A 576,716-nucleotide genomic window follows, 5' to 3' on the forward strand; every position below is an offset into this window, starting at 1 on the left:
AAATGACATAAGTTGTCAACTCGTCCTTCATCGAATATTAAGGCCATGTTAGGTGATTATAAGATCGGGTTCGACTGCGTAGATGCTTGTCTACGACAAAATATTTTTGTTAGGCAACACGTGAATCTAGAACTGTAACATAAAATCAAATTATAACTTGTAACTTTAATGTTTCAATTTCATAGGTTCCTTTAATATTATCTTTAGAAGAAACTGCTGCTGTTCTTATATGTGTATTAATACAGTTAATTTACCATACAATTACTATAACACGTTACAGCAACCATGGTTTTGATACATTATTTAATCAATAATAATTAGCTGGATTCTTAATAACCTAAGCCTAATTATAATGTATTACGTATTATATACGCATTAATCTTAAGACTGATATATGTTGATATATATCAGAGAAGCGTCTTCATAATCCTAATAATAAATATAACTGAAAAGACCACAAAGCTACGCATATTATACATTACTACCTGTTTATAAAGATTTATAGAACCTGTAAGTCCATAACTGATAGATAAGTCGTTCAATATACCTATTAAGCAAATACGATAGCAGAAATTAGTACGTTTATAGAACGCACATACATATATAATTATAATTAATGCGAACTACGAAATCGAATTGGAAGCAACTCGAGTGATTTGCGAAATTCGGACATATGATCGTATTTACGTAAGTAAACCAAATATAAAAAGTTTTGAATGTATAAAAATGCTCTAGAGTTATGTTCAGATAGAAAGTATCAGCATAATCAAGAATAGGTCACCTCTTAGGTGACCATTAGTTGGTGTAATTTTAGCCACAATAGGAAGAAAATTACGTAGTTCTTTTCTACACACATTTCGTGGTAATTCTTATACACGTGACCCCTCAGAGAGATACTTGTCGACCATCAAAGTTTCATACTCTATACATGTTTATGAACCACTGGGTTAATAGGCCCTGACCTTTTATGTGAAAAAAAAAACTTAAAGGAAATGTCCGGGTAAGGAGGCATGCTCCAACGCCGTACTCAGTTTGGCTTGAGGCCAATCAGATGAAGCCACACATACGCTTATGATAATTGATAGTAAATTACAAATAAAAATGGATGCGAATGCAATGCAAGAAAAAAAATGTTACGTGAATTTCAAAAGTAATCAGTAGAAATTGTATTAACATGATATTTAGTTTGTGGTACACTTAAATCATGCCATCAATATATTCTATGACAATTACTCTGACCACAGTCATTTGTTCGTGTTAAGTAGAATTATCATCCATATGCTGCTCTGATGTGACATATATTCCTTAATAAATAATATATTCGGATCGATAATCAAGCATTAAGCAAGCATTTTGTGCAACTTCGTTCTGTACTTTTGTAGTTTAAGCAAATACGTAAAATAGTTGCTATGTTGTTATAAAATAAAGATTCTAAAATAATAAAGATTTTAAAATATATATCTAATTTTCTAGTGAAAATACTGTTTGTGAAATTACGTTCTTCGCCTTTTTTGTGCGACATGAAACTGTCAAACCTCCATTCATATTCAAATTGCTCCGCAATAACTCATGTTATTATGGAAGAGCTATAAAAATATCAAACACAGACCCACAGTCCCGAGGACTGTTATAGGGACAGAGAAGTGAGCAATAATACAAAAAAAAAATCAGAGTAACGTAACGGAGACATTTTTTTAATTCTTTTAAATTCAAAAGTAGAAGAAGTTTTAATTGCCATCTAAAATGATAAACCTAATTAAAATAAGAGCCACGTATGAGTGCGGTTCTTAAATTTAGTGCAAAACATTATTAGACTTTATGAGCTAAAACTACAGCCTCGTAGAACAGAGTTACGTGATATTCAAATTATATTTACTTAATATGGACTCGACGCAAATGTTATAACTATTCTGGGATATATCTTCTAGCTTTATTTACTTAGAATTAAGATGTCATGAATAAGTACAAGCGTTTTAATTATTATTAAAACTTACAAGAATGTTTCGTTGTGGATCTTTGTTTCATTCGACACAGACAGACCTGTTATTTTCTATTTATATACATATATTAATGTTCATAACGTCTATAAAAGTCTCTGTTGTCCCTAACTCTCATAATCCGATTAGAATATCATGTAAAATTGAAATTGGCCAATTCAATACTTTCTGGAGTAGGATTAACGGTTTTATGGGCTCTCTGAAGCACGGGAGTAAAAACACTGTGAACTCTCAAACTCCTCAATCCAGCACTTTGATAATTGCCTCTTTATAAACTAGCCACTAGACAAAGAAGGCAATATGTATCTGAATAATATAAAATATGTATCTACTATTCTATATATATATATGTAGATATACATATTTATTTTTATAAAAGTAACTCGTCAAGGACACGTTTCTGACGCAATAAAAAGTTTCACACTAGTCACGTGTAGGTACTAAGTTACACGCACTTTAATTTTTTTTCTTTTATCGTTAATAATAATAATTAATCTACGCCCTAAAATTGAGTAATACCAAACAAGATTCACTTATAATAGAATCGGTATTGCATGTCATTGAACTCTATAATTATTTCCACACATATGAAGTCTCATTATTACCTATTAAAATTCATCCATATATCTCCAATTCCCAACCTATGAATAAAATAATGGCACACTGAGGCATGTTATATGAGAATATTTGTTGTCTGATATTAAAATAAATTATTTACATCCTTTGAATTAAAATTATATTTCGACGGAATGAATAATTTATGTACCTACAATTATATCGATTTTTATGTTAAATACATTGAAGTTATTCTTGGCTTATATGCTACGAAAACTTATTTTGTATTACTATTCTTATGTTTAACTTGTTTAAGTAAAAAAAAAATTCCATTTTTCAGTGAAATATTTTCATGCCCTTTAAATAGTTAATGACTATTACAAGAAGGTAGAAGCAAAGACATTTTCAAGAGTGCCCTATCTCTTAAATGACGATAATAACACTTAATATGCGTCACAAATGTAATTATAGTATACAAAGGGTCATTATTTTCCTCTTTCGTATAGATTACAGCATTTTTGAGATGCTAATTAAAAGGTTAACGAAGAAAATCATTCGAATCGTTTTAGTATTTCTGTGAGCTTAAGACATTTACTAAAAACCCTCGTTCAAATTTGAATTTGAGCGGCACATTATTCCGAAAATGACTAGCTATAAAGACTTCAAACGCAGGCTAATCGTGGCTTCCGACCTTTTGGTCTGCAAAGAAGGGTCACGAGTGCTTGTTTGAAACATTTTCTTGAATTATTAAGTTACTCTTATATTGCATTTTTCTTATGGGGGCTTTCCAAAAGTGAGGCTCCAATAATTTTTAATTTTATTACTTGAATGTACTTAAACTACGAAAGTTTCACTGTTACTAACATAAAATTTTATTTTTTTATTTGTTTCCTCCTCTTCGTTTTTAACAGCTACCACTCCTTTAATTTCTTTGTTTCATATGTATCAGGGACGGTAGAGGGCACACTTCAATTACCTATTTTTAATATTTTTGTTGTATATACATATATGTAAGTAGCTAAAGATATAGCAACAATGCTTGCAAAGTTTAACAATTTCAATGAAATCAAGCTAACAAGCAATAGACCACATAAAATTGTTAGATGAGATCGCTTTTCTCGAAGTAATGTTTCATTGTGCGAAATGCCATAAAATCGCCGTAAAAATTTATAAAGCTACTCAATAAAGTTGTACATTAGAATTTAGTGGTCTGAAATATTTGGATTACATGGAAGACTTAGAATTGTTCAAGGATGTGAAAATTTTATTTTTCATCGTCAATATAAAATATAAATAATAACTTATTTTTATGATATTTCAATTTTGAAACATCATTGGATTTTACATTACATTACATTTTATATATAATCGATTAGTAGTATTCGATTAATAAATACGAACAAAAATATCATACACAGGAATAATTTATCCGTAAATAAAATCTTTAGGTGAGATGTTTATTGCGTAGAGCGCGGAGGTGTGCCGCGTGTGTGTGACAGCGGCCCAGTTATAATGTCTCTTTTCCGGCGTGGCGCGATGCCGTCTACGTGCCAGCGCGGTCGCTGCTCACTACACGCTTGGCGCACGACGAACTGTTTTATCATGTACAATGTACTTATTCTACTTTACTAAATTTATTTAAGTCAGTCGGTTACAATTATTTAGTGATATTACGTAAATAGAAAATATGTTGATGATAATTAAATGTTTGTCAATTATTATTAAAAATTTTGAACTCGATTATTATTTTGAAGTAACATTGCGAAATTTTAAACATAATAGTCACTTAAGGTATTCTCATGAATAGCCTAAGAACTTTAAGAAAGAACGAAAGCATTTTTAGAAAAAGGCCACCACATTATGGATAAGGTTCTAAACCTTCTCAGTATGAGGAGAGGAGTATTTTGACCAGTGGGATATTTACGGGTTGTTACGATTTTTCAAAATATATTGTATTTTATATTTGGTTTTGTATAAGTTACTTAAATATTATAGCAGCCGAAAAATAAAAATAAAAAAGGAGAGGTTTTTCCAGGATTGTTTATTGTTAGGGAATTCTCCATTAAGCCGCTCGGGATTTATGTTTCGATGAGCCCTATACGGTTCTAATTAAATAAAGATACATTGTATTACACTTATAAATACGTTTTTCGACGCCTTAGTTTGCTTCGAAAAAGATATTTGGCAAAATGTTATTTTATAAAATAAAATGCACGTAATTAGGTTACATTTAAAATTTACAATTTTTCCCGCACTACACCTCAGTAGCTGTTACTCGGTGCATCTTCATTTAGTTTATGTTAATAAGTTAGTGCTTAGTTGCGGAGCCGTCAGCATTTTCACGCGAAACGGCAAGCTGCACCTTATCGGATCAGGCGAAGGACGAGGTTTTGAGGGTTGTTTCAGGGGTGGTGGGAGGTACAAAAGGCCCGTTAGTGCTGGCTATCCCGCCGTCGTGAGCGGACGTTACGTTGTATCGAAAACTCGTGTTCGTTTTCATTGCCTCCGGTTCGTATATCCATAGGTTAATCTAATTAAGTGTCGCGTAAACTGACTTCTCAGGTGAAAATTGCTCTTAAATATTATCGGAACAAGGAATGATACCAGCTCTGATAAGGAAAGGAAATTAAAGGGTATGCATTGTTAACGTAAATATTATCATAACATGATAACTTTAGTTCTTTATTTAAAAAAAAAAAGATTTTTAAATATAATTATAATATTTCGATGAGATTTGATGTGCGAGCATCAAGGGTCAATGACAAGTATGGTAATTCAGAAATTTAAAATATGAATTATTGTTTTTCGTAATATGAATATTTTATTTCGCGACATACTATTTTTTTATAAACTGTATTACTTGATTATGATGTTATGTATTATGTTTTATTATTACTTGATACATTATTGTTAATATGACATATACCTCCAACTTATAAATTAATGCGTAATATTAATATGCTAGATGTCTGTAAGTTATCTTGACTTTTAAAATTTACTATATTATGTTATTATCAATGTACAAATACGATTATTGGGACATTTTTGACGTTTAATTTAGTAACTATTGTTCAGTGCTTGTCAAGTGTCTTACTTGCTTCGTTTTCTTGCTATTTTTCTTAGAAAATAGTGAAGGATTAATGGAGCTGATTAGAGTCTTGTTTAAATTTCGAATGTAACGTTGATTGGTGTGTATAAATACTGTCAATGACTCGGGCGTACAGGCGAACCGTAAATTAGCTCGTTAGATGTGGGACATAAAGCCGATTTCACAAGAGTCACAAATTTATTTACTAAAACTTTGTGTATATATACATATATTGTTAGCAGTCCGAGGTGTATTGCAAAGTAGACAGAGGTATGTATATTGGTTTTTGTTACGGAAATAATTTTCATATGCAGATTTACGTACAGAAAGAATGCAAATGAAGCGGTCCCGCGGTTACACGTTGATAAAATGCAAGAACATGTTCCACAGACAACGAATCATTTCAATGAATTTTGATTGCAATTTGAAACTAATACTTTGCTTGTTATTAGTTAATTATTAGTTCATTGAATAGTCCGTACTTATCAATATTAATTACCTATCTTGGATTGGTTTGCATTTTATATTGATAAATTGCAAACATAATATGTAAATAATATAACAGCTGAAGATATATTTTGAAGTACAGTTAGAAGAAAAAGAAACCTAGTTCATTTCTGAGTTATAAACTTTAGCACTTTGGAAATTTGTCATTGTGTACATGATATATCACTACCAAAAAAAAAAAACAAATAAAGGTGGTACAAAACTTTCGGAGTGGTACATATATTACATGCTCCATGACTGAGGCAAATCTTATTACGAACTAATTTAAAACCTTGCTTGAGTGTCAGGCAACTGAAGTTATATTTTTATGATGTTGAGCAGCTTATTATAAGAAATAAACTACGAGTAGTTTAATCTATCTTCTTAAGCTAATTAGGTTGGCCTGGATTATATTTACCCTGAGCTACGAAGAGATTTACATTTCTATTTTGTGGTATTTAAATTTTTAGCTCTTGATTCCTTCAATGAAAATTATATAAATACTAAAATTTATAGGCAGAGCGCAACTCATATTGTCGTATAACTTGTATAGACATTAATACGAGTGAACAGACACAATCGCTTTGAATATAACGGTTTTAATTGTTTTTAAATTGGTTTTACGTTTATGTTAATTTTGTAAGTTTACATTTAGCCAATAACATATACTCGTAATACTCAATTTTGTATGTGTGAAATAATCTTACGATTATATTTATAATTATAAAATACTATCTACCCAGTTTCGCTTAGAATAAGGTTATCTAAAGAAAATTTAAAATAAAGAATAAATATACAAAGTTTTTTTTTCGTTTCATTGGAGTAAAAATATTTTCCAGCGTACGTCTTGTCACCAAAGTTTCATCACAATCAAATCGATAGATAGAAGAAAACGTCGAAAGCCAAATATAGCCGTTGCAATGTCTCTCTAAATTTTTTGTAAAGATTTACATATAACAACTTATTGTGGGTCGACCGACAAGCACAGCCTAATTTTCATAGAGATAGTCATAAAATAAAAACATTCATGCAATCACATGTGGCAAAGACCATCTCACATCTCAAAAAGGTTTGGAGCTAATTCCGTCACGCCGCTCCAATGTGGTTTAGTGGATACACGTTACAGTACAGTTCGGTACTATTTTATCCAGCTCAAGCAGATTTCCTCTCATTGTCTTCCCACACTAACGAATACGTGATTAATTATAAACACATATTAAGCACATGAAAATTAAGTAGTCCTTGTCCGGGTTTGTACCTGATTTAGTTAATATTCATTTGTTTTTTTTTACAATCTCGGACCTCATTTTTAGTATAGTTTATTAACTACAATGTATTTTTTTAACTTTTTGTCACTAAAACCTGAACTCAATTCCGATATGTTAAGGGTGTCAGAAACGAGGGTAGATGCAGAAATTAAAAGAAATGAAAAATAAGTCTTCTTTTTAAACTGCAGTCAGTAAAATAGAAGCACATTCGTTATTTATGAATAACTATTTATAAAAAAACAACCTCTTCAATGAAATACTGTGCATGCAGAAAAGGTATTAAGATTAACTTTTCATTTTCTTTCCACGTGAAAAATTCTATTGCGTCTTGTCATGAAAGGAGCTTACTCAATGCGTTTTCAGGTTATTAGGTTATCAAAACGTTTCTTTGTCGTACTGAAAATGTAGCTTTGACCTGATTATTGTTTGTTATGTAAATAATCGGCAAGTATCCACAAAATTTAAGTGATATTTGTGATATATTATTTTATGTTGTCATACAAAAATATTTCATACACCATAATTCAATTACTTATATCAAATTTTCAGTTATTAGTTCGGAGCATTTTCCTGTACAATAATGTAGAAGTAAACATAAAATACCGTATACTTACATGAAAAAAAAAACAGCTTATTATATCACGCTGATTCACTGTGGGGCGGCAAATATATGTGACAGAATATCTTTTGACACATGCTTTAGCACTCAGCATCTTTTCTAATCCAGTGCGCAATAGTCTATAGTTTACCTACAGATAGTCAAAATATAAACTATTATCTTGTATGGAAATCGGTAAGATAAATATTCGAAAATTGAGTTATGCTGCTTAGTCAAAGTCAAAGTCAAAGTCAAAAATCTTTATTCAATATAGAAATGTTTACACTTGCTTATTGATTGTCAAAAATCTACCACCGGTTCGGAATTTAGCATCTCGGACCTGAGAAGAACCGGCGAAAGAAACTCAGTGGGATATATATATATATTTTAATTTAACCATTATTATGTACAATGATAATTATATTTTAGTTATTTGAAGCAGCCTGGAGGCGATCATTACATTCCCAAGGTGTGCAGTCAACTAAAAAGTCATTAGTGTTGTAATATCCTTTAGCACACAAACGCTCTTTAACGATTCTTTTGAATTTTATAATTGAATAATTTTGAACGTTTTCTGGGATCCTGTTGTAAAAACGTATACATTGCCCCAAAAAAGAGTTACTAACCCTGTGTAATCGGGTACTTGGAGTAACAAGTTTATTCTTGTTCCTAGTGTTAATAGAATGTACGTCACAATTTCTGGGAAAATCGTTTATGTTTTTGGGTACATACATAACATTATCAAAAACAAATTGAGAAGCGACAGTCATTATTTTAATTTCTTTAAATTTATCTCTTAACGAATCTTTTGGGCCCAGGTTATAAATTGCACGAATAGCCCTCTTCTGCAGTACAAAAATAGTATTAATGTCAGCTGCATTACCCCAGAGTAGGATGCCATACGACATTATACTGTGGAAATAACTGAAGTACACAAGGCGAGCCGTATCCACATCAGTCAAAAGTCTATTTTTTTTTACCGCATAGGCTGCAGAGCTGAGTCTATTCGCCAACTTATTTATATGGGGGCCCATTGGAGCTTAGAGTCTATTGTCATACCAAGGAACTCTGTTGATTCTAAAACATCTAATGCTTCCCCGTTTAAGCGTACACTCGTTTTGACACATCTTACATTGGGAGTAGTGAATTTAATACATTTAGTCTTTTTACTATTTAACATTAAATTATTAACACTAAACCAATTTACTATTTCAGAGAGAGTATTGTTCACATCGTCATATATTGAAAGACGTCTTTTTATTTTAAAAATTAAAGAAGTATCATCAACAAACAATACTATCTCGAGTTTATCACCTAGGAGATGTGGCAGGTCATTTATATAAACAAGGAAGAGAAATGGTCCAAGAATTGATTCTTGAGGGACCCCCACAGTAACTGGAGACCCGGGAGATCTCTTTCCATTTACATCAACCCTCTGAATCCGATTGCTCAGATACGAAATCAGAAGACTGAGTGCAGTGTCCCTAATTCCATAATGACGTAGCTTCCTGACCAAAGTTTCGTGTTGCACACAATCAAAGGCCTTAGATAAATCACAAAATTAATAAGTTACATTAAATAAGTTTACGATTCGGATATAAAAATATATTACATTAAATAATTTTTGAAAAATATTTGTTTATTACGAAAACAGTTAAGAGAAATATTAAAATTCGATACTTACGCTATCCGATTTTAGGGCATCTACATGTATGAATACATTTATGATGATATTGTAAATCAACCCAAACCACTACTGTAATAATAAATAATAATTGTACTTAGTTTTTTTTCGTCCATGACAATTGAAGACTAGTACAACCCACTTATTTATTATTAAACCGCCAAGCGATGACCGTTTGTGTTTTATTTCTGGAGTAGAAACAACTTACTAGTTTTAACTCAGCTAATTTTAATGAATTAACGTTTATACTTACTATCCAGTTGATCATGCAGATATTAAGGTACAACAATTATTTTTTTATAAAATCGCATAATGATGACAAACGCGAAAGGTTTTTTTACTTATTTTGATCGAGAATAAACCGCTCTTCTATATCGCACGGACTGGATCAGAATCCCGTTCGTTTTAATTTTTTCTGCAATTTGGAAAGCTTCCAAAAATCTGTTGACTTCAGTTCCTTTGAAGTTTAGTAAAAATGGACGGATAGCTTTTCTTAAGATGATGCAAAATAGATTTATATATTCGATTAGGACATTTAATTCGTGCGATAAAAGCCGTTAAAAAAAAAAACAAAACAAAAACATCGCCTTTTTTGTGTATTGTTACTCTTTCCCTTTAATCTAAAACCTTGTCACCACGTGTCAGAACATGGACGCTTTGGAATGAAAATAATTGATTTCAAACAAATGAATACTGGCATGGTAGTGATGATAAATATAATTACCTATTACAAACAGGATACATTGCTTTTGTTTTCAACTATGAGGCTTTAGAAGTTACCTCTATTATTCTGTAGTGCTGTAATTAGACTAGCTCTCTCAGCCACACACTGAAGTCAGGTAATTCAAAATCATGTTTTAGTACCAAGGAGACAAGCTTACCTATAATACGACGAAGATAATATTATAAAACTTTGCTTAATATGTTTATTTAGTTTCAAAATAATATCGTAACTTTACTGATTACATTACAAATTATATTCTATTACCTCAACTACTTAAGCAGTTTTGTTAGCGTATTAATTGCAAAACAAACATTTTAAGTCAAGCTTTTACCGAATTGGCGCTTGAAATTTAACTTGAAACAAAAAAAACCTAAACATTGCTACCTACTTTAGTAGGCAGCAATGTTTAGTTTTAATAGCTACTTTAATTGCATAATAAGCTTGAGAATATATATTTTATATGTAACATTTATTAAATAAATAATTCTTGGCATTCATTCCTTTAGAAAAAACGTAAATGGAAACGTCTGTACAAAAAAAATAAATAATAGAAGTGTTTTCTTAATCAATTTGTTAATAAGATAAAAGAAAAAAACACTTTTCTGCCGAGTATATTCGCGACAGATATTTACTAAGCAGTAACTTAAATCTCTGAATAACAATTCCGCTCCGGTCGTTATCTGCGTCTGACACACCTTCTTCAAATAAAAACAAATTCGATTATCACTTCATAATGAACTGAGTCCTATTGTAACGCAAATCCCTTTCAAATGCAAAGCTTAGAGTTATATAAAGAGGACATAGTTGGGAACGGATAACTTCATATGGACGAATTTTCACTTGGGCCATTGAACACTTAACGTGTTCACGCGGGCGATGAACTCATGCGCTCTTTACTCGGCAACTTGAATATCTTTGTGTCATATTCACATTGAATTGTATATAACTTTAGATAATTATATTAAACTTACGTCCGATATATGTAAATTCTATAACCTCAAACGCATTATATGACCTCGAAGAGCCTGCTTATGAATAGCTAAAAGTATTGTTAAATATATTATTACTTGGATATGTACCCACTTAAGAAAGCGATATTTTTGAAACTCCATTGATTTAATATTATTAAAAAACCATGGATAAAAAATATTTTTGCGTCTAATTGAGCAACTCCTGCTTTTGTTTTTGTTGGTTAATATAGACGGATTGTGTGTACTCTTGCTTTAGCTCATTGTGTAAAGATGTCAGTTGTTAATGAATGTTCATGACATTATACGCCAAGTGTTTAAAAACGTTTCAATTCTGTGCTATATTCCTTTTCTCGTTGTTGTGACCGAAAATAATACTTTAACTTCATTTATTATAATAGACATAAATTTGTACATAAATTAATTTTTGTAATAGTTAATTTATGAAAAAGCTTATTAAATAAGATCAATTGTATCAAATGTTTCTTTTTATATTAAGCATTAGCAGCCTGTAAATTTTCCATTGCTGGGCTTAGGCCTCCTCTCCCTTTGAGGAGAAGGTTTGGAGCATATTCCACTACGCTGCTCCAATGCGGGTTGGTGGAATACACATGTGGCAGAATTTCGTTGAAATTAGACACATGCAGGTTTCCTCACGATGTTTCCCTTCATCGCCGAGCACGAGATGAACTATAAACACAAATTAAGCACATGAAAATTCAGTGGCGCTTGCCTGGGTTTGAACCCGAAATCATCGGTTAAGATGCATGCGTTCTCACCGCTGGGCCGTCTCGGCTCGTATTATTTTGCAATGTTTAACCTAAATTCGTTGATATATCCCACTAGAATTTTGGTCTTTGATCAATTTACTTTTAAATTTATCAAATTAAAATATCAACAACTTAACAACGATATCTTGTACAAAGCAGGATTCAAATTGTGCTACTATATTCTTTATAATAAAGTTAGATTTCATCTGCAAATTTGTCCCGTGAAAGGAGGTTCGTAGGTATAAAAAGTAGCCTTCCTTCTTCCTTCCTTGGGATTCAATCTAGCTTGATACCAAACTTTCATCAAATTCGGTTCAGTGGATTAGCCATGAAAACGCAACAGACAGCTCCTTTGGTATTTATAATATTAGTAAAGATATGACCCTACCTACGTAGTATGGCATTAACTGCGCAGAGAATTCCTAACAGTTTATACAAATACTATTTGAGATACATCAATGCAGGCTATTACTGCAAATTACCAACACAAAGGATGCGATAATGGTGAAGTGTTAACGATTTCCATTAGACGTTATTGGTAGACCTGCTATTTGTGTTCCCATATTTGTAGGTTAATAACTTTAAATGATTATACGAGTATAGGTCTCGGTTATAAATACCTAACCAAAACAACCGACCATTTCAGTTGATTGAGATGAAATTTCTAAAATATCTGTTTATACTATTATATCTTAGTAGTTATTTTATAAACGACACACGTAACTTAAAGTATGTATTACATATAAAGTATATTTTTATTAGTTATACATTAAAATTTTTATATCTTTTCCTTATATAATTCTGTTTGTCTTCCTAAATCTCCTTAGAGTTATCGATATTGCTTAGAAATCCTTGGACATTTTCCAACAGAATTCAGACTGACAGTAAAAATGTCGAAACTTTTGCTTTATTGAATCAGATTCTGCTACGCGGGTCTGTATCAACTGGTGAACTAATGTTTAACTTAAAGATCTTGGTACAAGAAACTTTTTGGAATGTATCTATTTTGTGTCACAATGAGTGACACATAATATATTATAGAATTTGAGTAAAATTGATTTTGTTATTATCCTTTCATATACGTAATAGTTAAAAGGGTTGTTAACGATTATACTATTGTGTGAATACAATAAATCAAAATTTATAAAAGTTCTTTCTCTACAATTAATATGCTTTTGTAGTTTCGCCTCTAGTGAAGGCTGTGATAAATTGTTTCTTAAGCACTTAACTTTTAAGAAAAACTTAGTGTTACTAACCTAGATATTAACTCCTATACTTGACGAATGGTTTCGCGTGCCTTTACCCAACCCGTTATCACGACATTGTAAATTAATGGGCTTGAGCAAGCAATTGTCTTTCTAGAAATTGAATAAAACAGTAAAGTAAGAATTTTATTACTCATAAATGCTGCTATATGTTTAATAATAATGCATTTTTTTATATAAAAGTCCTTTTTGAACATATTAGTAAAAACTCTCCTTAGAGGAAAGGAAGTAACGTCTGTCCTCATCCAGAAAATGAGAGAAACTTGTCTAAATTCAGACTTTTTCAGCATTTTTTCCCCGAGGACATACACATCTGTCGGGAGGTTTTTAAGTTTAATCTCGTTCCGCAGTACTGGATCGTTGGTGCATACGGTGGCGTGAGGCTGCCGTCTTCTTGAACTTTAAATATCTTATTCAATGTAACACAAAAAAATGGTTAAATAACTTATTTTACATATAAGTAACTCTAAACGGGTAATCACAAAAAGGAATAAGGTTTTATTTAGCGGTGAACCCACTAAATAAAACCTGACACTGATTAGTGCCTCCCAACACTAAATCTCTAATGGCCTAACCTGATAATCTAAATCAATTTTACTAACTCTTGGTTTCGGCATCTTTCGAGGAGCAATCCTCTACTGTGATTATAGCTATCACCTTCAATAATAAATAATTTATTAAGATCGTACAAAATTAACTATAAAACTATAAATAAATCATAATCTGTGAATGATGTTATTATAGCGCCAAAAATTACTATAGCTTAAGTGAAAAAAAAATGAGATTTTTAATTGACGCGATATGATTGGTTGAATAATAATCTATGATATTCATAATGGATTCACCAAAAAATAGCATTTTGGTTGTCGAATAAGTTATAGAAACTTTCAAACAAAAATTAAAGTGGATATAAGTAGTTAAGTGGAATAGCTTGAAGTACTTGAGTACTCCTTTCGTAATACAGAAGTTAAATAAAAAACTTACTATCTTCTATAGTTGAATTAACGAGGACTGAAATCACTATATATTTGTGTACAATTTTAAGTGAACGAATAAAAATAGATCTTGCATGTTTGTCAAAAACTCAACTTGACATTGGTAATTACATTATTCAGAACTGAAATGCATAATCATATATCGAATAAGCGGTATGTGAGGTATTCATATTGGCTTTGGCACAGCAAGCTATAGTATAGTTAGGTCCAGGGTTGAGTGTGCACCACACCGAAAAACATGTAAAACAATTATTTAAATCAGACTTTAGACAAGCACTTTTAAATCTTCATAGTTATAGATAAATTAAATATAAATTCAGCTTGTAAATTGTACAAAGAAGAGTAACCAAGATACTCAGTCGTTAACTTTTTCATTCATCATATTTGTACTTATAATTATCACCTACGAATGAACTTTTATATCCTGTACGAAGATCAACGAAAAGTAACTCGCGAAGTTTTATCATTTATAACTTTTTTATACAGAATCATATCTTATACATATATTAATAATGTTATACAAAAGCTTAAAATGTATACATCGCTAAATATAAAATGATTAGGATTTTAGTATAGAATCAAATACCTTGACCCCAGGAAGGATGTATTGACTTTGCGAAGTCGGAAACTTGGTGTTACAAGTTTATCTTTACTGTTCGTGCTTATACAATGCCTGTCTCTGTTTCTATCAAAGTGATCCATTTTGTTGAGGACATACATTATATTGTTATATACACAACAATTTTGATGATAGTTTTTGGTACTTTGTTTAAAACACCACGAGGATATTCTCTAACAGAATTATCCTATAAACAGGTCAATCAGGCGTATGTGCAACTAATGCTTCCGGAAGTTTTTGCAGACTCAAAATCAGATGCCAGTTTGTTGCAGATGGTGTTTTTTTCTTCAAATCACTCAATGAAGTATTCGCTGATATTTATTTCATTTGTTTAAAAGAATGACATATCAATTGGAATGATTGAGTCACGTTGAATATTGCGCTGGTGCAATACAGTCATTAGATCTATTTTTCTTTCTTCGTGTGCTTTTAAATTACTCGCACCAACTATTGACGCATGTTGAAAGATACGCGGACGCATTTACTCGTAAGACATATCAATAATAAGTAACAATTATCTTATAATTCTCGCACACCCCATTTAGTGCCTTGATGGAATTATGGGTGAAACTTACACGCCGTTATATTATGTGTATTTATTATTATTATAATTATTATTTATAACACGATATTTTAATTTATATCTAGCAAAGGGTATCAGTTACTGTATAACATACTGGCTTCGTACGTAAAGGGAGTAAAGTGTTTTTAGGTTTCTAACTTCAAAAAACAAAGAGTTCTATACAAAGTCATGTCTCCGATTTTTTCTGTCCGTATTCATGTTGAAAAATTGAAATGTGATGTGATGTCCTATGTTCCAAACATCACATTTGTAGAGTCAGTCCTTAGTGTATTATGAGTGTATAGTACCTACCATCTGGGTAGGTACCAAACACTAATAATACGACTACGGGCTTGCAGAAAGACCTACCACCAAGTTAGTATGGTCGTGGGCATAATACATAATTACATTCGACACAACCGACGAGTACAACAAGCGAGATAAATTATTATAGACACAAGTAAAGTACGGGACAACTCAGAAACCAGTTGAATTTTTGACCTTGGATTATATGTGGTAAACATATAAAATATGTAGTACATGGGGTTAACCAGTGCTTAATTCTTAATTCAAAATTAATTAAGAGAAATTCGCATTGCATATCGTAGAGCATCTGTGAGAGAATAGATTTACTTTAGTATAGGTTGAGTTGACTATGTAGTATCCAGTTAAGGTAATTAATTATTAAAAAAAAATAACATATTATCAAAATATTTATTTATTTGTTCATGTGTTGTATACAAGTCAACACAAAGCGACACATATATTTGATATGACAAGAAGAAAAACGTATTAGAAGTGGATAGTTTCCATAATAACACAACCTTACCACATTTTTTAACATTGAATGAAACCAATGAGAATTCGTACAGTAAATCACTCCATAGTTAGATATTGAATTTAAAAAAATCTATGGTTTATGAAACTTTATCCAATTTATTGAAGAAATTTACCTCAAAGTAATTGTTAATATGTTTTTAAAATTCATTTTTTACTCTGAACTTGGAATTTATTTCTTGAAAACCTGGAAAGCGCATGTGATGAACATGGGGAACGACTATGAAGTCCTTAAGTCTGATGAAAAGAGCCATTAAGGTTCTTGGGAGATTACCGCTGTAGTATCTTAAGACAAACCGACCCTAATGAATATAAACGAAAATATAATTTCTGTTAGTTTTGGTTACCTACTTAATTTGGCTTAAAATACGTAAGAAATGTGTAATTAATCTAGCAAAACAAAGCAGACGTTTTCCTGCTTGTGTATTTATAACAGTTGTCATGGTGATATAAGTTGATGTGATGCAGCGCTGTGCAGTGCTGAGTTAACACATCGAGGATAGTATAACATTATTCTTGGAAAAAATGCCAACACTCTTGCTAATCGGCCCAACGGTGTCGAACTCAATTAATCGTTCCATATATACCCATAATCAATTTCAGTATCGAAAAAGTATATGTAATAAATTTAATTTTAAAAACATCTTCTAAGAGAAAAATCTGAATTATTCTCTAAATCGGAAGATGTAGCTTTTGTACATTAAGAAGATCGATTAGTTAGGTTAACTTTTTAAAGTTTACTTTGAACGAATGAATCGTTGCAAGCGCAACATTATTGCAGCTGTTGTTACGAGTAATCTCAGTTTCAGACAAGCGATTTGGCTAGTTGGATAGCATCGCAAGTAGCATTAGCTTTAACGTAGTCAAATTAGACTGCTGTCTCTCATTTTATATGGATTGTGTGAGTTAGAGTTTACAGATAAATTCAGTAGTAATCATTTGTTTGGAATTGTATTAAATATATACCAATATTTTGTTGAAAATACTTAAAATTAGTATATGGTTAAACTCCCTTGGATATTGTAATTATATTTATTGATCTATATTATCGTTGACAATCTTTGACAACAAATTACTTTTTATAGAAAGAAATAAATTGGTATTCCCACGTTTTTGTGAATTGAAGAGGGAACACAATAAAAGTAGACTAAATTTAAGAAATGATTTTATTTACAAACACAAAACGTTGCAGATTATGAAATATATGTAATTTTTCTCCGTTAATACTTTATACAAACTTTTAACTTTAAAGATTACGTTTAAAAATTTACACAAGACGGCGCAAAAGAAGTAGCTTTTGTCTTGCATTTGAACGCGCGTTATTATACGAAAACGCAATGAAAGGCGTTACAGAGGTGTCAGTAACAAGCGTTGTCGACGGTACGCAGCAGCTTATGCTGGTTGTAAGTAAACAGTTTTCAGTAAAATATAATATTTCATAAAATATAATAAGGAAAATTAGTTTAGTTATTTAATTAAAAATGCAACTGTTCTTAGTTCGAAAGTTTGGAAACCGGCAAAAATGGCATTTTTTTATATGTTGAGTCTTTAATTTCTAACATTACGTTAAAAATATATCAGAACATTTCTAGAAAATGTTAATAGAAAAAGTCTCTTTTTACATTTCTTATCAATTTACTGTAAATTTAAGAAAAAATGTATAGATATAAAGTTATCCTTTATAAAACATCTCTCGTATATCGTTCTGAATTCGTAATCGAAAATCGAAACAGATGTTAAAAATGTTGTGTGCGATTTCAGAGGATATATATATCGAAATCACGCGTGTGGAAGTCTTTGGACGTGACCTAGTGTACCACCCTACAACAAATTCTAGTCTCAGTTCACTTATGTCATTCGAAATTGTATCTTATGGGTTATGCACAAGTATTCGTTTTCTTTGTTATTTTGTTTGTGTGTAGTGAGAGTGGTAACGTATGCGGAGCTAACCCTTATCAGTCAAACTGTAGTCGATAATACTACGTATGTTCTGTCACTAAGTACATGGCACACGGTCAGAATATTTAATGTACATAAAAATAAAGAACATAAGTTTGATTTTAATTCAAGTTTCTATTTTAATTATAATATTTATAATCCATCATATTTTACCAAGCTTACGTAAAACAGAAAACAAAAACAAACAGAAAAATATGATTGAATCGTATTAGACCGGGTTTCATAAGCATTTTGGTGCGAATCATTATTGGCAAGTATTAAAAGTAGTCGATCAGAAGCCCATCTGGGTACCACTCGCTCATTATATATTCTACCACCAAAACTGCAAACCCAGTGTAGTGGCGAATTGATGTTACAAGGAATGGTTAATATTATTTAAAGCTCCCATATTTATATAGTGATCACCATGGCCTATATGCCATGGTGATCACTTACCGTCAAGTACCACTTACCGTTTGCCCATCCATCTACTTATATTATTAAAATATAGTAATATCTATAGTCAATTTTCATACACTAATTTGATATTATGATATAGATATTATGATATAGATATTCCGTAAACAAACACACTTAATTCGTATAAGAATATAATTAAAAACTTATAACTATGTACACGACCGTTCAAACATGATATCACATGATGTTGTTAAGAACGCAAAATTGATAATTATTGTAATTCTATCCCTGTACATAAATCTACTAATACTATACATGAGAAAGAATGATTTTTGGTTTGAATCGTTAGTATATTTAAATAGACAGTTTAAAGCTCAGGGCAAAGACTACATTCACTTCAGGGAAATGGGCGGTAGTAAAACCACGGGCTAAGAGTTAGTTTTCCATAAAAGCAGAATCCACGTACGAGTTTGACTACGGTTACCATCATTGAGCGGACGTTTCGAAATCACGTCTCCGACACATATCTTCCCTAAACACGTCGAGCATACCTCGATAAATAACGTAATAGTGAAGATAGATATATAATATGAGTGAATGAGGAAGAGATATTAATGATAAAAATAGTATTTGACATTTAAAAAAATACTGGTGTAAGTATAGATATGATTTGATTCGTCGTTTGTCCAAATATAATTGTATTTCTATGGCGACCGATACACGATGTATACAAGATGTTTTTTTAGGCAATGCATAGTTTTAAATGCAATCAATGAAATGTCATCTTTATCTGCGCTGCATGTTTAACCTGTCTCCGCCCTTTATATACAAAACTGACAACTATAACCCGTAACCATGCTTGATTCAGTTAATGATAAACATGATGCATTGTCACTTACGAACAACGCTATTACGTATGTTCGTACCGTTGTCTTCAGAAACATCTGTTAATAAACATTTTTATAGTATTTTGAAAATAAATTGGAAATTATTAGAATATTTTTTTGCCTTATGGGCAATATAAATGAAAAAAATTATAATAATGGAATGCGATCTTTTAGGCTCATGTTTTATACCCTAGTTCAGTGATTTTCAAAGTGGTCCAGGTGGACCCCCAAATATTTTATTCGGGAAGTTAAATCTATATGGCCTAAAAAGAACAGCTTACATATATTTTAACTATATACGAAATATTCTAAAGGTCGTATCAAATTCATCCTTACTATGTTGTCGTGAGTAAAGAAAATAAGTTTGATAAATTCGAATATTCAACATTCTAAAGTTTTAAAACTAAAATGTATAGGAAACGATTGATTTTAGAACGACTAATTAAATAGACTTTCCTTGTTTAAATGTTTTTTATTTCCCTTAGCCGGCCCTAAAATGCATTAAAAAGTATAGCATAAAAAGGGGAAACCGCTGTTTTAATATTATATTACTAGGTTTAAATTTAAAAATACATTTTAATACTATGCTATAAATTTTACAATGCCTTATATTTTTACAGAAGACATTGTTTAAATATATATTTTAATACTAGAACAAGTAGTAGTTTTGTGTCTGCATTTGAAAAACAAAGTACGCTCAAAATATTTCTTTTATTTCCACAAATGCATTCTCAACTTTTCGCCCTGTTCCCTCGTATTCAAGTTTTATTCTTCGATTTTGCAGACACAATTCTGAAAGCTAAGCGAAAGCAAATCGTTATGAAGCAAAGTTTGACACCAAATTTTTGTAGCACATATATGTGTGTATGTGTGGAATGGCGGACGAATAATTTTTTGCAATTCGAAACTTGACACAGTTTAGATTTCAATAATTGCTCTGTTGGATATTTAAAATTTTCTGTTTGGCATTACATTTAGGAAAAAATATTTTACTTCGGAGTATAAGATGATCAATTTTAATTAATTAATAATATTATATTACAATTACGGGTTCAAAATCGGAAACGCACAGTTGTATCAATAATTCGTCTTGTATTTGTTGGTGGAGCAAACCTCATCGTTAGGAAATCTACAGTTGTATGAAATTCTGCTAGCTTGGTATAACAAGCTCTAGAAGAAAGGTGGCCTTCGTCTAGAAAAAATATATTATAAAAAAATTACTATCGATATAATATATGTATATTTATCATAATGTCATACATATAATTCCATCAATAAATTTACATGGTTTAAAGTAAACTGTTTCGAGTCCTTAACAAAAGTTTCACTTCCATTTTATTTTTGTCACTATTCTTTAGATTTTCGATAATTTTGCAGAAAAACAGCCAGTTTGTAGTGAAGTCAACGCATTTTCGTCTGATCAATGATTAAGCGCGAAAATTTCTCAGTGCCCTCATTCCATTTTATTATCAAAAAGTTTCATTAAAGAAAAGTTGACGGGTGCTTGCCGCTTTATTGTCCAATTCATTTGTCTGGAACGGTCGCAAACCGCTACTGTAAATAATGGAAATGCTGGGAGTCTAAACCGCCTCTTGTTGAGTCCCAGCTACTAGATTATTGTGCACCAAGTTTGCCTTACTTGTAGTTGTACATTAATAGAATACGAAGAACAAACTTTGTAACAGCAATAACAAGTTTACTGTAAGCGATACTTTACCCCGATTTGTATGTTTTGCTTGTTAAACAATGAGAGAGAATGCCTGTTTTTCCATCGTAAACTTATTACTAATAAAATATGTTTCGAAACAAACCAGTCAATGTTTATGTTAGGTTAAAATAATATAAGTTAATTGTCCCATAAATAAGAGGACGGCAGTTATAAAAATCTTCTTAAATATTCAACTAGAAAAAAGAATTCAACAATGTTATGTATACGAATTCTTTTCTATATAAGAATAACAATGATACAGAAAGATCTCTATATTTAAAGCTAAGATAGTTCTATCTAAATACTAGACATTATTTAATAGAAAAATATTACTTTGTGTCAGTGTACTATTAAGGTTATTATTTTAATTTATGTTATAGTTACAGATACAAATAATATCGTAAAACGGCGGAGTGTTTATTCACTGTTCACGTGAAACTGTTGCCGGGAAAATATAAATTGAACTCGTCTGAAATTATATCGTCGTATCATGATATAAAGTACAATTATGCGTCATGTGTATTTAAGAATATTCGTATTTTCTGTGTCGAAGTTCATAAATTTTTTGCTTTGTGCGCATTTTTGTAACTTTTCATTGTATATAAGTTTCATTGTATATATTTCATAAATTTTTTTTAAAAAAAAAGCTAATTATACTATACAATAAAAAATAGAAAGACCTTCTGTATATTAAAATGTTGGCAGTTTGAAAAATGTCACTTTAAGAAATTGTCAAAAATAGTGCTGATTTCTAACTAAAATTGTGCAGAAATAAAATTATATAATTTGGTTTTAATTTAACTAAGCTGCGAAGAAGTATATTTTTACCACTCATTTTCTGCATGGAGTTCATAGCGCCATTCTTGGCAAGCTAGTTCTTTCACAAACAGAGCCAAATTGTCGAATAAAAAACTTTGAGCGTTATCTTAAGCTTGAACAATACTAACTTGGAATATTTTAGAAATGAATTCAACCTTTTTGGGCATTATGTACTTAAACTTAAGTCTTATCCGTACCAACTCGACGTAAATGAGAAGGAATGTTAAATACCTGTGTACCTGGAAGTTGCGTTGCCGAGTCCCGGTTAGCTATCTACCTTTTCATGAGACTACATCACAAAACTCATTTGGCATTCAGCCACCTACAATAGCTCGCGTAGATGTAAGGTCTTTTTAAAAAATACTTTTTATCCAAAACTTTGAGGCAGCATACAATTTGAAGTCAGCTCCGAAGCCGACTTCATATTGTGCAATGTAGAGCTGACAAATAGTATACCAGTCTGAAGTTATCCGTTACCGTATTTCTGTTAGACAAAAATATTTCTTTAGAAACGTTTACGAATACTATTTTATAAATATAAAATCTAAATTAATACTTCGGTTGGATGGACGAGTACGAATGGTTCGTTAGTTCAGTCATCAATGCAATGCTGAACGCATCCTACTGGCAGAAAAACTAGCATCGGCAAACACAAATCACCCTTTTCCTGTTACGCCATTTCCCACCTTTTTATTGGTTAAAAAAGCGTACAGCTAATTTATACATTTTGGAAGCGGTTATGTTTTGCTGTATGGATATAGAAATAATTTAAAAAATAATTGCTTTTAATTACTACTTTATAATAATATTGTTTGTTATGGTGGCACACTTTGAAGGTGGCGTTTATCAACTCGACCTGTAGCTTAAGATCATCCCATGCGGTATTTGTTTTATTACGTGGAGTTTTTTTAATGTAAAATAACACTTATTTGTATTGTATTATTAATTTCAAGTACACCACTACAAACAAAATGAGGTCATTTGATAATGTTTTCAAACTAGACGTAAGGCGCTTAATAATAACGATCTAGGATCGTTACTTATATTATAAGATTATTGAAGTGGTTGCCAGTTTACTATATTATTTATTTATATCAAATTTGCTCATAGGATTACACTTATGTATGTGTTTATTTTTTAGCAATACAAATGTCAGCGTTAGTATAGAGCAGCGACGCCGTTTGCCAACATTTATTTGCTACCGTCAAAAGGAAACATGTTTGAAGTTTACACAAAACTCGTATATCGAAAAATATTTTGTTATGTCAACTTTCGTAGTACACACTTTCAAATAATTGCATATCGAATTAAACATCCATATTTATTTTCTTAAATTATTTTATATTTCATTGCTTCATAATGATTTATTTTTATACACAACGAAATAAATCCTTTGTCCCTTCGGATTTGTGTTCGGGTTTAGAGTTTGGTTATTGTAGTCCACTATTTAAATAAATGTTATTTTTATCTTACTATATAATAGCTAATATGCTTGCGTTTCTGCTCGCATAGATTTTAACTTTACGCAAAAATGTTTGTACTTCATTCCCGTCGGTAACATTTTGCAAAATAAAAGTTTGAAAACTATATGCATGTTAAAATGATCTAAACTATTGTATAGTCAGGTCCTTTAGTGTACATAAATGTAATCTTAATTATATCTATTTTTATGAAGATTTTGTATGAAGTGTAAAAACTGTACATAATATGCATATTAATTAGTTTTTATTCATTCATTTTCACCCATTCATTATCAGAATCATATAACGTTATATCTATAACGTATATCTCCATACAGTCCTAGTCAATATAATGGGCTATTCTTAACACGGATTAATTAAATAAGTTTGAATAATTTACTTATTAGTAAATAATTATATTAATTTTATTAACTTTTACCTACAGCTCTTATTTAATAATGGATTTGTATTAAAAAAAAAGTTTTCAATTTCGTGTTACTGCTCGACAACACTGAGACATTATTTATTTATAAAGAAAAATCGTTTTCTTTTTCATCTAAATGAAACGATGCATTGATAATGAAGACCTCACCGAATATTTCTTAAATTACGGCAGCTCTCTCTACAAAAAATTAGCTCCAAAATACAGAAAAAAACATATGAAGATTATACCTATTATTAACTATGGAAATATTGTAATACAAATAATAATATCTAGATACGGTTTTACTTACAGACAGTTTTAGCGGATGTTTAGTTAAATTCTATTCTATTTTAACTTTAAATTATAATTTTAACTAACAATATTGATTACTAGACCAACGAGAATATATACTCGCTGGTCTCTTGGTACATAGTTCCTTTTTCGATTCTCCTTCGTAATGATTAATTATATTATTTTAATTACTTGTACATTTAACTTAAATAGTAGATACAATTTTTTTAATATATGATCTATTAGTTGATTTGATATGGAAATGGATATTCCCACGCAAGGGGACCTTTTAAAATTAATAACATGTTCTTACTTATTTGCTACTTTATCAGTTTTTAATTGTCATTCGAAAAATTATGTGGAAGTGTAGTAAAATTATTTATATTTTAGATAAAATTAGTCATATCAGAAATTCCTTACATTGCCGTACATGATTACTTATTTATTCGAGGCTACGTTCATACTGTACTTTTGTTACTTTTATAGCTTCGAGTCACTGACGTCATTCGTTTACGACGGCTAGTGACATTAATGGCCAGTAGCAATTCGTTATTTAAAAGCTCATTTATCTTATTTATTAGCATGCTATTTCTGTCTAAGCTGAAAAATTAATTGTGGCATTTACTGGTTTATAAGCCTGTTTTGTATGTAATTGTTTAATTATATTGAATTAAGTATTATTATTATAGAATGAATGATTAGTAACAACTAATCACGGTTATATTTTCGCTTCTACTTATATTCGTATGAGTTGTTAGATTTATTTATAGTGACTTAACACATTACGTTAGAAAATTTTAAGAGGAATTTATATTTCTTTATAATATTTTAAGGTTATAAGACAATAAAATATTATATGAAGCACAAATATTTATTTAAGTATTATAGTAGTAGCTGTAGTAATCGTAATATTGTATTAATTAATATTTATATTATTACTAATTACCTTAATACAGGTAAAGAAATTTGCATTGGTCGGAATGAAAATCGATGTGTATCCATCATTCCGCATTAGAGCAGTGAACTGCTCCTCAAGAGGAGAGCCTTAGTCTAGCGGAGAGAGAATTAGAGGCTGTTACTTACTCACTTATTATTAATTATAAAAACATTGTAAAACTAGTTTTCATCTGCGTGTGAGGCTAGAGGTCCCGGGTGTTATTTTAGGTTACCGTCTTTACTGTACCTACTCATAAAAACGTGTATGCAAATTTACGACGATCGGTTCAGTAGTTAAAGGAAAGCGAAACAAATATAAAAATAAAACTACTTTACTTATTTTTAAAGAATTGAAAAGTATTATTTTCTTCTGAACTACGTATGTCAAAAAATATTTTGATTCTACTCTTGCTTTCTTAAAATAATTTACTTACGAAAAGAAACTTCTGATTGAGTTAAATCAAAACTTTGTTTCATTTTAAATATGTAAAAATTTTTAGCAATTTCCTCTCAATTGGCCCTTAAAACTTGCTTTACTTGGTGGTAGGACTTTGTGCAAGCCCGTCTGGGTGGGTAGGTACCACCCTCTCATTAGATATTCTACCGCCAAACAGCTTTTTATTACTTAAGGATTTTAAATGAATGTAAAAAAGGTAAAATATATGTTACAATACAGATAACGCAAAAAGCGTATTTACTTAAATTATGACGGAACATATATTAAAAAATATACATTTTCAGAAACAAATAAGTTGAGTGCGTAGTATTTTCATTAGAGTTTTATAAATGGAAAAACAGTGTACGTTTTGTGTCATCGCATATTCATGGGACATTTTCGTGAGTCGACCTCTCAAGATTTGCGCACCGACTGAGTAAACAACGTCTAATGGAGGGATTTCTGGAGGTTACGTAGCGTTTATAAGCATTCGGTACTCTGTAATTTAATAATATATCGTTGAGGAACGTTCTTAATCCAGATTATGGAGAGTATCTTTTGCTTCCATTAAATGCGTTTTATATTTATTACAATTTAGAACACAATAATTACGTTCCGCTTAAGTTTAATTAAGGGGTGTGGTTAAAGCTTTTACTAATCTTATACTAAATCATGTTATGTATGATTAAAAAATTTGGAACTTTATAAACAAAAATTAAACAAGTAATTAAAACCAGCATCGATATAAAATAAAAATAAAAGTTATTTGCGGCGATAGATCCCAAAGCTATTAACTAAATGTGTTGTTTCGTTTTTTAAACAACAAATAAAAGTAGATTTTATCATTTTGAACAAACTTAACGGTACGTAGAGCGTTAGTATTCAAATTCTTACCTTATTGCAAAGTTTCTGAGCTCAGGTAATGCAACAAACGTGAGGGGTTAAATGAAGATATTCAGAATCTAGCTTGAGAACTCGGAAGCCTGTTTCTGGTCTTAAGTTTGTGTGACATGACAACAAATTTGCATTTGGCTTGTAACCAAATGTAATGTAGTTTATTGCGTGTGTTTTTAAAATATTAATATGATTAGCACTAAGTAAATGCAATCAATCTAATTACATGGATTTCTTACTTAAATCAAAGGAGGCGGGAACGCACTTTTACTAGTTACTCGAAATTAGACAATTTGCATTATATAAACTTTATATATTGATCTCGAAATAGTCTCTTATATGTATGTGTGTGTGTTCTTTGATTTATATATAGCATTTTTTTTTGCAGAAAATCAATCTATGTTTATATAAAGTTAGTATATATAGTTGAATCACATTCTATTTTAATAAATGTTTGTGTAAGAAAAATGTAAAAAGAATATACGAAGAAACACAGAAGGTACAGGCGGATAGAGCATTGTGATTGTTTTCTGTCATTTACTTAGTTTTAATTTACAAATTGCAAAACGGTTTAACATTTTCACTTTATTAAAAGTATTATGCATTTGTTAAGATAGAAAATATACAAAACGACACTTTAGTTATGAAAAAAAATAAGACCCAATTGGGTAGTTGTCTATTTCTAGAGCAGTTTCTTTTATTTTTAAAGTAAGTTTTTTTTTAAATTTTTGTTTATTCATTCTTTTATCTGGTTCTATAAATTATATGTACTCGTAACTAACTATTAAGACCTAATATGCGTTAATACACTTTTATTTTACACTGAAATATTTATTTAATAATATATATATTTGACTAACTAGGGGATACTCTCTTGTCAGCGTTCGCCCGGTGCACGTGTTGTATCTTGAGCCTATATATTTAAGAAATGTGAAAGTACTCAATGCTAATATAAAACATCTTACTGTCGATTAATTAATATACATTAAAAACTGAAGTGCTCCCATCCCGAAAAACTCTTACGCGAAAAACTCAAAACCTAACAAACGAATTTTATACGAATTTCACTCATGAACCGACTGATTTATTAAGCAGGTTTATGCGTATAATTCATTAAGATTTTGGGTAAATAGGCTGATACATGACAATCATTGTAGAAATTGTGAAAAAATATGCCGACCAATAGGAACTTGGTGGTAGGGCTTTGTGCAAGTCCGTCTGGGTAGGTACCACCCACTCATCAGATATTCTACCGCCAAACAATAGTACTCAGTATTGTTGTTTTTCGGTTTGAAGGATGAGTGAGCCAGTGTAACTACAGGCACAAGGGACGTAACATCTTAGTTCCCAAGGTTGGTTGCGCATTGGTGGTGAACTCGTCTGATTTTCTATGATATTTTTTTTAAATATTGCTTGTTATTCGGCAAGACTTTTTTTATTGTAACATACTTAGTTATATTTTGTACTGTACATAGCTGCTATATGTAAAGTATTATTTGCCTTATATGTTCTCTGAAATATATTATACTTTAATCAATCATTCCCGTACATAACATGAAAGTATTACTCTACGCAAAGTTTGTGGAAATCATTTATTGTAAGTAATAAAATAATATATCGTCACAATTATTTTAGAGACTGAAACTTGATATTACAAAGTTGTATATAGACCGTTGAAATAATTGTTAAATATTTTGTTTTAGAAATATTTTAATAACAAATTTGTTAAAACTGACTTTACAAAATTATTAAAAAGTACTCAGCAGTATTTTTTCTTAGTTGTTGAAGATTATATTACTTAAAAAGGTAGATTACAGATTAAAATAACAAAGAATATATAAAATTACGGATACGTCAAATATTTTGGAAGCTGATTATTATTTTGTAACTAAATATAGTGTTTGCAATAATTATTTCTATAATAGTATTACCATAAGCAATGTTTTTATTCATGGGGTGCTTTGTGTGTGTGTTACACAGTGAATGTTAAATGTTTCTTGTGTCTAGACCGTAGACAAAAGACTTGTAAAGCGTAGTGTATCACCATTTCGTTCAACTCGTGCCGCTTTAGTAGAGCTCCCCGTTTTGCGGTCAACGACATGTAGCGTCATAGCCATTTGACATGAAGAAAAACAAGAACAATCGTTTGTTTCACCTTAACGTTGAAACTATTTCTAACTTTCTCAGTGTGCTAAATAAGGTGTTGCATCGCGTGACTCGATTAAATTTTTATTTTTAAAATAGTTTCATATACAGTCAGTGAGGCCAATCCTAGGGCTTAGTAAATATGTATTTAACTGTTTATAGCATGTTCTGTTAAAAACTTTTGGACGTATTTTTTTTTATCTTAATAATTGTTGTTTGAATCTCTTCAAATGCTATAAAAATAATGAAATTTCGGCCCGAAGCGTTCCTTATAAATAAGTTATGTTAGACACAAATCCATTTATTTGAGTTTCAGTACACTTTGTACATTTGGAGAGAAGACTCCTAAAATGAATAATGCTAAGTTTTATTTCGCTTTGATAGACTTATATTACAATGAATGATTATTTTACCTTTAAAAGTTCAAAGATTTTCTGACAGTGAGCGATGTTATTTTAAAAAAAATACATGTTTGGAAATGTAAATCATTCGGTCTATTTTAATAAAGTAATTTTGTATTTGACCTTAATTCCACAAATAACTGTGTATCGGTATTTTATTATAAATGAATAAATATTTTTTTGACTTCAGTAATACTTTAAGACTTTAATACCTACGTTCGAATCTTAAAATAAAGTATTTAGTCCAATCATGTAACTGTGAAAAGTATTCAAAATCAAAAATTATAAGTATACTATAATCAAGTAATGTCATGGACAAATGAAGTCATTTAATTGACGAACTAAAGGGAAAAAACTACGGATCTAAATGAAGATTCTACCAAAATGAACACGAGATTCAGTAATAGTTGGTGATGTCATGGTTATTTATTGTATGCATGACAGTTAAAAACCAGAAGGACTCCGAATGTATGGGAATCGCAGATATATATATGTTATGATATATATGTTCCAAGTTATTATATAATATAATGTATATTCTGTATTTAAGGGAATATATATATTTATTAAATATGTTAATATAGATATAATTATTGATATCTTAATAAAAGTGATGTCATCAATAAAATGATGCTCACATTTTTCCTGTTATTTTATAAACACAAACACAACAAAGAGGTCACATATTGAGTTATTATTTTTAAAATGCACGTTATAAACAAGGTGAACGTTCTATTTATTTTCCTCTTGTTCGTAAAAGAAAGTCTAGGTATCGTTGTAACTCGTTAGAAGGGAAACTGTGTGTTGCCGTCAATTCTTTCTTGATTATTTTTGTATACGGCGCTCCGTTTCTGAGTTTACGAGTGTATATGTCTTCTGAGAGCGATAACTTAGTCATTTTATGTTCACCCCTTCTCGACTGGTTCATACTTGGAGAAGTTCAACGTGCGAGTCCCCGAGGAAAGTCATAAACAGACACATACTTTTCCATTTGAATATGTTTTTCTCTTAAGTCTTATCTTCGTAATATATGAAATGTCTTTATTAGGAAAAGATGAAAAGATATATGAAATGAGTATTTTATACCTACGCAATAAATGTATATTAGAACAATGTTATGCTCATAACACCAATTATTTCGACGTACATAATATATTTGTTCCATTTTATTATTTTGTAACATTTACTTTTGATACAAGCTTGCATTTGAGGTAAATTAAATTTAAGTTTAAATTTTTTTATAAATAATTTACATCGTAGCATATACATCAGGTTTAATAAACTACATGCCGAATTTCAATAGAATGCGTCCAGCTGTTTGAATGTCACAAACTTTCGCCTTTATTATTTATATTGTTTCATAATATTTTAATAAATTTATTAATTGATATTAACATTTTTTTTTGTTTAACTCCTCCTGTTTAATATTTGTTCCAGTGAGATGTTTAATTGTTCAATTTGAAATTCAACAAAGTATTTAATCCCTATTCAAATGGATAAGGCTAAATACCAGAGGTTGGGTTGCAAGTAATGGTTCTATAAAAAGTTATCGGTTGGTAGGAATTAAAGGTACTAGTAAAAACAGCAGAATGTTCCGGGTCGGTCGTGAATCGTAAGGGGCGGGTGAATCGGTCGCCGACCGCACTTTATAGTTTTAATATCGTTGCGGCTTGAGGTCACCGAGTTATGGAGGGGACACGTTTTTTCTACAACAATTTGTCTTCACAATCAATATGCGAGAATGTATGTAACCGAAGACCTTAATACACAGTAAGCATTATTACAGACTGAGGGAGTTCGGAAGTTACTATTGTCTGATGAAAATTGAAACCTTTAATAAACACCTTTGTACGAGAACATTTGCTTTAGTCGAGCGTTCACAAATAGACAACCAAGGGGACGTAAACAAAGAGAGCTCTGTCCGACGTTTTTGTAGAATAAGTTAATTAATAAGTTATTTTGCCCTTCTGTTTGTACTGTAAAGAATAGCGAATCAAGGCTTAGCTGTATGTTATTTTCGCTTTCCTCATTTTTTGGCTACACAGGGCAGCCTCCTTTGTGGTATAACGATCATTTCGTGCGCTCTACGTGTACGATGAGGTGACTTAAGTTCGTACAAATATGTATATTTCACATACATTTTCTGATTCTAAGAATCTATTATTTATAGTATACTATTAGTATTAAAATGAAATTTCTGTTATAAGATTTATTCAAAATCTATTTTAGTAAACTATTTTAATCAGCTGCAACTAGTTTAATTCTTAGTCTAGAGTTTAATCGCATAAATTATAGACTCTGGAGAATTAAAGAGACTTTTTAATTACATTTCGAATAAGACTTAATGATTTCAAATGTTTTTGTGTACTTTATTTTTCTTATACGTATATTGCGTGAAAATTTAGTGCTGGGTTCCGTGATAATAGTCCGAGATTAGGACCTGACAATTTTAGCAAAGCGTTCTTTTATGTTTATGAGGTTACGTGTTCTGAAAGTAAGTGGACTTTCGATAAGGAAAAACCTATACAAATAAGTTTATCTATTTAAACAGCAACAAAAACGGCTGGGAATTTTTTCAATTCTTTCTAATTACAATAGAGTATCCTGATATATATTTTTTGAACGTACAAATGGGCCACCTTATGTTAAGTGGTCACCACTGTCCAGATTATCTTCATATGAATTTTTAACCATTTCTTACTTCATTAATGCGCCATCAACCTTGAGAACTGAAATGTTAGGTCCCTTGAGTCAGTAGTTACACTGGCTTACTCACCCTTCTAACCGGAACACAACGATACCAAGTATTGTTGTTTGGTGTAAGAATATACGACGAGTGGGTAGTACTTACCTAGATGGAGAATATATGTATGTATGTAAGTATTTATTTATATTATATATAAGTACTTATTTTGTATGTGTGCAAATATTGGTTTATCAGAACTATGTAACTTTTATTAATATGGAAGTTTCGACCGAAGTTATATGGTTTGGATGTTTGAAAAAAGTATATATATTTAACGTATCGTTACGGTTCACTTAGTTGAATAAATATTGAATGCATTATAAAATATTATTTTTCGGATAAATTGAATTATATAATATGCTCAACTTAAAAATTTGAATTTTTTTTTTTTTTTGTCATTGGTGGCAAACGTGCAGGAGGCTCACCTGATGGAGAGTGACTACCACCGCCCATGGACATCTGCAACACCGGGGGGCTTGCAGGTGCATTGCCGGCCTTTCAGGAAAGAGTACGCTCTTTTCTTGAAGGTTCCCAAGTCGTATCGGTTCGGAAAAACCGTCGGCAAAAGCTGGTTCCACAGAGTGGTTGTGCGAGGCAAAAAATGTCTTAAAAATCGCGCTGTTGTGGATTTTCGGACATCTAGGTGGTGCGGGTGATATTTGGAATTTTGACGAGATGTCCGAAGGTGAAATTCAGCAACCGGGATTAATCCGAACAATTCCGCGGGACATTCCCCGTGATAAATTCTGTAGAAGATGCAGAGCGATCCAACATCTCTACACAAAGCCAAAGGATCAAGCAGATCGGAAAGGGCTTGATCGTCGATAATTCGAGCCGTTCTACGTTGGATACGGTCAAATGGAAGGAGCTGGTACTGGGGAGCACCCGCCCAGAGGTGAGAGCAGTATTCCATGTGAGGTCGAATTTGCGCCTTGTATAGTCTTAGACGATGGGCCGACGTGAAATACTGTCTTGCCTTGCTGAGCACACCGAGCTTTTTTGATGCCAATTTGGCTTTGCCTTCCAATTGACCGCGGAACTGAACGAGGCTCGAAACATCGACGCCAAGTATTCCGATACTAGCTGTGGCGGCTAACGGAATGTTCTCGAATCGTGGAGATACGACAAATGGTGTTTTTTTAGCAGTTAACGCGCAAACTTGTGTCTTTTTGGGGTTGAAATGGACTAAGTTTAGCCGACCCCAGATCGAGACTTTGTTTAACGAAGACTCGATTTCAGACACAAGTTTGTTCCGGTTTTCTCTGACGTTTTCCCGAGAAATATTAACACGGCCGGTGTATGAGGTGTCTACGGTGCTGTCGTCTGCATAGCAGTGAGTGTTACTGATTTGCAACAAGTCATTGATATGCAGAAGAAACAGAGTGGGTGATAGAACGCAGCCTTGTGGAACACCAGCATTGACGAATTTTAAGTCAGAGCATGCACCGTCGACAATGACCTTGATGCTCCGATCTGACAAAAAACTGGTAATCCAATTGAGTAATTTCCCGGGAAGCCCATAGGAAGGAAGCTTCGAAAGAAGCGCTTTGTGCCACACGCGATCGAAGGCCTTGGCTATGTCCAGACTGGCTGCTAATGCTTCCCCCTTGCTCTCAACTGCTTCCGCCCACCTATGAGTAAGGTAAACTAGAAGATCACCGGCTGAGCGACCCCGACGGAAACCGTACTGGCGGTCGCTAATCAGCTGGTACTCCTCTAGGTACCGCAGGAGCTGGCAGTTTATAATGGACTCCATTACCTTGGAGAACAAGGAGGTGATGGCTATAGGCCTATAATTGGACGGGTCTGAGCGGTTGCCCTTTTTAGGGATCGGATGCACCAAAGCAGTCTTCCAGGAGTTCGGGACGACGCCTAATGCGTAGGATTGCCGGAAAAGACGCGTTAAAACCGGCGCCAACTCGGGAGCACAAGTCTGTAGCACGATTGGAGGGATGCCATCGGGTCCACTCGACTTATGAATATCCAAGGAAAGAAGTGCTTTACGAATTGCACTTTGCCGGAATTTAACCTCCGGCATCGTGGTATCACACCGCGGGATTGTTGGTGGTGACTTTCCTCGGTCATCCAGAGTCGAGTTCGCCGCGAAGAGAGAGCCTAAAAGATCAGCTTTCTCCTTCGCTGTATGGGCCAATGACTCACCGTCCTTGTGCAGAGATGGTAAGGAAGGCTGACAGAAATTCCCTAAGACAGCCTTGGCGAGAGACCAGAACGCACGTGTTCCTGAAGGGAGGCGCATCAGTCTCTCGCCAATTCTGCCAATGTACTCCGTCTTCGCCTTAGCAATCACGTTTTTGAAGGACCTAGAGGCAGAGTTATATTCCTTTCTGAATGCGCTGGTATTTACATCACGAGACACCGATGCGCCAGCCCAGTCTTGATAGCGTTCCCATTTTCGGCGTGAAATATAAAGCTTAACGTCAGCAATTCAGATATATAACACATCTTCTAGTTACATATTGCAAGAAATTCATATTCTTGAGTTGGCTTTGTAAACGATTTCGCTGTTTCAGCAACGTTTATTCAAGTCGCTATTTGAAGGACCGACGGAATGTGTTGAATATTTGCACCATTACACTGTTTTTTAGAAAGACGATGTATTGAATTCAGAGAAATAAATAAACAAGGTCTGCTATTCTCAATGTTGTAGTTCTGGTAACTATTTCATTATACTGTTTAAAACGCATTTTATCAAATCGGTATTAGCTTAAGCGCTCAGTCATAGTTAGGTTGATCTATAATCAAAAATAATTAATTCATATGTATGTTAAATAACTTATGTGTGTTTAAAATAATAAGGATTACATTATGCCTTATTTTCGGTATTACTTATAATAGATATATTTAATTTACTGAGTTCACAATTATTAAGTGTTAAGCGCCTAAGCTGGGTCGCCTGGCGATGTAAAAATTCGTAGGTTCGATCCTTTAATGTCGTCCCCACTCCAAGATTACGACTTCATTGGAGGGGCAAATACGAATTTTATACTAACAATTCCTTAAAATGTACTATGTACTTTTATTTTTTTTATTTAAAAAAAAACTATATTGGCCTTCGGTTGGGTTTCATTTGGCCTTGATTTGATAATATTTAATTAAAATTTAGTAAGAATAGAAAAAAATAAATTAAATTAAATAGTTATTAATTGGTTGTTAGAATTACTATTACTCATTTTTAATTTTACTTATCAAAATAACGAAACGTAACAAGTTTTTAACAAAAAAAGACAATTATCCTAATTGAACACAATTTTCGATATCAAACTAACCAATGTTACTACTATAACCGTGAGCACTTTAGTAGCAAGAGTAATTAGTATAAGAGGGAGGACAAGGAAAAAGTCATAAATTGCGGGGGACATACGACTTCGACTATAAAGTAGAACGGAAGGTGATGCGACGTGAGCCCCGGCCCCTGGCCTAGATCCGGGCTTTTTATGGCCAGGACGCTATCGACATTCTCATCTAACTCGAAACCTTAGAAGATCACGCGTGAATGGACTAGACCATCTACAAAAATGACCTACTTTTTTCACTTGAAGCAAGCATTATGTAAGTTAAAAAATCAATGGCCAGTGTTATTTTGAAGTTGAAATTAATTGTTGTTGATTGTCTATAGAAAAGCAGAGAATAAAAGTTCAATCCGTAGTTAAAACGTTTACGCTAAAATCAAAAATTAATAATGGAGACATTATTCAAACTCCACAACAAAAGGGTTTCAAAAGTTACTACGTTGTGGATCCGAACTAAAATCAACCGTACATTTAATGGTCTTTACGTGTTTATGAATACTTTTATAAATAATATTTCCGTTACGAATACATAAAAGATCCAAAAGGATATATTTGTTTACGGTCAGAAATAACAAAAGAAATAAATATTAGAAAGGCAGTTTGGAATCTATAACTCAATGCCAAGTTTTCTGAAGTTAGGTAACTCTTAGCGGTACTTCGCCCTCGGCAAACGGGCCAAGTCGAAAACCCCCATTTCGTTGTTCTAAAGCAGTAGTTCCCAAACTTATTTTTCTCGTGGACCACCTATTGTGATTGGGATGTGTCCGTAACCACAGTTTGAGAGAAACACTAAAATATGAACTAAATTTAAATTTGTTAAGTATTGGTGTTTTTAACTCTATCCTTAGTAACCCTACGAGTATTTCAGCAATTAAAAAAGATAAATTTTCGTGGACCCCCATTTTTTATTCACGCCTACGTAGACCCCCAGCAAGTCTCCCGTTAACCCCTGGGGGTCCATCTGGACCACTTTGGGAATCACTGTTCTAAAGTTACCTGTAAACATAAACATTTTCAAGTATCAAACAATAACAATAAAAATTTCAAATTGATACTTTAAGATTTATTGTCTCTCGTTGAAGGTAACGGAATTAATGTTTAGTATATGAGATGCACAGAATAATAAAACCATCTCGTATGGAAAGTGTATGCTGTTATATATTTATGAAAAAAAAGGCAACGAGTAACAGTCATTTTTCACCGTCTTTGTAAGTGGAGATGATATGGCCACGGATTGCACTGTGTTAAAACAATATATGGTGACTGTGCGAGACAGCGATACATGGCGCTTTACAGCGCTATCCATCAACTACGCGGGACAATTTTCGTGTGAAAATACAGCAGCTTTTATCTTGCATTGTCTCGTTTTGCTTCTCATTGTGATGTCAGTGGGATCTAAACTGAATCAGCAGTCAAAGTTATACCACACTAGCGACATGCCAATAATTTTAATATAGTTCTTTCTACCATTTCACCGAAACTTTACTCAGACGAGTACAGCACATTCTATATTAAGCCGACTGCTATAAGTTTCATGTTATTATTATTAAAATATAAATGTGATGATTGATTTTAACATTTATTTAAAGTTAATTTTTTGGCTTTTATATTTTATTTTTAATTCAAAGAATGTCATCGTTCAATGCTTGCTGAGCAAGTGAGCCTCTAAGTTGCATGTTCAATAATTTAATGTTAAAAAATAAGATATAATAAGATTTCACCAAGGTTCACCTATTCATCGTTCCGTTCGGTATCAACTTTATGACATTAATTTTGGAAGTATATTAATAGCTTCGATTATAGCTTAGCAAAATATATGAAAAATTAATAGAATAATTATTATTACATAAAAATATATAATCGTGAAATTTTAAAATATAAGAAATTAAAACGGTAAACCTCAAATGAGAGTACCTATTTACTATCATTTGAGTTTTACTGTACAGTTTTCTCGTCGACAATCATTGGGATCAAACAACATAGATCAAAAACTAAATACTGGGAGTATAAATAAATAATTTAGTACGATTAAATGTTATGTAAAATTAAAATATCGACATCCGAAAATAAATCTTTGAGAATACGATTTTTCTCTGAAGCTAACCATAGTCCCCAATATATCTGCATAAAATCACTGATATGTTCAATAAAATTTTAATTTAACTGAAACAGGTCCAAGATGTTATATGTAATCGGATTGACTGACGAAGATCCCTCAAATAATTGTAATATCACATCTGATGAATCGAATTTCATACAACTAATAGCACATGTACCTTTAGTTCGTGGTCTGCGTGGTCAGACTTGCATTTATTAATAAAGTATATATTTACTGTATAAAATATATATTTATTTTACTAGTATTACGTTACTGTTTTCAGATGCACAATTCATTTTTAATTTCATTGCTCGTGTTTCAACTCACGTAACTTTGCTGACATAAAATTTCACCTGCGAATTGGAAGAACATATAGCAGCATTTATTCAGTGAAATATAATTATTTAATAAAAAGCAAATTATCTCTTCTCGTATATACAATTTGCTTACATACCCGTTCGTAATTTAAGTAGATTTTTTCCTTTTTTTTTGCTGGCTTAATTATCTACGACGAGTGAAAATAAATTGAAATTGGATCTGCGGAATATGTTGACAAAAGACTTTAATATAAACCTGAAGTAGAAGCTTGTAAATTTTCACTTCTGAACGAATGTCACCTTTCCTCTTAAGGAGAAAGCTAAGCTTTAAGTCTATCAGTACGTTCCAGCAAGGGTTGGCAGAAAGCACATGTAGCAAATTTTGTTTCCGACACATGCACGTGTTCTTAAAATGTTTTCCTTTACCGTCGGTTAACTTCAATGAAGCATGTATGCATATAATGGACTAGCGCGGCTTATATGGACCTGATCAATGTGTGTATGTAATCACGAATCTAATCTATAGTTTAATGCCTCACATGAAAACATTTTTTTAACAATTTCAACTGCGTTTCTCATGTACGCGATTTTTCAGTAAGATTTGTTAGGATTGCCATGCCCTTTGGCCATTGTCATCATTTTTTATGATCAACGCTGAGATGAAGGATAAAATAAAAACATAAGCCACTTTCTAATTCAGTTTTAATTTTTCTCTTTATAAATTTAATTATTCTGTAAACCTTCTCTGTTCTTGATAAATATTTTAATAAAGTATTTTTTTATTTCAAAATTAGTTTGAAATGTTATAGAAATACTTTTTAAAAGTTCGATTAAAATAGATAGCATTTATTATTGACTGCTAATGAAATATTTAATAAGAGTAATTATTTTGTGTTAGCCTTAACAACGACACAGCACAGGACTAAATAAACTATATACTTTGAACGAGCTAGTTCAAAGCGAAACTTTATCGTTTTAAGCTTCAATAAATTTTTCGCTCCCAAGAAAGCAGCTCCAGTTATACTTTACTACTTGGAGGTGTATTTTGAAGATGTATAGCTTAAAGATTTACTAACATAATTGATTTCTTAACTCTTAACTCTAATTTTATTTATTAAAGTGTAACTTTTCTTTGTGAAGATGTTATATACAAACTACGTTGAAACTTCGTTTAAACAGAAAAAAATTCTAAGGAAAAGTAGGCCGAACATCCCGAGGTTATGGGTACAAACCCTATGTCGCGCCGAAAAAGTTTTTTTTATAGCATTCGTATGCGGGCGGGCAAATGGGCCACCTGATGGTAAGTGGTCATCACTGCTCATAGACATTAGCATCGTAATTTAACCAAAAACCGCCGAAATTTTTACAATTTTTTTAACATTATCACTACGCCACCAACCGCTGAGAACAAAGACGTTATTTCACTTGTGCTTATAGTTACACTGGTTGACTTACACTTTACACCGGAACACAACAAGACTTAGTATTGTCGCTTAGTGGCTTGACGGACTTACACAAAGCCTTATCACCAAGTTAAGTTTTTCTGTCGAAATATTCTCAGCCACAGCCCGAAAGTCTAGAAATTTGAAGTGCGTACATTGCTATGCCTCAGGTTATTATCTTAATGAGAAATAAAGTTCTTTTAATCGAATAATCATAGTCGTTTTTCACTTTATAAATAATTATAACAAAATCCATGAAAAGCCTATATTGATGGCAGTTAACATGATTTTCTTGGTTTTTTGGAAAACAAACAAAAATAACACTTATATTCCTTATTTTTAGGTCACTGCAATACAAATGAGATTTGAATCAAGCAAATTGGTAAAGCTGTTTTCAAGTAAAAAAATTATGTATACGTGGACAAATATAATCTCCACTTCTTTTTCGAAGTCAGTTAATAAAAATGCTGAAAATATAAAACTCCGCAGCCGCGTAGTGCTTACATTCATCGTTCTTACTTAGGCGCTCAACGTTGAAACGTGTCAGGCCTGGAAGGCTCATTTTTGTTAAACGTATAAAGCTCTAGTAGAGTAGCGAACAACTGAGCTACTGCGGTTTTCTCGACCTGAATAGTTTAGTAAAATTCACCGAACAGTCCGCTGGCCGTGTGCCGAATGTTGCAGTTAAATAATTTGTGATAACCGCTTTCATTTATTCAACTTTTAGCTGGAATTTTCATGAGTAATTTGACAGTTTCGAAGTTTAAATGTTGAAAATGTTATTCAAACAGAATTGTCCGCTCGTATATCTGTACGTGTCGTATTGCCGCGTGATAACGCGTTGTGAGTTACGGGAAAGATATTTTACTGTGCAAACTTTTAACGCTAACAGCTGCAATGCTCAGTAATTTGCAGGGACATAAAAATACATCAAAGTTACTGCGCCCTGACCGTTCAGCACATGTGATGACAAGGAAGAACAGCACAGTTATGAAGGTTATATGCACTATACGAAAATTTATACATAACTGTATAAAATTGTTTATCAATTAGAACAAATTGTATTTAGTTGTTAAAATTTTAATAAAATATTGTGTATAATAATAAAAAAAATATGTTATAAGGTATTTCGAAAGGAACCACTAGCGAGGATTTTTGTGGTCTTACATCAGCAGATGAATCGGAAGCGAGCTAAAGCAAAGCACATTTTTTAGATTCATTGGATGCGAGGAAATGGTCCCACTAATCTATCACGACCCGCCGCTGTCGACACGTACTAATGGAATGTGAATAAATTTGTGGACAACTCTGAACGCACTGCTACCATTAGTTCAATGTCAACTTATATTTTATTTCATTACTTTCCCCGTTTTGTTCTTAATTGTTTTTTTTTATGGATAGTGATTTTTTAAATATTTATGTATTGTGATGTTGCGTCACATAATCGTAGAGTACGTGATGTAGTTTTGAACAGCTAAGAACAGACCTTTTCGTGAAGTGTTCCGTGTGTTGACACTTTGTCCCCGTCTCACGTAAGTAAATCGGGGTTAAGGACGAGGGCGAACCCGACGCATATTTGTGAAGTTACACTGAAAACAATACGAACACTAACAGTTATTTTCAATGTCTGAATTGGTTCAGTTTTTGTTCAAAGATCGAAGTTGAGACTGAAAAGGAAACCGCTGCAGTGATATGTTATAATGATTTGCACCTTAATAATTTGTGGAAATATTGGTTGGTTTAGTATGTATATAATTAATTATTTTCATTTGTAAATTTAATTTAATAAAGTCATGTAATTAAATCAAGGTATTTTAATATACAATGATAATTACTAATATCTGAAATTCTACTCAAATTTAACTCTTCTCTATACTTATGATCTAATATATATATGTAATTATAAAGGATCAGAAAAATAGAAGAATATGCATATTTCTTTTCATATTTGTTAATAATAAAATACTAATCTAATTTGCAATTAAATTAAATCGGACGAGTGGTTATTTTAAAAATAAATACTTTAGTGAACTATTCAATGTTTACTAATACTTCTACTAATACCTACTACTAATTAGAAATAATTTCCTTAAAGCGGGTTATTATAAATAAAAGTACATATATTGAGTCCTGTAATACTATTAATAACATTATAATATATTTATAAGTAAGAACTTGTATCGTGGTAGAATAAACTGACTACATGGAATAAATAAAAAATATGACTTCTTTTAATAATAACTAATTGACCCATCATATTTGCAAAGACGTAATTAAGAAGGCAAAGAAATAATTTATTCAAAGGACTTTATTAAAAAGTATGTATTTGTATCAAATATCCGGTTCCCTTCGTCCATATCTCACCAATTTATGTTATTTATCATGCTTTTGTTTTTGTTTTCATACGCCTTATTTTATGTTTTTTATAACTTTTTGAATTATTATTGATACAAATTTTACAAAGCATTTTTATTTATGAATAAAGTGTACCATTTTTATATGGTTATTTTTATGGAATACAATAATAGAATGAATAATTCAAGCTAATTTTAGGTAAAAATATACGAAACTTTCAATATTATTCTAAAATATGAAAGCAAACAGTATTTCAGTAGTTTTTTTTATTGAAGACACGACGATTATGGGGTTTCTATGAATACCCCTTATAATTATGAGGTTTGTCGCTTTCTCGGATAAGACGGGGAAATTCATTACTTACGTAGAAGCCTACGCTTTTATCTCGAAAGATGTGCTTTTGTAATCACATTACGCAAATGAGAGCTCGAGTATTCACGACTGGATCGAGATAGGGTCGTGATCCCAACAAATGTCTGTAACACTTCTGATGACTATATCTCCATCAGCCACATGACGGTGGAAGTCTGTAATGAGTGGGTGTTGTTAGATCTAATTATTTGTAGTACGCTTTAATCAAAGTTGGTAATTAATATAATTGGAAGATATCTCTAAACAGTAAGAACATCTTTTGTACTATATTACATATTTCTTTGTTAATTATATTTTTAATATGTAAAATGAATGATACATTAAAAGTTAGTTTTGTGTGCATGTTTGACACGATACACGTTAAACTACTAATCTAATTAATATAATATAGAAACTAACTATGTTAACACGTCTAGAACTAAACTAAGTAAACGCTACTAAAACTGTAATAGATACGGGAATACTATGAAGAAAATTTTGTAGTCATCCAAAATAACTACATAATCTGTTTAAATCTGTCTTAGAACATAAATTAAGATCATCATAAACGGTAAATTAAGTTTAAATTCTTTGTTATAATGTATAAATCTCATTAGTATTAATCTTTATCAAAATAAATTACAAGCAGTTTTCAATGTTTTCTGATATTTATAATACCAGTTGTTCGTCCCGACTTCGTATGGGTAGAATTCATACAAAGTTACTTTTCCCATTTCGCCCATTGTAGTTGCAATTTATAAAAAATACTTCAGTAAGCGTCTATGTCGCGAAACGAGTGTGCCAAATTTCAAGTCAATCGAACCGTTTGGAGATCTCGTGATGTGTCGGTCTGTTGTATTTCTTTTATATATAGATATAGAGTTGCCTATATCTCATTATTTAAGTACAATTATGATATTGTGTTGATAAGATGATCATGAAATCATCTTATCATGGTAGACTTAGTCTTCACTGTACGAATCCGGATGATTTATTAGTAATTTCAGTATGGCGTGTAAACATTGAAGATTGCCATATATTTAAAACCAAGAGCGTCTTGTACCATAGACGATTCTAATGTTTAAATATTTCAAGTATTTTATAATATTAAAATTTATATCTAAACATTTTATACTGATTTAAGAAAAAATCCCTAAATTTATTCATGCTAATATCTCTAAGACGGATATACCGTTTGAAAAAAGAAGTCTATAGTAAAATAGTTTTATATTATTGCTATTTCATAGTGAATATTGTTACGCAAAAAAGGATTTATTTAGCACAACAAATAACTCAGAGCGCTTACTTTGTTAATATCAAGTCATTATAAATTTTAACAATAAATTTCATTATATTTATGTATTAACATTTATCTGACAAAAACTTAAAATTACGAGGAACATATATGAATATGCAAGTTGGTTAGCAGAAATTCTTGGCACAGCACAGCGAGTGTGCCAGATGTAAATTTATACAAGTGAATTTCTTAAGGAGCTGGGCACAATAGTTACAATGGCTTTAAAACGGGAAGTGTGTTTACTAAGCATGGCTTTATACTTGTCTCATATAATATTGATATATTATTGATGTATTGATATATCCCAAGAATGTGTTAGTCATATGTTTTAAACAAAATGTATTCACTACATCTTTAATTGATATATGTATATATGCAAATTAAAGAGGCAATGAATATATATATTTTAATGTTTTTTGTTATATTTTATGATGCTGTAAGCTTATATTTGATACTTGCGAAAACACAAAATAAGTTATAAATACGTATTCAAAAAATTAAAGAGACATTTCATACCAGACTACCTCGTAAATTAAAAGTTATGTAATGTTATTTATTTTAAATATACTTAAATTATTGTAAATAAGAATATTTTTTACAAATATATGGTACTAAAATTCAATTGTACATATTTATTTTTTCACTTTTTACCTCAAAATATTTGCTAAACTAATTATATAATTCACGATTTAAAAGATAGTAATTACATTTTTGTCCAATAAAGTATTTCAAGATAGAAACTTAGTACTTTATCTTAACGGGAATCTAAAATACATTGCATTCATTACCATTTAGCGGGTTTGGCAGGAATCCTATGCTGAGAGAGTGACTCCATTTCCTGCTACGTGCTACGGTTGCTACGGCGTAGTTCGTACCCGTAGCTTGTATAACTTCGAGTACCTACCATTGTGAATAATTGTTCCTTGCTTTTTATTTGAAATTCTCGAATGTAGGTCGAGTATCGCATTCGCTTTTATTTCACTATTAAATCATATTATAAATACCTCCATAACGATTATAAAAACTGCGTATTCGAATTCACATTTTTGAACACGAAAAAATATTGTGTGAAAAAATAAACGAAAGCTGAATCATTTATATAAAGTATATTTATTTGTACCATAGTTTCATAAAGCTAATAATTAAAGTGTTTCAGGAAAACGTATATTTATTTAGAAATAGGGTAGCTATGTTTCGATTTCACTTCGATATTTATTTTTCTATATAAATTACATTTTTTATTTTTTAACTGATATGAAATCTTCGATTTGGTAGTAAAATTTTTGGCTACTAAAATAAATAGTTATATATGATTAAATATAAATATTATCTATAAATATTAATTATTAATAAATAATTGTTTGTTTTTCTGTCGTTTGTGTTTTGGAGCAAATGTTTTGATTTTATTCATCAATAACTTATAGTTTTAATGACCCGTTTTCTCTGAAGTTTATTTATTTTCTGAGATATTATATACATATAAAGTATTATTCAATGTTTTTAATATTTTTGTTTTGTCTAATAATATAGAATAAACATCCCCTCCTCGACATCTCTAGGAATGAACCGAAAATATATTTCTTTGAAGATGACTTATCGTGGAAGAAAAATTTGTTTGTTTGAAAGTTTAACAAAACATAAACGGTGCCAGCTCGTTTCGTATAAGCCATAAATCATAAACTAAAAATAATCTAACAAATAACTTGAATAATAAAAAAATAACAAAAAATTAAATTGTCAGGATTTTTTATGAGCGAATTCTATACGTATATATGAATAGATCCATGATTGATCCCATAAAATATGTTATAACAAAATTCAAAGTTTAAAACTGGTTAAATACGTGCTAGTCAGTTTTCGAGTTATTATTCCGTGTATTCAGACAATATTATCCATTCGATTGCTATTGTAACTTGTATTGCTGCAGCAATTTGTAGTGTTTCGATACAAAATTCTAAACTATAAAGCAATTGACTTATTTTGAAGAATAACAACAGTATCAGAAATTTATAACCTTTTTAAAATGTACAAATTAAGTTAAATTAATTATAAATTCGTTTTTTTTTTTACTAAAGAAACGTCTTTATTATATATTTCTATATTATATTAAATAGTAGTTGAATTTCATTTGGGATACATACATGAAACTGTATATTATTATTACATGTACATTTTTTTAAATTGATTTTTTAATAAAGAAGCCACTGAATTTTTGTACGATTGTTGTTAGTAGAATCTACTTTCCGAACCGGTAGTAGCTTCATATTAAATTTAACCTTATAGAATGACTATTCAAAAGTGCTCGTAAGAGCCTACTCGAATAAAAGATATTGTCATGCGTGTAGTTATTTTTTTTGAGTATGAATAATAATTTTCATTTAATAATAACAAATTATGATTTTCTATTAATAAATATGTATGATTATTTGTACATATGTAATAGCCAAGGCAAGGTGAAGCAATAATGAGACATGTTGCTATAAAAGCAGTATCTATTTGCACTGAATAGTAAGGTTTCAGCGGCTTTAAGGTAAATGTGAGATAAAAGAAAAGCTCTGCATTGTAGGCACTGCCATACGTTTCCTTTGTTAAGGACCCACTTGAAAATTTTCTTCCAAAGAGCACTTTTATTTTTCAGCAATGATAATGGTAATTGTTGGTTTACATTGCGGCATTTTCTTAATGGCTTTATAAGGAAGATACGTTCGCGTTCTCTTTTTTTTAACAATGTCATTTATTTAATCTATAAGTCTCATAAGATTAGTAACTTTATGAAAAATATAAAGACTATTACGTATAGTTAAGACATTTTTGTATATTGATTTTTCAAATTATATTCAGGTAGCATATCCAAAATCATTATGTATAGAGTTAAATAAGTTTTACAAGTGTATAGATTATTTCTAGAACATACGTGATGTATAAAAGATAATTATTACAATAATTATTACAGATATAAATTATTTTAAATCAACATGGCTATTTTTATTACAACAAGTATTTAATACGGGATATTTACCATGTTTTTTATTTTTATTCGGTGGAGCTCGATATTTCGACATTATCTACGAATGTCTTGTTCACGAGAGTGAATACTTGTTGTAATAGATATAAATGAGTTATAAATTTCTACAATAACACTTTTAAATAAAACGCCAACGTATATAACCGTGTCGTACAACCCCCGTGAAACAAAACAAATCGACTACGTTAAATCGATCTAGAGCAGTTCAATACATTTAATTGTTTAGGTGTATCCGACAGTTTCAATTAATTAGTTGATTGCTTTATTCACATGCGAGAAATTTTAACTCGATGAAATTATTCGAAGCGCTTATCTAATCTAACAGTGATTCATATGAAATTATTTTAGCTTTTCATTTATTTTGGTATAAAATTAGATTACTGTAATACGGTTTCATTTGCATGCTCGCTCAAATATACTTCGATACATTTACACAGTTGGTTTCCTACATTTGTTTTTAATCGAAAAAGCTCTGGTTCACTTTAATATTACTTTAGCCTACAGATATTTTATTTAATATATATAATTTGTTTACCCAAACGAATATGCATCACAATATAAGTATTGATTACTTGTTTTTGCTTTAATAATAAACACGATATAACAAAAGAATAAGAATTACTGTATTTTAAACATAATTAATTTTGGACCATGTATTAATTTAAATGAAATTTTATACGTGTATATTAAAGACGAGTAATTGAAGTGGACGGCCAGGTTCGGCATAAAAATGACGGTATCAATTAAAAGCAGTCTACGCACAGTTGGCCGTCATCCATCAGGCGAGGGTGGCGCCTGACGCGGACAAATGAAGTGCGATTTGATCCGACGCGCCACCACTGATCCTACTTTCATTCGCATCTTATGCAGACACCAAGAAAAACAAAGGAGCCAGCTCATTAGGACCGCTAAAAAGTCTTATGTTTTATTCAGTCACTGAGTGAGAAAAACGCTGACTAAAGTAATTTAACTTTTAAACGAGTGACAATTGTTCGATTCAGAATATTTCAGCACTAGTGATTTTTCATGGTGCATATATACTTTATTATAGAATGTTGAAATGCTTTTTTTTATTTGTGATAATTTACAATCGTATTTGACATATTGGGAAATTTACATTTATTACGCATGACGAATAATATATATACAATGTCTCTGTGATTTTAAAATGCAACTACTTTTTCAATTAAATTTTAATACGAGTACTTCCATTCTGATAGCAACGGAAGTATTCATAATTATTTATTACATAGCCATTGTAGGCTTGGTATTTATTAAATACGAACCAGGATAACGTTAAATAATATATATTTTTTATTCCGTATGATCTCATGTATATTTCATGAGAACGGGTCATTATATAAAAGCCGTAATTTATTATAAGAACTTTCTGATTTTGTTTTACGTGAAATTTTAATGAGCAATTAAAATGTAAAAAACGATTGGCGGTTCACCAAATCACAAATATGAAAAATAAAATAATCGTGAACTCTATTTCACGTATTGCTGTAGTGCATATTTAGATAGGAAGTCATTACTGGCGTATTTTCCTATTGAAAAGTATATTCGAGTAGAAGAAACATAAAGCACGTTCATTATCATCACGCTTTAATATGATGAGAGTTGGCAAGCTTCCCGTTCCCCAGCCGCGGGTAATTTTGTTTTGGACTACGTGCCACGAATCGTTAGCGGCTACTCGAAACTGTCCACTAATCCTTGCTACCTTAACTTTTGCAAATTCAACAAAAATTAGGAACCATTGCATTCAACGTGCACAGCGGATTACGTTGCGGTAATCCGTATATTTGAAATTTAGTTAGAATTTTCAGAGAATTCTTGTCTAATGTAGTAAATTGGAATCAATTATGACAAATTAAAAGTCATGATACGTTTTATAAGAAATATATGAATTCATTTAACTAAATTAAATATCTAAATATATTAAATACTTAGCTGCAGTAAGATTTTGTAAACAGTTTTCCCTTCATATTTATTGTATTATTCTATAATAATACATTGTCTACACATTAATCAATTTAAATATTTTAAAAATTCTATGAGATTAAAAGATTTTTTAAGAAAGTATAAGAAAAAATGATTTATGACGATGGTTTTTATTTAATGAGTATATAATGCGTATACTCGGTTGCAGTATAGGGGGAACGCTTGCTGTAATTTTATTATAAAATTGACATAAATATCATTAGATCCCATGCATAGGGCGCATTGACGCTGTATAAAAATATTTATATAAATCAGTGGTGTACGTTACCTACTGACTATCGGGTGAACTCCTTTACTGATTTCCTTTTCTTGTAAAATATACATTAGAAATAACTTATTAAAAAACCAAGAATAAAAGGTTGAATTAAATAACATAGATTTATGTATTTTTTTAAATTTTATGTTATTGAATAGCTTACATATCAAAAGCTTTTAGCTCATAAATATGTACGTAACTGGTATAACTAGTATGGATCAGTTACGTGATATGGTGCCTCTAGAGCTATTACGCTTTGGGAAGCAAAAGGGCACGTTTGTCGGCGAGCAGCTGAATTATTTATTATCTACGCTGCCAGTGACGTATCATGACATATGTCATAAGTGACACTCGTAACTCGGCTGATATTTTGGCATACAGTTTTTGTTTTGTTTTAAATTCGTTTAATCCTTGATGCTAAGAATTAAATTTAAACTTGCTTACTTTTGATTATTGTTTTAAGTAGCATTTTATAAACATAATAAAATAATTATTATTAACTTTAAAATGAATATTTTATATACATAACAAGTTAAGTTGTTATATATAATTTGATATTATTAATTGTTATTAATAGAGTTTTGAGGATAATATATTTTAATGCATCGATCGATGTTTTTACCAAATTTCAAACATATCGATTAAAATGTATTATTTTGTTATATATGTTACTGTAAAAGCTCGAACTACGGTAAATCTCAAGATTTTCCAGTAAAACCTAAGATTTACCGACATGAGATGGCATGAGTTACCGACAATTAACAGCTGTGGTAAGGAATGGTTGATATTTCTAACGGCGTAAATGTCTATCGGCAATGGTAAGATGAGTACTCATGAAAGTTTAAACTAAAATAAAATTCCTTAATTTAGTTTCATTTCATTATTTATAAAGGAAAATAGGCAATGAAGCCGCTTGATTGCAAATGATCACCACCGGCCACATACATTGGTCAGTGCACCGCCAACCTACTATGGATGTTATTTCCTGTAATTACACTATCGCATTATGAGCATGGACGTAGAGGGAGGGGAAGAGGACGACTTAAGAAAACATGAATGGAGTATGTGAGGAGGGATATGAAAGAGATACATGTGAGCGATCAGATGACGATTAATAGAGGAGTATGGAATGAAAAGACATGATGCGCCGACCACAAATAGATTGGGACACGGGCAGGGTAAAAGACACTATCGGTCACTAACTGCTGTTCAAGTCCACAAATTCAAGGTCGCTCAGCGTGCTATGGAGCGAGTTGTACTATGAGTATCTGTTAAGGATGAAATCAGAAATTAGGTTATCCGGAGAAGAACCAGAGTTACCGATATAGCTTGCATGATTAGCAGACTGAAGTGACGGCGGACTGATCACGTACCTCGGAGGATTGATGAACGTTGGAGTAGACGAGTACTAAACGTCCCTAGCTAAGAAGACCTAAAGAAGGTGGTGAGACGTGACTGACATTTTAGGAGAGGCCTATTTACAGCAGTGGTTTGTGATTGTGACCCATGATGATGATTATGCACACATTAAGTTGAAACAAAACGATACAACAGATGGATGCTTGGACGTAGAACTCATCGTGAGTGGGCGGTACCTAATCTGACGATCTTGTAAAAACGCCTACCTAAAATTTATTTCTTTGATTTATAAATACTTCCTTAAACTTTATTTTTAGTTTCGTACTGTCAGTATATAACGGATACCACGTTCTATTCGAATATGTACACACACTTCACATTCACAGGCTCGTCGAACGTGGATCACGTTTTTGATACATCATACAAATATTATGAAGAGCGTTTTTTTCTGATAACCGGATTCATGTAAAACTGATCCGATTCACATCGAATTCATTTTCATGGTGGTTTCAATGCGGGACATAGAGTATGAATGAATGAATGATACACATTGTTTGTAATGATAACATAACAGTAGAAATACAAATTGTCTACAAAAATTTAGAGCCTAAAGCATCCGCATGGTGGCAAGTAATCAATGCACCAGCAAAAGCATGTCAGTTGTGTAGGTAAGCTGATAAAATTCTGCCAAAATATTTCAAGCAACTTAAACATTACGCTGACTCCGAATGGGTTAGTAGTAGTGGTAGTAACCTCTACATATTCCACATCAGCGCAAAAAAGGCTTCCTTTCTTATCGAGAAGACGGATTGATGGATACATATACATCGTGACAAAATTTACTCTTCACATGGAAGTTCCCTCCTGATTTTTTCCTTCACCGGCAAGTTGAATAAACCAAACTAAAACTGGAAGTTTGTCAGGCTTTAAGAACGCCAATGATGATCTGTTTATTTATCTTGACTTAAATAATACAGATATAATCTTAATTGTACCCATGTAAAGTTCGAATGCATAAGGATACAATTAATATTTAGGTAACTAGTTTATATACATACATACATACTTATAAATAAAAATACTCACGTTAGATACACATGCATTGAAATAATTAACAATAAGTATTTTGTAACCGATCAGCAAACATTTAATAGATTTTAAATTGATTATTTGTTGAAAGGAAATATTTATTTGATATTCCTCAAATATTAGCTTATGATTTTAACATAGTTGTACAAATGTATCATCTACTTTAGAACAGAATACAAATATAATTTTAACAATGAATAAACATAGATTTAACTCGCGAATAGCCGCAAAAGTAAGAACAATTTTACGTTGTTATATTACTGTAGTAATAACTTATCTTGTTATGCCAAGTTTAGTGTAATACGCTTTGATGTTAGTCGAATTAAATAAAAAAATATATTCTTAGATACGTTTCAATAAAAAAATCTCATAGTTGTTTATTTAATTTTGGTGTATTATAAATCGTTATGAATGAAGGTATTTTTTGTAAAAACTTGGAATTAATTAAAATGTAGATACGAAGATATTTTTAATACGCTTGATAATTTATTCAAAGAGCTATATAAAGAATTGAATAGAATCGTTATGGTATCTGCATGTATATAAAAGAATTCAGTTGTTTGATGATAGATTATTTCATATAGTAATTCAAATGTCTATTCAAAATATACATCTATTTGTTTAATGTAAGCCATCGTATTTTGAATATTGTTAGCAAATAGTATTATTTTATAACTAGGTATTGCAACTATATAAAATTTCCATTTTTGTTTTGTTGTTTTCCATTTACATATGGGTATGTTATACCATCTATTACGTATTATAATTAATTCATGAGTTTTAACCACAACGTTAGCTTAAGTGAATACCTTTTACCACAAAAACCAGACTATTATTAGCATATGGTAGAAGTTATTGGCTTAAGTAGATTTTACTATCTAGATATAGTATGTATTATTATTAATTTCCCAAATGAGTTATACAATGAATACGCGTTATAGGCTAACTTCAGATTTGTTGTTATTTTGTCCACAAAAATTAACACATTTTGGTTTTTTATATAATAGAAATTATACAATTTTCTAACTTTAAATAACCATGATCTAAATTTTCAACTTTTTAATAAAATTATATATATCTTATGATGAAGTAAATGATACATTAATCACGTATAAAAGTTTAATATTTTTAATCGCGTAATGTACGTGTGTTTAAATTTAACAAAAGCGGTGTATTGTACGTTGGAGATGACTTTATTCAAAATATATCCAGTTACAATGCTTCGAGTTACATAAACGAGATCTCTAGAGTTTAATGCAGACAAGCGAAGTCTTGGAATATAATGAGATACGAAAACACGGTTTTCTTAGATATTTGTAAGTAAACGTATTCAAAGCCTACACCGACTATGTACGCCGTTGAATTTAACATTTCAAGGAAAGGTGAAAGAGGAATTTTGAATTTAAGAGCGTTTAAATGTTTCGTTTGAGCATTTGTTGAGGATGATAAAATTATCATACTACATTTGTATTACTGACTTAAGAAATTATAATTTAATATAACTATATAGTTCAAATGTTACATGTACTTCAATTAAATGTATTACGGAACGATTAAATGAATTAAATTTTAGGTGAAACTCCGTCGATTGTATATTTTGTTAACAGTATTTTTTTTTTATAAATATACATAGATTTGTCACTTTACAAGTCCATGATGTTCAGCCAATTCAATACACACTTCATGACGTCGGACCAAATATGTGTGTTAGAATCACCAACAAGTTCATAGTGAGTGGTCACCATCGCCCTTAGACTGTATGCACTGTAATAAATATTAACAAATTCTTACATCGTTAAAGCATCGCTTTTGGTAACTAAGTTGTTATTGTGCCTGTAGTTATACTGGCTCATTCACTCTTCGAACCGGAACGCAAATTTACTGAGTATTACAACAGTACAATATATAATTAATAGGTGCTTTCCATCCAGACGGTTCTGGACAAAAATCAACCACCAAAATTTGTCTTATATAGGTCAGAGTTTTAAGTAACAAAGGTGTTGGATGAAAGCTGAATGCATTGAATTGAAATAAGTGGGATCTATGAAGTGACGTCAATTGATTTTTATACAAACGAAATAAGCATATAAGAGATAAGTTGACGGTAAAAATAGTGACAAAAAAGGTGGAATCAAATCGATAATCCTGGTACAGCCTTATATTCGGATGGATGGATGTTATAAAAAAAAAAGTGTATAATATAGAAAATATGTATACGCTTATTTTGAAGACAAAAATAGATGGATTGTGATAATGTCATATGCAAGAAGGGAACTGATGGTATGACTAGAGACATAGATGAATGGAAGAAGAAACATCGCGCCGACCCAAATAAATGGAATAAGGGCAAGCTAATTTATGTTTATGTGAAGAACAAACGAACTACTTGATTGTAAATGATTACTAATAGACTGTGAGTATATAGTTTAGGTTTTGAAGAAGCAATACCGACTCCTTACAAACACTGTAGTTGAGTCTTATCGAAATTAAGGATTACTGTCTCTCATAAGAATTATATATTCACGTACATTAGAACTTAAAGAATATATATAAAAACTAAGTGTTATTTTTGGTTTATAAAAGCAATGTTCAATTGAAGTCAATTTATCCATTCTTTGTAAGAGTGAAAGGATTACTGTGAGTTGTGTATAAAAGTTGTTTATAAAAATTGCAGACATTTCATTTCATTGTCATACAAAGTTTTTGTGTATCTGCTATAATTTTAGCAGCGTTAGCTCTAAAAGCGCCTGTATTTTCCCTCCAACTTAATCAGAAACTTTCCCTCCGACTTAATAAGAAAAATAATCTTTATCACAAAAAATATGCAACATATTAACATCCTATATAAATTAAGTCCGTCCAGAAACTTTAAGCTATAAAATATAGACCCATATCAATCGACTATGATTTTTAGGTGAATCCAAAACAAACAAATATAATTCTCCTCTTTATAATTTCAATCTGATGACGAAATAAGACACGCTTATAATAATTATTATTATTAAATATTCTAAACTAATATTGTAAATGCGAAATTAACTCTATCTGTCTGTTTCTCTTTCATAGTCAAATCACTGAACCGAATATAAAAAAAATGGTATGGCCAAGGAAGGACATACGCTACTTTTTCATATCTAACACCTGAAGGCTAATCCTAAAACGCGAGCGATGCCGCGGGCGAAAACTAATATGAGAGAAAGGCGTACTTTATATTGTTAATCAAACTATGTTGAAAAAGTTTAAGTTTAGTGTATTATCTACGTATTATCACAAAACCATTATAAACGTTTCACGAGTATTACTTATATGTACATGGGAATTATAGTTATACTACAAATAAGTCGAGTCAAGTAAAGCCTAATGAGCCAAATGGTAAGTGGGTTATCAAAAGTCGCATGTTCGATTCTGATCATTTAGGCTATTGGTCTTGCTTCTAACTTAAGCTTAACTTTTAAATGATATAATTTGAAGTATTTAAAAAAAACACTTGTACTAGTGTTGTTTTTATCGATTAATTTTCATGTTATTTGTCGTTAAATAATGATCATCGTCATAAAGCCATCGTCAGAAAAAAATATTCAATTACTTTTAATCCGATTAATAATTATTGATGATCCGCGAAATGGACATATTTTCGTTTCAAGACGGAAGTAAAAGCTAATTCTTTCAACACGAACGCACAGCTATCGTGTAAAAGTATGTTTAAGTAGGCTTAGGTAAGATACGATAAGCATAAAGGCTAAGAATTGAATTTGATAGTGATTGCAACAATTCATCTTCATCTGAATTTGCCCTAATCAAATTTCTACTTAAGATGAAAGCCTTTCTTAAGCACAGAGTCGTTTACAGATTGGTTATTAATACACCCATGGGTACGGCGTATGCAATTCATTAAAAAAAATGTAATATTAAATGGATACAGAGAATTATATCAAAGTAACGTATCTTTGTAAGTCGATTTTCAACATTTTACGATAGGGTCGAGCATCGAGTGTCGAAATTGTTTCTCACAGAATAGCGGAATTGAAGAGACTTATTCGACGAGCGCTGGCGAAACTATAGCAGATATAGCAAAACTTTGAGATATTCGCAGATCTTGAAGTTTACAATATAGTTTGTAGCACAATTTATCCCCGTTTTACAGACAGTAAACAACTTTAATATCTTTAAATGTGTAAAAATTCCAGTACTAATATGTACGCTGTAATTTTATAATGTTGTTTTTATTTAGGTTTAGTTAGATTAGGTTTACTTTCAAACATTGATAAGAAAAGTATAGATACGAATTAAATCTCGGAAGATTTAATTTGTGTAATCGTAATATATTTAAAAATGTTCTTACCCGATAGCATCATATTTATTTTATAAGCCAACGTCATCCCATATCACAATGCTGTTCAAAGGCAACATCTTTCCATCGACCTCAGTCCCCAGCCGCATCCAACCAATCTTAACTGAAAGCATTGAGACCACCGCTACCTAGGGCGACCTCCACGTTTTGTCCGTCACTAGGGATCCAATTTAAATGATCGCGTTCTAACTCTCATGATTTTTATGATACCTACCCAGGTCCGTTCCAGTCTAGAAGTTTAGTTTTCTACACGAGCGATTCTTGTTTTATAACGCAATGTACTTTATCTGATTAGGTATCTCTTCTGTCCTGTCCTCTTGACACCGATAATACTTTCATTGCTCTCCGGCAAACCTTAAGCGGAGGCTTCTGATTTTAGGTTAATATCTATTCTGAGCACAATAAGTTAGATTGGGCAGATAACATATATAAACAACGTTGCACTTCAAAGATATTGTAAGACTCATTAGTGTCTTTTTGGGTATTTGTAAACGCACGAACGGTGGAGTCCTGTACAGGACTCGTCTCAGACGAGAAACAACCTCGGCTGATAAGCGCTCCGAACCTATCGTTCAGAGTGCCCTACTAAAAGGTGACTGACTTGCAACCTTCGTGCTATTATTCACTAACTGGTGAAATCATAAAGATCTATTAATATAATGAAGTAAAGAGATTCCTTTCTATTATGAAATTATACCGCTACCAAACAGAAAAAAATAAGTCAGTTTAAGTAGAAATTTAATATGAACAACAAAATACCGCGTCATTCGATATTATTCTAATGGGTCTTAAGAACTGCTCGCACTTTATGTGGTTTTAAGCCGATTCTTCATCTCGAAGTTGTAAAACGCTATCGGTTTCTTAGTTACGTTCTGCAGAGGATATTATTATTTTGTTTTTAATCTACCTGTATTTTCTAGTTTACATTTGTATACATTAGGTCTTCATGTTTTTTTTTTATTATAATAATATGAGGCACCAATTATACGTCTCTTATGATCACTAGCACACTATTTATGAAAACAATTGCCAGTGAAACGGGCTCGGGTATGAAATATGGATCTGAGAATATGTTTCATTTTTCATTTAAAATAAACTTTGGCAACAAATATGTAAATTTTGTTAACAAAAAAGCAATATATTACTATCGTATCGTATGACTAACCTTTCGAAGCAGTTCTCACTAGGACTAAAAATAATCAGTTGGCCAATAATATGTACTTTACTTATCTGGTTTGGAGTGGAACGATTACCTTGGAAAATAAGAAGAATGAGCCAGGAAAATGATACTCTACAAAAGATTTTTTCTCTCAATTAAATATAATTTGTCGTGTACATAATTTTAAACCAGAATTTTCAATGGCGTAAGTACTCCGCCGTCTCAGCTAAAAAGCGTTAATGTAACAATGCGAGTGCTTACAATTATCGTGTAATTGAGGTAAATTAGAAGGCTGAGTAGTTAGAAGGATTTATGTATAGACGGTTGCGATTGTTCTGCACAACTTAACATTAAATTTACAAATCACAATTATAGTTGCTCGTTTGCGTCAGCATTTGAGCTAATTAATTGGATTGCCACTAAATAGTAGTGATTAACATCATGTACACTTGATTCATATATTATGAATATATTATTACTCTAATTTAATATTTTCACGTTAATTATGGGTAATAATCGATTTTATATATACTTCATTTCATATCATTACAAAATAATCTTTAATCCCGTATCAACTTAATATTTTGGAACACGTTTGACTTGCGCGTTTGCGTTTAAGTTATTTAAGTAAACAATATTTTATATATTTTAAGATAAATAATCCATGTTGGTGTAAATGTATTTTATTCAGTTAAAAACAACCCAAAAAACGGGCGAAGAATATACACCACAACAAAAACAGCACTGTGAGAAAAATCTTCGTAAATATAGAGCAGAAACTTCAACATTTTTAATCTTGTCAGGCCATTAAAAAGTTCACGCAGAAAGTATACAAAAAAGGAGAGACTTACTTGTATTTTAATAGAAAAACATTTCTCGCTGAAGAATAGTTTGCTCAGTGACAGTAACACATCAATAAGAAGATATTCATTTTATATTAACCCTTCCCCTGTCCTGTGTATCACATAGGTATAAATCGTGCGTATTGTTTAATTATCGTGTCTGCTATTTGGAAAGGGAACCTGTTAAAGATAATTCCATAACTCTATCCACCCAAGATATAGTAGTATAAACATTGCTAAAATACTAACAGTCATTGAATTTGGTGCCGCAAGTATAGCACTTTATATCAAGGTTAGGCTGAGACTGGTAGCGTTTCCGCCGCAATTTAGTCATTGTGTTCGCGACATTACAATGGCGGTTGGGAAGAGATTGTGCAGGTTTTATATTTATGCAACAGTGGAGTGGTGCGCTTGAAACTAGGCACGAATGAAAAAGTTGTAAGTGTAATAGGTAATATTTTATGGATATCGTGAATGAAAATGTCGTAAACAAAATATTATGTCTTAAATGTAAATTACATTAACATTTAACGGCAATGTTAATACGATAGTCTGTCTTTATGTAAGAATAATAGAGCCCAAATAAAATCTATTTTAATTATCTTATTGTTTTAAAATGTTATTTAAATATAGCTTTACCACAAGAGGTGTGCTGTCACTCCAGTTACTATTTTTTTGTTAAAAACATTACAATTAAATTACATTAAACATTTTAAATATTATGTCTACATATGTATTTATGATAAATATATGTTACAATTTATACTGGTCTGGGGTCGCATCTACTTGGGCTGTGATATTTAAAAATGTATAAATCAATTTCTTATATCATTATCCATCCTATTCTCAACAATTATTTGACGGATACCCATCTTATAAGTAACGTTATCATATTATATTGCTTATAAGTCTATGTTTAATATTCGGCACTTTATATTTCAGAAACTAACTGTATTCCAAAAAAACAACGCTCACAGTAGAAATAAAATAATATTGTTCTTCTGATCAAGTTTCTGCCTCGGCGACCACTGTCAAAGACTGACGAGCGCTGGAGGTTATGTTTTGCTCAAGTGTGCACACAGGGATACTCTATATTCCCTCCATAATATATATGTATATACTTATATGTACTTTAATAAAACGTCAAAACGACAAGATTGGATAGCAATAATATGTAGGAGCAATGTCTTTACGTGTTTTCTGAGGCAAAACTTCCACTTTACTAATTATCAATAAAAAAAAAACTGTCCAATTAGGAATCCGGACCGGACCTCATCCTTTGAAACTCCACTAAATTACCGAGGCAGTAATTAGTATAAAATACTGTTGATTCACTTATATACTAATTTATTTGAATATTTAATATAAAAATCATATATAATCCCTAAGAAGTCGTATTACATATGCCAAGCGGATCATCAGTATTACTTAAAGGTTTCTTTAATATTAGATAAGTTTGTGGGATTTAGAGACTGGTTCGCCATCTCTGTTATCTTCTCAATCTCTAAATAACGAAACGAGGCAAACCATCCTCACTGAAAACAAATAGCCGACCTTTTGCCTTCTTTATGAGACCCTTGTTAACTTGTCCTTAATAAATTATTTATTTCCCACGATTCACTGCACAACAGACCCACAGTACTTATTTTTCGTGAATCTGTTTGTTTTTAAATAAGTTTGTATAATGAACAAAATATAAAAGCTTTAAATCTATTTAAGTCTTGTTTAAAGCGCTTATTACTGTTCCTTTGTTTAATAACAACATTGAGATTTGAATTGTCGTGACTTTTTTATATAACTTTGTTGAGAAAGGTTATAAAAAGAAGATTCTTTCGCAGCAGTTACTCGCAATAATAAAAAGAACATAAAACCCGAGGTAAATTAAAGACTGAAAACATTTAAATTACGGAGTAAAAAAATATAGAACTTCAACTTTTGATTTAAAAAATTTATGAGCATTGGAGTTACAAGTATAAATAAAAAATCATTTTCATAATATAAAATATATTAAATTAGTAAAAAACGCTTTTGTATCAGTTATTTGGCTAAAATAAAATATATATTTAATAATGAGCGCCTTGAAAGATCATCTAAAATGAATAAAATTTAAAGAATTTGGTCCCCTGTCTATCCACCTCAGGATTATATTATCTTATGTCATTCCTCCACAAGCATTACCAATCATAAGCTATCATAATGTAGAAATACTTGTTCTCTAAATTAGATCTGTCAAAGTGCATATTTTTTTCAGTATTCTGTATAACTATTCTTTAAAAGACGAAACTCACCGTATTGTATAACTGTCATAAATATATCATTTAAAGGTATATACATATCGTAATGCAATTAATCGTTTCACGAGTGAGATATGAAGTGATTTCTTACAGAACAGTGAGTTATATTTTAAACAGTTGAAGCAAACCGTAAATATCGGTTACGTAAATACAACAAATTGTAACATTTATTTGATGAATTATGACGCGGTTAAATCTATTAATAAATATGTAAACGGTTCTGTTTTATATAATGTAAAACGAAATGACTATAAAATGCTACTTTTTTAATCAGAATTATTTAAATAGTATTAATATACACGGCGAAACCTTTGGAGTTACCTTTATTAAAAATGATGTAAACGGGCTTCTGACACGAGATAACTGTTGACAAAACGTATTTATATAAAATGCAAATATTTTATTTCATAATTATTTATATAATCATTTAAACAGTGTAAGTATTACGGCTAAATTTGCTTTTGAATTAACACAAAGCAAATAATAAATTGTGACTATTATCATACTTTGCAAACAATGAATGAATCGCACTTATTAATTTTACCTACCCGCAGAATTAATTGGATAATTTTCGAGGCCCCGTTACAATATTCATAAAAGAGATTGCATCAATACGCTTTTCTAAGTCTACCGGCCTAATTGACTCTACGGGACTTGAAATTAAACAAGTTAGAAATTTGTGTAACAAAAGAAAGCTCAAATATTAATGATGGTAATTATTTAATTTGCTTTCTAAAGTAAATTTGGAACATAGCGGGTTAAATTATATCATAAAATTTCAGTTTAATTTTTGTTTTCTTTATTTTTTTTGTTTTGTATATAGGTTGTATTTTTTCACGTCAAAGTTACAGTCTTAAATATTTAATCAATATTGAGAAGCCTTATCTATTACCGTTTCGAAAATAAACACCTCAGACCTGAGAAGAATCGGCGAAAGAAACTCAGCGAGAGAACAAAAATTATTTCATATTTTACAATTACAGCTTTCATCTTACTAACACTATCAATGTGAGAATTGAATGGATGGACGTTTGTTACTCAATCACGCCAGAACAGTTGAACAGATCTGATTAAAATTTGGTTAATAAAGTACTTTTTGTCCTACAAACCTCTCCCTCCTTCCACAAGAGAAGCGAAGACGCGGGCGGAAACGACCATAATAAAAATTATATTTTTTTGATTTGAAATATAGCGTAGAAAAAATGCAAAAACTTACAGAGTTGATTAATGTTTAATGTTAATGTAAAGTAAATTAATAGCTCGTAAATGTTTCAATGCCATATCATATCAAGTTATGGTTGGTGTATACAAGTCAGACAGTCGTTCGACATATGCAATGTTTTCCTTCACCGTAGAGCATGAGAAGTATTATAACTACAATTAATGCACATGATAATCTGTGGTGTTCAAATGAATCGAATCTGCAGCCTCGTATATGACATTAAAATAATCATTTTACAAATTAAAAAGTATAATTTTTTTGCAACTCTACGTCGTTGTCTGGTATGGGCTTTACTTGCATTTATTTCGATGCTCTATCACGTTTTTTGAGTTTGTAGTGTGAGCTAAAGTGGAAACTTGAAAAGCATGAAAGTAAGTGTTCACACGTGAGAGTTGTTATGTGTTCATACACTTATTACATATTTACGGGAACGTTATAAAAAAATACTGAACGATACATTTTACGCAATATTACGACAATAAAATAAAAATATCATTTTTTTAATATTAGCAATAGAATTGTGATAGAAAATTTAACATGGCATATTTATATAGGTCAATTATTTAAAATAAAACTTAAAAAAAAAAGCGTAAGTGCGTCAATATCAATGTATAAAGTAAATGAAATTTCTATTAAAAATTTAAAAATTCACGAAAGATAAATTTATAGTCATATATGTTTTCATTGAGTTTGAAAATATATAGAAAGCCTTTAAAATGTCGCGTAATATGTATTCATCTAAGAATAAGGAGGATAAATGACGGCATAGTTACGGGTATATTTGCCGGAAAGATTTTTCCCTGCAGTCACACGAAGAAAATGTGTTTGATTTATCAGCACTCGAGGCCGGACCTTCCGCTCGCTATAAATTTTATTGTGTTATGATTTAGGGGCATGTATACGATTTTATGGTAAACACTTTACTCTTTGTGTGCTGCGTGATTTATTCCACGATGGGCTCGAGCTCGGTGTGAGTAGCTGTCGATATTTATAAAGCTATATAATCCGAGTCAGTTACAATAATTTAAAAAAATATATCTAGATATAAGCTAGGCTGATTCGGAAACTTCAAAAAAAGAGCCTACACCTTTCTTAAAGTCCAGCAACGCATCTGATAGCCCTCTGGTGTTGCAGATGTCCATGGGCGGTGGTAGTCACTTTTCATCAGGTGAGCCTCCTGCCACCTATACTATAAAAAAAATGCGACAAAGAATTAAAAAGGGATTGGAAAAGTATTAATGATGGATATATACTTTTTTTAAGGTTTATTAAGAATAATATAATATATATACAAATGAATGCAATTGAATTACATTGGTACCAATACTAAAAGATTTGTCCTGCGGATTAGTAGAATAAAAGCTACTAATTATGATAAATAAAAAGCGTTCCTTACCTTAGACTGTAACTTAGCATGTAACTAAGAAATACCACTCGAACGAAAACACATATAAAGGCTTATCCCTGCTTATGTGAATTTTCTTCGCACCTTCCTTACGCATAACTTGACTAATAGCGAAATATTAAATCGGATACATTTCAATTTAAATGTTTAGAAAACTAAATTAATTATTTTAGGAGATGATATAATTAAATACGCTTCAATTGGATGGATAGCGGTTAGTTTTATGTACTTATGTATAATTAACTACAAGGCGTAATTCAAAATTTATGATTATTTGCTGGTAATTTACTTGGTGGTAGGCCCTTGTGCAAACCCGCCTAGGTAGGTACCACTCAGATATTCTCCGGCCAAAAAACAGTACTCAGTATTGTTGTGTGTTCCAGTTTGAAGGGTGAGTGAGCCAGTGTACCTCCAGGCACAAGGGACATAACATCTTAGTTCCCAAGCTGGTGGTGTATTGGCGATGTAAGGAATGGTTAATATTTCATACAGTGCCATTATCTATCGGCGGTGGGGACCACTTACCATCAGGTGGCCTAGATGCTCGTCCGACGACATTTACTATAAAAAAAAAACTATTAATGTATGGTAAGGTTATGGTATTAATAGCGTGAGCCGATTTTTGTCCCAGTGATTATGGGACGATAGCTATACATAAAAAAAACGATTATGGTCTCATTTTGAAGAGCTCATACCGTAGATGTGAAAAATTAAATAGGATTTATTATTGCAATTTACTAAATTGCTACAATTTAACAAATAATATTAATTTTAGAGAACGGAAAAATGTTACTGAACTGTTAGAGAGCGGCGCTACGGCTATATATGAAATAAAATGAAAAACGTAAACATAATTAAAGTAAATTGTTATAGACAAACTCCAATTCTAACTGAATTAATGTAATCTATTTGACATTAAAAATTTCATTTAAATATTGTTTTATAATTTTGGCGCCAAATGTTCGTGAGTGACTTACAGTTTACAAAGAAATTAAATCAAAACAAAACTTGTCATTACTTTCGAAATTCCTAAATAATCTTTTGAATAAACGCAAAGTTTCGCGTGCGACACACCAGTGCGTTTAATAAACAAAAAACGTCAGTTAGATAATAATTCAATACTGTATACGTCATAATTGAGCAAAAATAATATGTTTTTTTTTTATAATAGTAACCGAACTTATTTGAGCTACATATCTAGAAAAAAATAATCATATATTATAAGAGTCAATTAGGACAATATGTAGCCATTGCGTAACATAAATTGTGATAAATTCCCCTTGTTGTGTCACTTCTAAACTGCCTTTGCCAACTTTTAAAAAACTCATTTTATGAAAAAATAAAATAGATTTTCAATCAGTTTAAAAACAAGATGTAACTTAAACTCTAGTTCGTTTTTATTACTTCCCGATGTTTTGTGGCTTCTCCGTAAATATTAAATCTTATTTTTGTTTTTATTTTTCTCGAAATAAACCGTCCGCGCATTTATTATAAAGGTCAATAAATACGTCAGAAAATATTTTTATTAAACAAAGGTTACGAGTTTTCCTTACTTTTCTTATTGCTTATAAATCTTTACGGTTTGATTTACTGGCATGAAAAACAAAGAAGCAAATGAGGGTGAATAATAAAATTAGCTTCCTAAATGTCTTTAATACAAAAATAACTGACAAAAAGTCTTGCTTGTAACTTCAATTATATTTTTTATTAATAGATATTGCAAATACGTATATAATCACGGTACGCAAGAAATTCCGAGAAATTATTTTACTTACTAGTGCTATAATCGTAACGAAATAAATTTTATTTAATTTCCTGTTGAGTCGTCGGTCTCAGTTGAGTGAGGAAGTTAAACATCTTGTACTTTTTTCTCAGAGAAATAACTTTTGCAGCAGCATTAAGTATATAATATTACTACGAGTATTTTATATAATATAATCATTTTGTCATAGTAAGAATAATAAAGATAAAGTAAATTTATGTGGTACGATGGCATACATAGATGTATTTAGTGTACATAAAACACTATGCGTCTGTTTTTTGGATTAACATGAACGGAAAAAGAACCGCAGACCGGTTTTCACCAGTATATTGTGGTAAGTGACATTAACCCTTGTATGAAAACTACAATGCTTGTAAAACATTAATTATTACTTCTTATTACGATATACTATGTTATAAATGTGCTAAACACATATGTTTAATTTACATTTATTTAATATATATAGAAGATTTTTAAATAAAAGAGTTTTTTATTAAATATAGGTACTAAAGAATTTGATAAAAAATTTGAAATAAAATTGAGATATTAGAGTCTGGAATTAATCTGTAAGAAGCAGTTTATTTTTCTTTTACACGTTGTTCCTAATCAGGATCAGGACATAGTAACTATTATCATTTATTGAAACAAAAAAGCAATTTAAGGAAATATTTTCATGTCTTTAAAAGTAACACGTTAATAACATTCGCTGAGATCCTGAATCTTAGGTTAGAGTGATTTACTAGATAAAAGTCAAAGCTAAATCTTTATTCAATATAGAAGCATTACATTTAGAACCTTTATTTTAACAATCTTTGAAAAGGCCTCGTGGCGATCCTTTAATTCCCAACGTTATCATTTAAATATAATTTGTTTTGTAATATGATTCAACATACAAAGGTTTCTTAATGTTTTTTTTATTATATATTAGTAACATCTATACATAAACGCGACATTATTGTATATTACATTTTTATATATTACATATTATCATATATTATTTATTATGGATTATTTATATATTATTTTAAAATGAAAAAAAAAGTCAGTGTGGGCCAAGTCTTCCAAGAAGACGACAAGCTCGAAGTCCAGCGAAGATCTCTGATGTTCAGTAAAAATATAAAATATCGTCAAAATTTATAAAACTAAAATGTAAAAAAAGGCACGGGCAACTGTGAGCGCGTGGATGTTATAAATTAAATAATAAAAAAAAGATCATATATTGGTAACTAGCTTAATGCTTGTTCATTGTGCGAATATTATGTCGTTATTCCAAGTATATAACGGCACAAGTAATCGTTTTTTTTAGTTTGTACGCACGTATGTCACATTATCAATTATGCGTATATATTAAGACGTAACAATCAATATTTACTCTTTCATATTAATTATTTCTTAAGGTAATTAATTATTAGTTATATAATGCTTGTACGCAGCACAAATATTCTAAATAAAACAAATTGTATCTCGATATCTTATTGAAATAAACATGTATACAAGCTAGTTGTAAAGTATGATTTTTAATTATTTAACATTCTTTCAAAATATTATTTTACGAATCAAACAAATTAAAAGGCATTTTTAAGTTTCCTTAGAGTTCAAATTGCACTTAAATTTTACATTTTGTATCATTATTTTAAGAGATATTTCAAGATATTTGAATAGAGCCGTAAAAAGGGGGCGTGCAGTGAGAGGTATTACAGTATGAGCGAATAGATAACTAAGTGATACTGATTATATATAATAATAAAATTATCTACATTCTCCGGCACGGACATAAATGTTGGAACTAGTTCTTCATAAATTAAATAGTCACACAAAAGTAACGTAACAATTGAATGAAATATATGTGTATTTAAAACGATTCTATTTCTTATATATATGTATAATATATATATGTGGATTTAATTTTACCGAACTGTAGGACCGCATCATTTAAATATTAGTACTGAATTTAAATGAATGCGGGGATCCGTTTAATAGCAGACAGGAATATGTCATATGCATACATTATGTATAAAGTTTAATCTGTAGTATGATAATAATGAAAGAAACGTTACAAAAAATATACTATGCGGACTTCAAATATAATAATAAAAAGGCACAAGTTCAAATTTTATCGATTGCGTGTTTTTATTAAAATGTAACCTAAGTATATATATTTACTATAAAATAGTTTTTAATGTATCAATAAAATTAATTTTATTACATATTTTTCACAATTTAGTATATTACATACAACATTAACAGTCTGTAAATTTCCCACTGCTGGGCTAAGGCCTCCTCTCCCTTTGAGGAGAAGGTTTGGAGCATATTCCACCACGCTGCTCCAAAGCGTGTTGGTGGAATACACATGTGGCAGAATTTCGTTGAAATTAGACACATGCAGGTTTATTCACGATGTTTTCTTTCACCGCCGAGCACAAGATAAATTATAAACACAAATTAAAGACATGAAAATTCCGTGGTGCTTGCCTGGGTTTGAACTGGAAATCATCGGTTAAGATGCATGCGTTCTAACCACTGGGCCATCTCGGCTATTTATATATTTTTTCTTAATTTCCCTGAAAATTGTACATACGTTATACGTTAAACAAATGTATAGGACCACCTCAGGATTCTTTAATATAATAAAGTTTAAATCATACAAATGGCTTTTGCCGTTTCAGAGAAATCGGCGAATATACGTTCCGAATATGTATTTTATTTCTTTGAAAAATGGACTTCTTGTTTCAAAAGTGGTTAATTAATTATTACTTTATGGATAAAGCTTATTAAGGATAAATTAGGGAGGTATTAGTATTCATGAGTAATTGTAAGTAGGCAGGGATCACTTTTTGCATGAAATTTGATCCTAATTCATTTAGATAAAATTCATGTCATTGTCATATAAAAATACATTTTTAGGAGTATTATTGTTTTTTAGTGTTTTAATAGCAGATATCTTATCAGAATATAACAGTAATGGATTTAAGAGTGGTAAAATATCACGTTCCTACCGATCTTTGTAACTCTTAAATTCTTATTTTCACTTAAATGCAATAGCTCGCAATTCAGAAAGTCTTAGTCATGTTTGTTTTGTGGTTTACAGTGATTTTTCACCCAATTAAATCAGGATTTTAAACCTCCAAAAGGAAAAATCTTGTATTAGTCAATTAACATGTTTATTTTTCGTTTATTTGGATTATTATTGAACCTGTATTATTAGGATTGTTGCAGGAGATTTTTTTTTCAACCAATTAGACTAGAAATTTACGCGACAATATCTTGCGTTCAAGAACCATTTTTTTCTCAACGAGTTTTGCTTACATTTAATTTTTTTATAACGGCATTTGAAACGAATTGAAATAATATCCTTTACCATACAAACATTTATTCGGATTGAAACGCTTTCGGGGATGGATGGACTAACTAACTACCTTAACGTTTGTTTTAGTACCTAGTACTAATACTAGTCACGTTAGGTACATAACGTCACAAGTTTAAGACAAACCTTATAGGATTTTAAACACATAAGTCACATTTCAATTATACGTATATAAAAGTGACATTAAATGTTAATAATAAATACGATTATATTGAATCTGTATAGTAAGGAGTACTGCAAGTGGTTTATTTTAACCATATAGAATTTAAACGCTGTAATTTTAAGCGTAAACAAATGAATGTACTAGAATTTACCTCTTTCTACTCCGAGGCTTGGTCTCTTAATCGATAGAGCTTTTTCTTGGTGGAATCCATATTATGTATATTTTTACCCTACTCGAATAAATAATTAAAAACAAGAACCGAAATGGCCGAGTAGATAGAAAAAGTAACGGATCTTAATCTTAAATGTTGGTTTCAAATCTGAGAGGAGACCTATGTCCAGCAGTGGAACATTTATGGGTTGTCCTTTTGTTGTCTAATTATTAGTTTCAGTTTTCAGTTACATTTCAAGAATTAATATTTTTTGTTTTTGTGATAAGACGCTGTGACGACTACACGCCGCAGGTCGGGGTAGCTCCCACTCACTCACCCGGTATTCGACGACTTAGCTGAAATGCTATAATGTCTCGCTTTGTTCTTATTTGAAACAAGTCGTTGTTATTGCACGTACAAAAACCTAACGCTTTAGATCCTATTACTGGAAGCGCATTGATTACATAGGGAATGGTTTATTTTTCTTACATTTCTTACTTCAACGAACACGTTCCCATGTTTTACAATAAAATAGTAATAAAACAAAATTTACCAGTGTTTGTGTATTATATGTAAGCTCTTAAAACCAAATATAACATATACTTATGAGATTAGGTATGTATTTACTTTGTACACAATGAAATAAACTATCATAAAGTAGGCTACATGGCTAAGGAGCAGCCACTCACTCAACCGTAGTGAAGTACACGGAGCCTTTCTAATCCTCTTACTACAAGAGACCTTCACCCTACGACGGTAAGCCTTGCTTTGTGAAGTAGGATAAGATAATCTTAACGATTTATAATAGTGACGACTGAATATCACGGCTATATTGTATTAATAATATCAAAAAACTAGTTATTACAGTGGCTTCGTGATTTTTTTAATTTTTGGGATAATATGGGATAGCTGGTTGGCCTTGTAATTTATTTATATCGATGCAGATCCCAGAGTCCTAAGCTTGAATCGTAGGAATGGCGCAAAACATTTGTTGAGTTTTTCTGTTGTGACGTTCTTATTACCAGCCAAGAGATTTCCATTTATATCGATATATTGGTAGCGTTACACTCATGAGTCTTTGATAGCGCGTAACGCTTTAATCATGTACCTGATTTCCCTCCAATTGTGTCAGATAACCGTTCAATTGTTTTTTTGCGTGTGAGAGAATAGGTTGCACCTATTTGAGGGTTAAATACTTGTGCGTTATATCTCCAGCGCCATATAGCCACCCGGCTAGTTCTTGAGATAGCGTACCGTGACCGATATTCGATTAGAAGGACATTATTCTCTACAAACCTCACATTGATTGGTTATGCCATTGCTCCTACAAAGATGGAATTCGACAAACAAACTTACACATTTTTAATATTTGTCTGGATGTACAATACAAACAAAAATGAGTTCGTAAATAAATTCTATAAGAAGTAATATTACTTTAAGGTATTGTCTGAAACGGCGGTTTATTTAATGTGTATTTTCCAATGTTATACAAAAAATATTTCTATAAAGCCATTACAGATATTACTTCAGTGGTTGGGAAGATCTTTATAACATGACTGCTCTCTACGATATTAATACTAGCGACCCGCATAACTTGGAACAAGTGTAATCTTTGAATGACAATTTCCGATACTGCCACACCACGTTCATTTGTAAATAAAATCTTTAATACTGACTGTGTAAAAGAGGCGTTAAAAAAAATGTTAGGATTTATTTCACCTCGGTATAAATTCCCGTTTTGTGAGCCAAAGATGATGCATTTCTGTGTAAGCTAATTAGACAGAATTCCTAAAATTGGATGTTTTATAAATGAATAAATTTAATGCAACAATTATGAATATTATTACGTTGTTCTAAAATCTGTATTGCAATTTTGCGCGTTATATGAATAAACGTAAACGATGGATAGAATTAATTGACAATAATAACTATAATTATAGTCAAAAGATCAATCCCAAGATTCAATCTCCGTGTATTAACATATGCTCATATAAAAGACCGTTTCTTTTTTTTGTTACTATTACTGTTTCGACTTGTCGAAGACTTATGCTGTTGTTTCTTACGTACTGATTAGATTTGCCTACTCGCAGATATTTTACTATTTCCCTGAGATTCTTATTATTATTAGTTGCATAAATCGTCTTCTGTGCATCAACAAGGTACTATATAAAGTTGTTTTGTATCTTCTTAAAAATATTCAATGTTAACTCTTTTCGAAAAATATAAAGCTATGTGACACGTATGTATTGCGTTATTTATTTACTTTTTAGCCGAGTTTTCCTACTATAGCAATGCAATTAGGTACTACATAAAAATACAGCAACTAATGCTATTTAAAAAAATAATTTATAAACAAAAATGCAAGTTATAAAGACATTACATTTTTTTTAGTTATTATTAATAAAACTTTAGTTATTATTAAAGAAGACTTTTAAAAGCAATTTTGATCGTTATTTAACAAACTGTATTAAACGAAGGTACTACCGATTTGGAATGCAGATTCTAAGGAGAAGAACCGGCATGAAACTCCGTAGTTACTTTTTTCAACATTAAAAAATACATGGTGCAAACAATATTTAGTTTAGATGATTGTTTTATTGATTTCGATGGATTTCATTTAAAATGCGTACAAAACATTTTTATTATTTTTACTTTAGTAAAATTATTAAATTATTTTGGACATGGCTTTTGTTAGAATCAAAACATTAACATTATAAAAAGTAACTTAAAAAATACCGCAGTATGTATATACGTACGAATAAGTACTCAGGTTCCGATCACTGAATACTTTTTTCATTGTGTAAAGTCGTTCGTGTTTGATCTTTTATACCTCCGACCATTGTGCCTCCATTATTAAGATTTAAGATTAACGCCCTTAATGGTGATGTTAATTTAAATAGCGTCTGCTATCAAATCTGCATTTTATTGCTTTATCAGTATATACTATGTATTAGATAATTAATCGCATGTCCGGAGGGGAGACGGTATCGAATTTCTTAACGGAGCGCTGTCTGTTATTAAGGATAGCAGTTAGTAATTACCTGTTTGCCTGTTTGTTGTTGACAGATCCAATTACACGGAAGTCGAATTGCTTCGTTAGGAGTCATACTTCATGTATATATATTTATTTCATGTACTTTGGCATACATGCATGTAGAAGAAGTATTTATAAGTTACTTAAATAAATAATATATAGGATGTGATTTGTATGATACATAATATATACACATATATGTACATAATATCTTCGAAGTATTAATTGAGATGATATTAGCTTAAAATCGATTAATTCGTTGTTACCAAATTATTAATTTGGAAAAAATATGATTCATTCCATAATAATGTATCTATAATAGCCCGTAAATGAGTCATTGGTGGTTTAAGTCTCCACTCCTTTTGAGGAGAAGGTTTTGGAGCTTCCTTGCCTTGTTGCTCCAATGCGGCGTGATAGATATACATGTGGCAGAATTTAATTGTAATTAGACACTTGCAGGCCATCCCACGATGTTTTCCTTTACCACAGAGTACCATACCCTCCTTCTGTACACGACAACTGTCGTGCGCAGACGTTCACAGAGCAGGTCGTTCGCTGGACCTCCCCATACGGGGTCTCATCCGGTGCACTTGATCGCTCTGAGAATCTACGGATTTACCCGACCCCAACGACTCGTCCGTAGTAACGGACGGCGAACAGGACACCGCAGTAGATAGGGCATAGCCCTAGGAACTGCCATTACCATACCCCAACAGGGGGATGCGTGAAATACTAGTGCGAAGAGTACCAGATGAATTATAAACGATAAAAAATGGAAGTGTTCTAACCACAGGGATATCTCGGCTCTTTAATTATTGATAATATTGATAAATTACTTACTTTGAAGATCGTTTCAAAACCAAACCTACAGTCGTTTTGTCCATTACAAATTACTAAAATAAAGTTTATAAAGTAAAGCAAATAATAATTGGTACGTCTGAATATGAGCGAAAATGAACGACGAGCTACTCCATTATTCAATGCATCACATCTATTTACATCAGCCATGTAAGTAAAGTTCATCTGTTTATGAATATTCAGTAGTAATTCTCGCACAAATAATATCGTTCGATCATATCAACGCGTTTTATACGGGCAGTTCAATCATCTTCGGTAGCTAGTAACGTTGATAGAGTTCTTTTCATAAAAGGCAAAAACTGATCAGTTTAATCAAGCGGTAGGGCGTCAATCAGGGCACCTCGTTATCGAAACGACCAGTAATTTTCTTTGACCTGCTGACCGAACCCGATTTTCAGAAGCTATCTTCGATTTAGTCAGATTGATTAGCAACTTCATATAATTCGTTTTTATGACCCTTGGTTAGATCTTACGCTTTTGTTAAGTGTTCATGTCTAAAATAACGTTTTAATACTAAAAATATTTCAATTGGCAGTGTCCATTTTTATTTTTATATAATCAGCTGAAGGAACCTTTTTCACATCCCGTTCAATATTTCTGGAAAGGATATTACAATTTTAATCTATTAATCGATAAAGCCAAAGGAGTGTAGTTTGCAATATTGCGATGCAACTAGCGGACTCATTATCCCGAATGAAACGGAGACCCGGACTATAATGATAGTAATAATTTGACCGTAATCGGCCGCATGCCGTTTAGTAGTCGCCTTGGGATCTAAGTCTGATTTTAAGCTGGCTCTATTTTGCGCATCAGTGGACAACTACGTAAATCAGTGTGGATAATTGTCGTCGTTGCGTCGTTAGGATTATCGACTAACTGAGCAATAGGGATTTTATTCTTTTCAATATTTTACTGGGATCGGAAGCTGTCATATGTTGATTAATTCCATGTCAAATATTACTTTCATAACTTGCCTCCCTTAAGCAGTTTTGTTGACGCCTTGCTAGGAGGACTTGGCGTGGTAATTAAAATAATTTTCCGAGACAAGTATGCAAACTTACTGGTGACACAAATGATTTAGTGACCCGTTAATGGGTTAACTTCATCAAACTTAGGCTTAACTCGCTCCGGGATCGTTTGTAACTCGACAGTATCATGTCGTCGGTACACCAGTAAATTAATGTGTATACAGATGTATTAATATTTAAAATTGACGTGACTAGTTTGTTTAAATGTTTTAATTTTCTAATCGCGTGCATCTTAACCGATGATTTCGGGTTCAAACCCAGGCAGGCACCACTGAATTTACATGTGCTTAATTTGTTTATAATTCATCTCGTGCTCGGCGGTGAAGGAAAACATCGTGAGGAAACCTGCATGTGTCTAATTTCAACGAAATTCTGCCACATGTGTATTCCACCAACCCGCATTGGAGCAGCGTGGTGGAATATGCTCCATACCTTCTCCTCAATGGGAGAGGAGGCCTTAGCCCAGCAGTGGGAAATTTACAGGCTGATTATGTTTATGTTATGTTTGCGAATCACTTATATAATATATAATAAGATAATTTGTACATTAGAAAAAATATATATGTATATGTAAATAATATGTGAGTTTTATTTATATTTCAAACTTTTTAATTCTATATATGTAAATATCACTATCGGGATAAAGTTAAAAAGGATTTCTTACATAAAACCTATTGACCCAGGACGGGCGTAACTCACGGGCTAGCGCGGGACACGCGGACAATAATGGCGGCCATAATTTGCCTGTAATGGGCCTTACACTATCGTACTGTCAGCCCCACCAAAAATAAGCTTCGTTTACCTAAATCTTTTTCGCGCGACGCCTAAGATGGATCTTCTTAACACTCTCTCGTTACTTTTTAACGATAATGTTGTATTTGATTATGTTAAATCATTTTAAGCGTAGTAACATTATTCTTAACGTTACATATTTTATTGAAAGGTACTAAAATTTGTAATTTCAGTAAATAAAGGTATTTATTACTAGAAATAGACAATTAAAATGAATCTACATGACTACCACTATATCATAGATAAGCAAAAAAATTGTTAGGTTTTAATTAATAAATAACAATAATATAATGAGGTTTTATCAAAATTTATTAATGTTACAAATAATACTAGTATATGGTGAGAACCCCACGGACGAGGGAAGCAGGTCGAATAATCCTTTGTACTATTAATGAGTAATATTGTTACCGTTAAATGTATCTTATATTGTTATGTAATGTTTACATATTACATAAACATAAATATACGATATGTTCATGTAGATTTTGATAATCCACAATAATATTATAAATGCGACTGTAACTCTGTCTGTCTGTCTGCTTGAATCGCTTTCACGCCAAAACTACTGCACCGATTTGGATGAAATTTGATACACAGATAGTCTACAGCCTGAGAAGGGACAAAGGCTACTTATTAATTGGAAAAAAGTGTTGTAGAGGGTTGAAAAGGGGGATGAAAGTTAGTATGAAACTATTGTCATTTTTAGAACTAGAAGCATAAAACTTATATTTTAGGCTGTTGATCTACACTTATAAACTAACGTATCATGACACCCACTAAGGAGGGAATTTTGGAAATTCTACTCCTAAAAGGGTGAAATATGGGTTGAACGTTTGTATGGAAGTCCGTCATTTTTGAAGTTTGAAACATAAAACTTTGTTTTTGGGATACTGATTAAAAATGAGAAGATACGAATTTAAGCGTTTCTGTATATTCTACCTATAGGCCCCGTGCGCATCGCATGTGGCGCCGCCCTCGTGGCTCAATCGGAAAGTTAGTAGATGCCCGTGTGGCCATGTGGTGACAACAGTCGATCGGAGTGAGCTCGTGCATACGGATTGAACTTATGAAAATACCTAAAAATATCGGAAAATAAGGCCTGCCAAAAGATATTGTTGTGTTATTGGGTGCAACAACTCCGAACAAAATAGAAAAATAGTTAAAAGGTCAGGCGACAAAGAAATTGATCCTATGAAATATTCAGTGTTCACTGGATACAAAAAAATAACGATTAGTTCATTAATTTATAGTTATGAACAAAACAACACAAAATTTATGTTTTTAATCACACAAGGACCACAGCACCAGTGCCATACATCATGCTTTGAGGAAAACGAAAGAGCAAAGCATTAATTTATTAGTGCAAAAGGCTAGTGAAATTGCTATGAAACAAGAATCTACAATTACTCTAAAAATACTTATTTAGTTTGACTGTACGATCCTGCATATTTGCTTCAACGAGTTGTTATCCTTATACAAGTAACTGTAAAAATTCATGATTTAGTGTCGTTTGCTTAATAATACTCAGATCTTAATAATACAATTTACAATTTTTTTTTCATATACCTTCAACGTAACATCGTACGGAGGGTTTATTACCCTAGTTTGTGGTAAAATTTTTCCCTCGATGATACGTTTACCATCTACATCGATAATTTCTCTCACGTTGGAGACATGCCTGCTTTCGAATAGTTTTTTTACCTAAAATTCAATTCAATAATAAGCGGCAACACATTCACTCGGAAGGGTTGGATTTCTAATTTTTTATGGTACATTACTTACTTTTTGATATCGATTTTGCACGAAAAAAATGTAAATAAATAAATTTAATGGATTCAAAACCACATTGGATTATCGTCGAGGTCATAAAGTTAATTATTTTCGATTAATAATGACCTCGAAGTGCGTATGAATCATATACTACTTGGGAAGGCGCCAGTCAGCTGGGCATCTACGTATTGTTACCACTGTTCCGCGAGATGGCGCAACAGTAGGCTCATCGCGATACGCACGGGGCCTATAAGGGGTTTATTGAGGGTTGACATTTTTTATATAGGTAAGGTAAGGTAAGTCTGGAAGTCCATCATTTTATAATTTACAACATTGAAGGAAATGATGAAGGTCCTCCTTTTAAATTCTACATAGTTTTTTCATATAACCTATTTTGAATAACCGGTGTAGAACACTTACTGGCAAATTATATTTACCTGTATAATAATGAAAGTAGAAAAAATACAACACTTTTTCCATAGTGAGTAAATAGTTAGTTTCACCAACAATTCGCCTCTTTTTCAACCTCTCCAACGCTCGTAATCTAATGGAGTAAAAAAAGGAACAAAAATTGATTTTGGAAGTTCCATAGTCTAGTCTATAAGGAAAAAAGTTAAAAAAAACGCCGGGTGTCTGATGGTCCATTGGATGCGTCTAGTTCTTTACATAAAAATATTGCTTGTTTATAAAGGTATAAAGCTAAAAATAGTTCAGTGTAATTTTAGTATAGATGATTAATAGTAATAATACATACACATTGATTTTTTGCGTCAAATTCAAAGCAGTTTTTGTTCAAGTTGGGTTTTTCAAATAACCAAATAGTCATTTTCGTATATAGTGCAGTAAATTCGAGTAAATCGTATCGTTAATAAGTTTACGTGGAATCGACGACCCTTTGTTTGAATTATCATCATAATAAAAGGAAAATTGCTTGGCGATTATTAGTTATTGTAAGCCTATTTCATTAAAATACATATATATGAATATTATATTTTTAAAAATATTTGTAATCGTCATTTAACAAATGGATTAAGTTACAACAGTAACCGCCTGTAAATTTCCCACTGCTGGGCTAAGGAGAAGGCTTGGAGCATATTCCACCACGTAGGCCAATACGGGTTGGTGGATTCACGTGTGGCAGAATTTCGTTGAAATTTGACATATGCAGGTTTCCTCGCGATGTTTTCCTTAACCGATCCAAGTATCCAAGCTGCAATCATCAGTTAAGATGCACGCATTCTAACCAATGAGCCAACTCGGCTCTCTATCATGTTAAATTGAATGAATCGATAAGAAACTCAGTAGTTACTATTATGGCCATTAATTGCAAAAGATACAAAGAAGTATAAGTAACTTATAAATATGTTTATTAATCGTATGAAAATCGAAGAATAATTCCAAGTTGAAATATAATATAAGTATAATTCGAAGTATTATTATTAATTATAAGTTTTACTTGTGACTTTAAACAAATATTTGTCCCTAAGTGAGATCGAAAGATTCGCTACGATTTATTTATTTTCGTAGTAGAAAGTCAGATAAATTGAGAAATGACTAATAGCTACAAAGGCGCCCCTAAAATAACTTAGCACAAAGTGGTAAAATTCATAAAAATTATTCAAGACAAAAAATCTTTAATTATTTATTTAAATAGTAATTGAGACTATTCACAAACTTTTCCCCAAATTCGAGCGATCGAGGCCATTGCTTAATATGTATGTATGGCTTTCCGGCCTAGAGAATTGAGCCACCTAATGCTATCTTGTTACCTTTACTTACAGACACTACCATTGTAAGATTACATAAATCAAGTATTTGTAGTCAATACCCCGTCAACACTGACATTTAAGATTTAATATATCTTGTAGCTCTGATCTCACAGACAGCATAAAACTGGAACAAAGCAAAATGGAGTTGTTTTCTTTAGAGGTAATATCATCACTTATCAAGTGAGCCAGTGTCACGGTGAGTAGGTGATACATAATCAGAAGAGTTTTGTACAAAGCTCTACCTTTAGTGAAATCTAGTCGTCATAATAAAATAAATTATGAAAAGAGACAAACATCGTTGTAAAAGAACTTAAAGTATGAAATGAATAAGCCGGATAAGTTGTTTCGTTTAAATAGAATAACTCGCTCAATAAAATTTTATACTGCAAGACTAGTATCGTAGTGTTATTGGAATTTGTAAAGACAACATATTGCCAATTTAGTAGTAGACCGCTAATATATTTAAGCTGTGCTCCAAACAACAATAGACTATTGGAACGCTGCTTTATGAGCCGTGTGAGCCGCACTGAAAGCGGAATGAATCTTGTAACTGAATTTTGCAGTAGCTACGCGATAAAATATATGTACTTGTTTTGACATTTCAATTCTATTTACTGTGGCAAATAAAATATTAAAACAAAAGGGACAACGACAGGATATTACATATCACTGATTGTTGTAAGGACGAAAATACGAAAGTTTTATAATTCGAAAGGTTATTTTAATCTATTTTATTTTGTATTCAATATATTAATTCTATATATCTTTTTTTTATGTTTTATTATACTATGAAAATAAAAAAAAAATAGTCAGGATCGCCTGGACCAATCCTGGGTGGGAAATGAGAACAGCTTGCAATAAAAATGCATTGCCACCCGTACAGGATAATAGGAAATGTTTCTAGTTCATTCAAAAATTGGCGTTTTTTAAATTTAATGCAAACAAAAACATACAAGTTAAATAAAGCTTCTACGAATTTACCGACAGTTGTCGTTAAGAGTTTGAATGGTAGCTATGCTTTTATACAATATGTATTTTATAATACTTACTATAAAAAATGATTTATATAATCATGAAGCTACCTATTTATCCCTATCTATTAAAATGTGAATATATAAATTGGGTGAACATTTATTGTACCTACCTATTTATTATAAAAAGAGGGAGAATGAAGAATTTTTAATTTAATAGGTCCAAATATTCAAAATTACGTGGTAAAAAATACTGGTTAATTTAGACCACAAGTTATTTTCACATATTAATTATATACATATATCAATTTCGCCATCAAGTTCATCAAACAGATTAAATTAAAATAATGTTTTTAAATGCTATTTTGACTACTGTTATGTAATCTGCCACTGAAAAGAATATCTATTTAGTTATCTGTACTTAAAAGACGTATATTTTTTTAGGGAGGAATATCATCGCATTGTTTTTAATTCTACTGCAATAATTTTTATATTTTATATTAGTATATTTGTATATTAGTATATTTTTAACACTTATATGATTGGTAAGGCCACTTTGGAAGATTTTTCCAAGCAAAGATTTAAATCTTTATTTCCAAGGAAACAAATGTTACAAGTATATTACAAAAAGTACTAAGACTTCATAAGTGCTATCGAATAAATAAACACATTTTTTCCCTCCTTTTATAAAAAATCATAAAATATATAATGCGACTTCGTTTTTTCTAAGTTCTACGTGTAAATTTAGTACGGTGTGGTTTTACCCCTTGCTACTAGATGGCGCTACTGTCGGTCGTTTTGATAGTTCAAAGGATTTTCCTTAGATGGCGCTTCATGCTAATACATAATGTCGTTCGATTTTTTTATGAATAATATAAATATTATTTCATGTTATAATTATCATATTATTATAAAAATTAAGACACTTATAAATTTGAAATTATTTATTATAAGTGTATAATATATGTCTTTGGTAATTATTAACATAAACGTAATGACAGTACGATTATGATAATGTCAACTAAAAAATAAAATATTTAGTGTGAATATTGAATCGTACTTATTTTACGTGTCAATTTCTACGGAAGACAAAGACATAATATCGTGAAAATTGTTTGGAGACAAGATGACCCATTGGTAAATGGATTTCTGACATTGACTGTCAATATTGGCTTGTTGGAAAACTTTTCAAAATTGGAATTCCAAAGTTCAGAGAAACGTGCCGGCTCGCAGCGTAGGGTGCGCGCTCCATGTCTCAAAGGAAATTCGGGAAACGGTCATGTATTTACGATGGAATTGAATTATCTTCTCTGCCGTGGATTGTTGCATTTACCAACCGTGAAATTACAAGATAAAGAAAACGAAATCTACAGAAAAACAACAACAACTTTTTTTTCGGATATTTCGTTTTATCATAATATCATATCTTAAATATTTACTTTCAAATTACTATCTAAATATTACTTTTAGTAAAGCTAAAAGTAAACTTGTTAAACATGTTTTCAACTTACAAATATGTTCTAATATAAGTTAATTTAATCGTAGACATAAATTACCTATTCGTATGAACTACATTGTGTACTTTAAATCGACGTAAGCCTTCCATAAATAATAATTATTTATCTAACAGTAATTTAATTATGAGTTTCGAAAATTTATATAATACTGGATGGGTGGTTAGCTAAGCTTTCAGACCATGTCAAGCGTGAGCTGCTTTATTAGACAGCGGAAACGAGTCTAAAGTTGCATTGTAGAGGATTAAACGCAACCCAATTATCTGGCGTGGAGCCCGTGTCTGCCTGGACTCGATATCAGATTAGACTCGCTGGATTACATTAGTGGATGTCATACTGTGCTTCCGTTATACTATCTTCTCGTATATCCAATTATATCGCCCTACGTTCAATAGTCACCGTGATTAGATCTGCCAACATATGTACAACGTAAATAGTGGGCCTTCAGAATGACAAGCAATTTTCATTCTGAAGACCCACCTTCTTAACTTACAGAGGAAGTTTATCATTGAGTTTGAAAGTTCCTGAGTTGATTAAAAAATATTTATGAATTTTAGGAAGGTTTTAGTATTATATTTATCAGTTCTTTATGAAAAGTTAAAAGTAATCACATCTTTAGGTGGCGATTATTTGTTAAAGTAAAAACGATAAATACTCTAATATTCTATTGTTTCTCTTGTGAAACAAACTTGAGTTTTGAGGTAGTTATGTACTAGGTTGCACTAAATTCTGCATTGATTTCAACGGTTAATTCCGTGATGGATTTACTACAGTATCCGCATGATCGAACTGCCTAAATCATATGTGCCACTACAGCTCGTAAATCATAATAAGTATGAGCGTGTGTTGGTATTAGTGATATATTTATGAGCCTGTGATGAAATTCTCGGCAGGATTATATGTTACAGATAAAGTATTAATCTATAACATACTGTTAAGTGTTGCCAGCACGCAATATTTTTAAGTGCATAATGATTTAATCTTGAATGTCTCCATTTTATATTAATTGCGCCTTGTAGCTTTTTTTTAAAAATTATATACTAGAAATTTTATTAAAGCCGTTTACAATTGATATACTCAATGTACCGCAAGAATAACGTTGTAATTGAAATCGATTAGACATCAATTGCAGCTATTTACAAATCCGTGTAGATTCGTGTAGCTATGTTAATCCGAGTTATGTTATTGGATATCTAATTATGGTCGCGTCGTAAATTAATTAACTACTAATTCTCTATTGGTGGATATCTGTCTCAGCCAGGGTTGCTAGATTTGGTGTTGTAATATTCGGCATACATTTTACAAATAAGAACAAAATAATGCATGGTATATTGATTCATTATTTTACTATCTTACATTATTATTAATGCCCCACGAATCTCGGGAACTAAGATGTTATGTTCCTTGTGTCCGTTATCATACTTACTTATCCTTCAAACCTAATACAACAGTACTAAGTATTGATGACGTTAGAATATATGATAAGTGGGTTGATACCTATCTAGACCCGCTATAAGATTGATGGACCTTGTTTTTATATAATACTAGTTGTCGCCCGCAGCTTCGCCCTCGTTTTAGGGGTTGGTCGTCAGGTGGAATAAAAAGTCTATGTCTATGTCCTTCTTCGGAATTCAAGCTTCCTTCGTACCAAATTCCATCAAATTCGGTTCTGTGGTTTGGCCGTGAAAGAGGAAGAACAGACAGAGTTATTTTCGCATCTATAATATTAGTATAAAAATACATATGTATGTGTATGTATTTTTCATCAACAATATACTTATTACCATCACGGTAGATGCGTAAGTGTACTTACAGAACGTATCCCAATACTAATGTTATATATATATAATTTAAAAAAAATAGATAAAATAAGACAATTATGAACCTAAATCATCAAGGACTTTAAGGATCAATGAATTGCTCGTTGAAATGTGGTGGGTCCATTGACATAGAATATATTATAAACATACGTAACGATTCTACATTATAGTTCATGTTTCAGATAAAGCTGTCTTTATTACTCTTTGTTAAAGTTATTTGTGTATGCAGGTATGAACTCAATGAAGTGAGATCGATGTAAGTCTTAAGGCGATACTGGGTTTCCTGTACATCTGGCAGCCTTATCCAGCCAATACAGTACAGAATGTGGAATAGATAGTACGTATAGAGAGCTATTCAGTCATTTTATGAATGCAGTCAGTTGTGCTATGCAACTGAATTTGATTGAGTTTGCCGTTTGCAAATTTGCCTTGAATTATGTTACGCTTAATACCGATTTACTGACTTTATATGATACACGAATTTGAAGAAACGGTGACTTATTGATGAGGACTGTTTCTAGTTTAATTACTGATGTATTAAAGATTTTTGTTATTTTATAAATAGCTTATTAATTGATATAATTAAAAATATTTCTGTATCTATTTTTTAAGTCCTTAATTAGAAAGTAGTTAAATGTTAGTCAGTAAAGTATTTTCTAAAAATAACAATATGTATATATTTATAAATGATAATAGCATGGTTGCTGTATTATTATCAATCGGCTATTTAAACTGTTATCTAATAAGGCGACTTATTTTCTATACTCTTATACGTGTAATAATGCAAGCCCGTCTGGTTTGTTGATGAGTGGGTGGCCACTCATCAGATATTCTATCGCCAAACAGCAGTCCTCAATATTGTTGCGGACTGGTTTGAAAGGTTAGCGAGCCTGTGTAACTACAGGCACACGGGATATAACATTTTAGTTTTTAAGGTTGCTGGCGTATTGGCGATGTAAGATGTATGTCTTACAGCACCATAGTCTATAGACGGTGGTGACCACTTACCGTCACGAGGCCCATTTACACATTCGCCCCTATATCATAATAAAAAACATCGAAGAAAACTATCCATTTTCTTTCTCTTTATAAATTTATCTCATGCTGGGCGGTGAAGAAAAACATCGCGAGAAAACGGATGAGAATCTGCCACGTCTATCCACCGATCCGCATTGGAGCAGCATGGTAGAGTATGCTCCGAACTTTATACAGAAATGGGAGTGGCGGCCTTTCTTCAGCAGTGGAACATTAATAGTCTTTACTTTACTTTATACTTTACTACAAGGTATATTTTTATATTCGAATTAAGAAAAATTAACAGCAACATTAAAACGTTAACATAACGTGATGTAAAAAGTAAAGTCACAATCTCTCTATATCCCACGGCTGGGCTAAGGCTTCTGCGTTTGAGGAGAAGGTATGGAGCTTATTCCATCGCGCTACTCTAACGTGTATTAGTAATTTATATTACTGGATAATCTTGCAAAGGTGCCAAAAAGAAAAGTAAATATAATTTGCATTTGATAGAACGCTTTTCTCTTCAAAGCCTAATAGATCGTTTAATTGTAATAAAACTTTTGATTAGTAATCTTTCTCTTACCATTCTATGGTATACAATAATAAAAATGTTCAAAGATCTTGGAGTTATTGTCTTCAATCAAGATATATTAAGTGAATTAGAAAGGACACCACGATAATGTCCCAATATTGGTGAACTGTTGGCCTTCTCTTTTATAAAAGGTTTTGACGATTAGGTCCATTGCGGGTTGCTGGGAATACGTCATATGGCAGATATTCATCGGAAACACGAAGGTTTCCTTCAATGGTCCACGCGAGTGGATTAATCAAGCACATATGTAGAAGTAGTGTTTGAATTTTAACCCTCGATCTTTGCTCTTAATCTTTAAATCTTACATAGCATAAAACAAAGTCCCGTCTGTACGTTTAGATATTATAAACTACGCAATGGATTTTAATGCGTTTTTCATCATTAAATCGAATTAAACAAGATATTTGTATTTTATGTTTGTTCTTTAATTTAAAACTTGTATATAGATTCTTATTTTACCCGAAAGGGTAGCAAGTGTTATATAAAATAATAAATAATCAAATAGCTATTTGATTTGATTTGAGTAAAAGTCCTTAAATCATGTTAGATTGCTTAGGCTGCTATGTATCATATAGTGCATAGCCTAAAGGTCGGCATGTATAGTCTAAGATGCAGTTTTAATACGGACCGACATCCGCGTACAGCTCATATTTCTCATGCCTGTCTGCTCCCCATTGGCTTCACGCTTATTTTATACGTGACAAGGAATCGCAATACTGATGTCTTTATAATATGTTTTATTTGACATGAGAACGTTGTTCTTAAATGCATCTACTGTTTTATTCATATGATAATTATAGTGTCGTTTACGTTTGTTATTTCGCGTTATTTTATATATTATTACTTAGCTTTATTTTGTTTGCGAGCCTAATATGATACAAGCTAAAAAAATATGACACGCAAATGAATTATAATTTTTATTAAATGAAATCTTTGTTTGAATATATATATACGGCCAACCCCTATCACCTCCTAACGGGAATACGTCGAATTACCAATAACCCTGTATATATATATATATATAAATATAAATTATTTCTTGTTCCATGGATTCTTAATTCTACAATATGTTTTTTTTATCACATTAATTAAAAAAATCTACTCCCTAAAAAGCAATACGTGATAAAGAATCTTCAAAGAGGTTTACATAGCGACAAAAAGCCAATTTCATTACATACACGATCGTCAGAACTTTAATATAGCATTTGAATGTGTATAATGAGAGTAAATATTGAGTAAAACGGAAACAGACGGGTCTGAAGGAAGCGGCGAATTTATTAACGCTGCGACACAGCCGAGTAAACAGGGAATCTACTTTATATTAAACCAGCGGTCCATCAGAGCCGCTATTAGCTTGCGCCGACTGACATCGCCTATAAATGTTTAGAGCCATCGCGTTCAATGTTTAATCTGTTTTGTACATTTATTAATGAGAAAGCTTCAATTATTTATTCATGCTTATAACGTAATTACATCTTTTGGCAGATGTTGACACTACCGATAATAAGAGAACAACATTCGCTCTTTGTGATTTTGCGTAGAATGCCATTTATAATTATGACGTTTAACCGAATTTAGTAGATTTCTTACACATCAAGATTGCTTTAGGTATATAATCATATACAAATGAGTGTAAATTAGTTATATAGGTTAAATAAAAAAACACGGAAAATAAGCATGGTGCCCTACTGAACTTAAGTTCTGTAAAATTAATTTACTACATAGTTTTTTTTTTTAATAAATATGCTTTGTTATTTAAATGCGCAGGATCTAATTAGTTTATAAGTCTATGGAATGTAGGTGAATCTCTAATGAAACCGCCTCTGTTTATTTTGTCGATACGAAATGAGAAATGAGTGCAGCAATTCTTAACAATCGTTGCACACGAGGGATTTCATATTTAAGCATCTCATTTCAAACGTTACCTTTCAAGTACAGTCAATTTATACAGAATTTAATTTAAAAGCCGTATTGAAGGTAAAATCCAATAATATTAAATGTTCTTACGTATACAGGAATCAAATTAATTGTCTGAGTTCTTGTCGTAAATAATACAATGAAATAATAAGTTAAATAAGAGTCTAAACATTGTTTATTTCACTTTTGTTTACAATGTACATTGATTGTCCTACTTTTGCCATTATATATCAATTTGTTAATATAAATAATATCGTATGTACACGTGACTCTGTATCACAATATACATGTCGGACAAAAACGAATAAAAAGTTATGTAAATATTAACCAGTTTATTATATAAACGAAGTTGTTTTTTGATTTGTTTTAAATTTAATTTCTTGAGGATTATTCTTGATAGAATTCACTTTTTGATCGCGTCGACGATTCAAAAGTACTTGTCTGTACTATAATTATAAAATAGGTAAAGTACGCGGACCATATACAGAGGAGATGAAATACATTTTTTATAAATAAAAATAATAAAAACATAAAGTGGTATAAACGTAAATTGAGACAGTAGGAGTTTCGCTTTGAGTCAATAAGAAATAATGTCGGTCCGATTGTTGGCAAACCGTCGGACGATGTCGCGACACAATCCAGCGGATTAAGTCTCCAACACGCACGCCCGCAACTTCCTATTTATGTTGGGTCGCTAACCAAACAACTTGTAGGCTCTTTATTACAGTTGTTCTTTTTCGCTTACGACGTAGTTATTACCACTTTGATAAAATATTGCGTCAATTTTTATTTGAGGGCGACTTTTGTTCGGATGTTTTTAAATTATTAAAAATTATAATTTATCTCAAAGTTGTATTATTTTGAAAAAAAAAAAATTGTTTTATTTAGTTTTAATTTAGATTATTACTGTTTTATTTTTAATATGTGTTATTTGTTTCACAGGAGTAAAATGGTATAAGAAAATTAAGTATGGAGCGGGCGGGTCGTCGTGCTAAAGCAGGCTCGTTGAGCGGTCTTTCGGGCGGGTTGCCGGGAGCGACGCCGAACGTGCGTCGCCAGCGCTCGCTGGAGTGGTCCGGCGATAGGTATAGCAGTAGCGACGAAGACCGCCCGCAGAAAACACCACAACTCGATGACAGAGTCTTCGCGTCGCTTCTTGCTCAAGCCACTCAACAGTTTGACTGTGAGTTTAATTTAAATAAAATACAAGGTCTTTGTCTTATAATTGATGATGTTTGAGTTGTTTTATGGTTCCGTACTTCTAAGAAAAATCGGAACCCTTATAAATATAGGATCACCCCGTTGTCCGTCTGTTGAGACCCTTTTTCTCAAGAATACGTGGAGTTGGATATTTAATAAAAATGAAGTTGACATTAACATTAATAATAATAATTTTCTCGTAATCTCTCGCTTTCGCTCGTAATTACTTAATTACACTTGGTCGCTGATCTTCCGTCTATGAAAAAAAAATGCAACTCTCTTAGAATATTAAGTAATATGAGTGCATATAATTTTGCTATTACGTGTACAAAAGACCTGAATAAAATAATAAGCTAGCTATATATTTTATCTTCGAAAGGAAATATTTTATTTTTTGAGTGTTTTGGAAAGCGGGCAGGGAAAACAGAGATCGTTGTTCCATTTTTTAATTTATTTTTAAAAACCATTAGCTTCATGTTGCTTCGTTAAGTGCGTATGTTAGAGCCTTGCATTAAAATATAGCTCTAATTTTAAGAATACGTGTTTCAGAATAAAGCCGGCAAGTTCTTTGGCACAGGTTTTAATTATACACCTAGTTGGTATATAATTATAACAGCACAATTGAAAACTGTTAAATGTGAATTCCTCATTATCATGTGAAACAATGTTTCATTCGTGTCTTGATCGACTATTTCGAAAGTCAATACAACATTATAGGTTGATATGTTTATTTTTATAAAATTTGAGTTTTTCTAAGTTTCTTTAGTCTCTATCAGAAGATAAGTCCTCGCCAAGAAATGGGTAAAAATAAGGGCCCAAAAGCTACTTTAACAATATTTGATTATGATATAAAAAAATATTTTGATGTCGATGTTTCTGATGGGAAATCTCATTGGGCACACGCCTAGTAACAATAAATAGATTTTAGCATGAAGACGGTGATTGCATTATATAATTATACAAAGGAAAGCTCACAACGATCATTTACCACAAACGAAAACAAAGTATGAATATTTTTGAAATTCTATTGTTCATTTGTAAATTAGTAGTATATTAACAATATATGATAAAAATATTGTTCTATTAAACCAATAAGATAATTTAGCAAATAAATACTGACAATGAGCGAAGGTGGTCGGTTTTCAAGTTTCACTAATTACTTCCTATAGAGGCACAGCGTCATGTGAAAACCTGCACGTGTTGGATGAGTATATTTCATTTGCATCCTGTTTTTTAACTTAATAACTAAAATCTAGAATAAAGCAATATCTACTAATAATAATCTCAATTGTAATAAGAAACTCAATTGTTTTTTTCATTAATCATAATGTACTCGTATATATTATAATTGTTATTGTTAAATTAATTAATATTAGTACATCTATTTACGTTCAGCAGAATTACAGTAAATAACAACGTAAATTATAGATTTTTAGATATAAATATTTATAAAGTGGTTACAATCGGTAAACGTTCTATTGAATTAATATTTTTATTTTGTATTAAAATGTTTTGAGCGAAATCAAGCTAATTAAAACAACAATAGAAAAACAACAACAGAAAGGTTTATGTATGAGATGTATATATTTAGATGACAATAAAATGAAACAAAAGTACCATATTATTAATATAAACCTAAGATATTAAGTTATCGTCTAGACTGGTATTGTAAGTTGGCCAATGGTGTCTGCTACGAGCGCTCTACGATAACATAGCGGGATCAAGTTAGAATTTGTTATTCATCTAGTGACACGGTCGAAGGTCCACGGTGATCCCTAACAAGTGGGATCATTAGTGAGTCTTACGGGGGACGGGTGGCGGGGGAAGGTAACGCAATTGATAGGGGAGCGCCCTGTGGTGAGCTTATAAGGAAAACTTACACGTAAACCCTTAGCAACCTATCTCTGTGCTACAGAGCAGTCATGCAAAATAGCTTATGTGATATGCATCTCAGATATTTTTTAATATTTGAACAAGGCACTGGCTGCCAGTTTTATTAAAATCACAGCACGATTGTGATTGTGTTAAGAATGAAATAAATAAAAAATATAATACAATACTAACACTGTTCCAAGGAAAAAAAATATAATGAACAACATTAACTAAAATAAAAAAATATATCGGTGTGATAAATCTTGAATTATAACTGAGTGAATGTTTTTTATTATAAATTAAATTAATATTACCCCAAATAGTAACGTTTGAATTCAACGAACAAGAAAATCTTAAAAACTTCATTAAAATTCATATAATAACCATTTTTTCAAATGGCAATACAATTTTTTATCTACGTGATTTATTAAAATATATCTAAATCGAATCCAGTCGAGAGTAACAAAAATTATTTTCAATGTATTCAATTTGTTTTTAAATTTATTTATGGATTTCGTTTATTTGTTTCACAATTTCGCAATGTGTATTATAAATAGAACTTGGACTAGAATTCTACTAAAACATTTTTAACCGATAAATCTGATGTTACTGAGATGAACTTGCGAACGAAAAATCGAGAGAGTCAGTCACGAGAGTTTGACGTGACATTTAAAATGCAATATCTTGTAGTTTGTGGCAGTAGGGATAAATAATTCCATTTTTGAGAGGATTGTTGTTCTATTTCCATTATTCTAGTTATTCTAGTATTTTGTGGCACTCAATATATCAATATTCAACATATTCACATAAAAGGTTAATGACCCTGCCATTTTATTAATACTGTAGTACAGCAGACTCAAAATAAATAAAACTCGTTAAATTATATATTTCTAAATTAATGAAATGAAAATCCTTTTAATTTAGTGCCTGAGTATAAAGTTGATCAAAATATTATTACATTTATTATGAAGCTTTATTGTGTTTGTATGTTTTATGGAAACCATAACCAAGTTTAAATCCAATTTCTCGTATATGCATATAGCATTTAATATACATCAATATGGCCCTTTACAACATGTAATTTAAATAAATATTTTCGAAGATATTACAGATATACATATTATATAATGACAAAAAGCTATGAACTTTTTTTATAATGACATTCAGGGTCGATAGTATAATATATTCAACAGAATAAGATTTTTAATGACAAATGACTTTCAGATAGTAGAAAAGACATTGACCCTTATTTAATCACTCGTCTTAGTGGGAGACAAAAACCTCTTTATATAAGTGGGGATGGAGTGTTACTTAATACTATTCTATACTACGTTAGTCTGTAATTAGATTTCGAAGAATTTCTTTTAGAGACACTTTGCGTTTATTACAAAGACAGACGCATTTAATCAATGTAACCTTTATAATTCTTGTCAATTTTCAAAATTTAAATAACCCCCTTGATTAACTTATAAAGTTAGAATTCGAAGCTTAGATTATCATTTTAAAGAGAAACTTTGATGATTACAAAAATGAGATGGATGTTGCTCGTAAAATATGAATCTAGTATGTAGCGCTGAGGTTCGGCCTGGCATGCAAATTAGGGCTTTTTAGGTTGTTACCAACATTACCTACGGCTACAGCCACTAATGTGATTAGTCTAGCCGTGTGCTGGTATTTGCAGTGCTTTAATGCGCGACTAGACCGACCATAAATGTATTTTCATATTTAGGTAATCGATTCACCAACGCTCGTTAATCTATTAGTCCGATCAAACGTCAATGATACTCCGTTTGATTTAGACGTTCCAGGAGCTACACGTAATTTGAAATGTAGCACTACTGACTGCCAGGAGCGAAGTTGAAATCATCAAAATCACAAACAATCTGGCCATGTTAAGCAATCTGGCTGAGACTAATTAAATAAGTTGGTGGAGTATATGTTTACGAATTCTTAACAACTCGTCTAAGTTTTACTCATATTTGCATACGAATATCAAATGTTTTACGAACTTGCGTTGACTTTTGATGCTTCATTTGAATAAAAACATTGATAGAACCTTACGATTATAGTCCCGAATACTAATTGAATAAATTTTGTTCTTTAGTATTCTTTTTATTTTACAACTTATTTTTTTTTACGCTGAGTATTGTAAAACTTCTTTTGAATAAAGAGTTTAACATTAAAGTGATATACGTATATAATTTAACAGTATTACAGTCACTTTAAAAATGGTTGTCTTTTTTGAGAGTTAATAACTTTTATTAGTGATTATTTGGGTTGGTATATTTCTGCACTTCACGGTCCAATTGGTGAACATCTCATCGGTTAACAGATGTATTACACTCAAAATGTCTACAATATATACATTTTTAATTTAAGTATAATATGTGTATATTGATAGTTGAGATTGAAAGCCATAAGGCGGCGGTAGTTTCCATTTCATTTCGTATTTTTCTCCTTACACAAGCGGTATCGTTGATGTTATTAGAAAGCAAGCCCAGTAAGTACGCAATATCTCCGCGCTCCGCAAGAATCCTCGTCGAAGCGATGCCCGTTATTGCATGGAAATTCTTCTACGTGCAACTTCATTGAGGGACTTTTGTATAAAGGTTTCAGCGCAATGTTCCCGCGTTATTGTTTTTCAAAAGCGAGGGAGCTACGTGATATTAGATTTCCTGAATCACAATCAGTTAGGTTTATACAATTAAAATTGTTTGCTGTTCCCAACAAAAATAAATTATTGTTATGATTTTTTCCTTGCGTGCTTTGATAAACATTTCCGGCTCGGACTTTCCATTATTGATTTCTAGATAAATATATTTTATTAATGAAAATAAACGTATTTCCATATACGAAGGCGAGTTTAACGTAGATTATTATTATAAATGTTCCCAACGTGACAGGTGGTTTTGAGACGGTTGGCAGGTGGGATGTTTTATCGACATTATTGATACATTATGAAGTCATGACTATGTTCCAGAGGTAAATAATAAAATGACGGTGGAAAGCGTGACACTCGTGCGTGTGCGAGTCGAATGAGTTGACAAATATGTGATAATATGATATTATACTAGCGATATTAAAAGGTCAATTCATAATATGTTTTTGATATATCAGCTATCTCGTCTAATACGAGAAATTTAATTAATCATCACTTTATATTATATTACACAGTTAAACTTGGCAGCCAGCGTATCTTTTAACCTACAAGTAAAATGCAAATTCATATAATTTCACAATAAAGAACATTTTTAACGCTCACCAAATAAACTTGCCCATGTTTTCCCTTGAACTATAACACAACAGTACATACTAATCTACACAATCGGTTTATAATGTAACTTTGATTGTATATATATAAAAAGCATAAAAAAAATCAATAATAAAATAAATGAGTACTAATTTAAAAATAAATGTAGCGAGTTTCATTCATCAAATGAATTTTCGTGTGATGAGGGCATTGCAAATGAAAGTACGTGTAATTGTGGTGTCGTTGCACTCGGGCGACGAGAGATGCGGGTTTGTTATCAGTTATTTGTTTATATAATCACTTATATAAACAAATAACTGTCTAATCTTTCGTCTAATCTTAATACATAACGTAATGCTGGCTGAACTATCCACCCGTTAAATAATAGCAAGATTAGATTCATCCAGAACGGTATTGGGGATTTAAATAAAATAAATTATTTAGGGCCCGTCGGGATGACACCAAAAATGCATTTCTGTATTTCAGTTGAAATGGTGGACGAGGCATTGTAATTACAAGTACAAGTAACGTAACATACCGGTTCCGTTGTAGTACGCTTTGTGTATCGATGGTGTACGAATTTATAGGTTTATTATTAAGTTTTTACAACTTACAATACATGTGATACATACATATATACAGTTTAATCCTGTAATATGACGATTCTTAATTGCATAGAAGGGCTTTTGTGGCGTATCTTGGGAATAAGGTCAATTGTGTTTTTTACTAAAAGATTTTATAGGTACTTTAAAATAGCTTGAAGTCAGGTGTTTTTTGCTCATTCAACAAAACTACCAACGAATTAATAGGTATGTATAAAGAAAATTATAATTATCAAATCGGTTTTCAAATGATAATGTTTTATATCGACTATATAATATTGTATTATATTTCTATATATTTTTGTTAAGGTATTTTTTTTTACATTTTTTGAATTTATGAATCGGCATAGTTAAAAATATCTGCGGAATTATATTATAGAAACGGTTTACCTTGCCCCAAAAAGGACTTATTGACTTTGCGGAGTCGGAAACTTGGCATTATAAGCTTATCTTTCGTCTTGTGTACATACAATGATTATTATCACTGATTCTATCAAAATGATCAATGTTACTGTGAATATACATAATAATGTTGTAAATATATTGTGACGCAACACTAAGTATTCCTACTATAATAATAGTTGCACCTCTCTGGTAATTAAAGTAGAACGAAATCGGGTGAATATTGTTTACGATGTTTACGAGAATTACAATAGTCGTATAAAGTAGGTCAATATTGAGAGTAAAATAAAGTTCATTTACGCAACGCGATTTAAACCGATGCTATACAAACCTCTTTTATATAAAATCTTAATAGTATCATTCATCGCTATTAACAAGGACTTTACAAAGTTTTTTTTTTCTTTTATTTTTTTATGTAGAATTTTAGCAATTCTTACATTGCTATATCTATATGTTGCCGTCCAAGAGATCTAAGAACCAATGTAATTAAAACGACACTTCCATTCATTTGAGAAAAAGAATAACTACTGAATTTCTTGTAGGTTCTTCTAGGTAGAATTTAAATTTCGAACTGGTAATAGCTCAACATTCACTTTAATCCTGTTACATAATAATTCAATAATTCTTATAACGACCTACTTGAATAAATAATATACAGGTTTTGAGCCCTAATACAAAACAAATACACCTCGGCGGTAACATAAATAGTGATTATTGTTGAAGTCGTAGTTTGTGTACTATTCCATTCCACTACTACAAAATGTGATTAATTAATTTATTATTTATTTAAAGAAACATAATGCTTTATATGAAAACATCACGTCAACGTACATGTCAAATGAAAACTCTCAAGCAATTTACGACAAACTAAAAAAGAATAACTTTCACACGAAATGTATAAATATCTCAAATTATTCTCTTTATATTATTATTCAAAAATAATTCATCTACTTAACTTTTTTATTTTATGTTAAATTCTTTGAAGTCGTGGAAAGCTTCCAAAAAGTAATTTTATTAATTACGAGTCAGGAATTCAACAAAGTTCACAAGCCCGGGAGGTCCTTTTCTTTCAGAGCGATCCATTATCTTATGAAGATTTCGAAATTCCTGCGGTATGCGACGCCGTGTCTTAAGAACAACGGATGCTTTAGCGGATAAAAAGGTCTCGCTAACTGAAGCGTACCGTCATTTTTTAATTAAATTGCATTTTTATTTTCACTGAGTTACGGTTAAGGTTTATACGTTTATAATAAACGAGATATGAAGTTTCATGTTGCTAATGTGAAGCTATTATTTTTCTTTTACTAGAAAACTAGTATTTTTTGTTAATATAGGAAAGTTTTTGTCGAGAGATGCGAAGCAAAATAACTACGAGCAGGCGTGCGAATGAGCTACACTAGATACTTGGTGGTACTTGTAGGTAGGTGCTACCCATATTGTATCTATCTACCTTCCGCCAAGCAGTAATTTAGTATAGTTTTGATCTATTTGAAGAGCGATTAAGCCAGTAGACAAAGCACATAATATCTTAGTTCTTAAGGTGATGTAAGGAATGGCAACAATTTTTTTGCAGTGATAATATTTATGGTCAGTGGTGACAATCTATTGGCGGGTGGTCCATTGTCTAGTCAGTCTACCTATTTGGTATCTAAACTAGGTACTATGTAAATAATAGTACTATACTAGTAACTAAAAAAAACCGATCTAAAATACCTTTATACTCAACTAGCTTTTACCCGCGGCTTTGCCCGCGTAGAATATGAATATATTTACAAATTAATTTAAAATGTTACGTTAATGTAATACCTCTTTGAATACCACATTGGTATGAATTTCAACCCTTAGAATGCGAATCAACTCATATTTAATCGGTAGCCCAAAAATAAAATTTCGACCTTCTAACTTCAAAATGATAGACTTCCAGACTAACCTGAATACGAAATGTTAACAACTATTTTGCCCTTTAGGTCTAAAATATCAAGAAACGCTTAAATACGTATCTGTTCATTGTTAATCAGTAGCTCAAAAATAAAGTTTCATGCTTCTAACTTCAAAAATGACGGTCTTCCAAACTATCCTATATACGAAATGTCAAACTCTATTTCTCCACTTTGGCGTAAAATATCCAGAAACGCTTAAATACGTATCAACTCATTTTAATCGGTAGCCCGAAAATAAAATTTCATGCTTCTAACTTAAAAATGACGGACTTCCAGATTAACACCTGTATACGAAATGTCAACCCCTACTTTTTCCCTTTAGGCGTAAAATATTAAGAAACGCTTAAATATGTATCTACTCATTTTTAATCGGTATCCCAAAAATAAAGTTTCATGCTTCTAACTTAAAAAATGACGGATTTCCAGACTAACCTATATAAAAAATGTCCTACCCCTATTAAACCCCTTAGAGGTAGAATATCTAGAAACACTTAAATACGTATATAATCATTTTTAATCAGTATCCCAAAAATAAAGTTTCATATGTTTAGCTTAAAAAATGACGACTTCCATAAAAACTTACAACCCTTATTTTACCCCCTTAATGTTAGATTATCTAGAAACACTTAAATACGTATCTACTCATTTTTATTCAGTATCCCAAAAATAAAGTTTCATGTTTCTATCTTAAAAATGACGGACTTCTATACAAACTTTCAACCCTTATATCACCCCCGTAGGGGTAGAATATGCAGAAACACTTAAATAAGTATCTACTCCTTTTTAATCAGTATCCCAAAAATAAAGTTTCATGTTTCTAACTTAAAGAAATCCATACGAACGTTCAACCCCTATTTCACCCATTTAGGGGTAGAATATCCAAAATTCGCTCCCGAGTGGGTGTCATGATATTATGTTATTTTATAAGTGTACAGCCTAAAATATAAGTTTTATGCTTCTAGTTCTAAAAATTCTAAACATGACAATACTTTCAACAACTTACAACCTTTCATCCCCCTTTTCAACCCTTCACAGCACTTTTTCCAAATAAAAAGCCTATGTCCTTTCTCAGGCTCTAGACTATTTGTGTACCAAATTTCATTTAAATCGGTCCAGTAGTTTTGGCGTGAAAGCGAGACAGACAGTCAGACAAACAAAGTTACTTTCGCATTTAGAATATTAGTATGGAAGTATGGATTGTTATTTCAATCGCTAGAGAGCTCCGATAATAACCGCGTCCGATCGCTGCTAAATTCAAAGTGCTACAGGGAGAACCGCGGCATCCGACGCGCCTATAGCACGCTCCCGCCGCACCGGCCGACCGGTACCACCACAAACGCTACGTTCCGCAATTTTTAAAACTGTAATATCTTCGAAAATATTCATTTAAATTACATGCTGTAAAGGCCCATATTGATCTATATTGAATGCACAATTTATTTAAGGTACCTAATTGCATAAGGATTAATGCTGTATAGGTTAAAATCGCTTCGAAAATTGGCCAATATTTGTGGTAAAAAATAAATGACAAAAAATGTTATTGTGGGCTATCTTTAAGAGATAGACATATACCATCGCGGACTTTTTTGTAGACATTTTTGAGGTGTACAATTCTGTAGTACATTATTTTGATCTATCTAGTAGGGTTCAGCCAGCGTTTCCAATGTAAGCGCAAAAAAATGTATAAATTTACGACATCACATTAGAAACTTTTAAAATTATCAGTGTTACTTAACTATATTGTCTATGTATTATATACAAAAACCTTCCTCTCGTATCACTCTATCTATTAAAAAAAACCGCATCAAAATCCGTTGCATAGTTTTAAAGATTTAAGCATAGACAGAAAAAGACAGTCAGCGGCAACAATTTTGTTTTATACTATATAGTGATAACAAATAGGTACAACGCACACAGTTTTCACTCATTAGGAAAGACAAACCGCTATGTCCCTGCGTTTTAAAACTGTAATATCTTCGAAAATATTCATTTAAATTACATGCTGTAAAGGGCCATATTGATCTATATTGAGTGCACAATTTATTTAAGGTACCTAATTGGATAAGGATTAATGCTGTATAGGTTAAAATCGCTTCGAAAATTGGCCAATATTTGTGGTAAAAAATAAATGACAAAAAAATGTTATTGTGGGCTATCTTTAAGAGATAGACATATACCATCGCGGACTTTTTTGTAGACATTTTTGAGGTGTACAATTCTGTAGTACATTATTTTGATCTATCTAGTAGGGTTCAGCCAGCGTTTCCAATGTAAGCGCAAAAAAATGTATAAATTTACGACATCACATTAGAAACTTTTAAAATTATCAGTGTTACTTAACTATATTGTCTATGTATTATATACAAAAACCTTCCTCTCGAATCACTCTATCTATTAAAAAAAACTGCATCAAAATCCATTGCGTAGTTTTAAAGATTTAAGCGTACAAAGGGACATAGGGACAGAGAAAGCGACTTTGTTTTATACTATGTAAAGATGTGCGACCTATTAATACGTACAAAGTTAAGTCTCCATAGCTCACCGGTATGTGGAGTGTTTGGAGAAAAAACGCAGGTTCGATTCTTGACTTGTTTGGTGTTTGTTTATATTTGCATCTAACATTAGCAAACATTGAACGGAAAAATAGGAATATTAGTTATTAAAAAAAAACAGGCGTTTTTTATGATTTAATAAAATGTATAAAGGTATGAGTATATAAATGTATAACTTGAAACGCGATTCTTTAAATAGCTACGAATCCCTAAAAGGAATAAAAGGCACTTATATGTTATTTTATTTCGTAAAGAAACCATATAGAATAACATCTGCTCTTATAAAAGATCCGCCTTTGATAATAAGTATTTAATTAATTAGCTAATAAAAATTAAATAGTTCCTTTTATAATATAAGTAATTGGGATTAAGAATAAGAAGAAAATTCGAAGACAGTCCAATTATTCAGTTGATAAAAAGTAACCTTCATATAATTAGTCATGTGTAAAATCTATTGGCTACTCGTATGCCGTGACGGTAAACGGGATATTGCTCATATGTCATATTATTCCATCTCCGCACACACGGCAAGTGCGTGGCATGTTTACTATACATCTTGTTGCTATTTGTTATAGTAAGAAAATACATATTAATTTATAAATAAACTATATTCTAATAACTATATATATTTATAATTAATTTGTTTTTTTATTTTAAACTCTTTCGATAAAATAGAATCTAATAATATTCATCGATTTCGATGTTATTTGTTTGGCGTACTGTTTCGGCCAAATTAATTAATATATTGTTCGATATTTGTCAGATGTAGGCCGAACTATTTAAATAGTATATTGTAACCAACCGTTGCTCATAGTCAGGCTAGTAATACAAAAATGAAAAGTAATTACACGTCAAAAAAGAGAATAAACATGTTGCGGACCATAGTTTGACTTTAACAAAGGATAGAAATGCGTCGCACAAATTCATTATCCCTCACCTATTATGACGGTAGAGCAAGTTTAGCGGAGCGGCCCGAAGTGGGTAGCGCGGCAGTTCTGTAAGAAAACAAAGGGGAAGGCCGGTTTGCCTACAGCTATTTTCTCTGTAAATGTTGCAGTACTTCTCTTTGTCGTTTTGTTCATCGGGAGGTCACGGAGGGCTAGGGACAACCTCATTTACTGAAAAGCTCGCAGTTGACTCCGTGTAACCGCAGTCGTGGCAGTAACAGGTATCTTTAACGGGCCATTAACGTTGACGCTACCACAGAATAAATCCACAAAACCAAATGCTCTTTGATCACCGACTTTATTCTATGTTAATCAATTTAAACCACTTATCTACATACATATCATGCTATATATGATTGATACAAAGCTGTTAATTTCTGATGTAGATATGTGGTTTTCAGATCAAATAACTCATCGTTATCAAATAACCATTGCAGAGATGAAAACATATCAAATAATTGCATTTAATATTATGCAATAATATAAAGTGTTAAATATTACAATTAATATTATATATCTTTTGTTTTCATCATATACAACATGTATGTATATTCTTTATGATTTTGCTAGATTACCTTTGGCCATTCGGCATCCATTCTCCTAGGAGACTAGTGAACTAGACAAGCTGGCGTAGGACATATCATAGTTCACAAGTGTATACGTAGCCCACGAGTGCTCTTTCTATTTCCTACGCTTATTATTTCATAGAATGGCAAATTCAATACGTCTGCAGAGAGACTGGCTGCAGGATCAAAAGCTTCACGTGCTTTCCACAGCTGGAAGTCTATCACTACTATTTACAAACTCCTAGCTTTTACTACGAACTTTTTTACAGTATACTATTAATTCACCTGACCCCGAGTCTGAATATGACACCCCAGGATCAGAATTCTTATAATTTAGCCCCTAGACCAACGAGTCAATTAGTTTCATTATTCTACATAATAAAAAATGTTGTTAACTAAATAATTAATACCGAAACATATTATATTGCAGGTACTAAAAGAATAAAAAATAAGATTTTTCATTTAAGAAAATTAATAGTAAAAATACCTTTAAAAGATTAACTTAAATTTGATGGGTATCCAGCGACCTATGATAACAAGTAAGCAGGCAAGTGCTGTTATCACAGAATGGGTAATTGGTTATTCTGTTTAGTTATCCAACGAGGATTTTGAATATTTCACAAGATTGCCCGCCACTGCCAGACCGTGTTGGGATTCGATAAGGTTAATATTTAATTACATTTAATTTAATTAAAATGTAATCTATTACGCATAAAGTACTTTCAATTGTTGATTTTGTTTCTGTTTCGGAAGTTTACTTTCTTTAAAATACGGCTATTTGTTTTTATTAAAAGAACAAATAAAAATAATTTTAAGTTACTTTTAATGACAAGAATTTTTTATAATGCAAATGGGGTACCTTATTTGGGGACTTTAAAAACATGAAATAATTTGAAAATAACGCTATGACGCAGTTTTTTACAATATGATTATGTGAGAAAAAAAAATCTGTTGACAATTTAGATATATTTTACTTAAATATCCTAGTTTGTAAGTATTTAATTTAGATGTGAATGAAAATTTTAATACAAAGTCGTAATAAGACCTCATTATGTTAATTGACTGGCAAATAAACCACAATTACTTTCTTTTTTAAATTTATTCTTGCTTATCAATCATCATAAAGATTTGTGTAATTTATTTGTACCATAATCATAGTAATTGTACCTTATCGTAGTGGTATATTATAGATTCTGTTATTTCGTCCTAACATGTATTAATCAGAGCTATGCAACAGGTTTTCGTGGCTGGCGAGTCTATTACCTAAGCTTACACCAAAACATTATTGACTAGCTTGTTTCTGTAGAGTGAAATTATATAAGAATCGATCAACCTACGCGGGAAACATTTGAAGATATTTCATTAATCCCCAATGGTTTGTGAGAGCGACACGTGCCTAGGATTACTCGTAATTGATGGGTCCGAATCTAATCTCTGCACTTTGCTCTGAGCGTGCTCATGCACACACAATAACTGTGATGAATAAATTTTACTTTATTTATCTACTACATTATAAGCTTAGTGTATACTTTAAAGATTTTATAAATTTGCTAAACTAATGCTCAAAAGAACTTCATTTTATTCACGTTTCATTTAATATCTAACTTAAACTTAATAACATTTTAAGTTTGAGTTAGTTTTTAATGGACTTATATAAACCGAATATATTTTTTCATATAGATATGTCGCAGGCAAATAGCTAAATTAGCCATTCTACTAACAGCCTAGCTTTTTACTTATCGGCGCCATTCAATCAGCGGTCTGAACGACATTCAGCTAATACATATTTCGTTCATAAAATAAGGTAATTTGCTCTAGACTCGCCTGAAAATAGAAATACGAAAACCAAATAAATTTTTATTTTCAGGACAATTTATTCTTTGAACGGAAGCTTTATTAGCTGAATGTTATTCAGGCCGCTGGTTGAACTGATTTAGGACCAATTAAACTTATTAGCTGCGACGAATATATTCATATATTTATGATATTTTATCGTTACACGATATTGCAAATCAATTATTAACAGTTTTATGACTTATTTGTTTATTTGTTAGAAGGGTAAATTAAGTAGGTCGGCGGCTTTGTGGCGACGTACTATTCGCGCGAGTCTCTTATCTTTAGATATTTAAATTCCAGCGTGAGCCTCAAAATAGTTGAAATTAAATGGAGCTTGTAAATTAAGTGTTGCTATCACGCAATTCCAGAGATATCATTCTAAGTGGTTTTGTTGCGCGTTTCAATGTTTTATATGACTGAGTTTAATGCTGGTAATATAAAAAGTGATTAATTTGAATATAAATTTATATCACTCATTTGTTTATTATAGTGTAGGACTACTAGCAACTACCTAGCTTGTAGTTCTTCTTGATAATAAATAATACTTGCTTGCTCGTCGGATCGGAATGAATTTATTCAAAAATGTCTCTGAATATATACAAAAACTTACATACACTTACATTTCTACCAATATAAACTAATACAATTTGAAAATGATAAAAATTAACATTCAGCCAATTAAAAATTTTAATTTTAATTTTAATTTTTTAAGTTGAAAATATTTTAGAAATTAAATTGCATCGTATCGTAATTTCGTATGATTTGTACGAGTGTGACGGGTGAGCGCCACACGTTTGCCCGTTCTCGCGTGATATACACGAAATGTAGTTTTAGTTAATGTTTAATTTAATGTTTAGTTTAACTTAATGAACGGAGGACTAAGAGATATCTGCTGCATACGCCACTAGGATACTTCATCGGATTTACCTGACCCTAACAACCCGTCCTTAGTAAAGGATGGCGAACAAGACACCGCAGTAGGTAAGGCATGGCCCTAGGAACTACCATCACCATACCCCAACAGGGTTATGAGTGAAAACTGAAGTGGTAGTTTAACTTATTCGGAGCGTCGATGTTCGTATGTAATTATAATATAAATTCTACAATACAGTTAAGAATTAAAAAAATATTTATAAAAGTAAAACTATATACTCCAAATTGCCAATATTATATATTCTCTATTTTATTCAACATCACGTTAAATCCTGTATTTTGACATGATCACAAGTATTTTCAATCCGTATAGACTTCGGCGGCGGTCGTTCTCGGGGGTAAACAGCCAAGACGAGACGATTGAATGTAAAAATTTAATTTGAGTCCCTTTCGTTGTAAGTCTCAAAGAATCTGTTATTATTTTCCCTAAGCAACCAATTATTTAATAAATATTCTGAAATGTTATACCAAGGACGATGTCTAACTTTGAAAAGCTATTTTCAGAAACTACTTACGTACTCTAGATGAGATTTACTTCCCTTTCTTGTTGTTATGGTAACTTAATTATTTGGAATAAATATCTTATTCTGCTCAATAATTTTCGTAAGCATTATGTTATAAAAGAAGTATAGCAACATAAGATGAGAAAATGAGAAAATCCAAGGTTTAAGTCTGAATACAAAAGAGTGAAAAATGTAAATTTAGTCTCAGACGGCGCCACCGGTGCGCCTCCTGGCTACGCCTGGCATTTAAATGCAACCGCACTTGTCAAAGTTTGGCGCTTTGCAAATGAATGCCAGTTCTCGCTTTGAATTACAGGCGAAATGTAAGTACTTATTCTCACGATTGACTAAAAATAGTAGAATTACCTGTCTGTATTCAGATAAGTTCCATATAATTTATAAAACCGTTACTATTTTAAAAAAGTTTATTTATTTTACGATACTAAACTAATATATAGAACTTATTTTATTCGAAGGTTACAATGTTTTCAAGTCGGTAAGAATCTCAGTTTATTAGTAAAAAGAAGGGTAGATCTAGACTCATTAAAGCTACCACAGAAAGGCGCTTATGAGATTTTTTCGACAGACATTCTAAATACTATATAATACTTGTTACTTCTTTTTTAATTGTAATAAGTGGGCGGACCTGATGGTAAGTTGTAACCACGTTACATCGTCAATGCGCCACTAACTTCGGGAACTAAGATGTTATGTCCCTTGTGCTTGTAATTACACTGGCTCACTTAATCTTTAAACCCGAACCCAACAGTACTAAATATTGCTGTTTTGAGTATAATATGTGATGAGTGCACTCATTACATTATATGTATTTTTAGGACCCATACGTTTTTTTTATGTTATAACTGGCAATCGAGCGCGAGGCTCGCCTGATGGAAAGTGATTACCACCGCCCATGGACATTGGTGGTGCGGGTAATACTTGGAATTTTGACGAGATGTCCGAAGGTGAAATTCAGCCGCCGGGATTAATCCAAACAATCCCTCGGAACACAATGTGCTAAATATACTTCATTATGATCTAAATTTATATTACATATGACGTATATCTATTTTATTAGTTACCACTGGTGGGTTATTTGCGTTTGTAATCATGGTTGAAATCTATATTTTGATCGTGCAGTAATACATTCATGAAGATGTGTGAGTGAGTGTGATGTCTGTGTGAGGAAATATAAATAGTAATAACGTTTAAAAACTTGCATATGATAAAATACGACAAAAACTATCATCATAGTATTTAATCATAGTTTACATGAAATATCTATGTAACCGGACAACAGTATGTTGTTAATATTAAAACCGCAGCATACAATGAAACAGAATACTGGTTCTTAATTAACCGATATTTATTATACTTTAGGGCATCGCATCTGAATAATGAAGATAATTAATATTAAGCTATTTTGCTTGGAATATTTTATAATATTATTTATTGTTCGATAAAGTTAAACACGCACCTCGACTTGTTCAAAGTACATTAAACCCAGGAAAAATATTATGATAGGCAATACCCGATAACGATAATTATATACACAAGAGAATAAAACGAATATAAATAAACTTTACTCCTGTATTTATCTCAAAAATACAAACAAAATTTAACAATTAATCAGTTATTTTATTTATTTAGACATTGAATTGTATTTATAGATAGATTTCTCAAATGTTATTTAAAATAAATGCCTCCGCGTAAGTCTAATACGACCAAAAACTATAGCCTAATGTGCGGTAATGGGTAGTTACTGCGTTTTTGATGTTATTCTAGTTGCTAATTGAGTTTGCAGATTCGTTGAGCAAGGTGCTTACTTTCATATTACGCCTTTGGCAACCCACCAACTGTAACTTTCATTAATGTTACATTAAAATCCTGTAATAACAGTAATTTTATACCAATTTTCAAGTTTATAAACTGTTTGCTTAATATTTTGATCTTATGTTTTAACGAGAAAACATCAAAACTCGAGTACATATTACGGTAAAAAGATGTTAATTAAAAGTTGACCTCTAGGCAGCATTTTTAATATTACCATTTTGCTGTCGTGATTTCGGACGAGTAAGATTTTCTTCCTTGATATTCTTTATAATGGGATTAAAACAAATATTAGCCGTAGTATAGGTTCCGTACTAGCGGATATATATTGGCCTATCCTGTATTAATACCGTTACCGCATGCCCTATATTTTTATTCAAATATCCTGTACAAGTATTTAATACTATTGGTCTATGCTGCAAATTGTAAGCGAAAATTTTTATGCTTGGGATACCCCAAGTATTTTAAATGTACATTTAAAATACTTATTTGACTATTATATAATAGTATAATATTGTTATATTATATAGTACTAAAATAACACAAGACCTAGGTATATAATATAGATTTACGCTGTTGTTTTTTTTCTTTTTGGTTGGCCAGACTGAAATGAGATTTATTAAGTGGTGTTAGCGAGTAACCCTAGCCTCCACGTATCACCGTGTCAAAGGATGTCATCATTAGTTATATCGCATTATTATTATAACCGAAATTATTTATTTTACATTATTATATATAAAACTATTATTGTAATTATTATGTGGTATAATATTTGAGACTGGCACAAATACGTATACTTCTTTTTTTTTTAAATATTGATCTATCACAAGAAATAATGAAATGATTACGGGGGATGGAGAAATACATTTGTTGGGGAATTATTATCAAGCTTGAATTTATTTTGTTATCCTGATCTGCTGAAATTACATTTATTTTAAATTTGACTTTTTGTTTTGTTAATACATTATTAACAATATTACAAATTTAACGATATTTTATCAACACAACGAAAGAAACAATTCAAGTTAGCTAATTATGTGATAACAATTAATTACAGATCACCTATGTATAATACCCAAAAATAACAACTATCTTAGTAACCATAGCTACGGAAAGAGTCAGAAAAACAAAAGAGGTCTGTGGTCGTTGGCTGAACTCCTTTGACATCGTATACGTTTACATTTATTATAATTTATATAATATGTATTTTGTTAATTATAAAATTAGTGTAATTTTGAGGTTCAAAAGTTATTTTTAGCAAAAAAGGAAAAGGAGAGATCAAAGGTCACAGATGCAAATTAAATTGAATGTCATAAAATGACTGAATTCGTGATATTTGCACAGGAACAGGTGACAGTTCGGAATCATAGTGTGACTCGAACGTGACTTGAGTGTTTCGTGTAATGAAGAAGAGCAAAGTAAATCGTAATTAAAAGTAATTCGTCCTAATATTATAAACTGTTATTGAAAAGTGTTAGTAATAAAATATTATATAAATGTTTTTATTGTATTCGTAAAAAATATTGTAAATTAGTGGTTTGAAAGGTATTAAATAATACTTTTTGATGAAAAAACCGCTGTGTTTCTTTTATAGGTTCTGTGGTGTTTGTTTACGAAAACTGGTAGATTTCTGACAATCAATAAGGAAATGTTGCTTCTATGTTGAACAAAGTTTTTTAATTTCATTTCTTTCATTCATTTTCGATGCTATTTATGAGTATGGTACCATGACATACGCTTGATCTTCTCGGATAAGCAAACTTAGGCTGGCCAACATAGTTGACGCTAATTATATCTGTTATGGTTTTGCCAGCGTTCGCTTCGAAATCGTCTGGGCTGAAAGATTCCTTTCCGACAATCTCTATAAGGCTACACCCAAAAATAGTGCAATATATAAAAATAAAATTCTAAAAACTGCAATAATGTCAGGAAGCGTAACTACTACCTTAATTATAAGAAAACATTTATTTTTTCAAATCTTTTGGAAATAAATGTAATGGATTAAATTTAATTTTATTTTCAAAAGTGAAATGGATACTTTTAAATAACGCTGTAAACTTTGTCATCGTTGATGGATTTTTTTTTGCGAAAAATGGTAGATGATATATAAAAGGAGAGTTTTGTTTATGCAGGTGATGCCGCGGACAGTGTATAGTTGTTTTATATTTGCAATTTAAAATCTTTGACATTTTATAAAGAAAGTTTCTTAAAACTTTTGCTGCAGTTCATCATCCGTGGGTTTGTTCCCCCGACGCGACGTACAAATTTATTCACATTTCACGTTTCCCAACTGTAACGTTTTCAAAGTATATTTTTATCTCCAAGAACTTTCTTATCAGATGTAAGAATTTGTTAATTCAAATTCACGGTCTTGTAAACTTTTGTAAACTTACTTCAACATTTAGAAAACGATTTCAATAAAAAATAATATTATGTTCTGCTAGCATTTCCGTGGGAAAATTTTCAGTATTTTTAATTTAAACACCCAATAGAATATTTGAATGTTAATCGAATCTTTCAGTTTGAAGTCTAGGTTTTTCAATAAATAAATTGCAGTTATCTAGTATTCTATCTGAGCAGTGAGGGTAAGCACATCTAGTAAACGTGAGGTGTAAATGTTGAAGCAAAAATCGCAGCCGAGTGAAATCTTCTTAAAAGTATGATTTTATTTGATCGCAAAACTACATTAAAAAGCTAGCGCAAGGTCCAATAAAGAATATAATGTTACGTCATGTTAGGGTTACATGAATTATTCTTTTAAGTTGAGATAAATTGAGGACATGACCGAGTAATACTAATACTTTTTTTGGTTGTGTTCGAAAATTAGTATTACGAATCTAGTAGAAAACAAGGGGTTTTTTGTTAGGAGTTTTGTTTGTATATTCTGTTTGGTTCAGTGTAGTGTAGTCCGTCGCTTGCGGCCTCGCTACTTGACTTACACTCGATTCATGGACATTTGCTTAGTTGTTTTCAATTGTTTAAACAAATAGACGGTCTCATGAATTTGTTTCTAAATAATATAAGTTACTTGAAAAGTATATCTATAGAAACAATTATAACATAATTTCCTTTAAGAAAGCAGTCCGAATAATAATTGTGTAAAAAAATCACTAACATATCGATTATTACTACCCATACTGCAGTTATTGTAATGGGTTCGATTTTTGAAAGTCTTATTATATCAGAATCGCTCGATTTTGTGTTTATTAAAGGATATATCTTTGTCTTTGCATGTGTGCGGTTATATATGTATAAAATGTATATTCTTAAAGGTTTCTTTCTTCTCGTATAAAAATAAGATATCGACTAAAACAACACTCAATAAAATTAGATTTACTACAAAAGAACGTAATAAAGAAAATATCTAGTTTCTAATGGCGCTAATTACAAGTTAATAGTTGGCAGTTAAAATCGCACAAAGACATTTTTTTTTGTTTTTGTTTTAGGTGAGCAGCGTCGTATATATGGATCCGAAAATGGAGAAATCCCACCGCGCTACATCAGTAGTCCTCAACGACAAGCTTCGCCATTTCCTTTAGAAAGTACGAATCGGCGATTTTACAGAAGAAACAGAAATTCCAAAGGTACACACTTTACATGACTTCTCGTCGTTTACATGAGTATGTTGTTGTTTTGAACAGGCCTATAATAATAATGTACCTATTTCGTGAGAGAATTATTGTACTGAACATTTTTATTTACATAAAGATCAAACCAAATATAAAAAAAAAATCGTCTATTTTTCTGACCGACGTATTTATAAAAATCGGTATAAATACATAAATCAAAATAGAAAAAAAGATACGTTAATACAATCCAGACCTACGCAACATAAAACGTCTTCGTCAGAAGAAATTAGAAGTTTAGGATGAAGTCAATATTAATATTTTAAAGTATTTTGATGTGATGTTATTCAATTTATATTTTAATTAAACACTTTATATTGTATTGATTTTAATATTTCATTAACCTGAGTTTTTAAAGTAGTATATTTTAAAATGGCGTTAAGGGGTAACACCAGATGACCTTGATTGAAATATGCCACACCTAAACAAAATACTGATTATTAAGAACAGGCAAATTATTTACCTTAAAAGGCTAAATATATCAACTTAGGAAAACAAGATAATATATTTAATTATTTTGTCAATTCTAAAATTTCATCTGAAAAAATGTATCTTTTGTTTTTGTAAGATTCAGTTAAGGTTGTTCGCACAAAATCCAATATTTTATACTAACCGTTTTATAAATATCAAAATAAATAGCAATATTTTAAAGTGAAACTAAGTCTTATCGTGTACTTCTTAAACTTTTGCAATTTCGTTGAAGGATCATATCGCCATCATATATTTTCTTCGCTTGACGTTCCATAAAGGTTACACTTTAAATGGACAAGAGGCTCTTTCACTTGTATGTAAATTGAATGAGGTGGAAAAAATCCTCATAGATAGTTCAATTATTTTTTTATTTCAATTTCTAAATTACGAGAATTATTGAGAACATAATCTTATATATATAGTTATTTATTGATTTAAATGATGCGATGAGGAAGTATTATGAAAAGGTATAAATGCGTTTCTCACACTATTTTTACTTAATCAATAATGATAATAGAGCAGACACGAAATAATAAAAATAAAATACATAAAGCTTAAGAGTAACAACAATAAAAATAAACGCAGGCAAGGTCCTTAACACTGAAGTAGTCCTCTCTTCCAGACTACCCCCTTTTATTAATTTAATGTCTTTATAGATTTTTAAATGCTTTTGATTGTTAATATTTTGTTCTTAGGCGAAGAAATATTTAATGGCGAAGCGGGGGGCGGCACTCTTTCTCGTCGGAATCGACGCACCGATGATTTTCCCCATGAAACTAATGGGCGTGGCAATCGAATAAATCACATAAATGGTATATTCAAATAATTCACAATCTTTTTATAAGATACTGCAAAAGTGGCGTTATAAAAGTAAAATTAAAATTATTACAGTATAAGAGTATTAACGTACGAGTAGAAAATCAATTTTTGAAGCAGAAACGTTCATGAATAAATAAACATACTATTCCTTAGTATGAATTATAGCGTATTCAGAAATGTGAGGAATGAAAGCATCACGTGTATTCAGTAGCGCAAGATTCCAGTATAGTTATTGTAGTTAGGCATTCTGAAGCATGCCTATTATAAGCGTAATGTGGAGGTGGGTGCATGCCTCTGATAAGGATGCTCTGAATAGTTTCGCTGACGTACGTGACTCGTCGACTATAATATTATAACGTCAATTTTGCTCTATATGATTATTTTCATTGTCTGTGTGTACACATGTGTAAAAGATATATATTTTAATAAATTTTCATTGTGATTTTTTAAGTCGTTAAATACTTGAGACTTGAGACGCATTATGGATCGCAAGATGTTTGTAAAGTTTTTATTTTTTAGCCAAAATAATTAATATTTTCATGAAATTAGAATTCCAGTTAACATTTTTTTTGTCAATAGTCTAGAAATATAATAAAAAGTCAAAAAATATAATAATTATAACACACATCTAATTTATAATAGTACCTTTAGGGTTACGTGGTGAATTACGATACGTCTGTATTAATCAACCATGAAACCAACGAGGTCTTATTTATTTACAATAACGAGTTTAAAATTTTATAAAAGGACCATCAAGTGGAGGTCAAAGTGAACGTGAGTGCGAGTCACCTCCCGAGCCCGCTCCACCAGAGGTGCCACCACGAGGGCCGTCTCTTCATGTTACACTGCGGCATCGTCCAGCGCCCGATCAATCTGCTGACTCTGATCGTCTATTCCTCTCAGAAGGTAAGTTGATTTTAAAAAATATATTATATACGCTTATCATTTAAATTATCTATCACAAAGTCCAATGATTGATACATTTGGTACGTGCTTTGGATACAAGACAGATCAAATGAAGGTCATATTTTTAACAACCTTTATAAATTGAAAATTTTAATTATTCCTTATTTATCCAAATAAAGGAAAATTACCCTATATACCCTATATTGAAGGAGGTCTGATCTAAATTTGAAATGAACATTCCTAAGGGTCACACAAGAGCGAAAAACCAAGAGAATCATTATGTGCTTACTTTAAGCGTTGACTTGTTTTATTAGCGCATTATTGGCCTAGTCGTATTTATTATACAAACTAATCCAATTATTTATAACAAATACTTGAAACAATAAAGGACTTTTTTTAATTACAACAGACAAAAAATAATGGTATGCAAACTTTCAACTCTAAAACATACATCAATTTGTATATAATATTTGCGTCAAAGGCGTCCTGTCCCCTTAATAAGAAAGCTTAGATCTTAATCACCAGTAGGTAGTAGCTAGTCTACCGGTTGGGTACCATCAACTCATCTACCGCCAAATCAATTAATCAACGTAACGCATGGCTGTACTCGCATTTGATCGTCTTCTTTTCTAATATTAATTATGACAATATGTTATGCCATTATGGTGCTCAACGTGCATTTTTCCTTACGATGTTTTTCTTAACCGTTCCATAAACACATATTAGTATAAAAAAGTCAATGGAGATTGCCCAAATTTAAAACTACATTCTTCGGTTAAAAATCCTAGAAATTAATAGCGAGTAAAACTTTAACTAATAATTGTATGGAATACTTAAATTACTTTAACATTAATATGTAACAGTATTACGTTATTATTATTACTAAGATACGCAAAACTGCTATTTATTACGACAATAGGAAATATTCATTGGTTTGTCGAAGCCCGTTAATAAGTTTTTGCTGAATGGACTTCGGAAATAACTGTCATTCCTTGTTTTCACCAGCACGCATTCTTGAGACATACCTATTAATTCATTCTTTGATGTATTAAATAACCGCATTTTTCATCGTTTATATGATTAAACAACGATTATATATAAATATAGTTAATATATAGATAATATATAAACGATATAGCACATGGAACAACAAACAATAATATGAAGTATGTGTTTTCTTTGTGAAGTTTGTGGATTAATATTGTTTCTCTTCGATGAACAGATTATACATATACACATGTTTTATCAAATTTTACAAAAAGTTTTAGTAAGATATTAAAAGTAAAGGATACATTAAGATTCATATACTTTTCTAGTTCTGATATTATTTATTTATCAGAAATACAAATATTCGATTGTATTTTACTCAGTATTAAAATGTTACGCTTTCACGGTTTTTTTGCGAATGTGGATAAGTCGTAAAAAATAACGGCGTAATAAGAAGGGTCTTACGGCGTTATCTTTTACCGCATATGCTTATTAAACGTAATGCGAATGGAAGTTTCTGTTCAATCTAAGTCAGAAGGAACCAGACGATATATAATAGGCTTTGCTTAGTAAATTTTATCAAGTCATAAGAACTTTTGTTCAAAAATGTATTCGTTCGTATGTTCTCGAGGGCATTATGGTATATGTATATATAGTTGTTTAGCTTGTAAGGTACACCGCTAGGCATTTCACTCCCTTGATGAGTAAGCTAATTAAATTCCCGCCGTAAATGTACAACCAAGTTTCGTTAAGTAGGCCCTTCTCTTGTTGGTACTTCGGTAGAAGTTTAATCGAATTGCACCGTCCGAACAAGTTCGCGGGTGCAAGTTACGCTCGCTGACAAATTAGCCACTTAATCCAGCTATACCTCAGTAATACCCTAAGGCTTTCTATACCAATTAAACGAAAAAAAAAAGTTTCACCGACCACGTTATTAAAGTGTATTCCTTTCAACGTACGTTACAGTGGTAATTAAGGTATTTTTTTTAGTACAAATCTATCAGAGATTGTAAAATGTACGTGTGTGTGTAAGGACAAGTAAGAATTTGATATTTCTGACAGTATTAGTAATATTATGGTATTAAACATTTCTCGCATTGCCAATATACTGCCAATCTCGGGATCTCAGTTATGTTCCTTGTATTTGTAATAACACTGTCTGAGTCATACCTCGTATCTATACAAATCGATTTGCATTTAGTCCGAATGTAGGTACTGATTCATTTTTCAGTGAAGACAATTTAATCGAAATTCTTTAAAGTTTTAAAAATATCTTCCTCGTATTTTGTTTAAGTAATAATTTCTTATCAATATTGATGATGATAAATGCAAATGCAAATGTGAAAAGGTATATTTGACTGCACAGGTTAGAAATAAAGTTGGGTTTCGCATCCGTAACGAAAGAAGAGAGCTGCTAAATTTGATTTGTGCGAGAGCTCGACGCAGAATGAGGTGCTTTGATGTGGCGTGGCCCTTGCCCCCTGCGGGGTCCTACTGAAATGGCGCGCACTTACAGAGAAACTCTTACCGTAATTTAATTTTTATGATAGCGCATTGTAAGTGTCCCAGTGAGAGTTTTATTTATGATTGCACCCTCTTCAGTAGCAGTCGACTAAAAATTCGCGTAAGCAATTCCTAAATAGTAAAATATATTATAAACAAATAATAAGTATTTTTTTAAAATTTAAATATATTTTCCCCTTGTGTTATTGAAAAATAAGTAGGTAGGGAATGAATTAGGCAAATCTTGATTCAAACAAGAAAATAGCTTCAAAAGGTCTTGAAAGTTTAATGGAATCGAACAGGGACCGGTCGAAGTAGTCGGAAGTTTGCACGGGTGACAAATTGGGCACTTGACCCGCGCGCCGGGCGAGCCTCCGAGTGCTTGTTTCTCGAGGACCGTAATAAGTTTAACTTTAAGTAAACTATATTCCATTCCCTCTAATTTGTCCTCTCGCTACGCGCCCGCGACACTTTTTGCAGTTTCAAATTAACAGTTTCTATTTACATAACTTAGTATCAACAGTAATGTTTCTTGTTTAATTAATTTACAAAGACTCCGGGAATTTCTAATTAAAACTCCTTATTTATTTATGAATATTGCTCATTAAATTAAGTTCAGATTATATACCTAGTAAAAGTTATAAAAGTATTTACTAGAAAGATTCACTATCGTAAATGCAATAATGTTTTATAAAAAGCAATAAGATTCGTCCGTCTCAAGTTTACAGAGCTTTTTGAAAATTGAAACCTGCTGGGATTCGTCGTAATTTAATTTTTGCGATGCTGTATTGTTAGAGCTTTCAGAAGGGCTCTTTGCAGTTGAAATTCAAAATATTGTCGCTTTTGCATAAGAAAATAAATTTCTTCTCCTCACTGCTTTTAAAATTGTTTCGTGTGGTCAGAGAAACCATAGATTTGAAAACAAACAAATTTAAGCTGTATATATAGTAGACAATATACTTTTTGGGGATCAAGGTCGCTTTAGTAACTATAGTAATATATTATTTAGACACAAATTGGAATTGCTGAATGGTTAAATAGTTTTACATGAATTTGTGCTATAACGTTTTAAAAGGGTTGTACGTTTACGTTAAAACTACGAACATTGTTTTGATTTTAAAACAAGCTTACGCTTTTATAGCTTTAGGCTGACTGCATAGTTTTGACATTTTCCTTTTTTCATTCATCCGGTTAACATTTTCACGACATAGTATTATTTTACGAGCAAATCGCTGTATAAAACCTTAATTTTGAAAACATTGTAAGCGTATTCATAAACTTTTAACCGCCCATAAAAGTGTCCTCGGTCGCGATCAAATCTGACATTGTCATGTTTTGAGTGGAGCCTCCTCGATCCCGCTGCGATACTCGTGAGCCGGAGTTTTAAACATCCCTCGTCCGGAAGCCACTTAAGTGCTCATAAAACACTCATACGAGGAGCTATCTACATCGGTTCTTTGCTTCTTTTGTGTTATTTGCATTCCTGCGGTCGGCTCCTCCTATATGCACGCTCTGTTCGGATATCGATCCGATAGCTGAGAGCACGAAGTTTAACGCGGACGTAAAAAAATTGTTTTAAATTACTTATTGACATCCTGTATATTTACAGAAGTTAGATTTACATTAGATTGCTATCTAATTATTATATGTGTAAATATGGTCCAGTAGTGCCGTGAGTACTTTTAGCCTTATAATTAGTATTTAGCCGAAAAACATTCTGTAAAAGATTACCTGCATTATGAGGGCCCAGACAAATACAAATTATAATATAAAAAATAAAAGTAGCTCATATCATTCCATTCCTTGAACGGTTAATCAAAAATGTGAAAGGGTAAATACTTTTTTTGATAAAAAAATATAATAACATATTATGGTTTATACGCCGCCTTGTTAGTCGGTCGACGTAAATATTCATAAGAGATATGAAAAGCGACCGCTCTGGGTCTGACATATCCTGCGCCAACAAAAGAAAGTTGTAACACAGTGCATTAGACTCACAAGAAAAAAATATATAAAATAATATCGCTTCTATGAAAATAAAAATGAAAAATAAAACTTTGAAATTTTATCTGAACTAATATTTTTTGATCATCTGAAATAATTATATACATATATTCTATTAAAGTATTATTATAGGTATATATAGTTATTATATACATCCTGGCCTATTATTTTATTCAATCCTCGTATATATTAAAAGTTATTGTGCTGCATTTAAGGTATTTTGTTTGAATATAAAGTATTACATGACCAGCAATAATTTAGTTCATTTTAACTTACGTATATTTCTATAATAAGTAACAGCTTATAAATATCATACTGTTGGGCTAAGGCTTCGATTAACGAGAAGATTAGGAACCACTGCTAAACTGCGGATTGTTGGATATACATGTGGCTCATTCATGAACCACGTTTAGGTTTCATCAAGATATTTTCCTCCAACGCTGAGCTACTGAAATTATAAACACAAATTAAGGACATGAAAATTAAAAAAAAAAGGTGGATTTGAACCTACAACAATCGATGAAGATTCAGTTCTTACTGGACGATCTTCGGTTACATATATAAAAATGGCGAACCTTTATATACACATATTATTTAAATATTTATATATTCTATCTCCATTTTGATTGGGTAGCAACATTTTATGATAAAAATGACCCTAATTTTGGGTCCAGATGGTCTACGAGACTGAATGTGTGGATCTAAGTCGAATATTAAGGGTTGAACTTCGAGCAACAGTAGAAGTTGTCGTCGTTTACACACCTGTGCCTCAGAAAGCACGGAAAACTGTTGGTGTTGCCTTCGCTTGTATTAAATTGTCGTTCCATCGAATTATGAGAGTGTACCTGTGTTTGCGTACACAAGTGTTTGTGAAATGTCATATGTCATATCTCCTGACGTAACGATTGTTCTCCGCTTAGTTTATATTCCAAGTCGTCGGTACACTTCCAAGCCCATAATGGAGATATTTGCTATTAATCAAATTGTTCCTGATTATAAAGTTTTGTTTTGTACTTTCCCAAATCATCTTAAATCTATGATATTACGAATAACACGTGTACCACGTAAGTAGTAATTCTTTATAACAATGAGTTACCGGGAAACCGTAATTATTGACCTTTATGTAAAAAGGATGAAGTTATTCTTACTTCATCCGATGAAGTTATCCAGGATATATTTAACATAAATTCCTTAATTTAAAATCCTATATATAAATACTTATCTATCTAATGTTACCACTAAGGTTCACTAGTTTAGTCGTGATGAGCTAACAAAAAGAAAGACAGTGCTACTTTCGATTATAAATTCGAAGTGTAAAGTGGTATAAGCCACTAGTCTTATTGTATTCAACGAACAACTATTGTTATGTAAACAAATTGATATACAGTGCCTTCCGGATTTATAAGGATAAAATAAGTTAAGAAGTTTAACATGCTAAACTTATAATTCAAGTAGGTCGAGCAAATGATCAAGTGCGCGATACGTCACAGTAACAGGGAGCACTTTAAAGTTTTTCCGCGTAGCACGGTACAGATCCATCCGCGAGAGCGGGATAAATGATTGATGGCGGCTTTCCAAGTATAAACTCGATTATCCGCTGAGACGCGAACAACTTACAAGTTTTATGTAACGATGGATCAAGATTATTTGAAACTTTACAAAAAAAAGCGAGTCATGACAAACATTATTGAGTCAAGTCAAGTAACGTCCAACTCCAATACAATAAAATTTGGATTATATTTCTCATATTGTTAGCTGTTACAATGGGTGACATACATAAACCAGTATTTAATAACTGCCGTTTGAAAAGAATAACATGACAATTTTTTTTGAGCTCACACATGTCTTGTGTGAACTCATAATTTTGCAAATTATTAACTATGTTATGATGAGTGGAATGAGAAATATACAAAAAACCATTGTAAAATTTCCATTGATCTGAGATTATTTATAATACACTTATAATCTTTTCACTTTTGTTTTCAAATCGTAAATAAAAATATCCTTAAGAAGTAGAGTTTCAGATATTAAAAGTTTTATTATAAAGGACGGGATTAAAAAATCGAAGCGGCGTTTCATTAGCACGTTTCAATATTAGTTTGCTCTGAAGAGACCAGCGATGCGAGACGAGGGAAAATTGTTTCGTCGTTTATTATTCCAAGTTTTAATCAAGGAGCGTCCTGGAGCCGTCTGGAAAACGTCCGCAGTCGCCACCATGGACCCATTCACATTATATTTTACACGCGATTGCGTGTAAAATATATTGTAAAAAGTTCATTACTTTCCCGGTCATTTCCCTTCTACTGCACTTTATATGACTTAATTGTTAAAGTAATCCGTCGTGAAAGATTTAGTATAAAAGTCTCCGGTATGCTTAAAAAGGTTTTAAAACAAATGGTGATATTATGTTCATTTAATTTTCCCTCGACGCATTGTATATTTTTAACTATCTCAAATATAAACTTAAATACCCTTATATTGAATAGCCAGAGTAATAACTTCAAGACAAATTGATTGAGGATTCAGAGTAAATGAAATTAAAATAGTAGGATTTACTGTTTCAATTCTCTTCGATTTACGATTGTTGCGAATAATGGTCCCGTTACCTTTGTTAAACAACAAAACTGATTGCATAGACTGTCACAACGAATAGAACGTCGTTAATATAAAAATGTAGTGTTGATATAAGTTTATCGTGCAGTCAAACATAGACAGTGGAGTAAGGATGTGTACAAATCGTTTTCTTTGATAGACCTTGCTGGGCCCACTCGCCTGGAATAACTCAAAACGTTTGCGCACTCAAGCCCCGCGCCTCGCGTCTTCCCTCAAATGGGATTTAGTCAGGCTAGTTCTCAGACTGTTATTATATAGTTTTGTTTTGTTTATGGATTTGCTTTTCAACACGTATTATCTGTGAAAGTATAAAGGATTTTTTAAAAATATTATTCATTATTTTTAATTTTTGTATATTTATATTTTGACGCGTTTTTATTATTTATGGATGAGAAATTAGTAGAAAAAGCTACAATTGTTTTAAGTGTTTTTTTTTTCCGTTTAAGTAAGAGCCGGTAAATGTTCTGCTGCTGGGCTAAACATGTGGTAGATTTGTTTGAATTGTAGACAAGAGATGATTCGGGTGTTCCAACTATGGGGCCATCTGGGCTTTTTCTGTATAAATATTGATAAGTATTTCCAGTTAGAACTATATTTTCTAAGACCACTAAAAATTTAAACTGTAATATATATCCCATATTGTTCTCATTATTAAGACTTAGAGAGGGAGTCGAAAGGTTATTATTTTCCAGACACGGCAATAAAAAATAATTGGATATGCTTAAGTCGGCTCGGAGATATTTAAGGTTTATTTATTTTAAAGTGATAATAACAATTTCATTCTACCTATTCGAGTCATGTCGTACAACAAAGTATCAGCCGGCTGCTCTGCTCATTTATATTTTATCCCATTTGATATATTGGTCCATTAGGAACCCTGTCCCGGCTCCTTGCCGAGATTGTAAGAAAATACCAAGTAACGAAGGTAATACACCTTTATAGACAAGACACTTGGTCGCTTAGGTGCCATCGGTTTGTTAGCGACATGAGCGTCCTTTACGTGAATTCTGATATAAAATTGAAAATAATTAAACTAGCTTCCTGTGACTGCTATTTTTATTGATAAGTTATTCTATTAATCGGTTCTAGAAGCATTTGAGAAACTTAAAATATGATTTAGCTATATATATATATATTTATATTGAATGCTTTCTAACTGTAATCTAAAAAATGTATATTAAAAAGAGTACTATTAGTTATCAGTTTTATTAACAAAAGAAGAAACATACACGTGTAACTTTCCACCTGTATGATTTAAAAAAGAAAAGAAATAACGATTGATTACCCAATTTACGTTGCTCTGAGAGTGGAAAGATCAGTCCTTGTAAAGGTATCGTGTTAAAATGATGGTTTATCACACGTCCTTCGGGGTGTCGTTTCACACAAGCTGCGCAAATTGGATCGCACTTACCGGAAAATAACACATCCGTTGAGTGCAAGACGATGTCCTTTAAAAATATTCGCTGTATTTGTTGGAATGATAAAAGGTAATATTCATTTTATAATATCTATATTACCATACTTGAAAATTACTATCTATCTATTTTAACTTAATAGAACTTTTGTGTTATCGTTTTATTTAAGTTGTAGACATTTTTTACACTTTTAAAATAAAACTTTATATTCTCATAAACATTGGTGTTAGCTATTTTTAACTTGACTTATTAAATAATAATAATAAAAAAATTAAATCCTATGTCAATAAAATATTGATAAATAATATGCCTTATATCACTCAAAACTATAATACTGTTACAAAAGCATGAACTTAATATTTATTGATTTCCAAACAGGATATATAAAAACTTAATTATACTTTATTGACATAAATTCCCTAATTAAAATTATGGAAAAAGTAACTACTGAGTTTCTCGCCGCTTCCTTTCGGTAGAATCTACTTTCGGAATCGGTGGTTGCTTTACATTTAACTTATTATTGTAATATGACGGTTGAAATGTGATTATATGAACTTTTTTTATGAATAAAGAATATTTCATTTGATTTAACTAGCGACCCGCTTTTTATTAACAATGAAAATGAGAAGTGCGTTTAATAAAAAGATTAGTGAAAAAGTTTTCTCGTATTTTATTTAACATTTGAAAATAATATGTGTTAAGTGTCCCTTTGTTCGGTAACATTTTTGCAGATTGTAACATAATATCAATAGTGTAGAAATTTTGGGTAGAAATTGCGAGCAAAAAATTGTAGTTTTGACAGTCTGACCATTAATTGATCTTGATCTCGACAGATATCATATGATCAGATTTGATCTTGATGTTAACCACTGCCTAAATAATTCTGAAAAGACCGAGAAGGTAAAAATCTGAGGATACAAAGTCAGAGCTATACGGTGGATGCATTAACACTTCCTAACCAAGCACGCTCAATATTCGCCGAGAGCTTTCTGTTGATCAATTTTATATTTCTTGCGTGAGTGTTATCAGCTGTTGGCAGTAGAGGTCCGAATCAATGGCTTTGCCTGGCGGTAAAAGCTTAAAATGAACGATGCCCTCCTGATTCTACCATACAAACAGCTTCAACATATTGCGAGTTAATCCGGATTTTGCTAAAGCCTGTGAAGTTTGACCGCCCTTTGCTCATGACCTCATTGTGACCACGTTCTTGTCGTAGGTTGGATTTTTCATTACCAGTGTTCCATATTTACAAAAACGGTTCGGTTTCATTACATTTTAGTAGATAATCAGAAATGAGATTTATTAGGTTTGTTTCAGTGAGCTCGTGTAGCACCAGTTTTTTATATCCAGACTTTTTCAAGGGAGTCACAACGGTTTTATGATCAACACCTAGCTTTTAAGCTATGTTGTAACTATGGATATGCCGATATTGCTCCACTTTTTAAAAATGGCATCGATTTTATCCGAAACAGGTCGACAAGAGCAAACTTCATCTTTGTCATCAAAATTCCCGGACTAAAAATGCTTAAACCAATTTTGTGTTACTCTATTGATACAGCGTTAAGTCTATAAATGTCCAATTTTTTGCGGCTTGTTTCGCATTTTCCTGTTTCAAAACGTATCAATTTTCTTCATAGATTCTTTCATTTTGACTAACAGTAAAACAATAGAGAAAAGCAGGAAACCATTTTTACTTTTTATTTTTGCTTTAAGAATATCATCTATTTAATGGTATCATCAAACCAGCTAGGTACAAACAGTACAAACAAAGAGATTTTACTGCAATTTTACTTATAAAATGTTATAAGGTATTATTCATTTATTAAATATTATAATAATAAATTTATTATTTTAGTAATTGCTTAGTATTTATGAGTCTATATATAACCTGTACCCATATCTTAAATGAGAAATATGAATAGTCAATTTGTTATGAATCATAGGTCAGAATGTGTGCACGGCTTATAGATTCAATTTTAGGTAATTTTAAGCGCTATGGTCAAAATATACTTTGTTATAGCTTAGGTATGCGACCGCCCGTTTCGTTGCGAACGATTTATTTCGTTGTATTTCATTTGGAAACGGTGATTTCTTATAAATAATTCATTATAATATTTAATACTTGGTTGTAGGGTATTTGCAAGGCCGCTTGGGCACCAGCCTCTTATCAGTTATTCTACCGCCAAATAGCAATACTCAATATTGTTGTGTTCCGGTTTGAGGGGTTAGTGAGTCAGTGTAACTAGGCACAAGGGACATAACTTCTTAGTTGCCAAGGTTGGTGGCGCATTGGCAATGTAAGAAATTATCAATTGGCGTTGGAGATCACTTATCATCAGGTGGCCAATTTGCCTGTCCACTTACGTATATCTTAATCCCTCTCTGGGCATCCATGCTCAGGACGTACACCACCTGAGCAGGGATGCCCAGGCTGCCCTCCGAATTCTGGGGGGGGGGGGGTAATTTTGCGCTCGCCACTGTTCGGGGCAAGCGGAGCAGGCACCATAAGGCAACCCCTACCACCCACACTGTGGACTTCTGCAACATAAGGGGACTCAACTCCAACTTGAACGCCGTTCACTTTCACTTTGAGACAGCGAAGCCGGCCTTGCTCTTTCTTACCGAGACCCAGATATCCTCTCCTGCCGATACGACATTTCTTTCTTACCCCGGGTAGGTACAAATTAGAACATTCCTTTGTACCACGAGCCGGGGTGTGCGTTTACGTCAGAGATGATATCTGCTCTCGACGCCTCGGTAGCCTTGAAGGGCAGGACCTATCGATTATCTGGCTGCGTGTAGACTGCGACGACCATCCGCGAATCTACGCATGCCTTTATAGGTCCCATAGCGGTTCACCTTCGGACATCTCGCCAAAATTCAAAATATCACCCACACCACCTAGATGTCCGAAAATCCACAACAGCGCGATTTTTAAGACATTTTCTGCCTCGCACAACCACTCTGTGGAACCAGCTTTCGCCGGCGGTTTTTCCCAACCGATACAACTTGGGAACCTTCAAGAAAAGAGCGTACTCTTTCCTGAAAGGCCGGCAACGCGCCTGCAAGCTCCCCGGTGTTGCAGATGTCCATGGGCGGTGGTAGTCACTTTCCATCAGGTGAGCCTCCTGCTCGTTTGCCACCCATAAAATAAAAATAAATAAATAAAAATGTTCAGCGGTTTTTGCGTGATGCGCGATTAAAAAAACAGCGATCTTTTTTAGATATAGAATAAATATCCAAGGTAACTAACATAATTATTTGAATAAAGATGAATAATGAATTAAATAATATCTTTGAAAAAAAAAAGGTATTTCATAAACGAGTAAAAAGCTATAAGGTATATTACAAAATGAAATATTATTATTGTAATTTATAGCGAATTAAAATGCGATGAATGGTCTAGGAGAAGTTAGAGGAGATTTATATTATTTATAGATTTTAATTCTAGATATTTAGCAAATTAAACAAATCACAATCAATTTTAAGAGCAACATAACAGTATTATTACAGTTGAAAATCTCACAATAAGCTTTTATTCCACATAAAATTGTACAATATAATAGAATGATTGGTTTGATATACTTTTTCTTACTATTAATTAATTTATATTTTTTCGTTTGTATTGTTTCTAAGTCTCTAATCTTGTTTTTAAGTCTATTATTATAAATTAATGCACTGTTGCTTTTCAGTCTCTTGCTATTAAATTTACAACAATTTAGTTCTTCAATAAGGAGCCCTTCTAGTGAGCTTACTCTACTATTAACAACATAGGCTTGGCCAGCACCGTAGAGATTTGAGCCTATATATGTAGATCACAGCGTGGTCGTCAGGGCTTAATATAATATGTAACATTTACACACACTAATACAAGTATCATTGCCGTGACTATATTCTGCCGATAATTGTAGAGATTTGGAGTTTATAACGTAAAAACCATCTTAGTTATGGAAGTCTAGAACATTTCGTGCCTGTTCTTTTAATAGGTGAACAGTTCCCTACCGGGAGTAAAATAGCTATGTCAAGTAGTACCTAGAACGGTCTAACACAATTGAATTCACGTACGAAATTTCATGTTCGTGTTGTTAATAGTTAAGGCGTTCGTTCGTCGACAGTCAACCCTTAACGCAGCAGTCATGTCGTGGTGTAACTTATAACGGGTTTTTATAATTAAATATTTAAATAAAATTTCGTATCTATTACTGTCAATAGTTGAGGATTTTCTTCGTCTGGTGTCTATCCTTCCATCGGAACAGGTCATGCTTACTTAAACCAGTACGAGAGTAACAGTATAAATTTTTTGTTGAGTCGTTATATTTTATAGTAAATACATTTTATTTGGGTACCTAATGAAGTACCACTCATTAGGTAAACAAATAAAGTTAACAATGACAAATCCATTAACTAAATATAAGCTAATCAAAATTTAGTTCGATTAACGTGTAACGAATAAATTAAATGTTCTTTAATCTGCTTTATTTTGTAAAGTCTATAGTTATCCAATTGAAAAATACCTCACCCTTAGGAAGAAGGTTTGGAACTTATGCCGCCACGCTACTCTGACGCGGGTTGTTGGTAGATGTGAAAAGTTTATCCGATACTTTTTATGCATTCTTCCTCACAACGAATATTAAGACAAATTTTGCACTTAAAAACTTAGGTCCGCTTGTCCGAATTTGAATCCAAGAACTCAGCAAAGGTCTACTTTGTTCTATCCGCGAAGCCGAGACAACTATTTTACGTATTAGTATTTTAATGTTTAGTATATAGATGTATTATATTATAATACATATTACTTGGGCTTGTGCAAGCTCGGCTAAGTAGGTATCTTATTCATCAGATATTTTATCTCAAAACTGTAATACTGAGTATTATTGTGTTCCGGTTTGAAGGGTGAGTGAGCCAGTGTAACTACAGGCACAAAAACATAAAATCTTAGTTTCGAAGTTCGATGGTGAATTGGAAATGTAAGGAATATTTAATATTTTTACAGCGTCAATATCTATGTGTGGTGGTGACCACTTACCACAAGATGGCTAAAGTGCCCGTCATTATAATAATATAGATTTAATAAAGGATATATTCTTTTGGAACATTGTACTCGTATGAATATAAGATTTTTTCTTGTATTCTTTTTATTAGGTCGACACAGTTAATGAAACACAATTGAGTTTCTCTGTAAAAAGAGATTTATTTGTGTAATTTTACAATAAGAAAGAATAAAATAAAAGTTTGTATTTACCTACGAATTTTTACAAAAATAATATTTACATACCTGTAAAAAGAGAAACGACATTTAATGTTTATTTATTAACAATGTTTGTTCCTAAATCACAAGATACTTTACTTTATACAATTACGAGATTGATAATATTTTTCATGGCTAACAAAATTTAGTTGTCATGTCACTGCGTGTTCGATGACGGTTGATGCGCGGAATTCAAATTAAAGAATAATACATTTTTTTCTTTACATGAATATGAATAACTTTAAAAAATTTAAAAGGTTTAATTTTATAATTTCATTTACGTGCAATATAAATACTTGCCATGATTTTTTTTTTAATAATAATTTAACCGTTATTTTTCTTAAATTATTTTTCTTTACAAAATTCCGCTGAAAGGAAAGACTGTATAAATGATAAATTTGTGTAACGGATGGGAGCCCTGAAAAAGCGATAACGCGGTTTCGTTGATAGAATTTTGGGAAAATAAAACTCAATATGCGCTTATCTAGATCCGGTATCAATCTATTATGTTTGCTCGGTTCCTTTCGTTCCACAATGACGGCACCGAGAAGGCTTTTAAAGTAAGATTTAAACGTGATACATAATGAAAGTGGCGTTCCTTAGAGCATTTCGCGGTACCTTCGATTCGATAAATGATTGATAGTCTCGGCATCGCACGGTCTGTCACTCGTCACATGTGAGTTTTATTTGCAGAAAAGTATTTTATACATTTTACGGTGTCAAATGTACTCATTGCAAATAAGAAACTAAGTCAGCTTAGTCTAATATGTAGGAAGATTCACTATCAACGCGTTTTGTAACAATAGTTAAAGATTATAAATATATATGTTACGTCATAAATAAATATATATTTTTAATAATATTTTAGGCGGACGGGCTCTTGGGCACCCTGATGGTAAGTGTTCACCACCGCCCATAGACATTGGCGCTGTAAATAAAATTCCTTACATCGCCAATGTGCCACCAACCTTGGAACTAAGATTTTAGCATCACCCTTCAAATTAGAATACAATGATTCTAAGTATTGTTGTTTGTCGGTAGAATATGAATGTTTGACTTGTACCTACCCAGACGCAATATATATATAGATAGCAAGTAAGAAAACAACAAGATAAATTCCTATACCTATGCTGTTTTTTTCCAAATATTTTGGCCCAGTGGTTTTAGAGATAATAGAAGAGATTGAGATAATTGCAATACAGACACAAGCCAGGGCAGTGAACCTATAGAGATTTCCTTTCCTAAAAGAGTAGAGAGAACAAATTCTTGCGGAAATTTAACTGCCTCCTATATATGTCAGTTATGTAACGAATTCCTTAAATCCTTTTGTAAAATAGAATAATTTCGCAGCTGTTCCAATGCCTCGTTTATTAAAATATATTATTATATTTTATCGAAATTATTGTGCGAATACATTATATAAATTGTTAATCTGAATTTTGCCGAGTTTCGTCTCAATATTTCCAATTATTTTCATTATTTGTTCAAGCATGTTATGTACACACACAGGTAAATAATGGTACAGTATCTAACGTGCAGCAGTTTGATTACTAATAGTGTCTGCTAGGTAACGCAATCATTTAAATCTGTTGGTGAAACGTTGCCATTACACAATGAAGCGATTGAGATATCAGAGATAAAGGTGCTTTGACTAAAACTCTATAGAGCCGCAAAGGTTCATTTGAATGGATTTGGGTATATAATTTGCATACCTATTTATATTATCTCTGCAACACACAAGTGGGGTCCTTTTATTATCAAATTTGCACCAAGGGGAGAAATACGCGGGTAGAATATAAAGTTGAGGAGAAAGTGATTACAACAAACTGCGAATAAAAAATTTAACGCCATTAGACGATGAGTTAATTTGTCCTTCTGTTTTTTATAATTGTTGTTATATAATAGATATAATAAACTGTGCAAGCCCGTCTGGGTGGGTATTACCCACTCCTCAGATATTCTACCGCCAAACAGCAGTACTTACTATTGTTGTGTTCTGGTTTGAAGGGTGAGTGAGCCAGTGTAAGTACAGGTACAAAGGACCTAGCATCTTAGCTCCCAAGATTGGTGGCGCTTTGGTGTAATGTAAGGAATGGTTATTCTTTCTTGCAGTGTCAATGTCTATGGGCGGTAGTGACCACTTATTATCAGGTGGCCCATTTGTCCGTCCGCCTAACTATTACATAAAAAAACCTACTTAATTATAGATTTATCCGTTTTTGGTCAAGTATACATGTTGAAAAAAAAATTTATGTCAACTTAGAGTGTGGACTTAAAGTTATTCTTAAGTGTCATCGTAGCACGTCATGAATGTAATAAATGATTTTCGTATCATGGACATGACCCTTAATTAAAAAATATATTAAAAATCTGTATATGTATATATTATCATTCCACGTCGCTTATTCGCCTAAAATATTTAAACACTAATAATAATTCGCCCACAGCGCTACAAATCCGGACCAGACATTTTTACTTCCTATTTGGCTTCGGGCCAAATAGAAAAAAAATTTGCAAATTTCAGTAATTTTTGGAACCCAGCATTAAAACCGTATTCATTGTATTAATATTAAATGTATTGAATATATTATGTTCATGTGACATCAACTGCAAACAATAATTAAATTAAATAGTCAATTTAAAAGAAAAAGACAACATTATTATAACGATTGGATTTCCAGTCTCTCACGACTATGAATATTTTTACGACTTACGTTTTTTAAGAATACGTGATAAGCTCTGTTTCGCTGTCTGTTATATATCTCGTATTAATTATAAGTATTTCAATAATATTTAATTTTTTAATAAAATTTTATATGTGTTTAAGTAAATTCGTATGTTTTCTTAAATAATATAAAACTTAAATATAACTCGGGGAAATAATTGGAAAAAAAACAAATATCGTGTTTTTATGTTTTCCTTAAATATCTTGATAAAATTTTCGCTTGAAATAAACAATTTTCTCTAACTACGTTGTGAAAATAAGTATTAGTTTAAAAAACATTGTTTATATAATTGTACTTACAAATATGTATGTATGTAAATATTTATAGTACATTTTTTGTTAATATAGCAAATTTTGTTTTGTAAAGATTATTTAGTATTATTTGAAAAATATTCATATTCAAATAGTTAGTTGGATCTGGAAAAATGTTTACTTCAAAGTAATGTAATAGCCAATTAATTCCAATCAAAATAGAGGCCCAATTTACTAACGAAATAGTTTAGAGCTTAATCCGTTTATTGGTATTGGATTTAGTGTACGAATATACCTTGAAACTATTCTCGTCTCTCTAAAGTGAAAATTATAAAAATATTTATTTAGCATTTTCGTTTTTATATTATTAGTGTACTAAAAAAATCTTATGTAATATTACTTTTATAATATGTGTGCGTCCCGACTATTCACGGTTGAAAACGAAAAATGTAGAACCCGATCGCAGCGCTGACTAACGGGACCAATCTAAACAACCCATCGACCACCAGGGCCCGTTCAAACACATACTAAAATTTAATCGAATTAGGTTCAATCGTTTAAGAGAATACGAGTTACATAAACACGTATAGCAGAATTATAATCGTAGAATGATAAAAAGTCAAAAACTTTATAAAGCAATTAGAGATTATTTACAAAATATATGTCTTATGTTAAACGCACAAAAAAAATTAAAACAAAACATGTGCTTTATATTCTTAAATACCTAATAAAAGAGAACCATAAAGAAAACCAAGAAATATTCACGTAGCGTCTTTCAACTGTTTATGTTTCGAATAATAAAACTTTTTCTTAGATTACAATGCATTTACATCTACTTTTCGTGAGATTTAGTTTAGGGTTTGTCGGAGCGATGATAATTAAATTCAACCCTTTCACTCTCTTGAGCAAAGGAAAGTCTCGCAAATTGGAAAACTAAACTGTGCGATCTCACCCCGAGATTCAATTAGCTCCTAATCATATCTTGAGGGTGTGAACGAATCGATCGCTTCCTTTCGTGAATTTTAAACGATTACTCGGATTAAGTATTGAGAAGGAAACTCGTAAGCCGCCATGTTGTTTGTGTTAGTACATTGAGTGAGAACATTTCTACGCTCTCACCTTTCAGCAGTATTTTACTATGCTGATGTCAGTTCAAAAAATCTATGAGGTGGGAGAACGTGAAATGAAACAAAGTATCTTTATGTGTACACTCGGAAGCGACACCAATAGAGTGCACACTTCATCGAGTGTGCTCTTTCCGATCCCGTTTCTGTCGCGTCTCGCTCGTAGCCATCGAACTATCTATCAACCGCTTTACTGAGAAAATTTTGCCAACTCATTCGAGTGTAAACCTCTCTGTGCACGTTGATACCTGTTTAGAGAAAACAATTTTCGATACAATATATACATACCGTACACACTCGAAACGTATGTCGTAATTATTACAATAAAACAAAAGGATAAAGGTAGTGTTTATTTTTCAATTCCTACGATTGTTTTTTTTAATATTATTACAAATAATAACATATAATAATAAAAATGAAAGTATTCAGGCGTCAAAACTATGCAGTTGCGAAAAATACTTTGAGAAGATCGTACTGTTATCGCACGTCGTTGACCAAGAATGTGAACGATAGGAAGTTCACATTCTCTTCGATCATACAGAACAAACATACATAGAACACCTTACTATTGACCTGAGCCTCCACATAGATAGCTTTTAATATCATGAAATTGCCTCGGCATCATTTAGTCGCTGCAAATATTACTTTAATCCCACAGCAATAAAGTTTAAGCGTCTGTGCTTGCGGGGAATGCAATAAAACCTTTTGAAATTTGAAACGTGCGACAAAAGTCTTAGACGTTTCTTTCTAACTTATGTCTACTATCATGGTAGGGTGTAGTCTCATCTCTTTCTCGTGAATGTTACGGCTATATATTGCAGAGGCGGCTACCAGTCGACGGCGATGAAAATTCTTCGTACCTCAATGTTATCTTGAGAGTTACGTTTACGTTTAATATAATGTTTAAGTGAGAAATAAAACACGTAGAAGCCATACAAATTTATAAATACTCTGTGAAACAAAGAAAAATTAATTTTGTTAAAACTTCTATTATTATTAGTACAATATTATGGCTGATGCATAATTAAGTAACAATGTTCTGTACAACATTTTTTTTACTTAAAAATGGATCATATTTAAATTCCCTATATAATATATAGAATACATTATCTGTGATCCGTACTTTGTGCACTTCGTATAATTGTAAAGGTAGAAGTGACAGTCGTAAACAAAGGTTGTGCCGCAACAATGTAACCCTTCTTAGCTAAAAATTTTCCACAGCGTCGTTTACCTTTTGCCGCGTTTATTGCGTAAAAGCAGCAAATGTGGAAGGACTCTATTTTGTCACTTTTTACATTTACGTATATTTACCGTCGTTGGTCATATAGGGCGGGAATGGTTTCACTGTAAAGGTAGGTTTATGACAAACACGTGGGAAGTTAAGGGTGGGATACAATATTGACTGCGCTGGAAGCTAACAAATTTATATGTCAATAAGTTTGAATTACACGACAAATAGAAATGATTGTAAGGTCGCTGTTTTTATATCTCTGCTAAGTTGTAATTTATTTGTAAATAATATAATATAAAACAGATGAAACCCTACTGAAAACCATTCGAGTAGACATTTGTATATATGCATAATAAAACATATTTATTCGTTGTTATTGTATAGAAAATGTAAATATATAATTTTGTTGTTCTTTTTTTTCTTTTAGTATACATACGCATTACTTTGGATATATTATAAAATCAATTTGAGTATCTATTAGTAAGAAGCTGGATTGATAGATGGTTGTAATTTATTTATAAGTTGTAACGTATATTTTCTATCTCAATGCAATTCTCGCAAAATTGGCTCCCCGGGGACATTTTGTTGGTGAGTAGTGGGGTTTTGTGATCAGCAAAAATATAAAATAAACCTGTGTTTTATACTTGGTACGTTAGAACGATGAGGGTAAACAAATTGCGATACTTGTGGGTCTTATAACCCGTCACATCAATCATTGAACCCTACGAGAGTCTGATTACCTACGAGGCATCTCAATCACTATGTTTATTGCGTTTTTATTAAATGTAGTTGCTTTTGATGAAAGGTATTGATGTATTGGTTACTTATAAGTAGAAAAGTAAATGATTGATTTTATTCTGTGAATTTTCATTTGAGTTTTATAGAGTATGTAGTGTTTATTGTAATTATTGTAAGTCATTATAAATAAGCATAGCTAAAGTCGGCCAATGTCTAGAATAAGATATTAATTGTATCTTAGATATGTGTATTCGAGATTTTCTGAGTGTGACGAGTATCTGTATAAATCTCCTCATCAATACTTCCAAATGCGATGATAAACAAATAATGTAAATAATTACCAATAAAATTGAAAATAAATTTCATTTCATTGAAATCAATCGCGTTATTAGATACAAAGGCAACTAAAACACAAATAATAAACTATAACGAGCTACTCTTAGTTGAAATTTATATTTACTATAATAAAATGATATTGCTTCGAGAGTTTTTAATTATATTTACGGTGGGGAAACTTTAATCTCGATTTTCCTGTACGTAATAACAAAAAAGTGATGAGTAGACTTTATTAGCGGCCGTTTACCGTAGCGGATAATAAAAAATGTAATCGTCGGTGTGACGTCACAGGCCACTGAGCCGTGAGGCGGGACTCGGGTGTGCGGCTAGCGCCCACAACGCTCCGCAAATACGAGAGATAGCCTCGTCCGGAAATTCAATCAAGCTCGCACGGAGATTCGATCAAGATTGGGGTAATTAAAATACCTTCCAACCTTTTTGCCTAAATATGATTCACTTTTTCGAATATAGCATTGATCATAAACACAAGAGAAAGTTGATCAAATGAAAACTGGAAACGGCGTACCTTTCGCGTTTGATTTTATAATTGAATCACAGTGTTTCATCAAATATAATTTTTTAATATATTAAGAAAAAAAATAACCTGATAAAATTTAAGCCTCTTAGCAACTAGGTTGCTGTCACACAAGTACGTGTCTTGTAACGTGAGACTGAGGTAGCTCTCGACTTATTTATTGTCCACTATAGAAATTCAATATGGAACCGATGCGACGTGGTCAAAGGTAATTAAAAATACGTCACTCGCAGCCGACCTTTCAATTCGAGCATGTGTCGAAATTCGAAATGAATCATTTCCCGTTTATATTTGTACGTTACCGACGAAGCTCCGGTCTGTTTGTTGTTGTTCTGATCGAAATATTCTGCGAAACGAGAACGAGTAGATTAATTGTTAGCTTAATAATTGAAGTCGGTTGTTTACAGAATATTGATATTTAAGATTAACTTTATTTTTAGTTTAAAGTCATTTTATATTAGATATAGCCTTAGGAATCGAGGAACATGGAGAAATATAAATAAAGCGATGAGTATATAGTATATGTAAATATGATCTGGATAAATAAATTCAATAATTTCTTTAGTGAATACATTTGTGAAGTGAGTTATGCGGACAAGACGTGGGAGTTGTATGTGTACATCCGTTTCGAGATCTCCACTTATCGCTGGCGTCTTTTGATTGGTCGTGGATCGAAGAAGACCAGGGAAAAAGTGTAGATCTTACGCTACTTCTCCCCCCACCGAAGGCTAAAGGTACTGGAGGGTCTATCTTTACCTCGGGTACCGTTAAGGCTTAGAACATATGCTAAATTGGGTTGTCACGGGTGCACGCGCAAGTGGTGTCGTGATGTCTCCCAAAGAGACGGAGTGGGAGCTGTTGGTTTTTAATGGGTGTCAGTACTGTCGAGTCCCACATACCACTTTATGTTGCCTCGCATACAATACAAACGAACAGAAAAAAACAGTGGTACTTAATAAATTAATTTGATAAAATATACTCGTACTTAAATTATATCTACTTAATTCAATATAGGAGCATAGCTGGGATTATAAAAATATATATTTATGTATTATAAAAGAATATTTACAGTATACTTTAAAGTTAAGACATGTTATAAAAATAAGAAAAAACATATGAGACGTCGAACAATGTTTATCAGTATATTTAAACGATTAAAAGCTACAATGTTTGTCAAGAGTTTGGTTGAATATTTTTGATGTTACATTGTTTGGTAAGGAACTCTACAAAGGGGTAATCCCGTTGGCACGTGATTTTGTCATTAGGGAGATGTCTTATTATTCACAAAGTAGCAACGTCTCTGTTTTCATTTGTTAAATTAACTTCGGGGTATAGCCATAAAGGGGTTTCCTTGCGAAGTAACAGGACGACATGCAGATTAATGATATTAATAAAACATCCCTTAATTGTAGGCGGTAATTGTCGTTGTAATACAACTTATTACGGATTATCGCTCGCAGGATCTGTTTATTTGACTGAAAAAAAAAAACAAAATTAAATTAACTTAAACCTTAAATTCCATTTTAATCAATATTTTAACAACAATATACATCATATTATTAAAATGTTGTTTCTTTTATAAGTAGGTTTTATTGGTTATATATATTTTTGTTTCTAATTTGAAATTTCGTTTACAAAATCGGATATCGCAACATTTTTAATATATAAAAGTAAATATATTCATTTATGACAATGTCTTGAGCGGCAGCCTTTACAGTCAGACAACTAATTACCGCTTGATATTTTTTGGTGATAATAGCTTGAGATTTGTATTTTTAAACTTTTGATTTAATGGCGCCTCCCTTACAATATGCTTATAAAAAATACATATTTTGGTATATCGAATCGTCCACATCCACGACATCATTCGTTTAAGCACACCAAGTCTAACGTGGTCTAATATGTCTATGTCTAAACTAGATAAACAAGTCTAGCTGGAAAGTCACGGGAGTTTTCATATCAACATTATTCATCGCATAGCGCGTCTTCTCCATAGCGATGGTAGTTTAGTCCGGCGTTCGTCATTTTCAATATTAATGAAAAAATACCTTTAATTAAATTAATTATAAAAATGTTCTTATCTTTAATGTATCATAAAGATAAGAATGAGTATTAAACTCCCGTGTGCATAAATAACTAACGCCTAAATTTGTAAAAAAATTATAATTAAATATGATAAATAATTCCCCGGGCGATGATATCAATAAAATTGCCACAGCTTAATTATTTTAATATTTATTAAGAGTAAACAAAAACATAAAATATTTTTTTTGATCTAAAGATTTATAATTAAATAAGAGCCGAGATGAGCCCGAATTATAACCAAAGATGGTTGAAACCCATTTTTTTCAACACCCATTTCTTTCACCAATTTTTTTCATGTGCTTAATTTACGTTTATAATTTATCTCGTGTTCGGTAGTGGAGGAAAACATACCTGCCCGTCTGCCCACCAATTCGCATCGGATCAGAGCGGCAATTCTAACTAAATGTGTTGACACAATGGATAAAAGGACTTTGCCCAACTGTGGACTCTGTGGATTCAGTGAGCCGCGTTGGCCCAGTGCTTAAAACGCGTCCATCTTAACCTATGATTGCGGGTTCAAACTCAGGCAAGTATCACTGAATTTTCATGTGCTTAACTAGTGTTTATAATTCATCTCGTGCTCGGCGGTGAAGGAAAATATCGTGAGGAAACCTGCATGTGAACCTGAATTCAACGAAATTCTGCCATAGTGTATCCACCAACCTGCATCGGAGTAGCGTGGTGGAATATGCTCCAAACCATCTCCTCAAAGAGAGAGGACGCCATAGCCCAGCAATGGAAAATTTAAATGCTGTTAATTTTGTGGACATTCAGAGACTGTCGACGTTACCTTTAGATAGATAAACAATATGCCATTTAAAAGATCCGACAAAGTTATGACTGTTCTGACACTTAAATTACTTATTTAACTCTCCAAAAATCTTGTGTTTAATATTTTGTCTTAGATATGGAATATTTTATTTTTATTTAGTTTTAAGTTTCATTAAATACCATTACAGTAATTATTAGTAAGAACAATACTTTTATATAATGATTTGCCATTGACCGCTTACGTTGATAAGTGACTGGTTGTTTTTCGATGATTATTTGAAATTATTTATTATTTGAAATTAATAAATAAATTAATTTCTAATTTATTACAAAAAAAGCAGACATGTCAGTGAGTGCTTTGACAGTGACCTTTCTTTTTAATATAAGCGTCGCCAAGCTCTTCAATTCTACTCTTTCGCTTACCATTCAGAGCGCAACATAGTATTGACGTTTGAACGTTGCTAGAATAATTGAGAAATGGTTGGTACAAATCTAGACAGATTTAACAAAGCCCTATCAATAACAGATTATTTTCAATCTTTAAATATATCGAAAAAAAGAATTTTGTAAGAGTTATTCATTTGTAAAAGCTTCAGTACCAATTTCAAACCCACTTTAAACAAGCATCTTCACTGTTTACATTTGATATTTCTAAAAGCCGCTGCATATTTTGTATGCTTTATTTTGATATACATAATTTCCGAGTATAATGTTATTAATGAAGTGGTTGGTGTATGTTTAATTGGTATTACAAAGTCAAAGTTTATAAAAAGATTAAAAGTTACTGCTTACAAACAAAAACATTTATTATTATTATTGACTTTTAAGTGAAAGTTCATAACAGCTTAAAAGTATAAATGAGAAATTAAATGACTTCAATACATTATGGCGGAAGGGCCCATCTGGTCATCTTGGACGAGTGCTGAAAGCTGATTTATTCTCGATATCCATCACCGTGCTCGCCTGATACGTCTTCCCCTCGCCGTAATGGTATCGTAGTTTCGGGAGTGTCAATTAAACATTCTGTCATATAAATGTTGTTTTAGATAGAGAAATGTCTTCGTAAGAAATTTACAATAACACGTTATTTAATAGATTTAGAAATACGATGTTGTTGGGACAAAGTGTAATATCAATTAAAAATAATACTTAAAATCAATATTATGAATTTAATGTCTCGGTCATCTTACATACACAATATTATAAATATCATTGACCTTTATAAAATCAATTTAAAGTTTTTATTAATTAATTAAGAGGATTAGATGACGAAATTGAGTCTAAATATTGAATTATTTAGGAAATTACTTTAGGTTAATTACAGTTACATTATTTTTATGAACATAACGAAATGAACGTAATATTATCCTTGTTAATTGTTTTATCTCTTTTATTAAAATCAAGCAATGTACATTTCAAAAGAATTTGTTATATCCTTTTAATACGTTTTAGAAGAAATGTGTTAGTACGTTATTCACCTGCCTGTTCTCAATTCCCAATGGCCTTCCGGCCCCAGTCTAATTTAGCGTTAGTGGGATAAATTCGTTTAGCATTTAAATTATATTCTGGCCAGTGATTCAAACAACTGTGCCCTGAATTAATAATGTCGAAATTGTTTAGTCGCACACAGTTTTGCTAGATTTTCAGATTGCAATTTGCATGTTAAACGTCAATCTGGCGGCGATGCGTTGATCCCTATCGCTGAATATTAATGCGACGTGGAGATTTTGTTTTACTTTGTGGGAACTCGATTATGATGCAAAGTAGCTGACGGTGCTGATGCGGCGCTGACATGCGTGAAGGCGGCCGCGGGTCTGGGCGGTGGCACTTTACACTGACTTCGTTTTAATTGTGTTGCACTATGCAGGCACGTAGTCGGCTCTATTAATCGATATTCTATTTTCATTTACTCGTTCACATTTAATATGTACGAGTTTTATATTATTACTTTATAGGTGGATAGTTTGTAGTATACAAGGTCGAGTCGTGGGTCGAAATTCGATTTTAATAAAAATATAAGACATATTCGAAAGAAAGCATGTCTTTTTTCACGTGTGTGGCAGTATAAACGCAAACTATAAATAATAAACTAGTTGACCCCGTGACTTTACCTAAGTTAAGTTTATAAAAAAATATAGCAGATAAACCTTCACCTCCCATTTTACCAACTCAAGGGGGGAATTATAAAAGTATACATATATCAGATTTTAAATTAACATGTTTATTTTTATATAAGGTTTTAAATTAACATGGTTATTTTTATTACTAACAGTGATATGCATATATCCTTCTCCAGGACTCAAATTAACCCAATACCAAATTTCATCAAAATTGGTTCAGCGGATTAAGCGTGATCAGGTAACAGAAAGAGATATTTTCAAATTTATTAAAAATAGTTGGGATGTGCGTGTATGTGTCAAATGCATTATTTAATGTAATTTTCGTAAATAGGGGTAACAAAGTTTTTGCTTTGCGTATGCATATAAAGATGATTACACTAGCTGTGTCCGTCGGTTACACTGGCGTTCAATTTTATGGTTACTGCATTTTTTTCAGACTCGTGGTGCAAAGTTATAAAATAACATATAACCTTCCTCAATAATGGAATGTCTAACATAAAACGGATTACTCAAATCGGAATGGCCGTTCATGAGAATAGCGCATTAAACTGTTTAAACTTTCCAGCTTTATCCTATAAACTAGCTGTTCCGCATGGTTTCATTTGTATATAGTCATTTTCAATAAATAAAAATGCTATCGCATAAAATATATTCCAATCGGACGAGCACATCATGAGTTTAATTCACAAAAACAAACTTTTTTAATATATTATATTAGTATAGACAAAAAAAGAGATTACTTTATTATTATACACCAGCATGATTCTATGTAAGTTAAGTAATTTTGAAGAGTTAATTTTGTATTAAGTCGTAGCACAGCAAATTATTACTAAATAGTTGATGCAGTCCATTGTATTATTATTATTATGTATATTGTTGTATATTATACAATAATGTCGCTCAATAAAGTAAAATCAGTGATTTTACTTAAAAATACAAAAGGTTTTAGTAACTGTTCAGTATTTTTTTTATATAAACTTATTTTATATTTCTGCCAAGTAAATCTTAACCGATGATTATTATGGGTCCAAACTCCATCCTCGAAAATGACTACCTCTCATTAAGCCCAATTGTGGGACATCTATAAGCTGTTACTTGTTACAATAATTGTATATATAACTAGCTGTTATCCGCGGCTTTGCTCGCGTAGAATATATTAATATATTTAAAATATCTAGAAACGCTTAAATACGTATCAACTCAGTTTTAATCGGTAGCCCGAAAATAATATTTCATGCTTCTAACTTCAAAATGACGTACTTCCAGACTATCCTATATACGAAATGTCAAACTCTATTTCTCCCCTTAGGCATAAAATATTCAGAAACGCTTAAATACGTATATACTCATTTTTAATCAGTATCTCAAATACTATAATAATAATAATAAAGTTTCATATTTTTCACTTAAAAAATGATTAACTTTCATAAAAAAAATTATCCCTTATTTCACCCTCTCAGAGGTAGAATATAAAAAAACGCTTAATTGCGAATCAAAACATTTTTTATCGGTAGCCCAAAAATAAAATTTCATGCTTCTAACTTAAAAATAACGGACTTCCATACTAACCTGTATACGAAATGTCAACCACTACTTTTTCCTTTTAGGCGTAAAATATCAAAAAACACTTAAATATGTATTTACTTATTTTTGATCAGTATCCCAAAATAAAGTTTCATATTTCTGTCTTAAAAAATGACGGTTTTCCATACAAACTTTCAACCCTTATTTCACCCCCGTAGGGGTAGAATATGCAGAAACACTTAAATAAGTATGTACTCCTTTTTAATCAGTACCCCAAAAATAAAGTAAAAAACAACAAAAAATTATGGACTTCCATACAAACGGTCAACCCCTATTTTACCCCTTTAGAGGTAGAATTTCCAAAATTCGCTCCTTAGTGGATGTCATGTTTATAAGTGTACAGCCTAAAATGTAAGTTTTATGCTTCTATTTCGAAAAATGATAATACTTTCAACAACTTACAACTTTTCATCCCCCTTTTCAACCCTTTATAGCACTTTTTTCCAAATAAAAAGTAGCCTATGTCCTTCCTCAGGCTCTAGATTATTTGTGTACCAAATTTCATTTAAATCGGTCCAGTAGTTTTGGCGTGAAAGCGAGACAGACAGAGAGACAGACAGAGTTACTTTCGCCTTTATAATATTAAGTATGGAAGTATGGATTATTGTTAATGACAGTGGAAATTGTATTAAACAAAAATGTTTCTATTAAGAATACTATCACTTTTCAGAATTTGACGCAGTTCTGATAGTTCATTAATAAAATTCAAGGTTGGCAAGTGTGAAAATTTTTCGCGGGTTCTCCTAAGCCAGTAATGGTGTTTATGTTAGGGGAAGAGGTCAACTAGTATTTAATCTAGCGTGAATGATTTATCGGTGCTTTGAAATATTGTAGGTGAACTGATTGCGTTTTTAATATTTATATTTGTGGAAAAGCAAGCGGGAATTCGAGGTATTCGAATCGTGTCGCTCACGTCTCGAAGGAAATCCCTTGAATTCCGTTTAATATGATCAATAAAATATTATATATCTTAGAAAAAAAAATACTGCTTTAGTACTATAATTTAGTAATAATTTATGGTTTGTAGGTTAAATTTTTCACTTTGACTGAAATCGGTCAGGAGACCATTATTTCCATTTTCCAGCATTTCCGTTGCTTGTGTTGCCGATATAAGAAATTTCTATAAATATTTACGCATTATTACTACTTTTGGAATTACTTTAGTATACCTACACAAATCTTGCGAGTACTTCCTTAGAATAATTAAGTAGAATTAAGCTTAAGAAAGGTGGAACCAGAGGGGACACCAACGTCCCTTGCCCAAAATTTACCTACTAGCTTTAATTAGGCCGCCGTGGGCTTACGGGCAGCCGTTTTTCTTGTTTAGCGGTAATTGATAAAGGGCTTGCCTGTTGTATGTACCACACAAAATGTAGAGTATTTTATTTTCCATTGTAAAATAATTTAGGTCAAAGTAAAATTAAAAGTAATAAAAAATAAATTTACGTTTTAAAAATGTGAGGAAACTACGAACTATTTTCATGGTTACCAATTTAGTTATACGTTTTATGGTTTTTTTTTTTCATTTGCTAACATATTTGTTTAAATAATTTTAAACAAATTTTATTTGATATTTTCGTATTTCTCTTTGAATGGATTCTTTAAAATGATTGAGTACTGACTAACACATTATTAAATGTCGAGTAATCATTTTGATCGTCACCATTCTCCAACGTTAAATTTAAAATCAATAAATTAATCATAAAAAAAGCTTTAATCCATACTATCCATATTTTTAATATTATAAATGCGAAAGTAACTCTGTCTGTCTGTCTGTCTCGCTTTCACGCTAAAACTACTGAACCGATTTAAATGAAATTTGGTACACAAATAGTCTAGAGTCTGAGAAAGGACATAGGCATACTTTTGTTTGAAAAAAAGTGCTGTAAAGGGTTGAAAAGGGGGATGAAAGGTTGTAAGTTGTTGAAAGTATTGTCATGTTTAGAATTTTGAGTACTAGAAGCATAAAACTTATATTTTAGGCTGTACACATAATATAAACTAACATATCATGACACCCACTCAGGAGGAAATTTTGGATATTCTACCCCTAAATGGGTGAAATAGGGGTTGAACGTTCTTATGGAATTTTTTAAGTTAGAAACATGAAACTTTATTTTTGGGATACTGATTAAAAAGGAATAGATACTTATTTAAGTGTTTCTGAATATTCTACCCTAAGGGCTGAAATACACACCAATGTGGCATACAAAGAGGTCTTACATTAACGTAATATTTTAAGTTAATTTGTAAATATATTCTTATTCTACGCGAGCAAAGCCGCGGGTAACAGTTAGTATATAATAAATCTATAAAGTTGCTATTGACCGTTGAGGAAATGCTTCGTCTGTAGCCAGTCCTGTGTGTAGAATAAGGTCATGCTTACCCCAAAAATTCACCGTCATCGCAACTGAATCAATATGTCAAATTTCAACTCCGTAGTATAAGTGGTCCGGAATCAGCTTGCAAGATTTGATATCAACAAATTAGCATACATTGCATGTTAAATAAGAGATTAACTGTCTAAGTCAGAGTCAGATATCTTTTGTCCTCTGAAGGTATTATTTGGGAACATTCAAAAACTCAAGATCAGTGACGATATGTCGAAAATTATTATATTTTGAATATTCCTTGTCTTTTAACTATAGAAATACGTCGAACATAGACAAATGATTACAATCTCGTAACAACATTTACACTTTCTTTATAATTACACTAAAAGTTATATTTACGATTAATTATAAAGATTAAAAATCGTCTGTTTAAAGTATTATTTCATATAAACAGAACACAAACTTCATATTCTCGAACTACCGTCCGTAGCTATCAGCCATATAACATTTCTGTGGGCTTATTGCGATCCAGAAATTGAAAATTGAAGATAGAAAATGAACGACCTATTCGTTTAATCGAAAATTAAAAAATACTGCCGAAACTGCATTAATTACATTCATTCTAGACTTTGATTTGAATAAATAAATACTTTTAATACAAACAGAAGCCATATATGAGTATGTGAGACAAATATAAATCAATGGATCTTAAACTTCAAAGAAATAAAAATGTTCTATGATAAGTGTCTCTCGGCGAAGCTTTTTTTTGAACGTATAAAAAAGACATTATATTACATTGTATTATTTTTTCATATAAATTCATCGTTTTTACAATTATATTTTTACTGTCTTAAAATTTTGTGCGAAACCTTCAGATCACCTGCCCAGATAAGAGGGAGTAGGTTGGTGGCACCTCTTATCTCTTATTGGGATACGTCCACTTTTGAGCATTATTTAGTTGTTTTATTTAGTTAGAAGATAAACAACAAGAACCTACTTATCTTAACACCAAGACAAAGAAAACATAGAGCAATACTTTGTATTGTAGAGATCCAGTTCGAAGGGTGAAATAGTCAGTGTGGCTTTGCGTAGAGATATTGGATCACTCTGTACCTTCTACGGCATTTTTATGGGAAAGTTCCGAGGAATTGTTTGGAATAAAACCTTACCTTTGGACATCCTCGATGTCCGGAAATCTATAACAACGCAATTTTAACACATTTTTGCTCGTACATACATTCTGGTAATTTGTTTTTACGAACCAATACGGCTTCAAGAAAAAGTCTAACTCATTCCTTGAATGCCAGCAACACGTGAAATAATAACACAATTGCTTAAAAAATCAAGATATTTCTGACTATTTTCAAATACTTAAGTTATAATTATGCGACAATGACCCTAATCAATCAAAATATTGTTTATTCAAGTGGGCTCTTATATTTATAAGTACTTCTCAATCGTTATGTTACAGGAATGTTTTGAACGTAAAGCTACCGAGAAGAAAACTATTGTGTAACTCTATACTAGCTATAGTTGAATATAGTTCAATTATATTTAGTATATCATAATAGTTTTTTTACCGAGAAAACACTTTTTGGTCTCACGATATGATAGTGTATAGCCTAAAGTCTTCCCTCGATAAATGGGCTATCTAAAACTTAAAGAATTTTTCAAATCGGATCTGTAGTTCCTGATATTAGCGCGTTCAACGAAACAAACAAACTCTTCAGCTTTACAATAAGTTATGACGTAAAAAACGTTAAAGGTAAATAACATTAAGAATAAAAATAGGTTTCATGTGCCTGTTCTAGCGAATTATTAGCTAATTTAAATTTTGTATTACCATTTGCTATCGGGTTAATTTATTTTTTTCTATTATGTATAATGACTTATCGGTAAAGTAAAAGATTTATTTCAATTCATTTTTTAAATCATCGTAATTAAGTATTTCTCATTAAACGGTCTCCGTTTAATCAATATTTTTATTTCAAGCATCTAAAAATACTCGAATTTAAAATTCAGTATTCATAAAAATGAAAAGGATCAATTTTGTTTCGATGCTTTATCCGCCTACTCCACCATTGATCTCGCAACGTTCGGTATGCGCTGTCTCTGTATATAATTTACACTCTAGCAAGCTTTTAAGTGGATTGAATGAAAATATTAACAAATTGGCCTGCAGGTGGATTAAACAGTAAATTCTCATATCCTCATATTAACGTTTCCCCTTTAGCGAAGGGTGACTGCCCTGTGGCGGAGGGGATGCAACCTCGGCGATTGCATTAAATCAGTACTACTATTGGATTAAATCCGTATCATATTCTGCCCTATCGATAGTATGACGAATATTTTATTCATTTTAAAAATGATCGAAAGAAACGTCATCCTCTTTTAAAGTAATACCTGTAAGCTGCTCTAATGAGTAGCTCAGAGGTATTCATTTATAGATTACAACGTGTTATTCGTAGTTTTAATGGAAACTACGCGAGTTCACATTTGCTAAAGACTAATATATAATATACAGGGTTATTGGTAATTCGACGTATTCCCATTAGGAGGTGATAGAGGTGACTGTTTGTGATAATTTTAACCCCATATGCATGATGCAAAAGTGAACCATTTTTGAGTTATCACGTTTTTTAGATTTATTCAAAATAAGTCAAAAAAGCAATTTCAAAAATTTATTTTGAAAAAAGTATAAAAAGAATCTATATTTTTCTTCTGATTTATAAAAACGAATAAACACTGGTTATTTGTCAATATTAAAACAATAATAATCGGTCCAAGTTTAAAAATGCGAGACGGAAAAAGATATTATTTCAATTTTTTTTTTGAATTGTTTTCCATAAAAATGCCTTAAAAACAAAAAAAATCGTTATGAAACTTGTCCTGCAGATTATTTTAAAAACATAACCTTTTTATCAGTTCTCTAAAAATTTATAACAACTAGGATCTTATTTCAAAACAACCGAAATAAAATGACTACAAAGGACGGTGGTGGAAATTCGTATTCGAACAAAACTTAAATTCGCTCTTTGAATGTCTCGCAAATAAGCTTAATACATACCGAACCAATGCAAGATTATTCGCGTCGGTTTCCTCTTCACCGGCTACCCGATGTATCAGTTTATAATAAGCGAATCCGGGAAACTGGTAGTGTTCAGAGACGACAAATTAATGTCGAAAGACTCCCAGTTCATGTTGTAATTACTGAGATATAGATATGATATGAGATAGACTAACTCTTTTTTATTGCTATTTATGAGTGAACTATGAGTATATTTTTTATTAGTTAAATAATAACCGTTGTCAAACTATGTAAATTAAAAATAAAAAAGTAGTTCCTAGTAGTTGTAGCAGCCTCTTCACTTCTTTTCTGAGCTACACATTTAGTTAGACAGAATGCAAAGTGTCATCCGAATACAGCTTAATTTCATAATAACAGCCATTCATCGCTAATAATATTATACAGTTTAACACTTAAAAAGTAAGTGGTGCTTGTCAAGAACTGAACCCGCGATCTTCGATAAATATTTATATGTTTTATTCGCTAAGCTATCTTGGGTCTACAACACTACTGAGTTATAATTTTAGATAGTTAATTATAAGCTATGACATATTTAAATATATAAAAAAGAGTATGATCGTAGTAATCGTGTGGCGATCGGTACAGAAGGGTGATTTGATTTGGTCGTCGAAGCCCCGAGTCGACGAGTTCCTTTTTGAGGGAAGCGGCCGTGCCTACAGAACTGTCGCAAGAGCAATATTGCCGAGGAAATTAGTTTATGTAAAATGTAGAACAGGAACGAAAAATATCTAAAGGTAAAGTGTACACAGAATATTGAAATCAATTCGGTTTGCCGTTACGCTTGCGCTATAAAAGTTGTCGTCGCGAAATAAAATTACGACGAATGAAATACGCTGTTCTCTTTCGAATAATTCAAACTATTATTAGTTAAACATTCAAATAAAAATGTTCTTTATTTAAACAAAGTTTTAATATGATTTGCATAAACAATTAAAATATCAATTACTCGGTAATCGTTTCACTGACTCAACAAAATTCAATTAAGCCTTTAACTATAGAGGTGGAAAATGTATTCCATATTCAGTATTAAATTAATATTTGTTAATTACGAATATACTACTATATAGTGTATTTAGTTTATAATTATAAATAAAATAGACAATAAACATGAATACTGTTCTTGAAAATACAATTTCGAGTAGAGCCTGTGGGTATTGTACAAACTAAAACCAACCAAACCAAAACATTTAGATGGTATGTTTTAGTGTTAATAAGGGTTTCCATCAATACGTTTCTTTTATTTATTAGTGCTTTAATAAATAATATGCTTTGGATATTTAATACACCAGCATTACCAAAGATGAAAATCTTTAACAGGCTGTCCGTCTTTAAAAATAAGTCCGCATTTTCAATCAACCGCAATCCACTCCAATCTCGAATTAAACGGATGAGGCCAAACGAATAGATGAGCATGTAATATTTTTTAATAAATAATTATGACCAAATTAAGACAAATTAATGACTTAAATAGAAATAATCTACTAAATTGCACTGTAAGAAATATTACCATTCCTTACATCGCCAATGCACAACCAAACTTGGTAACTAATATCCCTTATGCCTGTAGGTACACTGCCTTACTCATCTTTCCAGCTGGAACACAACAATAATAAGTATTGCTACTTGACGGTAGAATATCTCGGTGGTAGCTACCCTGGCTAGTAAAGATGAGTAGCTTTACTACCAAGTAAAAATGAGTGGTGTGTACTTGTGATTCCTATATTGTTATAATTTTATGGGAAAACCGAAAAGAAAGTTACGTATAAGAACAACAGCTTTCTTGCCGCATTTTGATTCTGATAGTGAGAGTCAGAGTTTAAGCGCTCTTATAATAATATGCAATTATAACGAGCGTTATAAGAAAAATAAACAATTACTAAGACAAAAAACATTCTCTCATCTGTGAGGACATTAAATTATGCAAAGCCGTGGCGTTGTGCCAGTTCAAGGATATGTTCGAATGCAGCCGTTGCGCATCCAATTATGTCTCAACCCTAAAATATTTAACGGTGTGATTCGAATATAAATTAGCGAAATAAATCAATACTTTTGCTGAACGACCAAGATTTATTTCGTTAATAAATTGAAAGTTAACTTTTATTTTACATTAGTACTGTTAACACCGCAGAGTCTAAAGTCTGAGACGAAGTCAATAATGATAACATATTGACATTTAATATATTATTTGCGAAATTTAATTTAAGTTACTCGTAATGAACTATTTTGTGAAAGCTAGATGATGACCATTTATGTAACTTGGTGAAACTTGTAGCGCGTAATTGTGTTCTGTGGGTGTCATAACCTGTCAGTTGGTCTAAACTTCGATGAGGAAACTTCACGAGATTAGCTATATTATCTTACAAATTATGCATAAGTAAGCAACCAACTGTAGTTTTCATACAAATTGTTTGGGATCGGAAAAACATCAGACGTTTTTTTTTTAACGAAGTTTCCTCTTTTTTGTTGCATAATTGTTAGAGATTACGACAATTGCTGTAAAATAAATTATTTTCTTTAGATTCTTAAGCTTAGATTTTAATACCTAATGTTAATTGAATATATCTAGTTTATGTTAAGGTTATTATTATTCAATAAATTTACAGAAATAACATAAAGAATATTCAATGAAAAAAATAATAGTAATAATAAACAGACTATAACTTTATATTATTACACTTTTCATTTAATTAACTTAAAGGTAATTTAAAAAAAAAAACCTGCTGGTTTTGATTTTTGCGTGGCACCGAAATAATAATGAAAATATTGAATAATACCTAACAACATAAAAAATCATGAACCACAGAGCCATGTGAAAATTGCTATTATTACAAGTGCACACGTGTGTCAAAATAGCAAGGCAGCAATTTGAGGATAGTTTGGCCCGTTGTTGCAAATCCACATTGATTATGTACGGCAGGGCCCGAGACGCTACAATGGCGGCCCCCATCAACTGAATAGCGGCCATGGCAATGCCGCATGTTGTGAATAGGCGCATCTCGTATGCAATATCTGGGTTTTATCATTGTTTGCTACGGCTTAGGTAGGATAGTCATTTCATTATTAAAATGCTTTTAGTATTGAGTTGAAAATATTTCAATAACGGTTTTAAAAAAGGAACGAAGGGAGTTCTACGGGCGTTTATTTAAACAACGAAATAAATAAAAGAAGTTAACTTTTTTACTGGGATTACATATTTATTGAAAACTCTGTGGTGTATTTAAGGAGAGACTTATAAAATAAAATCGTATTTTTTTTTAATTTTGTATGTGAACATTGTAAAAATGTCGTTAACGTTACCTACAATTTTATATTTATAAGGATGTCCTCTTAATTTTGTTAAATATTTGTATAATAATTAAGTATAACATTATAAGTAAATTAGCATGTATCAAATGAAAAATCACATGTGTATGTAACAACTCGCTTTGGAGCAGTGTGATAGATGACTTTCAAAAACTCGTTTAGAGAATAGAACCCCTACAACCAGTAAAAGGACATTATCGGTACACGATTACATACTTATATCTTTAGGAGATCTCGGTGCTACTTATCTGAATTTGAACCCGCAACTAATGGCTAAGATCATACTATATAGCCACTGGATCATATCAGTTTTTGCAGTTTAATCATATATATTTCGTAACATACCGATATAGAAAGAAAAACAAAAACTTTATATTTCAAATTATGTTGTTAAAAATGATATAAATATATTTCCATCCATATGTATCCATAGGAACTTTATCGTTATTATATGTATATCTAGTTTAAATGTAGATTACGACGCTTTCATATCCTATGTAATATTATTGATATAATCAGTTACTAATGATGACTTCACCTCAATTAAAACTGAACATTACATATAAACAGATAGAAATTACGATATTTGTAAAGGTGGGCGCACCTCATGGGTCCGGTTGTCTAATGGCGCTCCGGCCTTCCGGTGGGGAGTAAGAGGCATTTAATCTTGCCTTGAGTTATGTGTTGATGTCGGAAGCCTGCACTGCCGGAAAACTGTCTGCGCTTCTAATTCTAGTTTTATTATTTTCTTTATCCGCTTTGATATATGTTCCTGTACTTACTATGAATAACTACTATAATAAATATGATTATAATATCGAGTTTATTAATTTAGTAGCATCAATAATAAAATGAAATAGGTTGTTTAAAAATAACTTATGTTTTATAAATTCTTAATAAATTCAAATATATTTTCCTTTGATAAAATGAGCTTCTCCAGTTTGAAATTCAAAGGCAATTTTAAATTACTAGATAACAAAGGATCGGATGTATCAAAGCAAATCGAATAGTCATATTGTTACGAAAGGTCATGAAACACGGTGGAAATGTTGGTACTATAATCGCTATGTACCTTAGTATACTGGTTTAGTTAAAAATGGGCACCCGTGGACAGCTGTATTCCCTGATGTAATTACTGGAAACTCGGCTGAGCGGATCTAGTAACACAATGACCTGCCCGATAAATGCTGGGTTCTAGTTTAAGGTGATTTTAGATGGTTCATTTTGGAAAGAAGTTTGACGAAATTTTACAGTAAAATAGTCTTTTTTTTAATCGTGTGTGATTTATAAATGCATTTATTTGTAAATTGTATCGTGAATATTATGGTAGCTAATCAATGGACCATAAACACGACGATATACATATTTAAATTTAAATAACTACTCTAATTTTATTAGCTCAGTTTTAAATTTATTCTGGTTCACTAAATTAATGGCATTTTCAAAAATGACTTGTTATATGTATATGTTATTTATATTAACACGACACTGCACATTACAATTGCAATAACTATATTTTTAAATAATAAGCAGATGAATAATATGTTTACCTAGTAACTAGCAACACTGGAAAATAAACTAAACAATATATATATATTTCCGATACATAATACGTACCTCCAGCCGGACTTGGTTGTTGTACATGAAAATTCTGTTGTCCTTTCTAAGTTGGATCTCCCAATCGCAGGCTAAGATTCACGTGCTATGATCATTTCGACTTATTAAGTTTTGTTTAGAAGTATATTATAATTACCAATAGTAAAAAATATATCAGATTGAGTAGTACATAAAAAGCCTTATGTCAATATGTAATGTGCCTTGTAATTTTTTTTGAATTTTTAACGGCGATTATTTTTTGTATTTTATTTATTCCGATATCACAAAATTATAATTCTAACGTTTAACTCAAAGATTACAGGTAATAAAGCTTTTGCATTTATATTTATTAAATATATTATTCTATTTTATTAGTACGTGATGTTTAAATTGAATACCTATATATTCATTGTGTATCACAAATGCGTTTTTGATCCCTACATTTAAAGTTATCTGTGTGAAAGCACCTTTGTTTAGGGTTGTCGTACATTCATCTGAACCAGTATCGTTAACACCTTATTTTTGCACAAAATTCGATCAAACTGTTTATGCACGTCAGCAATGATACAGTATTTTTTGTCAATGGTGGATGTTTGCATATTAGTATAAATCTTTTTGCGATACCATTATTTATTTAACCTTGATTTTTTTGGTTGCGATTACATTTGGCACAGGGATAGTACGAGACAAGCAAAAAGCCATAAATATTTGGGAACTATTCTAGTTAACAAAGTAGTTTCAAATTTCGAAAGTGACAACCCTAACTTGGTCTATCTATCTCTTTCGTTCTCACTAAGCGAGTTGTTACGCCAGGGTAGCTGCCATAAACAACGTCCGTGTGAGCTCTAGTTAGCCTAACAGGTTTATCCCAACGAGTCGAAAACATGCAAAGAGGACACAGTAAAGACAGTACCGTATAGCAGGCTAAACACTAATCTACTGAAGCTTGCGACTTTCTACAATCTCTTTTGCGTAACTTGTTTTCCAAAATATTTTCATTCTAAATTTTTAGGATAACATTTCGTTTTGCACAATAATTAAAAAGGGTTAATGTTTAAAAAAGAAATCCAAAGTCTTGTTACCACATTAATGTACCAGCTTAATTGAAAGTAGTTTCTGTCCGTGATTCGATTATAAAATCAAATTCAATCAAAATATCAGCACTTTTGAATCGCCATTTTACTTGATCAAATCAACTTTATAGCTACCACCTACTTCGAGCACGAGGTTCATATAACAACTACACAAGCTTGTAGCATAAGCTCAATGCCTTATTAGAGGGAATAATATTTTAATGTCAAATGTGCAATTACTGTTTGGACAGTGATTTGTATTTGATTTAGAGGTGTTTGCTCCCGTTTTCATGTTGACCTTGGTAGTCTCCACGATATGCCTCAGTGAACACGTCAAATATTCAGTTAACTTAAATGCCTGACACTAATTGACGACTCCAATATGTCTTACGGGTTAGCTTATTAGGACATTTGACAATCATTCTGAATTAAAAGTCATACCTAACCGAAACTGAATTTATGCAATTGCAATTGGAGCAACGAGAAATACATTTAAACTCTTATATTAATTTCTCAACGTGAAAATTAATAGACAAAATAAAATTCAAAACGTTCGTGTACGGATTTTCACTTTTGAAACTCTGCAATAGGAAGCGCTACGGTAACTCAATAACGCTTGCAGGCAACGCAGTTATGGTCAATTAAAAGTATGCTGCTCTCTGGTCGATGCCGAATCGAATTACCGCCCTGCTGGGAGTACGAGAGTGAGCCTTGAGATAGTCCACGCAAATAACGGACAATATTAGTTAATTGAAGCGCTTCCGAACAACATTTTGATACACCTTATATCGTGCGATATTAAATAAACGTCTGCTTGCGTTTTAATTTTTATTACTATATATATAATAATAATAATTTTTTTAATATAAAATTTAGGTTCTTCTTTTAAAATTGATATTAAATAAACGTCTGCTTGCGTTTTAATTTTTATTACTATATATATAATAATAATAATTTTTTTAATATAAAATTTAGGTTCTTCTTTTAAAATTGATATTTTCATATTATAAATAAAAGTCAAATGTACTTATAATTTGATTAACAAATTCACATTTTAAAATAGTTTTATTCTATATGCATGTCATCTACATACGTGATGTTTATTGTTATTTATTGTGCAAACTAGTAATCGCCTGCAGCTTCGCTCGTGTTTTAGGAGTTGGTCGTGAGGTGTTAGGCATAAAATGTAGCCTTTTAAATGTCCTTCATTGGAGTTTAAGCTTGCTTTGTACCAAATTTCATAAAATTCGGCTCATTGGTATGGCCGGTATAAAATCAACAGACAGACAGACAGACACAGTGACTTTCACTTTTATAATGTTTGTGTAGATGACGGCATTCAACACTCAATATTTTTATAGGTTTTTTTTATAACAATGGGATACTTTAAAGTATTAATAAATATTACCCTTAATAAATATTGACAGATTTCTAAAGTACCAATTCAGATACGTGTTCAATTTGATTTTATTATAAAAACAGTTATAAAATTCAAATGATACTAAGAATTATAAAATTTTAGTTTTATATTTATACTGCGATGTGACACAAATTGGACATTGTAATGCTTTTAGGTTGTTCAGATTTTCGTACAAAAGTGAATAATAAAATATATTAAAATAATAACCAATTTAAATATAATATACTACCGCCACATATATTGAACTATGTACGAAGAGACAGACACTAATTTAATTAAAATGAAGGTTTATTTAAGTTAACGCTTTTAGAAAGTGATTTTTTTTAAATTAATAGTCGTTCTAAAATATATTTATTTTTATTCAACTTTTTTCGTTTAAAATTTATTTTTAACTAGTTGTCGCCCGCAGCTCAGCTCACGTTTTAAGAGTTGGTCATTAGATGTTAGGCAAAAATAGAAGCCTATATCCTTCCACGGAGTTCAAGCTTGCTCCTTACGGAATTTCATCTAAATCTATTCAGCGCTGTAAGTGTAAAGAGGTAACAAACAGAGTTACTTTAGCATTTATAATATTTGTATAGATCATAATCATTCACAGACAAGGTCGTTTCATAAATGATTGTACAGATAATTATTATGGATTTTCATGCACGTTTAATTATTACAAAAGAAGAACAGCTGCATTTTTGGCCTATCGACATTCATATCAGCGATTTGACGTTGTATTTAAATTTATGCAATGTACGAATGCATGCGCGTATAGTTAAAATGTTCGAAGAGTTTACACATTTTGATTTACCATTTGCTTAAACAATTTTAAACGTTAAAATATTATTGTAAAATAGCTCAAACAATATTTTTATAATTACGTTGGAATTTAGTATAGAAAAATAAGTGATTGTTTTTTTAATTATTTTGGCGTTATGTAGTTGGTATCTTAGGAATAAATATCGTCTTAAAAAAGGTCCCTAGTAGCATAAATATTGTATAGTTTCATCTGCTTGCAATCTTCGCATTAACCCTTGTTTATATGCATTAAGTTATGCATATGGTATTACGTTTTTTTATTATTTTTGATTATATTATGAAGTCGAAGAGTGAGGTCGTGCTTAGCACATCGATATGATTTAATATATATTTTTGTGTTAAACAGCTCATTTATTAAGAAAAATTATAGACTAGCTATTTAACATCACGCTAAAGCCACGGAGGCGGAGCAGTTACTATTAACGCGGAATAAATCGTGCGGAGGACCCCGCGTTCTAAAAACAACAATGTATAAAGGAAACACATTTATATATGTTTTTGTATAAAATTGTCAATGATACATCATAATCTGCGACGCTGTTATGTAATTTTAACACGAAGCGAGGCTGTTCAGGCATGAACACGAGAGTTCTTCCGTGCGTCTGAATGAGACAGTGTCATTAAATTAAAGTTTCATTTGTCTTCATTTGCTAAACAATAGCAATTATACAAAGCCCCACAGCGGGCGAGTAATCAAGCGTCCCTTTAATTAAGTACAGAAACAGTGCCAAGTAATTGGATCTGAACAACTGAGTAAACAAATCGAAATAGAAGGTAATAAATCTAGCAAACACCTCTCCTGGCGTCACTGAGCAATGGCTCTTCTATCAAAAATAACACTTCGCTAATCACAAACAAATTATTTACTGACTGTCTCTATAAAATTTAGCAGTATAAGTTGAAGAATATACAGATGTTTATCAAATATTTTGTAAATGTAATTTAAATATTATATAGACTTAATTTTCATTCGATGAATGAAGTTTATTTCGATAGTTTTAATAAAGAATAATAGGACCAGATTCTAGATAAAAAACCAAATGTGTATTTTATTACTGCAGATATATGTATGTATCAACAAACAAATTATAAAAATTATATAAATGATAATTGTTACATTCTTCATCTATGTCTTGCTCTTGACAAAGTAGTCGTGGTGCGGTGCTTTGGCACGCGTTACTTTCTCTGACCGCTGCCATCTTGGCACAGTCATGTAAAGGCAGGTCATATAGATCTTTCGATTGGTGATTGTCCATCTCATAAGCGTTCTGTCACGTTTGGTGCCCCCCACTGTTACTGGAATCAGACTTTCAACGGACATTTCAAAATCACGTCTAGATAGTTGACCAAAGGAATAAGAATGTGAGCCATCTATTCATCCAGTATACAGATAGACGCTGCATTAGATAGATATTATATTATCTAATATTATTTTATTTATAAATATACTTACCGATATATATAATGTCGTTTATATAAATAAGAATGTAAGTATGAAAATTACAACATAATTGTGATAATATAGAACACAATAAATGAGTGATTTTAAACCAGAAACATATATAGTTTAAATTAATTTACAATGATGTTTTATAAATTAAAAAAAAAACTAGCATATTTACATTTTGATGAATTCGACTGAAATAAATATTACTATTACTCTCCGTAAGTCGTATTAATATTTCAAAATTACGCAGGTCATATAAATTTCCGGCTTCTTGCATTTTTATATCTTTTATACGTTACTATTTTCCCTTAGACCTTAGGGATGAACTGCGGTCATAAACTTTACTATGGCTAATAAAATATTATTATTAGTCACTATTCTTTTCAACGTTCTTAATTTTTATACTATTTTTATGTTATTTTCATTCTCATAACACAATTTAAAGTTATACAAGGATTCGTAAATAACATTTGGTAACATTAAGTAATACGAGCATCTAACCCCAAAGCTAAGCGACATAAGGCCATATTCGTATATATTTATATTCATGGGCTCAAAACCTTTTTATCTTGTTACGAAATAGTTCCTAAGCAATTTTCATGTATGCTCCCTGAGATAGCAACAAACAACCTTACTTTTTTCGCTGTTCGCGATTTGATTGCGGGGATTTATTTTTATGGTCAGATTTATAGACGGTTCCACGAAGATTCGTTGTTCAGCAAAATTTTGAGGCCGAGTCATCGCTGCAAGAAAATAGGAAAATATTTAGCATTTTTTTAGGTGATTCCGCGCTTCAGCTGTTTTGTTGTTTCACATTAAACTTCGAAATATATATATAAATAGGGAAGTCCATTAAAAACGCCTGTTCCATTTTCCTCTCGCTACAATTAAACGGATGAATTACTAGCGTTTTTGTTCAATTTACGACTCTATGACCGATTTAGTGGTATTCGTCCCTTTTTCAACAAATGATAGTAATTTCCACGCGGAAATGCATCGAAATGGCAAAATGGCCTGCTAAGCGGTGCCCATTTGCGGAGATTGCTTTCCGGGCTTAAATTTTATACCAGAATATTTAATAGTGTTTTCGAAACGCTATCATGACGTACACATTCGTTGCAGATGCGTTATTATAAAATAATAAAATATTAAAGCATAATAATATACGGAATTGTTAATTACTGTCGAATTTTATGTTACCAGTTAAATCTTTTGAAATCGCATAATATTGTATGTACAAGTCAAATAATGCAAATAATTGTTGTAAACAATAATAAAATATAGTTTTAAAGATTTAAAAGTGGGTAAAACTATTAATTTTTTTTTTAAATTAACTTAATTTGGTGATTTATAAATTATATATAGTCTAAGTATACAATTATAAAGAATTTAGTTCTAAGTTATTGTTTGTAAAATTATGTAATGTGCTCTTGATAAACTTTAACAACCATTCTTAGTGGAGACTATGTAAAGGCTTTTCGTGCTTTTCGGGACACGAGAGTGTAACTGTGTCAAGTAATAGTTGTTCAATCTAACTACTATAACAAAAGTCTTTAAACATTAATAGTGACTCAGAAGAAAATATATTAATAAAAATAACTAGGCAATAGTGTCAATGTCAATATCTCCGTTCACTATCCAATACTAAATATATGTATAATAAAACGATATCAAAATACGAATTTATTACAAAATATCAGTAGACATGAAGGTTCAAGATTGCTTGAAACATTTCATCCATTTAAGCAAAACAACATAATATTGGTATATTATTTTCTCAATTTGTTCAAAACCAATGTATTTTTTTTAGTGTGTACCTACTCTATACTGTAATTGAATTAATGGCAGCCATAACAATGTTTGTCATTGTATTCGAATGTGATGTAAACTTTCTTAAGTACTTCATAGCTATCTATGAACGGAAGCAGTCGACGCGAATGCATATTTCCAATAAGTAGTTGTGATTCGGGACTTTGTTGTCACTGTGTCTACGTTTCATATAGGAATTATTATAATATTATAAATATTCTAAATGTTCATTGAAATATATATGAACTAAGGAATTATTATTATTATTAACCATTTTATTATAAATTTTAAAAAGTAGCGTCATGACAATTTCCCTTTGCTAAGGGTATCTCCTTCCAGGAAAAAGGCATAATGTTTGTTTCACTACACTGCTACAATGCGGATAAGCGGGTAAACATGTGGATCAAATTTCATCTTACACATAAAAAATGCCTCACAATATGATTATAAATATACAGGGTTATTGGTAATTCGACGTATTCCCATTAGGAGGTGATAGGGGTGACTATTTGCGATAATTTTAATCCCCATATGCATGTTATCCTCTCAGTAATTAACAACATGAACTGGGAGTCTTTCGATATTAATTTGTCGTCTCTGAACACTACCAGTTTCCCGGATTCGCTTATTATAAACTGATACATCGGGTAGCCGGTGAAGAGGAAACCGACGGGAATAATCTTGCATTGGTTCGGTATGTATTAAACTTATTTGCGAGACATTCAAAGAGCGTATTTAAGTTTTGTTCGAATACGAATTTCCACCACCGTCCTTAGTGATCATTTATTTCGGTTGTTTTGAAATAAGATCCTAGTTGTTATACATTTTTGGAGAACTGATATAACGGTTATGTTTTTAAAATAATCTGCAGGACATGTTTCATAACGATATTTTTTGGAAAAAAATAAAAAAAATAAATTGAAATAATATCTTTTTCTGTCTCACATTTTTAAACTTGGACCGATTATTATTGTTTTAATATTAACAAATAACCAGTGTTTATTCGTTTTTATAAATCAGAAGAAAAAAATAAATTTTAATTGATACTGATTTTAATTATTTTAAAAACAGTATCAATTAAAATCTATTTTTGAAGTTGCATTTTTGACTTATTTTGAAAAAATCTAAATAACGTGATAACTCAAAAATGGTTCACTTTTGCATTATGCATATGGGGGTTAAAATTATCGCAAATAATCACCCCTATCACCCCCTAACGTCGAAATACCAATAACCCTATATATATATATATATATTTATATTTATAACATTTAAAAACATTCTTATTCATCATTTATACTAATATCTATACTATGGGTAGAATGAGGATAAATAATGTACATTTTATAAGACTCACATAAAAAATTGAGCAACATCAAATCTCAAAATATACGTGAACAGCTTAAAATATAATATTTAATAATATTTATTTATATATAAGACAACATTCGACCGAAAATATCAAGTCAATTAATAAATGTCACAGTAGTTTATTTATCTTTACTCGTCCTGTGATTGTTATGTATACTATTATTATAAATACAAAAGTAATTTTGACCATCCTAACCATCCTAAGACGAGTGCAAAGCCGCACGTGAAAAATACTGTACTATAAAAATGTTATATGTATGTATTCATTTGACAGTTGCAAAAAGCTTATGATTTAAAATAGTAATAGATAATTTTGTACTGTAATCTGTATGTTTTAGAAAGATGATTTGAAATAATTAGTTTTTACAATAGATTTTTATTACTTGTCGCTACTGGTATATCCTCTGGCAGTTAGCTTTAATCCAATAATACCATCGTGCTTCGCAACGTTGCAACTCAGGTATTAAAGAATGCTTGTTTCCGCTTCTCTGCATTTTATTGTATAGCGATTGGTTTAATATACTAGAAATATTTACTGTAGAAACCTCGGACCATTAATTACATATATGTGACAATGTTTCTTTTCTTTTAATGGCAGATAGTACTAAAGCAATGAAAAGCTTACGAAAATTGAAAATCCATTGTTTAAAGTATTTGCTTATAACTAAAAACCAAAGTATAAACTATATAAAGTTTTGCATATTAAAATGCAATTTCTTGTCGAATTGGTCTCTGATGTAGAAATAAGTCTTAATTCAATTCCGTTTCAAGGAGCTATATTTCATTTTGTTGCAATTTAGTCACGAGCAAGCGGGGTTTGTGAAGTACACTTACAGTTTACGTACGTACAAATAGGGCAATTCACGTTGCAATATAAATCGAGGAACTGGCTAACCTGGCCTCAGACTTCATTAATTGAATAGATACGTCCGCTGCTCGCCTCAATCCAACCTTAATCACTCTTGAAAAGACTCAATAGGATACCTACTGCTTCCCAAGCGCTCAGCTAATATATTGTACAGAGAACCGCACTTTGATTTAAATCTAGTTAGACACTGTTGCTTGTCAATCTTCATATTTAATAGAGATCTTTACTTTGTTTGCTAAATAACGATCTCTATTTACTATAGCCACGTTTTTTCTTTACTATAGCCAAGAACATTCTGGATCACATTCATTAAAATATTATACTTAATTTTGAAACTACTTTTGCCGTGCGATAAAGTAACGCGGGTCTTTAAATATCTCTCTCTTCGTTTAAGGGCTCCTATTCTTCTAGGAAAAGGGTGTGGAATCCTTCACGCTACATCAATGCGTGCCGGTTAATTCACATGTGGCAGATTATCATTCGATTCATGCGGTTGTTTACCTACGGCGCCCATGAAAATTCAGTATTTATACGAAGCAGAACACGTAATGGTAACGCATTCATGTTCGCGTATAATATAGTAAGATAAGTACATAAATAAGTACATTGTATCGGCTTAATGCTTATCTTTGATCTTACTTCATAAAGAGCTATTCAATTGTGAAGGCGCTCCCCTCCACGTTGAGTTTTTATTGACGTGCATTAGTATGAGAAAGTGACGCTCTAGCTTACAAGGTATCTTAGTGTGCGTGAGGAACTACAGCTAACTAAGACTAAGAGTAAAGACGGAAAAAAAATCAAATTAGATTATATTTGTTAAGTTTATTTTATTTATAATTATTTAATTTACGCGTAGAGGCGTGCCTTTCTAAACAAATAAATCTATACTCATTGTTAGTTTATTGTTTATTGATTTATTGTAGTTTATGGTCACATCTCTGTTTTGAAGCGTCTTAACGTGAAATGATATATTATATAACCTTTTTCAATAAACGGGCTCTATAACACAAAAATAATTGTCGTTTCCGCCCGGTAGTTCTCGCATTTAACGCTTTCAGTTATACTAGTTCTTCAGCTTTATAAAAGAACTACCTGTTACCCGCGGTTTTGCTCGCGTAGAATATGAATAATTGAATATATTTACAAATTAACTTAAAATATTACGTTAATGTAAGAACTCTTTGTTGACATTGGTGTGTATTTCATAGCTTCTAACTTCAAAAATGACGGACTTCCAGACTAACCTGTATACGGAATGTTTACCCAATTTCCCTCCTTAGGCGTAAAATATCTAAAACCGCTTAAATACGTATGAACTCATTTTTAATCAGTAGTCCAAAAATAAAGTTTCATGTTTCTATCTTAAAAAATTACGGACTTCTATAAAAACTTTTAACCTTTATTTCACCCGATTGGGGTAGAATATGCAGGAACACTTAAATAAGTATCTACTCCTTTTTAATCAGTATCCCAAAAATAAAGTTTCATGTATCTAACTTAAAAAATTACGGACTTCCATACAAACGTTCAACCCCTATTTCACCCCTTTATGGGTAGAATTTCCAAAATTTCCTCCTTAGTGATATATTAGTTTATAAGTGTACAGCCTAAAATATAAGTTTTATGCTTCTAGTTCTAAAAATGACAATACTTTCAACAACTTACAACCTTTCATCCCCTTTTCAACCCTTTACAGCATTTTTTTCCGAATAAAAAGTAGCCTATATCCTTTCCCAGGCTCTAGACTATATATGTACCAAATTTCATTTAAATCGGTTCAGTAGTTTTAGCGTGAAAGCGAGACAGACAGACAGAGTTACTTTCGCATTTATAATATTAATAAAGTATGGATATTAGTATGGATATGTAAACATATTTTCTGAGGTGTGTTTTCTGAATCATTTTAACGAAATGCAGTGACACGATATTATTCAACTTTAACCTGCAAACCTAATTACGAACTAAAAAGAAACCAACTAAAAATAACTGAAACCTAAAAGAAACTATTCAATTGAAACTAACCTACCTAATAAAGTGCGAGTCGGACTCGTGGACCGAGGGTTCCATATACATATTTATAGGTATGTAAATAGCCCATAAATCTACCAATAGTGGACGATGCTTGAAGATATTTCCCTTTTTTCAAGTTTTTTAAATTTTCCAATGTAATAACTATCTTCATGCTAAATTTCAAGTTTCTAGGACTACGGACTTTCAAGAAAAAAATACAATTCCCGTTTATTCCCTATCCTTTGGGAATTCCGTAATATCCTAAAAATAGTTTTTAGTTGTTGTTATAACCTACTTGCAGGCTAAATTTGTCACTCACTCAGTCACTCAATCACTCAGTAACGGAAGAGTTTTATATACATATATTGATAGGTTGCTTGATTGAATTTAGTTTTGTTTTCTCATTTTCTTCATCTTTGTTCAAATATAATACATGGATAGGGTATATATTTATATATATATATTTATACTTAAAAAAAAAAAAAAATTGTTTGCTTAAATGAATAAGCTAGAAAAAAAGCTAAAAAACCGATCGAAAGAAAATATTCACATTGTGTTTGGATGGCAATCACAGGCTATATTGTACACGTGTATGATTACGTTAACTCAGAAGAGAAGAAGAAAATTATTTAAATGAAACATATAATATTTACATAAGTAATTGGTACAAAAATTTCGAATAGAGGACTATAAAAAAAAATTAAAATAATAACATATTAACGTTAACTTATAAAACAGCCTAGAACGGAGGCTTGAAAAGAGACGTAATAAAATAATACCTTGGGCTATTGGTGTAATAGCGCTAAGAGTATACACAGATACACGCCATTGCAGGTGAGATCATTTCATGTGATACTGCTTTTATTATGCTGTTTGATAATATCTCTAACGAAACAGGTAAAAAATGTATATTGTCTGTGCAAATTTGTAGTGTCTTGTTGGTTTATTGACCTCAATTACGGTGACAAACAAAATTTTGTACTTGATACGAAAGGCAAACTTAATGCCGGACATGTTATTAATATAATTATATAATGAGATGAAATTTATTTTTGGAAATTTAGCATTAGCATTAGCAGCCTGTAAATTTCCCACTTCTGGGCTAAAGGCCTCCTCTCCCTTTGAGGAGAAGGTTTGGAGCATATTCCACCACGCTGCTCCAATGCGGGTTGGCGGAATACACATGTGGCTGAATTTCGTTGAAATTAGACACATGCAGGTTTCCTCACGATGTTTTCCTTCACCGCCGAGCACGAGATGAATTATAAACACAAATTAAGCACATGAAAATTCAGTGGTGCCTGCCTGGGTTTGAACCCGAAATCATCGGTTAAGATGCACGCGTTCTAACCACTGGGCCATCTCGGCTCTTTTATTATTATTTTATTATGGATTTGGAAATAGAGTATCTGAAATAATAACAAAAGAATAACTAGAACTAATAACATAAAGACTTAAGAAACATGTTTCTGAAAACGGTCTCACAGAAAAGGATTTAAGGTGAGCTTTGTGGATGCCTTTCTAATAACTATAGGGAGCTTGTTCCAATGTCTTACAGCCAAACAGAGAAAGAATCGAAGAGAAAAAATTGTCTTTAAGTCGTCAGGAGAGGGGCAAAAAGTATAGAAGTAAAAGAACGAGTATCAATAGGTGTTAAAAAATCCATCTGTGTTTTAGAAAATGACAACCTATACAAACATACATATTATTGATTTTATATGGTAATAGTAAAGTGCATTACGCGGCCTGTAAGCCTTTGGGCTATCGGCGATTACACCACAAGGTAAAATAAATGAATTTATTGACACTGTTTGCATTTTAATACGACCAGAGAAAACTTCATTGTCTTATTAGAGAAATTCGTTACAATTCTAAGATAAGGTAGCAAAATCTCAAAATAAACACCTAGATATGTATCTAGCTTCAGTAAAAGCAATTACATACGCCATAAGTGTACATTTGCAATTAGCGAGTGGACCAAAAACGTGCAAATCGTTAACCACCGCCACCCGGAGCCGTGTCTCTGCATATTCATAGCCTGCTTAAAATATTTTAATACGGGTCGTACCTACGTTCACATCCTCAGCTTTCTACTAATGTCAAATTTGTTTTAAACGAACAAAAAGTTCAAATACGTAAATTGTTTTCCGATGACAGCAACAAATATTTAATAACGAACTTATGAATTTACACATAAAAACATTGATAACACTTAATTTATTTATTGTATTCATTGTATCTATTTTGAATATTAACACGTTTTTATGTCATGTTTTTCATAAGGTGCTTCGTGTTGTGAAGTAACGAACATGGCTTGATATAATAAAGGAAATATTCAAGAGATCTTGATTGTGTTATATTTTATAATTTCCCATTCTTTGCTTCTTGTTATCGGAAATTTCTTCCGTTTTCACCCTCTTCCAGCCCGAATCCACTTTAAAGGGTATTTATGTATAAGGGATCCGTAATTGGTACTATTGCGAAATATAACGTTGAATTTATTTATTACGAGTTGTCCAATTAAGAATTATATTCGGCTAAGTCAAGCTAGATCCACAATTTCGTAAAGTTAAGCAATTTGCAGTGACCTTTAGTTCTCCGATTTGTGACGAAGGCAAAAGACAATCAAATTATAGCGGGCTTTAATTTTGAGTGGCATCGTGTCTTCTCTTGTCGATAGCGATTTAAATGAAGCTTGCGAGAATTTTCAATTAGCGGGGACACTGAGCGATTGCTGACAATTGTCTCTGGCGGCGTCTTCACCGACCTCATCCATCTACATTTGAGTAACCGAGTGAAAAAGCAATGAGCCGCGCTATTGCCTCTCTTTACGCATAAATTCTGAAACAGATTCGCCCCATTTTTGTGTTTTACCTCAGCCGTCATTCTTGAAATCTAAATAGAACGTAGAATTTTACATACGAAGTATTAGAGATGATACGAGTATTTCAATCTTATTGAAAAGAAAAAAATATTCACTAAAGTGACGTTTTGAAATTTTATAATTTAATTTACTTTTATAAATTATCATAATTTTATAAATAAAAATATATACAAAGACACCTCTAAATAAAATATTTAGCTATATGCTTTATATATGACCTTTTCTGTACAAAATGATGAATACATCTTCCCATATGTATGCTCGTCATTCCATTGTCCCGTTCAATTCAAAACAACATTCTATTGCGTTATATTCGGACTATAATGATGTCATGAAATCCGTAAATAGCCTTCAAAACATGAGATGGCTCGTAAAGCCCATGCAAATGACAAGCTATGAGTAATATAATAAAAGTAATTGGAATTCTTTTTATAACTTTAATGAGGTCCTTTATAAAATGCCATAAATATGACGCTTTCCTAAGCATAAAAAAAAATTGGTTTATCAAATAAAAAAAATAGAAATTTAATTATTGCATAAAAATTGTCTTGTTATTAGGAATATGCTACATATATATTTATAAATGCTATTTTATCCTCCAATGAAGTCTTAAGCTCTTATAAATGATTACGAAAATAGCCCGAGGAAAAAGGAATTAACATACTCAATCGCAGGACCTTTGTGTAAGTAGGTGTTCATAGTGTGATTTTCTTATAACGTTCTATTTTCGAATTGGGAAGTGACTTTCCTGTGGGGTATTTTTTTTTATTTAAACAGCATTTATGTTTCTTTATCGATCGCTGTCATCATGATTATTATTTTGTGGCTGTAGTGTTTAAAAAATATAAAAGAAACCTAAAAACTTTGAAGAAGGTAATCAGCATATACCCCAGGTCTGTAAAAATACGTTTCCTTGGAATTATTTAAGAATAAAATGATTTGATAAGCTAGTAATGTAATTATTTAAAAATTTAATAATACAACGACAACTGAGAGAAAAACATAAGAATATGATACAATACTAAAAAAAATTGTACTAATATGTATAAATACTAATGTACATATTTATATGTATATCTACATTTCCTCGACGAAGCCTAAATTGGCTCTGATATTTGAAAAGCCGGCTGCAGGGTGATAATACAATTATTTCAAGATAATAAAAGAGTTTATAATAAGGCTTAAGCCTTTTTGTTTAAATATATGGCCCATATAGATGGCCCAATCAACGTTGATCCAATGATCTCTAATTTACTCTAATATAAATATTCCTAAAAGCCTTTGGAATTTTTGTTACAAATATAAAAATACAAAATATATTGATGTGAGTGACAGAGATGAATAAATAATCGTAGAGTAATCGATAGAATTTAAATTTTAAATAGTTGATATAGTTAATAGTTGTATAATAGTTGTTTAATCTTTACCTTAAGTACCTAAAAGCCAACGATAACAAAGTCAAAATATGTAGATATTCCCTGATGCAGTTTGCCTTGACCTGATCTATTTTCGGGTAACATTATACAACAAACCAATCGAATAATTGGAACCTCAAAAAGATTACTACTGCCAATATCCTAACACAGACATGAGGTACTGCCGGTCGGGCGTGACGACAAACATCACCCGTGACTTATCCTGTATGCACCGAAACCCCCGGACGTCGCATACGCCATTAGCGAGGTCTACCGTAGCATCTACTTCGCAAGCCCCATCGTCCACTCCCTTAAAATGGAGAGATTCACTGATTGTTTACAGGTAGAATATCTGATGAGTACCTACCCAGATGGGCTTGCACAAAGTTCTACCACCAAGTAAAATTTGCATACTGTCGTGTTGTGTAATGTTCATAACTAATATATTCTTGCTACTGATATATACATTGTACCTTATTAAGTCGATGTAGCCGATTGAAAAATTGTCGATCCGAGCGCTTTCAAAACGGACGTTGATATATAGCAGAAAACTTTGTATATCAAATTTGTAAATGTTAAAATATCTACAGAAATGTCCGCTTTCCTTTAAGGAAAAAAAAAAAATAAATATATGCGTTGACTTCGCCGAGGAAGATGGCTTCATGTTACATAACACACGAGTACGGATTTGCCAGCTCCTATTTCTTGGCTTGAACTTTGCCTGACACACTTCTGTAAATAGATAATGTCACTTGTTAATATCTTATTAAAAGCTAATACACAATATACAAAAATATGTAAAAATAAAACGAAATAATATTTATCATTTTGTATTTTGTTACAATAATAATCGATCACTAAACATAATCGTAATAGTTAAATATTTCGAAATGTTATCCATGAATATCCATGCGGTCGTAAAGGTATGAAATGTTCATTTACGGCTTAACGTTATAATGTAGTCTAGGTCACGCTCGTACAGGCACTTTATTGATGTTCGGGTGAGCAAACATCACCCTACGCAATGGGACTTAATTTTCGAGGCTGACACATGTCATAGCACACATGGCATTAACATGCATGTATGTGTGTATATACGCATGTGTGTAATACGAACCCGGGGTGGACCTTTATTCCTAATAGAACATCACAGGAACCGTAATTACTTAGAAGTTAGTTTTTATCTAAATATTATAATAACATTATCTGTAAATTACCAATTAAAATATTTTATTGAGCTACAGAAATAATAAGATTACAACATCGAAATATTTGCTTTTATTTATATATATATGTGTATAGAAAAGTGACTATAACAATATTTATTTTTTAAATTGTGAATAATTTACCTTATAGGACCATACCACCAATGGATATTAGGACCGTTAGTAACAGTAACTACTTCTACTATAAACATCCGACTGGAATTTGAGAGATTATGTCCTTTGTGTCTGTAATTACGCCAGCTCACTCAGCATTCAAACCGGAACAGCAATATAAAGTACAGAGTAGTACTTTTTTCGCGTTAATAAGATTGATGGATGTATGTTAATTGATAAAATGATCAAAGAATTCATTTATTTACCATTTTATAAATAATCTACTTATATAAGTTATATATTAATCCCATCAAAACATAAATGTGAAATGAGTGCCAAGTTCAATATTATGATGTAGGCCTTGGTTGTTGACTTCAACGACAAAAGAAGTGAGATCTAAATGGGTGCCAAGTTCAATGGTCAGTCCTGAAATTTATTTATAACTACATAAAATATCATTTCTTTTTATAACTTACGAGAATATATTGTGGCCTAAGGTATGACTTGGCAGTTCTCTAGATACAAAATATTTTTAAAATGTATATCCGACCTTCGTTTTTATATTAAAAAAATATATTCATTAACTAAATTCTAATAAAGTCATTAATTTTATATTGAAGTTTAAAATAAATATTTGTATTTTATATTTAGGTTTAATAGTAGTATGGTTAATAAATGTTTTTTGTTGATATATTCAAAATTTATTAACTTGTAAATCTCATAATTTCAAAGTTATATTTGAATATGATTTGGCCTACTGTTGAATTACCGCTTAAGTAGTCGTCGTGAGTTTTAAGCACTCTCGTAGAAGTTTTGGAAATATTAATAGTGAATTGTAAAGAGAACTCATGCTTTTAGTTCCTGAGATAAATTAATAACGTTCTTTGGCGGGTCTTGTTTAATTTCGCCATTTACTATCTGAAAGGTTTACAAAATTTCATTTTCATAATAAAACGTTTATAAGGGGACTATTTAAGCTTTTATTATTGTAGTTTTTTATTTAATTACTAAGGAAATTATCGTATTAATAAATTTCACAAAATAATAAACTTTAAATAGTCGAAATTGTTTTTTATTTATTATATAGAAAATATTTATATAACTCATAATATACACTCTTACTTCAGTAGAGATTATTAATAAAATGCACTTGTGCACAGCCGGGGCGGGTATATTATAAAATCAACATTTAATTCATACGAGGGTTTTTGACATTGAACAGAAACTATTATGTATTATATACATATTAATATTTAATACGATTTCACATTTTCTTAGCTTATTTCGAAATGAGAAAAATGTTTGATAATACAAGAAATCGTATAAAGAACTCTTTATAACGGAGACGACCTGTTGCTATCGCGACGATGGCTGAGATGGCGACTCAAAAACCCATGAGCTATAGCGATTGCAGTATTATATGAAGAGGGTGTTATTAACCATGACAACCGACGTCCCTCCCTTTCCACTTTTGCAAAACACCGACCGGGTAATGACGTCTGATCACCTATACAAAGCAATCTATAATCTTTCATTCCAGTATCTGGATGTCTGGGCCTTGAGTTGAGCGGTCGAGACTAGACGATAAACATCAATTCATTATAAGATTGTTAATTAAGACATCTATAAATAGGATTAGAGTTTCATAAATTAACAGATAAAAAAGAATACGATCGAGTATTTGAAAAAAAGCCCTGGACATATAATAATTAGTTGTATTTAATTGACATATAGTAGTTATAATTTATTGTTAGATTAGAGGGACTGCTGTGTTTCTTACATATTTTCTCGGTAGAATCTACGTGAAAAATCGTTTTTTTTTTTCTATAATACATATATTATCCATTGAAAAGTTCTTATAAGAGCATACTTGAATAAAATTAATTTTGTTTCGATATTTAAATGATCGTTCGAAATTTAAAAATGAATTGTATCTTAAAATACAAGGCAGCGAATAAACATGCATCTATAAAAATATTGACATTCATTTTTTTAAAATAAATTCAAAGTGAGCGTGGCAATGTCACCATTTATATCACATATAATATTTAATTACAAATATAAGACTAATATATAATAATTCCTAATATATAGTTATAAATTGAATAGCTTCAATTTATAACTATATATTAGGAAACAAAATGTGTTAATATACATTTTCCCTATGTTTCACATTTACCCGCTAATTCCGTGGCTTCAATATAAACTCATAACTTTTGAGTTTGCCTCCCCAAATTTGCAAGTCGCGAACTGCAGGGGTGCGTCATGTTCAAATAGATGACGGGATTATTTTTGTGTTTGACATAATCATAGTGACAAATTTCTCTTTACATTTGACACATTTGACGTTTCAAAGATTACTGTATAAATAAATTGTTAAAATATGTTGTCGGTGTCAGCTATTATTCGATGTAGTTAGTTTTCACTTGTAGGTAGAATCAGAAATGTAAAATTGAATTATTAAAAAAGGTTGCACTCTATATAATCTATTCTAATATATAGGACGACTTTTTTGTAATAGGTAACTTAAAAAAAAACACTCATCTAATTATGATAAAATTTATACCAAAAGATACATCGCATTTCGGAAAAAGTTTCAGTATACTGAAAACTACTGAAACTATTATTATATCATATTTTTGTACCTCCTTATATATAATTTGTCTTTTTATAAATGTCACATATATCGAATTTGAGCTTCAATATATATAATTATAATGTTTTAAAGTAAAAAGTGAAATAAAGTTCGTGTACAAATTGATAAGCGAATTTTAAAATAATATATTAAAAAATAAATAGAATTGTCATTGTAGTTATAATAGATAAAATGCAGAGGAAATAACAGATGTTGTTGCTATTGTTGCCATATTGCGTCACAAAATAATATCAAAAGTGAGATGATTTTCGGTAAGGTTTTAGCTCATTGTGTTTTGAGTGAATGCTGAGCTCGTACGTGTGACCGCACCCTAATGGAGCTGAGGGATTATAACAGAACTATGTACTTATTTGTAGATGGGTCATCGTTGAACTGTGAACGAAAAATTATAAGCACCTGCGACAGCTTGTTGATAAAACGTAACATATATATCATTATTATAACAAAAAATATCCATATTTTCGTAATACTTGGGCTATTGGAAAAGTTATCTTCGATACCATTAAAAGTTAAATGTAGTCATAACAGGTAGGTACATATCGAATATTTCAGTAGGAAAACGTGGAATTACACCGAGTCTTTATCTTCAAAGAGATGTCATCACCAACTGCGGGGTTCGGCCAGTTTAAAGTTGTTTGCGGCACTGCTGGAGATCGTTCTTATTAAATATACTGATGTTTATCCTCATTCATCGCTTTCATAATAATATGATGAGAATTATGATATTAATTCGAGTTAAGAAATATCGCAAAAATTGTTATCTTTACATAATATAAAACAAAGTCGCTTTCTCTGTCCCTATGTCCCTTTGTATGCTTAAATCTTTAAAACTACGCAACGGATTTTGATGAGGTTTTTTTTAATAGATAGAGTGATTCAAGAGGAAGAGGAAGTTTTTGTTATAATACATAGACAATATAGCTAAGTAACACTGATAATTTTAAAAATTTCTAATGTGAAGTCGTAAATTTATACATTTTTTGCGCTTACATTGTAAACGCTGGCTGAACCCTACTATTAGATAGATCAAAATAATGTATTACAGAATTGTACACCTCAAAAATGTCTACAAAAAAGTCCGCGATGGTATGTGTCTATCTGTTAGTGATAACCCACAATAACATTTTTTTGTCATTTATTTTTTACCCCAAAAATTTGGCTAATATTCGAAGCGATTTTAAGCAATATACCTTTAATCCTTATCCAATTAGGTACCTTAAATAAATTGTGCATTCAATATAGATCAATATGGCCCTTTACAGCATATGATTTAAATGAATATTTTCGAAGATATTACAGATTTAAAAATTGCGGAACGTAGCGTTTACGGTGGTACCGGCCGGCCGGGGCGGCGGGAGCGTGCTATAGGCGCGTCGGAGGCCACAGTTCTCCCTGTAGCACTTTGAATTTAGCAGCGATCGGACGCGGTTATTATCGGAGCTCTCTAGCGAGGGAAATAACAATCCATACTTCCATACTATACTAATATTATAAATGCGAAACTAACTTGTCTCGCTTTCACGCATAAACTACTGGACCGATTTAAATAAAATTTGGTACACAAATAGTCTAGAGCCTGAGAAAGGACATAGGCTTTTTATTTGGAAAAAAGTGCTGTAAAGGGTTAAAAAGGGGGATGAAAGATTGTAAGTTGTTGAAAGTATTGTCACGTTTAGAATTTTGAGAACTAGAAGCATACAACTTATATTTTAGGCTGTACACATAATATAAACTAACATATCATGACACCCACTCAGGAGGGAATTTTGGATATTCTACCCCTAAATGGGTGAAATAGGGGTTGAACGTTCGTATGGATTTTTTTAAGTTAGAAACATGAAACTTTATTTTTGGGATACTGATTAAAAAGGAATACATACTTATTTAAGTGTTTCTGCTTATTGTACCCCTACGGGGGTGATATAGGGGTTGAAAGTTTGTATAGGAGTCCGTCATTTTTAAGATAGAAACATGAAACTTTATTTATGGGATCCTGATCAAAAATGAGTAGATACATATTTAAGCGTTTCTGAATATTTTACGCCTAAGGGGAGAAATAAGGTTAACATTCCGTATACAGGTTAGTCTGGATGTTTGTAACTTTTGAAGTTAGAAGCTCGAAATTTTATTTTTGGGCTACCGATTAAAAATGAGTTGATTCGCATTTAAGCGTTTCTGGATATTCTACCCTTAGGGCTGAAATACACACCAATGTGGTATACAAAGAGGTATTACATTAACGTAACATTTTAAGTTAATTTGTAAATATATTCATATTCTACGCGGGCAAGGCCGCGGGTAACAGGTAGTTTTAAAATAAACTGAAACATGAACTTGATAAATAAACTATTTTATTTTAACTTAAACAAGTAAGTGGGAAAAATGTTATCTACGCTAATAAATTTTATTGAGGCAAAGAATTCTCCTAAGACATTAAAAACTAAGTGTAATCTCAGGATAAGGGTAATAGGCTGCGATGGCTAATATGCCTTCTACTAACATTATAAATCTCAAATGTTTAATAAAATATTATATTCAAATGCAATATTTAGAAAAAAATGAGATTTGAAAATAGATTAATTTCAATAAATTAATAAATCTCATGGAGATATAATTTTATTTAAGTAGGCTTCTGACAAGCATTTTAATCGTCGTATTACATTTAGTTAAATTTTAAATACTTCGGAATGTACATTTTAAATACTAAGAACTAACTCAGTAGCTATTCTTTAAAAATATATATATAAATTATACACGACTGATTAATATAAAGGATGTATTTTTTTCCATTACATTCCAAATGTCAGTAACCAATTAATCAAAAAATCTCATTTTAAATAATGTATACAGTTTCTTACATATAATACATGGTATATTAGTTTTGAGTAACGCTTTATACCTATTAAGCGTTACTCCAAACTAATATACCGTGCTATTATTAAAATATGAAACTCCAAAACATAATATTCAAATGTTTTAATGGGCATTTCTAACTTTCCCAGCTACGTAAATGACTGAGCGCGTCTATCTGAGGCGATGGTAGATGAGAATTCAAATGCAGTTTTTTATGTTATAGTTAGGCGCTGTAAGAAATATTAACTATTACTAAAGTCGCCAATGCGCCAATAACCTTGGAACTGTTATGTTATCTCCCTCGCACCTGTAGTTACACTGACTCACTGAACTTCCAACAACAATACTAATTTGCCGTTCCGTTCATCTATGTATATTATAAAATAAAAATACGTTAAACTCAACTAAATATACTGACATTAAGGCGGACAGTATGAGGTTGTTATAATTTTACATATACAAATATATATTTAAAACTATATATATATTTCAACATTATTTTTGATGGAGAGAACCACAAATATTCTAAGATAATAAATTTTGCTATTTAGTTATTTTTAGCAATTTCCAATCCATTTTTTTATTTAAAAATGTTATGTGAATGATACTTTAAAAAAATATTTGTAGTATTGTTAAGTGATTTAACATTGTCGTATACAAACATTAATATTAAATTGACTGAAATAACAACTACAATAATATTTCAAAGCACAGAATATCATATTCCATTATAAGGTTTTTCTTCACGAAGGAAAAATATCATCAATTACTATTTAACAAATATTACAAAGCTTAAGCGTGTCTACGGAAATAAATCTACATACATAATTGCACACAATTTTAATATATATAGAAAACATTTAACTTTAACAGTTTTTACAACTGTTTCGATTTTTCTAACTATTTGGTTATATTCTATGTTTACGTAATATTTCAATACTTTTACTACTACATCTATTAAATAATTCACATAATATATTAGGTAAATTTAAAGATAAGTTAATAGGGCAAAGGGCCTTGCCCTCTTAAGAAGGTTTGAAGCGCTCTACCACGTTCCTCCAATGCGGTATCGGTTCATCCCAACACAGGGTTCCTCTCGATATTTTCATTCATCGCCAAGCACGAATTTAGATATTGATATGATGATGAAAAGAATACAATAATATTAAATAAAATTGCTAAAATTTTATTATACGACAAACTATCAAAAATCTAAATAGCTTGGGTAAATAAAGAACTCGTTAAATTGATAAAGGGGAGTGTGTATGTTATATTCGTCATAGCGCGGTCGGGTGTCAGACGCAGGGCTTCTCAAAAATTTAAGCTCAAAGGGCAACAACGGGAGGCACGAAATAGGTTTTTGTAACCTACTGCAGGTTTTTTACCCGCCGTTTTGCTTTACTTTTATTTATTTTTAAGGACACCTCGTGTATTTGTGTGTCGTGTGCATGTCGTTGTTTCTATTGAAATATTAATCATAGTCCTTTCACAGTTTTTACTTTATTTTGTTTTTAGATATATAAAATTTTTAATTTACATGTAAGTTATTTACTCATTTACGTCTATTATATGCATGTGCACAAAAGTGCCTCTGTCAACATTTATTTAAAATATGAAATGAAATGTATTAAAATGTCTAACAATTCGACCAATTTCAGTTAGTTTTGAACGCGAACAAACTACCAACATCAAAAACTGTTTTGTGTGAGACAGCTTAGAGTTTTGTAAATTAATACGGTGGTTCCGAGCTATTACACAAACTGTCAGTGCAGGTGCCACGTTCCTACTTCTCCGCTCAGGATTTGCATTTGGAAATACTCCTACTAATTTAACTTCTCTGTTTGCTTACTAAACTAAACAACACCGGTTCTGGCTCATGGGAATCGAACTAACATTAATACATTATGTAGATATCTTTTTCGTTATTGTAATGAAATAAGATCGCCTCGTTATCGTCGAACGTGAAAATGGAAATCAAGTTGGCACGTTGTACCTTCACACCAATTTCAGGTTTCATTTGCTTACGCACACATAGGCGAACAAATTAAAGCCATTGTGTTAGACGGATTATGTAGCGAGGTCCATTTATATGTAAAATAGTGACGCGTACGATCGGAGCAAGTCAGCCGTGCACGTGCCAGCCACCTCGCTTGGATGTCCTCACTGATAATTTGGCAAGCCCCTGGTGTGATTATCAATACAAATAAATTTAGTATAACAATATTTAGGATTACAGTTAATGTGACGTTTTAATGTATCTTCGGTAGCGTGTATAGATTCAAAATTCAATTATATTAAACGGATAGGAATATAAAATTATTTTTAATAGTATTTTTGTAATGTTTATTGAATATATAGTATAGAATTGTCTTAACATATACAAAATGATCTGGGACACCGACGTTTGAATTGCCCTTAACCAAAGAAAGTTACAAACATGGTCTAGAACCGTTGAACTATCGCCACTTGCAGGCGTCTCGAGCATAGTGTTTAACAGGCATTCACAACTCTCGGATGTAAGTCTTTCAGTTGCATTGTACTTTACTGTTTAGATCATAGAGATCATATTGCTGTAACGAAATATTCAATTTCATGTGACCTACCGTACTCGGTCGACTGGTAAAGCTATGAGAATACATTCGCGAACATTCAAATGATGAGGCCTTTGTGAAAGTACAATTGAGTTGAATATGCTACTTAGAGCAAAAACTTTGAATATTCACATTTTCCAGTTACCGAATTTGGGAGTTTTCTATAAACGCTTAAAATTGTGACTGACGAAAATACTAGTCTATACAAAATTATAGCCTTATAATAATGTCGACTTAAAAATACAATATTTTCAATCGGCGTTGAAACAGGGTGGTAGGCCTTAGTAAAAGCCAGTTTGGGTAAGTTATCACTCTATCGTCAAATAACAATACTTAGTACTATTGTGTACTATTTAGAAGGATGAGTGACCAGTATAACTACAGGCATATGGGACATAAACAGGTGCGTAGCTACCGCCATATCTGCTCATTTTTAAATTGGATCCATTTAAACCACAAGGACCGTTTCCAAAAGATTCAGAAAGTAACCAACCTTTTTCGGTCTACTCAAAATCAAAATATACTTTATTCAAGTAGGCTTTTACAAGCACTTTTGAATCGTTATTTAACAAACTATTTAAAGTAAAGCTACCATTACTATTAATCATATATTAATAACGCAGGCATAAGTATTCCAAGACCATGGTTATGCTATTCTAATGTTTTAAGCAAACCGTATTGCCACTTCTGTTGGTTATTAGCAGATCGTACTCCTCTGCATGGTTTTACGGTGTTTCCATGAGAAGCAATTTTATGCAAACTATAGTTGACCATGAATAATTTCTTTTGTGAGAAATCTTTAATGAATGTTATCTTTAAATTTATTAGTGATCATATAAAATTAATTTTAATTTAAAATTACCGACGACACTTGAAGAATTGTCGTGATGTTTTCTTTACAAGAATTATTTACGTTTTATTCATCCGCGTAAGTAATTTTGGAGGAAACAATGAAATAGGTTTTTACTGAAATCCAGGTTTTATATACCGCATACTGTCGTATCTCAAATCACTTTACCCCTTGCTTCGTTCGTTAGCCGCTTGTTTCTGCTCACACGTCCATATTTACATTTCAATGCGCCCGCCTGAATTTAGCCACATATTGGCTTGAATGCTGTCGGTTCCGTGATGAAGAACAATTGAAAGATCAGGCCGCATTCGTTTGAACACGCATATTTTGAAATAGTTGCATTCACTACATCCACATAAATAAAATTGAAACTCGCTGGGTGTTTACTACTGGTAGTACGAAGTTTTTTTTTACTTTATTTTAACTTTTTTTTTATTCAAATGACGACATGATTGGATGTAACTACCTATGCTTTTGCCATATGTCATTACTTCTCAGAATTTGATCCTTATAGACACTATGTAATGGTTTGATAATACACGTGGTTATTTTGTTTTTCAAGATCAATGATGCAGTTTCTCTTTTTTCATCAAAATCGGGCCTGAGAATATTGAGTTTTTGGTTTGTTGGTATTTCTCATAGTTTCTGATTTGAAAATTTCACTTTGAAAAATTTACCTCTATGTATTATTAAAAAAAAATTTTTTTTCTTTGTATATCGAATGCACAAAGGTACAACCCACCTACTACAAAGTCGTAATAGGTATGTTGTACAATCAAAAACAATTTCATTGTTTGATAATTATTTTTGAGTTTATTTAACTTTATTAAACAATATTAATATATTTTATACAACATTCTATCATAATATCTCATTATTTAACTATGTATCGTATGTATGAGATGCGAGAGATTCGCAGATTTAATGATGATATTCTAACTATTAATGAATTCCAAAACACAAACGATTTAAATATGCCTTAACTTTTACTTTAAAAAAAAATATTTAAAATATCAAGTTTCCATGTGCCCAGTGTGTGTTCCAGCTGCGAATAGATTGTGTTCTTGAAATTAATTAGTACCCTCCTTGAGACGTTGAATAAAAAATAATATTCATTAAAACATTATTAAAATCGATTCGTGATCGAAGATATTGCGTAACCCACAAACAAAAATATAGCAAATCTTTTAATTTTTATAAAATCTTAAAATTCAAAATGATGTTTTGTGCAAAAGACAATAAATGAATCCAATTAATTATGCAAGCAACTGTTTCTATCAATTCTGTTGTTTGAATATTCGGTTCATGGTTTAAGTACCTTCACAGCTATATCACAAATAGAAATGAGAAAATCCCAAAGAAAACAATATTTAAAACTCAATAAAGGGAGCCAGTATTGAATATTCATTGGCAGATACGATCAATTTGCTTATCCAGACGGTTTGCAACAAATTACCGCCATCGTATAGGATGGATTATGTAAAACGACGCCCATTTATATGTAAACTAATGGTGGGTGTCGGAGTACCGAGTTATACTGTCGAAGACATGACGCCAATCCACCTTTTTTATTATTATAGCTTTTTTTCTCGAACAATAATCTGTTTCACAATATTTTTTGCTTTTATTGGAACTCGCCGGCTTTATTCTACGTTATATGCATACCTTTATGAAATTGATGTATAAATAAATCGATTAAAAATAAATATATAAACTAATAAGTTTTGTACTTTTATTGTACATTAAACATTTTGGATTCCTTTATTTATAAAGTTTTTTATATTATATTTAAATTTATTTTAAATTGATTTAATCCCGAGCCTTTATTTAGATAGATTGTTGCGATGAACTATTTCAACTGGTACTATTCAGAAAATTCCTGACTATAATATAATAGATATTTGTATGCATATATCCAAGTATAACTTTATTATTTGTCTTTTAATTAAATTTAAATGGCAATCCGACATGACTGATCCGACATGAGAGATCTGGCGCAGGAAAAAAGTTTTAAAGGTAAAGAAAAACACTTCTAACTTACAAACTCTGTACAGTTACCGAGGTATTTTTAACAAAATAAAACACGAAATATTTTATTGACCTGACCAAAGATTATCAGACTCGGTTATCAGATCAACGAGTTATTTATTAAGAAATAATATTTGATTTACTTATAAATAATATATCATACATAATCGAGAGCGGAGCGTCGCTACAGTATATAATAATAATATCAATATCTAAGCGAATACCGCTTATTTAAATGAATATTGGTCAAGTAATGTACATACATATATGAAGGAGATTTGATCAGAAATAGATTAAAGTATTAGGGTATTGTGCAAACTGTAACAGAATTTCGACAAAAACACTACATTCACACAAGTCACAAATAATCACTTTACTAAATTGAGTTTCAACACTTAGGGTTTGGTTTGGTGAACACTGAATGTTGAAACGCGTGGCAGTTCCTAGGCGTATAGTTTCTCGGCCAACGATCACTAAGAAACTGAATTGAAAACAAACCTGAACACTCGCCAACCAGAGTCTGCGCCACCTGGTGGAACTCGTGTTTCGCTTCCAGTCCTAAAATATATAGACGGCTTTACAATGTCCGTTTTAATGGCAATACAACATATAAATACCAGATTTTAAAATCGTTACGTAAGTACGGTAACTCAGTGTGTATAGATATAAAGTAATCACACCTAGAACTATAATAATATTCGCTTAATTCTATACGAAACAGTTAAAGATAAAAGAACAAAAATACATTTTCAAGTAACGTGTCCACTGAATAGAATACCTGAAGGAAACCGGAGGTAGCGTTACGATCGTAATAGAGCTTATCAAGGCACCACAGATTCCGCCTTAAATGTTTTGCGCTCCGGTTTAACCACCGTAAATGACTGATATTCTGTAGAATATAACTGTAATAACGTTGAAATTATCTATGAAATATTTTCTTTGAAGTAAATGAATACTAACAGAAAAATAATTGCTATAAAAAATAATAAATCTTTTAAAATCCGTATGAACAAAATTGTTGTATAAAATTTATATTACAAACGATTTAATCGGCCTTCAATGCCAATTAAAAAAGTAATGAAAATATTTTCCGCACCCTATATGTATTTGCGTATGTTACAATAAGTTTTCAGTTTTGCTGTCAAAAATTGTCAGTAGCCTTCCGGATTTAAGAAGTTTGATAGTGTTTACCGTGCCTCGGAAAACGTTTTCCTCGAAGTCTAGCATCTCTAATCTTTCCGGTCGTCTGTGTTGAATTACCTGAATCTTAGGATCATGAGACTGAGAAAATAATAACCAAACGCACTTATGTACTATAATATCTCCTGTTCAATTGGCTCTTTAAAAATCGAGAAGAAGAAATCGGTCAGGTACAAATCTTCATAAGAATAAATACTCTGTGTTATTTTTTTACAATATGTTACCTATATTTTTTAGGCACTATTCTTTAATAAATATTGAATATATATATTTTTTGTTAAATAAAAATACAACTACTGCAATTTTTACTATAGGATATTTTTGTACTGTAGCTTGTAGCTTAATTTGTATCTAAGTATTTCATTATCCTTTGTTACGTAGCACTTGAATGATGACAAGTTTTCTTCCTTACATTTCTTAGCAAAAGTCAGTTCCACGCCGAGGATTATTATTCTTGGCGGGACATTTCTTCTAATTGTTTTTTTTTTTAATAAAGTTATTTCAGATTAAAACAACTTGCTCGAATGAAAACATTAAATTATTTGTTATAAGCTTTTTTAAGGTAAAACAATAGCTCTCAATTTACCTCGTTATGATAAAAGAGTTCTTTAAATTAAATCTGCATAACTACGATACCGAAAGCTCGTGTACTGCGCAATCCATTCAATTGGGAAGCTACACGGGATCTACTTAACAGTCTGTTATGAGTGAAACTGTCATATCTGAGAGTAAAGCGCACTGAAAGGATGAATCCAGCGGGTTTTCTGAATGGAGCCGCTATCTGTCGGCATGAACATGTCGCTTGTGACTGCACCATTTACTAACAACGCTATTGTTTTACTTCACTTTATTATAGTTTGCGTTTTGTTGAAGGTTTTATATAAATTGAAATAACATTTAGAATTTATAGGAAATTTATACGCCGCACTAAAACATCGTTATCATATCCTTGTAATTAATGAATGTAATTAAAAAAAATCCGCAGACGTTACAAACGACAGTAACTTACTGTAAATGTCTCACTACTTTTTGAGTATTTTGGAAGTAATTGTACCCTTTGCTTCAATACGAACTGGACACATGTGGGAAATTTTAACCGATATGTGTAGTATTTCTCATAATTTTTTCACAGACAGGCTAGTAAATTGGCCACCTGATGATAAGTGGTCATCACTACTCGTAGACATTGACACTGTAATAAATAATAACCATGTATGACATGGTCAATCCGCTACCAACCTTGTGAACTAAGATGCTATGTACATGTAGTTACACTCCTCTTCTATTGCCGAGTACAAAATGAATTGGCATTTAACCAATTTGAACCAATTTTCAGTTAAGATTCACGTATTTTAGGCATTGGGCCTTATTGTAGTCTCGGCTCTGACAATGACGTTGTTAACTGTAGGTAAATTGACGTGATTAAGTCTACAAACATAGTATTATTATTCGAATGAAGATAATAATTCTTTAATAGATAGTAGTTTTGTTATATAAGCGGATGGTTATAATATTTTCGAGAGTTTATTTCAATTCTTCAAATAACGAAGCAAAAATCAGGTCAAGATTTAAATATTGTATAAAGTATTCGTAAACACTAAAAGAACAACAATATAAATTTGACTATTTTACATTTTATCAGATTTCTTTTATGTTTTATTTTTCGCCTAGAACCTTATTTTTTAAAGTATTAACCGTTACTTTTAAATGGAATGCCGTTTTAAAGTAAGCGTTAATAGAACGTGTGAAATCTAATAAAATACACCTACCTACATGCCTACCTAACTTGTGAATTACTAATATTTTTTTCATATTTTCATTAATTCGAATTGTTTGATATATAGTACTTTTAAACTAATTTTGGTGTGGAATTTTTTAATAAGAAATAATTAGTTAATAATACATTTAATTTAGGCAATTCTGAACCAAAACCCAGAAGATAAAACTTAATAAATAACCGAAGATCGTGTATATCAAATTGTATTTATTAATCTTCTTGTGTTCACGGGTATCGTGAGGAAAATCCTTATATATAGATGAAATCGCACCACAAATATATCCATAATTTTTCAGGTTCTTTATCCCTCTCTCAATGTCTGTGATGGCCGTCTTCGGTATGAATTGGAGAGACAACGGTTCGTTTCAATATAAGGCATCCGCAGCCTCTCTTGTACTGTTCTTTATGACTGACTGTTATGACTCGGTGGAGATCTCTTTAAATATTATCTTGTAAGAGATTATCTTCTGAGTCTCAAAAGACATTTTTGTACGGGCCACTACTGCACAGCATAAGTCGAAATATGCCTGTGGTTAGAAGTGAATATTAACCGAATATTGTGGGTTCAAACCCGAGCAAGCGTAAATTTTTCATGTGCTTAATCTTTATTAAAAATATTTATTCTGGTGAAACAAAAATTTGTGAGAAAATCTGAAAGTATCAGATTAAATTCTATTACGATCCCCAATCCACACTAGAGCAGCATGTCGAAATATGCTCCAAAAATTCTTATCAAGAGAAAACTAAATCTTTGCACAGTAGTAGGAAATTTGTTAACAGATTGTTACGTTATAATACTCTACTGCCTTCAATTTTCACATAAAAATAATTTTAATTTTTAAAATGAAATAACCAAAAAAAGTATAAATATTTGTACACTCACAGTAACATCACAAAGGAATGAAAATTTAATATTCGTACAAAAGATTTCAAAGTCATTAAATCCTATCCATCAGGTAATTTAACGATACTATCCTATTAATGTAAAGAGTAACCCCAATACTCACGCCTATTTTGAAAGAAGGGTCGTTATCAAGCCCATTTTCTGAAAGCCCTGGCTGTACGTCAAACATATAATGTTACACGACATTCAGCCTCCTTAATGGACACTTCTAAGTCAAAGTGAGTCTTTTTAGTAACCTTCTGACACTCTATACTACAAATGAAAGCACAATCCTTCACTGCGTTATCAGAAAATGGTGTTCCTTATTGATGCGTAACTTTATCCTGCCCTTGTTTACTTATTGTCGCTTTGTAATACGAGACAAGTCACCTACAACCCTATACAAATAGCGCGTATGTACATATAATAGCACTTACGTGTATAACCAAATTTGGTTATGTATCGGTGAATCGTTCAAGGTTTTATTAATTTATACTATATTCTATTTCAATTAACAAAATATTTAATAAAGTACACAATAAATTACGGAATATACAAATTTGAATTGGGTAAAATATGCGGCTCTTCCAGGCAGCCTTCCAGACAAAGGACCAATTGAAAAAAAATGTGGAAAGAGGCGCAATGAATACATTAAATATTTTACACTTCTCTAAGTCCAAATATTATAAACTGGACTGCACCTGTGACTGTGATATTTACTATGAAAATGCAGTATATTAAATATTTCTGAAAATCCTTAAACTATCCCTAAATAAAATCTAAATTCGATTTATCATCACCTTGAATTTCATTCTGGTCATCCAATGTGTGCAATGTTCGGTTGTCATTGTTTTTTTACAATCTAGATATCAGCGAGGCACAGATTGAATAGGCGTCTTCTAGACAAGTGCGTTCCAATTTGGACTGGACAATGTATGCCTAATGCCAGACAATAAAAAAATCTTTTTACAATGCAATAGCATCTGCGCAATATTCATATATGATACAATAATTACTAGTGAAGTGCCTTTCGACACGACTCGCACAGAGATAATCGTAAACACATTTTTCTTAATAGATAAACGAGTGAACCCTTTACGTTGTAAATGTTGGTATGTAAGATACATATATAATTTTAGGCTGTTGATGTAAACAAAAGGTGCAGGTAGCAAGACAGGAAAAAAATAATTACAATCAGTCAAAACAATTTACTGAAAAAACTTCTTTTGAAATATGATATCCGTTTTATGGTTGTCTGTGTTTTTAAATTGTCTCGTTTCATCAGCGACCAGACGAAACCGCCCCTGGATGCAATTAGAGAAATGAATCGCGTGATCTCCGCCTTTATCTTTTATCCCAGTAACTACCAGTAATAACTGCCAACCAGGAATATAATAGACGTAGTAACATTTCGCGGGAATAGGAATTTCTTTGTTGCAAATTTCCTTTGATAACTAAAGGTATAGGTATTTTAAAATTTTCTATTAATTGAACATTATTCAATGAGAACGTTTGAATATATTTGTAGTACGATAGTAGAAGAAAGACTTGTCGCATCTCGGCACGGCTTCCTTAAACTGGTTTGCGTTGAGCTTTGGTTTTTGTTACCGCTCGTAGTACATTTCCGTGTACCATTCCCGCCGGAAACAGGCTTTCAGTGTTCACCTGGAATGCAAAGAAAACTCTTTATGTTAGTCGTACGATAATATATTTTCATTGATAAATCTTATCTTATCCTATTTTTTTATAACCTTTGTATAAAATAATAGAAAAATAAAATGATTTGTCGTTACTTTAATAGAACTAAAATAAATACATATTAAAATTAATTAAATTTTTGGATTTTGTTTTTTTAGTATGTTCTATAATTAATAAATATACATCCTTCCTTTATATGTACTTAAGACAGAAATAACTAAAAACACACTTTTATGAATAAAATGCCTAAAAATACATTTAAACTACATACATTAAAAAAAAAAGTTTATTTGCTCATTATAATCATGTAAGGAAATAATTATTGCAATATATATGAATGTACGTATAGTGCATATAAAAGAAAATAAATTATACACCTGTATATTTATTACATATTCATATGATTTCATGAAAACAATACCATATAAATTAACAATAAAGTTACGATAATAAAAAGGCAAGTAACAAGAATGTACGTCTAGTTGATATTACATTTTCCCACATTGATACATGATTTATGAAATATCTTCTGAAGAAAATTATCCGACGCGTATACCGGATATGATACAGTGTGATTGGCTTATCTTCCCCCCTATTTTGGTCTTTACATGTTATTATCGTATTGAAACCCAAATCGTGAGGATATTACTTTCGTCTTTTCTTACGTCTCGTATACTGTAGGCGGATGTTTTGATTTGTTATAATATCTGTATATGAACTTAATCAGCTTTATCCAGTATTGATAAACCGCTTTTACAGTACATCACGTTTCTGATGTAAACATTTATATCTTCATTGTTAAAAAAATATGATATATGAATCTTATCACATATCTTCTTAACATTTCTGCTTATTAATTAAAAATAATTGTACAATTGAAAACCAACCCTTCGACAATCAAAGAACAAAAGCGTAATGTAATTACATTTTAAAATATTCATGACGTCACCCAAAATTAAAATTTTGAACAATGAAAGGGAGTCTCGTAGCATTATGTGATTTTGAGCTTCCGTTCGAAAATTAATTTTAATCCGAGGGCGCAAATAAGATAGGATTTCACCCTTGCTTATCTTCGGTTACGAAGCACACCTTACATAACTCGATGATGTATTTCGTTCATATTACCGCTAACCAGTCGCATAATGTCTTGTAAACATTTTCAGCACGTGTTTCTATTCTATTGAACATTTCTGAATTAGAAACATTGTTAATATTAATAATATTAATAACTGATCATGGCATTTTTACTTGCTGCTGTTTTCAATATGCTGGCTTGATACGCCGATCGAAGGCGTATTGTATAGGCTCGTACAATTTTCAATTCTATCTCGCTCACGGAGTATGTACAACTGATGTAACGTATGCAATGTATACGAGTATTACTTTAACATTTATACAATGTTTCATTTTAGTTTTACTGAGATTTGTAAGGAAACTGTTTATTTTATCAATTCAATATTGTATATCGTAGGTTTGAACCGGATATTTTGTTTTGCTCTTTAAATAATGCTAATATATTATTTTATACATATATAAAGTATAGGTATTGACTAAAAATCTAATGTAAGTTTTTGTTGTAAAGTTGACGCTTTAAATAAATCAATATTTTATAAGTCCTTAGTTTATATATTGAATCAAGACAAACATAAACAAAGTACCTACAGATTAATAAAACTTTTCCGTCTGAGATATTTAAATTCTATAACGAGTCAAGGATGAGAAAATCAATATCAATAAGGCATCAATTATTATTCAAAGGTTGCCTCGTCTTAATAAGAAAACGTGTATCTCACGGTGTAGGATATGCCTTATACTTGGCGTCGTAATGGAGGAATCACAATATCTCGTTATATGAAAGAGAAACAAAGAAATACGTACGTGCTTCGAATATTAACAGAAGGCTAGGCAGCGAATATCTATTAGCATATTTCAATTTATACAAAGCAAAATAAAGAGTTTATTTAGGCAACTTCATTAGACTATATGTGTTTATTACATACCTATCTCTATTAATAACGTTTTTTTATAACCCAAGGACCGTATGTGAATACTAAATCAGTTATATATATAATATAAATCTATTAAATTCTAATCGTTTACAATAAATTAACATACTTCGTTCCTGTCAGTGATGATAGTTCAACCAGTTTACTCAAACTTACCGACACCTTGGTTCATTCATATTGAAAAATAGTGAAATAGATCGTGAAGTCAAGAATAGAATTAGCTCAGGGTGCATGAAATGGTGCCACATTCCAGAGATACATATTTGACACCGAGTTGCCCTTAAAATAAAGGATACATTTTTGATTCGGAGCAGTAGTTATGAATAAAATACCATCGCATTCTAATGAGACGAGAAAGCACAGATAGGTTTATGGAGTGACAATCATGGATGTAAGAGTGACGTAAGAGAATGTTTAAAAGTAGCTCCGGGACAGAAACACTTAAAGGAAACCGATTATTATCATGATATCGACAAGTAATATGAAGAATGCACTATAAGGCAAGAAACGGACGGAAAAAGGTTTGTATTCAAACAATATCTGATATCTTAGAGTAGTATATTAGTAGTAACAGTGTGTATATGTCCACCACGATGTTGACACGTAGGTACCAGATTCTCATCCGCCACGTGCAGATTTCCTCACGAAGTCGTCTCTCGCCGCCGTGCACGACGTGTGTTATAAAGTTAAATTTAACACATGAATATTATACTCTAATCCAACTAAGAATCATTGGTTAAGTTTTGCGTCTTCTAACGACTGGACTATCACAGCTATAGGTGACAAGAAAAATTACATTACAGGGAAAGATATTCGAATGTAAATTCTACCAAAACTTCCTTGGTAAGTTATAATAATAATTTATTGGCGCAAAAAATAATATTACAAAAATAAGCTCATATATATATGAGTTTACAAAATAAGTATGACTATAATTAAATATTACTATTAGCTAAGTAGTAATTTACATGTGGTTTGGCACTTTAAAAGGAGTAAAACTATTATTCTTTATTGGGTTATTGACATAACCTGTTTTAAGGATAATTAGCCCTATGTTAACTATGTAAATATTAAAAAAAACTTTTCTAGTCTAGTTTTGACTAAACAAATAGATGTATTAATTACAACCTAAAAGTTAATATTATGATACGTTATTTACTTATCAAGAGAAGAAGTTTTTTTTGGAGCATAAGCGAACATATATGTACATATACAGTCTTAAGTGCTAAGATTCGAATTAACGTTCCGTTATTGCATAAAATACTGGGCCATTTTCATACAATCATTTTATATCCTCACAATCTTTATAATACATTCCACTCGGTGTAGTAAATGTATGGCAAATCTATTTAAACTATGAACAGTAGATTAAAATGCACGCAATAGTTATTCTAGTTTTTAACGATTTTATTCTAGAATTATTAAAATTTTGTAGTTATGATTTTAATAAATATAATCAGTATATACATGTTCAATATAAATATATTCATGAAATATTTCGCGGTATCAAGTTCTTACCATGTCCTTTTCCGCCACGGAACATGATTAATTAGCCATCGCAGTAAGCGAAGAAGCAAGTCACTTTGTTAGGTGATCCCTGGTTTCCGAGGCGCGTATTTCCTCGAGCTATTAAAATTTTACGAGTGAATTGGCGAAATGAATACCAGAATTAGGTTAAGGAGTATATAGGCTCGGCTCGCGTGACATTCGCCTTTGTAATAGAATTAATATTGAAAAATAATTCTTTTAAGGTATTCTTTATAGGTTTGAGGTTGTTGTTTTAGGTGATTTAGAAAGGATTCTTTGTTTAAAATTGAAATTAAATGAAAACACAACTTATATTTTAACATGTTTTTTTAGTGAATTACTATTATTATTATTTTATTCATATTTTATGATCTGCCTATTTTATGGTTTTAATAAAGCCATCCTTTCCAAGAATTTATATTTTTTCTTCAGTTACATCATTTAATCTTTTCATACTCCTGCGGTTTTTTTTTTTATAAAATAGGTAATCGAACGCATCCGAACATACATATAGGAGCATCATCACCATCCTTTAACTCGCTAATGTGCTACCAACCTTATAAACTAAGATATTATATCCCTTGTATCAGTAGTAACACTGGGTCACTCATCTTTCACATCTAAACACAACTATACTAAGTATTGGTATTTGATGTAGTGATGTGATGATTGAGTAGTAGTGACCCAGACGCGCTTACACAGAGTTCTACCATCAAGTCATTATTTCTATTTCTTACCTCCTTTACTAAAATATACAATGTAAGAAGTATTGTAATGTTAACTCTTATTTTATAATGAAGACTATTAGTCAAGACTAGACTATACAAGGTCTTTGGTATACACCATAGTTGTCGAGGATTTTTTTGTTAGGATTTTCAATATTAGTAATGAATCTATCGTGCATTGTTCGGATATATTGCGATGGGACCTACATATTTTTAGCTGGCAACTTGTACTGAAGCGTCGCTGACGCTCCAATTTTTATCATTACAAGAAAAGGCGCTTGCTCCGGTTTCCACTACTTTCGTAGTAGAAAACTGATAGTTATTCTATGATAATAAAATATGAGGTAATGTCCTGACTGAATGATTATAAACGATCAGGTTCAATTAGTCTAAGAGATTTGAAAAGAGTGACCTGTTAGGTAGTATATAGGACCAGGAAGAAAGGATCTCGTGAGCATTGCCTTGGCACTTTATCTTCATATTAATTAACCCCCCCCCCCCCCGATCAAGAGATCAATTTCAATACAAATGCAATACAAATACTAATTAAATATTTTTTTTTATCAATAAAAAATAATGTTAACTTATATACTATGGTGATATCACATTTGCCATTATTGATATCAAGCTAAGTGTGCAGTAGATCATAGAGAAAGTAGAAGTAGTTTTGTTTTGAGGACATTTCATGTGAACAAATTTTTATTCGCGTCCAACCACTTTCGGTAACTAGTACTGCGTGATAACTTCGTACATATAATTAAAACTAATTTGCAGAAATTTTCAAATTAATTGTGAAAGAAAATACTAACTACGGTAGCTTATATTTTTGTTAACTTAGAAATATGAATACAAGTCTTATACAAGAAGATTAATATTAAAAATATCTTAAACTTAAAATGTGTCTTACTAGATTATGGAATAATGGATGTAAGGAATAAGTGGAAACGGAATAACTGTCAATATGTTTTAATAAAATCATTTATACTATCTACATAGTAAATTTTTAAAATTACTTATTGATAACGCACCGTTTTAACTGGTGACATAAGGATAAATTTAGGACAGGTTTTTTTTTTATGAAACGTATGTAAGTAGGCAATAAGAAAGGATTTTTATTGGATTGAAAGGATCATTACACAAGAGAAAGAAACTGGGAATGGAAATTTGTATGGAGGTTCGTCATTTTTTAACATAGAAACATTGACAACGATGTTTAGGCTTCTGTTTTAAAGTAAAAGATAAACATTACAGTGCTTTCCGATATAATTAATCCCGATGGGACTATAAAATATAATATAAAATTACTTATAAAAATACGATATTTGAAATGTGCTTTGATAAAATAACAATACCAGCTGTAAATGCAATGATTATAACAATACACTTAAATAAAAAATCTACCTAGCCCCACGTACGTCAATAAAGTATATCTCAAATAAATCCATTCCCCGCTCATTTCTTAATTGGATTCCCAAGTTTATTTACTGACTTATCTTCCCTTAGTAGAAGACTCCACTTTACGACATTAACTCTGTTTACAAGAAATGCCATTACAATTTATAGAGTCAAACGACCAATGTAAACTGACAATATTGAAAAGGGTTTTATCTAAAAAGCGTGTAATTGCTCGCTAGGCTCGCTTGTTATTTCAGAATGCTTAAAATTTTGTATGATGTCAATTCTTATTAGGGGTAATATTCACAATATCGTTTTAAATTTTATGGATCACTCTCGTATGAAAGCGGTGTCAAAGTCGACAAAGAGCGGCTGCGATTGGCGAGTCGGTTTTTACAACTGCCATATATCTGGCCGCATCCTGAACCTTACGGACCCGGAAGCACCCATAAAGTGAACATTAAAACGACGACTCTTTTTACTCTTTATTATCATTGGATGTGAACGTCGGCTCAGATTCTATCGCAATTTACCGCGCGAAGGAGACTCTCGCCTGTCGGACGTTTTATCGTAAAATCGATATAACTGATGCTGGGCTTGGGGTCCGAAACGTCATGGCTTATGAACTCTGGTTTATGATGGACATTGAAAGGCCATTTCACTTCACTAAAGGATATATTATGATCTTATACTGATAAAACACTTTCGTAAGTGCTTAAGGTTGTCTAAAGCGTAAATTGCTGAAATTAGAATAAAATATTTTTTAGCAACGAACATCCAGTTTTGCAGATTCGTTGTTAAAACTGTAATATTCCTATCCTTGTACGATTAATTCAAATTCAAATCCAATCTCAATGGTCATAACGTATTGTCGGTTATCAGCGCATTGATGCTCATCATTCGCTGGATCGTTGCGATCGTATTACGCAAGTTCCACCCAAGTTTTAAGACCCTGCCGAAGGCCTCTTACTAACTATCTTCCTTAACGCCTTAGTTAAGCAGCGCCTTATGAGAACTTTGACGACGAGATTGAGGAAGCTATTACAAGATCCGTTCAGATAGATATAAGCAGGATGTCACTTCCACGCTTGACTTTGTGAAGTTGTTTACTTTGATGGTCTGAATTTTCGTATAATTTATTTGTAAAACGTAAAATCATTATTAATTGCTTATCAAATTAATTATTTAATATCAAAAACGAAAAGAAAGAAACTATATAATCTCTGTTTAAACAAGCAATTATTTTAATTTAATAAAAATCCCAGACAATCCTTGCAATAACGCCATCTCGAACTCATTCAAGGAGCGTTATACAGAATTATATTAGAGGAAAGAAAGGGAAGATTAAATATTATCTCGAACAATATTTGTGTAGTGCACTATACAGTTACCATTGGAGTTGGCCATCGGATCGGCGGGCAGTGGTTGCATCTCGTTCTATCATTATTTCCGCCTCGCTCTCAACTGGGGCAATCGATAATGGCGGCGTAAGGGGGGACGTCCCCCGCAGGGCCCGCAGCGCTTCGCGTGCATCATTCGTGTGACAATCGCTCACGCTTCGCTCGTCATCGCTCCTCACTCCCATGCATATTGGGATTTTCAACTCAGGGAATTATCTATTGATGCCGATACCTACACCCAAATTCAACTAGCTCTTAATTTCCGTAATTTTAAACACTTCAATATTGTCTTCAGATTTACTAAATATATGCAAAACTAAAACCTATAGGAATTCAGTGAACGCTAAAGTCATATCTAAAGACAGTTTGAAAACAGAAATTTATATAAACTCTAAGTATTTACAGTACAAGGATAACATATTTGCAATATATTGTAAGCAACATAGAATGAGAACTATAGAGTAAAAGAGACACAGACAAAGTTTTGGGTATAGTCCAGTAATTAAATAAAACTAATAACTAGTTTGTTGGAATTACGTATCCTATTCATGTACAAGTAAATGTGTTTACATATTGATAAAAGCTATATACAATAAAAAAACAACTTAATATTTAATTATATCATAAAATATCTATTGCCGCGCCTATTGCAGTAAAATTCCTCTGAATTTGACAAATGATACGACGCTGGAAATAAAAAGACGGCAAGTAACGCTTATTGCCGCGTCGACACCTGGGGGCAATCACTGCATCTATTCTAATATTTATTACACGTGAATATCATATGCCTCTTCTTTCCCGCCTTATTTCACAACTCTTGCCACCCGCCTCGGGGGAAGAAGAAAGCGTTTTTACGTAAAACAACGCGGAAAGTTACGATTTCATAAAACGTCGCCATAAAATAAAACGTGCACAATATATCGGAAAAACATAATTTTATCGTGAATATTTGTAATGTTTGTCAATTGTCAATGTAAAACATAACAAATATACACTTACTATTTTAGATACTTTGATATTGTGTTAGTAACTATTATACCGTTGATATATAGTCGTTTATTTGAATATAAATTAATTGTACTGACAAAAAGTATTAGCTCTACGCCAATTTTAATTTTATTTTCTCGCGAGTAACTTTATTTCAATTTCTTACTATTCAATTAAGTTAAATACCTCCAGTTCAAAGCTTAACAAAGTGGTTAAATCTTTACCCTGCTACGGTGCAGTTATGGTTATCTATATATAAGTAAAAGTAGCAAGCGGAGGCCAAGAACAAAAGCCTCACGTAATTAGACCGACCGCGGCAATACATAAATAATTTGCCTCACGTACCGCTTTGTTCACGAGAACAGGTTTTTATTTAACGCTCTTATATCAAGAACAACACTTCGTGTGCTCTTGATGGCGGCAGCCGCCATTCTTTTGTCTTTACTAACACAGGTGTACCTCGACCAAATTATTTGTTACTTATTAATATATTTTTATAATCGGAAGTTACCTGAGACGAGACACTTTCAAATTAAGTATTTTACTCTTTAATAATAAATTGCGTAATGTTTATATTACACACTGCTACTTTATTTAATACTAGCTGAACCGGCGGCTCTACCCGCACAAAATTTATAAAACATTACCTATAGCACACATACCGTCAAGCCCCATTTTACCCCTCGAGGGGTGAATTAAAAAAATAACCCATACCAAATTTCATTTAAAGTCAGAGTTATTTTCGCATTTATAATATTAGTGTAGATTTTATGTACAAAAATGATATCATTTGTTTACGCTTAATTCAATAAAGGACTAATGCTCTGTCACGTTCGTATCTAATGTATGTTGACGCCATATTATATCAGTCACAATAGTTCCTATTATGTTATTGCTAAGGTATTCACAGTATCCGTATAATTAACTGCCATTTATAAAATTCAAAATAAAATAAAGTAACGTTCAGAAAAACTAACGTTATAAGATAATTATACCTAATTGCTCTATTACCAACGGATATAAAATTAATAAAAAATTATCGTTACTGTCAATATCATTACATAGTATAAAACAAAGTCGCTTACCGCTGTCTGTCTGTCCTTGTGTAGCATAAACAATGTAGAACTTTATACGAGAAATAATGGCTTATTTCCGAAGCGATTTTAAGGAATACAGCATTAATCCTTATCCAATAGAGTACCTTAAATACATTGTGTATTTCATATAGATTAATATACAGCATGTAATTTAAATGAAAACTTTCGAAGATATTACAGATTTAAAATACTAAAAAAAGCTATGAACTTTGTAAATTGTGACATTATGTAATATATTTAGTGTCAGTATTTCACCCGTAAGAAGCCGGGGCTGGTCGCTAGTTTCAAATAAAATGAACGCTGATTTCATAAAAAGGAAAATAATTAAAAAGTATTTCCAACAAATTAAATTATTCTTTTAAAATAAACACAAATTATTTTTTTTAGTCTTCACACTAACCAATTGAGCTAATACTTTAATTATAAGCATTTGATAAAATATATTTTATGTAAAATTAAATGTACTTCTATGATAATACATACGTTTGAGAAAGTCTAGACTAGGTCTAGACGGTCTTTGTCAGACGGATTGAAACGAGAGAATTTGATCCTCAAGGGAGGTTTCGTTTATTATTTATAATGTTATAAATAAGTATCTAATAATATTATAATGAAAATTATTTATTTGTTTATTCTAAATTTTAGATATCTATTTATAAAATCTTTAAAAACCACGATGTTATGTTGTTTTATATCAATTAAACAGAGCCGAGCCAAATTAAAAAATAATTTAAGTAACAATTTTATAAACAAAGTTTTACAATTTAAATAGCATTTAATAAAAACAACAAATCTATCGAGTCGACTTTATGTTAGCGCAATTTTTTAAACAAACACATATAATACATGTTTTAATTAGTTTCAAAACGACCGCCTTACTTTCCTGCTTAACTAAAAGTAAAATAAAACTATATTATTAAAAGCCTTATAATTTTTAACATGATTAGTTATTGCATTGCATCAAATCATAAAACGTTTGTGATTAAATGTGTAAAAATAATTAATTAAATATTAAACATCGATTTTCGTTATTTTAATTTTTACTAGTAAATAAGTTTTACATAGTTTATAAATGAAGAACGTGTAACTTAATGGCCCAGGTGACCCAGTGAAATGAATGACCCATAGAATACGTACATCTTATCCGAAGATTGCGACTTCAACCGTGAGCACATCTGATTTTCATGTGCTTTATTTGTATTTACATCGTGAGGTTGGCGAGCAGGTTTCCTGCATGTGTCGGTCGAAAATTTACCACATTTGTATTCACCGTGCCGCATTGGAGCAGCGTGGACTCCTTAACTCAGCAGTAAGACATTGACAAACTTTATTATTAAAAATCATTAAAAAATATTGGTAACGTGTATACTATGTATTCTGTATTATTTTGTTTTTGAGAAAAATATTAAGTCAATAGGCAAAAAAATATTATTTAAATCTGGATTTATTGATAAAGTATTAATGTTTAAAAATAAACCAGTATATACATTACCTTACCTTTGTGTTTGCGGAGTTTCATGTTTTTCCAATATTTTCAAGATAAGCGTTTATTTTTAAGATGTTTATACAGCCTAAGCTTCTTTTAAAGTATCCCTTTATCATAAAGCTTTGTTAAACTGATACCGATAAAACGTAAACGTTATGGGAATTTCGTTGCTAGTAAAAGGAAAAGAAAATTTCGGCCGGCCCGCTTAATGAAACAAATTTTCTGAGCGGCAACATCTAAAACCTTAAGCCCTTTGTAGTGTGTTCTCGGTCCCAAAAGCCGGTTGACCCGCGGCGTTTCTTTGTGCTGCTAACAAATATTGCTAATTACGATTAAACGAACCCCCTTAACCCCACTGTTACGTTAACGCGTGTTTTTTTTAAATCTATTTCGTCTGCAACTAATTTTTATGACATTATTATTATATTTGTACATAATTATGTACATTTGGGTACGTTGGTTGGTTGATGGTTGAATTTTATTCGCGTGTTATTAAATATCTTCGTTTTAAAATTAATTTTATAAAAATCGTTAATAAATTAATCAATTCAGAATAAACTCCCAAAAACCACTTCCTTTTTGTTCTCCGACAGGTAATCGAATTTTAGTGCAACGAATTTGAGAGTTTCTATATGACGTTCCTTTGAGACGATTGAATGAGTAAATGTTCTAAAGTTTGTATTTATTTTGATTAGTCATCAGACGAAATATAAGGGTTTTTATAAATAAACAGTAATTATTACTTTAATAATTTTAAACAAACTACAACTACAAATCAAATACAATTTTTGAAATTGCATAATAAGTAGGTACTAAAAATAGTGATCATGCTATACAGAAGACTGAAAAAGCGCTATTTCTCACGCAAGCAGGTTCTTAATAGTTTCGCGCTTCGCAGTTTTACTAATTTCTGTACGCTATAAACATACTTGATAACGATATGAAGAGTAGTGCGATTCTATAAGAATTCACTTCGTATCTCACTAGTAAAATGTTGACAACTGAGTTAATGTGATATGCCATTTTGACGCTTGTCTTGTATCAATTTTATAATTATATTAGTCAATAATTATTTTAGTCAATGTCGCATATAACTTTCTAGCATTTCACACTAGAGTTCTGCGGTGAATTTCGAGTTCCTTCTTACAGAATATTAATATTAATATATTTACTGGTTGTATACTTACTCGCGATTTTATACAAAACCAACCAGTTTCAGAATATATGTTCTATACTAATTATGTAATATTTATTTTATGTATATAGTGACGTCTCGCTCTTAAAAAGAAGGCTTAATGATTATTCAACTACGCTAGTCCAGTTCTTGATGGTGGAGATGAGGCAGAATTTCATCCAACACTTGCAAGTTTCTTCATTATGTTTCCCTTCACCGTACGAGATGAAATCAAACACTATTTAGGGGTACTTAAACTCAGGAGTGCTTGATTAGATTTGAACCCGCAATATTTAATCGATCAACATCCACTAGCCCATACGGGTTTCAGATCTAGGTAGGTAATAATTTATTTACGTCAGGATTTTTTACAACCTCGACTCGATAAATTACGACAAAAACGATTGTATTAAATTTGTTCTTATCGGTTCCAATAATCCATTAGTCTGTCTGTTTAGGATTGTTTACAAAAATTTATCTATACATAGTTTTACTAAATGTAGTAAAAGAAAACTAAAACACTTAATAAAAAAAATTAAATGATTCAAATTGTAAAGGCCGTTTTTTGAAATGTAAATTTCTTCGAATTACATTTGGTAATTATCGTCCAATACAATTTCAATCTTGACTTATTTCAGTTCGAGCTTGTGAATACACTTGAGGCAGACTTTCATCCGACACATATTAAATTTTCACATGAAGTTATCTTTACGACCATGCAAAAGATGAATTATAACAAAAACTAAGCACATGAAAGTTGGTCCTTTTGCCAAAGTAAGTGGGTATTCCGGTGCCGCCAGCGCCGGTGAGCCCCACATGCCCCTATAGGTCTTTTGCCAGGAAAAAAAATTTGAACTTCTCATTGTTAAATATGATTTACTTAGTATTGAAATTGACTAAATTAAATTCACGTTTTTAATTAAGGAAATAAATAAAACGCTAAGTTCTTATCACGCAAAAATTAGCTTTCTTCGTCGCTTATACAAAAGATGAATATCTATATTTAGAGTTTTGACTATTTAAAATAGAGACGATTATTTTTTTAAACTTTTAAGTTTAATATTGCACCTTTTTAATACTTACTCAAATACTGCATTACCCTTATTTGACTCCGGGTAACTTTTACCAGCGTGACCTACAACGCACAGCATAGTAGGTATTAGGGAAAAATCGCAACAAAATTTTATGTCCACCGTGCGACACCCCTCTAATAATGTCTGCTTAAGGGCGGCGGTAACATGGAGTACACATTTACGCTCCGTTAAATGGGGAAAGCTTTTTTCTTGTTTAGTGTCACAAAAACTGTTATTAGCTTGGAATGTGCTACATAAACTTGTCAGTTTTCACCTAATGACATGTAGTACGAGTTTACTAAAATGCCATCACGTCATTATACAATCAGTAAAACCTCTTATATCCTGAGCGATTTCGGTAACGACAAGCATTCTCAACGGAGATTTGCAAACACAGTTGCATTCTCTATTTCTTCATATTTATAATCCGAGATTTAGACACAGGACTAATCTTTGGGTATAAGTGTTTCTTGCCAGGTAACTCAAATAAATTTTAAATGATCCAACACGGACTTGAATCTAGGAACTTGGGATTTGCAGTCTCATGAGCTAGCGACTAGACCAACGAGGGTTCAATGAGCAAATACGTGTGCTACATATACCTCTTCTTAGTAAGCTATAATTAATTAAAGATCATCGTTCTGCTATTATAACATCATTCAACAAATATGATATTATATTAGGAAATCCTGGTAAACATTGTTACATCGTACACATGTACGTGTTTCTGTGTTTACTATGTCTTGACGATCAATTAAACGGTATTGAAGTTGATATGATGCAAAACCAACCTGATAGGTTACTTAATAATAATATATAAATAGTTTAAAAACCTTTCCTATTAAAACACATTTATGAGCTATAAATTAATAATTTTATTAAATTATGTAATATTTAAATTTAACATTTCTATAAACCAATACTTGTTCAAAGGTATAAAAGTATTATTTCTAAGTAATAATAAAAGTTACCACTTTTTATTATTCGCTTCCTGTTGCCTTAACTAATATCTAATTAATACTACACGCTTATGCTTTGTTAGATAGGTACTTACTACATATGTATGTAATGAGACCTGGATCTATGAAGGCGAGTATAATTTTATTTTAAATATTAGTATATTATAGAATTATAAAGGAAATTTGTTTAATAGTCTACTTACTTCAAATTTTTAAATGACTCACTCAATACATCGGTACGGCCTACATCGGTGGGTTGAACAGGATAAAATTTTGCACAGGACTTCATCTCCCATGGGGGTTTAAAGAGGGAGTCATATCTGAATTAAGAAATATCGAAGTTACTATTTAGGCTTAGGGAATAAAGTGGTTAAACATTTCTTTGTAATTCATCACCTAAGAATGTTTCTTAGAATGAGAATCGGTATGGAAATTCTTTATTATTGAAATATGCAAATATGTGTTAAGTCTTCTATTAATGTGGATTACCAAAAATATGTAATACTTAAGAAAATTCAATGGGTGTCTGAAATATTATTTCCAATGGTATATCCATCATGTATCCAACTCGGATAGTATAACAAAAAAAGATTTATATTTTTTCAGTTGGACAAATGCCTGTTTTATTAGTGTGGTATATTTGTAATTTGTTCAACTACGCTGCATTTATAAGAATTTTCCTAATTGCTCATTTCCCTAATAGCTAATATAATAATTAGCTCTAAAGTTCGCCTCTATTGGAATCTGCAGGTTACGGTGAAAACCCTGGAATTCTATTCACTGTGTCATATGGTTATACAACACATAAAAATATGTATTTCTAAATCACATCGCATCAAATGGAAAGTTTACTTTCTTTTGGGGTTTTTTTTGTAAAGATATTCATTATATTTGACTCCATAACTTTCAACTTACATTTGTTACTAAAATTATAGTTCATTTAAATTACGTTGTCATTTGCTATTGGACAGAGAGTAAAGCTGCCAATAAACGCTGCCTTACTGACTGACAGCCTTAATGTGAGGATTGCGTGGACGGAAACGGACATTTTGTATTCAGGCCGGGAAACAACAGCAGTAGGTAGCACTTTAAGTATCCAGAAGCCATCATTAATACAATAACAAATGAATTATTAAGATTTTCTATCCACCCTTGCCTTATAAATAACGTGAAATTTGTCAAGATACTCGCTACGAAATTCAAAGATCCATTAACTTTGTTTTAATTCAAGCATCTAAGGACTTGAGAAGTCACTTGAATTTGGCTCGGAAATTTAAATCAAATATCAAATAAAATCAATAGTCTGTCTTTAATGTCACGTCATAGGTAGGCAATTACAAATGGGCCACCTGATGGTACGAGTAAGTGGTCATCACTGCGACATAGACATAGAACTTAATGAAGTATTAATCTATTCTAATATCATTAATGCGCCACCATTCTTGGGAATTAATGTTATATCTTGTGCCTGTAATTACACTGACTTACTCATGCTTTAAACCGGATTTCAACAATACTAAGTATTGCTGTTTGTCGGTAGAATATATTCCAATTTTAAATGAAAGAATACATTAAAATTGATTTGTGGGTTTAATTTAACATTTGTAACTTGTATCAAGAATTTAAGTCTTTATAATCTATAAATTAACGTCAACATTAATCTGCGATGTATATCCAAATATTTGTCGAATAAAATTTACAGTAGCATTAGCTTTTTGATGTATTTTAAAGTCATCTTGTATTAAAAGTGGTAAAACGATTTTTGTCCCAGTGATTATGGGACGATAGCTCCATATAAAAATCATCTCAGTCTCATTTTAATGAGCTCCAACAGTAGATGTGCACAAAATTAAAGAGGATTCTTGATTGCAATTTACTAAATTGTTACGATTTAACAAAGAATTTATTTTAGAGAGTGGAAAAAAGTTACTGGCCAGTTAGAGAGCGGTGCTACGGCTGTATAAGAAAAAATGAAAACGTAAACATTCTAACTGATTAAATGTATACTATTTGATATTTAAAAATTTCATTTAAAAAGGTTTCATAATTTTGGCGCCAAACTTCCTAAAAAAATCTTTTGAATAAATGCGAAGTTTCGCAGAAGACCCACTAGTATAATATTAAGGGTTTAATTACAAACTCAGTCAATTACGTCAATTAGATTTAATTTAATATCGTACTAGTGACACAATTAATTTGCAATATCGCGCGGTAATTGATTTCAGTTAGCTAGTATTCGCGACCGCGTCCGCCGCGTCCGTCTACACCACGCCTCGCCACACCACCGCAAGCCGTCAAGTAACATAGCGTCATTTCACGCTCAGAAATCTGTGACGACTGGCATGTGCCTCGTACACGTGTTATGAGTATTATGTGACCATGAAATCATACTTTCCGTTTTGTTATAATCGGTTATTATCTATAATATATATATATATATATATATATATATATATATATATATATATATATATATATATATATATATCTATGTATATATATATATATATATATATATATATATCTATGTAACGTGACCGTTTTATTATTTAATGTCTAGTGATGTGTGTCATTGTATATATTATTATAAATGGAGACAAAATATAATTAAATGAAGACTGTTATATCTTTATGAAACACAACATATAAACAAGCGTTAGCTATTTTGTTTTAAGTAATATAAGCCTTTCAGAGAATTAACAAAAATAATTGCCTTTTTTGCCAACGCAAAGCACAATAATTACCCAGTTGCTGGAAATTTATATGAATATTGTCATAAATAACAATTATCCTCGTCATGAGTTGAAAGAAAAAGAAAAATACATTGATAACGCTCGTATGATTTTCAGCTGTTAAAAAAAACTAAGATCAGAACACAGCGCATTGGCACTGAATTAGTTATATAGTTTATAGGATATGCAACATAACACTTAATTAAAAGAAGCTAAGCAATATAATACATAACACTATAATTGTTTAGTCGTGTGGAGCCAGGAGTGACGGGCTGAGAGAGGCGGGGTATTAGCTCTCGCCACATTGAACGCTGTGGGATCCAACTTATTAGGAGATTTGATCATGCGAATAATACTCGTTTTATACATTATATTGCCTTCGAACCCATCTATTGTGCTGAGCTCATGTGATATCGTCTGAGATATTTCAAATTTAATATCTTTTCAATTGTAATATTACATTCTTAATAATAGAATTGCTTTATATCTGTACGTAAAAGTATTTCTTGACTACTTTCATATTCTTAGGTTTTTATTACATTATGTCCGAACATTTTTACGATTTACTATTATTTCATATTACTCTATGTATCAGCAATAATATCGCTTCGTATTCATAGCTTCTTTAAATACTCGTCTACCTCTCTGGGACACTTCGTTTCATATTTCGACAACGTCTCGCTGACTCTGATTATGTAGATAAAGATTCCTTTGCGAAGTAGATTTTACGTAAACATATGAATAAGATCAAATCAGATATGCATAGAATCAGTTTTTATCTTCACAGATATATGTAGAAAGGATTTCGGAGTTATGTGATGTAAGTATATGTCTCATATCGTAATTAAGTTTACTATTTTCGCGTATAATTAATGTGCATTTCTCTTTGAACCTTTAGCAGCTCAGGGTCTTCGTAAATTAACTCTGTATGAGAAAAGTCTCTTTCAACGCTTAATACAAAGTATATTTTAATTATATTATAATAACATAAATAATTGTGGATTAAATGTATAACAATTTACATTAAATATGTATTGATATCATTCGAAGTCATTTTATTACATGAATAAGATTAATTATTATTAAAAATAAAATTTAAAATTTTGAAATATTGTTTAATGAAATTATATTTAATAAATAATTTTTTCGCGGAATAAATTAAGTAGGTATAACTATTAAATTCAAAATTATATCTGCGCGAAAAACTAATAGTACATACACGCTTATAAAAATAAATCAATTTATGATTAATTTGTTTTTTTATTTATTTATATAAAAATATAGATTAAGAATGCCTCTTCCTCTATTATTAACTATTTCCGTCAGATTTACCAATGTATTTGTTCATATACATAAAATTATAAATGTTGCACCATAAGCGTAACTTTATTAAAAATACCTCGAAAGAAAGTCAGCCAGCTATTTTTGAGAAATATACTGACTTAACCCAAAGTAATAAATATAATAATATTGTAATACCATTAAACATGATACTATAAAAACGACCAAAATATACTAATAAAACTAGTACCAAAGGCAGAACGTCTAAACATAAATTTCCGTGTTTCTAACTTGAAAAGTCTAACTTTTCTTACAAACTTTCGTCTCATTTTAACCTTTGTAAGATATAGATATCCAGAACATCTTTTTTTATGCTCATCTACGTTACAAAAATAAGTCTTATACCACCCACCTGTAGTTGTGCGTTGTCTATCAATCTTTTATCTAGTGTTAAACTTTTATCAAGTTGATATGTTTAACTAGCAACAGACGTTTGTTCTTAGCGGACGTATACTACAAACTTTAAAAACAACTAAAAGTTCCAAATTACATGTACACAATCGTGTTTCTTTTTTGTAACATCCAAATATATCCTTAACTATCTACATATGTATAGTGTCTTTTACCTGTTTCGCACTTTTGATCGAGTCCAAGTGTGGTCTTATTGGCCGTCTACCTCGAATCCAATCGAGTAAAGTGCACGGTCTTACTTCTAAGTTATTTCAGTGAAACGTTTCGATAGTTGACATAGCTCAGGTATTGAAACATGAGTGCTATGTGTAAGTATGTTGATCTCATGTGCAACGTCAACCCTTGCTGCCAACTTTTTCTACGATCGCCCAATACTCGTAAGCATTTTTTTAAAATAAGTTCTCAGATTATGGAAGAAAATGCGGATGGAGCGAACATTAAAGTGAAGCAACAAAAGCGAATATACAATCAAAACGCGTAATCAATTTCCGTTACTATGCTTAGATACTTGACAACTTGTTAATATACCAATAATAATTAATTATTAAAGTATCAACACTATCGATCGACTTATTAATAAAAAGACTCGTCGTTTCGCACTACGTACTACTTATAAGGTGTGTTATTAATTGAGAAGAACTAAGTCGTCACTTTAAAGTGTTCTATGAAGCACTTTGAAAAGTTAAACTTATCCTCTAATATATAGAAATTAACCCTACAATATACACCTAAAGCAAATAGATAAGTTAACAAAGTTCTTAAAGTTTCTAGTGAACGTGTTGTTTTTCCAAAGGTACACATTCAATACGTAACAAATAAAACTATTTTGATAGCACCTGCTCAGGCTACTATTTGTTTTCCGTGAGTAAAGAACAAAAGTTAAACTATAATGTGTTCTGGGAAGTAACTAATGGGCGGCAAGTTTCAGCTGTAGGTACTTAAGCGGCCAATTCTTGAGGCGAGACTACTTTCTGAGTACACATTAGTGGGCGCCGGTAGGTGCTTTCTTGGCTAAATCTTAACTATCTACTTAAGTCAGTGTCAGGGTGAACTCGCGGTCGAATTGAATAAACCCCTCGTTCTCTCTACGCTTGCCTTTATCTGCTTTCATTACTCGAGCTTCACTCAGATATTTGGTTCAATTACCCAGTAATTTAGTGAATCAATGCAGCATTCTATCAGCTTCTTATAATGTTTTGTTTTGGGGGAGCAATATCATAGTACTTTTTCAATTTAATCGTGAAACTAATAAGGCTTCAAGATATTATATTCAGAAAATAATATTAAATTAGTTGTGATGAAATAACAAAGAAAAACCCGAAATATATGATTTTCTGTTATAATATCACTTATTGGTTGTATTTTTATCGCATTGGAATGTTATATTAAATCAACATGTATAATGAAAAATATAAGAGTATAAGATTATAATTTAACGTGATGCAGTTAATAAATGGTGTTAAATTGAAACTACATTTAACTGTTAAAAAAATAACATACCCTAATAAGATATCATTAATTACAGTAGATTATTTGGTGCATGGTACTCAAACGATCTACTCACTGGGTTAATACAATAAATACGAAATATTAATAGCCTTATGGTGTTAATTTTTTATAGAAAAAACACTCATGTAAGGCTAGAAATAAGACTGGGTTGTTATTGGGTCAGAACAGAGTCAGTTTCCCATTCGTTTCTCTACAGATATCATTTATAAGATATTCCTGTTATGTACTAAGAAGAAAAACTTCTGAGTCGAATCGAATTCACACTCAATTGAAAAACATCACTATCTCATCATTATCTGATAGGTTTCTCTTTCAGGAAATTTTCAAAAACAGTCCGCAATTAGGAAGTTAGCAGTGTTACACTTCCATGCCTCAGACAGCAATTCAAAGCTGTCCGTTCTGTCGTATAAGATCGAATCTTCTTTGCATTGAAGACATAATAAATATTTCGTAATGCAAATTTAATATTGCAATACTGTTATATACTATTCATAATATTTTGTAGCATGTTCATGGTACACTGGATTACTTTAGCCAAATATGGGCAGTGATACTCCTAGTGAGACTCCTGGCTATTTCTATTCATATTCAATATATGTATTTATTTCGTTTGACAAAAAAAAGACCCGCTGAGTTTCTTTCGCCGGTTCTTCTCAGGTCAGGGTGTTTCCTTTTCCGATCCGTTGGTAGTGTTTAATTTAACTATCAATAAGTAAGTGTAATGCATCTATATTGAATAAATTAATTTGAGTTTGAATGTGATAATGCTTGACATGATACTTCCTAAACTATAGTTCTCGACAGTACTTGATTATAAATTGATAATCATTCAATTAGATTGAAAACCTGTATTAGAATGAAAAAGATGACCTTAAATGATAGTCAAATCCAGGTTCATTGAAAATAATATTGAATATATTACTATATAATACTAAAATATAATTATAAACTCAATTTAGAACTTCTGGGTACCGTAAAATGTATAATTGTTTAAATATGGACGGCCGAATATTTGCTTTCCATATTTGAACATATATAATACTAGCTGAACTTGCGGTTTCACCCGCACGAAATTTGTAAAACATTACCTATAACCTTTTTAGCACCTGTAGGAGCAATTTAAAAAAAGTAGCCTATGCTTTCCTCAAGAGAATTTCCTCGGCACTTAAACTATCTCTATACCATATTTTATATAGACAGTGTTATTTTCGCATTTATAATATTACTATAGTTATTGTATATTATAATTTTCAAATTAGGAATTAAAATTATAATTACTAACAGTATCTAAAACGGGATATTTACCATGTTTTTTATTGTAATAAAAAACATGGTAAATATCCCGTTTTAGATACTGTTAGTAATAAAAATAACCATGTTAATTTAAAATCTTATATAAAATTATAATGTTTGAAAATATTACATTCATACTTTTTGCATATGTGTATTTATATGACATGTGGAAAGAAAAAAAAATCAAAATCAAATATCCGATTACAGCGTTTATTTCAGTCCTTGGCAACTTGTGAAAAACCAAATGTTTCGAAAATACGTGCATGTAAAAATCGAACGATAAAATTTAAACGTAAAAGCACTTTTCATTTTGTGTAATACTTGCATCATCGTGATTTCATTCGATGCGGGCGTGTCACTATATCGCGCCGTAAATGTTTTATGAGCCACGCACATTGTCAATTTTGATGAAGGTTTACTTTGCGAATAACTGACCAATGAAATGGGATTGTATCGCTAACTCCCTCTAACTAATAATGTATTACACCACGGTGTCCTCATAAAAATATGTTTAATGACGTCATAAAGATTCGATATGCCCGCGCGGCATTGCGCTGAAAATGTACTCTCGATAAAAGTGTGCTTATATGTATCTATAAATCTGTGAGAGTTTCGTTTTATTACCGTACCTCTATACACACGAACATAATAATTATAGCATTAAATATTAATATATATTTTTTTATAATTGTTAAAATGTTGTATACATTAAAACAAAAACTACTAAATTTCTCGTTGGTTCGATAGTTTTTACGATAATCCATCTCGTAAAATAAAGTACCTATATTTTGTTTTATCTATTAAATGAGAATAACAATTTACTATGAAATTGTTGAAAAGGAAACCGTTACTTTTATGTTTGTCTTTCGTATTGAATAAACAACGCTTACAAATCGCCTGAATATTATTACCGCATTCGTTCAGTGAATATGGCGTGAGGATTATGCAAGAGACCTAATTACATTCCGGCGGGGATTATACAAGGCTTCATGACATGATGCTCAGAAAATGTATCACACAATAGAACTTTCACAAAGGCCGATTTTCCTATTGAATTGTCTCGAAAATTTACCCAAGCTCGGTGCGCTACCCCACCCTATTAACCACAAGTTTCGTTATTAGCGACTGTGTTCAGAACTTTTGGGGGAATAACCTCCATTTTAGTTAATATTAAATTCTTAGTTAAAATATCCATGTCAAATTTCTTGCGTCTTTGATATTGAAGAATAACTTCTTATTTGAAACGGTTTAATAATAATTATAAATTACATATTTATTATTTTAGTTATTACTTTGTCTACACAACGCCTTAGGTGAATATAGTGCATTTAATATTTAAATTTGATAATTCACGTTAAATAAATTATAGTTTTTAATATTAAAATCAAAATATATAAATGGTAATATTAATTTATCGTTAATAGATATCTTATTAATCGATAATCTCTTAGTCATACTTACTCATCATTTTTAATTTATTTTCATTTCATACCTAATGTAATTAAGTTTCTCGTAAGTCTTTTGTTTAATTTTGAATGGAAACAAATGGCCCATACGATGCTAAGTATTCACCCTAATAGACACTCTCACTGTAAAAATATTAACCATTCTTACTTCGTCAATAAGTCGCCTACTTTGGGACCTTGTTCATGTAAATGTTATATTCTTGTATATGTAATTACACTGGTTTATTCATCCTTCAAACTCTTTAAATACAAAGTGTTGTTGTATTGCGATAGAATAACAATAACACTGAAGTAATGTAAACTTAGGCAAATGGACTTGCATATAATCCAAAGCCATTAAAATTAAAATAATCTTGTAAATAATAATAACTACTCATACATTTTTTTAAATATCTTCGACTTTGGAATAACATACAACAATTTTTATATATTTCTAATTTACAACACATATTAAAGCTTACTCTTTTTTTCATAAAAAAAATATAATTCGTTTATTATCTAAAAGGCCAATTATAATATATGTATTTATATAAATTAAATATAATCAAAAATGTTTTGCATTGTTAACTTTAGCAAAATAAACGAAAGAGTGACGGTAAACAATAAATTACACACAAACTTTACGAAACTTGGTACGATCTTCAAAAGGCCGTAAACGTGATTAAGAAATTTGGGGCGAAATAAGCGAAATTACTCTGGAATGGTCGGATCTTACTCGACATTATAGAGAATCACATAGAGTGTTTGTTTCCTAATATACCATTATATAAAAGATTTTTATATAATTTAATAAAATCATTTCATATTTTAATGCAATGGTATGGAAAATTTGTATGGAAATCTCGTAGTGGACGGGTTTACTGATGTCCGTCCTTTCTTTGGTATTCAGTGCGTGCGGTATGGAGGAAAATTAAGGTAGGCAGTCGCGGACATGTGGACTTTGATTCCATGCCGATTTTATATGAAAAATAGCCACCACCTCATATGGTATTCATAAAAGCACTACATGAATATTTATGTTAACTGACATATTTTCATCCACCTTTCATCTTTATATATCGAATATGAAACGTTCATCTTAAAATGGTAAATACGGAATATACACCAGAGTATTATATTTTAACCTCATAACCGATATTACACGTTTGACCGATTTTAATTTGCTTACGTTATTACATACCCGATATTGCGAAATCCAATATTTTTTTACCCGTAAGAAATTTCTTATGTATAATTATACATAAAATCATAATTGGAACAGTATTCAACTACGAGGATAGCTTATACATATAGTAATCATTTTAGATAGTTCAGAGTTCTACCAGTGCTGATAGCACAACAAAGGCTTGATAAATGGATTTTACCTTCTCTTGTTTGAACAATAATTACTTACTTTGAAAGTAAATCAGTGACGAACATTTTTACTCGTCGCGCTCGTCGCGGAAGCACTTCCATTCCATCATAACTTTCCAAACTTATCTTAGTTAGGAACGATCAATTTTCATTTTCTCTCGATTACACTCCTCTAAGAGATGAAATTAAAGTACTGTTAAATTGCTATTTTACTAATGACAATGTTTCACATAGTTTATAATGAAATAACTAATAATGATTTATAGTAAACTTTACAGTTCAAAGAAACAATGTTACACGACCATGACGCTTGATCTTATAGATATCTAAATAAATATTATATTAACATAATTACTATTTACTATGATTTGTTACTTGTTATCGAGCGCTAGGAATGAACTATACAGAGATGCGTATACAATTTAATATAAACGTAAATGTTCCCCTTTGGCTGTGTGTGTGTAAAACCACGTAATATTTCAAATGAAATTTTGCTAAATAAAGTTGTTGTGACTGTTTCACAGTTACACGCAGTAAATACCTTTACAATCGATTTAGATACAGATAAAGCTATAAATAAACATTACGTATGCAATGAATAACGAGGAGCCGACAGATTTGTTTTCATTTCTTCCGCTTCAGCCGTATATTTACATATTATACAAGCCGGAAGACCTATGTAATACATTTGCAAGATGATAAACAAAACGGAATACGGGAAGCTATGTATTACTGAATTTCGACAGGCGGCAGTTTATCAAGGGGAGCGGGACTCCGAATCATCTCATCACGTCCTATCATCTCAGCTAGAACATTCGTCAAAAATTAAAATACCTCCGCTTTACGGTGGTCGAAGATCAGAAAAATTCAACGTAAAGTAACCTTTATTTCGCCTCGATAAGGATTAATTCTATTTTTTTGGGATCGTCACATCAAATTGTATGTTTTAGTTAATTTATTAGAAGATAACTGACTTATATTAAGTGTATAGCTTAAATAATATATATATTATCGTTTATATTAAATATCATAAGTGATGAGTATCGTGACAATTTTCTACAGAAGATTTATAAAATATGGTATTTTTTCTTACAGACACGTCAAAATAAGTATTAAAAAAAAATAGTGTGATATTTATTTTAGGAAACATTGTCATAGTTATCTGTTTGAATGTAATATCACATTAAATACATAACTGGTGAATGCGTATTACGAACCGAAAATTTAATTAATTAATTTAATTAAGTGTATTAATTACAGAACGAAACATACGGCAAAATTTTAATTAATAAATGTCACCTAGTCAATTTCGGTTGTCTTCCTTGATTTATTTTTGATTTTTTAATTAGTTTGTACGTAACATATAAAAAACATTTCATGGTCGAGACTTCTCCACGAGATAAAATCTCAAATAAAATAGACAATACTCGTGTACAAATTGCAATACGTAATACATGCAGTTGGTGAAGATCGTAGACAAGTCCACATATATCATGCTCAAAGGCCACACTCGATAGATTGATCGACGGCGCCGGACATGCGACGAAAATATACCAAAGGAGCGAGAAAACACTAAGACAAAAATGGTGAAAGCAAACAAATGCCCTGTCGATAGCGTGACAGAAGGATTGATAGTTAGCGCTCGTCGTGAGACCGATCCCATTCCACCTCTGTCTGCAAAAATACGCTTCGTGATTTTATTGTATGAGTCGCCTCACTAATGAAGCTAATGATTTTGTTAGGATTAAATTTTATTTTTCTTGATAGCTCATATTGTTCAATTGATCTGAGATTTTAAATTAAAATACAAATAATTCTAAATCCGTAATAATCGTTAGTGTTAAAAATTCAACTCGAATATTCATAAATAACAAGAGCTCAATCTCAATCCACATTACAAAGAATATATAATTATTGCCAAAAAAAAATATTAACCTTAACGGATTTCAGCCTCGTCAGCCCTTCTCGAGGGTGACTAGTGAACTGCGCAGGACATAACTATAGTGCATAAATGTGTGCGCAAATACAGTCAAGTGCATTCTAATCTCCATCACAATCCGAAGGGACCGCAAAATTGACCTACTGGAAATAATTCAGTGTATTAGTTACTTTAATTTGTTACAAAGTAATTGATTATAAATTAATCCTATGTAATTACCGTCCATTCATCTTGCTAATGCCAACATCGCACTATCTGTTTCTTATTTATTTTCAATATTTTTATCATAAATCAGAGGACATTTTTTCATCTAATTTCAATTTTGGTATATGTTTTAGTTTACCGTGACTTATCTATATTTTATACTCATCAAACTCATATAATAAAGGTATTAAAATGTAAGTTTTTTTTATTTGCTTGTGATAAGACAAGGCTTAAAATTCGATAAGCCATATTACACATTTTTAAATAAAGGTAAGACGTAAAAATGATCAATATTTGTTTTTGAAATGTTAATAAATGTATCAGTATATAATTTATTATTAACAGTAAAAAGAAATATCGCAATAGCAAAGGAAACTCTAGAGTGACTTTTGACATCAATATACTAACATAAATTATAACGACAACAAAAAAAAAACAAATAATTAAATATATATCAATAATTGTTATATATTTAATTTTATGGCTTTTATGAAATATTTTATATTTATTTTAAATTGTAGCTTGGTTTCATTCGAGAGTAGAGTTGTTGGCGTATTTGAAAAGGACAGGATCATGTCGATCTGGAGTATTAAGTCGTTAGTTTACAATGCACAAGGGAATTTTCAAACAAAGATAGATGAGAAGGCAGAACACGAAGACAACACGCGGAGATGAAAAGGAGATCGGCTTTGCTCTGTCGAGAACAGATGTAATCGGATTTCGTGTCTATGTATGATTTATACGAGCTTTTCTTAACAATGTGGTACTTTACCGGTTTACTGTAGTATTATATACTTTTTTATAAAATCACAAAGTTAAATAAGAAAATAGTATTTTTTATTTACATTTTATTTAGTAAGTTAGTCTAGTAATACCTGATGATATTTTTATAGTAATGATAGTTGCCATTGCCCACAGACACTAGCGATGTCAGAAATTTTACCTATACATTACACCATCCTAGCGGCGCCAACTACGCATCTTATGATGGGTGTGTTTATAATTATATTGGCTCAATCATCATTTCACTCGACTCGCAGCAATATACAGTATTGCTTTTTAGCAAAAGAATCATTAATGTTTAATGAGTGCTATCTAGACGACTGTGTATAAACTCACTCACTCACTCACTCGTAAAACACGAATACATGGTAATAACATTCACTTGTTACTAATTAGCAGGTTCAACAGTAGCACATTTGTTTGATTTGTTTCGAGGCCACGGTAGAGGCACCTTTTCTAGAAGCGCTTCGTCGTTTTTAACAAAATGTTAGGGATTTGTTGTCAATAGTAGACTTATTAAACATATAAAGTTTTAATTGCATAGCTTATTAGATTTCATTTATATCTAAAAAGCCTTGATTTCGTCACTGACTCCCCGATGACCACTTGATGATGATAACTTGTAACTTTTACTCTTCAACTTCTTAAATTAGAGGATGGCAATTTGTATGATACTTTCGCAATTTTGACGCTAGATGTCCGAAAATTGATATTGAGGCTCCTTGTTATTCTAAATAATAAAAAAACCTATATTTTTTTTTGTCAAAAAGAAATGAAATCCCACCAAAAACATTTTCATGTAAATAGTTGCCAAGACGAGACTATATGACTCGCACTGTCAAAGAGTTTTTTGATAACTCGTACTCTTTACCTCAGTCAAAATAATGTAGCTTGGTCGTTTCGTTACTACAAGAAATATTGTATAACAGAAAAGTAATTAACAGTGGATAAATTTTCCACCTTACGCCTGTGTCTTATAGCGAAATTATTATTCCGCACATTATATTGATAAAAAATACTTTAATAGGTTGCAGACCATAAGCTTCCGGGTTCAAATCTATGGTCGGGCAAACAGTAGCTTTTCAATTTTACCGTCAAGAACCCCGGATTAGGAAGCAGGCAGTGTTACGCTTCCGTGCCTGCGGAAGGCCTGATTTCTCTTCGATCATATTAGATTTCCTTTCCACCGGATTATGAGAGTGAGAAAATTTACATATGATTGCTTACATGTGTTTACGCAATACATTTATTTGTTATAATATTTTCGCATCAACATAAAATGTTAAAGAAAAAATACTACCAAAAAACGGGAAGACTTGGATAAGGCTAAAATGTTGACCTACTTACTGAGGTACTTCTTAAACAAGGCTGCTACTACGGAAAATAGAATGGCTGAAATGACCCAGCCCAGTTAACCGTCAGGTCAGAACCACTGAAGTTCCACTGAAGTCATATGCTGACTTTGTCTTTATATTTCATCACATACTGAGCAGTGAGGGGTAACATCTTGAGACAACCTGCATGTATCTAATTTCACTGAATTCTGTCACTCGTATGTCTATCTGCTCGCAGTAGTGTCGCGAGTTGGACTAAGCTCCAAACGTTCTCCTCAAAATCCCAACAGGTATTTGAACCTTTGATCCCGGTATCATCGGCTGTATAAACTAGACACTAGACCAACAAGGTATAAACAAGCATACGGCGTATAATATAAGAATTTATCAATAAGGTGATCGAATTCCCGACTATACGCAACATTTAATTTTAGTAACCACAAAAAATATTATTAATATATTTTATATTGTTTCAGAATTCGTGATATCTGAAGGCGGACATGGTGGTTCCGGCACATACCCAGCTCGTTCTCCTATGTCTAGCTCCACTACAGGGCACTCCAGCTCAAGTCATCACAGGTTTGTTATAAATATATACTGCTATCTGACAAATTTCATTATAAATGCTAAGGTGAAATCAGGATTCGATATCGTAAAAAAGCAGCAGTGTTATTTTTCCACCTATTACGCTTATATTTTTAACATATGACACTCGAATCAAAAAATAATCGAATAATTTCAACCCAAAATGTCAGTACAATTTGAAAACCTTTTAGCAAAGGACAAAAAGCTATGTAAAAGCTTAAATTTTAGTTGTGACTTGAGCAATAAAGTCACTGAATGTGCACGTGAAAGCCCATAAATTTAATAAAGACATTATTGACGATGAAAGAGTGCCTATCGGGAGACTAAAAACCTTTATGAATGCATTTACTTTCTAAAATTTCCTTTGAGTTCTTGATCTCTTCCAAATTAATCTTAGCTCTCATCAAAAGAATCGTAAATTTCCGCATTCCGACTTAACATTGAATGAATATCGGCGAATACATTTTGGAGACAAAATTTGAATTATTTAAAACATATGATCTATGTCGATGATTAAGTATTTGCAAAAACGAGTTTGATAAGCGTTTAAAGTCGTTCAAAGCTCTAGAATAATGTAATATTTTTTTTTATTTTTAACAGAAATAATCTAATCTTGAAATCAACTAATTAAATTAAACTTTATGTACCTAATTAAAATTAAAATGTCTTTACGAACAGACATTTATATTAATACCAAATACATAATAAAAAAATCCTCAAACTCAAATTGTGATATGATACTGCCTGGTAGTAAAAATATGTCCCACGACTGGGTTGGGCCTTCTCTTAAGGAGATTGTTTACAGCTTATCCCAAAACGCAACTCCAATTTGAATTACATCTGTGGCAGACTTTTCTCGTGATTTTCTTTACACTGACTAGCGCTAAATTAATTATGATCACAAATTAAGCAAATATAAAACAAATATCTGTAGTACACGGATTTAAAAGCATAATTTTTTGGATAAGACACACGTGTTCCACGGCTCTTTTGGCTTAAAAAAATTAGTGCAAAAATTGCATCATTTTAAATTTATACAATGTTTTTATTTTTAGTTACACTAAACATTCTTCACTTTTTAAATGTATTATTTAGGGTCATAACAACTTTTAGATCTCATTTGTAGGTGTTTTGGCTTTCTACGAGGTGGTCTATATTACTTACAGTAACATTATATATACAACTTACAACGAGAAAACAGTTTTGCCAGTCTAATTTAAATTAAAAAGAGATATTATTAAAAACTCTAATTATTATTTCTATTTAAACTTGTGCGAATTTCACGATTAATTCTAATTGTAATTGTATTCCAAAGCTAATAAAAAATTGACAAACCCGCCAGCCTCCACGAGAAAGCAAAGAGCGTCACAGGCTCTACATTAATTTAAACTTATCCGTGAGAAAATACTTTAAACTTTTCAAACGCGAAGGCTTTCTAGCTTACATTTTAATTCTAGTTCTGTTTCCGGACGTAGGAGATAGTAACTTAGTTATTTAATGAAGAGCCCGTTTTAAATAGCGCTGGTAGACCATTTCCTATCGCTAATCGAACAGATTTTTTTTATTCGATACTATGAATTTTGTCTGTATGTACTCGTATAATAATCAAGAGAGTCAATGAATACTTAAAGAAAATATTACTTTTGATCTCAAGATGTTGATGATACTATTAAATTTTAGTAAATTTTTATCTTCAAAATAAATAAATTTATTTTAACAATAACCCAATCCTAGTTACTTATTCTCGCCTTACAAACAGGTATTTGAACATTCACTCTTTTGTTTCTTATGCCGGCGTAATCCTAAATGTAGAATGAATGATAATGCGTATTCCATTTTCGAACTGTTCCACCGGATGTTTTTAATTTATTATGATGAAAATTTTCATAATTGAAAAACATAATTTACCGCTTTTTGTTAATAGTAGGTCGACACAACAGCGATAAAGTTTAACTCTTATTGATAAAAATATAATAACTACTTAAAATATTTTTAGTAATATCTGTGTCTTATAGGTCTTCAAATCATTTATTATTTTATAAGAAATCCGTCGACAAACGTCGTCTGCCATGTATGATGTAGGTTTTTCTATTATAAGTTTTGTGTATTTAGTAGGTTTTTCAGTTGGGTATACCCATTTATTCAAATTGATGAACTTATGCAATAAATGTATTGTATAAAGTTTTCTCATAATACTATTTTTATGTTAAAATGAATTATTCCAAAGCTAGTTATTGTGTGCTAAACGGCAGTGAATTTAGAAACTCATCCGTGCAACTTCACCTAAGGCAGCGATCCTCCCCAGTGACGTCACAATTTTATGTAATTAACGTACGTAGCCGTTCGTGTCAGGTTTTGTTACACTGCAGATAACTTTACTCAGGAGAAATCCTTGGATATTTTGTCCTTATAAATCTCGTCTCTCTTGCTAATATAATGTTGAGTGGTCTAGGGCAGCTGACAACTTAGAACGAGTAAAGCATTAGATTAATATTTGCCTAGTGATATTTACAATATTTTCGTATAAGTATTTATTTTAATAAAAGTATGAATTCCAAATTTACCATTTGTATATTCTAAATAAATATGAATTTGCAAGCAATATATAGAGAAAAAAATATATTTGTTATGTTATTTGAACAATGGCAGCCCTAGATGTTCTGTATAAAAGCAATAATGGCTAGATATTTACGAGAACTGCCAATCATTAACATACCGATTCATTGCGTTTAGCATGCTCACATAAAAATAATATTCTGAAACTATATTTCGATTCCTATATGCCGCTAGTCTCGAATAAAAATACCTCTATGGAAATATTTTGCATTGTGCAATGTATAGATTGTTAAAATTTTAATTATTATTTTATATATTATTTATATATTTAATAGATTGTCAAAAGTTAAATAATATTAATAATTTTACAAATTTATCATTCCATACCTATGAAAATGTATTATTTCGATATATTATAAACTTAACAAATAATATGTAAAAAAAATATTATTTGAGCTATATTTTGTAGCAATAGTATCAAGACATTACATTCTAATAGTTATTTATATATTTTAACTTTATAATATGTATACGTAGTGTGCTGATATTGGGACATTGACGATGTTAGTAATACTTGTAATATAACTAATCATCAAGTAGTTCATTTCTTTGCCTGCCTCAAGTACAAAATTAATATATACTACAGACGGCACTACGAACAAACGAGTATGTGATAGTGTGCAGTGTACGATCACCGGACGTACTCCTACGCCGCTCGCCGCGCTCCACCGAGACATGGAAATGCTCTACTGAATCTATTTACCACCAAAACCCCTTATCTACTTTTTGCTGAGCGAAAAACTGAAATGCAATTTTAAAATTAGCTATGCTGAAAATTTTAGAGAATGCATTCGCTTTTGTTAAATACGTAACCAAAAATCAAATGTACGCTTCCATCTTTCTTTATATAATAAAATAGCGAAAATATTCATGTTTTTTTAATTATACTTATTCTCTTACAAAACTAGTTCCTCTCGTAATAAATTCAATTGAATGTGTTTTATACAAATATTTTTAATAAACGGTACATATGGATTGTCATACTGATTAATTTTACATGAAATAAACACGGTTTATTATGAGTAAAATGATGTTGCTGCTCTTTAAATATTAAAAATATAAAATACAAATTTGCTTATATGATTTTTCTTAAAAAATATTTTTTTAACATTGTTATAAGATTTATTAATAATTATTTCTATACTATTATATAAAGCTTTTAAGCTTGTTTGTTCCATTGATCTTATCTCAGGGTCTACTGGTCCGATTTGAAAAAAACACTTGTATTAGGTAGTGCCTGTTTGAAGACGCTAGTGAGATATAAAAGCATTTCTTATTGTATGTACATTAATCGTGCTTAAATATTTGTGTAGGCGAGGCTATTCGCTACCTTCTAAGAAGGTAGGTATATAAAAAAAAATATATAAACACGTTGCTCAAGCCTTTAATCGATTCTATGTTAATAGAATAATTTATAGAATAAACTGTGTTTTTATACAGAAATTTAATAGACACACAATTTATATAAGATTTTACAAAAAAATCGCAAACTCAATTTATACTAAACCTCACATGCTTTTTCGAACGAAATAAATATTCAAACTTTCCTATTCTTCATTAAATTCTTACACAAACTGGCTTACTTTAAAGATATATATTTACTTACAAACAAACACGTAACATGATACATGCAAAATATTAATGAGGTTTTCATATCGTACATAAGTTGCTATGACTGAAACAGCAAAGGTCATTAATACCGTATAGGGTAGATCCCTGTGCGGTCACAATTTTGCCTGTTCACGATTCGAGACGACCCTCGCCCATTGCGTTAGCTTTCAAATTGAACCTAAATAATGCATGATCTAACCTTAAAATCTCATTTTATGTTATTACTTTTACTAGCTGAAGTTATTTGAACGGTATTGGTTTGCTATCTATATGCAAATACCGCTTTTGACCGTCTCAATGGTGTGACAAGAGCTGTCGATGGACTTTTGATAAGTTGTTTCAAAAGGCGTATAAAGTTTTGTATTTGTTGTTTTCACGATGTTAAAAAATATCTAATAACTTTAAAGTAAATTCTTTATGATATTTATCATTAGTTGTTACTGTTGTTGCTATATATCTAATAATTGTTAACGTATGAATACATTATCATACATAATTTTTTATTATACATTTTGTTACTTCACCTCTGTATAGAAATATAGTTGATTGTAATTTATTTCATACACAATGAATAATATATTACACTATTAGTAACTTTAGTAGCATAATCTGTAATTTAAATACTAATTTTCGCTTAATAAGCTACTATAATATGTTAAAAATATATATTGTTTTGAGGTAAAGTTGTTTTTCACGTAATTAATATATTTAAAATTATAAAGTATTAAGTGATACTACTAAATCATTTTAAGCTGCATTTATTTATTATAAGGAGGGTACCATCGGTGGAGAATCCCTTTCTGGGCATCCATGATCTTGGTCAATCTTGCATTCGTCACTGTTTGGGGCAAGCGGAGCAGGCATCATAAGGCAACTCTTTCCACTCACTCACTGTGGGCTTCTGCAACATGAGTGGCCTGAACTGCAACTTGAAAGCCGTTAACTTTCACCTTCTTACCGAGGCCCAGATATCCTCTCCAGCTGATACAACTTTTCTTAACTACCCAGGGTACAAATTAAAATATTCCTTTGTACCACGAGCTAGGGTGTGCGTTTACGTCAGAGGTGATATCTGTTCTCGTTGCTTCGGCAGCCTTGAAGCGGGAAGGCGGGACCTGTCCATTATCTGGCTGACTTTAGATTGCGATGATCATCCGCGAATCAACACATGCCTCGCAGTTATACCGAAACCGACCGACAGGTTGAGCACATTCAACTAGCTACAGATCCCATGCTGCAGCAGATCCCATCCGCAGAAATCGTAATCCAAACATTATAAGTGTTCGAAGTTGACTAAGTGTATAAATATTATTAAAATATGAATATTATTAATATGTGGTGTTAAACTGGCTTGACGAGTCCTTTATATTATTACTATACACATTAATATCATTAGAAAGGATCGGAATAAAATAAACAATAATGAACAAGTACGATAAATTAGTCGAGTCATCGTGTTCATTAGTCTAACTTCAAAAACAAGAGGAGGCAATAAAATTACCCCTTTATAATATGTAAGTGGAATCGAATCATATACTATCATTAATCATAATTACCCTCTTTCGACTCACCTAATCCCCACACATGAAATACCACTTTCATTTTGTTTGTTCATCAAATCCTTGAACTAATTAAACACAAAGATTAAAAGGAGGTCCCTTCGAAGAATTGAGTGTTTTTATTTACGTAGCATTCGTTATTTTGAATAAAATTTCATAGCTATTTATTAAATTTATTTTTAAATGACCTACAATGTTTAAAGCAAAATTACTGTTAGGATGCTTACAGCGTAATTACACAATTATATCAAGAGCACGTCGCGCCAGGTAAATCTCACTGTTACTACATTTTATTTCTGCAATTATTCTCAAGTCACATTTTTTATTTCTAAATAAAATTCAAGTATACAATTATATTAAAGTACTTGATAATAAATATAAATGGAATTCAGAGTGTTGCCAATTTAATTAGTAAATCTGTTACTAGAACGTGTCTATGCATAAATCACTCTTTTAAAAGGATAAATTTATGGGACATTATTATTTATAAAGAGAACGAAAATTGTGAACGTTTTAACGTAGTAAATAGCGGACGTATTTTGTTCCAACATAACTCTGGAAACTGAATATTGGAAACTATTTTGGAAAATGTAGAATATGATTAAACACTCTATTCTGTTTTTAAAATCTGACCTAATTAACGGGAAAAACAGGGCGACAATTCATTTTTTCTTGTTAAAAATACTAAAAAATCGAACGGTACAAATAAAAGCTACAAAATAAAAAGATTATCGATAAATTTCTATTCGACTTGTTTCTTTGCAAGCCAAAGGTTACACTTGCCCAGATGAATAATTATAAAACTTATTCTACCACCATACATAATATGATTGTATTTCAAGGTTAAAAACTCGTGTAACTGCCAGCACAAGAGACATAATTATCTTAGTTCCTTAGGTTGATGGCGTATTGGCGATGTATGGAATGATTAATATTTTTACAATTCCAAAGACTATGAGCGGTAATGACAATTTGCCTTGGAAAGGTAATACAATAAAGCAGGCCTTTTTGACTACATATTGTTTTTATTTATTACACATCAAAACTAAAATTAAAATATACATAAATTTATATAAAATATATAAAATGACTTAAGTTGTATGAGGTGCAACAGCAGCAGAGATAATATAATATTATTATTATTAATTTTACGATAACTACATTTAATTTATTTAACGATACCAGTTAGTATTCATAAATATAAAAGTCTTAAATATTATTACGTCATTGTTATTTACATGAAATAATATCTTTCCATAAAACATATAATGCACGGAGAAATATCTGGTAAGGTTTTTATACGAATGAATAAATATTACAACACCGAAATAATCTCTACAACATTAAACAGTTTTTCCTCAAATAAACAAGAAAAACAACCATAAGTATCGATAATACTTATCCGAACTGTTCATTCGTTTTCCATCAACCCGTCGACTGCTAAAAGGGGGAAAAAATAAGACCGGCTGACCACATGTCGAGCCATCCTGCTCGTACCCACTCCCTCGAAAGTGAGTGACGTCTCAGCCGCAAAGAAGCTCCATTAACCAACAACTTTAAGGGGCTCAACGAAGATGCGAACGCGTAATAAATAAAGCTTTTGAGACAGATAAATTATCTTTGACTCGCGTACAACCACTTTTGAAAAATTATCTGTCATAGAAGCTAAAAACAAATTTGTTTAGAACAGAAAAACTTATGAAACGCGTATGAATAATTGAAGTTTGAAAAGATTTTATGCTAGCGGGGTCAGGGAAGTATATTAACATTTTGCCGTACGAACTGAACGCCGAAATTGAGGTAGGACATTGGAAAGAGCAGGGGCTGATGTTGTTAAAGTTTTAATTGCTTTTATCGCAGGCTTTAGCTTTAAAAGCCTGAAAATGCGTGTGACTATGTACAGTTATCGAATTAAATCTTTTAACGGAGTGCGGTTTAATGGCGACACTCCATTAAGTCTTGCGGTCGAATTGGTCACATGCCCTTTTAGTGTAAATTATATTATACACGTAATAAACGTTTAATAAATTTGAATTATATTTACTAAATAAGGCTCGAATATTCTCTCGTTAAGTACGAAAATATTAAAAATATATAAGGATAAGCTGTGTTTATTAACATTGACGTTAGATCGTAGTTCGTTTGTATGCTTACTTACTAATCTGGATGGAGTATACGTATGTTGATAAAGAACATTTTTACACAAAACAAAAACCTCAATATCGTAATATGCCCTACGTTGATATTTCAAAGTTCAATGGAATACTTTAAAATATTTCGAGAACTTCGTTGATTACATATTAAAGTTTAATGTTTACCATATTGTATTTAGTTACCTTTAAATAATGATGAATAGAAGGTATCGTCGAAAACCCGGGAATGATTTTGTATTTCATTTGAATCTAATATTAAATAGTAACTATCCTTACTTGTGTTTATAAGTGTTTTATATTAAATAATAATTTTTCGCTAAATATGAAATTACTTAAATCTATTTTATTTTCTAAATAATATTACAGGTATATAACAAGGTGTGTCCAGCGAATGACGTTATAATATAAATTAATTAAGTACTATATATTACAGTCGTTGTTGACTTTCACGATATCAAGCTAATATTAAATGTTGCCATTTCCTATACAAAGTATTTTATATTCGCATATTGACTGCCTCCATAGTCTAGTGACCAGTTATAAGGCCGCAGATCCCGACTACCTGGGTTCCGCCCCAGGTGGGGCTGATAAAAAATTATTTGGGTTTTTCTATTGAAAAATTCTCAGTAATAGCCCGGAGTCTGGTATGGTGTACTCTCCCGTGGAAAGCACGTAAAGCCATTGGTCCAGCGCTTGAACTCTTTCAGGTCGTATCGGATTTGCCGGCCCATCGGATTATGGTAGTAAGGGTATAGAGAGCGCAAATGGGTTAGTGTAGACACTTGAGCATTTTATTATGTCGTGTGTAGTTGGCTGGTCTCCCTTGAGATTGGCTGCCGTTGCTGAAATCGGTAAGGACGACATTATCTTTGTATATACAAGCAAAAGTAAGAAATAATCTAAAAAGACAAAAATATGCCTGAATAATGGTTGGATCCTGTACAACGTTCACAATTCCTGGTTTTTTTACAGCCAACATGTACATGTCAAATCAAGTATTAAAAATATTTTTTTAAATATTTAATTATTGATTGCATCTTACTAATTCGTATTAACAGGTCCGATTACCTTCGCTCTTTGCCTCTGCCTTTCATTTTCAACTTTTATCAATATAGACTACAACAATATATATCTATTCTCGTAGAAAAATCTATTAACAAGTCACAGAGAAAACAAAATGACAGCGGCCGCTGACAAAGTGACCATTAGTCGTTTGTAGATTTATTCAGCGAATATCCCGTCCAGGCATATATAGTTAAAATCGTTTGTTTCAATCGTGAACAATATGTCATAATAACGACGCCCTATGCTCGGGTTGCATCCAGTTGTCCTGCTATTGTCCCATGCTATCCAATTAACATGAAACATGTCAAGCACATTGATATGGAGTGATGTTCCGCTGTGTCACTAATTATCAGCCTTTTGTTACGCAAATATTGTACACGACCATAAATGTCTGTTTGCTTACAGCTATGTTGCTAGTTCAGACGTGACCACTTTAAAAATAATTTAATATTAATTTGGTGGTAGAGCTTTGTGCAATTGCGTCTGGATCCTACCGGCTCATTTCATATTATACTGTCAAATAGCAATACTTAATATTGTTATGTTCTCATTTGCGGGGTCTTGCATAACATAGTTGCGAACAATTGCGAACAGGGATGTGTTATATCTCACACTGGCAATATATTTGGGTGGTGGTGCCCAATTACCATCAGGTGGTCCATTAGTTAGACGGCCTACTTAAAATAAATAAATATACCGATATCTTAAATAGTAATATAAAATGTAAATCAGCTTGCAAGATTTATTCTAACCCAAGATTACAAGTTAAATAAACGCTTGTAAAAAAGAGTAATTATTGCTGTTCTTAATTGCTTATATTCCTGCGTTCATCTGACTATTTGAGTCTTAGATTACCTGTCCACAAGTCTAAATACTTTCAACACTCGTTTAAAGTGCAGGCAATTACTCTGTGAAATATGTACTCTACGATTACTTATTCTAGTCAAATCAATTGATAGTTTTAAAATCGCGTGAAAGACTGTTTTTTTATCATTGTTATGATTTTATAACACAACCTACTAACTTTGTAAATCTATATTCATATATTATTTCTCAGCTATATTACTAAATACGTTATTTTACATTGTATATATATATTTTTTACATTACATGCCCATCTCATTCAACGGATTTTTTGTCTAATAGAAATGACTATAGATACCATTGAAATTGCAATTCATATAATTAGTAGATACAAATTTGTCGATTATAAGTACTTTTATATTTATTTTATGGGTATGATGTACAATAGAAGAATACCAATCTATACTATTTTAGGAGTGGGGATACCAATGGCCCAAGGAACGAATCCTCCGAAACCACCGAATTGTACATCAGTAGGCGATACATGTCCGGTCGTACCATTTGATTGTTAGCAGATATGCACAAAATAAATGAAAATGAATCAAGCCATTGCGTTACACTTCAAATAAAGTGTATGAAACATTAATAAAATATGAACAATCTAAGCTCTTCATCAAATTTAAAACGAATCACTATTAGAATTAAATTTCTCAATTCTCATGGATTCATAAATATTTTTTACTTTATTGAAAGAATATTTATTCAATGAATATAAAAATTAATAAATCGTATTTGACTTAAATGAACGTAAACATATGCCATTGGCTTTGTTACTAAAACTTATAATCCAATTAGGAATAGTAGAATAGTATTCTTGGTTAAAAAAATGAGAGGATCTAATCCTAAATCACCAACGGCTTTTTATAGATCGATAACATTAGCCAGACTATAATAATCAAAAACCCTAAGAATAACTTCGTACCAACAATACGATGCACATTATACAGCATTACATTCAACCCTTTATCAAAAAGTTGCCACATAATATGCATAAAAAATATAATATATATTTAGAGTGGATGTGATAAAAAATTAATTATATAATTGCTAGACTGTTTTGAATATGATTATTTTGTTTACTGCTTTTTTCAATATCTTAGTATCTATTAATTAATTTTAAAATCTATCTTTGTTAACTTTAAATTCGAGAATTTATTTTATTATAATTTAAATTAATTTATTGATAATTAATTATCCGAATTTAACATTTATTTAAAATAACTGATGTTGCTATTTGTTTCTATTAATATTACTAGGTGGTTAAGCAAAATTGTAGTAAATATTAAAATTACATACATTTGTTTAAAAAAACTACACTACATGCAAATAAGGGATTATTAAATTATATAATTTTATATAATTATTCAATATACTGATATATTTAAACACAGACAAACATCTTTATTTATTTGATGAAACTAGCGTGGGATGTAATTATCGGAGTAATATCAAATAAAAATCGCTCGCTAACGACCTCCGGGGTAAATCATGCGTCCATAAGCAATCCTCTTACGAGTATGTTAAGCCCCTTCGCCCCAGCACATAAGCCGAGCAATAGAGATATGATAGACGTTATTAATTAGATGTCGTTACGTCTTATGCCATTTCATTGTGTGAATGCGGAAAAACTATTGCCCTAAGTAACTTCCCCTGAAGATTCAACGAACCCCTCGAAGGACGCGTCTTTCGCAAATCGATTATTATCGCTAAATCTATCTATAAACAATATTTTATTTGATGCCGATATAAATAATTTTTTTCATGATAATTTATATAAAATAAATTCAGATTTTATTTAATATTAACACGTTTTGAATTTACTTTATCTATTATAAGCGTGGTTCAAATCTTGAAACAGAATTTTACCCTTACACCGTAAAATTTGTAACACTTTTGGTACTGCTGTTTTTTAGTGTACTATCCATCATTATCTAAATTGCAGTTCGACTAATGCGCTCTCAAAACAAAATGCTCATTGATCTATTACGTCAACGATTGTCATCAAACAATTGCGTTTAAGATTAAAGTAAAATTAGTTAATGTGACTTTAATAGGCGTTTCAAACGGTATGTTTATTGATGATCTTATCTTTCAATGTATCATTATATCAATCATTTATATGTATATTTTTAACTAAACAACAATTAATATTACATTATGTGAAATAATTTTAAATATGTGGTCTAAATATAAATACTAAATAGGTAACAACACACCTACAGGCTTCCGTGCTTGAAAACATTTACGAACTCATTCATGTTGCATCATTAGCAATGACTTTTTAATAATGTTTGTATTCTCTGAAAATAGCCCTCACGTCAACAATCGTACACAAAACTAATTACACGATTCCGCTAAATTTACTTGCCAATTACGAACATAGTTGTCAGCAAATCGTGGCTGCAATTACGTATTGCGAGCACGCGGCGAATTGAATTTTATTTTAAAATCCGTGATACCAGAGCAGACTCTCCTGTTACGCGCCATTTCATGCGTAATTTGATATTCGGATGACAAATTAGTCGGCGAACACCGAGAGTGCGCCTGAAATTATAGGACGCTACTCCGACCGTACCGCTACGGCGCGTCGCGTCAGATGACGTAGCTACCTTCTGGTTGTCTGTATTAAAGTAAAGTTAGACAACGAGCTGTTTCTAATTTGGAGCTAATACTAAAAGTTTATATAGTTCGTTAACGATTAAAATTAAAAAAAAAAATGAAAACACTTCTGACGTAGGATTGAACCGATTTGCGATCACAAATCAATAATTATAAGCCGAGATGGCCCAGTGGTTAGAACGCGTGCATCTTAACCGATGATTTCGGGTTCAAACCCAGGCAGGCACCACTGAATTTTCATGTGCTTAATTTGTGTTTATAATTCATCTCGTGCTCGGCGGTGAAGGAAAACATCGTGAGGAAACCTGCATGTGTCTAATTTCAACGAAATTCTGCCACATGTGTATTCCACCAACCCGCATTGGAGCAGCGTGGTGGAATATGCTCCATACCTTCTCCTCAACGGGAGAGGAGGCCTTAGCCCAGCAGTGGGAAATTTACAGGCTGATTATGTTATTATTTATTATGATTATGAGATGGCCTAGTGTTTAGAACATCTACAACTTAACCGAAGATTAAGAGAGTAAAACTCGGGCAAACACCGCTTTATATATTATTTATATAAAGGAAACCATCATGAGTATACCTGAATGTGTTAAATGAAACCTTGTCACATGAAACAGCGATGTCGAATAAGATCAAAGTTCAAACGAAATGGAGACCTTAGCCCAGCAGTAGGAAATTTATATTATTATATTTATATAGGTTCTTGCTTTTATTACCTTTTATAATAGGTGCATAATAAATTGAATTCATATACGAGTAAGTAGAACAAATAAGGGTTATATAAAGAAACATTTTTTTTTGAAAGTATTATCTTGCAAGCACATGTGAATCACATAAACAAAATTAGCCTAAACACAGTCCTTGTTTTTAAATTTAATATAAAATTTAAATCGCATGAAAATCAGTAGACTGCAGTTATTTAACAATAAAATTAAACATATAATTTATAATATCTATTATTCTTGTAGACAAAAATATGTCTTACAATTTTATATTCTCTTCTACCCAATGTTTACCAATATTATAAAGGAGAAAGTTTGTATGTATGGACGTTTGTTACTGTTTCACGCAAAAACTACTGAAAAATTATAGCCTATTTGTTATTCTAATGTAAATAAATAATAATACCTGACAATCAACCCCTAAAACGCGAGCAAAGCCGCGGACCAAAACTTTTATAAATTATAACTGTATTTAATCGTTACAAATACTAAACTTCTACATAAAATTATCTACTTAAATATTCACGTTTATCATCTGCTGTTAATAGCTAGCTGTAGCTTTACTTATAATGTAGCTCGATAACTTCATAAAATTATTTCACAATCCTTTCGTATCTTTTGCCAATCTTGACTCTAAATATGTCTTTTAAAGCTTACCGATATCGTATCGTAATTATTAAATATATTCCTACCCACATGTAAGAAGTCAGGCTATCCGTGACATAGGATAAGTTAGCAAAACTTTTCAGATATCGAAGCACTTAAAATAATGACTTAAACGAACTAGGACTACTGATTATTTAAAGTAACACTATACTCTTATTTTTAAAATAAGTATGAAATTAATATGACATAAATTGTAATAGGGAATTGTATAAATTTCATATATTTTATACATATACGTAGAAAAATAGAGTACTTTCATTTTTAGAAGTCGGTTTGTTTAGTTAGTAATGTAATGAAAATATAAATTAAATAAAAAGTTACATTTTAGAATCTAGGAAATGCAATAATCCTTAAGTTTTCCTTTACTGCCGAGCACTAAATGATCTAAAACATGACAATACAATACTCATGAGAGCTCAATGGTGCTTACCCAGATTTGAATCCGATATCTTCTGTTAAGATCTACAGGCTCTGTCTACTGATCCATAACAGACATCTTCTGTTTATTCAGCAATATATAAATAAAACTATTATATTAAAATATGATAAATTCTTGTTACTTGTCCATTTACCAAATCTAAAAAAAAATCTTATATATTAATGTATTTAGAATAAAAATATTTAATTGGAGAGTTGCAAAAACATCAGCTTGTATCTATATCATATATCATCCATATATATAATTAACAGTTAATTTTTCTGGTATAATTTAAATAAGAAAAATTATATAGTAAAAATCCATCGCAATTATTTTCCTTTTACAATATATATTTTCCTTTTATAATTTAGTGCTGATTAATATAAAGAAATAATTATATTATAAATAATATAATAAATTTGAAAACAAAAATCATGACATGAGGAAAGGTGGCAAAAATACTGGTAGGATTTTCTCGTTGAATCACAATTATAAAAATCACTTACTGTAGATAAAATATATTACTGGGGATATATTGTAAGTATCATTGTAATTGTGATTACACTTACATAATGTTATTTATATTCAACATCGCTACCTGTCCCGGATTCGACGGGTAGAATGAGGGGACTTAGAACGTATTTATTGAAAGAAAAACCTACAAAAAATTTCGTTTCTTTTTGGGCTGGAAATCTTTTCAGACGTTGATCAAAACACTAAAATTTTATCAAAAGTGGATGAATATTTCTGGAACGCTTATAGAATAAATATTTTTTTTATAAATATATATAAACCACAACGGATATAAAAAAGTATTGCTTATAAAATGTTAACAAACAAGCTACATAAGGATGCTCATTAAAACGAGAGAGCTCTAATTTCTTAAACAAAACTTCGCTGCAATGACTCGTTACCCTGAGTTGAAGCGGTAATTGGACGGACGTAATTACTGTTTGCTTGTAAAGCCATCATCTTATCATCGCCAAAAGGGTATTAGCGAAAAACACGACCGAAGGCTATATAAGGGTACCATCTCCGAACTTACTTGTGGGGCAGAAGACAGACCAAGTAAGTCGGTTATTAATATCTTTAAACTCGGAAATAACGAACGCCTCTCAAAGGGTAGACGTCAAAACAAGGCAATTACAAGATGGGGTAATTAGGTCGCTGTATAATCTTTAGATTTTCAACGCCGTTTTCATGAAAATACACCGTGGATGCTATTTCATACTCGTATACCTATCATCCTAATTAGCGTAGATAATGATGTAACTTCGCGGAAGAATTTTAATGATATTTGACGTAAGTGACCTAATTTGAAGCAAAACTTTATTACACGTCATATCATATTTAATTATATTATTTTTAGTTATCTATCTTTATCCATGCGACTGTATTATTTTATAAAATTGGAGGCGCACGGGCAAAAATCTTAACAATATCTTGCTTTTATAAATAAATAAATAAATAAATAAATAAATAAATAAATAAATAAATAATATTTTACTGTACATGAATGTTACCGTTTATAGAAGACTGAATTTTATAAGTGTACTAGTATTACGTTAAATTAAATTAAGTTAAAAACCAGGTACACTCACTTTCACATTTTGATTCATTTCTATGAAAAAATAGCGCTAAGAGCGATCACATTTACGAAGACTAAAGGAACAATTTCGTTAGGTGCCTGTTGGAAAATTTCGCTGACTTCAAAGGGCATTTTAACAACGCCTTTTTCCTCTTTGTTGACTTTTAAAAAAGTATTTAAAACAAAAAATATTTCGACGGCCATTCCCTTTGTTGAAATAATTTTAACGAAGTATCTTTCTTCCGCGAAAATTTATTTCCATTAAGGTTAAAAAAATCTTGATTTTTTGATATCTCAACTATACTCGTATCATTTGATCAAATTATAACATGAAAAACTATGTTTAATAACAAACGAATTTAAAAAATAAAACTGAATCTAACAGCTGCAAAAAATATTATTAATAATCACCATACACTTTAAAAAATATAATTAAATTTAAATATTATCTAATTTACGATTATTTTTTTTATTATTTATATTAAAAAGGGCATACCTGTGGCATTCTTGGCATGTTGCTAGACAACAACCTTAGGCCATGATTGACTTACAGTTTATTCCACCGCGGTTTCTAACAGTGTACTGTCGACAATGTCGGTTTCACCAATATATTTTTCATCACCACTAAGAACATCATCCTCTTGTCCCTATCCCGATTTTATTTGGGGTCGGCGTAGCATATCTTCTTCCATACTTCTCTGTCTGACGTCATCTCACAAGTAATGTTCTTTCCAACCATATCGTATTTCACACAATCCATCCATCGTTTCTTTGGACATGGATGGATATAGAAGAAGGGGTCTTCTATATCAATCCACGGCCATGCTCAAAACCTTCCTCGCAACATGGTCCTCATTCCTCCATTACATGCCCATACCGTGACAGCCAGTTTCCACATAGCTTCTCGGTTACCGGTGCCTCTTTCAAACTTCCTCTTATGTACTTACTCTATCCATTCACCACTGTCAATATCATGAAAAAAAAAAAACAAATTAAGCACTTAAAAATTGAGTAGTGCTTGTTTGTATTTAAACCGCCTAGTTTCTAGTTTATTGTTTATCAAGCTGACCTTGCTGAGCTTTTTTTTTAATAATTTATTTTACTTAAACATATTTCTTTTATAATTTTAATTGTACGTTACATTGGCGTGGCATCTTGACTTGTATTTATTGGACAAAAACTTTAAATTACTTTCGACCCAGTTCTAGTGACTGCTGAACCAATTCGGAAATTACCTTGGCTCAAATTTCTGCACTCCCCTTTTATTTTCTTTACTGATATCGAAATTCGAAACCCTACAAATAAATTACACGATACATTAAATTATCGCAGTTGAATAAAAGCTAATAATATCATATACTGATACTTGTTTTTTAAATATTTTCGGGAAAAAAGCAGCAACGTGTACAATAAACTCATTATTGAGCCAATTGATCTTTCTGCTCTTACTGTAATTAATATTTCCACTCGCCTCGTGTCTATTTACGAGCATACTTTTAAATATCTCGTTGAATAATTAAAAACAAGTAGTGCACACCTACAAACGAACTTCTGCAATAGAAAATAAACAGATTAAATAATATTTCAAGTAACCAAGAGATACTTTATAGTTAAATACCTTATAAACATGATTACACCTTCGGAAGGTTTTACAGCCCCGTGTACATTATTGAGAAATGTTATATTCATTTAACATAACATAAGTAGCCTGTAAATTTCCCACTGCTGGGCTAAGGCCTCCTGTCCCTCTGAGGTGAATGTTTGGAGCATATTCCACCACGCTGCTCCAATGCAGGTTGGTGGAATACAAATGTGGCAGAATTTCGTTGAAATTAGACACATGCAGGTTTCCTCGCGATCTTTTCTTTCACCGCCGAGCATGAGATGAATTATAAACACAAATTAAGCACATGAAAATTCAGCGGTACTTGCCAGGGTTTGAGCGCGAAATCATCGGTTAAGATGCACGCGTTCTAACCACTAGGCCTTGGCTTATATTCATTTATAATATATTAATATATTGTAATAAATATATATATATACATATATTACATTTTTTTAAAGAATTCAGTATGGAATCATTTCAAGTAAAAAAAGTAATAACATCCACCAGCATCTCGTTGCCACTGCGCCCGTGGAAATTGATTAATAGAAGAAAAACAAGATATTTCCTAATTTTAATATTTAGTCACTGTTGCAAAATTTGATTACATTTAAAATAATCACGTCATAAAGTGAAGTAAAATCGTATAAAATCGTAGAAGGTTAAATAAGTGAGAACTATGACTATAGCATTATGCCTCCTTTCATATCACGTATTCATAGTATACGAGACTATTAACTTTGGATACGTGAAATTTAAATGAAATTTTCCTTTCACGAAATAATAATACGAATCGTCTGATATGCCTCGCCCGCCATGTTGATGCTGCTATATCAGAAACCTCCATGCAGATGGCAACTAAGACAACAAGTATCAACTAATTGGATCAACGATGTGTGAACGCATGGTATACAAACAAAAACAAGCATTAAAGCATTTGTGGACACAGCGAGGGTAAACGATTGGCCCTAATTCCCATTACCGATTTGCGAATGCGTATCTGTTTATTCGATCTCGAAATGTGCAAAAAGCAATGAGATGGCAATACATTTTCATCATTCTAATACAGGTCGAGATGAACTGTCATCTTTTAAGCAAAAAACTTATTCAAAAACCCCTCAAGATTATATAAGAGTTTGTTGGATAAGATAGAAGAACCGTCTCCTATATTATCCGTAGGTACATCAACTACATACACAAATACATAAGTTTAGCCAGTATAATGAGTTATGCAGTTAATTAAAACTTTGATATTAATACCCAGTGATCTTGATCATCCGGGGAAGACACTGACACGACGACGGGAGTTCAATCGCAATATTGTGTCCGAAACCCATGAATTTCGAGAGTGCGAATGCAGGGCCGGACCGTAAGTTTAGGGGGCCCTGTGCTAATACTACCTAGGGGCCTACCTAAGAGGTACCTAAACGTAGACTTGAATTAAATTAATTGAATGGATTTTATTAATTGCAGGACTCGCAGGGTTGCAAACCATACGATCTATTTAATTTAATAAAGTTATGGATTATTTCGCATTAGCGTCTATTTTTGACTTAGATTTGACTTAGTTGGGGGCCCTTTGAACCCACGGGGCCCTGGGCTGAAGCCCAAAAAGCCATATGGTAGATCCGGCCCTGTGCGAATGAGTATTCTCATTCGTTAATTGATTAGATATTAATTATGATTATTTGAATATAACGTACAAATTACTAATCCTTTCTGTTTTGCACTATCGGTTTTAACATGTTAAATCAATAAGAAATATCACACCAACGTTTCTGACTCAGAACACACTATTAGTATCTAAAGCTCAACATAACGTAGACGCCTGTGCACAAGCAAAAGCAAACTGTAACTTGCGCTAGATATTGCTTCAGTCTTGCGATGTATCGGTTTAATCAAGTGGCACATTCACCAATCACAATGCCCATGGCTAGATAGCAATGCTATATTGGTTAATTCAGCCTATTGTGTTCATAAATAGCTTCTCAGATATATTGATAATTTATATTTGTGATCGTATTAAATTTTTTTACATTTAATTACTTATATAATTAGAAACTTTTTTTCGGGGCGCTCATTTGTTTTCATTGTCAAACTATTGTTACTTATTAAACTTTAAACGCTTATAGTGTGTATGGTAATTTGTGCATTCTCAATCTTTTTTAGATAGTGGAATGAGTTGTATACGTTTACTTATCAGAAAATGTCTAAATTTTAATCCTATTTCTTTTTTAATTTACTGTTCTATTTATTTCTAATAAAGGATATATCTGTATGTCAAGAGAAGAGGAAATATTTTGAAATATATATAAATAAAAACATGACATATAAAATTACAATTAAATGAGATTTATTCAGGTGGAATGCTAAAAGGTTTTCAAAAGTAAACATTAATTATATAATCATATTTCGAATATTCGGCATTCTATTTATACATTTAGTAGCATTTATAGCGTATATTCAATATTGATGATCAATACTAAACCACATACGGCAGAAATGAGGGGTTGGGCGTAATGAGAACGGCTGTAGAAGCGTTCGCGCGTAGCACCAAGCGAGCCGTGACAATTTCGTCAGTCTAAACGTGCGCACCAATATACCAACCTAAAAATATGCATTTCATGTACTTACACACAAAATTCAAACTCTGATTTTAAGCCAGACAAAATTTTAACTCCCTACTCGAATTACTATTCATATAACGACAACACTCGAATTCATACTCTAGCATTCTTGACTAACGCTCGAATTAAATTAGTTTGGCGAGCGGCGAGTGTCTACCCTCACTATACGAGTAATAAACCCATCTACTATTTAAATTTAGTTTAGGAGATTAATTAAGCCGAAACCAAGTGAACGGACGTCGTACACCGCGCTCTGTCAGAACCGTCAATGGCAGGCGTCGCACTGTTTTATTCTCGCACTAATACCGTCAGTGGGAGACGCAATCGAATTTGCCAAATGACGCTCACACTAAATTGGCGGAGAGTGATTGATTGAAACACCCCGTAGCTAAATCATTTCACACGGACAATAATTTAATCTGAATATTTAGAGCGTATCACCAATACAGGTGCATTCGGGTTCGATGTTTGGTCTCGACTGATCGATTACTGCTACTGAATATGCGACAACGTCTGAATTCATTTTTAATATAAAACGTTAATAATTAAACTCTTACTGTTTTTTTGATTTTTTTTAATATCAAAAGAATAAAGCAAACGTCAAAATACGTTCTTTGTTTATCACAGTCGACGCTTTGATGGATTTTTAATTTAATAACTCCATTAACTGATGACCGGTCTACTAGCAGATAGGTGGCACTGGTGACCTGACGTGTAGTATTAGCCTGATTAGCTACGAGGCGGCACGCCTCTGCAAAAAGCTTTAAAACGTAGCCAGTAATTCAGTTAGCTAGTGCAGTGTAGTACACTACGACCCGAACACCACTCCGCATTCTTTCTGAAGTGTAGCACTTTAATTTTTCGAACTTCCTTTTACAAGTGTTTTAAAGTGAAATGTGATATGACAATAGCCTTTATCTCACGCTCTCTATTTTCTCACTATACCTAACAATAAAATATGAGATTATATTTTATTGTTAGGTATAGTATATATATAAAATATAAGATTTATAAAGGGAAAGATGAAATAAAAATATAAGAATTATTAATATCTGTACAGTAAATGAGTATAATAAACAAGGTTGATTTCCATCGTAAAATATAAACTTTAAACATGGAGAATATTTTATATGTACAACCCCAGTACGGCCATCGTAGCCCGAAGATAATTAGATACGGCGCGCTTTTACAGAGTCGCAAGGCTGAATGCCACCAAATTGCCGCCCTTCCAATCCTGTTTATGCCACGATGCCACTCTGAAGCTTCGTTTGGCTATCATTTTTTATTTTATTACTGTATTTCAAACTCTCTTTACACTTTGCTACAGGCTACAAAAGATCAAATTGCGATGTAAAGAAATAACAAAAATAATATTTGTTGATAAATCAACTCATTAGATCATAATTTAGAAGTTTAATGATTTCAATTCAGTTTACTAATTTATTTCAAGAGTAAGGCGATTTAAATAAATGCAGACCAAAAACGAAATTACAAAAAAAAACATATCTTAATAAAATTCAATCAACCAGAGATTGTATATTTTTTAATTGTAAAAGTTTATGTTTTTACTTTATTAAAGATATATATTACGTAAACGATACTGGTCTTTTCATTCGTGATAAAAAGGAACCGTGTTTGAAGCACAAACTAGCAAAAATACTTTCGTATTCATAATGATATTCATTCTTATTATTACTGTCATAAAGACTTACTATTAATCATTTTATTAATCATGAAAATAATCCGTTTAGATTTCTTCCCAAAAAAACTTTGCATTAGATCAGAATTAATATTACCAATTAAATATGATCTTGAATTAATTTTCATCAAAATAAACATTAGTCGCTGTTAGTAAGTATTAAAGATAAAAATAGGTTGCGTTACAAACTTCCGGTATTATATTGATTACACTGGTCTACAAAATGTAACTTTTTGTGTGCCTTTCAATTGAATACTTTATTTTTATATTGCTTTGAGGTTACTGAATAGGAAAACAAGAATATGTTTTTTTAATTAGCTCTTATTTTGGAAATATACCTAACATACAAAATTTGGCTTTTAGTAACACGTTAAAGTACAAAATATTTTACACAAAAAAACTTTAATAATTATTTACTATTATTTTTTGCTTTTTCCATATATAAAATTGAAAATATTACAATTAAAAAAAAATTACGTATTTAATTATGATTTTCTTTTTTTTTTCGTTTGTCTTTTGTAATCACTGTTAGGGGTATCTCTTTTCAAATTCCAGCAGTAGTCAGCTAACATTGACGCATCCCATCGGCCCTGGTATCTCTTTTCCATTGTCGAGATATCTTGGTGGAATCGTTCACCATATTCGTCACTTACATCACCGCAGTTAGAAGGGAAAAAATCAAGATGAGAGTGAAGAAAATGAATTTTTAGGGACATATTGCAACCCAACTGTTGATACTTTTGACGGAGATTGTTTACAAGTTCAACATAATTTTAATTTCTCTTATTGCCCAAAAAACCATGAACGACTGCTCTAAAAGATTCCCATGATTCTTTGTCAAAGCCCTGTAAAACTGAATCAAAGTTTTGGTCCTTTAGAATCTCTCTTATTTGAGGTCCGATAAAGATTCCTTCTTTAATTTTGGCGTCGCTTATACGTGGAAATGAATTGAATGCTGGTCCATTCTTGTTGAGAGCCTTCACAAAGTTTTTCATTAGTCCCAATTTGATATGTAAAGGTGGTAGAAGATTTTTTTGGGAATTAACCAGAGGAAGGTGCTTGACGTTCTTTTCTCCAGGATTCAGGCTTAGTCTAGGATTCCAATCTTTTTTTATGTAATGTAAAGATCTAGCTCGACTATCCCACTCGCACAAAAAACAACAGCCCATTTGTAAACCCAACACCATTGCTATAACTTTTAGATCACCACAAATCTGCCATTCGTGCTCTGAGTATGATATAGCATGTAAAATTAATTTCATATTTTCGTATGTTTCTTTAGTATGCACAGCATGGCATAACGGAATCGATGGTTGTGTGTTGCCATTATGGAGAAGAACAGCTTTTAAACTCAATTTTGAGGAGTCTATAAACAGCCGCCATTCCTGTGGATGGTATCCAATGTTCAAAGCGTTCATCAAGCCATTTACGTTATTACAGAATGCAAGCTGGTTTTCGGATTTGAAATAGGGTATCAAGTTCTTCTGACGATATCTGTATAAACTGATTTTGACATCCGGTTGAAGCAAATTCCATTGCTTAAGTCTCGATCACAGTAATTCCGCTTTATTTTTTGGCAAATTTAAATCTCGTATAAGGTCGCTGAGTTGATCTTGCGAAAATCTATGAGGTTCGTCACAAACAATATTATCACCCACAAACTGTGACGATTGTGAAGTTGTAGGCTCATTGTAGTCAACTTCCATTGAATTAATCGCTTCTTCAGAATCTTGCTGGTATTCTTCGGGAGGTCGAGGAACAGGTAAAAAAACGGTAACAATCTCACGTTTTAACTGTTGAACAAAACACAATCAGCGTTAAACGCAACAAACAAATGTGAAATAATAAAATTTCCGCGAGTAATCACTAAATATTTTGAGTTATCATCATTAATGTGATAAATCTGTCGCGCTACCCGCTATTATATTTATATGGCATAAATGCACAATAAGAGCTAACTATGAATTTTAATTTGTATATTTATGTTCAGCGAGTGAAATACAATCAATATAGTATATTTTCATGTAGACCAGCGTTATTTTCCACTGCCAATTACTAAGAGTTCTTGACCTAAAATCCGCGATTGCATTCGAGCTCGAAGCTGTCGCAGCTGCATAATCTGCAAGTTATTGTATTTCAAATCTCGGCCTATTTGCTTTCCTACCTATTACTTTATAAAACTAAATTCATCTTGTTTGTTTCAATTAACAAATTATGCCTAAAATCACTAATTAAATTTGATGTTGAAGTTCATGAGGATTAATAAAAAAAATCATCGATTGAAAAGCAAAATTATAAAAGATAAAAAATATTACCTTACATTTAGGCTTCTACCTATTTCACTCCAAAATGTAAAGGAATTCAATTGTAAGGAGTCATGTTCCTTTTATTATCTACGTAAAATAAAGTCAATCCGACGCTGCCTCGCCATATACAGAATCGTGGCTCTCACAAACGGCAATAAGAGCCAAAGTGAATCGTCGGAGGCGCGTCACGAAGTGCCTGTATCAGATAAGCCCGGTAGTTTGTCTGAGAATCCCTGAATCATTTGTTGTTTGCGTACAGGTCGAAAGAGAATGTCGTGACCGCGTGGGCGCAGGCACATTCATCACAGAAACCGATGGATAATATATTCTCTATGCCACGATTCGGTGCAGATCATATAGCGATGTAGATATATCGATATAGGTGTGTAGAATCGTGCTAAGATCAAATTATTTCTGCACTCTTTTTCTATATACGTCTTTATTTTTAGGTTTCGCTCTTGGTGTATTTTATTATTTATATACATATATATAGTGAAATCTTTAAAGGAATCGATCTAGCAAAATTCAAAAATACATCTCGCTATTATAATTTTCAAATTTACTTTGAGGTACCGTATCCAATTTTATATTCAAAAATAGATCCACGTTGACCTGAGCCTACGCATACTCTTTATCCAGCAAGGAGCAAAATTGCGTCGGCGCATACATTACATATTTTAAAGTCGTTCCGCTTACTTTAATTCCTTCCCCTGGTTTACATATTATTATTCTATACATATTAAATATAATATTATTTTCGATACCGTACAAGCAACTCGAGTCTTGTATTTTCTCAGAAAAGTAATTAATACTTGTTAAACGTTTTATTGACGTTTCATATGAATTTTGTTACAGGTACGTTTGAATAAATTTGGCCTCATCCCTGGAATTATTTCAGCAAATTACATCAATATACGGTAAGGTTGTTTTATGTCAGCTTTCTAAAGTTTTCGATTAAAATATGTAATTTATGAGTAAATTCACACACGAGAAACTAGTGGACATTCTGTCCTAATGAACTTGCATGTAAATTTACTTGAAATTATGAAAATTAATTCGTAACACTCATGAATACCGTTTCTAAAAAGAAAATTCGATTCAGTACAATGTTATACATACTATCTTTAAGTCTATGGATAAAAATTCAATCTCGCCTCGTCAACGAGATGAGAGCAAAATATTCATCATTTTAATTAACAGCAATACTTCTGTAATTTTTAAAGGCTCCGCTACAACAGACGTAGATACATCTGAAACGATAGCACTTTTACCCTTTACTTTTAGCGGAGGATTCTCATTACGAACTTTTTTAATCGTCCTTTGTGCCAGTGAAAAAAAATAAATCCGTTGTGATGCGAGAGACGGCGCGGCGTGTCCCGTGCTCGTAATTAAACTGACACCGTCCCCGGGGACGAGTTTTGAATGTTATTAGAATCTCTTTCGCGCCGTCGCCTCTGATTGGAAATCCTTTATAATACACCGTGCTGTCTCTCGTGCTGACGAGATAAACACTGCAATCAAATATTTAGCGAGCTTTTTAATTCATTCATCATGTAATAAATTTTAAATAATTCAATGTTTATTTTGTATTTTGCATTAGCGAGGTGCTAACATCTTGATGAAATCGAGAAAACATTTTTTTTATATTGCTGCCTTATATACCTACGTATGTGTGTGTTATTCTCAAATCAATGATTGTTTAGAAGTTCTTAGTTGTCTTGGTATTAACATCGACATACATGCAGCGTTTAGAGTTCCGTGCCTCGGAAAGCACGGAAAGCCGTTTGTCATGCGCCTAAATTGTCACCGGTGTCAGCTAGCCACAACATAGATACAAATATAGTGTACAATTATGGTTGCACACACACTTGTGCCCTATAATATCTCCTGCCTAATCGGCTAATCATCGTGAGGTATTAGCCTCCTCCATGATGTTCTCCTTATTAATATCAAAATCATGTAGTCATTATTTTATAATCCGTTCATTTAAAAAGACGTTTATCCTAATAACTTACACAAAGCATTACTTTTATAAGCACAAATATGTTGCTTATTCTCGTCGTGTTTAACATTTTTAAAATGACCTCGTAATAATCGAGGTTGGTAGACCATTGAGTTGACGTGTTGACAAACGCGAGCTGCCGGCGACTGCCGAACTTCGACAAACAAACAAATTTTGTTTAAACTGCGACACATCAACGCGTGTGCTTCGAATTTAAATTAAAACAATAATGGAAATTCAAATTTTAATCCCCATTGTCAATTTGAACCCTGTAATTTATTACAAAAATTACGCTGTCCAGATTGCTTTTCATTCATTTCACCAGAGTAAGTAATTCAATGTCAGTTTTATACGCGGTGGACTTTAAGAACGGGCGAGAATAACTTTTAAACTAGAAACCGTCTGTTTATTTTTCTTTTGAATGAGTGATCTATTTTTAATGTACTTCTTTGTAAACTGTAAGACATTTTAAAATAAGGGCGACCGATATTGGTTTTTTATCGGAAATCTAAGGAAGTCGTTAGTAGTTTTTAAAACGGTTATTTAATTCTTCTTCTAACGTTGCATCCTTAACACATACAATCTGTTCGAAACGTATTTATCTTTCATAGGAACGTTTAATTTATCACAATTTTTAATAACTTTATTTTCGACAACATGATAAATGCTATTTCCATTTCCGAAAAACTTTAATAATAATTCTTTTTTCTGAATTACACCAATAAAGTTAAATGGTTATCTAGTAATCCGTTCGTTGACAAAAATGTTAATTATCACCTTAATTTCCTTTCACAAATTAGAAGGTATTAATAAATTGAGAAGCATTTTGACGGGCGGTGCGCAGCTTGGCTTCGAGCCAAAATCCACTACTTTCTCATCTGTTCGCGGCTTCTCTTTCACTCTTAGCTAGAATTCCCTTTTTCAGAACTATACGAAATATTGCTTCAGTTTCCGAGAAATTGTAAACTCTCAGTAATATACACGATACGAAGATCGGAAACATTTTATGATGTAAATTGCAATAAAATTGATAGGATGGAAATAGTTTGTTATGACTAGCATTTAGACGATTCTGTTATCACAATCATGGTCACACCCTTTTAAACCTACAATACAAGTACATATATGCACTACAATCGCATTTTGTAAAGCTTGTAAATATTGTCTACACAATCAACATTTGTAATCATAATTAACTAACCAAAACTGTTTGCTTATAATTAGTTATTCAAATTTTACGGTAGAAAAATTCTAAAACATTTAGTAGCTTTTATACAATGTCGATTTATTTCTCGTTTTCCAACTTATTTTTATACGTTTTATTTATTTAAGCGTATTTTTATGGTTATCTATTAAAATGTTATGTTATTTTAAGTTACTTAACTTAGCACGACACCAACCAACACTAAATGTGTAATAATAATAAATACATTTAAAAAAAAACATACTCCATTACAAACTAAAACACGTCATAAAGAATGAACGCTATTAAATCAGAGTGGCAGAAATTAAATGAATAATTAAATGAAACATTTGCTGAATGATGAACGATCTCAATACGTGAAATGCGCAATTACACGATTGTTTTGTTTCACCAGCTGCTATTACATAATATGAAACAGTATTGACCGTTTGCGTTCACTCATTTTGAATTTCGTAATAAAATTTTCATGATTTAATCAATGTTATTAAAGTCACCGCTCATTGTGACGTTTATGATCAATACTGTTCATATAATGATCGGTCGCGTTATTTATTGCATTTAAATCATAAGTTACATCTTTTTTTTATTTTTGAGATACTTAATTATAGCCAATCATAGAAGGAGTAAAGAAAATGTACAACTTTGACATAGAATTGACATGTTATCATTAGTCGAGATCTTGAATTAACTATTTGTATTCAATATAGATTCGTAAAAAATAGCGTTCTGTATTATAAATAACGATATATCCATCAAGAACTGCAATATACGAAATGTGAAAAACAAAGGTTTGTATACTTTTATGAAAATACTTTTATGATTAAATATTTTATTTCAGTTGCAATCATTTAAGGTTTGGCCTCATGTTACTACATGTAATAAATGTTCACTTAAATTGAAACTCAGCATTATATTTCTTTACGTAACTTATCATCTCGTATCTTGAAGCCAATTACTGGCTGGGTGCTTAAATAAATAAACCACAAATAAAAATATAAATTATTCTTGTCAAAGGTACTGTTACCTTTAATTGGTTTATTTTATAGTAAACCCAATGCTTTATTCCCGCTTTGATAATTAGTCATGTGGATTTCCGATAGTATACTCACCGTCGGGTTGCCTGTCGTGCAACATAATACAGCACAAAAAGATTTTCGTTCCTGAAGATCGTGATCAGGTTGCACTGCAATGCAGTTTGATAATAGAATGAGACATTACTTTTTTGTCAATTCTCAAAGTGATCAAACATCGCAAATCGATTTATATCTTAATTTTAAAAATATATTACCGCGATCTTATACGAAACTATTATTATTATTTAAAACGATATTTAAACAAAAACCTCGTATATTTTCCTTTCGAAATGTGAATAATATATTAATCTACATAATAATAAATATGTCGTTCTGATATACGAGCCTAGTTGCGTTAACCGGGGGTTTAACGGATTGAAATTTTGCACAAATATTTGTAATGGAACGTAGGTGAGCACGAAGGGAGGATTTTTCAAAATTCATCTCCTAAGCAACGCGTTTGAAGTGTTTTCTGAGATTAGAAATATTTAACCCTACATACCTATTTAGATTGTTAATGATGATGATTAAAGCTAGATAGTTTAAGATTTTGTGAAAATGAATAATCTAAAAGAGTGAGAAACTTAGGAAGCAGTTTCTTATGGAAATGTCATGTTCGTATCGAAGATCTTTTCTTTTTTTTAATTTTTCTTCTGTTTTGTGTAAGCGATAACTGGTACAGATTTTTGAATAGGATGAAACTTTGTATGGACATTTTTCATTAATTAGGTTAGAAATATGAAAATCAGTATTAATTTTCGCGCAACCTTTAGTTAGATCATTTTTTTTTATCTTTAAGCTAAATATATTTGCACTTTAATATGTAACCTACATAATGTTCCAAATTGAAACTATGGTCGTAGATAAAAAAGGCTAAATTACATACTCCAACGGCTGTCAAACAACGTTCATAACAGATGTTACAATGTAAGCACGCCAGCGAGAGCTAAGAGTAGAACTCAACACTGTTTTTACGTGAAAACCATTTCACTGTTTAGTCGCTACAGAAACGAAAACAATTGAGTAATTCTTTCACAGCTTAATAAATATCACGGAGAGATTTAAGATACAAAAATAGGTCAAGAGGCCATTGTTTTTAATTTCCACAACTTATATTTTATCCGCATTATTATACCGACTGTACATTGTTTAACTTTCTCTTTTTAACAGGTTTTGACTACTATTATAAAATATTATAAAAACTACCTCTTACTATAATTCTTTGCATATAATAATAATAATAATTTATTATTATATTATATTTACAAATAAAAAACAAAACTACATTTTTTATTTTACTAAGCAAAAGAAAAACAAAAGAAATATTAAAAAATAATATCAATTACATCTTTAAAGAAAAAACTGAAAATTATTGTATAAGATTTTCGCTTATACAAATCGAATGAAACTACTACTACTAATTATTTCTTGTTTATTTTCAAGAAACATTGAATTGAAAGAAATCTGCAAAACTAAACATTGTCATAAAAAAGATGAGATGGTAAGTGAATCGGAAGCGCGATGCCGACCGGAAATTGCATAGTTACAAATTCAATTTCCACTCAATGCTACCTAATAAATCCAAAATTGACGGAGTTTGTTAAAATTTAAAGAGACATGAAAAATTGTATGTTGACTCGTGAAAACAAAAAATGCAAAACAATATCAACAAAGCGCAAATAAAATTGATTCATTTTTATATTTTCTCAATACAAATGCGTAGCAAAAAGATCTCATGTTTTAGACTGTCATTCACTCTTTAGGTTTACTCAAATATTAGAGCAACGGTCACGCGAGTACAATAACAAAGAAAATATCACGTGCAAGTATCTAACAAAGCGCCCATTTTGCTGTGTAATTTGATATCCACGGGTTGAATGATCCCATATCAACGGAGAAGCTTAATTCAGCTCTCGTCGCGACAGAACCAGAGTGCACTTGGGCGTAAATAAAAAGTTGAACGTCGGTGTAACGACAACGCAGACAATGACGCTAGACAATGTGTTAGCGGGATGACACTCTATAGCTACGAGGTGCCCTTGCAACCTTAGCGTCATCTCGCTCAAGCTAAGAGACGTTTAGGCGTTCTTAACAAAAAATATATTAGTAATAAACTATAATAGGAAAAAATTATTGAATATTATAAACTGAATGATCAACATTGAGATGACAAATACCGATTTTTTGAAACAAAGTCGCTTCCCGCCATTTGTACACTTCGATCTTTTAAACTGCAAAACGGATTTTAATGCGGTTTTCATCAATAAACAGAGTGATTCAAGAGGAAGGTTTAAATACATGCATATCATGTGATGAGTTGGAAAAAACCACGAATTTTTACTTTTTATGTTTATTATATTCGTTTAGTATATTCAAACTACGTGTAGCCCCTTAATTGTATCAGTGTGAAGCCTGAACGGGTAGCTAGTTATTACAGCCTCGTACGCGATATCCCTCCAGAAAATACTGTAACTTTAGTCTTTTACTTATAACAAAAGCCTAAACATAAATTTCCACGTTTCTTACTAAAAACAACAATCTTCCATTCAAATTCTCAACCGCAATTGCACCTACTTGGGTGATGAATTCAAAACCGTTGTAACATCTGTCTTTTCCCCATAAACAGAAGCCTAAATACCAATTTTCATAATTAAAACATCGAAAAAAGACGATTTTTCATCCTCCATTTAACATCCTAAGTGAGATGAATTATTAAAATCCTCTTAATGTTGTCTACGGTTGTGTGTTGTATGTCTGTAAGGCATTTTAAAATAATAAGTCTACTTAATAAAAATTTAATGATTGAGAGAAATTATATTAAGAATTATAAAAAATATTTAAAATGAAGGTCATAGAACTCACTCCGCGAAATGTTGAAAATGCATTTGCATTGTCAGATGTATGTTGATTATGTTTACACTGCCGTATAAATAGTATATTGACTTTTTTTATAGAAGGAAGCCTAAAATGGTCCTAATGCAGCAATGTGTAAAGCACCCTCTCTGTGCATTTGTAAAATCTAAAATGTCTTGGTTTTTTAACTCATTTTTTTTTTGTTTTAACAAGATCATGGCGCTTACTTATTTTACATTTACATTCGGTATAAATTCGGTAATTTCGTGATATAGCTTCTGTTTATTAAATAACTTAACTTTACTATATTTGTAATTATATAGTCGGATACAAAATAAAATATATTCGATACTACTAGTTCTCCAAATATTGTGAGTTTTCATACAAAAATTCTCATATATAATTCCTTCGTAACACTTTTATTGTTTATAATAAATATTATTTACACCATTTATGGTACTTAAAAAATAAAATAATAAAACCGATTTCAACATTTGATATCCAGTTAATTTATCACATATAATGTTTTAACAAAAACTAGATGCAAGTTTCAACGTTGGTTTAAATTTTCAGGGTATTCAATTTTAATGAATACCATCGACTGCGGGCATTGTTATAAACACCGCTGCTGTAATTTACATGGCAGCTATCGCATTAACGATGACTGAGCGGTTTCTCTTAATTATCATTTTGCACGGTTCGTCAACCACACGCTTGGCCCTGTTTGATGGTCATGTCCGAACTCTCCTATTATAATTGTGGAGCTTAACGGTGGTCTGATTAATAGCAAATTTAAACGTCTAAACCGCTTGACCTATGGCGAATTGACAAAAATACTTCTCAAATATGTATATTGTTTTTGAACTCATTTTATTTCATATTCAACCGTTTACGTTTATATACATATATATAGTTGATCAAGTTTCGAAAATTTATAATGACAATTAAATTAATTCCATTATGTCATAATTTATGAAAAAATATTGACGTAAGCTTTCAAAATTTGTACTGTATTACTTTGCATTATACAAAAACATATATTTGTAATACCAATTAATATATAAATATTGCCATGTTAAGTTCTATTGACTTATTACTTTTTAAAAAAATGATATATCACTCTATGCTCTTTAAAATACGGGTATTATCTGTCTTCGAGGTAAATGTCACCAAGGGAAGAGAACGGGATTGCAATTAGGTTGTTTACTCAGATACGGGTAACTTCTCGAATTAGGTGAGCCGGAATAGCATTAATTAATATTTGTGTTTGAATTGTATCCATGGCCTGAGTGATTAAGGGGCCTTTAAGAGAATAGTTAGAGACAATTTCCTTCGCTTGCGCTGTTTTATTAAATTCCGTTTGTGTAAATGTATAATCATGGGAATACTATTATAACAACGTTTATTAATACATAAAACTTATTTGTTTGCGACTGTTCTTATTCTTAATCTCATAGAACCTATTTCATAAGGAATTATATTACAGATGATATCTTTCAGTAAACATTTATATAAATAGAAGAAATAGAAGAAAACTTACTATCTTTAATAAAAGTTATATATTCAAATGGTCTAGGATCTTGATTTGATAGCCGAGCCATAATATACTAAGTTTTTATTGTTCTATTTTTACTTGTTAAAACTCTTATGGATTATTTAGAAGATAATAGCGAATTATATTGGACCGATTTAAGCCACCAAGATGTGCCTTCACTCCACGAGTGGAGAGGCTATGGGTAAGCTCACGCACTCGTCCGCGACCCCTCCGACGGCGGTTCCTATTATAAGAACCCTATATACCCTTCCTCCTTCTACTTCAACGTAGACTGCGTACCTAAGATATTGGCATACTGTCCGGCCTCGAAGCCCTAATCTTGGTTTTGTATTACTCGAGATCGACTACATTATATTTAATAAGTAAAATAAAACCTTTCATATATTTGTCAATTTTTTATTTAATACATGTACTACGAATAAAATAATGTATAATGTGTTGTCACCAACTTTCGGTAAATAAGAACCGATTTGAAATTCAATTGAAAGATTTAACCAAGCATTTAGCGAAGATTTGTCACAAAATTTAGTATACCGGTGAAGTTAAATAGAGGCTATTAAAGCATTGAACGATATTAAAATAACTATCAATGCTGTAAACATTATATACAAACCAACCTCATCCTCCCATGTGTATACCAATACTGAAATACAAAGAATTAAACTCCTTTGTAGATATTTCTAGTTCTCTCATTTTCTATTAATATTTTCATTAAATTAAAAACAAACAAAAATAGTAATTTATTAGCGTAACCATTGTATTGTTATAAAACATTGCAAATATCGGATTTTCGCTAGTGATGAAACATCACGTAAGTTTTAAAGTTATAGTAGTATTTCTAGTAGTAGTGTTAGTTATATTATATCGATTTTAAGATTTATGACCCAATGTATAAAACATGAAGGGGGTCCATGGGTTCTAATTCAGACGAGCTTTCACGCACATTTTTTTGCGTTCATAATCCATCTCATGTTCAGCGACGGAAATAGATTCTCGTAATACTGCCTTGTCATACAAACGTTGAATTATTTTGTTAGGTGTTTAAATTAGATATATTACAATTGTCTTATTCATTTATATTTTTAAAACGCAATATTAGTCCATTAATTTAAGTTTTTTAAATTAAAATCGTGTTATTTATGTTTTAGTAATACAGAGCACAAAATTAATATGTACATATTTTAGAATAACAATCCTTTGTATGTAACAACATATGTCAAATATAAATATTTCAATGAGTCTCTAGAGACTCTCATCAGAGTACAAATACATATCAGAATAATAAAGGACATAACTTCCGGTAACGTGAAATGAAACTGCGCGGATCGTAGAGTCCGTCGTAACTACCTTTTTGCAATCCAAAATAACTTACGCTTGTTTATACAGAACTCTCATCAACAACTTTTTATTCACAAAAGCAAAACTAGAACTCATAAAAATTATACTATTCGCTTTTATCAAATAGTATCAGATAGTTTTTTTATCATGATAATGGATATCTGATAGTAATTGTAACCTTTGCCTTGAGATCATCGCACTGCAAGAAGTAAAAATCACTCTTTCCATGCATCGCCAACTATACTGTTGATGTTAATAATATGTTCCTTAGTCTATCATTTACTCATTCCACGTATTGAAATAAATCAATCCAGAGTAAAGATTATAGGTAATTTTGATTATCGTGGCCCTTGATTGATTTCACTACATTCACACACACGACACACGATTAAAATAGACGGAATGTGACCTATTTAAAATTAACAAGGTTTAAATTTTATATATTTTGAGATTAATTCACTGACTCACTGAGTTTCTTTCACGAATTATTTACATAAACCCGAAGTGCTTATTTCCGAACCGATGGTAGATTATTGACAATTAATAGATAAGAACAGCGCTTCATCATATTGGCTAAAGATTTTCATTTCGACTATTTGCCTTCGTTGAATTATTCAAAGAAGATTTTGAAAACTTTAAACCTGACTTTTCTTTCTAAAATTCCCATCGACTAAATAATAAATGATAATTTTGGAAGAATATATTTTGCTACAAAAGTAATTCGATTCACAGCCGAGGATATTATTTTCCGTTATTTTCTTAACGTGTGGTCATGCATAAATGAATAACAATAAACTTTGTGAGAAAAGTAAGGGACAAACTGTAATCCGCTTCTGAAAGACCGCTTCTTATTCAAGCAGGTATATGATGATCGGAAACTGTCTAGAGAGATTAAATCAATTGTTGTCGTGATCGAGAGGTCTTGTTTGTTCAAACGTTTGGATATAAGTATCCTATGCAATTGTTATGAATTTGTTGAACTAGAAGATTAAACTAACAAACGGAAAAGTATTATCTTGTTACGTCTTGCATAAGTAGATGCGTTTCTTATCATTTTGTTATATTATCTGGCAATTGCAGAGCTAAGGTGACACTGTTGGTTGTAAAACAAGTCGATCCTAACTGTCTGGTTTATATTAAAGCAAACATCACTGAATTTTCAAGTGCTCAATTCTTGTTTATAATTAATTTCATTCACAGCAGTGAAGAAGAATATTGTAAGTTATGTTTATGTTGAATTCAAATTCGCTATGTGTATCATCAAACAGCTAAAGTGCTAGATTAAATAAGCACTGACCTTCTCTTTATGCGAATAGAAGACTTCTATACCAATGAGACCTTTAACAGCTGTTACTTTTACAATTTTATTTAAATAAAGTGCATGTTTCTCTGTTTTCTTGAAATATTCAATCTAATGAACTAGAACTTTTTTGCAGTTGTTGTTGCCACTGTAATTTTCTGATATGGTACCATCAACGTATCCATAAGTGGCACCTGACTGTCCGAAATTTGCTTGGAAAAAAAAACTGTGCATTCCAAATATTGTTAATAACTGTATTTAATAATGTAATATAAGCGAATACAAAAACATTTTCTATAAAGCTTAATGTTATATAAAATATGTTCATATTTAATAAAATGTTGAACTAAATTTCGGCTAAATTGTGCATCAAGAATTCTAATCATTTTTGTTTTGGAAGCGTTCACAAAGCATGTGAAATTTGCGTCACAGATTTTAGTATGCGTCTAAACTGTTGGGAAAAAATAAACAACGCGACATCAAAGTTTCGTCGAGAGTCGGGAACATGCTGCGGTCCCCGGATTCTTCGCACAATACGTCATTGTTGTCAAACATAATACCAGGCATTAACATTTTATACCGCGATTCATGTCATTGATGACAATTTATTATTATACGGTACAACCGACTGTGTATGGTATAATTAATCCCTCATTTTTTATCTCTACAATGATTTAGTTTTGTTCTGGAGTTTATTTTGCGAAGACATCTGCCGACGCTATTGTTGAATTCTATCCTCAGGTAAAACTGATAATAGGAATTATCTCCGGGGTTGACATTTTTCTTCGTGACCTTCTATGGAGTCGAGTATTTTGATAAAACTTGTTTGCTTAGAGGATTTGTTTTTAAACATCTCCTATGATAAGTAAACATCTCAAAAGATTTCGCATCAACAAATCTTTTGAATTAAATCTGAAAGGGAATCTTTTCATTTTTTAAGCGAGATGTCTATTAACATGAAAGTTACAATAGAAGGCTGCCTATTATTAAATGCGAAAAGGAAAGGTTCTCGTGCATATTCTATAACGAATATCAAATTCGACTCACTTGAATTAACACGTTGTCAGTAGTTCCTTCGGGCAGACGGACGCATTCATTAATCTGGTAAACAAAGAATTTATTGATGTCGTATAATTTTATGTTCTAAACAAAGGCTCGTCAAACATCCACCTCCCCCTCCCTCCTCCCTACAGCGCCCTCGATACACCCGCTGTGATGCACTTGTTACCAGCATATGTCTACACGTGCGTTTGTTTATGTTCCCACTGTTTGCTATAGGCCTTTCAGTGTTAAATAAATCTTTGGAATCGATTACTATATACACAACTGTACCAACACAAAATACATTTGGCTAAATTTTAAATTTGTATTCTTTCTACTAAATAATTAATAATACCAGTGTTTTAAAATATATCAAATATTATATCGTCGAAAAATTTAATATAATGCTTTTACGGTTAGAACATCGATTTTTTTATCAACGGCTACAAAATCAATTGGTCAAAGTCACTTAACTTATTCATACGATGCCGCACACATTTTGGAATACCATTGTCATGTCAGATCCCCACTGTGCGTTTGTCGCATCACTCTGTCCACTAATTCTGTTGAATTTTTTATTAAGATAAATTATGCGTCAACTTTGGACATCGAAACATTAACTTAAAATTACCTAAAATGTTTTTGTTTAACGTAATGATACTTAAACAGTATAATAAAGTCGTAAGCAGTGTTTAGGTCAGCGGCGACAACATTTTAAAGTCATAAAACTAAATTGCGGACGTCCTGAGGAAAGTAGAACGCGCGATCCAATCCGAGTTTGCAAACAAGGGAAGTTACGGCGGTGGTGCGGGCGCCGGGTGCGGCTCGGCAAATAGGTACCGGCCGCGCCGATAAGACGGCGTCTCCTGTGACTTCTATTTAAACAGACAGAGAAACGCTCACAGATTAAATCTTTTACTTTGTTTATTTTTCTTTAAAGATGGACTTAAAACCATCTAAAACTTAGATGACAAGTAGACTTGTCATCACTAATTTTAACGGAAACGGATTTTTAAAAGCCTCGCTCGACTTATACTCCAGCTAGTGAGTGCGGACCGGATTATGGAAGCTTTCAACTCACGAATGGTGGTCGGAGCCCCCACGACACGGTTATTAAGGTGGCTGTTTTGTTTGTGTATTCGACGATTCAGAACGCGGTTCCGGTTAAATATTAAAATATGAGAGTTGTACTCAACTCGTCGAGGACTGCGGAACTAGTTTCTGTTTGGTTTCGCTTGCTATCTCTACACTTGATTTAATCCTTTGAGCTCACACTTGTTCATAAAATGTCAATGTTTTATGCATATAGGGATTGCTGCAAACCGGAAATGATTTAATATACATAACTTTTAATTTGAATGAAATGATTCTGAACAACTGAATACATTTTATACATATACCTACAGCTTCTATGTTTTATTCTTTATTATAATTAAACCATATAAATTAAGAATTTATCATATATACATAAAATATAAGTTTACGAAAGTATTATTTCATAATGTAATCAGTAATTGCTTTAACGAGTCCGCCTTTAATTTGTTAGACGTTTTAAACGGCTTTACGCATTTGAATCGCAAATTTCTTAGAATATTTCAAGAGGGTCGCTAGCGTTTTGAGGGCATTATCTCTTCATAAAATTCAAGATCCCTGTAGTAATATAGCGCAATATTTTAAATTAAGGGTTAACACGGTACAATTAAATGTTTTCATTTCCTTATAATTATATTGATGGTAAACTAAGCGTTAGTAAACAAACTTACTGTGTCGTCACACAAAACAAATCACACACACTACATATAACATAAAAAAAAAACTTCAGGATTAAAACAAAATATTAAGGTGGGATTGTTTCACGTAGTTATTTTACTCACGTCAATTCGTAGTATAAACAAGGATGTATTTCTGTTAGTAATTGTCTATTGTTATTATTGTACCAAGAAAGGTTTTATATTAAAAGCAATTGCATTTTTAAAACTACTAACTTATTAGGTAGATGCCTCGTCAGTTAAGAGGCTAGCTGATACAGCTGCAGATCCCATAGCCCAAGATTCAACTCCTGGTAATTCGTAATAATTAATTACGCTTTTGTCTTGAAATTCTTAGTAGTTGCCCAAAGTTTCAAAATCAGCAGTGTTAACACTGCGCCGCGGAAAGCACGTAAAATCATTACTGGCGCCTTACCTCACTACGATCACATTTGACTGTCGTTACTATGTTTGCGCACATATAAGAGCACTCTTGCAAATTAATGTGCCTTATAAAAGTCCGACTTGATATAAACTAATCAACGTCATAGCGTCATAATGTCAATGTTGTAAAAAAAATACAACTTTTGAATTAATCTATATTGTATCGTCAGACATGTTATCTTTGGTGTGTATTATCTTTAATTTGTATTTTTTTTTTATTTCAATGTGCCTATAATACTTTATTACCAGACAACGTCACAGTTTTAGGATTTTTTGATCGATATTGGTTCATATGCAATATGTCTGTCGATATAAGTATCATATAAAAAGTCGTAAATTTCAGAGATGTTCATTATTTCGGAATGTGTTATTTGTCTACATGTTACTTTTTTTGTATTTTATATTTTATGTATTTTATGGTAGCTTAAATCTAAATATTTGTAACAATTAAAACACAAATAAAATTAAACTTCTCGATTTAGAACATTTGATAGTATTAATAGCTGTTTGATGGACTCGAAGTCATTTCTTGTTCGTTTCTAATTAGATTTTCTTTTCTCCTTTTTTTTCATTTTGTTAATCATCATGGATAAAATTTTAGTGGTAATTAAATTAAAAAATACATACTTTTAAGTGACATTTTTAGTTATGTCCGAATCGAAGACACAGGGAAACCAGTGCTGCGTTTCGACTCATCTATATGGAACAGGCTCCTCTTGTAGTAAAAAAATTACGTAAATTTTAAAACGACATTATTTATTTAGCTCTGTAGTATGTGGCAATAAAAATACATATATTTTTTGTTAAATAAATATGTTTTCATTTTAAATAATGAACCTGTTATTTAAGAGTGAGAGAACACTCTCTGCTAATAAAAAATTAATAAAACCGCACTTACTTTATAAAAAAATCAAAGAGAATACCTACGTCGGAACTCTGTCATAAATACTATAAATATTCAACTAACGCCGGCCGAAAATGGAATCTAACTTCAGCTTGAATATAAACATTTTTACAATGTACTTAATTATGAATTATGATTTAAAGACAGAAAGCAAGTAAATATGATGAATATCGGTATTTAGTAATATTTGTGCTATATATATAGTTAAATATAATAAAATAAACAATCATCTATTATTAACATTTTAGGTTTAGTGGTAGAACCTATGCGTTTTGATTATACGATACACACTAATATATTTTTACAAATACTGAAAATAAAGATTATTGAATAGTAAAGTCATCAAAGCTTGCAGCGATAGTTATCTATTCCGTTGTAGTCAAAGTGGAAAGACTAAGTTTCCCGGGGCGCAGGAAGCATCGAGTCGGCGGCAATCGGACGCACATCCGTGACGTCACTTTGTCGATCCGTATTTGCCACTTTAATCCACTGCTGTAGGTTCTGTAAGGTTGTTCATTGTTGATTTTCACTTTTAATATATTTTATTTACTTCCCGATGGAAAATTGTGTCTGCTTTATAGTACTCAAATCAAATCAATCAAATTTCAAAATCAAATTTGATTGATTAATTGATGCACTTGCTCCGTTTTTTAAATATGTTTATTTTTTGTGTTTGTAAAATGTATAAACATATACACACGGTATATGTTTATACATTTTCATTTCATTCGTCTAAGTGGTTAGCAGATATAGCTACGGGTCATGAGGTTTGATTCACATACCTACATTCAGTCAGTGGAAACAGTTAAAGCTCTTCTTCTCTTTCAATAAGAATGCTATACATCTAAACCCAAGAATACACGTAAAGTCCTGTGCGAATCTCTTTCCAATCTTTTAAAATTGCCATCTCATTGAACTTAGTAAAAGAGAGACAAACTGGCGCACACTTGTGCACTAGAATATCTTTTGAGTATTTACAAGATACCTTTGAGATTTGACGCCTTGGCTGTAATTAGCTCTGCATATATAATGTATATTTATAGACAAAATTTTCAAGAACATTCCGTTCACCTATGGTCACTTGGTGCTGAATAAAATATGAGTTTATATTTTAAAATCTTACAGAAATCTCGAAAGAGCCTGATTTTTTATCTTAAATGATATATCTTAAAATTGTTTAAATACAAACTTGCATTAAACCTTTACGATTATATTACATTTATAAGCTCCGATGTCATCGTGTATGATACAAATTATTGGAAAAAGCAATATACATGCAAAAAGCGAAAACTGAATTTTCATCAACAGTTTAATTTTGTTGACATACATCGCATATAACAGAGTTGATGTCGGCAACCCTTTGCTTTAGTCCCCGAAGGCGTGGCTCTCGTGGAACAAACAAACGGAAGCGAAATTGAGAGGAGCGCCCGGAACTGGCGGTATACCTTTTCATTACAAAATCCCTTTTTAATTACCACTGCATAAATAAAAATTGTATTTTTTTATTTCAAGTAGGCGTAATTGAAAAGGAAATTGCCGGTCTACGCGGCCGCGCGCGGCGTCGAATGAAACTTTAATATAATACATAGAGCCCTTTGATCTCCGCAATCCACAACCGTTAAATCACTGAAATAACATTATGCACGGAATGTGTAAAAACATAATTCTTTTACATTCATTGCTACGAACCATTGGTTTACCTCCAAAACTAACACGAAAGATATAAGTTAAAAATGAATTGCAAAGGTTTTTGTAATAAACGTCAGTGAGAAATGGCTCAAAAAAAATTATTCGCTTATGAGCGTAAAGACTTTTTATACGAGGAAATGTTGAACCTAAGAAGTGTCATAAATTACGTGTGAAATAATAAAAGGAGGAAAATCTTTCATCCGCAAACGGTTTACAAAGAGACACCCTTGTGCCAACGCAGATAAATGTCGCTTATAGAGCGATCTACTGTCGTCGAAACGTGCCTCCGACGAGAATTCGTCTAAATTTTATATTATGCAGACATTAAAATGTATATATAAATTTATAGGAAATCCAAATATATACTTATATATATGTAAGTACTTTTTTACTTTCAAAATACAAGTTCCATTGGTTCGAGAAGACATTGCATTATTTTTGTACCTAATAGAACGTGTAATGGAAATCATGTATACAAAAAGTACGTAAAACTAATTATTATTATTATTATAGTTCCCCTAAATTTAACACATTCTTTTATCTTGATTTCTCATATTACTCCATTCTGAGTACTACTAATTTACTCTTAAAATGTTGAAATTAAGAAATAATTTTACTAAGGCTAAGTTAAGAAAAATCAATGTTCATTAAATATCAGAGTAATCATATTTCAACCGGTACAAAATGAACAAGAATGGGTAGGTAAAGGTAAGGAAAGACATACGGTCAAAAAGGAGATAATAAAGCGTTGTATTTTCATTCTAATCCATAGTCGAGTCGGGATGAGTCGGGGGATTTGGGGAGGGAGGCTCGATATCTAAAATTACAAGCCTGTAGAGTGCCTATCTCGAGGTGCGCTCTCCATTCCTTTATGTTCAACTGCCAGTTTCAGACACGGCTCCATTTAAACTATACTATACCCGTACAATGACTAGCTATAAATTTATAATAATTATTATGTAGATTCTAAAGTTATGATTTTGTTTAAAAACTATTATAATATATCAAACATTGACATCGAGATCTGAAAAGTATTCAGCCTTTTTTCAAACTTTATTTTAACATACTACTTTATTATTTTTTTTTTTTCAAAAATAAGGAAAGGTAAGGAATACAATGAATATTTCTATAAAAGAGCAATATAACTCATACTTTTACCTAATAATTGTGGTCCTCAAATGACTACGATTGAACGTCCCGAATGTATTTTACGTTATTGTAGCAGAGTAACTAATGTTGCAAATTAAATAAACTTAACTTTTTTACCCGTATTTTGTGATTTATCTTAACGCCTTTTTGGTGCATTATTTAAGTGTTTTATGATGTTAATATAACCGCAATGTGGCTGAAGCCATGCCTATATCGGGTTATCGAGGCGTGGTCATGCGGTCGCGTGCCAATGCAACATAAGGCTGCTCGACTTTATCACTCGCTGAAACCTTATCAAAAAGCACTAGAGCTAAAGTTACATGCACATCTGCGACGTAATCATGTGTAAATTATTGCACTTACTCGCATTCGAAAAGGGCCTGTAAAATGAAATTAGTCTTGTGTAGACAGATTTATGATACATTTACGTAATATTTAGTTGCTACACATAGTTATGGTAATCCATCTTTCAGATACCAGTTACAAGTTAACAAAAGAGCTAACAACATTACAAGTCGAATGATTTTTTTTTAAATTACAATTGACACTATTTTACAAGATACCGTTAGAAAAATTCTTAATTTGAATTCAATAACACGTATTTTTTTATTAAGTCCGATTAGAATATAAAAAAAAATTGAATCGAATTTAATAAAAATCACTTTAACATTACATTGCGACGGGAACTGATGTCTATCGGCATTGTGAAACACGATGCGGCTCCGATATATGTCACGAGGGAGAAGGCTGTGGCATCGAACCGGCTATTATTTTTATACGACAAAACAAAATTGATTGTTCTCTACCATATCTATGAGTCACAATATAGGTGTAATTTGAATACGTTATTTTGCTTATTTTCATATAATGCTATTGGATTCATCCTCATTTTTAGTTTGAACAAACTATATTAATTTAATATTTGTATCGATTTGCATAATCATACGATAGATCACCAGAACTCCAATAGAACGTTACATTTGTAACGTTAATATGTTGCTTACAATTATAAATTGATAAAAAATAATAATCTATAACGTGAAGAATCAAACAAAACAGATGTAATATCTATTTACATAATACCTCCTTGCTATTATTTATTATTATTCCCATCGTGATTGCATTCGGAATGAAAAATATGTTAAAAGTATTTTTCTTATAGCATAAACATTAAACAGTAAAAAAAATATATGAATAGTGAACCCTCTAAAGTCATTCAACCTACCAAGCTATATAATTACAAGAAGCGTAAATAATTTAAAAGTCTTAGCGCACCATATAGAGAACTCTTAATACATTTCATATAAAGCGAAAGCTTTTTGCCTCGCTGATGTTTACGGTCCTTAATCAGTAGACCCGGTACATATCTCCTTCATATATTTTGCACGTTTCGTATGAAGCGTAACTAGTGATGCGTGAAAAATGGAGGAAACGCGAGCGACGGAGATGCGCGTGTCTTTTAATGACATCGCCGATATCTCTCACTGCGGGGGTGACTTTACACCCCACTTTTTATTATTTCAACTTCACCTTTTATGTCACAATGAGACTTTTATAGCTCTTATGAATTTTTTCGTACAATTAACTCTCACCCTCGCGTAAATGAACACTTGACAACCGCCTGTTAAGTTTTTTGTAACCGTAAATGATGTAATTAGTAACACGCAGAGAACTAACTGGAGCTATAAGTTTCATATGCTATAAATTGTTTGGCTTTATAGTCCTGTATACGAAGACCAAATTGACGTGAGACGCATGCGTAGTCTACTAAATTAACGCTATTCAAGTGTCACTTATAAACTATGCCTAGGCGTTAGCGTAGTGCATACAGTTTCAATGATTTAGTTAGATGTTAATTTGGAACTGTATTCATCACAATTAAATACTATTCCTTGTAAAAAATATATATATTCAACCACTGGCTAGTGGCTCTTTAAACGTATAGAATTATTACTATTAACTTTCGTTCGCTTAATGGATCCTCTACACGACGTTGTTTTTACGGAGGGAGTCGTAAAAACCGCTCGTTTGTTAGTGATGAATGATGGGAGCGACATCGACAACGTAATTGGGTGTCGAAGTCTTGAGCTAAAAGCATACACGTGTTGCCACAGACCGCGATCTGATAAGCCATTGTCTACGCTTTATCTCAGCAAGCTGTACACAATAAATCGTGCATGTAGCATTGTGTCGGGTTAAGTGATGTACTCCGGTATCGAGGTGCGTGAAATATCGCCCTGGAATGTTATTAGAGCGCGGAATACCCAATCGATCGGCATTCTCGGTACAGGCGGGGCCTTTTGCCAGCCGGTATCTAAGTTCAATAAAAGAAGAGTTCGCTTTGTCGCAGTTTTTGGTAAACCGGAACATTCCGTATACATATGTCTGTTTCACTTTACAAACCTAATTTATTAACATTTTTTTATCACAGATTTGAAATACGAGTATCTTGAACATTTGAATAATACGTAATAATACTTTTTTTTTAAATTAAAAATATAAGCTGAACTAGATATGTATATCTTCTAATATAGCTAACATGATCCAATTGCTTCTATACTATTTATTTTGAATCACCGCAATCCGTTTTTACATTTCTGTTTCTCTCTCTAGACATACCCCGTCTTGCACATATCCCTCATACAGTGCATCAATTTTTATACACCGAGATCGCAATACATAATATATAACTTGTATACTATTTTATCCTGTGGAACTGATTCACCAAACCACCAGCGCATTGACGCGCGACGTTTCTCGGATACGCCACGCGCCCATTACGTGCTCGGCTGGCCATTGTAGCCTATTATATTGTCCTCAAGACATTAATTAGATGTCTCGTATTAATACCCTTATCGAATCGACAATAAATACGATTTGTATTTTCTAATACTAATAAAAACCTAAATACAAGATCATTTATTCATGAAAAAAATATAAGGAACAGGACTTCGCATTAACATAATTGGGTGCTAACCCAAGGTTGGTGGCGCTTGGTGCTGGGTGTATAGAATGGCTAATATTTCTTACAGCGCCAATATCAAAAGTAAGCGGTGATCATGAGGATCACTACCCATTTGCCCGTCGGCTTTATTATATAAAAAAAATGTAAATATATTAGCATATATTTAGTTTATTTAGTTATAATTATAGGACTAGAGTTAACTAAGCTTAATATTATAAAATTATAAGTGTAATTAAGTTGTTTTTTTCTTTTGATTTTTATATATTATTAATAGTTTTTTGGTTGTTATGAATAAATAAATAATAAGGTAATTATTTTTACTAAATAAGTATAGATAACTTTTTAAGACTGCTTCGTTACACTAGCTTACAAAGACGGATAAACATTCATCTCTGTCAGCTATAAATTTTAATAGTTTAGTAAATTCTAAAACATTTACTACTATTTCTCTATTGTTCCATTAGTATACATTAAATAATGTACATAATGTAGATACATTTTATGCATGTAACAATTGAGATACAAATAAATACAAATTCATAATAAATAACATTTTTTTTTATATTCTCGGACATTACAGTTATAAATTTGTTGGTGGTTTCGTAAAGTGGCAGCCATATTCGCCACACACACTCGGATACTTTTGTCCGCCTTTCTTATTTCTCTAACTGCACTGTTCACGCTCCACGATAATGGGAATTTTTGAAATTGCACCAACATGGACACACTTTATTCAGCGCAAAGGCGACTAATATTTTACTCTTTTTATAAATCTCTGAGCAACATAGGTATGTCTTACGTTATATCATTAATTCTGTTTCTACGAGCACCTGATACTGCATTTAAATTTAATGAAATGAAAATGAGGTTGTAATAAAAAACCAAAACAATCTCAATGCTATGCATGTTGTTGACCGTCTACGTATGGCTCGTTATATTTTCTCCTTTATTGTATTCGTTTTTAATTATACACAGAAGCGAATCCTTTCGACGGAAGACGGTGATTGTTGTGAAATGTTTTACAAACAACTCCACTTTTATTCTCGATGCTACATACGTATTCACGTGGAACTGCCCGATACAAAATGTTTCTTTACCTTTTACAGGAAACAAAGGGATATTAATATTTGAAGATAATTGATATTCCTATTTTATATCGGTATTGATCGACCACCTGTGCATTATTCGAAGAAGCATGGCTTAGTCGGAAACGGAAGCGCACGCGTCTGCCATCTGCCCTCTATGACCGAAACATCCTCAATAAACCTTAGAAGTGTTAAGACTTTAGGAAACACCTAGAGGGTTTCGGTTTGATGGTCAATACAATCACAGTGACTCATGGTAACTTTCAATACAGTTATATTTCTTATATTTCAGATTATGTGTTATACAAAGAAATAAATATATCCTTAAAAAAATCGTAATAGATTTCTGATGCCAAAAATCTCTATTTATTCTTTTTTTAGTAAAATACACATTGTATACAAATATAAGTATAAATTTGTATATTTTTTTAATAATGATAAAGTGTTTTCCCCGTTTTCTTAAAGAATATGTGTGTAGTAGACGTTTATCTCGAAAAAATATACTACTATTTTTTATTGTGTCTTCGTAACGTACGTATGTACATAGTAACCATTATGATAAATTACAGTAAGTATATTGTTATGTTTGACATTATTAAAATATTGTACAATACTATGTAATGTAACGTAACGTATGTAACGCATATAAGATTAGAATTATGTTTTCCAAAGGCACATAAAACAATAATCCTCTTAACAATGATTGGTTAAAATATTATTATTAAATACAAAACTCGTACTACATTAAGTTACGTCAAAAGTAAAAAGATCATCAATACTTTTATCAGTTCCAAGCGACAAGGCTATTTCAGTGGCTGTATGTTATTCAGCATCACGTACGACTCGACTCTAGTATGCAAAGGGCGCTCGCAATGCGCCCCGCGTTCCTTTACCAACTTCGAAAATTGACTTTCAATGGAACTTCTCGTTTCCACGTCAACTTTCCACTTTTACTCCAAACAATATGAACAAAATATAAGTTATTTCAACTTTAATAAAATCTATTATAATATCATAATATTGTTTTGTTCCTTCAACATTCCATTTAACTTGTTTGGATTTTTATATGGTTTGGATAAACCTAATGCTTAATAAGTGTAAATTACAATAATTTTGCCAGAAAATTGTTCTTGTTTAAAATATTTTCACATTATCTTTTTCAGTCATCATTATTTAAAATTGCCAAATTCGTTACAAATATAATTATGAAAACAATTTTTCTTTAAGCTAGCAAATAAATAAATCGCTGCAGTAATAGATGTCATTATCCTTGGCATTCGACAAAGTGCATCGATTTGCGTGCGACAACGAGGCTCGTCGTTCTAGTACCTCGATAATACCCATTATTACCGGCAATTTTTCCATTACTTCTTCCTTTATTGTGCTTACGGTATTATTAAATTATCGACCATACTTTCTTGGAATTTTATATTTACACGAGTCTGAAATGAAAATAATGTACCATATACTTATTGGATATTTAGTACAGGCAGGATTGACGCAAACATCAGTCAGGAATCTATGATTTTATCAATTTAATGTTTTGAATGACATCAATTACAAACCAAATGTGAAGTTTCGTTTGAACAATTTCATTTGTGTCTCCCTACCTGGTGGGCAGGTAGGATGACCGATCAAACGGTAAATTCAGCACGTGCGGACCGGCGAGCCGCGCCGATTCGATTTGCTCCGTCGCGATAGTCACACATTCAGCTCCCGACGGACCGTGTAAGTGCTGCATTCTCTACCACTATTAATACCATTCCCCGTACCTCACTGGACCCTCATTGCGTTCACTTAATCCTCCATCCGGTAAAGATTGCCCTTCAAATACGACCGTATCTTGCAAAAAGTAATAGGGTCGTACTGTTAAATGCCGCATGTAATTTTTGGTTTGCGATTGTAATTATCTATAGAAACGCTTTTCCAAGGGAAGAGTTCAATTATCGCGCGACGCTCCATCGGATTGATTGATTGGTTTCGACCCTGTTTGTATCCATCAACATGATAGACATACGACGCCATCGCATACTACGGTGAATTACTAAACAAGTTTTGCATAATAGTGTATTGACAACCCCAACTTCGTACTGTAAGGGCAACAGCCAAAACTTGTCTGTCGTAAACTAAATAATTAACATTTTAATTTAGTCTAATTGTACAATTTACATTTGTTGTATAAAAAATTGTAGAACATAGTTTAAAAAGAGAAACCGATCTATTATGAACGTACAACGTACGTGTGTGTTACCGTACAACTTGTTTCCATGTAACCGTTCGCTACATGACTGACGAGTGGACATCTCTCAGAGGACTTGCAATACTAAGCTGGACGAAGCAATTTAACCAATTTAATGTCGTCTGCGCCCATTGCCTGGCTCCCGCGCTCTTAATTTGAAAATAGACGCCATTGTATAGCGCTTGCGAAAACATTATTACTCAATAATTTCCAGCGATACCATCTTTAAAATTCTCATCCGTCAACGATAAATAGGACTTCTTGGAATATTATTTAAAAAGTTGTTAAATAATCATAACCGACGACGTATTGATAGCACACTTATTACCAATAAATTAAAACTACCACCTAAAATAGACAGTTATAGCTTACATTATTTATAGCTTCAAAACGTTATTTTATTAAAAGTTCAACGAACCTGTTATAGGCCCGGTTAATATTTTTACCAAAATGTATAAAAGGGTGTTATTTAAAACGGTTTTAGTATTAAGTAATTACTTGGTAGATTAATAAACTTTCTCATTAACTTTGGCACAAGTGATTACAAGACATAACGAGATTCCGACTGAAAAGTCAGGCACGGCAAACACGCGGGAGATCGCTAGTTTTATCTAAACACCCTACTGCTTTATAGTGGTAAGTGCGTCACACATATGTGCTAAATAATGTCTGTGGTAATATAGCGGGGCTGTGGTGGTAAATGAAATGTTACTTACATTTATCTTGCTCGTTAAAATATTTACGACTGTTTACCTTCAGCCATAAATTCCTGAGTGGATATTTTGATGGCTGTATTGTAGTTTGAATCATTTCTCCTTGCTTGAATTATATATTCATCTTTCATTCGAGAGACCTTTGATACTAATATATACGTTTATAAGAAGGGAATAAACTTTTGACCGCTAGAGAACATATCGCTATTGAAGCATGTGCTCTAACAGTCAAGAGTTTATTTCTTTTAAGTCATATATAATCGTATTTGAATATGATTTGATCCTGTTTAAGTAGGCAATTTTGCAGAATATATTGTATATGATAAAATGTTAATAAGTATCAATTTGACTTAGATCTTTTAATATTAATCATTTTCTCGATATTATATTTCAGATGTATTTTTTTATTTTATCACCAATAGGTGTATATATGTTTTTATTTTTTAACAATAAAGCTGTCATCCCTTTGCCTTAATAATTTCAAGAGATTTGTGGAGAAAGGTAGCATGAATATGTATTTACATACAATGAGATGTGGGCGAAAATCTTTTAAAATTTATAGTCGAGGTAATTTTAAAAAGTGAAAACATTCTTCTCCTTATTTTAAATTTTAAATAGAGGTTAAATATATATATAAAAAATAAAAAAAGGTTAAATAAATGTTTTATGTTTTGTATATTTTTGAGTGTGTGAGTGGATATGTGTGTTTGTGTTTGCAATGGATTAAATATAAGAAATTATGCCCAATCTACACCAATCAAAATAAAATAACAGTTTAATCAAAACTATCAAGGTATTTGATTGAAAACACTCGGTTTTATTATTCCGTGCTACAGGTAAATAGTTAGGTATAATAGAATGCACTGTACAGAGAAACGAGGGTCGGCGGCCATCTTGTATCAGGGGGTCAAATTAAATTGACATGCGGTTTGTGCAGACGTATTGTGTTTGTAGCGCAGCATTGTTGTCACCCCTAATTATACAGGTCCGCTGATCGTATGAGATTAGACGAAGGGATTAACGTAATGTGCGCCACGGATTTAAATTACCCTGTATCCAATTACATAAATCAGGCCCATTTTATATTTATCTTCGTACGTTGTATGGGAAAACTACAACAGCGTGTATATCATCTCGCTTTGTACTACCTTGGTTTGTCAAAGTCAAAGTCAAAAATCTTTATTCAATATAGAAGTGTTTACACTTGCTTATTGATTGTCAAAAATCTACCACGGGTTCGGAATTTAGCACCTCGGACCCGAGAAGAACCGGCGAAAGAAACTCAGCGGGATATATATATTTTTTTTAAGCATTTTCCATGTCAAATCATCTTTACGGCCGACCTTCTATTTATTAAAGAATAATATATGTTTAATATTAGATACTTTTCCCTATTATTTTTCCCTATTTAACCTCTATTTCAAATCCGGATATTGCTACTGATAAACTTGTTAAGTGCCTATCTTGAGCAATCGCTGAATGTACAACAGTCTTAAAGGTCCCAAGAAGAAAGAGAACATTAAAACCATGGATCACTCAGGGTTTATTGAAGTGTATGCGAAATCGTGATATGAGGCACAAAGAATCTCATAAATTTCCTAATAATGAAATTCTCAACATAACATACAAACGATACAGAAATTTTTGTTCAAAGATTCTAAAAAAGGCAAAAAGATTATATGACACTCAAGAAATTAATAAAGCAGGCAATAACACTAAGAAACTATGGGAAACTCTTAATAAAATATGCTTTACTTCTAAAATTAAACAGCATAGTTCACAATTATTACTGAATGATTCTACTCCGCTACAAGCATGCAACAATATAAATGAGTTTTTTGTCAATGTCGGTTCTAATCTAGCTGACAAAATTAATCATAATATTGTTGATACAATTTTATCTTTACTCGCACCCTCAGCAAATAACCTATCCTCTTTTGTTATGGAACAAACAGATTCTAATGAAATTGTTACTATTATAAAAGGCTTACGATCAAATTCCACTACTGATTGGGATGGTATTTCATCAGTCATACTTAAAAGGTACTCACAAACTCTGGCACCTATCCTATGTCATATTTTTAACCAAAGATCATTCTAGAAGGCTATAGTAATTCCTATATTCAAAGGTGGAGATGTGAAATCCATAAATAATTACTGTCCTATTGCAATTTTAACAGCCTCATCGAAGGTTCTTGAACGTTTAGTTTATAAAAGACTTGTTTGCTATATCGAACAATATGATCTAATTTCTTCCCAACAATTTGGTTTTAGGAAAAACAAAAGTACAACAGATGCCGTCCATGAGCTTACCAATTATGTAGTCGAACATCTCAATAATGGACGCAAAGCTTTGATAGTATTCCTAGACCTTACCAAATCATTTGACACCGTTTCTATTCCCACACTCCTATCGAAACTTGAGAGACTAGGTGTTAGGAGTACTCAAAACAATTTTTTTCGCAGCTATCTTACTAATCGTTCTCAAATTACCAAAATCAGCAACCATGTTAGTGATGAGCTGTCGATTTCTTACGGCGTTCCACAGGGTAGTATTTTGGGGCCAATTCTATTTCTTATTTATATAAATGACCTTTGTGGAATGCATATACCCAATGGAAAAATTGTCTCCTTTGCTGACGATACCGCTATTACCTTCATCGGTAAATCTTGGCCTGAACTCCAAACTATAGCCCAGAATGGACTGAACTCCGTCCTGCATTGCATCTACTCTCTGCACCTTACAATCAACGCTACAAAAACTAATTTCGTAACTTTCTCCATTCGTTCAAACTCTCAACCAAAAACTCCAGTATTGCTCAAACTTCACTCTTTTTCCAATAAAAACAACCCACGTTGTCAATGTCCATCTATAACCTCTTCTGAAAAAATTAAATATCTTGGCATTGTTCTTGACAAGCATTTAAATTTTAAAGATCATATAGAGTTACTAACAGGCAGTGCGCAAATTAATTTATATTTTGAAAACACTAAGACATGTTGCAAATATTTCAGTGATTAAAAAAAATTATTATGCATTATGCCAATCTCTCATTGTATACTGCATCTCATGTTGGGGTGGCGCACCAAAAACTACTATGAAACCCTTAGAAATTGCTCAACGTATCATCTTAAAGGTGGCAACTTTTCCGCCACATCTCTATCCATCCAATCTGTTATACTCAAATTGTGGGATTCTTAGCGTAAGAAAATTATTCGTATTAAATTTAATTATGTAACAACATAAGAGGATTCCGTACACTGCTATTGACAAACGACGCAAAAATAACATTTGTTGCTTACACACTCCAAAATTTGTTTTCACTAAACGATTCGGTTATTATCTTGGTCCTTACTTGTATAATAAGCTGAATGCAGAACTGTTTATATATAAATTGCCACTAGCTCAGTGTAAAAAAATGGTATTTGCGTTCCTGCTTAACAAAACGTACGATGAAATAGAAAAATATATTACTTCTATAACCTAATTTCAACTGACCCATACACACTTACACGCACGCACACGCACGCACACGCATATACAGTAACAAGCACGAACACTCCCGCACCCCCAAAAAAAAACAAAAAAAAATCATACCTCTTAATTATTACCTATTTTAATTTAATTAATTATTTACCTATAAACATTTTACATAAGATACGTTTTGTAATACCCAGACGATAGACCTCTAATGTATTTTAATTATTTCAACTTTCGGGGAGAGGACTGATTATCCTTAACACAGGCTATTTAATTTAGCCTATCTAGGATAGCCAGTACTTGACCTGTTTTTCTTTTGATGACCATATTATATTACACATTAAGTCTTTACGCATAGTGCAATCATGTAATAGTTTTATAGATGTTTTTTGTGTGAAATAAATAATAATAATAACTTTTAACTTATAAGAGACATACATTTTTATTTGTTTTTAGTATATTGAGTTTGATGCGTTTTCAGTTTTTAACAAGATTTCTAATGCGTTTAAATCCAAATCATACTTTAGAATATAAGGTCAAGGAATATTACTCATGTGAATGTAACGATATTATATACTCTAAAATTTTTCGATTTGAAGCAAGTATTTAATTAAAAACTTTTCATACAATGCAGGGTCCGCTAAAGCAATATGGTAAAAATCTTTGAACGTTGTCATAAAATTATCGCCTCGCAACGAAGGCAGGGCTAGACGCCACGTCAGCGCAGCACGCCAGGAGTTTAGCATATCGCTTGAGCTCGCTAAATCCCACGACATAATACAGACGTTCGCCCCTAACTCCCTATGTAAAAGCCATTATCGAACCCTAATACTATTTTTAAAAATGGCCATCTTAAACTGAACGGTTTCATAGAAAACTTTTCGCGAACAGACACGTAATAGGATTGGATGGAGATGGCGAAGTAATAAAGCGTGTTCTGTAATGTATTTATAGAAGAAGCCGACACTGCCGCGCAGATTGCCTTATATCTCTCTTTCGTAATTATAATAACATCTTGATCGATACTTATGATCAACTAAGTATATTTTTGGTCGCTTTGAAGATTTGTCTGAAGTTGTTATTCTCTGTTTTATTACGTTTTAATTAATTTAAGCTTCTACATATAACTTGGTTTATCTACAAAGTTGTGAATATCTCTGACTGATGCAGACCGCAAAGCAGAAAACTCCTGTATTCTAATAATAAAGAACTGTCGTTTATCAAACAGATTAAATTGTCAAAGTAAAGAGTTTCTTAATTTAAATTATAATAAGAAACGAAATGAAATGTATTATAAGACAGCTATAGTTCTAAATCCCAAGTAGTACTGTTCAAAGATTTTATTTACACTATTCATCTAAACTCAGCTAATTATCTTAATGGACTGAGTAAATTTCCTTACTCCACGACGAATTCTTATTAAAAGAAATTACGTAATAGAAAATTATATATAAATAATATTTTTTTATTTATCAAGCAATATTTTACTTTAATTACAATCAATTCCATTGCTTAAAATATTAAGTTTATATGTTATTAAAAATCTAACATCTATAAGTTGTCATTAAATTAAAGAAAAAGGAAACAATTACTTATGATTGCATTTTACAAATTAAAGGAAACAGACAAAGGCCGATTCGATTTGGCAACATCAACTGTTACCTGATATCAAAATAAACGAATGTAGATAATGGACGGCAGGATCAATACAAAGTAATCGCGAGCGGATCCAATAAGCTCAACCAAAACAACGGGGGTCGCAGCGGACGGGCTCGGAGCCGACTACCGAGTACCGAACATGGGGAAACAATATGGCGGCATGCAAATAGCTCGGCCATTATCGCACCTGGGCAGCGCGAGCCGCCCGACGAGTAAACAAGATTACGGGAATTGAATGGCTAATTAGGGGAAAAGAAGCGGCCCCAGTGAGCTGAGTTATCGCACCTCGTCTCTGCTATATTTCACGATGCTTAAGTCGCCTTTATTGTTTGGCCGCCTCTTGTTAAGCTAAAGAGGCTTGTTAGCTTATCTACAGAAGTCTAGGAGTGCATTAACTACCGTCACAACCACAAGCTGAGATTTACTGCAATACAAATATGCTAGGATAAATAACGAGAGCGCTAGAAAGCACTAACAACGAAAAGGTGCTTTCTTTTAACCACTTACGCCTCGCATATTAATGCTAGTTAATATGTCATAAAGGCGATAGTTGGTAGAGTTCATTGCGGGTCATATACGTCCAATTTTTATGGGCCTCGATGACAACTTAGTTACGCGACAATGTAATTCCCGAATTATGTGGGCTGCGGCCACTCCGCATCAAATAAGAAAGCACTTAATCAATGTCCAATTAATTAATTAGTGGCGTTTATAGATAATACAATAAACATATTTACGGGTTGATTTCGTTAATTCAATGTTATCAGTTTAATTACGAGTGCCGCTGGCGACGACGGCGCCGCTGCCAGCTTTATGCTGCCGATATATCGAGTATATTATGAGGGCGTATTTAAAATAGCTTTTACATTGTCACCATTAATACATTCTATAGATTTCATTGTATTGCATAAAAATAAATTACAGTCACAAATAAAAGTCAGATAACTCTATTAAATCTGAGTAAATGAAAGCATAAATATAAGCATGGCTATGTTATTATTAATCACTCAGAACAACGTCCTAACTAATATATTAAATACGAAAGTGAGTTTGTTTGTTTGTTACGCGTCCACGTCTTAACTACTCTATCAACTGACAAGAACTTATTCATACTCGTTTTCAGGGATAGAGAAAATAACTTAGGGTATCTGCCATCACCTTACCAGGCCCTTCATCTCACGCGGATGGAAAATAATATTCTATATCAAGTCATGTCCTCAAGTAAGCCATTTGTAAGCGAGATTATCCGTTTTTCGATATAAATTATGCTTTGACATACTCGATTCGCTATTAGTAAATCCAATCTTTGGTAACTTTAATCAAGGATATGATTTAAAGAGGTGTATCCGGTTCGGGCACGCCACCCGTAATTTAATTACTAACATGTAGACCCTGTCACCGTGCCCACACAGAACCATTTTAATACAAGATTAATGAACTACATTATGAGCTATTTTATAGTAATAAGTATTTAATTACTGTACAATTAATATTATGATTTATTAATGAATCATTTCGATTTGTTTTATCGTCGTATCGGTTTATTGGACGTGATTAAAGTAAAATATTAAAACTTAAATTAACGTTTCCGATTTGTTTTTTTTTTTTCGTGAATGAAATTTAAGTTTGTATATTTTATTGAAAACCTTGAAGATTTTTTCCACTAGTAAATAATTTACAATAGTGTGAAAAGTGAAAACGTGTATGTATGAAGTCCAAGATTTTACTCCACCACTCTGAGCGAATGCAGGTCGGTGGATAACATGTAACTGATTTTCATACTACTCAAAGTTTGCAAAGTTTTTCTCAAATAATCTTGTATCGAGTAATATGCCTTATTTAGTAAGATATTTTGCATGAGATTTAAATGATTTAATGGAACAAGTTTGTTGGTCACCACTCATAGATGTTGACATTTTAGGTATTAGTTACCACCCCTTACATCACCAAGGCGCCACCAACTTTGGGAACTAAGATGTTATGTCAAATCCAAGCCGAAACAATATATTATTACTGTTGACGGTAGAATATGTAACGAATGGGTGGTACTTACCCAGAGAGACTTGCACAAAGCACTTGGTGGGACTAAGGGAAATTAATTATATACACAAATTAAGCACATGGAAATTAATTATTCTTCAATGGAATGAATATCTCGCAATCTATCTAAAAACAGCACCAATTTGCAAATAATAAATTGTAATTTTGTTATCAGAGAACATTTAAAATTAATGTTATCATATAATTATGATAACGATTAATAGTGTCTGTTAAACTAAAATAAATGTGTGTGATATTATAGTAAATATTTCTATTCAAGTTTATAATTTTAAATCCCTTCATTAATTTTTGAAACTTACTCTGACCCGCGGTTCGGAAAAGCCAAACACTTTGTCTAGAAGAAGGCACAAAGTTCCATAATTTCTTTGCCGAGATAAGAGGCGAAAGTTCACGCAGGAGCGGAGATTTATGACATCACCGTCGCTCCTTTCACTAAATAATAAAAGGCCTGCTGTAAAACGCGGTGGAGGCATAAAACTTTTACGTCCATACAACCCGTTGGAGTAAGTAAACGGAGCATGTAGGGCGCGCCGTGCTACGATACCAAATCTCCATAAAAGGCAATCAGTGCCTTTACAATAGTTCCTTGTCGCATAAATTGTACGCCAACGTAAATGTCATTCTATTCTAAACCATACCAAAATTATTAATTATTTTTAAATATCATGACGGAAACATTAATGTACTACAACCATTGAATGCATGCACGTTCAAATTTTCATTTCGATTTACCTCTGCAATTGTCAATACGGTAAATTGCACTTTATACAGTTAAAAATATAAATGCTAGCCAATGTAAGTAGATCCTAACGTCAGCAATTGATAAAAAAATCTGAATTCTTTATTATTTGTCTAAAATATTATGTTACAAAACCCGTCTCCTTTTCAATCTCACATTAAAAACGCCGGCATCAAAGGCCTATTGAAATCCTAAATTTTGTTACGTTTTTTAGAACTAAGTAAGATCACTTTTGTTATACGCAAGTAGCAGCTATGAATACAAAAGTAACAGTCTGCAATTGTATTTTTATTCAAGAGAAACTGAATATGAATAAGCTACGATTTAATAAAATTTTAAAGGTTCTATGTCAATTCTAATCAGTGAATTTTAAAGCATATTCATGAATCATAAAGTTGATTGTTGCGTGTGCTATTTCTAGTAAAAGTTAGACGCGGTACGTGCCAAAGTCTGTTGAAACTTACAACTACAAGGTATTGAATGTCGGCCTTAATTCAAACTTACTACAGCTTATTAATAGAATAAGAATTCTATATATGTATTTTTTTTGTATGGTTAAACCTTATATTATTATTTATTAATTGTACAAATTCATAATTAAATTAATTGCGTGATTTTAAAAGGCAAATTTAGATAAATAAAGTGTTGAATACATAATATTTAATATGAGTTATCCTTGCGTTTCTATTATCGCATGATCACTGGAGGGACCGACGGGTGACAGACAAAATTCTTGCTTGACATTTATGCAGTGTCACTGGCTTTCAATAGAAATGCTTCGATTACTTATTTTTTATCAAGCTACTTTTTTATTTTTTTACATGTCCAGTTAATGTTGAACATCCATGAACGGTTTAACGATAATCTAATCGAATGATTCTACTACACAACAATATATAATACTTTCACTAATGTGTGCTTAATTAAAGACATAGAAATATTATCTACGTGTACGGTGTAAACGTAAAACACGTAGTGTAGTGTAGTTTGATTTTTCATATAACTCTTATAATAAATTATAAAACTAAAAACAATCTGTAAGTAGGTATCCCACTGTGTGTGGGTTCCCCTCGTCTTCAAAGGACCAACCTATTTTGATGGTTATTTCAGCAAACTGCACCAATAAGTGGTTTGTAGATACAGGTTTGCTAAATATTATATTATTCAAAGAACACTTTATATATATATATTAAACACACGAAAACTGTTTGATGCTTTACCGGATTTGTAACCGCGATATTTCAGTAAGATCCACAGGTTTTATCCATTGGGCAGTTTATACTATAAATATATATATTTTTTAAAGTATAATAGCAATGATCACTTTTACGGTATTACTTATACTTTGTTTTACTCCTTCAATTAAATCTTGTGTTACTATAATAGCCCAAGGAGTCAGTATCGAAATTTCATATCGCTAGGTGGCTAGTAAGCCATTGCGCTATTTACTATTTATTTATTTACTTCTACATATTTTAAAAAAGTAAAATCAAACAGATCTTCCTACCTCTTAATTTCGTCTCATATCTGATTCTCGTCGTTGTGAGTCGATAGGTAAATATTAATATTGAAATACCCTGTCGAACATTTCAAGCTACGGCAATGAACGCCTTGATCCGAATGATAACGACACTTAATTTTTTTATAAATCCGTATCTACTTTCAATAATTTCCTTTCATGATTATTTGATACAGTTCGCCCGTTAAATTTATTACATAAGCAGTCGCTGAAAATAGGAAAATATTCGTTTTTATCATAATTGAATGTTGTTTAAAGTGGATTAGTAAATACAATAGTGAGTGGAGTTTCGGGTGTAAATATGGAGGCGATCAGATTGGAAAGAAGACAATACTTTTACATCAAGACGGGGGGATAGGGGAGCTATTGGTATGCGTAATGGTAGATCGAATTTCGTATTTGTTCGTGGAGTCGTTAACAGCACCTTCACGGTTGTTTATAAAGAAAACAAAACCCTTTAGCCTACGCGGAGGTGAAGGCTGCGGGCGGGAAACCCGACCCTAACGAACTCACTAAATCCACCATAAATATCAAAATGAATTTAATATCAGCATTGTTACGGTGTATGATTAACCTTGTACATGTTGGAAAATAATGGTTGTTGTTCACAAAATGTGCCAATAATTGTATGTTTTGGTAATATTTTTGGTGTAGGTTACGTTATATCCTGCATGAAATATGCACAACATTTATTTGTAATGCATTAATAAATTATGTAATATTGTCTGAACATCCAGCATGACCATACGTTTCGTTTTGCGTAGGAAAGTCCTGCTTTCACATTAATTATTACTATATTATATACTATTATCACAGTATTAAGGGATCAGGGGCAATAAATCAATCAATAGAAAGATACTTCAAAAACTAAATTTAATATAGAAAACTCTTCCAAAAATATAGGAAGCCAATCGACAGCAGTAAAGTTTGATTCCGTAAATGAACCACGATTACATGATGAATTCTTCACATCACCATAATCTTCGGTGCTGTACTCGAAATAAATTATCAACAATAATATAACACCACGAAACGTCAGCGATACTGGCCATAGTTAGAGAACCTTTGTTTAATACTTACATGTTCTGAGTTTCCTCCACTGAGCCATGTTACCATCTCATCCAGTTCCTTTAACTGTACAAAATGAATAACTAAATAAAGATATCATATAATTATAAAATTCATAGGGATCCTGTTTGATGTAAAAAATAAATGGTCACGTATCGTATACCAGAGATTATTCCATTTTAACCAACAACGGTACCAATAAGGGTGTTATCTATTTGTACATGATATTACGTGGAATTTCATTGTCTATATTGTATTGCCAACGGATTACGAACATTTGAAATGCAGGCATAAGCGTCATGATGTCACTGAAAGTCTGTTAAGGCTATTGGATTTTTTTTACCTCCACAATGTATTTCTAGCACTTAATTACTCTTCCACTACAACTCGCCTCAAATAAAAACAATTTAAATGAAATAAAACGTCTGTAATATTTAACGAACTAAACATAAACTAAGCTAAATGGAACACCCCGGTTACATTTTCCATTTCTGGGTCACGCAACAGCTTACCATTAACACTTTTTTCATGGTTTGAAAAAATAAATTAACAAAATGTAAACAAAACCACTGTAACTTTGTGTATTCGTTTTTTGGTAAGATGGAGTGAAAGCAAAAATATTCATGACTACAAATAATAAATATTTTGTATTTATTCGCTGTCTGACCCGACTTCATACGGATCAGATAAGATTTTTTTTTGTTGATAAAAGTTGTCATGAAACACACACACATATGTACTTAAATACTCTAACTTGATCCAGGTGTTTAGAAAAGTTTTAGTGACGTACACACGTACATTAAAGTTAAATGTTTAACGATACGAATAATAACAAAAGACTAACAGTAAGTTAGCATAGTGATTAACGTTGTATAAAATTTATAAAATATTACAAGAGTGTGAACCATAAAAAAATGTATAAAATATTCACTCTGAAATACCTGACGTCGTTTGAAATTATGACGTATTGTAGGTAGCTCTAGACACGTTCAAAGTATTCGTGTATGGAACTTTACGATGTCCGTAAGTCTTGGTACACGGTATACCCGTGTACATACCAAAAAGTCGATGGCGCGTGAACGAAAGTCACGCGCCAAGGATTTCGTACCCACACGTCCCGGCTGTCCGTATGCTCGTTTTGCCTGATCATTCTACAGCAGCTTTTACGTACAAACTATGTTTTATTAAAGTCAGAAATTGGAACTGCTAATAGCTTCCTACATATTTGTCTTCGTTTATTCTACCTGTTGAAATTGATCGATAATAGTAAAATTAGACTTCGTACTATACTTGACCATTGATTTCTTAACCTACGAATATTATTTATTTTATTATGATTACATAATTATAAAATATTTATATAAATATTTTATAATATATACGAAAAATAATATAAGTCTTGATATAAATTTATGGTACTTTAAATAGTTATAGTAATCATATAAATAAAAATATTATTGTATTTTGTAACTAACGGCGAGTCCCACTCTAGGATAAAGACCTTCCCTCATCTTGCCTCTAGAGGTAGAAAAAATAATTTGTCTATTACAGTTGGTATTAATAATACAACCTGTATTAAAAAATGACAAATCATGGATCAAATAATGACGTATCAAAAAGTTTTTATATCATTTAATATAAAATTTATGCTCAATTAATACTAATACGTTTCTCTTAATAATGTAAATTACCCTCAGCATTCTGATCGTTTGTGCTATTGTACTTACTATTATCGTTGAGAACGCAAACGCGCTAATGATATCGTATAGCCCAATTTTGACAATGATGTTTACTCACCTTGCTACACCCACTCTTCTATGTAACAGCTTTGTATGCACATTATATACCACAATATCGACGCAGAAATGGTGATCATTATGGATTGAGGGTTTCATTACGAGATTGGACTCGTAATTTGAATATTATGCACATTGAAAATTGGACTAGGGATAGCGCTTACTGCGTTACGTTACACGAAGAAACTAAATATAATCTCGTTAGAAATACAAAAATGTTTTATTAAATGTAACAATCTCCGTGATTTATAGACGTTTTAAGTTACGTTAATTCAACGAACAAAATTTAAAATATAAAACACAAAATAATTAATTAAAGTCATGACTTTATCTTCATTTGAATAATTTTGAGTTTACGTTTTATTACTACAAGAAATATTTTGACAAAGTCGTTGAACCGACGTGCATTAATGAAACAATTAATCAATCTTAATCGTGTAATGACAAACATTCCCGTTCAACAGATTCCATTAAATTATAATATATATATGTATAAGATGCCTCCCACACAACAACGAGTAGGCTAATAGAATATGTTAATCATAAATATATAATATAATTTTTTTTCTTCATCAATGATCTCGTAAAATAACTGTCAAATACATCAGTATTAGTGAAGAGAGCGACGCTGGGACTTGCATTACCTAAGTTGAATTATTATCATTTGTATAAATTTATATATCAGTACCGATGAGAAATATTCCTCCATCTTCGATATTTACAGGCTGATTATTTCAAACCTAAACGGGGCGAGTTTCTCTCATTTATTTTCGTTCGTGCAAAGAATCCAGGAGTTCTGTGTCAATTTGATATCTTTTTTTTTTTCTAAGGGTACTTAATATATATCTGGGGTGATTTAGGCCTAAGTATTTTTCATATTAATTAAATTCGACTCCGATTGTTTTATATTCATAGTATGGAGAATATTTGATTTGATCGGAAACATATTATAATAATATGTAATATTGATTTTTATTACCACGTATGCATGGATTGACCGATTAAAATTTGGAAGTTGAAGCCTCAAATCAAAGTAGAATGAAACGACATTACTTCGCTAAAAAACTTTTATTTTTCCTTATTGAAAATGAAAGTTCTGTTTACAGTGTATTTAAACAGTTTAATGGAACAACATAGGCTTTGCATACGCGGTGTCAAGATCACATTAGTGTACTGTCGCGCGTCGAACCACTGGCACAGCCGCGGCCCGCGGGTGACACGCGCCCCGTCCCCTGCCCCGCTACTTTCTCGCTACCCCCAACCCTCGCACCACGCATGCTCCAATTATAATCTCTTTAGGGATGTACACTGTCGATTATGTTTTTTTTTTAAATAAAAAGTAAGAAAGGTTTCTGGATTCTATTAAGGGAGCTAGTTTCCTTAAAACTTCCAATTGTACAAATCTTTACTGAGTTTTATAATTATATCATATTTCATTTGTATTTATCGACAATGCCATGAAAGGCTTCATTTTAAATGAAACATAATATTTGTGACATCTAACCAAGAAACTGACAATGTTAAATACGATAACCACCCGCGGTGGATAACTCGATATATCGACATGGCATAGGGCTGCTTTATCCGATCGTGTAGTGTGCGCGCGCAGTGGCGTCGCGAAGAGGGCATCAAATCGCCTGCGGAGGGCGGCCGGTCCGCGCGTTCCCGCTGTCTATCGCGCGGTCACTCGATTCAACACCTCGGACGGCGAGAGGTATACTTCGTGCTCGATGCACGACCTGTTCCACGGTCACTGACCGATACCGTGCGAGCGGTCGCATCGTCTCTCGACCTCCGCCCTTACCGGTATACGCCGCGACCTGAGGACGCCATGAGCCCCTATCGTTTTCGGACACTTTACTTGCAATGGCAGGTAGCGCCACCGATGGCGTGATACTCGACAATTTCTACTTTGCGCCGCAATATCCCTTGATCGTGTGTCCGACTTTAATTTATTTTTTATTGTTTCTAAGTGTTTATTATTCTCCTAAACTGTGTTTCGTAATGGTATGCTCCGAGTTACACGGCGCACGATAGCTCTCGTGTATGTGAGTTACAAGCCCACAGACATAGCGACGTATAGCGTGAGTTTTTTATAAACTGCTCCAATTATTTATGAATGAATATGCGAGACTATTCAAAATGAAAGCGTACGATTTGCGTTTGCGTTAAAATTACTGTAGTAAAACGCCACATAATAAAGCTTCACGCATGATTCAAAGTTAGCTTTTGTAATTATATAACAATATGCTGTACAGCTTATGAAAGGTAAAATACTTTTTTAAATAACGTATTTTAGTGAACAACATTTTATTATTAGTGTTAGCTATTTTAATTTTTACAATTATAAGAAAAAGAATCTATATTAGCATACAATCCATCTCTTTAAATAAGTTGTTTTCTTCGTTTTCGAATGACATCATGCTGATAGATAAAGGTTAAAATTAACATAAATAATGGCATATAGATACTTTATTCTTGCATATTTTCTAAATGATATTATTTTATGATTAATAATTATTTTCTGTATGAATATACAAATCTAATTAGAAAATAAATAAGAAACACTAGATATTGGTAAACAATTTTTATTATTTATAATTTGTCATAACTTGGTAACAGTACGGTTTTTTAAACCATATGTTAAACCACTGGTAAAATAATTACATAAGTAGGTACATGCATATACCATAAATAGTATTATATTTTATCATATGCAATTAACAAGCTATACGAACAGAAAAGCGCGCTGTAATATTCCTGATCAGAAATTAAGATATCCTAATCGTAATCCCAAACAGCGCTTTATAAAAGTCGTTGTTTTTTAATCAGACTGATATAAAATGTGCGTTCAGAAAGCTATAGCCTACGGATACATTTTAAATTCAAGCTTCAATATAAAAATTCCTTCAGAATGTCTTCTAAAATTGAATTTGCAAATTTAATGTACAGGGAACACAATATTGAATTCGAATTTTATTTATTGAACTGCAACGGAAATTGAAAAGAACCAAGCTTTCGTTTCCGATTTATATTGTTTGACTTGTAGACCGCATGCCGTGTGCTTTATATTCACATGAACGTAATCTATTTCAAGTTACTGCTAAGTTTCTTGAATATGTGTTTCGCTATTGAACAAACTTTAAACTTTGAATACATTCCCTACAATCGGACACACAACCGAGTTATTTGAATAAATACAGTTTCCGTTAGTCGAATAGGATGTATCTTGAATTTACGTACGTAACTAAAATTTTAATATTTTATTTTGTTATCATAGCATTTATTTATACAGCTTCAATTGAATATCGTTTATGATCAAAATATCATAATGTTATTTTAAAATAATTAATAAATATCTGAACCCACTAAAGAACCTTATAAAGTATTTAAAAATAAAATAAACATTGTATTGCAACTCAATTTTATAAGTAATAAGACAAAACTTTGTAATATTTAGAGCTCTTTAAGTAAATAACTAATTATTACTAGATATGAATAGACAATATTTAGGAATATGCAAAGCATACATTTAGCCTTTAGCTAAATATGGATTGTACCGAAGAGCCAACAAACTTATGCAAGCGATTTAATCTAGATACTTGACATAAATATTTTTTTCTATTATTCTAATTTTAAATGATTTAAGTTACTTGCTCACAATAGTCCCCTTTGTCGAAATCGCACCGGTATCCATCAAAATTAATTAAGACCGAAGATTGTGATATCAGTTTCCGAATATGCAATTACGGAAACATAAATTTTCCGATAGTATCGACAGTCAACCGAACGATAGCACTATAGAATTTATAAAAGCTTTCCCCCGACTTAATTGCAAAGTTTTTGCAGGCAAAGCAACCGCTTTAATGCAATGCGATGATAGGATAGGGTGCACCGTGTGTTACAATCATTGTGAGGCGGTTCATAAACCGTCATGTGAGCATGTTTTTAAATGCTAATAGGGGAAAGTCTAAATTATAATGTATATCATTCTTCAATTGCGCTTTGACGTTCCCTACATTTACAATCTTGTTTTGTTAAATCATAATAACAATGTACAACGAAAAATATTAAAAAAGTAACTAGTTAATACAATACTTAGGTACAGTAAATTTTATTGCTAATAAAAATAACTAAGTAGAATAAATTTTCTGTAATCAAGATAAATAATAAAATTCTAAAGATTGCCATTTATTATTTTATATTTGTTACGCGTTGTTTCACAACATGTCCGATATTTTTTTCCATGTGATTGTTATTCGTATTGGATAGCAAGAACCTGTTCGAGGCACATTAACGGCAACTTGAACTCGGACCCCGGCATCAATTAGGTTTGACTTGAACGCAATTATGTACTCAAGACTAAATTGCTGGAAAATTCGTCGATAGTTAATGGCTTAGTTTTAACCGTGACACATGACGAAGATTGCCTGCGTTCACACGCTAATATCCGATTGTTACCGACTCATTTTTATGAAATAGCATTACTAAAAAAATAGCAACTGAACGTCTCGCCGACGGAGATACTTCTCCGCCAAACGCAATTATTAATTATCTGTATCTTTTATGAATCATACAATATAAAAATAACGATAAAAATAATAAATTTTTTATGGCAGTAGAAAATAAAACTAATGTATTTTTCATAAAATGTTTTTTACCGTTTAATAAGTCGTCTAATTCATTTTAATACATAAAATTGCGCAAATTCCAACGAATAATGTCTTGTCCCTTTGTTTCTCTACTCCGTCACGTGTTTCAAATGAAACAACACGCACACATTGTTTGCTATAGCTGGTCTAATGTCCTCAGCTAATGCGCCAGCGGTCCGACAAGAGGACAATTTCCGGGCTCGCCCCTACCTACCCATTACGCTCTAGAAACAATTCTCCAAACATTATAATCATTAATAACAGAAAGTTACCATTTGCCGTTGGTTAATTTCAAAGAGTTGATAACTCCAATAAATAGTAAACGTTGACAAATATCGATGCGTATATCAACGACAGCTCTTTTATCACCTTTTACAAAAATCAACACAAAGCTATAATTCATTAGCTAACAGATGCATCAAATTTTTAAGTTATTTTAAGCTTAGCTACCCAAATATAAAATATTGTTTCAAGTTTCGTTAAAATACAGTATCAAAACATTCAAGCTTGTAAAGTACCTAAATATTTCAAATCATATGTTAAAACTACGTGACAGAACTAGGTAATCAAAAATAAGTAAAAACGACTGAAAAATAAAAATATACTTTATTCAAGGTCATAGGATTTAATTGAGTGTAAACCTACTTCTATTTCTTGTCAATTCCACTTATTTTAACGAAGAAGAAAAGAAGCGTCGTCAATAAAATTAGTAATTACTCTAAAATGAAATGCACATATTAAACTATACTTGAATACTCTACACATTCATATTACATATTGTGTAATATGTCGTATTTTTAAAATACTATTAATACTATAAATTTATTAATAAGCAAAGGTTAAAAACATCTACGGAATTTAATAAAAGAAACAAATGCAGGAGTGATAGTTATTATCTTTGCTAAGTCAAAAACTTTGTATTATAAGTTTACTTTTATTTTAACTGTGTTTTAAGTTGTTATAAATTTAATGTATTACCATTTTTCCTTTTGAACATGCATTTAAGTTTAAGAAAAAAATCTTTAAGTGTTGACTGCTGAATGAAGCAAAAACTATACTTGCTGACAGATATGGGCCTAATGACAAATTAATTGTTAAAACATGGCGAAAGGCAACCGAGCAAAAAGTTTAAAAATAAAAAGTGAATTTTATTTGTGGGTGTACTTTGCAAGGAGCGCATTTGTTTTGGATACCGAAGTGGATCCAGCGTCGTGTCGCGGCCCCTTTCAAAACAAGCGCGTCCGCTTCTGTCGGATGTAATATTGCTCGGAGAGCGTTTGATCTCTCTTTATAAAACTCTTCATACGTCAAATTAGAGGCGAATTTATTTTCTTCAAGTAGCTAAAGCGGCAAATTTAAACTCTAATAGATACATCTTATTTCAAAATAGACTTTATTTTCATGTATAGAGTATGAAATGTTAAAGAAGTCAGAAATAGACGAGATATTTAAGCTCCCAATTAGCCGTAATTTGGAAGATACCATAATAATAAGTTATCAAGAACAACATTTTGTTTAATTTATTTAGTAAACGACTACAATTTGTGCGTACTAATGTAGCCTGTAAATGACACACTGGCTAAGGACTTCTCTCCGTTTTAAGTAGAAGGCTTCGTAGTAGAATAAACCATTGCGGTTTGGTGGGAGATTTTATCCAACACATGTATGTTTACTTACGATATTTTCCTTAACCGCCGAGCACGAGATAAATACAAAATTAATGAAAGTTATTTTGTGCTTGTCCCGGTTAAGATTCACGTCTCCTAGTCACTGGGTCATCACCACTCACTAAACACTTTATCAATTTTGAAACTCAGTTGCAAGTTTTGAGTCATACATATTAACAAATCAAATTAAATAAGATCTTTTTAGAAAAAAATACTGTTGCCATGGAGAACACGGGTGACATTACCTCGCAATTCGAGACATTTCACATTGAGATATCAGTCTTCTTGAAAGTTCGCTTGGTCTTCATATATGTAAATAAAACAACTGATGGATTATTCGCGATTTCGAATTAAGACAATGTGTACCGTTATTTATTTTACACGAGACATAATCTCGAAGATATTTGGCTTTTTTAACTGAAAGAGAGAGATGATAAATAATAATAATATTTTAACATATTCTAGTATACAAAGTAACTGTTTCGTTTCTTATTATTTTTCTCCGTAGAACCCACATAGCAAACAAGCGGTAGCTTAACTTTTAACTGACAAGATAAACTTGTAAAATGTTAGTATGAACGTGTTGGACCCTATTTGAATAAAGAATATTTTTTGATTTCGAGTAAAGTAATTTAAAATGTAGAGTAGTTGATAAAAAGTTTTATTACTTAATGGCTTTAATGTCTTCACTAAACTGGTTTATGTATATTAATAAACTTTTTAGGCTAGAGGAAGTAGATGGAAACTTTAATAAAAGTACTAACTATATGCCTTTTTTCCCCGTGGGCGTCATAGGAGCTAACTAAAGGAATTTTTACTCGACGCTCCCATGAATCGAATACGCAAGCGCCTAAGCGTATTGGGGAACCAACCCACCAGCAAAAGCATTCCTAGGGAAGGTCGTCGTTAGGCATGTCAGCCGTAAAATTCTATTAAATCCTTTTTATATAGAGCTTACTTACTTTACAAACCTCAATTGAATGAGAAAAGGGTAAGCTAATTATAACGATTAAACTTAACAATAGATTTATTAATTTTAATTCTAAATATGTACCGTCTTTTGATAAATGAAATATACCGCACGCGAGCGCTGTTTGCTCCCACGACAATTATAGTAAATATGTGCAGCAAATCACATACTCCGAAATGAGGCATAAAATGTTAGAGTGGAGGCTTGGGAACAAGACGGGCGTGCGTAATTACCCGTCGAGAATGTGGTCGAGTCCTGCGGCCGGGCAGCCTCCGACCGCGTCTAAACTAGGAATAAAGTACTCATGTCGTACCCTTAACTCGTTAATTACGCCTAGAAACTAAATTCAAATGTTACTGATTCTCTGAACGAGGAATGAAAAGGTTGCAATGAACTGGTTTGCTCAACTCAATGTCAATGATATCTTAATTAATTTTCAAGAAGCTCATCAAAGAGATCATAATGAAGTGTCTGATTATTCAAAATATTTTGTAAAACAGCTCCTTCAGTGATCACGTACTCGCACTTATCTCGAGTTTTTTTACTTAAAGCAGTGTTGTCTGAACAAAGACTGTTGAAGTGTTCGCCTCCTCGGGGCATCTATTAAGCAGACAGGAATCGTTTCCCACAGCCCGCTCTCGGCTCGTCACGGAATCAATATCGTCTTTTATTTTATGAAACGTGCTCCACATACACACACACGCGCGCACGTGTAACCGTATCCATCGCCACCGCGACTAGGGCCGTGCCACACAACAATAAGTGAACAAATATAAGGAGAATCCCGTAGTTAAAGCGAATTTCTTCTCTGTTACGCGTGTTTATTCACTCGATCTATTCAATCTTGGAAGCTTTAATTAAAGTCTGCCTTCAATCGTGATATTAGTTTTTCATTCAGTTAATTAACTAAGTTACTTGATATAAAAAGTATATTTATAGTTCGAATATTTATATTCGTTGATGTAATTATAAATTAATAACAGACTTTGTTTTTCATTATAACAGATAACTAGCGATATATTGCATGTATTTTGAAAACAGATAATCAAAAAAAAAAGTTCCTTAATAATTTAATAAATTTCAAATTTATTAAACATTTGCAATAAAAGTTAATATTATACTGCGTCATCCCTGAATATTATTACTCTTAAATAGTCCTAATATAGCGAAGCCTGCAGATGTCAAGTGTGCAGCGATTCATTGACATTTTTACGAGAAGAAACTTCAAACCTTTACGCCAATTAAAATAGTTGAGTAATTTTTTGTGGCGCAGTGAGATGGATGCTAAAACACATTTGGGTCAGGAACGAAGATTAATTAGGTTCAAACTATGAAGAGCTCTGTTAATATAAGTGTAAATACACTGAGTAAAATGTGTTTATTAGACTACAATAGCTCTTACACTGGCTCTAGAGATCTTTAAATGTAAACAATGCAGCGTTAATTGCAACTGTGTTATTGTAAACTATTGTGCGGACATGCTTAAATTGTATACGGAATTTAATACCTAAATATAATGCCTGAACGATCTAAGGTACTTCACTGGCTTAGAAAATATATTATGTTTTGTTTTATACATCATCAAATATCTTAAAACGTTATTATAATAAGTACTGGAGATTTTTTATAGATTTTAACTTCAAGCAAACTATAAATATTATACAGTACGTTTTGATATGCGGAACGAAAGATAGATGACATTCTAAGTTAAAGCTTCTATTCATGTTGCATAAGGTTGGCATGGAAAATTTAATTTTAAACGCTATTCTTAGATATTAAGTCAAGACGTAACTATCACCGAATTTATCATACTATTACAAAAAAAACTTATATTATATTATTTGTGATATAATTATTGATACTATTAAGTATCACATTGTATCTCAAATAATATTCATAAATACTATCTAATTTATATTCATTCTATGTATAAAACTCTCGGAGCTCATATGAATGTAGTAAAGTGCACGTGGTATGTAACGGGCGCAAGTTCAAGCGTAGAGAACTGCCAGGTTGGGTCAGATCCGTCTATCTATGCGATGGGAAAACGTGGCTTCCTACTCGCCTTATAAGAATAAACAGCTATTCCACATGCCGTACAGTAACGCCTCGTATCTCTCACAGCTATTGACGGATTCGAATGAAATCTGAATAGCTAGAATTCCTAGAAAATAGTGATTGAATGAATGAATTTTACATTGGTTTCAAACTTAAAATATTTAAAAATATATTATTATGAATTCAATTTTTAAGTAGTAATACATATCAATTTAAATTTGTTGATCGTTCTACGTCTACGTCTCTAGACAACATTTATATTTTATAATAATTATTGTACCTACCTACGATTATTGTAATGAAATCCAATTTAAATTTTTTAACAAGTCACATTGATATCGGTTAAGAAACGCTTTACTAAAGATGTATCTCAAAAGATGAATCAATTTCGATTTCCTTAAAAGATGTCCCAAAACGAAGTGTCCTCCTAACCTGAACAAAACTCAGTTCGTACCTCGACAAGTAGCGCTTCGGGGACCGAACAAAGTTCAGTCGCAGGGGCTTTAAATTCCCTAATGTTTGTCAAAACATACTTAAACCTGTCACGAAGTGCTTAAATCAATTTATTATACAGTTAGGCGACTTTGGAAACATGTATGTTTGCGTACATATACCTGTGGTATACATAATGTACATATGTATGCAAATCTTGTGTTCGTTTCTTTTAAAAAAAGACCGTATAGAAAGCTCGGAATCTCTTTTTATATTCGTTCTTATCCTTGCGGGATAATTCGGGCCCATAGGACAGGTTTTACATAATTTTGTCGCAACCCCTTATGTTGGAGACGCGAAGTTTGTGTGAATTTGTATCGGTCGCAGAGGCGGCGAGTTAAATTAACAAACATTCAATAAATCACCAACGGTTATACAATTTTTGTGATCGTAAATAAAATTTGAGAAAGGGTAACGAGTTTTGAAAACAAACATTTCAATGAGTAAAAGGGTAACGGGTGCACGCCTGTCGTATTTGTCATGAACAATGTGTGGGGTAATTGTTTGACATGCAAAGCGCCGAGATCAACAGCCGCCACTCCAGCAAGAGGGAACGTGGAGACTGATATACAATCTACGTACCCACACTACTCTACTTACAGCTTGCATCAAATATGAATTTGCCATTTGCTCACAGCTTAGATACTGCAATTCCTTTCCACTGAATATTTATAATACCTACCTATCATAATCGGGTGTTGATGAAATCTGTTGTTATTTAATTAATATGTATTATTTAATTACCAAAAGATTTTTTAAATAAAATGCTTTTTTTGTAAAAGACGTAAAAAGTCGTAGGTTCGATTCTGACCCGTTGGGCCGTTGTCCGTTATTTTCCCTCCTAGCACAAGCTTTATGCTTGATTTGTAGGTAAATACGAATATTAGTATTTTCTTAAAATGGGGGAACGCAAGCATTACACTATACACTAAAAAAAGTACGCAATTTTGATATTGAATGATCTAACAAGATTAAATTTCCATAAATCTTTATTGAAACTTGTATATTAAAAAAGTTTTTTTTGTAATCTTATTATACCCATAAATTTACTTCAAGTCGCTGACTATCAAAAATATTAGGAAAATGTAATACAAAACGATCTCTCGTTAAAAAAAAACGTTTTTTTCACACTTAGCACAAAGCATATTCTTTGAAATAAATTTAACCGCATCACGTCATGTTAAACACGGGTAGAGCGGGTCCTGCTTTTCATTCGATTGCGTCAAGTCTATTACTTACAATATGCCGTCTTTCGTATGGGCCGCATTTTTTGTTCATCGCCTAATAATTCGTCGAGCTTTTATGGCACCTCGGCGCGAGCGCAAAAACTACAAAAGCTTAGGCGAGGGTCGAGCGGCTCCGCGGCGGGGCCTGCAGTCAGTCGCATACTCTCGCTGGGACTGGTTGCGTGCCTTTGACGGTTAACCCGTAAACGAAATACGAATATCAAAAACGTTTCTTTACAGAAAAAAAAAAGTTCCTTTTAGAAAACTAATCATGTTGACTCTAATAAACTATTAGACAAAGTTAAAGTGGAATCTATTGTTTAGTATGTTAATGGACGTTCAATACTGCGGCGATGTAAGTGATAAAGATTGGTAGTGATGTTGTGTTCGAAGCCCGATATATAGTTGTGCAGTGAACGGTAGTTCAGCAAGATGACGATGAAATCGCTGAAATACAGTGAACGAGAGGATATGATGGAGGGGTTCAGTCCGGTACCTCCACCGTTACCGCGACGCCAGCCGGTCCGGAACATCTACGCGGAACCCTTCGTAGACCCTAGGTAAGTTTATTAAAAGTGTCAGCCACGCCAAATTTATTTTGATTACTTCTTTTCTTTATGTTACATACTTCTTTATGTTACATACTTCTTCATATTTATACACCTAAGTTTTGTATTAAGATTTTGTTTAATCACATTTCATCAAAAATGTTACAGTTATATAAATCAAACATAAACTTCTTTCGCTTCGGAAACGAGGACCCAGAGTAGCGACGTCACGGAGGCGGCCGTGACGTCAGTAAATTCTATCAGTGCTTAAATTCACACCCCACCGACTACGTTCTGAGCCGAGGTGCGATATCATAGGAGACACCCTCAGGACGAACGTCACTCTCGAGCCCAAAAGGGTTCACCTTAAGACAGAGTTTTAACACTCGCCCCAACGTTCGGTGACGCTGTAAAGGCCAGTAGGGCCAACAGCACTACTCAATCAAGATACAAAAAAAAATCTTTCGCTTCTTAAAAATAAGTTGCAGCTTATATAAGCGGTTTTTCTTGTGTTCTGTTGTCGTGTATTGTTCATTTAACATTCCGAAATATTAGCAAATTTTAATGAATTTTGTTTAACTGACCAACTAATTTCCTTCTCACGTCAAACATCTAAAGTAAAACTGAGAGAGAAGAAGAATCATGTGACCGTTGACACACATCGCTATTAACCTTTGATAACGTCATCGATATAATTAACCGATAACACTAATTAGTCAGCAGCAGTTACTTCAATATACAATACAATGCATTGCAAAACACAAAAAATACAGACAGAAATAAAATCAATATACTAAAAATTATTCGGCATAAATATAAACTAAGTCATAAAAATCATAAAATGAGGAAAATGACAATTCTATCGACTAGTTGAATCAATTGACGGCACTTGTTTACTTACGAACCCTAACAGTCTGCCCTCCCCTTATAGTTGTACCCACTCTCGTGGCTCTTCAAAGTAATAATAAACTGCCTGAAGCCAGAAAACAACTATTTCATATCGTAGGACTGAATAAACATGACGCGGAAACCCCACAATACTCTAAAGACCACATAGCATTATTAAAGTAAGGCTTTACACAAAACTAATTCCGAGGCACTTATTCGGTGTGTCCTATGGGAGTTTTGAGGTAAACACAATGGAAAAGGTTCAAGGTTTTCGCTTCCCCGAATTATATGAAATAAATAATTTATCATTCGAACTTGTATTAACCACGGGATGTATTTAATTAAGTAAAATTCTCTTAAATAAACGAAGTCGTTAGAGATAAATAAGGTTAAGATCAATTCAACCTATCAAAATATACTTTATTCAAGTAGGCTTTTACAAGCACTTTCGAATCTTCATTTTACAAACTATATAAAGTGAAGCTACCACCGGTTCGAAATGCAGATTCTTTCGAGAAGAACCGGCAAAAAACTCAGTATAACCTACATATATACCTATATTACATATTGTTTATTGCCTGTTTACAATTATGTTGATTTATCATTGCTTTGCAATACGCTTATTTTCCTTGCATATTCATATCTGTGTTAATGGTTTTCGGTAGACGAGATAGTATCGCAGCGGATGTGCGGTTCTATATGTTCCGTCGTAAATCATATTTTTATACTTGGCGCACGTTCTAGCGACGTCGAGGCAACACAGAGGAGCCGTTACGACCATCTGCGACACCCCAATTGCCGTTCAGCTTGATTTCGATAGATCCTAGGGCGAATCTCGACTGCTTATTGCTCGATTTTCGCGTCATTGACTTACTTCCTGCATATATGTATAAAAGAGGTTTTTTTTTTTAATTATATATTCACCACCACGGAATGTATTTAATTAAACACACATGGATATACATATATGTTATACAATATGTTTAATGTAATTTAATAATAAATACAAAATATAAACATAAATAAATAGTAATTTATAGAATTTTTCATTTCGTATATGTATTATATAAAAATAAACAACTAAAATCGAAAGAAAGTAGTCAGGGGTTAAGTAAAAACTTAATTTCTTATTAAATCATGTAATGACAGCAATTTGACATGGTAGAGCGATGATCGATAACGGAAATTATATTTGAGTTCGTATTCCTTGTGTGAAGAACGTAATTTCCTTTACAATGTGTTAACAAGGTCTGAATACAAGCTCAAAGCATGTGACGGTTAAGTGCACGCAACAATAGCGGACAGATAACATCGAGGGTGCCCTCCGAGCCGTTTCTAACGCAGCAAAAACTCATCTTAAGGATAAAAATAACAACTATTACATAGTATTTTTAAATTACGCGTATATATTAATATTATTATATTATAAATGTGAATAAATGGTTGTTGTTGTTGTTCTTTCAACCAGAACCGTACGTAAAGGTTAATATTAAAACAAATCTCTTAAAAAACTGACATTTTAAATTTAGTTATAGTATTAGTTATGTACGCTCGAAATTGTTTAAAAATTTTATTCTAAGTGTTTCTTTTTATATTAATAGTTTATAGTACAATTTTTTTAGACGCAAAATCGTACTATCTATTGTCTAACTATATCCCATAGAAAATCGTAATATGCATAATTATTTATAAGTTATCAAAGTATTAATACAATTTAATTACATCAAAACGATAATTGTTTCTGTACACGTAGGACTTTTCTCAATAATTCACAAACTGTTTAAGTAATTTAAAAGAAAATTTAGTTTTATGTGAAGACTATTTCATAAGAATATCATATCAGATTCTAATCATAAAGAGTATATAGTTAAAAAAAAATTCATTCATATATTTAGATCAACTAACCTCTTGGGTATACGAACTAAAGTACAAAAACATATTATCATCAACAAATATGCACGAATACGACCTTTAAGACCCTTTCCGAAGACACGATCAAAATTGTAAGAGTTTCGACGTCAAATATTTGTTCATTCGAACCGAAGTTTGTCCAAGCAAGAAATCATTTCCATACAACTCGGATAGCGCAAACCGTGCACACATGAAAGTCCAATATAAACCTCAAACTTAGTTAATAGCTTAGATAATAGCTCGATACTAAAACACTTCCTCTATACAACTACAAAGCTATATTAAACATGAAAATAATACCAAATACTTCGGACAAAAAGTTTAAACTTACGAACAAACTTAAGACGAACTCATATTTATAAAAAACTATAGAACTCTTATCCAACTTATAAATACCCGTATAATTTTAACTACGACTCTTGGGATTACACTTGAACTCTTCAAAAGCAACCTCACAGTACAAGTACAGTGATTGATTGTTATGAAAGCTCGAACAACATCTTATTAATAGGTCGAATAATTAGAGGAAACGCCTCATCAAAACGTTCCGTGTGTCCCGATTGTGCGGTATATGAAAGGGGCACTGAGTGCGCACCGCACACAGCAATAGCTACCCAGTACAACCCGTCCAGGAAATTCAATTATCTTCTTTCGACGTTAATGTATAATATCAACACAATCATTTTATTAAACCAAATCTTCGTACTTCAATCGGTCTTAATTGGTCTGTTATAGAATCCATTATGACGTAACATGTATCTTGAAACATGCCACTTGATGATTGAGAATATATCGAACTTACCGTCATGATAAAAAATTTAGATAAATATTGTTTTTTTTTTTTTTTCAAATAATGTAAACATCAATTTATTCTGTTACAACATAAGTTGGACCGGGATTAACAAAATTCCACCGTCACGAAGTTGGTCATAAATCTTACATATAAATGTCGATCAATGGGTTACGTTTCTTTTGAGTTCCAAATACCCACATAAAAAAAACTGTCACCAATAATCCTTAAAACTTATCTCTCCTAGCTTTTGTGAACAAACCACTTTTCGTTTGAATAATTTACTCAGTGAGGTGAGTCTCTGAATACAATGACGCGGCTGTAATAGTTTCCGTTTTGAATAAGAGATGCCTATTGTCTCTACAATATTGATTGACTTTGTTGTCTCTTAGCGTTGTAAATAAATATTGTATTCCAGCGGTTGAAATGTAGTATTTTCCTTAAGTATATAGTATGAAAATTTAAGATAGAACAGTGAGGATAATTGTTAGTTAGTTAGTTAATAGTTATACGATTTTTAATGATTGCAGTCGTCTAGTACTATCGTCATTATTTTTTAGGTTTTATTTTTAAAAAATAATTTTAATATAAAAAATACGACAATTTACAGGTTGGTATATTAAAAAATTTACAATACAGATCAATGTTAAAACATAGCGATAGTAATCGAAAATGCTTTCTTGTATAACGATTAAGGTAGCTTCGACTGACCCATCTCAAATTACTATCTTGTATAAAATACTTTGATTGACTTCATTTATCAATGTTAAACACAAACCTGATGAGTTTATGAATCTTGGCTTTTTAAAATGATATTTAATACGAAGTATTTTTAGAAATTTAACACCTATGCGTCATAAATATGACGTAGGTTATTCAGAGCTTATCTTTATCGGATCATGTAATAATAAAAATAAACTATATATTGGATCCTTTTTTACGTTTATTCTCTTTTTTATTAAGATCGCTTCATAGAAAATGTCTATTCGGGTAGTAATGTCTCAATTTAATAATAATGTATAGAAAAGTTAGAAATAAAATACTTACAAATAAATCCAATTTCGCAGGAGTAAAAGTAAAACATAGATACATTAAACTACAATCAAATTATAAATATATATAACTATACTTATCGAGTTCGTGTATAGTGTCATACACAAAAGTTCACTGAACGCATTCTTGGATAATAATGAACGTCTAAATTTAGCGTGTAATATTTCGTCATGTCAGATGCATACCGGATCAGTGACAGTGACATAGACTGTATCGGTAACATCAGGAACGTCGCAGGAATATATTATGACTCGTCCGATCACCGGACGCTTATCGGCGAAGTATTTTAGTCTAACCCGTTTTAAAATAAACAAACTGTCGATCTCGTACAGTCCGAATAAATACAAACTTACTTTGTCACTACCTCCTATAAATAACCGTAATGAATAGGCAGCTGGCGTTGCTACGGTTATAAGTAATGTCGACGATTCCTTCCTTGGATTTATTTCTTTCCTTATTTGACTATTTATATTTGAGAAGTGTTTAAGGTTGTGTTGTCAATGTTACATTTTGACAATACATGATTTATATGTTTCACAACAAGAAAAGTGTAAATTATTTATATTTAAATAGCTTAACATACAAGTGATGTCTTAATATAGTTGAGTAGTTAAACAACGGGCGAATTTAGTTTAAACTATACAAATTTGGTGAGAGTTAGCTAAACAGACCACACAGGATGGCTCCATTTGTCTAAGATCAACTCCCTGTGAGATAACAAACGTGCAACGCTCTCTGTTCCACGCTACACTTATATAAACACTTAACACACCATACACAAACAAAACAGCGCCCTAACTCACTTTTTTACCACGAAACGCCTTTTCTTTTACCCTTTAGGACTTCGCGGTACCGCGTACTTTGCGTGTCAAGCGCTTTTGTTTGTGTCCGGAAATTCATGCATTTTACCGCAATGTGCAGTTAAAGGAAGATATAAACGCTAGCGGAGAAATGTCTTTTCAGTTTAATTTACGACACGAGACCACTTTAAACATAAAACGAAAAGAAGAAATCTCACGATAGAAGATACGCATTCCCACTAGGTCAGTAATAAACCGAACGCTTTCAATAAGCCAACACATTATGACCTGCGATATAATATTGAAAATACAAAAAACCTTTTAAGACAAGTACCCAAGAAAAAAGCTGCCGACGAAATCTTTCTAATAAAAGTTTTGGTCTTGTCCAAGGTACACGTCATCGGGCGTGACTAACGAATGGCTCGCCCTACAGACCCTAAATTCAGAGTCGTAAGTATCACTGAGCCGACAGCGCCGAGCCAGATATCTACGAAGGTTACCAACATTACCATAACTCTAACCGAAGTTGTGTACGTAATTAGAGACCAATAACACCAAACACACGATATGCATTAATCCCTGTTGATTTGGAAGGGTTGAATTGTCGAGACGTGCATCCCACATTATAACTACCCACGGAATCCTTATAAACTTGAACACATTTTATAGTCCGAACTCCAAAGTAGATATTGTTATAAATAATTACTAACTTTATTATTATTTTTATTGTTATTTTATGTAGGTATTATTAATTAAGAATGATTTCTTGTTTTTTAACATTGGATATGGAAATAGGCGTTTAATAATAATATTCGGATAAAATAATTGATTTTATGACAGGATAACTGATTGTATTTCGTTGTACCCGTGTACAAATTGTTATTTAAATTGTATCCCATTAGTGAACGAACAGTCGTTCAATGTGTAAATTCATTCTACAAGAAATACCAGCTTAACAATTCTATCGATCTGTGGAGGAAAACCAATGACCCAATACCCTATCATTTATTTGCGCCGGTCAACCGTGAAAAACTCGTGCTGCTTTAGTACTAGAAGTAAGTTACTTCAAATAAAGCCACTATGACACAAATGTTTAATGGCGCTAAATTTTACAAGGATTTTTTTTTTACAATTCATTCCTAATGCCCATGTAAGTAGTTTAACATTTTATAAATTGCGGATAGCTTAAATGGTGCGACGTAAAAACGAAATCGAAGCCAACCGTATTTAATTGATAAAATATTACGCATAGAACTGTCCTTTAATAAATTTCACGGACCATGAGTTGAATATGAGAAAAAAATGGTGATGAGGACAAATTCAATATATTTCAATTGAAAAAGGGGCCCTATCTTGTGGGACAGAGCTAATGTACTGCAACCATGAATTCGCGCCCCATTTCTCTCAGCTAGTTACCGGGTCCATTTCTATATTATGCCTTAAAATGAAAAAGCTTAAGAGCTTACGCTTCAATCAAATCTCTTCTTAGTCCTTTTATAAAAGCTAAAATGTCATATCTCTAAGTTACCTCTCCCTACTTACGACTGCACTTTTATTGCATTTTTATTATAATGTTGCTTTCATTTCGAATGTCAAGTTAATTATATATGGGTTATAAAGTTTTACTGCCTAACTTTAAAGTAGCTTTTACAATAATATGAAGAATAAAACAATTTCATAGTTAACATTTTATAACGTATTTATGAAAATAATCGTTCACATAATTCTGTTTTATCTGTGAAGAGTTTATAAGAGGTCATTTTTAAGTTTTTTAGGTAAGTAATTAAATAATGAAGAGATTGAAACATTAAATAATGAAGAGATATGTCAGTAAATTCGCAAATTTAATTAAATTTTTTTTACTCGTCGATAATAGACCATTACTAGTTTCAATATCAGCTTGTAAATTTCTAGATAATAGCTTAAAATTAAATATGCCTAGATAAATATTAATATATATATCAGCCCTTACGAAATCGCTTGTACACAGACATATGTACGTGTAATATATGTCTTTAATGTATATAAGACATCAGTACAACAACATTCGGATTGAATTTGATACGGTAGGTAGTGAGTAGTTAGGGTGGAAATACGATAGATTTTTTCAATCAGGCCTCAACCAAAAAATATTTACAGTATAACCCGAGGCAGCAGGGAGGACAATATTGTAGAAGGAAGCGAGAGCCGCCCGCGGCGGCGGCACGGGCCTTCCGTTTCTTTGTGCCTCTGCCGAAATAATATTGAACTCGGGGTAAAATACGACCGGCCGGGGGCTCGCTTGCGAAACCGTTTTTCCGTTTCGCTGAACAATAGCAGCGTTTAGTTAAGAGCTGCGTTTCGCACTGAGCCAAGACGCCGATGGTTATCTAAAAAATACCATTCCACGCCCATCATTTAAAAATACGTTCCAGGTATTCCTTTGTTTATGATGTCATTTCCATTGAGATTCATAAATGATAGGCTATGAATATGAAGTACTCTTAAATAAAATCTTACAGGTTAAATCGAATCGCTTTCGCCTAGTGCACGCTATTCTTACAAAATCTATTGCCTTTTAAAATTTGCATTTCTTGGCATTACCATAATAATATCTTCAAACGACAACTCCGTAATAAAAGGTTATCGCCGTCGCATACAGGGTCGCCGTTAGGTATGGAAATTGGAAATGCTCGTCCTTCCTAGCCTTAGCGTCGCTTGGCTAATGGAAAATTGTTTATCACTATCAAGTTTCTGCGCGTGAGCACGATTATTTACGTGCGGGTCCCCACAGTCTGCGAATAGACAGTAATTGGCCGGTTATTCAGTATCGCTTCCATTCATTCTGCGGATAATACGGCCCGAGGCGCATTATGAAAACAGCTAGCATGTTAGATAGTGCAGCATCAGATTTTGTATGAATATTACACACTTTTCACTAAATTTAGAAAACGTCGTAAATTGTTAAAGCCACATATTAACCGCTAACACATATTATTCATTTCGTTATATAAAAATAAGATTTTTTTCCTTGCCATGTTTTAAAAGAATACAGAAATAACTCGAACCGAAATACGTTAAAGCATATATGCCGCCAATTTTGTTTAATTAGCTCTTCCGTCGCAAGATTAATTTCTAGGAAAATGATCCCTGCTATATATATCTGTGCGTGCGAACTCACTAGGCGCGAACCGCACTCTCCCATTCATGAATCAACTTCAACGTTACCTAACAGAACCCGAGGCGACTAAAACAAACACAGTGCTATGAGGGTTATTAATAAGAGAAGCGAGTTCAACGATTCCCAGAGTACTGTATTTAAATCCTGACATCTTGCGTTGGATTGCTCAAAATGCGAATTTATTACTCCGTATAACCTACGCATTCAACAAGACCTATATCAGCTGACAAAACTGGAAATTTATGGGTCCATTTATAAAATAGATATGATTTTATACGTGCACTTTATTATATAGATATACTAACGTTATAGACTAATATGTTTTATCGTTGTTAATAATATTCTTTCTGATTAACAAAATTCCTAATTAGTAAGCCGATTTGACGAATGTTTTTAATTATGACAACGGGCGTGATCATAGCGAACCGGTCTTCCAAGCATTCCCGTATAAATACATCTATTTATTAAAATGATTATTTTTATCTTGTTTCATTAACAGATTTCTGTTTCCCGGTGCGACGTATTTCAAGTGTGACATTCCGTCTGGTTACCACATGTATAATGAATGTTTACAATGATTGTATAATGATAGAATTATTATTCTTTTATCAAAAAACACACACACATTTTGGGCTTAATTAATGATCTCAATACTTACTCTCAATAATTACTTATCTGACTGACTCCTTCGTCGATCAGGTGGCAAAACAAACTGCAATTACCGAGACACCACCGGGGCAAAAATTGACCAGGACGACATAACAACATATCGATATCATGGATTCAAATTTCATTGAACAAATCTATATTAATAATTCCGCGCATCGAACCCTATCCAATATTATAGATCGTTATATAATAATGATTTTTGAGTCGATAACATATATCCGCATAATTCGTATTATCGAGATATATCGATATTAAATCCATATAATCCAATGGCATGACAGTTCAACGGGCGTCCATGTTTGACGTTTACGAGTGCGTTCAAAAAGTGTATTCCAAACAATAATTTCGTGCAGGGGAACGGTAATTAGAATTATATTGTTTAAAATTGATATACTTTATGTCAAATTTACCTGTAAAATTACTCGCGTTTAACTTCTGAACAACTCAGATAATTAAGATAAACAAAACCATTATATATAGCCACGATTGGGTTACATCTACGGGTCTCAAATCACCTTACAAATTCACGATCGATACTTCTTACTATTTATGAACTCTCTTTGTATGAAGTTATTCTTAGTTCTTATGCTTTAAAACTTTTATTTTATGCTGTTATTATCTATACGCTATCACAGTGGTTTGTTTTTCTCTCTCAAATAAAATTAAAGTACCTAAAAATATTATTTAGAACAATGCAGAAATCTATGTCTATAGATAAGATATCTTCTTAATGGTTAACACAATAAAACAATTTCAACAATCGACACTGAGATCGCTATTGTATGTTCGCGAATCTGTTATTAATGATCATTATTCAATTGATATAGCAATTACTCTTAAGATTCCTAACGTTGAAACAATATGTTGAGAATAATAAACGACTTATTGTAATAACATTTACATAAACTGTATCTTACAAAACTAGACGCACATAGATTGCATTTTAATTTAATTACAAAGGATAAGATATATATTACATTGAAAAAATTCAAGTTAGTATAAAGCATTATGTTTCTTTTTGAGAAAAACATTCGCCGAGAAATTCGGCGTAATTATATATGGAGCTATCCAGCGCGGCCCTATATTTAAGGGCACGATGCAATAAAAGCACATCGCTGTCCGGTTCATTCCCGCACGACTGTGCAAGATAAATGGACGGTACAGAGCGACCGCGGTGAAGAAGACGCGTTCTCACGGCCCGTGCCTGCATTTTTCTTTTTTTGTTTTATCTGGTTTCCGAGTTAGAGGTCGGCCAGCCTGCTTGAAACTAGAAGTGACCGCTGCACGCGCGATTATAATGATAAAAACTGTGCGACTGTGGCGAGACACGGACGTCTAACGAGTTTCTATCCGTACCTGTCGTGAACACGTACATTTATCGAGTCGCTGACAATATTTTCTATCATTCCTTGGTCTTTTGAAAAAACTTTATTTACCGTTATCTTTGCAATGGAACTTTTGTTTATGATCTATCGGCATCGTTAAACAAAAATACGGGGAGTGTGTAAACTGCAAACTCTCGCTTTAATTAGACACGGCTCTGCGCTGCACAACACCTCATTATTTACCGCTTCATTAAGAGCTCACTCGCGACGAGAGCTTGTCAAAATCCTAACGAACACCCGTCGTTCACTTGACACATCGCGACAATATCCTATAATAGTCACTGACATCAGTTCCTTTAACTGCCTTAGTTTTCCCTCCTTTCATTTACTATAATATGAAACAACGTCAGTCTACGATAGCTGTATAATCAATAATTGATTACACCCAACCCACTCAGCGCTGATTGCATATCACCACATTATTGCTTTAAACAATAATACAGTTCATCTCATTTGGTAATGCGCGGAAATGATGTACTTGCGACGGTAACGGCACCTACGGGGATTACAAACTATAAAAAAGCTAATAACTATTCATGTTAAAAAATCAATTTTGTATACAGTTACAAATGGTCGAGCAACACGAATAGTTTCTGCAATGATTACATAGGTTTTATAACAAACTTTATTTATATTAAGCAGTTGAAATTCAACGTCACTATACACAATTCTAGTTATTTAAGACTTGATAAGTTCATTCGACTCTGAATTATTAAAAAGATAATGCCGTGCAGAGTACGTCGAAACGAATCTTTTGAACGTCACGCTGTGCTCTCGCTAAATTTGGACCAATTACTTCTATTTTTTGCTCATCCCTTTTATCTATAGGTCATTATAATAGCGTCAGTTGGTGGGCGCATTGAACGCGTCGTGACCATATGTTTTAACTCCAGCCTTTAAATTCACTTGACAGCAAGCTTCGGCTAATTGATTAATGGTTTCTTGAGGCGGACATTTCAAATGCCCGATTATAGATTTTTGTCGGCGCAACCCTGATAATGATACGTTTTGATTGCATCAAAAAATTTCACCATATGGCGTGGAACGTTGATTTTAGCTGTAACAGTTGTTTCGTCGTTTAAGTAAATCCGAACAGACGGGTAGATAAAATAAGATGGAACGGTATAATATTTTACCTGTCTTTATTTATAAAACTTAGTTTGTTAGAGCCTTGCGGTATGTACGTATCGAATATATTGGGATCACTTGGATTGGAATACAGTAACCTAAAAAATTAAAAACTGCTTCTAACTCTTACGTATAGTAATGTTATATTTATTTTCAACAGGATGGGCGGTACTGGCATGTCGAGCGGTATGGGCGGTGGAACACTAGGCCATTGTCAGCTTGCAAACCAGCCGCTAGTGATGCCAGTGTTTCCTCTACGAGCCAGTCAGCCCAGCCCAGTACCAGTATACTCCCCTTCTCGCTTCCACATAGACAAGCGATGTCAGCATCGATGCACATGGAAATGCTTAGCCATAGCCATGATATGTGTCTGCGTCATTTTGGCGGCCATGCTCGCCTACTTTATAGGTAAGTTATATATAAACATATATCAATATTAATAATATCCTCATTATAACATTTAGAAAGTTCACATTTTATAGGACCTTTTTTATTCATTCAAGTCGAACGAACGATAAACTTTAGCTAAGCTTACCTAAGCTTATATTAAAATTACTGCTTATAAATGTCTCATCAGGCGTCAATAATAACATCCACATATTAAAAAGACATACATATATACCAAGTAAAAATACCCGCCCTTTCACAACGTACATACCCTTTTTTGTTTTATCAATTTGTAACAATTTGTACCAATTGATTTATTATAAAACTAAACGAAAAAATAAAACACAGATCAAAATTTTTAATATTTAAATCTACAGGTAGGTTTTACGCGAAAAATGAGTATTAAAATACAATTGATTTCACACTATAATCTGCAAAATAGTATCGTAACTATCAACAAGACTTACCTAAAATTTGTATATAGATCGATAAGGTGATGAACCGTTTTATTAAAAAATCTAGAAGCAAAACAAAATTAATCCATTTAAAGATACTGTTATGCAATACATATTTCTTAATCTACATGAAATAACATAAATGGTTAACGATTGTTAAAACAAAACGGACACAATATTATATTTTTAATATATCATCGTTCAGTCCCAGCGGGACATCGTCGACATCGAATTGTTCGTTAGAGAACATTTTATGAACTCTTTGATGATATATTATTTTAATAATGTTGAATTACATATCTTATTCTTAATTAATCGTATATAATATATTTTTTCTCTATAACAAATGAGAAGAACTTACATAAGGAATATGAGTCCAATTATAATTTAAAAAATATATATATTTGAAAACGTTTACTTAGTAATCAAAATCGATGAGAGAACTACACTAGAATCTTATAGAAGTAACTTTTTTAATAGTGTGCATACAATGTCGTTATAAAATTCAATGCTATTATTAATGAAGTTTGGTAGGGTTGTGAGTGACAATTAAACGAAATTGTACAAGGGGCTCTTCACTTTAACGCGGCTCGTGTTGGCAACATTCCTAATGTAACGAACTTTTATTCACACGTAATTGGAAAGCTAATAGTCCAGTGATATGTTGCAGTCGTTCGAGCTATAATTAACAAAAAAAAAGGGGGAAATATTTAAATATAGGTAGGTATTAGGAACACGTGGTAAAGAAATTCTTATGCTACCTGAAACTATATTACGTAATTTAAAGAATATCGGTCTTTTTTATTAAAAAATCAAAGAAATACAATATCGAACTATATTTTAGATTAGTCGTACTTACATTTAAAGCCTACGGCGATGGATTTCCTCCAGTAAGGGACAGATTTAATCTTTTCTGATTGGAAATTTATCCAAAAGGAACGATGGATTACATAATATGTCGCCTTGCGGCTACAATCTGCAGAGAGCGCTGCAAACGCATACATATAAGCATACATACTGCATTGGGCAAATATCTATTTCATTTGGTTTATATTTTTACATATGCTATTCGTGTATAAAATTATTCTGTAATGTAATGAACGGTAACTTTTGACATTTAATAACTTAGTATCAGTTATTGAATGAACATCTAAGATACAATAAAACATCAATACTAAAGTTTAATTTGAATATCTTATTTGGTATGCAAATGGATTGATCAAACATCGCTGTTGCAACAACAGACGTTGACCATTAGTCTTTCATCATTCTTTGTTTAGATCTCCGAACATTCACTGGGAACGTTATAAAAAATAAACAAACATCAGAAAAATATAAATGATGCGCCTAACCTGAGGCAACGCGGTGCGTGCCTCGGGCCCTCACTCCTGTGTTAGCGGGGTTATAAATTATCTTATACTTTCACGTCGCTTATAATTTAACTACGGATATTTTACCCAATCGCAATCTCGGCTTAACTTTGAAACGACGAATAAAAATGTATGCTAAAATATTTCTACATGAATCACAAAGTTGGACTTTTTTTTGAATTCAAAGTTTTTTTTTTACTTAGCATCAAAACAAATTATATTATTGGGTAAAAAGTATTTTTGTAAGCTCTAAAGTATAAATTATTACCACAATTATCTTTGTACGGTTGTTCTGACGTAAAAACACATTAATTACTTGGTGACACGTTCTGATAAATGATTGCAATCGGCGAAATAATTCCAGCTCCTTGATTTACATACTTTAATTTTGTGATTTGTTCTTTTGTGTGTTGCAATGAACAAGAAACAATATCCTAAAAAAAATACAAAATGAAACTTAAAAGCAAACAGTTCTTTGTAACATAAAGAAAGGTCAAATTAGAGATAATTTATACTTTTAAATTTTGTAAAGAATTTACTGTAACGATAAATAATACATGTAAAATATATACAATAAAAATATAATAAAACAAAACACACTTATTCATAGCTGCTGCTCCTTAAAACATTTTGTAACACCAATTAATCGACCGCCTGGAAGTTCTAAGATAAAACTCCTAACCACAAACACATTAAAACATCGCAAAAATAGCATCAAAGTCGAATCGACCGCTAGAGATAACTACATTTAACCTACTTACAGTTCACGCATTAAATTCGACTCTAACTCATGTAAAACTTGAGATATTTTGTGTGATCCCTTAACAAAATAAACATCAAATATTAAATCAAAATAGTTTCTAAGTTAATATGATTATTCGAATATGTAATGATTGATAAATTTAATTACATAAGAATGTATAAGAAAAGAAATATGACATACTTAAGTCCGTCTGTAACAGTTATCATACATGTATGCTACGAGTTTTTACCTAGTTATAACGAATTGAAACAAATAATATGTCGCTGGCTGCAACATGCAATTTATGTTGAAATCACCCTATAATACCGTGTAATATTTCATTTTTATTTCTCTTTATATTATCGTCCCTGGTACACTAGCCGAACACAAAAAGTTATGAGGCTGTCTATAGCAATGTGAGCAGAATGCATTATTAAAAACTTTATATAATAATATCGCTATTGTTCAACATTATATTTATACTTATATCAAATACATCCTTAACGCTGTTAAAAAAGTATATCCGTAGGAATATTCTATCAATATAGTATATATATATATAATCAAAATTATTACTCAATAAAGGTATATTACATTGAGGCGCCAATAAAGTGTGTATAAAACCAATTTCAATTAAACTCGGTCAACAATATTTGAGTTTTGTCTATACTATTGTTATTTATGTGCACGAAACACGCCACGTAAAAGCTTCGACATTACCAATACGTCGATATCAAATAATTACGTCCATTTGATGATTAATGACTTAAAATTGATATAAATGACTCTATACATTTGTGCAGGGAGGAGTAAATTATTTGTATTGTATTTAGTTATAAGGAAAGAGTATATAAACACTTAATTTTCTAGTTTAATGGTAAACTAAAATATATGTACATATTAAATATAGCTGTTTGACGTTTAGTCAAATTTTATTAAATAATAAAGGTTATCTCACGATGTTGATCACGACCGCTACCAACAATAGATATATTTTAAACACAAATTAATTACACGAAAAATAAGCCGGGTTTGAACCCGCAATCTTTAGCTAAGGATCAGAACTACTAATGACTTACATGTTGTATCGAAAAAAAAGAAACGTTTAAATTTTTTAATTGAATTACCAAATTTGCAGAGATTTTGTGTATTCCTTTTTTAATCTACAAAAACACTGTCGGAAACGTATGTCAAGTTAAAACCTTTTTTTTCATGTCATTCAAGCTCAAAGAAATTCTTCTTTTGTAAAATACCATATCCACTTAACAGAAATGCGGACGTGTTTATAGGTGCTTAGTCGAGAGAAAGTCCGAGACTTGACTTGGAGAAAAATAAAACTTACATTTTCTTCGTTTCTTTAAAGTAATGTAATGAACCACCTCAACGTAATATGTTTCAAGTCAATGGGTCTTATCGTATCGGATCTCGCTTTATTTAGATATGCATTAAATTGTAGGGACAGTAGATAAGCCGTGTGTCGCATATTGATGCGCCGGTACCGGTACCTTTAAAGAAATACACGTTTTTTTAATTAAATAACTTATACACCTTCAAATCACCACATTTAGATTTCATCGATATATTCTGTAATCTTATGGGATACCAAAATAATAGAAAAAATGTCGTTCTTATACATTAGGTAGCGGAACTGGTTTCTTTAATCATTCCTTCCTATTAAAAAATCGATTTCATGTGATGTTGAGACATGCATACATTCAGTATAGTGAATTTGTTCCGAAAAATTAATGACTTAAATTAATCATTCTATTTATAACAAAGATATCCTAAAGAAAACCGATGTTTTACGTTATTATATTATAAGTAAATAACAGTCAGCTCTTCTTATAAAGAAGGTTTGGAGTTATTACACCACTACTCGGTGCCAGTTGGTATATACACTTACGGCAGAATATCATCCACCACAGGAATGTTCCCTTACAATATGTTTCCTTTAGCAGTTAAACCTGCAAACTTCAGTTAACTCCACGTGCTCTATTTACTGGGGCACCTGGGCTCGATAACATTGTACATAACATAACGTTTGATAATTTATTGAAATATAGCGGCAATTTTATAATTAGAAAAGGCTAAATAATTACATAATAAAATTTTGTAATTGCTTCGTTAAAGTATTTTTATTACGCGACAGTAGAATTCTGTTCAAGTATGAAAAGTAATTAAATTTTACGACTTAGGTTAAAAAACGATTCAATTACGATCTTAAATTAGTTGACACGTTTTCGTTTTCTTAAAGGATTCTTATAGTCTTTGTCTTTATTATTATTACAATAGTGTTTTATTTAATATCGTTTTCCAACCATTGTTGTCAGCTTTACACATGGGACGTAAAACCTCATTAAAATCTATTCATAAATCTCTCCTCTCATTCCGAATAATCATTTAGTTCCAGGAACACAATAAAAATATTTGTCGAACACGCCTCCCGGCGTTCCGGATATATAGCGAATAAAAAGTGTTCTGTATTTTAATCCGACATAAATCTCCTGGTGTACAGTAGTTTTGCTGGTCTAATAAAAAAATGTGAACCATCTGTTGCACCCTTCATTACGTCCAAGCACGATGAATGTGCACGAATATAGTTGCATCAAGTTTTTAATGTAATTGAAAATTTGAGAACCCTAGCATTTTTTAGTTAAAGTCTCCCTATAACTGTAACTAAACGCTTAAGTAATATACGAAACATTCGATACAACATGCGCCACATTACAGATTTGGTGTCTAAATTTATATACATACATACCTATAACATATTCAATTATTCAAACATGTTTGATAGACAATAATAATACAAGTTCTAAAAAGTACTTATTTAATTAATTTAATTAATATTACATATGCGAAAGTTTGTGTATAATGTTTATTACTCTATATACACATACTCAACCATAGGAACGACTAAAGAAATTATAATCTGAAAAAATTTAGTATAGAAATCAGTTATGCAGCGACCATTTTTTTTAATTATCAATACATTTCTGTATTATAAGTAGCGCTCAGCGAAGCAGGTACATACAAGTTACAATGTATACAAGTCGACTGAATCCTTCCCTTTGATTAAAAAAATGCTATCTTCTATTGTTCTATTGTTGTCTACTCTAACTACTGAATAGGTAAAATAAACCGAACTCTTAGTACAACTTAAGAACCTCACAATGTCAACTTACGTTTCTTTAAGGAATGCCCAAACCTGTATTGATATTTGCAATACAGGTTTAATGATCCCACGATTTTTAGTTTAAAATAAGCCCATTTTATCACTAATTATCAGTTTTTGACAACTAAAGGCATACTAATATTTCATCTCTTTTTGAAATTATTTTTTGCAAAAAAGATATATAAAAGTTGGTGTATAAACGTGTATAAATATGAAAACTTTTTTCAACTAAATTTTCGATTAAATTTGCACTTGGCAGAGATAGATTTGTTCTTGTCCACACTTCTTAAAATAGGGCAAACAAGACCTCGACCCTCCGTGAATGTGGATCATATTTACACTAGAAAAGGACGCTATTATGATGTGTCTTATATAATGGAAAGAGATAGGGTGACGCACACGGAGCGGAAGATTTATCACGTGACTAATACCGAGTCAGTGCGACGGCGCGGCTGTATCCCTCGGGACTCTATCAAACGAGTTTGCTCCCCCATCACACGATGCAATCTATGCTGAATCGTATTACAATAAATTGTATTAACTCGAAAAATAGTATAGATAGCAAACATCGTCCATCTGTACACAATCGTCTCGTGCATCGCTCAGACGTATTCAACGACCCTCTATTTCCTCAGCGCCGGTCTATGACTACAATTTATAGATTTTACGAGGGATCATCGGGAAAAGACGCCACTTACCACATTGCAATGTATCATTTTTGTGAGAGGAAATTACGTCATCTACACTTCCACGAGTGTATGTAGCTCAATGTTGTTAGTAGTTTTTATTGGGTTCACTTCAAAATTCTTTTGTATGTATTAAATGTAACATATTCATTGTAAAATAAATATTTTATACAGTTCTCCTAGCAGCTTCGATATAAAAATCAATAAGATTTATCATTCGGGCCATGAATATAAAGTACTAATTTATCCGGAGATCATTGTGGTGATAAGGCTTATTGTCGTTAACTATCGACCCTCACCCAGTTGAAGTAAATTGTCCAATTGAGAACCCAAATAGCCAAATGGCGTCAATGCATCGCGATGCTTATCTCATCGAATCTATGAGATAAATCAAATGACAAGGGATGATGATAACCTAATTACTGTGATAAATAAATGTACTGTTGAATATTATATTAGATATACTCGAAAAAAAAAATCTCATCTCTCTTCTTCCTTTTTTAAAAAGCTTTTGGTAATATGCATCTATAACAAAATGTAAATAGTAATCAATTAAGCTGATTCCGTCTTGGCATTGCGTCAATTAAACCGTATGAGGATTGACACATGGCTTTTATTTGAGGCGGTGTAACCAGATCCCCGCTTGCGCGCACGTTCCAAAACAAAATAAACATTGCATCTTTAATGGGGCAGCAAATCCCGATTCAACAATTCCCGGTCGCTTGTAAGCTACATACAAAACTAATAAATATATCCAATCGATTATATTTACACAAAGCAAAACGTTGTTCTTTTTACGCTACTGTTGGATTTGAAAATAGGAATAATGAAACATAATTTGTTTAGGATAAGGCGTACATGTCTTTGGAAACATTTATTTGTAGCCGAACCTACGACTCTACCCACGCGAAATTTATAAAACTTTATCTTATAACACAAAAACCGTCAAACCCCATTTTACTCCCTCGAGGGTTTTATTAAAAAAAGTAGCCCGTAGTTTGCCCTTCCCCGTGACTCAAACCATCGCCACACCAAATTTCATTTAAATCAGAAGTAACAGATAGAGTTACTTTTGCATTTATAATATTAGTATGGATGAGTATCTATGAATAGAAAAAAATAAAGTCACCGCTTTCTTCTCCGAAACCACTTAACGAATTTAGATACGGTTTTCACTTATTTAAAAAGCGATAAACGAGGAAGGTTTTTATGTATAATTTGTAAATATTTTGTAGATAATTGTTGAACATTGACAGTATTTAATCGAAAAATTTTTTTCGTGCCCGCTTACATGACTGACAAAGGCTAAACATTAGAGATACATAAACACAAAGGACTAGTAACTATTTATAAAAACCATTTCCTATTAGAAGATGTATTTTCATACTAATTATTTATAAATTATAGGTTATAATGCTAAAAATTCAAATTGACTTTATACTGTAACATTCGAATGAATACTTGGAAAATATCATCGTTTCCAAATTATGTGTAAAAATAAAGTTTTGACCTTGGCAGTAAAAATGATATATGTATATTTAAATCTTCCACCGATGAGCCGTCGGCATATTTTGATGTGTCACAATTAAACTATTACTCATATTTCTCATTTATGACAGACTTCTATATACTAATGATTTCGATAGACGTTATGAAATTAATACATCTATGTTTTTTTTGCTAAGCGCACTTCTCATTTTTTTTATTAATAAATAACATCCGTGCGAAGCCGGGCCGAGTCACTAAAGATATTTAAAACATAGGACGCTTCAGTCGCTCTATAATTTACAAACATAAAAACAGGAAATTCTTTGAAACCCGTGCTCTTTTTCTTGTAAAAGCGTAAAAAAATATCTTATTAAATTTCTTAGCTGGATTTTCGATCGTTAGTAACAGTTAAATAATAAATAGACAACGGCAAACCCGACAGCAAGAAATACTTGGGTGTAACCGAACCACCTACGTGCTTTCAAGCTGCCCGGCCTGTTGCAACGGAACCAATTGCTTCGTCACACTGCCACGAAATGCGCCTTAGACTTGCTTCGGTTAATTAATACTCATCGGGACGGCACGACACTTACCCTGCTCATAGATACATCTCTCGAATGTCACATTCTCAAGTGACATTCATTATGTCGCATTTCGTAATAAAACGCATCGCAAGATTATTGGTCTAATGTTCCACGGCTTCTGAATATTACTGATTAAATGATAAAATACATTTAAAGATTTATTTAAATGTTTGTTTCTATAATATTATTTTTTTATTATTTATGCCTTGTTACAGCGCTATCGTCAATTAAAACTAATATAGACAATTCTAATTGTATTCTGGTACAAGATGTAAAAGCAGTTACACACTCACATGGGATTCGCGACGCTTTATCAACTTCCTCACCTTCAGACGGTATGTCTATTGGTTTAAAGATGTCTATGTTGCGTTATTTACGTTGCAGAACAATATTCCCTAAAAAATACTTTTTCAGAATCTATATCAACATCGTCACTTGGTTGGTCGACTACAGCTGAAGCGGCCTTAGAATCAGCCATAATACCTCAGCAAGCACAACAAGCTGCTCCACCACCTTGGTCTCCAGCTTTAGAAGTAAGAGAATTCGATGAACTTCATAGTGGCACAATACCAGCTTATCAATTTTGGAGTTCTGAATTTCGCAACAAACAGCCTGCATTCGTTAGCCTTAATTTTACTGTTCCCTGGGGTGCTAACTTTGCTGTTTATGGAAGGAGAAATGTTGCACCAAGTGTCACACAATACGATTTCGTAGAATTTATTCGCGGTGGCAGGGTTGATCATAGACTCAGAAAGAGGAGAAGCCCTCACAGACATGACTCGCGTGAACCAACTTTTGTTGATTTTAATGTTTTGATAAATACGATTAGCCCACTCCAAAGATGGAATCACACGATAAACAAACGATCTACAGATATGCGAGTAAATGTTAGTATACTTCAATATCTCGACACAGGGAGATGGTTCATTTCAATATACAATGACGAACTTCAACCGCATCATGTTGAAATGATCGTTTCTGAAGCCGAAGGTGTGACTAACTCTTGTCCTGATGACTGTTCTGGACACGGATCTTGTTACCTTGGAAAATGCGAATGTATGGATGGTTTTGAAGGACACGACTGTTCGAAAAGTGAGTCAATATATTATTTACAAACAAATTATTAATTATGAACTAAGAACAAAACTAAAAAGGAGACTCATTTTACTTAATTTTTTTTAGGTGTGTGTCCTGTTCTTTGCTCTGGTCATGGTGCTTATGCCGGCGGTATATGTCACTGTTCTGAAGGTTGGAAAGGGGCAGAATGTGATATTCCGGCACATGATTGTGAACCAGCTGATTGTTCTGGTCGGGGACAATGTATTGCTGGTCAGTGTCATTGTAAAGCTGGTTGGAAAGGAGGAAAGTGTGATGAAGGTTATTATACATTTTAGAATATTTGAAATTTATATATTTAACTTATTAGTTTTCAATACCGATAACAATAACTATATTCTTACACAGAGGATTGCCTGGACCCAAGTTGTGGCGGTCACGGGTCGTGTGTCCGTGGTCGGTGTGTTTGTCGCGCTGGCTGGCGTGGCGCAGCTTGTACAGAACGTGACGCACGTGTTCAACGATGCTTGCCCGCTTGCTCACAGAGAGGCGTATATGATTTAGATGCAGGAAGATGTGTATGTGATCCATTATATACAGGCGATGACTGCTCTCAAGGTAAATAAAATATATATATGTATGTATCTAGAAAGAAATATTAAAAAGCATTATTTTAACAATAAAAAATATCTTATAGTGGTGTGTTCACTGGATTGTGGACCTCATGGAGTTTGTGCGGAGGGAGTTTGTCGCTGCGACGACGGATGGACGGGTTCATTATGTGATCAACGACCATGCGATACGCGTTGTCATGAACATGGCCAATGTAAAAACGGTACTTGCGTTTGCACCCAAGGTTGGAATGGGAGACACTGCACTTTGCGTAAGTTTTCATTAGATAATTACAATATAATTATCAGAGCTTAAATTTGTTAAAATATTCCAAATTCAAAATTCAATGAACACCTTACTATAATATCTAGCTGGTTGTCCAAACGGCTGCTCTCGCCATGGTCAATGTTTGCTGGAAGACGGCGTCTATCGGTGTTCGTGCGCTGACGGCTGGGCTGGTACCGATTGCTCTATTGCACTTGAACTATCTTGCAGCGATAACGAGGATAATGATGAAGGTAAAGTAAATAATATGTACAAATTAACACAGATTTTTTAAAAGAACCCACCTCATGTAAATCGATTGGTCATTTGACATTGGCACTACGTTTTGAAGATGGCATGACGGACTGCTCGGACTCTGAATGCTGCAGTCGACCAGAATGTGCCGAACATATAATGTGTTTGGCTTCCAACGACCCCGTTGAAGTATTACTTCGTAAGCAGCCACCATCTGTCACCGCGTCATTCTACCAACGTGTTAAGTTTCTTATTGAAGAAAACTCTGTCCAGAGCTATGCCCACATGGATGAATATTCAGAAAGGTAAGTAATTAGTTTGTATAAAAAAACTGGGTAACACCAATTCACTTCATACGTGAAAGATATCGAAAGTTAATTTTATTCAAAACTTGTGTTAAAAGCGATATCTTTTACTCGACGATGGCTTAGGATTGACCTATCGGTTTTGCACAGTTATAAATTGATAATTTGCACTTACCAATATGAGTAGATCCGTATTATCATCTCCATACTTTGTAAATCCGTTAAGAACAAAAACTATGATGACATTATGTATTTAGGAACTAGCACCTTAACCAAAACGATTCCTTTTCATCTCCTTTAACCCCTCCAAGGATTTGGTGTGGTTATTTTTTATTTTATTACAAAATTGTTTACTACATTACTGTTATTTTCTCATCTGGTGGAAGTGTTTTGATTTTCCTATTTTTTTATTTTTTTGCGAAAGCAAATTTATTGATTTATTATTTGCAATCCCGGCATGGTTAATAATTTTTAACATAACTTAATGTTTTTATTTATATTTTTTTAACAATTTATGTTTTCACACCAGATCCGATGTGTTGTGTATTGTCTAATGTTTATTCCTTGTGTGTGTCTTACCCTACCTGTTTGTCTAATAAAAATAAAAGCGTCTATTAAATATTATAAAATAAATATATTTGAATTCAATCTCCTGAGCGCTCAAAGCTTTCGAACAGTTTTGTTTGTCTTTCGTCAAATATAGTAGATATTAAACTTACAGTCAGATATGGCTCAAATTATGATAGATTAATTAACGATAATCTTTTAAAATAAACATAACAATTAAACGAAGATTAATAATTTTAGGTAGATTTTATAAATATTTTCTTTCATGATCTGAGTCCAACCAATTTAATAATTAAAAGAACTTTAATCTAAAAACCAACATACATCACGGTTCATTAAAAAAATATGATAAGATCTCTTATAACAACAGAATAAGACAAAGCAAAACTGAATAAAAAAAGTAGACAACCCACCTCGCTTTATATGCAAAAGCGCCTTAAAAGTTTGTTTGCATTAAAACACGAGCCGCTTAACTATTTTATTTGTGTTGAAAAGTCTGGAAGGGTTATATTGCGTTCTGGCATTTGTTTCGTTGGGCCTAAATAAATATAACACTTAAAACCTTTGCGCGCTCACCATCTAGCATGTACTTTTATTCCGTACTACCGTTCGTATAATAGTAAACTATCTCGGGGCAACCTACAGTTTTGCTCGATTCAAATATTATATAAAGTAATGTTATAAACAAAAAAAAATAGTGGTGGTGTTGTTCTAATGCAAACGGGCTTTATTTCTTAATCAGTACTGACATATGGGAACAATTTAAAACGATAATTTAAAGCAAGTGTTAAAACGCAAGGTAACCAGCGTAGACGAGCGCAATCGGCCGCACCGATTGCAAATCGGGGTGGGGTTGCACTGAGGGATGTAGGTATCTGTGTAGTAATCTGTCCTGTCTTTCTGTGTCCCTGTGCCGCCGTGTGTCCGCCACTCCTAGCGAGTTCTGGAATTCCTTTACACCATGGTAAGTGTCAGTCAGCCCGCCCTCGCCCCTCAGTGTTCAGTATCTGTTAACCTATTCCCTTTTGTTGCGATTCCTGCATATGTGTGTAATGCCAACGCCCGCCGCTTGCCTTCCACAGGCACGCGAACGGCGATACTAACGCTTTTCACTTTTCGTTTACTCCTTTGTCTGTATTCGTTTCATTCTCTATGTGTATGTAACATCTGTATGTCTGTCTTAAATGTTCTTTGTGGTTGCGACAAAGTCCTCGGATGCTTAATCGTAAATCACGTGACTGTAAGAACTCGTACCGTTTCAAATACTATTTGTCGCAACCACAATTGTATTTTTGTAATATTTGTTCTCGTCTACTGTGCTTCTATTATTGCTCACATATACTTATGATATACTTTTGTTATACTATAAAATCTTAGGAAAATCATTTACGCTTTCACGCAAAACGTTAAAAACACATTTTCTTAGGTGTAGGGCTGTAATATATACGAATCGAGACGCGAATATATGTCATTAATCGAGCAAATTTCAGCGAACACGCAAATTTAGCTTCGAATAAACTTACCCTTTTATGTGTTCCTTACCCTTTGTCTGCGTCTATCATCTGTTAACCAACCCCTTACCCTCTGCCCAAGCTCTTTATGTGTTTAGATCCTTAACCTGTAACTAATAAAAACACGAGTTGTTAATATACTTCGACTACTTCACAGACGAGATGATAGCAACTTCGTCGACACTGTACATTAAAACCATTGCCTCCATCAACCGGTCACAAAGTTACAACATTTTAGTTTTAACGACAACGAAATTGGTGCAACATACTGATTAATCTTTCATATATCTTTTGTGTGTGTAATATACATGTTTTTTCCAGAGTGTAAACTATATATATAACATAAGCAAACATTGATTTTACTGGATATCTGTCGTTACTTGAAATCGTTTGAAGACTTTACAAAGTACAATTTATTCATCTCAAATACTTATTTAAATATAATATTTTAACTAAAGGTTACCAGCACAATACGACTTGATTTTGACCAATGATAACACGAAATTTATTAATATTAACCATACAAGCAAATTAAAACTTAAAAAAAAACAGTATCATTGACACACTTTACTGAGTAAGTATATTTTATTATGTTCTGTACTGCATACGTTGTTCGTCATTAATATTTCAGAAAAATATAACATAACATACAATTTAAATATTTTATAAAATGTTACATTTCAGCTACAAATGGAATATCAACTAATAATCATTTATAGTTTTACTTATTTTTAAATATTTATAGCGTTATCACGAATGAAGAATATATATTTTTTTAAATAATATGTTTAATTTGTCGATTTTTTTTATCATTAACATAAAGTTGAAACATAATATCGACTTTCCACGTAGGAAATAAATCCTATTTTTGTCTCATAATCAAATCAAATCATTACAATTTTATAAACTTTAAGAAGTATCCTACAATAATAATTATAAAATGTATTTATAATATTTGAAACATTCGATTAATATTTGAAGTCAAACAATTCCTACGATTGTTTTCACAACATGTTTTACCAATTGATATTGAATAAGAGTTTTTTCCAAGCTTTGATTTAACTTCACTTGTTCGTTAATGTCTGGGTGAAATGTATGAATTCAATTCGAGACCAGTTCAATTCCATCCATTGAGGTGAAATTGGAGAAATATAATCTTGTATATTTTTGTACATAGAATAAATTCAGGCTTGTGTTTAAAACGTAGACTTTTTCCAAGCTGGACACAGTTGCACTTTTTACACTTTGGAAAAGTTAAGTATTATCATTTTTGAATTTAATATTATATAATTTGCACCAATTTTTGTGTCATGAGATGGTACTTAACTTAACAACGTAGATATCAAATCCTGTTATATCAAAAATATTGACTATGGTCTGTGTGGCAGCTGTTACATGCATAATACCTACATACCTATCTAGTCAGATTTCCGTTTACATATAATTCTTAATATTTTTTTTTAATTCATAAATATGTATGTAAATGGAAGTTTCCTCTAGATATTTAGCTAATCCTGAAAAGAGAATGTGCAATGCTAATACTTCTTATATTATTTTTCAATTTTTATTTTCATACTTCACTTTCACAGATTTGATTGCAAGTTATAAAGCATTAGCACGATTACCTCGATATTTATTGAGGATGCGCATGCGGCGATATGATTCACATGAACCGTTAAAACTTCGTTAATAATAACAATTGTTTCATTCAACAACAAGACATTTTGCAATTCGTAATATTATCAAGACAATATTCCTAATATATTTGTTAAAGTGGGTTTTATGTCTAGTCAATAAATAATTCTTTGTTCTAATGTTTACAAAATATACTAGAATTACGATCTAGCGATCGTGTTAATGATGTCAAAGGTGATAAAATGTTAGTGATTGAAGTAAGTTACTATAATATAAAAATGTACGTTAAAATATTTTCACATTTTGATTTCTACAAAAATAACTATTAATGGTTTTTACTTTTATTACGTTAACGGTAAAACTTTTTTTATATAGTAATACAGCCGGAGTAGTTAATAGACTGGTAAACGTCGTATTTATTTTAGCAAAATATTAATACCTATTTTAATTGAGCCTTTCGAATGATGTAAATATTCCCTTAATTAAAAACAAAGTCAAATGGATATTTGAATTTTCCATATTTAAACTTAATTCACTATAATTAAACACAGAAGAGTTTTCTAAATTATTAAAAATATCATACATACTAAATCTTACAATATAAGGACTAATATTAGAGTTATTGTCGACAGGAATATATTATTTATTCGAAATAAAATATAAAAACATATAATTATTATCTTAAATATATTATTTCGTTATTGCAAAAGAGTAATTTAAATGATACGATATTTATCTGAAACTTATTTGATAATTAAAATAAATGAATGCATGATTTATATTTAAATCACTAAGGTTCTGAGATAGATCGTTATTTCTAATGAATACAAAAAAGTAACTTTATACATCGATACATAAATGTATATAGGCACGTAAGAACGGTTTATGGTAATTAAAGCATGTGAGTTGTGAATCATACCGCCGCTTGCGCTGTGCTCTGCCAACACGAACTGATAAGCGGTGTGATGTGCAGCCGAGTGTCGGTGATGCGGGGGCAGGTAGTGTCGCCGCAGGGGCTCGGCATCATCGGCATCAGGGTGTCCGTTGATCGTGAAGCGAGATTTGGATTCACTCTTACAAGACAAGGTGGATGGTAAGTACTATAAAATAATAATTTTGTTTTACTACTGATCTTGACAAAATTTGATTAAAATAGTTCGTATACTACTTCCTGGGTTTCGATGAAACTTTGTTGGTTGTACACAGAAAAATACAAATAATACTTTTTATTACGGTTAACAGTTATATATATGCCACTGGAAATCAAAAACGATATCACCGTGTTCAAAACAAGTATTTAAAAATAAAATTAATGGTTTCTTTGCGAATTAATTGCATGTAAGTCGTTCAACCCTCAATTCAAAGGAAGACAAGTCTGACGCCGCCAGGTGATGGTACACGTGCCGTCGTAAAGTACAAAGCACTTACACTATATAATACATACATTAAACAAAGAGTGCAGCTTGCGTTGGGCCCGTTAAGCTTCTCTTTTTATATGCAAATACAATATTTTAACTAGAAATATTATTTAAGCATCAATAAATTAGAAAGTTTCATAGATTCTATTTATTAAAAAAAAAAAAACAACTTTAATCCTTTTTTCAATAAATTATTATTATTTTATTATGAAGTAATAAAAAAAAATGTATATTTTATATGAAATTATAACATTTCGTGTTAATAATCCGCAATATTTCAATAAAACTTATAAAAGACAATTTGTAAGTTTACATGTTAAAGTTATTAAATTTACGTTACGACTTTCTCGAATCGCGTGCCTTCGTGTATTTAAAGGAGAAATAACAATCGTTGTAAATATTTGATCTAAACAACCGTGTAGGCTGTAGAATACGTTAATTTTCCGTTACGGTCATTACGAATTCCATACACTTAATCGAATTATATAACAGCAACTATACGGATAATACCCGTAATAATACACGATATGAAATTATTTTTAAATTTATATTTGTTTATCTTTATTTTTATGAGGCGTAATAACTACATTGTATGTATGGGCGTCCTTTTGAAAGTAATTAAGCTGTAAAAGCGGCGTTTCGTTAAAATTTAACTTATTATGCCGGTGAATATGTTAGGGAGTTCATGAATATGCTAATATTTACCCTTGCAATAAAGCATGGCGAAGTTTTTACTTAAATCTTAATAAAAACAACAAGATTGTATTTGATTATATGGAAATGCACAAATGTTATTAAAAAAAAACAGCTCAGAAATATATTCGTTCAATAATTTGCGTTAAGACCTTTTATTTATTTCTTTTTAATTGACTTTGTAATTATTGTTATATTATTATGATTAAAATATTTTATGACATTAACTTAGCATCAAACAGTTTCAACATAGATAATTTATTTGCTTGTGTCATAATAGACCTCTCCCGTATGAACTCAGTTAGCGATTTTTACAAAAAAATATTTTGAGTTTTCTTGTAATTTTAAAAAGTACATACGTTTCTCATGTATGTTATGTGTTTAAAATAATATAACAAACTGTTACGATATCACCACAAGTGTAAGAATGCAGCTAATAGAAGAAGAAATCTAATAGAAGAATAGCTACTTCATGTCTATAACTTTCAAAGCTACGTCATGACGACTTAGATGTCGCTATAATGATGTCGAAATATCGCTTTTAGTCTGACTTATAATAAGCACAATGTATGTGGTCTGCGCCTCTAGTTATTTACTTCAATAAATTTGACAATACAAGGTCTGTGAGATCTACCGCCCTGGGCGACCGCCCCCTAGGAAAATGCGTTGGTGTGTCTCGTTATTAAAAATAATACCCCTTCACCAAATAATAAACATTTTACTAATAATGCTGTTTTTATTTTATTTTATTGTAACGGGACGCAGTTGTTATTATATATTTTTTTCCATCTAAAAATATATTACCGTTAGTGCCATCGGATTATAAAGGTATATAGTTATATAAATAAATATTTTGAATTAATAAAAACTTTGTTTTAACCCTCACTCTATGAAAAGTAAAATATTAAATTCGATTTATGTTGTGAATATTTATATAATTTTATGGGTTCGTTAAACAGAAATACATATAAGCAAGTATAAGAAAAGAAAAATAAATTAAACCAAAAAAGAAGAATTACAAGTCTTAGTTCCACGGCATAGATACGCGGTTTTAAAATTAACAATAATAACCTAAAATAAAATTACCTAATAAAATTAATATAACCTTAGTTATATATTCATAATAGTATTTTTTGTAAACTATTATTTTAAGGGTTAATTATATTCAATTTTACTTTATTCTAATTACAGAGAAAATATTGTCGGGTTATTAGTTATTTTCACTAAAAGCACCTTGATGTTAAACGTATGGACTTAGGTAGCGACTCGATGTATTAACATCCATATCGATAATAATATTGATTATTCTGAAACAGCAATAAACTTTGTATAAACACGAGAAGTGAAGATAAACTTGTAACACTAAGTTTCCAACTCCGCAAAGTCAATACATCCTCCCTGGGGGAAGATATTCATTTCTTTAATGAAATTCTGCAGAGACTTTGATCACTTAATAAATTCAAATTTTATGATAAAATAAAACCCCGACAAATATGTTTATTCCATACAAAATTATATAACTAAAAAATGTAAGTGGTTCTTGAGTCGTAGGTACAATAATGTATTGAAAAATACTAATTATACCTATTCGAATGAAATATATATTGATATTTGTATCAACTCTAATATTATAAGGTGAATCATAATTAGGTTATAACAATTCATTTAATTAAAATAAATAGTAATAACTAGCAACCGGCAGTTATATCTGAACGGGAACTCAGAAAACTTATTACAATAATATAACCATTGCTTAGTGATAACCATAAAAACCATGGAAAAACACAAATCAGAGTTCTTTCTAATTATTCTTAGATAAACAAAAAACAATCCATTTTATTATAAATACGCCGGTCACAAAATTTTCTTTATTCTCTTAATAATATAATAATTGGGCCTATGTTTGTTCCATCTTAATAAGCGATATATTTGTTTCTTTTATTAAACCAATTGGATAATATTTTATACAGTTTTTATAATTATAAGGCTTTTTATTTAAAAAAAAAAGCTATACGATCTAAACATTAAACGAAACATATTGTAATATATCCTAAGTGTAAAACTAAATCATAAATTATATTCTTTCAAAATTAAACTTGAAATTTTGTTACGAAATAAAAAGTATATAAAATAAATAGTAAAGTAATATTAAGAGTATTATTTTTATACTATTAGAATGGCTAAGCTGATTTAGTTTAAAAAACCGCGTGATTTTGCACAAATCTTTAAATCATTAAAAAGCATACATCGATTGACAATCAAATTAATATGATTCACCGTTTTTTGTTATATTATACGTCAAAGAATAACGTATGGAACTACCTGGGAATTTATTACATAAGAATAAAACTTTGATTTTGAACATATGACCTTCTTATTATGAAGTAATTAAGAAATAACCGCTATTAAATTTAATTAAAGTAAACCAATACACATTGAGTTTCTACAAAAGTGAATGCTATACTATATACGATATAATAAAATTATCCTTAACCCAGTTCAAAAAAGATAGCAAATAAAAGTACAAGACACGTCGTCATAAGTTCTTCCGTAGTTATTTTTCACCTTCACAACTTTCTAGGTTCGACGTGTTGGTGAATGGTGGAGGTGCAGTTACGCTGCAGTTCCAGAGATCACCGTTCAAGCCACTTCGGAAGACTGTCTTCGTGCCATGGAATCAAATAGTTGTATTACCACCCGTACAAATGGAGCTAAGCGATGACAGTATCAAAGTACCTACGCCGAGGTAAGCATTTATTACAAAAATTTCCTTTTAAAGTTAACCTATTCATGTTTCCATGTTTACAGATTCTCGGAAAAAATAGTCCTACATACTCTTGTATCAAATATTATACAAAATTAAATTAATTAATATATATTTTTTTTATTTTTCAAGTTTTACTGCTAAAAGCCCCGTAAAAAGTTAGAGAAAACTGTTACATAAAATTAACTCTTTCTTGAACCCTACTTCAGAGCACCACCTCGATTGGATTGGTCACCTATGCCCCAATGGTGGGAATCGGAGATTCCGCCATGTAGTGCGCACGATCACGAGCGCCTAAGACCTGAAGTAGTCGCTATGCCAGCGCTTGCTGCACCAGCAGTTTCTTCTCCCACGACATCGACCGTCATATATCCTGAGGCGCAGGTGAACAATTAAGACTTTACTTACTTTTAAGCATTTAATACTCATTTACTTCAGGTATATATAGAATTTCAAGACCTTTTTTGTAGTCAAGACATTGAATAAAATATTTTTTTACAGATTGTAAGCGAATCTATTGGAATACCAGGCTCATCGGTAAAGCTAACTTATCGCTCATCACAAGCAGCTGGATACTTATCTTGTGTACACATCCAATTGACCCGAAGAGTGGTACCGGCCTCTCTCACTCGAGTTCATGTGCGCGTCGAAATTGAGGGCTCTCTACATACTCACACGTACGAAGCGGATCCTGACTTGACTCATATATTTGCTTGGAATAAGAGAAATGTTTATAAACAGAAGGTAAAGTATTTTTTTATGATAAATAAATATATTTAGAAAATAATAAAACTAACATAAAACCAACAATCGTAGCTTACTTTCTAATCTAATACATTATTTATATACGAACTTCAAAACAATATATTAAATTAATTAATTGGATTATTTGGAGTGATCGCAAATTGAATGTTTATTATTATTTTCATTAGGTATACGGCCAGGCTCAAGCCAAAATCTCTATCGGCTATGAATACACATCATGTTCAGCGGTAGTGTGGGAGACACAAACAGCGACATTAACTGGATTTGACGTTGATATTTCTGATATCGGTGGATGGGGTCTGGATATACATCATCATTATAATTTTCATGAAGGCATACTACAGAAAGGAGATGGTGCCTTATTACATCTGAAGCAGTATCCGAGAACTGTTCAGGTATTATTAAAACAAAATTGAAACGAAAATATAATTCCATGTTTTATTTAATTTACTGAATTAAATGATCATTAAAATTATCTTAATTAAAATGTATATATTGCGTATAGGTTGTAATGGGCACAGGGCTACAAAGATCCTTAAATTGCCCTGATCATTGTAATGGCAAAGCTGCTGATTCGCGACTTTTAACACCAACTGCACTCACTTCTGGACCCGATGGATCTCTGTATGTCGGAGACTTTAATCTTGTGCGTCGGATTACTCCAGAAGGTGTGGTTACCACCGTACTTCAACTGGAGTAAGTAACTTCTACATATACTTTATATAAAATAGACAAAACATTTTGTTACTGCTTTAAATATTATGTAATAAATCCATTTATTTTGTTAATATGTTCTTTTCTGTGATTTTAGAACAACACAAGTTGCATATCAATATTACATCTGCATATCGCCAGCAGATGGATATCTTTACATATCAGATTCAGAAAGGCATCAAGTACGAAGAGTTGTAGTTCTAGACAAAGTTCGAGACCCAGCAATGAATTCTGAACCAATTGTCGGAAATGGTGACCGCTGTGTACCAGGAGACGATTCAAATTGCGGTGACGAAGGACCTGCTATTAATGCAAAGCTGGCCCACCCGAAAGGTGGATAAGATTATTAAATTATTTTAAAATATTGTCATGACATGAAATATTGAATTTTACTTATTGCTGAATTTTATAACTTTATTTATTTTATAGGTCTTGCTATAGCAGCAGATAGAACAATGTACATCGCAGATGGAACTAACATACGTGCTGTTGATCCAAGTGGAATCATCCACACTCTTGTCGGACATCATGGGCATCACAATCATTGGTCACCCGTACCTTGCCGTGGAGCTATACCACCATATGAAGCTCAGCTACAATGGCCCACTGGCGTTACTTTATCGCCTTTAGATGGATCTTTGTATTTTATAGATGACAGAATTATTTTGAAACTAACTGTTGATATGAAAATAAAGGTAGTTGCTGGCCAACCATCTCATTGTCGACTAGGAAGTGACGGTAAACCGATCGTTAAGCCATCAAACAGAACAAATACTGACTTTAGGGAAGATTCTAGTTTAGGCACTATTCTAGCCATAGCATTTGCACCTAGTGGCATTCTATACGTCGCAGAGTCCGATGCTAAAAAAACAAATTCGATAAAGACAATTGATCCATCTGGTAAAATTTTGCATTTTGCTGGAAAGGTACAAGAAAACTTTAAAGAACTTAGTTGTGAATGTAATACTTCAATTTCGGCGACCGTTGTCCCTGTAAATATTCGTGAAGAAGGTGCAGGATGCCCTTGTCGATTAAGCATTGCAGTAGGAGATGAACCGCCGACAAATACTGAAACATTACTATCATCGAATGCAAAGTTCCAGACAATATCTGCCTTGGCAGTCACGCCAGATGGCGTCCTAAACGTAGTTGACCAAGGTAAAAATTCATTAAATTACTAAAATTATGATAACGTTGCGTTATTTATTTATTTTTATATTTTAAATACTTTTATTAATATATTTGTGTCGTATGTAAACAGGTTCACTTCATATTTTGGCACTGAAACATTACTTACCCTCTCATGATGAAAATGGAGAATTCCGAATACCTTATCCACCAACGTCAGAAATTTACGTTTTCAATCGTTATGGACAACACATTACGACGAAGGACTTAACTTCAGGAAAGACAAGATATTCATTTTTGTATTCTAAAAATACTAGTTTTGGAAAATTATCAACCGTTACTGATGCATCGGGTAATAAAATTCAATTATTGAGGGATTATAGCAATATTGTTAGTTCAATCGAAAATACACAAGACCATAAACTCGAACTAAAAGTATCTGGAATTGGCTACTTGACCAAAATTACAGAAAAGGGAACATCAGAAATAGAATTAGATTATGACGCTAATACGGGATTACTCAATAGTCGTTCAGGGGTATGTACTTTTATTTAAATTAATATTCGTTTTTAAACAAAATATTGCTTAAATTAATTTTAAAATCTATTTATTTGTTTTATAGGCTGGTGATACAGTTATTTACAATTATGACGAACTTGGAAGAGTTACAAAAATTATTATGCCTTCAGGAGAACAAGTTCATATAACCTCAGGTCTTGCTAAAAACTACGGGCTTGCAGTTACCGTATCAAATCCCACGAGTAATATTCCAGTAGGCGTATCCAAGAAATGTGAATACGTGTTGCACGGACAATCTTTTAAACAAATTACTATTAACAACGGAAAACAAATAACAGAAGGTCGCATTTTTACAAACAATACTTTAGTCATTGATACTCCGTGGTCAGGTAAATTTGAAAGCGTAGCCGCTGCAAAACACCCATTGCTTGAAGCCGCTTTACCAATTGAAGCTGAAATGTTACACATGTGGTCACACCAAACAACAACCTTTGGCGATGGATTGATAAATAATATGTATTCATTGTATACATTAGTAGGTGATGTAAGAAACCCACAACAAACGCTTAATCGTGAAATATGGGTTAACGATTCGAGAGTTCTTATTATTGAATTCGATCAGTTTAAAAGCAAAGAAACTTTCTTTAATGCAGATCGAATACCTCTGTTTACAATCGCCTATGATGTGGCTGGCTTACCATTGTCTTTCACACCTCATGGAGCTGGAGTACCTCTCAACATTTCGTACGACAGATTCTATAGGATAAATGGCTGGAAATGGGGTGTTAGTGAAGAGTCATATAGTTATGACCCCCACGGAATGCTTTCAGAAATAACAAGTCCTCAAGATGGTACTAAATTTATTTATTATAATGAAGGAAATCTTGTTTCCAAAATTACTTTAGCAAGCCAGCGACATTTCAAATATTCATACGATGGAGGCGGTGGACTGACTCATGTTATTCTGCCATCGGGATCAAACCATTCATTTAGTGTTCAGCCATCTATTGGATTTCTGCGCGTTACATACACGCCCCCAGGGTCTGCAAAGAAATATTTGCAACACTATTCTCATACGGGAGAACTTCTACAAACAGTTTTCCCAGGTGACGGTGCTCGTATAATATACCGTTATTTCACAACGAATAAAATATCGGAAGTTGTTCATGGTGACGGTCAAACACAAATTCACTATTCAGAGAACAGTGGACTACCATCTGAAATATTACATGTGGATCGGGATGTTGACTATCGCTGGGAATCTACCTACGCAGGTGGTTTACTTGTAGAAGAAAGACTTGATTATGGAGCTAAAACCGGTTTAAGTAACGCAAAGATAATATATGAATATGACAATAACTACAGAATAACATCAGTGCAAGGCCGCATTGGTGGTCAAACTCTCATTCCTCATCATATTATTTATAATACTAAAACAGGTGCCCCTGAAATTTTAGGACAATTTACAGTTTCTAAACAGAAATGGAATGAAACCTCTGTCTATGACGGCATTGCAATGTTCTCAAGAACATTAAACGAACAGTTCCTTGAAAAAGAAATCGCTGTTAACATTCATAGAATGGAAGTATTCAGAATGGAATTTGCTTATGACAGACATGGTAGAATATCACAAACGCGGACACACACTAGAAATGTTGGAGTTAACACTTACACAAACGTAAAGAATTATACGTGGGATTGTGATGGTCAATTAACTGGGGTAGAAGCGCAAGAACCATGGGGCTTTAGATACGATGATAATGGAAACATGTTATCATTAACATACAGGGGAAATACTATACCAATGGAGTACAATGATATGGATCGCATCATTAAATTCGGTGAAGGTCAATATCGTTATGATAGCCGAGGACTTGTTTCTCAAAACGCTAGGGAAGAGAGATTCCAGTATAACGCTAAGGGCTTACTGATACGGGCAACAAAGAGAGGAAGATTTGACGTCCGATACTATTATGACCATCTTGACAGGTAAAGTTATGGTTAACAGTATTTTTTTATATCACAAAATTATCTAATTTTTATTGTATATACTATATATATTAAAGAGCAACTTAAGGTCATGTTCTCTGTCGGTCATAAGTAGGGGCGTGATGTAACATAGTAACTTAATAATTTACTAAACTATAATAGCACATTAGGATTGCAAGTAAATAATCATTAATATATTGGTATTTTTCAGACTTTCCACCAGAAAAGATAATTTCGGAAACGTGACCCAATTTTTCTACACAAATAAAGTAAAACCTCATGAAGTCAGCCACATTTACTCACCACGCGAAAACCGATTTATGACACTTGTTTACGATGATAGAGGTCATCTCATTTATACCCAGGTAAATATGCATTATAATTCATTAAAATTTATGCATATTCCAATTAAAGTAAAACATGCTAATTTTCTTTTCAATTTTAGGTTGCTCGTCATAAGTATTATATTGCTACTGATCAATGTGGAACTCCAGTAATGGTATTTAATCAATATGGAGAAGGCATTCGCGAAATAATGAGATCACCTTATGGGCATATTGTTTATGACTCGAATCCATACTTATACCTACCCGTAGACTTTTGTGGTGGTCTACTAGATCAAGTTACATCGCTTGTCCACATGGCAAACGGAAAAGTTTATGATCCTCTTATTGGACAATGGATGTCGCCGCTTTGGGAAAATCTTATAGAAAGAATACACAACCCTACTCAGCTACATCTGTATAGATTTAATGGAAATGATCCTATAAATGTGCGACCGCAAAACAAGAAACCAGCAGGTAATTTTTATTTATCTTTACTTGATTTTGAGTATCATAATTTTTACCATTACCCAAAAGTCACAATTCTAATACAATTATTTTGCTCTATAGATCATTTATCTTGGCTGGCCTTACTGGGCTATGATACCAAAAGCTTAGCACCACAACTATACCCAGATGAACTGCCTGGTGGTTCAATATTGCCAAGCATACCTCGCGGTCGCCCGGTTTGGGGCACTGCTCCTGTTGATGGTGGACCAGGAGTTCCTTCTGCTATGTCTTTATTACCGAGCGTCACTATCGAGTCTGGATTTTTATCACATATGTCTAACAAGAGAATAGCTGATTTTAGAAGTCTTTCTATACCAGCTATGTCTGCATTAAAATCCGATGCACTCAACCTTGCACCTAAAAGAATCGGTTCGGATTCGGAACCACCTTTCGGACGCGGTATACTAATATCACGGAACTCACGAGGTCGTGCAGTAGTTACTACTGTACCCTCGGCTAATGCCATTTATAGAGACGTGTACACATCTGTATTCAATCGCTCACATCTATTACCGTTTTCTTTCGTCGTTCACGGGGACCAGCAAGATGTGTTTTACTTTGTAAAAGAGGATACATGGCGTGCAGCTGACGACAAACAACAACTGAAACGTATGCAAGGAAAATTAAACGTCACCTTCCACGAAGTGGCCGAAGGTGGACGATCCTACGCCGACGTTAAGATACACGGACAAACGAGCATTGTAAATCTACGTTACGGTACCAGTGCCGAAAGAGAGAAGCAACGTTTGTTGCACCACGCGCGAGCATCCGCTATTCGAAAAGCTTGGCACCGAGAGCGCGAGGCCTTACGCGCAGGTCTTGGTGGTTCGCTCGACTGGTCGGCGGCGGAGCTGGACGAGATACAGAAGGCGGGATCTGCTACAGGCTACGAGGGCGAGTACGTGCACGACGTGGCGCGCTACCCAGAGCTGGCCGAGGACCCGTACAACGTGCGCTTCGTGAAGAAGCGGTCGGACCGCGCGGAGAGGCGGCGACGGAAGCGCGAAGACTGCCGCGCGCCGTGGTGGCTCGCCTGGGACGACCTCTGCTAGTGACGTGTCGCCATCCATATGCCAAATCGTGTGAATGTAAATCGATGTGTGTGAATGGTGATGGACGATCGTGTGTATGAATGGAATATATTTTGTAAATAGTCTCTATTAATTGTTAATTGTTGATGTATGTATGTACGGTAGATGCGAATCCCTATCGCTGTGTAAATATTAAATTTTAATTTGCAGGGAGAGAATGGACCTTTTGAGAGGACTGATATAAAATAAATGTAATGTATGTAAAAATAAGACGATCTATGTGAATATGAAATTATTTATACTTATTTATCGGTAAAAAGCTTCAATTGTGTCCAATGTTCTTATAAAATTTAGATGAAGACTATTTGAAAGAATAATAAAAAAGCATACTTTTTTAACCAAATCAATGTGTCGTTTTAAATATATCCTTGACCTTTAACTAAACAGACAAAAATAGCATGCCAAAACAAAACATTTTCTGATGGTACTATTTTAAAACATTCCTATTTTTATAATAATACATATTATTCATATGTATATTATTAATAATTCAGAAAAAAAGTGCAAGACAAAATAAGCTAGTATGTACCCTGTACAAGTTAGCTTGATCTATTTGACAGATGTAAATTTTTCTGATCGACATAAATTTGCAATGACGAAAATATTATTTTCTTAATATAATGATTTTAAAAATTGTAAAAATATTAAAATAATACATATAACACAAAAGTCCCTCAAAATTCAAGCGTCATACGAAAATTTTAAGACTTTTTATTGCTTCAAAGTAAAATTTAAATAGGAACACTGAAAATAATAGACGCTTGTACAATGTTACTTCGGTCAGGCGGATCGGACGCGAATAACAGGCAGTAACTGTTACAAATATCGATTACAAAAAATCATTATTAAAGATCATTGTTAAGTTACATAACATAACATAACATAATCAGCCTGTAAATTTCCCACTGCTGGGCTAAGGCCTCCTCTCCCGTTGAGGAGAAGGTATGGAGCATATTCCACCACGCTGCTCCAATGCGGGTTGGTGGAATACACATGTGGCAGAATTTCGTTGAAATTAGACACATGCAGGTTTCCTCACGATGTTTTCCTTCACCGCCGAGCACGATATGAATTATAAACAAATTAAGCACATGTAAATTCAGTGGTGCCTGCCTGGGTTTGAACCCGAAATCATCGGTTAAGATGCACGCGTTCTAACCACTGGGCCATCTCGGCTCAAGTTAAGTTAAGTTATTGTTACGAATCTGGGTCCTTTTGGTTGGGGTCTCTTTGGCTAGAGATTGGGGTCTCTTTAGCTGGTATAACATTTTTTAGAAAAATAAGATAAAAAATTTTTGAATTCTAATTTGAATTACGCAATAATTTATGTCAAGTGCAATAAATAATTTCACACATAATATACCCACACCATCTTGTTCACAGTGAACATTTTGAAACGTTATTTTTTGGACTACTAGATATATTCTGTTTCCAATCACTAGCCCGTCTGTCAAAAAGATCAAGCTAACTTGTACAGGGTATAATTGATTGATACGTACTTCATATTTTAATATTGATTTTTTAATACATTCCTACAATTTAAAAAAAATATATCATCAATATGTTTAACAGAATATCGTTAATTATATCAAAATATTTTAATACAAATATATTTTATATTTGATACAACTATCTAATCAGATTATTTTATTACTTAAGGTGGTTTACAATTCACGCGTATAAATAATAAAACAAAAGCTTGTGTAAAAGTTATTTATTCGAAACGTCAATCTCTGAACAACGTACTCGAGTTAATTTTTACAATATCAATTTATACATAAATCCAAGTCAACGCATTCATATAAATTTTATTATACAACGTCATAAGCGTAACATCGCTTACAACTATCAATTATATTTACAATCTACAATATATCGAAGTACTTATGTTGACACTGGAAACTTTATACAGTTGAGTGACAAAATTGGATTATTTGTATAAAAAATCTTTATTAAAATATATACACAATTTATTATAATATCTTATAATAGACAATTTACATTCGGATAAAGTTTTGAGTTTATTTTATAAAAAGAAAACCCTACATATTGAGCTATATGTCCATAAACAAATGAGATCAACAATACGCACGTTTATTTAGTTACGTTGTAGACATTGCTTTAATATGTTAACAGCAACATTTTCAAACAAATTAACACGTCATACTAATGTCACGTATTGTAATAAAACAACACTATTAACACTTAATGTCGGTATATACAGTGATAGTGTAAAAATATAATTATTCAATAAATTCTTATCTTCCAAGCTTTAATCATTGACATAATATAGTAACTAAATTGTGCGCGTTTTAACAATAAAAATAATGTTTTACATAAATAGTATACTTAAATGTATCTATTTCATTTTTATATTTAGATATTGCCTGCAGTTTTGCTCGTTGACCGTTGTCCTATCAAAGATCAGGTGAGCCAGAAAGGGTTATTCTATATGCGAATAAAAATTAATCCTACAATTATATATTTCTCGAAGAAAGATTCGCATGAATTGTGTTATACAAAAAAAAATATCTTCAACAATTTTATTTCGATAGATTGATCTAGATTGTTTCATGCAATACAAAATTACATTTAACAATATTAATTTAATTTCTTTCTTAAACATTTATGTCGCGACTATCTGTCAGAAATAACAAAACATGGTTGGTCTTGATTGTATAGGAATATGATATTAATTAATATTTATCTATCTCCTGAATAATAAATATCTAAAAGGTGATAATCTAAAATTGGTAAAAACATATTCTTGTGAAACGCCATTTTGTATCACATGAAAAAAAAAATTACATTTGGACATAAAAATATTATGCTATGCTATTTAATTATATCGAACTTTATTAAACCATGTCATAATTACAAATTTAAAATAAACTATTTAATTGACTTTAATACCAATACATATAATACAGAATTAGTTTTAATATATTCGAATTGATCATTCATTCACTATTTACGTCCATTTACTTCCAAGGTCAATATTAAAGCGAAAAACCGTTAAAAGAGAGTCTACGTCTACAAACTCATTTAAATTTTATCCAAAATGCGGTATTCCATTACATTTAGAACATAAGAACAAAATAACTATTTAAGAAATGAATTATTAAATATATAATATTAATTTTAAAAATCATTAAGAATCATTTATTATTTTAAATAATATTGAGTAATATCATATGGTTTTATTAAAATATGTATAGATAATCATATTTTTGATAAACTTGAATAACGGTAGATAGAATTGTGGCCCGATTTGAATAAACCTGTTTTAAATACAAAATCTTCGATGTTTAAATCACAATTAAAATCAGTTACGTCGCTAATAACATTATGAAATCTTACAATATTATCAATCCCTATATAAAGCTAGTATGCCTTAAATTTATACGATTGTAGCATTCAATAGGTACTAATTGAACACATAGCAAAACTTAACATCCGAAGCAACTTTCATTCTTTCAAACTGCCATCCTGTGATGAATTGAGTATATTACATATTTACATATTAATTACATTGTACTTTATTTTAATTACATATAAAGATAAACACAGTTTATTAAAACACCATGTATATATAAAAATCAAATTAGATATCCATGTCATTTTACAGCAAGAATAATAATATATAAAATAAATTGAACGATTAGTGTAAAGAATATTGATGTGAGATATCAAACTGTTTCTATCTTTATATAAAATTGCGCGCGCAGCAACTATAATACTGATTTAGCATAAACCAATAAACATAACAACCCTAACCGCCATCCGTTAAATATTTCATTACATTAAGTACAGTATCTTCAATTTTATTTCAACGTGAAGGCATTTTATTTATGTTAAAATATCAGTATTTACAAACGCAGCGACAATTTTACTATTTCACATAAAAATAACTAATCATTTACAATCGTTACAAACATTTCTAACAAGATATAAAATCTTTTCATTATAGTAATTGGATTTCTCGAATGTTCTACATTTAAATAACGCTTACAATTTAGTCGTTCCTGTCATGATCCAATTAAACACACATTTTATTAAAATCATATCAATTACCTTTATAAATTATTTGTGACTCAAATATATAATAGTATACATACATACATGATTATGATAACGTATATGGCAAAAAAGATGAACTATACGATTATTAACTTTCAGAATTCATTTGAATAAATTGTCTATGAATTTATCAATAAAATTCCGAATTTTCGATAGTGCAACATTACATTAAACCTTTCAGTCTCAGTGGGAAACTCATGGTAACGTTACGTATTTGAGTTTTTAGTAAACGAATATCATTCGAAAGTCCGTTTCTTTCTATATAATATACTCTGCTAGAATCGCATATTGCACGCAGATTAACTTCACTTGGTCACTAAGATAATATACAAATTTCTTCTAATACATGCAAATATTTACACTTAATTTTACTAAATCGGCAGTGATATAGAGTTTTAGCATTTACTATGAACTATCAGGATTTGATTTTCGGCGCACTTGATGGGTATTTAGAGTCTGCGCTTGCGTTTGGGTTATAAATTGCGTGGTACCTGAAATAAAACGATTTTATAATATAATAGTGTTTCTTTCATCGTTATCTGCAAATGTTAACTTGACTTATTTTGATTAAATGGTCAATATTTTGGTACTGTTATAAGTATTCTTTACACCAACAATGGAAACAAAGATTTTATGTCCCTCGTGAGCATGACTGTCATTGACTTCTTAATACTTAAGAGATATTTCTCTAATTGAAAAAATCATGTAGCTGCAACCCAATTTATATCAACAATTGAATCGATCATACATACATACTAACTGTTAGTATACTGTTTAAATTTCCTAAAAATATAATTAGAATGATCCTAATCATATTTTGTTGGACTATTTTCTTAGATCGGAACTGGACATGCTGAGATAGTCTCCGTTCTCCCACCCTCAGACCGGACCCTACTGTCTACCCGTTCCGGAAAAATCGTCAATGAGAGTGCTTCCAACATTTCTACTACTCGAAACCAGGGAATTAAAAGGGTCAGGTGCCATCGCGCGAGCGGCGTGTACGTACCGACGCCGGGTGGCGGCGGCGCGCGGGGCGCGGGGCGCGCGAGGCGCGGCGGGCGCGGCGCGCGCACCACCTGCACGGCGCCGCCGCGCACGCCGCCCTTCACTCCGCCGGACATCAGTTGGGCTGTAATAATAACAGAGATAAATTCAATCGAATAAGAAATGATCATAATTTCTTACCAATGCACCACCAACCGTGGGAGCTAAGATGTTATGTCCCTTGTGCCTGTAGTGACACTGGCTCACTTAAAGCGTTTCACAACAATACTAAGTATTTCTGTTTGGCGGTAGAATATAAGTGGATGGAACCTACGCAGATTATTTTGCACAACTTTAACATAACATGTATACAGACTAATGCGTGTTGATATATGAGTATGTGTTTAAGTTACAAGTAGTTGGGACGTAATAGACTTCTTAGATCATTATAAAAAATACTAACCGATAGGTAACGATAGCACCGAAGGTTGATTAGTGAGTACAACGGAAGTAGTGGGCGGAACTGACACCAATAGCCCGCTCGACGAACCGGAGACATTCAACGACAGAGATATGGGTGCCGAAAGTCCCGGTATTTGTACTTGAACGTTCTGTAAGCCCTGGATACTTTGTAAACCTTGCAGCGATGTTAAACTGAGACCCTGGAATAATAAAACATTTATCTATGATTTTTTTATATTACGTTATTATTTTTAACAAAGCCTTATTATATAACACGCTTTGTGTGTAATTTCCACACATGGAAAGGTGCGATTCATATCGTTACGACTATGGTTACCTGTAAATGGCACACAGGTTGCGGTTGCGGTTGTGGTTGCGGCTGCGGTTGTGGCTGCGGTTGCGAAGGGGGCGTGGCTGCGGGTTCTGGACCCATAAGTCGTTCTAACAAAGCGCTCTCACTGCTTGAAACGTTCGTGGAATCATTTTCACGGGTGTAGCTCATGACCTTGAAATTCAACATAAACATGTAACAATACTTCTAGTTCGTTGTTTGTATCACTTCTTCATCAGATATATTAAGTTTAAGGTTTATGAATAACCTCACAGAGTGTTACCACCGATTGGAGATTGCAGAGGTCTTACCTGAAAATCGAATTCAAAACCCGGACAAGAATCACCTAATCCGTGATTATAATACATCCGTTACTCCTTGGTATAACAATTGTCGTAAGCAGATGGTTGAATGTCTCGGATAAAATTCTATCACATGTAAATTCACCAACCCACAGTGGCTCAGAGTCCGCTAATAAGGAAAACACTCAGCCATGGCCCAGAAATAAAACATAATTGTAAACGTGGTTACAACTACTATATACAATATGTGCGTGAATTAGCTAATTTATTTTATTTCTAGTACCTTATTTTATTGATAATCATAAACTTCGAGTTATTTTTGTTTCTTGGCTACATATTATAAATAAAAAAAAAAAAAAAACTAGCAAAGACTAGCAAACTGACCACCTGATGATGGTCACTATCGATCACAGCGCTGGATCAACTGAATCATTCATCCTTCAACCCGTAACGAGACAACACAAAGTAGTATTTTAAAACAGAACCGCCGAAATATACTCATAAAAAATATAGTTATTTTTTAATAGATTTTATGTAAATTTACAACTGTAAGATTAATATAAAAACAGGATGTCTGTTTATCTATAAATCATGGCTCAAGTTCGGTATTGTTTTGAAGTGTCATGGCGGTGGGCGCACAGTTGAGCAGGTTCGGGATCGCGTAGGGCTCCGGTAAGGAGGAGTACCTGCGTGTAGGTGGGCGCGGTGTGCGCGGCGCTGGAGGCGAGCAGGCGCGCGCCGGCGATGGACACGGTGTGCGACAGCAGCTTGTGCGAGTCCAGCGCGTCGGCGCCCGCGTGCGTCATGGCGGCCGGCGCGCTGTTCAGCAGGTTCAGGATCGTGGCGTTGCTGCTCGCCGTGCTCACTACCGCCTTCGCTGCGTTCTGACTTGCCGCTGCGGACAAACATATGGCTTTAGCTATGTTTAAAATACAAAAAATAAATCGGTATTATTAATTATCATTATAAGTGCAATTAAATATTGATATATAATTAATATCACCTTGTTGAAACTGTTGGGCAGAATTCATTAGACTGGTGACGAGCGCGTTTATGGCCGGATTTGTTGATCTTGGTTTTGTTATTGTGGCTTTTTGCTGTGTCGTTGTTGTATTAGTGTATTGTATACTCTGAACCTGAAAAAAATATATAATAACACTGAATGTCGTCAATTTATAATTAATTATTTAAGGCATCGTGTTTCAATTACTCTTAAATGGCTTCTTAACAATAATAAAAAAAATCTACGTAATGATTCGAAATCTGAAATTCCCAGCTAAGATCCACGGGTTATTTGCACTGAACTACCTCAGCTCTTCAAAACGCCACAAGCTTATTCATTTATGAAACAAAAAACGGTTATAATTAGCATACCTGTGATGTTCCAGCAGAAGACATAAGCGGATGTTGTATGTGTATGATGGCGGATTGCATCTTTTGAGGATTGAGTGGTTGTGGTGGATTAGTTAGCTGCTGCGCTAGTAATTGGTTTGTTGAAGCCTGAAAAAGACATTAAAAATATTTTAATATTTTTTAATATACTATAGTACCAATATAGTAAAAACATCAGAAAAATACATATACGAGATTTATCCAATATTTATGTAAAAGCTTTTGCGCAATCCTTGTAGTCAAGATCAAGTCAACGATCAAATTTGTTTTGTTATGGAGATAACTGAAATAAAAAAAAATGCAATCATACCTGTGGAGACAACCGCGGTGTAGTAGGTGATGGCTGCTGTTTCAAGGCCGTCTCAACAGCAACATTTGCCGCAACATTAACAACGTTGCCCATGGTACCTACAGCCCCCACTGTACCCACGGTGCCCACGGTGCCCACTGTGCCCACTGTGCCTACCGCGCCCACTGTGCCTACTGCTCCCGCTGTGCCGACTGTGCCCACGTTTCCTACAGACCCCACTGTTCCCACGGTTCCCACAACTGTACCAACTGCAGTAACATTTCCAACGTTACCAACTTGCTGCAGTTGAGCTTGCTATTAAAAAGTAAAAGAAATATACATTTTTATATACAATTAAATAATCAAGTTTGTAACAAAAACTATTGTAAACTTCATTGTTTTTATAAACGGTATTAAATTATGTATTATTGAAAAGAATAAAATGATGGTACTCAATCAAATATATAGGTTGCTTAGTTAAGAAAGTTTAATTTAAATATACATATTTATAAACCTATTTCAATTGTATTGAGTTATGTACATCAATTTAGATAACTTTTGCCTGCCTGGGTAGGTATCAGATTACCTAACATATCAGATTTTATACCGCAAAACAGCTAAACTTAGTATTGTGATGTTCTGGTTTGAAGGGTGAGTGAGAGAATGTAACTTAATCACACAAGAGACAACATCTTGTTCCCAAGCTTGATGGCACATTGGCAATTTAACAAATGGTCAATAATTTTTAGTTATTTAATGTCTATAGGGTGTAGTGACATACTATCAGATTCTCTATTTGCCAAACTCTTATTTTTTATCAAAACAAATAAGTATAAAAAGCTTTTTACGTCTCTAACTTTGTTTTGCTGTAACTGGCTGCATTTTGATGAAGTAATAATATAATGGCAATATAATGGCATGGTCACTTAACCACAAGATATATGTGCCATAAATGAACATACGGCAAAAGAGCAGGTTAAAATCCTACAGTTTTACAAGTCCACAATCTTTTGAGAATGACTTATAGTTAACCTCCTTATAAAATTTATTCCCATGAGTTAAACTAAAAAAAATTCTGATCCAAAAAATTTAAATGTATTCTATATTAAAAATATTGGTCATCTCATTTCTCTAAATACAAATTATGTTTTATACAAAAATCATACAAAATATCACAGAATAAAAAATACTTGTGTTGTGTTGTTGTGCTGTAAACTGACTTTTTAAATGGCAATAAACAAACCACTGGATCAAAGATTAATGATCACAAAAGGTCTTTAGTACGTAATTGTCGTTATATTCGTAAGAAGCAAGTGAAGGACAATGACATTCCTATCTAAGTGATGTCTTACGACTGGGCAAAGTCCTTGCCTTTGAAGAAATATGGTTTTCTTTATCACACTTCAGTGTCTCTTGGGCAATATATGAATTTCGTCTGATCACCATGAATTATAAAAACACATATAATGACAATTATTATTATACATTATTAGTGTTTGCCTAGTTGAAGCTAACAGAGAAACTGTTTCATTAATTTAAAATCTGTTGTATTCATTAAGAATTTTATATCATTGCTTCATTCATAATGAAATATTCCAATACTTACCAATATAGGCAGCTGTCTTGCATTTGTATGAGCATTGGGAGTCGCGGCTATTGCAGAGGTTCTGTAAAAACAGGTGTTTTATATAAATATGTATTTACAAATTAAAATGTAATTGTAAATAAAGTCTGTGTCTATGAACGAAACTCACACTACTGGAACCGTGGTTGCATGTGTTTGTACTGTGGAATTGCTCGCTTGTGCAGATCTCTGCTGTTGTAGTAGTAACTGTTGCCCCTGCTAATATACAATCAATTAAAATTTATATGATTAAATTTTGAATATTACTTATTGAAATAGTTACCATTTCTCTCATGCCTCCAGTGAATGAAACTCTCGGTAGTTGTCCAGGAACAATATGTTTTATCCGAACAGATTTTCTTCCTTCTTCCGTGAATATTTCCGTGAATTGCTGTATATATTTATTCGCCTGCAGTCGTGAACCTGGAATAAAATATCTCTAACTACTTTAAAAGTTACCTAAATATAGGAGTCTAACTATGAAAAAGTGTAAAAGTGACCTTAACCACTTTAATAGTGAAAATGAATTATGTATGACCAGTTGACGGCCGCGGCTTCGCTCGCGCTTAAGTTATTCGGCGTGGAAAGAACGACGTCCATCTTCGGGGTTCAAGCTTGCTTCACTTTAAATTACTTTCGCAATTATAATATTAGGATAGATTAACTAATTACAAAAAATGTAAGAACTATTATCGATGATAACTAATTACTTAAATATTTATTTATTATTTGATTTTCCAAAAACTCACCTAAAGTAAATCTACACGCCGCACCATTTCTCTCCCCTTCCACGTGGTCTCTATCCACATACAATTCTCCTAGGAACTCTTGGTCGGACGGTCGTTGTAATATCGACAGCTTGATATGGAAGAAGCCCGCGCCGGCGTGCGGGGACGTCTTCTCCGTCTCCAGGATGTACTCCTCGACGAGCTGCGGCAGGCAGTCGGGCGTGGGCCGCGGCCGCTCGTAGGCGCGCGCCAGGCGCAGCGGGCCGCTCGGCTCGGACGGCAGCGCCAGGGGCAAGGGCTCCATTTTCGGTGGCTCTATCGGCTTGAACACCTGTGCCAAGAATTTAAATGTTGTGCACTTTATTCTATAGTAAAGATTTTTATCCGAAACATGCAGGTTTTATTCACGGTATTTTTCTTCAGCATCAAAAACGAGATTAATTATGAACACAAATTAAGGTCATGAAAATTGACTGGTCCTTGCTGGGACACACAATCATCAGTTGACGATTCACGTGATCTAAACACTGAGCCGTGTCTGCCGTTTTTTCTACTTATATATGTTTTTGCTTTATTAACTATTTTACTTGAAGCAAGGAAATTTATTTTTAAGTAACGTTTACCTCTGGTGGTTTCTTAGGGAACTTTGATGTGAGTCGTGTATGAGGAACTGATTGCCTACTATTCTTTGCTCTTTGACGATGTATTAATTCCAGCAGCTCTAGTCCATGGAAATGAGTAAATTGGTCCAATTTCCTTTTCCTATTAACAGCCACCTGTAATGAGAAAACAGTGCATAGACGACAGCCTCCATTAAGAATATTAAACAAGGATATCATCTATTGGCTTTTAAGTTGCCAATAAGCTTAGTAGCTGTTCTAATAATAAAATATATATATTATATTATTATAAATACTATTATATAAAAGTGTATAAATTTTATTTAAAAAAATATTAAAAGGTTACTCTATTGTATTAATGGTTTTTCTTTTCTTTTTGAGTATATATTCAAATTTTTACGTTTCTATTTACTAAAAATCAAATCAAACAACTACGAACACATTACAGTACTACCCTACCTGCGAAAATCTTTTCGCTTGCCGTCGAATCCGCGGCGTGTTGAACAATCGCGGAGCAGCGTGCAGACGCGCAGCCAGCAGGCCGACCGCGGGTCTCGGCTCCAGGCACAGGGGCGGAGCAGCCGCGTGCACCAGCGCCGCCTCCACGGCTTCCAGCGCGCCGCGCTCCTCGCCCGCCCATCCGCAACGACCCCCAATACACATGGCGTCCGTTATTATGCTCTGTAAACGATGTATCAATATTTTGTCTTGATGTTGTGATGTAGCTGAGTATTACGTTAAGTGTCTGTCGGAGAGGTTGCATGGAAGAGATCGCTGTATACGATAAGGCCGCCGATTCACACTTTTAATATCTTGTTTATCAATTGCTATAATATTTTATGTATTTGTTTGCAGTCTATTTATAAACAAAAATATCTGATGAAATATGTAATTTTTTTTAATGTATTTTATATGTATGTATTTCACCAATAAATCTATTTAAAATAAAAAAAATATATTGTTAGATTACATATATGACAAAATGACCTTGGAGTTAATATTTGTTGAATTTCATACAGGACAGATACAATTAATTGTATATGAATATTGCTTCTATATGAATGATGAAGAGTAACCAATGAAGTTACATTAAATTAACCCCTATAAAGTGACAATTTAAGTGCTTTTAATAGCCTATTTAAATAAAGTATATTTTGTTTTAGTAATGGTTTTATTTTTTTATATTACCATAAGAATTATTTCAATCGTCCAGATAATTACTTTAAGAAAGAAATAGTTGCATTGATTAAGTTTAGTCTAAGATAGTGCAGGTGTTACTGTATGCAATCTCTGAACTTAATAGATAGGATAGCAAATTTCTTACCACAGAAGTGTAAGCAATAATAATTAACCATTACAAACAATATAAGTCTGAACTATCATACTAGTAATATTAATTTTAATAAAATAACAATAACAATACCTGATTTGTCGGTCTTAAGAGTACATGATGTGTATCACATACAAAACTAGGATATGCCTGCCGATAGTCTCTTATTTGGGCTATAATGCAACCAGAATAAAAGAGACAAGAGTGTTCAGCCTCGAGAAGGTCTAGGAGCACTACAGGTAATTCTTCATTATCTATGTAACTCAATAGCTCTTCCTCTTCATATGGCCACCTTGGAGTTTCAATTAATGTTTCATCTTGACTTGATGATGCCTACAAAAGTTATATTGGGTTTAGTCTACCAAAAAATATTATAAATTTCTTATATATCAATTGTACATTTACAAATGAATATTAAAATATAATGTTTTTGTACTAAGCAATTGTCAATGTTTTAAATACTACGTACGACTGTAAAAACATATTGACAGCTTGATGTAAGGTATATTTTTAATTCAAGCTGCATTCAAGTCATACTGAAATAAATCACTACATATTTTCTTGTATGATACTTTAATATCATTATAATAAAATATAAGAGGAGTGGAGGGTGGGCTGGTTCATTGCCCAGAGGATAGGAATTGCGATTCAACTGGGAAATGCTGCTAGCATTCTTGCCATCATTCCACATGGTCATGATTTGTACAGTAACAATTTTTAATTTTTATTTGTATATAATTAAGACTCTAATGAATATAATTTTTTTATTAAAATATGTTGTATTAACTGTATGATATTTGACATTCCCCAAATATTTCCATATAAGCTTGCCTATTCATTGTATATTTTACAATTCCATTTTTAAATAATTAGTCTGTCGTTTTTATCACATGATCATAGTATAAACTAGAATTGTGATAGTGGAAATATCAATTGAACTATTTACAGTAAAATTAGGATTTAAAAAATAATATTTTCTTTTTTACTTACATTTGCATCTGGAGGTTGAATGAGCTGAGTGTTTCCATTTACTTTTAAAGAAAGGGAGTAACCTTTGTTGCCTGGATATAAATTAATTATTAATGTGTTTAGATTGTATGTTGCCAACAACTTTTCCAATAGATACGAAGTAGTCTTTAACCCTTGCTGTAATTAAAAACACATAAATTAAGTGAATTTTTATATTACAATTTTTTAACCTGAATGTAATGTATTTTGTACCTATATTACTAGACATATTATTATTACAAAAAATATATTTTTAACTATGGCATACATTGAAAAGAATAATAAAACAGTACTCAAGCTTTAACACATTTTCTATAATAATGTTTTAACGGAATAACTTAAGAGTATATATAGAGAAAAAAAAACACAAAGGTAAATAATCAATGGTACTTAACATTTAAATACATCATATATATCTTAATCTATATATGATTATTTAAATAATAAATTAAAGATCTAAGCACATTCTTAAAATAAAACTAAGCAACAAAATGAATATACAAAGCTATAAGAGTAATGTTGTAATAATCTCTGATTGAAATAGCTATAAAGAATTTTAATATAAAATTTTAATATGTCCATAGATACTACACATTACTAAAAAATTGGACCTATATTAAGCACTCAACAGTGCTTTTTAAATTCCAAATGAAATATCTAAATTGAATGGTAAAACTTTTCTTAGATAAATAAAAACAACATAAATTCACAAACTTATATATTGAACTTGTATTTATGATATTATATTATTTAATAAAAAAACTCACATAGTTAGCCTGTGAAGATTCATCTCTACTGAGCTCATTGTATAGTTCATGAAGGTTTTTGAATAGATCAAACTTTTCTGCACTTTTGCCCGCTGAACTGACGGAATTTCTTTGAAACTTCATTCTAGAGTCATCAACAGATTCTGCTAGATGCATCTTTTCAAGAGTCCAAGTCATTTTATGATCTGAGGCACCACTGTCAAAGTGTGTTAGATTTGTATTCACATGTTTAGCCCGGTTAAGTATTACCTGAAATTAAAATAATAAGTTATAATTTGCAATTGTTAAAATCAGTTATTGCTTTACTGAAGAAATTATTTGCAAAATTATTGTAACACTTACCTCTGCTTCCAATGCCGCGTGAATTAAACCATCCATAATGTCATTAATTAAAAAGAAATACGTAAGTGGCAGTTACGTTTTTAAATATATTATTTCATTTTAGCAGTTTAGACTTGAGTATTAAGTCATGATTTATTGAAAACTAATACGCTTTATTTATGTTTCACATTGCATGACAGTAAAATAACATGTCCAATGTCCATCAACATTTTTGACAGTTCTGTGTACTGTCGAAAATTGATAGCAATAGTGATTGACTGATTGCTATTATCAGCATGAGTTTACCGATTTTTTTACCGTAATTTTAGACGAATTCATCAAAATATTCAAAAAAATTAATATTTGAAAAGAATTTATTTAAACCAAAAAGTTCAAGAATTAAGCCATATTATATTGAATACCAAAGAAGATTAAAATTTAATATATTTTAAATTAAAAACTTGTAGTACTTTTTTATAATAAAATCGGTATAATAAAATCCAATCGGTTTCAATAAATTTACTTATAATTATACATACATGTACAACATTAATGTCTATAACAACTTTAAATTATCAATTATTATGAATAAACCAATAAAATCAATATTAATCTTCACTACCTTATTTCAGTACAAAAAATATTTAATTTATTACTTGGAAAAAAAAAAACAATATTGCAATATTTGATTAATAATAATTCATCGGCTATAATAATTATTTGTGATATGCTATCGAAAAATTATTTTAGAATTTTAATTTCGAGTAATTATAAATAAACGAATTCAAATGAAATAAATGTGATAACCGGGTATAAAAAAATGTATTAAATATATTAATGTCTAAATTATTGTTGCCAGTCCTTTCTATTTTGTCTTTTTAACAGTTAATATTTGTTGATGTAAAGTGTTTTTACTCATCTATAAGTTATATAATAATACTATTTCGTAGCTTTTACTTTAAATTTAAATTAGGTAATAATATATAAAATCTAAATATAGTATAAGGTAATACAACAATTATAATATAAAAGAGTAAGAAACAAGAATATATTAGGTTTTTCTCTCCCATGGGATTTAACAGTATTATACAAACAGTTTATTTAATATATAAAGGATAAAGGAAGGTATAAAATGACAAGCGATTAAAATAAACAATTTATTAACATTATTAATTATCATTTGAGGCCATGTGTCTTATTAAATTTGATATAAACATATCAATTTTTCTTACATCTTGTTGGACTTCTGTTTTGTATTGAAGGCACTGAAAAATTTAATAAGAAATTAGTGTTAATGACACTTTAGAACTTGAAATATAATTATTTTGAACTATTATATTGTAAATTGTTGGAATGGATATATATTACAGTAACATAACTTTATCATAGGATATAGATTATAATTTATTCAATTAATCATACAATTTGATTGAGGTGGTCAATTTCTCAGGATATTATTTTTAAAAGTATAATCGTAAAAACAACAGTTTAAAGTTAGGTATCAATATCACAATTCCCCATAATATACTATAACCATTCAATGAGAACCTACACATATATATATTATAAATTAATTAAAAATATGTCATTAAGGTCTTTAAGGTATTGTTGTTAATTAATCAATATTCATGAAATAATTCATTTTGAAATTAATTTTTAATTTACTTAATTACTTATTGCGAAAGTGAGGTAAAGTTCCACTATCTTGTGGAATTTTAAAGAATTAAGTAGATTTATATATAAAAAAATTACAATGTGAAAATTTTATTTTAGCATATTGTTATATGTGATGATGTAATTTACCTTTTTGTTGTCGGTGATTTTTACTAAAAATACCCCTTTTGAATGAGAATATTTAATACTGTAACGTGTATTTAAAGGATCTCTCAAATATAACATCTCGGCAGATTTTTCAAATTCTTCCCAATTCGGTATGAAAGTCATTGTAAATTAATAAGATATATATCACTATAATATTGTAAATTGGTATTATGTTTAAATGAAGATGGGTAGATTCAGAAAATACAGTTTTTTTATATTTATAATAACTACAATATTTCGTGAAATCTTTTCAACTTACATGCCAAATGTCATGAGCCAAAAAACATACAATTGTCAATTGACATTAAGTTGCCAACGTCAATTCTAGTCAATTCAATTTACCCAGTTTTTTTATACATTTACTTTCTTCAAATAATTATAATAAATAAGAATTAAAAATGGGGTAAATTATAAACATATAACTATATTAGTAATAAAAACGATTATATAGAAAATTTTGCTTTTGATCAATGTATGATGAAACCAAACAAAATATTTTTAAAGAAAGTGAGGATTCAATCACAGCTACATCTACCTGAATTATTTATACATATTTATTATTTACATATATTTTTGCTTATAAATTAAAAATAACGTCTGAAAGCATTGAAATTAAATTATTTGCAGTAAATTTTATGTCAATTACTAACAAGTTATAAATTCTACAATCATATATTCATAAGATGTAACAGACACTAACAATTATTCTTCCCAATTGGCAAGCCCTATACAGAGAAACCGAAAATTATTGGTTATAAATAACTGTAGAAATGGCGTTCCGTCAGAGTAATATAAAATGTCCGTCTTACGGAGCACTTATATGCACTGGTAACATAATTAGGACAAGAAGTACCAAAGCAAAAAAAGTTTCTAAAATAAGATAAAATATTTGAGGTGCAATAGAAATCAATGGCTTAGTACCTTTTTTTTGCCACATAAAACTCAAAGCTAACAAAAGACAACTAGACAACAAAGAAATTTACTACATGTCAAGATATAAATATATAGAGTATATTTTGAGAAAAATGGGTCCACCTTAAGAAGTTTACAAGATATTTAATTAGTAAAACTAAAGTATTACTTTTTTTAAATGTGACGTCAATAGGATAACATTTTGTACGTCAAGCGCTTATGGCCACAATTTCTAAAGTAATATTAAACAGGCATTTTTATAGGAAATGGCAAAACCTAGTGTCGTTCCTGGCAATGTTATCAACTTGATTAATCCACGTGTGACAAGATCGACCCATCACACATATACAGATTAATAATATAATAATAAAGCCCATTTATTTCCAACAACCTTAAATAACATTTTCTCTTATAACTAAATAACTATGACTACACTATTATTGGAACCCCACGCTGGGTAAAGGCCCCCTCTAGCTTACTCCATAATTTTCTATTTTTGGCTTTTACTCTCCAATTTTTTCCTGCTACTAGTATTATTTCATCGATCCACCTATTCCTTGGATGACCTCTTTTTCTTTTTCCTGCATGTCCTTTGCATGTTGTGGTTTCTAAAGTCCATTTATTGTCTGTATATCTCGCTATATGCCCAGCCCAACGCCATTTTTGTGTGCGAGCATGATGAAGTATATATATATTAAGTTGGGTTTTGCTCTTATGTCTTTGCTTCTTATCTTTTGATTTTTTCTTATTTTTAATATACTTCTTTCCATCGCTTTCTGACAGTTTGTTAGTTTTGTTTTTAACTTGATTAATAATATATAATTATGAAAAATGTATAAAGCGCATTCAGAATTCATAATTTACTGTATTGTTTATTTATTTATCGTGTTGGTTTATATTAAAACTGTAGGTTTAAGTTACCGAAATGATTCTCTACCATCTATCGGCATAATATTTTCCTTACACCGTTATTGTGCCGATCCCTTTTACCATTTTTATAAGTAATTATTTACTTTTTCATATTCATGCTGCCTATCATAAATATAACTCGAGATTATAGAAATTGTATTTTGATCATATTTGATAAATAGAAAATAATATGAGGAGTTAATTTTTTTATATAAAAAACTACTTTCATCTAGTTTGCTTAATTATTAATTTGTTTGTAGTCACTAATAAATACTGCAAAGTATATCATACTTTGATTTACCCTCCGTGCTCGCCGTAATTTATTTAGTTTACGGATTAAATTTAACTAAAAATATGATGGATGCCAAGTTCATTAAATATTATATTATATAAATATTTAAAAACAATGCTGACAACTTTGATTTCTAAATGTTTATTATTATTGACATTGTTAAAATATATTTTCATAAAAATTTAATCAAATATTGAATAAAATCGCATATTTGACCGAAACCAAATTTATTTAGTCTTTGAATCGTACTTTTCATTGTTGCCATTACAAAAAACGTCAGTAGTATTTTAAAGCGCAACCAACGAAGAAAATCAATACCTAAACAGTGATGTATTCATTCGTCTTTTTAAAATGAGAACGTGACAAAACATTTCATATAAAACTCATCGAAGAAACTATTTTATTTAAAAAATATATCTATTGAAGCTTGATGCTCATTTTTTATTTATTTACATAGTGATGAAGATTCTCATAGTTACGGCGTGGTAGAACATTCTGCGTGTTTGATTATCGCCCTTTCCGCAAAATATTACTGTTAAAGGTTAGTACGTTTTTTAAATATACTTCTGTTTATTCTAACTTCGATCTAATCGCCTAAAATCTCTACAAAGTGTACTATCGACCTTCGCCATTGTCTGCAGCGTGCATGGTGCATTGCGTTTATGATAGGTACTTCAGTATAGGTATGTAGATACCTGCAGACTATAGATGCGATGTTAATTCTTTTATTTCACATTCGGTATTGAGTTGTAATAATTTAAAAATAATTTCAATACTGTTTGATTCAGTTCTTCAGTAACGAAATTGAAATATTGTACGACAATTGTGAGGAAAAAAATTATCCTTTACCTTAGGCTCTGCTTATGAAAGCTTATGCTGAACCTAACTTGATTTGAATAAGGTATTGGTGTTATATATTCGTGTCTTTTAAAATGTTCCTAAAATATTTTAAAAGAAACAGTGCAATGGTTTGTTCATTCAGCAAACTTTAAAATAGTATAAAATAGTTTTAGTGACAGTATTACAGTTACTGCAGTATATTAATTGTATTTATTTTTTTAATTTTAAAGGATTATGTAAACCAACATGATACTACATATACACATAATACTTTTCCTTTATTGTGCATTGCTTAAGTCAATTTCACAAAATATATAGATATATATATGTAATGCTACAACAAATCTTCAAACATTTAAAATTCATGCAGTTGTATATTAACAAATAAAATATTATTTAGTCTTGATAAACTGCATTTAAAAATGAACCTCAATTATGTTGTTATAGTTAGGACTAAACTTAAATAAATTGAATATCAAATTAAATTAAAATATACTGTGTATTCAGGTAAGTTTTTCTAAATACTTAAATTTGCATTATATAAGTAATGCCATTGAAAAGCTTAGTTTTAATGGAATACATATATATAAATTATAAATGTATAAGAATTATTGAGTCAGTTAGGATATTCTGTTCATATATTTCTAATTCAACATTTAACTGCTAATAAGAAATTGCTGAAGCTTTATATTTATGCATAAGATTTATATGAATGATGTTGAATAAATTAAGTTCCCATTGAAACCTATTAAAAAAATAATATTTATAATTATAATGTTTTTATCAACCACTAAATTTGCCTACTGTATATAAACTTTACTTGGCTGGTCATGTTATGCAAAACAGTTAAAACTTTATTTTTCTATGACTATAGTGGCATGACCATCTTGTAAAATGAATGACTGGTACTGAATTTATTTAATTTTATGTATGGATCTCTTTAGTTAATCAAATGATTGAATCATAATAAAAATGCTAATTTTAATTACTCTCAAAAATGTCTGTAAATGTATTATTTTTAAATAAAAACCACTCTTGTAGGTCAAATCTCTATTTACAAATCTGTTGTGAATATATTTATTATGAAATTAATTTAAAATATAGCTATGTCTTAACAGAACATAAAATTAAGTTGCAAAAATATTAGTATGGAATAGTTGTATATACAAAATATCTGTATTTGAAATTTAGTTTATCATATTTAAATTTATAAAAATAAGTTTACTTTAAATCATATTTTCTAACAACAAAACTATTATATAAACAATATCTTTTGATTTTACAACACCTATAAAATATACATTGCATTGTAATGGTGCAACATTATAATTTAGCTGTAATTATGATATTTTTTTAATATAGATTGTAATAAAGTAAAGGTGTTCAATGATAATGCTAATCTCTCTAACAACTTCGTGTAATTAATGCTTAATTTTAACAATTAAATAAATGCAGATATAAATTAGTAAAAAAAATCTACACTATTAGTATTTTAAACAGAAAGTCTTTGTTGATAGTAGAAAGCTTGTACAAGTCTCTCTGAATTGGTATCAATAACTAAACTAATTAGGTAGTTTAATTATATGTGATATAATAATTATTCATCATTGGTTGAAGTAAAACAGGGTTTGTAGGACTTTTATATAATGTCTTAGTTCCACATACTAACATTGGGAGAAATAATTCATATTTTGTGTGATTTAATATGGGTCTTCATGACCACTCACAATCTGGTAGACCACTTGCATGTCTGGATGTTTATATTTAATATAAAAAATATGTTAATCGTTTTTTTAGTTTTGCTCATAGAATAAAACAGACATTTATTTATTTGGTTTCAGGTTATTGTTGATTGAGGTAAAAAATATACATTATACAACACTAATTATAAGTTAAAATGGAAGAAATTAATGGCGAGCTTTATGGGGATGGCCTTGTTAGTCTTGGCGATGAAGGTTCTTTGGAAGCTTCTGATAATGGAAAACAAGAACAAAATTGTAAAATTTGCGAGTAAGTAATTTATTTCAATTCAAAGATTTTTACAGTAATAATATTATTATTATAAGAATTTAAAGATTATGTTGCTTAATTTATAACCAATAATATTAGTTTAAAAGACTTAATTATCAAAAAGTAGGCAAAATTATTTTACCAATTTCTATATATTTACTACTACTACTAAATACTACTTGATACTTAGTTTCCTAAAAATTCATTGAATTTTGATTGATTGGACTATTTAATATTCATTCAAGTTATTGTTTGATTTGGTGTTTGAATGAAATCTTTTTTTGTATTGCAGCAATAAACTATGCAGTCCTCGTGTATTGTCATGCCTTCATGTATTCTGTGAAGTATGCATTGACAAATTGATGGTAAACGAAGCTGGGGATTCTCTTAAATATGATTTAGCGGTCGAGTGCCCTTTGTGTAAACAAGAAACTAAGGTGGTAATTATATTTTTAAATAAAATTTATTTTACAATTAATTTTGCTATTATATTCATCATATATTTTTTATACACAGATGCCTGGAGGAGGAGCTGCATCACTTCCTTCAGACTACGTCCTCACTAATATCTTGGACGTTTCCTCCATGGATCAGTCGGTAGTTTGCACTTGCTGTAAGAGTAAAGAGCCAGCCGTTGCAAGATGTACTGATTGCTCTCATTTCTTATGTTCCAACTGCAACTCAGCCCATGAGTTCATGAGGTGCTTTGAAAACCATCGCGTTGTTCCATTCGACGCCTTACGATCATCCAAAGAAAAGACGGCTGTACATAAGCCGATTTTCTGCACTCGTCATGTAGGCGAAAGCCTCAAATTTTACTGTTGCGAGTGTGAGGTTGGGGCTTGCACAGAATGTCTAACAGTTGATCATAAAGTTGGAGAACATCGTTGTGAGCGCATTGTTGATGCGGAACCAAATCTCCGCGCTGAGCTTAGGAATTTTATTGTCGAAGCAAATGCTCGTGCAGTTTCTGCTGGGAGTGCATCTGCTAGACTCGATGATGCTTTAGGCGATTTGCAACGGCAAAGAGATGACGCTGAAAGCGTCATTAAAGAGGCTTATCATGCATACAAAGCAGCTCTCGAGAGACGTCGTGAGAAAGCTTTGGAAGAACTGGAGAGACTGCACAAAGAAAGAGAACTTAAAGTAATGGATTTGTTTGATCGCGTCGATAAAACTGTTCAACGTATAGATTGCGCATGCAAATTTGCTGCGAGACTTCTTCGTAGAGGTGATGGAACCGAAATCGTAATGTTGAAGAAAATTGTTGCATCTCAATTTGCACGTCTTTTGGAAGGTGCTCCTGAATTCGACGTCGACTATTCCGTGGAGTTTGTTACGAAATTGGAAAAATTCGATTCGATAGCCGAAGACACATTTGGAACATTCCGCACTGAAGCAACTAGAGCGGAAGAAAGAAAACGTGCTAGCGAATCTTCGGCTATAGTTTCAGTCGCATCCAATGCTCATTCACCGGCTGTGTCAGTGACAAATGCACCTGTTTTCGATGATTTTCCTTTGGGAAATGTTCGTCGGGTTACAGGTGTTAGCAACATGGTGGGTGTTCCAGGAGTTGGAGGTGTACCAGCTATAGGTGTACCGGGAGTGGGTGCGGTGCCAGGAGTAGGAGCCGTGGGAAACACCAACGTAATTCCCGGGGTAGTCAATGTTAATAGTGTACCCGGTGTTGGCGCTGTAACGGGTGTTGGTGGAGTTTCAGCGTTGCCATCGATGGTAGAATACAACTTGCAACAACTAGCGAGCATAGCTGAGAAGGAAGTTCCACCGCCACCTCATGCATCACCGGCTCCATCTTTTACTCTTGCCGAGCTGCTGGCTGGAGATCTTAACTCGCCTCAAGCCTACAATAACTTGCAAGCACTTGCTAAACTCGGATTGAATACTGGTAATTGACTAGACTTTAATTTGGTGTGATGGAATAAATTTAAAATGCAATGCTTATTATTGAATATTTTCAGAAGTCAACGGTTTTGGAGGAGTTGGTGGTGTTGGTGGCATCGGTGGAGTCGGTCCTCGTGGAGTGTCTCCTGGTAGACCTTTGCTGACTGCTGCCGAAGAGGCTGCGCTTGTTGCGCCGCCAGCGCCACTTGTCCGGGCCACTAAAGCTACTCCCATGCATATAAGATTCAAATTCGGTCAACTCGGCGGGGGCAAGGGCCAATTTAATTCACCACACGGATTTTGCCTAGGCAATGATGAAGACATCATTGTGGCTGATACTAATAACCATCGCATTACGGTATTTACTGTAGTTGATTAATTTTAATCATTCATGAATCAATCATGTTTTTTAAATAATAACATAAAAATGATACTAATAACTTATTTTTTTTTAAAGGTATTTGACAAATCTGGCAATCACAAGTTTAATTTTGGTGTGGCTGGCAAAGAAGAGGGTCAACTGTGGTATCCACGTAAAGTTGCCGTTGTACGAGCTACAGGAAAATTTGTGGTCTGCGATCGTGGAAACGAAAGATCACGAATGCAAATTTTCACCAAAAATGGACACTTCTTAAAGAAGATCGCTGTATGTTTTATATTAGATTACTCATTAAACTTATTATTTCATTTTTTTCTGTTTTGTTAAGGTACTTCAAGCATTTTTGACAATGATTTACGAATCGAAAAACTTGTACTTATATAATATTCTATTATGAAACATTATATGTCGATTATATTCTTACATAAAATTTTGCAATCATTATTATGCTTAAGTGTTTTCGTATAAAATGTAGTTTTGTTTCTAGGTGCGCTTCATCGATATTGTCGCTGGTTTGGCTGTCACAGCTGAAGGACTCATTGTTGCTGTCGACAGTGTGACTCCTACAGTTTTTATCTTATCTGAAGAGGGCGATCTCATGAGTTGGTTCGATTGTAGTGAATGCATGAGAGAGCCATCGGATATTGCCATCAGTGGTATGTTTAAAAAAAATTTTTGAGCAGCTTCTAATAAATGACAAACTAAATTACTTTCTTCTATTTTTATAATATAATATACTATTTTATCCACTGTGTGTTTTTTTATAATATAGAGAAATTACCGCAATACATTAACGTACAATAACCAAGGTTTCCTAAAATAAAATCTACATAATCATTTATTTTTTATTTAAAGACAAGACGGTGTCGGTCCGTCCGAATTACTATATTACCTTTATATTATAACCCAAGGTAATGAGTAAATGGAATACAAAGGCTTCAACAAGTTCCCTTAACAGGCAAGGAATTCTACGTGTGCGACTTCAAGGGGCACTGCGTCGTAGTGTTCGACGACGAGGGCCGGTTCCTGCGTCGCATCGGTTGCGAGAACGTGACCAACTTCCCGAACGGCATCGACGTGTCGGACGCGGGCGACGTGCTCATCGGCGACTCGCACGGCAACAAGTTCCACGTCGCCGTGTTCTCGCGAGAGGGCGTTCTCGTCACCGAGTTTGAATGCCCCTATGTCAAGGTTTGTTTTTGATTATCCTAGTCATTTGTATCGAAATAGGTTTCCCACTGATATTGTTTCAAACTTTAAACGAAAGTGATCACATTCTCAAATTGAGATTTTATTGATTAAAATCATATTTGGAATATTAATCAAACAAAAATAATTTATATTGACTACTAAAAAAAAACTGATTGTTATATGTCGAAATTGATAATTTGAAAGTGATTATTATGTAATTGTAGATTTTTTCGGTTCGATTTTTATTGGCATTTGTTAACTAGAGATAGTATTTTTAGTGCAGAAAATCGATTTTGTTTAATCTAGGATTAATATCTAACATTTGTCATTTGTTTTAAGGTTTCTCGCTGCTGTGGACTTAAGATTACATCTGAAGGTTATATCGTCACTCTGGCTAAGAATAATCACCACGTTCTAGTCCTCAACACCCTTTACATTGTCTGAGGAATAACTCAATGGCTGTAAGTCTGCTTACTACAAGATCTCACATTTATTCCTTATATTATTATATTTAATTGCTGATTTTACAAAGCTTAAATTTTTGCTAAAACAGTATTCGACTACTTACTTTGTTGTTTTGTGTTTTCCATTATAGTTAAATTTTATCCATTTGCGGTGATCTGTGGTAATCCTTTTTTTTCTATATATTTTTTTTTCCTTATGTTGTGGAATTTGAATTAAGGATTGAATAGATGTCACTGCCGATGGATATATATGATTCCCAAAGTACTAGACTCTTTCGTTTTTGGTTTAATTCATCTCACGTTTTTTATTATGGTTGCATTTAGTTGTTATTATTAACAAACGATCCAAAGTTTAGGCTAATATCTCTTTTTTTACATATGTTATGATCCAGTCAATATGCATGAAAGAAGAATAATTACTTTGATTGTAGAGTTCTCATATTTAGGAGAATTCGATATAATTCTTTATGAAACAAATGTTTTGGTTCCATTAGTAAGTAGACGTTCCATCGTTTATATGATTACTTTGTGTTGTGACCAAGAATATAGTAGAGCTCGGCTCACTATTGTTGTGCGATTTAAGTCTAACAAATGTATATTATAAACAATGTTTTTCACTGCCAAATATGATTGGTCTATGATCAAAACATAGCATATTTGCACTTCTGACCATTGACTGGAATTACGATTATGTTTCTAAATTTAGCAGCTGGTATGGTTCCTAGTTCGAGTGAAGTTAATAATACATGTCAATTAGGGGTCTGCGTGGGAGTGTCGCCTCATTATCTTTGCGTTACTCCATAACATATTCGATAATACATTTTGACTTCAGAGCTTACAGTATTGGCATTTTTATGATCTCTGCAGCCTGTATTCGAACAGATACGTCTAACGCACAATTGAGTTTATTGTTAACAAAATTTTATTATTATTATTATGACCAAAGGGGGCGACACTAAAATAACGTGCCATCTAGTTTAGGTTAATCGCGTATACAATATTATATATTGTCCGTTAAAATATATTTACCATTTACAGATTTCTTGTGTCTATACAAAACGTTTTTTCATGTACTCTTGTTTTAAGAGCCTATATTTGAAAATTTTCATGGGTAGGCTATTAATAATGATATATACGATTTGGTTAATTTCAATTTATCTGAAGCTAATTATATTGGGAAGCCATTGTTATTAAACATAAAATAATTTTGTACTGATAAAAATGAAAAAAATAATAATAATTACAAACTGTTTGTGTGGCATTTTCGTGCATATACGTCGCGATAAAAAATAATTAAAAATAATTAAGATAACTTATTACATTATATACCACGGGTGAAAAATGTCACAAATGAATAGTAATTTCCAGTTCATCTTATTTGATCGTTATATAATATTATTAAATAATAAAAAATATATACATGAATGTGCCATTATAAACAAATTTTATTTCTACAAAAATAATGCGTTTAAAATTCGTATACAGTTCGCCAAAGTATATATTTTTATAGCTATCCACATTTAATATTCAAAATTGAGATACATAAAATTTTTAGGTAGTAGACCAAAAAAAAAAATGTTAAAATTGTGGTTAGTAGTGTAATAATACATCAAACATATTCGTGTAAAATATTTCTTTGTTCATCTATTTTAAATGTCTGATGTATATTAAATATTAACACTGATAATAATATGGTTAAATGTATTGCAATCGTAATGACGCTATTTGAACAAAATTAAATTTGACCTGTCAAGGCTTTCGTCTTCCAAAGATTAGTAATTGTTTTATTATTATTTTTTACATATTTTAAATTAATGTTACGTTATATGTGGTAACGAGCTCACCATATAAGAAAACGAAAGTCTTTTATTTGATGTCATTATCGATTCGCAATACTTAACCTTAACCATGTTTATAATTGAAGTACTTAACCAGACCACCTAAATTTGTGTGTGATATTTTTACAAATTGTTATATAATTTGCTCTCTAATTTCATGGATCATTCAAATTAAAAGACACTAAAAGAATCGTCTTGAGTAATTCGAAATATGATTTTTGGATAATTTAAGTTCCTGTATTTCTTTTACATTATTAGAACGTTAAGAATCATTATTATTTTATTTTGTGTTAATTTTATATACAAAACCAATAAGGTGTATTGCTGAGCCATATTATTATCACTTATAAAAAAAAAAATTAGCAATTCACTAGTAATATAATATAATGTAAATTAATGTATGTACTTAATTAGAAATATTTGTTTAATTTGTTGTATATTGGAACAGTTCTAAAATACATTGCAACATTTAATGTGATATAAGCAATAATAGGGAGACATATGGAAACACAATAGAAGACTTCAACCGATCGAAAGAAGTGCGAGGGAACGCTGGTCTGACCCAGTGATAAGTTAATTTTGACGTTGAGTCTTGAATCCTCTATTATATTAGTGAGTAACTTTTGGGTTTTTTTTCTTATTGTTTTTAAGTTATTTGTTTCAGGATTTTTGTCCCGATAGTATTAGGGAAGTTTATTTTCTTTATTTTTTAAATTAGGTTATAAATGAGTCATTACCCTTCGTGGATGATAGGTGTGATTAATACTCTGATTTCGTCGTTTAACTGTTTCATTTTAATATATGTTCCGGGCCTATATTTATAGTATTTTTGGCCAGTGCGATGGGCCTTTAGAGTTACGAATTTTTACTGCCAAATTATTTTCTTACGATATTTGTGTATGCACATAGTAATTATTTTATTGTATAATATTGTAAAATTAGTTACTAATTGTTGCCAATTTTTTGTTTATAAATATTCAGGATTTTAATACTATTATAATGTTCAATTTTTATTTGTTGTCCATTAATCAAAATTATTGGGTGTTAGTGACGTAAAATTAACCGAAATAGAACTTATAAGCCCCAAAGGGAGCGTTTGACGCTATTAATAATATTGCTTAGGGTTGCATAAAATTATTAAAAAGTGGTGTGATAAGTTTTGGATAATTTTACAAATTATACTATTTTATGTGTGAATTTCAATATTAATAAATTTGAAGTTTTAATATATATGTGTAATTTTTGAAATGATTACATCGGCTTTATTATTTTTGGCCGTATGTTCGGAAGTATTATCATTTGTATAATTATTAATTTTACCCTAAACTTGAATTATTTTGATGATATATCGTTGACAATGTTTCCTTTTGTTCTTGCCATGTATCTTATGTAGGCGTCGGCGTAGAAGTTTATGTAGATGTTAGTATTTTTCAATTGATATACAAAGAGCAGTACGACGTTTGCCCTAGGATGGTGTTGTTAGTGTTTGTTAGAGGGCGCGGGCGAGGGCTTGTACTGGCTCCCCCGCAGGCTGTACATTCTTGCCGTAGCAAGTAAGCACTTAGTCATGGGGTAATGGCAGGTCAAATGGTATCTATTGTCCATTGACATTACTTGATAATAATTGTATCATTAGAGTACATTACAGTAGCCTTTCTCGGGAATCTTAAAAGTTACCTATATACACTTTAAAGCAATTTTTGGTAAATATATTTCTCTTGAATCTATATTCCCTATGTATCCAGCAATAAATAACTTCAGTAGATGTAGTTATTGCATTACGGGGCACTCGATTGAGGACACTTCGTCGGAGATGTCGCACCGCTATCGGCGGATGATGCAGTGCGATGCGGTGGGCACTTTGACGCAGTTAGGAGGTTTAGTGCTACGGAATGTAATATTGTAGGGTTCGCAGCGCACAAGGTGAGCTCTAATGTTACCCTCCCTATTGGAGGTGGGCGTATTGCCTATGTATGTGGCACCAAGCACAGCTCGATGGTTCCGGTGGAGTTGGCATATAACAGTACTCTCATCACTTATCGGACCGTATTAAAATGACTGTGGGTGGGGTTTGGCCAATTTTACTTTTTTTGTCATATAGTCTTCGGTCTGGTTAGGGCACAGAAAGCTGATCACCTGCTTGCCTGACAAGTATAGTGATCGAACGAATAGTTTAAATATTATTTGTAATATGTTATCGCTGTACGACACAGTAACTATGTATTTAAATTTACCGAAGGTAATAGTCATCAAAATATTTTCACTATAATATAAGATATATTTAGCATGTTTAATGTTTTTAGATTTCTTCACCCACCTTTAACACCACCGACTTATTTGGTCTCTCCACTTTTTTGAAAACCAACAATTAAGGTTGTGAGCTCTATTCCGATCGGAATTTATAAGCCACAGTGTGCTTGTGCAATAAATATCACAGTTTGGATCTAGGCTTTTAAATTATTATAGATTATATACATTGTTGAGCTGATTATAAAAATTTATTATACCTTTTAATATTGTTAAAGAATTCTAATTGCATTCCACATCTAGAGTGAACGAATTTGAGAAGACCATTTTCAATCTACATTATACAAGTTATTTTTTTTACAATTGTAGGATTATTAGCAGTTGCCAATGTTTTTTCCTTTAGTCAGTAAAAGTACAAATATTTTAATATACAATTCTTGGTATTTACGTATTGTAGTATCTTATTTTTTTAGTTCATTTGATTCATTAACTATAAGCATAATTTTTTCACTTAAACGGCCATTTAGATATTCTCATCACGCAAATTATTCAGTAAATAACAAAACATATCATAATGAATCTATTCGTAGCTCTCACAATACGCCACATGTAGACAAAAATGATTGTTTTACCTTTCATGGTGTGCTTAACATTGAAGTTTATAGGATGTGCACTAGAAATTGCAACATTTTTGAAAAGAATTACAGCACCAATGCACGCTGACTTTAGCTTGCTTACATTTGTCGTAATGTGAGAATGATTTTTTATGTTGTTCACATAAAATACGCAACATCCGTATTTTTGTTTCGGTTTAGATATAATATGTTAAAATGGCGTGTTTTTAAATTAGATTTAAGTATACGTTAGGTTTACCACTTTTTATTTTTCTTGTCATTTTATGTTTACAATTTAAATTTATTTAACTTGTGTTTGTGTGAAAGGTGCATGTTCCAAATGCATATTTTATTTTGATCCAAAGATTTCTAATAATGCTTATAATTTAATTAGTTATTTTAATTTTTTGATATGAAAATGACATTTGTGGAGTGTGCATTGGTATTTGATATTAGAATTTAAAGATTATTTCCGTAGAGTTGGTGCAGCTGAGCAAATGTCTATTATATTCTCAGAAGAATATATTGCTCAATAATTTTATTCTGTTAAAAGTATTTTAAATTTAGGAATAGTCCACATGGGGTATATAATCTAACAGACAATACCCTCCGTAAAGTTTGAAAAAATTGTAAAAGTTAAAGTTTTATTAGATGTAGTAGCCTTGAAAGCAGCTTGCCATGAGAGCAAGTTGTACGGGGCGCCTGCAGCATTGACGCATGGGACTCGTTTCTGAAAGCATTCTCTAAGCTGCTTACCCTATTTCTGACCTCATTAATCCTGCTCACACCGGTCCATAAGGTTCCTAAAGCGTCTATTGATACATCGATTGCATATTTTCCGTGTTCTCGATAAAGAAGCTTAGATTATGTGTTCAGTGCGTCTTGTGCGATGGTGTTGACTAAATTATTTTGCCCCACAGTCAACGAAAATATTGTTATTCATACAGGAGTCTTTGCTGCATTGTGCCTAGATCTTAGAAGTTAATAATATCGAGGTAGAGTTAATCTCAAATATTTTGGCTCTTTGAATATTCCATGATATTATTTTGTTTTTCATGAAAATGTATTTACATTATTATACATTCATACACTTAGTAATTATTGTATACATGAATATACATTGCGTAGTTGGTAACTTGATTTTATTGTAAAATTAAGATGCCCAACTAGTTTATATGTATGTCCACTACGTACGGGAGGAATTGATTGCGCTACATTGAAATCATCTTATTTGGCTCACCATATATTCGTGTGGACAAACGTAGTATTTGTTTTTTGACTAGTTGCACATCTTACTTTGACCAATTTATTCGCTACGACTTTTACGTGAGAATTTGGACTGTCGATGGAACTCGTTCAATTGCTAGAGTTCGAATTGTCACGTGATCTTTGTGGTTTCTTAATAATTAAGTTTATTATGTATCGTGAACTGTGGCCAGGATAACAACAGCACAGAGCAGTGTAATTCAGAGCCTGCCTAAAATATATTTTTGTCATGATTTTATTTAGGTATATACATGTTATTATTCACATATTACAGTTTTCTCAATATTAGCTTGTATTTTAATTAAGAAATAATCATATTTAACATTGCCAGGTGATCAGCAACCTGCACTTTAATATTTTTGGAAACTATTGAACTTAAATTGTACTGACTTTATAAATATATTTACTTCAATAAAGATTTTCCATGCCACTATGACACGTTTTGTTTATTTTTGTCCCGAGAACAACACAATCCTATATTAATAATACATATTATATATCATCAGCACTCGCCTGCAAAGTAACAATCTAATATTCGATTTTGAGCATACATCTGCAATTCAGCTGGTTTTACTGTTTTACTGTTTTCAGCGGTTATAAAAGAATATAATAATATTACATTACCTTTATACGCAAGGTAAGGCTCAGTTTTTCTCACACTTGTAATGTTTAAATGAATTGTTACAATAAAGGCGAATGGTGGGGACGCCTATGGAGAAAAAAATGCTTCAATGTAAACAAAGATTTTATTTCAATATATTTGTGTTGATAAAATAAGAAGCACTTTGTGCATTACATTAGTTTTGTATATAGAAATGTATATATCACATAAGGTAACTTAAAGCTATTTTTTGTAACATATTAGGAACTTTTATAAACACATTCCCCTGCGATCCAAGTAGATAGGACTTTCATCAATTTTGGATGTATAATAACAAAGTCTGCATCATGTCCAAAATTTAACTTTCCTTTTATATGATCAATACCTAGAGCTTTAGCTGGATGGAGAGATGCAGTTTCTAAAGCATATTCTAACGAGCAATCTGAAATTAAATAAATATTAATTGATCAATAATATTAGCCAGGTATTAAGCTCCAAATCTTCTCTAAGGGAGAATAGGCCTTAGCCCAAGCCGTGGGACAATTACAGGCAGTTGACATTGGGATGGCTTTTTACTTACAGCCTTGTAGAATAATCCGATGTTGAACCCTCAACGTATCGAAAATTATTTTTGATATTTGTTTTATTGACCCGAAGAATATTTTTTATAAAAAAATAGAGCTTCAGATATGGGGTGATTCTACTGAACTTACCTGTAGCTTCCTTCAAAGTTTTAACACATTCGTCTAGTGCGGTGGTGCTACCACAGAGAACTTTGGTACCAGTGATGTACGCACGACCATTTTCAACATTTACTGATTGCGGACCGATCCGGTAGTTACCGTCCGCCAAGCCTTGAGCTGCGACGGCGTCACTCACTAATATTAATCCTGAAAATTTTACTTCTATATTTGTTAATTGTAGATACGACATTTGATATAATACATAACCATCATAATTACTATTGAGATAGCGTTGTTAAAAACTTTTGTGTTCATAATAATTTCACATATTTTTAGGGATGCTGCCTTACTTAAATAACTGAAATTATATATCATGACATAATGTCCATGTGATAAAATATTAATTCGCAGCAATCACTGTACAAGTTTGTATTCGGAGTAGTAAGCAAAAATACTTTTCATTTTATTTTTATTTATTATTATTATATGATATTGTTTTTACTTTTATGTAATTTTAAGAAATATCAAATAAAACAGGCCAACCAATTAAGACTATGACATATGTGTGTACATTTTGTAATACGACGTTTAAAAAGATGTTCAGAATTTTCTATTTTAGGTTGCCTTTTCTCGTAAGTATTTATATAATTAAAGTATAGTTACGTATACACATTACCATCAGGATTAGTTCTACACGCTATTCTAAGGGCAGCAGGATGAGTGTGTATCCCATCAGATATTATTCCATAATAAACTTGTTTTTCCGTTGTTGATGCGAGTAATCCCACCAAGCCGGGATCACGATGGTGAAACTAATAGATAATAATTAAATACACTCAATGAATATACATAAAAATGCAATGGATTTCCAAAGCTTGATACACTACATATAAGAAATCATATTCAGAAATTTGTTAAAATATTCAGACAAACCAAACTCCAGAAGGCTATGGCAGCGGATGGAGAGAAGGGTCGCGAATGCGTCATGTAGGTTCAGAAATGTACAGCGTAGGAAGGACACGATAGTAAATTTACAGATTGATATATTTTCTTTCGCTAACACCTCTTACAAAGTACTTGTGCGGATTTCACGGTTATAGAACTTACATTCCGCAAGCTATATATAAAACGAACCTTTGAATAAAAAGTGTATCAAAGATTTTTTTAACCACATAAATTACATTGTATTAAAAAGAACAACAATTGTTTTAACCGGCATGAGTAGGTAAATAGCTATATTCATAATGGGTTCAGTTCAGTTCCAATATCAAGTTAATTAAAAGATAATTGACATTCTCTTTCGTTATATTATATGTACTCATAACGCTTCGAGTGAGTGCATTTGCATGAGTATTTTTATAGAGTTCACTTAAAATGGAATTATAAAATAAATGGAAATATACTTAGGCGTAATACGTAATAAACAAGTAAATACGACACATGAGATTTTATATATTTTGTTTCTCTAATACACTGGCTCACACACATAATTCTTAAGCAATAAATATCAGTTATACTTACAGGTAACATAGCATTAAAGAGGTGAGTAATTAAATTAGCACCACATTTAATGCCCTCCTCTCCTTGCGCGAGACTAGCAGATGAATGCCCAAGAGCAACTTTTATTCCAAGACTTGTTAATCCTTTGATTGCTTCTAATGCACCAGGTAATTCTGGTGCTAATGTTACAATTATAACATTATCGAGAGATCCATATACCTCATGAATTGATTCTAATCCCTTAAAAAAAGTCCTACACTTTAAACTCAGATGTAGGTAGATTGAAATGGCTTTGAAAGCAAGATCTGGTGCCGAAAGGTACCACTTTTTGATTTGTTTTTTTTTTTTTTTTAATTTTACTAAATGAGTCATGTAATGAACATGATATATTTGGTATGAGTATAGTGTAACTGCAAAGAAATTAATAGCTTTTTGTTCTAACAACATAAATAAGACATATACATTTTAATGTAATTAATATAAGTATTCTGAATAGTTACAAAAAGTAAAGTAATTTGTTAAGAAAATATAAAATGTGATCTACAAGAGTAACAAATATTGACATTATTTTATGCATAATTTCAATATTAAAAAGTTGTTGTGGTAGATTAAAAACATATTTATGTCACATGATAGTGGTTAAGTATCCTACATGTTGGTTCAATAAAACCAAAGTAGGTTATTGATAAATGTTTTCTGATAATAAATATTGCAAAATAAGCAATTATGGCTAATATGACCTCTTTATTTAAGTATTATTAATAATATGGTATAAAGTAATTGTTAAATTAAATATGTTACATATTAAAAAAGGCAAGGAGACCCTTAAACATTTTACATCTTACCTTTTCAGGGTTTTGAATATATTCATCCTTATGGGCACCTTTTTTGGCTAAGCTAATGAATGGGCCTTCAAGATGTACACCTAGAATACTTGCTCCAAGTTGACTTCCTTGATGTTTTTGTATTCTAGGCAGAATTTTCGAATATTTTTCCTTGTCTGAAGTGACCATTGTTGGGCAGAATGATGTCACACCATGGGCTAACAATGCTTTTGCTACTTTTTGGACACCTTCTTCAACATTTTCAGAGTCGTAAGAAAAGTCAACACCCCATCCACCTTAGCATAATACAAAAATCAAAATGTTTTTTTAATTCAGGTTTATTTAAATATTAAAAAAAGGTTTAATAAAAATGATTACATATATTTTTAGAGTGGCTGACTTTTTGTTATTGTTATTCTCATGAAAAAATATATAATGTTTATTTACGTACCATTGTTTTGAATGTCTATAAATCCGGGTGCAATAAGTGAATTTTCGCAATTCACCGTTACATCTGCTTCAACTTGTTCCACATAAAATACTTGTTCAGGGTTAACAATTTTTCCATCTCTTATCCATAAGTCTTCTTTTATTATTTTACTATTACGAAGAATGTAACAATTGTGAAACCTTGTAAGACCTGATTTCGCCTTCATTTTATAAAAATAATATAGTTTGCGTACAAATGAAAATATTCAAACAAAGAATACTAGTTCGGCAAGATTTCAAATGAACACTGCCAGTGCAAACAGCGAAACTGCGAATACGAACTTGATTCTCGAATCAGCTAAACTTATCGAAACAATAACATGAAAACATTATTGACTTTTAGCTGTCAAAATAAGTAGGTTATACACTTTTTGACATTCGATTACAATGTCGAAGTGACATTGACATAATTTTGTGTTGACTCTTGCGAATCATTATGCAATGAGTTTTAATATTTTCAATAATTAATCACGCGATTTGTTGTATATTTTGAATATTTAATGAAATTTAAAATTGTAATTTAAATAAATAAAAAAAAAGTTTTTTTTTTGTTTTCGTAACATTCCAGTATTCAGTAGTAGTTATTACGAAGTACATAAAGTAAGCATTGCCAGACAGTGCGGCAGGGCCATTTTAAAAGTCAGTTGACTTCACAACATTTCTTTTAATTATTGGTGGCTAAAAAATATTTAATGCAATAATAATATGTTTCATTGTGCCAAAATCATTCTGCACCTTTTTAGCTGATATTTAATTTACATAGTAACAGAAATACTGCGATTATTTATATGTTCAGAAAGACTGTCAAAACTGAGAGCGCGTTATAATAAAGCCCAACTGTTGGCAACTAAGACACGTACACCATTAAAGTAGTATGAAATTTATATAATAATATAGTAACTTCTACTGCAGTTAGAATGGTTCTTCTAAATACCTGCGAGTGCGAGTAGCAAGCCTTACTTAAACGCAGGTTTACCATGAACTTCCTCTTCGGTAGCTATAAGGGGAAAAGTCGTTAAGAAAGCCGTTGATTTGGGCTATTTCGAAAAATATATACATGTTTTCGATGAAATACTTTATCATACAGTCATAAATATTGTGAGCGATAAAAACAAACAGTTCTAAACCACCGACTACGTCTTGAGCTGAGATGCTTTTTCATAGGAGACATCCTCAGGATGGTCTTCGAACGCGAGAGTGAGAGAATGGAGTTCGAGCGCCAATCAGAGACAAGCACACTTGCTTTCTGGCTCCGGTAACGTAAACTTCTTTATAGGAATTTCTGTCTATTGTTTGCACGGATACTGGGGTATATGCCTTCAGTAAACCGCATATGTCGCCTCACATGCGGTAAAACTGATCTTCTATTCTAGTGGCGCCGCACGTTTCATTTTGTTACTTCACAGCTGCCAAATAAGTATAATATATACTTTTTGAATTTAAAAATACCGGACAATCATTAAATATTAAGACAAATGTTGATTTTTATCAAATATAATTTTAACCATATGTTTTAAACTTTCTGGGCGTAACGATTTAACTTTCCAACGTTTTTTTTTAATGGTTTATATTTTTGATTCTATAAATATTATACGTGCAAATTTTCTAAGTTGTTATAGTTCTGAGTTGATCTTTCGATAGTTGATCACTGAAGTTGGTCAAATACGACTAGCGCTAAAATATTAATATCAAACGTAGACCAGTTGTCATAGCCATCGGCTGATACCACGGTGAGTAAAAACTAAGAATGCTTGTTAACTTAAAAAACTTAAACAGTACTTTTTGCGTTGATCGGAAACAGTGTCGACGTCTATAGATTTTAAATAAATACCTTTTTTTTTCTGGAAAAACGCATTTGCTTTTCCCCGTATATGTTAAATGAGATTTATAGCTATAGATTGCCTCACACGCGTCCTCTTCCACCGTAGAAGGATTCGCACGTCGCCGTGGGTCGAAGCTTATAAATGGCGTTATTTGTTTTTCAGCGAAGGCACCAAATCCTATTCTACATTTTAAAACAAAAAAAATTAATAGTAAACACTCGCGGCCTTTTTCCGCGACATTAGACTTTCGCAGAAAGAGACCATCTCCGTCCAGTATCGAGGGTGATAGGCACTATGCTCGGTAGTAAGAGATCTCTACTGATTATCGCCACTAGAAAACGCCTTTGCCACTCTCGTGGTAGGAGGGTAATATCTTCTGCCTCGCTAACCACCGTCCACGTCGTACCGTAGGGTAACCGCATTACACCTTCACCATTATCTCCATCTGTGGTCATCGCAGAACAAATACATGTACCAACATCTATTTTTATATATAAGATAATTGCAATCTCAAAAATAAAATGCAATGTCGCATTGCATACAGAGAGATTTTTATGAAAGAGTCATTTAAAAAAAAGGTAGACAATTATTATAAACACTTTTTAATGAACAATGTGTTGGGTATGAGGTTAAATTATTTTTTAAAGTCTTATTTATCATATGTATGGACGCAAAATGGACTATTTACATGAGTCGCTTATTGCCGTGCCGTGCCTACTTGCTGCTTACCACGAATTCGCATCCTATTTACCGGCAAAGCTGACTAAAATCGTAAGGGATTAAGTTAATTTTTCATCAATTCATCAGAAAGGTTAGGGCAACTGTCTACGACTGACCATTTTTACGGATAATTTTGTCATCCGCCACATGTCTTCACAGGGCGTAGGTCGAAATCAGATTTTGGAATTTGCGACTTAAGTCTTCTGCGGCCTAGTCGATTTACTATTTACATGGTCGATTTTGACAGAGGGCCGTTGTGGTACATCGGAGATTGATTCATTTACACGAGTCCCGTATTAGTAACGCATATCGCTATATAATCGTGAGGCTATTTAATTATATTGCTCCTGATGAGATATACCATTTATGTTAGAAAGGTAATAAGTGATTTAAAATAATAATTTTAATGATTTAATAAGTCATAAAATAACAATCTCATAAGATTTCTAATATAGCAGACATTAAAATGTTATAGCAAGAAGCCGGTATACTGTAAATGGACCAGGATGAGTCCCGATGGTAAAACCAAGAATGACTATACCATTTTGTCATTCAGAAGACAATCAATGATATTCAATTATTTCTCACATTTCTAAAAAGCTCATTTAATCTAAATTTCAAACTTCAGGCTCCCGCTTGGTGAAGTCATCTCTCCGTCCATCACCTTACTATACTACTAACTTCAAAATCGATTCTAACCGGTTTCCGAATAAGTTTTAGTGCCAAAGATCACATATAATCGCTGCTGCAGATTTTACAGAAAAAATATTTGTATAACCAGTCACCATGTTTCACGTACAATACGAAGGTCTTCCATTCGATTAAAACCTTGGGTCTGCTGAAGTGTCTTTAAAGGTGTCACAACTACCGATATATTAAGGTGTTAAAGTATTCGTACGAGAGCGCTACCATGTCAGACCGACTCCAGTAGGTACCAGGGATGTTATGAAGCTCCGTAACCGTAACCAAAACTGTTATATAAATATTTCTTAAAATTTTATTTTTTACATACTGTTATACTTAAAGAGAGTAGCTAATTATTTTTTAAAGCTATTTATTTTCTTTCTGCGATTATAACTACAAACTAATAAATAATAATAAATAAATAAATAATAAAATAACAAATAAAGTCTAATTGATATTCAGTAATTTTTTTTTACGTTGTCGGTCTACTGCTTAGTATAAAATATGAAACGTATAATATGTTTTCAAATATTATGTATAAAAAACAAATCGCTACTAAATCATGGCTATTTATCTCCCAATTAAAAATTCTATGGTTACATTATTTTCATATTTTATCTTGTCTTTTAAATTTTCAAGATTATTTAGCATGATTATGGCATATTGCCTAAATTTTATTGCTCTCAATTTCCAGGCAAGCAAGTATAATCAGGTAAGTCTGGTGTCTAGAGGTAATTTTATTGCAAAAGCGATAGTAAATTATTGCCTTCGCAAAATCCTTTTGTGAATGACTATTGCCAATTTCAATTTAGACAAAATTGAACTATTTCGTTATTGGAGACAATCAAAAGGCGATAAGAATTGTCATCGATATGAGAGTATTGCTCTTATGTTTTCATGTAGAATAATAATAATAATAAAGTATTTATTATTCATAATCTTTTGACACCTTATACTCTGACATTACATAGTTCAATACATAGTTCTATTCCTTTAATAATAATAATATAATATAATATGTAGATGGTACAATGCTATACATTATTGAGTCAGAGTGAACGTCTGTGTCCGTGCTAGTATAAACTGTGTTACAGACACAGGCGCCTTCCTCTTACAGTTCATTCACAATTCTCTGCACTATGTAAAGGTTTTGGTAAGTATCAAAACTTAATTTACCATAGGTACTTATCACTAATTATAATTTATAAAGAATATATAATAATGTTGATTATAACATGTATGTAAACTATTATATAATGTATATGTTCATTTATTAACAAATGCAGTTCAAAATATTTATAATGGCGCTTGTGTTAGTCCTTTACGGAGCATCGGGAGATTAAAGCTTGAAAGTGTTGCGACTGCGCGGATGGGATGTAGCGTAGCTGTGGTTCAGGCTCGTCAGTTGACGTCTCGTACCGGCGCTACTAGGTATTGTGAGCCGCGAATCTGAATACAAGCTGCGTAATGTTCCCTCACGCGTCGCGAGCTCAACTCCAGTAAACTGTGACTAAAGTGATTAACTCGAACATTTCAAGTGAACTTTGTTATGTAAATTAATTTAATATGTACGATTTTCTACAAAAGGCTGCACTTTCTGTAAAAGAAATTTGTAACCCAAGGAATACAAAGTTTCGGTATGTTTTAATGAGTTTTTCCCGTTCTTTACTCTCTCCGTTTTTTTAAATAACTTCATTGCTTTTGCAAACTTTACAAATAGTGTTTAATTTTTATTTGTATTATATATAAATCAATAATGTTGTTGTTACATGTCTACATAATTGATGGTTTTCTTTAAATACTCATATTTATTAATGTTATGCGAAAATAATGTACTTACTAACTGTGCTTTTTATGTTGAAGGAATAAATTTAATAAGGAAAAACAATATCGAAACATTTTTCTTTGCTTTATTATTAAACTGACATTTTTAATATTAAAAACAATGAAATGGATTGATAAATCAATGGTACGTATATAATTATGCATGAATATATACAGTGTATTTTGAGTGAACGAGGTATTTGATGATATAAGACATTTTTTCACGATAATAATATAATTGATCGGTTGGCTATGATCACCTGAAACACTCTTTCCTGTTTGGTTTTGGTTGGTGCTATGATCTTCTTAGAACTGATGATGAAGATCACACGCTTGTGATCTAATAATAATATATTCAATTATATATATATTTAGTAATAATATAGTGAATAATATAATCTCCTCATCATTTTGGGACTTCGAGGACCATTTATATAATTGAGGTACTTCAGCTACATCTATGATTACATTAAACAAGAAGCAGAAACTACTGGTAAATAAATATTTTTAATGCTATTACAAAATCCAACAAATATTTCAACGTAATATTGAAAAAATATTTATTCCTTAAAATATGTATGTACATATCTACAAACACAGCAAAATAAACTCCACATTCATTTTGAGTTACGACTAAGCGTAGACTTTCGCTTAAGAGAACCATTTTGTATGTTGAAAAATAGCGAGGCGAGTGAAATAATGCTAACAATAAAGAAGAGACTTTTTGAGCGAGTCTCAGTTAAATTCTAAAATAAAATGTGTATGTTTCCTTAAGAGGATTGTAAAGTTAATTTCTGTAATTCGTCGAAAAAGACTTATATCAATTTAAGAAAGAAATTTGTAGACGTCAATTATCTGACTTGTTCAAAATGTTTCACTAAATTATCTTTCTTTCACGAAAAAAAAACTTTGATATCATTGTTTGACTAACAAAAGACTCAAAATAGAAAAAAGTTGCGACGGACGCAGGTTTTGACAGTGACTTATGTCCCGTCCGCCCTTTCGTTGCCTTCTTGCATTTGTCGCTAGATACTCATCCTCTTAAAATGTTGCTGAAATTTATTTTAACTGGCTATTCTGCTTTTAGGACGCTGGAAATTAAACACGCTTAAGATTTTTCTTTCGTCTTGTTATTTAAATTATATCGGAATAAATGAACCGCTGTATAAATAAATATGATAAATGTACAAGCAAAGTCAAGATTGAAAAAGGGTTGCCTTTAAGGTGAAAGAACCACCAGTGTCATGAAAGAATACATCTTAAGATAGAGCCTTTTATAAGTTATTATAAAGTCATAAAAAAATCGTGCCAAGTAAAAATAGGCACTGTGTTTCCGTAGGATATTTCTGAGACTATAACGTTTCATCCCATATATCCAGTTGATTTTCACCCACAGTTACCTTAAACCTAAATCAACAAATGTTCACTATTTTGGAGGTCTGGTTACATTATTATCAATTCTAACAAAATAATTTACTTCAGTCAACTTTTAATAAGTGTACTTATTAAATGTATACCCCAGATTAATAAAACCTATTTGAGCAATCGAAATTTTATTAAAACAATGGTTCAAAATTTTAGTTTACAACTGTTGATATGTGATTAAAAAGTAAGTAGTAAGTGGTAATTACAGTTATATTATAAAGCACAGGCAGTGTCTCAGTTATTAATGTTTTGCCTATAAACTCTACCGAATCACCGTCTAATTTATAGCTCATACTAAGTTAAAAATTAAAGTCCTCAACTATGGGTATATATCTCAAAATCCAAAAATTATCTCGAATCGCTTCATCCATAATAAAGAATCTACCAACTATCAATTTACTAATCTTCTTTTTTTCTCACACTTTAAATTAAATATCTTGTTGTAAATATCTAAACTGAACTGAAATTTAATTGTTTTTTTTTTTTGTAATTTTATCAATCATTTAAATGGTTATTTCTTTTCTTCACTATATAACAACATATGCTGTGTCGGACTATTCTGTAAATACTTGGAGAATCTACAAAGATTATATACAAAGTTTTCTTGTATCTTTTATAGTTTTGACAGCGTTGGCTTCGAAAGCCCCGGGACCAACAGTATTCTCTTCGACTACGTTGACATAAGCTTTGTTTATAAAATACAACATATAGATTAACGTTAAATGTCCCTGCCCATCTTGAAACTGTAAACTAACATAAAGTTTCATATCAAACAGATTAAAGTCTGATAAAATAAATCAAACTATATAATATTGGAACGATGGACTTCTCCTAATTTAACTGCTTCGTTGCTCTATTGAACTAACAAACCAATTGCTAACCAGCAAATGGTTTGAATTCGGGGTCCATTAAGACCAATGAGTTTTTCTGTTTTAAAATTCTCATTAACATGGATTTGGAAAATTTGCGATTTTATACTTCTTTTCCTTGTAAAGTACGTACAGCCATTTGTCCTTCGCATGATCTCTAGTCATTTTAGATAGCCATCCCATCGGTCTATGATAACGTGGGAATAGACAGTTTATCTGGGTTGCGAAGAGACTGCATTATAATATACGCATTTCATTAATCTTTGGCAGCCATTATCAGACTGATGTAAATGCTAATGTACCCACATTAGCTGAAATTTGTGTAAGGAGGAAGTACACCATATCATGATGAATACAGTGTAATTTTATAATTGTAACATGTATTATTTACAATAACATATAAATTTTGAAAAGTCGAGAAAGTTGTTTTAGAAATTTCGATAGATATAATCAAATGATTTCGATGATAATATATTTAATACATTTAGGAAAAAAATCTCCCCCACTTGCAAATGTAAACCTAAAGTTTGAATTGTGATCCGGCCTGGAACAGTCAGCAAAAAGAGAACGAATTCTTTACTTACGTATTTCTTTTCTTCACGCTATAAAAAATCTTACACAATGTCGGATTCGTATACGTATGTATTTCATAAGCAAATACAGTACAGCATACGTAGTGACGTAACATTTATCGTATCACATTTTCATAAAACGCCCGTAGCTATCATTTATCAGGTGTTGTATTCCGTAGAGAGAAAACATTTTACAAAACATTTATTTGGTGCGCTCGCAGAGATTTACATTTGGACGACACACATTAATCGCGTACTTAATCCCCAAAGTAAAATTTCCCAATAGTTTTATATAAATATAACTTATAGAATAAGTTGATTCTGTTTATTGAGGCCAAGACCGTATCTTATAATTACGAGGGTTCGCAGTAACTTTTATAGTAATATAATTTAAGCTATTTGCTTTGAGGAGAAACGGCGCATTCATTTTTATTGCTAGGAAAAACTTAAAAGGAAATACGACTTTATATTACATCGTATAGCGTAAACTGACATAAGAACTGGCCGTCTTTTGCAAATGCATAATATAATTTTTAATTTATGACCACTATAAATGCATATGTTCTAAATATATATTTTTTAATTAAAAAGTATAATTTAAAAAAATAAAATAATGAGTACGTTTATTTTTTAATAACTTTGTTTGTTTAATAAAAAGGTGAATATTAAATTGTTCTTGGTATTATTTTTTTTTGTAGTAATATTTGACCCAGATATTTGAGTTTACTCATTAAAAAGCTGTTTAATTTTTATTTGCATTTAGTAATAACTTTTCAATAAATAGTTTGTAACATTTAGCAAAAAGTTATAGGAAATTACGTCCACTTTTGGCCCTAGGGAAAAATGTGCAAAACCGGTAATGGAATTTAAAACGGCTTTGGATACCGGATAACGGGAGTGCGCCAGCAACGGCCGTCGGGCGGTCACTCGGACATGATATACGCGAATTTTTATAGGTTTTTAACTATGCGTTAAATAAATTCTGCTGAAAACAGTAAAATATAGGAGGACCTTTCTTTTATACCCTTTATAGTCTCGCTATGCTGGTTATGTCATAATTTATCTGTATTTATAGGTGCTGTAATATGCAAAACAATTATAAAGACAGTGCGTACGTTCTTACCCTTTCAATATTATTAAGGTACACAGCTTTTAAATATCCCATTGTTGGGCTCAGGCTTTTCTTTCTTTTGAATTGGAGTTTATTCCACAATGCTTTGGGATAAAAACACACGTGGCAAATTCGTATTTAACAAATTAAGAACATGTCAATTCAGAAGTGTGCTTGTCTAAATTTAGTTCTAAAAACTATGCCATCTAGGCTCTATATTGTAATCATGTTTTTGTTGATTTTCCTAGATCATATTTGAAAGTACTTAGCGACATGATGATCAGTATATCTTTGTAACATATGATTTGAAACAAACTGTTAATTTATATTATATATATTATAATATTTAATATTAGGTATTAAATGTATGATATTACCTAATATAACAATAGGTTAATATGTATTATTAGTACAATTAAATATATAAATATATTAACCGATAAAAGAAAATTATTCTGGTAATGGTAATGGACGTTGAATAATTAACAAATTTAAGCTGTCGCCGATATTAATTTGTTAATATACGTAATAAAATACTGACAATAAATTTTACACCAATTTAACATGTCATATGCATAAAGCTCTCAGTGATCTATGCTTTCATATACAACGATAATTTAGTTGAATAACTTGTTACATGCTACAGGATCAGATATGAGTATATTGACTAAGGATGAGTTTATGTTAGATATGGAATAGGCTGTCAATAATAATTTACGTGTTTGATAAAATGATATAAAGCTTACAATTTAATTGTCGCTGTTATACAGGGTCATTGGTAATTCGACGTAAATGGGAATTATGAATATTATAAAAATAGGTTTAGGTTGTAATTTAACGGAGATAGAAATCAGCAAAGTGCGAGTCGAAACCGATAAAATATTATTCATATATACAAATATATATCATAAATATTATCCATATCAGATCCGAAATTACATATCTATACGCCTACTTACGCTAAAAAAAACCGTCAAGTTGTTTAGGAATAGTAAGCCAAGATACTGACTCTCGCAGATAGCTACATTTTTGTGGCATTTATACATATAAAAAATGTATATAGTTTTTACACTTTGTTATTCCTCTACTGCTGGGAGAGTCCACTTACGCTTGAGGAGATGCAGTTTAAGAGGAGAGATTTAGTGGACTTAAATACTCAGAATACGTCAGAATTATTTCCACGATATTTTCATTCTTCGCCGATAAATTAAGCCTAGTTAAACTCAGTGCTTGGTCAAATTTGAAACCGCGGCCTTAGTTAAGCTCCAATTGTTCCATCAAATCTCGGTTTTGGAATTTAAAAATACTTAATTACATACTTAATTCAAGTAAGAGATTATCTAAATTTACCATAGTCGTTTTACTTATATTTATTAGTATTATGGAAGTAGGAATTTAGTGTAGTGTCTTACAAGAATCGTGTTTTTTGAATTGTCATTTTAAAAGTTTGAAGTAAGTGTCACTGTTATAGATAGAGTACATATCACCGTAGAATTATAAATACCGTTAGATTGTAATCTATCTCGCGAGATTATAAACTGCAGAAATATTATGAACGGTGATTTAACTCAAAATAAAACGTCAAAAATTTCGATAGTTTATAATATTTTGGTTAGGTTAGGTTAGTTTTATATATATGTTAAATTGTAAGCAGTATGTTACGAATCGCGAGATAGATAATAATATAACAGTATTTACGATTTTACGGTGACATACATATTCTATCGAAATGAACCGCCTATATAATTTATAAACTCAGTATTTTTTAATATGTATAAAATAATACTGACTTTATACAAAAATAATTCTGTTATCTTTATGTTTTTAGAATCTATTTAAGTGAACTAATATTGCCTTTCTGTAAAAAAAATAACCTAATGGCAATTTTAACGGAGTAAGAATAACATAGGCTACAAAAAAAACAGAATGTAATACGAAAAACAGCGCGTGTTAAATTTTCGTACAATTTTATTAATGGTTTTATTTTTCATATGAAGCGTATGGGAATAAACAAACGGGTTTATTTATTAGTTTAGTTAACGTGATATATTCTAACATATCTACGATAAATGTCTTTAATTTCTTTAGAGATTGTTTTTCATATTTTTGTTTAATAGGTAGTAAGTAGACATTGGCGCTATAAAATATATGAACCATTCCTTACTTTTCCGATACGCTATCAACCTTATGAATTAAGAATTGTCGTCTCTTGTGACTGCTATTACATTAGCTCACTCACCATTCAAACCGCAACATCACAGTACCAAGTATAAGTAGAATACGTGAGGTACCTACCCAGACGGACTTGCATAAAGCCCCAACACTTAGAAGGGGTTCTCTACTTGTACCCTATACTTGGTGGTAGGTGAACTATAATAATTACGCTCTGCCGTCGAGAGGCTTTAAAGACAACGATGACAATAAAATTTGCAATGCTAGGGAGGAAAAATGAGCGCTTTCCCTTTATTTTCATATTTCATGTTTCATAAATAACTTTTTCTTAGAAATTTAATATGCTGTTGAGGATTATAATTTTTTGTTTTACGCTTTATTAAAGATTGTTTCAAGCCTTTTTAAAGTTTTCAAAGTAAAAACGGAAGCTTTTTAAGGGTGTTATCTGACGTTATCATAAAATAGGTTGTATTTTTAATAATTATGAGTCTACAAATATTAAATCTTAAATATTTTTGCTGAATAAATTAAATAAAGTAAAAAAGATAATTCAGAGTGTCAGACTCAGACTAACTATAAAGATAAATCGGATGATATGTAATATTGTTTGAAATTTGAAACTAATCGATGGTCTAATATTTTATAGTATTTGAATGACCCACATAGGACACAGGCTTCCTCTTCTCTCGAGGAGAAGATTTTGAGCTACACAGATTCTATGCTGGTTGACGGAAACAGATGTGGATTTTCATAAAACTCGCCGGTGCTAGCCCGGACCCTAAAAACCTTAAACCCACAATCATCGGTTTAGATTCATGGGTTCTTGCCGCTGGGCCATCTCGGCTCTTGATAGAATCGACTCTACCAATATGCATATGTGTATATAAATCTTATTTTAATATCTATCGATTCTAGGTCCAAAATTCATATAACCCTAAATTTAATATATTTATATCAAAACAATATTTTACTTAAGTAGTTCATTTAAATATTATAATTTGTTTAGCAACGTAACAAATGTTATTTAATCAAGAATAAACAGGACAGAACAATGAATACCGTCAGAGTCTCTCAATTAGTTATTGTTAATGATAAAATCCAACAAGTCCGCGTTCTATTCTTAATGAAGTTGTAATAATGCTCTCCGCTGTTCACTATGGTTCATATTCCGTTGAAGCTGATTTTCGCTGCTCGTATTAATATGACTAAAATACTGGAACGCTTTAAATTGCAGTTATGTATTTTGTTTTGCACAGCGCCATATTTGTGGAATTACATCCTACCTAGTGTCAGCTACGTATTTAAAATAAATAAAAAATGCTGATTATCCTGGAAAAAAATATACAAGATAATTTATTTGATTTTATTTATCATGCATATAAATAATAATAATTTAACAATTACAACTTAAAAAATAATCTAACAAATTAAAACTTTGTCTGAGCTCGATAAACAACTATTTGTATATCAGACATACCTAGGATTCAAAAATAATAGTTTTTTGTTTTTAGAAAATTAAGTACATTGATCTAAAATAAAAAATATAATTGATGATACAAAAAAAAAAAAACCTTAAAGTACATAAGTAGTCCAAAATTGAAACCGAACTGTGAGTGCAATTAAAGTGATCGTGTGTGTGGGAATCTAATGTGGTAAACATAGCAAATTTCTGGTTTCATCATAATTATGTAACTTTGTGTATAAAAGTAAAAAGTATAACAACAGCCCCTAGTCGTCCCACTGTTGATCTAAGTCTGGCGTTAATTACACCACGCTGCTCCTTGGGTTTGTGGATACACATGTGGCAGAATTTAATTGAAATTTGACACATGCAGGTTTCCTCAAGATGTTTTCCTTCATCCAGCACGAGATGAATAATAAAAAATTAAGCCCATATAAATTCAGTAGTGCTTGCCTGGTTTTGAACCCGCAATCATTGGTTAAGTGTCATGTCAATCGTGCATCTTCTGACAGTTTACTTTTACTATGTTTATTATTTAAAAAATATTAATTTTATGGTTTAGATAAATTGATATTGTCATAAGAACCACTAATAAAAAGTGATTTTATTACTTATAGTTTTATTTAATCTCCACTGACTAAGCGACTTAGCTCTTTTTTAATTCATTTTTTATTTTGATTTCTCACGACTATTTCAGTAACAATAACTTATTATATATATTGCTTTACACAGGTATAAAATTTATTATAGTTTTGTTTCCCTATGTTTTATATACAACCCAGGCCGTAGTCTATCTTATATTTTACAAAATATTCTGTTACAAGGAGGCTTCCTTGTCACAATTAATTTTAAAATAAGAACCTAAACAAAACCCGTTCGCCGAGTTAATTTAAGATGTTAAACATTTTATTGGATTTTAATAATGTGTAGTTAGTGATGATCAGTTCTTTGATTCGTGGATTTATTTAATTGGTTTTTTTTTTAATAATATTTGTCGAAAGGCGAAAATGTGAGCTATAAATTAAAATGTAATTTCACTTTAGTGTTCCTTAATCTCAAAACAGTGCTCCGATATGGAGTAAAAACTGGGCTAACGTAAGTTCAGGAAGTCCGTCTTTCAGCGAGTGTACGTGCAGAGGTTTTATTTTGTTCAGGGTATTGTTACAAGAATACAGAGCGAGAGTCGCGAGTCTTGAATGCTAATCAAGCGAAGAGGTCGCCCGGACGGTGGCCATCAGTAATTCGAGTCTGCGATGTCTCTCTGGAATTATTTTAGCGTTTCCAGTAACATTATTAGCCTCTTTACAGGTTCAGACTGCTTCTTTTCAATTGTTCTTCTTTATTGGTGTTTTTAGTTCCAAAAATACATTCATACATCGTTCATCATACATACTTAAATCATTTGAATAAATTCAAATTTTTCTGGGAACTATATGCGCTTCAAATTTCAAAAATACAATGTCCAAAGATATTTTTATAACATTTAAAAACAATTGTTTACTCGACCACAATTACCTGATACTAAAGAAAATACCACCTTTAAAATGTATATCGTTAATGTAAAACCCCACTTGACAAATGAGGAAATACTTTTTTAATTTCCTTCGAAATATATGGCTAAATGTTCATTCAAACATATCTGATATAAAATTTTAAAAGTCCATAAACGTTAATTTGATAACATTTTATATTTTTTCTGCATGTTATTAAAACGAAAGTCATTTTGCTTAGTTTTAAATCTTTGTTTTACAAAATCATTTGACTGTAAGCTCTAAAATATATAATATTATTATAAGGAATTAGATTCAGATATACGAAAACTTCGTAAAAAACAATTCTATTAAGTAATTTCGACCACGACACGCAAGTATGCAAGACATTTAATAAATTAAAATTCCTTTTCCATGTACCATTCCAGTTTAATTCAAAGACTCTGTGACGCGTCTTTTCTATGTAGAATTTTCGCTTGGAAGATTTAAAATTTCTCAGTGAGATACGCGGTCTAATAAAATTAGGGGGATGTTTTAAAAGCTTTGCTGTGGATGAATTATAATGTAAAGGTCCTCATGCGGAACATTGTAACTAACTCGCTTGGAGGAATTGTGAGTGTACCAATGTACACTAACAAATAAGACCAATGTGCGCGTAAACACTGTCAAAGTTTATACTAACTTATACTAATACAACTTCAGTAGATGTAATACCCGTATATTTCCAGAGAGATACAGACACTCCTCGTTGATGTATGTAAATGTATATAAACACGTAAACATATGTAAGTTTATTCTATAAATACAGATTTATAAATCGTTTATGAGATCAAATATCAAATTGCCAGCCTAATTAGTTATCGCCAGTCAATTATTTTTATTCAGTCAATAATATTAATTCAATACTTATTTGACGAAGTGTATAAATATGTTAGTTAAATAGAAAAATAAAATAGTGTTTATTGATGTAATTCAAAATTGATCAATGACTGATCTTGGTCAAAACAATTAAAAATTGTGTGTGAATGAGAAATATCCCCAAGAGAGGTATCCCCAATATTTCTTTGTAAGGTGCGACTGGGTTCCTTTTTTAATATGAAGATTAGGAATTAATAAGTACTATTCAGTCAACATATTGGATGTGCATTAAATATTTAATAAAAAATTATAAACATACAAAGAAAGTTCATACACATTATGAAATTTTCCAAATTTCGAAATAAAAGATTGAATTCATTAGGCTATAAGTAATAGTAGGCTATAACCATACTACAGATGGAATACCTTATGATAATTTACTTTTCATATTACTCACACGATATGAATAAAGTCGAATCCGCTGAGAAGGGTAAACTTTTCAAAACAAATGCAGCGTAGAGAGAATCCGAGTATGATATCATTTCAAACTAACTTAATAAAAAGATTGCATGTGAAAGTATTTGGCGAAGTGAAGCTTTTGAAGTAAAGAAATTTCATTATTATGTTTGCTATTTCTAGCTCGCTCATATTGACTCTGAAAAAATATTTTAGTTAAACGGATAAATACTTTATTTGTTCGGCCGATTCGATCGATATGGTGTTTTATTCGCTAATTTTATCATTTTTGTGTTTTATTAATAAAGTTTTGAGGGCTAAATAAATTCTTATTTAATCAATTTTTTCAAACAAAAAATATAATAAAACAGGCCTTTTTGCAATAAATAGTAAGAAACATTTGTGTATCGGTAATAAGGAATATACGCCTATTTTGAAATAAGTACCCTGAGTGTATACATATTAAATCACACTACATACTCCATGCTTCTAATTGCCCCGTTGATTTAGTGACTGCATTATAAGGTTGCCAAATTAGTTCTAAAAATTAATATTATCTAAAAATTGGGTTCAAATAGTGGATCGTGCCAGCCATGCCATTTAGGTATAGAATTACTTTGTCGCGAAATTCTCAGTATTACACGACCTAGAAAGTTGGCAGCGTTACATTTCCGCTTTTGGGAAACCACGTTAAGTCGATTGTACTGCACCTGATCTCCCACCGGTCGTGTCGGCTCACCGTCTCATTCGATAATTAGAGTAGGGCAATTGAGGGTGCAACTGTGTCGCACGCACACATAAGTATATTTATTTCCTAGTTGAGCCCTTAATATTGGCCGACGTGGGTGAATTTTAGTCAAAATAACTTCACCAGCTTACTGTCTCGTTTGTTTTGATAGAGGTTATATCCTCTGTGCGTCGGTGACATTTACAATTTGTTCCGAAAATCATGGGAAGGCAGCAAAATCAAATAAATAAAAAATAATTATTATTTAAAACAAACATATATAAGTGTGGTTAATATTTAGCTTTTATACAAGATATAGTACTCCTAGAAATACTTTAGTCTGGTGTATTTAAGCATTTTAAATTTACTGTAGAGCTAATTCTTTGAGTCCCTTGACGACACTAAATGTTATAAGTTTTACTCACGATTTTACTAATCCATATTAATATTATAAATGCGAAAGTAACTCTGTCTGTCTGTCTGTCTCGCTTTCAAGTCAAAACTACTGGACCGATTTAAATAAAATTTGGTACACAAATAGTCTAGAGCCTGAGAAAGGACACAGGTTACTTTTTATTTGACAAAAAGTGCTGTAAAGGGTTGAAAAGGGGGATGAAAGGTGGTAAGTTGTTGAAAGTATTTTCATTTTTAGAGCTAGAAGCATAAAACTTATATTTTAGGCTGTACACTTATAAACTAACATATCATGACACCCACTAAGGAGCGAATTTTGGAAATTCTACCCCTAAAGGCGTGAAATAGGGGTTAAATGTTTGTATGGAAGTTCGTAATTTTTTTAATTTAGGAACATGAAACTTTATTTTTGGGATCCTGATTAAAAAGGAGTAGATACTAATTTAAGTGTTTCTGCATATTCTACCCCACGGGGGTGAAATAAGAGTTGAAAGTTTGTATAGAAGTCAGTCATTTTTTAAGATAGAAACATGAAACTTTATTTTTGCGATACTGATAAAAAAATGAGTATATACGTATTTAAGCGTTTCTAGATAATCTACCACTAAGGGGGTGAAATAAGGGTTGAAAGTTTTTTAGGAAGTCAGTCATTTTTTAAGCTAAAAATATGAAACTTTATTTTTGGCATACTGATTAAAAATAATTAATTACGTATTTAAGTGTTTCTAGATATTCTACATCTAAGGGGTTTAATAGGGGTTGACATTTCTTATATAGATTAGTCTGGAAGTCCGTCATTTTTGAAGTTAGAAGCATGAAACTCTATTTATAGGCTACTGATTAAAAATGAGTAGATACGTATTTAAGCGTTTCTTAATATTTTACGCCTAAGGGGAGAATTAGAGGTTGACATTTCGTATACAGGTTAGTCTGGAAGTCCGTCATTTTGAAGTTAGAAGCTCGAAATTTTATTTTTGGGCTACCGAATAAAAATGAGTTGATTCTCATTTAAGCGTTTCTGGATATTCTAACCTAAGGGCTGAAATACACACCAATGTGGTATACAAAGAGGTCTTACATTAACGTAATATTTTAAGTTTATTTGTAAATATATGCATATTCTACGCGAGCGAAGCCGCGGGTAACATCTAGTACGGAATAATTTTGTTATGAGTCGTCATAGTGGTTATAAGTAATGCTCTTACTATTATAGACTGTTTGTGTATTGTAATGTTTTGTAACAGTATTGTTCAACATATATGCGTATTTTTAAAAGTATTATAAATTTCAGTTCTTAAGTCCATGACGTTAATCTTTTCTTTTACTAGGTAGAGGGCTTACAGGTTATGCACATTGATGACTGGTAGCGCGTTTCTGCAAAAAAAATAAGAAGCGTTGGCCAAAATATTGTCATGTCTTACTGTTCAGATGCAATATAATTTAAATTAGTATATTTGAGCGAATTTTATTAGTAATAAAATAAAAGGACAATATATGTACATGTTACCGATCGAAGTTAACTTATGGATATATACAAAATAAGTCTAGGCAAATGTTTGATTGTAAACTATTGCTAGAAGAGACCGCAAAACTAAAATCATAAATTACAAAACGGGTTAACTTGTTCAACCAAACTTTGTTTAGCTTACTAATCCCTCTGTCTAGATATTTATATAACATAAGGATTCTTTCGTGATTACGTCTGCTTGCGAAATCCTCAAATCTATCGAAATTTATTTTTAATTGACCATGTATTTATTATCAGTGGTACGAACTATTACAATCCTATCGAGAATTGTTTTATTCTCAAGATCACTGGTGAACAATTATTGTAATTGGAACAATTACATTTTATGAGTCACGGAATTTCCTACAACATGGCTATTGAGAGATAGACAGTTATTAAGACTTATATATATATAGACATAATAAGGATTTATTGATCAAATTTTAGTGGAGCAGGTAGTATACCTGTTCCACTAAAATTTCTATTTAAGATTAATTTAAGACCTTTCTATGCGTAGGCGAGGAGGCTTTTGCTTAGCCATGGAACTAGCTTTTTATTGTGATATAAATTACACGAAGTAAATATTTGAGGCCGTAATGCTTTAAAGCAGTATGATTTATTATATTCAATTTTTCCGGATCCATTCAATTTATGATACTGGATATAGATTTTGTGGTTGTATATCCTTTCAAAATATAACTTATTATGTCAGTTTAGTTGGTAAGAAAATTGTCCGTTTTATCACGATAGTGACCATGTAGGGTAATTAGGTAAGTGGAAATGATGCTTTGCTTTATTTTAGACCTAATGCGGTTTAAATAATACTGTTGATTTAGATTAGATCATCGCAATTCTATAAGGTCTTTTCTTAACTTAAGTAATGTTGCAACAAATTATCTATTGTGAGCAGATCTGGACTGAATAATGATCAAACTGTCTGCGATAGTTACTAAGAATAGATAGGTTTTATTTCGTGTACTATTTTTGTTACGGGACGTATTCCATGTCTAGAAACCGAGACTTTATTGATTATATTTGTTTTATTGTTGTTTTTCTAAGGTATTCGATATATTTTGTCGAGCCTGAAAGAAATACATACATTGTTTGGCCTGACTGATCACCACGTCAGTTTTAGTATTAAAAATAAAAATTCTGAAAAGCTAGTGTAACTTCAGAAAGAAGGCATATATTAGCTTAGTTTCCATGGTTGGTTTTGGCTATGAAAGGGCTGGTTAATATTTCTTAAAGGGCCAATGTCTGTATCTATAAACACATATCATTAGGTCTCAACTTGCCAGCTCATCTACCTATTATAAATTAATTTGAAAAATAATTCGTCCCAATATTCATCAATGCAAATTTTAACTGTTTCTAAAAAAAATATTTGATAATTGTGCAGTCTTTTTAAATAAATCAGTCAGACCTGAGAAGAACCGGCGAATTTAATTAAGTGGATAATATGTGTTTTTTTTTTAACTTTATGCTTGGTTTACACCAAAATGGTAAAATATTTTACCGAAATGGCCATAATCGATTAATTCCCTATATATGTTATAACTAAAACATATATGTTGTCCTTTTTAAAGGAATCGTAACACACTCATACGTTTTCGTTGCGAGCGACCTAGATCCTTAAGGAGATTTACAAAAAGGATTAAAGAAGGGGGCGAAAACAAAAGGTTCAGCGGGATAAAAGTGCACTTGTAGTTTGACTGAAACAAAGCTCGGATAAGATTACACGGATTAGTATGAAAATTATTCAGCATCGTAGTACCCTAGAAATAAAGTTAAATCTACAGTTACATAAATCTTTCATTAATTACAGCTGCGGAGCAATTCAAGTTTGTTTAGTCCAATTTTCTTGACAAGAACAAGAAAGTTAGAATCAAGTTAATGTAAATGTGTCTCATACTCGTAATTGCGTGTCATTTCTACCGGTGCTCCATTACACTAAGAGGAAAATAAAAAGACTAGCTCGAGAAAAGACCCCGTAGTAAGTCTTGCTAGACAGCAAAGTAGTTATTTTATAGACTTGCCACAACCATGCAGACGGCACATAAATAAAGAAAATTGCATACGTTTGTTAAATATATCTGTCTTTTAATATTAACTTATTCAACAGGGAAGCGTACACGAGGAGTTTACTGTCTGTAAAGTAATTGCTCTTATTTGTTTTGGGAACATCCTGTCAGTACTATTTAGGTACACTACTTATAGCTCGAATTTTCGAGAGACTAATAAATTAAACTTATACTAGAATGAAAGAAATATAAGAAAGAATAATTAGATATTCAAACTTGAATAAATGTATGATTCAAGTTTTTCTTTAATGTTAATTTTCTTTTAGTCAGGTTTTTAGATTATTATTTGGTTTGTTAGCTAAATTAAACTATAAGCAATAAAATTATTAGTAATAATACGAACATTATTTCTGGCTTATTTAGGCAAATATTTTAATATTAAAAACTGGTATCCATAAAACCAGATGTAGCCAAGCGGGCAATAAAGTATAAGAACAATAAAATAAATACATATTGACTAAAATTAAAGTCAAAGAGTAAGTAATACTTTATACAGCGTGTATAATGTTGAAGCATTAAACGTTAGCATCTTTGATGCTCTAATTCGAGCAATAAATTTTCGTTTGTGGTTGGTAAAAGGTTGCTACGGTTGATAACGCAAGTTTTGGTCAAATGTTAGTCCGGTGCCATTCCGCGTTGACACGGTTCGCTACTCTTATGATTGATTGTACACAGACAGGAACCGATTAAAGTTGTCCACTACACTGGATGCCGTAAAATTTTCTAAGATTAATTAGTCGAACGTAGTTTAATATAACAAATTGATATATGTAATGAACTCTGATCTAATCGAATGTTTGTAATTTAAACCTTTCTATATTTTTAACAGTAAACTAATGATATTATTATTACTAATATGGGCTGTTTTTTTTTTATTTATTTATGAATCCGTTTATAAGAATATTTAGATTAACTGTATTGTATTTCTTTAAAATTTAGTTGTATCAAAGCCGTAGGTTTAAAAATTTTGTTGAATTTTTATTTGAAAGAATCATAACATGAAATGTGGATTTACTTTGATTTTAAAATGTTACGACTATATTTTTCTACAATGATGTTAGATGAATTATGATGACATCAAAGTTAAAACCACGACTGATGTGCCAAAAACGTAAAATTAAAATTTTATATCCAGTATCACTACTCACATGGTATTATATAAGGACCAACGATGCCTCATACATTAAAAGGTTACGGTCGAATAAAGGATCACAAATATAAAGACAACAAAATATGATGAAAGATATATCTAACACTCGTTTTTAACTAAATATGATAGCACTTTGTCCGAATAATAGAAATTAAATTTTGTAAATAAAATTGAAAGCAAACGTGGCATTGATAGAATTAATTTTCGCCGTCTGTCTGATTTCAATATTCTACTAAATAATCTATACCATAAACAACTTAAACTATTGAATTTGGAATACTGTTTCAAATATTCATGTTAAAATTTGTCAGCAATGGATTTCTGAAATGGTAATTAGTTAATGTAGCGAAACATTACATCGTTCAATGTATATGTTCCAACAATCTAATTCACCCACGCTAGCTTTAGTTAGCTATTTTCATATTAATTTATGACTACTCACCGGGAATAAAATAAAACAGTCAAATGTTTTTATAATAAAGTGTAAACATAAGCTCACCAGAATATTAACCGTATACCTTATGCCGTCGACAATTCTTATGATTAAATAACAGAAAATTAAATAATATAAATAAAATTATATATAAGACAAATAAAACGTAAAACTTTATTTTCAAACCAATTCCTCTTGCTGTTTTTTTTATTATCTTTATTTATTTATTGTTTGTTGTTTGAATTAATATTTAATATTTTTAAGTGTTATACTTTCCCAAGTCATCAGTCGTTAATTTGGTTGAATATTATGTAGTATTATATAGTTTAATCGCCTGTTGCTATTTAAGTAATTTGACCTAGGTTGTTAAAGTTTAAATTTTTCCAATCTAGGGTCTAAATTAGTTAGATAAACTTAAGTAAATTTTTGGTAAAATAATTTACGATTAACAACGAAGAGCGACTTTTCCTAGATAGTTTAATTTTACAAAACGTAATAGTTGGCGGTAATCGTTATAATTGGTTACTTAAATTATTTTAGAAACTAGAGTTTACAAGTTAAAGCGAATAATTTATATCCATATTTATATTAATTCAATGTGATTTTTAAAAGTTGTTTTACAGCCTGTTTGAAAAAACTATTTAGCGAGTATCATTCTTACTTACATACATAATTAACTTGCTGTTTCCATGCTAACCGATCATCCATAATAAGTCCTAGGTATGTTTGTTTACTAAATCTATATCGTGACACTTACAGGGCGAAATGTTATTATTATAGGTGTTATTTACGCTGTGCTTTTGGAGTAGGTTTTATCGAGTTTCTATCGTGACTATATATAGTTGTATATATTGACTAGGCAAGTGATGACCTAGGCGTAGTCTCCCATTCTATATGTTCAACCAATGTAAATTATTTTTGATTATTTATAGATAATTTAATAAATTGGAAGATCTGTGTTCGTGGGCCTACATAAACGAGTATTATAGCGCCATGATCCGCTCATGTCTACCGATCACTGAAGTGTTTAAGTCTTGTGTGCGGGATTGAGTATGAATATTGTCTTTACAGGATTTACATATCTTAATTCTAGTATGTGTTGTGATTCAACACAAAATACCCGTCACATGTTACGGTATTTATGTTTTATAGGGTTGTCTTGTTTCACTTTCACATTTGTGAATATAATATAATATTGACTGCCTTGTTGGTCTAGTTATAAGGCCGGAGGTCCTAAGGTATTGGATTCAAATCCCAGATCGGGCCGAAAAGTTTTTATAAATTCTCAATAACAGCGCGGAGTCTGGAAATTGGAAAAGCAAGTAAAGACGTTCCTGTGCCTAAATTATTTCTGGTCGTGGCGCATTTGCCGTGTTTACGCATACACTTGTGTATGTCCTGCATAGTCGGCTGGCCTCTTTTCAAATTAACCGCCGTGGCGGAAATCGGACAGGACGACATTATTTTCATTACCATTATCTTACTTTTGTAGAGTAATAGTTTTTTAAATAATACATGTACATAAAAAACACTAATCTGTATATGGTTTAAGGATTATACGTTTTTATTTTTTATTAGTAAGTTGAGTTGCATTATATCAGATTCCATGAGAGGCGCGTCTTTGTGTAGGTAGTCTACGTAGGTGCCAAGTGCTTACTAAATTATACCGTCAAATAGCAATACTTTGTTTCGAATCAAAAAGCGTAGACAGTCTAATAGCAGGCACAAAGGACTCCTTCCTTGGTCCTGAGGTTGGCAGCGCTTTGTCGGTGTAAGTGGTTTGTATTACTAAGAGTGCCAGATTCTATGGAAACTTTTAATCGTTAAGTTACCCTTTGACTTGTAAGCTCTTCTAAAATAGATAAAAATATAATGCATGTATATTGCTACATATGACTATGCTCTCGTGTCTATCGCTCCGACTGTCATAGCCATTTTTTTCGAAACGTGTCCTGGATGTATAGAGTGCGGCGATTCAATCAGGTATGTTTAGCGTAAATCGATAATTAATTTTTATATTGATAATTTCGTGCATATCTACGATAGACCCAATCGACACCTATCCTCAATTATAGATCGTTAAAAATCGATAATGATTTTAGGTCGATAGCTTTCACCACAATATACATGTTTGATAATCACAATGTTTATAAAAAAAGTTATATGAAAAGTAAATGATAAACCGTATTTGTTTAGTTTTATTTATTTCACCCGATCGAAGCTGGGTTTTCATCTAGTAGATTCATATTTTGATGGTGAAATATATAAAAGAAAAACAAAATTTTGTTATAAAAATTACAATATAATATATGTCGCCACGAATATTGTTTAGCTGATAAAGTTAATTTTATTATACTCTTAAAAATTATTGTAAATGTTAAAATGATTGTGTGGGTAAAATATGCCCGGTATTGATTTTATAAAAATTGATTAATCGTGTAATTACTATTAATTAGATAATGTTACTGCAGTTTGGTTTAAATTACTTTTAATTATTTTCATTTAAAATTATTAATTGTTTTATAAAAATAATTGTCAAAACCATTTTCTAATACAGTGATTTTACAACATCTGTTTGTTTAATAATGAAGTGTTTTTGTGGTTGATGTCCACCTCTGGTGGAGCGGGCGATTTAATAAAAGAGGGTTGATTTAAGTACGGGGAACACTTTGTTATCGACTTCGGAAGATAAAATATTGTAAGTAAAATCTATGTTGGTTAAATAAGAAAAAGCTGTGTTGATTAAATAAAACTAACTATTTTGAACTATTGCTTGTTTTTGTTAATACTCACCTTTTTATTTTTAAATCAAATAAATGCCGTCGATATCTTAAAGTTGCTTTTCAGTATAAACATAAAATTATTGTAACTATAGCAGAGCCGATGACCAGAACAAGGTCAGCGGTTCTGCGTATTTTTTTAAATAACTGTCTATCATAAATTCGATATATATATTATGTTGTTAATCGAAAGCTGCTAAGTTTAAATAACTTAAAGAATATCCGAAAATCCCAGAATTTTCTGCTCCTTATCTTTAAACTATTGAGCGTGAAATTTTGTTTGAAAGTTCGCACAACAGGGCTTCACTCAAAATTGAGAGGGTAACCTAAATGAAAATCTTTACTTTTTAATTTTACGGAAAACTTACAAAATATAGTTTTTCATTGCGGTGACGGACAACACTGTCAATTTGTCTAATAGTTATTTTAGTCAGTGACTTTTTAATTAAATTTCGTAAATTTATTTTAGTTTAGTTAGTATAGTTATTAAATGTTCAGAAGCATTTACAATTCAGTGTTGGTTAAGCGAGATTTTCGGGTCTATTTTTTTTAGTATAAATAAACTTATATTTAAAATTACTTGGGTCAAGATATGATATTATGTATTCTTCTAACAAAGTTATATATAACAAAATGATGAGTTTGATTTACTTCAAAGTTTCTTTCTTCATTATTAGATTATTAAAATATATATTTTTTTTATATTACACTTCGAGTGGCACTTGTAATTAATTTCTTAAATTGGTGAATAAAAACTTATATTTCATTTTCAAACGTATTAAATATACGTTTAACTATTGTTGTCTTTCATGGTACTTTTCTTCTATTCTGCATATACGACTCCGACTTGGGTTTCAGCGGTTTTAATGTTCTTTTAATCTGCACTTAAAATTACATATACGCTATATGTTGATATTAAATGGTATAAATCATTTTATTAAGTATTTATTATAGTAGTTTTATTAAGTATAAATCATCAATCAAATGGTAAAAATGATATAAATGTCATAAATTCAAAAATTAGTACAATTAAAAAAAAAAAGGCCGAGGACGAGGTAATAAAGTCGCCTGATCACCACTGTCCATAAACATTGACGGAATTAAAAATGTTAACCATTCTTTATATATCCAATGCGCCAACAACTTAAGGAATGTATGTTTTGTCCCTTGTGCCTGTAGTTACACTGTCTCACCAAATTATTTAAAAATATTTTAGTATTAATGTTATAATTATTTTTTAAGAGTAAAAATTTAAGGTGACATTACAATCTGAGGTGTCATCAGTGTTAAAAGATGGGCTAAGTGTGTCATCATAGAAACGACACACTTTTTGTTCATAACGTAAATACTAAGCTTCGTGTGCGCTTATTTATTTAATAATATTTCTTATGTTATATAGGCGTGGTTTAAAAGCGTGTGTCTCGGGCGAGCGATGTAATGGCACTTTGGGGAACAAGCCCCGGGAATCTCCATACACCGAACGTAAACATACTCTTGCAACTTTAAGTTCTCTGGCGTTCGGCTCTGGTATTGTTAAAGGGTTGTTTTATATTTTAAGAAGAGATGATGGTTTTAGTACGAATTGTTCAGACTGAAATTATCTGCGCCATCAATACAATTGCTATGGAAATTTGTTACCTATGTAAATGACATATGTCGTGTCCAATGAAAGTTTCATAAATTATACAATGAAAACTTTATATCCTTAATAATATATTTTCTTTTTATGTGGCTCTATTTTAAATGATCAAAGTATGACAAGAACCCGAGAGGATTACGAAACAATATTTACCGACAGTTCAAATGTCAATAGCGCTGTCTGGGACGTCTAATGAGCGACAGAGAAGGTTAAACAAAAACGTCGTCTCCATAATGTGTTCAGCTGGCCTTTGCATATTAGTACATTATAATTGCGAGCCTGGGTTATGAATATTGCCGCAATTGTTCATATATATAATATAAAATACTAGTACTAAAACTTTAGTACTAATAATGCAATATAACTTAGATTACCTTATTATTTCATTTATCTCTTTTTCTTTTCTCGAGCTGTCACCTCCACCAACAAGATCACAATTTAAAAACATTTTGACGACCAAAACCTCGATCCACTCCTCACCTCACCTCATCGAAACACGCTACGCCGCTTACAACCCTTTTCTGCTCACTTCATAATATAATCTTTACAATACGAGGTATAATTTCTAACGCATCAACTATTTTTGCTTTTTATTTTATTTCAGTCGCGTTTAATTTTTTTTATTATTACTTAAGTAATCCTGAATAAGTATAATAGTTTCGTAAATGCAAACTTAGTTCAAATAGATGTAAATACTTTTATTTTAACACAATAGGTTTAATCGGCACAATTATCCAAGTTGTACAATCAATCACCCTTCATTTTAAGATAACCCCGTTGAGCTCCCAGTCTGACAACAGTCTCCCTTTTTTTTTTTCGAACTTCTTTCTGTCACATCAAAATGTACGCGATCAACCAATAGGTCAGCTGAGCTCGATCGTGATTGGCTGCTTTTTCAACCAGCCAACCGCCATGCAACAGTGTTACCATCTCTAAATCAGATTAACATAAATAAAAATCATCACAATAGTTACCCGAACGAAGTAAGTTTTCGCGTATAAGAAATCTTGAATCGGGATTTTGTTCACGTTGTAATTCAATGAATTACTAGTTTAATAACGGTACCTAACTTGGGTAACACAATTACGTTACGAAATGACGCACGAACAATACAGGCACACATTTTATATATTTTTTTATTTTTTGTTCGGAAAATGTAGGTCAGAGGAGAAAGTTTTTCTAATCTTATTTCCTTTTAATATATTAAGTTCAAATTCCTTGTTGGTTAAATAAAATTTAGTAGGTTTTTCTGTCAATAAATTTATAGTACCGTCCTGGATTTAGGAATATACTCCCATGTCTGGGAAGGCTGTAGACCCGTTAGTTTCTAGATCCAATCATGTCAGATTACCTTCCGATTGACTATGAGAACTACGAAGAAGATTGACTAAATCATTATTATCTCTTTCATAGTTAGCGGGTCACGGTCGGGGTTGACGACTGAGGCCAATATTGGTCACGCGGTAATAATTTGACATGTCATTCCTTAAAAAAAAATAAGCTTAATAATATTTTTTTAGTTGACTAAATTTTCCATCTGTCAATTATTCCTTCAATAATACACATAATAGGTATATGTTACGCTGTCATCTGACATATTTATATGTGGATTCCTTAGAAATAATTACGTAAACTTTTCACCAATGACGATTTATTAATTTAATGGGCGTGAGTTCTGTACTGTTTTACAAATCAATTCCTTTTTCTTACAACAGTAATTTCCTTAGCAACCACAAATGTCAGAATAACGAATGCCATCAAATCGTTGGAAGCAAACCGCCAGGTACAATCAAATCAAGCACAGACCACACTCAGACGTTATTTCACACACCAGCGCCATCTATTAGGGACCCGACGATATACGATCCGCTGTTTCAACGAAATTTGTAAAGGCTATGTTTTAAAATAAAAGTAAAAAATTATGACTAGGATTTGATAATTGTTTAAATAATATTATGAACAAGAATGATTTAGTTATTAAAATTTGTTATCACCGTGATATAAAATACAGGATTTCACTAGGATACGTTCGCTCGAGATGAATTAATTATAGCGCGATCAATTAACACAAATTATTCGTGTTATATGATTAATAAAATTAATTATTATAATAAGTAAATAAAAATAACACACATAATACAGTTATTGGTAAAAGGTTTATGTACTATGATTGAATAATTTTCTTTTCAATTAAAAATTATGTTTAATTCTCTTATCATTGTCGACAGGTCTGCGTAAACGTCACATGGACGTCCGTAGGTGAGGGCGCAAGGCGGGCGTTGCGCCCAGCCTGCGCCCGCCCATGGCATCGACATTTTCCGTCAGGTGAGAACTTATATATTTTCTTTTATCAAAAAGTATATTGATACAAACTAGTAAACTAAATCTACTAGTTTTACAGAATAGCAAACAAAATAGTCTTTAAAAAAAAAAAAATTTTGACTCTTTATTCGTTTGATAATAATCGATAGCTGAACGAGAATTGAAAGTAAAAAGGAGTAGATAAAAAAATCAAGAATTTTATATTATTATTTATTCTGACACCACGGAAGTGTAGTAAACGCAAGGAAGCGAAGTATACACAACAATACTTAACTACTAATATTTAAGTATTGGATATAAGATAACGTATTTTTATAATTGGTTTTCTTCTGGTAAACAAATAAAAGTCGTAAAAAAGTTCTATAACAAATAAAGCAAACATTAGCAAATTGTAAAGTATCAAGAATATTTAAAAAAAGAACTCTAAACCCGGTTTATTCTGCTATGATATAACTAAAAATATTTATATAGCTTCAGGCAATGCGCTTGTTAGATTGAAATAAAATTATATAATTATAACCATTGAAACTAGATATTTGGTATCTAAGTACCTTAAAAAAACATAGTTGTAGCAATATTGTACATTAAAGGATATTGCCCTAAATCAAGAATTATAATAAACTTAAAAGTTTAATATTATTGAATCAATAAATATCACACAAACATAAGAAAATTAGATTAATAAATAACAGTCAGGTTTCTCCTTTTCAAATACATGTAACCGAAATTAAAGAAAGTCTGAAATTGTATTCTAAGAGAAATTTCACGTATCCTCTCATCATAAATTCTTCGGATCTATAAAACTTACAGATTTATCCAGGCATGGGATTTTCGTTAAAGACGGGTTTAACAAAATTCAACCCCCGAAGGAGGTATTTGAGGTATTCAAGCATGTTTTCAAGGCTGTATGAATTACAGTTAAGTATGAAGTTGGTTTGATTTAAAATACAATCCTAGCAAGTAAATTTTTTTATAAGTCTAAAGCCTGTAGGTAATTTTGGCTCTGTGTCAACATAATGGCAAATCTTGTGGCCTGTACCCGATTTAAATTGGGTATTTTTCTGGCAATAATCAGTGTGGTTCCACGAGACATTAAAATTAAGATTTTCATGTCTCGACTCGAGGAATATGGACTAAGGTGAGTCCATATTCCTGCCGGTGAAATCGAGTAGTTGAGCTTGGTTTACAATTGGCCAATGTAGTTTTTCTGCCTGTATAGCAGAAGAAAATTTCGGAATTAGATGGAACTCTTGAGGGTCTTTCTTCTCGAAGATCCATAACCTATTTGGTATATGTAATATTGAACTTTTTCTAACACTTTATGTGACTGTAGACAAAAACATTTCATTTTTAAATGTGACATTTTCTCTGTGAATGTCTGAAAGAATTCGTTTTCATCTATACTCCGTACTTTAATATTATAAATGCGAAAGTAACTCTGTCTGTCTGTCTGTCTCGCTTTTACGCCAAAACTACTGAACCGATTTAAATGAAATTTGGTACACAAATAGTCCAGAGCCTGAGAAAGGACATAGGCTACTTTTTGTTTGAAAAAAAGTGCTGTAAAGGGTTGAAAAGGGGGATGAAAGGTTGTAAGTTGTTGAAAGTATTGTCATTTTTAGAGCTAGAATTATTAAAATATATAATATATATACAACTTATATTTTAGGCTGTACACTTATAAACTAACATATCATGACACCCATTAAGGAGCGAATTTTGGAAATTCTACCCCTAAAGGGGTGAAATAGGGGTTAAACGTTTGTATGGAAGTTCGTAATTTTTTTAATTTAGGAACATGAAACTTTATGTTTGGGATACTGATTAAAAAGGAGAGAAGATACTTATTTAAGTGTTTCTGCATATTCTACCCTTACGGGGGTGAAATAAGGGTTGAAAGTTTGTATAGAAGTCGTCATTTTTTAATCTAAAAATATAAAGTTTATTTTCTGGACACTGATTAAAAATGATTAAATACATATTTAAGTGTTTCTAGATATTCTACCTCTAAGGGGCTTAATAGGGGTTAACATTTCTTATATAGATTAGTCTGGGAGTCCGTCATTTTTTAAGTTAGAAGCATGAAATTTTATTTTTGTGTTACTGATTAAAAATGAGTAAATATGTATTTAAGCGTTTCTTGATATTCTACCTATGAGGGGGTGAAATAAGGGATAAAAGTTTTTATGGAAGTCCGTCATTTATTAAATTAAAAACATGAAACTTTTTTTTGGAATACTGATTAAAACTGAGTAGATACGTTTTTAAGCGTTTCTTGATATTTTACGCCTAAAAGGAAAAAGTAGGGGTTGACATTTTGTATACAGGTTAGTCTGGAAGTCCGTCATTTTAAATTTAGAAGCATGAATATAATTTTTGGGTAACCGATTAAAAATGAATTGATTCGCATATAAGCGTTTTTGGATATTCTACCCTAAGGACTGAAATACACACCAATGTGGTATACAAAGAGGTTTTACATTAAAGTAATATTTTAAGTTAATTTGTAAATATATTCTTATTCTACGCGAGCAAAGCCGCGGGTAACAGCTAGTTGATATATATGTGTACTAGTCACAGACAAAAGTGTATAGACATATTATATTTTCCTAAACTTCTGCATTCGAATCCCGAGTTGTTCTACTAAAGTCATTGAATTATTCGTCTAAAGAATTCTCAGTAGCAGCCTACCGAAAGCACCTCTAAGCCGTTTAATCGCCGCCTGCGCCTAATCTCTCTCCGGTCGTGTCGAATTGCCGTCCCATCGGATTATAAGAGTTATGATCACAGTTGTGCATTATAATATCATCATACTGCACAATTGACTAGTCCTTGAAGTAGGCCGCCGTCGTCGAGATTTCGTCAAGAGGACTTTTGACTACTGTTCGTAGATTTTTATTTTACAATGATGATTTGTCGTTTTTTTATTACTGGCGACTCGCCCCGGCTTTGCACGGGTTCAATACTGGGACTAAATATACTACAAACTATCATTATATACAAAGTTTACAGCTTTTTGTCATTAGATAATACAAACCGATATGTCCCTGCGCTTTAAATCTGTAATATCTTCTAAAATATTCGTTTAAATTACACACTGTAAAAAGCCATATTGATCTATATTAAATGCACAATTTATTTAAGGTATTCAATCGGATAACGATTAATGCTGTATTGCTTAAAATCGCTTCGAAAATAAGCCATTATTTCTCGTAAAAAGTAAAGGATTAAAAATGGTTATTGTGGGTTATCCCTAAGAGATAGACATATACCATCGCGTACTTTGTTGTAGACCTTTTGAAGGTGTAAAATACTGTAGTACATTATTTTGATCATCTTGTGGGTTTCTGCCAGCATTTGCAATGTAAGCGCAAAAAGTGTGTTTATTTACGACATCACATAAGAAACCCCTAAAATAAAATTATTAATTTTTCTTAGTGTTTCTCTACTGTATTGTGCATCTATTATACATATAAACCTTCCTTTTGAATCACTCTATCTATTAAAAAAACCGTATCAAAATCTGTTGTGTAATTTTTATTATTTACTTTTGACTGATTTGATTTAATCGTTGTTCTTGAACTATACAAGTAGATCTTTTATTTTATTTAATTAATAAAAATATTAAGAGAAGAATACATTAAAAAATATAAAGAAAAATTCAAAACTATAAACATCTTTTTTCTTCCTTTTTTGTTAAGTTACCTATTTCAAAGTTGTTAAAAGCAAGAGCTTTAAATAATTTCGAAAATTTTATTTTGTCTTTGTATTAAAGTCAGGTAAGTTTTATATTATAAACCGCTTTTTCCTTTCCAACTCGCAGTGCTGCACTTGAATAAAAAATGTACGTTAATGTTCTGTGGTTAGAGACCTTTCCGTTGTCTGTTCATATATGTTTCATGATTACAACAGAATTATATAGTTACGAATGTCGTTTTTGTATCGCTACTAAGCTGTTATGTTTATATTATTTAAATTAATTCAGTAATAACATCATGTATAATTAAACATAGCAAAGACTCTTTTGATATTATCAAATATTTTAATGGATTCGATACACTTGTATAAAGAGCCGAGATGGACCAGTGGTTAGAACCCGTGCATAGACTTTATCTATTGTTTATAAATTTTGCATACTTAATCTTATCGCTATGGATTTTTGCATAATGTGGGGGGCGGGATATAATGGTAGGGGTTCCCTAAATGCCCCAACGTTAGGAAGAGGTCACCTATTTTCGAAATAACTACTAATTACTAGAAATTTATTCTACCATGCTGCTCCAATGAGATTTGATAGATACATATTGATAGAATTTCAGCTGAAATATGCTGGATTCCTCTGGACGTTTTACCTTACAATTATTCGATGTTCGATTAAATTTGAAGTGTTCTGTTCAGTGAGTCATGTTAATTCGCAGATCTTGACGGTTTCACTTCAAAACTCATAAATTTTTCGCCTCTTAAAGACTTCTATTGAGAGGAATAAAAAAATTAGGCTAAATTATAAGCATGACATTAGAATTTTCAAAAACTACTATTCATTTAGCTAATTAATAACAATACGTTTTATTTAAATATGACAACAATTCAATCAATTTTCACAGTTAATGAGACAAGATGTAAAAACACTGTAAGATTTTATAGTTATAAAGCAGAATTTTATTATATTACAATTTACATACATTTACAATAAAAGCTTGTCAATTTCCCACTGCTGGGCTAAGGCCTCCTCTCCCTTTGAGGAGAAGGTTTTGGAGCAAATTCCACCACGCTGCTCCAATGCGGGTTGGTGGATACACATCTGGCACAAATTAAGCAAATGAAAATTCAGTAGTGCTGGCCTGGGTTTGAACCCGCAATCATCGGTTAAGATGCACGGGTTCTAACCACTGGGCCATCTCGGCTCTTTATATAAGTGTATCGAATCCATTAAAATATTTGATAATATCAAAAGAGTCTTTGCTATGTTTAATTGTACATGATGTTATATTCGGATTACCGGTTCATTAATCCCGTACATATATTTGCTGTTATGCACTTTATTATTTAGTATATAAAATGGATAAGTATAATTTAAGTGATATACATTAATTTTATGAATTGACTTATAATATAATTGTTGTAAAATTTCGAATATGGCTAAGACGTATGTATATTAATTTAATGTTTTAATTGGTTTAAATTGTTTCGTTGTAATGGTTTAATTTGGTCAACCTTTATCTATTTTTTTGTTTGCCTATTTCCTGTGTCTCTATATCTGCTTACTTCTTCTCAACTCAACAGATTTTATTTCGGTTTTCACGAATAGAAAAAAATGTTCGCTATGGCTAAGCTATGATAACATGTTTTATTCAAAAATCAGTACATGCCTACATTCTTTAGCATTCTACGATTAAATTTGGCGTACGTCCTTAGTGACGGCGCACTGCGCATACGGAACTGACTAACCGCAATTGGTTTTGGGCGCGTCCGCTCGCAGTCTTTACAGATTCAAACATTTATAGTATTTGACATGTGCTCGACGGTGCGCGTGCACGGTGCTCCGACACTGAGTACGCACATTTGTTGGCTAAGCTTTGGCCTTAAAAAGGCCAGAAAAGTCTGATCAAATCTTAAAACTACTGGTAGGTCCACGATAACTTGTGTCTAAAGTACACGCATAATGACTTTTTTTTATCTATTATGGATTAGTAAAAAGATATATTATGTAATATATATGATATAAGTTACTTTGGTCATTTTATAAAGAGTAAAATTGTGTTTAACACTATATAATTCGAAATTATACTTTACAAAATATCATCGATTTTAAATTAAGTGCAACTAATAAAATCGTTTGATGCGATACGTGCGGTCGGCTAAACTGTCTGTTTCAACGAATATATAACCCTGGTTACCCTGGCTTTTAAAATTACATAAATTTGAACCTATTAGAAGTGCATAACTTTTGATCTATGTCAAGAATAAAGTTATGACTGAAACCAATTTGTGTATTCTTCGTATTACTAATATATTACCTATATACATAAATAAACGCTATAAAATAATATACTTAATATATTCTTTCTAAGCGCCGTTTCATTTTCTTTTATTCATAAATTGTAAACGTGTTAAGCCGGGGCGGGTCGCTTGTAATCCGATGAAATAATCTTTATCATTTATTAAAAAAATATATCGAGTGTAAGGTTTTTTATGGGATTTTTTTATAAAATAAGTAGGCGAACGGGCTAATGGGTCCCTGATGACATTGGCGCCGTTAGAAATTTTAATCATACCTTATATCTCCAATCCGGGACTAGCCTTGAGAACAAAGTAATTATGTCCTTTTTCCTGTAGGTACACTGGCTCACTCACATATCAAATCGGAATAAAACAATGCAAAGCATTGCTGTTTGGCAGTCTTATATATTATATATTCCATATGATCTGTGGGTGGTACCTACCCAGACGGGCTTGCACAAAGCCCTACCACGAAGTTTAATTTTTTTTTCATAAATTTATAAATTATTTATCAGACTTGTATTCCATACTCACTCGAAAATCTAACATTATTTATTAATTCAAGAATAATCTTAATTATGGGTTAATTGTTTATCTTTGTCGACGGAAGCCTTGACTTGCAGGCGTTCGCAAATATCAACCTTGTACATAGGAAACAATATTATAGATGTGGTAATCGCCTCGACCTATATTCGAAGTGAAGATTGATTTAAATCATTAACTAGAGAGAACTAGTCGTTACGAGACGATACAGTATTTTGACACTTACATTTATTTTGAGTAATTTTGTTTTAAACTCTTGTTACTCCTTAAATGCTTGGACTACTAAGATGTCAAGACCCTTGTGCTTGTAATTAGATTGGTCACAGCGATACAAAGTATTAACGTTGATTTACATCGGCGGTGGTATATCAGCCCATCTGGGTGAGGTGCCATTGTTACCTCGTCTAATCTTAAAAAAAGAACTGATTAGTTTTTTTGAAACTTCGTTTTGGTTATCTTTTAAACTATCAATGTTAACTAATATTTCTACGATTTTGAAATTCATATATCGGCGATCAAAACCGTAACGTGAACTATTTAAATGAAAAGAAAACGTAGAAAGGATCACTATTCTATACTGGAAAACTCAAAAATACTACATTACCCTAATGTACCTGTAACCTTTATATTTACTAAATTGATGATTTTAAATTCTCAATGTATTCGAGGTAAATCGGGGTTCAGGTTATAATAAATAATAAAGATTATTACTAAAGAAAGAATAAAGTAATAGTTTAAATTTTAGGAATCATTTCATTGAATTGTTTTATTATCAACAGATTTGTGGTGCGCTGGGCGGTTATGTGCCTAGCGTGGGCCGTCACCTGCGAAGCACGCGTCCAGGCACTGAGTACAACCCTAGTGCCCTCCTGTCCCACACAGTGTATCTGTCTCTCACAATCACAGGTGAGTAAAGTCATATAAACTATATGAGCTGTATGTAACTGTTCTGGAATAGCCTAAATTATATAATCATATCATGTTATACATACAAAAAGTAAAGAAATATATTCTGTGCTATAAAATGTATCACGTTTTATTTTTAAATATCATATATTTTCTTCCGATTAAGGGTAAAGTTTCTATTAGAAAGGGCCAATACAATAGTCCAATTTCCAAGGGATCAATTCGAATCAGCGACTTTTAGATCGCTAAGCGACCATACATTTGATATTGAGGCCGTATTAATAAAATATATTACACAAATATTACAACTGTAGATTTTTATTATATGTAAATTTAAAGTTTTAAACATGTCGGTAATACAATTATTTCTGCCTCGGAGAATTTTTATATTTAACGAGGATTACTTCCATTGTATTATGAACGACGCCACCTGTGCCCGCTTATAGAAATAAAATCGACCCTTCAGATCTGAGGCTTTTGCAATGTGAAAATTTCAGGTTTATTGAACTATCTTCACCAAATTCCATTTAATATTTATACACATTCATATACTCAGTATTAAATATCTAATAAATAATTGAATCAACAGTGTCTTTTCGTTTCGCAATTGTATTGTGTATCGTTTGATAGTTGGTACGGTATCGGTTATCTTGTGTTATTAATCAGCTTTTAAATTTATAACAGCTTTTACTAAAATGTGGTTTAAAACTAATTTAATACAGATTCAATTTATGAGACCACCACAAAATATAGCAGCATTAATTCAATATTAAACGTGTACAGATTGTAATATAAATTGTATCGTATAATACGCAAATGAAATTGATATTGGTTATTTGTGAAGATTAAGTTTGAAACAATTCAATCAAAATATGGGCATGCGACTATGCGCGCCAAGGGGATATCGGGGGAGGATTAATTTTATTGACGAAGCAAACAATACCAAACGTTTCAATTGTCGTTCATTTTGTATATATTGTCATGTATTCGATATTATAACTACAATATCATTAAAGGTATTCTAACATCCCAATCACATATGTTTCTGCATGGATCTATTACAGCACACATAACATTAACAGCCTGTAAATTACCCACTGTTGGGCTAAGGCATCTTCTCCCTTTGAGGAGAATGTTTAAGCATATTCCACCACGCTGTTCCAAAGCGGATTGGTGGATACACATGTGGCAGAATTTCGTTGAAATTAGACATATGCGGGTTTCCTAACGATGTTTTCCTTCACCAGCGAGCACGAGATGCATTATAAACACAAATTAAGCACGCCTTCTAACCGCTGGGCCAGTTCGACTTTTTATGGATCTATTATTTAAAAGTTATGTAACAATGGAACTAAAGTTTTCATCTAACTAGTGACTAATAGGCATATGCAATATACGAATAGTTGTCTAGTTTAAGAGAAAAAGTGTGATGATGTTAAAACTTCTATTGGTAAATAAATAAATACGAAATTAACGAGATATAAAGTAAGATATAAGTTATAGCCAGGCGTTAATTATATACTTTATTAATAAGTAAAACGAATCCGAAATATGAGTATCGTTTACGTTTTGTTAAGTGTAATATATAATTTAGGGTATTTATTTGTTGCAGGTTGTGTGTAACAGTGCAACGTTGCGGGGAGTGCCGTCAGCGCTGAGCTCAAGCGTAATGCAGTTGTCACTATCGCGCGCCGATTTGCGAGTGCTACGATCGGATGCTTTTGCCCATTTGCGGCAACTGCGTCGCCTCTCCCTCGACGCCTGTAACCTCACCCGTATTAGGCCCTTCGCCTTCCGAGGTCTCCCTCGTCTCAATGAGCTTTATATACAACATACACCTTTAACAACCGTCGATGCATTTGCATTCGCCGCTCTCCAAAATATATCTTCGATTGTTTTAACACATAACAGGATAGCCCAGATAGAAGGTTACGCATTTGCGGGAACTAATTTTATAAAACTTATTTCGTTGAGAAATAATCCTATTAAACGTATTTTAGCACATGCATTCTCTGGCCTCAACGACGTCTCGCAGATAGAATTTCCGTCCGGTATTAGATCCATCGAAGCGCAAGCGTTCGCTGGATTAGAAGGAGTCGGAATATTAGAGCTCGCTTATATGGACCTACCGGCACTTTTGCCAGATACTTTCTACGGACTGACTCGCGTCGGTCGCTTAGCGCTTAGAGAATCTGATCTGGGAATCATCAAATTGGGCGCCTTTGAAGGTTTGCGACACGTCGATACACTGGAGATGTGTAATAATAAAATTGACGGAATCGAGGAACTTTCACTGATACAGAATAATAGCGTCCATACTTTTAAATTAACCGGTAATCACATGCTGGAGACTCCCGAGTTAATAGTTCTCGAAGTAGAAAACATAGTGATTCGTGGCAATCACCTGCCATGTGAGTGTGGGCGCGATCCTCTTGCGAATCCATTAGCGTTAACACCGGATTTTGCAAATGAAAATTTGTGTATATCCCCGCTTAAAGTTCGTGGGCGAAGCTTAGCGAGTGCGGCGGGCGCGGCGTGCCGCGGCGAGGGCGGCGGGAGCGCACGTGCTCGGGCTGCGGCCGGAGCCAGTCCCGCTGGACATGCACTCGCACCTCGCCTCGCCTTTACGTTAGCATCGTTCACTTTTCTAGCCAACAGCTAACCGCCCTCAGTGTTCAATTATCTATATTGTGTATTGTATGTGTCTGTAAATATTGTAACATAAGTGAGTATAAATGCGAGATTTTACATTGAATGGGTCCGTTCATTCAGTATACGTTGGACCATGATTAAAATTTGCCTTTGGAAAATGTGTTTCATTTAGATACTACATATCTGAACATCCATCCAAATAATATCCTTCTAAAAATATCATTTGTACGAACTTAACTGAGAATTTAGAATACCTTGGATCTGTACTCTAGTCAATTAGCAAACGACATCAGCGAGATACTGATTAATGTAGTACGTCGCGCCGAATCGAACTAACAGACGTCTTGGCTGAATGTATTTTATTCTTAGACTTAACGGATTGTTAATTAAATGCGCTAACTTCTACGTTGCGTCGTATATGAACTCTCGTAGATACGATTTTACGGAATTAGATAATTCCGTGAAACTATAAACAAAGTTCTATACATGTCGAAAACAACAAGTTAGAATTAGAAAACAAATTTGATCTACTAATTAAAGTTCTTACAACACTTTACAAGTAAGACTTGTAAGTTCTTAAAACAAGTCTTAATTTACATTACTAGATTAAACAGTAAATCTTAGTATATATAACCGTTAAATGTTGATGAGATGTTTATTTGAGTTAAAATTGTAACATCATAGCTGGATGAAAAGTGCTAATTATTATATTTTTAATGATGAGTATATTATAACAGTGGGTTATAGTAAATAGAGTAAAATAAAGTAATATAAAAAATATGAAAATTATTTGAATAAGGTTGATTTTTACTTCTGCGATAGTTGTTTGATACTGATTTCACTCGATAAGTTGCTAGTAATATAATCATACAAACTTAATACTGAGAAACTTAGATCGATTCAGTAATAGACAGAATAATTAAGCGACGTAATATAATTTATCATCTTCGCAAATACATAATTATAATAATGATTATTGATTATCAAATAATCATATAATATATAATAAAAATAATAATAATAATATAAAATAATCTTTATTCGAGTAGACTCATAAAAGCACTTTTAATCGTCACGTTACATTTAAATTTAAAACTACCACTGGTTCGGCAAGTATATTCTACCGAGAAGAACTGCCTCATTTATCAATGTTTTTTTTTTATATGAACTTTAAATTGATTAATAGGCCAAGTTAAAAATAGCTATGGAATCTTATTATTGAAACGAATACCGTGCCCCAGGAAGTATTATTTTCCTTAGCAATCATTTCTTATTGATATCATTTGTGCTGAGGCATAAGATAATATTTTTTTATTACAATAAAGTTATGTATAGACAGAAATCATATAACTGATTTACTGATTAATTGAGTGTCACATTCGTACGTGTTGGAAGAGCTCGTCACGCGTTCATTAGTGACATATTGATCGAGCTTGGCGCGTTCGTACACTATAACACTACTTTCCTACGTTATTAATTGAGTATAATTCTGTTATATTAATGAAAAACTTCAAGTTTATAAATATATTCACATTGCATGATAATCAAAACTGACTCATAGAACAGTCAAATTGTTTGATATATGAAATAGAAAAACATATTTTCCGACATGTTTAATTTAGCTGTGACAGAGGCATTGGACACACAAACACAAACATGAGTCATAATAATAAATGAACAACTGGACAGTTGTGCATCTTTTAGACAATTACGTAAGTACGGTTTACAATACTGAAAAATAAATAAATTGTACCGAAGAGTGTAATAGAATTGGATGTTAAAAACCGACGTAAAATAAATAATTAATAATTAATAATAAATAATAAATAATTAAGAAAACATCTCAATAACTTAGATGTAAGATTTCGAGTAATAATATTTATCGTTTAATGTTATGGATTATTCAAGTTGTAAACAAAGCTTGTATTAATTATTACGGCTTTTCCGAAACCTTCAAACTTGAAATACGTAAATCCCTAATGCCTTTGTAAGTAAAAGAAAAAATGTTTACTGTCTTCTGTGAGCGACGTGATACGGTCTGAATACAATTTAATTTTATGGTATGGACGTTTCGCGTACTTGTATCCATTTTATTTATTTCAAGCAAATTTAACATATATTTCGATTTTATTAGATATGGTGTAAAGTAAAAGCTGTGAACGTCCCATCGTTGGTTTAAGGACTTCTCTCCCTTTGAGGAGAGCGGTTGGAGCTAATTCCACCACGCTGCTCCAATGCTTCTTGGTAGAATTTTATTAAAATTGGATACATGTAGGTTCTTTACGAGGTTTTTCTTTGCGACCGAGAACCAGATGAATAATAAATACAAATGAAGCACAGAAGAAATTCAGCGGTGTTTGCCTGGGTTTAAATCCGCAATCATTGGTTAAAATGCACGCGTTTTAACCATTGGGCCGTCATGGATCTATCCTAAGTGTGAAATGTCAAAGTCAAAAGTCAAATCTTATCAAATATAGAAGCGTAATACTCGGTTACTCATGATCAAAATTTTACCACCGGTTCGGAAACAAATACTACGGATCTAAGAGGAAACGGCGAAAGAAACTCAGCGGATTTTATTTGAATATCTAATTTTACAATTATTGTTTTTATACAATAACAAGAAAAATATTTTCATTGCGATCATCTCAATCCCAAGGTATGCAATCAACTAAAAATTCATTACTTTTGTAATATCTTTTAACACACAAACGCTCTTTAACGATTATTTTAAATTTTACAATTGAATATTTTTGGAACGTTTTCTGGGATCCTATTGTAGGATGTTTAATTTAATACAATGATAAGACGTGCCAGATGTGTAAGATACTTAGGAGACAGGAGACTGGTCGTGTTGGAAACAGCACTAATATCATTTGCCACCTGCAAATTATGGCAACAGTTAAGTTTAATAGGGACATAAAAGGAAAACTAGCACAACTTAAACCTACTACTTATTCATTGAAAATATTAAAACATTACACTTGCTCATTGTTTGTCAAAAATCTACAATCAATGTCAACAATGTCTTGGGAAAATCCCTCAAATTTAAGAAGAGGTTTAATGTTTATTAACGTTTTTGATGTTTACGTTTTTTTGATCCTGTTGTAAAAACATAGACATTGCTCTGCAAAATAATTACCAACCCCTTTTAGTCGGGTAACAGAGGTTGTTACATCTGTTACCCGGCTTAAAGTTTATATGTGCTCCTTGTATTAATAGTGTGTCCAACATAATTTAAAGAAAAATAATCATCATACCATGACCTCGTTTTAACATTAATGCTAATTTATAAAAAAAATAACGCAATGATAAAAAAATAATTAGAAATATATATATACATATGTATTTATAATAAATTATTCCAATTAAATTAAAATAAAGTGTTGATTTAAGAGACATAAAGGTTTAAAAACTGAACTGAATACTTAAAGCATATATTTCATATTCAAATTCGAGTTTGTAAATATAACGTTTAAAAGTGTATAAATATTAAACACTTTATGATCAATAAACAGTGCACTAAAACGTTTTAGTTTCATAGTAATCGCCTATGATTAAACGTAACGTAACTATGATTGCAACACTAACCAATTAATTTGGACTTATGACATTAAGTGCTTTGTGAGTTGAATACATAAATACTACATCACAATACCCGCCTTGCAACATACGGTGTCTATGAATAGTGCAAATAATTCAAAAAGTCTTATATTACCGGTACGCTATATAAAACTTTTTAAAATAGAACTTTATAAAATATTTAAGATGCATTAAAATTATACTAGGAAAAAAATGGGATTAGCTGTTAGTGACAACCAAAATAAAATAGAAAATGCTTTCGATAATAGCTGAAATATACACGGCAACAAGGACGGAGCACATTCTTTTATCCCCTACAGAGGTTCTTTTGTTGTTTGTGAATTTGTTATACATTGTGTACAAAAGGATTATTTGAAGTTACATCTCAAGTTTTTTCAAATAAAAGACTGCTTAAAATTAATAATAACAGTTAACTCTCTTCTACTGAGATTTTTGTCCGACTTTGGATATTAGTCGTATAAATTGCGAAGCATTATTATTATTTACATTGAAATAAATTGTTGTAGGTATTATTATCATCATAGAATTATAAGTATTGTTTTTTGTTCGAGTTATATTATTACACAATAATCTTATAATATCGTAACCTACGTAATTTGTGAATGTAATATATTATTCTTGTAATAAAAAAAGGTTGTATAACTTTTGTCCGTTCTGAAAACTGGGAAAGTTCTGTAACAACAAAACAAACTTACCTCTTTGGAACACACGTGTGACTTTTTATAATTTGTAAGGACGTTCGAGTCCATACCTTCAAACTTATATCTATATTTATTTACAATTAATTTATACATTAGTATAGAATGTATAATTATGGATAATATTTTTTTTGTACATTATACATACATTATAATATTACCTCTACTTATATTTTATTATGTTAAATGTGATATCGATTTTGAGAGTAGAATGAAATGAACTCAAATAAACACAGCATATAGTTGCAATGTAATCCCACGTTTATTACAGCAGGTGGATTAAAGAGAACTGAACTCATCTGATCCGTGACTTCCCGATTTATGTACATCTAGAAAGCGGAATTACACGACAAAACAACATTGACAAACGACATGGCACTGGTAACGAAACAATCTACTTACTCGTCGTAAACCGGAGTGTATTGAAAATTTTAATCGAATTTGTATACAATCAAATAATCTTAAGTTAGTAATTGAAAAGTCTATCTCCGCATTCGTTTATTTTAAATCCTTTTCATGAATCCTTAGTATGTATTGTACGAGATCAGAAGAGGAATTAATTGAAAAAAAAAAAACGTCTAATACACAAATCCACTTTTAGTTTTTACATATACATCAGGTGATTAACTTTAACATAACAGTGTAGGTTGAATAATAATAAATAATCGTAACGATTCAGAATCAAGTGACCTTGCCGATGATTAAAGAACGACTGCCCCCGAGTGCAGCTCCTCGAAGCCTTATATAGGCTCTGCTTCCTACAGTATACATATATTGTAGAGTTTAATCATTATACTAATAATCTGTAAATATTTAATTGACGTCTAAAGCCTTTTATCTAATTTAAGGTTTGGAGTTTATTCCATCATCGCCGAGCACAAAAATAATTATACGAAATACTAATACTGTTACTTATCCACGTGAAATTCAGTTCTATTTGCCTGGGTTTGAATTTGCAATCTTGGAGTCGTTACATTTTTCAACTGTGCAAGAATTCTTAAGGCGTCTGTACCAAGTTTGAAGTTCTACTAACCACTGTTACTGTTATATTATGAACTATTTATAAAATATATGTATATATACATTAGAAATTGTACATGAATAGTGTATGACACCTACATTTCAAAGCAATTTTGTCGTAACTCTGTTTTAATAAGTATCTTAGTTACCCTAGTTAGTAATTTTTTTAATTTACGATAACGATGTTAACCGTTATTGAAAACAAAAGTAAGTAAAAAAACTTTTAGCAGTGCTGTTGAATTTGTTGCGAAATATGAAAAAAATGCAATATTTTTAAGATAAAAAACACTTTGAATAGAAAATTTCTTCACTAATTACAGTTTGGCCGCATTTCAGTACTATGCCGCAAAGCAAACCACGCAATAGTTTTCTTCTTTGAAAAGTAAAGGGAAGATTTTTGATTTAGCTTTAAATTCTGAAATGTAGGTTGAACTGAAAATTAATGGGGTCACTGCTTCATGATGAAATATTTTATCAACATTTGCCCTTCTTGTTGCTTAAGTGCTGAATAAACAAAAGTGGTAATAAATGACGTGAAAGCTAAAGAATATATCATTTTGTGATGGATTCCATAATACGAAACTGTTTGTCATGTAGAACTTAAAGAGGGTTATATGGAAGAATAAAGTGTGTATGGATGTAATTTTTGAAAGTGTAACATAGTATTAGGTACAATAATTGTTGTGTCAGCGAAATAGAAATACATACCCAAAAAGTGTTATAAATAAAGGATGTAATCTTGTTTGAGAAAGCGTGTTGTGGTCTCTGAAGTCTTTTATTCACGCATGTAATTGTAATGCGGATAAAAGGAAAAAATATGCAGAGTTGGCTTTATCTATTTTAAAACCGCATATAGAATTTTTTTTTTATAAATTAATAAATATTGAGAGACAAACGCAATAATTAAATAATAATAAAAATGTACTCAATAAAATGTTATAACTAACAATATGTCACTTTGAATAGGATTTTAATTCGGAACGTAGATGAGCACTTAAAAATATTTTTCAAAATTCAACACCTAAGGGTTATAAGATGAAAATTTGTACGGAAATTCGTCATTCCTGATTTTAGAAATATGTAAATCGGTTTCGAAAAGAAGTAAGGAATTCGGTGTTGAGAATTTATCCACTAAGAGGATGATATCGGGGTTAAAAGCTTACATAGAAATAAATTAATAATTAAAGTAATCTATACAGTGTTTAACAGATTACATAAGAAGTTTCGATATGGGATGAACGTTTGTTTGGATTTTCTTCATTTAAGTGTTTGAATCCCCAAAACCTGCCTACGGCCATGGTTGTAAGTTATATAAAAACATCAACATTTTATTAAATTCTCATATACGCTGCGATGTTGTTGGGAAATTTTGTTAGGCACATGACCAGTAATGACAGAAATCCTAATGACAAAAATGTTTATTGCTGATTAACAAGATCGTGACAAAATAATAAAATGTTGTTCGAATTAATAAACGTAGCTAACATTTATCTAAAGACATTATAATAGATGGAGACTGATATTTTGTTGTAAAAATAATAAGACCTTCAATACAAAGTAAGGCGTCTAGTAGCAACGAGTAATTTTCACAATGCTGGCCTAATTTAAAGGAGTACACCCTCCCGAATAATGAATACTTTTAAAAAAAATTGGCTTTAATAAATTTATCATATTTTTGGACGTAAAAAGTTGTCATAACCTTTATTTTAAAAATATTCACCGCTATTTTTTGACCGGCGTGGCAAAGTGCAATCAAAATTCAATTCGCATATTTATAACACCGCGGTATAGAAATAGCGGTGCATTGACATATCTATTAAGGCAGAAACCGCTGAATATTTTGACATGAATACTGTACCATAATAGTAAACGTGTTTCGTAGAAGGTTTTCGGCAAAACGTTACTATACAATATAATTCAACGTATACCGTAGCCACAGCAATGCGTGGCCGGGGCTGCCAGTCTCTTTCTATATCTATAAAAAATATCGCTGGATTTGTATCGCGCATCACTTAAACACGCTGAACATTTTCAAATGAAATTTGTAAGATTATACTATACTATATAATTCAACATATTAGCCACAGCAACGCGTGACCCAGTCTGCTGGTACACTATAAATGTTTCTTTAGCAAATATTTAGCTAAACAATGATTTCTCTTTCTGTCATCATGATTTGAAAATTAAAAGAAGATAACAGCATTGATTAACTGATCACCTCCTTAGCAACATTTACAGGTAAAGTCGTATATTTTTATGTACTAAATTTTCAAACGTGTCGTTTATCTTTCTATAAATATGAGAAATCGATAGATTTTAAAAACAAAGGAATGGTGAAACGTAAAACAAGTGAAATAAAGAACATTGAAAAACAATGGTTTTACAACAATGAAATCCCCATGAACTGGGGAATTGTTAGCAAAGAAAGAAAAAGAAATATACCATGCGCGCGGTGTCGGGGATAACTCTATCTGTTGTATTGTTACACTTAATCGGATAGACTCAGTACGTAAAGTCTCGTTTGAATTAATGGTTCTATTAATTTTGTAAATGCCCAGATATTTACATTTACTTTGGATTGAACGGATTATAATACACATTCACATAAAAATATCAATTTATGTCAAGCGAAGCTGGTAAGATTCAATTACTCGAACTGATATAAGAATGATCCCTAAATTAAATGAAATTTGTTTTATTATCAATTTACGCTGTCTGTACACGCATTGTGTAAAATACGAGCATTACAGTCTCGCTCCATTTTTGTAGAGTGCTTTCACTGACTGTATACCAAATAAATGTTATGTTATCTGTGCCAAATGAATAAATAAAGGTATTTCTGTAACAGGGAAAACCTGAATGTAAAGATTTTGTGATGACGATGATCTGAAATCCGGCAATATCACTTATTTTCAACGGACAGTAACAGCTAAGCAATATTATTGCTAAAATTATGTTCCCAAAAACAAACCTATCCTCGAATTCTCAAATGCCTCTGATAGGATGGCAAAACAGAGGGGGGGGGGTGTCAAATACTGGCCTTTACATGTTTTACCAGGATGTATAAAACTGCTAACTTCTAAACTACAGGCTGGCTAGCTTGAAGTAGTTGAATGCAATAGTGCTGGTGATCTGCAATAATCGTACAAGGTCGCTCCACCTACGAGGACTTAAGAATATGATAACATATAGATATCATAATAAATAATATAGCGAACTGAAATAAAAATATAATATAAAATTAGCTCATTTAGTTAGGCGATAAGTTTTATTTTGTGTTCTTGGTAATTTATTCTTGCTTGGAAATGTAGCTTAGAATGAAAAAAAAAAAACAAGTTTTTAGAATGGATGGGCAAATTGATATATGCAAAACAGATAGCGCTTTTTGTATGCAAATTATTATTGATTTTGTTGTTAAAGGAATGTGAGGATTATTCAGTATTCCATTTTTTTCAAGTAAATGTACTTACTGATTTATTTCGACGCATGAGTTTGAATTATGAATACATTATTTCGTAAAAAAATAAATAACTATATTATTATTTTATGAATTTCTACTGCGTTTGTTGTTGTCATAAGACTTTCGAGCATATAACGTTATTTGTTTTTGATGGTAATTTACGATTTGTATAGTATTTTATCTAATTGGAATTAAAACATGTTCAATTTGTATTATGATCTAGCAAAAAGTTAGGTACAAAATCGGTCGTACACCATAAGTGTGGACACGGTACCACTAAAATAACTTACAACACTGTCATTCTGTACGTCATGTTTGTTATAAATTTTTAACAGAAATATTCTGTCATATCACATGTAGGGGATAAAACTTTTCGCATTCCATGGGTTCATCGTGCGGGTGCTGGGTGTGTATCGTGTTGTAGAGAGGGAAACTCCGAGCAGTTTCCGGGACTTGCGAACTGAGTGTACATTTACAAAGCGCATCAACGTTCACTATCACTACTCGTGTTAGGTTCCCAGCCAAGCAATATTTATTAGAAACCCGTTATCGCAGCTCTGAGTATTCCTTCTAACATAGAACTTACTGTAGATCCTGATGTAGATTAGTTGACAACGCAAGATTTTTGTTTATTTTATTATCTATTACAAGCGTATCCCAAAATGGAAATATCAAAAATTTATCTAAACACAGTTATATAAGCACGGTTAAGTAAGTACTAATGAAAAAGATAAAAAGTTTTAACATAATTATCATATCATTTCTTATTTGTTTTTCTTTGTACAAATATATATAGCAATTTCCGTATATGTTCCTAAATTGAACGGATAATGTAAACCACACAAAACAAACATGTGTCAAAAACAAACATGATTTTTAATTAATACGAAAAACAAATTGTTTTACTATGATTAAGTTGAAATGTCACGTGATAGCACGCTGTAAATCTAACCATCTCTTACGACCGCCATTAAATTGACGCAAACGTTTATTGTTCGTACCTTTATTCGTTTCATGGGTAATAAATGTTGCTTCCCGTATTTATAACAAAAAACAAAGAACTTTGAGTGTACAATTGTACAAACGTATAATAATTATTCATAATAAGTGAATGTTAATTTTTTTATTTTGTTCTGAAAATAGTATGTATATGTGGAGATCATTTGATTGTTTTTAAGCTGTTAATGTAGAAAAAAAATTAAGTTCCATTCAGTTTGAATTTAGTTTATTGACATGACATGGGTTATCGTTATCTCGTAAATAAAGTGACCTAAGTAATATCGAATTTGTAGAATTTTTATTACAATATATATTACTAAACTTTACCTAATGTAAGTTATAAAACTAATCATAAGTCTATAAATATAATAAAATGAACGAGGCCGTGACAAGCGATAAAGTTTATGTATTTATAATTATTTTTGTATTATTTTCACGACTGAAACTAAAAAAAAGGAATAATTTTATTGTTCAATTTATCCTGGCATGGTGACAGATTACATAATGAATCAACAGTAGATATAGATATATCATAAAAACTAAAATGTGGTCACTATTAAGAATTCAATGTTTCCATATTCAAATAAAAAAAAAAAACCATTAATGTAAAACTTCGTAAATATTAACTCCTGAACAAAAGTCTTTAGCGCCTTTTAAGAAGAAGGTATGGATTACCCTACTTCATATATAGAACACAGTCATATAGATTTCTTCGCAATGTTTTCCATCATCGCCGAAAACGAGACAGATGTTAGATTACGGATATGAAATTTATAAATTAGAGTGTGCTTTAAAGAATATTACTAGTTAATATGAATTGACTCAAATATAAATAGGTGAACATATTCTAGCTGCCAATTAATGCTATTAATTAAATGTAATTATATTTAATAGGGAAAGATTTGACTCCACAAAATAAGGACTTTAATATACGAACCACTCATAATCGGACTCTTCGTTCTGAAGATAATTCACTTTTAGAAATCCCTCGTAATTCGACTTCACACTATACTATTTCTTTCACCGTTCAAGCTGTTCGTCTTTGGAACTCTCTTCCGGTTGAAAGAAGACGTGCACAATCACTTGTTAAATTTAAAACCATCTTAAAAAATACTATCTTGCACTTATAATGCTGTATATTTCGCGAGAATTTAATTTAATTTTTATATATAAATTATATCTAATTATATAAATACATGTTATGTATATGTTATGTACATGTTATGTACCTATTTATCAAGTACTAGGTATTAATTATTTTAGTATAAATATATATTTTTTTTATTGTAATGTATTTATATATTATGTTTCTGCTATGTACACCTACTTACCTCTTTTTACCTCTGTTTCTTTCCTCTACCTTAAGGTTGCCTGATAAGGCCGCTTCTTGTGCATCTTTCTTGAATGCGACTTATGTATGTTTATTGGTGTACAATAAAGAGTATTTTGATTTTTAACCACAATATAATTCTTGTAATATATGTATGTATGATCCCAGACTTGGTAAGTCAAGGAATGGTATCAATATTTAGCAACAATTTCGAGCAAAAGGTACTAAATATTTGTAGTCGGAGTCTACCAAATACGCAAATGATTAATAAGATAAAATATAATAATAATAAAAAAATATACTTCTCTGTGGATACAGTATTTCAGTTACAGAAAAAGGTTTTTTTTACAATCAAATGACGTACTTCTTCACAATCTTAATAATAATTCTAAATGTAAGTTAATTCTTTGCGTTTTTCTATAATATAAATTTCTGGCCGATGCATAAAATAAATTAAAATATATAATGAAATAAATCAATATTATATTAATAATAAAAGGCTCGGGTTGGCCTTCATTAAAATCTTCATGGTATGGTTAATAAAACTGTTAAACTTAACAATATCAACCAGAAAGTATTACAATTGTCAACTAACAGTTCCTAACAAACATATTAAAATGTATTCATATGGCGAATTCGCTCAAACATGGCGCGCTGGTGACATTTCGATTACTTCTTAATCAAAATGGCCGCTTCGCTACCCACTTAATACACAACATCTCGTATACTCGTATACTTAATACACAAAATATCGTCATAGTGACGTATTTATAAATTTTGACTTATAAGAATTTTTATCTTATTTTATACTGCCAAAGGATATAATGTATCTGCCAATTCAATATAAATGTCATGTGGCTTGCAATATTCTTAATATTATTGTAGATAATACAAGAAAAAAATTATATATTCCAATTTCGTACCATATCAATGAATGTATCATAAAAATTAGACCGTTGACCGATGCAGATAAGGCTATATAAGGCTCCTAGTGTATTTGAGTTATTTCCATAGTATTTCCTATTATATTGCCGCTGACTTAATATAGCCTTCTACTTTGGGGTTGTAACGAATATTACCCGATTCCTCAGCGTAAAAAAAATTATGGGACAATATCCATTTTCCGGGATGCGCTTTTAAGACAGCATCTCGGCTCAGTTAAAAATATTCCTTTCAAACGAATCTTTTAACATTCCTTAAACGTTTTTTAAAAAAAATATATTACCAAACTACTAAATTTTAAGACGTTTCGGAATGAGCAGACCTTGCGAATTACCGATCGTCTGCTCGCAATTCCTGATAAAAACTTTGTTTTTGTAAGGAAACCCATAATACTTCGCCAAGATTAATTCTGTAGTCGTTTCTTCTCAGGTTCGAGATGCTTATTTCCGAAGCGGTAGTATATTTTTGACAATTAATAAGAAAGTGTTAAGCTTCTTTATTGAATAAAGATTTTAACTTTGATTTAGACTCAGGCTATAAACACAAATTATGCACATGAGAACTGGTTGAGTTTGCTAACACGCAATGCACATCCCATATGTATACGTGTTCTATTAACTGTTATGGTATGAGTTATGGCTAGTGAAAATTTTCGGCGTCTAAAAAAAGTTAAAAGTTATAAATGTGGTTGTATGTTGAAAACGAAATCGTATTAGTCGCCGTGCAGCTTTCCTATTTTTCTTTTGCGGTATCCGATCCGCCAGTTGCTTTTAAAGTTGAAATGCACGTTACAACAAATCGCGAGCATCTAGGGACACGAAATCTACTATTAGTGGACTGATTTTATGTGTAGGAGTTTTGATTCGTTTACGCTGTAAAATTATAATAATCATATTTTTTTAATAAAACTATTTTATTAATTGTTAATGTTTGGAATTTTCTCATCAATAAAATAGTATTAAATAAGCTCTTATAAGTTACCGTTCTAGTTCGGAAACAAGAAGAAAATCCCTTAAGATAAATTCTCAACGTTGCAACGTCACTTCGTCTCGCATTATAAAATATGCAGATAAGTTACGGGAATTGATTCAAAGCACAAAGGCGAGTGAACTGTCTATAGGCAAAGGCGAGATTTCGGTAGTAATTTCCCGCGAGGCCACACCTTTATCTCACGATACTGAAAATATTTTGTATAATGCATCAAATAAACCTCCGAATTTCAAAGTAAATGCAATATTTTGTTTGCGTGTTAAGGGATAAAAAAAAATAACCTTTTATTTCAAATTTGTTGATTATAAAAACAAAAGTTACAAATGTCATGCAAATTTAAAAATATATCTTATTAGTATAAATCTGTTACATAATTTGTATTCGACGATTCATTAGCATTTAGTAGACTGCCTGCTTTTAAAAAAGGTATCAATCTTAACAGTGTGAAAACCGCATAGGTGCGTTATATGTTTACAAAATATTAGTCATATAGGACCGTTTAGAGACCTAAAATGATTTGAATACTATTTTAATCTATCGTAACTTATCTACTAATACGTAGAACATCTAATTTATTAACAGGTATATATTTTTTAATATTTTTAGGTCGAGTAAAGAGTGATATTGCTTATGTTGGTAACGCTTCCTTATAGGGTGAACGTCTCAGGCACTTGAGTAACTTAATTCATTACAGCATCTTGTTTGAGTTTCCGAGCGGACGACTTTAAAGAGTGAACGTAGTACGGAATAATATTTACAGGTTCTTGGTGTATTTACACGAGTTATTATTTAAACGATTGATAAAAATCCACTAAAGTTTTTATTCATGTTAACTTATACATTTTTAGTCGGATCGGTCATTCGTCGATGGGCAGCCGATGACGTAAGAAACAACTAATAAGCGTTCAGATTAGTCAAGCTGATTTTGATCAGTCGTTAAACGCCGGGGTCAATGTACGATTGTTATCAGAATAATTTACGAAAGACAAAAGATTCAAGTGTTGTTAACGTCATTAACGTATGCCGTTGTGATAAATAATTCAAAGTAAAATTATTTATTACTGTTTCCAAATAGTCGATATGGGTAAAAGATATCTTCTATACTAATATTATGAATGCGAAAATAACTCTGTCTGTCTGTTACCTCTTCAAGCTTAAACACATAAACCGATTTAGATAAACTTTGGAGTGGAGATAGTTCCCGGGGACATACTTATTTTAATTCACCTCTCGACGCGTTAAAATGGGGGTGACGGTTTGTATGGTAGATATGGTAGTCAACAAAAATATTTCGAAGTTATAGGTCTAGAATCTGTTGAACATTGATTTTCACACTCAATCAAATTTTAATATTTCAAAAGAGAATCGCGCCCTCGAATGAGATTTGTTTCTCAGGTCAGAAACCCTGGCTTTTTGTAAGGAGATAACTCGAAATATAACGGATTTGCGTAAAATATGTGAAACCTTTTGTATGCTAATACGATCCCATTGTTCGGGGATTGAATTTTCAGATTACCATGCTTAAGAATTATTCATGATATGTGAATGTTACTGTCATTCTGTTATTATTACCTTTTAACATTAAAAATTAAACAGTTTGTCATAATTGTTGACAAAAATATACATATATATTGTAGGCGGTGATCGTAGTTATACATTTTATGTATTTTTCTTTCGGAAAACACATAAAATTTATGTAAAAAACGTTTTATAAGAAATATCAAATTGTATTAATATGTCTTAAATTAATTTCGTGCAATTTATAATTGTAAATATTTTGTAAACTTAAAAGTTGTGGTACGTACATTGGACATATATAATTCATACAATGTAGCGAGTTGATCCAGATATGTGTTTCTATGCTGAAACGCCGGTCATAATAAGATAGGTATGACCTCGGCTAGAATACGAATATAATACGTAAATTGGATGATAAATACTATATTTAAAATAAAGTGAGATGTTTTGTATGCAAATAAAAACAAAATTTAAATGCAATTAAGGAGTTATTCACTAATGAGTCAAACATTTGTTCATATATAATTATTTCATATTAATACTAAATATATACGTAATAATTATTTGAACGCGCGGAATTTTCTGGACCATAAATGAACCAACCCTCCTGTCACTAGTGAAGGCAATAAGACGAAGGCAATATTATGTGTTTTAACTGTAAACGGAACAAAATAAATTACTAACCTATTTCTCATATAATTTCATTCACCATAAGCTGTGTCGAGAAAGCTCAAAAGATAGAACACGTGATCTCGAAGGTCTTGAGTTCAAATTCTAGTATATGAATTTTAATAATAATAATCTTATAGTTTATTTTTTTTAATTTCAAGCGTAAATCAGGATTCAGAAGATAACATAGTCTACAATCTGCATGTATTTCTGCAAATACGAACTAATTGGATATCGCTTCTGCTTCGTTCTGTTTTCTAGCGATTAGTATTCGCATCCATGCTTTAAACTCATGAAGATTTCCTTCGGTGAGCATTGATGTTTGTTGTGTCGTAAGCCTTTGAGTATTCTGCAATTAAAACAGTATACTATCGCAAATGATTAGTACAAATATATGAGCCCAAACTACTGATTTTTTTATTCGATAATAGCGGACCTGGTAGGCAGACGTCGTCGTTCTGCCACAGATTAATATGTCAATAAAAGGTACTGGTAAGCTAATAATTTAGGATTATAATATGTTGCATTAAATAAGATATAATAAAACAATTTGGCATCTCCAACTATATTTAAGAACTATCCAGTTGATAATCATAAAATTAACGAACACCACAAATTAACCAGAATTTTATATATAAAGATTTGTAGTAGCTACATTGTTATGTTGGATCTTATAGATGTTAATATATGTATATTTTTTCAGTCAGCGACATAATTATTATTTAAAGATCACGCATAACATAATTTAGCTGTTTTATTTAATAAAAATCATCAACGGTTAGTCCGTTCGAGTCAATTGCTCAGATAGTATGTTTGCAAATTCAGAGGCACCCTCTATTCTCTCATTCTTATAGTTCGATGTGTTATCAATAAAAAATTACAGAAGCCACTCTCAGAGCTTTGCTTATAGGTGCTTTCCGAGACAGGATATTATATAATTGCAGCTTACGTAGCTCCGGGCTGTCATAGAGCATTTATTACTACAATAAATTCAATAACTTTTAATGTCACACCTAGGAATTGAGTCCGGGATATTATTACCTTCAGCCATACAAACTAACTACTTGACTTAAGAGAGCAGTTAAATAAATATACTAATACCTTTCATTAATAAGCGTTGGTGATTCATAGCAGAATATGTTAAGTGAAAAGTAGGGCTTTGTTTTCACAGATTTGCTAAAGTTTACGTAGAGCTTACATACTACGTGCTAACAAAACCATGTCAGAGATGCGGAGGCGTCCTCAGTGTGGTTTATACAGATGTTATTAATGGACCGTCTAACGTGCGAGTTAATGACTCTTTGACTTAGTCCATACATATGTATGTATTTACGTATATTCAATACGTTATATGACACTGTTCTACCCTGTTTAATGTCATAGAATAAGCAAGTTAAATTTAAATATCTCATACAAACCTTGAATAAAATCGAGGGCTTTCTTCGTTATTATATTAATTAAATTATCCATTTTTAAATTTGTTAAATTTTTACAGTGTGTTTAAATAACTTTTTTTGATTTCGTACAGGGAATAGACGTATTCCTTAACACTAGTAGACAGGGGGTTTGTATAAATATCACTGCAGTGACACATACGATATCCGATAACAATATAGACTAACTGCTTACGAACCCAGTTTTATCGTTTAGTCGAACCGAATTTGTGCTTTATAACTAATATTTATTGGTGCTATGCAATGCATGATTGCAGTATTTAAGCACAAACTATCACATTACGTTAGACGAACATTTCTATAGAGAGTCTCGCAATGCTCTGGCAAAAATATTATTCAACGACGTTTTTCCATACAAATTGTCACAAACACAAATAAGATATGGCTAAGATTTGAACAGGATATCATATTTCTTTATAATTGGATATTCTATCATAGAAGGTGATGACTAATATCATATCATTCAAAAATGTATAGTTAAATTACTTAAATATAAAATTCATTCGTCTATATTTCAATATACATATTATTTGTAAACAGAGGGTACATGTTATTTGTAAAAGGAATGATAAGTATTAACAGAATTTAGATACAAGTGTTGAATCAACAATGTTATTCCGGAATAAATCGTGTCGGAGCCAGGCGTTCACTTCTTTGCGCTTTCTTCTCAACTGCCGACTGACACGTTTACCCTTTGAGCTGTGAATAGAAAGCAAGAATACTCTTAAATTTTACTAAAAATTATTAGTAAAATTGTATTTGATGAGAAATTCATTAAAAGGCCGGCGTCATCAGTACATAATAAGTATCTTTTCGTTGTCTTTTATTTCATTTCCTTGTTATATATTATTATCGATAAAAATTGTTAACTGATGTTGAGCTTAAAAATCGAGCACTACAGTAGTCGTAACATCCGGCGTCCCACTTTGATGATCAACCGCGCGTGCTCACAGATCAAATCAAACAGCGTGTTTTTCCACCCACACAATTCCGTTCCTTTTTTCAAGAAATCACTCCCACCGAAAGCAGGAAAGCAGAGGAAAGATGTTACACATGAATTATGTTAAACTAAAATTGACGTCAACATTTTTTGATATTTATGTATCTATAATTAATTTTGTTCAAAAATAAACAAAAATATATATTCATTTAAATTAAACAGGCTGTCAATACTAACAATTTCGATATTATATACTATATATAAATAAACAATGTAAATCATTCTAAATCTGGAAATCGTAAGTTTTCCTTCAGCATTCAATTTCTTTTGACATTTTAACGAGTGAATTAAAAAAAAAACAAGTAGGAAATGCAAATGAAAGATTAAATAAAATAATTATTAACTTGACCAAAGCGTCCTTATCGAATCAAAATGACAGTACCCGATTATGCTCCACCGCATTCATGTCTGTACAACAAAGATAAATAAAAAAAGGGAATGAATATAAAAACCTATAATCAAATTATAAATAGTGATTCTGAATACCTCGCATCAAGAGTTCACTGAAAGATGGAATTTATTTGATTTGATTTCCCGTTTTTCGAGTGATTTCTTTGTATTTCTTTCTATGTTGCGCGCAAAACTGATCAGCAAATATTGTTTTAAGGATTGTAATATATGTTACGGACTAATCGTTTAGATATATAAACACCTACAGTGTTTGATACTTACGTCCGGTTTGTTAATGATGTTTCGGTGCATAAACTGCCACCTGTGCATTGTCAGGATAAAAGATACGTTGTCAGCGTTATAATTTACAATGCAAAATGTTCTCGCGAAACGAAAAGCATTGCAACAGGTACATATGCTACACAGTTATTTACTTTTCTAGGCGAACCCTTTTAGAGTAACTTTGTAATCCATACTAATATTATAAATGCGAAAGTAAGTCTGTCTGTCTGTCTGTCTCGCTTTGACGCCCAAACTACTGGACCGATTTAAATGTACACAAATGGTCTAGAGCCTGAGAAAGGACATAGATATACTTTTTAATTGGAAAAAGTGCTGTAAAGGGGTTGTAAGTTGTTGAAAGTATTGTCATTTTTAGAACTAGAAGCATAAAACTTATGTTTTAGGCTGTACACTTATAAACTAACATATCATGACAACCACTAAGGACGGAATTTTGGTAATTCTACCCCTAAAGAGGTGAAATAGGGGTCGAATGTTTGTATGGAAGTCCGTTATTCTTAAGTTGGAAACATAATACTTTATTTTTAGGATACTGATTAAAAATAAGTACATAAACATTTAAGCGTTTCTGCATATTCTACTCCTAAGGGGGTGAAATAAGGGATGAAAGTATGTATGAAAGTCCGTAATTTTTTAAGTTAGAAACATTAAACTTTATTTTTTGGGTTACTGATTAAAATTGATTAAATTCGTATTTATGTGTTTCTAGACATTCTACCTCTAAGGGGTTTAATAGGGGTGACATTTCTTATATAGATTAGTCTGGAAGTCCGTCATTTTTTAAGTTAGAAGCATGAATTTTTATTTTTGTGTTACTGATTAAAAATGAGTAAATACTTATTTTAGCGTTTCTTGATATTCTACCTTTGAGGGGATGAAATAAGGGATGAAATTTTTTTATGGAAGTCCGTAATTTTTTGAGTTAAAAACATGAAACTTATTTTCTGGGAGACTGATTAAAAGTGAGTTGATACGTATTTAAGCGTTTCTGCATATTACACCTCTAAGGGGTTTAATAGGAGTGACATTTCTCATATAGATTAGTCTGGAAGTCCATCATTTTTGAAGTTAGAAGAATGAAACTTTATTTTTTGGCTACTGATTAAAAATGAGTAATATTTTAAGTTAATTTATAAATATATTCATATTTTACGCGAGCAAAGCCGCAGGTAACATCTAGTATAATATATATTCAAAACAATACAGAAAAAAAAATTGTTATTTTTTTTGCAATGCCCTAAATTATTTAAGCTATTACTAATATTCCTATTTACCGTTCCTTTTAAGCTTATCACTTGTGTTAGGAGTTAAAACGACAATAGCCCACGGGGTAAAGATCGATCCTGCGACTTTATATATCGCTAGGCTGCTCGTAAACGTTTTAATTATAATATATTCTTACTTATTGCTATTAAAACACTGACATAAACCAAATGTCAATATTGTTCTTATATTTACAAATAAAATATGTTTATTAAATAAATAAACGCCAAAGTATAAAGCAATTAAAATTATTATTAGTTTCCATTAAAATGCTGAAATAAAATTCTCTATATGCTTGTAAAACCTATTTTTCAGGGGGGTTTATTAATTAATTTATTTAATTTGTATAGAGTTACGGGGATTGTCTTTTTGCTATTTCTTAGTTTATGAAAATATAGCAACGTAATAACGTAGTTGATGAACTATTCTATCCATTTTTTACGATGTAAAGCTTCGTGCCATAACCATATCGCTCTTCGCGTTGAATTCATACTTTGACTATTTCATTTCATTTCATTCGAGATTCGTCAGTGAAGAGCAGGCTTCCCTATATCTCTAACAAAATTGGATTGAGTTAGCCGATGATTAATGGTATCTAAAAATCCTATGGCGGGCAAGTATTTTTGTGCGTTACGTGTCCGTACTACCCCGAGTAGTAGACGTAAATCGCTGTTTTTCGATAATTGCGGAGTTTGAATAAATGAAATGGCTAGCCGGAAATTCGGATATAATTACAGTTAAAATATTGCTTTTTCAAAATACATAAACTGATATAGTTAGCCAATATGTTTCCCTTAATATATCCAATGTCTGTGAGTGTAAAAATGTTTATATTGCTTATAACAAAAATAGAAAAAGTATACTATCTTAAAAATGAAATCAATCACCAAATAACGGCTCAGCGATTATGCATTAGTCAGCTGTCGGTGAAGAAGAAATCGGGAACGTGCGAACGTGCAGAGGCGTTGCGATTTGTCAACTCCGATTCCTTCGGTTTTAGTCACAAACATATATTTTTAAGAAGCTATTTATAAAAAAAGGTTTATGGAATAACATCATATGAATAAAACACATTAAATATCTTACATTAATAATTATAATTTAAGGTATTATTAAAAAGGGGTACATTTTAAATATAACTATGTTTATTGTGATAATTATGCCTAATTCAACTTAATTATATAGAAGAGATCAATAGGAAAAATATTTAATTATTACATAATAATAACACCATACACGAAGTAATAAATAATATAATATAATAATAAGTAGCCAAAATGGTGTTGTCACACGTGACTCTCAAATGTTAATTTATGTTCATAATTCATGTCATGCTTGGCACGAACCTCTGCGTCGGATGAAAGTCTGCCACATGTGGATCTACTAAACTGCATTGAATCAGTGTGAAGATTTGTTCTCCAAAACTTCTCCTTAAAAATGAGAAGACGTCTGAGTCTAGCGACGGGACATTTGCAGGCTGTTGCTATACTAAATACCAAATAGAGTTTAAAACAAAAATTAAAACTAAAAACTGAAACAATAATAAATATTAAACCATGATAGGCAGCACAAAGCGTAAAATAAAATATGTTAAAACATTTTCAGCCAATAAAATGATCAAATGTACAACAGAATGAGGCGATCACTTCAAATAACCGCACGTCGCTCGAACGTCGGGAAATTGAAACTTTATATGTGAGCACACTTTATCTTACCGACGAACCTAAAACCTTTCAAGCGGAAAATCCCCTGACGAAATAAAATAAAACATGACTTCTCTTATTACATTTGCTATTTCAATTGCTTTTTAATCAGGTACCAAAACAGACATTCGTATACAGTATTTAACTTACATTACATGAGCAGCCTGTAAATATCCCACTGCTGGGCTAAGGTCTCCTCGCCCTTGAGGAGAAGGTTTGGAGCATATTCCACCACGGTGCTCCAATGCGGGTTGGTGGAATACACATATGGCAGAATTTCTTTGAATTTAGACACATGCAGGTTTCCTCACTATGTTTTCCTTCACCGCCGAGCACGAGATGAATTATAAACACAAATTAAGCACATGAAAATTCAGTGGTGCCTGCCTGGGTTTGAACCCGAAATCATCGTTTAAGATGCACGCGTTCTAACCACTGGGTTATCTCGGCTCTTTTAAATAATATTTAACTTATTTAGGTTTAAGTTCTTATTTAATTAAAAATCAAGCGCTATGTGCTTACTAATTGATGTGGTTTTGATGTAAGAGATAAGAGATAGAGAGAGACAAAAAATATTAACTAGATTTTATTTGTTAGTAAAAATGTAAGTCGTTTTGTGTTATAATGTTTATTATGTTGTCTAGTACTGTTGTTTTAGTTTAACATTAAAATACTGCTCTCATCATGAATCGCTAATTAAAGTACGAATATAAGGCTAGATAGGTAACATAGTATTGTCGTTTATTTTAAGAAACTACGTCTCTAGACATAGAACTTCAACACTATCTTTACTTTGAAAGCATTTTCATTTAGTCAGTGTCACGTTAACTTTCAAACTTAATAAGAAACTTAAATAAAAGCGAAAACATTTCACGCGTCAACGCTAAAACTTAATATAAATTATGTTACATTATAAAATTTCAATAAATAACGTTAAGAATTAATTAATTATATACAGGGTTATTGGTAAGTGCTAAGAAAACAGTTATATTTTTAAAATAACCTGCAGGACAAGTTTCATAAGGATTTCTTTTGTTTTAAGGGCATTTTTGTGGAAAGAAAAACAAAAAAAATATTGAAATAATATCTTTTTCCGTCTCGCATATTTAAATTTGGACCGATAATTATTGTTTTAATATTGACAAATAACCAGTGTTTATTCGTTTTTATAAATGAGAAGATAAAAATACATTTCAATTGATACTTTTTTTTAAATAAATTTTTGAAGTTGCATTTTTGACTTATTTTGTAAAAATCTAAAAAACGTGATAACTCAAAAATGGTTCACTTTTGTATCATGCATATGGGGTTAAAGTTATCGTAAATAATCACCCCTATCATCTCCTAACGGGAATACGTCGAATTACCAATAACCCTATATATAATAATAAGAGTATCAAAGATAATACACTCTTTTTTAAAGAAAACTGTATACGGCATAGTTCTTGCAATTTAAAATATGCTGAAAGCACTCAACCGATGATTCTAATGTTATGGCAATGAACAATGTCTCATCTCAACATAATAATCTCTATAATCTATTTACATATATCAGTCTAAAAATACAACCCGTTATAATTTTAAAGTATTTTAAAAAAGTTATAATTTTATTTTATAATATAAAATGAACAATTTTGTTAAAAGCATACAAAAATTCATTTTGTAAGTTTATCTTTGCAACGACTCAAACGATTTGGCTCAAGTTTTATTTAGATAAGGTTTTGCTTTATAAGTTTATCTAAATTGTTTTTTTTTTCCTGAACATACGTAATTTTACACAAAAAACATTCCTTGTTACTAATAAAATGTTGTTGCAATTAGTTGAAATATTAACCCCCTCACTCATAAATATTGTTTAGCAGTATTTAAGTTAAATACTGTTTTTTTTCTTTCTATCTTCATTGATATTAGACTCGAAAGAGCAAGACACAAGGATTTTTTAACTCATTAAACTGGTAACCCATTAGAGTACATATAGGTAACCATTACATAACAGTACAATTAGGTAAGTCTATATAAATACCGACGCACTTATATCTTATCAATTCGTGTACTTATATTAACGTAATATCGATGAAGTGAAAATAAAAAAATATATTCCAATCAAAATTCACGATGTACGTTCTCGTGAAACGTTTTCAGCAGTTATTTAATTTAAAGTCTCACATCACGTTAGCATTCCGACCAATCATTCAATCAACATACTGTAATTAATGGTTATCGAATAGCGCCTCTCATTAGCTTGTACTGTTCGTGTCGGTGATTATGCATCCTTTGACCCAAGGGTGGAGTATTAATTAGATTTAATTTTTTCATTTTTTATTTTTTAATAGACATGTTATAGTATAAGCCTTTGGTTGCTTGTTCAAAATGCCAAATCAAAATTATTCCTAAACACTACCTAGATACTTCTTTATCAGACGTACTTCGCATTAGTCATGTCATAACAGTTTGACTGGTGGTGGTGGCTGGCTTTTGCCTGATAGGCATAGGGTAGCTACCACGAACTCATTATATATTCTACCGACAAACAGGAATACATAATATTATTGTGTTCCTGTTTAAAAAGTCAGTGCGCCAGAGTAACTACAGGCACTAGAGACATAACATTAACTTAGTTCTCAAGGTGGGTGACAGCGATATGTGGAATGATTAATACTTCTTGAAGTACCAATGTCTATAGGCATCACTTACCATCGGGTGATCCGTTTGCCTTTTCGCACTTTATATGACATAAAAAATAAAAATAATATGAGCATTATATTTATAATATTTTCAGGGAAATAATAATATTCCTATTCTTCTATCAGCATAAAGCTTGACTTCGGCAATCAAACCTGCAACTTTTAATTCGGCAAGCGGTCGATACGAATTATCTCTAAATATTATTAAAAAATAAATACGTTTCTACTTAGTGAAGAAGCGTGACATACTTTAATTTAATTTTAATATTGGATTGGAATGAAAACTTATTTTTGTTGTCAAATGAAAACTTTCATAAAGCTATTACGTTTTTTTCTCAACATAAAAATACGGCTGTTACGATATATACGGATATATGTGTGCTCGTAATGCTACACGCGTCGTGAACAGCAGAATGACAACACTGAACGTATAATCCTTTCTTTTCAACTTTTAATTTACACTGGATTACTCTTAGTTTACAGATTTAATATTTATTGGTAAATCTTCTTTTTTTTTAATATTTTAAAGTCTTTGAAGTATATCAAAATATTTATAAGATATGTATGGTTTTTTTTTATAAAAACGACGCAGAAGAGAGGTCGTTACCTGCTGTGTTTAATCAACCTGGCTTTATAACGATCTCCATTAAAATAATAAATGATTTTTACTTTTGTTTTCGACACAAAATGTGTATAATAATGAATACTGAGGTTAAATCATAACATTTATTTAATACTAGCAGTTACGCGTCCACTTGGCTACGAGTCGGTTGAAATAATTTAATTATAATTATTATTTTATTATTGAATTTTGAAATATATGTTGATTATCTACATAAAGCACTCTCACAGTTACAGTATACACGAGCCGACAAGGGCTAGTGTTTAGTACGCGTAAATCCTAACCAGACGGAGTACCTCTGAATTTTAATGTGCTTAGTTTGTGTATGAATTTAAGTTCGTGCAGCGGTGAATTAAAATATCATGAGAAACCCTACATGTGTCGGATCAAAATCTGCCACATTTGTTGAATACATAAACCGCAGTGGAGCAGATTGAAGGAATAAGCACGTCTCCTTAAAAAGAGAATAGGCTAAAGTCAGCGGTGGAACATTTAAAGGTTAAACACTTTTGCTTTATACTTACAGCACATGTATTAAATAATTTCGAGAAAATTAGGCTAAAAACATATCTTAATTTTATCCGGTAAGTATATCCGTAGCAAGTGTATATATCTCGCACAAGTTAGAAAATAAGGTTCACAAGACACTTAGCGAAAAGAAAAGTGTATACATACCTCTTATACTATAGACAAATGTATGGATACACGTATGTATATACACCTAAACACTCACTCACACGTAAATTCAAATTTATTAATTTTATCGTATATGAGTTTAATTTTTTTAAACATAGATTAGTCTTGAAATTTGTTATTGTCATCCTTATAGATACAAAAACAAAAAAAAAGTATACATTTTATATCATGTTATAATCTGACCAGTCGTTCAAGTTTAATTGATTCACAAACATATAAATGCACAAACTTCAATGTTTAATGAATAATGAACTTAATATTATACTCGTATATGAGCACTTCATAGCAACAAGAAACCCATAACCGTTTCAGTTAACATTTCTATTTAGTTTCGTAGCGAGTTTTGATTACAGAATGGTATGTGCCACGAGGGAGGGTAACGGGTGTCTGGACGACTCTTGCTAAGTTCGTTCATCGCTCTAGTGCTTAAGTGTTTAATTGCTGTATCTGCAGCGAAGTGCATTTCGAAGTATTATCATTTTATTTTTATTTCTAACGAACCTATTTTCTTATTGACGAAATATTGCTTACTTTCTATCTTTGATGTAGTAAAAAATATTTGAATACCTCACTAATTGCAGTAATAAAAGTTATCTAAATGTAAATATGTTTTATCGTATACGATTGGGAAGAAAAATTATAATAATCGTTTTTAATAAGGTTATAAAACTTAATTATTTTAAATGTTTATTATTTGCATTGAAAATGTGAAATGAACTAATAAAATGATAACGATGATAATTCGACCACGGAGGTCGTCAAACAATTCGTTACCATGAAGTGCCTACGTGTCTCAATATATTATTGGATGCATACTTCCAGGATCGGGAATCCCTGTGGGAGCTTGGTATTCTGAATCTGGGCCTGGAAGGTTTTCAGGCAACAATTTATACAACTGAATCATAGCTCATCAACTCCAGGGCTGCTATGGGCTTCCTACGAAACAGGAGAGCGAGAAAAGATGGTAATATCTGTATCAGATTAGTAAAATTATCATGAATCCGGAGAACACACAAACAAAATTATTCTTTTCTTAGATATTTTGATATGTTTAAATAAACCATCGAGCAAAAATTTATTAACAAAACGCCTTAGTCAGTCATGAAAACAAAGAAACAGTATTTATCGCTTGCTTAGATGAATCTTCAATTTTCTTCCGAGGTACCGCCGAGTTTTGAGCGGAGCATCGGGAGGGGTCGCAAATGCGTTTTACACGGTCTCGCAGTCGCTCCGGTCGGTCCCGAAGACGGCCATCGCATTGATTTTAGTTGTTAAGAATCCCACATAACCCGGTCACTAATGGTTGCTAATGTTTGAAAAAAAATTTAACAACATATACCAAATCGTCAACTAAACCTGTGCATGTAATTAAACTCGTTATGAATTATCACCGATTTATCTCGGTAAATGTTTTATCAATTATTCAATTTACGGTACGTTTGAGTAGGAGTGTACAATCATTTCGCATTCTGATCAATTCGAACGATTGCTGCGTAATTAACGATTGATCAATATGTACCTAGTTGACTGTTATCGTGTGTGGCGTCCGATTTACTCATGAGATATTTTGCATTGATTTTGTGTTTTTGCTGGCGGATTCTGATGACATTTTTTATATTTCAATATTTTTTCATTAGTTATTTGAATAACAAATTAAAATATAAATTTATCAATTTGATTGCTTTGGATGGGTCGTAATATGTTAGTTGGCAGAATTTTCTAGATCACTTCCATTAAATATTTAGTTTCCTTTCAACAATTCACTAAGCAATTTATATCTCACGTCCACATGTTTATTTCTCTTATAGATAATAGGATTTTGAATCTGTTTGCCCTCTGATTATATATTAACATAAATGGTATGGTATATATATATATCATTAAAATTCGCCTCAAAAATTCTATTACACTTAGTGTCATTCTTTGTTTTTATGATATAGGTTGGCAGACGAGCAAATAGTCCACCTGATGGTTAATGGTCACCATCGCCAATAGACAATGGCTTTGTAAGAAATATTGACCATTCCTTACATCACCAATGCGCCACTAAACTTGGGAACTAAGATGTTGTGTCCTTTGTGCCTGTAGTTACACTGGCTCACTCACCCTTCAAACCGGAACACAACCATACTGAGTACTGCTTATTCAGGCGGGCTTGCATAAAGCCCTACCACCAATAACTCATAAAACCAAAAATTTAATATTCCTTACTACTCGTATGTACTCAAATGTAAAATTTATACGAATGATGATCATGACAGACATCCATCTTATTGTGTTAAAAACGATTTCATTATTAAAACAATTTCAGGCAAAATCATTATCATATTTTATCGTTGATGACTTTCACTTGATGAATAAAATTATTTTATGTAAAGCGAAAAAAATATTTTTTGGGATCTTTGCTTGACTTAAGAATACATGTAGTATTCTTAATAATACAAGTGAAATGTTAGTATCTTGTTTTAACTACACAAATAAAAAATATTTGGTTTGTATTACTATATAGTATAAACAATTCTGTTACTCAAATGTTTGATTCGATGACGTCAATTTTTTGGCATTTTAAGAATAAATAACCAAATATTTATACAATGGGTTGATTTTATTATATAAAATGACGACCTCCGTGGTCGAGTAGTGTGTACACCGGTTTTCATGGGTTCGCCACTCCGAGGTCCCGGGTTCGATTCCCGGCCGAATTAATGTAGGAAAAGTTCATTAGTTTTCTATATTGTCTTGGGTCTGGGTGTATGTGGTACCGTCATTATTTCTGATTTTCCATAACACAAGTGCTTTAGCTACTTACATTGGAATCAAAGTAATGTATGTGATGTTGTCCAATATAATAATCCATATAATAATAATAATAATATTATATACTCTTTAGATATTGATTGATTAGGTATGTAGATTAGACTGAGAAAATATTCCTACACGGTACACCTTAAAATACTGCATACTTGTACACTACACAAGTGCACTTAGACTACGGTTAAAAAAGAAGAATTAAATGATAAAATTCACATACTCGATATTATTTGAATCAAAAAACAAAATGTAGTTACACAATATCGAGTTCTTAGCGAACGATATTCAGACGAGAACACAACTTTTATTTGGTAATACCCAAGAGCAATTTTTGTTTTGTTTACTTGCCTTTGAAGTTGAAAGAGAAAATCTTTGAAAAAGGATAGGTAAATCGATTTATGCAAAAAAGATACCGCTTTTTGTATGCAAATTTGTGTTGATTTCACAAAGATTGAATTGATGTGTCGTCAAGTTGGAAACAAACAATATTCGCAGTTCATAAATATTATTCATATTGTTTTTCAGTCTAATATTGATAATAAATTAAATTATATCATCATTTTTTATCTCCTTTTATAAAAGGTTTACGCAACAATCCATTAAAAGTTATTCGATTGTGTTTTATTTCGACTAAAGAACTTTTGTTAGAGGTCCCAGGTTCGATCCAATAAAATGCGCTCAAATAAAAAGTTTCAATTTTCTGGAGTTCGGGCGCGTGCGGTGCATTTTGAAATATCCATCGTCTTTGCGCAGCCCTTTAAGATTCCTAGCTACGTTTCAGCGTTTCATTAGTTTGCATTCACTTTATATTACTAGATAGTCTTTGACGTCTCACTCTAAATTTTTCTGTGATCGTGTTCCTTTTTTGAATTCCTTGGAAAAGTATATATTTATCTGTTAATTGGGGAATACGCTATTGGGTTGTGCCTGTACCCGATGTGACTAAAATAATCAGTCGTCAACCAGATGTTACTATCAAAGTTAATCTGTATTTAAAATTAAATATGTATTAAGGTTTTCTTATATTCTTTAGTATATTAAGACTTACATAATTTAAAGCACACATGTTATTAAATTAACCAAACTCGGATGGTCGGAAAATAAAACAATACAAATTAAATAATAATATAATAATGGCGGTATAGTTTAAAGAATAATTTGCGGCCATTAAATAAAAATAGTCAAAAACATGATATAGTTGTGGACTTGTGGTTAGTGCGGAATACTGAAGCGAGGTGAGTTTAGATTTATTATAGTATATTAAATACATAAATAGTACGCTAAAAAAAACCACGAGAAATACAATGGTCGATACAATACAGTGGTCGTAAATTACATTTGTTAGCAATTATAATATCATTATAAAAAATACATAATCTAAATGATACATAAGATTGTTTCGTTTAGCATGTTTCAATTTATACAAATATACAAAATGATAACTGTTCAAATGTACTTTCCAAAAATCCCATTTGAGTTATACTTTACGTTTAAGCCCAGGTGGTTTTCGGTCTTCCTTTTTTTTAATCAATAAGGTGAATAGTAGTAGAGTCTAAGAAAACTATTTAAACTAAAATATAATTTACCCAAATATAAATCAAGGTGCAGTATAGGTTAAGTTAGTAGTTAAATTTATTCTCATCTAATGAACACATAAAGCGACATTCTATTTTGTAATTTAAAACCAATTAACTTACTTAGAAAACAATCATAACGATCTATTTCTCTATGTTTGTCTATACTGAGTTAAGAAATCTTACCTTAAACCCTTTACGTGTTCTGGATCAGATGAAAGAGACAATGCACCTTCTAACTTACGCAGATAATGATCGGCCACGCTTAGACTACGCGATTCTGACTATAAGCCCTGGTCCGCGAAAACCGGCGATGCTCCGCAGGGAATTGTTGTCGGCGGCATCAATTCGACGAAACCCCAAAGCGAGGATTGCCATACGCAGTAAAACTTTAAATATAATGCAATTTCAATAATCTAAATTGGCTCAGGCATCTTAGTTATTATTCTATTTTGAAATTATTGTCAGTATGCCTTCTTTTTTATTTCATTACTTGCCTGTTTGTTCTCTTAATTTAGCAAAAATTCGTTCGGTGAATAGTGAAACTCAGTTTAATTAGAACACCTTATTTACTTAAAAGATTGACTTTCATATGCATTTTGTGGGTAAACGAGCAACCTGTGTTGAAAAACAGAAATAAAAATATTAAAACAATGTCTCATATACATCAGCTTATTTGTAGAAACTGTAAATTAATTAAAAACAAAATGTTTTTTTTTTAATTGGCGATAAGTTTGTAGACCCATGGGCATTGTAAGAAATATTTAGAGGTTATGTACCTTGTGCTTGTACTTTGGCTCACAATCTTCAAATCAGAATGCCATTGTCTGACACAAATCCCTACCACCAAGTTAAATGGTAGACAAAATGCTTGTTTATAATGTCGTAAATTAAGGTAATTAAACTAATAAACAGACTATCAGTTGGTACGAGCAGCTCACTTAGTTGTTAGGATAATTAGGGATCATTGCGTTTAGGAGGTCATAAATCTTATTCAAGGCTAGGGCGAGCGTTAGCTATAATTTGTAAATTTTTGTTTTCCATTATTAAAAGTCGTAAAGCGACGAGAACGGAAACCGTAAGATGTTTATACCTACTGCGTAAGTACATTGGGTCATATTTTTTTATTTTTCACGGTTCATAAATTAGTGGATACACATGTGACAGATATACATTCGACAAGTGCTGGTTTCTCGAAGAAATTTTCCTTCACGAGCATGACATGAATTATAAACAAAAATTATGCGCATGAAAATCAGTGGTACCTGCCCGAAGGTTCAAGTGTTCTAACGATTGGGCCATCGAAACGATGGTTACTCTGATAAAAATCGATTAAAAACTAACAATCTCCGGTTTCACCTAGATCTTTGGACATCATTGTGTATTTTATACAAATGCCGCTAAGTTCATATAAACACGTGATAATCCCTTATCACGATTTTAGTGTGTATTCTGCTTACTCAAATGTACATGGTGAAGACAAATATAGGTATCGGTTTACGGTACAACTACCATTTATAGGATACATCTTTATATTTCTTTAATGTTGACTTAATATATAAGCTTAGGTTATTTTTCCCTATTTTAATGCCACTGGTAGGCGGACGGGCAAAGGGGCCACCTGATGCTAAGTGGTCACCACTGGCCATAACATTAGCGCTATAAGAAATTTTAACCATTCTTTACATCGCCAATGCGCTACTAACCCTGGGAATTAAGATCTTATGTCCCTTGTGCCTGAAGATACACTGACTTCACTGTCACCTTTTCAACCGGAACACAAGGAATCCATAGAACACATTTTAGTTCCGTGTAAACGACCATAAAGACATTACCTCTAATGCTCCTTTTTTAAATATTTTAAATAATTATTTTAATATTTTTATTATAATTAAAGAAATAAGTCTTAAATCGATCACAAATAACTCATTTCAGATTGATATAGATAGACATCTTTCTATAAACAAAGAATCTAATTCTGGAACATTTAAACGAGAAGAAAATTTGTTACTTACTCCTACAAATTATAAGATCACTACAGTTATTAATAAATGTAAAGTTAAAATATAAATAGAATTATCCACTCTTATAGATACGGCCTTGAATACTATTGAAACAATGTCAACCATTGAAATCTAATTAAAGCTCGATCTAAATGATCCAGTACTTTCTGCAGTTACTTTTAAATTATAGACTAGCGTCTATCCCGTTAAATCTCTATGTATTAATGTACTAAACTTACCTTTTAATGGAAATAATAATGACACCGGTCAATGATTTTGTTGTTTACGTAATTTAAACGATAAATATATATTTCAAATTTAACAAATATATTATGTACATTAAAGGTCGACATGAGTCAATCATGTCCCATTTAACTAATTGAATTATTTCTACGTCATTATCGGTTGATCAATATATGCCATATTAACTTTTATGATATGTGATTTGTCAACGACATTTATATACATGTTCATTATTTATATACTGGTTCAAAGTAAAGAAAGGCAAATACTTACCGCATCTTTAATATTTATAAGCACTTATCATAAACTTTTAACATGTTTTTCAGATATTTATCAAGATATATATTTATTTAAAGAACATCTTGTTTTAAAATTATCATTCATGTAACGATATTTAAAATACAGCTAAAGATAACCGGATACGATCTTCTAATTGGCGCCACTCTGACCGCACATGCCGGTCTATAATTCTTATTAGAGGGTCTTTAAATATTGTATAGAATTATATTTGTACAAATTAAAGTGAAGTGATAATGACAATTTTCTTAGAAGTAAACTTATATGACAAATATCAAACAAAAATAATAATTACAAATATACATTTTTAAGAAAAAATAAATCCAAATCTAAAAATCGAATAAGCTCTATGAGAGTAAAATGTGTCTAATCTACAGACGTAGTATACTTATCTAAAAACAGCCACTCAAAATAACTCAAAGATGTCCCTCTCACCAAATATCTTTTTATCTGTTCAAGGGTCAACATTCACAAAACTGAAATGAAAACGTCTTTGTTTAAAAATATGTACCAATTGTCTTTGCTATTTGGAAATACCCAAACTTGATATTCTCCATACAGAATTTTGATAGAAACTTGACGTATTAAAATTATCGATAAAACCATGATTTATTTCATCCAAGAATACAAATTTTATAAAATCTGAACGATAATAGAGAGGACATGTCAAGCATTTCTAAGCATTTACGCACTATAGTTAAGATTGGCCGCCATGGCCGCAGTCGACCAGGAAGACATCATTTTATCTAAATACATATATGTATATACCACTAAAGTAACTTTTCCTATCGCATTTGGAATACCTATTTGGAAATACCCAAACTTGATATTCTCCATACAGAATTTTGATAGAAACTTGACGTATTAAAATTATCAATAAAACCATGATTTATTTCATCCAAGAATACAAATTTTATAAAATCTGAACGATAATAGAGAGGACATGTCAAGCATTTCTAAGCATTTACGCACTATAGTTAAGATTGGCCGTCATGGCCGCAGTCGACCAGGAAGACATCATATTATCTAAATACATATATGTATATACCACTAAAGTAACTTTTCCTATCGCATTACATAATATTCTAAAATTTTAATAAAGTTCTCATTTATTATATAAATTATCAGCAAATTTTATTGAATTACAAATGTGATTCTAATAAGCATTTCGAGGTTATATATTTAAAAATATTCTTATAATATCATATTATTAAAAAAAAAATAATAAATATTTCAATGTTCACTTTATTGATAAATTATTATTTTCTTACAATTATTTATTTAGATACTAATGACAAATTAATGAATATAATAATACCGAATGAATTAATTATTTTATACAACTCGATATCAAAGAATACCTCCGTTACTTTTTGACAGTTCCGCACGTCTTGGCCTGAATGACGGGAAATTAAAACTTTCTACTTAAGATTACAAATCTTAACAAAACTCAGACTGACTTATTAAGCAATTATAAATTCGTCGACGCCGTAAAACAAATAGGAATTTCATAACTTATTATAATATTCTACTTCACTTATTTTTACTTAAAATGATTTTAAGTAAAAATAAGTTCTCTGTGGTTGGACTTTATCTATGCAGGTACCACCTACTCATAACTTAATCTTCATTTAAACAGAACTACTTACTATTGCCATTTTTCAGTTTGAAGGGTGTCAGCTAGTAGCACATTGGCGATGTAAAAGGTGTGGTTCATCGTATCTATCTTACACTACCGATGTCTATGGCTAGTGCTAATTACTTACAATCAGGTGTTCAGGCCACCTACATATTAAAGTGAAAGAGTAAAGTAACAGCGTATGTCCCACTGGTGGGTTCAGGTTTCTTCTCTCTTTGACGACAAGGTTTGCAGCTAATTCCATAACGCAGCGGGTTGGTGGATATTCACGTGGAAAATTTTCATTGATATTATACACATGTATATTTCCCTACGATGTTTTCCTTCAATACCAAGTGCGACATGAATTATTAAAACAAATTAAGGACATGGAGAATCAATAGTCCTTTCTAACCACTGAACCAGCTCATAGAGATAATATAAGACAATTGCAACGTTGAGTTTATTAGAAATCAGACTAAAATACATCATTTTATTCTTCAGGCGGTCATACAAAATTCAGTCTAAAAGAGGTAAGCACTAACGTAATCAGATTCAGGTGGGACGGTACAAAGCAATTCCGGAACAAATCTATTCGTTGCCGCGAGCTTGCACGTCCTTTCAGCTTTCTTCTCAACTGACGTCCGACTAATGCACTAGGTTGTAAATTGAATGTAGTACCACCGTTGATATCTGTGAATGACTTATATCTACGAGATAATACAAAAAATAGATATAGACGTTTAAAAAAAATTCTCGTTTATTTTCCGGATTCAGCAACTTTTTATCCGATTGTCAATTTAGAAGTTAATGTTCATTTTCAAAAATAAAAATAAGATAATATGTCCGAGTCTAAAGAGAGTTAAATATTCTCATCAATATTCAACAAGCTTATACGTTGCCTGGCTATGGTCTTCTAAGCGGGGAAACCGATTTTACGATAATGTATTTAACTTTTACTTTTTAAATTTTTTTAAAATTTGACTAAGAATTATAACTTCATAATGTTCAATTCTATGAAATTCAGATCGGACCACCTTCGAGCTATATTCATCGTCGCAAAGAAATGACAAAATCGGTTAATAAATTAAATTTTTAATCTTCAACACGATACATTTAGAAGTTCCACTTAGTGTAGTACAAGCAGATCACAGGATCATAGCAATTATTAATAATGTACCATACGTACAGGTTGATCCAAAATTTATCATATCAAACAATAACGTCTTAAAAGAGAAACAACATACTATTAATTGGAAGGCTGTGAATCATATACAAAATCAAATTACATAACACTATACAATATTACATAACGTTATATAATAAAATATACAAAAACTTCAAGCGATATAAAAAAATATAAATTTCTAAGGAAGTTATAGGCTCATAAAAATGTGTAAAGTATTTATTGACAAGAAAAATATTTCAATACTTTAATACGATTTCATATTGAGCAGCACGTTATTAAAGTATTAATTCATTTACTAAAAATAAAACAAATGCAATAATCGAATCAAATAAATAGGAATAACATAAAGGAATAAATGTAAATATATACAATACTAAAGTATTACAGGAAATATTAAAACGTATTCACGTGAAATGTATAACCGTATACATAACATCAAACACAAAGCTTTTGAAAATACTGACTCATAAACAAATATTTCAAATTTATTAGCAATTTCAAAACGATATCAAATATATGTAATAAATTTAGGTAGGTGTTCGTATGTGATGAAGTATCATATAATATGCGGCGGGTACTTTTTATTTAAAAAATAAATTGAAATAAAACATCGATATCAGATTGTTTTTAAATCAATTGACATATTTTTTATTACATAAGATAGCATAATATGATATATCCAAACGCAACAATTAAGGCGTTTTAATGTATTTATACCAAAAAGAGATAAAATGGCTGAACTGTAATGGTGTTTTAATCAAAAACGTATACATAGCAAATGTTAAACTAAACCTTGGAACATTTATAAAATAAATATCTTGAAAAGATCTACAAAAAAGCACGTGTCTATTTTCTAAGTTACATTCACTTGGTGGTAGGGCTTTGTACTAGTCCGTCTGGGTAGGTACCACCCACTCATCTGATATTCTACCGCCAAACAGCAGTACCTAGTATTGTTGTGTTCCTGTTTGAAGGGTGATTAAGCCAGTGTAACTTCAGGCACAGGGGACATAACATCTTAGTTTCCAAGGTTGGTAACGTATTGGCGGTGTGAGGAATGGTTAATATTTCTTACAGCGCCATTGTCTATGGGCGGTGGTGACCAATTAACATCAGGTGGCCTATGTCCTCGTCCGCCTACCTATATCATAAAAAAATCTCGTAATAGCTTTTTTATGTATTATTAGATAAGTGAAAAACGACAAGTTATTTGCGTAGCCATTTCCTCCAATATATTATTAATTCTTATTAAAAATAATATTTTGATTACATTGGACCATTAATAAAGGTTTTTTCATTATAAAATTCGAATGAATACTTTAGAAAATATCACCGATTCCAAATTACGTACTGTGTTGTAACAATCAATTAACCTTGACTGTTAAAATGATCTAAATTTGAATCTATAAGACGTGGACCAAATGTTGATCTATGTAACAATCAGACCAAGTTTTATATGACATATTACGAATAAATAAATGAATATATCTGCTTAATATTTTCTCGCAAAGCACACTTCTCATTTCCTTTATTAATGAATTGCGTGGGGTCGGGTTGCTAGTATACACATAAAATAAAATAAAAAACTTTCATGTAATTAATTAATGGAATATTAACCTATTGCTACAATAAAAATATATAATGAAACAGAGACATTGATACTTAAATTTTAGTTACTGTTTACAACGTGTACTTATTTGTATACTAAGCCCTATTTATTTATAAACACATAAGTTGCTGCAATTGATTCAAAGCACACAGATTTCGACAGTAATTTCCCGCGAGACCAGACCTTCTAACAACACTGAAAGTATTTTGAATAACATGTTTGTTACAAAGAAAAAGCTAAGATGTCCCAAGATTGACAAGATTTTTATATTTTTATACCCAAATTGGCTTTTTTATTGACTACTTATTTTAAATTGTTAACCGAAGTAATTGCTGTAAAAAAAAGTACAGTAATTAATTTTATTGCTTTAGGTACACAATTATAATTGAATATAAAAATCCGACATGCATTACTAAGTTTTATGCGTCTAATTCACAAACCCGCATTGGAGCAGCGTGGTGGAATATGCTCCAAACCTTCTCCTCAAAGGGAGAGTAGGCCTTATCCCAGCAGTGGAAATGTACAGGCTATTAATGTTGTATGTGTATAATTTATGTTTGTACTTCATATCGTAAATCACGGTAAAAAAATCCTCTTTTATAATGTTGCACGTGTAACGGAAAATTCCACCATATTCCCAAATACATATATCAACTAATCCGCACCGAAGAAGCGTGGTGACTAAAACTCCAAATTTACAATTTCTGAGCAAAAGGGAACAATTGCAGAAACCAAAGGTCCCTTCTGTACATCTGTTATCTCTATGTGATTAAAAGAATTAAAGAAGAGAGAATGCTATAAATGGTTCAAATTTATACAGCAAGAAAAAAGGTTTTAATGTAACCCAAGGAGATGAGACCGCCAGACACTTTAAACTACTTTACTTTTTTTTTCTGTTTAATAATAATTTAGTACATACCTATTATATATAGCAACAGTACTGAAGCTGTGTTTGTAACTGAAATGTTTTTGGGGCGCGATAATATAACATTCTTCGTCTAACAAGGACAAAAACATAATTTAGTATTTTAAACATTGAACGCATCGGACCGAAACTGCTTAATTTTGATATATTAATTAATGTTGTAACAAAAATATCCAAGTTGGTAAAGTAATAAATTACTGCGATGCCGTTCAATCAGGTGACACTGATACTTCGAAAGCAGGGAGCTCGCGGCAACGTGCTCACTCAACACAAAGTTATCTTCTCAGAAACTCAAACACGACACTGTAATGAATTAAGTTAGCGACACTCAGAGCTGTTCCTCCTCATGTCACACTTACTTAAGCCTTCACCAGCTACGTATAAATTTGAGACTTCTGCCAAAGTACAAGTTTGTTATATCATATATTATATACTAAAGTTTTATTGTACATTGTAATATTTATAAGTGAAACGTTATTTATATGCTATTTAACTGTAATTTATGTAATCAATTATTTCTTTTTGTATAAATAATAAGAAATACATTGTTGATATTATTTTCTTTATATTTTATTACCTGTTTCTAGGATTAACAAACATACGTTTATAATAAACAATAATACTTCATAAATGATTTTGAAGTTTTAAAAACAGACTACTTTGTAATATAATATATTGAACTTATAAATATTGTTTATGGTTCGATTGGTTAAATAATGCTGTTTCTTCTTCTTTCGAATGTCAAACTATTTATATGAGAAAGAGATAAATCTATGTTTATCTAGATATTCTACTTTTACATTACTAACTAAACTAACTAAAAAAAAAACGAAAATATTGAAATTGTATATGTTAGTGCAGCTTGCAACGAATAAGTATCACAGTCAAGTACTTGAGTCTGGAGTAGTTGTCTTCACAAGCATTGTGTAATTACTATATTTTGGATTAATAAAAGTGTTGAAACGTTTTCTAACGTTGAATCATTACATAGTCCTTAATTTCTAAGGATTTGTAGGCATTGGATAGGTTGGCGTAGAACTTTGCCAAATCCTTTTTTCATGCAGCTTACACACTGCACCGACTCTAAATAAATGAGATAAGGATACGTATGATGAAACATTACGCCTAAACTAGTAGCTCGACGCACGCTTCGTTGAGTACAAAAAATTTTAATATAATGTAGTTAATAAATTATTTAAAAATATATAGTTTTCATTAAAATCCTACTTAATATAAAAATGTTTAAATAAACAAATGTTACAAAGAGATTTTAATTAAGATTTACGAATATTTTAACCAAAAGTCGAAGTTTTATTTTAAGCTAACATTTCAAAAGACAATGGTACAAATCCTCGTTGAAAGGATTGCTAAGCACTAACGGAATCCAGATTCAGGTGTCGACGGAACAATACAATTCTAGAATAAATCGAGTCGTCGTCGCGCGCTCGCTCGTCCCCTGCACTTTCTTCTCAACTGACGGCTGACTAATGAGGACTCGTTGAGCTGAGAATTGAATATGTGGTGCCCACATGACTGCCTGCAAGACGTGCAATACGATAGTAAAAGTAAAATTAGTATATGAAATATCGTGTTTGTTGTTCGAATGAGATACATTATTAGTGTTTTATGGATTTTATAGACGTGATCATGAATGATTAAATATTTCACTACCATAAAAACATTGAAATTATTCTTAACTTTAATACTATTTTTAAGATAAGAGGCTAGATAAACCTTATAATGTACAAAAATAATATAGTTCAATAATTTAATTTAATTTCTTCAATTTAAAGGTTTATTTGAAACCATTAACCGTTCCCGCTCGTGCGCTGTAAACTTTGTTAAATACATCGAATAATAGAAACCACATAAGTGATACACATAGACACAACCACATAAAATACTAGCCGCAACATTGACAGGATACAACTGAATGAGAGGCAGAGCAGCTGCCGTATGCCTACGATATGCGAAGTGAAGCTGCAAATATTTACGCTAAATTATTTTATATCAAAAAATATTATGTTAAAATCCCTAGCCAATAATTTTAGCCTAGCTTGACTAGGCTAGTCACTAAAAAGATTATAAGGACTTAAATTCAACAACCATTTATTTTAAATATAATAAATAAATAAATATTGGACAACATCACATACATTACTCTGATCCCAATGTAAGTAGCTAAAACACTTGTGTTATGGAAATCAGAAGTAACGACGGTACCACAAACACCCAGACCCAAGACAATATAGAAAACTAATGAACTTTTTCTACATCGACTCGGCCGGGAATCGAACCCGGGACAACGGAGTGGCGTACCCATGAAAACAGGTGTACACACTACTTGACCATTAAACTCGACCAAAAATTGAACTTAAATGTAAAAAAGGTAAAAATTAGACAATTCGGATATTTATTGAAATTACTTATATCATAGTAATATTATAAAAAAAGATTAAGTTTTGTTTGTTCACGTAAAAACCGATACCAATGGTATGACAATTTCATAATATTTTAGTTTATAGTTTCAGGTTGGACATATGTAGACTACTTTTAAACTTGCCAATATTTTTAAGCTACGTGCAATAGCTATATGACTTAGTAGGAGAGAAAATTGTTAATATGAACCGTTACATGCGATAAAATCCATCAAATACTATGGAGTATCTATAGCATAAAATGCACTTGAATCGTCATTTAACAAACTATGTTAAGTGAAGCTACCACCGGTTCGGAATGCAGATTCTACCTAGAAGAACCGGCAAAAAACTCAGTAGTTAATTTTTTTCAACATTTAAAAATAAAAAGTCATGTTAGTTAAATACAATTATATACCTATGTATATAATGTATCCTGTCTGGAAGTCAACAGGTTTAGCTTCACGCTTTTTTATCATCTATATAATTTTGTATTGAATAATATGACTTCTTTACCAATGTATTCACAAAAATGTACTATTATATTATATTTATTTTTTTAAGTCTGCTTTATTTTTATAGTTTTCAACATCCACTTGACAGTGAAATAAAAACATGCAATTATTAAAATTCAAATATACTATAGTTAATAGCTGTTATAACTATGAGATTGAAATGTTACTAAAATTTATATTGAGGTCATGATATATGTACACATGGTGATACAACTTTGCACAAGCTCATCTGGTTAGGTAACAATATATATATTCGGTATATTAATATGCCGCCAAACAGTAATACTTTACATTGTTATATTCCGGTTTGAAAGACAAGTGTACCAGTGTATCTACAGGTACAACTGGCTCAAGGGACATGTCATCTTTGTTTCCAAGGTTCGCGGAGCTTTGGCGATGTCAGGAATTGTTAATATTCCTTATAGGGCCAATGTCCATGGGCGACGGTGATCGATTACCATCAGGTGATCCATTTGCCGACTTTTTTTATGAAAATAAAGCAATATTGCTGCCAATCAATTTTTAAATATTTTAGAGATAAATTAAGTTCAAAATTAATAAAAAAGATTATTATAAAACTGGACATCGAAGGATAACCTAGAACTCTCATTAGATTTGTAAAATCCTTTCCTTTTTTAAAACGAAATAATGCTTTTGGCGCTTAATAAACTTTCTTTTCTCGAAAACCCACATCTCTTGTTGAATTTCATACTACTATACCAAACTTACCCCCATACCATACCTCAACACTACCTACATGTATGTATTTGCTCCTTAAATCAGTCGCTGCGGCTTTGTCGAGACGAGAAGCCTATGGGAAAATTTTGTCTGCTTTTAATTATTTCGCATGACACAATCGTTCACTAAATGAGCTGTTTTATGCCTTTTTTGCATATACTACGGAAGATACGCTTCAAGCGCGTTTCGTGAACTAATTTATTGTTACTACGACCGATCGCTATAGACAGAAACAGCATTGTATTGCGATGCTCGCTCTACGAGAGGGTCAGGTAGGGGCGTGCGGGTGAAATAATATTTTTTGCCGGATTTAGGAGCGCTGCGGGGTAATTTTTTGCATAATACATAAATCAATATCTTTATTATTATATAAATAATAATTATAACCGTGTGTAGTTCTAAAAAAACTAATATTAAATTAATAACGCAAACTCCTTAAATCCTTGTTTTTTTAATACTATAATTTCTTCTGAAAGAAAACAATTTGCTTTTTAATTTTTCGCTACCTCAAGAAACAGGAATGTGGAACGCCACTATTTAAATTTTACTTTGAGGGCAATTTTGCTGCGCGTAAATAGTTCCGTTTTAATATAGCTTAACAACTACACTAAAATAATAATATTTTTTAGAAACACATTTGTAAATAAGGTATATGAATTAAATGTTGACAAAGAATATTTTAAACATATTAATACTATATTATATATAAATCATAAGAAATAATGAAGATATGTGAAAGATATTTCATCATGTGCATCTTAACCGATGATTGCGGGTTCAAATCAGCTGAACATTCATAATTTATCTTGTTCTCAGCGGTGAAGGAAAACATTGCGAGGAAACCGGCTTGTGTCTAATATCGACCAAATTTTGTTACATGTGTATCCATCCACCAACTCGCATTGGAGTAGCGTGGTGGAATAAGCTCCAAAAATGTGTGAAAATTTAAAGGCTGTTAATTTTTTACTATAAAATTAACTAAAGTTCCCAAGCATTCTATATTTTCTATAAGTAGGCTCTTACCTTTTTTTCTTACATTGCAAGTTAAATAAAGGCATTTAAAATTACAATCTACTTACTAACTAGTAAAAAACAAATATTAATATATTATAAATAAAGTATTGCTGTTTGGCGGTAGAATATATAATGAGTGGGTGGTACTTATCCAGACGGGCTTGCACAAAGCCTTAACACAAAGTATCGTCATAGTTGTTCACATAAATGTACAATATAACATTTTAAGCAGATTGTTTAACGTAACCTTATTATTTTCTGAATTTCATTTTACTTTAATTGATCAATTACCGGTTGTGAACAGACAATGTATTTTAAAATACTTTTTAAAGTCAGAAATATTAATTAAATATATGTTCGAAAAAGTAAATTTTCGTTGGTTTTTTCAAGCCAAATTTTTTCATGTTTCGTGACATTAGTATTCATTATTATTTATTTTAAATAACTTTATTAAAACAAAATATATGCTATTTTTATTGATGAAAATCTCTCGACATTTTCTGGTAAATCCATTCCGTTCTCGGAGAGCAGAACAAATAGTAGTCAGCTGACAAGATCTGGGCTGTAATGCATTACAACTTTTCCATTAATATTATGTTTTTGGACAATTTTGTAGTAGAAAACTTTCCTTTTAGATTAATATTGCGCTTTATTGACATTCTTTGTTTCCAGAATATGGTCATGGTCTATCAGGCTTCTGGCTAGATTAAAGTAATTCGTGATGAACGATTCTCTTCTTATCTCAATCAATACAAAGCGCTATAATATAACGTGGCATTTAGACGAATTCTGACACGGTTTACGTGCAATTGTGCAGCTTCATCCTTATACCGTATATATCATAAATATACTTTAGAAAAACGATAGAAAACATTCTTATTTGCTTAAGTTGTTGAAAAAAAACTTGGTTTAAGTTTACCTTTACGGTAAAAATAAATGAGAAATCATCTCTGACATATTTGTTTTTAGAGGTATATACTATTTCAATTTCTCATATGGAAGTTATAATTAAGGGTACAATGGAAATCAAAATTTTCATACACCATGAAAATTATTTATGCTTGTTTATGTATAACGTTGTAAAAAAGGGTACAATATAAGACAATTTAAACCGTATTGTACAGAAATGTACCAACATTTTTTTTTCCTCGCTGGTAGAACGCGTTACGCGCTTCCCCCACGTGATGGAAAGAGGGGGGGGTGTGTGGGACTCCCCGGAGCCCTGGACGCCGAGTGCGCCCAGGTACGCCTGGTTTACCCACTAAAAAACCAGCGGTACCCTCTCCGTCTTTCGTCGGGCGCCACGGGATCGCTTACGCGATACCGTGACGCACTGACGGTCGGCCCGCCTATGCGGGCCTCCAACTCCTAGAGGGGGTTCTCGGGGTACAGAAATGTACCAACCTACGGAAGCATTAATAAAAGTTTTTCAGATTTGAACGAGAAAAACAAAGTTCTGTAATAAAATAAAAAACATTTTCGAAATTTCTTTAAAATAATATGCATAAAATTGTACATTTATAATATGACAGGGTTGCTAATGAAAATAGTTTTCTCTTTTAAATATAAACAACTTTTATTAGTGCTTATGTCTGTACAACACGGTCCATTTGTTATGGGGCAAAACGTACCCTTAATATGGTTCGGAGTAAGACTGATATCATATTAAAGTTACATTTATTATTTTTCACATTAATAAGACTTAAATGTAACAAATAGATAAAGAAAGACGGTTTCCCCTTCACAGCACACCAACTCCGCGTACCGGCAATAAGTCCCGAGGCAATAGCAGCGTTTTGTTGTTACGTGCATTTCAACTTTTGAAAGCAACTGGCGGGGTTCGAAACCGCAATAGGATTACAGACAGCCCTAGAAGCCTGCACGCGGCGGCTAATACGATTTTATTGTCAATATACAACTTTTTAAAGCTTTTAACTTTGTTTTTACTCGTATATTTGCTACGCTAGCGATTTAAACTGAAACGATGCGTGAATAATTTTAATTGTTTTTATAAAATTAATGATTATTAAGATTAAAAAGCTTTCGTTATAAAGTAATTTAACGCTTTAAAAATTTGTTTCGTTTTTTGTTTCAACTAACACGTGAGAAGTAACTGAAAATTCGTTTGAGTGGCCAGCATTCCTTTTGTTGGTAGCTGACGTTCCTTTGAAATCGCTAGAAAATAGCTTAGCCAACCGATTTGTTTCAGCACTGACTGCAACCAATCAAGCTTTTTCAATTTTCGATCGCTGACGAACGAAACCTGAAACAACGGGCGCAATGAATCGGCGCAGTGAGCAATCGTCAATTTGAAACCGCGTTTCATTTTACGATACACTCGAATCGATTTTTGTTGTCTTTTATGATGGTCATCTACAATTTTTTTTTTTTTTGATATATATATATTTTCACGCGATATAAATATTTGATGTATTATTTTTATGTATAATAAGATTTATTATAATCATGTCTTAATAACAATTTTTTAAATAATTTACGATAATATTTTTAGTATTTTATTATTGCGTATACCATTACCCAAAAATGTCTCTTATTTTTATTATTAATATCAACCTTTACGGAATATTTTCATATATTCTGCGGTACAGTATATTATCATAAATATATTGTGAAGCAGTCTGTTTTTTAGAATTTTTCACGTAATGATGTCCTATAACTAAAATTATAAATAGATCAGAGACCCCTTTTCTGCAGAATAAATATAATTTAAATATCCTATATGACATAAGACTAAGAATGTTACTAAAACAAATCTAGCAGTACTTATTTAAGTGAGTTGTCGAATAATTGTGATCACATACTTCTTAGGGCTTATAGCATGTTACTTTCCTGCTAGTACCCTACTGAATTTTGTAGTCAAGAATAATACTTAGTAAGACCGTCGAACCGACAAACTCAAGTCTCCCATTATTCAAGATAACCGCAGAAGAATTCAACTCAACATTTGTCAGAAACAGAAAATAACATTAATTTAGTCTTTTTTGCATTTAGGACTTGATTAATTCTGTCAATCCAATCTAAGAACCGAAAGAGCTATTTTAAAGTTAAAATATACAAGATACGTCATCTTCAAACAGTACAATGTCACCAGCCTTGTCAACAAAATAAGGTAAATCGTTTAGATGTATTCAAAAATTAAACCTAAATATGGTCGCAAAATTGAACTCTGTGGTAATTCCATTTCGCCAGAGCTCCATTTGAATTTGCCCCGTTTATGAAAACTCTTATATTAAGGTGGAGGAGGAAATAAATTTGAATGCCAGAATGCTTTGTTCCATAGTAATTAAGTTTTTTTTTAAATAATATCATGCTTAACACAATCGAATTCTTTTGATAAGTGACAAAAAAATTAAATAGCATTTTGTGACCTTTCCCTGAAACCTGCTCAATAAAGGACCAGTAGTAAAATGACCTTGATGAAAATGTAACAGTCTACTCGAGAAACAAAATCATTAAGATGTCTATTTTAAATATTTTACTTAGTATTGGCAATATCGAGATTGGTCTTTTGTTTAATAAAGACCCAAAGAAGTATTTGTGTGTATAGTGCATTTTCTGTCATGCTAGAAGTCACTGTTATTGAGATCTGTGTCAATGGCGTCAATTTTTTTTAGATACATATATCTTTTTTTATTTATATACTATGCTATTAAATGAGGAGAAGTTTTGTAAAATAAAATAAATACGGCTTATCCTTCAAACATGGCCGCCCGTTGAACTTAATGTCAATGAATTTTATGGATTTGATATCGAAATATTGCAATTATACGAATTTTGCGGATATATGTAGTCGGCTAAAAGGTTTTGAGTATTTTTAAAGATCTATAGTTGTGGATAGGGTTCGATCGGTTCTATCATAGACCTGTACGAAATTATTAATATAGATACGCTGCGCTTTACAGTTTCATCCGCTTTAAATTAAGACCATTGACGTGTCCGATTGACGTGACAAACGTAAATTTCATGTTCTTAATAAAATAAATTTTACGCGCGATATTGGCAGAATATTTTGCGCTCAACTAGATACACGCCTAAAAAAAAGATAAATAATATCTATGACACTAAATACAATTTGTAATTCAAACTCACCCTTACGTCACTTTAATTAAAATATAATTTTATAATCTGTCTCATAACTTGTTTTATCGTCTCAACATAATACTTAATACATTACCAGCCTGTAAATTTCCCACTGCTGGGCTAAGGCCTTCTCTCCCTTTGAGGAGAAGGTTTGGAGCATATTCCACCACGCTGCTCCAATGCGGGTTGGTGGAATACACATGTGGCAGAATTTCGTTGAAATTAGACACATGCAGGTTTCCTCACGATGTTTTCCTTCACCGCCGAGCACGAGATGAATAAACACAAATTCAGTGGTGTTTGCCTGGGTTTGAACCCGAAATCGTCGGTTAAGTTGCACGCGTTCTAACCACTGGGCCATCTCGGCTCAATACTTAATAATAATGTTTTATTGAAATATAAATAATTATACATAAATTTGTAATATGCTAATGTTGTTTAAATATAACGTATGTAGGTTTATATCTATATAAGTTACATTCAAAATGTTCGACATTTAATATCGATTTTCCATATTACCACGTATGAACCCATGTTACGTTTTGTATTTTGTTGTATCACAACAAAGCCGGAGTAATTAAGCACTTAGAGAGGAGAATCGTGCTAGGATAATGAGCAAAACTTTAGGACGCCTACGGCTCTGACTACCACAATAGCCGCTTAGATTTATAGATTATGTCTGGATTCCTCTCTCTTTTCCTCTTTGATTAAAATACCAGCCGCTATTATAATATAATGTACGTATTTTATGTATAAACTATACGTACCTAGGTATGTTATGAACATTATCTTACATTTTAATAATATTCTGTAAGTGTTCCACTGATGGTCAAAGGCCTTTTTTTATTGAGTACAAGGTTTGAGTACAAGTACTCACTCAGTAGAAGCGAAAGAAACAACATCGGCTCCGTACAGAAAAATTCATAAAAATTCGAATTTCGAGCCGATAGTTTCCAAATAAGGCTTAAGTAATTCGCAATAGTGTGTTGCAGTAGCACAAGTGGAGGTAGCTCTCCAGGACCAAGACGATCCCGATCAGGACGACCAGAAACTTCGCCTCGGATTATCTCCAAGGAGAAGCGGAGGACCAGTGCGCGAAAAACATCAAAATAATACCCGAAAAAAACCTACCTGACGACACCCTCTTTGAAGAGATTGGACATTACCCGGCGAAAAATAAAATAAAAAACAAGGCAGTAAAGGGGCCAAGTATTTAACACCACGAGGAAGGAGCGTGACAAACGCACGCGCAAGTCTCCGGAAGGCTGTAAAACCCCGTTTTCGGCACGTGTGGCCTCGTTACCTTTTTATATACACGCGCAAGATCGGCAGGTACGGTCTCGTCCGACGAAGAATCTACCCCATCGGATCAGTGGTGAAGACTACTTGAATGCTTTCCTAGAGTTCCGGGCTATTGTGACGGCCACCCGCGAGGTCCACTTAGCCACCTGCAAAAAGATCATGCAGACCTACCGACGCGGTAACGAAAAGCTGCGAAAGACCTGAAAGAATAACTTACACACCGATTTGGCGAAAAAGCTAAATCAAGTGTACGAACTATGGCATCCGTGCTAGTGAACGGGTTCAACGAGAGCATAAAATGTAACCGTCTTACGGTTGACGAAGCCCTCATTAACCACTTCGGAGCTATAGTAATGGCGGCACAGCTGTTCGGAGCTAGCAAGGTGGTCCTCATCGGGGATATCAACCAGTTGCCTAATATCGACAGAGAAAATCTGTTCGAAATGAGGTTGTCTCGACCAAGCCTGACAACAAACATCACCCGTGAGTTATCCTGTATGCACCGAAACCCCCTGGACGTCGCATACCCCATTAGCGAAGTCCACCGTAACATCTACTCTGCAAGCCCCATCGTCCACTCCCTCAAAATGGAGAGATTCACTGACGCCAACATACCATCCGACCAAACCATAACCCTATATCTAGCCCATACGCAGGAGGAAAAGATACTCCTGATGGACCAGGGATACGGAAAAGGTGAAGGGTCAAGCGTCATAACCATCCACGAATCTCAGGGACAGACCTACGGCGACGTTATCAAAGTCCAGTCGAAGAATGTGAGGCTCCGTATACACGAAAGTGTTCCTCACGCAGTTGTGGCAATCACTACACACACCAACACCTGTGTCTATTACACGGACGATGGTAGCGACGCTATCGGCAGATTCATCGGCCGAGCGGCGGGTGTTTCAAAAAAGTCCATCCTAGAGCACAGCCTCAAGACATCTATACATAAACGCGACATCAGAGTCGCCGAGGCTGTGCTGTCTGATCGAGCACGGAGCAGGGCCCGCTGGATTGCAGTAATTAGCATTAAAAAAAAAACTGCTATATACAGTATTTTTATATATAATATATTATCATATATTATTTATTATGGATTATTTATATATTATTTTAAATTAAAAAAAAAATGTCAGTGTGGGCCACGTCTTCCAAGAAGACAACAAGCTTGAAGTCCAGCGAAGATCTGCTGATGTTCAGTAAAAATATAAAATAACGCCAAAATTTATAAAAATAAAATTAAAAAAAGGCACGGGCAACTGTGAGCCCTTGGATGTTGTAAATTTAATAATAAAAAAAAAAGAGTACAAGGTTTGAAGCATTTTCCACCACACTACTCCAATGATGAATGAATGAACGCTTAATAGTTTAATTATTATTAAATTAATAATTAAAATACACAAGGGGCAGATCAGATGAAAAAAAAATCTCAATAAATTTTTTTTCACCGCCGAACAAGAAATTAATTAACTATTAACACAATATAAGTACATGGCAATTCAAAGATGCTTGCCCGAGTTTGAACACGCAATCTTAGGTTCTGTTGCTGTTCTTATCACTAGGCCATCACAGCTTTCAAAACAAATAAAGTAAAAGACACATCGGAAATATCCCAGTGTTGGAAGGAAGACTATTTTACTTTTAAGATTAAATAATATGCATAGGTATTATTCGCTCATCAGGTATTCTACCAACAATAAGCAATACTTGGTATCATCGGATTCCAGTTTGAACGATGAGTGAGCCAGTGTAACTACTGGCTTAAGGAACATAACATGTTAGTTCCCAAGGTTGCTAGCGCATTGGCGATGTGAAGAATGACTATTTCTATTTCTTACAGTCCCTAAGTCTAAGGGCGGTCGCGGAGGTGACACCATCAGGTGGTCTTTTTACTTATAAAATATAATAAAATATGTAAACATAGATCATTATTCTCACATATTTTACAAAAATATGATACACCCAGGTTTTTGAATATAAACCTACACTTAACAATTGTAATTTTATTTGCCTTGTCTGGGAATGACCTTTCGTTAAGAACCACATTTATTATGAACCCTGAAACGTTGTGGCTTAACCCTCGGTAAAATAAGAATTAATAATATCACTAAAGAGGTTTTCATTCTTTATAGATCATAAAAGATTTTTTGAAAAAATACTTATACGATTGACATTAAAACTTTCACATCACGATAGCTTATAGCAAACATCAGGCAAATGTCAGCTTTATTACTGTAAGCGTAATATATGTTTAATTATATTATTAAACACACAGGGAATATCATTCGTTTCGGTTAAATATTTGAATAGAACACGTAATTTGAAAAGTTCTACACAATACGTAACAGCACCTATTATTGTTTTATGAATGTCACAGAAAAACAAAACCTTAAACATTAAGTAGTGAATTTTAAAAACTACTTATTTATTCCGATATCTGGTTTTGATCTCTGATTGAGTGTCTAATTAATTATAGAAGAAAAAATGTTTATACATTATATAATTCTTATTATTATTCTTATAAAAAAGTAGAGCTAGGTTGAAATGTATTACACGTCAAGCTATGTGTGATAGTCGACTGAGAATATATGGGGAGATCGCTTGCCTATATACTGATTGTAGCACTGTGCAAATTACTATGAGATAAATACACGTACATAATGTCTACATTTAATTGATATATCCCGGGATGAAGTTTCAACTAGATTCGGGCAATGTCGAATCGATTCGCTATTATTGACAGTTTAAGTAAATATATTTTAACACAAACTAACAGGAAAATGGAATGGAATATTGAACATTAAACTATTTCCACTAATACAATTGTGTTTGCTGTATCTACGAGATGTATTTTGTTGTTCGATTCGTATTACAAGTATGTAATGAATACTTAATGTTTATGTTATGTTGAACATTCACAAATTTGTTGTCATGCAAAAGGTCAAAAAAGATTTTATGAAACCCTCGAGTAGTGATTGAGTTTCGGGTAAAAAATGTCGGCTCGTTACTACCAAAAGTTAATCGGGCAGTTCTGAAGCGGGTCGCTTGTTAGCACACAGTGCAAAGTAGTTCACAACCCATATTGGAATTGGTTCACTTGCATGGCCCAGTTGGAGAGAACTTTAATAATGGAAAGAGTCCGATAGCTAAACTTCTGTGATAACGATGCTTACTCGCAAACTTGGCCTACGGCGAAACAAAATCGACTGACGAGTTATTTAGGCGTGTTGGTGCTGAAGTTCGGCTGTAATCGATATACTTTAGCATTGTTTTTTTTATTTCAAATGTTTTGTAGTAAATTTGTTTATTCAAATCGTGGCAATAATCTGTGTTATATTTACATATATAAGTATTTCTGTGTATATTTTATCTCATATTCTGTGGAATCGTAAAAGTATACGACTTATATTATTTATAGTTTGAATTAAATTTTAGGACATAACCAGATATTAACGGAACAGCGTGAAAACATACGCTCCCAATTGTTTTATAAGCAGAAGAGATTATTTAGCCTCAAAAAAATAATGTTGTTTTGTTAATTGTATGTATTTAGTAGATAAATATGGAGAATGTAGTAGAAAACGTTTATTTTAAAATAAAAGCTATGCGGCTGTCACTTGTTTTTATTTGTTTATGTATTTTTTAAGATGAATAATCGTTATCGCAGTTTGGTGTCGTATTCTAGCCGTGTCGTCACGCAATGTAATATAAAATATGTTGAGGTGACGACGCGCATTAACCTGTGTTAATGTCCAAACTTTGAAAACTATGTGTTGGATTTCAACGTGACAAGCGAGAAACTTTTCAAATATACCGAATTGACGGTAACGTATAAATTCATTTCGTAATAAAGACAAAATGTTAAAAAAAATATTTGAAGTATCTCATAAAAACGGATAAAGACTTAAATTCATATTAACATTTAACTTTTGTAACTAGACTGAGCTTCATTCTGGAACTGAACTAAGATAATCGTTTCATTAATTTCACTGTTCTGTGTGGCCATTATACGTTTTAAATATATTAATATTAAGAATACACAAACAAAACAAATACGTACGGACATAATCAAGTTAATCCTAACGTATAAAGTTCCCAGTAATAATTAGTCAAAGGTAAACATTGCTGATTCGCAACACGTGCAGAGAGAACATGGAGCCTCAATCGCGTAACTGGCACCAAATAAGATCACTTAAATTCCGAACCCGTAGCTTCACCTTCCGTATAGCTCCGTCAGTTCTCCTACCTATATGAACCTCTACAGTAATTACACAAAAGAAATTGAACGTTTAAACCCAGCCTTCGGTGGCTATTAGCTCCTGCCGAATAAACTGGAAATTACTCAACCGTGCCTTGTAACCATGTTATTAAGTTTAGTAGTCTTCTGGGTAGTACTGCACCATATCTTTAGTGAAAATAACAGTCTACCTTCGTATTTACGTTTAAATATTAAAACACAAGCAAGTGTTCTGAGCTTGTTGCTAGCTCGGCCTTAGTAATCGTTTAAATAAGCAAATTTGTTGATTATTCGTGTGAAATATTTAATCGGTATTTCGTTCTTTTATGATAATTAAAATGTTTTTAGTCCGTAATTGAATTTAAAAAAAAAGAACTTGACTTGTGGTGTATTTTTTCTTAAATGTAACTTTATCATACAATACATACCTATACTTTACAAAATGATGTTTGGTATCCAGTAAGCGTTTATCCGATAATTAATCGATATGTGGTAGAAGTGATTCTCGTGTATTACTAATCTAATCGTGCAATAGCACATTTCGGCTGACTGACCCGACTGCCGTTGATCGATCAATGCATATACAATTTATTAATACGAGTATATTTCAAAGGTTTATTCACAGCTATTCAATTGGCTAGATATTCCATTTGTCTAGCGTTTTTTTTTATTTGTATACGATTCTAGCTCTTCTCTTCGGCTTCATCTACATACGTCAATACTTTTTCCTGTAATTTATCATCTCGTTATTTATTAGTAGACATAATATGTTATCTGTTTTTTCATGTGATGTCAAATAATAAATATAATAAAAATAATAAATAGTTAGGTGAAATGAAGCATTGTTGTATATTGCAATTGGTGTTTTTGTTAGTAACTTACTTTGGTCTTAACTTTGGTCAATTATCGTAATCAATATGCATTATGATATTTAGCATACTAAATTACATACAAATTAGACACACGATGCTATCTAATTGTGTCTTAGTGAATCGTACGGACTATTTCAATCCACGAAGTCGCCCCCCTCTTTTTCTTCGAGGGGAAAGTGCGGGGTGCGGGGAGCTAAACCCAAGCGTTAGTCTCGAATTCTCTAGGCGACCACGGCTCGGCTGACATGCCTAGTTTAATTGTTCTATGATTCACTTCCGTATTATGCAGAAGCAGTCTTGAATAAGGCAGCTTATCATGACTTTGGTTGAGTAAAATAAAATATAACTTTACGTTTGTTAAAAATGAAATAAAAATAACTTCAGTAAGTAAAAAGTTAATGAATTATTAAAATATAATGGTACCATTGCATAGCATTGACAAAAAATATACTTTGATTTTGACCGATGGGATGGATAGGATCGATTTTGAAATGCGAGTTCCCATTTTAAGGGGATTACATGAGCTAAATGCAAGTTTTATAATGCAAAAAAGTATATGATCCAATGCAGTAAACCAACTGAAAAAAAATGTATGATAATCTTCAGGATACATGCTAGTTATTTGTTATTTTGATTTGATAGAAAAAAATCACAAAGTTACCTCTAAAAAAATCTTTTAACAAATAATAACTATACTTATATACATTCAATAATTCTGTTTTTTTGTCAGATTATTGTACAAGCAATATACTACTATACCTCTGTGTCACTTTTTTAGTAAAATCAATAGATTTTTTTAAAATCACATATTCTTATTTTCGAACAAAATGCGTACGCATGTGTGCATAAACGCCGTGTACAGACATTGCCGGCCGATGCCTGATGCTATACACGTGTCGATCATTTCGCCGCATCATTACGTTACGAGATATTTTTTGTAATTTTAATTGTAAATTCATTGTTTCATGTTTTCTTGTAATAAATATTATTCTTTCTTGTAAATAAATATATTCAGTTAAAATAGTGTAGTAGTAATTAGGCATTTATTTTTTATTATATTTATTCTCACTCATGTATAACATTTTTAAATATAAAATATATTTAAAAATATAAAATACAGAGGCCAACCAGTGGCGGGAACAGGGTCCAAGCCACCGGTGGTCAGGGCCCCAGAGAGAGGAACTTCCTCACAATACGCGCCGTACCGAGGAGTACTGCCTTCTGTATCAGGCTCTTGACCCAGCTGCCTAACGAGAGCCTCTTAAGGTGTTGGTCGAGGCTCTTGGCCATTAGGCCATTCGCTGAAACGACTATCGGCACAATAACTGCTGTATCCACATCCCACATGTCGACAACCTCGTGAGCTAAGTGAAGATATTTTATTTGCTTATCCTTCTCAGCCTTCACGAGATTCTCGTCATGATGGTGATGTCAACAATTATCGTGCGGCGCTCTGACTGATCTATCACCACTATATCAGGCTTGTTGGCAACAACAGTCCTGTCAGTGATTATAGATCGGTCCCAGTACAGTGTGATAGGACCATTCTCAAAAACTGGGTCGGGCACATACCTGTAGTATGGTACCTCTGATACCACAAGAACATGCGATTCAAGTAATAACGGTCCACTTGCCGCCAGTACCGACGGATGCGGCTCGCCCATGCATAAACTTTTTGTTTTAGGAAGTCAATATGCTCCACGACATGGGACGGATATTTTTGCGGACTGATACCAGTTCCCAAGAACGCCCGCCCCACGAAGCGCATTACACGTGGACGCGTATTCCCTTCCTTAAAACAATATAGTTTTCCAATGAGCACTCTGGTCTCATTAATACGCTTCTCAATCCTGCTCTGCCAGGCCGGTGCAGCAGCCTTTGGTCGTGTAGCTGGTTCGGTGTCTTCAAATGTAACACCGGCTACACGACATGCTGCAACAGCACAAAACAGAATTGAGTACGTATCTTCGAGATTTTCACTGCTCTCAAAATAATCTGCGAGCAGTGAATCCAGAGTGCATTTAGTCATGGGCAAACGTGGCAACTGTGGCCTAAGCTCAGCGGGAGTGTTACGATACTCCCGAATTGCATCCCCCAAATGCGCTCCTCAGTTGATCACTGTACTTACTTTTTGTAATAGCCATGTCACCCTCGCCCTCATCATCATGATCTGAGCCCTGTGGTGTTGCAGGAAGTGGTCTCTCAACCACGGACTGTGACGGGGCGGATGTGACGCCGCTATTACACATTTCTGAGCGAATCCGATCAAGCACGGTGTCACTCAGCTTGGTGTCACGCAGAATGACCCGCACCTGATCCGACAGTCGTTGAGCCGAGACGTTGATAGCTGGTTCAAGCGCCTGAAACAGAGACAGCATCCTAACACCGTAAGCCGTGAGGTTAGTTCCCCACTCTGTAGCCCCATACTATGCACGCATGACATTTTCATTAATGGGTTGTGTCCATCGCATGCGCTGCTCACCACCACCGGAAGCGGGGACCCTGTTCGAGGCGGAGCTGAGCGGCGGGTCCGGAGATGGATTGTTGTGCGCTCGTTGTCTGGCTCTTGTCAACATGTTCTTGGATTTTATACATTATTTATTTTGTTTTGACACTGTCACTTTAATTTTCGGTAGAGTTCACATTATTGTTGATATATATTTATTCATGTTTGTATATACGTATATTTTATTATGATTGGTCTTAAAATATCTATTTTACACTTTTTCTGGGATCCTGTTGTAGAAGTGTATAGATTGCCCCATAAAAGAGTTACTGACTCTATGCAGTCGAGTAACAGGTAGCATAGACTAATCTATGCGAGGTTCTAGAGAAAAAAAAAATTAATTCAAAATATTTTTTATTAGAAATGAACAAAATAATATATTTTATATTAAAAAAATAACACAGTTATTTGACATCGGGAATATGTAGTAGAGCATATTTCCAGTTGACTATGAATCTCGTCTGTAATTTAACTAAGTGTGCGTGTACACCACATAGATGTTGCAATAGAACTCACACTCTAGCAGCTTTCATTGTACATTTGCAGTATAGCTATTAAGGAACCAGTGAGGCGAGTCATCGTTGATCGAACTATTTATAAAGGGTTTTACTTTTATTGAAAAATGTTTTAAATGATTCCTTATATATAATATGTACAGTAAGTAGGTGATTTGTTGGGAAGGTTGTGGAGTTTCACAGGGGTTTTCACGGCATAATTCTGTGGAGCGTCGCTCTTGGTGGATCGAATTAGATTGTTGGACTTGAGGTCTCCATCTCTAAAATAAGCCTTTAAATTAATTAAAAACATGGTCATCAGCGGGACCGCTTTCGAGGGATGTAACTCTCCAAGGGACGGTGACTATGGTGCTCCAAGATCATGTCTAGGTGATCTATCTGTGCCCACAGATCATGAACACTGCTGATTTGGGTCACCTCCTACACAAAGTGCCACGTCAAGTGGAATTTAAAGACTTCATGACGAATTTCATGTTCTTGTTTATAATATAGGAAAATAAATATTTTCGAGAAGTGGCAAGCATTCTTACTGAGATGCTTAGTACTTTGATATTTGTACTAGTATGTTTGATTATCTTGTTGGTATACATTTCCATGTATTATGACGTCGTCGCGAACCCTCAGTGAATATTCCCAGTACGAGAAATAATTGCGGGTTACTATTTTAATAACACAGAAATATAAATGAAAACATACTCATAAGTTTTAAATTGAAATGAGAATTTTACCATACATTCATACTTAGTTTAGATTTGTATAACATGAACAATTAAATATATGATATTAAAATACATAAAATAATACAGTAAAAATATTTTACAGAAACACAGAAATATTTTTAATCAAAAATAAAAATATTTCAAGTAAACATTATGATTTTTTCCCAAAGTATTTTTCTATACGTCCTAAAACTAAAACAGACGCAAGAGAACTAAGTGTAAAAGTCATACTCATCCTTCAAATATATTTCTATGAGATTTTTTTGTGTAAAAAGGAATTTAAATAAATAAATCAAAGTTAATAATATGTCAGATTGCAAATCTAAGTTGTTTAATTATAATCTTAGTTGTAAGCTGCATTTTTGAAAAAATGCTTAATATATTTTTAGAACTTTTATAGTTTTGGCAGTGTTCATTTGAACAGTGCCACGACTGACAATTTACTCGCTATGTAATTACGTTATTTGATAATACGTAAATATGTTTTGCAGGAATGGGGACCATGTAGTGAGGAAGGTTTTGAACATGGATGTGGATGAATATAGAGGTAGGGGACGACAAAAGAAACAATGGTAGGATTGTGTGAAAGACAATATGGTTAGAAATAATGTTACTTGTGAGATGACGTCCGACAGGGAAGTATGGAAGAAGACATGCTGCGCCGACCCCAAGTAAAATTGTGATAAGGAGAGGATGATGATGATGATTTGATAATATGTAACGAAAAAACATTCTATATAATAATAATATCGTGACATACAATTTCCATGTTTATGCTATTTTAACTAATAACTATATAAAATATATTTTTTATTTTAATAGTATGCTTAAATATGGTTAAGTAGACACAAGGGATATTTTAAATTTTAATAAGATGAAAATCTACTACTTTACGTTAGCCTTTAATCCGGATTTGCTAATAAATAAGTTTCGAAGCGCATAAGACTTGCTAATACAGGATGAAGGGTTAACTGATTGCATTTTTTAAATAATTTGCTACTTTATGAATGTTATGTAATTAGATAAAACTAACTACATAAAATGTCAAAATGAATCAATTCTACGTGGCCCTTTCCATAATAAGGGTCAAATGTTTCACTTTACAAGTAATTCAATTTAATGTCTTGCTATGCAATCATAATCGTATATGTATATTGATAGCGTAAACTGATTTTTGTTCCAGTGATTATGGGACATAAAAAATCGTTTATGGTCTCACTTTAAAGAGCTTCAGCCGTAGATGTGCAGAAAAATAAAGACAATTCTTGATTGTAATTTAGTAAATTGTTACGATTTTATAAAGAATTAATTTTAGAGAGCGGGAAAAAGTTATTGGTCGGGTAAAAAATGGCGCTATAGCAGTATATATATATGTATCGAGAATTAACTTAAATTAAAAAAATACCTGTTATAGATTTCGAAATTTGTAAAAATCTCTTGAATAAACGCGAAGTTTCGCGTGCGAACACTAGTTTCATGTTAACGTCACAAATATCTTGTAAAATTGACATTAATTTGCAGATAAAGTATCTAGTGTGTTCCAGGAAATAACTTGACATAAAATTGCATGAATGTTTTGTGTGTGTTAATTAAGCTTGCCACATGATAATCTTATATAATTTTATAGCTTTATTCAATGAAATGCCATTTGCTCTACCATATTTTACTGCAAACTGAATCATGGTTCACAATATCTAGACGCGGTAGCGTGTCAGCCAAGTTCAAGTAACAGAACTGGCGAGCAGCACCGTGTGTAATATTACACGAACCATTCGGAACCACTTTTGACCACATCATAACTCAAAAACTATTTGACATAAACGTGTCAAAATTAGCTCATAAATTGAGACTCTCGAGATACATATGTATTCCAAATTTCATAAACGCATCTCAAACGGTTATTTATATATTAACGTCTAAAAATCGTCATTTTTATCACTGACTGACCTATAGATCAAAACTATAACCTACTTCCAGGTGACCTAGAAAGTTGAAATTTGGCATGCAGGTAGATAATTAGGCCAAAACAAAGGAAAAAATCTGAAACTGGATTTTTTTTATCTTTTTATTATAATTTTTCATTTTATTGGGTCTCTTAGGAACACTTATATACTTAGTTCCTGTAATAACTATAAAAAAATGATGTAAGAACCAGCAATCAAAACTTATGACAGCCGGTCTTAATGTGGATTTTAAGTTCTTCACGTGAATATATAACGAGTTGAATACCACCCTTAATTTTTTTAAATCCAAATATTTCCGTTTTAGTACTTATGAGTATAGTCGACTTTCGTATTTATTACGTTATTAACTGGCATTAAGCGCACATCAATGGTGCAAAATCATTATACTTCAAAAAATAATAATAACAGGCATTTCGGTACACGGCGCGCGAGGCGACGCTGGAGCAGCGGGATAGGAGCGTTGCGATAAAACCTTGAATATAAGATAATATATAATATAAGATAATATAAGAATTATTCCAATGCCTTCCGATGGAAGCTGCCTAGTCTATTTCATTGCATATTCTTTGTTCGAGTATACTAGTATACAACAAAAAAATAGGTTTCGTGAGACTGTAGTAGAGTATGTATATCGTAACTGGGATGATTTAAGTATGTACTCTAGCGGTACAAACGGGGATCCTTATTGCTTGGAAGAATAGTATCGAACAAGCATGCTGATGTCAGCAAAGGACTGGTGAATGGGTCCAATGGAAAAATAGAGAAGGTACATTGGGACGTCGACAACAGCAATAGCGCACGTAAAATTACAATTCAATTTAAACATAATTTAATTCGAATGAGATACGAAGTGAGGTCTTTCAGAATAACACTTCCGTTCACAATCTACTTAAGGCATAGATGTTAGTCAGCTGAGGTGTTGCGTGTCCTTATCGTTAGTCGTTACGTCATCAGTTATTCGTCGTACAGTTACCACACTTCTAGGTGTGAATTCATGTCAATCTGATATATGGAAGGTGAAGCAGGTAACCTTGTAGCTTTGTTATTTAAGGTAAATAATATTTAAACGAGTTCGGGCATAAAGTGAAGCTAGCAGAGATATAAAAACTAATTTCTTTGTATTCACTATAACACACATTTTGTAAAATTTTTTTTATGTTTCCGCTTATCTTAAAATACTTACACAACTAGTAAGTAGAACAATTTGATTATTATTAGGTAACTGCTAAAATAAATGCTTATTAATATCGTTTATCGTGACTTTCTAATCACGTACTTACAAATTTTCAATTTTGCTGAATATTTCATACATTCAATGTTAGTGTGAGGATGAAATAAATGAGACAAGACCGTTAATTTAATAATACAACTACTTTGAGTCCCAAGAAATTTAATGGAATGTATCTTTGTGATGTACAATAAAGTAAGTCCATTAAATCGAATACTCAATATACTGCGCAAACTACATGAAGCTATCTCTAAATCGCTAATGTACTTCATAATATAACTTTCATTGATTCATATATATTCCAACAATCTACCTAATACATTTACTCAGTACTTTAAAATAGACTACCGATATTATGTACTAGAGACAGTCTATTAGTAATTCATTAAAATACTATTCAAAAATAAAACCGCTAATGTATAAATATTGCAAAACTAGGTAATCTAGGTTCCACGTATAATTTTTTACGTGTGGCCGCTAAATACTAGGCCATATTGTTATTCATAGACCTTACTCAAGGTCACTCTGCCACGTAGACTACATTATTATTATCTACATATAAAACTCTATCGAACCTGCTCGTTATACGTAACATAGCATTATCACCGGAGTAGATAAGTATTTTTGAGTTTCATACATCACCAAATTTTCAACTTCAGATAAGTTTTGGTTTGTTTTTTATATTATCTTATCGTGTTCTAATTCACTCTGCATTGTGCATAAAGCTATGATATGATATCAACCTAAAATTTAAACAAAAAATATGTATCCCTACTAAGATTTTAAAAGCAAGATTTTACTTTGAGCGATGTTTATTTTGAGTTAGATATGTATATTTATACAAAATTTCAAATTAGATATATTTGTTAAGTTTATTTTACTAAGAATTAAATATATTTTAACGTGGATGGGCACACCTTCGAGAGACTATATTTGTACTAGGTACCGATGTAAATTAATTGTGGGGATTTTTTAGTTATTTGGTTAAAATAACGTCATACTTACCAGGACAGGATTATATTAAAAAAATGTTAGGCCTATAAAGTATTATATAAATGATAATATTAACGTATTTTTTGTTCTAATTACATTTTATATCTGAGCGAAAGAAACTTATAATTTTGTCATTTTCATATATTTTTATATATTAGCTAGGTATATGTCATAGTTATTTTGTCATAAAACTTAGTAACTGTATATTAATAATGAACACGATTTTCATCTGCATGAGTGCATAAGTATTATGTTAATATCTTACCTGTCCGTGGATACTTGCGGATACAAAGACAGCGATCGAATCCGGCCATTGTATGGTCGTGTATTGGTTCCACCATCGATTCATGACTACAGTTACATAGAAACCGAGCACGAAAGACAATGGAATGACATTACCATGAAAACAGCAATAATTTACCACTCCCTCAAACGTCCTGTAAAATTATAATGTGGTTATTTTATTGCTATAATAATATAATATGATAGTAATTCATTTTTAATTGACAGGCTATGTCTAATCCAGCGCAACTGATTGAAAAATAAACTACCTTTTAGATCCTTCGTGTAACAGCAATAGATAAATTAAATTAAGTGTATAGTATGATAGTAAAAATACTAATAAATCCAGCCAATCTAATTTGTAAATACTGCCCCGCCATCTGAAAATAAAACAGATGTCTAAGAATTTAATTATTTTCATTGTTTTCATAGAAATTAATACAGTATATCTTTTATCACACAAAATAATTGTTTTAGAGGATTTATAAATCATATATTTAGATTATTTTAATAACGTAAAAATAAGTTCGTTCAAAATAAAAGTATATCATATTTCGAAATATTCATTACGGAATTATAATTGCACTTTTAAGAGCAATTGAGTTGTTTTATTACATTACAACTACGTTACATGATCAAACGTGACGTCAGCAAACAAAACCCACACTGACTCACACATGACATATTCATTTACTTCACGCCAATTTAGCCCATCAATCGAAATTTGCAAAAGATTGAAGTTTCGACCATTTGGATTTTATATTTCATAGATAACATACACTGAAGTAAACATTTTCGCTGTCACATATGCGTTTAGTCAGATTCGTATATTGTATATTATTAGATGTATTTGCGGGAACATAATTCTTATAACTCTGACTCTTCCTGGCAATCTTATCTGGATTTATTACAACAGTTGTCTCGACTCACACAATTTTCTATTATGAAAATAATTTGAGCTCTGTACACAGCAGCAATCGTGTAATAAACATATCATATCAGCTAAGGGGCACAATTAAACGAACTAGTTTTATGGTTGAAAGACGTTTAAACAACGAGTACCGTTTTTTTCGGACAGGTGTCGATATCCTCCATGCAATGCTACTGCTTACATTTAATTAAAGTAAAGAAAAGGAAAACACAGATGTAACTGGAAAATTATGGGATTATATTTATTCCGCAGATATTTTTAACTTTGCCGATTCATAAATTCAAATCATTTGTAAAAAATACATTGCTAAGAAGGTATATTATTCAATATAAGATTATATGGATGATAAAAAAGCGTGGAGCTAATACTTGTTGACTTCCAGGTAGGATGTATTATATACATAGGTATATAATTGTATTTAACTAACATGACTTTGTATTTTTAAATGTTGAAAAAGAGCAACTACTGAGTTTCTTGCCGGTTCTTTTCGGTAGAATCTGCATTACGAACCGGTGGTAGCTTCACAATATAATTTGTTAAATGACGATTCAAAAATGCCTAAAAACCTTATAAAAGCCTACTTGAATAAAAAATATTTTGATTTTGATAATCTTTTTCTACTATAAAACATAATGAACGAACTAAAACTACTGAAAATAAAATAACTTGTAAGTTGAATTTATTGAAGTTATACAACAAGTAATATGTATATGGAAATATTCTCATAATATGTAATCAAGAAAATCCTACATGTTTTATATAAAAGCATAACAACTCTGAGTAGGCGTATGTCATCATCTCAACGAGTTGAATTGTGCAAATGTAACTCTTTAAGTATAACTAATGTTTAACTCAAATTCTCTGGTAAGTAATACATCTCATACGTAATAACCAAACATGGCATAGGAATCACGGATAGGATATTACGTCATTGCGCTCTATAAAAATCCGTGAAACCGATGAGGAATACACTAATTTCGTTTCGGTTTCGTCGTAGTGAATATTTTAAATAGGACGATATACATAGAAATAAGTTATCAAATTACTATGTATCATTTTTTGATAAGAACTATTTATCTATTCAATTTTAACAAGAACATTGCCTCTTTTCTCTTATTGTATGGATTTTAGATGAGAGAGCTTGGTGATCACAAAATTGGTTAATCAGAACGACTCCCTACCCACTTTTTATATTCAGCAATAACTCTCTCACCACAAAACAAAACAAAGCTCAAAGCACAAATAGTATAAAGAACAAACTCAAATTAACATTACACTAAAATAGCAACGTGCAATGAGTCAGTTACCATCCGATTCAATGAAAGATCTTTTTAGAATGATACAAGATCATTTTTTCTCTATCGATTCCCAGATCTACATAATTTTGTCTCGATGTCGCCAAGTTTCTGTTTATTTTCAAGAAATGCCAACAGCACTTCGCAGACAGGTCATGAACTTCATGAGAATACTATAATACTACTTCTCGTACCTCAGCGCGAATCACATTTTAGTTATTAGGTATAATTTTTTATCTTATTTTGCTAAAATTCAATTAATCATTATTTCAATATTTAAGCACTAAAATGTGATAAGATAATCAAGGAAATCTTTGAGGACATATTATCTTGACTAATGTTTTTTTTTGTCAAATATGTAATAAAAAAAGTTGCTTGATTATAATGAGTATATACTGAGTAACTAACACACAGCAATGTATTTTTCGTGACTCATATAATTTGAGCTCAAATTGAATAGCTTAAAATAAAAACTCCAAATGCATAAATAAATTTGGAACGGTTAAGATAGAAATTACGTTATATAAATACATTGTAATAAAAAATTAAGTTTTTTTTATTATAAACTAGCTGTGCCCGCGACACAAACTACAATTTGTGTTTATGAACATATAAGAACTAGCCAAGTCAGATCTTAGGCAACAATATATTATCCTAAGTTATAAAAAGAAATGACATTTTATGTAGTTATAAATAAATTTCAGGAAGGACCATTGAACTTGGCACCCATTTAGATCTCACTTATTTTGTCGTTGAAGTCAACAACCAAGGTATATATCATAATATTGGACATGGCCCTCATTTTTAAATTTATGTTTTTGATGGGATTATTATTGCCGGCATACAGAATGGCAAATATTGGCCATAGGTCTGTTGGTTCCATATGGGTACGTATGTATATTACTAAGCCTTTGCGATGTATGATCAATATTATACGAAAGATTTGATCGTAGGTTAGCAGAATGCAATCTTCAGAACGTGCTGACTCTAAATAAAATTAACAGAATTACTCGCAATTAATACATTACATTATACGAAAAATATTGTAATTGTGCTCATGAGAAATTAACATTGTATAATTTGTGAAATATCCATTATATAACTGATGTAATATTTGTACAAGTACTGTTGTTTGTGATTTACGCAAATGTTAATTAAAATGTCCTGCAAATGAGTTTTGAGTTAGAATACTATAAAAACCGAAGGTTTTTTTATGTTTACAAAATTCGGAACTATTTTTTGTTTTTTTGTTTGTTTATAAATCACCAGTCCAGAGATTATCTACTGCTGATAAAAAGTCTCCTATTCTGGGCCCTGATTCTGTATGCCACCGAAAACACAAACGAGTTTATAACGCGCTCACGACGCGTTTTTGGCTTAAAACGGTATTCCGAATGCCACTGTCAAATCAAAAACCATACCTAGGGTCGTTTAAATCGCGTTTTTAACTCGTTTTTAAATGTCAAAATTCCACGCTAAAAGCTTTCATTCCTCTTGTTTTGAAAACGTGGATGTAATTTAAAATAAAAATTTAAATAAATATAATGTTTTTAACGTGATCTATAAATGATATTGATGGTTTTTACAGTTATATTTAGTTAAAAAAGTGTTCGGGTTTATATTACGTTACTAAAATATAAAGGTGATTAAAAAAATTTTACTACACGTATATGCGATTAAAAGGCTTAAAATTCCCACATTCACTTTAAAAATGAAGTGTGTATTAATATGCGAGATATAACAATACTCGCTAGCTGTTTTATAATAAATTGATTAAAAGAAGAAAAATATCAAAACATTAAGAACCTTAAACAATTTAATATCCATACAAGAATGTTAAACTTACCTAACTATAACTAGAAATATTTTCAAAAATAATTATGTGATTGCCTATCGGAGACTGTAAAGAAGGCATTCAAGTGAACAAACATGGACAAGGAATGGGCAGTGTGTTAAACTTAAACTGTTTTTATAAGAGATAATGGTGATCCAGAGAAAAAAGGAATACCAGTAACTTTGAAATAACTGTGTTAAAGTGAATAAATCATTTAACATTAACACCATAAAAACATTACTAGTTTTAGAAAAGAATATATCTGTATTTACTTAGCCACAAAAGTTCTATCATAATGAAACTAAATAAATTGATAAGGGTTTGATCTTCTGAAATTCAATAATAAGATGAAAATAGGAGAATCAGTATAGACTTATACTCCTATAACAAAAATTAATGTTTACAAGATATTAAGATTAAATTATGTAATATTAAAACTACAAATGTTTTTATTTTTCAAACAATTATAATTGTCTTTTTATGTGTTTAAAATGAGAATAATATTTTAAACATATGTTATGTACAAATAATTTAAATATATAAATTGAAATACTATAGTAGTTTAAGTTACTGTATAAAAATATACTAAATAATACAGTCAATTTAAATGAATGTAAAATCAGCCCGTGCAAATATTATGAAATAACAGATACTGTGTAATATAGTATTTTCCTTTAGTTTAAAAATTTTTATTACTCTGCTAATTGAAAACATGTTTGTTAGTAATATATTTTATAATTCTACATTTATAATAAAATTATTTATTTCTATCATCTACTATGAGATAAATCATGTTTTGACAAAAATTTAATTATGTAAAATTTTAAAACAAAGCATTCCTTTATGTGTGACATAGGTGATTTTATACATTTCAATAGAAATGTGGTAGATGTATTATGATTTTCTTTGCTTAATAAAATACTACTTAAGTTACTGTTTTAAATTATGTAATTGCATTTATTCATTGCAATTTACCTATTTACCCGTTTATTTACATATTGAGAGGTAATAAAATAATTCTAAAAAGCTTTTACTTTTATTTTACTTAGGTATAATATAAATATTTAAAATATATTAATGAAAGAACCAGAAAAATGTATTTGACTCAAAATATATTTATTTGTTAAAACAATTTTCACATAAATATTACATTCATAAAACTTAATAGATTTCCAATCTGATGTCAATATCTAACATCATCTTTTGAACTGAATATTACATAAACAATGCTTGTAAAAATTTTACATTATTAAGTAATCCTTCAATTCTTTAGAAGTTACATAATTATTTAAAGAATGCTTAATTTGAAACTGATTCCATATTATCCTCATTCTCAGTTGATTTCATACCAAAGTATGAGTAAGGTTGTATAAGCATGGAACACTGTCCTTTTCTTCACACATCATCTAATGCTAGTTTGGCCGAGGGAAGCTAACCATCAGCGCCCGATCCTTTGATAACTGTCCTTATCCAGAAAAAATAGTGTATAGTATCTAAAATAAATGAGCGATATATTAAGGTTAGATTTAAGATAGGTACTTCATAAATTAAATTCTAATTAAAATATCACTTACCTTTATAGATAACTGTGTTTCTGTTGGTATAGTGCTGCTGTTAAACAATATACTGAAATATTTTAAGTTCGTACTGCAGTATAATATACGAATAAGAAATTAATAATATCCATAATCCAATAAGTTGACGAAAAGACTGCGCATCCATTTCATTTGAATGTAGGGTACTGGCACTAGTAGTCGGCCCCACACCAGTACTCAGCCTTTTTCAGTTTAAAACCAATAGAATAAGCGTTATAACAGAAACTAACCAATTAAATTACTTTAAATTGTTTCTGTTACTTCTCATTGGTAGAATCAATTTAAAACATATTAGCTAAGCGGCTGCGAAGCACATTAAATATTAATCCATTTCGACGTCGTCAGCTGACGAGGTGAAATGCGGTGCGTGCGCCATTTTTTTGTTAGTGATAAGCGTTCGCAGATAAGGTAATTTATTTAATTTTTTTGTTAGTTTTAGGGCAAGTTGCATTAAAATTTAAATTAATTAAGAGTTTTAGCATTGTAATCAATGAAAAAGTATCGTGTTTTTCTTAAGAATTATTAAATAATGAGGTGGCCGACTACTGGGTCCCATTTTTATATACATTATCTAGTACTCAGCCAGCCCTGGCTGACTACTGGTATTAACGCTGTTTGTCAAAAACCCAATAGTTGGCCACTTAAATAGTTAAAGTTTGTTACATGGCTGACTACTGGTGAAAGTTGACCCGGTGTTCAGCCGTTCATATTTAAATTATTTCTTTATTCAATGATTACTTATTTTTTAGGCTATTTTAAAACTCGGTACATTTGTTTTAGTCACGACCAATGTCTCTTTCAAGACCCATATTACAATACCCCGAAGAAAAATTAACTCAAGCTTTAGATGCTATCAAAAATGGGATGACAATCAGGGCAGCTAGTAGAACTTATGGCGTTCCCCGAGGAACACTTCAAGATAGAATTCATCTTCGAGTTACGGGGGTCCTAGAAGAATGGGTCCCGAATCCATTCTCAACAAATATGAAGAAGCCGAAATTGCAACCTGGCTTAAAGATCTTGCGATGTGCGGTTTTGCCAAAAAACCAGACAACCTACTAAATTCTGTTCAACAAATGATGATCGAAGATGGCAGCCCAATCCTTTCATAAACGGAAGACCAGGAAAAAAGTGGATGAATTCTTTTTTCAAACGGAATGGATCAATTTCTATGAGAACACCTGAAGCGATTTCAAAGGGAAGATCAGTAATCACCGAAGAGAGTATTAGAAAATGGTTTGAGAAACTTAAAATCTGTCTCACTCAAAATCAAGCACTCGATGTGTTAGAAGACCCTAAAATAATTTTGAATGGTGATGAAACAAGTTTCATGCTTTGCCCTAAATCAGGAAAACTGATAGCACCCCGTGGGTATAAAAATGTGTACCAAATAGTAAAAGGTAAAGAAAAAGAGGCAGTCACGGTTTTAGCATTTTTTTCTGAAAAAAATTGTTAATCGGCGACTAACTTTTACAAGTGAAAAAGAACTTGAAATTTTTTTAAATACTGATGTTACTGAAGAATTTTCCGACTGATTTAAATATAAGTTATCACAACAATCAAATACCTATCTAGGTATCTAGGTATTTGATTGTAACTCTCAAAAAAGCATAGACTACATGTCTTATGGCATACAGAATACCATTTTAAGAAAACATAACTCGGCGTGTTAAGGAAACACGTTTGTGTTTCTTAGCTTGTTATTACGTCACTCGTTTTGGCTCGTTACGAATCGTGGCATACAGAATCAGGGCCCTGTTAAGGACAAAAACTCCTTTGGATCTTACTATCGCGCTGTTTAAGTGCGGGATGTTAGAAGCCCGCCACGCGGCGGACATTATTTGATACATGCAGATTTCCTAAGGCTATTTTATTCCTCTGAATTTAAACCAGCACCTCGTGTTTTAAAGCTTAACTAGATATCCACTCACCAACACCATTATTCTATTACACTTTCCATTACGCACTCTACATACTTACTAATATACATTACAAGGTAGGATCGGCTACAAATCTGTGATCTGAGGTAGTGAAAATCAAAGTCTACGTTTGCATTTAAATCCAAAAAGTAAAGCAATTCCAGATATAGGTGTCCCCGAGGAATTTACTCAACCTTTACCAACGATGCCCACGTTTTTCGTGAGAAGTCGTGCAAAATCATAAACAAATTACTAAATAAATATAATATATCATCTTTGATTCTGAAACATCGACTGTCGTTTGTTTTGATATATGTTTTGTTGTGGGGTTGTTTATATAATTATATTTTACGGTTAAGTTATAAGGAAATAACTATAATAATATACGATTGTAGTTGTTAGAATTTACATTATGTGATTATTTTTAGCTTAATAGAAAGCGTAACAGACAGACAGATTAACAGAGAATCTTCGCTTTTATAATATTAGTGCAAATAATGCGTGACGTACTAATTTTGTACTCCCTTTTACGTAAATCACGCGGACGAATCAGTATGTTCGCACAGCGAAAGTTTACGGGGAAGGAGTGCACGAAGCTAATATTGTATAACACATTTAAAATAGTAAAAAAATCTTACACACACTACCATGTAATTGACACATAGACCTATATACATACTAGCTGAAACTGCGGCTTTACTCCTCCTCGAAGGGTGAATTAAAAATAGCAGCCTATGTCCTTCCTCAGACTCAAACTATCCTCATACATATATAATATATAATAATATAAATTTGTTTTGTGTTTCAATAGATGTTGCCTTAGGTCCTGTATATTTAGACTTGAATGAACTTTTTTTGAGGATGAACTGTTCCTAAAATTGGAAAATTTCTACAAGCGCCCGTGATTCTAGAACTTTTACATTCCAATGAATAAAACCATCTAGCTGAAAGTTATCCTAGTAGTCACTCTTTAGGGCTGTATATTGTAGGAAAAAACGGGGGTGGTGTTAAATAGTAATATTTTGAAATATATACTCAAAAAACAGGTTTCATCAATATTCAATTTAAATAATATTGTTATTGCTACTATGACAAATTAAATGGTTGTTTAAAATTATATGCAATATGCGGTTACTGATCAATAGCGGTATACAAAACAAAGCAAGTATTATAGTACTATGTTCCGGTACACCGCTGACGCTTTTGCGACAATATGCCAGTTTAAAAGCGATCACTTTTATAAAACACTACTTGTGGTCGACAACCTTTGCCCGCCTTTCTGCCTTTGCCCGCGTGGAACTCAGTTTGTCTCAAAGTACAATTTAATTCTCTTTAACTAAATATATTTGTTCAAAAATCACTTAAATTTTAATTGTTAATTGATCAAATGTTAGTCAGATTGTTTATTTTATAATCCGTATCGTTCCTAGAACTATTGCTAGAACTATTAACACCGCCATTGAAACTCTCTTTCGAGCAAATTGTTATCCAGGCCAGAGTAAACTGATTCCTTGACTATTTGTACATCTATCTGCAGAAAGTGGAATATGTGACTTAACCAAATATAAACGAGTATATATACACCACGAGCAAGATATTGTTATTTTAATTGTATTGTAGTGTATACATATATTAAGAATAATACATAAAAATAAAACTTAGAACTGCAGTAAAATATGAAATAGGTCGTAAAAAGTTTCTAAAGGTAAATAGTCATATGAAAGATTGAGAGGGTCGACTAGAAGTTTTTTAATTCCGTTCAAAATGAAAACTTAAAGTTTATTCTTCTTGCAACTTGAAAAGAGAAGACATACAATAACCTTACGCTTTACATTATATTGTATTGCCTAAAAAAAATAATAAAAAACTACCTATAAACTAATACGATAAAAAATTATAAGGCTAGTAAGACTATAACATTAAAGACTTAAATAAGTAAAATAGTATAATCTACTGTATTGCAATTGTGGCTAGAATGCTAGCAGCATTACCTTCAACATTGTGGAGGATTTGAAGTGTTATTTTTTTAGAAATGTGTCTTAAACTTAGTAGTAGACTCGATCCCAAGAAAATATCATGGATGTCATGCCAATTTTTTTGGCTCGATGACTTTAAAATGAAATTCAGTTCCAATATGAGTAAATAATTATAACAATAAAGAATAATAATATTGGTTCGAGCAAACGAAATTATGTAGATTTCATAGTAATAAATTTTTGGTGTAACGTTGTAGCTGAAATAAATGTCGAGGGGTGGCTTTGGTTAAACAATGTTAATTTAGGCAGAAAACTGAATGCGTATTTAAATATAATCGTAGTAGCTTGATTTTTAAAACAAATAAAAAAACGCACAAATCAAATCATCTCTACTAATTCATATTATGTATTTTTTTTTTCATAAAATGTCTGATGTTATACCTCTGTGTTGTTATTTTGCGAAATATATCATAATTAGTTAATTTAATAATGAGGCCTAGATATAAGACAGATAACTTTCTATCTTAAAAAATAACATAGTCAAATTCTACGCTGTTTTGGATAAAGTTTGTTAAGATGCGTTTTCATTCAAATTCTGCTACTAATTGTAATTATTCGTTGTTTATATTTTGTTCACAGTGGCAATAACTAGCTGTCTTCAGTTGAAACCAGGACCAGTCAAAATATAAGTGACTAAAAAGCTTACGTATTGTTTATTATTGAAGAAGACATACTGTTATCATGAAATAAATATTTAAAACTTAAATTTAAAACCGATAGTCTCCACATATTATCACGAAAACATAAAGCAGAAACAGCCGAACACAAAAATTACAAGAACACACACCACAAAACTTAAGATAACTCTAAGGATGAAATTAAAAAATACGTCGGAAGTATTCATGTTATAAAATTGAAAAGTGAAGATACAATTTCATAGCAATGTATATAAAATTTAGCACTTAAGATTAGATTAGAATTCGTGACACAGAGAGCACAGATACAAAGGTCCGAGACTGCCTCGGACCTATGTATTTGTTGTCGACTCGTCAAACTTTCCTCTTAGTTTCATTGTTATAATATTGTTTGCTTAAATATATGTAAAGCATTATATTTCCCTGAGCATGTATTATTAAACTTGGCTATAGTACAATAATATGTTGAGGAATTTTCTAGCGGTTTGATTGAGACACTTTATCTAATTTCTTTATTCTAAAATTGCTAAGAATGTCAATAGATTCTTGTATTAAAGGAAAACTCTTAACAATAACTGATAGGAGATATTTCAATAAGACCTTTATCATTGATCAAGCATGATTATATAGTTTTTCTTATCAAATAAGTATTTAGATTAATTAATAATATCTAATCTTATATTTCAGTTAATAAATTTTAACTATATTGCAGAAAAAATGATTCAGTACGGAGGTACTGAATTATTTTTTCTGCAATACTAATCGTAAGAGATTTTAATTAAAATAAATGAAATTTATACGCATAAGTTGTTTATATTGTTAGGTACAATTAAACGTTCTGCAAGATAATTTATGTTTATGATACAACTTTCATCGTTTATCTACAATACTTTGATCAATAAACGGAATGAAAAAAAAGTTTCCTTTTTTGCAGAAAAGCTTGGTTGGTGAGAAACCATCATCAAGCGCACAGACTTTTTCGTTGTAAGAAATATTAAAAATTCCATTTACCGCTAATGTGCTGCCAACCACGCGATCGAACATGTAGATCTTACTTATTTGTTACCTGTACCATTTCAATTCTATTGACCCACTTATTATTAATAATAATAAGCGTTACAATAACTGGTAATTGGATGTTTCTCACTTTAAAGATCCTTCACAAATACTAGCATTTGGTCATATTTGTATCTGTTTAAATTTGCTGCAATGTTCAGATAAGATAGCTTTTTCAAAGATTTTTTTGTCTAGAGATTCTTGACTTCTATATTTTGTTTAGTTATTTTTGTAAAACATAGACTTATAGATATAGTTTCCACCACGAAAACAAATATCTTTAATAGTGTGACCCCTTTAGAGCTCAACTTACATTCATTAGAATAGCTGGCTATAGTATGCATCCTTGTAAAATATTAATACAGTTTACTGCTCTGTCTAAAATAAACAGGGAACATTTTATGTAAATATTTTGTTGTTCATAATTAAGACGTCATTTACTTAACATTTTCAGATAAAATAATACTCAGATAGAAAATACGAGTACAATATTAATATGCAATACAATAATTCGAATATCGTTATCGATGAACTTACTGTTATTATCTAATCAAATAACTTCCTATTATCTAATCTTTTTCAACATAAAAAAATAATAGACTTTATATTTAGAAAATGTTAAAACACTTAGAGTAAAAAAGAAATGTTTTCTGTACAAGCTGCAATTTTTATCACTCCATTATAAAACGTTTTATTTCGTTTAATTGTTTCTATTTATGTAATTTCATTAATTAGTACTAGATTTTTAAATTCAATTAATGTGTTATTATAAAACAAATAGTATTATTCAATATATTATATTCCGATTGCTGAATGTGACACATTATCGGAAAATAACATCAACCTCTATAATTAAATTTATTTATTTTAATTGCGAAATCCGTAAAAGCGCCGAATGCTCATGCGGAACTAATTAAAACTAATTATCAACATAAACATACTAATGTTTATGTTGATAATTAGTTATAATATTTTTAATAAGTAATATCTAATATATAATTGAAGTATCAAGATTATGATAAGTAACATAACGTCAAAAGAATAAGAGTCGAAAAACTAAGTTCCTCAGTTAACCTAGTTAGTTAATAATTAACTCGATCATGCAAGACTATAGTCGACGCTCGCTAATGTGTGGTTGTTGGAAATCTCATTATTATTTCTTCATGCTCACTTCTTCAGAGTTTGTGTGAATGCATCTTCGTAAGCAGTTTGAGCTCCAGCTGCGAGTTTTGCTTTAGTTTCAACTGAGAAAATCTTCGGAGTGTACTTACTTATTCAATGTAACACAGAAATACGTGTTCGCCCGGTGAAGATTCTAAAGATGACTTTATCAATTTGAAAAGCTTCAGCTGCATGGAATCAAATGAGTTATCTATCTGTAAAGACTTAATATCAGTGGCGATTTCAAAAGTGGTTTTAACTTAAATATATATTTTAGTCCATTAAATCTTATTATCTAACCAATGATGTTTCGTTATAAATTTTTCGTAGGCTAATGGATATTTAGACGGCTCTATTATAATTCGTGAATGTGCTCAGTCGATGGCTGCATTGTTTGAGACAATAGGCAAAATCACAGATTTAACATGTTTAAAAGTAAATGTAGGAACTTGCTGGGCGGAAGCCCTTACCTCTACTTTTGTCTTGACTGACAGACTCGGAACCACCTTTCGATGAATTATCTTATGTGAATATGGCAAAGTTACAAGCGTCCCATACTTTTTAAGATTCCTTAAGTTTTTTTTACGTCATTGTGACTTCGAATGCTTACTCAGGTGTGATCCTATTAATCTTAAGCTCAAGTCCACGTGTTCTAGCTACTGGATTATCTCGAATTGTCATGAAATATACGTATTGTGTACATATAAATAGTTGAACGTTAAAAATTCAATTGAGCAGATCAATTTTTAAAATAATTTTTACCGAGTTTTAGATTAATAGTATATGTATCTTTCAAGGTCAAGAACATACTAAAATTATATTGATTTTTCATATGTCGTCGTATGTATTCACCTTTGGATTTTGGATTTGTATAACTACAAAGCCCTAGTACCTAATTAAGAACTTAGAGACGCCGTAGTCCTATGATAATGAGGAACAAAACTTTTAGACGACCACGGCGCTGCTTACAAAGGGCGGTCATATTTTATAGATTGAACATGCTTTATTGGTATCCTTTATCTTTGTCTAAAATACTAGATTTTAATTAAACGGCTTACTCCTATATTCTCATGTATCAATATTTATTATTATATACAATATTAGCTTTAGGTGAATAAACAAATTTAAAGTTGAATTGACTAAATCGTGTCTAATAGCAATGTTAGTTGTATAGTATTGGTGGTAGGGCTTTGTGCAAGCCCGTCTCGGTAGGTACCACCCACTCATCAGATATTCTACTGCCAAACAGCAGTACTCAGTATTGTTGTATTCCGGTTTGGAGGGTGAGTGAGCCAGTGTAACTACAGGGACAAGATACGTAACATCTTTGATTGGTGATGTAAGGAATGGTTAATATTTCTTACAACGCCATTGTCTATGGACAGTGTTGACCACCTACCATCAGGTGACCCATTTGCTCGTCCGCCTACCGATATCATAAAAATAATAATATATATAAATAAAAGATGACGATAAGTTATTTAATGAAATAGATACGTTTAAATTACGTACCTCTTCGTTTTCAATGCTTTTTTAATAATGAATATTCTATGATAATTATAAAGGATAAACCAAAATGATATATGGCATAGTATTTGAATACATTTCAATTTATTATATATTATACAGCATTATCAGAAATAAACTTACAATTAACTTAAAAACGAATTAACCTTTGCTAAATTCAATTAATCAGATTAAACGACAGCTAAAATGTGCTCGCATGAGTATATTTTGATTTTTAGACTATTAAATTTTACATTTCTTCCTAAATTATTATTGTTTAAGGTGAATGTTTGTAGATTAATTAATACTTTGCTATAAATAAGTGTATTTTAATCTATACAGTAAATAATGTTGGCTATTTTTTTAAATAGCAGGTTATATGATCAAAAACATTTCATGTTAGTACACGAAGTTTTCTAAAATATTACTATGTGATATAAATCAAGTCACGAAATACTAACGCCGCCCATCTTTGTTGCCCAAGTTACAATTTTTATTATATTGTATTATTATTTTTATAATTTAATCATTATAGCAATATATACATTCATAATCTTTTCGTTCATACATTTATTAATTTTATATTATCACATTTTCAGTACTTTCCTTAAAATTCCTCTCCTTAATAATTTCTCTTTTTAAGTTTAAGAAGTATACCATTTTTAGATTCTGTCGTAATTCGACTGACGAATTGTGGTTCCGTACCAGCATCACCAAGCATAACTTCGTATCTTTTTAAAATATTCGAAATAGTCGCCTTCATTGCAACCCAGGCAAAACGGAACCCTAAAAAGTAAAAAAAGTGATGTTTAACAGCATTCAAATAATTAAAGAATACTTTAAAAATTTCAACGAATATATAATTAAAACATGGAGATGTAATATATGTGTGTAAAAGCTGCTTTACGAGATTATCGCCGATTTTAGCTTTACTAGTCAATGATACTAGCGTTACAGACTATACAGACCTTTGTCAATATATAGGCTATTTACCATATTTTATTTTTCAAAAATAAATGGTAGATAAGCGCGTACAAACAAATATAATCTATCCATCTAATAATATTATTATAGGTTAAGGTTAAGTATTGCAAGTTCCCAATAACATTTTTACCTATGCAGTTTCTAGGTCCAGCACTAAAAGGCACAAAAGCAAATGTATGCATTGAGTCCAAAAACCGATCCGGATTGAATTTTTCTGGTTCTGGGAATACAGTTGGATTCTTAAATGCGGCTTCGTAGAAAACTATGACAGAACTGCCGGCGGGGGCGACTCGACCATCTTAAATTAATTACAGTTTTAAATTCATTATTACTAAAACATTTTGTTTTTGATGAATTAAATGTCAATAAAAAAAATACTTTTGTGTGTAAACGTTTACTAAACCGACCTTTAAATGTGAGATCATTTTGTAATTGCCTTCCAATTTTTGTAACTGTCGGTAAAACTCGAATGCTCTCTTTGATCACCGCTTCGAGGTACTTCATTTGATTGAGATCCTGAGCCGTTGGTTTTTTATGCATATTTTTGTTGAAAAGAGATCTCTGCTCTTCTAGCACACGATTCTGTATTTCTGGATACTTTGCTAAGCAATACAGCGTGTGACTGATTGTTGCGGTTGTGGTGTAATGACCCTTAACAGATTATTATATTAATATTATTTTATCTATAAATTATATAAATATTAACTAAGTGACTATATTATAGAGATTGAATGGAGTGTTAAATATTAAATTAAAAGTCATAAGTAAAAAAAATTCAAAATAATTGTGCAATGAGCTTACTGTGAAACAGAGTAGAGTAATTTCTTCATTAATGATATCATCCGACGTTGACTCTCCATTCGACGATTTGCTGAATATCAACTTGTCCAGCAAACATCCACTATCATAAAGTTTACTTTCAATTATCTTTTCGAGATCTATATCAACATTTTTGTTGTTGTTTCGAGTTTTTTCAATGATGCTATTAAGGATTTTTCGTCTTGATAAAATGATCTAGAAGAAATAGAACGCATATATAAATAGATATTCATAGTATATATTTGTAATTTATAGTAAGTATTACACGCCTTCTTTTTTAGACTTTTCCGTTGCATTGTTCCTAAAACTTTCTCTAGAATCTTTGAGCTAGACAAACGTACGCTTTTGAATCACCTCAGTCCGAAGGGTTGAATGTAGGTCTTTTCAAATTCCCTTATCTTATAAATAAACGATTAATTTAATGGGGACTGAAAATTCATACAAGGTATAAAAAATGGATCACATTTTTATGAAATATTAAGAAAACTTGAGTTAGCATTTAAAACAAATGGAATATTTTGTTTGAAAATTTGGTATTTACATTTGTGCTATTTTGTTTGATTGTCTTGATAGTATGCATCATTTCCGTGTAATGTGACGTCATCATAAACAGGATGCGAATATTCCTCCAGTAAGAGAAGTAATTGTCGGTTACTATTTTAATAACTCTGAAATAAAAACACACTCCTTAGCTACGATAGGTATATTTTGAAGATTAACAGACTTCGTCACTTGCTTGTAATCTAGTTTTTACACTAGCTGGACTAGTCCGCCAGTCTGGGTCTTGCCAGTGGATAAGATATTAATAAATTACTGTATAATTTTTAATTCACTACAGTAACACTTACTTTCCACTAGCCTTTAAGTAAGGGTCATCAGGATCAGCCAATAAATTAGTTTCGACACCCATTAAGCTCTCTGAAACGAAATTAACTCTAATCACTGATGTAAAGTAAAGTAAACTAAAATCACTGATGAATTACAAAGTATGTTAAATGATATTAAATACAATAAGCGATTTAACATTAACTTACTGCACAAAATGTCGTACATAAAAGGCCTCAGATAACGATACAATTCCACGTGGCCGTTTCCATCATAAGTGTCAAAGATTTCGAAGAGGCGGTCGCAGTATTTGTTAACATCATCAATTTTCGCTTCTAATGTATTAAAATTGAAACTTGGAGCCATCAGTTTACGGGTCGATTTCCACCGTTCCCCTAAAATATAACGATTAAAGTCATTTTTTTTTTTATATTGGACAACATCACATACATTACTCTGATCCCAATGTAAGCACTTAAAGCACTTGTGTTATGGAAAATCGGAGGTAACGTCGGTACCACAAACATCCATACCCAAGGTAATATAGAAAACTAATGAACTTTTTCTACATCGACTCGGCCGGGAATCGAACCAGGGACCTCGGTGAGGCGTACCCATGAAAACCGGTGTGCACATTACTCGACCACGGAGGTCGTCGATTTGAACATATTGTAAAATTAGGAAGCTGTAAAAAGTAATAGATAAATATATGCATGTAAAAGGGAATAAACTACCTTCTGAAGTTGACACAGAATTTCCAAAGAAAGGTTTCATTGCCATATTTCTCTCTAGCGTTTTCGAAATTTCAGTTGAGTGATTTAGAATTGTCTGTGAAGTGATTAAAAATACAATAAATATAGAATTTTATTCTGTTTCTGAGCTGAGACATATCTTTTATGTAGCGAAAAAATTAGTGCGCTAGCATACACTGTAAAAGTATATAAGTAGAATTCAAAAATATATGGATTTCTTATTTTTATGCCTCTATCCGTTGTCACATGCTGTTTGTCAAGACATTTTTATAAGCGATACTCATATAAGAAGAAATAATAATGTCAATAAATGATATTATAAGGATAAATAAAATAAAAAAAGTAAAATTATAAGGATTACATATTCGAAATATAATAATATGTACTAAATATAAACAATCGTTTTAACATATATTGCATTTTTATTAGGTTTTTGATAAGAACGAATATTGTTTTATTTTTTTGTAAGCATTTCTGAAATAAGTGTTAAGTTTGTTAAAGTTTTGCCAGGGTCCGATATGCTAGAACCGTCACTGACAATTCCTTTTTCTGATCATTCGAAACTATGTACAACATTTTGCATAAGTCAAAACAAAAGTAGGCTAAATATTTATATATCGCTATCATTGATAAAGTCAAAATCATTCTTATATTTAAAATCTAATAATAAAACACTTTTTACGTATACTTAAAGGTATTCTGGTTTTATAAAACAAAAACGAATAGCTTACTCCAATGTCATCAGGGTCTGTTAACAAAATCCAATCTTCGGAGCCAAGAGACAAACGTATATTCTGCTTCCCATGTTTTTCCCACATCGCTAATAATTTATGTGCGGACTCTAAAAAAATACTCATTCTTGAAGCTCGAGGAACAATACAAAAAATAAACGAAATAAAGCCTATTATTGTGTTTGTGTGGTATAGTTGGTCGCTTATTATTTATTTATTTATTTTTATTTAATTATTAGGTTTGCTAGCAGTTGTTATATTTTGATGATACAATTTATTAATTTACATACTAATTACTTTCTAAATGTACAACTATATTAAAGCAAACACGACATGTACGATTAATATATACATCCTGTTTAAGTGGTTCCAATTTGACAAAAATGTAAAAAATGATCACATGGTAGGAAAAATTAATAATATTACAATTATAACAATTAGAATAAGTTAAAACGATTTCTTACAAATTATTTAAATTTATTCTACGAATATTCATTAACACACTATTGAAATAAGTTTGAGTTTGATTATTAAATTATTTTGCACTTTATGAATAATTTAAAACGACGAGTTTGGATTTATTACTTTTAATACAGTTGATTAAATATTGATTGACAATAATATATTATTGTAATACGACATAACTATAACTTATTAAAAATAAAATGTCATATAATAAAAATATAATATTTTTATTAATTATTAATATTATTCTGATTAGATGACAAAACTCTTTATTAAAAATCTTATGTTATTATACTTCATAAAATTAATTAATAATAATATGTTAAGCTTCAATTAAAATAATGATAAAACAATACTGTATTTAAATTTTACTCCTTAATATTTTATTTATTTTTCTTGACTTCGTTTCGTAGTTAATTCGTAAACACGCTTAAGAAATTTTAGCTTATATCAAAAACTTACCGTCCGCATCAAATCCAAGTTGTAAACCATTTCCAAATATCGGTAAAGGGGTGTCTCCGGGGAATTCACTTAACTTTTCCCAGCGATGGCCACGTGTTCGTTTGTAGTAGTCATATAGAAACACTAAACAAACCATAAAACACAATAATAGTACGAAAATCATTTTTCAGACTTCTCGTAACATTAATCGTGGGTGCTTTTATATTCTTTGATATCGAATCTTATCAGATACTTCTTGTATTTGAAGATAATTTAATTTTAACATTAATACATAGTTCATTAATCATAGAATGCTTGAATATATTAAGACGGCTAGTGCTTTGATTCTTATCATGATTTTTTTTACAATCATTTTAATTAGATTTCCTGCTATAGCGTTATTCGCTCTAGAGGTTATGAAGGTGTTTTTTTAAAATAAGTTTTAATTACTTGGTTTGCAAAAAGTACTATAGAATATTAACTAAATTCCTCGTGAGTTTTTCTTTTTTCTATATTGCATTTATTTCATCTCGTATACCTCGAAATAAAAAGACCCCGAGGCGAATGTTACAATTATCTTAAGAAGGATTATTTAAGCAATTTCCTCACTTTGTACGCCAAACACTGAACCAATTAATCTTTATACTTTGTTATATTTATATTCCTTGTTGGAAATGTTTGAATATAAGAATAAAATAACTTTTAATTTGCAATTAATAGGTTAACAAAAGAAAAAAGTTTAAGACAGAAATAGAATATTTATGAAAAACCAGAGTAAAAATTTAAGCCATGAACTTTAGTACAAACCTCATTTGCGTATAAGAAAAAAAAAGAAACGGATCTCGAAATATAAACTACGAAATACTAAAATATTCAAAGTTCAATTTTAAATGGAAAAACATTAGATAGTGTTTTAAAAAAACTAATACAAAATATTCATATATGATAATATACGTCGATGCTAGTAGATTTAAAATTACCATAATTAATTAGTACATTCTAAAGAACAACAGCTAGGATTTTCTATCGTCATAAGTTGTAATTTTAAGATACATTTCGAGATCGCGACCACTTATTTGTGTATCAACATATTTTTTTGTGTTAAGTAATTATATACTTATTTACATTATTTTACTTCGTGGAAAGATTTTTAAGTTCCTCCAGTAGGTATTGTACCGCCATATAGTGATAAGTAGTATTTTTGTATTCTGATTTGACGTTGATCGAGCCAGTGTCGTTATTGGCACAAGGACATTGCACCTTAGTTCCTAAGATGTAATGATGTTCCCAGTTCTGGCGCATTCGAATCGGCGATCAGAAATGTTAACATATTGTTCAGTGTCAATGGTATGATTTGCAAGTTTGCTAATATTTATAATAAATAATCCAATAAATTAATATTAATGGCTTATATAATATATGTATATGTACGTAATAAATGCACGTTTCAATTTCAAATTAATTGCAGTATATTAATATAATCACAACATCTTCTACTTAATTCTACCACCAGTGAATGTAATTTAATTTTACTAATACTCTGTGGAACCAGCTGTCGCCGACGGTTTTTCCGAACTGATACGACTTGAGAACCTTCAAGAAAAGAGCGTACTCCTTCCTTGAAGGCCGGCAACGCATCTGCAAGCCATCCAGTGTTGAAGATGTCCATGGGCGGTGGTAGTCACTTTCCATCAGGTCTCCTGCTCGTTTACCACCTATCATATAAATAAAAATGTGATAAGTCGACTGTTAAATCATTCTATTTAACTATTACTTAAGGCAATTTTAGCATTGATCAATGGCGGTTTGCATAATTGTATTAGTTAACATTTTTATTGTGATGTAAGTTGGCTAATTAGCCAATTAATTGTAAGTGGTCGACTTCTCATATAAATTAGTGTTAATAAATATAAATAGTTTCTAGATATCATCGTTGGGAGATTTTGCTTTTAAGTTTTATATTGTATTTTAAACATAATTTTCAACAATTTGTAATGAATTTCAAATGTATTTCTACGAACAATGGACTGAATTCACGCTAAATGGACATACACAAACTGACTGACTTATAATAGAAATAACTTGTATTCGAGTTATTCTTCCAAGATATAAATATAGAATTTTCGGTAAAACTAATTATATTAACTTTATGGTAAGATATTGTGCCCACCTTGGCAGGTTTCATCAGTATTGTTGTGGTTTGGCTTGAAATGTGAGCCAACCTAACAACAGGTACGAGGGGTTATACCCCATCTTAGTTCCCAAGGTTGACGGCATATTGGTGTTGACAGGAATGACTGATATTTCTTACGGCGCTAAGTCTGTGGGCGATGGTGACCACTTACCATCAGTTAGCTTATTAGCCCTCAATACACCTATTCCAAAAAGGTCAATGGCACAATAGATCTCCTTTCTGATAAATGTAATTAGTTAACACAATGTATCAAATAAACTTTATGGTATCCTCAAATGAATAGGTTATTTGACTTGCAGTACCTACAATAGTACTATTCGTAAATACAAAGTAACTAAAGCTATACGAGTATAATATTACCTTCATAGTGGAATTAGTGTATACACTTTATTGTGTTCATTTATTACAATAGAAATAACTAAACAAATTGCGCATGAAATACGAGTTAGAACAGAGAAAACTTTGATTATTGACTTACACTGAAAAGAGCAAAGTTCGGTTTAACCTCGATATCCGCGTGGTTTAACCTCTGCCGCTTGACTCGAATTTACTTTCTCGCTACCGGTACGAATTATTAAATTTTTTATCTTTAATTATTATTGGTACACTGAAAATTCAAATGTCATTACAAATGGTTGTTGTTATAACACATGCAATATGCGGTTAGTGGTCGTCAGTGGCACACAAAACAAAGCTAGCATTATCGTATTATGTTGCGGTGCGCCGCTGATGCGTTAACGACAATTTGCCAGTTTATTAGCAATTAGTTTTATATATCTATTTGTCAAAAAGTTTGCAAATATTTTTTTATAGAATATCAAATAATGCACATTAATACAAGTTAAATACACATATACATATGTGTCATGACATATATGTCACCGTGAAATTGTAAATACGGTTAGATTATAATCTACCGATGTGAATTTCAGTGAAATTATTCTAATTATAAACAATTCTTCGTTCACAATGTTTCGACAGTTTACAATCTCGCTAGATAGATTATAAGCTAACGCTATTTATAATATCAAAGTGATATATAGTTACGAAAACTAGAAGAGCATGTATCGGATTTTGTACTTATACTAAAGCCGATACATGCTTCTTAATGGCATAACTTCAGCGACAAAAACTTAGCCTCGAAACGTTGAATTATGAAACATACGACGACAATAGTTGTATTTGTTCAAAGGTGTTCATTTTGATCTAGAACTTAGATTATAGACAAAAATTTTCCTTAATGGAAGCAAAAAAATGTGAAAAAAATGTGAAAAATATTTTTTTTTAATTCTTAACTGTAATATTGATTTTGAACATAGTAAAAATAAATGGCCGAGCCGAGATGGCCCAGTGGTTAGAACGCGTGCATCTTAACCGATGATTTCGGGTTCAAACCCAGGCAGGCACCACTGAATTTTCATGTGCTTAATTTGTGTTTATAATTCATCTCGTGCTCGGCGGTGAAGGAAAACATCGTGAGGAAACCTGCATGTGTCTAATTTCAACGAAATTCTGCCACATGTGTATTCCACCAACCCGCATTGGAGCAGCGTGGTGGAATATGCTCCATACCTTCTCCTCAAACGGGAGAGGAGGCCTTAGCCCAGCAGTAAGAAATTTACAGGCTGATTATGTAAAAATAAATGATTTTATCATCGATAATTATCAATAGTAAGTTCAGTAAAAACCGTTAGATTCGGTTTTATTACATTAAACATAATTTTATACTTGAAATATATTTGAAAATGTTTATTAACCAACGTTTGTGAAAACATAAACGCTAATATAATTTTATTAGCGGTTCACTTCATTCAAACGTTTCACTTTTCTGAAAATTATATCATTAACATTTATCTGAGTTTAATCTGTAGTTGTAAGAGGTGGTTGGACATAAACATAGACCATTATTTTCGAAAATAGTATTGGCAGTAATGATAAGAAAAAAAGATTATTTATATCATGTGCATAGATTAGTAACTAATCGTCGTTTAAACTCCTAGATAAGCCAGGTCGTGGTAATGTCATTGTGGGTTTTACACACATTTTCATTTACGTTAATTTGACGTTTAGTTTTGCAATATCACCAAATAAAATAAACAGAGTTTATGGAATAAGGGTATGGTCGATGCCGTTGAACTTTCTCACATTGTGCTTTATAAATAATTTTAGGTTTCAATTACGAGTACACACACGAATGTGATTGATACTAGAACCGTGCTTGATAAATGTAATGATAATACTATAATTATATTTTATTAAATCTAATCCACAAACTATTTTGGGTTTGAATGATTTTGTCATTATATGATTTTTTTTATTATATCTATGGTATAAATCCGTATAGGTTATGTGTGTAAAGAAAGTATATTAAATACATAATATATTAAACAAACTATATATTATATACTAAGTATTGGCAGTAATGATAAGAAAAAAAAGATAAGTATGATTAATTTTTAAGAAAATTTAAGAACTTTCACGGCTCGGTTAGTTTATATCATGTGCATAGATTAGTGACTAATCGTCGTTTAAACTCCTAGATAAGCCTGGTCGTGGTAATGTCATTGCGGGTTTTAGACACATTTTCATTTACGGTAATTTGACGTTTAGTTTTGCAATATCACTGTAGTGTATGTGAATATAGTGTTGTTTGTCTCGAGCGTAAACGTCACAAGTGCAGGCCGGTAGAGGGGGTGTTAGTCGGTGTCAGAGGGTTGGACCGGTAGCACGTGGTGGTACGTAAGCGAGCCAAATATAATCGACGAATGCTACATTGGCGGCGAGGACAAAACAGTGAGTATGAATATAAATTTTTTGGCTTTTGTCGTTAAGTTTGTTAAGTTTTTACTAGCTGTGAATATTTTATAAACGGTTCGGAATGTAATGTATAATAGTTGTATTGTATTTGGTTATCGGAGAAATATATTCATTGTTGTGCTCGTCCGTCTAAGTTGTTAACTACAAAGTGCACTACGACAGTCACATCGAATAACACGTGCAAGCGACAGATTAATTCCGGTTTATTGATAAAAAAATAATCGGATTAGCAAGTGATGAATGATTATTAAGAAAATATCGGACTATCATGATAATAAAATAAATATTGCTTTAATACTAGGGTAGTATATCCACGACATATAAATATTACAATATTTTATATTTGATTACATACATTTTATGATTATGTAAACGACCTAAAACAATAATCAAATGCATTTTAACAATATATTTATAATTAAATAATAATATTCCGGGATGTTAATCTCGATAAATAAAGTATAAGCACTTTAACACCTGATTTCTGATCATGAAATTGACAAAGCCATAAAACATGAAATTGTAGAAGCGAATCAGTCCACATAAAAATAAATAAATTAATTAATTAAAAAAAAAAAAAACAACAACACCGCTGATCATAAAATCGATAATGTCATGTATATGACATTAGAGCAGCATAGTTGGTCGTTAACTCGATGAGGTCATATATAACATGAAAGCAGCATAGCTGATCGTTAAATCGATGAGGTCATAAAAGCAGCATAGCTGAGGCAAATACACTCAGGCAGTTAACCGACAACTAGAAGACTTTGCAAGTGGGACGGACAAAAGCGTAGACGTTAACAAGGTGGATTTAAAGGCAAGGAACAGGGAAAAAGTAAAAACTCGGTTTGACAATCAAAGTTGTGTAAGATGTGGAGAGAAAAGTCATAACTCTCAAGATAGCAAATGCCCAGCTAGAAACAAGGATTGCTTGAAATGTGGCTTAATAAGTCATTTCAGACAGTTTTCTAGAAGCAAAAGACATTTGAAAAGGGAAAATGATACTAACAATTATGAAAACAAGAGATTTAAATCACAGCATAGGAATGATAAGACAAGAAATAGAAATAAAACTTCAGAGGACTTAAATTATATATTTAGAATTGATGAAGATAGCGAGTTTAAATTTAAAGTAGGAGGAATAAAAGTAAAGATGCTGGTGGATTCTGGGTGTAAATGTAATTTAATTACGAGCAAAACGCTGCAAACGTTGAAAGCTAAAAGTGCAAAAATGGAAAACATGATTAAAAATCCGAACAAAAAGTTTTTTGGGTACGGAAGCAGTTAACCTCTAAAGGTAGTGGAATATTTTGTTGCCGATGTTAAAATAGCTGATAGGTCAGAGTCCGCAACCTTCTATGTTATATAAGATGGAACAAGGAATTTGTTAGGCAAGCAGACATCTATGAGTATGGGACTCCTCAGAATTGGATTAGAGACAAATAAAATAGAGATCGAGACACCTTTCCCTAAGTTCAATAATATCCAAATTGACATTTCAATTAACGATAAAATACAACCAATTTCTCAACCACTTCGCAGAATCCCCATACCACTTGAGGAAAAAGTGAACAAGAAAATTGAAGAATTAATAGACAGAGATATAATTGAAGAAGTTCATGGGTCATCTAAATGGGTGTCCCCAATAGTCGTGGTATTAAAAGAGAGTGGAGATATTCGACTATGTGTCAATATGAGACGAGCTAATACCGCAATCTTACGGGAAAACCATCCATTACCAACTATGGATAAGCTGTTACCCAAATAAAGGATGCAAAATTTTTCAGTAAACTGGATATTAAGGACGCGTTCCACCAACTGGAATTGCATCCAGACTCCTGCCACATTACTACGTTTATCACAAGAAACAGGCTTTATAGGTATAAACGCTTAATGTTTGGTATCTCATGCGCACCCGAAATCTTTCAGAAAATCTTGGAAAGGATCCTTTTAGGATGTGAAGGAACCATCAATTTTATTGATGATATATTAGATTTAAAGGAACATGATAGAAGATTGGTAAAAGTCAAAGAAGTCCTAGAAGAAAATAATGTGGTATTGAGCAATGACAAATGTTTATATAGACAGAATAAGATACAGTTTCTGGGTCATGAATTATCAGGAAAAGGAGTCAAACCCTTACAGAAATATGTATCGAGTATTCAAGGATTTCGAGCACCTATTAATATAGGTGAACTTCAGAGCTTCTTAGGTCTAATGAACTTTTTCGGAAAGTGGATTCCCAATTTAGCCACGAAGACAGAACCCCTGAAAGAGTTGCTTCGTAACAATCAAGGTAAAGCAGCGGAGATTGGTAAGAGCTGGAGAACCAAACAAGAGACTGCGTTTAAGGAATTGAAGTTAGCCCTATCCAACATTCCTACTCTTGGTTACTATGATGTGAAGGATAGGACACTAGTGATAGCAGACGCAAGTCCTGTAGCATTAGGCAGTGTTTGACCGATTGTGAACGGAGGTATTGCCAAACGGAAAAAGGAGCCCTAGCACTGGTATGGGCAGTAGAACATTTCCACGTTTTTCTATACGGGAAACACTTTGAGCTTGTAACAGACCACAAGCCACTTGAAGTCATCTTTGGACCCAAGTCTAAGCCATGCGCCAGAATAGAGCGTTGGGTTTTGCGACTTCAGACATATGATTTTAAAGTAGTCTATAAACCAGAAAAAGAGAACGTTGCAGATAGTTTCAAGATATTATAAAATACTCAGAAATGGACCAAGAATTTTTAAAAGTTAAGGAGGGTATATATAATAATGCATGCGACGACATTATAAAAAACTACAGTCTATTTAAAGAAGAGCTGTGCTTTTATGAAGGACTTTTATTAAGAGGGACTAGGATAATCATTCCTGCTCAACTACGGAAACAAGTTCTCGCAGCAGCTTACGAGGGCCATCTAGGAATAGTTCTCATGAAAGCTAGATTAAGGACCAAGGTTTGGTGGCCTAGGTATGACAAAGACGCTGAAACTTTAGTGCAGACCTGCAAAGGATGTACATTCATATCAGCTCCAAACCCCCCAAACCCCCTAAAGCGACGAGAATTACCGAATGAACCTTGGGTAGACATAGCCATCGATTTAATGGGACCTCTTCCAAATGGAGATTTCATACTCGTCGTTGTGGATTATTTTAGTAGATACAAAGAAGTAAAATTACTCGAAAAATTTCCAGTTTAGACCTTATACAAATCCTAAAACAGATATTCAGTCGGTTAGGAAATCCAGCAACTATAACTGCGGATAATGGGAGACAGTTTTGTAGCCAAGAATTTAAACAGTTCTGTAAAGATAGGAATATAACTCTCTTCAATACTGTACCCTATTGGCCTCAACAAAATGGGGAAGTCGAGCGTCAGAATCGCGATATTTTAAATGACGATTGATGAATGAATGAATGATGAATGATGACTGAAGATTAGTCAAGTAGAAAAGAGTAATTTGAAAGAAGCTTTAGAGGAATACTTAACCATGTACAATAGTACACCACATAGCGTAACTGGCAGACCGCCTGCAGAATTATTTTTTAAAAGACAATTCCGTGACAAAATTCCAATGATAAGCGACCTCAGTCATCGCTTAGAAGACTCTGAAATAAGAGATATGGATAAGCAAAAGAAACAGCTTGGAAAAGAGTATGCAGATGGAAACCGAAAAGGTAAAGAGTGTGATTTAGTACCGGGAGATAAGGTGTATTTAAAAAAATTACACAGAGATATCAAATTAAGCCTCAATTATAATTCTGTTCCCCATACCGCAAAAGCATCTGCGGAGATATTGAAGTTCGAAATGATTTAACGGGACAAATATCAAGACGAAATGTAGTTCATTTAAAAATAATTGAGAGACACTGGCGAGTTCTAAATGACAAAGAGAAGGAAGTAGAGCATGCAGAAGAAACAAATAATGGAAAGAAGGTACATAATTAGAGTATGGTAACAGATTAAAATAAATATGTATGTGATGGTTGTGAAAATAATAATGAAGTGAATATTGAATCTAAGTTAATTAAATTAACAAAAGTAATATATACGTAGAAGTGCCGAGATATTTATTATATTAAATTATAATGTTACAGAATAAATAAAGATTACTGCTATACATTCCGAGTGATTTAATTATTATGGAATACAACTGTACATACAAAGATAAAATATATTAAAATAAGGAAGGGATATGTGAATAAAGTGTTGTTTGCTTCGAGCGTATACGTCAGTGCAGGCCGGTAGAGGGGGTGTTAGTCGGTGTCAGAGGCTTGGACCGGTAGCACGTGGTGGTACGTAGGCGAGCCAAATATAATCGACGAATGCTACAATCACCAATTAAAATAAACAGAGTTTATGGAATAAGGGTATGGTCGATGCCGTTGAACTTTCTCACATTGTGCTTTATAAATAATTTTAAGTTTCAATTACGAGTACACACACGAATGTGATTGATACTAGAACCGTGCTTGATAAATGTAATGATAATACTATAATTATATTTTATTAAATCTAATCCACAAACCATTTTGGGTTTGAATGATTTTGTCATTATATGATTTTTTTTATTATATCTATGGTATAAATACGTATAGGTTATGTGTGTAAAGAGAGTATATTAAATACATAATATATTAAACAAACTAAATTATTTGAATTCCAAATACAGTCGTGAGCTTCATATGTTGCAGTAGGAATGTCTTTAGGTTTTTGTCAAATATGTACTAGGTCGCGACTTCATTCGCGATAAATTAATTCTCCATTTATCCTATGTAATTAAAATGCATATTTCTGAGATGGTTTGAAACATATTTCTAAATTTGTAAAATGACTAACTACAACAACTAGTAGGTATTATTTTTTATTTAGAAATTAACAATTTAATATCTATGGAGTTGGTTAAAAGGAGGATGTAATAATCTACACATCAATTATTTTCTATATTATCTATACTGTTAATTCGTAATGTACTGGTGTGTTAATCTTCTTTGAAGAACTTTTTTGAAAATTTATCACCTGAGACGGTGAAACTTAGAAAGTTTGTATTGAGGGCCGTAATTTTTGAAAGTTAAAAATATAGAAAATATATTTAGACTGTTTATAATTGTTTAACAATAAGATATACAGAGACGGGATATACTTATTTATAATGTGTTTTTTGTGCATATATGGTGTGCTTATACAATTAATGGTACCAACAAAAAATAAAATGGGTTCGCTACGTCTTGTTAGTATTAGTAATCTTGAAACAAAATATTTGTCAAATACTGTTTAGAAATATTTGTTTTTAGAACAAAAAATATCATCTAAATCGGTTTATAAACCTAAACAAAAATTCAGCCTAAATTATTAACCTTATTCTTAGAAAGAACAATGTCAAGAAATATAATTCTTGGGAAACTAGATACGTTTTTATTGTGACGCAATTTAGATATCAATTTATAATAATTATCCATACTTCATAGCTATTCAATATATTTTTTATAAATTTTGAAATATTTATAGTATTTATTTTCGGAACGATGTAACAATTTCGCCATACCTTCGTGCTTTGGCGAAAGTGTACAACTAAGTATTATTTATACGAAGTAAAAGCAAACATCGTATTTATTATGTGAGTAAGTAGGTGAGCAAGAAAGCAAATCTTGTAAGCACTTGGAGTTGGCTTGTGGAAGAGATGCATCATTTACACAGAGCGCTTCCTGGCCGTAGTTTCTACATGTTATCGAGTGGTGATGCCAGATCAATTTAACTAGCTCCGGTGCTTATATCAACACACTACAGCAAGCGTATCGTAGCCTCCACTTCTTAGCTTTACTTTGGGATTTAATACTACACTACTAACTAACACTTAAAGAGTCCAACTACATAGATTTTCGAATATACCGATTCGACGCGGCTTCTTAATTGAATACAGTTGTATATAGTACTACGGTACTAGCTGTTGCCCGCGGCTTTGCTCGTGTAGAAGTTGAATGTATTTACAGACTAACTTAAAATATTACATTAATTTAAGACCTCTTTACTTATTTACTATTTTATTTCTTTACTAATTTTATACCTCAGCCTAAACATAAAGTTTCATACTTCTAACTTCAAAAATAACGGACTTCCAGACTAACCTATATATGAATGTTGAATGAAAATACGATGTTGGTTTTTTTTTTCTTTTTTTTTATCCGCATACAAATAAATGCATTTCAAAGCGACGAACTTTGCTCCTTTGGTCTCCGACTGAACGTATAATAATAAAAATAAATCTTATTCAGTATAGAGCCATTAAACATTGTTATGGTTATTATTATTACAATATAATATTTACAAAACGAAACTAAAGGTTTGTACAATTTTATTCCAATTCGGTGGATAAAGGTAGGCTAGCTAGGTTATAAAATAATCTGTATTAAGGAGTAATTTTACTAAATAAATAGCGTTAGGGTTAGCTTTTGTACGCGCATCTGCAACTATCTTATGTATTCATGATAAATATAATTTAACTTTAAATTGAATTAGATGCTTCGTATTGGTACCTATTTAGTTTTCTAATAAGACTTTAAAGGAACAGCGCGCGCCAGTGAATGTTATTACGACCGCATTCGATAGAGATTCCGAACGGTCGGATCCTGAGGTTGAAGTACTGCGTTTACTCTTTGTACAATCGGCTTGTAGAAATCACAAATGTACTAGCGACTCTCTTCGGCTTCAAATATTAAAGCTTAAGTGCTTACTTGTGTGTTTTTATTTCGTTGATTTCAGGTTATTTATTGATTTTTTTATATTATAAATTATTTGAAATATCATTTGCTGTGCTTAATTTGTAATTATAATTCATCTCGCGCTCGGCGGTGAAGGAAAACATCGTGAGAAAACCTGCATGTGTCTAATTTCAACGAAATTCTGCCACATGTGTATTCCACCAAACCGTATTGGAGCAGCGTGGTGGAATATGCTCCAAACCTTCTCCTTAAAGGGAGAGGAGGCCTTAGCCCAGCAGTTGGAAATTTACAGGCTGCTAATGTAAAAAAATGTATGTATCGATATACACAAACTGTTACTCCATTTTACTTACCTAGTCCTTTTCCATCTAAATCGGTTCAGCAGTTTAAGCGTGAAGAGGTAACAGACAGAGTTACTTTCGCATTTATAATATTAGTAAAGATTCGAAGTAAAATAATTTAAATAAAAGAAAACCTATCGTATTTTTTAAATATTAACAAATAATTGTTTCATTTAATGCCTTTTCGGAAACTTGCGTCATTTTCTATAATTACTTTTATTAATTTAAACGATTACTGTACTCGTGAATGCGCTATATGGTCATGCAGAACTCATTAAAACTAATCGTTTATAAAATATACATAATTGTAATGTATTGTGGAATACTGATATTTTGAATATCGATTTTATTATTTCAAATACAATCAGGAATATAATTTTTTCACTCTTAATCGTCTGGTATTCATGATAAGTGTAGAATAAGTAATTAAAGAGAAATAAAATGTTCTATTACGATAAATAATTGAATACCAGAAGATTAAGAGAGAAAAATTGTATACCTGAATACTCTAGTTAAAAATTTACTTGATCTTATTGATTCTTCAGAATACATTAATTTTGGCTGAATAAACTATATGGAATTAAACAAGTAGTCTTGCTATTTTTTCAGTTGAGTGTATCTTTGGAGCGTGTTAAAAATTTATTATATTAATAATTAATATCTTAGAGCACTGATGTCTATGTTAGGTCGTAACCACTTATCACCAGGTGGCCAGGTTTTATAAAAAAAAAACTTGGACAAGTATCACATAGTTTTCACGCGCGTAATTTTTGTTTAAATTGATGGAAAATATCATAAGAAATCCTTCAAATGTCAGATGAATAAATGATTAATCCGCATTGGAACAGCGTAGTGGTATAAGCTCCAAATTTTCTTCTCAGGAGGCGAGATTTGCTCAGCGGGCATTTAGCATTAACTATTATTTTTTAAACCACACAATCCAATTGTCATATAATTTACTTACAAAATTGCTGATTTTTGAAAAAGTATAAATTTTTCCAATCTTACCTCCAGTTCTACTTTTAACATAGTTTATTATTGAATTGTTTTCAGATGCTTTTTTACCTATTATTAAATTGAGTTTATCTTGTATAAAACTGAAATACAAAGATAAACATTTTTTTTTATTTGAGAAAAAATATTTTATTTTTAACAAAAAAGCTTTTGTTGTAGTAGTATGATATCCATGAAAATAGTAAAGAAACTTTATATCTGTATTGTTGTCATATTAAATCAAGTTAATTAAGATCTATTTTTGAATCGTATAGATTATCAGTTTATGGACCTTACTGGAAACAAATCAGTCTCATTTGAAGCTTATTTATTTATTTTATTTTGGCTTTATTTATTCGTTGATTGGTTGATACAGAGAGAGACTTAAGTAGCGTTCTAAAAAATGGTCTTCTTAAAATAACAATATTTTTACATTTTTAACATTTGTTGCCGCTAAACAATCTAATTATTATTATAAGATCAGATTAGAGAGCACCACAAAATGACCAAATCAGCTGAACTCAATTCATATTCATGGAGTCTCAAGTCTTAATAGCAAATTTCAATTAGAACTTCCACTGTGAAGTCCAAACCTAATACTAAAGATAAGGCATTACTGAGCATCAAAGCCGCATTGTAATTTCAATACTGAATGCTTCTTTATTCAAAATTAATACTAAATTTAAACTATATGACGTACTATATCTATTTGATATAGATATAATAATCTATTCAATAAAATTCTTAATTAAATATCTTGGACGATATTAATTATTATGTTGTAAGGTTACATTATTATTTTTTTCTTATATAAATGTCTCATAATTTCCGATTGATGTAAGATTCTATGCATTACATTTGGTGACGAGGATATAACGGTTTAGCTCGCAGGTGTATAGTGGAACTGTTAAATTGCTAATTGTATAAGCTCTTAAGTTTGGGCTTATTTGGTGTGTTTCACCGAGGTGTATACATTTCACTTGGTGCCCAGCTAACATGCTAGCTAGAAGGTGAATTGGGGAAATCTTCAATGGCCACTAGCAAACAGTTTGAGCTTAGCCACATTTAACTTGTTAATACATATGTATTTGTATATACAAAACATAAACGGGTCTCTTAAAAATAAATTATAATTTAGAGAAAATAAGTTTAATTGTTTAATGTTAGTTTTTTTTTTTCGAGTTTCTATTAAGAAGTTTTTGTCAAATGTTACCGTAGATAAAATATTTGTAATTTTTATTAGAACCGATATTCATCAGGATAAAATAGTGTCAGTTTATATTGTCATATAGTGCTTAAAGGCTACATTCTAAAACTGCTTATCTGATCTGTGCAGATTTAATGAAAAGCTAGTAAATAGGCTTGTAAAAAGACTTTTCTGTAAGAGTTTTCTGTTGATTTTAGTGCTATATTTACCTCATTTTCACTGCATGCAACCTGTATGGTTTTTACTTTATAGTGAGGCATATATAGTATAATATTGGTCTGGGTTCAATTTAGATTACACATACTAGGAACTTCTCATATAAGAAAACATACAATACTCCTCTAATCTTTAATGGATTTACTCCGCGTCGAATTAAATCGGATATTCATTATGAAATTACGCTTTGAATAGAATTAGTTTAAATTTGATATTTACATCATATTCATACACAGTAACACACACACAAACTCATACAACATACACAAACCATATAATTCTTCTTCTAAAAACGTTTAATCGATTTCTGAGATCTGACTTCGAATGTCGCATGAATTACTATAGCTATAAGTTGAAAATTGCACAATAAATCGTATTAAAATGGTCGTACAGTATTTGATAATCAATCGATAAGGCTAATAGGAAATGTACGTGTCGAAAATCGATAACTAATTATGCGAGCGTGACTGCATTCCCGTAATAGCAATAGCATTACCTTAATCACCGACATGCACTCGAGGCTAGTTTCAGTATTATGAAATCTGATGTGCTTTTGGATAGTTTGACTGTATACATGTGTGCAACTTTATTGTATATATAGTTTAGTACATTTAGTAGTAGTAGTACATTTAGTTTAGATTATTTATATTAATGCTGCCTCCACATCGGCTATCTTTGAATAGTATTCAATGTTTTTACTTATAGTAACAGAATCATACGTAATTTGAAAAATACATATTTCATACTATGAAATAGTTGTGAGTATGTAAAAAAAAGTTTAGTCACGGCACGCCCGGCAGAAGTGAAACAATTCTATATTTTAATTTTTTTTTCTTACAATTTTATATTTGAATTTCGAATTGTGTATTATTGATAAAAATAAAAATATAGAATTGCGTTAATAGAATTATTGTTTTTATTTTTATTTATTATGATACATAGCAGCGGATTATATATCACTGGTGGTAGTGGATATGACAGCATAAGCGATATCGTTTGATTTCAAGGCATATGACAATAAATGTTTCAAGAAGGAACAAATATTAGATAAAGTATCTCTAAAGGAATACCTCGCAACCTTTCTTATATAACATTGTGTATTTATTACCTTACAATTATCAACTATTTCGTATTATTTTAGTTGAAAAGAAAAATAAAGAGCAGAAAACTCAAAATAGTTTTCCAACGCTTTTGAAATAGTTTTTGGACATTTACAGTTAGTAGGACTTAGTCCTACTAATTGTAGCTTCCAGAAACTTTGTACGGCTTGCGTCAAACTGATCAAGTCGACCGGCGCACGTCGCAAGTTCGTAACATTCATTAATTTCTTTGAAGACCACAACAAACTTTTCAAGCTACTCCGACAATTATTAAGAAGTTATTTCTGCGATTTCATTATTGTGCGAATATATGATATACACCGCAAATTTTAAACTTAACCTTTAATTCTTCGATTTTATTTATATCTCATGTTCTTCTCTTAAAATAAATGTTAATATACTAATCTGACAGTTTTTTATTTTAATTGCTTTCACTATTAATTTTGATTTATGAAAATACACGTATTGATTTTGATATTATTCAATATTATTTCTCTTGATCTTTTGTTATGAAAATCGAATAGATTTTATTTTAACTACAACAGTGAAAATTTGTTACTTGATTCTTATCAAAGAATTGGAGACTGTGATCAATTATTTTAAACAATATGAATTAAATGTATACAGATAATATATATTATCATAAAGTATTATATTATGTGCCCAATTCTAGCCACATCTTTTGAGAGAATATTTTTTATGAATAATACTTCAAACGGCTCTCCTAAAAAAACACTTTTTTTCATTTTCGTCTCCTTGGGACGTAGGATAGATGCCCAACCAACAATTATACAAGGACCCGTTAACGATACAACGAAAATCCAATTTTCTTCTTACGATAAGCAAAATATCATTACATTAATATTGAACAAAATTGAGTATAAAATGACCAAGTCAATCTAATCTATAATATCTTTTGCAATATATATGACTTTGTTTGCCATATATATACACATGAACATAATAAATGTACTTATTATTAAATACCGAATACAAACGAGAAAACGATTAAAGCCTCAAAGCCGGAGTTAAACTCGGAAGACCTGCGGGGCAATACTCCGCTATGCAATGAAGTTTTAATCGCATCAACTCGAGTTTCCAATGAGGGCAACGTAGGCACATACTTGAACTAACTGCTAACTCAATTATAAATTTTTGCTACATAAACATCGACTTTTGACTTTTGATATCGAACATGTTAGATTTATTACTAACAAAACAAATTAGATAGTTGTTTTTGAGTATATGACTTAAAATATTTGCAGTCTTAAAATTATTTTGTATAGTGGACTATAAACGTGGTGTAAATACAATAAAGACTACATTTTCAACCAACTGTTTAAAGCAGTAAGGCTTTAGTAATTATTTGCATAAACAGGGTTATTGGTAATTCGACGTATTCCCGTTAGGAGGCAATAGGAGTGACTATTTGCGATAATTTTAACCCCCATATGTATTATGCAAAAGTTAACCATTTTTGAGTTATCGTGTTTTTTAGATTTTTTCAAAATAAGTCAAAAATGCAACTTAAAAAAATTATTTAAAAAAAAGTATCAATTAAAATCTATTTTTTTCTTTTGATTTTTAAAAACAACTAAACACTGGTTATTTGTCAATATTAAAATAGTAATTATCCGTCCAAATTTAAAAATGCGAGACGGAAAAAGATATTATTTCAATGTTTTTTTGAATTTTTTTCCACAAAAATGCCTTAAAAACTAAAAAATCTTTATGAAACTTGTCCTGCAGATTATTTTAAAAATATAACTGTTTTCTTAGCTATCCAAAAATAACAACTAGGATCTTATTTCAAAGCAATCGAAATAAAATTACCACAAAGGACGCTGGTGGAAATTCGTATTCGAACATGAACGGATTCGGACTAAAGGTCGCCCTGTAAAATTTCCACAAAATTAATTAAAAACAATTGGTACTCAATGTAAATAAAACTAAAATACAAATTAAAAATAAAATTTAGACTTAGAAACAGTTCAATAACTAAGTTATAAGCAAGAATTTTTGTAATTTTGAATATTGAATATTAGTAATTCCTTATACTGCAGCATTGTTACCTATTTTTCTATAATTTTCCGGTAATGTATAAAATAAGTATTAAAATTACTTCGTTAAATAATAGCTAATAATTTTCTACAGCTATTTACAGCATTTGGAATTATATCACAATTACAATGAACGCAATCTGTAGTCTACTCAAGAGCGAGGGCGGAGACCATATTAATGAAGTAATCATAGAGAATATTCACTATTATAAATTTCCTAGCCGAAGAACAACCTGAATAATTACTATTCTGATGAGCTTAGGTGGCACGTTCTATTATTATTGAGTATCAATTTTTTTAATAATAATTTCGCTTGTGTTTTACGTCTAGAATTAATGGACCAATTTTTATTAAAAGAAATGATATTATACCCTGCAGCATATGCAAGTTTTACCAGCAACCTAAAAAGTTTCAAATAAAAAAAACATCTATTGTAACATATACAATATTAATTAATATTATACAGTGTATATTATGAAATTTTGATTTGATGTCCACTGGAACTCTTCTTCACGCATAATATAAATATACATAATAATTAGTCACAATAAGTTCATATATGTATAATGTATATATAAATAAAAAATGCGTGCGGTGCCAATCATAGCCACGTCGAACGGAGACAAGAATGCTAGTAAGCAGCCCACATATTACCAGCAGAGACATTGCACCCTAGCATTGTTCCTCAGATGAGGCAAAAGTTTTTAACTATTACTCTAAGGTGCAAACGAGACAATGACATTAGTGTATTATGGCGGTATATATTACAATTTCATTCGACTTTTAAACGTATTTAAGTATTCTGACAGCCGTGTATTATGCGGAAGTGCATTCTATAATAGAACTGCTCTGACAGTGAAGGAATCACTGCGACTGTGAATGGCTAACCGCTAGTTAAAACTCATTATCTATTTGTATGTGAAATCAAACTAAGGCAAGGAAACCTTTATTCAAATAGATAAATACATTTAATTCGCGTTTTAATCGTACCGGCAAAAAACTGATTAGCATAATTTAGTTGTAAAATTATTTATTTTGTGTCAAAAAGAGACATTCACTTTACATCAACCTCAAATCAAGTTTGTATGAGACAACTGCAAGCAGAACATATGAGCAGCGAAGTTAGTCATAATTGAGACAAGGCTGCGCCCTGCGGCGGGGGATGGTAATGAGACTCGCACCTTGCATACGGAATACGTTTGACACGAGCACCGACTGCCTTATTTGTTTACTCTACAACGCGTAGCCATTATTCATATTACGCCTATTAAAGTTATGCTACTGTTTTGAACACTGAGAACGAAACAGAATCTCAAAACTTAGGCATTTTTTTTTGTTGTAATTGTTAACAGAGGCAACTTAACAAGCTTTTTTTGCAGCCCTAATTGTTTTACCAATTTATAATGTTTAAACATTATATTATTTTCTATTATTAAGAAGTTACATCATTTTAACAAATTTGGTCTTTTTTTGAAATAAGGTTAGAAACTAATTTATTGTGTTAGTGGAGGATCTTATAATATGGGGTACATGTCAGTCACCTCCTCGTGGTGTACCCTGGGCAACGGGGCCGGCTTGAGCTTGCTCGTCGGCCACGGCTAAGACTGGCGGGAGGGATGCCGCGAGGCTGCTCCTGGTATGTCCCTGATCGGCGTCAGGGCGGACCATGTGAGTGGCCTCGTTGGCTAGGAGGGAGTAGGAGGGCTCGCTACTCGAGCCTCCCAGGTGTTCTACACCGCCGCAGAGCGTCAGCTTTGTTGACGCCCAGCTTCCAGGGGCGGACTCGGGGGAGTTCGCTACATTTCCACGTGGTGTATGAGGGGGAAGGCGCGCACTAGGCGCGCTTTCCATGAATATTCAGCCGCCTTACGGTGGCTGCCGCTGGTGGGGTCGCGGTTGCATGCCCTTGGTGATCCCGTGGCCTCACCACTCGGCAGCATGGTGGAAACCCGAAGATAGTTTTAGTGGGTAGGACATGGCATTAGCATTAACGTGCTCTGGCACGGGGCATTAGATCCCGGTTGAGTCCCACATACGCGTCCTGGTCCACCGACCGGGTGGCATGCGTAAATGCATTTCCTCCTCGTAAAACAAAAAAAAAAGGATCTTATAATATAAATTAAAAAGATGCAGCTTCAATTTGACGCCGTAAAAAGGAATTTTACTAGTCTTTCAAAACAAACTTCTGGATTGGCTTTATCTTTTAAAATTAACTAAAGGAATTTACCTAAATATTTCATGCTATCCCAACAATGGCACATAATCCAAAAAATACCATTTTACTATAAATTTTATATTCTAATATATAGTTAGCAAAATTGTTATCTCTATACGTACTCCGATAGGTTCTCATGAATCAGATTACATTTATACATTTACGATGCAATAATATTGCGAAAGTATCCAGGCGTAGACAGAAAAAAAAAACTGTATAAGAATGCTTAAGAAATTCGGATTATATGTAAATTGTTGTCGTAAATGTTAAATTTGTATTTTTTTATTATTAATATTTGAAAGAAAGAAAGAAAGAAAAAAACATTTATTGACATACACACATATAAAGAAAAAAATATATATACAAAAATGGATATAAAAACAACAGAAACAAAGAAAGATATAATAATAAAGAAAAAAATAAATAAATAAATATAATGAATATGAACTTGTGTGCAGTCAAAAGGAGACAGCTCAGGCTATGAGGGATTTTTATCCCTCTGCTGATTTTCAGCTGTCTCCCTTGTAGCCACGCAATGACAGTATCAACTTAAACATAAACATTTGAGGGGCACAGGACGCAAGGCGCAGGTTGCGACCGATCATGATATTTGCGAGTAGTAGTTTATTGAAAAACTGGGTAATTAAATGCAAGTAGCTTTTTAGGTAAATAACTTTTTTAATTAACAGCCTCTAATCGTCTCACTGCTGGGTAAAATCTCCTCTCCCTTTGAAGAGACGGTTTGAAAGCTAATTCCACCACGCTGCTCAAATCCGGGTTGGTTGATACACATGTCTGAGAATTTTATTGAAATTAGATACTCAGGTTTCCTCACGATTCTTTTCTTCAGCGCCGAGCACGAGATGAACTACAAACACAAATGAAGCACATTAAAATTCAGTGGTGATTGCCTGGGTTTGAGTTCGCAGTCATCGATTATGATCATGCGTTCTACTACTCCTTTTTTAGATAGTGTTGTCCAATATTTTTACACATACATAAATATTCATTATAATTTTAATGACTTTTATTTTACATAAATTTTTCTATACCATTGTTAGGTGCAGCTCTGAAGCTGCACCTAGCAATGGTATGAAATAGGATTAGAAGTGGTAAATGATACTTAAAATAATCTTTAGTGCAGGATTTGGAATAATCTCGTCAGCAGATTAAAGGATTCGGTCTACCGATTTTTATAGCACCGGATGAACGAAGATATGCATCGTTGCGTACTGTTAAAAAATAAGGCGATTAAATGTAATTATGATTATTCATTATGAAATTGGGAAAGGTATTATGGTTTGGCAGGCGAGCATTCTACCACCGAGCCGAGATGGCCCAGTGCTTAGAACGCGTGCATCTTAACCGATGATTTCGGGTTCAAACCCAGGCAAGCACCACTGAATTTTCATGAGCTTAATTTGTGTTGGGAGATATACTCTCACGGCGCTATGAAACGAATAATTATCCACCTTCAGATGATTTTTTGAGAAAACTAGAGATCATAATGTAAGGTAAACATGATGTTTTGGCTAAGTTATCATGAGCATTGATGAACCTGGTCGACTTTGGAGCGCTGTAACAGCGTTTAAAATTGACCAAAATGAAAAATTTATACAGCAAAATTTCAGAAAGACATGTTCTATAAATTTATTCTGATCTAATTTTGTGCTAAAATGAACAGAGAAAAAGTTATTAGGCAAAAAAGAAAATTTTTGAGCAAATTTTCTCACTTTTTTGCTTATAACTTTTTAAATTTTTAGTTTATGCTAAAAAGTCATATAAATATAATTGTAGACACAACGATTTGCTACAAATTATGTTTTCACAAATTTTCGGTACCATTAATAGTTTCGGAGATATAGTTAAAAATATGTTTCCAACCCTTTTTTCAAGATGGCGGGCTAAGGTTGTATTGACACCCCCTACATGTCCCACAAATAAAATTGCATCCTCTAGAAAATGTTCAGTTTGACTCTAAAATTGTAACATTTCAATGGACTATTAAATAATTGCTCTAAGCTGTATACGTTTGGTAGTATTTTTAAATTTAGAACAACGTTAAAAAAAATTGTATTGACATCGATTCTTGAAAGAAAGTTCAAAATACACAAAAGTTTTAAATTATGTCAATAATTGTAAGATTACATTACTACATAGTCACAATGGGTCAAGTTACCAGTATCGAACCTATACTTAAGGCGTATACTAGTATATATTGAAGATATTTACTATACAACTCCTTGCTCCATCATTATCAGCTCAATAACACTTAATAGTTGTATCATTATCGAAATTACATATCTTAGCAAAGTTTCAACTCGATACAATAATTAGAACTAGGTTGAAATCTATAACTACAAACATACTCGTATAACAGACGCTGTGAGTTACATACGAGTAAAGATAACCAAACCGTGTTAAAAAGCCCTTAAATGTTGCTGAATATTAATTAATTTAAATGCTGAATATATACTTCTAAAATATCTGTGTATTCCATCAAATATATCACTTCAGCGATTTTTATTAATATTAATAAGATTAAATGATTATCCGTAATACCAATATCGATATGATTGATTTTCTATATTTATTGAAATAATAATAAAGGTACTTAAAAGAAATATCATATTAAAGTAGATTAATATCGGATAATTAGTTTTGTTTAGAGACTTTGTCAGTTGCGTCTCGTTTGAAGCGTGTAATATGTTTTTGTAAAAAATTGTGGATTTAGTACTTTATTTGAACAAAATTGATAGCGTGGGATGAACTCATACTTTATATTCATTATGCAACGCAAATATGACAGAATCAAACCTCATTCATAGCTCGTTCGGTTGTTCACGTTGCATACAAAATATCACTTGGACAAAGCGATGGGCTTGAATTGCGATAATTTGGCGCTTTTGAAATTTCTTTTCATCAAAGCACCTTTTCTTAAACCTTTGAAAACCAGACGACTGTGTATTATATTACTTTTAAGCTTAGGTTTTTAACATGATAAATAATATTAATATTTGATTATAGTCATGCTTAATTTTTTAACTCATGTATGTACATATGTATATATATATAAGCTTCTTTTTGTAACATTTGCCCTTTTGTCAATAATTTATTTTTAATATCTTCTATATTTTACTTTATTATATATTACTCCTACGAAATCCTGTTTTTTAAGTATTTTATTAAATCTAATATAGTGGATATTTGAATATAGTCTAAAAATTAAACTTTAACAAACTACTAGTGTTTTAAAGTTACTATATTTATATACAAGTATACGGCGGTATAGTTAAATAATTGTTATAATATTATTTTAGCTGTGTTCATGTATGTATAAAAAATGAGCCAGTTGTACGAACGAAATAAAAGTTAAAAAAAAAAAACAGTAGTTGAATTGTGTTTATTTTATAAAAGTGTTATTTATAACTCCCTTAAAAAAAGGTTGAGGTTATATTTATATCCGACACGTATTCTGTTGAGATAGGTTTCATGTGTTCGTATATTTTTACTTATAATGTATCCTGTAGTAAAAAAAAAAACCAAAAAAAATAAATGTTTGACATCGTGTATGTTTTATGTGAATTTTATTTTATTTCTCAATCTATGCTTCCATCTGCATTTTATTTCAAAACAATCATGAGTAAGAGCCCGCCTAGGATTCAGAATAGTTCCGATAGTGTTTGGAGAGCATTTGTGATAGGTTTTACTGTAAGTACATGAATTATATATTATAATTTAATAATGTTGTAAAAAAGACAACGTTGAGGCATATATTACAATACATGTTCGAGATAGTGGAATTTAGATTAGTTTAAATGAAAGTACTTTAATATTTTAGTTAACTTTTGTCATGCATTACATTACATAACATGATCTTATTTTTTTAAACTATTTATTTCTCGATACGAAATGTCCAGCACTTATTGACGGTATTATACTAGATACTCTCAGGAAAGTACGTTGGTACGTTGTATACTTTGTACAATGTTTCAACTTGTAACGGACTATACTATACTATTTACGTATATACGTGAGAATTAATTATTGATATGTTAATACATTTTTTTTTCTTTTCTTTAAAACATATCATCTGTCGCAGCGCCACCTACCTGGCTCATTATAAGCCGCCCGTAGACCCAATTAAGCACATATTCAAATTTAATCAAAATTAATCGAGTTGTTTTGGAGAGTTTACATACATACATACATACATATATAGAATCATAAAAACATGCATACACATATATATAGAATATGATTCGACGCGTGGTCCGAGGCTGTGTGGCTCGACCGAGAGTCGCTGCATTAGTGTCCCTCGTGGCGATGTCGTCTTGAATTTGCTTAGGTGATGCAGTTGCGGGGTTTGAGGTTACTGTATAACGTCTTCGGCGATACGGTAGTGTCCCTCACTCTGTCTTACCGGGTTACTAGAATAGTGTATGTGCTATGTGGTACTGAGCTATGGCTGGTTAACGTTACGATGTCGTTATTGATGTCTCTCATCAGTCAGTAGTACCAGAATCACGACCGAATGTTGCAGGGCGTTTCGGAGGCTGTAAAAATGTTATGTGATACGTTCATGCAGTGAAGGACCCAAATAATGGATTTCATCCAGGCTGGCATCACTATATATGGCGCACTAATCGCTTTATACGAGAAGTGTCGTTTGTAGCAAAATGTTCGTCCTTTTAGGGACGCCTCCTTAGCTCAGTGTTAAGGATATTATAAGAGACATTGTAGTAGGGCACCTAGATTAGTAATAAGGCTGCGTATATCTCTTTGAAGTTGGTTATCACGTGCAAATAATTAGCTGAGTTCTAAGCTGGTTTAGGTAATCGATTATCGGGTGTGTGCCTGTTCCAGGCTAGAGTTAAATATGTCCACTGTATAGTTATAGATTTAAGTAAAACGTAATACGCGAAGCGTATATAAGGTTTATAAGCCAATTAAGAAAACGTTCGATTTAGTTAAAAGTCTTAGTTATAAGAAGAATACGTTTATGATATATATTCATACTTTATAACCTACTACGTTAGAAAATATAACAAATTATGTTAAATCCACTTAAATTATTCCTTCGCGGTAATCTATGAGTTTCATTGAATATTATTCCATTATGTTTGGAATTAATACTTATTATTTTACGATAAAACGACACTCTGCGACAGTGGATATAGCAACGAATAACTTTGCTTGCCGCCTGATGGTCGTGCACTTGAACTGGTATGAGAAACAGTGATTTAATGCAATGATAATCCAGTGTTTAACCCATTGACTACAGATTTCCTCAGCGATGACTGATTAACTATTTATGGGACTTTGATCCTTATTTTTATTATTATTTGTTGTAGCATTGACTACTTTATAAACACCGCAGTTATGACTGTGAAAACCACCGGACCACGGTCTAGTTTGTTGATTTATTTATAAGTCTAATCGTCGATTTGAATAACGCAGTTATTACTGTGCTATCCGCTGGACTACGGTCTAGTTTATTTATAAGACTATTAGTCATTTATACACCTCAGCCACGGTTGTGATACCTGCTGGACTTTAGTTCTAGTTCATATATTATTTAAAAAAGTGTTCGCACACTATAAAATTGCACTTCCCATGTTCGAGGAAGGTTCGCCGATCTATGGTTGGAATCTACAGTTGATGGCGGGCGTGGGGCCAATTCAACCTCCTCCCCTTTTATATTTTTGAAAATTGTTAAATATATAAAGATGGGTAGGAGCGACTTCCTTCAGCTACTCGTAAGAGTTGTTAAAGGTAATGGGGCCGGTATCTAATACATTCGATTATTATTATTCAAATTGATTAAACAAAATATATATATTAAAAACGTCGATTGAACTTATAATCTCTGACGCTCTAAAAGAACACGGTTATTACACAAAGTCAACGTTATATGGATCGTAACTAACTAGACGAAATCACGAGCCAAACCGATATTTAAATATAAGAAATATATACGTAAAATTATATTTTAACTAAGATAGGCAGGGAATAGTCACATACTCGATCAGATTTATGGTATATGAAAGCATACTATACAAAGAAAGGAACATTATACTGTCTGTATATAAAAGAAAAAAAAAGATATTTAAAAAAAGAAATTAATATAATTCTAATGTTTATTTGAAAGACTACATATATTCTTGTTACATCTGTAATAATATGTATTTGCTTAACCGAAAAACAATTGATATAGCATTCGTTCTTTTTTTGAAACACACAATTGATTCAGACATACGAGTACAACCGACATGTTATCATACAAATGAATACATCGTTCAGACGACCTTGTCTGCGAATTTCATATTAACACTCAAATTAATATTAGAGCCATCCTCGACTGTTGAATTTAATCCACTAGAACAATAACATTGTTAACATTTCATCGCTCTCGGTTAGTACGCCTACAATATTTAGTACCGCTTAATTAATTAAATTAAGCCGCCTACCGAGGAGCTGACGCCATTATTATGATTAATAATGCACATATTATACGGAATTGTACTTATACTTTTTATATATTTAAACGAATCTCTTATTGGGTTCATTTTCATGTTTAAAACTTATTCTTAAAATTATGTTTTAAGATATATACTCTTGTAGTGCTCCATGGTAGCCTTTCCGGGTACGTACCATTTATTTTATTTTTTACCAACAAAAACCAATCTTTTAATTGTTTTGTAGGCTTTAACACAAATCATTCGAAAGTCAGTAATCAGATTACGCGAAACAGAATCATCGGTGACGAAAATATATTATTCTTGTGATACATAGATGGGCGTCCGCCGGAATTCCTGGACACTCACTAAGAGATGTTGCCCGTCGCTGCAGAAACTGCTAGCCCAGGTCCTGCTGTTGTGTCTCTGCCATTTTTGATAGGAAAATACTTATCTGCATACTTATGTAGTTCATCCGGTTATTGCTTTGGTCATGTATGGAATGATTAATCTTTCTTACGACACTTATAACTATGAGCGATGTTGACCACTTACCATCTGGTGGCCCATAAGTCTGTCCGCCAAACTTTTTAATAAAAATGAAGAATATTCAATATTTTTTTTAACAGTATATTAAAAAATGTTTTCGTTGACAGAGGTAAAAGAGAATATTTAAGGCGAACTTTGTCTTGACTTTTGTCCGTATTAATAAATCTAAAAATATAAATCGATGCTGTGTGAGAGTTCCGAAGAAAATTATAACGAAGTTTGGAATATTTTATATAAAATACTTTCTATTCAAATGATTTAATAATAGTTGCTTAATTTGAAAATAATTTTATCTTCTCAGCGCAACCAGCTTATGGCTTTTCATATAAATAGACAATCTTGTTGCAAACTTTTCTTTTATTAAGTGGTAGCATTTTCAGTTTTTATAGACGTCTTAATGAAAAGAAAACCTCTTTAACTATTCTCGAGATTTCATTAAAATTTAACTTTATGCGAGATTTTTATATCCATTTTGAGTGTAGTCAAGTTTTTTTTTGTTATGATTTATTAAAAGTTAAAACTAGCTTCGACTATTGCAATACTTGTGACGGATCTAATGTTAAGAATAACGAACTTCTATACAAAGTTTCATCCCATTTTAAAGAACATCATCCTTTATTGAATTGACGTGGTGAAATAAGCGGCGATCAATGTACTAGGAATAGAGGCCTTAGCGCAGCATATTTATTTAGTCTGATTAAGTAAGTTGATAGCAAAATATGTAATAAATAAATAAATAATATTGGATAACATCACATACATTATTCTGATCCCAAAGTAAGTAGCTAAAGCACTTGTGTTATGGAAAATCAGAAGTAACGACGGTACCACAAACACCCAGACCCAAGACAACATAGAAAACGAATAAACTTTTTCTACATCGACTCGGTCGGGAATCGAACCCGGGACCTCGGAGTGGCGGTCCCATGAAAACCGGAGTAGTGTGTACACACTACTCGACCACGGAGATCGTCGAATGAATGAAACTCGACGGACTCCTATGAGTATAAGAACAAAAACTCGCAAAATCTCGCCCCACCGTGATGGTGTGCCATCGTATGTCTTAAACAATTATTTGTAATAAGCAGGACGTAGAACCTGCATCCAAGAATAACAGTATCTTGTAGTGAGCACTGCGCAAGCCATCCGTAAACCAAGGTAACAAAGAAGAATTAGTATGTTTTCTTTAAAATTAATTTAAAATGCGGCATGCTTGATTTACTCAAATATTTTATTAAAAAGGTAAAAAATATATAATTTATAACCATATTTTATTAATGAAATTTGTAGTTTTATAGTTGTATAAACTAAAGTTATCCTCGAAAATGAACTGACAATTCAGTTTGCCAAAAAATACTTTTAAACGAACTATAAAATTGAAATTATGTGTATTCTATTTTATGTTGACATTTCATTAATTCATTTTTCGCTTCGTATAACAAAAACAAAATGTGAAAAAGCTGCTTGTAGTTTTATTATTTCGCTTCGATGACAACAATTAATTTTATGTTTTACAAAAGTAATCCCGGCCTTTCATAGCTAAAACCGATCACAAAACACTTCATAAATCGCCTTTGTAAATTACTCGATAAAAATAATCGTTTCATTTTACCGTTCGAGTGCCCAAGTGTAATTCGACTCTCGTAAAATGTAATCACTTCGGAGACTACGAATTCTGAAGTGGTTGTATAATTTACACGTGCTACAAATTACCAATTACCGTTGCTTATTTACGAGCTGTAAAAGATAAGAGTTAATTAAATTTAGTAAAGTTCATGAATCAATTTTTAACGATATCATCGTACTGCTTTGTAAATTGATAATCCGATAGATCTTTCGTTATTTGGTTTTACAGGCGAAGAATTCTCAGTAACAGCCCGTTCGAAGATGACAGTGCGTACACTCACAAGCTTTAGAAATCACTCTATCATGTTCAAATTTGTTATTGCCTTTCTGGAGGATACCAGAAGAGAAAAGTGGGCCGGTGCAACAATCAGCATTGTCAGAAGCATTGCTGCTTTTACAATTTTCTGGTGAGATTTTTATGGTTTAAAATTGCTAGAGGGTCGAGCCTACTCGACTGACTCGTTTACTCGTCTTGGGCCTCTAAGCCCAAACTCTTAGGCCGTGGGCGCTTGATATCCTCCTGTCACGAGTGTGACCTGTCAAGGCGTGATACAGTCATTTGACAGTACTTATTTATTTATATTTTCAAAATGGTTTTTAGTTAACAATAAAATATATAATAATTAATATGAATATGAAAAACCTTAACAAGATAAAATGAAAAAGGTTAAATCGTTTAAAAAATAGATATAGATTTTCGCACTTATTTTATTTACCGAAAAATATCTGGTTTTTCCTTAGTAAAAACGTAAGCCATAATTTTAGGCCGTAACTTAATCTTATTTTAGTAACTTGATACGAAAATTTGATCCCGAGAGTAATTATATTTTTCTTCACAATAATTAAGAAAATGTACAAAAAAAAGTACAAAGCCATCTTCGTATTTTTATGCACGAATATTTTAATTTAAAATTGTTCAACCAGTTTACTAAATTGAAACGCAGGTGGTAAGAGCGTGCGTCGATCGGCATACACAGTATTATAAAATTTATTAGAATCGAGTGTTCTGGTATGGGCAGAAACACAATGTTTGAGCTAAAACTAAATGGTTATAGATAGGTTAAAATAGTCCGTTATTTTTTATTATGTAGTTGCTTTACCGCGATATTCCTACGAAAGGTAGATCTCCTGCTATTGGCCATTGGGTCATTCTGATAAGACGAAAGATTTTGAAATTGTCTTTACCTGCTTAATACACGATGCACGTGTTAGATTTTTTTTTTCGCTTCTTATACTCTCGATACTTTCCTCCAGCGCCATATAATAACAATTATGTCGTCGTGAACGATTTCGGCCAACTTCACATATTATAACCGGTGACTAATATATAATAAAAGTGATTAAACAAATACAGGTGTACTCTGTATTCCCCTCATTCTCATAGTCCGATGTACCGGCACATCCGACCTTACCAAGAGTTCAGGCGCAGGAGCAACGGTAAACTCAAACTTAAATTCCTTTATTCAATATAGAAGCATTACACTTACTTATTGATAGTCAAATTAAACAGTACCGGTTCGAAAAAGAAAATACCCTGACGTGAGAAGAACCGCCGAAAGACATTCAGCAGCAAAGCATTACGTGCCGCTGTATATGAGATCTACATAATTACATATTTACTTCACGTGCCTCAGTAGCGCTTCCCCGTATTTTTTGCTTCCTTCTATTTTGTTTAATCTCCTGTGATGTTTGGGTTAATAATTGACTACAAAGTTATTTATAATTTTAATGTTATATTAGTTTTAGTAGTATTCCTGCGTTTATTTAACTCAAGCCGAATGTTGGAATAAATTAAGGAGAATTTATTTGATCCTAACATTACTTCGAATTCCAATTATAAAAATAACATAAAAAGTATCATTTTCAAATATTGAACTGAAGGTGAAACTTTGCAAACCATAACTGTGCTATATATAAATTTTCTCATTAAATTAGTTCGCTGTATATTTTCGCAACGAAGTGAAACAGAGACGTTAATTGGGAATCTCGGTCCGTGTCATCCGACTCGGTGTCGCTCCCACTTTCAAAGGACGAGAGCGGCCACGGATTCTCTATTATGTAAATTTCCGCGTAATTTTCCCTGGCGTTGGCCAGACTTTGTAACCCAAGTATTTCGGCCGCCTCATTAATACTTACCTGTATTCCGCCGTCCGAGTGAAAGATATCATAGCATATATGCAAGTATCATACAATTAGATCACTTTAATAGGACAAAGATAATGACTGTTGTAATTGTATAATATTATAGAAAAAATGGAAAATATTTTATTGTACGAATTGATTTTTCAATGAACATTGAGTTCTCAGTCACGTTACAGACATATTATGTCATGCTTAATAATTTAATAGTTAAAAATTGAATGTTCAAGTACAGTTAATAACTCAAAGGTACATCGAATTTATCATTAATATGGAAAACAAAAACGGGCCGTTGTGTGACACTCAGATTTGGGTTTAATATAAAAAACATTATTGTATTATTTAATTATCAATTTTTTGAACGCGACTTATTTTTTTTTTAAATCCTCAATCGTGTCTTGACGATTTTGATTTTATAGTCACCAAATCCAACCTCTGCTTTATTTTAAAAAAAAATACTCGAAATAAATGGAAACTACTCATCCTGATGATGCAAATAGCATAAAGATTTTTTTTTAAACATATTACCTAAATAATAAACAATAGAAGCATCAAAAGCATTGGTAGCCTCGGTTACATATTTATTTGTATTTCAATAAAAAAAAACCGATCGAATAACGTGAGTATATACATGAAATCACTCTGGACAAATCGTACAAAAGCCTTAACGCTTGTTGGTTGTTTTATTGGAGTTAGAAATACGTCTGCTTGTAGTGAAGATATTGAATTCTAAGCGCGTTTTGGCAAGCGAATGTACGTGTCCTACGACCAACCGCTCTGAAGTCCCAACAAAAAGTCTAAATGGACGCGTTCCATATAAGATAGGACCGAGGCTATTGTGTCTCAGATGCACTCCCGAACCTCTGTAAATCCTTAAACAAGTATAGAACATGTAATGAGAAAAGTATTGTGTTTAGTTTTATTTACTCGTAGGTTGTATTCTCGAAGCCTTACTATATCAGTTTTAATATCAATTGTCGATCAAATAGCCAAAATGTGTAGCCATGACACTTTCAAGAAAAAAAGCGATACAAGTCACGCGTCACATTTTTTTTTTTAAATATGTCATTAATGATATTTTTATAAATCCAATAGCTAATTAACTAATTTTAAGACTACACGACGACAAAACAAAACACAACAGCATACAAATAAATCAATTTTTATATTTATTATTGAACAATAGCAGTAGGTACTATTGCTGTAATGTATGTTTCAAACAAATATCACGAATGATATGTGAACGCATACAACGGATAAAATCATGTATTTTATAAATAAAAATATACTAAAAAAAAAACTGACGTATAAAGAGTTACGCCATACATTGGAATACAAAATAAGTAAAGACGTTGAAGTTGTGAAACTATGTATAGGTATATTTCTATTTCTATCTTCCATAAAGTTTTCCAATTAAAGTTTTTACATTCTCATTCAGCTACATTCGTGATGTTTTATACGTTTTAAGATTTTCTGCGATGGATTAATGAAAAAAGTAAATATTTGACTACACGCTTAACTTTTCGTTCGTAAGTTACAGTTCTGTATCAATACTTATACTTTCTTATAGCAGTATTCATATATATATTTATAATACGAATGAATGTATTTTAGTGGATTCGAGTGCACAAATGAATGATGAATGTTTTTCCTTAATTTATCTGTAAGTTTTTCGTAGAATTTTTAAGAGTCACAGATAGATAGATAAAGTATAACGATTGCAATTATGATATCGTTATTTTTATCTAAAAGGAAAACAAACAATTTAAAAAAATCTTATCACGTTTTATAATTATTGTAATATTTTCGCTATCAAGTTGATTTTAGTACTATGATTAATTGCTTTATTTAACTTTTTACCACTGACGTGACTATTTATTCACGGAAGTTTCAACGGGAGCCTGACAGGCCGACAACCTGACAAAACGTGATTTTAAGTGTTTTTACAAATAATTGTGGAATTATAATTGTTAAATTAAGGAATTTGTGATTATATTTAGTTAATTGGATACCTTGAAATAAAATAATTATTCTTAATCAATAATAATTTATTGAAATAATAAAAAAACTCGCTGCGGTCTGTATGTTGAAAGATCAACTTGAGATCAGAATTAAAATAAAATATCAGTCTTTACGCTTTTTATAAGTTTTAATAAACACACCAATGAAAACTAGAAAAAGTCCACAAAGCATACCAATCCTTCTAATTCCAGGCATACTTGCTTGGCAAATTATATGAAACGTTCTTCTTACAGGAATTATAGATGTAATTCAATTTTTTCCTAAATTCCAGGAGTTGTGAAAGGTTCATCCTTATTTTTTGACCACAAGGATACCTCAAAGAAGTTACTCTACCTTCAATGTGGGATCAGTGTGGCCCGTGAACAATTCCAAAAAAGGTTTTAGTCAGAAAAATTGCTTTATCCAATAAGCGCAGCTCCCGGTCATCTATCCCTCGCCTTAGTGGGACTAAACTCCAGGCTACGCGTATATGTAGCGACGTTTGCGGCGTTGCTGCGGCGGCGGGGGATGCTGGTTCGGTGCCATTTTAACTCTCAGGCCTTCGTACGTGGTGAAGAGTTAAGATTACAATACCATAATTTCATGATGTGTCTTAGATAATATTAGGATCACAATTGTATATACATTAACAGCCTGTAAATTTCCCATTGCTGGGCTAAGGCCTCCTCTCCCTTTGAGGAGAAGGTTAGCAGCATATTCCACCACGCTAGTCCAATGCGGGTTGGTGGATCTTACGAAAGCTATATTTAACATATTGTTATTAAAATAATTGAAAAATCGTATATGTAAATGTCGATGGTCGTATATAAATGATAGATTTTTTTTTATCGTTCCAAATGTTAAAATTCAATTGCGCTTATGTAAGTTTTATCCCTATTTAAGTAGATAGTTACTGCAGTCGCTGTATTACGACCACTACTCAATAGCAGAAATGCTGATTAATGTTACCCATCCTTGAATCACATGATCGATTTAGTTACGAATATTATTATAAGTTACCTACTTAAATTACTTCATATAATCTATAATTATGTATTAAATATATGTAATTAAATAGATTATTTTGTAAAATAATCTACTTAATCACTACGCGCGAGATATATGTAGAATGTATTAAGAAAAATACAGGCTCTTACTCGTGTTGACTTGGTAGCGCTCCCTTGGCCTTCAGACATTCGAAAACAACTTGGGTGATATTATTGTAGAATAGGAGAAGGATAACCGTACTAACGATACACGCGTCGTCGCGGCCCACGCGAGCAGGGACGTACGTCATTCGACAAACTCATACCATGATTATCGCTATATACAAGCTTTTATTTGTGAAGTGACTATATAAATTATATACAGATACATTAATTACTAAAGTGTGTCAAAAATAATAATATTTGTAATATCAAATAAAAAATTCTAAAGCTTTAGAACAAAGACGGTAAATTCATATAAAACTGTAGAGATATTCTCAGATATTTTTATGGAAACATAGAATGTAAGTAATAAGCCACATGAGAACAGCGGTCATTAGAAGACCGAGATTAGAGCCAAGACGTACACTTAAGCGCCTTAGCAAACCCAATGTAGCCTAAAGCAATGAGAACTTTGACCAATAGTGGATCTGGTCGTAAGTAATTCTACACATACGGGTACCTACGTACTCAGTTATAACATGATTTCAAGATTATATTGAAGAATGTTACAACTATTCAAATTTATTAGACGGTATTTTAGGTACATAGGCGTATAAATATGAGATAAATATCAATTAAAGTTAAATGGGTGTGAACGAGAGAGACAGATAGAAAGAGAGAGAGAAGAAGAGAGTATTAATTGTTTAACAGTTATACATTACGTCGTTTAAATTGCGCGATTGTGTGTACCGATAAATGTACTGCGTGGAAACCTCGCACCTTATTTTGTGTCGAAAAGTGCCCGTGAACTGTTTAGCGCAACAATCGTTGCATCCCGATTACGTAAAAAAATCTTAAAAATGATATTCTGCGAAAAATAAGCTGATGATTCCCTTTGTATATAGCGTTACTTAATATTCCAATAAAGTGCTTCACAGACAGAAATGAGGAAAATAATGAAATAAACTAAGCAATATTTAAATATAATGTCGCGTCTCAAAAACTTTAGTATAGTAACTGGTAGATTTCTTATACTTGGCAATGGTTGTATTTAGGTTTTAACAAACTCCGTACCTGCGTTTTCTTTCGCGTTGTGTATGAGGTTATACTTTTCGCCTGTTAATTTTCATTAATTTGAAATATGCCACTCGTTTTCTGATTCATAATGACCGAAAAACTATCACAACTATGATAGTATAATCCATTCAAAATTATCGATGTAACATATTGATTAAAATTTACAAAAACTTACTGCTTGGGTAAGCTTAATGGAAATGAAAATAGATGGCTTTGAAAAAAGTTAGTAAATAAAAAATTATATTTAATTTTATTTTTAAAACTTATTGCAATAAATAAGTAATAAATTATTTAAACACATATATTATAATATTAAAATTGTTTTTAAATGTAAGTGATCATATCAGATGTGTGTGATTGCTCTTGTTAGTAATCGCGAGGCGCTCTGAGCCGCAGTTGCAATCACCTAATGATGTGCAGCGCTTACTCAATTACGGTAAAATGCTGAATTCTCTTTTTAGTTCAGCTGAATTGAATGTTCGAATCGTTTAAACGCCATAATTACTCAATTTAAACAAATTAAGTAATTGTTTTAAGTTATCTCTTTATATCATGTTTGATTATGGAATTTGTTTTGAATAAATTACTAAAATCGTGTATGGTGGAACAAACTTTAAGTCATATCTTTTAAGAAATAAATATGTGTCGTTGACCTCGATTGCCGTGCGGAAACCCCTGTATTCTGTTTTAGCGTAGAAAAGTGTCACCGATTCGTTCAGCACAATGTCTCGACTAGCACTGAATTATTGTTTCGAGTTTACGCGTGTCGTTTGCGTAAAAAAAGGCACTCTGCAAAAATAAGCCCAAGGTCAGAATTGTGTTATTTAATATTCTAATGTAAATATAAAAAAAAAATGATAGTAATCCTGGGGAAAAATCTAATTAAAACAAATTAAGATGGTACATTGCGTATTTATTTCTAATACTTCAAATTGATTTTAATTTTAAGGTTAACACATTTTCCTTTTTATTTTTTCAAACGATTATCGAGAAAAAAAAGGATAAATGTAACTCAAATCCTTGTCTGATAGGATTTCTACGCCCAGCTGCCCAGGTTATTACGGACTGGCTATAGTAATATTATTAATATTTCATAATGTGTAGATTTAGAATTCAATACAGTTAAATAATATATATAAAAGCAAAAATTATATCATGATACGTAATATTTTTCTATATTATACATATTATGTATTGCTTAAACTTATTATTACTTTAATATAATAAAAACGTGAAAATACATACGATTTTTCAATTCATTTTTAAATTCATGTCATTATATAATTTAAACAGAGCATTTTTTTAATTACCCGATATAATGTTTATATATGAATATGGGTTATCATATAGATCTATGTTTTTATGATGAATCATGCTGAAGAATTATTACATAGCACTTTATAATTCATGTGATAAGGTATATGGAATTATATAAATGCGTTTTTGATAATCATCTCTAAATCTAATCATCGTTAATATATAAATATACAAGGAGTACAAATTATGTGAGAGATTTAAAAAACACATTTTAAAGTTCAGGCAACTACTATAAAGTGGGACACATAATACGAAAACCTAACGGATACTAATCCGTAGATGAGCAGCATTCGGCGAAACATCTGCGGCCTGAACAACAGCTACACAAACGAAACAAAAACGGAATGAGAAAGGTTCGGAAAGTCGTACTGGGGACTGTTATGATGAAGTAGACATTCTCCTTACCCAACTTATACATATATATGTTGCGTTTTAAGCGTTACGCAATATTAAAATTAGTATTTATTTATTTGTTTTGTTACGCAATATTAAATCGAACAGACTAATGAATACTTGATTCATTATCACGTTTAATGTACATATTTTGTATAAAGTAATTTGTGACTTTCATGTTTATTCAAAACGTTAAATTGTATACAAGGCTCACGTGACTCGACGAATTAATATTGAAAGGTGGAATTGTAATATTTTCTGACTTCGTTTATTTTTTTTGTCTTGTACACGGATTTTATTATTGTGACCTAGTTTAGAAACTTGACAAAGCGTAGTAAACAGAGGATGCACCAACAATGCGTGGATCATTTGCCTTGTGAGTAATTATCGAAATGTCATTTATATTTTAGATCTATTGAAGTTTATTGAACGGAAATACTTAGTATTGTTGTGTTCCGGTTTGAAGGGTGTGTGAGCCAGTGTAACTAGAGACGCAAGGGACATAGAATCTTATCTCCCTGAGTTGGTGGCGCATTGGCGATATAAAGATTGTTTTATATTTTTTGTCTAAGATGCCCATAGAGAGCGAGAATGTCTATGGGCAATGGTGACCACTTACCACTAGTCGGCACATTTGCCTGTTCGCCTTCCTGTACTATAAATTAAAAAAATAAAGTTGTTCTTGGTCTTTTTTATTTTTGTTGACCTATTTTAAGTAATATTTTTTTTTAGGTATTTAGTCAGGTTGTAAATAGAGTAATTTTATCTTTGTGCATAGTGCGGTTTAATGTACGAAACATTGCATTTTTGTACAAAATGCCATGTTTAAAAAAAACAGTTTAATGATACGATTTTGGTTTGCAAGTTCAAAAAAGAAACCTTATAACATCATATAAATAATTAATTGGCCGTATTATTGTTAGAAAATAACAAATATGTTTCATACTATTTTGACAACTGAGATTTTCTTATATTTAAAAGTGTTACGGTATTTTGTTGTATTCCTTTTTTTATTTTGAAAGTTATTGAAAAATATTTAGAAATTTACTTTATTTTCAACTATGACTATTGCATTTTCTTTGTAAATAGGAATAATTAATTCATATATAGTATCTTGTACTGTTTTCTTAATAACGTTTATTTTAAAGTTTGTTTTTTATTGAATACTATATGTATTTGTTTGTTTCCTTAAAAAGTATTTTAAATTTTATTACGATATCAAATACAGCTAATGGTATTGTTTTTTTATGTTCCTACATGTTTTGTTTGGGTTTCGAATACATAAAAATGTGTCTGTCTATTCACACTAATGACTCGTAAACCTGCATTGTACTCAATGCAATTCATCATAGAAAATATTTTCTACAGTTCGAATTATAATATTGCGTTCAGTGTAAAAACAATATATTTTAAATGAAATTCAAGCACAAACTTATAATGTAAAGGTAGAGGAATGTTTCATTAGTTAGTGTGTGATATTTTCTTATAGCAGAGTATGTAATGAATCACGTATGGATGCTCTAATCAAACATGACATTATTCAAGACACACTGATCTGATTTCAACCTGTTAAGTTTTACATGTTCTATTTACTGGGGAAATTAAACATTTGGATTATTTACTTTATATAAACAAAAAAACAAAACAGTTCTTCTTTACTGTATATAAAATTTATATTATTTTAAGATTTGGCAAATAAAATTTCACTTGAAATTTAATTTGGACTTAAGACTAAAGACTCCTTAGTTTTTATCACTATTTGTCCCGTTGTTTGCGAATTAAGTATTTTATATATTTTATTCAGGATCCAATAGGATGATGATAAAAGTTTTTTTATTAGATAATACGCTTAGTATGGGCTTCAACACAGTTACATTTGACAGTAATTGTTGATGCAATCTAGGATAAAAAGCGTTTACCCCGAATATATTCTTAGCCTATTCTTGCCTTTTTTGCTCCTACTTATGAAAGTCGTGTGCTTTTATATTATAATCGACCAAAATAATATAAGGGAATATAACTTTAAAAAAACGTTGAACATCGTTGAATCCATAAAAGATGAAAAATGATAAATATTTTTTTTATTGTTTAAATTTTTAAGAGAGTAATTACTGAACTTCTTGCCGGTTCTTCATGGTAGAATCTACATTCCTAACCGTGGGTAGTTTCACTTAATATAGTTTGTAAAATGACGATTCAAAAATGTTTCTAAAAGCCTACTTGAATAAAGTATATATTGATTTAATTTAATTTGATATGCATATTATTATTATTAATTTTATCTTTGATGTGATTATAGTTTAGTTTGTTTTATAGTACTTACGGTGTCGCTATACAAAAATAATGTCCTATTTCACCATATTTTTTTTGTCTATGAACACGCACAAAACATGATCACAGATTTTTCATATATTAAGAAGGTTTATACTTTTAGTTCCAACGTCTAGGGCGAAGGTGACGACTTCTATTACCAAGTAATTAACATCGTAATTAACTCCCTTAAAGAAATTAAAATAAAATACCATTGTCCTTACTTTAACATATCATTATATATGTATACGAGCTTAACGAGAAAACTTAGACAAAATACCTGAAAAATTCTGTACTTTCTACTCATTTCTAGTTCACTTTTCAAACTAATAATTGGATTGACCTCAAAACTTATATTATAACAAAACATATCATGTTTCTGTAATGTATGTGTGCATGATATTTAAGATTAATATTTTCCATTAGTGTGCATAATTTAAATTAAAACTCTATCAGTCATAAAAATTTATTTTTATTACTGAGAATATATATATATATACATACATATTTATCGTCACCATTATTACACGTTACTTGGTGGTAGGCCTTTGTGCAAGCCCGTCTGGGTACCACCCACCACCCACTCATCAGATATTATTCTACCGCCAAACAACAGTACTCAGTATTGTTATGCTCCAGGTTGAAGGGCGAGTGAGCCAGTCTAACTACAGGTACAAGGGACATAACATTTTAGTTCCCAAGGTCGGTGATAAATTGATGGTGTAAGAAATAGTTAATGTTTCTTACAGCCCCATTGTCAGTGGGCGATGGTGACCACTTACCATAAGGTGGCCGATTTGCTCGTCCGCCTACCTATATCATAAAAAAATGACAATTAATATTTTCAAGTAAAATTTTTATTTAAAATGTTTTTGTTTAATATTGATATTTTACTGAAGTATTTTTAATTAAATAAATAAACTTTATAAAAAAAAATATTACCTTTTTACTTTTCAACAAACTTTTCCAATTACCATTATATCGCGCTCTATGAGTAGGATTAAAATTTTTTAGATCAACTCATGGATTAATGAAGAGTAACGCAAACAGTTCGCATATGAGGGGAGAGATTATAGGTCAAAGGCTGTCGTATACGGTCACTGACCTTTTCTCCAATCTTATATTCGTATTAGTTTCGAAGTTTAAATTGAATCCTTAAAGTATAACTGATAAATATATATGCGTTTCCGTAAATATAAATAAGTTTTTAAATAAATATAATTTGGAAATGTAATTTCGATATAATGAAAAAAATATAAATATATATATTTATATTTGTGATACTTTTCAAATATTGAAACATAAAGAAGTATTTTGTTTTTAAAATGCTTTACATATTGATCTAGATTGTTCATAATCTATCTGCTTCGCATGTGTCAATTTATCATTATTGTATCGAGATTGTTAAATATGTTAATGGTATGTTACTAACTGTATGTTTATGATGATTTTATTCGAGGGCGCGCTCGAACAAACGATCGGAGAGGTTAAACAAACATGAGCTTCACTGCTCTCCAGAAGTAAATTCCTTTTTAATTACGCAAGCTAGACGATCGACTATCGATAGCAAGCAACACAATAATATTAATGAAAATAAAATTAGTACAGTAATTCTACAGTTATTTAATTGTACAGTACAGTAATTAGTATAATAATCTATACGAGAGTACTACGAAAAAAATGTAACTACGGTTTGTAATTAATATAATCCTGCATAGTACACTCATTGGGATAATTTCTGACGTACGTGACGTCAAAAAAAAAACACATTGAAATACGCTAAGTCGTTGTAGTTGGAAACAGGCTGAAACAGGAAAGAAAAGAGATCGAGTACCGAGACAGCTAAGTGTAAAGGACGCGCGGGTGAAATATGAAATTATGGTGGCTTTAGGTGCGTTTTTATTTTCATCCTTTATATACTCACACTTAAATATCCTGGACTCAAATTAGTTAGACGTAGATGTTCACAAACAAAGTGAGAGAGATGTTAATTTAATACGGACCGCGGCCGGTGTCATTCGATGAGGTCCCGTTCGAACTTTCAAAGGACGGTCAGGTCAGGAAGGCCACGGTTCTATTATGTAAATTTTCGTGTAATTTTGTCCGGCACTGTCCAGACTTTATTCTCGAAAACTGCCTTTGATATAATGTATTTCGTTTATCGATTAATACTAAATAACAAAATTTATATATATATTTAAGATATTTACTAAATTTTGTATTAATTGAGTATTTATATATTGTCTACGATCATGTTTATAAGCGGTTATTTATTAGTTATAGTTTAGTTGACCATTTTTAATATACATAACGTTCTAGGGACGTAAGCATAATAACAAAAATCAAATGAGAACGATTCACGAGTAAATACTACATGTTATACCCAGAAAAAGTAAAAAAATCAGGTAAAAATACAACCAACATCAAACCAGCGTCGTTGTTATGAGCTGCTAGGAGGAGCCGACATATTTTGTGGTTATTAAAACACCACTTGCCTTTATTCGCCTTTAGATTTTTCTCCTTGTTATCCTTTTGATACTGCAGTTTCAGTCCTCGATACACTACCGATTTGATTTACAAGTTACAGTACTGCTTGTCTGATAAAAACTATACGAAACGAAAACCAAGTCATTATAAAATACATTACAATATACATATAATTCGATCACAAAAATAAAATTTATGTAATAATTATTTATAATCAATTATAAGGTTGTGGATATCATCTACGGACGATAAGACAAAGCACTTGAGACTATTTTTAATAAAGCTAGTGTTCATTGAATATGGCTGGCGGTCAGGAGGATCATCATTATATTAACAGTTTTTTAACATGGCAACATTTAAAATAAATACTCATTGAACGAATACTTCCTATTTCCTATGCTGATGAGCTAAGCATCGCATGTATTGGTCACGCGATCGTTATCTATAAACCAAACCTTAGATTAACATATTCAATACAATTTGCTAATAGCTCTGTAATATTATCACAAAATAGTCTATCTATTAACTTTTGTCCTCTTGTGATTGGCTCAAGAGGAAAAAATTTAAATAAACAACATTTCACATCGAATTGACGCGATATCATTGGTCGAAAGCTGGAAAATAATCTATGTATCATAGATTATAGTTTTTCAATAGCGGAAGCTGTTATGGGAAATTTGGAAGTAAAATTAAAGTTAGTATAAGTAGTTAAGCGGCATAGCGCCGTATTTTAAATAAATATAATAATAATATGGAATACGTAGACTTAAGGTTACCAAACTATATTGATTAACAAAAATTTATAATTATGGGATAATTTATCGTCTATTTCATATATCTCGACCAATTACACTATGGCAATTTATTCGGCTTCTCCTGTAATTGAAATAGGCTATAGTCAATGTTTACAGATAATTTAGAAATTTGGTGTGCCTCTTGTTGTAAACCACATTCGATTCTTTACAAATGTCTTATCAAATTACTTTTTTGTCCCATTTGCTGTCGAAACACGTGGCTGATAATGTAATCGAATTGCCTCACAATATGAGGTCTCGATTTTTAGCGACTTTCGCATCGTAACATCTACAATTTGTCGAAGCAAATTTAAATAGCCTTTTATATTTATAAAACTTTCGTCGTCTAATAATATATTTTTAATCTAAACATCGAAATTTTAATAAATATTAAATAAAGGCAGGCAACTAGTTAATAAAATTATTATAAAAGAGGACAATTAAATTGATATCATTCGAATAATAATACTTATGTATATATGCACTCTACCATAGATGTGTATAATTCCAACGTAAAAAAGAAGTGACGTAAGATAGCATAAATGTATGTAAGTAATGTACAGTTTTTGTGTCAATGAGTATAATATTTTGTAACTCACTAATAACCACCGTGAAACGTTTCAACACACTACATTCAGCTTAAATTTAAGGAATTAATGTTATTCACTTTCATAAGTTCTTTATAATCAGCTTATAAATTGAACAGCAAATGAAATTAATTATTTCATGGACTTTGGCAAATTAATAATTTTCTGAAAGTTGGCCAAAACTATATTCAATTATATTGTTATTATATGAGTGATTATTTAATAAGAACACATTGGTTATGATAGTTTTTATTTATTATATATAGTATATTTATATTGAGGGCAGAGTGGTCACTACCATAACATACTTTGGCAATGTAATAATTATTAACAGCTTCATATACTACCAGTGAACAACCAACCATAGAAACGAATATATATTACGTCTATTGCACCTGTAATTACACACAGAGTGAGACAAACCAGATCACAGAGATGCAATATTAATCATTGATTTCTGCAAGTAGAATAATTGAATTGCCAAACATTGATTTATATATTTAACTCAATAAAATAATAATGATAACTGCTCACATTGTCATAGATAAAGATAGTAGACGATTACGTAGCAAACATTAAGTTAATAATATTTACATGTAGAGTTTTTTTTTGTTTTGTAATAAAAATTGGTAATGAAAATACTCCTTAATTGGATGTAGTAAAACCGACTAACGAGACTTAGCAGACGCGACATGCTTAAGCTTATTAATTTTTTTCTTTTATATCTTACTAAGAATTGTTTACATCTCAAAATGAAAATTAACCAATAAAATATTAATAAGTAATATTTTCTATTAAACGTTTATTATACGATAAAAACACCGAATTGGGTTGTAAAAGATTCAAAACGGAATTACAAAATAAACGTTTCCATGAATTTTTAATGAGAATCGTCAGTTCAGTTTCATACAAGTTATCCACTAAAATAAACTTAAATATTTGAATGTATTAATAAACTTTCCATAAACTTAGTAACAACATAAAATTAATCAAGTGATTATTTTCTACTAGTAATACCTACACCGTAATTTTTGTTAATAAATTATAAAGATAATTTAAACTCGTATGCATTACTCGTGGGAAGTCTGGTCCTATCTGATATTTATTTGTTTATTTGCTTCCTTGGCATCCGTACGATTAAAATATGAGTGAATAATGCTTTTCTTTATCCAATCATTTCTATTTCTGGGAAAGCCTGTCATCTCCGTAAAATATTTGCCCTTTTCCATCTTCCTACGTCGCCTACTTTACCTCTTGTGTCTAATATTTTATAACTTAAAATAAAATAGTGATTACAAAATGTGGTGAGACCGCAGCGATTCTCATTGTTTTAATGCTTTTTCTAAGCATTAATATATTTTCGAGAAACAACAAAGCTACAAGCTAATTAGCTAATTCTAATCGATGCGTTTTTGATTTAAATAAGTACTTAACACAGTATAATTATTAATCTTTATGACTTATATAAATATTCAATAAAGATTTATAATACCAGTTAATAAAATTTTGGTATTTCGTATCTATGTTTTTCTATATGGCAATTATTATCAACTAGTTCATTTTTAAATGAAGTATTTATAAATATGCAAGAAAATTCTGTGCAATAATTTTAAGCCATAAACTTAATGACATATTATTACTTTTAAATATTCATTCAATAACATTATTTTGTTTTTTAAATCCGATTTTCTTTTTAGTAAAATCGCTTGTGTTTATATTATTTTTCTATGCATTTTTTTTCAGTAATTATATTTTTCAGATAATGTCATTAAAAAGTTTATCTGTATTATAAAGTGTAATATAAATATTTTGAAAGTAGACTTCGTATATTAACTAACAATCAATGCACAGAAAAAACTATTGGGTCTATAAGTTTTAAATTTGGGACTTTGCTTTAATCTAAGACAAACACCCAACGTGCCGTATCACAACGTTGTAACGTTCATATGTGTGTGTTAGCCCTAACTTTGTATAAATATAACCCGTACGAAGCCGGAACTAATAATCTGTGTATAATAATATAATATATGTTTGTGTGTACTAACAATGATTTCTATTTTATTGATTATAGTACCGACGGAAAACTATTATAAAGAAACGTTTTTGCGGTGAGATAAATCTCTGCGGTGGTTAATAAAATAAGACTATTAACAATGTTACTTTCACAATATAATAAATACGGTATTATACTTAGGAGGGACGCCCTTATTCATATGATACTTGTAATTCATAAAAGGGCTATTCGCGCCATTTTTATCTTTATATTTAAAGAAACATTGAGGCATAAATTTAAAGGAAAACATTAACCTGTGAGTGTTGCTTCTCAATACATATTTTGTAATGTTATGTATGTACAAAGAGATGAGAAAATATAATACTCATAACATCGGTACCAGAAACCAACACAAACGTATTACTTCTGTTACTCGACTGCAGAGTTCTATAGTACAATAGACCAATTATACAGTTTTGCAATAGGATCCCGGAAGCGTTGGAGCATTCAAAATGCCTCTGTTTTCAAATTTGAAAATTGTGAAGGATATCTTGAATGCAAAAAGGTTAAGGTTATTATACAGTACGTGCGTTCATGATAATAAATTATTTCTTGTATTGAATAACTATTCGATGTGAATTTCTTATGCTGGTTCTTCTCAGTTGATTAATTTTTTTATTTCGACAATCAATAATTAAATGTAATCTTAATTTAATAAAGGATTTTAGTTTTAATAAAGGATTTAAGCTATGTAAAAAAAATTAAAATATCATAAAATTAATTTTATCTGAATATCATTAAACATGCTGGAAAATAATCCACAACATAAATTAAAACCAAATTAGTATTACACGCAACACAGAGCTCAGACAGGCAGCTCATGGAGCCCCCCGGAACCTCAAGTAAAAACATTAAATATAGATTGTTTCTTCGAGCCAGACTCTCGAAGTGCTTCTCAAAACAATAAATAAATAGCGCTCAGTTCAAAACGCACTGATTCATATTAGTTTCTTCGAGTTAGACTCTCGAAGTGCTTCTCAAAACAATAAATAAACAGCGCTCAGTTCAAAACGCACTGATTCATATTGGTAAGCTTATCAAGTAAATAAATAATACCTACAACAAATTCATGACGTTACAACATTTATTTTCTGTCTTATAGGGTACCGAAAACATAAAATATATTGATCTTTGCAAATTTGGTTTTGATTCCTTTGGTTTCATTGCCTGAAATATAACACGGCTATTTATTTACATATCTTTAATATTAGGATTAAAATTTTTAAAAATAATTTAATAAATTTTTAAATTTTTTAAAATATTTACTCATATTATAGTGTGACATTTGCGAACAATAAAAGAGCAACATGTTGAATTTATTTATGTACTTATTATATATATATTGTGTCAATTATATATATAATTTTCGATTTAAGTGGTGAACTATTAATTGTAGCGTTAAATATGTTTTATTTTATTGAGGCTAAAATTAGACATTGTGGATAAACAAGAAGATGAAAATGCTGGAGATCGAGAAAATACTTTGAAATAATATATAGTATATAGATTGATGATCAAAGGCTAAAAATAAGTCATTATCTAGAGATATAAAATTATGTGAAAAATTACCCAAGTGTCAATTATGTTCCGACGGCGCAGAAGATGTGGGAGGAATGTTCGATCTAACTGGAAAATTATGTCGTAGAATTTTATAATAATTCAAACGATTTGGAGTTCAATATGAAATAGTTGTAAATTAAGGATGTTATATCCTTAATTTATCTTACAAAAGGACAAAAAATAAAAGTAAAGAATAGATAAATACTAAATAAATATATGATAGTAACAGTAAAACACCAATCATAAAAAATATGTAAATGTTTTAAAAAAATGTCATGGTTAATAACTAAACATGAATGTCACATATGAGAATATTAATAAACAACCCCATATAAATACTCACTGTGTTATTGCCTCGGGCAGGTTTGTAGATTAATACCAGTCGAAGCGTCCAATCAGTCCTTGTTCTAATGTTGGACTATGATCAAGCGATATTATATGTATGTATATACGGTTTATATTATATAAATAAAATGAATGAATTTATTTAAATTGACATTAGTCAGGTTATACATCAGCGGGGCACGTAACGCCGATGGTCCTGAGACTGAATTCTCTCCGGTCGTGTCGGGGTGAGAGTATGACAGAGGAATAGAGATCGCACCTGTATTTGCGCACACACTTGTGCGCAATAATATGTCCTGCGTAGTCCCTTGGCTGCTAGGCTGTTGTCCCTTGAGATTAGCCGCCGTGGCCGTAATCGGTCCGAATGACATCATCGTACGTCGTAGTCGATAAAACAATAAACAATGATTTGTGATTGATGGTTTGATAATAAAATAATATCAGCGATAATTGAATATGACCTTCAACCAAAAGTTATATAATTATAAATAAGTTTTTAAATTGAGTGAAAATATATTATAGAATATACCAATATTTGTTAAAGTATAATATTTCAATTTCTCTTATTGAACATATTGTCGTTAAAAGCTTATTATGAGTGAGTGAGCCAGTGTAACAACAGACAAAAGAGACATAACATCTTAGCTTCCAGCGTTGGTGGCGCATTTTTTGCAGCGTCAGTATCTATTTGGTGGCAGTGGTGACCACTTACTATCAGATAGCCCATTAGCCCGTCCGCCTACCTATTACATAAAAAAGATAAAAATATCATATGTTCTCACAGTTAAAATACATTGACTATGTACATACACGAAACGCAAATAAGTCACATTACATCATAAGGCAGAAAATGCTCGACATCAATTTGATTATTTTATTGTCAAGCGTAATTTAGAATCTTTGTAAGATTATTATTTATACACTTGAATCTTTTGTAAATTATACTATTTGCATTTCCTTTTTATTCACAAATAAACATGCAAATATAAACCGCAAAGGTATCACGTGTATCGTAAAACCGAACCTTCTGTAATTAAAATGTATTCGATATATTTATAGCTTATCTGAAGCAATCCGATCTAAGACTTTTATCAAAGTAAAGTATACGTAATGATATTTTGTTGTGACGATTGAAAAAGATATTTAGATCAAGATGGATGGATAAATTAAATATGTTTTATGGTTCTGTTTTTTTTTTCAAATATTTTACTTTAAAAAAAAATGCAACTGCGAGGCTAGACAAATTTTACATCGATTGAGATATTCGTTTGTAGGAAACACCGGAATGTATATAAATAAGACACACATAAAGATACGTATTAGGCCAGTCAATAAAGCCCGTGAAGGTCAAGTAATTAGTATCATTATGGTTTTTTGATATGTGGTTTGGGACGTTAAAATATTAACAAATTAAAATTTTCAACCCTCTGGGGTGAACGCTAGGGGGTTGAGAGGGTGAAAAGCGTTTTCGTTTATAACTTTCTTATATAAAATTACCTTAACGTTGTTAGAATGTGTGAAATGAGAATGTGTAATGTAAATTTAAATGTTTTTTTTATGAATATAATAATAAATTTCTTCAATTGTTATTAATTATTGTAATTGTTTATTTAATTTTTTAAGTAGCACTGTTGAAACGATCATAAGGATCGCTGTTTAATTGCTTCGTTCAATCCGTTGGAATTTTCGATGTTTTTGCTCTTTTTTTTGAGTTGTTAAAACTAAAAACAATGATTTGCATGTAATTGTTAATTAACAAATAATAATAAAATGTTGTTTGAAAAAATCGTACCTGTAATACGAATGTTAAAGACAATTTTCTAAGTAATCTATCATTTTGCCCTATTTTCCCAATTTTTTCACATTTATTATTGTTAAATTTGAATTTCTTTATGAAAAAACAATAAAACAAGTAACATTTGGGGTGACACTTCAATTAATTACTAATTAACAACTTTCTATAAACATATCAACCCGTTTAAACAAGTTTTTACCACTGTTCAAAAAACATTATTTTTTGTTAATAACTAATTTTGCATTAAACAAAAAAGATTGAAATTTTAATACAAGGTAAGTTATAATTATTTACACCTTCTGTCCAATTTTCAACCATCTAACAATTTTTTTCACAAAGTTATAAGCAAAAACGCTTTTCACCCTCTCAAACCCCTAGCGTTCACCCCAGAGGGTTGAAAATTTTAATTTGTTAATATTTTAACGTCCGAAACTACATATCAAAAAATCATAATGATACTAATTATTTGACCTTCACGGGCTTTATTGACTGGCCTAATACGTATAATTATTATTAGTTGTATTGTTAAATATCAAAAAAACGTAACGTTCTAAAATGTTTGGAAATATCAATATAAATTATTTTGACTGACTCTTTTAACAACTTGAAGGTAGGAGACATGGTATTCATACGGATTGACTTCGAAACTAAATATAAAGCGATTGTACTATTGAACCCAACTACTTCCTATTGTCTATCCTTATGAATCTGTTATTTGATACCTTATCAATATTATCAATTAACGATTAAATTAATTCATCATGGGTAATTTCGCAGAGCGTAACCAATTTAAGATAGTGATCTTTTTAATAAATGATAATTTGTAAATTCATTGAAATATAAGGAAATTTTGTCACTACATAGAACATTTAATACATTTATTAATGCAATAGTGGAAATAATTTTATTTTAACTAAAAAGTTGGTCTGGTAGATATTCCTCATAATATTACATTAAATTAACAGCCTGTAAATTTCCCACTGCTGGGCTAAGACCTCCTCTCCCTATAAGGAGAAGGTTTGAAGTATATTCCACCACGCTGCTCCAATGTGGGTTGGGGGATACACACGTGGCAGAATTTTGTTGAAATTAGACACATGCAGGTTTCCTCACGATGTTTTCGTTCACCGCCGAGCACGAGATGAATTATAAACACAAATGAAGCTCATGAAAATTCAGTGGTGCTTGCCTGGGTTTGAACCCGCAATCATCGGTTAAGATGCACGCGTTCAAACCACTGCACCATCTCGTCTCTCATTCCTCATAAATCAATTTTAAATTCAAAAATTGTATTCTATTTTAAATGTTTTTCTTTTTTTAAATTTTACTCCATAATTCAAAGGTCGTTTGCACAATACATGAACCGGGTAAATAAACTTAACAATTATTCGTCTATCAAAGTCTATTTTTAAATTTGTAATAATATACATTATCGGATAATCCAATCATAATTACTTAATCAATAATGGATTGACACATACTAACATAATAACAATGTGTAAGTCGTAAAGAACAAAAAAATAAATCGTAAATAAAATTCAGATACTTAATAAATAATGTTTAAATGACGTACTTCGTACATCACAAAAACCGATTCAAGCAATTCAATCTAATTATGGAAATAATTTGAAAACAATAAAAGTGTGTTTATGTGACATTTTATTCTTTGTAATAGCAACACATAATTTATTTTACCAATATTATTTTTTTATTATTATTCAGTTTTGTTTCTTTATGAGATTTTTTGACCCATATAAAAATTACTATTCTAATTGGTACGATACTTTTTTATTATTTTTGTTTATAGTTTCAGGGGGGCATAGAATATGTGATTATTATGTTTATTTTTTGAGATTAAAAGCTAGAGTAAAAAGCCAGGACGGTACCACACCCTTACTGAGTGTGCTGCGTGGGGGCCACAGAGGCATTCTCTGATAGCGCTATTCTCTGTAGCGAGGCGTGCTGGTCGGAAATGCGCACTTTCTGTGAAAACGTTATTTCGCAGAAGGAGGCTGCGGAACGGGAGCGGTAGTTGAACGTTGGCGCAGACGCGATCCGCCGAAGAAGCCGGGTAAAACGAAAAAGAGCTTTGTGCACCTCTTCTCCCAGCTTTAATAGGCTCCGCAGGGACTAGTGAAATTCTCAGTACACCGGGCATCCCCCCTAGGAATTAGAGGAAGCATAGGCTGGCAAATCGTCGGGGCGTCACGTTAGCATGCGAAAGCGATGCGGTAGCGCCCACCTAAGAGACGGAGAGGGTACGGCTGATTTTTTAGTGAGTATTCCGATGTACTATCCGTCCTCATACACCCCTTCACTTCACTTTCCAGCGAAAAAAGTGGACGGTTGGCATGTAAGATAAAAAATATTAATACGCAGAAATTGTGCGTCATGTTATAATACCGAAAACACAAACGTTTGTTGTGTTTGTATGTGTTAATATTATCTATCTTGAGAAGTTCATCGTGTACAGATTTAACTAAACAAAATGAATACTTACTTTTTGCTTTCTGATACGATTTTATCATTATTTTCACTCATGAATGATGATGATATTCAAACATACAATAAGCGCGTACCATCTAATGATCTCAGTTGATAAAATCTTATTGGATTTGATATTGCTTGAAGATAAATTGAGCTCTTCCTTTTCATTTAAATCATTAATATTTTTACTTGTTGCTCTTAAAATAATTAATAAAAATATTTATAATTACAATGCTTAACTAGCAATAGCTTAAAGAATATTAAACATTGAATTTCTTTTGTTAAAATAACGTATTGGATAATTGTGCGATATCGGTGCTGTAAAGGTAAATCGCTTAGGTATTTGAACGAATGAGTCCGGTATTTTCCCATAATTGGAGCTGTCGCACGGACAAATGTCCAGTCCAGAGAGCGTTTGATAGTCACTCTAACTGCGGCCATTAGCTCAACAGATAATCTTAAATTACTACCGACCAACTCGCTCGCTGTATTACATCCGTTGTATCTTCTAACGTTCCATGTCCAGTAAATTATGAAAAACATATAAATTGAATAATTTTCTTTTCATAATACGCCGTATTCTTAGAAAATATAAAAATATATTAAATAATGAAAGAATAAATTATTATATGGATAATCTAATTCCAGCAAAAGTTGTGATATTTTTAAACGAGTATTCTGAGAAAACACTGCTTTAACGAAGTAATATTTTTTTATTCATATAATTTTATCGGCTAAATATATACGTAACATTTTGGTTATGGCGGATTATATACTAATCCTCCTGTTCTCAAGACCTTATCACATCTGTTGCAATGCATGACCGCGTAGCCATTGAGTTATGAACTGAGCATGATTCGCATCGCTGGACTATTGATGGTCATGACCTTTGAAGCGAAAAGATATTAGTAGTCTCTTTCGAAAAATTGCAGTAAAAATAGTAAATAAGTGATAAATTATAAAAATGCTTACTTCTCTTTGGAATAGAACTTTCGGGTATTTAACATGAGAGCCGTGCGTAACAGGCGTTGAAAAGAAAAAACTAGTTTTAAATTACAACCGTATAAGGTTGCCGTGCTGAGTTGATGTCTAGTATAAATATTTAGCAGTAATGGCCTCTTTCACGATTTAGGTAAATTATAGCTTTGAATTTACGCAATTTTGATGAAAATTCGTAAAGTATGGATGATTAGTTCTAATTAGGTATAAAATAAATAAGACTCATTTTATAATATTCTATTTTTAATATTATTTTAGGAAGTCGAAATAAAACTTCTATTGTTATAATTTCATTAGAGTATATTTAAAGTGTTATGTACGCGAGTTAACTAGACTGAAAATGTTGCTTGTTGGTAGAACATGTTTGTTTTTGATACGCCACATTGCGTCGCCCGCTTTATATTTTGAAAGGGAACTGTTATTTTACTGAGAGCGATTTTTACATTTTTTTTATTATTGTATTCTCTAATAGAATATGTGAAAATGTATTACTAATAATTATTTAGTAATATTATAGCAGTTTTAATTGACTTGTTGTAAATGTAAGATTAGTATTTAAATGCAATTCTTTGCAATTTTTTTCAATTTTTAATATATTCGAAGCAATAAAGGATGCAATAGAAAATTTTTGTAATTGAAAATCTATTTATTATTATAAACTATTTAAAGGTAAAAATGCTAATTTTTCGATTTTGTAATTGTAAGTATATAAATATAAAATATAAGAGTTCTATATGTTGCAGTATTAAAATATATTTTCAATTATCTTTTTAATGAAAAGTCTATTCAATCCTAGGCACTGCATCTGCCTAGTTTAATGGACAAGTATTTAAAACACTATAAAGTCCTAGAGACATATTCATTTTCTCTAAATAAACAAAACGTTTAGTTTTCGTAGAGCTTAATCTACCATTTGAAACGAAAATACTGAAAGACCACACAATAAAAATAAATAAATACTACGAACTAATAATTGAGCTAATCACAAATAGTATTCCAGAAAATCTCTCTATAACCTTCTAAAATACCTTTTGTAATCTTCGGGAAGTTCTATGTTAGAACGAATATCAAAACTGCGCTAACAGGTTTCTACAAAATGTCTAGGCTAGGAAGACAACACGAGCAGTGAATGCTGAATGCGGGTCACTAATCCTGGGAGCTGCTCGGACTTGCCCTCTGTACACGATGTACCCGGCACTCGCATGTGAACTTCATCGAATTCAGAAGAATATCGTCTCGTATGCCTTTAGTTAAATTAATAAACAATTCGAGTACAAGTTAGTATTTATAAATTCAGAAATGTATGAATAATGTGAGTAAAAACAAATAATTATCCCTTTTCATTTTAAAAACAATTTATAAATTTCAGACTAATATTTAGGAGAACATTCATCAAACATTAATCGTCATAATAACATAGGTAGATGGCAAGAGTTAAAAGAAACATAAATTGCGTGATTTGGAAAGAATTCCCCACGCACCTGTTCTACGCAGAGCTGAAATGAAAGCATTATCCCACACCATAATCTTAAATCACTCGGCTTAGTGTTTCGATTACAGACAAAGGTTCGCTCCGAAATCGACATTATGATCGTAGTTGAATAATTGTATAGATAAGTGGAATTGATGGCTCTAACTGAGGACCCTTTGTCATGCTTGTAACAAAAATAACTTTAAAAATCAGGAGGACCTGCAAAAGGGGAGAAAACGTATATTTATTACAATAAGTAAGAGCAAAGATTGCTCAGTAGATAGGACCAGTGAACCTTAAGGCATTGGCGGTTTCAGATCCGGACAGGCATAACGGCATATCTCGTACTAGAGGAAATCTGCATTTTTTGTATGAAATTCTGACACATACCCATCGAGCCGTAATAAAAAGCGACGTGGAATACACTCCACACGTTTTTTCTTAAAATGATAAGAAACATTTACCCTGTAGTGGGATATTTACAGGCCGTTTTATATATTATATTTGTTTCTTTACATATTTTTTGCATTTATTACTATTTGAGTTTTCCTTTTTTGTGTTGTGTCATGATCTTTCATAGCTCCGTTAGACTGATATTAATGACCAATTGAAAATACGATACATATACATGAAAACTAAATTATAATAATAGTTTTAGGAACGGGAAGTGATTTTTTTTATAAAAAAATTAAAATCAGCTACGATAAATTTATTGTCAACTAAATAAGTTAAACAATCTATTTATCAAAAAAAATCATTAGCAACACATAAGTAAATTATTAAGGGAAAATAAAGAATTGACAGCCCAGACACACAGACACAGACAATTGTGTGAACCCTCCGACGAGCAAATATGCTCCCGACATTGATTTTTTTTTTTTTTTCCTGATTGATGTAGTGCTGTTGGCCCTACTGGCCTTTACAGCGTCACCGGGCGTTCGGGCGAGTGATAGACTCAGCCCTAAAGTTGAGCGCTGGGCTCGAGGTTGACGTTCGTCCTAAGGGTGTCTCCTATGAGATCGCACCTCGGCTCAGAACGTAGTCGGTGGGGGTCCCGACATTGGTTTGACGTTCCTTTTTATAGGCACGTCACTGGTGTTGCTACTTGTCATTCCTAATTCCTAACAATAGATTGTTAATTATAAATATTACCTTAATAACTAATGTGCGTCTGTGGCTTTGTAATATAGCCTTAGATTCCACGCCCACGGAACTGACACCAAAGAAAAGTTGAATGTCAGAACCTTTCCATCTAATTGAAATAACTTTCTATTTTCTGGTTCCTATGGCCGTTTTCAAGTCCTTATGGCCATAAGCGTGATATTTGGAACAGAGTTAGCCCTTCTGATGAAGAAGCAGTGCATTAACCCCGGTTACACAAGATTGAAACGACTGTGTCTATTTCTATCCATATTGTTTGCCCCCATGTTATTAACATTAATATAAAAAAAAACTTTTTGCTTTAACAGCCTGTAAATTTCCCACTGCTGGGCTAAGGCCTCCTCTCCTTTTTTTTTGAGGAGAAGGTTTGGAGCATATTCCACCACGCTGCTCCAATGCGGGTTGGAGAAATTGGAGAGAAACTTTAACTTTAAACTTTTGTTTTTATGGTTATTATTTAATTTACGTTTAGATTAATTTTATATTAACATAACATAACATAAACAGCCTGTAAATTTCCCACTCCTGGGCTTAGGCCTCCTCTCCCTTTAAGGAGAAGGTTTGGAGCATATTCCACCACGCTGCACCAATGCGGGTTGGTGGAATACACATGTGACAGAATTTCGTTGAAATTAGACACATGCAGGTTTCCTCACGATGTTTTCCTTTACCGCCGAGCACGACATGAATTATAAACCCAAATTAAGCACATGAATGGTTCGCAGGCCTTTAGCCCAGCAGTGGGAAATTTACAGGCTGCTAATGCTAAAAAAAAAAATGTTAGTAATTCTGAATAATATAACTGACATTTTTATTTTCGTTGAAATATTTAATGGAAGGATCGCAAACAACTATTTCTGTATTAGTATTGATTGTGAAACACTTCAGGTTGAATACATTATTGATTGTAAGGAAAGTTTCTATTTTATTCCAACTTACACGCACAAGGGACATTACATCTTAGTTCCCAAAGTTATATCTTATATATAATAAATCTTACTGCGCCGACCAACCTACATCATAAAAAACGTACGGATCTTGATATCTATAAATATCTCTCACTTTGTTTCCTATTCTCCGTTAAGAATCAAAGTCGGTCATCGGAGTAAATAATAGTCTAGCATGTTATATATCATGTGTGTGAAATATATACTTAAATATATTTGACTATTTAGTGCTATTTGTGGCTTAGGATAAATTAAGCTTTAGTAACATTTGAAAATCTTTTAAAAAACTATATAGTAATTGTATTATAAATTACATAATAATTTATAACAAAATGTACGTAAAACGCAATACAACATTTTTGTTGTTAACATAATTAACGCAATAAAACTAAATTAAACTGTACTAATTAACGTTAACTGTAATGTTCTAGCGAAACTGTATCTACGGAAATCACTTACTAAATATATTTATAATAATAAACCTGTAATTTTTCCTAGTATTATCAACTGGTTTTCTTATTGAGAATAAAATAAATCACGTAACTAATGACTATATAGTATGCCTGCAGTATATATATGTATGTTTGAATAACGTCAACATATCTGGCTTTTAATGTTCATCTTGTCAACCTAGTTCATGCCTTTCATATATTATATGTTGTGTATATTTATGCTTGTTTTGTATGCAGTGATTAATTATAATATCAATTAAAGTTATCCAAATTAAAGACGACTGCACTTATCTATATTAATTTAATCATCACATAAAAAATAATGTTGATGTAAATTTATTACAATAATAAGCAAAGCAATTTATTTTTTAAAATATTTATCTTAAATTAACCTTTAATTAGACATCTTATAAAATAAACTACAAATCTCTCAAAGAAAATATGAAGAAAGGTATTAATTAAGATATTGCCTTTCTTTAATGTATCTATTCTGAAATGTTTCATTTTATCAACTAACAACTTCAATACAACCATCTGTAGTTCTACAGCTGAAAAGATCATTATTTCAAAATATGATATACCTTAGTTCGCTGTACATACAATGCTAGCATGCAAGTCATTACGATGAAAGGCGTACGTACTTTTGTGAATACCAGAGACCTGAATAAAAAAACGTTAGGAGAAATAAAATGTTTTCTAGATATAAAAGCTTATGTATTTATTGAAAATTTTAACCATTTGTATTTCATAATAATTAATATTTTAATATTTATTGATACCATAGCATAAAATGTTTGTAAATACTAATTTTATATGAAGATATAAAATGTTCTATAGAATCCAATATTTATAAAAAGCTAAAAGCTATCAAGCTTAACATTATTTATTAATAGTCCGGCATGCATTGAATGATGTGAGTGCACTTAACAGATCATTGTCCAGTAGTTTAAAATTTAATATGAGTTATGTTCGCATGCAGCTAAGGTCTACAGTACCTGATTGATTTTTTGTGTAGTTCTAACGTTTTTACATTGAAAAAGTTGAATAAATGTTAAAACGTATAGATTAAAAGCCGAAAACAAAATTTTATTCGTTTCAAAACATTTCGAAAGCAGTCTCTTGTTTCTAGAATACATAGAACTATCTAATTAACTAGAATTGATCTGAACCTGGAACACGCTTTAAATCTAGCAGATCATACTATAAAGACCCACGGGACCGGAGAGGTAACGTTTAAAGGAAACCGCGGAGCAGTTAATCTATATTAATATTATAAAGAGGTGAAATTTAAAGGTCCTTACATGCAAACAAATAATTTTCTAAAGACTATCCAGTGTCCGAAACTAATAATGGTTATTTTAAATGTTTTAATTGTAATCAGTTTATCTTAGCTATCATTGATACATTATGCGAAATTGTCTCCTGACTACAAGAAATAAAGTCATGTTAAGAGAAGTGGGTTATTTATATTTAGCTCACAAAAACGAATAAATAAGATAGTACACGTTTTTGTGATAAAACAAAGGTGTTTAGCTGAAAGGGAGTACACATATATAATATATTATTAACCGTTTGTGCTGCAATCTTCATAAAAAATAATACATTTTCGGACCAAAATGACTCACAAACACCGTGTTAAATTAGTGGCCATAAACATATATGTATATACAAAAACTGTTAGCTTATGTTGTCCAAATAGCAAGGTGAAATTAGTGCTCTTGTTTCAGCCAACTCAGCCAGTTTACTCATTAGTTTTGGGACCAGGAACTGATTCCATACATTTTCATACGGAAATCAACAATATAACAAGTTTTCCCAAATGATGAGATTTTATTTAGTCGGTCTATCGGCGTCGAGATTCTGCAAAGGCTGTTCCACTGTTGAGTACTCGGTACACATAATGTTTTGTCCGTAAATAATACATTTTAAATGTACAGTTGTAGCACAGATTAATTAGTTAACGTATGCATTGTAAACGGTGATATAAATTAATTAATTATTCAATTTCGAAACGTCTAAACAAAGCACAACTTTCAGATTAAACTGATTGCGTAAGTTTATATTTGTTATTTACTGATCAATCACCCATTAATCTTCATGACTCAATTCAAACAAAACAAAACTTGATATCTTTGATGAATTTCATTGTAAAATATGGCGGGTTTGGCTAACTGCGCTGCAGCATGCTTTCTGTGGCGTGACAGAAATTTGGATTGCCTGGTGCACATATTCTGATTTGGTTGGTTGAGAAGATAAGACCAAATAAAATTGATGAAGTTATATCAACTGAAATCCCTGATCTACAATTAGATCCAGGGATGTTGTTATTAAGAACATGATTCATGGTGAGAATGAGTGTTGAGGAAGATCAACAATGGCCAAAGTGAATCAACGAGACATTGAGATTGATCGTTTGATGAATCGTTGGAAATTATAAAATATTAATCAATCATAACCAAGACGATGTCTAAAGTCGCTGGATTTAAATATGTATAAGATAAAAGATATACAATATGTATAAGAATCAACAGTATTCCTTAAAACTTACTTTTAATAACCGTAGCCATTGCATAAACATTATCTGAAGGCTTAGATGCGAATTTCTTTAATAATAAAATCTTTAATAGTAAAATAGTTTTTCTTTTTTTTTAAAGTCAAACGACGAAATTAGGACCCTTGTATAAAAACGATGTACTGTTCATGGCATCTCATTATCATCACAGTATTGAATGTTATAAAATATTACTCTGGAAGATAAAGCGACGACACGGAGAGATGAAAAAAGGAACATATTTTATGAAGATGTCAGAATCGCAAGAAATAGAGACGATTGGATAGAACGAGCGATTACATAAAGATTTATAGGGCATTGAGCCATTGTAAGTTATACTCGTAATTTTTTTTTAAATATATGTTATATTATTCAATCATCGAGATTGATTACCATACAGAATGTATTTTTGGCCGTATTAATACAAAAATTAGAAAGTTAAAAAAAAACCTAAATGTGCTAATAAGTAATAAAAACTTAATAACGTCCAATACCAAAGAAATTAAGATGGGACCCACCCTGTAAATAACTCAACTCGACGCAAAATGAGTCATTAAAATTGGTTAACAAACACTGAAGTTATACCAAATCTTCAAAAATATATATGAGCACTAGCTGAACCTGTGGCATTACTCGCACGAAATTTATGAAACGTTACCTATAGCACACAAAACGTCATTCCCATTGAGAAGATCTCCGTACCAAATTTCATCCAAATCGGTTCTGCGGTTACAGCGTAAAGAGGTAACAGACAAAACTATTTTCGCATGTATCATATTAGTATAGTCAATAAAATAGACGAATAAAAAACCTTAATATTATACCATACATTTTTTATTGCGTACTTACAAAGTTGTGCATACTTGTGCAAACAAGAAAAACTATCTAGAACTTACAGTTATGTTGTTACTTTCATTAAAAGTTTATATAACGGCGATTATTCTGCCTATTAGTATGGACATACGAAACTCTAACTTTGCAGTTTAATTGCTCTACATAATTAATGCACTCTATCTAGTAAGTGTTCGGTGCGCAGTTAGCACTATATAAACTGGACACGTATTATTAAAGTAAGTTTATTTTTTAATATTTATCAGTTGTTGCTTCGTGTAGTTTATACGAGTGTTTTGGGATTAATATATGTAAATTATAGCAACAGACACATTTGTATCGTATAGATGTAAATGTTTAAAATGATTATTGTTGTGTTCGTGTAATATTTCATTTAAATTACTACAATATTTCTTAACATAGATTCTTAGCATTAAATTCAGATATATTTGCAATGAGGCCGATTTTCTAGCTTTATTGCCTTTTGAAAATTTTTGTATATAAAATATTTGTGATGTACGTTTATATGTAAACGTTTTAGATACCTTAAAAGAAATAATTATGAAGATTTCAGTATAAATTTATAAGAAAAACAAACATAAATAAAAAAATAATATAAATTGAGGTATAATTATTAATAAATTATTATTATTATTAGTAAAATTGTACAATTAAATGAGCCGTAATTTTTCTTAATATTACTATCAATAATTTATTATAAGAATTGATAACATTAAGTGCTTAAATATATATACAAGTATGAATTAAAAATAGTAACTGTATAAATCTTGACCGCGTGGAATCCGATCCGATCCTCTGGGCTAAAAACGAACCAGCCCTCCTGTCACCAGTGGAGGAAATAAGGCGAGGTGTTATACGCTATTTATAGGGAAATGTTCGAGATATTTCCGAAAGACAACTGTTCTTATCAACATAGAGTAGACACAAATCAATGCGGTTAACGATATTCCAATTCAAAGAAAAATAAACAAAAAAACTACTTCAATGCGATTAGCTAATTAAGAAAGTTACATTACGAGTATATAATGCACTACAAACACATTTTAATTAGAATAAGTATATTATAAAAAAACACATAATATAGCGTTTCTACATAAACACTTATATTCACTCTAATTTTCCTTCCTAATAATAACTTCACCGCCATTTAAAACGAGTTTTTCACGAATCCATAATAAATACCATCAACCAAGATACAATGATAATAATTAATGGTAAAAATTGTTAATTATTATTTACTCTTCCTTTGATTGGATTCGACATGAATAAGTTAAGTCAAATAATAGCATTTAAAGATAATAAAAAAAAAAACGAAGATAAACAAATATTACAAAACAGTCAATAAAAACCAACTTACCGCTGTTGAAATCGTCACCTCTGTAATATATTTGTCTCTCATGTCGATGTACGAATGGATCTAGTACGAGTTTTTTTCTTCGTAACTTGTCACAATACGCCCACCCGAACCTTTCTCATTTCGTTTTTGTTTCGCTCGGTGTAGCCGTTGTTGAGGCCGCAGATGTTTTCATGAAAGTGACGGCTCATCCACGGATTAGTATCCCTTAGGTTTTCATCATAATATGTCCTACACTACGAGCAGCATATTTAAACCATAAAAACACACCATATAAAGATATTTATGGCAATCGTTCAGATTTTTTATTATAGTTTAGATGTTTTACGTTGATATTACAAGATATTTCATTAAACTATATAAGAACTTTCAAATATATTAAAGCGGAAAGGTTTTAATTCAAAGTTATTTATTTATTTCTATATTATTGTATCTTCAAATAATTTTGTATTACTTACAAAAACTCTTAAAGAATGTAAATTATTTTGTGAGTTCATATTGTTTTTTGTTTCATTTTTCCTCGCTATTGCTTTGTTAAACATTACGCTTAAATACACATTGTTTTCATTTGTAATGACCGAAATAATCGACTGTGACATTCTGATGGACATTAGAAACTAACCATTGTCAATGTTTTTTTTTTTATTTACCTGAATTATAATATATAAAAATAAATTTATGTATCCTATCCTATCCTATCCTATAGTATTATGTATCCTTTTAAATGGGAAGTTATCATCCGTTTTTAAAATATATATGATATAGGTACATACAAAGCGGTTCAACGGGATAATTAGTAAAGAACGTTTTTGAACAGTGTGTATTTTGTATAATTATGTCTATTTAATTTAATTTTCGCTTTAACGTTTTTCTTTATATAATTAATTCATCATTATATTTAATGGTAACATTATATTTCACATTAAGTACTTACGTTTAATGTTTTACAACAAATAAAGCGTATTAGATAATAAGCTACTTAGTAAAGTGAGCAGTTTCATGGTCGAAATGTAAACATTTTTAGACGTCCTTTAGAAACGTGCTTGTTTAGGTATTAAAAAAAGTCAGCGCTTACAAAGTCTGGACATTGCCCGAGAAAATTACGCAGAAATTTACATAATAGAGAATCCGTGGCTGCCCGCGTCCTTTGAAAGTTAGAGTGGAGCCACGTCGAGTGACACCAGTCGCGGATCGTATTAAATTAACATCTCCCCCTGTTTGTTAACGTCCTCTTTATTTAAACGAGTTTTTATTTACCGGTAATAACATGAGACCTCAAAAGATATTTATAACGAATATAGTGTTAAATAAAACAATTCCTAATACTTGTGTTTTTTAAATTATAATCAGCAAATAACCTGCATAGTTTTAAATCATATAAAAATAATACTCTTTTTTTCAAGAAAGGAAGAATGTTTTACTGTTTTAGTTTACGAATAAAAATTTAAATTATAAAATGCATTATCCCTAAAGTTATGAAGAAAAAAGTGATGATATTATTATCTTACATAATAATAAAATATAATGTTTAATACGTAAGCGTATACAAATAACTACAGTGATAGCCTGTAAATTTCCCACTGCTGGGCTATGGCCTCCTCTCCCTTTGAGGAGAAGGTTTGTAGCTTATCACCCGATGAATTACACGACATATTTTTTGGACAGATTATACGTTTTAGGATGCGTTGTTCCAGGGGGTTCAATGAGGGGAAATGGCCACCAACGAGGTTTTCATATAGTTTATAATTATTATCGAATTGGGAATTTTTATGTTGTCATAGTTATACATATTTTACCTTTCTAGTTGTTTGTATTTGTTTGAGCCGAGATAGCCCAGTGGTTAGAACGCATGCATCTTAGCCGATGATTGCGGGTTCAAACCCAGGCAAGCACCGCTGAATTTTCATGTGCTTAATTTGTTTTTGTAATTCATCTCGTGCTCGGCGGTGAAGGAAAACATCGTGAGGAAACCTGCATGTGACTAATTTCAGCGAAATTTTAACACATGTGTATCCACCGACCCGCATGTGAGCAGCAAAGATTTATATGGTATGTTACTTTATTTTTTTAAAGCGACTCGTAATATTATTAATTTACTAATTTCCGTTCATGGCTTAGCCCACATTCGAGAAAAGGAGTTACAATATTTACAATTACCTTCATTAGAAATATTGATATTAGAAATTAGAAATATCATGATGACCGGTTGAGTTGTTAAGACGTGAAAGCGTAATAAATAAACTCACTTTCACTGTTCTGATTATACGTTATGTAAGTTTCTGTATTTCTAGGAGGATTAGAATACTAATCTGTTCAAATATTCACATTTGAAAACGACAATTTATCATGGACCTCGCGGCCATATCGTATAATGTGCATTTCTTAATTGCACTCAACCTCAAAAAATACATCATTTTCATTTTCTACGAACATAAATGTGATAGAATAACAATATATTCGAACAAATATGCAATATGTTAATTGATATAACGATAATAAACATTTTATGTGTGTATTTATTTATTTGTATAACATAATAACATTTGTTGCGCAAAACGTGCATTTTATTAATGTGAACAGTTCCTCTTTGTACACCAGCTAAGTTTCCACGCGTCCAGCTGGCGCTTACACCGCATTAACGATCCCATAACAATTAATTATTAACAATACAAAACGGCAGTTGCATGCGTTGTTTAAATTTACTTTGGACGCATCAAATAAAATGAGGTTTTATGAAAAGAATAATCGAAAGCAAAACGAATATTGTTCATATCTTTTGTGAATATATCATGCTATTTCGAGGGAAAACATAACGCCTGACGCGCATAATGTATTCTTTTATACATTCACACTTTCACTTCACTTTTAGCGCTGCTATTCTAAAAGATCTCACTTCGTATGTCATTCGGGAAATGTTGAAAACCGACTCACGTTGATAGCTATTCACTCTATTTTGAGGCGTATATCTTTAACAACTATATCAATAAATTATTGCACAAGACCTTCAATTGGTGTATAATTAAAGAACGCCCACATTAGCTGGGCCATAAATAATATAAAATATTTCTTAATAAGAATAATTAATTAAGAATTGAACTTCGGCCATTGTGATATCAAAATATGTTCTCTTATGTAAATCAGTTTTAACAGTTGATTTGTAGTGAAAACTTGAAATATTTTAATTACGCATTATACAAGGGACAACCCCTGTTTATGTAATTAAATCTACTGTGACGTATATAAAACTCACGATGATAGTGTTTTAAAACACCTCCGTAAAAATATATTATAGTTTTAAACCTAGAATATAATACGGTTACAAAGAGTATTCTGACAATTACATCACAAAATTTAACTCTGAAACGAAAGAAATAACAAAAGCAAGTTCCTAGAAAGCACTTTTGTCGAGATTTTGTTTGTGTTATGAATAAAATAATAAAAATAAATGATACTCTGTGACAAATAATCCAACGAAAATGAAAACGGATCACAACAATATCATTCGTCTAGTTGTTCAGAAGTTTATAAATTTTATTTTCGATTCTTATATAAATCAAAAATATTGTTACTCCCACATTACATAAGAAACGAATAAAATTAGTTACGTCTTTTTTACATAAACATATTTTAGATATTATCTTCTAATAGAAATGTTATTAAGAGAAGGCTTTATAAAATTTGAGATAAGCTTACCTCAATAATCATACAGGTAAATTAAGATTTATTTTCTAAATATATTTATGAGATAAAGGTAACCGCTTCGTCTGCCGGTACTCAATACTTTGTTTGGCTTAATTTTTTTTTATTCAAATATGTTAAGTAAGAAAACTGTTGGAGACATTGACAATTAATACTGGATGACAAATGCGTCAGTTTTATATTCTATTCGTTATATTCTCCTTAATTTTTAAATGTTAAAGTTATTAATCTTAACTAAGCGTATTAATAAGTTGAAGTAGTTCTCTATCAATATATTTTCCTCTGCCCGATAAAGGTCTGGACCGACGAGCTCGCAGACTTCGAATTAATATAGAAGAGTAGACACAAATGTATATAATAATTATAGTTTATATTCGTCGGTAATACAAGTGTGTCAGGTCATGTTTTATTTTAAAAGTATCTTTGTGTTACCATTTTACTAATTGCTTAATTCATAATTATATACAATTTTTGATTATATTGTGTATTCAATTATCAGAATTAGTTCAATGAATAGAGTTTAATTTTCCATTGCCAATTGAGCTGTTAATTCTACTAAAAATAACATTTCATGAACTCTATTTACACTATCTGGTTTCATCGTGTTGTCAAATGTAGACTATAAAAGCTTTGTAATGGTGAAAATGTTGGTATTGCAATATAATGGAAAAATAATAATTAAACAAAACTATATTTGTTGGAGGCTGAAGTATGTTTGAGTATTCTCTATTTAACAAATAAACTTAATTAATTATTAATTAACCCAAAAGTGACAATTTTTCTTTTTATTAAATCATTAAAAATTGTTTTCGACTTTAAGTTTAACGTTCCAGCGTTACGACTACAGACGTTTTAAAAGTGAATGATGAACGAGTGTAATATAATAGTTTCAGATACAATTTTAAAGGTATTTTTTAGAAATTTAACATTTGTATTAGCTTATTTTATAAAAAAATATACAATATAGCAATATGCTGTCAATATCGGTTCGAGAAGACCATTACGTGGAAACTCCGATGTTCTTAACCGGGTTCCTGACACGTATGTATTTGAAACTTTTCACATTTACTGTTCGCAATTTCCAAATTTTTAACACAAGTAATCTTATTTGTGCGCTTCGTTCTAGTTTTATGGACTTATTGTTTGCTATTATTATTTACTATTTCCTTAATATAGCTCTCGAGGAAAAAAAACTTTACCTTAAAATTTATGACGACATAACATCATTATATTGTTGTCAACAGCGAAGCGCTAATGAGAAATACGGAGATACGCTACATTTAACGCAATATTGGCAACGATCTTGTGTGACTCTCACCAAGGAATTACCATAGTTTGCATAAAGGAGACTCAAGGGACCGTCTTTGAAACTTGTCCTAAGTTTGTATACATCACAACTTGCTTTAGATTATTAACTCGAGTTCGCCTAGAGGTTGTCTTCTTTGTTATATTTCTAAGAATTAATTGACTAATAATGCAATTTAAACATTGTCATACAGTTTCCTTACTATTATTTAAAGAAGTCGCAATAACATAAACTATGCTGTGTTTACAGAAGACGCTTCAAATATACATAGACGTGATTGCACCTTTAATAAATTAAGTTTTTCAATGATCTCTAAGAGTTCCAACTAAAATGATAGTCGATAAATTAATAACAGTAGTTAGAGTGACCATTTGGCACATATTGGACGAAACATTTGTAAACGTGACAAATCCAATTATCAGAAAAAAATGGATCCCATTCGTTCAAATATCTAAACGGTAAATCGTTTTACAGCTTTGCGTTCGAATAAATTATATTATTCTGATTTTTAATATTTTGATCAATATAAACTCAGCAGGACGAGAAAATATTTAAAAAAGTTAAATTACTTTAATTCTACTTCATATAGAAATGATTCCAACCAATGAGAATTATGTTTTAACTGATCCAATATAGAAATATCGTTTCAGACATGTAATCCCAGAGGATATTCATTATTATATCTTTGAGCAAAAGTTTAGAAGATGCTTCGTGTGAGACAGTTTGAAAAGCAGCATTATTTTTATTTAGTGTTAATTTCTATCGTCTTCTATTTTACAAGCTAGTAAGACTGTCTTGTACGGAATATTTATGAATAGAAAAAATATGTTATCATCAAACCTTAAGTATGTAAACAATAACAGAAGATTAATTTACAGATAACGTTATCTAACAACATTTTTTGTACAGGGTTTTGTGCAAGCCTGGATACAGGCACAGGGGCAAGGCTTATTTCCCAAGGCTTGTGGTGCATTGGAGGTATGAGGAATAATAACTTGGTTGGGTGATCACATAATATTTGCCAATCTGCCTACATATTTTAAAATCAATAAAAGTCAGGGGATATATATCATATCATTTTACATGATGCAATGCTATAGGCACTATGAAACCTATTATTGAAGAACGAAATATTACAAGCTGTGTTTTAAAAAATATATTTTTAAACGAAGATGTCTCAAGAGTTGTCAAAGTGTAGGTACTTACGCACAGAGCTCATGATTTCCCAAGAGTACCGTCAATTCTCTAGTTAAATTAGCTCGAATAAACATTCCATAATGAGACATATTTTTCAGTCGTTCCAGTTACATGGACCATGTTACTTGTATACTTTCTTTTTATCACCTGAATATTATTTACTATATATTTACTAAGTTAATAATATATAATAATATAGTTTACTAAGTTACTTCTTCTAGCTTCACTGAGTAGTATTTTAGAGTAATTGTATTGTTATGTATTGAAAATAACTATTTGTTGAATTTAGTAGTGGTCCTTAGTCCGTAGAAAAATAAATAACTACTATAATCTTTGGTTTTTGTTTCGTCAGGGCTTGAAGAGTGATATCGATTTGCTCGAACCACTATTTGTGGAAAACTGAAAACAATATGTTTTATCTTATAAAATTGGTTGCGATATTCTAAAAAGCTTAATTCTGTTAAACACGTTGCATTAAATTGAAAATGTAAAAGCTTAATTGAGCACGACGGAAGCTATTCTGGGAAATAAAATACTCTATCCATGTTGAACCGGGGCGGAAAACTAATAGATTATCAAGATTCTGTGTTTTCTGTGAACGCAAAAACTAACTATGAATTTACATATTATATGCATATACTGGAATATTTTCACCATCAAGGGATTTTCTGCTTCGCACATCCACTCTGTCAAACCAGCTTGAACGACGGACTAACGAATTATAAGCACATATTAGTATTTAATCAAAATTAGTCGAAATACACATCCATAGATACATTCACAAATACATACATACATATGAACATATAGATATAATAATTAGATTACACGGGAAATGTAGAAACATATATGGAATGAAAAAAGGATAACGAAAGAAAGAGTTAAGAAGAAGTTAAGGAACATTAAATATCATATACATTTTTGGTGAAATGTTCGTGTATTGTAGGAAATCTTCGTGAATTGGTAGTATGCCACTTTTTGGGAAGAAACTCGACGCCAGCTTTTTTCAATACAAAATTCTATATATTTCAGGTTACCCCGTGCCGAATATCGTAATCGTCATGACGCATATATAGAAGCATGGTGCTCGGTGTCTCGCTCAAGAGATGTCGGTACTAACAATCCGGTTGATACTGTCTTTGACGGTGAGGATCGTGGCGATGGCGCCGTTGCACGGCCGCACGCCATAACGCATATCAATTACATAAACAGAAAAGGGGTGCAGCTGGGCGGGTGATGCTGCGAGCTTCCTAGCTATTGTTGATTATTCTGAAATACGTGTATGGGAGTGACGCAGATCCGTGTGTCGGTGTAGCGCCTACTCTTAAATCAATGGTGATGCATGACAAAATATTATATTATAAATTATAATGGGGATGTGATTTGTGCACATTAGCTATAAATAATATAAATCATTATTATGAATATTCTCTAAGAGACGATATTATTTCGTAAATAAAAACAATATAAAAATGGTTTGATGGTAGCCATTTAAGGAGAATATCTTATTATTACGTACGATTTTTTTTAATAATAATTAATTTGTTTAAAATAGATAAGCATATTGCTCGTTAACATTGTCTTCCACATTGCAGATTGTTGTGAACCGTAAGTGAAGTAAGTGCCAGCGATATTATATTCAAAATTTTTGAAACATTTCCGATTTAGAGGTGGCTTTACCGATAATTATTATTGTCAGTACAATAATGATGTCTCAGATATCATCCCGTTATAAATGTGCGTAGAAGTATAGACCAAATTTTTTTATATAAAATTGTTCATAACATTGTTGATTCTAAGACTCTCCTTAATAATGTACTTTTTAAATGTCCTCGCCTTAACGTGAGAAACCAAACTTTATATTTTGTACCCCTTTGTAAGTGTGACTATTCAAAGAATATGTTCTTGTTACGTGCATGTAAAAATTATAACATACATTGTAAAGAATAAGATACATTTAACTCGAAAAATTAGTGAATTTAAATTTAGTTTACGTCATATTTTTCTTTGTTTTTGTTTTTTTTTTAATGTATGTTGCCAATTGTTTGTATTCATTTTAAGTGGAAACTTGATTGATTTATGTTTTTCTTATATTTGTTTTTTACTATTAAGTGTAATTATAATTGTTTGTTTCCCAAATAAATAAATAAATAAATAGATATTATAACTGTGGCGATCGACGGACGCAGGTTCGTAAAGCGGTCGTTTTAAAAAACATACAAATATTATCTATTTCCGATGAGGCTGCTACATGAGATTTATTTTTAGGTTATCTACAAATTGAACCAATTCAACAATTTAAAAAAGGGGGACGGGGCTTTTTTAATTTATCAAAATCGAAATGGGACCGGTATCGCATAACTCCTATTGTTTACATTTTTCCTAAATTAATTATTTACATATATTATTCAAATGAATATAACAAAATATATTAAAAAGTATTTAAAATATAAAGAAGGTTTTATTTAACTCTTCTATAGTCGATTGAAGTTATAATCTCGGACGCTTTAAACTAAACTAGTTATTGTAATAGACAAAGTTTTATGGATCCTAACTGGACAGAATCGAGAGCCAAACCGTTATTCAAAATATGAACTTAAAATAATATACTAACAGAGATAGGCAGGTATAGTCACAAGCTTTCGCTGGCGGTTTTTCCAAAACGATACATACGACTTGGGAATCTTCAAGAAAAGAGCCTAAGCATTTAAAAGCAAAAAAGATCTTGTAATCAATAGAAAAATTATTGTAACGCATTGTAAAACTTTGTAAATTAATGAATGTTACATTAATATTAAACTTAATTAAATTACTCTAAATAGTGCTCTAAACCTGAAACTCATCATCATAAAGCAAGTAGTTATAGCACTCATGTAACACGAGATAATTCTAAACCTCAGGCATAGCGCCTCACTAATATTCTATTTAATTTAATACATCTTGTACTTGAAACAACTATTATATTTTCTTGAATAGTATATGGAACTACACTGTTATGCCTTAAAACATATAAAAACTCATAAAGCACGGAATTAGCGAAAATTCAGGGGACAGCTATTCAGAAGACGATAACTCCAACCGCTGAAAGGAAGATCGTATAGATAATGATATTTTATCTTCAGGATTTAAGGCTAAGAATAGTTGTTAAAGTAGAGGTATAAAATGAACCTTATATTTATACTGTATATGAACACCACATTTAGAAAATTAGAAAAATTAAATCCTGTAACTAAAATTTGGATACAGCCTGGTAATAAAAATAGCATGCAAAATAAAAAAAAAAAAGATAACGTACATCAAAAGTACGGCCGGTCTGTAAAGATACAAATAAAAAAAGTAATAAAACTTCATATCAATGGTATGTAAAATTTATATATAAGCCGGTTTCACTCTTATATTATAAACGAAATTTGATTTTGGATGCACCCTTTGATTCGTAAGTAATGGTGTGCAACTATTTTTGGGCAAAGGCTCTCCTCTAGAAGACTTTTAAGCTTATTCCACCATACTGCTCCAATAAACATGAATTAGATTTGCTTTTGAAATATACAGTTTTCCTCACAAAGTTGCACCTCTAGGTACAAGATGAAATATTTTTATTAACACATGAAAATCATACTTTCTTGTCAGGGCTTGAACCCACAATCTCGAGCTACTGGGCCTTTGATTTTTTTCAGCCATAGCTGTTGTGGTGGTAGTATACTATTGGAAGTTGATTATAATAGGCACAGTGTCGCATGTTGAATATCTTTGAGAAAAGCCAACTATGTCGGATTCTGTAATGGGTGGCTTGCCATCAAACTCCAAACTTTAAAAGCAGTTATCATATCTAGTCGTGTAGTCCTTGTTTTTGTTGCACTTGTGATTTCAAGTGAATCATAGAGAGACAAATTTGTGTTTATTTATCCATTTCATAGCTTAGTATTATAATATATAAACATCCTATTCGAACTGTATTCAGGAAATTAATGTTTAGACGAGAAATTTATAAACATTTTATACCAATAAAGATAACATCTCGCAATTATTTAATAAATAAACTCGATCGCAAATAAATATCTGATCACGGCAAAATCTAGAATTGTATTTATTGTTTATTTGTTGAAAAATACGAATATAATATATTAAACTAAATTATATACATAATAAAATGAACATAACATAGTTAATTAAAAAAATAGTTTTGAAATGTAAATAATTTATAAAAAAATCTACAATATTTTAAATATAAAAAACTAGAGAATAAACGAAATAAACTCTTTTTAAACATAATAAAACTGTAACACAGAGATACAAACATCAGACAGATTAAATAAAAGTCTAAATATAGTTTATTCAAGTCTGCTCGTACAAGCACAATTGAATCTTCTTCGGAATTTAGAACATACATTCTACAGGATTCTACAAGAACCGATAAGAATTCATTAGTTATTCTCTTTCATTGATCAAAGAATATACTTATATATTTATATATTTTATATAATATATAAATCACAATTATATGTATCCTGTTGCATATCAAAATGCAATCTTGTACAGTATAATAAACTTTATTTAATAATATACAGGGTTATTAGTAATTCGACGTATTCCCGTTAGGAGGTGATAGGGGTGACTATTTGCGATAATTTTAACCCCCATATGCATAATGCAAAAGTGAACCATTTTTGAATTATCACGTTTTTTATATTTTTGCAAAATAAGTCAAAAATGCTACTTCAAAAATTTATTTAAAAAAAGTATCAACTAAAGTATTTTTTTTTCTTCTAATTTATAAAAACGAATAAACACTGGTTATTTGACAATATTAAAACAATAACTATCGGTCCAAATTTATAAATGCGAGACGGAAAAGGCACGAATCTACAAAAAATAACTATGAATTTCCACCAGCGCCCTTTGTGGTCATTTTATTTCGGTTGTTTTGACATAAGATCCTAGTTGTTATACAATTTTGGAGAGCTAAGAAAATGGTTATATTTTTAAAATAATCTGCAGGACAAGTTTCATAAAGTTTTTTTTTGTATTTAAGGCATTTTTGTGAAAAAAAAAATATTGATATAATATCTTTTTTCGTCCCGCATTTATAAATTTGGACCGCTAATTATTGTTTTAATATTGTCAAATAACCAGTGTTTATTCGTTTTTATAAATCAGAAGAAAAATACGTTTTAGTTGATACTTTTTTTTAAATACATTTTTAAAGTTGCATTTTTGACTTATTTTAAAAAATCTAAAAAACGTGATAATTCGAAAATGGTTCACTTTTGCAATATGCATATGGGGGTTAAAATTATCGTAAATAATCACCCCTATCACCTCCTAACGGAAAAATGTCGTATTACCAATAACCCTGAATATTTTAATATGACATTAATTTATAGCAATAACAAAACAATTTATTAGATACTCCCCAGAAGATTGTTAGCGATTTTAATGTGTACTACAGAGCTTAATTTCCTGCTCTAAATACGAGTACTTAGCCTTCGAAGATACGTGATTGTTAGCCGCTTCCTGAGTTATACGCTTCCTCCTTCTGTGAGTTTAAGGAGTTATGTAACTAAGAAAGGAATATTGAAGTACTTAAGTTACTGCTTTATAGAACCTTTTATAACTACTATTATCTCAACTGAATATTACAGTGGTAAATATTACGTTATCGTATGAGTTTAAAAAATATATTAATAAAGTTGTATTTATTATAATATAATCATTATCACCATCATAATTTCAGCCGGAAGACATCCTCTGCTGGAAAAAGAGAGACGCCCCCCCCCCCCACAAATATATGCAAAAATTATAATTATATTTAGATTATGTTAAAATATTCAATTACTAGCTGTTACCCGCGGCTTCGCTCGCGTAGTATAAATAAATAAATAATAAATATTGGACAACATCACATACATTACTCTAATCCCAATGTAACTTACATCTGCTCGTTTTTAATCGGTAGTCCAAAAATGAAATTTCATGCTTCTAACTTTAAAAATGACGGACTTCCAGATTAACCTGTATACGAAATGTCAACTCCTATTTTTCCCTTTAGGCCTAAAATATCAAGAAACGCTCAAATACGTATCTACTCATTTTTAATCAGTAGTCTAAAAATAAAGTTTCATGCTTCTAACTTTAAAAATGACGGACTTCCAGATTAACCTGTATACGAAATTTCAACTCCTATTTTTCCCTTTAGGCCTAAAATATCAAGAAACGCTCAAATACGTATCTACTCATTTTTAATCAGTAGTCTAAAAATAAAGTTTCATGCTTCTAACTTCAAAATGACGGACTTTCTGACTAACCTGTATACAAAATGTTAACTCCTACTTTTTCCCTTTAGGCGTAAAATATCAAGAAACACTTAAATACATATCTACTCATGTTTAATCAGTATCCCAAAATAATAGTAGAATATTAAAAAACACTTAAATACGTATTTACTCATCCTTAATCAGTATCCGAATAATAAAGTTTCATGTTTTTAACTTAAAAAATGACTGACTTCCAGACTAATCTGTATAAGAAATGTCAACCCCTATTAAATCCATTAGAGGTAGAATATCTAGATTAAAATAATAGTATGGAAGTATGGATAATCAGTAGGTATTATTTAATAATACAAACTGGACAACACACGTGAAAAATACTAGTAAATTATAAATTAAAACTCATACTATTAATGTACTAATAATAATGTAATATACTATAATTAATTTTATATATTCATAGATTAGTTTTAGATACAATAAATAAGTCACCAATTGTCAATTTTTTTAATTTAATATGAAAATAGTCTTATTATAGTTAAGTGTAAGTGTTGGTGAAGCAAATGCGTCGACTATTACGAGTACAAAGCACAAGTATGTGTCTAGCGAGGCAGATGTGACCAGTCGCTCACCGCAAGCATGTGAAACGAAGCGTTGTTCATGTCACTGCGTTGTCGTAGCTCGCCTAACAATCCTTGAACAACTGTATATATTAAATGGTATCTGTCTTAATTCTTATACAAAAAAATCAAGTTAACTTGACTTGTTCTTTCATGAGGAATTATTATCACTCGTATGATACTTAGAGACACCTAGTTATATTAAAGTCCCGGGTATAATATTGAGCTCTTGCATTCGTCCTCTGCATTTTCACAAGCAGATAAGAATGTCTTAAAACCACAACTAATTCGCGTTCGGATATTATTACTTAACACTCAGATTATAAAAAAAAAGTTTGGTGGAGCTCACGGAACATTATAGTCATTTTAATTATCAGTTATTGATTAATTATTATTGACGTATTAACAATGTCGTTTCGCACTACCGAATATCTGTATCCGCTTTTGTTGCTTCACTTTTGATATTCCGTGTACTCCACATGCCATTAAAATAAATTAAACAAAAATAAAACGAATGTAAATGTTTTATTAAAATTTTTAATTAGATAATATATGTTAACTGTATAAAAAATGTACAGTAAGATTTTGTAAACATTTAAACATTGACTTGGCCTAGTTACAATTAGTGCAGGCCTAACTATTTGTAAAGAATTTATGCAAGCGAGTATCCGATACGAAACAAGGTACACTACTTCCTATTTCACGGGACTCCTGAGTTTCTGACATTAATTAATGCGACGTTTCATACAAAGAGACGCGCCATGTACGAGGTACAAAATCTACACGAATTGTACATTTAAGTTTTAATGAAAATTGTTTTCGGCTATAATATAATCAAAGTAATATCAACTGCGCAAATAATATCAGTCTGAGACTGGGAGAAATAAATATATGCGGCTAAGTTATAGGTTTTACGAAAGTATACTAGATAAAAAGTTGGGAAAAAAATCATTTGAAACCATTTGAAGTTATTGGGAATAGCTACATATATTGTTTTATGGATCCAGTGCCCAGGCTTGCCTACGAATGGCACAGAATAGGAATACCTGAAATAAGGTGGTGCGAAGTGTACGGGAGAGCCACACGCATGGTGGACACGACCCTCAGTAATGAGGAAACGACTAGGAAGAAGAAGATCACTATAAAATTTATTTTCAAAAGGTGTGTCATTGAACACACGCGTAGTTTTGATACATATTTATGAATATATCCAATATATCTAATACTTGTATCTTAAAAACGAGTATGAAGCAAAATTGCCAATATATTACTTGATTGAAAACAGCTTAAAACTAAAAATAAAATCTTGAACATTGTAATTTCAAGATTTGCGTTTGATCAAAAACATAAAGGAATACAATTTTCTAAGTATAAAAATATAATGAAAGTATTTTAATAATCAAAACATATAAAATGTTGTTATTGTATGATAATAATTTATTTCGAGTTGAAATAAACCATAATATGTTCTTTCGTTACTTTGATGATTATAATGAAAAAATATATTTAAACAATTTGCTAAATCACACTCCTGAATAAAAACATTTAATAAATATTTTAGTTTATAAAAATAACAGTCGTAAATAAAACTGTTGAGTTGTTAATGTAATAGACTCCTTACTGTTTTTACCTCATCCTAAAGTTAGTTTACAACTTCAAAGAAACTGCGATCCCTCTAAGTTGGTACTGTTCGAATAGTTTAACTTGTCTTTTTACATTAAGTAAACTAGTTTACAATCTTCTTTTTAGCTTTTTGGTCTGATAATGAATCAGAAAATAACATTCATAGTATCCATCGAATATATAAATATACTTTTGCACAAATAAAATCAGGACTTTTTTATTCCTTTTATGTATTGGAATTTGAAAACTAACTATAATTTTATCATATTGGCATTTGAAAGGTAAATCAATCCGAAAGTGTTCGATTTTTAAAAGTGAAAATGTTAACATTCGACTTCGACTCTTTCACGAGATAAATTCACGAGACAAATCACTTTCGGCATAAATCTTCTTAAAACAAATATCAAGTATTTATAATGTATTATCAATCTCGAACATTTTAACGAAGTTTAATACAAATACATTAAGAACTTACAGTACTGTTTTCAAAGTTCTAGATCCATCATTTATTATATGAGAGTGATTTTCCACAAGTTGAGTTGAGAGTTTAGATTTCTTATCAGCAATTTATCTCGCTATTGAATATGATGAAGTTGGAAGGTTCTTTACACATAAAAAAATGTTTGTTCGTATATTTGTTTTATTCGCGTGAATGAAATGCTGTAATTCGCATAGTTGACGTTTGTATGTATGCAGGACTCTTCTAAATGACCAAATTCAATCTGATTACTCATTTCAAGATTACTTTCAGTACCAAGGCGTTTTCACTAATGGCTACTGGGTCCCTTGTTTGTGTCCTACATTGTCAGGGCATTTCTTATGTCCATCGTGCTGTTGACACTTGCGTTTCTGATATAGTACCATCAATACGCAATAGATGGCTCATGAGTCTGTTAAATAATTATTCTGATATTATATCGTCGCCATTTCCCACAGACTTTTGTTAGGACTTTAAAATATGTTAAGATGTTATGTCCTATATTACTTTTGTCAAACTAGGTTACTAACCCTTAAAATTAGGCACTCTTTTTCGCCCCTCGCTGATCAAGGTGTAGGTCTATATCAAGTATCTGGACCGACTCTGGAGGAACGTCAACGTCTGGAGAAGCTTCATGCAACTACATTCAAACATTAGTCTTTATGCATACGAAGCATTTAATTTTAGCAGCAGCGGCAGGGTCTACCCCCATCCGCTGCTGCCAAAACGTGGTAGACCACGCATCGGATGAAATCGATTTGGAATTGATACAGTATTTATCTCCAGCTATGAAATACAATAGGAAGATTTCCTTACAATTTGGATATAATTATGTGATTTAGAGGCAGACTTTCTAATTGCACCAACGATTTTTGTAAACAACCAAAAAAACATATTTTAATATATAAATTTATATAAGTTTTATATTAATGCCATTTTCTTGTCTTTTCTATAATAGCTAATAATTATAAGTGAAATACTAATACTGATGGTAAAAGGTTACAACTTCTAATTAGGCGAGTTGAATAGGAATTCAGGTTAAAAATATTACAAAAACCGAATTAAATTTAAAATTATTATGTACAAGCCACTTTTTGTAATAACTTATTTTATTAATAATTTCATTACAATTTGCTTTAATTTGAAAAAACATTAAGCTCTTTATGATATTTTTGTTTAGACAAAAACGGAGAGCTCTGCAAATTTAAATGTATGCGACCTTGCTCACAACCTAATTGCCCTCAGTGGCACGCAGGGTTTGTGGGGAGAATTAAAATGTGAATATATTAAGTAAGACTTTTGAAACTCTATATTTAGTTGAACTTTGTTCAATAACGCTAAACCGGATTTATTATATATTTGCACAAGCGAATAAAAGTAAATTTATAACTGAATAGGCTAACATTATAATGAATGATGTTTGCGATTTAAAAATTTATTTTAATGGTTTATTTATATATGAAAGGCACTCGCTTTAAAGTGAAGTCGTATTAATTAAAAATTCTTTAACAGAATGATGCAGCTCGTAAAATATGAAAGAGTAAAACATCTGACTCTTGAGAATTATGAAAGATAACTGTGGCTATGCAGTATTTCATATAACGTAGCGTTTTGGATCTCTTCAATTGCGTACGAATATTTTAGATTTAATATAATTACACATATTTAGAAATAATATGAAATTCGGATAAAATAAATGACTTTGCTAACGAGAAAAAATAAGAAGCAACCAATATTAACGAATACATTTCATAAACACAACAATACGTTTCCATCATTTCAATCGGATCCTTTGAATGCGAAATCCTAATAAAAGCGCCTCGTCACACAATTCTCAGGAAAAGTATTTTGGGTTGGCAATCTAATGAATGTCTCTATCAGATTTCGTTAAGCCCATGTGTTGCCGCCCAATTGGCTCTTCGGTACAATATGACATTTGAAAGGAAATACCTTATAAGGACAAAAGAAAAAGAATCACCAATTTTATTAGTTGTGCTACTGGCATGTGTTTAGCTAAATGGTAACATTACCGAAATTTATTGAAATGGTCCTTAATGTCGGCAATTCGGCTGTTACTTGTTTTTAAAGGCAAAACATAAAATAGAGCTGAAATTACTTTTTTATTTCTGTTTATATAAAGATGCAATAAAATTATAGATAAAAATTTATAATTAAATTTTTATACATTTTCTAAAATTATTAGAAGAATATCCATGACTGTGTATTAAAAATATATCATGAAACGGAAAACTATTTACATTTGCATGCTGATTACATGTACGCTTTCTAGTTGAACGTTAAAGATAATTTTATTTATATTAAAATTGTTCAATATTTACATAATGATTGAAATAAAAATGAATAATTTAAATGTTTGATTGGCGATACTCTTAATTAAGTAAAAGCAACAAATTATACGCAGAGCTTATCAAAAATACCTCATCTATATTTCACTGCGAGCGGCTCGTAAGATGAATGGGGTGGACGTCGGTTTGATTACTATTCATAAACTGTAACCCCTGTCGTCGATGTCAGTGTGGGCGTCAGTTTTGTTTCTCTGACCTTATTTTTGCGACACAACAAATTTTCGCGTGAATATTCATTTCTACCTGGCTCCAAATGCTCGTTGCTTAAAGTATTTAGTTGCTATTCGTATTCGCTATTATATTCGCTAAGTTTGACACTCCGTGAGACACTTGATTGACTTATTACAGGAAATACATAGTATTATATTTGGCGATAAAAATCTTAAGGAAACCATTACTATACTAATTTCCGTCCGCTGCTTCTCCCGCTTGTAATTACCTACATATTTATTTATTTATTTATTTATTTCTGTACTCCTGACGACGTGTATAATTTCATGACGATTGGTTGAGATTTATGCAATTCTGCAAAAGAAAACTTTTGTTCAATTTTAAATTTCGAACGAACGAGGATAGTTGTATTCTACACATATAAACTTTGAATTGAACATTTTATTTCTTTTCATTAGAACAACCAGAAGGGTATTAACGAGGTGAGCTCGCAAACAGCGACACGTGTGTCGCTAATGGAATGACCGCTTTTCATATTATGGTCGTGTGATTTTAAATGAAACCGCGTAATTTTTTACTCTTTTATTGCAAATAATATTTATTTGAAATTTAAATCGTTTAAATTAAAACTGAAACTACGATTCGAACCAGTACGAAGCAAAAATACAGCTGAATTTATTATATTGAATTAATATATACAATTTATAATCCACTTTTCTTTTTATAAGAATAAAAGCGCACAATTTGTTTTGTAATTTTTCTCATTATGACATTGTTGCCTTCCTTATAATGATTAAAATATTTTCTTTCTACATAAATTGTGGTTTTCACCTAAGTAGGCTGAAATAGTAGTAATATAACAATGGAATGTATTTTGATGCTGCCACTGTTTCTATTAAATATTCTTTACATGAACTTTAAAGCTGTGTTATCAACTCTGATGGAATGTTCCATAACAATGTTACGTTGTATCATTTTATAGTATCTGCTTGTAAATTATTTTCTGAGGCAGGTTATTATTTTAATAACACTGGTTAAATAAATAAATCGTTAAATAACGATACGTAACTTGAAAAATAATTAATATTGTTTATAACGATTTGCAAAAAAATTTTTAATAAACAATAAACCAAACCAAACTCGTAGTTTTTATTTAGTAGTTATTGTTGTGTTCCGGTTCAAAGGGTGAGTGAGCCAGTGTCGGGAGCGTATTGAAGACGTAAGAACTGGTTCATATTTATTATAATATATTATATCAATCGTATATAAGAAAATAATTACTTCTCAACAGACCATTTAACAGTCCATCTATGTATCTTATTTGAGGTTAAAATATTTATTTCTCATGAGAATTTTACAATTCACTCAAATGAGATTAAAAAAACAAAAAATTAATTAAGCAAAAGTGCAAAAGTAAAAAAATATATACATTTTTTAACATATTAGCACTTTTGCTAGCTAGTTTTATCAAGTAGTGCGTAACATTGTGCTGGGTCTTCCTTTTGTGTTGGTTTTATGCTGCTGCAGGCTTGAGAAGAATCGATAAGTCGTTTTTTGACTTTAATATTTTAGATACACCTTGAATATATTTAATTATAAGTAAGAATTGTATGAAAAACCATCGTATGTTAAAACTCAGCCTCTTTTTTATTCACCAACCAGCCTTGAAGTAGTATGGTGATATATTAAACTTCAACAAATAAATCCCTTATAGGAGAGGAAGTCTTTGCCTAGAAAAGAAAGTAGTCGTTGTGCCTAGTGGAGAAAATAGATAAGAAGAAATTATTGCATAAAAAGATTAAAACTTTAATAAAATAAATATAATTTAATTAAAACATTTTTTTTATGATATCGGTAGGCGGACGAGCCAATGAGCGGAAATGGGCCACCTGATGGTAAGTGGTCACCACCGCCCATAGACAATGGCGTTATAAGAAATATTAGCCATTCCTTACATCACCAATGCGCCACCAACCTTTGGAACTAAAATGTTACGTCCCTTGTTGCTGGTAGTTACACTGGCTCACTCACCCTTCAAACCGGAATACAACAATACTGGGTACTGCTGTTTGGCGGTAGAATACCTGATGAGTGGGTGGTACCTACCCAGACGGGCTTGCACAAAGCCCTACCACCAAGTAAAAATACAAGAAACAGTCAGGAAAAAAAACATACAGGAAATCATTACACGCTAGTATAATAATGATTATTATTGTTGTTAAACAAAAAACAAATGAATGATCTAGAAATATTTTACTTGTATAATCAAAACTTTCTTCAAGCAAAGTCACGGCAGAAACTAATCGATCTTATTGCCCACGCATTTGTTCTTGAAATTGATTGATTACTTCAAGTAACTTCAACTTTCGATACAGAATAAATATAAGTTATAAATGGGTCTATATTGAATATTAATGCCATGAAGAATATAAAGTAAATTTTGGTATTACAAATTAAATAAAAATAAATTCTCTTACTTTTATTACATTAATTCTTATTTGCAAGATATACAGCCATTTGTTACATAGTATACATATAATTGGTAATATCTCATTTATGACCAATTGAAGCCATTGCCTAGTGCTCCATGGGTTATGAATATAGATTCATAGCTATTGCTGTTTTTCTATCTTTTTAACATAGGATGTCTAATGTCAAGTGATGTTGACATCTTAACTATGTTTGTACCTACATACCATCGACAAACATCATGTTTCTTTCAGGTTTAAGCGACTATGAGATCAAGCCTTTACCAAGTTCAAGTCTGAGCATCTTCCAATGCCTACATACGAGATTTCTGTATTTAACTTAATATCCAGATTTTAGTATCAATATAAGCCTTATTTTTGTTTAAAATCAACTCCCGATTTCGTAGCATAAATATAATAAATATAAATATAACCCAAGCATCGCTTGTATCGTACTAATGTATCGCATACCAAGCCCCGCATATTTTTTAACGCATTTATTTAAATATCTCGTAACATTTCTACAATTAACGATTCGAATTACAAAAAAGGCAATAAACATTTTTGTACATATAACGCTTGAAAATATTTATTATTCTGCTCTACTATTTACCAGAGTAAAGCTATTCAACGACATCGGCTACCAAAGTAAATGAGTATTAGCGGCTTTGATCAACAAGTGTACCTGATCTTAACGTTATAGAAAAGTTAGGTATTCCTCCAAACCAATGCTTCGTTGGAATTAAAATTTGTAATTACTTGATAAAGCTAATCGATATCGGGAATAACTATCAGATATGCGGCACTTGAATTCGTTTATTTTAACAGTTCTTTTTATTTTATCGTTGTATATATATATTCGTGGAAACTTCGCTGGATAATGTGATATTTAAATTGTATTATGTAATCAGATTATATTTTATATCTGTTTGTTTCCCAAATATTAAATAAATAAATAAATAAATAAATATTCACAAATCTGGGCACCAATTCAACTAACAAAATTGTGACTTTATCGCAATCGAACGGAAACGTAATCGTTGCCGATTTCCTATTCATTCCTATTCCGATTTCCGATTCGGTCAAAGTTGGACCGAATATAATGGGGATGAAAACGTAACCAGTATAAATAAGTACAATTATCGTATCGCATCAGAACCGAAACCTTATCACTACCGTTGTAAGTTAGGAGAATTTCCCCCCGTTATCATTGCCTCTGGTATATCTTATATTTAATTAGTTTTTATTATTTCGGTGTCCTGTATGTTTTTATTAATAGACAGCATCAAAATTTAAGTTGTAACGCGTAAATATTGAAGATATTTTATGACCGACTTTCGATCTTCTGTCATACAAATAGTTAAAACAACGTTGCGCGCTTTCTCGTATTCTAACTCGTAATCTTCAGCTTAGACACACCTATTCTAGCCACTGTGCCACTGGGCCATGTTTTGTATTTGAAAAGTTACTTTGCCACTTGATCGATTTTATAAGAGGCCTCCTTTACGAAATATATATATTCAGGAAACCTTTGATCTCTTTTAAATTGACATGGCAGAGTCTTGCCATTCAAGTAGACCGCCTGCCTTTATGAGTAAGTCGAAGCTTATAATTTATGATAAAAAAGCGCACAAAGAAAAGAGTGTTATAATAAACCTCGTATTACATCATACACACAGATAGATAGACTATTTTCCAATATAAATATTATAAAATTGACTTTAATTTTTATTAAAATATAAAATTACACTTTAATTTTTATTAAAATATAAAATTGACTTTAATTTTTATTAAAATATAAAATTGACTTTAATTTTTACTAGTACAGGCGATTAAGTATTTTTTACGTTCCATTTATATAACAAGAGTTATACCACGGTTTTGCACGCGTGCATGATTATTTGTGACACAAAAAAGGCAGCACTTTTATTAAGCGGGGAATGGAGTATGAAATAAATATACACAACTTATTCCTATATTATTAATATTAAACATAATAAATCAAAAAACATGCTCATCTAGCTAATAAATTATTAAATAAACAGTTCAGAGCTTCGATGCAATTCAATCAACACTGAATCACTTGTGATCTGTGGAGATTTGTTGAGTATTTTATATGCTATAGGCTTATCATTCGAGCAACCGTTATATAAAGCTGGAACTTTATCATATTTTATTATTTTCTCTCCCATATATTATTAATTGAATGGCTTTGTTTATTTTATGCAAATTAAAAATAATGTATATGTATGTATATCGGTTATCATTACTTGTTGGTAGGGCTTTCTGCAAGCCCGTCGAGGTGGGTACCACCCACTTGTCATAATATATTCCGCCAAGTAGTAACATTTATTTTTACTATTGTTTTTTTTTCATTTGACTGATGAGTGAGCTAGTGTAACTACAGATAGAAAATACATAAAATCTTAGTTTCCATGGTTGCTGGCGCATTGGTGGTGTAGGGAATGGTTAATATTTCTTACGGCGTCAATGTCTTTGGGCACCGACCACTCACTATCAGGTGGCCCATTATAAATGTTAAAGGAAACGTTGCATTCGATGCATGATTTTATTTATATTTATAAGGAATAGCAATGAATTGGCTTCTTAAACTATTTTTATTTTTTTAATAATTTTAAATAAATAAAAATAGTTATTATGAGTTTACCTGAAAAGAAGACTCATGCTGTCGTAAACTTTTCCGTAGGCTTCTTTGGTATGTACGATTTTCTAGTACATTCTTTTGATGTATCAATTCTACAATTTTTCACTGGCAGAAAGCTTTATAATTCCCAAATGGTATAGAATATAAGTTAGATTTAAGTCTTAACATTTTTTATTAATAAACCGCACCCGTGCGAAGTTGAAGCGGCTCGCTAGTCTATTGTTTATCAACCATTGGCACCGTTAGAAATAAAAGCCATTTCTACACTGTGAAGTACCATCAATTCACAAAGCACTGGGTCACTTGCTTTTTAATCGGACCAAAGGAATATAAAATATGACTTTTTAGCAGTAGAATAACTAGTAAAGCTTGCACCTGGCCCCCATTACATAGCTCGTCCACCGGTAGGTATCAAGCACATTGGATGGTAATATTATTAATTTTGAACGTAAAATTCCGCCGTTTCATGCGAAATAATGTCGAATCAAATGGTTGGTTTGGCATTAACTTCGGAGAAATGCGAATTACAACGAACGCTTTTAAGGAAATACGCAGAAATAAAAAAAAAAAAAATTATAAAGAGGTGTTATTGATACTAACATCAATAACAAAATAATCGTTAAACTTTTAAAATGAAACATACCACTTACTAATATACATATATTGCATATTAATAAGCATATTGTTATATTATATTATATTAATATATATTATAACTACACGCTTCCTTCTTTATCAATTTTACTGAAATTAATATGCTTATGTAAGTGGTATGTTTCATTTTAAAAGTTTAATGACTAATACGAGCTCGTTGTATAAATTGCGTTGAATATAAAGGAAATTTTATGATCAAAAACATAATGAAAAGTTAAAGTCATAAACGTTTAACTCCTGGATTTAGTCTATAATTATAATTTTACCAAAGGATCTTCATAAAAATACTGAATATACATTTCATAGCGGCTCGCCGGACTTCTGCCGACTGTATCCGGTGACTGTATTCAATCAGTACGTACGTTACATATAATAGATAAAAAACGTTTCCAAGTGTCGATGTCACTTAACTTTTTGTTAAAAAATTATAGAAACAACTTTACCGGTTCGTAAATCAAAACAATCTGTTATCGGTAACAAGACTGTCTAAATTATACAATATTTCATTTGTAAAGGACATTGACCTTGTTCCATTAATCATAGTCTTCTTAGGGTTTTCATTACATAATTTTACGAAATAGGTTTTTTTATGAAATAGGTAGGCGGACGAGCAAATGGGCCATCTGATGGGTAGTATTCGCAATCACCCATAGATAGCTAGAAAAAATACGCCAATACCCCACCAACCTTGGGAGCTAAGATATTATGTCTATTGTTTCTATAGTTACATTGGCATCTGAGGTGTATTCACATTACATTAAAGCCTTTATATCAGAGTGAGAAGAGAGAAAATCGTAGATTCAACATGCACACCGAGCTATTATCATAATTACTTCTAGCACCAGGTTAAAATTTATTGTTTAATAAAATATTTTCGTATATTTATTATATTCACAATCAATATTATTTTTAAATTATCTTAAATTATAATAAAATCTAGAAATAACTAGTATTTTTGGTAAAAAAAAACCATATTATTTTAAATTCTTTATGCAATCAATATTTCATTCCAAAAATAGAATATCTCTTTTATTCCTGTCGACGAACAATATGCAAAGTCAATATGCTCTTCGCCGTGCTTCTGTTTAAAGCGAGCCGTAACACAATTTGACGCTACAATACTCTAGAAACTCTTGGCTTACTCTTTCACGTAGAAAATTAAATGTCTCAAGGTAATATCCGCGATTCGTAGCGTTGTTTTTGGCAGTTGATCTATTGTCTGTCGCACTCTTGAACTCCACTCGACTAGCGAAACATTTTTTCGTCAGGTACAGTTAGTTTTTCATCGACGAGGACTTGTTAATTTTCGTATTTTTGTTAAAGTTAAAATATAAAACAAAAATATTTTTATCTTTATTTTCTTAAAACAAAAGTCACGTTTATCATTAAGTCTCTTATTAAATTTACTAAAAGACCATCAAAATATTTAAAAGTATCAAAAAATTGGATCGTAGAAGAACGGCTCGAGTTCCATCTTTTAAACTTTAAATACTTTTTCGCCGGTCCACTTAGGTTTCGTAACGAATGGTTGAGCCAATTACTACGGATCAAGTAGCGACAAGCGATAAATACGTTTTAATTACGAATTAATTAATTTGGCAAAGAGCCACTTAAAATTTACGCGGGAAATAAGGTTGTAAATGGGTAACGTTATCGCTTTAAGCGCACTACGGTACTGATGTTTTATAGTAAGCATTTAATAATCTTATTATTCATCGGAAACGATTTCATATTTTGATGCCAAACGTCTAATGGCCCTGGCGAGCCTAGGGGGTGAGACCCACGCGTAAAGTATGCCGTGCAGGCATATACTTAAACTTAGTTGTTACATATTATTATGATAATAAAAAAATATATATATATTTTTAATTTATTTTCCAAATCTACATAGGAAAGCTATTTTTTTCTGATTGTAAAAAATCCAAGATATGTAAAATACATGATTGAAATCATTTGGGATAGCTTAATTAATATTACAAGGATAAAATGTCGGTCGAAATTTTCAAGTATTATAAGTTAGAGACATGTGACTCTATATCACGAAATTAAATGATAATTATTTGAGGGATTTAAAAAATTGAATCCTGAAATCGGTATAATAAAGAAAATATGTAATTTTTTCTCGCAAAATGTTTTGTTGAAATAATTTAATGCAACGTAGATTATATCGCATGTATGTAAAGATACAGTAAATATAATTTTCAAGCTTTTTTTAAGAAAAAAAAAGTACACTATATTTAGTACATAAGGTATAATTAGCCTAAAACAATTTAAAAAATATTTTTCTAATATAATTATTAGAAAAATATTTTTTAAATAAATTTAGTATTAATATACTTAGTACTAAAATTATACAAGCGATCTGCGCCGGCTTCGCACTACAATTTTTTAATAAAAAAAATGAGTAGTGCGCTTTTTAACTCTATATTAAGTACGTTACGTATTCATATTATAACATTAATTTATTTATATATTACTTTAAAATATAAGCAGGTTTGTCATTAATGAGAATTGATTTGATTCGTGATTGTATTGTGAAACACATCAGAATTTGTCTACGGCTTATAGATTCAAATTTGGATAATTTTAATTGCCATCGTCAACATTTTATTTACACATTAACATACGATAAATTTATTGCACATAATTTGGAATTGGTTCTATCTTCTTTAGTATTTCTGTTTTAAGAAGGATTTTTTGCCGACTTGTGAGATAAAAATTGAAGCTCAGCTAATGTACATAATAAAAATATATTTTATACTCTATAGCACTCAGGAATAATGTATTTTTTACTCTATAGCTTTCTTGAGAGTTCAAAAAAAGTTCCGGAGGTTACATACAAACAAATCAATTTAACATATTATAATAAATAAATAATATATATTTTTTACTATTTTGATACACTTTTATGTATCCTTAGCATCTAAATGACTAAAATACTCATCGAAATTTAATCAAATAAGAAATTCATCAAATAAATACTCTTTTAAAATTTAAATATATATTTTGTTCAAGTAGGTTCTTAAGTATATATATATTGTATACCCCACCATTCAAACTTGAACAGAACAATACTAAGTATCGCTGTTTGGCTGTAGAATATGTATTTGCCAAGCGGGTGGTACCTACCCAGACGTTTTCTTTTTTTATGGAATAGGTAGCAAACGCGCATGGATATCTGCAACAGCAGAGGGATTGCAGGTGCGTTGCTGGCCTTTAAGGAATGTGTAGGCTCTTTTCTTGAAGGTTCCTAAGTATCGGTTCGGAAAAACCGCCGACGAAAGAAGGTTCCACAGAGTTGTGTAAGGCAGAAAATGCTTCAAATATCTAGTTGCAGATTTTCATACATCTAGGTGGTGCGGATGAAACTTGGAATTCCGACACGATATCACAACAATCCCTGGGAACGTTATCCGTAAAAAATACGGTAGAAGATGATGATGTGAAGTGATGCAACATCTCAACACAAAATCTACTGATCATACAACCTGTTTAAAAGAGCTGAATCGTCGATAATTTGAGCCACTCAGCGTTGAATATGGCTAAATGGTCAGAAAGGCAAAAAAAAAACATAGTATAATAACTAATATTTACAACGTATGTGAGTTATATTGTATTGGATCCTTTGTTCGATACAAATAGATTTTAATTACATTTAAGGCACAGTCATACTTTTTTATGATATATGTTATAATATTCATATATATTATATTATCGTAACCACAAGTGGAACTTGCAAAAGTGTTCTAATAATTTTGTTTAAATTAGCACGAGTTGTTTTATTTTTCCAGTCAAGATGACTTAAAATATGTAAATGATATTTTGCTTTCATGTACATAGATTTGTAGAAACAATATCGAACTTTTCGAGTTTTGTGTGAGTGTTACACAGAAAATTATCTCAAGCAAATAATAAAATGCGAAGACTGCCTGTCTTTATAAATACTGTTAAAAATAAATTACTTAAAACGTAAAATAAATAGATATCTTAAAAAGCAAATGCCTTCAGAGAAGTGTAAATTGCTCTATTTGGTTTCTTTGCTCCTCGCGCACTCGGGAGTTATGATGCAGTGCGGATGCTGCATTTGCATAAAAGCGTCCATTATCCACCGCTTCGACCAAATAAAAATCAATAGCAGCCGAGCTTATGTATAGCACAGGCTCTATGCCCGCCATCATTATCGCCTGTGTGCTAAACGAGCTATCTATAAAAACAAAATGGAACCTGCCGTCGTATAATTAATAATACTTTAATATTCAAAAGAGATTCTGTAATGTTTCTGAGCCTTAGGTCTGATCCAATTAGTGGGCTAAAAATATCATTAGCACTATAGAAATATGACTTAACGTGGGTTAGGACACAAGTTTAAATAGAATACATTCATTTGAATTATAATTGTGAAAGAGCCGAAATGGTCTAGTGGTTAGAACGCGTGCATTTTAACCGATGATTGCGGGTTCCCAGGCAAGCACCACTGAATTTTCATGTGCTTAATTTGTGTTTATAATTCATCTCCTGCTCAGCGGTGAAGGAAAACATCGTGAGGAAACCTGCATGTGTCTAATTTCAATTAAATTCTGCCACATGTGTATTCCACCAACCCGCATTGGAGTAGCGTGGTGGAATATGCTCCAAACCTTCTCCTCAAAGGGAGAGGCCTTAATCCAGCAGTGGGAAATTTACAGGCTGTTAATGTAATGTAATGTAAGCTGTTTTATTGAAAGTATATATTTTTTACGTATTAACTTAAATAATAAATTTCATAGTTTCATAGATTCAAGTCATTTGTAAAAAATACATTGGTAAATAAGGCATACTATTCGATACAAGATTATATTGATGATAAAAAAGCGTGGAGTTAATACTTGTTGACTTCCAGGCAGGATACTTAACATACATATATAATTGTATTTAACTAACATGACTGTATTTTTAGACGTTTGAAAAGAGTAACTACTGGGTTTCTTGTCGGTTCTTCTCGGTAGAATTTACATTCCGAACCGGTGGTAGCTTTACTTTAAATAAATTGTTAAAAGACGATTCAAAAGTGCTTGTAAAAGCCTACTTGAATAAAGTATATTTTGATTTGATTTGAACCAAAATCATATACAAAGGGTCACAGCACTTACGATTATTTGGTAAAACGAATAACCAGCGAGATGTAAATATTATCGTTCAAATATATAAAATTACTTTTATCAATGCTCGATCGTATTCCTTATAACATTTAACATTCGAAATTACGGTTTAAAATAACAATACGATAATTAGAACACAATGTTCAGTTCACATTTGGCGTGTATTGTGTGGTACAATTAGTGCGAGGCTAGATCAGGGCACCTTTACCAATACGATGCCAGCACTAACTCAGCGATCGGAGATCCTAACGATATTAAATTTATTCCGAAACTAGGCCACAGAAACAGCGAGACACAACAAGCTGAAAAATGACGTTGAATTTCCGCCCATCCGTCCCACGCTCTAATCTTTTGCATATCTTAAGTAGATAGTGCAGCGGGAAGCGAGCCAAATTGACTATGCAAATTGCATCTTTAACAACATGCTACTTTTAGATCCTGTGATAATTATATTTGTATTCACATCTTCCAGTCCTTGAGCATTGTGCCAAATTACTAAACACCTTTATTTAAAGTATTCAAATGAGATTGTGAGATATCTCATAACACCATAGCAATTTTTATAAGCTTATGATTTTTATCTTTACGCTAGTTCAAGGGCTTATAGTCACAGAGCCGTGGTTTCCGCTACTGCCGGCTGCTGGCCTTTAACTAAATTTTAATCCGACTTTTTTCTTTGAATACGTTCGTTAAAGCTGATTGGATTATATTTTTTTAAATCACCTTTGTATAACATTTGTTTAAACTGTTACATCGTTTTATACCTTTTACTTTTATCGAATCTTTATTTAAAATAACTTTTTTTTTTTCAACCTGTTATCCTAAACATTGTATCAAACTGTTGTTGATAATAGATTGAGTTATATCACTAAAATATATCTCAAGATTAGCATCTATACAATTGAGAAAACGACAGAAAACTATGTGTATTAGGTGACAGAATTATCTTCAACAGAAGTTAATGTATACCTGTGCTTGAAATATGAAAAGCTGAATATGTTCTACGACATATGTCACAAATATCTACAAAGTCAGCCTCATTTAGATCGAAATAAATATTTATTACAATTAATATTTAGTACAAATAATATACCTGGAAACCGATTTATTTAAAATTCGTTGGATAAAATTCTGCCACATGTACAAGTGTACCAACATCTACAAGTTTAGCGTACTCGAATTAGAAAACTGGATAAAACTCCTTCTCACCTTTTACTTAAAACATATCTGCAATGAGACACAGCATCCAAAATAATAAAGTACTTTAGATATAAATCGTAATATAAACTATAGTTATATATTAATGACATGAACATTCGCTGATCCCAGGTAATGTAACGTTCAGACATCGCAATCAAAGACAGGTTTCGTGCGAAATGAGTCGCGTGATTAGATCGACATTAATTTATGGAGTTCCTCGTAGCACTTGTGTTGCAATTACTTTGACCGATGACACGGCAGTTCAACGACCTCTAATGGATTAGGAATAGATCATGTTTTTTTAACGTAATTTTTTAAAGATCTAAAACATGTTATTTTTACTGTTACTAATCAAAGTAGGTTAATATTTATATAAACAGTATTGTACATTTTATATTTAATTATATTTAATTATTTATTTAATATTAAATCCTACAATTAATTAATCCAAAACATTTATTACAATTCACACTTAGTGACAATTTATGTTATTTGTCTAGCGGATTAAATTATGCAAACTATAATATTGAGAAAAAAATAATAGTAACAAAAAGTAGTTTGAGTTAAAATTTTAATAATGAAACAGACTTTTTGAAAATAACATATAAATAGAATACGATTTTGGTTAGTCTGTTTGTTTTATTGAATATTAGCAAGCGGGTAAATGGGCAAACGGGCCACCTGATAAGTGGTCACCACAGCCAATTCACATAAGAAATTTGAACATTCCTTACGTCGCCAAAGCGCCATCGACCTTGGGAACTAAGATGCTATATCCTTTGGGACTAAAGTTATACTGGCTCACTCGCCTTTCAATCCGAAACACAACAGCCCTAAGTATTGCTGCTTGGCGGTAGAATGTACGAGGACTGGGTACCTAACCAGACATATTTGCACATAGCCCTTTCACAAATTAGGATTAGACATCGATACCATTGAGCCGTTCACAATTAAAGGTGGTATATATATTATATGTATTTGTTTTATAATAGTGATTTTTTCTATCGATCGCAATGACATTGTTTTTAATTGTAGCAACAGAACAACATCTATCTGGTTCATCTATATGGTTTAACTAGTAAATCCATTTTTTCTCATTTTTTTATTGAGTAACCTATTAACACTTTATGATTGTAAATCAAATCTAATTGACGGTTTTATATAATTACTACTTATCGCCCGCAGCTCCACTCGCGTTTTAGGGATTGGTCATCAGGTATTGGGCAGAAATAGTCCTTCCTTGGCTTTCAAACTTGCTTTATACCAAATTTCATCATATTCGGTTTAGTTTGTTTGTGTTTATTTAGCCGTGATAGAGCAACAGCAGACAGACAGACCGACAGAATTACTTGAGCATTTAACATTTGTATAAATTACGTCTACTGTTTACAATTTACAATTTATTTGTTACTCATGATTAAATAAATGAGACACTTTCGTTTAAAAATAAAAATAATTTATACGTTAAAACAAATTGAAGCTTTAGAATAACTATTCCCTATTACAATACATAAGTTATTCATAGTTTAATTTTGTAAGTATTATAAGTAAGGTATTACGTTGTTTGCCAGCGGTGTAGGTTCGGAGCGTTGCATTAATCAAAGCGAATGTCGGTAGCAATGCGGTCGGTGCGCTTCTAGGCAGCCCTAGTTGCCATGGGCTTCTCGTGTCGCCGCCCTTGCATAAATCCTTTGCACACAACTACTTGCAAACTGACCAACTCGAACTAGGCCATTAGATCCAAGTAATCGACAGTTCACTAACCAGAGCGTCATGGCTTTAATGTAATTGATGTTTGCGGTCTGATAAATGTATAAGCTTATTCGCTCACATTTTAAGTCCTTTAGAATAATTTTTAATAACCAATTGAAACGATTTTTATTTTTCAAAAATATGATGACACTTAATTTTCTTGTGGTTATTTTCTGTTTATAAGGAGTAAGAAGGCGATAGCCCAGCGGATGGGCTTTTACAAGTAGTCGCTTAATTTAAAAACGAAATATAACAATTTGAAGTTTCAATGAAATAATTAAATATAGGTACGTAAAGATTAATTTTTATGTTACGTATTTAACTACTAAATCCAAGAATTCAATTGTGTATTTTTGAATTATGATTTAAATAATCGTAAAATATGCACTGCGAACGTTTACTCAAGGGTCAAGATATGCTAAGCGGGGTATGATTAAGCGATGACATGCACCAGCAGTGTGACAGCCTTTGCGACGTGTCTGCGGTAAGCGATCGCTAACTAAGCTAGATGGCTCGTCCATATCAGCCATGTTTGCATTTTTTTTTCACTAAATATCTATGAATCACTAGGCAAAGGTAAAAAGTTTCACTTCCTTTATTTCTGTTCTCTAAATATCTATGTGCTAAGTGTCATTAATAAAGAGTAATTGAAATATAAAAATGTTTTCCACAAATTTTGACTAAGGAACGCTAGTAATAGTTAAGTAACGACTAGTGAGTTTAGAATTAAATAATATTACTCAATATTACGTTTCCTTTGTTTGTGTATTATTAATATAAATTAAAATCTACAACAAGCCGAACTCATACTTGTGCAGGTTGTGTGAACCGTAATGTTAAACAAGGGGCATATAATATACAGCCCTAGTGTGTTCTAAACGGGACTTTGGAATTTATAGAGCAACCATATCTTTTGACAAATGACCTTTAAAGTCACGGTCATAACAACGTCTTGTAATGTTATTATTAAAATTGTTAAGTCTATACACATATACTTAGCAAAATAAAATTTTATTTTAAGTCATTTTTAACTAACTGCCTTAATTAAAACCCTTTTCCGGCATTATGGAATCGTTTTAAGTTGGTCTAAAAAAATATTAATCCATCTATTATAAAAAAAAATGTCTGGTGGGAACTTTTGCGATTATTATATCTATTTTAAGTACACAATTAGATTATTTTCTGTTAATTCGTGTTATGAATAACTATTAATAATTGAATTGGTATAACCGATATTATATAATTATTATTTGTGACTCTGTATCAGTTTTAAGTTCTAAATCTCTTTGATTGCACTGCTATTATTTGTTAGACCTTTCACAATAAATAAGACTTATTAAAAAAAAAATCACTAAAAGTGATATTTTTATTAATAATCTGTTAATAATAATTAATGACGTAATATTAAACGATGTAATGTTACATTGATTTATGTATATTAACATTTTTTATAACATAAAACATGTTTTTTTATTTAGTAGCTTCTATTACCCTGCAATATAATAATAAGGTTACAGCACAGTTATTCGTATTATTTTTTCTAAACCACGTAGGCAGATTGGCAAATCTGCCAGTGACGATAACTGTGGTTCTATTACGGTTATATCATTGCAACTGACAATCAAATATTAAATAATATAAAAAATATATTAATCAGTATTATGGACCTATGCAGTAGCATAATATTGATTTATCGACTGCAACATTTATCAATCCGCAGCAAATATTTGATAGCAACAGTTGCTATGCTATAACCGTAATAGCACCACTGGGCACCGCCCATTGGTATTGGAAATGAAAGAATTAATAACCACCTCAGTTCCTGCGGTTGATGGCGCATTGACGATATAATTAATCGTTAATATGTCTCAAAGTGCCAATGGGTCTGACTAAAGGTGCCGACTTACCATCACGTAGCTCATAAGTCCATCCGATTACCTGTTATTCATAAGAATATTTCATAAAACGCGTTTACTTTGACAGAGCTCGCGGCCGTGCCTTACGATATTCTACCGTTAACGATCAGTCATCAGGCAGTACTTGGTATTGCTGCCTGATAGTTGAGCCGAGCTGCTTCATCTTCACCTCCACTTCAGCACACGTAACATTCGTAATAAAATACTAAATTTTCTCTATAAAACATTTTCCTCGTCAACAATATTCATGACGATAACAAATACTTATTTTAGGTAGAATAATATTACTCTTTCTACGTTGGAAAAACACCACGGGACTACATAAACCGGGAAGATGACAATTTAATTAGTGACGCGCTTTGGTACGAAAGGGGAAGTGACAAACATTCAAATTTAAAAGTAATTCAAACGATCTCAATTACGAACTGAAAGGTTCGTGTTAAACGTAACTTTGAAAGGGACTGTTGGCTTTTTGAATAAATAAATGTATGATTAACGCTTTAAAGAAATAAACACGTCATGCATGGTAATATTCAAAGAGGGTAATGATCTAAGCAGCAATTTTAGCTAAAAATAATTAACTTTAGGAAAAGAACACGTATAAAGGAAAATAAATAAGAATCATCTTGTGATGTGTTCAAGATAGGGTTATCTTACGTTTTCTTTAATATTTGTTTTGTTCATCGGTTAAAACATTATTACAACAAATGAGCAGAGATATTATTAATTTTGCAATTAATTATTTTTTTTTGTGACTATTATTTCATTTTATTTTTGTTTAAATCTAAGTTTTTAAATTAATTATTTATATCAAAAAGTAGCTTCATTTAAAACCATATCTAAATTTATTCACATTATTATTATTTTTTTTTTTTTTCGTAAAAAATATTTCTAACGGGAAAAATTCAAGTATTCCGTGGAATATATTTTGGAAGAATTTATTTAGTTTCACATACATTTCAAATATAATGCAATATCAAATTTTATAATATAATTTACTGCTTCTAAGGAAAAGGTATATTTTATTTTTTTCACAATCCATATAAATATGTTAGGAACGAATATTATTTCAACTTTGAATATTATTTTATTTATTTATTCGTTTCATAAAAATATGAAAGATAACAACTCTTTATTTTAACAATGTCAATTTGAGAATTTTATATATTATTATGGATACATAAATGTTTTCAAATGCCTACCGTGTATGTATATCTAAATTTCGAGCGTTTAAACCAAAAGCTTGAAATTAGCCTCTGAAAATTTATAGAATGCTCCTTTGGGTGCGTTCCAAATAGCATTTCTCTCAGCGATCTTTGCTGTCTGCCTCGTTTTCCTTCATTTTATTTAAAATACGGTTCAAACTTGCCCAAAACAGTTTTAACCCAGCTAAAACTGCTAGCTTAAAAATAGTTTAAATAAGACACAACCCTACAAATACCTCTTTTTATCTGAAATGGTCTGGTTATTTGAAACGTCATACAATTTAGCTTTAAATAGAAGTCATGTGACGATAACATTTCACAATAGTACATTGATGCGAGGCCGTTTGACTTGGCGTGTCATTGAGATTCGCTAACAGGAGCCAATACTCTTAAATTAAAGAGGCAAGGCAAACGTCGAGGTGAGTTGCAAGACCACGTTTATATAAATTTCTGGATACTTGCCAGCTCCGCCTAAGCCCGATATCGATAAAGCAAAGAACGCAATGCGAGTAAGATTTATTCGATAGTGTATTTTACTATTCCCAAAGCAAATAGTATGAAACTATAAAGGTAAGGTTCAATATCATTATCAATACTAATCATACCACATTTTTGAGCTAATTTAAAATGATATATATAACATAAAGCATACTACATATAGAGTAAGCTTAAATATCAATGATATCAAGTAAATATAATACAATTCTTAGCTTTAAAATGGGTCAACTAGCCCCAGAGTATTTCACCAATGTCGCCTAGGAATGATTTTATATAAAACCAGTGTAATACACTACAATGACAAGACCAAATTGTCAATATTTTTTATTTTTATCCAAAAGTGGTTTTGCTGTAAAAGTCCAGATACGTCAATCAAGATTGTCAGGGACGAGACATCGAACGTCCGTAACGCTTGCTATCAAGACCCTCATCTTAGAAGAAATTAGTTTCAGAAATTCTTTTCAGCTTCCTTACCATTGACAGTCTAACGTATGAGCCAAACATACCGCGCCCATGCCATGTACCCATGCGATGGTCATTTTGCCAATTAGAAATGTTATTAAAAGATCGAACATTTTAATAACATTTACTTTTTAATAATAAAATATAAAGCCAATAAAGGTTATAACTTGTTTAATAATTTACGGCGACGGTTATTAATCGCTGTTGTAAATTTCTGCTGAGTGTATGACACTCTGGACATTACTAGGCATTTAACGACATCATCATTCATACATCTCATTTGTCAAAGTCGGCTTAGGTTCGCTGAACTTCAACTACATATATATATTTATATGTATACAAACACATATGTACCAAACACAGATTTAATAAAAAAAACTATTTAAATTTTCGTTACCTTTATTTACATTTCATTTAATCTGATAAGCTGATTTTGATAATAATTTTCCATTTAAAAGACTCAGTTCGCTTTGTTCAATTTGTTTAACATTCGAATACACAGTAAATTAGACGCCATAAATAACTTTCAGTTAAGCCATAATTATATGTGACATCAATTTTCATTTTTGAATAGATTTTATTCAATCAATTTTATATAGAGCTTTAAAGAAAATATTGAGTAATATTTCAACCAAAAAAAAGAAATCAAAATCTTTTCATACCTACGAGCATGCTGCAGAGACTCATTAAACTTGTAACAACCCATTTCTGCATTGGATATTAAAAATAATATTATATATGTCGTTAAATAAATAATATCTAATACACAGTTTTGCTTAGAGATAGAAGAGAAAAGTATTTCCGTGTATCATCTTGTATTCTATCGATACAGGAATACCCGCGGAAACCAATGCATGTAGTTTAATTAAATTAGTCGTTATTACGACCTTATAATATGTAATTATTTTACTTATAAGATCTTCATAATTACGCAAACTATATATGATACCTATATAAATGTATGTAAATTCATAAATACGGATTGATTACTTGAAAATCTGTGGTTAGTTTTTCATCTAAATTTTGGCACACATCTTTTACTAAATTCAAACTAACTTAATTCGTTTAACAAATATTACATTTAAATAACGATATCAATAAAAAACATACCTTCTAATTAAAATCTCAGTTTTTAAGATAGTTTACAAGAACTTAACATGTGTTATATAAGACCACTAAAGTACAACAAAGAACAACTTAGAGCAAAGGATCACGAGCTTAGGTATTTAGTGCAGGAAATTGAACTCTTCGTAAAGCGGAACGCTGTTAAGGATCGTTAACTATCTAGAAACCAAGCCACCATTGATTGCTCACACGAGTACTTGTAAGCGATGGTTTTAAATACAATACATTTTGTAATATTAGTTTATTACAAAGAAACGGTTTTAATAAAATAAAGATAGTTTTGCTATCTATATATATATATGTATATAAATATATTATACATAGTACGGAAAGCAACGAACTATAATTTAAGATACGCGCAACAGTATTACGAGTACAGAGCGGCGACGGACAGACAGCATGAAGATATAAGAGAGCCGCATGACATTTGCTATCGCATACGAGTCGACCTTACCCCCAAGACGAGCTAATGTTTTTAATATCCCGAATCCTACAAACACTAATACAACAACTAACACCCAAAATGCAAACTTTTCGACATCAATTAGCAATCCGAAAATTCAGGCTGTGATGCTACTGGTAATAAAATGCAGGCATATTCAAATGACATTACATTTGTAAATAATGCGACGTCATGGCAAGCATGTCAGTAGAAAAATAATAGTACATAAACAAATCTAACAACAATCCATACTAATTAATATTATAAATGCGAAAGTAACTCTGTCTGTCTGTCTGTCTCGCTTTCACGCCAAAACTACTCAACCGATTTAAATGAAATTTGGTACACAAATAGTCTAGAGCCTGAGAAAGGACATAGGCTAATTTTATTTGGAAAAAAGTGCTATAAAGGGTTGAAAAGGGGGATGAAAGGTTGTAAGTTGTTGAAAGTATTGCAATTTTTAGAAATAGAAGCATAAATCTTATATTTTAGGCTGTACACTTATAAACTAAAATATCATGACACCCACTCATTTTGGAAATTCTACCCCTAAAGGAGTGAAATAGGGGTTGAACGTTTCTATGGAAGTCCGTAATTTTTAAAGTTAGAAACATGAAGCTTTATTTTTGGGACACTGATTAAAAAGGAGTAGATACTTATTTAAGTGTTTCTGCATATTCTACCCCTATAGGGTTAAATAAGGGTTGAAAGTTTGTATAGAAGTCCGTCATTTTTTAAGATAGAAACATGAAACTTTATTTTTAGGATACTGATAAAAAATGAGTAGATACGTATTTAAGCGTTTCAAGATAATCTACCACTAAAGGGTGAAATAAGGGTTGATTTTTTTTATGGAAGTTGTCATTTTTTAATCTAAAAATATAAACTTTATTTTTGGGACACTGATTAAAAATGATTAAATACGTATTTAATAATTTCTAGACATTCTACCTCTAAGGGGTTTAATAGGGGTTGACATTTCTTATATAGGTTAGTCTGGAAGTCCGTAATTTTTGAAGTTAGAATCATGAGTCTTTATTTATGGGCTACTGATTAAAAATGAGTACATTCGTATTTAAGCGTTTCTTGATATTCTAGCTATGAGTGGGTGAAATAAGGGATGAAAGTTTTTATGAAAGTTTTATTAAATTAAAAACATGAAACTTTTTTTTGGGATACTGATTAAAAATGAGTAGATAAATTTTTAAGCGTTTCTGAATATTTTACACTTAAGGGGAAAAACAGGGGTTAACATTTCGTATACAGGTTAGTCTGGAAGTCTGTCATTTTTAAAGTTAGAAGCATGAAACTTAATTTTTGGGCTACCGATTAAAAATGAGTTGATTCGCATTTAAGCGTTTTTGGATGTTTTACGCCTAAGGAGAGAAATTGAGTAGAGATTTCGTATATAGGATAGTCTACAAGTCCGTTCTTTTTTGAAGTTAGAAGCATGAAATTTTATTTTAGTGCTACTGATTAGAAATGAGCAGATACGAATTAAAGCGTTTCTTGATATTTTACGCCTAAAGGGAAAAAGTAGGGGTTGACATTTGGTATACAGGTCAGTCTGGAAGTCCGTCATTTTGAAGTTAGAAGCTAGAAATTTTATTTTTGGGCTACCGATTAAAAATGAGTTGATTCGCATTTAAGCGTTTTTGAATATTTTACGATAAGCGTTTCTGGCTATTCTACCCTAAGGGCTGAAATACACACCAATGTGGTATAAAAAGAGATCTTAGATTAACGTAATATTTTAAGTTAATTTGTAAATATATTCATATTCTACGCGAGCAAAGCCGCGAGTAACAGCTAGTCTACATATATTTAGTATTAAATTAATAAGCAATATAAAAAAATGCATAATTTAAACTACGTGAAGTATATATATTTAAAATAGCACAGCTTGAGAAATTTAAGCCAATGAATCCTTATATCGTACGTTCCATTAAATAGGGTTAAGTGAAATCGTAGAATAAATGGATTTCAGTATGCTAATGTATTAAAAATCGTAAAACGAATGCGGTTTACTTTAAGTATTACAATATTCTTATATGAAATACAATGAATGAACTGATATATCACAAAATTCTGGATTATAAATAGTTCCAATGCAAATTTTATACAATATTAAAACAAATCTTGGTATTCAGTTTCACTTATAAAAGTAGCTATTATACATAATATGAGAAAGCACATTAATCATTTTTCGTATTAATAATATAGTTAGTTGCGCTGCACGGGAGCTGAGGATCGCTACTTAAATCGTAAAGCTGCTATTTATTCGTAGTGACGTTCAATTTGCTGCTTCTAGCCCATGCATAAATTATTATATAGAAGAAGGTTTCCGATGCGAATTATACACTTGGTGCAGATTTTTTATAAATAATGTAAATTTAATAAAAAAAAACATAATATATGCTGATCTTATAAATGCGTTTGTAACTCTTTCTGTCTGTATGTATGATACGATTTCACGGCTAAGCCCCTGGACCGAAATTGATGAAATTTATTTTGAAGTAGACACAAAAAAGAAGGACATAGGTTCTTTTATATATAAAACCCACGACCGGACAAGCGGACGGTGCAAATTAGTTAAATATTTTTATAATAAATCTTTTATAGTTATTAGCCTATTTCATTATTATCGACCGTTGTGTTAAATAAAAATCCTTCATTCCTTGACATTATGCATTTAATAAAGGAGATACAAAATAAAGTACCCCACATAAGTCAAGCAGATATCAAGCTAAAACCGTTTTTTTTTTTTCGGTAGCAAGCACGGAAACTCTTGCGACCAAGTTCATGTGACCGTAAGGATGAAAGGCGGTCATTCCATTAGCGGCACACGAGTTGCTATTTGCGCGCAAACCTCGTTATCACGCCCAGTGCGCTTTTATCGCTGTTATGTAAAAAGATAATTTCTTCAATTTTCAACGTTACAGATGAAAACGTAGGATTGTTAATAAAATGTTACATTCTCGTCGTTTAATTGTATAACAATATTTTATTTCAATATGCTGTATACATAAGTGATTCATATAATACATTTAAAGATTGCTTGGTTGTAGAGCTTTGTGCAACCCGCCTTGGTAGGAACATCACATTCATCATTTTATCTCAAACTACACTAAATTTTAGGTTAATATTTCTTAGGACGCCAATGTCTATGAGCGATGGTCACCACTTACCATCTAGTAGTCCATTTGCCCGCCGCCTACCTATTTCATAAAAAAACCTATTTCGTAAAATTACGTAATAAAAACCGCAAGAAGACTATGATTAATGGAACAAGGTCAATGTCCTTTACAAATGAAATATTATAGAATTTAGACAGTCTTGTTACCGATAACAGATTGTTTTGATTTACGAACCGGTAAAGTTGTTCCTATCATTTTTTAACAAAAAGTTACGTGACATCTACACTTGGAAACGTTTTGATGGGGAAGCTTCTAGATATCGCCTTGTATATATCCACTATACGTAACGTACGTACTGATTGAATATAGTCACCGGATACAGTCGGCAGAAGTCCGGCGAGCCGCTACGAAATTTATATTCAGTATTTTTATGAAGATCCTTTGGTTAAATTATAATTATAGACTAAATCCAGGAGTTAAACGTTTATGACTTTAACTTTTTATTATGTTTTTGATCATAAAAAAATCCTTTATATTCAACGCAATTTATACAACGAGCTGGTATTGTCTGAAATGAAACGAAGTCGTTAAACTTTTCAAAAGAAACAACCACTTACATAAACATAATTTTATTACACTTATTAATATTTTGCTTTAAATATTTCAAATAGAATCAAATTATACATAATATATATTATTATGTTGAGCCAAGTAAACAAGTGACCAGCACACATGAACCTTAACCGAAAAATGCAGGTTCCAACTCTACCAAGCACCACTAAGATTTCATTGTCTTAAGTTTGCAGTTAAAAGAAAACATTATTATGAAACCTACGTGTTAAAGCCAAGCATTAAAGAGGCTTAAGCCTCTGAATAATCTATCCATCAAAAGGATATTTACAGGGTTGCTTATTAAATTGTAAATAGCCTGGTGGTTAAATTAGAACACCTCTATATTTTGGAATGGCCAATCAATATCTGTAGACACTCACGATTTCATGTAGTTATTAATTAAGCATCGCCATATCAGTTTACCACGGAGTCTAGGCTCCGTTGAAGCGCAGTCAGTCGTCCGTTATACATTGATTGATGTGAAGTCGACAGTAACAGTGATTATGAACGATATACAGACTGAATTTATATCGTTACAAGCATTTCACATTAACGCGTACACTGGTCCGTATTGTATTATATGTAATGTAACAAGACACAAAGTTGATGATTTTGCAATATTAAACTAAACATACCAACACACCTAAAATCATATGACATTTTATATAATCATATGACTCTTTAGGGCTTGCTTAGTTTCGATAATATACTTATTACCATATTTCAAGAATTTCGATTTTAGTAATACTAGTTAGAATAATATATTAGGCATAATCATTTGAGTTATGCTCGGTTCTTAAATATATCGATAATTAAACATCAGTAATCTACTTAATTTTTGATTATGACTAACGAACCGTTTAAGTAGGTCCTACGTCACGTGTACGCAAAATTACAGAATGCTTTTTTATAAGGACGGGTTTTAATTAAACTAAGA

The 576,716-nt window shown here is 31.6% G+C and overlaps 8 protein-coding genes across 14 annotated transcripts; 4 read left to right on the top strand and 4 right to left on the bottom strand.

The window, feature by feature from the left end:
• The first annotated feature begins 5,001 nt into the window (after positions 1–5,001).
• Positions 5,002–320,701, top strand: Ten-a (Tenascin accessory). 5 transcript variants are annotated; one of them, XM_026635395.2, is made up of 28 exons: positions 5,002–5,185; positions 85,563–85,803; positions 106,500–106,637; positions 107,846–107,962; positions 108,717–108,875; positions 208,096–208,198; positions 293,509–293,756; positions 302,451–302,570; positions 302,650–303,327; positions 303,418–303,612; positions 303,700–303,909; positions 303,989–304,174; positions 304,275–304,421; positions 304,520–304,727; positions 306,232–306,258; positions 309,414–309,533; positions 313,133–313,297; positions 313,525–313,699; positions 313,817–314,059; positions 314,248–314,475; positions 314,586–314,776; positions 314,892–315,127; positions 315,224–315,952; positions 316,056–316,459; positions 316,545–318,430; positions 318,642–318,795; positions 318,876–319,230; positions 319,324–320,701. In XM_026635395.2, exons 2-28 carry the CDS (start codon positions 85,590–85,592, stop codon positions 320,313–320,315), a joined length of 8,628 nt encoding a protein of 2,875 aa, XP_026491180.2. In that variant the 5' UTR covers positions 5,002–5,185; positions 85,563–85,589; the 3' UTR covers positions 320,316–320,701. The 5 variants fall into 5 exon arrangements, with proteins under 5 accessions (XP_026491180.2, XP_064073230.1, XP_026491181.2 ...); XM_064217160.1 differs by lacking the exon at positions 306,232–306,258; XM_026635396.2 differs by lacking the exons at positions 5,002–5,185; positions 85,563–85,803; positions 106,500–106,637; ... (1 more) ...; positions 108,717–108,875; positions 208,096–208,198 and adding exons at positions 281,245–281,576; positions 287,397–287,456.
• A 1,352-nt stretch (positions 320,702–322,053) lies between these two features.
• Positions 322,054–334,828, bottom strand: LOC113397260 (transcription factor SPT20 homolog-like 1). Its single transcript, XM_026635538.2, has 18 exons — positions 334,614–334,828; positions 334,272–334,520; positions 333,487–333,642; positions 332,590–332,829; positions 331,626–331,847; positions 331,170–331,322; positions 330,568–330,877; positions 330,102–330,241; positions 329,949–330,037; positions 329,801–329,861; positions 328,216–328,509; positions 327,888–328,013; positions 327,517–327,649; positions 327,200–327,408; positions 326,218–326,385; positions 325,882–326,080; positions 325,441–325,563; positions 322,054–324,925 (listed from the first exon to the last, which is right to left on the bottom strand). Exons 1-18 carry the CDS (start codon positions 334,647–334,649, stop codon positions 324,840–324,842), a joined length of 2,994 nt encoding a protein of 997 aa, XP_026491323.2. The 5' UTR covers positions 334,650–334,828; the 3' UTR covers positions 322,054–324,839.
• A 907-nt stretch (positions 334,829–335,735) lies between these two features.
• Positions 335,736–336,689, bottom strand: LOC113397184 (signal recognition particle 9 kDa protein). Its single transcript, XM_026635412.2, has 2 exons — positions 336,396–336,689; positions 335,736–335,857 (listed from the first exon to the last, which is right to left on the bottom strand). The coding sequence occupies exons 1-2, from the start codon at positions 336,534–336,536 to the stop codon at positions 335,762–335,764; spliced, it is 237 nt and encodes a 78-aa protein (XP_026491197.1). The 5' UTR covers positions 336,537–336,689; the 3' UTR covers positions 335,736–335,761.
• A 2,110-nt stretch (positions 336,690–338,799) lies between these two features.
• Positions 338,800–351,713, top strand: LOC113397583 (brain tumor protein-like). Of its 2 annotated transcripts, none has more exons than XM_026636001.2 (9): positions 338,800–339,067; positions 341,208–341,376; positions 341,669–341,816; positions 341,893–343,282; positions 343,356–343,636; positions 343,736–343,924; positions 344,145–344,313; positions 344,616–344,848; positions 345,188–351,713. In XM_026636001.2, exons 2-9 carry the CDS (start codon positions 341,264–341,266, stop codon positions 345,290–345,292), a joined length of 2,628 nt encoding a protein of 875 aa, XP_026491786.1. In that variant the 5' UTR covers positions 338,800–339,067; positions 341,208–341,263; the 3' UTR covers positions 345,293–351,713. The 2 variants fall into 2 exon arrangements, with proteins under 2 accessions (XP_026491786.1, XP_026491787.1); XM_026636002.2 differs by having other exon boundaries at positions 341,669–341,813.
• A 291-nt stretch (positions 351,714–352,004) lies between these two features.
• On the bottom strand, positions 352,005–355,726 carry LOC113397279 (N-acetylglucosamine-6-phosphate deacetylase). Of its 2 annotated transcripts, XM_026635562.2 has the most exons (6): positions 355,337–355,724; positions 354,907–355,181; positions 354,083–354,301; positions 353,238–353,373; positions 352,592–352,768; positions 352,005–352,320 (listed from the first exon to the last, which is right to left on the bottom strand). In XM_026635562.2, the coding sequence occupies exons 1-6, from the start codon at positions 355,539–355,541 to the stop codon at positions 352,139–352,141; spliced, it is 1,194 nt and encodes a 397-aa protein (XP_026491347.1). In that variant the 5' UTR covers positions 355,542–355,724; the 3' UTR covers positions 352,005–352,138. The 2 variants fall into 2 exon arrangements, with proteins under 2 accessions (XP_026491347.1, XP_064074308.1); XM_064218238.1 differs by lacking the exon at positions 354,083–354,301 and having other exon boundaries at positions 355,337–355,726.
• A 4,268-nt stretch (positions 355,727–359,994) lies between these two features.
• On the top strand, positions 359,995–394,152 carry LOC113397405 (leucine-rich repeat-containing protein 4B). The gene is made up of 4 exons (XM_026635724.2): positions 359,995–360,238; positions 383,800–383,896; positions 391,216–391,342; positions 392,955–394,152. Exons 2-4 carry the CDS (start codon positions 383,874–383,876, stop codon positions 394,002–394,004), a joined length of 1,200 nt encoding a protein of 399 aa, XP_026491509.2. The 5' UTR covers positions 359,995–360,238; positions 383,800–383,873; the 3' UTR covers positions 394,005–394,152.
• Positions 394,153–469,558: 75,406 nt separating this feature from the next.
• LOC113397173 (cytochrome P450 4c3-like) lies at positions 469,559–474,196 on the bottom strand. Its single transcript, XM_026635401.2, has 10 exons — positions 474,020–474,196; positions 473,093–473,202; positions 472,344–472,437; positions 471,819–472,004; positions 471,633–471,702; positions 471,326–471,452; positions 470,767–470,979; positions 470,373–470,616; positions 470,096–470,263; positions 469,559–469,767 (listed from the first exon to the last, which is right to left on the bottom strand). Exons 1-10 carry the CDS (start codon positions 474,180–474,182, stop codon positions 469,604–469,606), a joined length of 1,539 nt encoding a protein of 512 aa, XP_026491186.2. The 5' UTR covers positions 474,183–474,196; the 3' UTR covers positions 469,559–469,603.
• A 7,547-nt stretch (positions 474,197–481,743) lies between these two features.
• LOC113397589 (uncharacterized protein K02A2.6-like) lies at positions 481,744–482,211 on the top strand. The gene has a single exon (XM_026636006.2). It carries the CDS (start codon positions 481,744–481,746, stop codon positions 482,209–482,211), a length of 468 nt encoding a protein of 155 aa, XP_026491791.2.
• Positions 482,212–576,716: the final 94,505 nt, after the last annotated feature.

This window comes from Vanessa tameamea, chromosome 3 (assembly GCF_037043105.1).
Source record: "Vanessa tameamea isolate UH-Manoa-2023 chromosome 3, ilVanTame1 primary haplotype, whole genome shotgun sequence".
Lineage (NCBI taxonomy): Eukaryota > Metazoa > Arthropoda > Insecta > Lepidoptera > Nymphalidae > Vanessa > Vanessa tameamea.

What these genes read in the sequence shown, in the direction of transcription:
- LOC113397279 (XM_026635562.2), bottom strand. Translation starts at nt 355,541, where the DNA reads ATGAAGGCGAAATCAGGTCTTACAAGGTTTCACAATTGTTACATTCTT. An exon ending in TATAGACATTCAAAACAATG is followed by an intron (nt 355,182 to 355,336) that starts GTACGTAAATAA and finishes TATTATGCTAAG; the next exon opens with GTGGATGGGGTGTTGACTTT. An exon ending in TCTTTAATGCTATGTTACCT is followed by an intron (nt 353,374 to 354,082) that starts GTAAGTATAACT and finishes ATTATCTATTAG; the next exon opens with TTTCACCATCGTGATCCCGG.
- LOC113397260 (XM_026635538.2), bottom strand. Translation starts at nt 334,649, where the DNA reads ATGGATGGTTTAATTCACGCGGCATTGGAAGCAGAG. An exon ending in TCCCTAAGAAACCACCAGAG is followed by an intron (nt 330,878 to 331,169) that starts GTAAACGTTACT and finishes TTCTTGGCACAG; the next exon opens with GTGTTCAAGCCGATAGAGCC. An exon ending in CTTCTGCTGGAACATCACAG is followed by an intron (nt 327,650 to 327,887) that starts GTATGCTAATTA and finishes TATTTTTTTCAG; the next exon opens with GTTCAGAGTATACAATACAC.
- Ten-a (XM_026635395.2), top strand. Translation starts at nt 85,590, where the DNA reads ATGGAGCGGGCGGGTCGTCGTGCTAAAGCAGGCTCGTTGAGCGGTCTT. An exon ending in TCATATATCCTGAGGCGCAG is followed by an intron (nt 313,700 to 313,816) that starts GTGAACAATTAA and finishes ATTTTTTTACAG; the next exon opens with ATTGTAAGCGAATCTATTGG. An exon ending in GAAATGTTTATAAACAGAAG is followed by an intron (nt 314,060 to 314,247) that starts GTAAAGTATTTT and finishes TATTTTCATTAG; the next exon opens with GTATACGGCCAGGCTCAAGC.
- LOC113397589 (XM_026636006.2), top strand. Translation starts at nt 481,744, where the DNA reads ATGGACCAAGAATTTTTAAAAGTTAAGGAGGGTATATATAATAATGCA.
- LOC113397583 (XM_026636001.2), top strand. Translation starts at nt 341,264, where the DNA reads ATGGAAGAAATTAATGGCGAGCTTTATGGGGATGGCCTTGTTAGTCTT. An exon ending in CAAAATTGTAAAATTTGCGA is followed by an intron (nt 341,377 to 341,668) that starts GTAAGTAATTTA and finishes TTTGTATTGCAG; the next exon opens with CAATAAACTATGCAGTCCTC. An exon ending in CTAATAACCATCGCATTACG is followed by an intron (nt 343,637 to 343,735) that starts GTATTTACTGTA and finishes TTTTTTTTAAAG; the next exon opens with GTATTTGACAAATCTGGCAA.
- LOC113397173 (XM_026635401.2), bottom strand. Translation starts at nt 474,182, where the DNA reads ATGATTTTCGTACTATTATTGTGTTTTATGGTTTGTTTAGTGTTTCTA. An exon ending in CAGACCCTGATGACATTGGA is followed by an intron (nt 472,438 to 473,092) that starts GTAAGCTATTCG and finishes ATCACTTCACAG; the next exon opens with ACAATTCTAAATCACTCAAC. An exon ending in TACTTAAAGGCTAGTGGAAA is followed by an intron (nt 471,453 to 471,632) that starts GTAAGTGTTACT and finishes TTTTTATTTCAG; the next exon opens with AGTTATTAAAATAGTAACCG.
- LOC113397405 (XM_026635724.2), top strand. Translation starts at nt 383,874, where the DNA reads ATGGCATCGACATTTTCCGTCAG. An exon ending in GCATCGACATTTTCCGTCAG is followed by an intron (nt 383,897 to 391,215) that starts GTGAGAACTTAT and finishes TATTATCAACAG; the next exon opens with ATTTGTGGTGCGCTGGGCGG. An exon ending in TCTGTCTCTCACAATCACAG is followed by an intron (nt 391,343 to 392,954) that starts GTGAGTAAAGTC and finishes TATTTGTTGCAG; the next exon opens with GTTGTGTGTAACAGTGCAAC.
- LOC113397184 (XM_026635412.2), bottom strand. Translation starts at nt 336,536, where the DNA reads ATGACTTTCATACCGAATTGGGAAGAATTTGAAAAATCTGCCGAGATG. An exon ending in AAATCACCGACAACAAAAAG is followed by an intron (nt 335,858 to 336,395) that starts GTAAATTACATC and finishes TAAATTTTTCAG; the next exon opens with TGCCTTCAATACAAAACAGA.